The sequence below is a fragment of the Ambystoma mexicanum genome, chromosome 7p, assembly GCF_040938575.1.
Source record: "Ambystoma mexicanum isolate Mex_15411 chromosome 7p, UKY_AmexF1_1, whole genome shotgun sequence".
Classification (NCBI taxonomy): domain Eukaryota; kingdom Metazoa; phylum Chordata; class Amphibia; order Caudata; family Ambystomatidae; genus Ambystoma; species Ambystoma mexicanum.
The window spans coordinates 58414853-58991568 of record NC_090939.1 but is presented as its reverse complement, the minus strand read 5'-3'; the positions used below and the strand labels follow the sequence as shown (position 1 = coordinate 58991568).

General features: G+C 47.0%; 3 protein-coding genes across 3 annotated transcripts in view; 1 reads left to right on the top strand and 2 right to left on the bottom strand.

Annotated features, from left to right (window-relative positions):
• Nucleotides 1-97658, bottom strand: part of TRIM45 (tripartite motif containing 45) — a 151824-nt gene extending 54166 nt beyond the window's left edge. The window contains exons 1-3 of the mRNA XM_069635771.1: nucleotides 97342-97658; nucleotides 37532-38007; nucleotides 22860-23593 (exon numbers count right to left, since the gene is read on the bottom strand). Coding sequence (XP_069491872.1) covers nucleotides 22860-23593; nucleotides 37532-37983 — 1186 coding nt within the window. The 5' untranslated portion in view covers nucleotides 37984-38007; nucleotides 97342-97658. The remainder of the gene's footprint in view (nucleotides 1-22859; nucleotides 23594-37531; nucleotides 38008-97341) is intronic.
• A 90711-nt stretch (nucleotides 97659-188369) lies between these two features.
• On the top strand, nucleotides 188370-318560 carry LOC138525687 (butyrophilin subfamily 2 member A2-like). The gene is made up of 5 exons (XM_069635770.1): nucleotides 188370-188507; nucleotides 257015-257070; nucleotides 279585-279980; nucleotides 308395-308676; nucleotides 317958-318560. The coding sequence occupies exons 2-5, from the start codon at nucleotides 257019-257021 to the stop codon at nucleotides 317990-317992; spliced, it is 765 nt and encodes a 254-aa protein (XP_069491871.1). The 5' UTR covers nucleotides 188370-188507; nucleotides 257015-257018; the 3' UTR covers nucleotides 317993-318560.
• A 5636-nt stretch (nucleotides 318561-324196) lies between these two features.
• On the bottom strand, nucleotides 324197-558258 carry VTCN1 (V-set domain containing T cell activation inhibitor 1). The gene is made up of 6 exons (XM_069635769.1): nucleotides 558067-558258; nucleotides 420470-420534; nucleotides 411319-411663; nucleotides 352119-352379; nucleotides 343257-343411; nucleotides 324197-331394 (listed from the first exon to the last, which is right to left on the bottom strand). Exons 1-5 carry the CDS (start codon nucleotides 558096-558098, stop codon nucleotides 343287-343289), a joined length of 828 nt encoding a protein of 275 aa, XP_069491870.1. The 5' UTR covers nucleotides 558099-558258; the 3' UTR covers nucleotides 324197-331394; nucleotides 343257-343286.
• Between the last annotated feature and the right edge of the window lie 18458 nt (nucleotides 558259-576716).

Genomic DNA, 576716 nt, shown 5'->3' with positions numbered 1-576716 from the left:
CTGGCGTCTGGAAGGTGTCTCAGTGCAATCCTTCAGTTGATGCTTCGAGGATCCGCAGTACATACACAGATTCAAATCTCATCTGCGTCTTCTTTCCTCTGAAGTTAGTGGACCTCTGGTTGCCCCTATTTGCATTGGTTCGTCCATTGAGACGGTATCTTTAGACGGAATCGGAGCATTATAAACAGGTGGATGTCCTCGACCTTATCTCCTCTCGTTCCGTCTTTCGTTTAATCTGAACACTATCCGAAGGGCTACCGTTACTAAATCAGAAAACATCTCCGGTCGAGCTAGCTCATCCTTAATCTCTTCGTGAAGCCCTCGGCGAAAGATGGTTTGTTGGGCCGTATCTTGCCATGCTGCCATGGTAGCCAGTGTTGGAACCAGGCAACGTACGACTGCACATCCTGGTTGCCTTGTTTGACATCCATAAAGGCTTCATAAGTCGAGTACTTCACTTCTGGTCTTTCAAACCAGCCCTTAAAGTTCTGAACAAACAGCTCATAATCATTAACCGAAGGATCATCTGTGGTTACCAAAGGAGTGGCCCATGACAGAGCACTACCCGTCAGGTTGGCTACCAGGTAACCTACTCGAGCCCTGCCAGTCTCGAAAGTCTTCCTCCGAAAGGAAAAATAAACCTGACAGGCATCCAGGAATCCCTTCATTCCTCTTGGATTACCGTCATATTTATTGAGAGAAAAGAGCATGGGGGGCAGCTTGCTTCTTAACTCATCTCTGGTTGTGACTTGTTGGCGCAGTGCCCGATTCTCCATCTGGAGTGTTTGCATATCTACTCGTAGATTTTGTATGGCGTTTAGCATCTCCTGAAATTGCTCTAAGGAGGCCATGGTTTCTACTTGGCGTTGTATACTGTCATGCAGGACAATGTCTTTGACCTCTTCCCTTAATTCCTCCTCACCGCTCTCTTCTGTTGAGTCCGTGGACAGTTCTGCCTCCTTCTTAAGGAGTCTTCTTGCCTTCTTCTCCTTCTTGTCCTTTGTACGATGCAAATAGCAGCGTGGCTCCTTAGAGGCCGTCATGACAGGATGAACCAGGTCCCGAAGACCCCCCGAGGAGCCAGTCCTAAAACAGGGAAAAAGCTGGTTGCCGGAAAAAACCTTGCGAATGAGGTCCCTTCTTCTTGATGAATGGAAGGTAAGAAGTTGGAGTTCGAAGGTTGTGGTTGTTTGGACTGGTACCAAACTTCTGATTATAGAAAGTAAGTACAGATGATTGTTGCATAGAATTGTATAATGAGTCTTGGTCTGCCGTAGACAACGTAGAGTAATTCCCTCGATGGCCGGTAAGATACGCAGCATTCGATCCGTCCAGGCTAGGATGGTAAACAGCCGCCTAACCCACGCGGAAGCTGCCAGACGTGCGGTCAGTGCTATGAAAGTGCTCCAAGGAAGAGTGATAGAAGGACACAAAAGGCTACAGAAATGGCAGAGAAAACGAAGGAAAGGGAATAAACAAAAAGAGGCAGGAAGTAAAGCGCAGAAGGTAACAGAGATAGACAGGTAAACCTTACCTCCTCCGTGAGTCTTGACAGCCAACGATATACCCGCACGCAAAAGGCGGAAAGCAACTAGGAAGTGCTAGATAAGTGAAAAGGTAATAGGAAGGAGAAGAACCAGTAGAAAGATACAGTAAGCAATCGGAATGGTACGCGAACCAGAGCGTTAGAAGTTTCCTACAGTAGTAACAAACAACGATGCATTCTGACCGGCTCTTTGGAGGTCATCCTCACCGTTCATGGTTGCAAACTGCACAGGCACCCTCATTGCGAAAGAAGGCCACAATTTGCACCCACTGGAACACTTCTGGGACTTCCAGCGCTGTCATGGTCACACTCTGCCCCTTCTAGGAGACCACGCCCTGATGTGAGGCACGTCAGCCCTTCCAGATAGCACTTCAGTGTGGCTCAAAAATTGTTGATTGCAGACAAAAGTGGAAAACATAGGAGACAAAAGGAAAAGTCGCTCTTTAAAAAAAATGTTTTTTTGTAAGGACCCTTGTGGTCCTACTTGTGGCCCTTGTGGGTTCCACAAATTGCCCACACGGCGCACAAGCACTCCACGTGTGGAGCTGCTGCCGTTGGGACTCCAAAATGGTGGTGATTGCGTTACCGTGGAGATCGATGCACCCGACAGGCATCGGATTAAGTTGCCAGAGATGTAATTAGCATCGGAGCACCTTCCCCCTGCCCAGCTTCATCCTCATCGCCAATATTGTGGTCTGCGTTGCCCCAGGCCCCCCGCATGTAGGCCTTGCCCCACCCGTCCCTGGAAGGAACACTCAGACCAGGTCCTCACGTATCGGGCTCCCGGTGCGCAATGGCGTGTTGCGGGACCGCTCCCTTTATTTCTTAAAATGCGCGATAGCAGAACGTTGCCGTCGCGCCACTTGACTACATCACATAAGGATATTGGAAAATCTCCCAATCAGTGACTTGCTGATGCCATCATTGCTGCTCCTCCTCGTGCGGGGGCTCTTCTGACCTGTTTTGAGATTGCTGATCTCCCTTTGACCCCTCTGGAAGGCTGTGGACTACCTTTGTTCACAGACGGCAGGTCTAAATCAGACACCTCCTTGGAACACTGCATCCTCCGCTGCGGCTGGTCTGTGGCACGTCCGCTGTTTGAGTTAGTCCTGAGAGGGTCCACTGGGCTCAGCTATCCCTTTGTTTTGGGTTGCTGGAGCTCATGCACTTTGTGTGCACGCCCATTCACTTTAGGGCCTCTTCGCGGTAAACACCTCACAGAAACAGACTCGCCTGCTGTCCTTTGCTGGAACTCTTCACAAGACTCCACTGCTTCACAGGGACATGACACACTCCTCTTGACTGGTCCTTTGGACTCGGACACTGAAAATCCTAACCGGGAACACCCTATGTTAGCCTATGGTCTATTGAATAACATTGAGACACTAACCCTACACTTCTATTTTAGGAACGTTTAGGCTTACTTACCCGTATTGGAGGCCATTTCCTATACTGAAATAACCTGCTATCTCCATCTTGGAGTGTGTTCAAGTCAGAGGCCATGGACACCATGGGGAACAAGGCTTAGAATGTGCAAGGGCCGAATGGCCATAGAAAAAGGCGAGAGGGGAGGGAGAATGCCACAGACTAGGAGGACGGAGGCAAGTGAATATATGCACTAGAAAAGCAGACAACAGGGATCACATTAGCTGTAGGGGACATGAAGAGTTTGTTCACCGCGCTGTTGGGGGAACAGGCGGATGAAATATGGAGGAACGAGGGTTATTCAGAGGTACAGATCAACCGTGACAATCGCGATGGAGCGTCATTTAACAACTGTCAAACACTTATGGAAAGCTTTGAGAGTAGCATATCCAGACATCAATTCAATCATGACCCGTACCATGAAGGCAGATGAGGACCCCGCACTGTACATTAAATCAGATTCAGGAGATGTGGCGAGCGGAGACAGGGGAAGCTAGGGACAAGAATGTATCTATATTTTAAATCACATATTGATTCACTAGACCAGTGGTCTCCAAACAGTCAATCGCGAACGACCAGTAGCTCGCCAGAGCCTTTGAAGTCACTTGCGCTCGACTTTCAGGAAAAAAAAGAAAGAAAAAAAAAAATGATGCCAGGAAGTGCTTTGATCAATCACAGGCCTGCAAATCTCTATAGCATATAGATTGCACCTAGTGATTGGCCAGAACACGTTCGTTGCTGCACAGTGGTTTCCCTTTGTGCTACTCAGTTTGCCCAGGCTGAGGCTTGGATTGCAGGAGCGAGCTGACGAGTGGCATTCCAGCAAACCTTCTGTTGCTGAGGTAATTGAAGTAAGTCGGGTCGGGTGGATCGGGGACGTTTTTTTTTTTAATCTGCTTCGCCACTGCAGCCGCTGTGCGCACAGCTGTCAGAGGGACGGGCAGCTCGGCAGAACGGATCCTGGGGTGAAATAGAGGCATTTAACTATAATACTTAATGTCTCTGCTTCATCCTGAGCTCATTTGCAATCATGTAAGCTACTTTTAGATGACAGGGCTCCGGCGAGCACGCCCTCTCGGGACTTCTCGCCAGAGCCCTGCCCTTTCTAATAGTAGCTCATATGACTGAAAATGAGCGTAGGGCGAAAGGGGGCATTCAGCATGATGGCTGCATGCCTCCCTTTCGCCCTGTGCTCATAATCTGCCTCCGGAGCTACATTTGAAAACGGCAGGGCTCTGGGAGCAGGGCTTGCTCACAGAGACCTGCTGTTTCTAAATTTAGCCTTTGTAACTGAAAATTAGCCCAGGATGAAGTGGGCAAATGCTTCGGTTTCGCCCGAGGCTAATTTTCAGTTACAGGAGCTCAATTTGGAAACGGCAAGGCTCTGGGAGCAGGCCCTGCTCCATTCGCAAGTGTAAAAGTTGAAACAGTGTCTGTGTGATAGTGTCATACAGACACCGTTTCAGCTTGTCACACTTAAGAAATAAGCAGGGCCTGCTCCCAGCGCCCTGCCGTTTCCAAATTGAGCTCCTGTAACTGAAAATTAGCCTCGGGCGAAATCGAGGCATTTGCCCTCTTCGTCCTGGGCTAATTTTCAGTTACAGAGGCTACATTTAGAAACAGCAGGGCTCTGGGAGCAAGCCCTGCTCCCAGGGTCGGACTGGGCCATACAATTATCTGGAAGCATCAATGAACAAGGGGCCCACAGTTGCAAATGGCTATTCATTGCTTTTGTGACACTGATAGTAACCAAAGAGGAGTGTTTTCATAAAGTGTAATGCAAACTGTGCATTTTAAAGAATAATTTATATATTTATTCAGCAACACTGGTCAAAACTACGAGCCACAGGGGTAATTAACTCACCAAATTGGCGAAAAAAGCGTCCCACTTTGACCCCCAAAAAACTGTGCCACACCAACATTTTATGTTTTTGGTATTGACCTATAGGCCAGTCCGAGCATGCCTGCTCCTTTCCCAACTGGGTTCATTATCTCCCCCATCTAATTATCTGTAGGGGGGGGGCAACTTTACTACATGGTTTTGCAGGACACTTTAGAAGTGGTAGCCATTGAAAGCGGCTTTCAGTGCGTGTGGTTCCATAGTGTGATTCCACCCCCGCCCCCTCCCATCCACTTTTGGGGTAAATTAGTGGCAGATGGCATTTTAACACACACAGCACAAAAACACTGTGGGTCCATTATAGATGCAGGACCTTCATCTGTTATAGCTGTGTCCAGGCCTTGTGGGACAAAATATAAAACATCCCAATTTGCTTAAGTGCTCACAACAACCATTTTCCTACATTGTGAACGTCTTTTTATGAGACAACTTCTAATAAAAAAGAATACAATAAAGAGATTTTTGAACTTATTAATATAATCGTGAAGGGATATGCTATTCCCTATATTTATAAAAGGAAAATTACAGCTAAAAGAAAAGAGTACAAGCTCCAATAATTATGAACATCCCGACCCCTGATATCACCCGCAAGTAGCTCTCGCTGTTGGCCCTCCACTGAAAGTAGCTCACGCTAACAGAAAGGTTGGAGACCCCTGCACTAGACCTACCCCACCCCATTATACTAAGTTCATTACAATACAGCCGGAAACGCGTCGCGCCATCACCCACAACAGTTAGATGGTCAAGAAAGGAAAGCAGCAACTAAACCTACCCATAGGAATGCTAGTTAAACAGAACAAGACTTACAATCCACTAACCAAACTTCAAATCTCTGCATATCTAATTCACGCGAAAATCCACACACCCATCTCTCGCCCAACAAACTGCACACACCTCACCACACCGCAACAACAAATAAACAACACATCAACAGCACACGAGGTCTCGCCCTGGTCCGATACTTACACCAAAGCTCAGCGCACAGTAGATACCGAACTGCAGCCGCCAACAGCACACCACTTCTCTCTCACTCTCCTACTCCCTCTCTACCGACTAACCTAACCCACCTGCCTTCTTGTTTTACAGATCCGCCTAAGCACCTGGGGACCAACTCGGTTGGGGACGGTGCGCAATATAAATACCTTTAACATGTTACATAAGGGTCTCCCCAAGGAAGTGCAAAATGATTTAGATAAGGTGGTTGGTAACGAAGTAAAGGGATGGGACGAAAATTCAGGCACATATAGAATATCCCTGTAGACGGAGACAAGAGAAGGAGAAAGATGAACGCACGCAAAGGACAGAAGCAAAACTAGTACAGAAGTTAGCTAAATTGAACGTGAAAGGAGCTACAATTACTAGCACCAGAGAAGGGCAGCCCAACCAGAGACAAGCATAGGAATGGGTCATGGTGTACACAGACGATAGAAGGGAAATGGGAAGCTTTCATAGGGGAAGAGAATGGTTTCAGAGAGGCAGAGGGGGTGGCTTAGGAGGGATAAGGCCTAGGTTGGGAGGACAGTGTTAGTCCTATGGGAAGATGGAACATTTTGCTTGGGAATGCAGGAGCAGACCACCCTATTCTTATGATCCCCGCGCCTATCCTAGCAGACTAGCGGCTGAGCTCACTTATCACCCGCCATCAAAGATGCTGCCCCCAGCTGCCACATACGCCCAAGGTCCCATGTCCACCACAACCCACAGCCCATTACTACTTGTGAGAAACCTGGAGGTGTCTCACCCGCTAGTCCCCTGGGATCTGTCATCCAAATGGCCCGGACACGGCCATCACTTTTGGATCCAGTTCCTGGGGGTGGACCAGTGTCGGATGATCACCTGGATGAGGGGTCTTCGGGGAGTGGAAGTGGGGCACCGGACGGTGAGACGCGATATCCCCTTCCCTGTAACACCTTTTCCCCATCCTAGCAGGTAGGATACCTAGGAACTCACCCCCCTTTCCCGACAAACATTTTCTCAGTTCACTGTGAGCGAGAACGGACTAACACCAGAGCCGTATACCTGACATGTCCCAAAACCATGGTCAGACAAGGTCGGGCAATTACTGATCAATACACACCTGACTTCCATCACAAGTCCCCACACGGATAAAAGGCAGAGCACGAAAGCACACTCTGAGTGAGGAAAAGCACATGAGGAAACAGCAGTTCCAAGATGGAAGTTTAATACAAGGAGAAAGACGGCAAGGCCAGAAAGGGTTGACCTTTAAAGACACTGTTACTTTCACAAACCTTGGAAAGTAAGAAGCCTAAGACTGGGAACTAAAATTGAACAAACCTACACTGTGCACCAAGGTATCAGGGGCTCTCCCGGACGGATAACCAAGGCAGCGAGGAGCGATTGCCACTGTGGTACTGTCCTTAGCTTCTACTACAAAGCAGCGCCAGTAAAGACAGCACAGCCGGTGAGGCGGAGATACTGATACCAAACCAGCTTGTGTTTGAACCAAGGTTGCAAGCGGCAACATTGTATGAAGAAATCCAATGAGGACATTGTGTGAAACGCATGTGATGAGCGATGCAAATTTAATTGGAAAATAAAGGAGTGAATGAACCTTGGGAGGCCAAGTGAGATACCATACACAGAGTGATCCGGCGCCACGTGGGTGCTCATTCGAAGGTCTCTGTTAGGTATCCAACTGAATGGCAACTGTATTGTAAAACAAGTTTATATCAAAGTGGTCCTGCAACGGGTCAAGCTAAATCCTGTGCACATTCGAAAGTCTTCGATAAACCAAGATGAACTACAATTGGTCCGAGCCCAGCTGAGGGAGACTAATTGAAATGGGAGAGGATCTGAACCTGGTTGAGGGGGATCCAGTGTGAAGCACCCAAGTTGAATACTTGTAAGAAGAAAATAACTGTGTATCTTAATTTTTGTGTACATCAGGCCCTCTGAATGAAGAGACTTCGATTAGAAAAGAGACTTGGGCACAGAAGGCCCTGTTGCTGGAAATAGAACTGTATCCTTGTGTCGAAGAAGCCAGAGTGTGTCCTTTGCTCGAGTGAACCGCCTTGCCCCGTACTGAAAATGTGGGGAAGGGAGGCCAACGGTCCAAACATCCTGACATATCATTTTTGCGAACACTTTTCTTTTTCATGAACATTACCCCACACTATTTGTAAATTAGCTAAGGATTGGCAATAGGTTGTTTTTAGTATAAGCCCTTTTATTTTGACAAGACTTCACTAGAACTGCATTATTATTTGATGCTCATAGCTTACTCCAATCTGTAGATTTAGTTTTAGACAGGCATTTATCACACCCTTGTGAAAGCTCAATCAACACCCTTGAACTGTGGTCACTTGTGTCGGTCTTACTGTTGATACCATGCCTTCCTTACATGCGGTGTCAGGTGTGGGATGTGACTCGATTCAAACAAATTGGGGAACAAATTTCGCTCCTTGAAACACTTGTGTATAGGCACGTTAGAAATTCCATATCATAACCCTACAATTTCATAAGCTTAGTCAGAGCCTCCAACCCTTCTGTTGCCACAAAAGAATCAATATGCTTCGATTTCTGTAGCAGTAGAGAGGCTACTATCCCTCCTGGGAAAAGAGGAATGATTACCACAGACTTAGTTTTGATACCCCCTCCTGGGAGTTATAAGATTGCCCCCAAAATCTGGCCTAGACTGGAAGTTCGGTATATTTCTCGCAGGCGTCATCGATCCCGACTTCCGGGGAGACATAAAAGTTCTCTTACAGAACCATGGTGAAATCCTGTTTGAAGTACATTGTGGGGACGAAATTGCCCAAGGAAGTCTCTATTTACTCATTTTAAAGAAAGTGAACTAGAAGAAACGGAGAGAGGTACCTTAGGCTTTGAGGAAGCGGATGAACCATCCAACACTGAAGAGAAAAAGGGAGAAGAGCCTACCATCTATCCCGACCTGGCCATCGCCCAAAGAAATGGCCCAGCCTTCAGTGAGGCTTTTTTACAAGCTATTCCGGAAGGCGAAGGTCTGGAGAAGGGAAGTTATTTTTTCTTCTTAAAGCAACGATTTCTATATAGAAAAGAAACATCGAAAGAAGGCTTGAGTAAAACGCAGTTATTCCCAAGGTTCAAATTCTATGAGCAAGCTCATGGGCGAAGTCAAGGAACTACTCCATATTACCACCTTATGAACTTCAGTGTACCATCCCCAAACAGATGGTTTGGTAGGGATATTCAATAAAACAATTACAATGATCCCAAGAAAGTTGGTAGATAAAGACGGGAAGGACTAGGACCGTATGATTCCCAGGGCACTATTTGCAGTGAGAAAAACCCCTCAGGCATCTACAGGATTCTCTCCTTTTGAACTACTTTATGGCAGAGAACCTAGCGATGTCCTGGACATGCTCCAAGAGACCTGGGAAGAACGAGAAGAGGCACCCATTCCCCTTTCACAAACGGCAACCAGATTGAGAGAGCATATGAGGCTTGTTCGGAATCTAGTCTATACTCGTATGGAAAAGGCCCAAATCAAACAAAAATCTACTTATGACAAAAAGGTGAGCTTAAGATCGTTTCACGTAGGACAAAGTACTAGTCCTCTTGCCAACCTTGGAAAACAAACCTGTCTCTAAGTGGTATGGGCCTTATGAAATACTGGAACGAACAGGAACCTGTACTTATAAGGTAGCCCAACCTGGCAGGAAACAGAAGGTCCATCTATATCATGTAAATCTCTTAAAAGAGATGAAGGAAAACCCGTCTGCCACCAATGCCGTGATACTATCCTGTTTGGTACCAGAAGAGATAGACAACTTTGAATTCATTCCCCAAGAAGTTGTCTATGTAATAAACAACAAGAGGATTTAAAAGATTTAATTACACCGTTTCCCAATGTATTCTCGGAGAAAGCAGGAAGAGTGAAAGGCACCCATCACTACATTAGAACACCTAAGGGAAAAGTGGTTCATCTGAAATCATGTAGACTTCCCGAAGCACATTAACAGATAGTGGTTGAGGAATTGAATAAAATGTTAAGAGCGAATATTATCGAACCCTCTTCAAGCCCATGATCCTCCCCTATCGTATTGGTCACCAAACCGGACCATTCCTAGAGGTTTTTCATAGATTTCCACCAAGTTAATGCCATTTACGACTTAGATGCATATCTCATGCCACGCATCAATGACCTAATTGATAAACCTGGAAATGCCACTATTCTATCAATCCTAGCTATAACAAAAGGATACTGGTAGGTCCCAGTGTATGGCCTGATAAGGAAAATACAGCTTTCTCAACGTCTCTGGGACTGTTTCAGTTCAAAGTCCTCCCTTTCGGCTTACACGGTGCTCCAGCCACTTTCCAACGACTTATGGACAAAATATTACAGCCCTACTCTGATTTCTGTGGAGCTTATATTGATGATATCACCATTTATAGTTAAACTTGGGAAGACCATCTTTTCCATCTCTTTACTATTATAAGAGCCCTCAGAGAATTGGCCTAACTGCCAATCCATCCAAATGCAGACTAGCCCAATCAGCCGTGAAATACCTCAGCTTCTTGGTAGGGAATGATAATGTGCAACCTTAACGTGAGAAAGTGAAGGCCGTCCTAGAGACCCCTACACCTGATACTAGATCTCAGAGCATTCCTAGAGTTAATCGGTTATCATCGTAGGGTTATCCCAAAATTCTCAGACAGGACAGCTAAGCTGACAAACTAAAGAATGCCGAACCCCAGAAGCTTCATTGGACTGACGAGGATGATATATGTTACAACAGCCTAAAACAAACCCTGTGCCAGAACCCAATCCTAAAGGTAGTAGATTTCTCAAAGGAATTTGTATTGCAAAGAGACGCCTCCCTTACAGGGCTAGGAGCAGTCTCATCACAAATGTGTGACCGATTGGAACATCCCATCTTGTTTACGAGTCGCAAACCTTTCCTATGTGAAAAAAGTACTCTGCTTGAATTGGAGGCCCTTGCCATCGAGTGGGCCATTATCCACCTTAGATACTACCTCTAGGAAGAAAGTTCACATCCTCCACTAGTTTGGATATTGCATAGGGGAAGGGTATGTGAGAAACTGAAGGTGTCTCACCCGCTAGTCCCTGGGGATCTGTCATCCAGGTGGCCAGGACACGACCATCACTTTTGGATTTAGTTCCTGGGGGTGGACCAGTGTGGGAGGATCATCTGGATGACGGGTCTCCAGGGAGTGGAAATGGGGCACCAGACGGTGAGGCACGGTTTCCCCTTCACTGCAACACCTTTTCTCTATCCTACCAGGTAGGATACCTAGGAACTCAATCGCCATCCCCCTTTCCCGACACAAACATGTTCTCACTGACAGTTCACCGTGAGCGATAACAGACTAACACCAGAGCCATATACCCGACATGTCCCGATACCATGGTCAGGCAATTACTGATCATTACACACACCTGACTTCCATCACACTTCCAAACACAGATAAAAGGTGGAGCATGAAAGCACACTCTGATCGAGGAAAAGCACACAAGGAAACAGCAGTTCGAAGATGGCAGTTTAATACAAGGAGAAAGACGGCGAGGCCAGAAAGGGTTGCAGGGAGGGAAGTGCCCTTGACCTTTAAAGACTGTTACTTTTGCAAACCTTGGAAAGTAAGAAGCCTAAGACCTGGAACAGAATCTGAAAAAACCTACACTGTGCACCAAAGGTATCTGGGGCTCTCCCGCAGCGGTAGCCAAGGCAGCGAGGAGCAATTGACACTGTGGTACTGTCCTTGGCACCTACAACAAAGCAGCACCAGTAAAGACAGCACAGCCGGTGAGACGGAGAGATTGATACCAAACCGGCTTGTGTTTGAACCAAGGTTGCAAGTGGCAACCTTGTATGAAGAAATCCAAAGAGAACAGTGTGTGAAACGCATGTGATGAGCAACACAAATATAATTGGAAACCAAAGGAGTGAATGAACTTTGGGAGGCCAAGTGAGATATCGTATACAGAGTGGTCCAGTGCCACGTCCGTGCTCATTTGAAGGTCTCTGTTAAGTATCCAACTGAATGGCAACTGTATTGTAAAACGGAGGTTTGTATCCAAGTGGTCCTGCAACGGGTCAAGCTAAATCCTGTGCACATTCGAAAGTCTTTGATAAACCAAGGTGAACTACAATTGGTCTGAGCCAAGCTGAGGGAGACTAATTGAAAAGGAAGAGGATCTGAGCCCCGCTGAGGGGCATCCGGGGTGTACCGTGAGTCACCTGAGAAAACAAATATTCTCTGAACTTTGTTATTCCAGGGATCTGAGCCCGGAAGAGGGGGATCCGCAGCATTGATTGTAAAATAACAGGGATCCGAGTCTGGCTAAGGGGGGGTCCAGGGTGAAGCACGAATAAAAGAACTGTGTATCTTAATTTTATTTGTACATCAGGCCCTCTGAACCAAGAGACTTTGATGAGAAGAGAGACATGGGCATAGAAGCCCTGTTGCTGGAAATAGAACTGTATCCTCATGTTGAAGAAGCCAGAGTGTGTGCTTTGCTCGAGTGAACCGCCTTGCCCCGTGCTGAAAACGTGGGGAAGGGAGGCCAATGGCCGGAACACACTGACATCATTTTTGTAAACACTGCTTTCTTTTTCATAAACATTACCCCACACTATTTGTAAATTAGCAGCAAGGATTGGCAATAGGTTTTTAGCATAAGCCCTTTTATTTTGATAAGATTCCACTTGGACTGCATTATTATAATTATTTGACGGTCGTAGCTTGCTCCCATCTGTAGATTTAGGTTTAGATAGGCATTTATCACACCCTTGTGAAAGTTCTATAAACACCCTTGAACTGTGGTCACTTGTTTCTGTCTTGCTGTTGATACCATGCCTTCCTTACACACTGCAGCAGCTTCAGAACCCAACACACAAGCAGCCAAGTGAGTAGTCAGCCCCAAACGTTACATTGCCATACATGCAGTCACCACACCCCTAGACCCCTACACAGTCATGGGACAAAAATCCCTTGCTATAAAAGGTACAGTGACGCAGTACAATGGACCAAGCGTTTTAAGAGGCAACCCTTCCCACAACACACGCCTATCCTCACTAGGACAGGCCACAGAGAGCTCTGACATGCCCAGTTCTGTCAGTCAGTGCCGACTCGGAAGAGGAACCCTAGGTAGGAGTGCGGATAGGAAATAAAACATTCACATTTATGGTTGACACAGGAGCTACAAAGTCCTGTATTAGTGAAGGAAGGCTTCCCTTGTCAGGTAAGATAATGGGACACGCAGAGATTCTCTGGGACAATGATGCCAGTTCCTTTCACTGAAGATGTACCCATCACAGTAGGCACGCAAGATGGGTCAGCTCCCTTATTGTATTCAAAAGATACCCCAGTCAACCTTTTGGGCAAGGACCTCCTGTAAACTAAATATGACCATTGCATTTACCAAGGAAGGCGTACTGTGCTCAACACCAGACATATACCATGCTAGGGCTGCCGCGATTAAACAAGTGCTTTACAGTGACAGTGCCACAAGGGAAGTTTCTTTATGGGGTGACAGTTTTGCTAGTATGCATGCCAGGAATAAAGGATAGGATGCTGCATGTACCCACAGAGTTTCTGTTCAGGCCAGCTGTCCCCCAGGAAAATGCCCTGGGCATGATCATTACATTAGATTTGTAAGCAGTGAACACGAAAAATGATAATTCTGCTAGGTACAGACGAGGAAGAGGCCGAATGGCACATAGTTTTATGCATTGACCCAACAAAGCCCCTGATGGACTTATCTGATGAACAGCTGTTCGAGGATGCAAGACACAGGAGAAATGCCAAATCGCAGATCGACACAGAGAGGTACCCCACACTATGCTCATTACCACGGCATTGCCATCACACTTGCAGGAGGATATGGAGAAGGTACCCAGTAACTTATGAACTAGTAACCCCCATGATGTAGGACTATTGAAGAACTAGTGTCCATCTGCATCAATCTGAAGCAAGGCCCAGTGTTACCCAGAGTATGGCAGCATTCCCTGTCACGAGAGGCTGACAAAGGAATTTATAACACCATTGTAGCATTATAGCAACAAGGAATAATACAGCAATCAGAGTCCCCATTCAACAAAGTCATATACTTGTAAACAAGCAAAGGGTTCAGGTTGGAGCATGAAACAGGACATCTGCCCTTTGAATAATATTGTATAGGTATAATTCCCAGTGATCCCCAATCCCGCCACGATTCTTTGCAACATACCAACTGAAGCGATGCATTTTACTGTTATCGACCTCAAGAATGCATTCCTCTCCATTCCGCTACACCCAGATTCCCAATATCTCACAGCGTTTACTGACCATGGGCAGATATTTCAGCACAAAAGATTACCTAGGGGTCCTGCGAGTCCCAGAGTATTTTTACCAGAGAAATACAAATGATTTAGGTAACATACAGGTAATGAGCATAATAATTGAATATGTAGACAATCTTTTGGTCTGCAGCCCTACAGAAGACCAGTGTAGGAGATTCAGTGACACTTAACATTACTTGCCAAAAAGGGGTACAAAGTAGACAAAAACTAAATGCAGTATTTCCCGAAAGAGGTAGTATACCCAGGCCAAATAATAACAGCAGGAAGGAGAGTAACCCCAGAAAACACACACCGCAGCCGACCACAGTAAAGGAGATGCAACAGTTCTTAGGACTATGCAATTATTGTAGGTCATGGATTCTTGATTATTCTAGTTACACCAAGCCCTTGTTGCAAGGGCTAAACGAACCCTCACCACACAGAGTGTCTAGATACATGGTCATATTGTCCAACTTTTACATTCACATTGTCAGGTGCCGCACATGCGAACCAAGCCACCTTCATCGCAGTACCCATACAGCAAGGTGAGTTAGTGCACAATTGCATAATATACAAAGGTCCTGAAGATGACACCTCAGGTCAGGGAGGATACACTTAGAGGGGGGGGTTGCACTTCTTTGAAGGGTCATCAACGATTGATCAGGGGACAGGTCAAAGACACACTGGTGCAGCAGTAGTTAGCCTTGTAGATGGGGAGTACAAGGTCATGATAAAAAAAAGAGAATGCCTACACATTGCTCTGTACAGGCAGCAGACCTCATAGCACTTATAGAAGCATTAGAAATGTCACAAGGTACTTTAGTTGCCATTTCTTCTGCCTCAACATACATTACTTTGGGATTTTCCAGATGGCGCAGGTGGGTTAAAAAAAAAAAGAAATCAGATGGAGCACCGTACAACATGCAGCATTATTAGCAAGATAAATGTATGCATTGATCCATCCCTCAGTGGTGGTCGTGGTAAAATGCGCAGCCCAGATGAATAATACAGACCTAATTGCTTATGGTAATGATGCAGCAGACAGAGCAGCTAAAGAAACAGCAGATCTAGAAGTACCAGATCTCACTGCATCCCCTGACATAGCAATCTAGCAGGTGCTGCTGCCAGATCCTTACATAAGCAGTTCCCCCGACACAGATAATTGAACTACAGGTACACGACCCACAACACGAGAAGGATTTGTGGGTCAAAAGAGGATGTTTTCTTTCACTGACAGACCGATTTTGAGACAACCTATTACAGGTAAAGTAGTAATGCCTCAGGAATTGCTTACAGTTGCCTTCGGGCAACTGCACTATCCTACACATACATCTAAGCAATATATTGCAGCAGATATTCAGGAGGACTGGTTTGTCCCCAATCTTCAGGATATATGAACAAGTTTGTAGCAAACTGCATCACCTGCCACCGGTCATACCATCAGAACGTTTTTGGGAACACTGCCCTGCCCCTCAGGGCCCTTTCAGGAGCTCCACAAAGACTACAGCAACATGGTTAACACGTGCAGTAACCATCGTTATTTGATAGTTGTAGTATGCTGATTCTCTCGCTGGCTTGAAGTAGGACCATGTGCCCATCCTGATGCCAAATCAGCAGCTACATTTTTGGTACGCAAGGTACTTTCTCGCTGGGGAATATGTGATCTTGTGAAATCAGACAATGGGAGGTGCTTTTTTAATAAGCAATTCAAAGAAATTACTGCCCTATTTGGCAAAAGGTACAAACTATGCTCAGTTTACCACATGCAAGCCAACAGTGTTGTAGAGGATCTTAATGGTTTATTAAAGCAGCTTTTATCTCAAATGTGTCACTCTCTGGGTAAGAACTGGCTCTACTGTCTTCTACTTGCACTGTTTACCCTTAGGAATCAGCCAGGAAAGGAGCATCATTTGAGCCCTCACAAAATAATGACGGGTAGAAAGCTACACACACCACTCACACATGCCTGCACAGCCTCAGATGCTCACAGAACAGCTGATGTATTAGGGGAGGAGTTTGAGGGCTAGCTTAGGGATTTAACCAAATGTGTTAAAGTTATCTCTCAAGAGCTTGCACCCTGTTCAAAACAGCCGGCATCAACAGATATGGTCGACCCAGCATCTCTGCAACAACCTCAGCTCTTTCCAGGAGATTGTGTGTTCATCAGGAAGTGGAACACCCATTTCTGTTGTTATTTACTCTACGCCATCTGCAGTCAAGGTTGAAGGACTAATGTATTGGATCTACCTCACAGACGTCAGAAACGACACCAGTACCGGCCCTCTTCCCCAGGACCCACTGGTGGGCCAGCACTAAAAGAGGAGTTTGGCCAATATGTTTATGACATTTCTGTATGGGATGCGTCCCTCGGGACACACAAATATTAACTCTTCCTCATAGCTTCCAGGAACAGCGGATCACATCAAGAATATGTGTATTGTATGTTTTTCTCTCTCCCTCTTTTGTCTAGAGTTATATGGTGAGGGTATATATAGGGGGGTATAATGACACTGATGTAGCACATGTGTCAGAAAATGGGAGTGCATCCGTGCCCAGAAGCAGAAGGGACAATAAATATCAGGGGTTCTCTTGGACACTGTTGCAGATGTGCATCACCCCCGACACGGATAACCTTTGGTATAATCATATGCGGGAGGTGGGAAGGGCAAGTTCAAAAGGGGTCCTGCTACATATGTTCCCTGATCCCACACGCAACTGGCAGTCCCAGATTGTTTATTCCCATGGAAATGCCATCTTTGATAGCACAGTGTTTAGTGCACCATTTACGAGTTTCGAGGGACGGGCTGTGGTACTCCGCGGCTTCCACTGGATGTCAGCCTGTGCACGGCATGTGAATCTAAGCAGATACAAGCATCAGAAATACGATTACGGTGAGTAATGTATCCCATATAGCTTAACCAAATTATTTGAGAACCTAGACAAGAAAATGAACGAACAACAAGTAATTATGCAAATATATGCTCCAAGTTGGAACTTATGCAGTTTGTCATCAAATCAAGTGTCAATAGAATTTTTTTTCAATGACCAGCTAGCAATCGGTCAAGACCTGGTCAAGAAATGTGACCGATTTATTAGAGTGTCATAGAGGGACTCCCTCAGAAATCCAGCCATCAGCTTTTATATCCGACATCAACATGAAGAAAGATTCACATGAAACACAAGCAGTTACCACCGATGAATTAAGCACAGATAAATCTATATGCTGCGAAATCATTAACGTCTTTGAGTTCACCTCTGTAAAATGTGCGACAAACTCAGAAATAAGAGCTGACATAGAGAACCCTGAAATACCCTCGGATGCATTATGAAGATTTTCCTCTCTTGAAGGAAAAAAAAAGGAAAAATAACAAAAGCTTCCAACACCCAACAAGTAAATCAAAATAAAAAAAACAAAAAAAGCATGATATCAAGCACTAAAAAAAATGTGTAAACGATTTATTTGAATTTATAAAGCGAGGAACGGCCTTGAGGCATCGTGGTGCTTTTACAGAAGATTCATCACTTGGGTACATACAGATACAGTATGGTGCAGAAAAACAGACCCGAGCATTTATACAGACCCGAGCTGAGCATTTATACAGACATTTACAGAATTAGAAATGGTAAATTCCAAGGTTACATGGGAACTGGCTGAAGGAGATGCCTAGATGAAGAGCTTGGTTTTCAGAGCTCTTCGGGAGGCAGTGAGGGAGGTTTCCTTCCTGCATGGGAGTGGCAGAGCGTTCCAGTTTTTGGGTGCTAGCACAGGAAAGCTTGCTTTTCTGACTTTGGCTCTTTTAAAGGTAGGGACCGTGAGCTGGTGGGAGTACTGTGCCCGCTTGGGTCTAAGTGAGTTTACCCAGTGAATTATTTCTGACCGATACAGGGGTGTAGAGTGGGAGAGGCATCTATGGGTGATAAGACCTTTTTCTCACTCGCTCAAGTATTTTTTATCTGATTTGGACTTTGTTTTTTTTTTGATTTTTGGAGTCTGACAAACTCCATAGGCATCCTCTTTTGTTTGTGACACACAGCACAGCACCTTCAGTGCAGTGTCACAGAGAAGGCTTTTGGATTTCTCTTAAGGTTTAAATACCTTATCTTGGATAAACTGTTTCCATAAGTAGAAAAGTAAAATTGACTTTACTTAGCTTTTTCTCTTTGTAGACCCAGCACACACCATCTTACGCAGAGTGCTGGGGGTTACTTAGTATCCCATTTGTCTACTTTCTCTTGTAACATTTTAATGTTACCCTCACTACAATTAATGGCTGGTAGCAGTGGTTTAATTTTCCTACCATTGTTCATTTTTTACTGCAGGCTGCATTCGCAGCTGCAGTATTGCACCCATGGGTGCCCATTTTGCCAAAAAGGCCTGGTCTTTTTTTCGCCATTTCTTGCTTGTGAGGTCTTTCTTGGTTTTTACTGTGCGCGCCAAACAAGGTTTGGTCCCTTTGTTCGTTTTGTCTTTGGCGGGATTCAGGGGTGAAGCCCGCCTCGGCCTCCAGCGTGTCCGGCATGTCAGGAAGCGAGGGAGGTTCCCGAAATTCCATGTGCTTAGTCTCCTTGGTTACAGGAATGCACCCAAAGGTGATGGGCAGGCTGGCTGTCCTTGCAGGACAGCCACCCTGCTATGTGAGTGACTGCTAGGCTACGAATTAATGGGAGAATCCTGCAAGGAAGGCAGAGTCAACCACTGGACGAAGGAACCGAAGAAGAAACTGTAAGAGAAGCTTGCTGCACCCTCCTGGCCCGTTGGTTTACCCGGTGAAGCCCTGCTGCAGTGCTGAAGCTCCAAATTCTGTATCGACTAGAGAAGCCCGGAGCGGACGACTTCTTTCCTTGGGTTGGTGGGATCCACTGACCACAAGATTAACTTGACTGCAACCCCTCTTCCTGCTGACTGTACTTCTTTGCTGCTGCTGGAACCGAGTGCCAGGGGACAGGAACACTGGGAACGAGTGCATTGTCTTTAAGCAGGACTCGAGATCCAGGAAGATCCTGAGGACCCTCCCGAAGCAGGGTTACCCAAGCCTGAGCCACCTCAACAGAGTGCTGGACCTCAGAAGCAAGGAGAGCCCACAAGGTGTCCAAGAACCACGGTGGTGCTATTTGCGAGTAGCTGAAACTGCAAAGTGCCACTGATCTGGTGTAAGCCAATTGCTGCCGCCGACCTTCAAACTGCAGTGCAGGAGTCCCCATACGACGTCCCTCTTGTCCCCACGATGGATCAAATGAAAATGTGGTCGGAACAAAGGAAGTCTGGAACGGGTGAAGTATGTGAGTGGAACAGACAAACTGGGCGGAACGGATGAACTGGCGGATCGGAGGAACTTGATGGAAGAGATGAACCGGGTGGAACAGATGAACTAGGGGAAATGGATGCCCTAAGGGAATGGGTGAACAGGGTGGAACGGATGAAATATTGTAGAAGGAAAGAGTGTAGTATGTAGATGGAATGATGAAGCATGTGCATGGAACGAGTGAAGTATGTGATGAAATGGGGGAAGTATGTGGAAGGAACGGGCGAAGCATGTGGATAGAACCGATGCAGTATGTGGATGGAACGGGTGGAGTATGCAGATAGAACGGGTGGAGTAATTAGATGAAACGGGTGCAGTTTGTAGATGGAACGGGTGAACCATGTAGATGAAATGGGTGAAGCCTGTTGACTGAACGGGTGAAATATTGTTGACGGAACGGGTGAAGTAGAAGGATGGAACGGGTGAAGTATGTAGATGATCAGGCAAAGTATGTGGATGAAACAGGTGAAACATGTGGATGGAATGGATGAAATATGTGGATGGAACAGTTTGAGTCCATGGAACGGATGGAGTACATGAACTAATGGAATGGGCGAGATCTCACCCACCTAAACTAACCACCATATCACACCCCATGCTTACTCTTCTTTACATCACCACTCAAATAGAACACAGCGATACTAGGACACCATTCGGTATAACTGTTCTCATTCCATCACTTGTCCCATACCGCCCATCACCCTAACTAAACACTGCTGGTTACACACCCTCCAGCCTAGGCGTTCTCCTCAGGCCTAACGCAGCCAGTAACTGTCTGGATAACAGCCAGCCAGAACAAACACATACGCTTGATCTTTCAACCACCACACCTACTGCTATGAAGCAGCTATCACTTGAATGCCACACCAGCTGCACACATATACAGTGCTCACACACACCTTTTTGACTCCCTTTATTCTCTCTACTGACTTGAACTTCGGTTCCCGAGGGCGTTCAACCTACCAGCGCCTTGAGTTCATACCAATGGTACATAAGGCGCTATATAAATGCAAAGTAACATAACATAACATAACCTAGCCCCATATCGGGTACGAGGACATAAGGTTCAAGCAACAGTGCAAGAAGCAAACACCAGTGAGTGTTCTGAGAATAAGGAGCAGGTGCAGTGTCAAATCAGACCGCAACTACAGCTGGAAGGTGCTGTGCTCTCTAACAAAAAATGGGATGAGGGGCTGGTGAGCTGCAGAGCTGAGGGACTGATGAGGTTCTCTCAGGAAGTAGTGGTACACAAAGAAGAACTACTATGATGTAATGAGTAGATCCGTAAAGAGGTTAACGTGTATAAAGATGAATGAACGACCTGCTAAAGTACAGATACTTACACGCTTTTCTTTGTGATACAGAGGCAATGGTAGCGTGCCTGTTGGCACCAATGAGCACTGCAATCAGACTTTGTATACGTGACTCGAGAAACAGCAGTGCTCACTGACATTTTCTGGACGTGCGGGAGCACTGCATAGCTCTACCTTCCACCCTTTTGGAAAGGTGTGTGCTCCCTGTCAACGTTACATTCTGCTGTCCTTATCATGCCCGGTGCCAACCTTACCATCATAAATGTGCCGCAGCCACCCCCAGTTACAACTGTGCCACCTCCCCACCAGCGTGCCCATTGATCAATGAGCTCACCTAGCTGTAAACATTCAAATAATTTCTTCCAAGACTCTGTTGATGAGCGTAAAGCTATACCAGACCAATACAGTCTTTTCAGCAAGACAGAGACTTTCTTTACCTCCCTGCTCGTTCCAATTCAAAATGGTTGCAAATAACCCGATGGGAGATGATCCAGATTGCGAATTACACAGAGTATGGCCTCAACTCAATCATAGAGGTGTTGAGGGCCATCCAGTTAATGACACTGCAGAACAGATACATACTCAACCTCCTTGGGGCCAGGGAGGGGGGTATATGTAAGAAAATAGGGAGCTCCTGTTGGACCCATGTCCCATCCAATGACTCAGCAAATGGGTCCCTGACCCACATCATAAGGGCCCTGAACAAATGTGCATGCTGCCATGGAGAAGGAAGCTGAAGTTGGAGAGCAAGATTGGCTGGATCTGTTATTTTCATGGGCCCTTTTCCTGGTTGGGACTAGCCATAAAAGAGCTAGTTTCCATGGTTGTCCTTATAGTGGACGTCTCTTACTCCTTCCAGCTTGTCCTGTGATGCTGCCCCATGACGTTACCTAAAGGAGTTATGATGTCCCGCCTAACCCTCACAACAAGTAAAGCTACCCCTCTCTTAAAACACACGCACACACAGACAGACAGGAAAATAGAGTGGTAAAATTAAGAACAAGATGGTATGGTTAGAACATCCAGTCGGTCCCCCAGGGACACTTTATCCCCCACCTGACCTAGGGAACTATGTAGAGCACTGGGTATATCTTTCAGGTGACTGGGGAATGTTATTTTACAACCTAAACCCCCAGATGAATAAGATAGGAGGCATGCTAGGGAAGTATCGTGTTCCAAGACGGGAGTAGCAAGAGGTGATGCCAAAGAGTGCAGCTGAAAGGTCAAATGGGCTATCTGGTAGTGCCAGATTGGCTGGTCTCATGAGGAAGTCATTGTATTATCAGGTGGGGTTGACTTAATTGTTCACATTCACTCCCCGATGGGGTCCTGTCGGAGGTACGCACATCACGAGGTGGCCAAAGTTACCTTGATCAATAAGGAGAGTCTATTCTTGCAACAAAGTACCTGAATATAGAGGACCAATCACATCACAGTGTTTACTGCAGATTGTATAATTAGGTCATGTTGTAGGGGTTTTCATTTGGATATGCACGACCATTGGGGTAAGGAACTATACAGGATATTTAGATTTCTGTATAGGTGTTAGCCAATGGAGAACATGGGATTATGTTGCATCTGCTATGTCTTATATAAGTTAATTGGCGGTTTTCTGCTATAAAAGATGTAACACGAACTGGGCGTGTCGAGCGAGATTTCAGTTGTCAGTTTTACGGAACTGACTGACACTCTCGGCCATATTTCTATGTAATAAAACTTTGTTTTTCTTGCAAATGGTGCACTTACTTATCCCCTTGGAGGAGTTTATATTAATCGTTTTTTGGGCCTGCCCTACAGGGATGAGAGTCACAATTGCATATACTGGAACACCAAGAAGCAAAGCCCATGACAGGGAGAAAAGTACAAACCTGAAACTTGGAACTGTGAACCCAAGCACATGGCTTGGAAGAAAGCAGAGTCAAAAGACAATTTTTCCAAAGGTAACTTTTTGGACTGTGCACCTAGAAGGACAACATAGAGCCAATTGGGCAGGGTTAGAAATCAGCCAAGGTCCTATGTAAGGCAGAAGAAATCTGTTCTCAGACAGAATCACTTTTCCAACCGCGTTTGCATAGGCACACTACATACCTTCTCCATGCAGGGTGCACTTGGAGGGATCCACTGCTTTGGTGACTATGGCCCCAAACATCTCATAGCCACAGCACTGATCTGCCTTTTCACTGGGGGAGAATCGCATGCAGTCGTCCACACTGGGGTGGACGCTGTAGTCAGCTTTATTCAGTTTGCGGAGGCGGTGGACTACTACCCCTTTAGTCACCAAGATTTCTATGTCAGAGCCGGCAGTGAGCAGTCGCTCTGTGAAGTCAACGCCAGTCCTCATGTCAGACAGCAGCTGCCCCAACTGTGCCCGCTGCAGCTGCAGGGCATGCTCCCTCTGCATCCTTAGCTCCTCCAAGCGGGTCAACAGCCGACCCCGGTGCTCTTCCACAGCCTGGACGTAGCCATCAGCAAACTTATCTATTTCAGCTTTTATAGCCTCTAGGCGGTCAGCCACCGCCTTACCGGCTCCCTCAATCCCACGCAGGGCCCCCTCCAGGGCCCCCACGTGAGGCTGTGTGCACTTGAGCAGCTCCCGCATGTAGTCTCCATGCTTATGAATGATGCTGGCCGTGAAGTCATAGGCGTGGTCACGGTGATCACCCACCACGCAATCTCGGCACACCGGGCGGTCACAGGTCTCGCAGAAGAGGCGCAGCTCCTCCAAAGGGTGGGAGGTGCATTGAATAGGCTTTCCCATGCGGCTGCAGGGTTTGAGGTCCTTCAGCCCCACTACAGAATGAGACGCGGTCTTCTTCTGTCGCCTGAAAGACAAAATGGTTGCATGAGGTTACTTTCTACATCAGATTTTACTTCTACCACAATTGAACAAAAATGTAATTTCATTTCAAACTCATGCTGTGAGATGGGCCATTTCCCATTCTGTCTCGTCACTGCAGTCTGAGAATTTGTACTCGGCAAGTCTATGCATCCATTACAGGCAGGAGGGTGTATGCTGTAGGTGGGATACCAACATGGCTGACTCAACATTTCACCAGAAGAGATTGATAACATGGTAATACCCTTTCTTTTAGCACCACAACAACATTCTGTTTATGTGGTGCACTGCGTAACTAGTCACTACGATTAGTATCATTAGCCATCAAGACAGCCAGACATGAAAAGGACCTGGTTGTCTCTCACAGAGACCCCCGCTTGTAGACATTCCAACCTCACACCAACAAAATCCTATTAACACCAGTTTTCTTCTAAAAAAAAATCCTTGTCTGTAGGAAAGTGTTAGAGAGTTCCTGTTTAAATCCCTCTGGTTAGGGGTTTAAAGAGACCTGTCCTTCGTAAGGGGACAGTCCACCAATTGAAACCAAAACTTTATCAATGGGTAACATAGCAGGACATTCAGGGTTGACTCTTAAGAGGCAATGGGCTGCTACCAAATTACAATTAGTCCCATACAAAATACAAACATTTATTTAGTAAGGCATTAAGGTGAGCAGCAATGTCAAGTAAGTACTTTAAAACACACCATCAAAGCAAGTACATAGGGGAAAAGGTGAATGGATTCTACTTTACTGCAGGACTCTAACCTAACAGGTAAGTACTAGTCCTGTACAAGTACTAACAAATGAGGAAAGAAAGGGGTTGGAACTATATAGGAAACCAGCTGAAAGGGCCACCAGACAGTAGGTACACTTAAACGTACAGTACTGGGCCTCAATAGGTCCCAGTCCACCCCCAATAACAGGTATCTGAAGTCTTTGGCTATCCAGAGGTATTGAACTACAAGTCCCATCAGTCAAAGCCATCCTAGTCAATGGTTAGGGATCATGGAAGTCATTGTCCAAAACATTTGGAGGGCCATAGGTTGCAGATCCCTGCCCTAGAAATCGAAACAATTCTACCACTAGTGGTTACTATAACCCCATATTTTCCTGTGCATGAAGTAAACTGCAATGATTTACTACACCAAATTCTATAATAAATCACTAGCACAACCTGAAATCAGGGCCCTATGGTGGACGAGGCAGAAATGCGTGTTCCTTTGAAGGACCGTGAGGAGTTTCCAAAAGTGTTCCAAATCCCAAATGTCTGCTGCTGTTATGGGGAATGTTATAGGGGAAAGGTAAGTTCTTATTTAAACCCACAGGATAAGGAACAAAAAGGCACCAAGCCAAGAAGGGACACCAGAGGGAACCCCCAACAAGAGTGCCAGACCCAAGAGGCCACGATTAGCTGGTTGAAGAGGGCTTCACCACACACGCAGCCACTCCCTTATGCATTTCTCACCGAGCACTGCATAAAACCGGACCTCAATCTTCAAGACAAACTAAAACCCTAAGCGCAGAAAGCCCACACCAAACGGAAATAAACAGTAGGTGTGGTAAGCTTAAATCCTCACTACACCCAGGCCCAAAGTCCCCCACTCCCCCCGGCAGATGAAACAAGCTACTGGAACAGGACCCCGGACGCTGGGGACAAGTACTCACTGTGCTGGTTGCAGACAATTCAGCTCAGGAACAGCAGGTGCACAGGTGAGTTTGGGGGTCTGGTTTAGGTCTGGATATCTGTGGGTGTGGTCTCCAAGCAGAGAGGATGTGAACCCATAACACACCGCAAGCTCAGAATGACTAAAGGATCAACAAAGAACGCCCTGAAAGGCAGACCCATGAGACAGAAAATTTAGCAACTACAGATGGCGCCATAAGCAGGAAATAACCCAAGCAAGGTTCCAAGTTAGTTCCTGGAAGAGGAAGGAGCAGTCAGCCAACAAGAACAGTCCCACAATGCGGGTAGTGGCAGTCGGCGACCCAGAATCTCTCACAAAGGCAGCAGAGGCAGAACAGCAGGAAGACACTCTACTTCCAGGCCAGAAGAACCCCAAACCTTTATGATCATGGACCAGAGAGATTTGGCAGGGAGGCAGCACTGCGAGCAAGGACGATTCCCCACAAATGACAATCCAGTCTCGCCAGGTCAGACGATGGCAGGGTGCCAAAGTAAAACCCAGGGTGGGATTCCACCAGCAGGGAAGGAGCAGTGGCAAAGGATCCAGTGTCCAGCCAGTATGGTGACGCCAGGATCCCCAGCAGCAGCCCATCCTAATCAGCAGTCCTGCAGGAGTTCCGGTCAGAATCCAAGCAATGCACATGGGCTTCCACTGATAATGCACTTCCTCGAAATCGCCACACACGCAGGCACTCACTTATGCATTTCTCACCGAGCACTGCATAAAACCGGACCTCAATCTTCAAAACAAACTAAAACCCTATCACCCTGCATATACTCTAAGATCAAGCTCAGCCGGCCTCCTAGTCATACCAAAAACAGACTCAGCCAGGTTAGGCTGATCATCATTCTCAGCCTTGGCCCCCACGCTGTGGAACGCACTGCCACCCCACATCCGACTCACTGAAGACCTCATGTCTTTCCGCAAATTACTGAAAACTTGGCTCTTCCCTTAAAACCGACCCCGAACTCAAACTAACTCAAACTGGATAACAGCATCTCAATGACTTTTGCCCAAATGCTAGATCATAAATAATGATGCAGCATCATGATCCGAGCGAGAAATCGAAAACTAATAACCTCTAATGGCTCAAACCTTCGAAGTAGATAAAAAGAATAAGTTGTACGAGAGCAGTAAAAGTGGCTGAAATTAATGAAATGGATGAAATAAATGTAATGGACAAGTGGATAAATGTGGACGTGAGGAATAAAATGGATAACAGCAATTCAACTAACCCAAACTACTAGGTCATAAATAACAATAAAACAAATAACAATACAACATCAAGATCCAAGCGAGAAATCGAAAACTAATAACCTCTAATGTAAACTAAAAAAGGACAAACGGAATAGAACGATTAAAGTGGATCAAAGCAGTCAAGTAGATAAAAAGAATAAATTGTATGATAGAATTAAAGCGGTTGAAATTAATGAAATGGATGAAATGATTGCAATGGACGAAAGGAACAAAATGGACGAAAGGAATAAAGTGAAGAGGATGGAAAGATGAATACAGGAGACAGATGAGTGCACAGACAGATGGCATGGAATGTAAGAGTGCATGGTATAAATGGAACTAACAGAATAGACGATTTGAGTACATGAGACAGGTGTAGTGCATGGGACAGATGGAGAGCATGAAGCGGATCGAGTGCGTGCGACAAGTGACATGGGCTGAACCAATAATGCAGGATGAATGAACGAAGTGAGTGGAGCGGATGAAGTTGGTGGAGTGGACGAAGTGCGTAGAGCGGAGGAGTGCGTGGAGCGGAGGAGTGCGTGGAGCGGAGGAGTGCGTGGAGCGGAGGAGTGCGTGGAGCGGAGGAGTGCGTGGAGCGGAGGAGTGCGTGGAGCGGATGAAGCGTGTGGAGCGGATGAAGCGTGTGGAGCGGATGAAGCGTGTGGAGCGGATGAAGCGTGTGGAGCGGATGTAGAGTGCGGAGTAAACGGGTGAAGTGGTTGGAAGGAACGGAGGATCGATCTGGAAAAACGGGTGATGTATATGGAAGGAACGGGTGAAGTATCTGGACAAAAAGGGTCAAGTATGCTGAATGGAACGTGTGAAGTATGTGGATGGAACCGGTGAAGGGGATGGATCAAGTGAAAAATGTGGTTGGAACGGAGGAAGTATGGGGTTGGAACGGGTGAAGTATGTGAGTGGAGCGGATGAACTGGGTGGAGCGGGTGAATGAAGTGTGTGGAACGGATGGGTGAAGTGTGTGGACGGAACGGGTAAAGTGTGTGGACGGAACGGGTAAAGTGTGTGGACGGAACGGGTAAAGTGTGTGGACGGAACTGGTGAAATGGTAGAACGGATGAAGTAGGTGGATGAACGGGTGAAGTGGGTGGAACGGGTGGAAGTGGACAGAACGGGTGAAGTGGACATATGTGGATGGATGATGCATGGAGAAAGGATAAGGCGGGTAGAACAAATGAAAGGACCAGACCGGATGATGAAGGGATGACATGCATATATCGGACGAAGTGCACTGATCAGAAGGAACACAGAACTGATCGAACTGATAGTGCGCATAGAACTAAGCAAGTTCATGCAACGGATGGAATGCACAGAACAGATAGAGGGCACGGAATGGACACTACAAAAATGATAGAGTACATGGAACGATATGAAGTGCATAAAATGGTTGGAGTGCATAAAATGGAGTGAATAGAACGGATTGGAGTGCATGAAACGGTCGTAATGCGTGAACAGTCGGAGTACATGGAACGGATGGAGTACATAATGGGCTCGATATCAAGCATCTAAGGTAAACTACCATATCCACGCTTACTCTCCTTTACACCACCACTCAACTATAACACAGCGATACTATGACACCATTCGGTATAGCTGTTCTCATACCATAATTTGCCTCATACTCCCCATCACCCTAACTAAACACTGCTGGTTACACACCCTCCAGCCTAGGCGTTCTCCTCATGCCTAACGCAGCCAGAATCGGTCTGGATAACAACCTGCCAGAACGAACACATACTCTTGATCTCTCAACCACCACACCTACCGCTAAGAAGCAGCTATCACACGAATGCCACACCAGCTGCACACATATCCGGTACTCACACGCACCTTTTCACTCTGTCTACTCCCTCTACTGACTTCAACTTCAGTTCCCAAGGGCGTTCAACCTACCAGCACCTTGAGACCATACCAATGGTACATAAGGCGCTATATAAATGCAAAGTAACATAACATGTAGACTAGGACATCTAGAGGACTTTGAACGAGTCTACACTGACTTTAGCTGCAATAAGGGGTGCCTGTGTGGGATCAGGCTGTCGTGTGGGCATGCCTAGCAGCCAACACACATAAAGGGATGGTCCAAAACAGCCATGAACGGGGCTTAAAAATGTGGATAAGTGCCTCAATGGCTGTCACACAGGTGCATTAGGATGTGAATGTGGTAACAGTGGCTATAACCCAGCTGTGGCCAAAAGTAGATCACAACTGCAACCAGCCTGCTTCATAAGACACTTTCAAGGCGACAGTAAAGCTGGGACCAAAACGGGGTGCTTAGAAAATGCCCCAGTAGCCGTGTGGACCACTAAAAAGTACAAGTGCCTCCGCGACGAGAGGATGTTGAAAAGACATGATGGCTAGCAACACGTTTATGGGACCGAAAACATTAGGGAGCCACCGCCCCAAAAAAGCAAATTCTGCCTCAACAACAGACTGAGCCAATAACCTATTCAAGTGGCTCTTCATTAGGAATATTACATAAGTGTGATGGCGAGGCAATGCAATAAGAGGAGGAAGTGCTTGGTGCATTCCATGCTTTCTGCAGCATAATGTAGCAGCAGGGGGTGGAGACTAAAACAGGAAATCGATGCAAAAAAAGGTCAGATATCGATAAAAGCAAAAGAAAGCCAGGGTGAAGCCGACGACCATAGAGAATATTGCTGTTCAGTACCTTGTTTTATCAGCCATCAGATGAAGTATTTCTATGCGTTACCTGTGCCCCCTTCTCCTCGAGCACAGATGCCACTTTCGGAGTACAGACAATGGGCCTCATTAGAAGTCTGCCAGTATTACCGGGGGGATACCAGCAAACTGTAATACCGGCAGATTCCAAGTGGTGGAAACGTCGTAGGACTCCATGGGGGAGGGAGGGCGAGGGGGGGGGGGGGGGGGGGGGTTTGCCAGTTATTCCGGCACTGGTAATACCAGCGTTTTTTTGCCGGTAGGGTGGCGGATATACCTCCAGCTTAGAGCTGGCGGAAAATCCACCACCCTACCTGCAGTCTTGGAGTGTGCCGGTGCGGTTACATGCCAGTATGCAGTAATACCGGCACGTTATGACCACACCGACACACTCGTAATGAGGTCCAATATAGAGGAGACAAAAAAAAAAAGAGCTCCACTGTTCCCGACCATTGAAAAACACCTGAATTCTGCTTTTCTTTAATTATGGGGAGAGGCAAGTGTTTAGTTATGGCCGATTTACCTGCGGGCGGCTTTTGCTATTCGTTCAAGAATACACGGTTGTGTCTTGCTGCAGCCTTCCCATTGTGCCTTTAGCCAAACAATGTTCTAGTACTAATCGCTAACAGCGCATCGGGCAGGGGCAACAGCCCTAGAGAATCTAGGGCACTACCCAGTGGTGGGGCATGGTTACTGCCAGGGTTGACCTGCTCCCAGGTCATGGTCTTCATTGGCCCCTAGGCAACCCATCTAGAGTAAGGCAAAGCGCTCTTGCATAGCGTGCTTCTGCCAAGAATGCGGGTCTCGCTGCACGTGGCTATGTGAGAGGGATGGGTGGAGTGGTGTTAGGAGGTTAGAGGGAAAGCAGATGCGGAAACTCTGTGCTGTTGACGAGTGCAAGTCGGACGCATCCATTGCCTCTGTTCCAATGTAGAAACTGTAAATACTGGGGCGGGTTAGACAGAAGGGCGGCTGCAAAGCAGCGCTTGTTGGAGTGGTTGATAGAAGATCTGGGGTCTGTTCAGGGGTGTTGCTAGGTCTGGAAAAGATCTGGGGCTACGCTAATGTTGGGACTCGCGGCTAGCTAACCTTTTGGTTGCAGCCCCCAAACTTCTTTCCGGGGCTATAACCAAAAGGTCCGGGGCTATAGCTCCCCCAGCCTCCGACCCTAGCAACGCCTCTGGGTCTGTTTAGCCCACTAGACCTAGTGGGTTGTAGGATTTGGAGTGGGTGAAGTGCAAGGTTGCAAGATTTTAAAAGTGAGAAGTGAGTTGAGGGAGGGTAGCATGGGAGGATGGGGTGGGGATTAGGGCTTGGTCGCTTCCTGGGTCTTGGTTGTAGAGTCTGTCCTTGGATTCATGTCTGCTCCAGCGTCGTGCGCCAGTACAGAATCTGCAACCTGGTGGGTAACGTGCAAGGACTAAAGATTTCATTAACACGGGGTTGGGGGTATGTTTCAATAAAGGCGAACACTTTTTGATTAAAGCAAATTTAACCTATTCCAAGATGCCCCATAAAGGAATAAGAAAAGGGAGTATAACATGGCTAGTGGGACGAGCTAGGCTGGTCGGTCATGGGAGACCTCACCCTGGCCATGAGACGGGTATGAATGGCCATAGCTACCATGTAATGGGGAACCACAGAAAATGGCCACAACAGACGCGTGATGGTACTGCCTGTGCATATAATGTGCCACGTGGACACATGGAAGTATTAAGCATACAATGCCAATGCTTGACAAAGGCTTATACAGAAGCTCAAACTATTGGCTTTATCATCAGTCTTGCAGGATTGGTGTTGGTGTGCTGTCTCTGGCAGACTTTACAAATACTCAACTCACATTGTAAAATCCAGAGTACAGGGTGAGGCCCAGCAAAACCGCAGGGACTCCCAAATGTGTCATGCAGGTTTACCAGAGCCCTCAGCAGCAGGTGCATGAACACACTTTGCTACTTTGGGTATACAGCTTTGCACCCCAGAACTACAGCAACACTACTGCACCCCATAAGTGACCTACTTAAGTAGCATAGGGCTGCAGTCGCAGGTGATGAGGGCTCCATGTGGCCTTCAGGTCAAGGTTAACAATACTTGAAACCTTTCTTATGTTATGCTTAGAGACTGCTATTTCATGTTAACAGCAACACATCCCATCAGACGGCTTACAAAACGACTGCTTAATTTTTCGCTGGAGTTTCCATTAACAAGACACTCAAGTTGTTCATTATTATTAATGCATTACTCTACTGCTGATCATCCACCCTCTTCAGAAGGTTTGCAGAAATCATCATTATATCTCGATGTGGAAATGATTGGCAGTGCCATCCCAGACTTCCCACGAACACTCTCCCCCGAACACTCGGCCACTTGCACCCACTCCCATTGGCAACCAACAGAACATTGCAAGACAGAAAGTCCTAAACTGTAGCATGAGAGATTCATTGTGGAACTTCTCTGGATGTCTGGACGTGCCCAAATATGAACCTGCAAATTCTCAATCCGAGAACCCAAAGACCCCCCTCTAATGCATCCAAGCGTTCAATTCACAAATCCTAGTTTTCTAGCAGGAGGTCCCATGTGCCAGTTGTCTGGCCAACAGGGTCAGACTGGGCCGTCGGCCATTCGGCCTGTGGCCGGGCCGATCACTACTTGGAGGGCGAGGCCCTGGGGACCGGTCTCAAAATGGCTGGTGTTGAGCCAGGCAGCTTACAATATTCTACCTAGCTGAGCGGGCTGCACGTTGCAGCCCGCTCAGCAGCCAGCTCGCGCCTCGTCGTGGCACGCACAGCGAATGCATTCATCAAAGACACATGTCTTACCTTTCTTTGATGAATGCATCACAATAGAGAGTAGGCATGCTGGCCTGGCAGTGCCCCTGAGCTGAGCCGATCCGCCGGACGACGGCGTGATGCCAGGGGGCTGCCGGCTCGTGCATTGTTGCAAATGCAATGTGATTGAAGTTGCCAAGTTGTTGTTGCAAGTACAACAAATTGTTCTGGGGCCCAGGTGGTGGGTGGGCCGATCATGACGTGTGTGGATCTTTCACGCTCCCGCCTTCCATTCTGCCACTTGGTGCCTGCCGCGCACTCATTCCTCAAGTGCGTGAGGGGTATAGAGGACGTCCAGATCCAGCATGCAGAGCAGTGGAGGCAAGGGTGAGCAGACTACCAGAGAGAACGTGCACGGTTATGCCACAGGGCTTCGAAGCAATCCTAAACACAGCCAAACAATACGCACCATGGGACAGTGCGCGTGAGGCAATTCAGCAAAAGCGAGTATGCGGTTGATACCAATCCCATCTACCACCCGACTCAAAGCGGCAAGTGTCTTTTAAAAACATACATTGTTTTTAATAAGGCATTTATTTAGAGCTTGGACCACGATGCATTTCATGGTATAAACATGATTCTCTTTGAGCACTCAGCCCAACAAATCTCATGTAAGTGATGACGAGAAGACAAGAGTATCACGGCTACGTCTCCCAAGGCAGCTCATTAGCACGGGAACAACACTGTACGTCATTGAATTAGTGGTGCACTGGGAGCCCAAGGTGTTCATTTGCAATATGACACATTTTATACTGCGCCCCAGTTTTGAGTAGAGTAACACAGAGGACAAGTAGACGTTGTTATATGTCAGAGAACAAACAACGTGAGGATGCCGGGAGAAGAACCAAGAGGGTGTTTCATTTAGCTTGGCTCGGAGACCTATATACAACGACTGCGTTTAATATAACAGGGTAACTCTTAAATCTGCAATATTCTATCAGTCAATTACAGGTTGTAGCCGTTTTTGTTACCATAAGTTCAATGTTAGGACTCGCTGCTGGAAAACAACACTGTGTCACACACTGTGAACAGGCACGTTTACTGCTTTTAAGTGGTCCCTTTTTTCCAGTTAATGAATCGCGGTCAGTGCAGAAAAATGGATTAGCACAGATCACACGGTGTGGTTAAGCAGGGGGAGATGGGATTTGGACCATTGTTCTCATGGTTGAATAGTCACAACAGGGCTCTTTCCTAGTCTTCCATAGGGAAGTTCAGCAGGTTAAAGCCCTGTCCCCATGGAGGCTTTATATGGCCAGAGCTCTGCAGTGCACATGTCTCACGAGAGGCCTGTGCTCTTCTGTAAACACAGCAACTGCAGGATGGATAAAGGGAACATTTATGGTTTTTCCAATCAGAACAGTATATATCTACATTAACTCAGCATAACTTCAGATGCTGGGGCCTGGCCGGTTTATGGGAGGCACCACAGTTCGGTTTCATTACCAAGGGGTTAATCGCTGCAGCCACACCGCTGCGTACAGCGATATTCAGGCAAGGGCTTTCTGTCTGTGGCAAACTGCTGGACACAGCTGACTGAAAATACCCCATCAAAACGAAGGCTCATAAAACACCCACGCTTTCAGGAGCTTCTGGCCGGACCTAGTTTTACAGCCTTTTTTTCTTCGATTATGCCGTATTGAAAAGTATCTTTCCATACCCAGAGCCTGCGAGTGCCCCATCCCGCCCTCCCCCCACCCCCCCAGCAGTGGTGGACTGGGACATAAGCGCCGAGTACTCTGGCTGCATCCAAAAAAAGAGAAAGTGGGATGGTCGGACAGATTGGGGGGGGCTAGGGGGGAAGGGGAGAGTGTAGTGGTGACCAGGATTACAAACTTTGGCTCAAATTGTTGGATTGCAAGGTCAATACAGTAATAAAGTCTCATAGAGTTTACTTACAAAAAACACAAATTGCATAATAACGCTACATGACAACATGTACATCCTCATAGCAGCAGGTTAAACCATTAAACCAAAAGAATATTCATGTGGGTTTAATGTTCAGATCCTCAATGGTAAACTAGAAGTCCAGAATGCAAGATAATGTCAACCTGAAAAATCTAGTTAACCCCACTGTACTTCCAGTGATTTAAGACATGTAATACAAGAAGTTGTGTGTGTAATAAACAAAGATAGATAGATCTGCAGATTCTTTGTCACAAACTTCCAGCTCGTTGTTATTCATGATGTTCAAGACATTTGATTACTGACCTAAAGCAACTTTATTGGGAAGGACGAGGGCAGCCAGTTGTATACAGGAGAAAGTCTCTGGGTTTAGAGAATAACAGAGAAGAGAATTTGATGAGACGGTTTACCACCTGAAGTGTAATGTTTGCGTACGTATGGAATTTTGAGCGTGTATATGTAGACGAGTCATGGCTCCTGCACACGCGTAGGTGGCTCTACCAGTGAAACAGTAACCCTCCATAAGTAGCATTTTCCATTAGGTCGTGAATTGACACGATTCTTGGATGATGGTTCGAGGGCCACTTTTTTGAGGGGTGGCCCACTTTTTTTGGGGTATCCAGGCCTATTTCTTGTCCCAGTCTGACCCTGCTGGCCAACCGTGGGTAAAGGTAGTCAAAAATTAGTGGTGACCTCTAGTGAGGGGCACCCTGTCATGGCAGGCTTGCCCTCAAAGTCCAGGATTTGCCTAGCAGCAGGGTCCACCAGTGAGCTTTCCAACCTCATCCTTACCCGAAGGTGGTCTGCAGGGTGAACTCCAGCTGGTCTGTGAGCCAACCCCTGCAGAGCCTTTCACATCCCCCCTGCCTGAGCTGCAATCGCCTCCATTAGTTCCATTTGGATGCAAAGGAAGAGAGACTTATCGTTTGAACCTATACCCGAAATTAGGCAGGACCATACGGAGAGCCCGTTTCAATCTGTACCTCCGCTCATGCTGACCTGTCGGGTGCAGCATTGAAGTCATGGGCTGCATCTGCTTGAATATTGCAGGACCTGGAGATCCATAGAAGTAGGGATTTTTGGGGCAGCCATAGTGAACTTCAATAAGGCACTGAGTGGAGAATTCATTTTCAAGAGGTGGCCCCTGGATCAACCGTTACCACTCTATTACTAGTCGGTCAACCCAGTATGCGCCTTCGACTCAGGAAGTGGCTTGCCTAATAACGAGCTTTAATTATTGACCATGGACCAGAGGATTCTCTACGAAGTGAGAGCTGGGAACGGTCAACCTGGCTAGTAGAGCACACCATCAACCAGTCCCCAGGTGAGCCGCATCATGCAACTGCTTCTGTTGGGGAGGGCCACAACTCCCTTCCGGATGTTATCTGGTCCTGTGGAGGCTTGCCACAACTCCATTCCCTCTGCTACCTGCTCCTGTGGGGGCTTGCTACAACTCCCTTCCGGATGTTATCTGGTCCTGTGGAGGCTTGCCACAACTCCCTTCCCTCTGCTACCTGTTCCTGGGGAGGCTTGCTACAACTCCCTTCCGTCTGCTACCTGGTCCTGTGCAGGCTTACCACAACTCCCTTCCGGATGCTACCTGGTCCTGTGGGGGCTTGCCACAACTCCCTTCCGTCTGCTGCCTGGTCCTGTGCAGGCTTACCACAACTCCCTTCCGGATGCTACCTGGTCATGTGGGGGCTTGCCACAACTCCCTTCCGTCTGCTGCCTGGTCCTGTGCAGGCTTACCACAACTCCCTTCCGGATGCTACCTGGTCCTATGGGGGCTTGCCACAACTCCCTTCCGGATGCTACCTGGTCCTGTGGGGGCTTGCCACAACTCCCTTCCGTCTGCTGCCTGGTCCTGTGGAGGCTTGCCACAACTCCCTTCCCTCTGCTACCTGGTCCTATGGGGGCTTGCCACAACTCCCTTCCGGATGCTACCTGGTCCTGTGGGGGCTTGCCACAACTCCCTTCCGTCTGCTGCCTGGTCCTGTGCAGGCTTAGCACAACTCCCTTCCGGATGCTACCTGGTCCTGTGCAGGCTTGCCACAACTCCCTTCCATCTGCTACATGGTCCTGTGGGGGCCGGCCACAACTCCCTTCCGTCTGCTACATGGTCCTGTGGGGGCCGGCCACAACTCCCTTCCGTCTGCTACATGGTCCTGTGGGGGCCGGCCACAACTCCCTTCCGTCTGCTACATGGTCCTGTGGGGGCCGGCCACAACTCCCTTCCGTCTGCTACATGGTCCTGTGGGGGCCGGCCACAACTCCCTTCCATCTGCTACATGGTCCTGTGGAGGCTTGCCACAATGCCCTTCCCTCTGCTCGGCTACCTGGTCCTGTGGAAGATTGCCACAACTCACTTCCCTCTCCCTCTGCTCGGCTACCTCTGGTGCCTAATGCCGTGTTAGGCTTGCCACAGCTTCCTCACACCTGCCCTTCTGCGGCCTGTGATGCCCAGTGCTGGGTAAGGATGGTCTGCTATCTCTGATACTTGGTGCTGTGATGGGCTTGCCACAGCTTCCTCACACCTCCCCCTCTGCGGCCTGTGATGCCCAGTGCTGGGTAAAGATGGTCTGCTATCTCTGATACTTGGTGCTGTGATGCGCTTGCCACAGCTTCCTCACACCTGCCCTTCTGCGGCCTGTGATGCCCAGTGCTGGGTAAGGATGGTCTGCTATCTCTGATACTTGGTGCTGTGATGCGCTTGCCACAGCTTCCTCACACCTGCCCTTCTGCGGCCTGTGATGCCCAGTGCTGGGTAAGGACGGTCTGCCATCTCTGATACTTGGTGCTGCGATGGGCTTGCCACAGCTTCCTCACACCTGCCCTTCTGCGGCCTGTGATGCCCAGTGCTGGGTAAGGATGGTCTGCTATCTCTGATACTTGGTGCTGTGATGCGCTTGCCACAGCTTCCTCACACCTGCCCTTCTGCGGCCTGTGATGCCCAGTGCTGGGTAAGGATGGTCTGCTATCTCTGATACTTGGTGCTGTGATGCGCTTGCCACAGCTTCCTCACACCTGCCCTTCTGCGGCCTGTGATGCCCAGTGCTGGGTAAGGATGGTCTGCTATCTCTGATACTTGGTGCTGCGATGGGCTTGCCACAGCTTCCTCACACCTGCCCTTCTGCGGCCTGTGATGCCCAGTGCTGGGTAAGGATGGTCTGCTATCTCTGATACTTGGTGCTGTGATGGGCTTGCCACAGTTTCCTCACACCTCCCCTTCTGCGGCCTGTGATGCCCAGTGCTGGGTAAGGATGGTCTGCTATCTCTGATACTTGGTGCCGCGATGCGCTTGCCACAGCTTCCTCACACCTGCCCTTCTGCGGCCTGTGATGCCCAGTGCTGGGTAAGGATGGTCTGCTATCTCTGATACTTGGTGCTGTGATGGGCTTGCCACAGCTTCCTCACACCTGCCCTTCTGCGGCCTGTGATGCCCAGTGCTGGGTAAGGATGGTCTGCTATCTCTGATACTTGGTGCTGTGATGGGCTTGCCACAGCTTCCCCATACCTGCCCCTCTGCGGCCTGTTATGCCTAGTGCAGGGTTAAGGATTGTAAAGGCTCTTACCTGTGGGCCTGGCAGCAGAACTCGCACAGGTTGGTTCTGCAGATGTTGCACCTCTTCTCGGCGCTGCCCTCGTTGCACAGGTCACACACCAGCCCTACACCGTTCCTCTGCAAGCTCTCCAGCAGGACCTCATTTGCCACCAAATGGTCCACAACCAGAGCCCTTGCTCCGCCGGGAGGTAGTTCAACCTCGCCATCGCAGACCGGACAAAGGACACTCAGTGTAGTCTTCTCTCGGGGGCTAGACGCCTGGTCCACCCCACCACGGAATCCGATAGGGGACAGGGGCTCTAGCTGCCGGATGCAAGCCATGCAGAAAGTGTGCAGGCAGGGTAGAATCCGAGGATCTGTGAAGGGTTCTGTGCACAGGGGGCATCTGGTCTTGCTGGCAGTGCCCCTTGGCAAGGCCCTCACTGTGCCAACGTTCAGCCTCTTCATATCTGCCGACATCATCAAGGACCAGTGCAACCAGTTCAGCTGGGGAGAAAAAAAAAACATTACAAAAAAATAAAAACCTATTCAGAAGAAAAACAAAAGACAACACACAGTACAAAAACCCTGTTCAAAACTGATTAAAGTCTTCATGTTCAGAAAGGCCACCTTCAAGGCCATGTGCATCATCCACCATGCGCTACACCACACAGGCCCAGAATATCTACAACAAAAGCTCCCCCCGTACAAACCCAACAGAAACTTGAGATCAAGCACATCTCCCCTCTTGGTCATCCCGTCCGCTTAATCAACCAGAATAGGGGGATCCTCCTCCTCCATCCAGGCACCCACAATATGGAACTCAATCTCTCTTAGCATCCGCTGCATAGAGGATCACTTCGCCTTCCGGAAGGCGCTCAAGACCTGGCTCTTCCCACCTGTGTCTTGACTACCTAATCCGCTTTTCAGGTGAACTTTGCCCCCAGACAGGTAGGCGGGGTCATTGAGGAGTCACGTGAGGAGACTCCAAGAAAGTGCCAAGCACGCACAGAATGGATTCTCGTTGACCTGACCATAAGACTGGCAATCGATCAAGGAAACAAGTAACCATTCATGACTCTCGAGTACATATCGCACTGCATCACGAAAGAAGATGGCAGTTTCCCTCCCAAAGGCACGGACACCCATACGCAAACATCTGCAATCACCCGCTACTCGATCTCCGTATCGCACATCACCTCTGCCACTAGAATGGAGCTGAGTCCCATGAGTCCGTCTAGCTGGACACAATCAGTCTCCTTGACTCGCACACTTTCCCCGACAGCCTTCAGGGCACCCAACCACATGCCAGTTCAACTTGGATCGCTGGCAGAGACTTGGCCACTCCTACTTACCTTCGTACTGGCTCAATGCACAATCGCATTCTGAATTCCCCAATCCCCTGGACTAATCTCTCACACAACGGACTTCGGTCCACTGAGGGGGATCACCTACAGCCCAATGGCAATAGGCGCTATACAAGTGCCCCATTACATTACAAATGTAAAACGGGGGTCGATTGAAAGAGGAATTGTTTTAGGCTAAACTACTCCAAAACACAACTCCTGTTCTTCAGTGTTAACCATGTCACAAAACTGCCAACTTCCCAAATTACCCAGAATCTCTCCAGCCATCCAAGGTCAACCACGAAAGCGTGAGTGGAGTGCCTAGAGTCACAATCAACGCTAAAGGGACAGCGTACAGACACTCTGTGGCGAGTACAACATATCCATAGCATCCACTTACTCGGACATTGACTCCCATTAAAACCCTGAAGAGCACCCAGTAGGAGACACTACAATAACACCCCCGTCCCCCTCCCTCCTCTACTACAGCAACATTCGTTAACTCGGCCGGCCTAATCACATACTTGCCAACATTCTGTGACTAAAAAGATGTAGGATTTTTCACTTTCAAAAATAATTCACATAACAATCATGACGTCACAGGAAAATACAAAACATTGTTGGCACCATTGAAGCATTCATACACAACCCATCAAACAGCACCACAACATGGAAAGATGTTCAAATGTTAAAAATGTATAGTTGGCCAATTTGGCAAAGTGATGAAGCGCTCATGAAAGAGACAGACATTCCGCCGACGCTCGCTTTTTTTTCTTCCTATATTAGGAGTAAAGAACATGAGACATCATCATGCCCTAATTGGAATAGATCACTGGGTGAAATAGAAACAATATCCCTCTGTCTTCAGCCATAAAACTGATGTTTTAAACGCTCAAAATAATTCATTTGGAGGGGGTTTTAATTTACAGAACGCATTTCACAGGCACACTCTAGGATGCCCATGAATGAAGTCAGTTTACAGGGGTCAAGTCATAATAATAAAAGTGGGGGCACTCATCAAAAAACGCAATGGGATGTGACGTCGGCAGAAATTAGCATATCAAGGTGAAATATGCACATTTCATTAAATTGGCTTTGCATAAACACCCAAATTGCACAGGACGAATGGCATTTGCCTTTCATAAAATCAACACACACACAAAACCAAGAGAGGATATTTTCTTCTAATAGTGTTTCTGAAAACGTTAAACAGTGTGCCTGTTTTAAACTCCAAGAACCAATACAAATGTTTTCCCTGGAACATGCAGAACCGAAATGAGGCATTTCATCTTTAGTTGTTTGTTACCTTTCATCAGGTTATATAGTGCAGTGGTGAAGTGTCCGGCCTGCAAACCTGACAACAGCAATTCAAGCTCGGCTTTAATTCATCAATTCAAGGAAGACTTTCAATGTTTCTCATATTCATAAATTCAAGGAAGACTTTCAATGTTTCTCATTTTAGCTGGGGGGGGGGCAGCGTCCACCCTCTGAAAAAAGTGGGTGGACTCCGTCCACCCACGTGTACCCTCGACATTTGCCCTGTATATAACAGGCAAACTTAACCGGAGAGTTATGGAATGGGAAAGGGAAAGGCTCGGGGTGGGGGGGAGGAGGTTAGATGTGCGGATCTTCAGCCTAGAAAGTGAAGCATTACATAGTTATGACAAGTTGAACACTGAATGACATGGCGGCTGTTAACCCCCTCAGTCTGATAGGCAGATGCTGTGTGATAGTGTTACACTCTGCCAATTGCCTTCACTGGTGGTTCACCTAAGGGTTGTACCGGCAAAAGTGCAGGACTCAGTCAAGTAGCTGTCAGGTCAGTGGATCGGTCTGAGTGCAGTATTCACCTACCAGTCAGTCCACTGTATAGCCAGACTAATTAATGTGTTGCATGCTTTGGCCTGCAGCCTGCCTTAGAGTCAGATAAATTACCTGCCACTGTAAAAAGCAGTAGGATCTGTCACTGAAATCTGTAGGCGGTAGGGCTGCCTAAAAAGCAGTAGCCTACTGCCTAAATCTGTAGGGTTGGCAAGTATGTAATCATCAAAACTAAAGTAATCCGAAACCTTACACTTCCATTTCCTCAAACCCAAAGATACCCCTCTGACTCAGTCAACAATGCATCACCTACGAGGCCCTCTGCATGGACCACGCTACCCAGACACAAGGCAGGTAAGACCACCCTAATACAAAACTTTCATAACCTGAAGACCCTACTCTTCAAAGAACATCTCGCCAATTGTGGATCTCTCCACTCGACCCGAGTGTGTACCTCTGGACACCACCTGCTCCACCCTGAAAGCTACCCCTTATCCATCACGGTCTCTCTGCTACCCTCGCACTCTTACATGCAACCCCTGCGTGCGTCCTTTATGTATGGGGCTCCGTTGCTTTCCAGCGCTAGGCTCAGGCTGGCGCAGACAGGGTAGGGCCTGAGCGGGCACGACCGACCCAAAATCTGCAAATGCCCACTCAGCAGCGCTGTGTGGGCATTTACAGATGTTAATATCACTGCAGTGGGCCCAACTACATTAGCTTCAGGCCCCGCTTGTTAGACAATCCAGGCTTCGCCTCTGTCACGCTTTATTAATCCCATACGTGCAAGGCAGACTCTGGTCTCTTCTGGAACTTGTGAGTTCTGCAAATAAATCTCAGCCACAAACAGCTTCCTGTAGGCTTCTATGCACTCTGCAAATCAAAACTTCCAATTCCGAGAACCCCACGCCTCTCTTGATGAACCAGACCGCTACATCAAATTCAGAAACGGTCACCCTTTCCGAACTCTCTGTTGCTCCCACAGAACCAGAAGCTCCTGCGCACTGCCCTTTACAAGGTCATCCAATATTTCATTCGCTTTATCTGCAACGCGCCTAGAGGTTGAAAGGGCCCGTGTAAAAACATCCACAACGTGTCGCGGCCAAACTATGTTGCACCATTTCTAGAAAAATCCAGATATCCTGCAAGCAGCTGAGCGCCATTAAAAAAAGATCACAGATGGAGTTAAAAAAGGGAAAAGCCAGGATAGAAAATCTAACATCGCAAAAGAAAAGCGGGAATATTTCCCTTCAATGTTTAGAAGACTTTTTCCCCCCTACTACACCCCCCTCGCCAAGCCCCCCCCCCCTTTGCAGACATGCACAGTGAACCCTGGTCCCAGTGCACTGGCACATAGCCGTTAGCCTTCAGCATTTAAGTAAACAAGGACTCTTCTAGTCCTGCGTGTTAAGGCGCACGGCGAGTGAGTCTTCTGTGCCAGGCATGCCTTTAGCTTGCCATATGCGAGGAGACCCTGTGAGTGGCCTGACCCCACTCTCAAGAGTAACCCACTGAGGCCAGGCAGCAAGGCACGCGAGAGGGCTGCCGGGGAGGCGGCCCTGCTCTTGTTGACAGCTGCCGTGCAGGGGACAGGTGTCTGGGGGGTTATTTGTAGCCGGAAGCAGACATTCCCCGCCCTTGACTCCTGGCAGGAAACTGGCCCAGGTTTGTTTTCACCCGGAGCCACCCAGCGTCAGAAGTGCTTCACTGAACACAGAGGGGGCAGTCAGGCTCGTACTCTGGGCCCTGCTCTCACTTCCCCAAATTACTGAAGACAGACGTGAGCGTTCTCTGTGTAGCCGTGCACACACGGTGACGCCACTGTTTACACAGGGGTCACGGTCCAGCAGGTGATCAGACCACAGGCCCTGCTCCAGCAGAGGGCCAGGCCCCACCAAGACGACCCCTTTCCCCCCTAGATAGGAGGCCTTGCCAGTGGGGAGTCATTTCACTCGTGCAGCAGAGAGATTGGCAATCTGAGAGACTGCACTACAGGAGGCCTGTCCTGGGCAATGGGTTTTCCAGTGTATTTGTATTTATTTTATTTGTAAAGAGCATCCTTGCCCTGAGGCATCTGGGCGCTTAGTTACAAGAAGGTGGTTACAGGCAGTCATAACATGTTCCCCTCAGGGAGCAGTCTTACAGAGAAAAGCAATGTAACTTACAGTGAGACAATTAGTGACAAAGCAAAGCAATTTACACCAAGTTACTCCAGGGTATAGCGGAGACTAGAGGCTAAGAGTTAGACCAGTGCTCAATTTGTGGGGGTGTTTGCCAGGGATCCGCTCTGCTATTTATTTTTGAGCCCCGGCGCTTATTGTCTCAGACAAAGTTTGATTATGAAGTGGTGATAGCCAGTGCATCCATCAACCGCCCAATAGCAGGTGCGAGCTGTAGTTTAACCACAAATATGGTCGAGACTGTGGGGAGTAGCTTTGGGTGGTGGCAACAGTGGCGGTGTAAGTGCTCGTCAGCAGTGTCACAGGCAGGGGTGTTGCTTGGTCTGGAAAAGATCTACGCTAGGCTAATGTCTGGACTGTCGGAACTCGGGGCTAGCTGGCCTTTTGGTTGTAGCCCCTCAGATTCTATCCAGGGCTACAACCAAAAGACCTGGGGCTATAGCCCTGTTAGCCCCCCCCCCTAGTCACAGGCGTGCCGGACAGTATTTAGGCCCTGGCACTTATTTCTTTTCAAATTCAGCACTGTTTATGCCCCACGGCCATGTAAGCACCAATGACCAGGGAGATGAAGGGCCATTCACACCTCTAAGTGAGATAGCACTTACGCAAGAAGGCTGCTTACAAAATTTTTCTCAAACCTAAAATCACAACGTTGGTTTCTGTATTTTAAAGTATGCTTATTTTTTGGTGGACTATAGCATTTTTTCACATCATGCTTAATAACATCGTTAACTACAGCAAACAATAAATGACATGTCATGTTTGCACACATATTTCTGCAGAAGGTGCGTCAACAGACTGGGGAACCTTACAAATTACACTGAAAATATAGATTCTGCTGAATTAACTACTTGATTATAAGTGAAAAAATAAGGTTGGTAATAACAAAAATGTAATTTTGGAGGGGAGAGTAGTAAAATCAAAAAGTGACAGACGCAAAGATTTGAATTAAACATTACCACCATCATTGCTCTGCACATCATTTCATGCCATAATTCTTTAGTATATCTGTGTCATTACAGAAGGGGACAAGCCATTAGCAATTGACTCTTGGTTGTCCCACCAAGAGGTGCAGTTATGTCTCAATTGCTAGGCCATGTACCCTCTGAAATGGAATACAAGCAACTACAGGCATTTTTAGGCCTTGTAGTCCAGCAGTCTAACAGTTTGGGCGGGGCTGCTCACATTAGTGGCAGTGCCGAGGCTTATTTGCAGACAATGGCATGGAAAGCTGAGCAGAGCAACGCGGGTGGTTATGACTGATTCAGACATGTATACATCCTTTTTTAGTTTAGCTCTATTACATAGTAACACCAATCGTTATGCTGTATAGTACCTGCCATAAGCATTCTTTTCAGTGTTTAATTATTTAATTGCTTCTGTAAATGAGCTCCAGGTGTAATAAACAGCTCTTAATGTGTGTCTTCAGCCAGTTGATTTTATAAGCAATATCTGTGTTAATGCCCCTGTTCCCTGAGCGGGAGTCCTGTCTAAAACAAGCAATGGCAAAGCCAACAGTTTTGGCTTGCGTATAGGTATTAGACATTTGTCAGGCAACGACATTAAATGCCCAAGTATTCGCACAGTTTCCCAGCTGTTCACATCTTATGGCCAGGTGTTACTTGCCCTTATGGCAGTGCCAGGCAAATGCCTATCCATGCCCAATCAAAAGCCCAAGCTGTTGTCTTTGCCAATGCATGTTGGGGATTAGCTGGTCTCCGTAAGTGAAAGTGTATATGCCCAGATGTGGGTGCCCCGTTTGCCATGCCTAGGGAATCAAGCTGCACCTCACTGAGTTGGTTTGACAAGGCCATGCCTGGAAATGACAAGGCTGGGAGGGAAAGTATGGACTAGTTTCAGATCTTCTCATGTGCACTTGCCAGTGGGATTACTACCTACACAGAATGCATCTTTGTATAGAAGCGTAGCCTGAACTGCCAGAACCTTTCTTGATTCAAACGGATAAGTACTGAATGAATAACCTCATACTGTTCGAGCAACTTAACAGAGTTTGCATTCAAACAGAATACATCATGTGTATTGTGGGTCTTGTTTGGAAAGCATGATGTCAATCCTGCATGCTGGGTCTTTAGGCAGTGTCAGAAATTGACATTTGATGTGGGACCCCGCTAGGGATGGCAGAAGGTGGGATGATTGTTCCCACCCCCCATTAAACATTTGCCTGTCAGAAGATTAATCAAACACCTGGAAAATAACACAAGAGAAGCGCGAGAGCGTTTCCTGTAATATTGCTGGCAAAATATAAAAAGGTTTGGATCTTTTAAAACAAAAATACAGTATTTCAATATTTTCTAAAGAGCGCAATCAGAGGTGTATTTAACAGTTGGACAAGGGACAAATGCCCCTCCCCCTGCCTCTCTCGCCTCAGCCACAAACAGCGAGGGTTGCACAGGCCCCCCGCTAGTGAGCTCTGATCTTTCAATGTGTCTCAGTGGCAGATTATTTACAACGGGAAGTGATTATGATGGGAAAGATTTAACTGGCAGTGACTATTGCTGTGGCATCTTTTTCTTAAAATTATGTAAGGCGATTGTTGGGGGGATTAGAAATTAAGGGGATGCAGAACAAGCGGCGTGAAACAATGACCTTGTCATGCATTTCATTTCATGTCTGAGATTTTTTGTAAATTCTCATTAATTTCTAATAAAACAATATAGTTATCACACCCTAGTCCATGCACATGCTTATTTTTGTCATTTGTGTATACCTAGAACACATTAGATGCAAACAGTGTAATTAAACAAAAGGGCAGGCCACGAGATAATCTTTAAGTTGATAACCAATATGGTTTTTAATGGTCATAGGAAAACATTATAAAACACTGTGACATAATGATGTTGAGCTTCAATTATTTTTGAGATTGACCGTAACCAAAAGTAGCCAAATGGTCAGTAATATTGAGCTTGGTTTCTTGTGATGCTATTGGGCATTTGTGTTGCGCCTTTCACCATAGGTATGATCTCAACGCTCTGAGGGTTACACGCCCTCGGGGACAGTAGTCTAAGTCTATGGTAAAGGAAAGGGTGGTAAGTAGTGTGTGTGTGTACTCAGCATGTGTGCAGCTAGTCCGAGGTTTTGTAGTGAGTAGCTGCACTCTAATACTAGGAGTGGTGCACAGGTTATGCGAGACCAGTAGTATGTGTGCAGTTAGGCTGAATTGTCTTGGGTAAATGCGTTCTAGCAGAGGTGGTGTTTATGTATGAGATTGTGTGTGCAGCCAGGCTGAGTTGTTTGTGGGGTATAGTTGCATTCTAAAGATCGTTGAGGGGTGCATGGTGGTGTATAATTATGTATGCAGCTAGGCCGAAGTTAATCATGGGGGATAGCCGCAATCTAATTGTTTTTTGGTGCTGAGGAGAGAGTCTGCACATTGGTAGGTATGTGCGAGTATCTGTGCAGTTGGATGAGGTCCCCTTTTCACGATTTCCTTCCTGTGCCTGCCGAGATAACTTTTGCTCCCTATTATAGAGGTTTGGTGCTGTAGATCTCCAGGTACTTCTCGGTGTAGTGTGGAGTCAATTCTGTTTCGCCAAGCATGGCCGTATCTCTCCCTGGCTTAACAAGATCATCAATGTTGAGTTTGTCCATTTCCCAACCTGCTGTACCGGGTTATTATTGAGGGTTTAGGTCTAGGCATGGCACGGGCAGCGAGGGGTAGTGGCCATTCTAGTGGTTAACAGTCATGGTGCTTTACTGGGCCAAGTGATTACAGATCTACTGTCTACCATCACTGTCTCTACTTGAACAGGCAATTGCTTATAGGTTAAATTTTTTTTCGATATGCAGTTACATCAAGTTCTGTTCTGTCGAAATTACGGGTACTTCCTAAATACGTGGTTGGGTACTCAATGAATCAGAAAGGTCGAGCGTCAAAACCAGGCCATTCTGTTAATGCTGTGCCTGTCTCTACATTTTAGGTGCAGTTGGTGGCTGAGTATTCCAGGTGTAGTGCACGGTTTGAGTATTAGACAACAGCTCATCAGTGTCCCTTACAAGAGCTTGCCTCGCCAAATTCCTCACCTGATTTAAGATCATAGTACATTGCCAGATAAACAATGATGGCCCAGTCATAATGTTAGAACCCAAGTGCATTCCGAGTCCCGGGTATATTCATTTACAGCGGATGGTTGAGTATTCCCGTACTAGTTTATGGTTTGAGTTGTGAGTAACACTGCATCATTGTCCCTTACAAGAACTGAACTTGCCAGAGACATCACCTAATGCAAGTGAGTAGTGCATACTCGGTAGTAGACAGAGAGCAAGGCCAATCATCCCGTTAGACCAAAAGTGGTACTAGGCCCCAGGTTTGGAGTCCTGGGCATTAATTTCCAGACAAATAAAAGGGTAAACACAGTCAACACGTTAGAGCATAGGTGTTACTAGGCATTAGTAGCCGGCGCAGGTTATTATAAATGTAACAAATGCACAGATTGGTGCGTTTGCAAGACTTGCCACACGTTAAGACAGCACACATTGTTGCACGTCCCTCGTGCTGGGCTTTGTTTTTTTTCTTCTTTACTTCAGGCCACCATGGAAAGGGAGTAGTCCCTTCTCCCTTTCCATGGCAGTCATTTTCTTGGTTTACTATGGGCACCACGGAAAGGGAGAATGGACTATGTTTCCCAGTCCGCGGCGGCTATTTTTCTTTCTTTTTATTTCTGCTACGAAAGGCAACACGTCTCGCAACTGAAATAAAACACCATTAGTACCCCGTTCTAATGGGCCGGGCTACTAATGGCAATAAGCGCCTTGCCGGTGGCCCATTACCGCACAACTTTAATGCACCCGGGGCCTTTGTTAAGGCCCTTGCTATGCTTGGCCCTGCAACTATGGGCCCCGTGGGCATTACCTCATACGGTAGTGGCCCGCCGGCTCGGGGCTTATTGCCTTATTCATTGCCCAACATGTAAGAACCCAACAGGATCCTAATAAAAGAATTGTTACTTGCAACCGGGTTCTGTGTCCCGGTCATTCTTACCTGCCCGTAGTGTTGGATTCTACGCCATTTCTTAGCTGAGGGGGTTGGTCGGGAGGCATGGTTTTATGGGGGAGCAAAGGCCAAATCGGTCCTTTGCACCATTTCAGGGAAGAGCCAGGTTTTGGGAGCTTTCCGAAATGCCATGTAGTCTTGGATGCGTCGAATGAGGTGGTGCAGTGAGTTCCAGATTGTTGGCGCCAGGGTTGAGAAGGCCGACCCTCTGATCCAGCGTGAATTGGAGGCAGGGACAACTAGGTGGAGGGCAGTGCTTGACCTTAGAGTGCGGGTAGGGAGGTAAGGTGTAATCTTTTCTTTTTTTTCTTCAAACTTTTTTTATTATTTCAAGAAACCAAACACTCAGATGAATGAACAATCAATCCCCTACCCCCCCACCCCCACCTCCCCAACTGAAGACTGCCAACTTCACCATCCCAAGACATAACACAAGCAGTGTCCATTTAAAACCACCTTGAGCCGCCTTTGCCCTTTCTCAAGTTGCCAATCCCCTACACAGGGTAGTCCATCACTGCAGCGTATATGCTCCTCCTCCCGTTAACTGTCCAGCGTGGTATCAGGGGAGTGAACGGTCTGTGCTATATCCATTTGATATTGTCTATATGGAGCCCAATAGTCGAACAGCCGACTAGCGCTTGGAAGCGTTGAAGTGAACATGGCTTCCAGTCGTTCACATAAGTCAATACAGTTCAGCCATTTGGCAAAAGTAGGGGGGCGGGGGGGTCACCTTCACCCATACTCTAGCCACAAGATATCTAGCCACCACAGATGCCATACTCAGGCGTTTATTTTCAGTGCGGCTACCCCCCTCAATCAACAGCAAAAGCCAAATTTCAGGTAAATATACTTGCACCGATGGCAACATCAAAGACATGGCCTCTACAATTTTCCCCAAGAAAGTCCTAAGCCTTGGGCCGCTCCAACACACGTGATAAAAGTCAGCCCGCTCAACCCCACAACATTTACATGCCGATTAATGATTCGGGAAGCATCGACTAAGAGTGAGCGGTGAGTGGTAAGCCTGATGTACATACTTGTAGTGAATTAGTCTATACCGGGAGTTCAGTGAGCTAGGTCGCGTTTGTGTGCAAATGTGCTTCCATTGGTCCTCCCCCAGTGCTTTCCCAAGAGAGGCCTCCCATTTGGTCTTGAATGAGAGCTCACGCATCACCCTCCCCTCTCTCACCAGCTTGTAAATAGTAGATACTACCTTGACAGAAGATGCATGGTGGACTATAGAGCACAGGGCCGGTTGGCGGGGTGGAGCCTGTGGGAAACCGGGCCATTTAACCTTAAGAATACTCGCAGCCTGTAGTACTGAAGTAAGGTCCATGCATCCATACCACCTCTGGCCCAAAGTTCGTCCCGTAGTATAAACCGCCCGTCCTGTACTAAATCTTCCAGGGTTTGTATTCCAAGCGTCTGGAACCGGTCCTTAAAGGATCTCTCAAACGTGAGTGGAGTCCCTATTACATCATACACTGGTAGTTCAGGCACACAATGCAGAACGGATAGCAACAACCTGCTGAACCTCTCCCAGGCCCTACAGGTTATCTCCACCAGCTGAACCTCCTCCTTCGGTACCGCGTCCCTGTTACCCCCACAGCATACCCAGAAGAGTGGAGGGATGAGCAAGAGCCTTGGCCAACCTAGCGTGCGGAGCCACTGTGTCCAGAGAGTCCCAACCCGAGATGCATTGCACCTGAGCAGCCAGATAATAAAGATATAAATCAGGGAATTCCAAACCCACTCCCCCATACGGCCTAGTGAGAGTATCATACGCAATCCTAGGTTGCTTGCCAGCCCATACCAGCTTCGTCATTCATTTCTTAATGCGAGCCCGTTAACTTGCAGGGGGCCATATCGGTACATTATTATATACATAAAGAAGCCTGGGCAGGATCACCATTTACGCCAAAGCGATTCGGGCGGCCTGAGACAAAGGAAGCCGTATCCACGCCTCCACTTTCTGTTCCAAGCACTCTAACGTGCAAAGGTAGTTATCGTTATATAGCTTACCTTTGACCGTGGACACCCTAATACCAAGGTAACGAATACCATCCGGACACCACCGAAATTCCTCACCCACATCCTCCCTCTGAACTACCGGGGTTAAGGGGAGCACCTCCAACTTCTCCGAATTAATCCTAAATCCAGGCAGTTCCCCAAACCTAGCCACCTCCTGCATTAATGGGGGCAAGTTCTGGCGCGGATGCTTAACAAAGAAGAACATTGTCAGCATACAAAGATATAATGCACAGGTGCGTGTATGCATATACACCTCTCTGAGCATGGAATTCTCGAACATGGCACGCCAAAGGCTCCATAGCCAGCGCAAATATCACTGGGGAAAAAGGGCACCCCTGCCTCGTGCCTCGCAAGGGATAAATCTGCGCTGAGACTAAACCATTAGTGTAGACCGCTGCCCTGGGCACCGAGTAAGGAGCTTAATCCATTTAATATACGTGAGACCCAGGCCGGACCGGCGGAGAACTTCAAACAGAAAAGGTCATTCTACCGAATCAAACGCCTTTTCGGCGTCCAAGGCGGCCACCACCATCGGTATGTCTGGGTTGACATTATGCAACAGAGTGGCTAGGCACCGAAGATTGTTTTGTGTAGACCGCCCAGGGATAAATCCCGCCTGGTCCGGCAGTACCAAGGCAGGCATATGGGGAAGTAGCCTCTTAACAAGAACCTTATCCAGGATTTTATTGTCTGTGTTCATGAGCGAAAGTGGTCTGTAAGATGATAAACGCTGCGGGTCCTTCCATGGCTTCAACAGTACAGTGATCAGAGCAGATCTGGTGGACTCAGGAAGAATACCACTGGCCATGGCGCTGTCATACATGGCTAGTAGGTGAGGGGCGACCAAGTCTATGTCGACCTTATAGGATTCGGCCGTAATGCCATCTAACCCCGGGGCCTTCCCATTGGGAAGCGACTCTATAGCCTCACAAACCTCTTCTTCCGTGATAGGCTCGTTAAGAGCGCCGCCCTGTTCTGGATCGAGCGAGCCCAACGCCACCTCGTCCAAATACTGCAGTAATGCATCATGCCTGGGCGTGGGCCTTGACATATATAACTGTTCATAATACCGCCGGAACCTTTCATTTATCCCCTCTAGATCCCGTATACAAACCTCACCATCCCCCTCTATTTCAGTTACGCCGGTAGACGGTCGCTCCTTAAGAATAGCCCAGGCCAGCGTCTTACTAGGTCTTTCTCCTTCCCCATAATTCACTGCTTGTATTGGATCTCCCACGTATCTATCCTCACCAATCGCCAACTCCTGCTGCCTCTCCCTAAGCTGCTTCAATTCCTTGCGAAGTTCAGGAGTATCCTGGGTACTCTGCTTCATTTCCCCCTCCCTGATCTCGACCTCTAGTTTCCTCATGGACCTTTTAATGGCTTTCAACACTCCGCCTACCCTGGATATGCAGCAACCCCATACATAGACTTTAGACGCTTCCCACACTATGCCAGGGTCTGGGACTGACCCTACGTTGGACTGAAAAAAAAATATATCTACATCATTTTCTATCTCGGCCTGAAACGCCCCATCCTGAAGCGCAGCCGCCCAGAATCGCCAACGCAAAGAATTAGGTAGTGTGGCGCGAGGCGAAACCCGACAACCACAGGAGAATGGTCCAACAAGGTTCGAGGCAGAATACGAGCCTCACAGGCAGCGCCCAGCATGGGCCAAGAGGCCATCACATAATCTATCCTAGCCGAGCTCCCATGTACTCCCCAATAAAATGTGAACTCCTTTTCGGCAGGATGTAATTTGCGCCATACATCGTGTAAGTCATGGGTCGCTGCGATACTACCCCATGCTCTAGCTGCACGCGGTAGGCTCCGCTGTGCCGACATGGATCTGTCCATATCTAGTGTGAGTGCCACATTAAAATCACCAGCCCAAACTGTTTCATACCCAGGATATTTACAGAGATGGCTTGCACATGCATGAAAAAAATCTGGAGAGTCCACGTTTGGGGCGTACACATTCACGACCAGGAGCTTCACACCCATAACTTCCCCTGCCAGCATTAAAAACCTGCCCTCCTCATCAAATATCTGACATTGGAATCTGTATTGCAGCGACTTGTGCACATACGTGGCAACACCTCTGGAGTGAGAAGAATAGGACGAGGAGTACCTATGGGAGCCCCAACCCGCCAAGCTGGGAGGGGCAACACCTCTAGCAAGATGAGTCTCATGAAGACATAATATATTCACCCCATGATTCCTACAGTAATTGGCTATCAATCTTTTCTTCTGGTTAGTAAGACCCCGGATGTTCCAGGACATCACTGCCACACTTTTCCCGACGCTACCACTTGTTGAGGCCAAGACCATGCACCCAGAATACAGAAAGCACACCCCACTTTCCCATATTAATAACAAGCAACCCGGATACTGCTTTTCTTACACCCATTACTTCCCTCAAGAGAACAACCTTAGTCCAGTTAACCACATGACCAGCCCCTTCCAGGCGGTCAGTCCCTGCAAGAGCAGCACCTCCATTGGACACTACATGCCAACACATCACAACCCTCTTCTGGTACAAAGTTGAAGCGCCCCCCGCTCCCCCAACAGACAGAACAGACAGCCCCCAACAAACCACTCACCCCCCCATCCCACCCACACCAGAAACATTAACCTACCGGCTCCCCGACCCCTCCCCCCTACAAGTCCAACCAAACCCAAAAAACACTGCAGCATCTGCGGCAACTGGGGCTAACCCAAGCGCTCCTTAAGGCAACGACTCATGAGTAAAGCATCCTCCCCACATCCTCCGCCACTCCAAGTTAGGTCACTCAAACACTTCCCCACATACATGTAAATTCCCAAGTTACAGGATATCAATATCATATCAAGCCAGGTGCCGTGGTGACCCCTTAAGATCCGGCAGGCCTCTCGCAAATTGTTCTTCAGCCTCTGGGGCTGTAAAAAACACCACTGACCCATTATGTTGCACTCGCAACTTTGCCGGATACATCATTGAGTACTTCATTTCCTTGCGCCTCAGGATATTCTTGGCCACTTGAAAGGATTTTCTTTGATCCTGGACAGTCAGACTGAAATCTGAACAGCCATATGGTGGAGCCTCCCCCCCCCAACGCAGCTCCCCCTTCTCTCGGGCTACTCGTAGTATAGTGTCCCTGTCACGGTAACAAAAGATCCTCGCAATAATGGGGCGTTCCGGGGAACCCGGGGGCGGTCTGGCCGTGGATGAACGGTGAGCCTGCTCCACCATATACATACTGGACAGCACATTTTTATCAAGTACATCTAGCAACAGCTGTTCCACAAATTTCTCCATGTTATCGATGTGTGTTGACTCCGGAACACCTATAACCCTGATGTTGTTCCTCCTCGACCACCCCTCCAAATCCTCATTCTTGGCCGCAATCTTCTTCACCACTTGCTGTAGACTGTAAACCTCGCGCTGGAGGACCGCCACACTATCCTCAGCGGTCCTGATTCTCTGCTCTGCCTCCTCCATACGCCCGCATAGCTTCTCGATCTGTACCTCCGATATATCCACCTTACAAGTGAGGCTTCTATCTTGACCCCAAGCGTGTCCGTGCTCCCCTTAAGTGCCAACAGGGTCTGATTCAGGGCAGCCATATCCACCTGTTCAGGAGTCGGCGTCTGAGCAGCGGCGGCCTGGTCTGCGCCAGCAAACTGATCCATCCTCGCCTGTTTCTTCCGATTGCCCATATCTCCTTGCAGAGCCCAACTGGTCACTCTCACACCCCCGACCGATCTATATCCGGATAATCACCTTGTTGGGGCTGTGTCTAGGCGCACTCACCCTGGCACTACAAAATATTCCACACTGCCCTCCCTTCTGTCCAGCGGTGACATCAAACAGGAGATTAAGCGCCCACTCGAGCCCTCCTCAATTCTGAGGACAGTTGATCCTTTTCCAATAGAGACCACTATATGGGCGCCAGTCCCGTCACCAGCAACCACCTCAGCGGCCCACCGCCAGCAGCCTGTCCATATTATGTTGCAACATGCAGCACCACTGTCCTCCCTCCAGCCGTCCTCCACCGCTCCGAGCAGGAGGTACTGGGCACCCCAGGGAGCCGATCTCTGCTGCACGTTTCCACGGCGCTCCAGTAAGTAACAGCAGAGTTCTATGCTGGCCCTCGTTAGGTATTTATTTCTATGGCCGTTTATCACCCAGACGTGCACTGAACACAATTACTGCCAAAGTGCATGCAAAAAATGGGAAGCAAAGTTCCAGGATTTCCAAGTTCATCCAATTACATCCGTGCTCAATGTAAAGCCTATGGAATGCGGCGCTGTTAGAGGAGACAGTCATAAGCCTCCCACCCTGCAGGCGCCCCACATCTGCTGCCTTATCACATTAAGATTTCCGCCGCCTACAGTTCCGCACTACTAAGATGCAGCGTTCCACTGTTTATGGAGAGGCTGCCTCCAACAGCACTCCTCCGCCCACCGTCTTCCAGGGGAGCACCGCCGGTCGCACTGCCGCCCCCCCATGCCAACAGCAACCAGTAACTGTCTGCCTGCAGGGCCGGAGCGGGCAGGTCCGCCCAGATCTCCGTCAGCAGCAGCGCCGCGTACTCCTCACCAGCTCCGCAGCTATATTATGCCACCGGGCTCCCCTCAGCTTCTCCAAAGCATGTCCCAGCTGTCCTTCGACACATGGGTCGGCCGCGCACACCACGCTCTACGCGGCCCGCCGAAGCCGGGAAGACAGTCCTTCCCCCAAACAACTCTGCCTGAACCCGCCGCACTGCTCCTCTCAGCCACAGCCTCCGAAGGGGAAGATCTCACTGCTGCACCAATACCAGCCCGCCCGGGAGGTCCAGAGACACTTCCCCGATGTGCCTGAGTGACGGGGAGTAAGGGGGACAGGATATTGAAAAAAGGATATATGATGGTTGTTGCCGGAGCTTTTCAGGCAGCTGCCATCTTGGTAAACTGCGCAACAGTGCCCCCCCCAGGCGTAATCCTTTGTGCAAGTATTTGGGGCCGGCTTTGTGCACCGCTCCGAGAGTAATGCACAGGATTTTGAAGGTGGCCCATCGCCCATTCGAGAGCCAGTGAGATGTGATCTCTTCGTCCAAGGGAAAAGAGCTGTCCAGCTGCGGAGTTCTGGACTCTTTGGAGATCATTTAGTTGGTAGGCCGGTGCACACAGGTAAAGGGAGTTTGCATAGTCAAGCATGGACATGACAATGGACAAAATTGCTAACGGTCTGTTGGGATAGGTGAGGTAAGGGAAAATGTTTTTCAGAAGCCTAAGGTGGAAGTGGCAGGATTTGGGTACATTGTTAATGTGATGTGACAGAGCTAGGTCAGAGAGCATTGTGCAGCCAAGTTTTTTCATAAAGGGGGAGGTGTGAGGGTGGGGGAGCAAGGGAGACTGTTGGAATAAGAGATGTTTTACCACACACCATGATCTCCATTTTCCCAGTGTTGAGAAGGAGATGGTTTCTGGTCATCCAGAGGTCAATATCTCTCAGGCATAGTGCTAAGTCAGCGTGAAGGTCGATTTGCAAACACTCAGTATGATTTGTGTGTCATCTGTGTAGTTATAGCAGGTGAGGTTGCGAGTGAGCATGAGCCTGGGCAGAGGGGTCAAACGTTGAAGAGAAAGGGTGAGATGGAGGAGTCTTTGGGTATTCCAGTGCTCACTGGGCATGTAGTGGAGAAGAAAGGAGGGAGGTAGGTGATTTGCTGTCCGTTAGTGAGTAATGAAGCGATCCAGTTGAGCGTTGAGTCTCGGATTCCTAGGGAATGTAATCTGTGAAGGAGAATGGTGTGGTTAACAGTGTCAAAAGCTGCTGAGAGGTCAAGAAGAATAAGTGCGGCGCAACCTTCCGATTTGGCATTGAGGTCATCCCAGATAGATCTATGTTCTGTAGCGGAGACGGAAGCCTGATTGCGCGTGGTCTACGGGGTAGTTGTTTTGCACAAAACAGTTGAGCTGGGAGTATGCAGTGCAGTCGATGAGGTTTGCCAAGAGTCGGGTGTTGGAAATGGGCCTGTAGTTGGTTGGAGAGGGTCGAGGGATGGTTTCTTTAGAAGGGGTTTGACATGCATGATTTTGTAGGGTACTGTGAAGATGCCGGAGGTAAGGGAGTCATTAAGGATGGACCTCGCCGGTTTCCCTGCATATGTAGAGGTGAAGATTTCTTTGAGGAGTGAGGCAGGACAAGGGTCGAAGGGAGAGCCGAAAAGGTAGGCTGTCGGGCAGCAGTTTGAATGGTATGGAAGAGCAGCACAGAGGGGTCTTTGCAGGTATAAGGGTTGATTCTTGAGGAGTGGGGTGTTGGGCGGGCGGTGAGGTTGGAGAGTTTGGCATTGACATTGGCCGTCCTGTCTAGGGCTGTTTTGTGGAAGTGTTCAGAGAGGTAGGCGCAGAGCGTCTGGGAGGAGGTGACTGGGGCGGCGGTGCAAGATGGGTTCAGGAACTCATTGATGATCCTGTGGAGCTCTTTACTGCTCTGCAGCAGTTCAGGATTCTGGTATTGTAATAGGCTTTTTTGGCCTGGCAGATCTCCGATTTATAATTGCAGTAATGGCGGGCGTACATTGATTTGTTTTGAGGGGTTCTGGAGGCTCGCCATTTGCGCGTGAGGGAGTGGTTTCGAGTTCTGCACGTATTTAGGTGGGGGTGAACCACTTTGGGGCTGGTCCTTGGCGGGTGGGAGCAGAGCGGGACAGGGTGTGAGGAAGGAGTGAGTCGTTGGGCCAGGAGTCGAAGAGGTCGATGGGTTGAGATCTATCTGCGGCAGGGAGTGAGAGTAGGGCGAGGAGCAGGGCTTGTGCCAGGTCTGGTGTTATTTTGACCTTGTTCCAACACATGAACTGTGAGAGGAATAGAGCAAGACTTGAGGGGCAGATGGGGTGTGCAGAGAGAGAAAGGGATGGCTGCGTGGTCTGTCCAGATGAGGGGTTTGGAGGTGGACGTGGAAATGAGGTCAGTTGAGCTGGAAATTGCATCAAGGGTATGGCCGGCAATGTCAGTGGGTCCTGTAATCTGCTGGGTAAGGTTGAGCACTTCCAGTCTGTCAACCAGGGGTTTGGTTATGGGGTTGTTGGGCATATCAAACCAAATGTTGAAGTCCCCAAGTAGGGCGAGTGCTGGTTGGGTAAATAAAGTGGCTGCTAGCGAGTCGCACAGGGTGTTGGCGAAATCTCGGTTGTATCCAGGGGGGGCTGTGGGAGAGAGTGGGCGGGGGAGAGAGTTTGACCTGTGGAGATTCGCAGTTAGCTGTGCAAGGACGAGTTCCAGAGAACGAGATGGTTTGTGAAGGAAGGCTACTCTGCCTCCTCTAGAGGGTCTGTTGTGGCTGATGAGTGAGTGGTCGGGTGGGATCAGTTTGAAGTCATCCGAGAACCATGTTGCAGTGATAAATACGAGATCAGGATTATTGGAGGTTAGGAGATCAAAGATGCAGTGTCTGTTGATAAGAAGACAATGCGATGTGGCTGGGGTGAGGCTTCCCCGGGTGTCCGGTGCTGACGGGACTGGGGTGGTCGGTATTACTGGAGGGATGGCGTTGGTCAAAGGTGGGTTCTGTTAGTATGGATGGGGTGTGTGAGTGGTGTGTCGGGTGCAGGAAGTGGGAGCAGGTGGTCACAGGCCTTCGAGAGAGGACCGGCGTTGGTTGGGAGGTTAGGTTGGTAGTGATTGGCTCGGAAATCAGTGGGGCAGAGCAGGCACTCAGTGGTGGCAGGTTTGGTGTCCAGTGGATGGGTAGGGTAGTGTCGATGTTGGTGGTTGTGAAATTAACAATAAGCGAAATGGCCACAGAGCCAACACGTGTTTCGACCTAGTAGTGGTCTTTTTCAAGGCTGATATGGCAGTAGTAAAAGATTAGAACAGTAGATAACATACGCATGTCATAAACCACTGATTGATACATTGATTCCAATAGAGTGAGAGGAAGAGGAGAGACAGGAACATTATCAATAATGAGCATTGAAGCGGATGATTACCCATCAATACATCTCATGCAACAATCCCACAACCAATTAAGTGCCAATAGGGAGGATTAGGATATGCGGCTACTTCCTCTGCATGTACTAGGGGTGTCCTAATATGCATTCCCCTCGGTTCCCTTTAAATTGCTGGAGACAAAATAAGATGAACAGGGAAGGGTTGTCATCGTTCACAGAGTTGCTGAAAACGGAGAGGTGTGCATCTTTAATACCTATGCACCCAACCACGATGCCAAAGGATAACTGTACCCCAAGCTAGAACTTTACAGAGGAGCCACGTAGATTTGTTGGGGGTAGAGGAAAGGGGGGGGGGGTAGGGGAATGTTAACTGCACGCTAGACCCCAGGGTGGACAGGTCAGATGAGAAGTAGAGGAAGCCGGCAGTGCCGACGAGAGTGCTAGGGAATTCTGTAGTGAACTTCGAGCTTGCACACATATGAAGGTTGGTGCATGGAGATTGCGGGGCTTACTCATGCTTCTCGACTCTGCATAGGCAACACACACTCCTGGATTGCCTCTTCACGGGCGGGAAAGGGTTCAGGAGTTTATCAATGCCACATACATGGGGAGGGGTCTCTCCGATGTGATCTCTTCTTAGAGAAAGCAGAAGAAAGCTGACCCCCACACGAGCTCCCTTGTTCTCTGTACACATCCCTCTTGAAGCTGTTCAAGAGCCCCTCCCCCCAACTGCCCTCCCCAACAGTCTTGAATGGTAGACTGTCCGAGATTTGACGTCATAGTAATTTGAATTTAACATAGTACACTGCTGCCACCTGGAGGCCAGTTGTGGACAATTTGTATATACAAACATTTCAGAAGGGCCACTCAACCACTGGGTTGAGTACCTTAAAAATGGTACTCGATCTGCCAAAAAAAGTACTAGACTAGCAGACACCTAACAAAAGGACATGGAAGCTGCCTTTTAATGTTTACAATGCAATTATCCATTGGGAATTCAGTTCAGAGGAAGGCTAACGGAACTTTTCCGACCTATAAAATTGGATTCTTCTAATAAATGCAGCTAGGAGACCATCCTTAGCAGTAACTGGAACACACACAATAGACCTCAAGCTTTATCCTCCGAATCTTGGGAACACGGTCCAGCCAGACACTCACACCATTTCACAAAGCCATCATCTTACGCAGAACCTGAATTGTATTTGAACTGTTTCTGCTTACGGGTTTGCTAGCGTTTTCCTTATGATCAGACGTAATCTGAAGACACTGTCCCAAATATTGTTTGTGCCCCCCCTGAGCCCTGTACCCTGCTTTCCCTATGCAAGTGTTATGAAAGGTTTTCCTTCTTGTCACTTCGTCTCCATGATTTCCATGGAACTCCCAGCAGCACTCTTGATATCCTGGCTACTTTTGGGTAGGTGAGACCTCTATAGCCTCACTCACCTGCTCAACTCACTTGTGCAGTCCCTAAGGCTGGCAGTGCAAGGAGAGCAAGTCTTCCATTTATTTTTTTCTGGTTTCTCCCTTTGTAGCACAAGCTCCCTTCACTGGAGTGCTGCAGGAAAACCTTGGGTCCCTTTGTCTTTGTTTCTAGCAACATTTGTGGCACATTGTATATCTACACAGGACAGGCTGATCACAGTGAACTGCCTTTTCCATCTTTTTCTGGTGCTCTACCATGCACCATCGCTTTTACCTCAATAATGCAATGTTCACCATCATAGTCAAAATGTCAATTTGCCATTTTGTGTTTTGACCATCTTCCTGCACTTGGGCGCCAGAAACTCCCATGTAAGGTAATGCACTTGGCAGGGACCCAGCCTTGGATTCGCGGTCAGCGCTTTGTGTGACCAGAACTGGGATTGAAGCCATGTGATCCTTGTCCGTGATTGGATGGCCACTGATTGATGTCCTGGGGCAACCCGCAGCCCGGATCTTGGATAAGAGGAGAGGGTTTGGAGGTTGTGTATTGGAACCAAAATTCTGAAGAAAGAAGAGATCACAGAGAAGAGCATAAGGGCATTTGCTGAGAGAATCAATTGAAAATGCCAGTGACCAGGGAACCTCTTAAGCGACCAAGGAAGACCTTGGTCTATGCCCACCTGCCCTCGACTTATGGGCACAACCAGTCTCATGCCTTGCACTGCTGTCTTGCCATTGGCATCATGCACCTGGTTACCCTCTGATTTCGGGCCCTGGTACTTGCCCACCTTGCCACTCACCTGCACTGACTCCTGGGTCTGCATCTGTAACCCTAAAATCCCAAATTCGAAGAAATTGGGAAACATTAACTCTAATGTGCCAACCTTTGTCGTATATAGTCCATAGGTGAGTCCAAATACGAAAGGATTTCCTTCTTAATTAGCAAAGAAATGTTTTATTCACAAAAAAATATATATATCATGTATTCATAAATCTTCTTCAGGTGTTGTCATCATACCTGTTCATGACCTATATGTTAGCTTTTAGTTTCATGCAAAATATATATATGTCCAATGGTCATAATACTTCTCCAGGTGTTGTCATCACACATGTTATATCACCAATATATACTCGGAGCTTTAGTTCAAAAGAATATAGCATTTCTTCTCAACACGTGTTTCCCCATTGCCAATCACAATGGTTCATCAGGAGAAAATGAGTGAGAAAAAGAAAAAGGGAAAAGTGGAAAAAAGTATGAGAATGGTTTCTTATTTAGAGGTAGTAGTGTTCGTTTTAGTCATATAGTTCAATATAAGGAACTCATTTCTTCCTTAAATGACCAAGTATAGCAAGATAAATATTTTTTAAATTTATATCAGAAATTGTCACACCCTTAGTTTGCCCTGTTCCAATTCAGTTATGTAATTGTCAAAAATATATTTCTTCAAATTATATGTATTTTTTCCTTTTCAGGATTAAGAAACTTATTCTTCAAAGTATCCTATTGTAATCTTTGTACTGCATCCTAGTTGGATGTTAATTTATCTGGCGAAAACATAAAAAGGGGAAGGGGGAGGAAAAAGAGGAAAGTTCTATTTACATACTTCCTCTACTGCATAGCACTACAAGAGGCTTCTTTTAAAAATAATTATTATCAAAGCTTACCTTCTCATGGTAGAATCACTCCCTGCTATGGTAAGCCAAAGGAGTACGATCTGGCTTGTTTGCGGTATTCTATTGGGAATGCAGGCTTTTTATGGCAGATGATTGACGCTACGTGATGTCATGCATGTCTTTTTTGCTGTGTCATGACGCCATCACGTGCGTACGTGATTGCGGCCATTTTGAGGGTGCAAACAAACGCTGTCTCATGTGGCTGGTTTGTTTTGAGTAAAAAAATGGTATAAGAACATTTTTATTTTTCGTTTTTTGTTTTTGATATTAATTTATATTATAGATAGGATCAGGATAGGATAATTATATGAACCGATATGGTGGATCTTAAATCTTTATTCCTAATGGCTCCCAAGTGTTCAAAGATTCTCACCTTAAGTTTTCTAATGGCGCTTCCAATATAAAGTTTTCCACAGGTGCAATCGGTTCCATACACGACGTAAATTAAGTTACAGTTAATGAGATAATTAATCCCTTTTATTTTCCCAGTTGGGAGGTGAATTTCACTTTTCATTTGTTGCACGAGTGGACATAATTTACAATTCCCACATTTCTGTGTTCCTTTAATTGTATTTTGAAAAAAGGTTTTTCTTATAATCGGAATCGGGCTGAGAAAGCTTGGACTGATTACATTTTTAATGGTAGGTGCTCTCCGGTAACAGACATTTGGGTGGGTATGCAAGTGTTTCTGTAAGCTTGAGTCTGTCAGAAGGATGCTCCAGTGTTTGGTCAGGATTTTTTTAATCTTCTTTGCTTCAGTACTATATGTGGTTAGTAAAATCGTTTTTGGATTAATTGTGTGAGCTTTTGGTTTGTTAATGAGAAGAGGTTCTCTTGTTGTCACGTCTGATTTCTTGATGGCCTTTTTTATATTCTTGCATTTGCAGCCTTGATAGGCGAGAGCTGCGCTGCAATTTCATTTGATTCTAAGAATTTCCCCATATGAGATATTGTATGTCTGGGGTGATGAGATGTGGCAAAAAGGAGACTGTTTCCGGCCAAAGGTTTTGTGTAGAGCTTGGTTTGAATTTGATCATTTTCCACAAATAGTTCAAGATCCAAGAAATCTATGTTCATTGCACTTGCTGTTTTTGTGAAGGAAAGGTTATATATTCATTGTTGTTTAGGTAGGCGACATATTTTTCCAGTTGCTCAGTGTCACCTTCCCAGATAATCAAAATGTTGTCAATAAAACAACCCCAAAATTTAATGTTGTTAATAAAAGATGGAAGTTTCCAAGCGTGTTGTAGTTAAAAAGAACATAAAAAGAATGACGTATGCCGGGGCGAATTTTGACCTCATTGTGGTGCTTTGGAGTGGTCTATACAGGTTGTTATCAAAATTGAATATGTTGTTTTAAAAGGCAAAAATGCAACATCTCAATGATCATTAAAAAGGAAACCGATCTTGTTTTCAGAAAAAACATTCAACTTTCTAGACCCTTTTCATGTTGAATGCTGGTGTAAAGTTGAACTACGTCCAGAGTGACAAAAAGGTAGTTTTCTTCCCAAGGAATATGGTTAATTTACTGAATAATATTGTTTGAATCCTTAACAAAAGAGGCTAATCCTGCTGCTAAGGGCTGAAGGTGTAAATCAATATATTGGGAAATATTCTCTGTAATAGAGCCTATACCATTGATAATTGGACGGAGTAGTGGAAAATCTACATACGTTTTATGGACCTTTGGTAAAAAAAAACATTGCTGCCATAATTGAGTTTCTGGTCAGTAGGCCACGATATTCATTGTCATTGAGAAGGTCTTCTTCATGCCAAGTTTTGATCATACTGTTCCATTCCTTTTCAAGGTCAGGTACAGGATTTGCTGTTAATTTTTCATAGCAATCTATTATATTTAGATGTTTCAGACTTTCCCTGGTGTAGTCACTTCTGTTGAATGGGAAAATCTTACCTCCTTTGTCAGCTGCCTTTGTTACTACCGTTTTGTCCTCTGCCAGTTTGTTAAAAGCTAATCTTTCTTCTTTGGTTAAATTGTTGTTTGATTTTGTGTAATTGTTGCTCAGATAGTCTTTTCTAATATTGTTACTAAATGCTTTTTGAAAAATATGGATTACATTTTCAGAGGAGAGGACTGGTGTGAAGACTGATTTTGGTCTAAGGCTGGTTTCTTCCGATAAGTGTGTTTGTATTCCTTGCTTTTCCAAAAAGGTTATTTTAGTATAGCAATGATCTTCTTCAATATTAATTAAGTCCACTGTAGCATCAACCATTTTATCTAAGTATTGAAGGAATGGATGTTGGGGAGTATTATTTTCTTATTGGCGTTTGAGTTTCCTGCAGAATCTGTACCCTAAAATCCCCCCCCTTTTTCTGCACTTATCAGACACCCCCTGTCTGTGCCTTAAGCCTAGCACTTGCTGGCTCCACTACAACTTGTTTTTTATTCCTTTGTTTAGCACTTTCCATTTCTCCCCCCTGCACTGTCCCCTTCCCTCTCCCCGGCACGTGAGCGTTCTCAATGTCACGGGGCCTAGTAAGATCATTGTTTTTGTTCTTCTTTGTTCTCCTCCCTTGCTTCGTCGCGCTCTGAAACACTTGTGTATGAGTGCAATAGAAATAAAATATCAATATCAATAGGCAGACTTTGGAAGTATCACTGGAGAATCCAAGGGGCGGACCATTCATCGAAGGGCTTCAATGCTGCACCAGACAACGATTTGCCTTAAAGCTTGAGAGCTGGAGGATCCTCAGCCATTGGCCCAGGAACGTTTGTACCTAGAGCAGCTTCTCGCTACTGTGAAGAGTGGCCCATTTGCAGTCTGTGTTTCATTGCTGCTGGGATCTAAGCCTTTCTGAGCCTGGCTGAGATTACCTCGCTAACTTCCAGACCTAAACCTGCCTCGCCAGACCCGACGTTACCCACTGCATCTGCAACCATTAGACCCCCTACAACTGGATCAAAAGCATGAGTAGTTGGGCCCAGTAATTCCTTTGTCGGTGGTAGGTCTGCAAATCGGGAGTTCAGGGGGTGCTCGTACATACCACTTTCGGTACCCCCCTTATCCCAGAGGGCTTGCACTGGTGTAAAGTTCAATACCCTGACCTGACTGTAGGCCGTTGAGTCCTGGTGTAGGGTTCCACTACTGCTAACCACTCTGTGCATATCTCTGCCGACTTTGACACCATGGATCATCCTTCCTTCCTGAAAACTATCCCCCAAAGACGGAAACTTGTGTCTGGGGTTGCTGTTGGTACTCTTGTTTAGAAGGGAATTGCCATAGCATTTTGGTGCTGGACAGCTCGTGGGTGGGACAAAGACTTGATATGCAAATAGAAATGTACACCCCGTGAAAGGTGCAGTGAGCTTAAACATGGTTGTAGACCCTCCTGACTGGCAGAAAGCCCACAGAACTGGGGATTTGACCCATGTTCATTCTCAGTAGAGGGGTTCCCACACCCTTATTTATCCTCAAAAGACTTCAAAGAAACCATACCCAATGTGTGGCCTCCTTTCTTCTTTTCAGTTTGTCCCACTCCTCTCTGCCAGCAGGCATCACACAAGATGAGTCCTTGGTCCTCTCTTACACCCCTTTCCTTGATAGACTCATGCCATCTTTCAGCTTCTTTTATCCCCCTTTGTTGGTAACACCCATGCCCATATGATCTTCTCTTCCCACTCCTTCACGCCCGACACATAAGAGCAGCTCCTACTGCCTCTACATCGCTAGTCACTGGACAGCACTACATTGCCCGATGCCAAGCTCCTCAAAAGCTGAAGTCCTCTTTCTCCCGGCCTCCAATGCCAACCCCCCTCTCCACTCTCCTTTCCTCCCAGGCACCTTATGCCATCAATCTTTGGGGACTTCAAACTAAATTGCTTCATTACAGCTGCTGCCGCTGCAGCCAGGGTCGCCCTTGTTAACAGCTGGAAGAGTCTGCCAAACCTCATCCCCAGCTTAGTTCTCTGCAAAATTAACTCCTGCTGCAGCCTACTCCATGGTCTCCCTCTACTCTCAAAAGCTATAACGTAGTGTTGGAACTACGTTGGAGTCCCCCTGCACCCTTCACGCTCCACCCCCACCCTAACGTATACGCTTAGCCCACCCCCACCTACCTATTATTTACCATACAAATACCAAAATATCAACTATTTTCGGTCAAATAAATTAGGTAATTTCTCATTTGTTTTTTTGTATTAGGTTATAAGCTTCTACTCCCAGCCCCCTCTAATTGGTTGTAGCAATTTCTCTTTACTCGCTTCCCCATGTTCTCTCACCAACATGTCTGTATCTCACGCAACCCCTTGTACTCACTGGTGTGGCACACTGTGTAGGGGAGGATAGGTCAATAGGACCCTCCTCCCACTGCATCTCCCACCGTGGTGAAGACTCATGACTCATCGGCAGCCCACCTGACCCCGGGCCTAGGCGGCATGGCGGCTGCAGACCGACACGTGAGGCTGCACAACCACGTTATGTGGAAGAGCACAGACGCCATCTTGTACTAAGCCAACTCCATTTTGCTAGAAATGTTCAGATCTAACCCAGGTAGAGCCAACGTGCACACTGAAAGCTGCTGTTTGCCCTCCACTCGACCGCGCTCACAATGGCCCACGCTTCCCTCACCCCCCACCGCATGGCAGATCTGCTGAGGACTCGTTCTCACGAGCCACCAGACACGAACAAACAACAAAATAAAACATTGTAGCTGTTAACCTTCCGCAGTACATCATTGCCCCAGCCATGAACAGGAACATTAGGAAGTAACTGAAATGAACCCAAAACCTGCAGGCCCTGACCCTGTACCAAGCACCCAGCGTTAGACTGTGTGGCGCCTTACACCCCTACCTACCCCGAAAACTCTTGCAATGTGTAGAAACCATTTATGTAATATATGTCATGTTGACTAACGTTCGCTGCTAATGTGAAGAAGAATGGGTAAAGACTAATATGGAACCGATATTGTTTATAATGTAGAGCTGTACGAAGACTGGCTAGCTGATGACAATATCCAATAACATGTGTTGCCCTCTTTATATATACACCTGACTAACACTACCTCATGTTCGTATGTCAACGATAAATGTGAATTGTTGTAATAAAGGGTATGGCCCCCAGTTACTATCCCTCCTAATGCAAATGCATTAGAGTCCTCTTAGAGACCCCACGTGGTGTTGTTCGCCCCTCACCCACAGGACAATATACCACCTTTTGCAGAATGCCACGCACAGAGCTGCAAGGCCATCTCCCCCTCTTCCCGCCCAGGCCCTCCAGAGATAGCTGGTGTTCAAACAGCACAGCCTCGCTCCCCTCCCGACCTTGCTGGACCCATTTCAAGCATCCGCCTCCCCCATGTCAGAGGCCGCCACAGCCTGACTCCATGACTTACGAGCTACCTGGTCCTAAATCCCACCGTCTCTCAGGCACTAGTCACATGCCCCCCACGGGCCAGTGGTATCTCCATCGACCCCAAGTTAATGACGCTAAAAAGGGGGGCGCCCACACGTCTACCAACAGATCGTAATCCCATCCCTCACCTAATCTACCAAGTCAAGGTGGTCAAGTGACCCCTCCAATGCCCCAGACTATGCACATGAGACCAGATTGTTTGAACCCAAGGTATCCTCCAAACTGATGTATTGGGTCTGCATATTGATCTAAGGTCAGTGCTTACAAGAGTTGCAAACCAAAGGAAAGCATAAAGTGTGACGAATGGGTGTGAATGTGTGGCCAAAAGGGCAAATGTTAGTTCAGTTATCAATCATCGTTACAAGGCATGTCTTGCCCGGCACTCCACCCCGATGAGCCCAGCTGACCTTCCAACCCCACGTGGCGCAGCATTAATATCAGCCAATCCTGGAGGAGCAGCTACCTATTGTGTATACTCCCTAGACATCACCACCCAATCCCCACGATTATGTGTCCCCTATAGCTTGCGTCACCCATGACGTGTTCTGGAAATAAGTAGGCCTGTCTTTGCTACTGTCAGACAGAGCACTCTCGGAGTTTGCAGAGTCCTTTGCATGCCCTATATTGATCTATATAAATCTCTTTGGATCTCACCCGCACTTGGTCCTGGTCTCATTCCCCTTCTGGGGTGTGTCCACTATTGCCTCTCACTAAGGGGGGTGCGTTTCTGGGGACGCTTCCATTCAGTGGTGACCCCATAGACGTGATATATTTCTTTACCTGTCCCCTTGGCACAAGACGGCCCCGGTCGCAGTGTAGACGCACGGCGCGCCCACTCAACAGAGCCGCCCACCTATGGCAACTGGTACGCAGAGTCGTGCGCATGCAGTTAGGACGAGGGTACGGGTCCCGTTTGAAAAAACCCTTAGTAACGCTCGCCAGAGCCGGGTGGGGCCATTGAGTGCGAGGCCGCGCCGCTTGGACGGACCAAATCCGGAGAGTCTCGGATCAAGACGGGCACGTGAGTATTAAGTGCGAGCGATACTAAAAGGGGACTTTTAACTTCTAATACTTTCTCTTTCTTTGCATATGGCCATTAGGATACAAAAGTGAGAAAGGGAAAAGAGGACGGGAACCTAACTCTGCAAGGGGGTATAAGGCGGCACAGCGTAGTGCTATCTCGACTAGTGCTGGGAATAAGTAAAAACAGTGAAAGAATAAATTAAGGGTGTCTGAGTGAAGAGACACAGAAAATACATTAGGACTAGCTTTTATTCTCTAATTCCTCTCCTCTGGGGTAAAATACGGTCTAACAAAAATAATGATATATATATATATATATATATATATATATATATATATATATATACACAAAAGGAGCTGTGTGAGGGTTAGAGGGGGTCGCCGTAGAAGGCGAAGGGCAAGGCAAGGAGGGTAAATGCTATGTGTATGCGGAGGTATGATGAATGTCTGTTGTGTGTTGTGCACATCGTGTGTTTATGGTTTTTTGCACTCAATTGACTCTATATAATTGTACTGATTTAAGTACTTTCTAGGGGGTAAAGTCAATGTAAGTGTGACCTGGTAAGAATTGACAAAGCAGCGCCTTTTGTTGAGTAAAGGTGTAAATTGATTATTAGAACCTGAAAGTGACTAAAGCCCCATGCACACAGTTACCCACGCATAGTGACAGAAAAGATTGATACAAGAGAATAGAGTAACACAGGTCTAGGCATGGGAGCGGAGACACCCTTAGCGCACATTTGTAAATGTTTGCCGGGACATGCAGAAAGAATAAGTACCATGACCAGTGGGTCACGGAACTAAAGGGGGGGGGGGAGTGTCTCCCCCAGGTTTGGCCACAAGGAGGGTCCTTTGATAAAAGTGTTCTGGACATGGTAGCCACCTGCATATTCCTAAAATACAAAGGAAAACACTTTCATAACAGGAGAGAGATACTAGATCTATGGCAATTATTCAAGGAAATACCTCCACCAAAGAAAATGGACACCACACTTGATCAAGCTGCCCTCACGGCTACCCCATCAGCATGAGCAGAGGGTGGCAAGGAGGACGGGGGCGAAAGAAGAAGTGATAGAGGTGACTCGATTGTACCCACTTCTGAATAAGCCCCCACCTGCCGAAGGATACAGTGATCCCACATACGTGCCCACTAGTACCCCCGCCCCCACAGCACGGCCAACTGCACCACCACAATTTGAGTGCCCCCGATCAAATGGACAGGCGAGTACCCCCTCAGTAAACATATGTAAGTTAACAGAAGACCTAGACGCCAGGCTCTCAATAGCCAGAGAAGAGTTGTCTAGGATACAAAGCATATGTGAACAAGGTGAGCCCAGTACAACAAGATCAGAACGATTGTCCCGGTCCCACACCTTAGAGAAGTCAAATGAGGAAGGGTGGAAGAAAGGGGAGATACTATTCAGAATACAAGAGGAGCCCACCCAGATAGTAGAACTGGGAGCGAACAATACAGGAGGAAGTGTAAAGGGAGGAGAAGTGGAAGGTGATGGGAGAGAAGAGCTGTGGTGTGACAGAAGAAGACGAGCAGGAAGCTGGGAGATTGGGAATGGCGGCAGGAGGTAGTTTAGTGGAATTCGGGGAAACACCACTGGGGAGGACAATGGAACAGGAGTGGACAGGGAGATTAAGAAACAGGACGGGAAGGATAGCTATGGTGGGGAAGAAAGGAACGAAGGCGAGTATTGGGAAAGGAAGTAAGGGACGATTACAACTCCCACTAATACATTGGGGGCGGGAAGACCAAATTATATACCCTGGGCACAGATGGATAAGGCAAACTTACTAAAATCACTGCCCCCGCTTTCAGGTGGAGCTAGCAAGTGGATATATGCCTTCGAGAAGCACACCGCAGGGGTGCCCCTGGCCATAGGAGATGTTAAAAGTTTACTTGTGTCCGCAGTAGGGGACCAATCGGACTGGGTGTGGGCAAAAGCAGGTTTCCCGGGAATAACACTGGATAGTGACAGACATGATGGCGCTGCCTTCAATACAGTGCGCGTGTGCGTTTGGGACGCATTAAGGGAAACATTCCCAGACACACCAGATTTACAATCGGTAATACAATGCACTATGAACGATGGGAAAGAGGTTATGGATTACATTTTTCGAGTACAGGAGATGTGGGGAGCTGAAATGGGTACACCATATGACCAGTCAACATTGTTATTTTACTTCATAATAAAGAGGGGGCTCCCAAGAGAAGTGCAAAAAGCGCTTGACAAAATAGCAGGAATTGAAGCGAAAGGATGCGCAGAGATACAGAGCATAATAGCGCACCATTGCAAAAGAATCAAGGAAAGGGAGAAGGAGGTGGCAGAAAAAAGGCTAGCAGACGAAGCCAAGTTAGTACAAACGAAACTGGTGAAGGTCGCTGCAGCTGTAGCAGCACTCCCACACAATAGAGACACGGAGGAGGAGGAGGAGGAGGGACTGGTAGCGATACAGGGGAGGATGGCTGCAAATTGGGCAGACAACAGGCACAGACAGTGGAATGGACAAGAGGAATACAGAGGACAGCAGTGGCAAGTGTGGCACCCCAGCAACAAGAGAGGTGGATACAGAGGGCGACGAGGAGGTGGACAGGGATACGGAGGTAATGGCGGAAATGGGGGGCCTGGACCCAGAGGGGTCCAAGGAAACTGTTGGAATTGTGGGAGGTGGGGACATTTCTCACGCGAGTGCAGAAGAAGGCCTAACCCAAGTTACCACGATGACCAATATTACGGGCACCCCCATCCAGGGAGCCCATACGGGTTGCCCCGGGACGGGGGAAGAGAACAGCAAGATCAAAGGGGGCAAGAGCAATACAGGGAACGACCACACAACGTTCAACAACATCTACAAAGCAGCGAGCACCTTCCCTACACTCAAAACAACCCCTTCACTACAACATCAAACGGTGCGCCTGCCCCATATGGAGGAGTAGCAGTAGTTTCAGGTAACGTTATCAGCCAGGGGGGTACAACCAGGCATCCAGCATAGGACAGCCCACAGAGAACACTTGCGTATCCAATCCTATCGACAACCTTCAATGCAAACGAGGAACCATTGATAGGGGCAGAGATAGGAAATAAACAATTCATCTTTATGGTAGATTCGGGAGCCGAAAAATCATGCATACGTGAAGGCTGGTTTCCGCTATCTAATCGTAAATTGGAGACGCAGGGGTTCTTTGGGGCGGTGGTCGAAGTTCCTTACACAGAAGATTTGGACGTGACAGTGGGGGGAAAACAGTAAGAGCACCCCTCTTGTATTATGAGCAATCCCCCCATCAACCTGCTTGGAAGGGATCTCCTCAGCAAGCTGAACATGACCATTTCATTTACCAAGAGAGGAGGGATTGTTTGCTCAACCCCAGGGATGTGTTATATGCGTGTGATGCTAGTGATATATTCAAGAGCAACATGCCCAGAGGTGCGCAGCATACCTGTAGACCCAGATATGTTCATCTATGGGTTAAAAACATTGGCACGGGTGGTCCCAGAGTTGAAAAAACTAGAGTGGAGAGTGCCTGCAGAATTTGTTTTCCGCCCAATAGCCTGCCCCGAGATAATGCCAGGAACAGTGATGTCACTGGACATACATGCAGTACAAATCGCAGCCAAAAGAATAGCTGTAATTGCAATGGACATACATGGCTGTGAGTGGTGTACGGTACTATGCATAAACGCCGACATTGCACTCCAAGATTTGTCAGACGAGGAACTTTTCACAGAGTCAGAGTGATGGAGAAATAGTCATGGACATAGCCATCCCTTGTGAAATAATGATACAGCAGAGGCAGGTGCCAGTACAGTTAATGGCAGTAGTGGGGGCCCCACCTTCGTTCTTTAATGATGACATGCAGTCAGTGCCCTGGCAGTTGTGGACAGCAGGTCCACATGACGTAGGACTACTACGCGGAGTCACACCAGTGAAGATCAGCCTCAAGCCTGGAGCAATTCTGCCCCGGGTCAAACAATACCCCTTGTCCCGGGAAGCAGAAGAGGGAATAAAAGAAACAAATGCCCTACTCGCACAGGGGATAATAGTACCCTCAAACTCCCTGTGTAACATATGTATTTACCCAATCAAAAAAGCGAAAGGAGGGGCCTGGAGGATGATCCAGGACCTACGCCCACTAAATGACGTCATCCAAAAAGAGTTCCCTTTGGTCCCGAACACAGCATCCATTCTATGCAGCATCCCAAAAGACGCATCTCACTTCATCGTGGTGGATTTGAAAAACGCATTCTTCTCAATACCCCTCGCAAGAAGAATGCAGATACCTGACAGCATTCACACTAGGGGGGGAGGAGGTATGAACACTGCAGATTGCCCCAGGGTTATTGCGAAAGTCCCAGCATATTCAACAGAATATTGCATGAAGATCTTGGGAACATGACAGCCGACAGCACGATAATACAGTAGGTGGACGATTTGTTGATTTGCGGAAAAAAGAGGAAGAGTGTAGAAAAGACTCCATTGCCCTTTTGACATTACTAGCCCAAAAGGGCTACAAGGTGGACAAAGAAAAGTTGCAATATTGTCAACGTGAAGTGCTATACCTAGGGCAATTGATCTCAAAAGATGGCAAGAAAATAATCCCAGACAGAGTAGCAGCCATCTCAGCTGTAGGGAGACCAAAGACAGTGAAAGACATGCAGAAATTCCTAGGGATATGCAACTATTGTTGGGCATGGATATGAGACTATGCTGCATATATGCGCCCATTGCTCCAGGCACTCAAAGAAGCCCAGAAGGAAAATACAGAGATACAGTGGGATTCAGAGTTATGCAATGCATTCACATCGCTCAAAGAACTCATTTCAAGCGCACCAGTGCTCGCAAACCCAGATTATGAACACGAGTTCTACCTGTTCTCGCACTGCAAGGGAGCACACATGACAGCAGTTTTAACACAGAAAACATCACTAGGTCACAAGCCTCTGGCATACTACAAGGGGACATTAGATGCAGTAATGCAGGGACATTTCGCGTGCGAACAGGCTCTCGCAGCCGCCGCATTCGCCATTGAAAAAAGTGCCACCATAGTAATGGGGTGCTCACTGACACTGTATGTAGAACATTCATTGTTCGTCATACTGGAGCGATCAAAAAGCACACTGACCACACAGAGAGCCACTGCATATGAGGTAATACTGTCAAGCGCCAATATACATGTAGTAAGGTGCAAGGTAGTCAACCCCGCAAGATTCATCTCAGAACCCTGCACTGTGAGGATGTACAGGCACATGACTGTGCAACATATCAGGGCGAGGAGAATGGAACAACTGTAGTGAGTGAGAACGCACTGGCTGAAGGAGAGGTATTCTTCATAGACGGGTCAGCTTCCATAAATTCAGAAACTGGAGAAAAACATGTGGGAGTAGCGGTCGTGCGAATGGAAGAAGGTGAGTACGAGGTCCTAATCCAGCAGCGACTGCCGGCCCATTTCTCAGCACAGGCAGCAGAACTGGTAGCATTAATTGAAGCACTGCGTGCAGCAAAGGGGTGCACAGTGACAATTTACACAGATTCAGCATACATGGCCACAACAGTACACGGAGGACTTGCAAGGTGGGGAAGAAGAGGGTTCAACAGGGCAGACGGTTTGCCCGTACAACATGCAGAACTACTAAAGGAACTCATAGAAACGTTGAAAGAACCCACCATGGTAGCAATAGTAAAATGCCAGGCCCACACCAATAATACAGACTTTGTCTCTTTGGGAAACGCGGCAGCAGACGCAGCCGCCAAAGAAGCATCATATCTAACAAAAGAAAAAACAGGCGAGTACTTAGTGCGGAAAGAATCGGAGGACGAAGTTCCAGACGGGTACAATGCCATGCCAGTGTCTCGAATATTGGAGCTACAGGAAGGGGCAACTGAGGACAAAAAAGAATTGTGGACAAAAAGAGGGTGTAGCCAGTCCGCCACAGATTTATTATGGCGGGAAGACAACACAGGTAAAGTAGTCATGCCAACTATAGCATTCCAGCAGCTACATTTCCCAGCGCACAATGCAAGACAACACATCGCTGCCGAGATACAGGAACACTGGTTCATTCCAGGGTTACAGGAAAAACTCTCTAAGCTAGCAATGGAATGTACAACATGCCAGATATAAAACTCCGGCATGACTCTAAGAACACTGAGGGGAACGATACCCAAGCCGGTAGGACCATTCAGAGAGCTGCATATAGATTATGCAGACATGGGTGAAAGGTGCAAGGGAGTGAGGCACATGATAGTGGTAGTTTGCCCCTTTTCACAGTGGGTAGAAGCAGGTCCCTGTGCCCAGACGCAAAGTGCGCTGCAAAGTTTCTAGTGCGGGAAGTATTCCCCCACTGGGGAATTTGCAAGGTAATCCGCTCTGACAACGGCACACATTTTGTGAACGATCTCTTCACGGAAGTAACATCAATGCTAGGAATCAAACACAAATTATGCTCGATTTGTCACCCGCAAAGTAACGGTATGGTAGAAAAGATAAACAGATTACTAAAAGGGAGACTCTAAAAACTCTGTTTCACCTCCTTGTTTGAGCTGAGGAATCAGCCCAGCAAAGACCACCATTTGTCACCCCATGAGATTGTGACAGGGAGACGAATGCACACAGCACATTCACCTCTCCGTAGACATTCAGATGCACACAGAAGCGCTACTGTACTAGGAGAGGAATTCAACGACTACCTGACAAAGCTCACAAAGGCAGCACGCATTATAGCAAAACAACTCTCACCACCATTCATAAGTGACGGGGAAAATGAAACACATACTCCAGAAAAAGAAAACCCAACGGGTCAGCTGGAACCAGGTGAGATGGTATATGTTAGGAGTTTCGTTCGTAGGTGGAATACTCCAAGATTTCATGGCCCATACGAGGTAGTGTTTTGCATGCCCACGGCGGTGAAAGTGAAGGACTTGAGATATTGGATACATTTGACAGACGTCCGAAAAGCCTATGACAATGTGGGACCAGTAGAAAGTGCAGAGGGCCCTGTCAGGGAAATTGTGCAAGAAGAAGACAGTAATTGAATAAAAAAATAAAACATTTACACCCATGAGCATGCAAGGTTTACTGAATGACAACTGTTTTATAACAAAGTTTATGGCAAGATGTGAAACAGTAGTAAATGAAAATAACATGTCTTTCTTTCTCGTTCATTCCCCTCCCCAAGCGCTTCTCTCTCTCTCTCTCTCTCTCTCTCTCTCTCTCTCTCTCTCGCAGAGCATTCTGGGGGCACTCAGAGCCATAGTGGATATTTATTCCATGCCTCAGTGAAAAGCTGTACTTACTTTGCTGAGAGCTGAATTTGCTTTGCTGAAAAAAACATTCTTTCCAAACCTGGTATGAAGCCAGTCAAGGACATTCTGCTGGGACAGCTGGTTTTGTTATGTCTTGCTATGAGTTAGGGAACTGTTTTCCGTGGCGTTTGTTCTTAGGAGAGGAGGGAAGCGCTTTGCTCCTTGAGGTTACTGTCGGTTGACCCAGCTGGCAACCAACGATCACTTATCAATGCGCAAGTGCATTGCTAGAAGGTTCGAGAAATTGACACCCCTGTTTGAGGAGTGCATATATGCGGAACCCCTCAGCGGTCAGACGAGATAAGCACAAAGACCTCAGTCGGAAGGGGGACGCCTTTGTCCGACATACCTGTGGGCTGTTGTGCTCTCGGCCTGGCTGTTACCGGGGTCTTCCAGCCGCTTCTGGCGAGATGAGGGATTCAGTTACGCCCACGGTGATGTATTTTCTTTTGAATTCTCCGTATTTTTTTTGTGATTTATTTCTGTGTTATCACTTGTTGCTTCCAAGCTATGAATAAATAGCCATATAAGTGCTCATTATTTCACTAACTGCGTATTTGGCTGCAAGTTATTGCTTCGCCTACCTGCGTTCAAATTATTTTTCTTTGCTCTAGACATGTACTGGTGATGAAGTGTCCGTGCACATCTGGAGAGCAAAACAAACGAGTTAACCACCCCTCCGAAGCCCCAACACAATGCTATAAATTTTAGTGTACATGAACTAAATGACCGGCATCCATCCGTTATATCATGGCTATATGACACTACTGCTACCCTGCCCACAGTGACAACCAATACTCCTAGAGAAAATCACTACACCACAGAGAGAATAAAAGAGAATACTGAAATGGCTGACAAATTTATGACTCTGTACGAGGAGTGGGAGAAGGGGGGGGGCAGGGAGAGGGAGTCCCTAGTGCATGCAGCCAGAAATGCGAAAACATTTCTTAGAAACAGGAGAAGGAGGGAGGCAGGTAGGAAAAGATATGATGAATACTATGGCCTGGGACTAGATACAATAGAAGATCCCAGGCACCCACACCAGTCGAATAAACGGTATGCAGACCAGAGCTCCACAGCTAAACAAACAACTAATGAAAGCTGCTACATGTGCTCCCTGATCCCCCATGCCTCAGGTACACCTAAAGTTTTAATGCCACAAGAATTGCCTCTCGCAGATGCCCGGTGTCTCCTCCATCTCACCCTGTGCAGAAATAAGAACACCTTCCAGGCACACACGGTATCTTTTGAAATGCTGCAGAACGAGAAAACATGCTACTCGAGAGCCAAAGGAGTGGTGTGTTTAAAAGAACCATTCTTCATAATAAAAGGAACACTATTTTCGGAAAACAAATGGAAAGATGATGTGGTAACGTGCAAGGCTGAAGCACTGAGAGGGCTACCGACCGAAAAACTACAATGGATTGCAAAAACGTGTACCACAGTCTGGTCAGAACATATAGCAAAATTGACCTGAGTGAGCGCAATAGAAAAAGCATTGAAACTACAGAAAGAAATCTCAAACGAACTTTGCTTCTTGGGAGAAGGGAAAATCGACATGGGAAGAAACACGAACTGCAGTAAAAGCCTAATGATCCCAGATATAAAGAAAGGAACAGCAGCCCTAATGGACACTTACTGGGTCTGTGGCAAACGGGCGTATATGCACCTCACACCATCACTGAGGGGCACGTGTTCCCTGGCGACACTGCACTCAGCTCTAATGGTAATACCGGAAAGCCACATCGGAGAAGGGGGCAGGACGATGACCCAAGCAGCAGCCAACGCCCCACCCACTGAAGAGGCACCACTGTATGTCCTGTCAGAAGGGAATGCCGAAGGAATCGTGTCCAGAAAACGGAGGTCGTCAAACTACATATCAAAGGCCTCCTCAGAACGTTTGGCACAGATCCCAGACAGGTACAGGCTATTCAGCTCGGCGGAAACCTTCTTCGCCTCCCTCATCCCAAGCATTCAGGCCCGGGCAAATGCAAAGTGGCTACAGATTACGCGGTGGGAGCTGATCCAATTGGCTAACGACACTGAAGAAGGGTTCAATGTGATCAAGGTGAAGCTAAGGGCTCTAAGACTAATGACAATGCAAAACAGCTATCTCTTAGACCTGTTGACGGCGATGGATGGAGGCGTTTGCCGAAAAATCGGAAGTGCCTGTTGCACTTTCGTACCTTCTGAAGATGCTGATAATGGGACACTATCACACGTCATCGCTGCAGTGCACAACCTAGGGGAACGCATGAAGAAAGAAGGTGGTGCAGAATCAAGCACATGGTTCGACATTTATTCATGGGTACCCTCCTGGATGGGGCTCGCAGTGAAACTACTAATGCCCCTCATTGTATTTTTGCTTGTGATTTTTTGTGTGTGCCAGTTGGGTCTTCGATAGTGTGCAAACGCAGTCCCAAATGGAACGATGATGACGGTGACGATGGGCAACGCCAGAGGAGGGGTACGAATGCAACAGGAAGCACACATACAAACTGGTGAGAATTCGGAGCCCAAGTATAGAATGGTACCTATATATTATGACGGGGATATAGTGGATAGGTTATATCATACCACAATAAAGGAGCCCCTTGAACTAGAATGGTACACAGAGGTATGGGTGGACCTGGAGGGAGACGGGGGGATGTATATATATGACCTGCACACCAGATGAGTACGCTAGAAGGGGGGGGAAAGCCTCGGGGTGGGGTTTGCAGAGCTTGGATGCCAATAAAGGGAACGCCGGCTTGGGAAGAGGCAGTGTTAGCTGAGAAGGAGCGTGAGCAGCTGGGGGAAGCTAAGGTATTCGTTACTTAAGTAACGAAAGGGGGGAAATGTAGGGGAGGATAGGTCAATAGGACCCCCCCTCCCACTGCATCTTCCACCCTGGTGAAGACTCATGACTTGTCGGCAGCCCACCTGCCCACGGGCCCAGGCGGCAGGGCGGCTGCAGAACGACACGTGAGGCTACACCACCACGTGATGTGGCAGAGAACAGATGCCATCTTGTACTAAGCCAACTCCATTTTGCTAGAAATGTTCAGATCTAACTCAGGCAGAGCCAATGTGCAAACTGAAAGTTGCTGTTTGACCCCCCACTCGACCGCGCTCACAAAGGCCCACGCTTCCCCCACCCCGCACCGCATGGCAGATCCGCTGAGGACTCGTTCTCACGAGCCACCAGACACGACAAACAACAAAATAAAACACTGTAGCTGTTAACCTTCCGCAGTACGTCATTGCCCCAGCCATGAACGGGAACATTAGGAAGTAACTGAAACCAGCCCAAACCCTACAGGCCCTGACCCTGTACCAAGCCCCCAGCGTTAGACTGTGTGGCGCCTTACACCCCTACCTACCCCGAAAACTCTTGCAACGTGTAGAAACCATTTATGTAATATATGTCATGTTGACTAACGTTCGCTGCTAATGTGAAGAAGAATGGGTAAAGAGTAATATGCAACCGATATTGTTTATAATGTAGAGATGTACGAAGACTGGCTAGCTGATGACAATATGCAATAACATGTGTTGCCCTCTTTATATATACACCTGCCTAACACTACCTCATGTTCGTATGTCAACGATAAATGTGAATTGTTGTAATAAAGGGTATGGCCCCCAGTTACTATCCCTTCTAATGCAAATGCATACGAATCCTCTTAGAGGCCCCACGTGTTGTTGTTCGCCCCTCACCCAAGGGACAGTATACCGCCTTATGCAGGATGCCGCGCACAGAGCTGCAAGGCCATCTCCCCCTCCTCCCGCCCAGGCCCTCCAGAGATAGCTGGTGTTCAAACAGCACAGCCTCGCCTCCCCTCCCGACCCTGCTGGACCCATTTCAAGCATCCGCCTCCCCCATGTCAGAGGCCACCACAGCTTGACTCCATGATTTACGAGCTACCTGGTCCTAAATCCCACCGTTTCTCAGGCACTAGTCACATGTCCCTCACAGGCCAGTGGTATCTCCATCGACCCCAGGTTAATGACCCTAAAAAGGGGGGGGCGCCCACACATGTACCAACAGATCGTAATACCATCCCTCACCTAATCTACCAAGTCAAGGTGGTCAAGTGACCCCTCCAATGCCCCGGACTATGCACATGAGACCAGATTGTTTGAACCTAAGGTATCCTCCAAACTGATGTATTGGGACACTTCAGATCGCATATCAATGTTCCTGTCTGCATATTGATCTAAGGTCAGCGCTTACAAGAGTTGCAAACCAACGGAAAGCATAAAGTGTGACGAATGGGTGTGAATGTGTGGCCAAAAGGGCAAATGTTAGTTTAGTTATCAATCATCGTTATAAGGCATGTCCGGCCCGGCACTCAACCAAGATGAGCCCAGCTGACCTTCCAACCCCACGTGGCGCAGCACCAACGTCAGCCAATCCTGGAGGAGCAGCTACCTATTGTGTATACTCCCTAGACATCACCACCCAATCCCCACGATTATGTGTCCCCTATAGCTTGTGTCACCCATGACGTGTTCTGGAAATAAGTAGGCCTGTCAAACAGAGTGCTCTCGGAGTTTGCAGAGTCCTTTGCATGCCCTATATTGATCTATATAAATCTCTTTTGATCTCACCCGCACTTGGTCCTGGTCTCATTCCCCTTCTGGGGAGTGTCCATTATTGCCTCTCACTAAGGGGGGTGCGTTTCTGGGGACGCTTCCATTCAACTGTCAAGTTTGTAAAAGGGATGTGGCCCGCGTCCCACAAACACATTGTCCGGGACAGGGAAAAGTCCCAACTTTGCTGCCATGTTGCAGGATCAGCTGTTCCCAGACCTTTTTAGTTTGCGCTATGCACTATCAGGTGGTAACACCATCTATAAGCCGCAACAATTGCATTAGAATACAGATAGAGAGAAATGGCATATTAGGAGGGACTCAAAGCTTGAGGGCGTTTGATTATTTGCCCACTGATTGACTGCCCATAGCCATGCTAAACCCCATGGCCATCTCCTCCCCGCCAAAAACACTCCCTCATGGGAACTCTTTCAGCTTGCTTTAAATCAAGCTCCACCATCAAACTTTGAACTTGAAGTTCCTACCAGTGTTTTTCAAAGCCAAAGCAGTCTTCTGAGAGTTAATTAACTGGTGATGTAAACATACTACTGGTGTAATACGAATGGCTTAACCAGGTCTGCCTTCAGCCACTTGATTTATAAGCACTCGTTTTTTATTGAACATTTGTTTAATTAATAAACGTTACACATTTATCAAAACAGCAAAAATAATAGACATATACATAAATTATACAAACATGATTTATTCCAATTATTCAATAAAAAAATCATTTAAATCATTATCCTTGAAAATTAATCATATAAAACTAACAGCAGCCAGCGCAAGAGAGGTCAGTACACCTGATAACATTCTAGACCAAAGGGCGTTGGGCAACATTGCATTAAAATCATGCACAAAGGAGCCAAAATATAATTCTCTTAAGGGTACCAGACAATCACGCGGCAAAAATAAATGCGACAAAGTCTCAATCTCTCTGCTCTTGCAGAACCTACAGACTCTGGCCTCGGCATCTTAGCTCTGGTTTCCAGAACTTTAGGCGCGGGGAAGAAATTGAAGTAAAGTCTCATAGTATCTTCTCCATATTTCTTTTGGGAATTTGATCAAATATCCCAGTAGTTTCTCCAAGGGTTTTTCTTATATATGAGAGAGATTGATCCTCCTTTAATGTGTCAATTTAATTTCTTGTCTTAATCCAGTCCATTTGCTGGCATTTTGTCTTGGTGAGAAGAGGATTTTCAATACATAGCTCCAAGGGGACATCAGCGGTACTCAATATGTGCATACATTCCCCATTCCAGGCCAGAAGAGCTTGAGAAGCTTGGTCCTCAAGTGCAGAGTATATAGAATTCTCAGGAGGATTGTAACTCTTTACACATAGCATCACGTTTTTCCAACATACAATTGGTACACGTGAGGGCAGCCCCAATTCATATCTTAGGAGATTGATAGGGAGGGAAGGTGGTAAAACCCAAACCCTTCTCCACAGAAGACCACCTAGTCTGTTCCATATTTTGAGATCTCTGGTATTCCTAATCGCTGCACCATAGAAAAAAGGACCCGATTGTCAGCGTACAATAACCATTTGATCTGGCCCTTTCCCGTTTTAGGTGGAAATGCCATTACGGAATGCAGAGAATAACCCAAATCAGGTATGCACAAACTGAACAATGTAGGGGCCAGAACAAAACCCTGCTGTAAACCATTATATGTAGGAACACTTGCCGACAAAGACCCCTCTGTATTTAGGTGTATTTGGAGTGATGTGTCCGTCTTAAGAGCTATAATGGGACCCAGTATGGAAAAGGGCAATCCCCAGCTCTTAGGAGCTTATGAAATGCTGCTCTAAGCTCTATAAAAGGCAGGATACAGGGTATTATGCATTGTCTAGGCTTTGTATTGAAATAGCTTAAGAATAAAGCCATTTAGTGAGTTTTATCCGAAAGCCGGACTGTAGCTTGTCCACTCTATTAGAAGTAAAGTTCCAAGATTCCAGCCTCTCTAAGAGAAAGTATGCAAAGATCTACCGCATCGTGTCCAAAAGGGCAATAGGTCTAGAATTGCTCGGACAAATTCGATTTCCCTTCTTTAAATTCTTTTTTTTGTATTTTTTTAAAAATCGGTATTATATAGGATTTTTTCCAAGAAGGTAGCTTTCTTCTTATTTTGAATGCTGAGAAAATCTTATATAATATACCCACCCACAATATAGGTTCTCTTTTTATTGTGAGATTAGAGAGCCCGTCTGGACCCGCCCCTCGAGATACTTAGTTTCTCAATACGCTCTTTGATCATATCACAAGTCATTTCAAATCCCCACTGCACATTAGACACCTGAGGCAGCAATGTTCTTTCATGCGTTGGCATGGAAAATATTTCTGTAAAGTACTCCATCCATGTGACTTCAGATACAGAACTCATTTGTCCTTCAGCACTCCCGTTTCCATTAAGCAACTTCCAAAACTCACTTGTGCTTCTTTTTAGTAACAGTTTTAGCATAATTTCGCGGTCGCCTTCGGATTGAATACCTCTAGGGCCTGTAAAACAGAGGTTGTAGTTGTACATTCATCTCTTCTACTTGCGACTGAATGAACTAGGGAATTGGTTCAAAAGAGATCCAAGAGATCTCCTCAATTCCCATTTGTTCTGCTGAATTTGCCTGTCGAACACATGTGTTCTCCAGGAGCGACACTTATACATAACACTATTAGACAGGCCCACTACCTGCATTGCATCTCCGCATTTATAAGAACTATGCCTTTCCTTCACTGAAGTCCTGTTAAAAGCAAGCATTGGCAAAGCCAAAAGGTTTTGTCTTGCATATAAGTATTTGGCATTTGCCAGGTACTGCTATTAGATGCTCAGGTACTCGCACCATTTTCCACCTGCTACCATCAATGGCCAGTCAATTGCACTGCGGCAGTGCCTGGCAAGTGCCTTTCTCAAGCCTACAAAAAAGCCCAAACTGTTGGTATTGCCAATGTTTGCTCTAATGGATTGTTCAAGCGCAGAGCAGCAGGGCAGCTCCCCCTGAAGCCTCACACTGTGACAACAGTGACAGCGAGACAGCCAGGAATGGCCACTTGGAACAGAGAATTACCCTTTAAGAGGTGGGAATAGTAGATGCTAGGACATTGGCGGGGTGAATAATGCAGCAGGATGGTTGAAACGATGGCAAGCGGACATATATAACATTTGCCTTTACTGTGCATTAGTTGTGATGTTGGCTCTCGTTATGTTGCATGCTGCGGCTGTAATCTTCCATTCAGAATAGGGAAATAAGCTGCAATCGCACTCGTTTAGTGCAACATGCTACTATAACGATTTTATATTTTGGGTAGGTTTGTTATGTGATTTGGGTACTTTTCGCAGAATCTCAAAAAAACTAATTATTAAAGCTCTTGAAACCGAAATCTTAACAAATATTTATGTGAAATAAAACTGGGAAGATATCTGGTCGTTAATTAAAACACAGGTTGGCCAAAACCTGTTTCACAACTTATGCAAAGTGTGTGATCCTGGGCAAATGATTTAATGTCACTGCACCTCACCTGCCAAAATTGGGAGCCTCTAAAAGTTATTCAGTTTGCAGTTTTTGCCATTTTAAAAAGCATCCAACGTGGTTCCCTATTCTACAGAATTGCTCCATATAGAATTCAGGTCTTGCAGACCACAAGGTTATTTACATATAGCAACTTCTTTTAAAAGTCACTACTCCTGAGCCCCCGCGTATCAGAGTAATATCAGACAAAAATGTAGCAGCTCCCCTTAACCCACACACGCTAGAGCAAAAATACAATATTAATAACACCAATGTTTATAATGGGATGAAGTCTAGGAAAAACCTACATGAGTAATTATTTGATGTAAAAAGACAAATGCCAATCAAAATTGCTTATGACTGACCTAGTTCATTGATAAAACAGTATGCAAAAAGTCAGTACCAAAAGAATAAAATGTCGTTCATTCATAAAGAAATATATACTCATGGGAATGGAGGGACCACGTTAATTACTCACTTAGTAATCATGGCATTTAAAAGCACATGTACAGACAGAAGCATCAAAGTGGGAAAACATTATGTGAAAATAAATATAAAACTTTTCACAAAGATATCTGAACATGTACAAAAAATGTTTATTCACTTTTTGCTTAATGGTTTTTCCAATGAACTGGGTTAGTCCTAAGCAAATTGTCATTACTTGACTTTTACATCAAATAAAGGCACTCCTTGTAATGGCTTTTTTTGTGATGTCACTTCCGATGTCAATACAACAGCAAATCTGAGGGTGGGCGTAATTTGCTGCACAGTGCCTTGGAATTCTGAGGGCAGGATCTGGAGAGAAATGGAATAGGATCGTTCCCTGCGTGCAGAGCAGGTTTGCGCGTTTGTAGTGTGTGTTAAAATGCCATTTGCCACAAATGTTATCAAAAAGTGGATACACGGACAAAAGAGTGGCAGAAATGATGCCAGACGGGCCCACGTGACCCACAGACGCTGCTAATGCGCATGAACACGCTGACTGATCTTCTCCTGTCAGACATTGTGTCAAGGTGCTGGAGAGGAGGGAGGGCCCGGGAGGGCCCTCCCATCCTCCCTGCGCCGGCTTGTATGAAGAAGGGTGCCTGGCGCTAAGGTGTTTTTATATATATATATATATATATATATATATATATATATATATATATATATATATATATATATATATATATATATATATATATATCTCCATGTAGTTATGGTTAAATTGCTAATCCCAAAGTAAGAGCACTTTTTGGGCGGCCTATAACTTCGCTCCCCCTGGACGAATCCTCACCAAACTTTGCAAAAATGGTATATGGCCCACTCTGAATTTTATTGCAAAGTTTGGTGAGGTTTGGTCCGGGGGCAAAGTTATTAGGGGGGTCCCAAAATTTCTTTTTTTCCCCATAGACATAATGGGGAAAAAAAACTTTGCTCACGCCTACAGCCCAAAGCGCTGGACCTATTTTAACCAAATTTGCGCAGGAGCGACGGCTTGGTCACAAAAGCGTGCTTTTGTTAATTTCGGTGTATATCCGTCTAGTAGTTTTTTCTTTTAACGACCAAAACTTAAGGCATAAAAAATGTGTAATATCTATGTCCTGTCCGCGGACTCACTTCCCTGTTCCGTGCGCGGACAGGCCTCTGATTGGTCGCGCTGTCTGCGGACTGGCCTCTGATTGGGCCAAAATATTTGCAGACTTTTGCGTGGTCCATGGAGATCGGGATGCAGCCGCTGATTGGATGTTGCGAAAACGTGAAATGCGTCGGTTTCCTTAAAAACGCCCGCCATCTTGGATTTGCTGACTTTTTTGGAGTCCGCGTACAACGCGGCGAAAATATTTTTTTTTTAAAAGCAGCATTGCACTTGTCAAACTCAAACAAACAAACTCTGGGGATGTGGTGGGATTGGATTGGATATGGCCATAAGAAGCCAAAAAACGGGTTGTTTCATCCCCCGAAAGTCTGCAAACACTTTGGATGTCCTGGGGCAGTCCTGTGGTGTTCGTGGACACTTCAGATGTCCTAGGACATCTGTACCTATTTCTGCATTACAGGGTTGGGGAAAAGCAGTTTTTGGATGGCTTTTAACTTTTGCGCCAGTCAATGAAACTGCATGTAATTTTGCCATTTTATTCTAGAACTAATCCTGAATGGATTCTGTCAAGAGGGGGCAAAATCAGAGGGGGGTCCCAAAATATTGTAAAGGCATATAAATGTGGTGTAATTTGACGAATCTGCACAACATTTGGCAAAACGATTTTGGATCTACACATAAATGGTTTTCTAATGTTGGTGGGATTTTCTCAAGAGGGGGTGAAATTAGAGGGTGGTTTTAACATGTTTTGATGGCTTATAACTTTGTTGCTATTTGACGAATGTGAACAAAGGTTTTGAGAAAGTTTATAGACCTAACCATCAATGTTTGTGTAAAGACAAAGGATTTTGTCAAGTGCGGGCTAAGTTATATGACTATTATATGTACATACATTTTGACAATTTTTAAAAAATAAAACATGGGCGGATTTCGAGCAAACTCGTGAGAAGCATTGGCAAGGACATTAAAGCATGCTTTTGCAAATGTGCCCATGTTTTATTTTTTGACAAGTGTAATAATGTAGGTACAAAAAATAGTCATATACCTTTGGAGACTGAGGTATATAATCTGTGGCCGTGGGCAGTTGACAGATTGTCTGGGTCATGGCATAAGGTTATGACACGGACAATCTGGCTACTGGCCATGACTGCTAGGGACGAAAAATTGTGTTAAAGTGGCTATGTCTACCTGGGACCGGCTGTAAGTTATTCGAAGGTAGGATAGGTTTGAAAGGGAAAAAAGTGCTTGTGGTAATATGTTCATAGGGTTTTGCAGGCTGCCATGGCAAGTGTAGAGGGGCTGTGTACGGAGCCCTGCCTTCTCTTTCCATGTTGGCTGTCTTGGAAAAGGATTTTCCTTCCTAAAGAAAAATCTATGTTTTAGCATAGCAACCCTGGGTTCTCGCTTTGGGAACCAGCGGTGCTAATGGCCTTTATCCCCCATTTCAGGGGCTGCAATGGACGATAATGGTCCGTAGCCCTCCTTATTTATTTATATATTTATTTATAACGCACCAATGCCTGCAGACATCAGGCTGTGTGGTTACAGTATTTGTTGAGGACGATGAGGTGGAGGAAGACAGCTTACTACTTGCTGAGAAAGGAATAACCTTTCTGAGAGCATTGCATTCATTGGATTTGGTGTGGCGGCGCATGGAGGTGGTCCCGGAGGAGTACTGTCCAGGTAGTCTGCGACTGAGTAAAAAATTACACTCCGGTAATTTCACTTTGGTAGCTTTAGCCTTCGGTACACTCCCAACAGTAGCAAAGAACTGGCACAGCCATGATTTGATCTTGGTGCTAGAAGTAGGCACTTCCTCTACCTCATCTTCTTGGTCCTCTTCATTGTCTTTGGAGGTACTGCGCTATTTTTGTTGTGAAGGTCCTCCATCTGGTGGTGGTGGTGGCTCTTGGGGAGGAGGGATGGCAATAACTGATGCCAATTTTAAGATAAATAGCAGTTTTGATACATTTCTTCCAAGTATGTACTGTGTACTAGATTAGTAATGGATAAGGAGTACGAAAAGGTGAAGGGGGTGTGCTAGGGAAATTGTGAAGTTGAAAGTTCCTAGATCAGTAGAAAATGCAGTTCCGAACTGTCCACGAAAGACGGATCTTATCGTGCACTGCGGACGGGTTCTCGGACACGTCATCATGCCGCGCGCCAGCGTATGGTCATGTGGCACTGTTCGGAAGGTCCGCAATGAAGTCAGATGTTCGTAGATGTCTACGGATGCAAAACTAGTTGAAATAGTTGCAAAAAGTGTATAGAAGTGTTAAAAATGATCCTAGAAGGTGGGAAATGGCAGGCAGAGTTTTAAGGTGACACTTTGTAAATTGGACACAAATATTGTTATATTTGGTAAGTATGATATTAGTAAGTTGTAGGAAAATAGCATGCACTGGTAAAAACCCATGAAATTCACTGATTAACCTTGGTTAAAAGGGACGTTATGGTTAAGTTGGACTAATAAAAATCTATGAAATTCAATGAAAAAAAATTGTTGAAGGGACGTTATGGTTACAAGTAAAACCGAAAAACCCCTGAAATTCGCCAGTTATGGTAAGCTAAGCAACCATAACTCACGCCACCACCGTGCACTGCTAAGAATAACACCCTTGACATCAAAGATGACATCACAAATATGATTGATGACATCACTGATGACATTACATGTCTAGCCCCTTCTTTTTTTGTTCATTGACATATCTAGGCCAGGTGAGTTTATTCACCAACAGTGAAAAACTTTAAATTAAAAAGGTATTTCATTTGTAGACGTTGCTATTCTCACATGTTCTTACAGTACTTTTCTTAGAATTCAATCGCATCTTATGATACACATACATAGGGGAAGAAGCAGGCCTGAAATACAGCCATCATTTCTATGCGTCCAGATGATCATGTTGGTTATACACAGTGGCTCGTGATACTGCCTCTTGTTTCCTCTCCCTGTATAGCCCCATCTTTGGATACATTGTGGTCTCTTCATGTTTTGTGTGTAGTAGTACAGGCATTTCGTAAGTGATGCATTATTACCTACTTCGTATATGTTTCACAGTACGCAAAAGTGTGATACAGAAGCATTCACCGTTTTACTATCCAACATGGGAACATTAGAAATAGTACATCTCTATGGTGTATGCTGCAGCCAATGCCTATGTTCCTGTGTGAGGAGGTTCCTGTTCTAGAAACAACACTGCACTGGAATGTTCTTTGGAGCAATACATTGCATAATCAAGTATGTAGTTCATCACACATCTCCAGATGACCCCTGACATTTCTTTTGCCAACATTACACTCAAAACCCCTTGTAGGGACTTCCTATGAAAATTAAATGCACATGTGATGTCATCAATCATATTTGTGATGTCAGCTTTGATGTCATGGGTGTTATTCTTAGCAGTGCACGTTGGTGGCGCGAGTTATGGTTGCTTAGCTTACCATAACTGGCGAATTTCACGGGTTTTTCGGTTTTACTTGTAACCATAACGTCCCTTTAACAACGTTTTTTCATTGAATATAATATAAATATATATATGTGTGTATTTAAATTAACTGTGTATGTGTGTGTGCGTGTGTGTGCGTGTGCGTGTTGTGTCAATGGTGTGTTTATTTGTATGCATGCATGCAAGGAGTTGTGCGACTGGTGGGTGAATGTGTAGGTGAAAGTTATATATGTGCCAGCCCCTACACCTAAATATACTGGCCCTGAGGGACAATACATTTAGCGGTGGGGGGGCTGCTGGGTTGCTCTATGGAGGTAAGTGTTTTGTTTTAAAATTAAATGTGTGTTTGGGTGTGTGTGTATATGTGTATTTCAATTAATTGTATGTATGTGCTCATATATGTCGGTGACAATTATGTGTTTGTTTTTATGTATGCGTGCATGCAAGGAGTTGTGTGACTGGTGGATGAAAGTGTTGTATGTGCCAGTCCCCACCCCTAAATTAAGGGGAGGGGGCTGTTGGGTTGCTTTACCCAGGATGCATGGAACCATGCATCAAGGATAAAGCAAAGATAAGGGTATAGCTAGGGACAGCGTCAGGGCCTTTCAGACTTTTCAGTTGAAAGGGTCCTCAGGGGACCACAACAAATGCCCCCATGTTGCCAGTCATCAGTCTTGTAACACAGCAATATATTCCTTTCTTCTTGTATTCCTTTTATTCTGGGGCTTGAAATGAGCGCTTTCAAATGCTCGCCTTACAGGCTGCGATTGATGAAGCCCTTCCGGCCGTCACTTCCCTGGGGCACACATAAGAACTATCACCTCGTTACCTTTTGACACTGGTTCCTCCACATCAGCCTACTTCTGACAAAGGCGATTTAAAGAATTTCAGTGTGCATTTAGTGTTTCAGCTCCCTGCTGGCTGGCCGTCTTGTAATAATCAGTGTCTATTAACTCATGCATGAATTTCTTTGTCTCCATTATAAAGTATGCACCCAATGGGTGCCTCAGTCTGTTTTCCGTTCTAAGCAATTGGGGGCCCCCAACCGTTCATTTGAAATGGGCCCCAACGCATCTTCAGCCAGGCCTAGGTAAAGAAAAGATAAGTGTTATCAGGTGGCTAGTCTGGCCTGCATTGAATACTGCCCAGTCTAGCCAGTAATAACACTTATGGGGCACAGCCAGTCTGGATATACTTTTGTAGCATGGTATTTTCTACCAGATTTGAGTCCTTATAGGTAATACTGGCATATGTTGGTGCAGCATGCATGGACATGTATACAGCCAACATGAAAAAAAATTCATACTGGCATATTTTGTGGGAAAAGGCAGCATGAAATGTAATGGAAAATGCTCCTGTGCGCGGTTCGTGTCTTACATCTATTGGGTTTTTCCATACATGTTTGTACAAAACCCATTGCAAACTCTATGGCTTTTTAACCTAATTTTTCAAGAAAGTGCTGTGAAATGCACCATTTTCATTGGTTTCAAAACAATTTTGGGATGAGAAACCATCTCAAACACCCCTTGTTTTGGTTGGGCTTCCTCACTGTGCTATGTCCCCCCCGACCCCCTCCGGTCCGACACCAACCTCACCTACCGAAGTGAATTGCATCCTATTTAATGCCCGATCCGTAGCAAAAAACAGCCACAGCATCTTTGACCTCCTCGTCTCTGACAAACCAGACATGGTTTTCATCACCGAAACTTGGTTCTCTGACGACTTCGCCCCAATCGCCAATGAAGCCTAAAGCCCACCCCCCCACCACCACCTCAACCCCCGCCCCCCCACACACCACCACCCCCTAACCCCGTCCCCAACCCCCCCCCCCCCCCCCCCAACTACTCCCTCATCCCACTGAACCGTCCCTCTAGAGGAGGGGGAATAGCATTCATCTTCAAGTCTCACTTCCACGCTTCAATCATCGACAAACAGCCTTCCATTCCTTCCTGCGAATCACTCCTCGTTAATCTATCCCTCTCCCCGTCATTCTCACACAGCTTCCTAATAATCTACAGACCCCCTGGCTACGATAGACAATTCTCAAACAACCTCTGCGACTCTCTCTATTGCCACCCTACAACTAAACCATCCCAACCTCACCCTCTTTGGAGATTTAAACATATGGCTCGACATCCCCACCAACCCTATGACACTCTCTGGTCGACGGTCTAGACGCGATTAACTTCCAACCCCACTTAAACGGCCCGACTCACTATAAAGGACACACTCTTGATGCCATCTTTAGCTCCCACAACCGGATACATCTAAACCCCCCGACCCCTATCATCTGGTCCGATCATTTCATTGTTTCTTTCGCCATTCGCTCACCCGACCCACTTCCCGTCCTTGAACCTGAACCTCCGAATCTACACAAATGCTGGAAAAAACGAATAATCGTTCCTGACCTAGCCAACGCACTCCTGCAGTCTCCCCCTCCTACCTGCCAACTCAATAAACTAACCCCTGAAGCCTTTGACTTATGGCTCAAGACCTCACTAATACGGCTCACACCCTCTTGCAAACCATCAGCCCGCTGTGGCTTGTTCCCTAGATGGTTCCCACCAGATTTGAAGACGACAAAACAACTATTTAAATACCTAGAATGCAAATGGCAGAAAGACAAAACCAAAGAGAGCAGAGCCACCTTGGCCCGACACCTTCATCAGTACAAGACCGAAATCAGGAAGGCAAAAAAAGCCCACTACAACTACAGAATCCTAAACTGCAAAAACCCCAGCAAAACTTCACAAAATCATCACCGAATTCACCAAACCTGCATGCACTACCACCGTCCCAACCCCCTTACAATCACTGCGCGACTCACTCCCTCTCCACTTTTATGCCACTGCTCTCGAAAGAACAAATGCGCTAACCACCAAATTGGCTCTCTTACACCCACCAGGCAACCCTCCCCCATACCGGCCAACCCACCGCCTGCAACCACTGTGCAACCAACGTTCGACTCTTTTACTCCAATATCACCCGACCAATTTCTCAAACTTCTCTCTGCCCGCAAACCATCCGGCTCCCCATTAGACCCTTGCCCGGCCACAACCCTCACAGAAATGTTTGCTTCTACCTGCTCAGGAGAACACGCAAGATCCATCATAAACTACTCCCTTTCCTCTAGTATATTTCCCCGACGCATTCAAAATGGTTCATGTCAAACCTCTAATAAAAAAAAAACCCTTCCCTCGACCCTCTCGAACCCAAAAACTACCGCCCCATCTAAACACCAGGTTTCTTGCCAAACTCATTGACCGAACCACCTACTCCCAAATAAATGCCTTTGTCAAAGCCAACAATCTCCTAGACCCGGCACAATCAGGTTTCAGAGCCCGACACGGAACTGAAACCACCCTAACCTCAATCTAGGATGACCTTAAAATCACAGCAGACTCCGCAGGATGCGCCGCATTAATCCTTCTTGACCTATCTGCCGCCTTCGACACAATCATTCAATCCTCCTTGACCGCCTCCGCTCCCTTGGAATCAGTGGAACCGCTCTCAAATGGATAGCTTCATACCTCAAAGATAGGTAACAAATAACGCTACTCTCCACCTATTCCTTCCAAGCCCGACCGGTCGACACAGGAGTTCCACAAGGAGCATGTCCATCTGCCCTCCTGTTCAATCTGTACTTGATCACCCTCCCACCAATAATTCGTTCACACAACATCCCGTGTTAGAACTATGCTGATGACACCCAACTAATTCTAAAACTCCTGAACTCAAAAACCAACTGCCGGACTGACCTCGCCTGCTCGACAGAGCTCTGGATGACCCAAAGCCACCTCTTGTTAAACCCCTCTAAAACTGAAATCATGGCATGTGGCAACTCCGAACTTCTTCCACACCCACTACCCTGGCCATCTGCCATGGGCAACTCACCGACCCCCTCTAACTCAGTAAAAAACCTTGGATGCACCCTTGACTCTGACATAACACTCTCGCGCTAAGTCAACAACGTCTCAAAGTCCTGCACTACCACCTTAAAGCTCTTAGGCGCATCTTTCCGCATCTTTCCTTTCCCAACAGACTCTCCGCGGTCCAATCAATTGTTATATCAAGACTGGACTACGCTAACCCCCTCTACCTCGGAGTCCATGCTTACCAACTGAATAAACTTCAAAGAGCACAAAACGCTGCGACCAAACTGCTACTAGCGCTCGGCCCGAGAGACCACATCTCCCCAGCCCTTAAAACTTTGCACTGGCTCCCAGTGGCCTGAAGGGTGACTTTCAAAACCCTATGCATTTCTCATCGAGCATTGTATAATCCCGGACCCCAATATCTTCAAGACAAGCTAAAACCCTATCACCCTCCCCGCACTCTAAGATTAAGCTAAGCCGGCCACCTTGTCATACCTAAAACAAACTCAGCCAGGCTAGGCGGATCATCATTCTCAGCCTTGGCCCCCACACTGTGGAACGCACTCCTACCCCACATCCGCCTAACTGAAGATCTAATGTCTTTCCGCAGACTACTGAAAACTAGGCTCTTCCCCTAAAACCAACCCGTACGCAAACTAACCCAAACTGAATAACAGCATCTCAATGACACCAACCCAACAATGTACTAGATCTTGACTAACAATACTAGGCAAACAATAATACAACATCAAGATCCATGCGAGAAATCGACAACTTCTAACCGCTAATGTAAACTAAAAAGACAAAACAGAATAGAACGAGTAAAGTAGTTCAAAGCATTGAAGTAGATAAAAAGAATAAAATCGTACAAAAACAGTAATGAGGATTAAATTAATGAAATGGATGTAATGAGTGCAATGGACAAAATTAACAAAATGGACGAAATGAATAAAGAGAAGAGGATGGAAAGTTGAATACAAGAGACTGATGAGTAAACAGCCAGATGACACCGACTGTATGAGTGCATGGCATAAATGGAAAGTAGGCGATTCAAGTACATGAGATGGGTGCAGTACATGAAACAGATAGAGAGCACGGAACGGATGGCCTGAATCGATAATGCATGATGAATGAACGAGGTGAATGGAGCAGATGAAATCTCTAGAATGGATGAAACGCGTGGTACGGACGAGTGCGCTGAGCGGATGAATGCGTTGAACAGAGGAGTGTATAGATCGGATGAGTGTATTGAACGGTTGAGTATGTTGAGCAGACAAGTGTGTAGAGCGGACGAGTGCATAAGTGCGGAGGAGTGTGTCGAGCGCAGGAGTGCATAGAGCAGATGAATGTGCGGAGCGGATCAGCGCGTAGGAGCGAACAACTTTGTAGAACTTTGTAGAATGCGTGGAAAGAACGAGTGCATAGAGCGGATGGGTGCGCAGAGCGGAAGAGTGCCCAGAACAAACTAGTGGGTAGAACAGACTAGTGGGTAGAGTAGATGAGTGCAGATGAATGCGTGGAAAGAACGAGTGCATAGAGCAGATGTGTGCGCACAGCAGAAGAGTGCCCAGAGCGGAAGAGTGCCCAGAACAGACCAGTGGGTAAAACCAGTGGGTAGAGTGGATGAGTGCGTAGAGCGTGAGAGAGCATAAAGCGGACGAGTGCCTTGAGCGGACAGATGACTGCATAGGGCCGACGAGTGCGTAGGGCCGACGGAATGGGTGAAGTATATGCATGGAATGGGTGACGTATGTGGAAGGTTCTGGTGTAATATGTGAAAGGTACCAGGAAGTATGTGGATGGCACAGGTGAAATGCGTGGATGGAGCATAAAACAACTTACAAATTCATGGAACGGATTCGAGTGCGTGGAGCAGAGTGGAGTGCGTGGAGCAGAGTGGAGTGCGTGAGCGGACTGGAGTGCATAGAATTGCACAACTTCATGGAATGGTTTGGAATGCATGCAACGTTTGAAGAGCATGTAACCCATCATATCACTTTACCACGCTTACTCTCTTCTTTACACCACCATTGAACTAGAACACAGAGATACTATGACACCATTCGGTACAGCTGTTCTCATACCAACATCTGCCTCATACTCCCCATCACTAACTACTGGTTACACCCCCCCAGCCAGGCGCTCTCCTCAGCCTAACGCAGCCACAATCGGTCTGGATAAATCCAGCCAGAACGAACACATACTCCTGACCTCTCAAATACCACACCTACCGCTAAGAAGCAGCTATTACACAGATGCCACACCAGCTGCACGCATATCCGGTGCTCACACGCACCTTTGACTCTATCGACGCTCTCTACTGAATTGAACTTTGATTCCCAAGGGCGTTCAACCTAACAGCGCCTTCAGACCATACCAATGGTATATAAGGCGCTATATAAATGCAAAGTAACATAACATAAGTCAATCCCACATAATTGGTGCAAACATTTAGGCATCTCCAGTTCAAAAATGTATCCACCACCACTCAACATCATCTACCTGTCACTATGTATGATGTGTGTTGTAATGCGTGCAATGGGGCAGGGCGCTCCCTAAAGCTGGCGTCACGCACACCACATTGTCACGCCATCCTATATATATATTCATGCATATGACAAAACTGTTAGTCTGGAGTGAACTTGTCTTCAGTACAGAAACATCACTTTTCTGTAGTTGATTTGCTGTCATAATAATGAACCATATTTGAGTTCCTCCACACAAACTCAAGGGGAGATTTCTCGTGTCTCCTGTTTATGGTGGCAGTGCCGCTGGTCCAGAGCAAAAAATTATAAGGGGGCCTCACCAAACGTTTTGCCCCGGGCCTCACCACACCATGTGACAGCCATGGGTGGGCGAGGCCTACAATGAGTCCTTGTGAGAATTCAGGACGAACATAGACGCCTTTAGCACTTAGAGTTGCAGAATATAAACCTACCGGACATCTTGGCCAGGGAAGGTGTAATGTAAAGGGGTCTTGTGTTTCATAGCGCTCTTCTGCCACTTTGGCGGCCTCTCAGCACATCGGTCTTCTACTCTTCTTGACCCCACTCCGTAGCATTCCGCTGAAACCCACATTACATGAAAGCATGCACACATGTAATCCTGCGATTGCATGCTAAACACCCACACGGCCACACACCCTATTCAAGTATGTCGCTTTCTGTTTTCAGGTATCTGCGTTCCATGTCTCCGCATCCTCGTTTGGAAGCTGTAAACAGGCTGTAGATAACGGGCTGAAGCTGTTATTTGATGATACGAAGCGCTATAAACCCATCAACCAAATAAATCCAAACACACATTTGGCAAGTTGATCAGCTAGACCATAAGGACAGGTCAATGAGTGTAGTAAGTGTTTTGCACTTACTACACGTGCAAAGCACTTACCAAAGTGGCTCGGGTTACATGCACGAGACCTGGGAAGCAAACCTGGCCGAGTCTGCGGAAGACCGGCATTCACCTTTGATGTTTCAAGCAGCCAGCTGTGCCCATGTGCAGACTGATCATTATCACGCGGATACCCCACGCCCCAGCCCAGAGACAGGAGGGGACCCAACTTGCTCCCCGCCACCAGTCAGCCTGTTGCCACAACACGCATCAGCCTCACGGGTGGTGGGGGGAGGGGGATTGAAGCAATGTGGCGCCCGGAAACCACCCAGGTCTAAAGCCGGCTCAGATTAGAGTAAAAGATAGGGAGAAATGGTATGCGAGGACAGTACACACAGCTAGTTGGTGTTTGGTTATTTGCCCATGACCATACTAATCCCTATGGCCAGTCCGACCCAGTTCCTGCCCCTCCCCGCCCAAAACACCTCCTCATGGGAACTCTTTGAGCTCGCTTTAATCAACCCTTACCATCAAACTTTATATGCAAAGTGCATGCCAGTGTTTTTTTAAAGGCGTCTTCTGAGAGTTAATGACTTAACTTGCTACTGGTGTAATAAAAATGTCTTAACCTGGTGTACATTTAGCCACTGATTTATTCACACTCTCCGTGTCCCTGTCAAAAACAAGTATTGGCAAAGCCAACAGTTGTGGCTTGTGTATAAGTATTGGGTATTTGCCAGGCACTGCTATTAGAAGCCCAGTTACTCGCACCATTTTACACCTTCTACCATCACTGACCAGTTAATACCAATACGGCTGTGCCTGGCAAGAGCCTTTCCCATGCATAAACAAAAGCCCAAACTGTTGGCATTGTCAATACTTGTTTCTAGGGTTCTATGTGTTAAAATTGTGGCAAAAACGGTTGTGGTTACAAAATATCTGTGGTTTTGAAACCGCAGTCCATGTAAAGGATGCAGGGGATACCCCTGCAACCACCGGACCCATTATACCATTTAAGAGGAGCGGGGGGGCTCCCCCGCAACGCCCGCTCCCTTTCAATGGTATAATGGAGTACACCTTTACCAGGTCAAACCACAGCTTTTTTGCAGCAATGTTTTATATAAGCAACATTTTTGATGCGATTTCATCACTGTGTATAGTTTCTAGATGCAACTAAAAAAAAAAAAATCAGTGGTTGAGGGTTTACATACAAACGCTTCACCATGTTTTGCTCTGATGAGGTGTGTACATCTGACACACAGCACCCAACGCGGCGTACACCCATTGGTGAAGGGAGGCAGCCAACGCCATTAAGCCATTGCCACTTTATGACTCACCCACAGATCTTTTAAGGATTTAGGGGAAGGGGAACTGTATCTGTCACTCGCGAGTAGAGGGAAGACCGACCCGGTGACTGGTATAAAGGACTGATGTAGCAATGGGGGCAGCCCAGCACCTGGAGCCCCACTCTTCCCAAGGTTAGCGGACCTTCACAGAGAACTGGACATTGAGATGTTGGATGAACATCTACTGAAGCTAAGCAAGAACTTCTGCCAAGGACTGGATCAGAACCCAAATCCTCCGAATAGAAGACTCACTGCCACCACTGTAAACCCTTATGCCCACTACCCATGGCCCATCACAGTGACGATCCTGTGAAACCAGCCCTACTGTGAGACGTCCACACAGACCATGAAGAATCCAAACCCATAACTACACCCTCAACCGCAGAGGATGGAGTAATGGGGCTCAAGCCTCGTATCCAAAAATCACCACCGCTGATGGATACAATCTGTCAGCAAGAAGAAAGAAGGGGTGAGAGGGGGCAACCCTGCACGTGTTAGACTGACTGTGTAAATCCATCTCCACCAACACACACAGAGTCTAGAGTACCATCAATTGGGACAGTTAAAGGGCAGAGGCAGTTCTCTACACAGCACCCTAGGCTACAAAGGAACAGCCTCCCCACCCCACCTGACAATGTTTATTGTTTTGTATAGTGCGGCCTTGCCCTGGGGCATCTGGGCGCTTGGCAAGTTTACATGGTTACAGATAATATATGCATATACATAGCAATTGAAGTACAGGATAATATATACATGTACATAATTCTTATGGTACATATAAAGTAAGTATAGGATAATATATACATACATTCTTATGGTACAGAGTATGCAAGATATGTACAAGCAATAGCATATAGCAGCAGTAGGGTACAATGTATCCTTCTTGACATCTAGTTCATGTGCATGAAAAGTTCTTCGAGACCCCCTTATAAAAGGACAGGAGACCAAAACCCTGTGCATCATTTTAACACAAGTGCAAAGTTATCCACCCCTCTCCACGCACCCCCTTTACAGAAGACTTAACGTGGGTCATGTTGCCAGGAGATCCTCCTCCCCATGTGGTGCCCCCCGTCCCGTTCCCACTCACCCCAGTTGGCTATGTGCAGATGTCCTATGCATAAAGTTATGGGGTCGCAGGAACTTTCCATTCAAATCCCGTGGACTGGAGGAATACTCCGGGTATGAATGCAGCAACAGGATCCTTTTCTAAACATACATCACTCACTGAAGCGGACCCGGCAACGAGGATCCCTTGGGAGTTGCGGGGGGTCAGAGCCGATGCATTCAGTGCCCCCCTGCCCCCTGGGGGCAGCCTCGGGCACGGGCTCATTAATCACAGCCCCCCACATTCCTGGCAGCACTCTACTCACAGCTGATCCCGCCGCCAGCCAATCCGCTCCAGCGCCTCCCTGCACAGAAAGAAGCCGGCAGGCGAGGGCCACATCGAGGCTTGGAACGCACATGCGGGGCAGCGGCCGCCACAGAGCAGCTGCTGGGAAAGGAAAGAAGCCGGCAGGCGAAGCCCACAGCGAGGCTTGGAACGCACATGTGGGGCCAGCCGCCACCATAGAGCAGCTATCCAGAAAGGAAAGAAGCTGGCAGGCGAGGGCCACAGCGAGGCTTGGAACGCACATGTGGGGCAGCGGCCACCATAGAGCAGCTGCTAGGAAAGGAAATGCCCCTGTAGCCCAACCAGGTCAAGACATAGCCCCAATGTAGCCCACTTCCAAAACTCCAATAATCTGATAAAAAAAACACGATTATTCAGACCCTGTGAACTGTCGATTATTAGCCACGCTAGCATACATGCTGTTACCGGCCTCTCATGGGTTAAACTCCCCAGCCCCCGCCGTTGGGGAGGCAGAGCTTGACGTGGGAGTTGGGGGAACAGGGAGTTATGGGTAAGGCGCGAGGGCGCCAGTTTCGGTTATGTTGAGGAAGAATAAAGGTGTTCCTGCAAAGACCTCAGTGTGCGCATCCTCCTTTCGGACCTAGCAAAAAGGCAACACTGGCGACAAGGTTAATTTCCTGCGTACCGGATTCCTCCTGTGGCATTCCGCTGCATCCATGCTCGCGTGACGGGTTATCCGCCAAGCCTCCTCCTCCTGCATCGCGAGCCACGGCGATCCGCCGCACACGCTCGAGCGGCAGCTTACCCGCTGAGCCTCCTCCATCGTCACGCCTGGTCCTTCTCCTCCTCCTCCGCTGCTCGCATCACTGCATCTGGACCAACAGCGTGAGTGCCGGAAAGAGCGAATCTGGCCTTTTCGAAGCACGCGTGCCGGCGATCCCGCCCACGTGCCTGCAGCTGCACGCAACAGCGTTTTCCTCCTCTGACACACGGGCCACGACACAGAAGTTATCCAGAGGCTGGTGGAAACCTCCACCCCAAGTCACCAGAGGCCCAGTGGCCCACTCCTACTGCCAGACACTCGGGTGAGTGCAAAAGCCCACGTCCTTTGCCTACTATTCACGCCTGTGGCACAGCCATCCCTTAAGGCCAGCGTTCCCTGACAGCAAATCACCGTTTCCACGTGCTGGCACCACGCTCACAGTTCCTCATCCGTACGGCAGCATGAGCAACCCTAGATCTAATCCTGGGTCCAACCCTGGGTCCCCTCAGCCACCCCGTGCGGCGAAATCAATACCATACATGCCAACATTGTCGACCACCTGGGAGGGAGATTTTGAAACAGGAAGCGGGAGACAGGAATTTCCCCATAGGATTGCATTGGGGATTTAATTATTTTAGGCGGGAGAAAGTTAGAAATAGCAATATTTTTCATCAAAAAATCGGGAGTCTCCCGCCTAAATCGGGAGGGTTGGCATGTATGCAATACAGCTGCGGTTGCCCCCGCCATTCACCATGACGCCCCAAGCCACCAAAGGGCCCAGATGGACTGACTGGATGGAAGACTTTGAACACTTTGTGAGGGGGTCCGGTGTGGGCGACTCCCCTAACATCAGAGACATCTTTCTCAACCTGGTTGGGGGGGAAATAAAGACGATAGTGAAAACAATTCCCACAGCTGAACAAACCACGTTCAAAAACCTGATTGCCGCCCTAGACAAACTCCTCATCATCGAAGTCAACCGTGACTACGAGAGATATCTATTCAACCAATGCACCCAGTTGCCACAAGGGACAGTCAATGAATTCATAACTCGCCTAAGAGTGAAGGGAGCAAACTTCCAGTTTGAGGCATTCTCCCTAGAAGAAGTTATACGGCTGAGGGTCATAGAGGGATGCCTCTCCCCCGCACTCAAAAAACAGCTATTAAAAAAAACCTTCACCATCCCTGAAGTCAGTGAGCTTGCTCGCATACATGAGAGGGTTGATGCCCAAGCCTCATCCATGGGAAACACAGGCAACCCCTAACAAGACACCAATGAGCTCATCGCAGCCGTACAGCCATCTCGTCAAGGCGACAGAGGATCACAACTATACAGGGCACAAGCTACGCAGGTCCCACGCCAACAAAGACAGTGCTATCGCTGTGGGATGTCGCTTCCACATTCAGGGTCATGCCCGGCCCTATCTCAACGATGCACAAACTTCGGAAGAGAAGGACACTTTCATTCCGTATGCAGAGAAGCCATACCATTTCCCCCGATGCGCCCCCAAGCGCCCACCAGGACGCCTCTCCGTTTGCCCCCCCCACAGTACAGACAACCAAGATACTATCAACAAGGGCAGGGGCAAAGGTGATACATCAGAGCAATTGATGAGTACCAAGCACCGGGGTACCTAACACATCCCGACCAGGCAGATCAGACTAGACATTTCATAGACAAATATGATAATCCACCAGCAGAATACAGGCCTGAGACATTCTACCACGATGATCAGGAAACAGCCTACAACGCGCTTTATGACCCATACGACCAGGACGAGTTCGTCAATCTCATACTTGACAACAAAGAGGCCAGGGAGGCCCCCAAAATCCCGATCAAAATGGAGAACTGCCAATTTCAATTCATGGTCGACACAGGCGCTACTGTAAATATCATGGGTGAGCAGGACTATGCCAGGATACCAAACCCGCCAACACTTCATCCATCATACTCGAGAATTTTTCAATGGGGAGCTGCCATCCCCCTACAGACAGTGGGACATTTCGCACAACGTCTCCTCCTGAATGGTCGGCAAGTGGATGCAACGATCCACGTCATCCGCTTGCTTGCTAGGAGCCGATGTCTACTCAATTATCACACGGCATCCCGCCTGGGACTGATTGAGATTCACATGAAGGCGGAAGACACCATTACCGCAACCTCAAACAGACTGAACCCGAAGGACTCTGTCGGCACAATCGCGTCCTACCAATCACAGGACCTCATCACACAAGGCGACATTATGAGGAAATTCCCTAATTTATGCACAGGGCTGGTAAAACTCAACGCCCCCTGCCCCCATTAAATTACACATTGATCCCTCGGTAAAACCAGTGCCACAGCACTCCAGAAGGGTGGGGTTCCACCTCCAAGACGCAGTGTCAGAAACAATCCAACAACTGCTCTCCGAGGGCATCATCGAACCAGCGACTGGGCCAACTCCATGGGTAACCCCCCTCGTGGTTGTGCCCAAGGAAGGGGGCAAGATTCGTTTGTGTGTGGACATGAGGGTAGCCAACACAGCAATTCAACGTGAGCGGCATCCAGGACTGTGTATTGAGGACATGATTGTGCAGCTAAACAACGCCCAGATGTTCTCCAAGCTCGAACTGATCCAAGGCTACCATCAGCTGGAGCTGCATCCGGACTCCAGATCCATCACAACTTTTGCGACGCATGACAGACTCTTTAGATACCGGAGACTGAACTTCGGAATCTCGTCCGCCGCGGAGATCTTCCAGGAAGCAATACGCCAGATAATCATACCCATAAGGGACGCCTTGAACTATAGAGACGATATCTTTGTCTTCGGATCATCTAAGGAGTCCCACGACAAAGCGTTGCCTGCCACCTGTGAGGCTCTTCAAAAGGCTGGCCTCACACTTAACATCAACAAATGCCGCTTCAGTAAAACAAAACTTAAATTCTTCGGGCATATCTTTTCCAGTGAAGGGATGATGCCGGATCCCGACAAAGTCGACACGATCACCAACCTTAGCGAACCTCAGCAGGTTGCGGATGTCCGCTCGTTCCTCGGCATGGAGGGATACTGTGCGAGGTACATACCCCACTATGCTTCTCTCACTGACCCTTTGAGAAGACTACTACAAAAAGAGTCATTTTTCGAATGGACTCCTGCATGCCGACAAGCATTCACCAGCATCAAGCAGGCTCTCATGGAGGCCCACCGCCTTGCCTACTTCAACCCCTCGTGGCACACGCAGGTGGTGGTGGACGCAAGCCCGGTTGGCCTAGGAGCCATCTTAGCCCAAACCAGCGGCGAGTATGTCAACCCCAGACACGTGGTCGCCTACGCAAGCAGGGCGTTGTCAACGCCAGAGCTGGCCTACTCCCAGGCGGAGAAGGAGAGTTTGGCCGCGGTCTGGGCATGTGAACACTTTCACAACTTTCTCATTGGAAAAAAGTTCACTTTGGTCACCAATCACCAGGCACTTCTGTCCCTGTTCGGGAACCCGCACACCAAGATGCCACCAAGGATTGAGCGGTGGGGCATCCGTTTACAAGAATACAACTATGACATCATACATCGCCCTGGCAGCGAACTCAACCCTGCTGATTACTTGTCGCGGCACCCGGTCGGGGCCCCATTAACCCGGAAAGGAGATGTTGCCTACGTGCAGTACGTAGCATCTAACTCATTACCACAGGCTTTATCTCTTGAAACAGTCGCCGCAGCATCAGCCGCTGACCCTACAACAGCCCTCGCAATCAGCCTCACTTTGACCAGCAAATGGAAAGACCATCATAGGGCTATGCTGGCTCATCCAGGAGTGAACAAACAGAAAATCGAGAGACTGGCAAGGATGCACAAGGAACTGGCTGTGAAGGACAACAATAGTCTTCTCCGGGGGTGCAGGATTGTCATCCCTGCCACACTAAGTCCCATGAGGGTAACCGCAGTGAAAGGTACAATGGTGACAGCTGAAGATCAGAACAGAGCCGTCACCAGGAACTGTCAACAATTCAGACACTATGTTAAGAGGGAAGGCACGGAGACCCCTCAGAGACTGGCTACCCCAGAGCCGCGAGTTCCGTGAGACGACCTATGGACTCCGCCGGTGGAAGAGTGTGGAGGTTGAGGCCGTGAAGCAGAGACTCAGAATATCTTAGGGCCGGTTGCCCAAGGTGAGAGACCACGGCGAACTGTCAAGAGACCTATGAGACTTGTTGAAGAGTGCTAAGTTGATGTTTGGACATATTTTTCGGGGGAGGTGTTACCGGCCTCTCATGGGTTAAACTCCCCAGCCCCCGCCGTTGGGGAGGCGGAGCTTATGACGTGGGAGTTGGGGGAACAGGGAGTTATGGGTAAGGCGCAAGAGCACCAGTTTCGGTTATGTTGAGGAAGAATAAAGGTGTTCGTTCAAAGAACTCCGTGTGCGTGTCCTCCTTTCGGGCCTAGCAAAAAGGCAACACATGCCAACATTCTGTGACCAAAAATCTGTAGGAATCTTAAAGTTTCAAAAATAGTCCGGCGAGGAGGTAATGATAGGAATAGGGCGCGTCAGCAGCCCATTGTGATTGAATGAGCCCGCCGCCGTGGGTGCATTCAATGACAATGAGGCACCTGCCACACCTTCTGCCACCACGCCAGCTCTGGGGAGCCCTTGAAAGACTCCCCCGAGCTGGCGTGGTGGGGGGCTAATGGCGCCTTTTGTCAAAGGCACCCGCAGCAGAGGGGCGCATTTAGCCTGCCGCCGTGGTCGCCTTGTACATCAAAAGCCTGCATGCCGCGCCTTCTCCCGCTACGCCAGCTCTGGGGAGCCATTGAAAGACTCCCCCGAGCTGGTGTGGTGGGGGTCTAATGGCGCCTTTTGTCAAAGGCACGCGCGGCGTAGGGGCGCATTTAGCCCGCCGCCGTGAGCGCCTTTTACATCAAAAGCCCGCATGCCGCGCCTTCTCCCGCTACGCCAGCGCGGGGTAGCCCTTGAAAGACTCCCCCGAGCTGGCGTGGCAGGGGCTAATGGTGCCCTGGGGGGCATAGTGTCCCGGGCGGTCCCCTGGCTCCCCCCCACAAAGGCCGGCTCTTCACCAGAGGTTGCTGATCATGCTGTGCCGGGCCTCAGGCAGCCAGGTAAAAAAAGAAAACAAAAAAAAAAATTTTTTTTTCAAGAAATCGGTATTTGTTGCCACTAAATCGGTAGGCGGTAGGACTGCTTAAAAAGCGGTATCCTACCACCTAAATCGGTAGGGTTAGCAAGTATGCGCTGGACGCTTCTAATAAACTATTCCCAAATATTATATTGAAGGAGCTTAGAGTGTGGGTAACCAAAGAGAAATTTTTGCGCAGCCCCAGACTGGCTTTTAGACAAAACCTAGCTCTCAACTCACACGCTTTTGGCGGGTGTCACCTGCCTTGTAAAGAGCTGACTCACCCGCCAAGCCTCCTGCACGCCCATTCATTTCAATGGGCTCTCACCCGCCAAAAACAAAATCGGGTGTTTTCACACACCCTTGCGACAGAAATGGTTGAGAGCTACTCAAATCAGGATTTTAGTGATTCAACTACTTATTCGTCACCAGACCAACACAAGTTTCAACACAACGGTCCTTACATCTAGCTTTTACAGTTTTTTCCACTGCACTTGATTAGTCGACCGGAGATTGCAAACATGCCAACCCTCCCGATTTAGGATTTATTGCTATTTTTCACGTTCTCCCGCCTAAAATATTTCTATCCCTAATCTATCTCTATGGGAAAATGTGCAACTCCTGATTTCTCTGATGAAATCTCCCGCCCAGGTGAGTTGGAATGTTGGCATGTCTGAAATTGCTGTGGGCAAATCTGTAGAAGTAGAATATTTCCACCGGACTACTGTCTAATTCACCAATTATATACCATAAGCGCCATGATGCCTTTGGGTGAACGTGCGCTATATAAGTTCATTTAACATAACATAACATATCAGTGCCTTAAGTGTCACTACAAAATGAGCCGGGGCTCATCAAGGGGGCGTGGCCTAATGGCGGGGGTCACCTGCTGGCCCGTTAGGCCAAGCCCCCTTGAGGAGCCCCGGCTCAATGGGCTACTGGCACCCCTGCCAGGCAGCCTTTTGTAGAGACCAGCACCTAGGAGAGAGGGTGCTGATCTCTGCCTTTATTTTCTAAAGGCTTGCCTGGCAGGGGACAGTGCTTCGCCTATTCAGCCTTAATGGTGGTGCTGGCCCTCGCCAGCTGGGGAGGGGCAGCATCACCATTAAGGCTGAAAGGGTGAGGCCGCTGGAAGCTGAGACCGTTTCCTGAAGACTGAAACTCCCGCAAATCCGCACTGTGGTGCTGCCCCTTTAAGGGATCAGCACGCAGCGGAGTGACATTGCACTCCGCCGCGTGCCCTATAAATAAAAGGGGCGTTCCCGGCTGCGGAAGTGCGACCGGGGAGCCTGAGCCTGATGCACGTCTCCGTTGTGAGTCTTTCATGCTGTGGGGGCTGGGGGCTCACGGAATATCGCTGGGGGGTCAGGGATTCCCCCACAACAGTGGCTACGAGGCCAAGGAAATGCTCGGACCCGGCGGTGACATTATTTAATACATTTTTCACATGAACGAGGGAAGGATTCCTCTCGTTCCACGCTTGGGGGAGGGTGCGGCCCACGCAGCGTCGGCCATTTTGTCCCTCACATCACGGATGTTTCACGGCGCTCCGGAGGGGCCCGTGAGTGCCATCCAGGCACAATTTTTGGACACCTGAGTAGCGGACTGCTACTCCTACATGGACATGCCTGGGAATTACAAATTAATGCAATTTTCGAGGTGTAAATCACTGAGTGACGGTGAGGCACTGTGGGGAGAACCGGCTATTCTGAGACATCTACCCTAGGCCTCCCTGGCTCCATTTTTGGACACTCCTCAGTGCTGGACAATTTGGTGACTTGCCACTGGACAACTACTTTCACTGGGATCTCTGGTGGGTGCTGTGAGCACAGGTGCCGAACTGGTGGGAAGGTGGAAGATCAAGCAGGGTGAGCTGCGGCTCCTATGCAATACTGAAGGAGTGCTTGTGCGCTTGACCCATGAGTGATCCAGCGAATCAGGACGGGGAGCAGGCAGATGCGCAACAGCAAGGAGTGTCCCCACCTCCACCTCCAGCAATGGCCCAGATGAAGGCCCCAGCGGCCCTTCCACCCATACCCGAGTTTGACCTGTCTGGCCCCCCATCCAGCCTGGGGCCTAGGTGGAGGCGGTGGGTTGATCGCCTTGACATGTACTTTTGGGCAACAATGGAAACCAGTGATGACAGCAAGCTGGCCACATTATTGTATGCCGCAGGACCGGCTGTACATGAGATTTTTGACTCCCTCCAGCCCGCAAATGGTACCTATACCACAGCAAAGACAGCCCTGCATAACTACTTCCTTCAACTGGACAATGCGGGCTACGAGCGGTTCGTCATGGTATCCACTCGACAGAAAGAAGATGAAACTCTTGACACCTTCCACGGTCGTCTCAGGAGACTCTCAGTGGCATGCGCATGGGACAACGCTGATGACATAGTCAGAAATCAGTTCATCCAAGGGTGTTCCTCAGGCAAGTTGAGGAGACAGGTGCTGAGAGAACCAGGGATCACCCTTCCTCGTATCTTGTAGCTGGGCCGCTGCCAGAAGATATCCAAGGTGTGTGCATCAAGGATGAAAGCGGGGTCCGGCAGGGCCAAGTCAGAGGAGGTCTGCGCTGTGGGCCGTGGCGGCAGGGGTGCCCGGAAACCGGCTGGCAACTTCCGTGACAGGGCCCGAAAGCCGGGAGAGGCATGCCAGAAGTGTGGGTACGACCTGCCCCACCCCGGTGAGTGCCCAGCTGCAGGGAAGCCATGCGGGCGGTGTGGCGTGACAGATCACTCCGTAAGGGTGTGCAGAGCGTCCCTGCCAGTGATGGTGCCAAGGGGCACAGCGCGGTCTGGGTTTTTCAGACAATCTCGCCCTCCCAATGTTGCCCAGGTAGACCAAGGGGAGGAAGGAACCCAACCTGACGAGGAGGAGGAGGAAGAGGAGAACATCTTTTTCGTGTCAAGTATTGATGCCCTCCAGTCCAAGGGCCGAAGACAGCCGAGGTGCATCGTGGCAGTCAATGATGTACCTGTGTCGGTGCTGGTGGACACGGGGGCCTCAGTCAATGTCATGGCCCGTGAACATTATGACGCCATGCCCTACTCCCCAAACTGTGAACCCCGAAGGCTTGCATTTTCACGTTTGGGGGCTCACATCCCATTCCCATGGACGATGCATTTGTGGCACGAGTGGGGCATGGAAGTTCGAAGATCAAAGCACGTTTCTATGTGACACCCGTCAGCACCAACACTTTACTAAGCTGTGCGGCGGCTAAAGCCCTCGGACTGGTGAGCTTCGCGTACTCTGTATAAGTGGAGGACATACACACTTCTGGAGAAATATGCAGGCCTGTTCCATGGGATTGGACGCATGGCTGGTGACCCGGTGAGACTACATATTGATGAGTTGCTGCAGTCCACTGCCCTCAAACACCGCAAGGTACCCTTCCATCTGAGGGAGTTGGTGGACAAAAAGTTGGACAACTTGGTAAACCTTGACATCATCGAGAGTGTGGAAGGTCCAATGCTCTGGGTGTCCCCAATTGTGGTAGCCAAGAAACCCAAGCAGCCCGATTCGGTAAGAATCTGTGTGGACATGAGGCACCCCAACAAGGCGATCAGGAGGGAACGCCATCTCACACCAACTATTGATGACATTATTGCGGAGCTGCAAGGGGCTCGCTTCTTCTCGAAGCTTGATCTCAGGGCTGGATATCACCAAGTCCTCCTGCATCCAGAGTCGAGGTACATCACGACTTTCACGACTCATAGGGGTCTGTACCGGTACAAGCGACTCAGCTTTGGGGTATCCTCCGCGGCTGAGGTCTTCCAAAACATTATCAGAGGGGCACTGGCGAACCTAGAGTGCGTGCTGAACATCAGTGACGACATCCTGGTGTTCGCCATGTCGGAAGTGGACCACCTGCAGAGACTTGCAAAAACATTTGAGAGACTTCAATCATTGGGCCTGATGCTCCACTGCGAAAAATGTGAGTTCCTGAGGGCGAACATCGAGTTCTTCGGATTCATGTTCAACGAGGGAGGGGTGTCTCCAGACCCCAGGAAAGTAAAAGACATCAGGGAGGCCAGACCTCCAGAGAATGTGTCAGAAGTTCGCAGCTTCCTGGGGATGGTCACCTATTGTGGCCGCTTTATCAAAAATCTGGCATCCAGGTCAGAGCCTTTACGGGCCCTAACAAAGAAAGAGACAGTGTGGCAGTGGGGACCGTTGGAACAGGCTGCTTTCGAGGACATTAAAAGTGCCCTCACAGAGGAGGACACAATGGCCTTCTTCGAACCTGCTCTGCAGTCTGAAATCATTGTGGACGCCAGCCCGTTTGGCCTGGGAGCAGTATTAACACAGGTGGGGCCAGACTCCAGCGTTCGCCCCGTGGCCTATGCCTGCAAGGCTCTGTCCGAGACGGAGCAGCGGTACTCTCAAATAGAGCGAGAGGCACTGGCCGTTATCTGGGGGTGCAGGCACTTCCGGCTGTACATCCTGGCAAGGTCGGTGACCGTTGTGACGGACCACAATCCCATGCTGCCAATCCTGCCCGGCTTGTCCTCAAAACCACCAGCGAGGATCGAGAGGAGGATGCTGGCTCTCCTCGAATATGGGGTCTCGTTGGTTTATCGGCCTGGCGCCAACAATGCAGCCGACTACCTCTCTCGCCATCCGGGTGGTCGCCATGACGGCGAGGCGGACGCCTGCGTGCAAGAGGCTAATGATCACATACAGCTGGTGGTTGAAGCAGCCACCCCGAATGCCCTGCCACTCGAAGAACTGGAGGTGGCTGCTACGAATGACGAGTGCTTCTGTATCCTCAGAGCAGCACTACAACAAGGATTGTGGAAGAGTGTGCTGGAGTCGCTTGTAGGGTGTACGGAGGAAGCAAAGGTGGTGCTCAAGCAGCTGTGGAGAGTGCGGGAGGAACTGTCATTCTCAGAGAAGGGACTGTTGTTGAGAGGAGATCGGATTGTGGTCCCCCAGGCCAAACTCCAAGAGGTGATTGGCCTAGCCCATCAAAGTCATCAAGGAGCTGCAAAGACCAAAGCCCGGCTACGACTCAAGGTGTGGTTCCTGGAACTCGAGCGACGGGTGGATGACTATGTAGCATCATGTGTGTGGTGCCAGGCAGCCTCGCCCGCCCAGAGGGATCCTGCCATCGAGGCCATGCCCCACGGCACGTGCCCCTGGGAGGTTGTCCACACTGACTTTGGGTCCAAGTTGCAAGGAACACATTTCATGGTGGTGTTGGATGAATACTCCAGATACCCGGAGGTAGACTTCATCCAATCGGTGGCTTCGAATACGTGGTGGTGGCGATGGAGAAGGTGTTAGCTGCTCATGGCCTGCCCACACTACAATGCTCTGACAATGGGGCTCCCTTCCAAGGTGAATGGTTTGCGGCCCTGATGGAGGGGTATGGGGTGCATCATAGGAAGGTCAACCCGCTGTGGCCAAGGGCCAATTGGGAGGCCGAAAGGTTGATGCGCACGCTGAACAAAGTCTTCCGTATTGCGCAAGGTCAAGGACAGTGTTTGGAGAGGGCCCGCTATCAGTTCTTGCGGGTCTATCCAACAACGACGCACACCTCGACGGGGGTGGCCCCGGCTGAAGCCTTGTTCAAGCGGTGCCCGAGAGGGTTGCTGCCAGAGGTGGGTGAAAAGGAGCCGGGAGTCATCGATGATCAACGGGTGGAGCTGGAGCGGCAACTACGGACTGAGCAGGAGAATGTAAGGAGAGGTCTCCGACCTCAACAACTTGTGCCCGGGGATAAGGTGCTAATAAGAAACAGGCACCCCCGGGGAAAGCTTTCACTAACCTATGAACCGGAGCCGCTGGACGTGATAGCAGTCAAGGGTTCAATGGTGACTGCATCGGACGGCCGGGCTTCGGTCACAAGGAACGTCAGTTTCTTTAAGAAACTGGGGGCGCCCAGGACTGAGGCACTCCTGTATCAGGACATTGTGGACATACCCGATGAGGGCGGGGGTTCGGAGCCCCTTCCTCGGTCTCCTGTGAGAACACCGGCCGTCAGCAGGACTCCCGTCCCCGAGGCGAGCAGGAGGTACCCCCTGCGGACAGGGCGAGGGAAACTTGTTCGTCTCAGTGACTATGGGCCTCATTACGACTTTGGAGGTAGCCATGCCCTTAATAACGAGCCCATTGTTAGCTCCCTGGTCCCCTCGCGGGACCCGCTATGGACACCTGGTGAAACCAGACGTCCATAGCGGGTCCCGCAAGGGAACCTCGTAATAGTGTGGAATGGGATTAACGGTGCGGGCACCATTACTGGCGCCGTTAATCCCATTCCGCCCATCTTGTAATGAGGCCCTATGTCTTGGAGCCATGATGGAGTCTGACCCGGACGGGTCCGCCCCAGAGGGGGGGGGGTGGCTGTGAAGAAAGGGGCTTGTTGGGGACTTAAGCGTTTGGGTTAAGGGTGTTAGTGTGTTTCGGGGTTAACTATAGTTATGCCAAGTTTGATTTTGTTATTTGTTATCCTCATGAAAAAGGAGGTGTGTGGTGCTGCCCCTTTAAGGGTTACCTTGCACTCCGCCGCGTGCCCTATAAATAAAAGGGGTGTTCCAGGCCCGAGCCTGATGCACGTCTCCGTTGTGAGTCTTTGATGCAGTGGGGGCCGGGGGCTCACGGAATATCGCTGGGGGACGTGGGAGCTTCAGGATTTAGAAAACAAGGCCTCTGCTTCCAGCAGCCTCACGTTTTCGCCATAATGGTGGCGCCGGCCCACAGGCATCTCTTGCTTGAAGGGATGCCTCGCAGCTGCGGTGCTACGATTATGGCCTTTGTTTCTGAAGCCTGAAGCTTTCGCACACAAGCGAGAGATTCAGGCTTTAGGAAAAAAAAGCCTTTTCATGTAGTGGCCGGGGCTGCCAGGGCAGATTAGTGGGCCACGGCAGGGCCCGCCTCAAAACGATGGTATACAGGGCCCACTTAAAGCCCTGTATACCATACCTCAACCACTTGTGTCGCAAAGGTGGATGAAATCACCCGATTTAGTTTTTGGCGGGTGAGACGCCCTTTGGAATGAATGGGCGTGCAGGAGGCTTGGCGGGTGAGTCAGCCCTTTACAAGGCAGGTGACACCCGCCAAATGAGTATGAGTTGAGAGCTATGATATACTGACACTGGTGTCAGAAAGAATATGGCTGAATAGTGACATTGTGCTCTCTCAATTGATAAAAACTAACAAAAGCCTGTAAGCAGGGCTGTGTTTTAGCTCTGTTACTCTTCAACCTCTACATCACCGATTTACACTAAGTCATGTCTTTTTCGCACACCTTCCCCCCAGATTGGGAGTGGCTGGGATACGTGGATGACATAGTCAGATCGTGTGTACAGCAGTGGGCTTGCAACACTCATTAAACACTTTGGGCCTCATTACGACCCTGGCGCTCCTGTAATGAAGGGTGCCGGTACGGGACCGGCACCGTTCATTACGGGATGCCCTATTACGAGGTCCCCTAGCGGGACCCGGTAAGGACGCCTGGTCAGACCAGACGTCCTTTGCGGGTCCCGCAAGGGGACCAGGGAGCTAATAGTTATTAGCTCCCTCCCCATTCCCATTGAGCCCTATGGGGCCTCAAATGGGAATGGGGATGGGTTCCTTCAATGAGGAATTACAGGGTCCTACAAGGTTGGAATGACCCGGTAATTCCTCATTGAAGGAACCCGGTCCTGGAACTCGGTATGGAGGCAGCCATGCCCTTATTAAGGGCATGGCTACCTCAATACTCGTAATGAGGCCCCTTATCTCCTTACACTGATGCTAATAAATTACAAATTAATCTAGCTAAGACGAAGATCATGTCCAATGGAAAACAAATAATCAGACCTACACTAAAATGGTATTGAAGTGGGAAAATGGCAAAATACCCTCCCCCCATTCTCATTCAAACCATGGCCCAATGACATCAAGACCCAAGCACCCCCGCGAGAGGAGCAATTCACCCACTCACCAGATGCCCAGACTCCCTGCATCCATGGCCCGCACACCCGGGGAGCCTGCCCCATACCACGCCCTGGTCATTCCGACGCCTGCGACATGGACCAGCTCGATTAGACAGCAACCACAAAACAACGTCATCGTTAGAGATGCCATGACGACATAGCTAACGGACAAGAACACACGTGCCACCATGCACACTGGCCACTCACACACCAACCCACACGAAGAACATACTCAGTGCTATGACTTAGGTGACTGACACACCGACAGACATGCATCGTTGTTATTTTTCACATAGGCCATCTACAGCACCGCAGAAAACGCAAGACGCCTGAAGAGCTCGTGTATATGCTTGCTGATGCTTTCTCGCTACCTATCCCTATGAAGACGCCACCATATATACCTAATGCTGCGTGTGACACTCTGTCGCCCCACGTCCCCCATATTACGGGTTATGAACTGCCACTAAGAAACTAGGCCCAAGTAGGCCGCAAGCAAGAGTCCCCAGGCAGGAGCCTCTCAGACGAAAATCCTCCCAAGACGAAAAGCAAAGCGCTGATCATGCAGAACGAGTCCCAACGAGAGCTCACAGCCAAGGCCGCAATGTTGCAACCCACACGCTGCGCTCCCAGCGCCAAGGTAACACCTGCCAATGCCAAACGCTCCTCAGAGCCGAAATACAAATCTAATGCTCATAATTCTGCTCCAGCTATGGTCTCTCCACACGTGACCAAGCCGAACTGACAGGATGGCAAGCTCACGAGACAGAAAGTCGCCAGGGCCCCACGTCTGGGACATAGTCTGCAACAACAAAGCAACAAGTTGGACACCTAAAGCGATGGGAAAGACATGCACACCAGTCATTAGTCAGACCTGTCCATTGTCCACCACTAACACATAGTTGCACATTGTTGCAAGCACCAGGTACATCGCGAGCTGGATACGGCAATGGTCCCAGGCTTGGGGGCTCGCGAGGGAACCAATCAGAATACAAGGGGCTCATCACTGATGCCATCTTAGTTAGCCAATCACCAAGTGTCCCCTTGTAACTAATTTTTTGTAGCAATTGTTAGGGACAGCCCAAGTGTACCACCTGACTCGTCCTTATCCACTAATATTTCCTCCCACAGGTAACTATACTAACCCTACCACTCGGGGAGCCAACCCGAAGTGGAGTTAGGTTTTGTGACTATTTTCCCAGGTGACGCAAGTAGCGTGTCATACTACGGTAAAAAGGGCCTGCAAGCCCACTGATGCTGAGAGAGCTTCACCGGATGCATACGGTCTAAGCAAATCCCTGCCGTTACTCTAATAAACAGCAGTTATTACCTTGCTCTTGGGTGTGTCTCATACTTCTTTTGGGACGCGGGAGGAGTTGGGGCCTCCCTAGCCCCGGAGGTCCGCGGACGGCTCTGCCGACCCTCGGGAAAATCACCCCGACAAGTTGGAGGCACTGCTGAGATCTGTTTGAGGTCTACCTAACCTGAGGACATTACTCCAAGGCCTCTTGAAATGAGGAAACGTGGCAGCGTGGCCCCTCTGCCGTTGCCCCCTTTTGAGGACTACAGGACCATCGCGGAACTGCGAGACGACCGGACAGCACAATCTGGATATTGGCCGTCAGGAGCCGACTTGAGAAGTATTCCGCCCGCGGTTGGCGATTATCCAGACGTGGTCCAGACGAGGGGAGGTGGCGAGCTGCTTTGGAAGGGTGCGCGCGGTCGAGCGGCCCCAGCTCACAAGGACTTGGTGAGTATGACACGCCCAACCAGCAATGTAATGTTGTGCGGGAGGGGGGAGGAATTGTAACGAGGGTGGTGGGCGGTGTTTACAGTGTGTTGTAGAAGATTTGATTAATAAGTGGTGATAGATGTGTGAGTGGTAGTGGGACAGGCTTGAGGGCCGCCTTCTACCACGTCACGAAGTAGATTGGGTGGAGCTCAAAGCTACCATGTGTGGTTGTCAGAAGGCACTGATCTGTCCAGATCGCAGGCACCTGTATGGGGAGGTGTGGCTTTCCTATGAATTGACGTTATAGATCAATGAATAGATGAGGATCCCTACTAATTGAGTATTGAAGCTCGTTAGGTAGATGATGTTTTCCCGCAGAAGGTAGCTAGTTGGTTCCCAAGTGCGGAAGACAATTGGCTGGTTAAGCTCCCCGAAGGAGGGGGGGGCGTATCACGCACGAGGGGACGCATTGTGCGCAGTTTAATTGTAATAAGTTAATTGTTGTTGCATCCTCCACTCCAGACGTAGTGAGAAGACAGCTGTGGGGTTAACGGGGAACAAAAGTGTTAAGACATATCGTCTTAAAAATTGCTCTTTGATTGTGCAATTTCTCATACCGGTAATAGCTTGTAGAGGTTGGTGACATCACCCGCAGGGCTTGTATAGGACACCGCGACCATCTCGTGTTAATCCAGAGGTGGTCGGGGGGCAGGAAAGAAGGGGAGAGGATGCCGCGCATGGAGAACGCTGGCCACACTCGACAGGGGAGGGGCGAAAAGGGGAGAGGTGGCCGCGCACAGAGAACGCCGGCCACGCTCGACAAGGGGGATTGAGCAGGGGCAGGGAGAGGTCTGACGAAAAAGGAAGGTGGGGCGGCTCAAAAGCACACCACACAGGACACGCAGCCACATGGAGCTTCGTGCGCCACGGCCGAAGGGGGCCATAGTTGTCACATCAAGGGAAACGAAGAACAAAGAGAAAGAATTGTACAGTTGCAATTGCCTTCCTTTTCAGCGGACATTCGGAAGTCCCCAACTTACGGGGCCAGGTAAAAGGTTTATATTGAGGAAAAACAACTTGTAATATGGCCACGTACTATGGGTACATCGCTATCACCACACAAGGAGAAAATTATAAAGTACAGCATTGACTGGACACAAGGGACAGACAACAAAATACGAACACCGTGGCCGCCTAACGGCAGCTTTGATTCATATACCCAGCACTCACTCTTGACATACCTACACAATACATACAAAGGAAAGAAATTAGCACACCATATAGAGGTGTTTAACTTATGGGAAATGTTCCAGGGAGCCAGACCAGGGGACATGGGAATGTTCGCAATGCAGCGGGTAAAGGAGGAGAAGTGGATGAGAGAAGAGAAGGAGTAAAAAAGAAGAAGGCGAAAGGAGAGGGCAGGTGTACGGCGTGACAAAACCCACCCAGCACTGAAGGGAGCGAGGAAGAGACAGAAGGATCGTTTGCGGTATCTGAAGCAAAGGTGAAAAAGGAGGGGGCAGAAGATATGCCTGTAGCGAAGGCAGTGAAGAAGGAGGAAGGGGGGGTTGTATCCAATAACAGAACTAAGAGAAGCCACCAGACAGCAATTAGCAGCCGCTGATGGGTACTCAAACCCCGCGTACAGCCCTCCACCATACGCCCCTACAGATAGCTACCAGAAGGGGGTGACGGCGGCAGGCAGGGTAGACTCGAACACAGCACAGGCAGGCACGGGGGTGGGATGAGAACTCTGGGAAACTTCGCAAACATAGGGCCAGATGAATGGATAGCAGCACAGGTGCTCATAAAGCTCCAGGGGACACTAACAGGGGAAGAGGAGGACGCAGTGAGGAGAGTGAGCATGGAAGAGATGGACCACGTACAGACAGGGCACAAGGTGAGTAAGGCAAGAGAAGGGCGACTGTCACAGGAAGAGGAAGAGATGCTGCAGGAAAGGTTGGCAGAATTAAGGGATGTAAGAAGCACACTGATCAGACAGCTCGAGCAAGAGACACGAGAAAGAAAAGAAGACAGGAAAGCGTATAGGGAGGAGCAGGCGAGGATGCAGGAGCAAACAGAAGAGAGGAAGAGGGAGGAGGGGCGCATACAGGCAATAGCAGAAAGGGCGTCACGTGCGGACCAACGGTTGATGGGAAGGAAGGAGGAGGAGAGGGAAGAGAAGGATACGGAAATGGGACTGTGGAATAAGAAGATTATATCTGAAAGCGCCCGGAAGTATGAAGAAGGTAAGGTTATAGAAAGCATATTAAAGAGGGAAAGGGGATTATGGGGAAGAAAGGAAGACGAGGACAAGATACTAGCAGAGGTGAGTGCAGAGGTATTGGAAGAACTTCACAGGAAACGAGAAGAAATAGGCGGCGAAGTAGTAGGAAAGAAGCAAGAGGAGAGAGGAGACAGGAGAGTGGAGCACGGAGCAAAAAAGTACACACGCCAGGACTCACAGGTGGCAACAACATCAACACAGGGGGCTGCGGTTAAAGGAGGTGATTACAAAGATATAGGCCCTCATTACGACCCTGGCGGAGTGGGTTTACGCCAGCGTTATTCGCGGCGGACCCGTCCGCCCTACTACGAGTTCCCGTAGCGCCATGGAGCCTTTCTCCGTCTGGTTTTTCCGGGCGGAGAAATCCATGGCGCTACGGGACCTTGTTGTTAATTACGCCACCGTATTTTACGGTGGCGTAATTAACGCCTTCCCCACTCCCATTATACCCTATGGGGCAAAAATGGGAATGGGGAAGGGTAAAATGGGGGATGGGGATTTACCGCCCCGCCAAGGTCGGCATGGGGCGGAAAATCCGCCAACCCCCATGGCGCTATCGGCAGCTTTCCGCCATGCTCCGCGGTGCATTTAGCACCGCGATTTCCGCCAGGGTCGTAATGAGGGCCATAGACTTAATAGATTTAAGGACAGTGATGGTGGGGAGAAAACGCACAGAGTGGGGATTGACATTTTCAGATGGATTTTGCAGTGAGGAAGAGGAGGTTCAAGCACCAGTGGAAGAGAGGGCAATAGGGAGAGTTTAGACAAATTATACCTAATGCGCACTAACTGCGAATCACCATGGGCATGCAAGAGACGCAGAGAACAAAACACAGGAGAAATACAGGTACGGGAGGCAACCAGGAAAACGTCACACCCACTAACACCAACACCAGTACAAACACCACGCCCACTGACACCAACCCCCGCACACACCCCATATGTCGGCAGACTTAGTAACCTCCCAGGAAGCAGGCAGGAAGAATGGCCAACCACGCCCACGATGGGACAAGAGAGTCACAAGAGAGGGAGGAAGGACGCAGGAGGTGAAAGAGTAAACTACTGTCACATTGATAGCATTGAAGAGTTACATGATATGGAGGAAGATGATGAATAAACTAACATAACCACAAGGACTCCGGGGGAGATGAGGGAGTACAATTTAATGCCACTACTAGAAAGGGGAGGCACCAGACCACAATATGTCCCTAGGAAGCATGCCGATAAGGAATATATAAAGTGCAGACTTCCATCACTAAGTGGAGGAGCTGGGAAGTGGATATACGAGATGGAAAAACACACTGCAGGGCAAAGACTAGCAGTGGGAGATGTGAAGGGGCTACTAATTGCAATACTGGGGGATGCTGCAGATGATATTTGGAAGAGGGCGGGCTTCCCAGGGGTCACAATAAGCGACACGTCACATGATGGAGCACCATTTGCCAACTGTAGGCATGGGCTCTGGCAGGCATTGAGGGTTCAGTATCCTGACAAATCAGACATAGGAGCAATAACATCACGCAAGATGCGTGAGAATGAAGATCCTGTTGATTACATCCAGGAGATTCAGGAGAAGTGGCGCTTGGAAACGCAGGAACCATGGGATAAAACACTAGCAATTTTCTACCATATACTAATACAAGGGCTCCCGGAGCAAGTACAAAGGCAGTTGAAGAGGTTAGTGGGGATGGAAGCAAAAGCATGGCCAGAAATACTACTAACAATAGTGCACCACTGCAGGTTGTGGCAGGAAAAGATAAAACAAAAAGAGGAAGATAGAAAGGCAGAGGAGGCAAAATTGGTCCAGAAGAAACTGTCCAAATATGCCATGGAAGGAGCACTAATAACAGCCCCCGCCCCCACACAGGTCACAACAACACAAGAGACAACACAACAGCAGACAATACCATTACAGCAGCCAGCACAAATAATGACACAGCAGATGCCCCCACCCCCACCATACGATATGATATGATATGATATGATATGGCATTTGTAACACGCCTATACACAAGTGTTTCAAGGTGCGACGAGGCAGGGGGGGGAACAAGGGGAGACAGACAACGATCCTACTAGGCCAGGTGTCATTCAGATCGCGCAAGTGCAAGGGTAGAGGGGACTGGGAAAAAGTGCAAGGGGAAGGGAGAGGGGGAAAGTGCTGTACATGGTTAGTAGAATACAAGATGAATAATAGGGCCAGCTGGTGGCAAGTGCAAGGAAAAGTGCAGGAGATGGTTAGTAGAATACAAGATACATAATAGGGCCAGCTGGTGGCAAGTGCAAGGTAAGTTCCGGGAGAAGGGGCTGTAGGATACTGAGACATTCCCGTAGTGCAGGTAGGCAGTTGAGGGAAGAGTGGCTGGGCCAAGGACGGAGATCGGAGATTGGCCCAGTAGCAAATTCAGTCCAGGTTCAGTGTTTTTAGCAGGGGAGAGAGGGAGAGAAAGCGGAGGCAAAGAGGAAGGTTTTGAGGTGCTTCCTGAACCGGAGATGGTTCTCCCCAAGTTTCAGGGAGGCAGGAAGGCTGTTCCAGAGGGAGGTCCCAGCTGCGGAGAGAGATTTACCCCCAGCTCGTTGCTTGGAGAAGCGGCTGACCCTGAGGTAGTTGGAGGTGGATGAGCGAAGAGCTCGAGAAGGAGGATATTTCGGAAGAGAGAGTTGAAGGTATTTTGGCCCAAGGCCCCAGAAGGCCTTGTGGACAATGCAGAGGGTTTTGAACTTAATCCTCGCAGCACTGGGAGCCAGTGTAGTGATTTCAGTCCTGGAGAGATACGGTCCTTGGGCTTGAGGCCAAGGACAAGTCTCGCAGTCCTGTTCTGGATAAGTTGCAAAGGACGGAGAGTAGAGGCAGGAAGATTTAGATAGAGGCTGTTACAGTAGTCCACCCTCGAGAGAACCAGGGCTCTGGAGACAGTGAGCTTCTGGGGGAAGGAGAGGAAGGGAAGGATACCTCTGAGAAGGTGTAGCTGGTAGTGTGACTTCTTAGAGACGTCAGATATGTGAGGAGAGAAAGAGAGTGTGGAGTCGAAGATGACTCCAAGGTTTTTTGCTTTGCAGGTAGGCGCAGGAAGAGGGCCAAGGGAGGCCGGCCAGAGAGCTGCAGGGAAGGAGGGAGTGGGTATGCCGATAAGTAGAATCTCAGTCTTACTGGCATTAAGGCAGAGGTCATTGGCGGCACACCATTCCTGGATAGCAGAGAGACAGTCAGAGATTAGGGAAGGGGAAGAGGAGGCTGAGGGTAGCCTGAAAATGAGCTGGGTATCATCCGCGTAGCACTGAAAGTTGGGACAGAGAGCGGCGATGCGGTGAGCAAGAAGTGCCAGATACTGGTTGAACAGCCAGGGGGAGAGGTTAGATCCTTGGGGGACACCACAGGTAGAGAAAAAGATGTCAGAGAGGAAGGAACCCAGTTGGACCTGGGAAGGTCGATTGGAGAGGAAGGAGGTCAGCCACGCCAGAGCCTGACCAGTGATACCCAGGTTATCACGGAGACGGTTAATCAGGATGGTGTGGTTGACAGTGTCAAAGGCAGAAGAGAGGTCGAGCAGAATGAGAACACAAGGGGGGTGATAGAGTCAAGGTTAGAGAGCAGGTCCTCACGGATGTTCAGGAGAGCAGTTTCTGTGCTTCTGGCAGCTCTGAAGCCAGACTGATGGTCATGAAGACTACCAACAGATTCAGCATGGAGATTAAGCTGGGAGATAGCCAGTTTCTCCAGGAGCTTGCCCAGGAAGGGGGTGATAGAGATTGGGCGATATCTGGGCAGGAGGGGTCGGAAGAGGGTTTCTTAAGAAGGGGGTGCACAAGGGAGTGCTTGAGGGGGGAAGGGAATACTCCAGAGGCGAAGGAGTGATTGTAGAAGTCAGCCAGGGCAGGGGCCAGGGAGTCTATGTGGTCCTTGATAGTTTTGGAGGAACAGGGGTGGACCTGTTTTGACGAGACTTTCATAGATCGGACTTGTCTTGAAACCTCGTCAGCAGAAAAAAGGGGAAAGGCAGAGAAGGAGGGAGGAGGGGTGGCTGCAGAAGGGCCAGAGGGAGAGCAGGGATTAGAGGGGGGAGTTGATAGGAGGAGAGTGAGGACAGGATGTCCTGAGTTTTTGAAATGAAGTGGGAGGCCAGTGCCGTGCAGAGGGCCTGGGAGGGGACAGCAGAGGTGGAGACTGCAGCAGGGTTGGCCAGCTCCTTGCAGATTTTAAAGAGTTCGGCTGAATTGTTAGATGCCGCGGAGATGCAAGCTTGGATAAGGGCTCTCTTCTTAGTGAGAACGGAGAGCCGGTATTGCCTTTGGAGCAGGCGGCAGGCCAGTTTGTCCGAGGATCCTCATGACAGGGGCAAGGATATCGAGGGTATCAGATATAGCAGAGTGGAGAGTAGAGAGGGCTGTGTCAGGGTGGGAGTCAGCCGAAGGGGGAGGAGGGGGCGAGAAGGTGGTAGCGAAAGCCTCAACTGACACGCGCTTCATGGGTCGGATAACCGTGAAGGTGGGTGGCAGTGATGATGGTGGCTTTGCCTGTGGGGTAGGGAAGGTGAGGTGGGAGGATAGGAGAAAGTGATCACTCCAGGAGAGAGGAGTGGAGAGAGGGACAGAGAGGGAAAGGTCAGAAGAGATCAGAGCATCGAGAGTGTGCCCTGCAGAATGGGTCGGCCCAGATGGGAGAATAGAGAGGGAGAGAGAGTCGCAGAGGTCGCGAAAGAGTCCGGAGGGAGGACAGGAGGCATCGAGATGGATATTGAAGTCTCCAAGAAGGAGGAGTTGAGTGGTTGAGGACAGGAGTGAGGAGGAGAGGTCAGCCCTCTCGGAGAGAGGCGGAAATTTGACCAGGTGGTCGATAGATAGTAGCCACAGTAAGGGAATGGCTAGGAGAGAGAGAGAGTCGGCAGACAAGGCATTCAAAGGAGGAGTAGGTCTGCATAGGAGTGACAGTGGCAGGAATCCACTCAGGGAAGATAAGGGCCACACCTGCCCCAGCAAGGTTGGGCCTGGGCAAGGAGAGGATCTTGTAACCGTCAGGTAGGAGTGTGTCAAAGCTGGTGACAGAGCTGGCCGTGAACCATGTCTCAGTGAGACCGAGGATGTCAAGGTCCAGTTCCTCAAGAAGGTGACAGATATCAGAGGAATGTTTGACGGCAGAGCGAGAGTTGAGAGTGGCAATGTGGAGAAGGTTGCCATCTTTGAAGGACCTCCGGGGAGGGGTACAGATCAGAGGTAATCCCTGTGGAGGTGAAGAAGAAGGAGCAAGAGCCAGAGAGAGGGCAGGGTGAGAGGGTGGAGGCAAGGTAGCCGAGGACAGGGAAGAGGGGACAGCAGGAGAGGAAAGGAAGTTGATGAAGCGCGGGAAGCGTCTATCAAAGGGGTGGAGGTTGGCCTGAGGGCCTTGGACCAAGACGGTCCCGTTAGCGTAGACATTAATGATGGCCTTAGAGGAGAGGAAGGGGGCCAAGAGGACATCCCAACGGGTGCCACCATTAATGGGAGAAGAGGAGAAGGGAGAGAGCACAGAGAGCATATGAAGGGTCCATTGGTCAGGGGAAGGCACGAAAAAGAGGATGTCAGTAAGAGTTTCCTTGGAAGAGGCACTGGTGTAGGTGTCAGCGATAGGGAGGCCTGGGTTGGAGACCAGGATATCCTTTTTAAACTTTTTCCTACCAGATTTAGTGAGGAGAGCAGGATAGTCAATGTAGAAGCAGTTAGGGAAGATAGGAGAGATAGAGAGCACCATGGAATAAGGACAGAGGGGGGGGGGAGACAGACGAGAGCAAGCAGACAGGGATGAAGCGGCAAGCCCTAGTTTACCACAATTATAGAGCAACAGTAACAGTAAATACGAGTAAGGTACCCAGTGTAGAGGCCACCTAAGTTTGAGAGTCCTGCGAGGGGAGAAAAAGCCCTAGTTTACCACAATTGACGGATCACACTGAAGTGGTGTAGGGGAGTGGGCAAGCAGGTGGAGCTAACCAGACAAAGGCGGACCGGCACCTGCGTCCCCTGCGGACACCTGCAGACACACAGGGAGCCGCAACCATAGGAGCCGCCCTTTGCCTAAGGGGCCCTTAGCCGAGGGGGCTGCCGGGCAGGGGGCTGCCCAGGGGGGTGGGATTTAGGGCAGAAGGAGAGGAAGGGGAGGGAGGGTGTGGGTGGGCAGGGAGGCGGGAAAGGAGAGGGCAGAGGCGGACCAGGAAGTGAGGAGGAGGGAGGGGGTAGGGGGCAGCACAAGCGCGCACGGAGCGCCAACGAAACAAAACAGTGGCAGAATGGAATAATCAATGGAGGCTTACTGAAGCCCAACGGGGCTTGGATGGCTGCCTCACAACAAGCCGCACAAGGGCTACAGGCGACCGCTCGATCCCGCTCTGGCTCAACAAAGAAGCGAGCGTGGAGAGCGGTCGTCCCGTAGTCCTGGAGGGCCTACGAAGTCAACCAATCAGACGGGGGGTGGGCGGGCAGGGAGGCGGGAAGGGAGAGGGCAGAGGCGGACCAGGAAGTGAGGAGGAGGGAGGGGGCAGGGGGCAGCACAACCACGCACGGAGCGCCAACGAAACAAAACAGTGGCAGAATGGAATAATCAATGGAGGCTTACTGAAGCCCAACGGGGCTTGGATGGCTGCCTCACAGCAAGCCGCACAAGGGCTACGGGCGACCGCTCGATCCCGCTCTGGCTCAAATACACTGCAAACGCACAGACACAGGGAGGGTATATGCAAATGGGGAACGGGTATTTAAACAACTAAAGGGGGACGGGCGGCCAAATGAGGGGGGAGGGGTAATGGCCCACCCGCACAACAAGGGGGAGGGTTCCGGGGCTACAACCCAAATGGACAGCAGGGGTACCAAGACAACACGGGGGGTTTTCCATGGCAAGCCCGGGAACCACCAGTATGTTGGATATGTGGAATGGTGGGACACATGTCACGCACTTGCAGGATGAGACCCACCCAAGCAGCCTGGGGAGAACAAGGGCAGCAAGGGCCTATGGGGGAACAACAAGCTTACCAACAACAACAAGGAGTACAGCAACAAACACCAGCCTGCATACAACAACCACAAATACAACAACAGGTACAGCAGGCACCACCACAGCCACAGCTACAGGTACAAACATACACGCCACCACAGAAACAGGCGATAGCCACACAACAACATCAAGTACAAACGGCACAGCAGCTCACGCAAATACAGGACAATGCAGTGTCAACATCTGATTCACCTATACAGCAGACACAGCTGGGGAAGGTGACAATATTGGGTCACAACCCTTACACAGGAAGCGGTCAGTCACTATACCCACAATAGGACAGCCCACATATGTCTTTGATGTGTCCCATCCCATCAGTAACACCTAATCCTGCGGAGGAACTACGCATACAGGTGGCGATAGGTGACAAAAAATGTTCCTTCCTAGTTGACACAGGGGCCGCTAGGTCTTGCATAAGGGAGGGGAGATTTAAATTGTCAGGCGAAGCTATGAACACTCAAGGATTCTCTGGGGTTCGGGGGTTGGTTCCCTTCACTGATAACATCTCCTTATCTCTAGGAGATCACGATATGTCTCTTCCACTTCTGTATTTGAAAGAATCACCAGTGAACAAACTTGGGAGAGACATCATGAGCAGATTGAACATGACCATCTCCTTTACTGAGAAAGGCATAATTTGCTCCACACCAGGCATTAACATGCTCACAGCACGGCAAATACTGCAGGCTTATTGTGGCAAAACAGTGGCCCGGGCAGAACCAGTAGATGGGGACCTTTTCCAATATGGGAAAGACATGGCAATAGCATGGTTACCTGGAATTAAGGGTAACATTTGGAGACCAGCAGCTTACCTCTTCAGACCAGAAACACCGGCCAGTGGAAGGGAGGGGAAAATGATTTCAGTGAGCATTGAAAACATTATGGCAACATCAGACTAAATTGTAGTACAAGCCCAGGACAGGTAGGGCAGGGCCTGGAGAGCTGTAATAGCACTGGCAGAAGGGTGCAGACTTACACAGGTATCTGATGAGGAGCTCTTCTCTGATGATAATGGAGAGGGAGAGATGGTGTTTGGGATGAGCGTTAACATTTGGTTGAAAGTAACATACAAGCAAGTGGCACAAAAAATGGCCCTGGCACTAGAGGCACCTGCCCCTACAGCAGTGCCATTTTACGAGGATGACCTGGCAGCAGTACCAACCTCTCTGTGGACCACCAGTCCATATGACGTTGGCTGCATCAAAAGCATTGGAGGAGTAAAAATAAAACTGAAAAAAGGAGCAATGTTACCAAGAGTAGAACAATATCCACTATCAAAAGAAGCAGATGAGGGCATATATGAAACAATAACAGCCCTAATAAACAAAGATATACTAATACCATCAGAGTCACCATGCAATACTGCTGTGTACCCTGTGTGCAAAGCAAAAGGAGGGTCTTGGCGTTTTATACAGGATCTAAGACCTTTGAACCACATTGTAGAAGCGGAGTACCCCATAGCAGCTAACCCAGCCACCATACTATGTGGCATACCAGCAGAGGCATCACGGTTTACTGTGATTGACCTCAAAACCACATTGTTCTCGATACCTCTGCACCCTGACTCACAAGACCTGACAAGCTTTGCATACCGCAACACAAAATGGAAACACACAAGGCTGCCCCAAGGGTATTGTGAGTCACCATCCATCTTTAACAGAGTGATACAAATGGATTTGGGTAACATTGAAATGGAGAGCATGGTGCTGCAATATGTGGATGACATCATCATCTGCAGCACCACACAGGAAAGGTGTAGGAAGGACTCTGTCAAGATGCTCACAGTGTTAGCTGAGAAAGGGTACACGGTTGACAAAGAGAAGTTGCAGTACTGCCAAGAACAAGTGCTCTACATAGGTCAGCTCATTTCACAACATGGAGGGAACATTGCACCGCAAAGGGCACAAGCCATAACAGACACACCACAACCACAAACAGTGAGAGAACTGCAACAGTTTTTGGGCCTATGCAACGACTGCAGTGCGTGGGTTTTTGACTACAGCTCATATATGGGACCCCTGCTTGAGGCCCTCAGAGAAGCACAGACGGGAGAATAGAAGTTGGGATGGACAAGAGAAATGAAAGAGGCATTTGACAAATTGAAACATGCCATCTCAACAGCACCAGTACTGGCCACCCCAAACTATGAACACCAATTTTTCATCTTCTCACATTGCGATTCAGCAGTAATGAAGGCAGTCCTGACACAGAAAACTAGCATGGGACACAAGCCAGTAGCATTTTACAGCGGACACTTGGACCTTGTAATGTTAGGCCACTTCCCGTGCGAACAGAGCCTGGCTGCCGCAGCCTTTGCGGTAGAGAAATCATCATCCATACCAATGGGATGCCCCACCACACTGTACGTGGAACACACCCTTTTTGCAATACTGAACAAACACAAATCAACATTGACCACACAGAGGCCATCAGGGTACGAGATACTTTTATCCAGACCAGAAATAATGATTGTAAGATGCAGTAATGTAAACCCAGCAAGGTTCATAGCAGAGGTAGTTCACAAGCGCGCACGGAGCGCCAACGAAACAAAACAGTGGCAGAATGGAATAATCAATGGAGGCTTACTGAAGCCCATATTCTTCTCAAACGGCAAAAACCATGCATTAATGGATCATAAAACACGCTCCTTACCACATTGATAAGACTGGTAGTATATATAAAAGAAGGTGTAAAGCATCACACACAATATGTCCACAGGAATTGCACCTACACGAAAAATCTGTGTATTACCTACTTTACTTTGTAAAACATGTCTTTATTTGATTATAACACTCTTAAAATGATCATATCACATAAAATTCATAATCCAACACACAAGATATAAAACATATAAAAAAAGACTAAACTTCACAACACACATGACGATCCCAAAAATTGGGTTAATTCAGTTAATTTTTACATTAGCTCCGTGTGGAACTCCACACTGAAGAAATTTCTTTTTTATGTCGGTATTATTAGTGCTTTCTCAATAACCCAACTTGTACAAGTTTCTGTCCTAAGAGCACATATTAATGTGGGACATTCATCAGGGGTAAAGATAATATGTGTTTGTATCTCAACGGTGATGGTATTTCCTTCCTGTCACTTTCTTGTAGCCCTAGAATTTGCTAAGAAATTGACACCTGTGGAATAAAAACAACGTATATTACTAAATTTGTATAGATGTTTTGTGTCTTATTAAATAGACTACAGACATCATCACCCTGATCCAAAAAAAGGGGTGTTCGGTATATATCTTTGTTTACATACCTTCTAAATAGTGGTGATAACTTCCACAACACTTCACCAAATCTTAAATTTTAGTAACAGACGACTTCCAAATGATTATAGAATGTCGTTCACAAACTTCCTCTCGAGTTCTATAAAAAGAAACACACACATAGAATACATAATCTCATTTTTAACTAAAGTGAGGACTCTATCTGGCCTGATATCTTTCAGCACCCAAGCCTTACTTACAGCACTTTCATATAAGCCAGGACTCCAGGTTAGAATAGGCCTCCAACTTGATAGATGGTAGGTTGAGGCGACAAGGACAAATCTCCCTATGGAATCAAAACAATGGGTTTGTGGTCTTGAAATCAAAGGATTCCACTTCCTACCTAATGTAATAACCACTTGTATCTGGACACTTTATTTCAAAAACCCATTATATAAGGGTACTTCAAAAAGGAGAATAGATATTCCCCCAGACCCTTAAGACTCTAGGGTTACGGCAAATAATTGAATTCCAGATTATCTTACAGCTAGAGTACTGCAAAAGTTAATTGTATATCTATGCTATAAGCCAGTATATATACTACCTCTTACCTTAACAAACCGGATATGGCCACTAAACAGGTTCCAGGTATGTCTGTACCAATAGCACAAAAGCCAAGGCGCTTCTTGAATCATTCGTGTGACATCGTCACATTACACGGGACGTGATGACGTCACGCGTAGAGAAATCGCGTAATGACGTCATCACGTGTCGCGTAGCGTCCAAAATTCGCGTACGATAGCGTCTATGGAACCAAACACCAGAGGCATACGAGGGGGGCGTGCTGAAGCTCACTCTCTACCGCCCAAAGCTGCTGGGATATGTAGTAAAAAAGCAGAAATGGGTCATGCAGCAGGGAAGAGAAAATCTCGCTGATCTTGACCCATAAAAGTCCATGGAAATTAACAGAGTATTATCATGGTCAGCTCAGTTTGTAAAAATAAGCAAGATAAGCAAAATAGCCCAATGAGCAAAGTAAGCACAAACCGAAAATTAGCCATACATTTTTCAAAAATACAGTCTCAACATCTCTTTAAACCCCCGTGTCAGCAGTGTACGATCAAGTTAATAGAAAATTACAGAACTTTTTCAAAGGTGCAGCCTAAACATCTCTTACATCCCTTATTTCAAATCTAATAATGGTGGAAAACATGCATTGTTTAACACAGTGGTGATGTTACTGCAATCTTTGATCAGATTTTAAATCATCAGTGTGAGGATCAGGAAACTTAGAACATATACTCATGGGGACCTCCTTACACCAATACATCTATATGTACAATTGTAAATAGAGACTCATAACAAGAATGACTGTATAAAGACGGTGTCCATTATGCATTATGCCACTCTATGTTTTCGTTTAAACCCTGAATATGGCTCTTAGTTTGGAAAATTAGTTTTTGCTCCAGACTCAAAAGCTTCTTGTTGGTCAAATCTTGTGTTTTGCCTTTTATATGTTTCAAAATAGTCCAATTAAAGTCTGTACTTTTATGATTTTTTTCCAAAAAATGCTTGACGAGTGGTGCTTGTTCTACCTTATTCTTAATGCAACTCTTATGCTCAGTCATTCTTATTTTACATTTCCGATTAGTTTTACCAATATAGATGTATTGACACGGGCATTTAATAACATATACAACATTCTCTGTATTACAGTTTGTATGCTCAGTGATATTCCATTCTTTTTTAAGACCTAAATCTACTTGGGTTGTTTTAGTAGTCTGTGCACACATACTGCAGTTGCCGCATGGATGATGTCCTACTACTGGAGGTAAATCCCACAGTCTTCTCTGTTGGGTTTCTCTGTTTCTATTGTTTCCAATGTCGTTCCTCATCACTAAATTACGTATCGTGGTGCTTTTCTTGAACGCCACTAGTGGTTTCACACTTTCCTTTGACATCACCTTCTTCCAATTTTTGTTAATGATGCCTTTGATCTTATAGGATAGATTACTGAAGGTATTTACAAACACTAATGGACTCTCCTTGCATGTCTTATTCTGGTGTAATTGGTGGTCAAATAGGGCTTCTCTGTTGTTGTTGAATGCTCTCTTTGCTGCATCTTTAACTAGACGTTTAGGATATCCTCGATTTGTCAGTTTTGTAATCAATTTATTGGCACCTTCCTCAGACTACTAAAACAACCCAAGTAGATTTAGGTCTTAAAAAAGAATGGAATATCACTGAGCATACAAACTGTAATACAGAGAATGTTGTATATGTTATTAAATGCCCGTGTCAATACATCTATATTGGTAAAACTAATCGGAAATGTAAAATAAGAATGACTGAGCATAAGAGTTGCATTAAGAATAAGGTAGAACAAGCACCACTCGTCAAGCATTTTTTGGAAAAAAATCATAAAAGTACAGACTTAAAATGGACTATTTTGAAACATATAAAAGGCAAAACACAAGATTTGACCAACAAGAAGCTTTTGAGTCTGGAGCAAAAACTAATTTTCCAAACTAAGAGCCATATTCAGGGTTTAAACGAAAACATAGAGTGGCATAATGCATAAGGGACACCGTCTTTATACAGTCATTCTTGTTATGAGTCTCTATTTACAATTGTACATATAGATGTATTGGTGTAAGGAAGTCCCCATGAGTATATGTTCTAAGTTTCCTGATCCTCACACTGATGATTTAAAATCTGATCAAAGATTGCAGTAACATCACCACTGTGTTAAACAATGCATGTTTTCCACCATTATTAGATTTGAAATAAGGGATGTAAGAGATGTTTAGGCTGCACCTTTGAAAAAGTTCTGTAATTTTCTATTAACTTGATCGTACACTGCTGACACGGGGGTTTAAAGAGATGTTGAGACTGTATTTTTGAAAAATGTATGGCTAATTTTCGGTTTGTGCTTACTTTGCTCATTGGGCTATTTTGCTTATCTTGCTTATTTTTACAAACTGAGCTTACCATGATAATACTCTGTTAATTTCCATGGACTTTTATGGGTCAAGATCAGCGAGATTTTCTCTTCCCTGCTGCATGACCCATTTCTGCTTTTTTACTACATATCCCAGCAGCTTTGGGCGGTAGAGAGTGAGCTTCAGCACGCCCCCCTCATATGCCTCTGGTGTTTGGTTCCATAGACGCTATCGTACGCGAATTTTGGACGCTACGCGACACGTGATGACGTCATAACGCGATTTCTCTACGCGTGACGTCATCACGTCCCGTGTAATGTGACGATGTCAAACGAATGATTCAAGAAGCGCCTTGGCTTTTGTGCTATTGGTACAGACATACCTGGAACCTGTTTAGTGGCCATATCCGGTTTGTTAAGGTAAGAGGTAGTATATATACTGGCTTATAGCATAGATATACAATTAACTTTTGCAGTACTCTAGCTGTAAGATAATCTGGAATTTAATTATTTGCCGTAACCCTAGAGTCTTAAGGGTCTGGGGGAATATCTATTCTCCTTTTTGAAGTACCCTTAAATAATGGGTTTTTGAAATAAAGTGTCCAGATACAAGTGGTTATTACATTAGGTAGGAAGTGGAATCCTTTGATTTCAAGACCACAAACCCATTGTTTTGATTCCATAGGGAGATTTGTCCTTGTCGCCTCAACCTACCATCTATCAAGTTGGAGGCCTATTCTAACCTGGAGTCCTGGCTTATATGAAAGTGCTGTAAGTAAGGCTTGGGTGCTGAAAGATATCAGGCCAGATAGAGTCCTCACTTTAGTTAAAAATGAGATTATGTATTCTATGTGTGTGTTTCTTTTTATAGAACTCGAGAGGAAGTTTGTGAACGACATTCTGTAATCATTTGGAAGTCGTCTGTTACTAAAATTTAAGATTTGGTGAAGTGTTGTGGAAGTTATCACCACTATTTAGAAGGTATGTAAACAAAGATATATACCGAACACCCCTTTTTTTGGATCAGGGTGATGATGTCTGTAGTCTATTTAATAAGACACAAAACATCTATACAAATTTAGTAATATATGTTGTTTTTATTCCACAGGTGTCAATTTCTTAGCAAATTCTAGGGCTACAAGAAAGTGACAGGAAGGAAATACCATCACCGTTGAGATACAAACACATATTATCTTTACCCCTGATGAATGTCCCACATTAATATGTGCTCTTAGGACAGAAACTTGTACAAGTTGGGTTATTGAGAAAGCACTAATAATACCGACATAAAAAAGAAATTTCTTCAGTGTGGAGTTCCACACGGAGCTAATGTAAAAATTAACTGAATTAACCCGATTTTTGGGATCGTCATGTGTGTTGTGAAGTTTAGTCTTTTTTTATATGTTTTATATCTTGTGTGTTGGATTATGAATTTTATGTGATATGATCATTTTAAGAGTGTTATAATCAAATAAAGACATGTTTTACGAAGTAAAGTAGGTAATACACGGATTTTTCGTGTAGGCGCAATTCCTGTGGACATATTGTGTGTGATGCTTTACACCTTCTTTTATATATACTACCAGGCTTACTGAAGCCCAACAGGGCTTGGATGGCTGCCTCACAGCAAGCCGCACAAGGGCTATGGGCGACCGCTCGATCCCGCTCTGGCTCAAATACACTGCATACGCACAGACACAGGGAGGGTATATGCAAATGGGGAACGGGTATTTAAACAACTAAAGGGGGACGGGCGGCCAAATGAGGGGGAGGGGTTATGGCCCACCCGCACAACAACAAGGGGAGGGTTCCGGGGCTACAACCCAAATGGACAGCAGGGGTACCAAGACAACATGGGGGGTTTTCCATGGCAAGCCTGGGAACCACCAGTATGTTGGATATGTGGAATGGTGGGACACATGTCACGCACTTGCAGGATGAGCCCACCCAAGCAGCCTGGGGAGAACAAGGGCAGCAAGGGCCTATGGGGGAACAACAAGCTTACCAACAACAACAAGGAGTACAGCAATCACTACCACAACAACAAGCGCCACTGCAACAACCCCAACTACAAACACCAGCCTGCATACAACAACCACAAATACAACAACAGGTACAGCAGGCACCACCACAGCCACAGCTACAGGTACAAACATACACGCCACCACAGCAACAGGCGATAGCCACACAACAACATCAAGTACAAACGGCACAGCAGCTCACGCAAATACAGGACAATGCAGTGTCAACAACTGATTCACCTAAACAGCAGACACAGCTGGGGAAGGTGACAATATTGGGTCACAACCCTTACACAGGAAGCGGTCAGTCACTATACCCACAATAGGACAGCCCACATATGTCTTTGATGTGTCCCATCCCATCAGTAACACCTAATCCTGCGGAGGAACTACGCATACAGGTGGCGATAGGTGACAAAAAATGTTCCTTCCTAGTTGACACAGGGGCCGCTAGGTCTTGCATAAGGGAGGGGAGATTTAAATTGTCAGGTGAAGCTATGAACACTCAAGGATTCTCTGGGGCTCGGGGGTTGGTTCCCTTCACTGATAACATCTCCTTATCTCTAGGAGATCACGATATGTCTCTTCCACTTCTGTATTTGAAAGAATCACCAGTGAACATACTTGGGAGAGACATCATGAGCAGATTGAACATGACCATCTCCTTTACTGAGAAAGGCAAAATTTGCTCCACACCAGGCATTAACATGCTCACAGCACGGCAAATACTGCAGGCTTATTGTGGAAAAACAGTGGCCCGGGCAGAACCAGTAGATGGGGACCTTTTCCAATATGGGAAAGACATGGCAATAGCATGGTTACCTGGAATTAAGGGTAACATTTGGAGACGAGCAGCTTACCTCTTCAGACCAGAAACACCGGCCAGTGGAAGGGAGGGGAAAATGATTTCAGTGAGCATTGAAAACATTATGGCAACATCAGACTAAATTGTAGTACAAGCCCAGGACAGGTAGGGCAGGGCCTGGAGAGCTGTAATAGCACTGGCAGAAGGGTGCAGACTTACACAGGTATCTGATGAGGAGCTCTTCTCTGATGATAATGGAGAGGGAGAGATGGTGTTTGGGATGAGCGTTAACATTTGGTTGAAAGTAACATACAAGCAAGTGGCACAAAAAATGGCCCTGGCACTAGAGGCACCTGCCCCTACAGCAGTGCCATTTTACGAGGATGACCTGGCAGCAGTACCAACCTCTCTGTGGACCACCAGTCCATATGACGTTGGCTGCATCAAAAGCATTGGAGGAGTAAAAATAAAACTGAAAAAAGGAGCAATGTTACCAAGAGTAGAACAATATCCACTATCAAAAGAAGCAGATGAGGGCATATATGAAACAATAACAGCCCTAATAAACAAAGATATACTAATACCATCAGAGTCACCATGCAATACTGCTGTGTACCCTGTGTGCAAAGCAAAAGGAGGGTCTTGGCGTTTTATACAGGATCTAAGACCTTTGAACCACATTGTAGAAGCGGAGTACCCCATAGCAGCTAACCCAGCCACCATACTATGTGGCATACCAGCAGAGGCATCACGGTTTACTGTGATTGACCTCAAAACCACATTTTTCTCGATACCTCTGCACCCTGACTCACAAGACCTGACAAGCTTTGCATACCGCAACACAAAATGGAAACACACAAGGCTGCCCCAAGGGTATTGTGAGTCACCATCCATCTTTAACAGAGTGATACAAATGGATTTGGGTAACATTGAAATGGAGAGCATGGTGCTGCAATATGTGGATGACATCATCATCTGCAGCACCACACAGGAAAGGTGTAGGAAGGACTCTGTCAAGATGCTCACAGTGTTAGCTGAGAAAGGGTACACGGTTGACAAAGAGAAGTTGCAGTACTGCCAAGAACAAGTGCTCTACATAGGTCAGCTCATTTCACAACATGGAGGGAACATTGCACCGCAAAGGGCACAAGCCATAACAGACACACCACAACCACAAACAGTGAGAGAACTGCAACAGTTTTTGGGCCTATGCAACGACTGCAGGGCGTGGGTTTTTGACTACAGCTCATATATGGGACCCCTGCTTGAGGCCCTCAGAGAAGCACAGACGGGAGAATAGAAGTTGGGATGGACAAGAGAAATGAAAGAGGCATTTGACAAATTGAAACATGCCATCTCAACAGCACCAGTACTGGCCACCCCAAACTATGAACACCAATTTTTCATCTTCTCACATTGCGATTCAGCAGTAATGAAGGCAGTCCTGACACAGAAAACTAGCATGGGACACAAGCCAGTAGCATTTTACAGCGGACACTTGGACCTTGTAATGTTAGGCCACTTCCCGTGCGAACAGAGCCTGGCTGCCGCAGCCTTTGCGGTAGAGAAATCATCATCCATACCAATGGGATGCCCCACCACACTGTACGTGGAACACACCCTTTTTGCAATACTGAACAAACACAAATCAACATTGACCACACAGAGGCCATCAGGGTACGAGATACTTTTATCCAGACCAGAAATAATGATTGTAAGATGCAGTAATGTAAACCCAGCAAGGTTCATAGCAGAGGTAGTTCACAAGCGCGCACGGAGCGCCAACGAAACAAAACAGTGGCAGAATGGAATAATCAATGGAGGCTTACTGAAGCCCATATTCTTCTCAAACGGCAAAAACCATGCATTAATGGATCATAAAACACGCTCCTTACCACATGGATAAGACTGGTAGTATATATAAAAGAAGGTGTAAAGCATCACACACAATATGTCCACAGGAATTGCACCTACACGAAAAATCTGTGTATTACCTACTTTACTTCGTAAAACATGTCTTTATTTGATTATAACACTCTTAAAATGATCATATCACATAAAATTCATAATCCAACACACAAGATATAAAACATATAAAAAAAGACTAAACTTCACAACACACATGACGATCCCAAAAATCGGGTTAATTCAGTTAATTTTTACATTAGCTCCGTGTGGAACTCCACACTGAAGAAATTTCTTTTTTATGTCGGTATTATTAGTGCTTTCTCAATAACCCAACTTGTACAAGTTTCTGTCCTAAGAGCACATATTAATGTGGGACATTCATCAGGGGTAAAGATAATATGTGTTTGTATCTCAACGGTGATGGTATTTCCTTCCTGTCACTTTCTTGTAGCCCTAGAATTTGCTAAGAAATTGACACCTGTGGAATAAAAACAACGTATATTACTAAATTTGTATAGATGTTTTGTGTCTTATTAAATAGACTACAGACATCATCACCCTGATCCAAAAAAAGGGGTGTTCGGTATATATCTTTGTTTACATACCTTCTAAATAGTGGTGATAACTTCCACAACACTTCACCAAATCTTAAATTTTAGTAACAGACGACTTCCAAATGATTATAGAATGTCGTTCACAAACTTCCTCTCGAGTTCTATAAAAAGAAACACACACATAGAATACATAATCTCATTTTTAACTAAAGTGAGGACTCTATCTGGCCTGATATCTTTCAGCACCCAAGCCTTACTTACAGCACTTTCATATAAGCCAGGACACCAGGTTAGAATAGGCCTCCAACTTGATAGATGGTAGGTTGAGGCGACAAGGACAAATCTCCCTATGGAATCAAAACAATGGGTTTGTGGTCTTGAAATCAAAGGATTCCACTTCCTACCTAATGTAATAACCACTTGTATCTGGACACTTTATTTCAAAAACCCATTATATAAGGGTACTTCAAAAAGGAGAATAGATATTCCCCCAGACCCTTAAGACTCTAGGGTTACGGCAAATAATTAAATTCCAGATTATCTTACAGCTAGAGTACTGCAAAAGTTAATTGTATATCTATGCTATAAGCCAGTATATATACTACCTCTTACCTTAACAAACCGGATATGGCCACTAAACAGGTTCCAGGTATGTCTGTACCAATAGCACAAAAGCCAAGGCGCTTCTTGAATCATTCGTGTGACATCGTCACATTACACGGGACGTGATGACGTCACGCGTAGAGAAATCGCGTAATGACGTCATCACGTGTCGCGTAGCGTCCAAAATTCGCGTACGATAGCGTCTATGGAACCAAACACCAGAGGCATACGAGGGGGGCGTGCTGAAGCTCACTCTCTACCGCCCAAAGCTGCTGGGATATGTAGTAAAAAAGCAGAAATGGGTCATGCAGCAGGGAAGAGAAAATCTCGCTGATCTTGACCCATAAAAGTCCATGGAAATTAACAGAGTATTATCATGGTCAGCTCAGTTTGTAAAAATAAGCAAGATAAGCAAAATAGCCCAATGAGCAAAGTAAGCACAAACCGAAAATTAGCCATACATTTTTCAAAAATACAGTCTCAACATCTCTTTAAACCCCCGTGTCAGCAGTGTACGATCAAGTTAATAGAAAATTACAGAACTTTTTCAAAGGTGCAGCCTAAACATCTCTTACATCCCTTATTTCAAATCTAATAATGGTGGAAAACATGCATTGTTTAACACAGTGGTGATGTTACTGCAATCTTTGATCAGATTTTAAATCATCAGTGTGAAGATCAGGAAACTTAGAACATATACTCATGGGGACCTCCTTACACCAATACATCTATATGTACAATTGTAAATAGAGACTCATAACAAGAATGACTGTATAAAGACGGTGTCCATTATGCATTATGCCACTCTATGTTTTCGTTTAAACCCTGAATATGGCTCTTAGTTTGGAAAATTAGTTTTTGCTCCAGACTCAATAGCTTCTTGTTGGTCAAATCTTGTGTTTTGCCTTTTATATGTTTCAAAATAGTCCAATTAAAGTCTGTACTTTTATGATTTTTTTTCCAAAAAATGCTTGACAAATGGTGCTTGTTCTACCTTATTCTTAATGCAACTCTTATGCTCAGTCATTCTTATTTTACATTTCCGATTAGTTTTACCAATATAGATGTATTGACACGGGCATTTAATAACACATACAACATTCTCTGTATTACAGTTTGTATGCTCAGTGATATTCCATTCTTTTTTAAGACCTAAATCTACTTGGGTTGTTTTAGTAGTCTGTGCACACATACTGCAGTTGCCGCATGGATGATGTCCTACTACTGGAGGTAAATCCCACAGTCTTCTCTGTTGGGTTTCTCTGTTTCTATTGTTTCCAATGTCGTTCCTCATCACTAAATTATGTATCGTGGTGCTTTTCTTGAACGCCACTAGTGGTTTCACACTTTCCTTTGACATCACCTTCTTCCAATTTTTGTTAATGATGCCTTTGATCTTATAGGATAGATTACTGAAGGTATTTACAAACACTAATGGACTCTCCTTGCGTGTCTTATTCTGGTGTAATTGGTGGTCAAATAGGGCTTCTCTGTTGTTGTTGAATGCTCTCTTTGCTGCATCTTTAACTAGACGTTTAGGATATCCTCGATTTGTCAGTTTTGTAATCAATTTATTGGCACCTTCCTCAGACTACTAAAACAACCCAAGTAGATTTAGGTCTTAAAAAAGAATGGAATATCACTGAGCATACAAACTGTAATACAGAGAATGTTGTATATGTTATTAAATGCCCGTGTCAATACATCTATATTGGTAAAACTAATCGGAAATGTAAAATAAGAATGACTGAGCATAAGAGTTGCATTAAGAATAAGGTAGAACAAGCACCACTCGTCAAGCATTTTTTGGAAAAAAATCATAAAAGTACAGACTTAAAATGGACTATTTTGAAACATATAAAAGGCAAAACACAAGATTTGACCAACAAGAAGCTTTTGAGTCTGGAGCAAAAACTAATTTTCCAAACTAAGAGCCATATTCAGGGTTTAAACGAAAACATAGAGTGGCATAATGCATAATGGACACCGTCTTTATACAGCCATTCTTGTTATGAGTCTCTATTTACAATTGTACATATAGATGTATTGGTGTAAGGAGGTCCCCATGAGTATATGTTCTAAGTTTCCTGATCCTCACACTGATGATTTAAAATCTGATCAAAGATTGCAGTAACATCACCACTGTGTTAAACAATGCATGTTTTCCACCATTATTAGATTTGAAATAAGGGATGTAAGAGATGTTTAGGCTGCACCTTTGAAAAAGTTCTGTAATTTTCTATTAACTTGATCGTACACTGCTGACACGGGGGTTTAAAGAGATGTTGAGACTGTATTTTTGAAAAATGTATGGCTAATTTTCGGTTTGTGCTTACTTTGCTCATTGGGCTATTTTGCTTATCTTGCTTATTTTTACAAACTGAGCTTACCATGATAATACTCTGTTAATTTCCATGGACTTTTATGGGTCAAGATCAGTGAGATTTTCTCTTCCCTGCTGCATGACCCATTTCTGCTTTTTTACTACATATCCCAGCAGCTTTGGGCGGTAGAGAGTGAGCTTCAGCACGCCCCCCTCATATGCCTCTGGTGTTTGGTTCCATAGACGCTATCGTACGCGAATTTTGGACGCTACGCGACACGTGATGACATCATTACGCGATTTCTCTACGCGTGACGTCATCACGTCCCGTGTAATGTGACGATGTCACACGAATGATTCAAGAAGCGCCTTGGCTTTTGTGCTATTGGTACAGACATACCTGGAACCTATTTAGTGGCCATATCCGGTTTGTTAAGGTAAGAGGTAGTATATATACTGGCTTATAGCATAGATATACAATTAACTTTTGCAGTACTCTAGCTGTAAGATAATCTGGAATTTAATTATTTGCCGTAACCCTAGAGTCTTAAGGGTCTGGGGGAATATCTATTCTCCTTTTTGAAGTACCCTTAAATAATGGGTTTTTGAAATAAAGTGTCCAGATACAAGTGGTTATTACATTAGGTAGGAAGTGGAATCCTTTGATTTCAAGACCACAAACCCATTGTTTTGATTCCATAGGGAGATTTGTCCTTGTCGCCTCAACCTACCATCTATCAAGTTGGAGGCCTATTCTAACCTGGAGTCCTGGCTTATATGAAAGTGCTGTAAGTAAGGCTTGGGTGCTGAAAGATATCAGGCCAGATAGAGTCCTCACTTTAGTTAAAAATGAGATTATGTATTCTATGTGTGTGTTTCTTTTTATAGAACTCGAGAGGAAGTTTGTGAACGACATTCTGTAATCATTTGGAAGTCGTCTGTTACTAAAATTTAAGATTTGGTGAAGTGTTGTGGAAGTTATCACCACTATTTAGAAGGTATGTAAACAAAGATATATACCGAACACCCCTTTTTTTGGATCAGGGTGATGATGTCTGTAGTCTATTTAATAAGACACAAAACATCTATACAAATTTAGTAATATATGTTGTTTTTATTCCACAGGTGTCAATTTCTTAGCAAATTCTAGGGCTACAAGAAAGTGACAGGAAGGAAATACCATCACCGTTGAGATACAAACACATATTATCTTTACCCCTGATGAATGTCCCACATTAATATGTGCTCTTAGGACAGAAACTTGTACAAGTTGGGTTATTGAGAAAGCACTAATAATACCGACATAAAAAAGAAATTTCTTCAGTGTGGAGTTCCACACGGAGCTAATGTAAAAATTAACTGAATTAACCCGATTTTTGGGATCGTCATGTGTGTTGTGAAGTTTAGTCTTTTTTTATATGTTTTATATCTTGTGTGTTGGATTATGAATTTTATGTGATATGATCATTTTAAGAGTGTTATAATCAAATAAAGACATGTTTTACGAAGTAAAGTAGGTAATACACGGATTTTTCGTGTAGGCGCAATTCCTGTGGACATATTGTGTGTGATGCTTTACACCTTCTTTTATATATACTACCAGGCTTACTGAAGCCCAACAGGGCTTGGATGGCTGCCTCACAGCAAGCCGCACAAGGGCTATGGGCGACCGCTCGATCCCGCTCTGGCTCAAATACACTGCATACGCACAGACACAGGGAGGGTATATGCAAATGGGGAACGGGTATTTAAACAACTAAAGGGGGACGGGCGGCCAAATGAGGGGGAGGGGTTATGGCCCACCCGCACAACAACAAGGGGAGGGTTCCGGGGCTACAACCCAAATGGACAGCAGGGGTACCAAGACAACATGGGGGGTTTTCCATGGCAAGCCTGGGAACCACCAGTATGTTGGATATGTGGAATGGTGGGACACATGTCACGCACTTGCAGGATGAGCCCACCCAAGCAGCCTGGGGAGAACAAGGGCAGCAAGGGCCTATGGGGGAACAACAAGCTTACCAACAACAACAAGGAGTACAGCAATCACTACCACAACAACAAGCGCCACTGCAACAACCCCAGCTACAAACACCAGCCTGCATACAACAACCACAAATACAACAACAGGTACAGCAGGCACCACCACAGCCACAGCTACAGGTACAAACATACACGCCACCACAGCAACAGGCGATAGCCACACAACAACATCAAGTACAAACGGCACAGCAGCTCACGCAAATACAGGACAATGCAGTGTCAACAACTGATTCACCTAAACAGCAGACACAGCTGGGGAAGGTGACAATATTGGGTCACAACCCTTACACAGGAAGCGGTCAGTCACTATACCCACAATAGGACAGCCCACATATGTCTTTGATGTGTCCCATCCCATCAGTAACACCTAATCCTGCGGAGGAACTACGCATACAGGTGGCGATAGGTGACAAAAAATGTTCCTTCCTAGTTGACACAGGGGCCGCTAGGTCTTGCATAAGGGAGGGGAGATTTAAATTGTCAGGTGAAGCTATGAACACTCAAGGATTCTCTGGGGCTCGGGGGTTGGTTCCCTTCACTGATAACATCTCCTTATCTCTAGGAGATCACGATATGTCTCTTCCACTTCTGTATTTGAAAGAATCACCAGTGAACATACTTGGGAGAGACATCATGAGCAGATTGAACATGACCATCTCCTTTACTGAGAAAGGCATAATTTGCTCCACACCAGGCATTAACATGCTCACAGCACGGCAAATACTGCAGGCTTATTGTGGAAAAACAGTGGCCCGGGCAGAACCAGTAGATGGGGACCTTTTCCAATATGGGAAAGACATGGCAATAGCATGGTTACCTGGAATTAAGGGTAACATTTGGAGACCAGCAGCTTACCTCTTCAGACCAGAAACACCGGCCAGTGGAAGGGAGGGGAAAATGATTTCAGTGAGCATTGAAAACATTATGGCAACATCAGACTAAATTGTAGTACAAGCCCAGGACAGGTAGGGCAGGGCCTGGAGAGCTGTAATAGCACTGGCAGAAGGGTGCAGACTTACACAGGTATCTGATGAGGAGCTCTTCTCTGATGATAATGGAGAGGGAGAGATGGTGTTTGGGATGAGCGTTAACATTTGGTTGAAAGTAACATACAAGCAAGTGGCACAAAAAATGGCCCTGGCACTAGAGGCACCTGCCCCTACAGCAGTGCCATTTTACGAGGATGACCTGGCAGCAGTACCAACCTCTCTGTGGACCACCAGTCCATATGACGTTGGCTGCATCAAAAGCATTGGAGGAGTAAAAATAAAACTGAAAAAAGGAGCAATGTTACCAAGAGTAGAACAATATCCACTATCAAAAGAAGCAGATGAGGGCATATATGAAACAATAACAGCCCTAATAAACAAAGATATACTAATACCATCAGAGTCACCATGCAATACTGCTGTGTACCCTGTGTGCAAAGCAAAAGGAGGGTCTTGGCGTTTTATACAGGATCTAAGACCTTTGAACCACATTGTAGAAGCGGAGTACCCCATAGCAGCTAACCCAGCCACCATACTATGTGGCATACCAGCAGAGGCATCACGGTTTACTGTGATTGACCTCAAAACCACATTTTTCTCGATACCTCTGCACCCTGACTCACAAGACCTGACAAGCTTTGCATACCGCAACACAAAATGGAAACACACAAGGCTGCCCCAAGGGTATTGTGAGTCACCATCCATCTTTAACAGAGTGATACAAATGGATTTGGGTAACATTGAAATGGAGAGCATGGTGCTGCAATATGTGGATGACATCATCATCTGCAGCACCACACAGGAAAGGTGTAGGAAGGACTCTGTCAAGATGCTCACAGTGTTAGCTGAGAAAGGGTACACGGTTGACAAAGAGAAGTTGCAGTACTGCCAAGAACAAGTGCTCTACATAGGTCAGCTCATTTCACAACATGGAGGGAACATTGCACCGCAAAGGGCACAAGCCATAACAGACACACCACAACCACAAACATTGAGAGAACTGCAACAGTTTTTGGGCCTATGCAACGACTGCAGGGCGTGGGTTTTTGACTACAGCTCATATATGGGACCCCTGCTTGAGGCCCTCAGAGAAGCACAGACGGGAGAATAGAAGTTGGGATGGACAAGAGAAATGAAAGAGGCATTTGACAAATTGAAACATGCCATCTCAACAGCACCAGTACTGGCCACCCCAAACTATGAACACCAATTTTTCATCTTCTCACATTGCGATTCAGCAGTAATGAAGGCAGTCCTGACACAGAAAACTAGCATGGGACACAAGCCAGTAGCATTTTACAGCGGACACTTGGACCTTGTAATGTTAGGCCACTTCCCGTGCGAACAGAGCCTGGCTGCCGCAGCCTTTGCGGTAGAGAAATCATCATCAATACCAATGGGATGCCCCACCACACTGTACGTGGAACACACCCTTTTTGCAATACTGAACAAACACAAATCAACATTGACCACACAGAGGCCATCAGGGTACGAGATACTTTTATCCAGACCAGAAATAATGATTGTAAGATGCAGTAATGTAAACCCAGCAAGGTTCATAGCAGAGGTAGTTCACAAGCGCGCACGGAGCGCCAACGAAACAAAACAGTGGCAGAATGGAATAATCAATGGAGGCTTACTGAAGCCCATATTCTTCTCAAACGGCAAAAACCATGCATTAATGGATCATAAAACACGCTCCTTACCACATGGATAAGACTGGTAGTATATATAAAAGAAGGTGTAAAGCATCACACACAATATGTCCACAGGAATTGCACCTACACGAAAAATCTGTGTATTACCTACTTTACTTCGTAAAACATGTCTTTATTTGATTATAACACTCTTAAAATGATCATATCACATAAAATTCATAATCCAACACACAAGATATAAAACATATAAAAAAAGACTAAACTTCACAACACACATGACGATCCCAAAAATCGGGTTAATTCAGTTAATTTTTACATTAGCTCCGTGTGGAACTCCACACTGAAGAAATTTCTTTTTTATGTCGGTATTATTAGTGCTTTCTCAATAACCCAACTTGTACAAGTTTCTGTCCTAAGAGCACATATTAATGTGGGACATTCATCAGGGGTAAAGATAATATGTGTTTGTATCTCAACGGTGATGGTATTTCCTTCCTGTCACTTTCTTGTAGCCCTAGAATTTGCTAAGAAATTGACACCTGTGGAATAAAAACAACGTATATTACTAAATTTGTATAGATGTTTTGTGTCTTATTAAATAGACTACAGACATCATCACCCTGATCCAAAAAAAGGGGTGTTCGGTATATATCTTTGTTTACATACCTTCTAAATAGTGGTGATAACTTCCACAACACTTCACCAAATCTTAAATTTTAGTAACAGACGACTTCCAAATGATTATAGAATGTCGTTCACAAACTTCCTCTCGAGTTCTATAAAAAGAAACACACACATAGAATACATAATCTCATTTTTAACTAAAGTGAGGACTCTATCTGGCCTGATATCTTTCAGCACCCAAGCCTTACTTACAGCACTTTCATATAAGCCAGGACAACAGGTTAGAATAGGCCTCCAACTTGATAGATGGTAGGTTGAGGCGACAAGGACAAATCTCCCTATGGAATCAAAACAATGGGTTTGTGGTCTTGAAATCAAAGGATTCCACTTCCTACCTAATGTAATAACCACTTGTATCTGGACACTTTATTTCAAAAACCCATTATATAAGGGTACTTCAAAAAGGAGAATAGATATTCCCCCAGACCCTTAAGACTCTAGGGTTACGGCAAATAATTAAATTCCAGATTATCTTACAGCTAGAGTACTGCAAAAGTTAATTGTATATCTATGCTATAAGCCAGTATATATACTACCTCTTACCTTAACAAACCGGATATGGCCACTAAACAGGTTCCAGGTATGTCTGTACCAATAGCACAAAAGCCAAGGCGCTTCTTGAATCATTCGTGTGACATCGTCACATTACACGGGACGTGATGACGTCACGCGTAGAGAAATCGCGTAATGACGTCATCACGTGTCGCGTAGCGTCCAAAATTCGCGTACAATAGCGTCTATGGAACCAAACACCAGAGGCATACGAGGGGGGCGTGCTGAAGCTCACTCTCTACCGCCCAAAGCTGCTTGGATATGTAGTAAAAAAGCAGAAATGGGTCATGCAGCAGGGAAGAGAAAATCTCGCTGATCTTGACCCATAAAAGTCCATGGAAATTAACAGAGTATTATCATGGTCAGCTCAGTTTGTAAAAATAAGCAAGATAAGCAAAATAGCCCAATGAGCAAAGTAAGCACAAACCGAAAATTAGCCATACATTTTTCAAAAATACAGTCTCAACATCTCTTTAAACCCCCGTGTCAGCAGTGTACGATCAAGTTAATAGAAAATTACAGAACTTTTTCAAAGGTGCAGCCTAAACATCTCTTACATCCCTTATTTCAAATCTAATAATGGTGGAAAACATGCATTGTTTAACACAGTGGTGATGTTACTGCAATCTTTGATCAGATTTTAAATCATCAGTGTGAGGATCAGGAAACTTAGAACATATACTCATGGGGACCTCCTTACACCAATACATCTATATGTACAATTGTAAATAGAGACTCATAACAAGAATGACTGTATAAAGACGGTGTCCATTATGCATTATGCCACTCTATGTTTTCGTTTAAACCCTGAATATGGCTCTTAGTTTGGAAAATTAGTTTTTGCTCCAGACTCAAAAGCTTCTTGTTGGTCAAATCTTGTGTTTTGCCTTTTATATGTTTCAAAATAGTCCAATTAAAGTCTGTACTTTTATGATTTTTTTCCAAAAAATGCTTGACAAATGGTGCTTGTTCTACCTTATTCTTAATGCAACTCTTATGCTCAGTCATTCTTATTTTACATTTCCGATTAGTTTTACCAATATAGATGTATTGACACGGGCATTTAATAACACATACAACATTCTCTGTATTACAGTTTGTATGCTCAGTGATATTCCATTCTTTTTTAAGACCTACATCTACTTGGGTTGTTTTAGTAGTCTGTGCACACATACTGCAGTTGCCGCATGGATGATGTCCTACTACTGGAGGTAAATCCCACAGTCTTCTCTGTTGGGTTTCTCTGTTTCTATTGTTTCCAATGTCGTTCCTCATCACTAAATTATGTATCCTGGTGCTTTTCTTGAACGCCACTAGTGGTTTCACACTTTCCTTTGACATCACCTTCTTCCAATTTTTGTTAATGATGCCTTTGATCTTATAGGATAGATTACTGAAGGTATTTACAAACACTAATGGACTCTCCTTGCGTGTCTTATTCTGGTGTAATTGGTGGTCAAATAGGGCTTCTCTGTTGTTGTTGAATGCTCTCTTTGCTGCATCTTTAACTAGACGTTTAGGATATCCTCGATTTGTCAGTTTTGTAATCAATTTATTGGCACCTTCCTCAGACTACTAAACAACCCAAGTAGATTTAGGTCTTAAAAAAGAATGGAATATCACTGAGCATACAAACTGTAATACAGAGAATGTTGTATATGTTATTAAATGCCCGTGTCAATACATCTATATTGGTAAAACTAATCAGAAATGTAAAATAAGAATGACTGAGCATAAGAGTTGCATTAAGAATAAGGTAGAACAAGCACCACTCGTCAAGCATTTTTTGGAAAAAAATCATAAAAGTACAGACTTAAAATGGACTATTTTGAAACATATAAAAGGCAAAACACAAGATTTGACCAACAAGAAGCTTTTGAGTCTGGAGCAAAAACTAATTTTCCAAACTAAGAGCCATATTCAGGGTTTAAACGAAAACATAGAGTGGCATAATGCATAATGGACACCGTCTTTATACAGTCATTCTTGTTATGAGTCTCTATTTACAATTGTACATATAGATGTATTGGTGTAAGGAGGTCCCCATGAGTATATGTTCTAAGTTTCCTGATCCTCACACTGATGATTTAAAATCTGATCAAAGATTGCAGTAACATCACCACTGTGTTAAACAATGCATGTTTTCCACCATTATTAGATTTGAAATAAGGGATGTAAGAGATGTTTAGGCTGCACCTTTGAAAAAGTTCTGTAATTTTCTATTAACTTGATCGTACACTGCTGACACGGGGGTTTAAAGAGATGTTGAGACTGTATTTTTGAAAAATGTATGGCTAATTTTCGGTTTGTGCTTACTTTGCTCATTGGGCTATTTTGCTTATCTTGCTTATTTTTACAAACTGAGCTTACCATGATAATACTCTGTTAATTTCCATGGACTTTTATGGGTCAAGATCAGTGAGATTTTCTCTTCCCTGCTGCATGACCCATTTCTGCTTTTTTACTACATATCCCAGCAGCTTTGGGCGGTAGAGAGTGAGCTTCAGCACGCCCCCCTCATATGCCTCTGGTGTTTGGTTCCATAGACGCTATCGTACGCGAATTTTGGACGCTACGCGACACGTGATGACATCATTACGCGATTTCTCTACGCGTGACGTCATCACGTCCCGTGTAATGTGACGATGTCACACGAATGATTCAAGAAGCGCCTTGGCTTTTGTGCTATTGGTACAGACATACCTGGAACCTGTTTAGTGGCCATATCCGGTTTGTTAAGGTAAGAAGTAGTATATATACTGGCTTATAGCATAGATATACAATTAACTTTTGCAGTACTCTAGCTGTAAGATAATCTGGAATTTAATTATTTGCCGTAACCCTAGAGTCTTAAGGGTCTGGGGGAATATCTATTCTCCTTTTTGAAGTACCCTTAAATAATGGGTTTTTGAAATAAAGTGTCCAGATACAAGTGGTTATTACATTAGGTAGGAAGTGGAATCCTTTGATTTCAAGACCACAAACCCATTGTTTTGATTCCATAGGGAGATTTGTCCTTGTCGCCTCAACCTACCATCTATCAAGTTGGAGGCCTATTCTAACCTGGAGTCCTGGCTTATATGAAAGTGCTGTAAGTAAGGCTTGGGTGCTGAAAGATATCAGGCCAGATAGAGTCCTCACTTTAGTTAAAAATGAGATTATGTATTCTATGTGTGTGTTTCTTTTTATAGAACTCGAGAGGAAGTTTGTGAACGACATTCTGTAATCATTTGGAAGTCGTCTGTTACTAAAATTTAAGATTTGGTGAAGTGTTGTGGAAGTTATCACCACTATTTAGAAGGTATGTAAACAAAGATATATACCGAACACCCCTTTTTTTGGATCAGGGTGATGATGTCTGTAGTCTATTTAATAAGACACAAAACATCTATACAAATTTAGTAATATATGTTGTTTTTATTCCACAGGTGTCAATTTCTTAGCAAATTCTAGGGCTACAAGAAAGTGACAGGAAGGAAATACCATCACCGTTGAGATACAAACACATATTATCTTTACCCCTGATGAATGTCCCACATTAATATGTGCTCTTAGGACAGAAACTTGTACAAGTTGGGTTATTGAGAAAGCACTAATAATACCGACATAAAAAAGAAATTTCTTCAGTGTGGAGTTCCACACGGAGCTAATGTAAAAATTAACTGAATTAACCCGATTTTTGGGATCGTCATGTGTGTTGTGAAGTTTAGTCTTTTTTTATATGTTTTATATCTTGTGTGTTGGATTATGAATTTTATGTGATATGATCATTTTAAGAGTGTTATAATCAAATAAAGACATGTTTTACGAAGTAAAGTAGGTAATACACGGATTTTTCGTGTAGGCGCAATTCCTGTGGACATATTGTGTGTGATGCTTTACACCTTCTTTTATATATACTACCAGGCTTACTGAAGCCCAACAGGGCTTGGATGGCTGCCTCACAGCAAGCCGCACAAGGGCTATGGGCGACCGCTCGATCCCGCTCTGGCTCAAATACACTGCATACGCACAGACACAGGGAGGGTATATGCAAATGGGGAACGGGTATTTAAACAACTAAAGGGGGACGGGCGGCCAAATGAGGGGGAGGGGTTATGGCCCACCCGCACAACAACAAGGGGGAGGGTTCCGGGGCTACAACCCAAATGGACAGCAGGGGTACCAAGACAACATGGGGGGTTTTCCATGGCAAGCCTGGGAACCACCAGTATGTTGGATATGTGGAATGGTGGGACACATGTCACGCACTTGCAGGATGAGCCCACCCAAGCAGCCTGGGGAGAACAAGGGCAGCAAGGGCCTATGGGGGAACAACAAGCTTACCAACAACAACAAGGAGTACAGCAATCACTACCACAACAACAAGCGCCACTGCAACAACCCCAGCTACAAACACCAGCCTGCATACAACAACCACAAATACAACAACAGGTACAGCAGGCACCACCACAGCCACAGCTACAGGTACAAACATACACGCCACCACAGCAACAGGCGATAGCCACACAACAACATCAAGTACAAACGGCACAGCAGCTCACGCAAATACAGGACAATGCAGTGTCAACAAATGATTCACCTAAACAGCAGACACAGCTGGGGAAGGTGACAATATTGGGTCACAACCCTTACACAGGAAGCGGTCAGTCACTATACCCACAATAGGACAGCCCACATATGTCTTTGATGTGTCCCATCCCATCAGTAACACCTAATCCTGCGGAGGAACTACGCATACAGGTGGCGATAGGTGACAAAAAATGTTCCTTCCTAGTTGACACAGGGGCCGCTAGGTCTTGCATAAGGGAGGGGAGATTTAAATTGTCAGGTGAAGCTATGAACACTCAAGGATTCTCTGGGGCTCGGGGGTTGGTTCCCTTCACTGATAACATCTCCTTATCTCTAGGAGATCACGATATGTCTCTTCCACTTCTGTATTTGAAAGAATCACCAGTGAACATACTTGGGAGAGACATCATGAGCAGATTGAACATGACCATCTCCTTTACTGAGAAAGGCATAATTTGCTCCACACCAGGCATTAACATGCTCACAGCACGGCAAATACGGCAGGCTTATTGTGGAAAAACAGTGGCCCGGGCAGAACCAGTAGATGGGGACCTTTTCCAATATGGGATAGACATGGCAATAGCATGGTTACCTGGAATTAAGGGCAAAATTTGGAGGAGACCAGCAGCTTACCTCTTCAGACCAGAAACACCGGCCAGTGAAAGGGAGGGGAAAATGATTTCAGTGAGCATTGAAAACATTATGGCAACATCAGACTAAATTGTAGTACAAGCCCAGGACAGGTAGGGCAGGGCCTGGAGAGCTGTAATAGCACTGGCAGAAGGGTGCAGACTTACACAGGTATCTGATGAGGAGCTCTTCTCTGACGATAATGGTGAGGGAGAGATGGTGTTTGGGATGAGCGTTAACATTTGGTTGAAAGTAACATACAAGCAAGTGGCAAAAAAAATGGCCATGGCACTAGAGGCACCTGCCCCTACAGCAGTGCCATTTTACGAGGATGACCTGGCAGCAGTACCAACCTCTCTGTGGACCACCAGTCCATATGACGTTGGCTGCATCAAAAGCATTGGAGGATTAAAAATAAAACTGAAAAAAGGAGCAATGTTACCAAGAGTAGAACAATATCCACTATCTAAAGAAGCAGATGAGGGCATATATGAAACAATAACAGCCCTAATAAACAAAGGTATACTAATACCATCAGAGTCACCATGCAATACTGCTGTGTACCCTGTGTGCAAAGCAAAAGGAGGGTCTTGGCGTTTTATACAGGATCTAAGACCTTTGAACCACATTGTAGAAGCGGAGTACCCCATAGCAGCTAACCCAGCCACCATACTATGTGGCATACCAGCAGAGGCATCACGGTTTACTGTGATTGACCTCAAAACCACATTTTTCTCGATACCTCTGCACCTTGACTCACAAGACCTGACAAGCTTTGCATACCGCAACACAAAATGGAAACACACAAGGCTGCCCCAAGGGTATTGTGAGTCACCATCCATCTTTAACAGAGTGATACAAATGGATTTGGGTAACATTGAAATGGAGAGCATGGTGCTGCAATATGTGGATGACATCATCATCTGCAGCACCACACAGGAAAGGTGTAGGAAGGACTCTGTCAAGATGCTCACAGTGTTAGCTGAGAAAGGGTACAAGGTTGACAAAGAGAAGTTGCAGTACTGCCAAGAACAAGTGCTCTACATAGGTCAGCTCATTTCACAACATGGAAGGAACATTGCACCGCAAAGGGCACAAGCCATAACAGACACACCACAATCACAAACAGTGAGAGAACTGCAGCAGTTTTTGGGCCTATGCAACAACTGCAGGGCGTGGGTTTTTGACTAGAGCTCATATATAGGACCGCTGCTTGAGGCCCTCAGAGAAGCACAGACGGGAGAATAGAAGTTGGGATGGACAAGAGAAATGAAAGAGGCATTTGACAAATTGAAACATGCCATCTCAACAGCACCAGTACTGGCCACCCCAAACTATGAACACCAATTTTTCATCTTCTCACATTGCGACTCAGCAGTAATGAAGGCAGTGCTGACACAGAAAACTAGCATGGGACACAAGCCAGTAGCATTTTACAGCGGACACTTGGACCTTGTAATGTTAGGCCACTTCCCGTGCAAACAGAGCCTGGCTGCCGCAGCCTTTGCGGTAGAGGAATCATCATCCATAACAATGGGATGCCCCACCACACTATACGTGGAACACACCCTTTTTGCAATACTGAACAAACACAAATCAACATTGACCACACAGAGGCCATCAGGGTACGAGATACATTTATCCAGACCAGAAATAACGATTGTAAGATGCAATAATGTAAACCCAGCAAGGTTCATAGCAGAGGTAGTTGAAGAAGGTGACTACGTTCATGATTTCACACAGGCCATTGAAATTTACTCCAGCACAAGAAAAGTTGAGGAAAATGCCCTAGAGGGGGGGAGAGCAAATGTACATTGATGGGTCCTCAACAATTGACCAGAGTGATGGGGTAAGAAGGACAGGAGTAGCAGTGGTACGCTTGACAGAGGATTGGACCTATGTACCAATAAGGTGTGTCCAATTACCACCACATTACTCAGCCCAAGCAGCAGAATTAGTGGCCCTAATTTTAGCACTAAAAGAGAGCAAAGACAAGAGAGTAACAATATATTCTGACAGTGCATAGTTCTCATCAACAGTACACTCAGGGATAATAAAGTGGCAACGAAGAGGGTTCAGATGAGCAGATGGTACCCCGGTACAGCATGCCCTCCTACTTGCTGAACTTATTGAAGTACTTGACAACCCTAGAGAAACAGCCCTAGTGAAGTGTCCGGCCCACACAAACGGTGATGACCCAATCTCCAAAGGTAATGAAACAGCAGACACACATGCAAAATATGCTGTGTACTGTGGCGAGATATGGACCCTCCCAGAAAAAGAAAAAAGATAAGGGGAGGATGGGGGCAAGACAGATGTTGATGAAGGATGGGTACACACACATCCCTGAAACCCATATAATGGAATTGCAGACAGCAGCACCCATGGCAGAGAAAGAGCTGTGGGTCAAAAGAGGGTGCACAATGTCCCCCACAGATGCACTATGGCAAAAGAACAACACAGGCAAAATAGTGATGCCCCTAGCCCTCTTGAAAACAGCATTAGCCCAACTACACCATCCCACACACACGGGGAAAGAGGTGATTACAGCGCGCATTAAGGAGGCATGGTTCTGTCCCAAACTAAATTCACCGTTGCAAACCTTATCAGCAATTGCCTCACTTGTCAACAATTTACGGCCGGTCACACGCAAGGTACTATACCCCGGCCAGAAGGATCCGTTCTGCACCTGCACATTGACTATGTTGACATGATCAATGTATGTCAAGGATACAGATACATGATTGTAGTAGTATGCCCATTTTCAAGGTGGATCGAGGCTGGACCCTGCTCCCATGTAGATGCCTTCAGAGCAGCTAAGCTCCTGGTGAAGGAAGTGTTCCCGAGGTTGGGGGTTTGCGAAGTGCTGCGGTCAGACAATGGCCCACACTTTGCCAATGAAATGTTCCAACACAAAACTACCCTCCTTGGCATCAAACACAAGTTTGCATGTGCATACCACCCACAGGCTAATGGTGTCTGCGAATGCCTGAATGGCCTCCTAAAAGAAGAAATAGCAAAGATTCAGCAAACCACCAAGAAAAGCTGGTTGTACTGCCTCCCCTTGGCCCTGTTTGAATTAAGGAATAGGCCAGGGTCAGATCACCACCTCACGCCCCACGAGGTGGTGACTGGACGTCAGATGCACCTTCCACTCACACCACCATCAAGGGCTATGACAGATTACCATGCCTGCGCAAATGTTTTTGGTGAAGAAATGTACGAATATATGTCTTCCTTGATTACTAGTGTCACCTTTATCTCTCAACAGCCCGAGCGGACGCGGGGCGGGTCGAAGAACACCTAACAAGAAGAAACAAATGAAGAACAGGAACAACCATCACAGTGGACAGTCAAAGAGGGGGACCACATCCTTCTTCAAAATTTTAACCGCCGGTGGAACAGCCGTAGATTTACCAGACCCCACCTGGTGGAAAAAACGGCTCCTGGAGCCGTGAAACTAAGAGATAAGAACGTCTGGACTCATTTGCACAACATCAAGCCCTACAAAGATCAGACACGCCCTTGTGTCGACGACAGGTCCAACGCACAAGCAACAGTAACCAACGACAACAGCAACGCAGCCCAGTCACTGTCCCAGTCACCAAAACCCCTTAAAGACAAAACTGAACAATCACCCATTGCCCACCCCATGGTCATGAGATCCCAGACTAAATGTCACGCCCTCTCACACAACCCATTTCTCACTTCCCCCCTCACACCTGTCTCCCTCATCAGGTGCTTCTCGCCGTCGTATTTCCCGTTCACACCAGCGGGGGAAACACGGCAGGCGGGATACCATGTTGGGCGGACCTGCCTCTTTTCGCCCTTTTCCGCGTTGGCGGTTGCCATGGCGCCTCCTGCACAGCCGGCGACGCCAGGATACCAGGACGTACCGACAGCCCCAATCGCTGGCCGCGTTGCGCTCCACGCAACGTGCGCGAGCAGTCATGTGATGCGTCACGTGATACCGCTCGCCTCTTCAAAAGAAGCCGGCAAACAAGACTCTTTGCTTCACAGCTACTTCTACGGAGGACTGCCAGGCGTTACCTTTGCTTCTTGTTTTCTCTCCTTGCTTCGACCCTGGAACGCTTCTTGGAACTGCTCTTGGATTACCCTTGGACTCTGGCGTGCTCTCTGATTTCCCGGACATCTGACACCTATTTGTACTCTGGACTTGCTTTTGGATTGCCCTTCTGTTTTTGCAACCCTCGGATTGCTTCACGTTTTGCCACGACTTCAGTCTTGCTCCACCAGGTGCTTTCAGGAGTGTCAACTACATCATCCCAGCCTGCTGTGGGTTCCCCTGTATAGGTTCCTTACCTACACTCCACCCCTTTTAGGTAAGCTGATGTCACTGCATCTTGTTTACTCCTTCTGCCAATTGCCAAGTGCCTTTTTGAGTGTTTCTTTGATTATAACCCTTTGCCTTACAGTACTCAGGGGTCCTTCTGGCGTTCCCGATACCAGGCTGACAACGACATTCCCACGTGTGGCCTCAAAGATTGCTAGGGCAGTATTTTACATTCTGCTCGAGCGGTACTTGGGGAGGGAGGCATTACATAACTGCACGACCATCAAGTCGGACTCATCAAGTTAGAACAGACTGTGAAGCCTTATGGTCGTCCAGTTATGGATGTCTCAGCCGGGGACCCTGTGATTGCTTTAATGCAAGCAGTGACATCGCTTAGGATGGATATGGCAGCTGCTACCACTGCCCTCCGCACTGACTTGGCCTCTGCCACCACTGCACTGAACCACCGTCTTGATGCCATGCAAAGCACACGACATCCCTTACCTGTTGACGCCGAGTTCGGCGATGCTGCCCCATCCCAAAACACGATTCCTATCACACCACCCACTCTGCCAGCCCCGTCTGTGGTGGTTCAGACCCCATTTCCTCTAGCAGCCCCTGAGAGGTATCAGGGGGATCCCTTGAAATATCGCACCTTCATAAATCAGTGAAAACTGCATTTCTTATGCCGACCCCAGGCTTTCTCTGATCCGGTCTCTAAGGCGGCTTTTCTTCTATCCCATTTGTCGGGTGTGGCAGCCACATGGGCTAACCCATTGTTGGAGGGCAACCATCCTGCTCTGTATGATTTCGAGTTATTGACCCAAGAAATGGCCAAGGTTTTTGACACTAGATATAAAGCCCAATCCAGAGACATGGAACTCTTAGATCTTACTCAAGGCCGATCCACCCTCATTGAATATATCACCAAGTTCAACCAACTCGCTACTGAGACTTCCTGGCCAGAGAACAAGAAAGCAGTGATCTATTATCGGGGATTGTGTGATTCCATGAAGGATGCTTTGTCTGTGGTGCCTTCTCTTCCCTGACTTTATATCGACCTAGTCGATTTGACCTTGCAAATCGACGCCAGGCGGGCAGAACGTAAGGGGGAAGCAGGATTATCCCATACCTCACCTTCAACCTCATCTGGCACCTCACCGGAACCCATGCAGATCGGCGGGGTACGCAGCCCTATTACTCATGCCGAACGAGAGCGCAGAAGGGCGGGCAACGCTTGCTTCTACTGCGGTCTCAACGGGCATTTTGTAAAGGAATGTCCCCGCCGGCCAAGGAACAAAGTTCCGGGTTTTCCGAAGACTCGCCCTTGAGATCAGGGGTTGGGGCGAGTCCTATACAAAATACCTCTGATCCAGCTTTTGGTCCCGTCCGACCTGTGGTGGTACAAGCTTCCTTAAACCCAGCTGCAGGAGTCTCCCATGCAGTACAAATAGTGATCGACTCTGGAGCTACAGGCTGCTTTATAGATATAGCATTAGCCAGTTCGCTAAACTTACCTCTGATCAAAAAGAAACACCCCGAACCGGTTCATGCAGTAGACGGGACATCCTTAGCCTCTGGACCAATCTTACAACAGACAGCCCCTATGGAATTAGTTATACAGGAAGTCCATAGAGAGACCATGTCATTTGATCTCATAGCCACGCCTCAGTTTGGTGTTATACTGGGCATTCCTTGGCTAAAGAGGCACAATCCTCTGATAAACTGGGGCACGGGTCAGGTCTCCTTTGAATCAGAAACATGCCAATACTACTGTCTGCTCGAGACACCTCGGGATTCCGGTCCCGCAGACATTCTAGGGGTAGTCGCTTCTTTAACCATAGAAGACAGATCTGACGCCCAGGGCACTCACATGATAGGGGCGGTCACGACCAACATACCTCCTGAGTATTCTGAATTCCGGGCTGTGTTTGACAAAGGCTCTGCGGAAAGTCTTCCTCCGCATCGATCCTACGACTGCCCCATTGATTTAGTCCCGGACGCCCCCATCCCAAAGGGGCGGATCTACTCCCTAACCCAGACAGAAGAGCGAGTCCTGCAAGAATACCTACAGCAGGCCCTGCGTCTGGGTCACATTCGCCCATCAACATCCCCAGCTGCGAGTCCTATCTTCTTTGTGCCAAAGAAGGAAGGGGATCTCCGTCCTTGCATTGATTACAGGCGTCTGAACGCCATCACGGTAAAAAACCGCTACCCTATACCTCTCATTACCCCATTGTTAGACAAACTCACTCATGCCACAATCTACACCAAACTGGATCTGCGGGGAGCATACAATCTCATACGCATGCGGGAGGGAGATGAATGGAAGACGGCCTTCTGCTCACGACAAGGGTTGTTTGAGTATACAGTTATGCCGTTTGGCCTCTGTAATGCTCCTGCTACGTTTCAGCGCTTCATGGATGACATATTTTGCGATATCCTGAACGCTTACGTGGTAGTGTACTTGGATGACATATTGGTTTTCTCTTCCTCCCTTGATGAACACATCACGCATGTCAAGGAAGTGTTGTTGCGTCTTCAAGCCAACACACTATTTGCTAAACCCGAGAAGTGCATTTTCCACACCAGTCAGGTTGAGATCTTGGGGTTCCATATCTCTCCTGGGGGTCTCTCTATGAATCAGTCCAAAGTCAGGGCAATTAACGAATGGCCAATTCCGACCACACTCAAGCAACTGCAATCATTTTTGGGTTTCGCCAACTTTTACCGACGATTCATAGCTGGGTTCTCCTCTATTGTAGCACCACTCACTGCGCTCACTAGCCCTTCAGTCCCCTATGTCTGGTCCGTGACACAACAAAACGCCTTTGACTCCCTGAAAACTATGTTCACCACTGCTCCGGTGTTACAACACCCTGACCCTGAACTCCCGTTTGTCCTCGAGGCAGACGCATCCTCTTATGCACTAGGAGCTGTACTGTCCCAACCATGTCCTGGCACTGGTCATTTGCATCCGGTTGCGTTTCACTCTCGTAAGTTGACGGCAAGCGAATTGCACTACACAGTCACAGAAAAAGAACTATTGGCCATTAAGGACGCCCTACAGACCTGGAGACACCACCTCCTGGGCGCAAAACACCAGACAGTGGTGTTCTCCGATCATAAGAATCTCCAAGACCTGGCCTCCCTGAAATGTACAAACAGCCGACAAGTACGTTGGCATCTCTTCTTTGCCGCGTTCGACTTCGTGGTCAAACATAGACCAGGTGTCGGGCATGGGAAAGCAGACGCTCTGTCTCGTTCCCCTGGGGGGGAGGTTCTCCCATCCTCCCCTGAAACCTTGTTGAGTGAGACTCATGTAGTTTGTGTCTGCACACCGATCACCTTCATTACAGTCCACCATACGGCAGTGGGTCTCCCGCTATCCACAGTCACTAACTGAATGGGATCCGGTCATGCAGGATGGGCTGCCCTTTGTACACGGGAAGCTTTTTCTTCCCACAAGTGAAACCAGGAACCTGGCGTTGGAGTGGTCTCATGATACTGCCATTAATGGTCACCCCGGGCAGCATCGTACTCTGGAATTACTCAAACGCTGGTGTTGGTGGCCGACTATGAAACGCGACGTACAAAACTACGTCAATACCTGCTCAGTCTGTGCCCAGGGCAAGTCACGCAGGGGCCGACCTTTGGGTCTTCTTCTTCCTCTCCCGGTTCCTCCACGTCCCTGGCACACAGTCTCCATGGACCTGATAACCGACCTGCCACGTACACAGGGTTTCGATACTATTTGGGTCGTTGTCGACTCCTATACCAAACTGGCCCGTTTCGTACCATGCAAGGGGGTACCCTCAGCCCCGGTCTTAGCAAAGTATTTCTTTAGGTCTGTCTTCTGTCTCTTTGGCCTGCCCCATGTTTTGGTGTCCGATCGAGGCACACAGTTCACCTCCCGATTCTGGCGGGCCCTCACCTCTCTGTTGGGTATTGATGCTCATTATTCCTCTGCTTACCATCCAGAGAGCGACGGGCAAACCGAGAGGGTCAATCAGTCATTGGAGCAGTATCTACGCTGCCTAACGTTACAGTATCAGGACACTTGGCTTAACCTCTTGCATCTCGCCGAGTTTGCTTATAACAATGCATTGCACTCTGCTACTGGGTTCTCACCTTTCTTCGCCCTCTATGGCCAACATCCCCGTACTCTTCCTATTCCGGACTTCTCCTCCTCTGATACCCCCGCCGCCTCGGCCTGCGCTCGGGATTTGGTCTCGGTCCATGCCCAAACCTTGGTCCACCTGCATGATGCCCAATCCTCCATGAAAACCGCTGCTGACAGGAGAAGGGCGGATGCACCTGCATACAAGGTGGGGGACCGGGTTTGGCTCTCTACCCGCCATTTACACATCCCTGGATGTCGCAAACTTCTCCCTCGCTTTGTGGGTCCATATGAGGTGGTCAAAGTCCTGAACCCGGTGGCTATGCGCCTGGCGGTGCCCCCCGCCTGGCGGATCCACCCGGTTTTTCACGTCTCCCTGCTTAAACCATGCCCTGGCCCTACCCGATTGGCTGCCCCTCCTGCCCCGGTCTCTGTCTCATCCCCCGATGTATTTGAGGTGCGGGCTATTCTGGGTTCCCGTATGTACAGGGGCGGATTACAGTATCTAGTGGACTGGCGGGGGTACGGCCCTGAGGACCGCTCCTGGGTTGCTTCCAGGGATGTTCACGCTCCTCGCCTGGTGGCCCGGTTTCACCGGGAGCATCCTTCCAGCCCACGCGGTCGTGGGCCTTTGAGGGGGGCTCTGTCACGCCCTCTCACACAACCCATTTCTCACTTCCCCCCTCACACCTGTCTCCCTCATCAGGCGCTTCTCGCCGTCGTATTTCCCGTTCACACCAGCGGGGGAAACACGGCAGGCGGGATACCATGTTGGGCGGACCTGCCTCTTTTCGCCCTTTTCCGCGTTGGCGGTTGCCATGGCGCCTCCTGCACAGCCGGCGACGCCAGGATACCAGGACGTACCGACAGCCCCAATCGCTGGCCGCGTTGCGCTCCACGCAACGTGCGCGAGCAGTCACGTGATGCGTCACGTGATACCGCTCGCCTCTTCAAAAGAAGCCGGCAAACAAGACTCTTTGATTCACAGCTACTTCTACGGAGGACTGCCAGGCGTTACCTTTGCTTCTTGTTTTCTCTCCTTGCTTCGACCCTGGAACGCTTCTTGGAACTGCTCTTGGATTACCCTTGGACTCTGGCGTGCTCTCTGATTTCCCGGACATCTGACACCTATTTGTACTCTGGACTTGCTTTTGGATTGCCCTTCTGTTTTTGCAACCCACGGATTGCTTCATGTTTTGCCACGACTTCAGTCTTGCTCCACCAGGTGCTTTCAGGAGTGTCAACTACATCATCCCAGCCTGCTGTGGGTTCCCCTGTATAGGTTCCTTACCTACACTCCACCCCTTTTAGGTAAGCTGGTGTCACTGCATCTTGTTTACTCCTTCTGCCAATTGCCAAGTGCCTTTTTGAGTGTTTCTTTGATTATAACCCTTTGCCTTACAGTACTCAGGGGTCCTTCTGGCGTTCCCGATACCAGGCTGACGACGACATTCCCACCTGTGGTCTCAAAGATTGCTAGGGCAGTATTTTACATTCTGCTCGAGCGGTACTTGGGGACGGAGGCATTACATAACTGCACGACCATCAAGTCGGACCCATCAAGTTAGAACACTAAAACAAACACTGCCTCAACAAGCCCCGCCCCACCAAGCCCCGCCCAGTCACTACCTAAATAAAGAACTTTGTTAAAATATGTGAAAATTTACACCACACTGTGTAGACACGTGCATGTTCTCTTTCTCTTTCTCTCAAAGTAATGTTGTATATGTTATAAAAAGAGATTGAACTTAGTAAACTAACGCCTACATCAGTGCCCAGAGGTAAATGCTACCCACGGACGACAACACACCAGAGGCATTATCACACCAATTTGTTTATGTCATAAAGAGACCAGAATACCTAAAGAAAAGAAGTGTGTGTATTACAACACGTTCATTTTGATTATAGAGCAATCCATCCCACATCTCCACAAGCACTTACCAGCCCTAAGGCTGAGGGCACTAAGGAAAGCGTGGGAACAGCTTTTCGCCTGGGCACTGAATGACTACATGATAGGGAGAGCTTGAATAAACAAACTACCAAATGAATGTTTTTTTTAGAAATTTTCAGGCAGGCATCTATATCATCAAAAATAAGAAGCTGCAGGAACGCAGCAAAGGTAAGAGAATCATGCCAGTGATATTAGATATTGTAATAAAGATTACGGGCGGAGTCGGCACAGAGTCTTGTGTGTCTTGGAACGAGGCACAGTGCATTACTATTTATCCCTGGATTCAAGTCTTTCCTTTAGCTTGCAGCCAGGAGGTGGAGCTATTATATTCAAATACTCAGTGCACCCGCGGAGTTTGCTACACCGGAAACAAATATATCGGATTTACAAACAGTGATTATGTCTACTATGAACATTATACTTTCTCCTTATCTCAAATTATATGATGAAATGGACGTCAACATTAAAGACCTAACAACGCTAATAGCCTTGTTAAATACCAAAGTTGCTAATATGGAAATTGAACAACAAAGAAATCATGATAATTTGAGATAGGAAAAAATTCAAAATGACAACTTTCTGAATCTAATCTTAGACTCTAATCAAAATTCACGTGAGGACAAAAAACTAATAGCCGAAGTTGCGTGAGAGGCGCTAAAGCTTTTTAACAAACCTCACTTGACTGCCACAAAGGATGGTGCAAATGGCAGCGATAATCCGTACAGCTGTTGCAATGCTCCTACCATGGATAAAAATAATCTACCAACAGTTCAACAAAACTCTGAGCGCGGAAATGTTGAATTGGTACGGAAAAAGAAAGATCCCTCACTCTTGGAAAAAGCCAAAGAAAATTCAATCCTGCTCGCACAAAAGGACAAGGAAAAAGCTTGGCATGGGTGCCTCCCGCTTTCAGAGGAATCCTTTACTGCACCCAGGGCTGAGCACGAGATCTTAGTGGATGCTCTGCAAGAGAAAAGGTTGGATATTCCTAAAAGTGGTAAGAACTAATCAGCTAAAGGGCGTGTTTGTGTCACAAAACCCAAATCGACTGAAAATAGAAACATTGAAAGCTTGGAGAGGCCGCAAGCAGAAGAAATAATTTAAATAATTGAAATAAAAGATGTACAAAATGTCAGCGAAGATCAGATAAAAACAAGCGCTAATGACAGCGCAAATGAAGTTCATGGTACAAAAAAAATAACAAATGAGAAAGTAAAAAAAATGGCTAAAGATACCTCAAGTGAGAGAGAAGATCTGCAGGAAAATAATGTACAAGCACCGAAAGGGCTGTTTGATATATTTACAAAAAACAGATCAAAACAAGATACAAAAGGAGTATTGCAAAAAAAGAAATAAAAATAAAAACAGAAAAAAGGAAAAATAACAAATGGGGCTTGAGCATTTTTAAGAAATCTCAAATCACTTACTGTTAATGTATCGGCTAATAGTTGCAGTACATTGCTAAATAATTCGGATGAGTGCTCAAATAAAGAAAAACAAAATAAAACTCCCATGAAAGCCCATGAAACGCAAAAGGAAACGCCCATGTCCTCCATTTCGGATCAAGATTCAGTAATAGAGTCTGGTGCAGTCGACATTGAGACATTAATGGATCTCTTAACATACGAAGACCCACAGGAAGTCAAACAAATGGGATGTGATAAGGGAAATGTGGCGATTGAACCGGCTCAGAGTAAGAGTCTGACGGGGCCCGTTGAGCCAATAAGAAAAGGCGATGTACCATCGACTGGGCGTCTTTGCGAATGGGTGACTGATCCACAAATGACCATCTCTGACTCACATGAACAAACAGAGAGCTACTTCAAAACCTTAGATGAAAAAAGAAGAAAATTCACATTAACGATGTTAAACCAAGTCAACATATCCCCAATGATGAATACGGCTTCTAATGACAAACCTGCAGATGAAGAAAAAATATTGGAAGAAGATAATCTGTTTTGTACAAAAAAATCTGTGACCAACAACATGCCCTTAGACCGTAATCCCCGTAAAGGGAAGGGAAATCCTTCCAAAGCTCATGGAAATAACGGTAACACAAATGGTGCGAAAAGTAATATCAACAAAATAAAGGCAAAATATTGCCTAAGTCTAGAAAGAATCCTAAATATCCATTATGGACTCATAATGAACAGGAAAAATGTATTAAGTTTGTTTCATCATGTTCCCGTGTTACGTACTATGGTTCATAGTCAAAACATCGAAAAACAAAAGGTCGAAAGTCAAAATATCGAGAAAAAAAAGGTAAAAAAAAAGTCGCATTTTTTTTTGTAAGATTTTTTATCCGAAATGGGGGGGTACTTTGACTGCACACCACATACTATTAAGTCCAGTGATATTCAGGCCGTAGAATTCAAGGATGACATTGCTCTGGATAGAGTGTTTTTATATGTAAACTCCAGATTAGTGTGTGAAACTTTACTGCAGGGCGCTACAGCTTTACTACCCTGTGGCTTCGACATTGTCGAAGTAGATACTACCATCATGAGTAAAAAAGCAAATAATGTGGTTCCTCGACTGAATGTCAGCCAAAACAACGTTCGAATGAAACTCAGCCAAATTCAAAACAAAACAAGCTGAGCAAATCCGAATTACAGTTAAAAAATACTCATCAAACCTCACAAACAAATGGAAGAGACGAAAACCAAGTACCTCATAGCGAGTGGAATTGGCTAGCAGCAACTCTAGCAAAAAACACTCGAAGCTAATGTCTATTGAAGCCAAAAAATGATCGTCTAACCATTGGCTCGTGGAATACAAGAGGTTTTTCTCGTTTGTTCAACTCCAAAGAAAAGTGGGTTAGTGAGGTAGACGTGATATGTCTGCAAGAAACTTGGTTGGACATCTGTCCCATTGCGGAGAATTATGAAATAGCTTTTAATCCTGATATTAAAGGAAATAAAGGTCACCCAAGTGCAGGTCGTCTCACTCTTGTAAAAAAAAACATCTGGTTGCAGAGTGATGGAGTATAGAAATATATCATCATATATTCAAGTTGTTTCCATCACAAGGAGTGGTAATGATGAAAATAAACATCTGACACTCTTCATCATAAATCTGTATTGACATCAGTGTAAGGCAGGTACTATGGCTTTTGTTGAACAAATCATGGACTTAATTGATGAATTGATGATCAAAGATAGCTGTGCCGGCTTAATTCTATGCAGAGATCTTAACTTAGATCTTATAGAGAGAAGTAAGAATGAACCTCCAAGGAAACAGAATCTGGTGCAAAAATGGTCTGAAGAACTACCTTACGGAGAATTTTCAGGTTAAATGGTAATGCCGAGGGAAACATACCTGCCAAATCGACCTGGCAAATGAACAATCAAAAATCCATATTGGATTACATTTTTTATATCTGAAAATCTATCATTACGGATCTTACATTTTGAAGTTCATAACACACAAGTCAGCGACCATAACATGGTATTAGCACATCTCGAATTGCCACAGCAACTGTCATCAACAATATGGAAATGGAATATAATACCAAATTGCAGTGGAAATAGATTAAAACTCAACTCACAGCAAGTGAGTACCTTGAAAAACAAATGTGAGAAACGCATTGACTTGTTGGGTGTAGATTACACTCCGTTTCTAGAACAATATAAGATCTTGAGAAACCCGAATGGTACTCTGTCTCATAAGCACACACATAGTTACAATACTGAAATTGTCATGAGAAAAAGAGAAAAGCGCAGGGCCCTGCAACAACTAAAAAATGACAGTAAAGTGGATCAGATCAAGATGAAGAAAAAGGTCAAACAAAACTATAAGAATTGGTTGATAGCACATCGTGCCTTAACGGAACAACATGATGCAGAAAAGATAATGAAGTGCCTAAAAAAGAAAAACTCTTCAGATTTCTGGTCAATTATCAACAACGAATCTGGAGTACAGTTGGCTTCGAACAAAAACATGGTCACTGAAATAAAATGAATTGAGCATTTTTCGATGCTGTTCTCAAAAAAGGGTAACACTCCTGATCCTCCGATGCCAGCCCTCTCCCACTGGGATATTCAGTTTGATCAGGATGAAATTTTGTCAAACATTAAAAAACTTTCGAACTACCGCGCACCAGGTCCAGATGGCTTAACTAATGCAATGTTAAAATCTGATCCAGAAGCCTGGGCAGAGTTTTGCAAAGTCCTATTTGATAAAATTGCTATGAAAGGTGCTACCCCGGTGTCGTGGAAGAAAGCCATTGTTGTTCTTATTTTAAAAAAAGGCAATCGATCAAACCCAATGGACTACAGGCCTATTGCCTTGTTAGATGTAACAGGCAAGATTTATGCAACTCAACTTCAGCATAAATTGATGGAATGGCTAGTTCTAACTAAACATATAGATGTTAGACAAAGTGGGTTTGTGAAGGGCGTTGGCTTTTGCCTAAATCTAATACTCATTAATTTAATGAAAATGGACATGATCATGAAAAGATCAAAAGTGTACCTTGCATTTGTCGACCTGTCTCATGCTTTTGATAGCATAGACAGAGAAATCCTTTGGACGAAATTAAAAACCTGGAATTGTCCCGATAGCCTTTTATATGCTATCAAGGGTTTGCATACCGACACTGAAATCTACATTCGTTTGGATGCAAGTGGCACTTTGTCTAAACCCATTAGCACCCACTGTGGAGTCAAACAAGGGTGTCCTCTTGCAGCCATCATTTTCAATGTCTTCATCTCTGACATCGGTGAAGCACTTGGGGAAGCAAAAGGATTTGATCCTAAAATAGTTGATTCTGCTTTGAATGGAATCCTAGATGCAGACGATCTAGTAATAATGGATCTTACATCCATTGGTTTACCACGAAAACTTCATGTGTCGGAACAATATGTTCAAAACAATGGGTTGCATATAAATCTAAGTATATCTGTTGTCCTAAGATTACAAAATCTTGCCAAATGTGCATTGAAGAAATTCAATTGGCACCTTGACGGCAAACCACTACAACAGGTAAAACAGGTAAAATACCTGGGCATGTGGTTGAATTCCAACATAAATGATCATGCTTGGGCTGAGAAAACAAAAGCTAAATGTCGTCAATTAAGTGCTCAAGATACAGCCTTTGATAAAAAATATAGCAAGTTCTCATTGGTTCCCACACTAAAGTTTTACAAACAAAAAGCAGTGCCGGCTTTAATCTATGGCGCAGAAACAGCCTTTGGATGCCCCTCAAGCTTGTGGGATAACCTTGAAAACATCTTTTGGGGCAGAATCTTGAAAGTTGCTAGGGGGATACCGGCAGCAGTAGTAAGATACGAATTGGGGCTAATCTCAATAAATGCAAAGGTTACATGGAACACTCTATCAATCTTTCGCAAGATAATTTTGCCCAATGGTGCACCGCAAATGAAAATTCTGCATGATTTGGCAGACAAACAATCAAACACAGTCTTTTCGGCCTGGATAAATCAATGTCATCAAATCCTAACGGACATAAATAGTGACGTAGTCACATTGAAGGAAAACCCGGACGCCGTAAAGAAAAAGCTGTGGGAAAACGATTGGATAAGTACATGCACAAATAGAGCGAAATACTCACTCTTGAAGAATGTTCCTCTTGAAAGAAAAGCCTACAACTCAACTTACAAATATCTTGAAAAATGCCCAGATAAGCAAAAAAGAATTCTGCTCATGAAATTCAGGCTGAATCAATTTAAGACCAAAGAAGTAATTATGTGATGGTCTAAAGAAGCTGAATCCAAAATGTAGATTCTGTGACCACTTCGAAGAAAACACCAAACATCTGATTCTCACCTGTAAAGCCTTCTCCTCGATAAGAATGACACTGTTTGAATCAATTGTGGCAAATAAACCTCATTGTACCATGGAAGAATGGTGGGAGGAATGTTTTACGGAGGTAAATAACAAACTAACATATGCTCTGACATTTCTCTTCAAAAACATTGATGAAGAATTATCCAAATCGCACGACAAATTGACTTACATTTTTTTTGCGACCCGTGATGTACTTTGCCCAATTCAGTGTTCATTTGATTTCGACAAGCACACAGACATGATTATAAAGGAACGTAAAAGATTGCTCCAGCAAATACTAGAAGCAGACTTGTACCCACCATCGGTGAAGGTAGAGAACCCAAGGAACAAGAAGAGTTATGTTGGAAAGTGGGTTTACTGCAAGCCTGGTGGTGGATGCGTTTACATGTACTGGTCATTTGAAGATCATGTGAACCAGTATGGACACCTGGCTGGAATAACAAAGGTATGGAGAGTACGCAGAGACAAGAGAGTGGATAATTTTGTGGTCGACAAGTCGACCCGAGGGGGGACTGAAGTGGGAAAATGGGAAAATACCCTCCTCCCATTCTCATTCAAACCATGGCCCAGGACATCAAGACCCAAGCACCCCCGCAAGAGGAGTTCGTCCAGTTCACCCCCTCACCAGATGCCCAGACTACCTGCGTCCAGGGCCCACACGCCCGGGGAGCCTGCCTCATACCATGCCGTGGTCAAGCCGACACCTGTGACATGGACCAGCCCGATTAGACAGCAACCACAAAACAACGTCATTGTTAGAGATGCCATGACGACATAGCTAAGACACTAGAACACATGTGCCACCATGCACACTGGCCACTCACACATCAACCCACACGAAGAACATACTCAGTGCTATGATTTAGGTGACTGACACACCCACAGACATGCATCATTGTTATTTTTCACATAGGCCATCTACAGCACCGCAGAAAACGCAAGACACCTCAAGAGCTCGAGTATATGCTTGCTGATGCTTTCTCGCTACCTATCTCTATGAAGACGCCACCATATATACCTAATGCTGCATGTGACACTCGGTTGCCCCGCTTCCCCCATATTATGGGTTATGTACCGCCACTCAGAAATTAGGCCCAAGTAGGCCGCAAGCAAGAGTCCCCAAGCAGGAGCCTCTCAGACAAAAATCCTCCCAAGACAAAAAGCAAAGCGCTGATCATGCAGAACGAGCCCCAACGAGAGCTCACAGCCAAGGCCGCAATGTTGCAACCCACACACTGTGCTCCCAGCGCCAAGGTTACACCTGCCAATGCCAAACGTTCCTCAGAGCCGAAATACAAATCTAATGCTCATAATTCTGCTCCAGCTATGGTATCTCCACACGTGACCAAGCCGAACTGACAGGATGGCAAGCTCACGAGACAGAAAGTCGCCAGGGCCCCACGTCTGGGACATAGTCTGCAACAACAAAGCAACAAGTTGGACACCTAAAGCGATGGGAAAGACATGCACACCAGCCATTAGTCAGACCTGTCCATAGTCCACCACTAAAACATAGTTCCACATTATTGCAAGCACCAGATACATCGCGAGCTGGGAACGGCGATGGTCCCAGGCTTGGGGGCTCCGAGGGAACCAATCAGAATACGAGGGGCTCATCACTGACGCCATCTTAGTTAGCCAATCACCAAGTGTCCCCTTGTAATTGATTTGTTGTAGCAATTGTCAGGGACGGCCCAAGTGTACCACCTGACCCGTCCTTATCCACTAATATTTCCTCCCATAGGTAACTATACTAACCCTACCACTCGGGGAGCCAACCCGAAGTGGCGTTAGGTTTTGTGACGATTTTCCCAGGTGACACAAGTAGCGTGTCATATTACGGTAAAAAGGGCCTGCAAGCCCACTGATGCTGAGAGAGCTTCACCGGTGGCATACGGTCTAAGCAAATCCCTGCTGGTACTCTAATAAACCGCAGTTATTACCTTGCTCTTGGGTGTGTCTCATACTCCTTTCGGGACGCAGGAGGAGTTGGGGCCTCCCCAGCCCCGGAGGTCCGCGGACGGCTCTGCCGGCCCCCGGGAAAATCACCCCGACAGTATGTTAAAAGAGATCTAGTTAAAAGGGTGCAGAACTATATCTAGCATGATATGATATATGACATTTATAACGCGCCTATACGCAAGTGTTTCAAGGCAGGAGCATGGTGTTACTATTAGTTCAAGAAAATAAGCCCAAGCATTACGTAGAAGAGAAACGTGGAGAACACTTAACACATTCTCATTGGCTAAGAAATGTATAAACAATTAATGTAGATTTTCAATTGAGGGTCTCATCACCATCTATACAACAAGCATTGTTCCATATATCCTGTATGGCCTAGATACATGTGTACATTGTTATTTCAAATGGCTGAACCTTCTTGAGGGGAAAATGTGGAAACAGCATTGGTACTTCCACAAAGCACTCCTATGCAGGCTGTTTGAATTGAACTGAGTTTGATCTCACTGCACACAATGTTAGACATCAGATGTAATGTGTTTTTATCACTATCTGTTATCTGCTTCTGAAATGACTCTTCCAAGTCTGATTGGTCAATTTCTTGAACCAACCAGCAGTTCCCATGCTTGCATTAACCCCTTTGTTGAATTATGTCAGAAATTCTACACTGATATTGATTTCAAATTTGCACAGGAGAGATGCACCACAGTTTAGAAACACAAATTACTAAGAAAGCTTTATTGAAAGATTGGAGTTCTATTTTCGACAATTATTTTTATTGTTTTACAGTTCATTATGAACTATTCACATAACAAAATAACAAAAGCACCACAATAGTATACAACATATATAAAACACACAATAGAAATGGACATACATAAATCCATAAAAATACACCTATAAAGCACCTATTTTCTTTTAAAGAAAAGTTTTATTGGTTAATTAAATTTCAACCTTTAACATAAATATTAATCCATCACATTCTTTCTACAAATACCACACTTTACTTATAGTCCCCGATTTAGTTAATACATTCTCCTTTTCTTCAGACGGGTCATTTACTTAGTGGTATAGTTCCAAGGTTAGAATTTCTCAGCACAGTCTCAACAAACTTTAGGGCATCAATTGTCCGACCCAATCTCTTTGCCGTTAGAATCGCTTCCCATAACTGCTCTTCCTCGTTTGAACCACTGTCCAGAGCCTGCATCTCCATTGTCTTTTCCCTTAACTCATTTAAGGATGGACAGCTCAGCAACAAGTGTCTAATCGTTTCGACTGAATTCACCTCCTTACAGTTTCGACAAATAGCTTCTTTCCGTGGGAGTTGCTTCCTTCGTAGCATCACTTCTCCCGATGCCAAGATGTTAAGCCTACATCGTAGCAGCAAGTCTCTATAATGGGCCGAATGAAATTTTAGCAAGTATAGAGGTAATTCATTCACTTTCTTGCGTTCCCACATAATGTTATAGCATAATTTGCTTCTCCTTTTTAGGTCAGTGGTTTCAATCCAGTCTTTTTCCTGGAGCTTTTTCTTCACGTGATCAGAATTTCTTTTAAGAGTTTCAAGGTCAATGTTAGTACTATCTAAGATTTCTTTACATCCATCCTTCCACCTCTGAAGGTTCTTATCCTTTTTTATTACCAAGCCCATTAATATCTCAAAGGGACCAGGCGGAGTGTGTAACATACATTTCCTGTAGAGGGAGATGGTTTTCCACAAGACTTCCGATGTTAATGAATGCAATCTCAGCTCATGTCTAATTAAAGCTACTGGTAGAGAATTTGACAGTCTCAGAATTTTTCGCCAGAAGTATCCTTCACATATCTCCCAGTGTTTCCGAGAAAGATTAACCAGGGTCTCTGCTCCATATGTTAGTACTGCTGATACCTTCTGTTTGTAGAAGGTAGCAAAAGGGACTTACGAGAATGACCCATATCGGTAGTGCAGTGCTCTACCTTGATTAGTTATTAGTAGCTTCTCTCTAATCAACAGGTAATGCCCCATCTCATTGATGTTTTTGTTAATTCGTATTCCAAGGTAGATTATTGACTCCACTACCTCCAGTGGTCGATTTTTGATGACCCATTTAAAGGGGGCATGCATTTTCGATTCACTACATGCCGATTTTATGATTAGTATTTTGGATTTCACAACATTTATCTTCATTTGATTTTCATCCAAGTAGATCTTAAAAGCTGCCAATCGTCTCTGGAGTCTTATAGCGGTCTGGTCAATGAAAACCAGATCATCGCGTATAGGGTACACATAATTTCACCGTCCTCCATTTTTGGTGGAATAGCCCTTACTTCTTGTTGCAAGTTCTTCATGTCCGTTAAATAAAGGGCAAATAGAAATGGGGCAAGGGCACACCCCTGTTCTATCCCTCGAAAGGTGTGAATCTTCCTAGTTGTAGTCCCATCTCTAGATAGTTGGATCTGTACAATTGTGTCAGTGTATAGAGCTTGTATAGCTTCTAGAAGGTCTTCCTGGCACTTCCAATGCTTTAGCTTGTTCCAAAGCAATTCTCGGCTTATGCCATCAAAAGCTTGTTCCAAATCTATGAATCCTAGGTATGTTTGTTTGTTTGTTTATTGATTTTGTATGGCCCACCGAACCCAAAGGTAACAAGGCGCTACAGAGTGCAGGAAAACAAGATTACTTAAAAAGTTACAGGCATAATATAAATATATACATTACATCACATGATAAGACAGCTGAGAGATATACATATGTACAGTCGGGTTGATAGGTAAGGATAGTACGTGGTTAATCTTGGGGGTCATTGGAATGTAGCCATGCAAGAATATTCCATCTGAAGCTATAAGAGGACTGGCCTGTTCTGATGTCAAGTGGGAGAGCATTGCAGTATTGGGCTGCCTTAACTGGGAAGCTGCTGCCGCCTGTTTTTTTCAGTCTAAATTTGGGTATCTGAAGGCAGTAGGAGTTGGTGGTTCTGGTGGGGCGAGTGGAGGTTTTTCTTACAATTATAGCTGCCAGGTAAGGGGAGCAGCATTATTCAGATATTTGAAGGTGAGTGATGCTGTCTTAAGTGCAATTATCACACTGATTTTGAGCCTTTGTATTTTCTTCTAGTGTTGGAAATGTGTTCTTTAGAAGGTATGTTGAGGGCAGTCCGAAGGGCGTTGTTTTGCAATGTTTGAATTTTGTCAATGATGTATTTGCTGGCTCCCAAATACAAAGCATTGCAATAGTCAAGTTTGGAAAGTATTAGGGCATTGGCAATGATCATACAGCTGGCTTGGGTGAGGAAGGCTCTACTAGCCCTAATCAGCTTGCACGTGTAGGCTGTAGAGGATGCAAGGGAGTTAACTTGTTTCTTTAGTGTTAGGGCTGAGTCGAGGTGAAAGCCTAATGTTTTTACTGTTTTGGACGCTGTGATTCTATTTCCATCAATGTTGAATGCTGAGTAGTTAGGGCTGAGTTTTTTTAAGTTGGCAGTGGATCCGTGGAGTAGAATTTCAGTTTTGTCATCATTCAGGCATAGTCCATGTGTGGCCATCCATGCCTGAATGATGAGATGTATTTTGTTTACCAAGGCTGTATCCGTATCGAAATTGCCTGAAAGGGGAATGAGGATCTGAGTGTCATCTGCGTAATTAGTGTAGGTGACACCCAGTCTGTCCAATTTGTCCAATAGGGGCTTGGTGAAGATATTGTATAGAATTGGTGAAACACAAGAACCTTGGGGTACACCACAAGTTATTTTGATGGGGTCTACTGATGCTAGTGTGGAGAAGACTCTCATTGTGCGGTTGTCCAAAAATGATTGGATCCAGGCTATTGCCTCATTTGAGAAGTGGGCAGCTGATGCCAGGTGTTTGCACAGGACTGCGTGATCCACCAAATCAAAGGCTGCCGACAGATCAAGGAGGAGTAGCATGGCAGTATTTCCCTTGTCATTGAGTTCGTCAATCTGTGCTTTAAGATCAATTAAGGCTGTTTCTGTGCCGTGCTGTGGTCTGAATCCTGATTGGAGGGTACCTAAGAGTTGGTTGGTTTCAAGATAGGGCTGGATTTGTAGGTATGCTACTCTGTCTATTATCTTGAGGAGAAATGGTACCGTGGTGATGGGTCTGTAATTGGTGGGAATAGCAGGGTCTAGAGTTTGCTTCTTGAGGAGGGGTAGGACTCAGGACTCTTTTACGTTACTTGGGATGGTGTTGGTGGAGAAGGAGGCATTGATTAGTTTGGTTATGAATGGGGTAAGTCTCTTGCGGCATCCTTGATTAACTGGGCTGGGCGGTGTCACCCTTACAGTTGGAGGGTTTGAGGGATGCAATGATCATTTCGGTTTCCGAGATGGATATTTTTTTGAATTTGAAAGGGTGAGTTGGTGGTCATAGGGATGGTGGTGAACAAGGTTTCAGTGGGAGTTAGGGAGTCTTTTTCTAAGGCAATTTTTGTTTGGAGAGTTTTAATTTTGTTTGCTAGGGCGTTTTGGATGCTGGTGCACCATTGTTTGTCTTTGGCATATTTTCCCCTTGGATTCTAATACTCATTGTTTCAAAAGATTTAGAATGAATAGATTCAGAGATGTGCCCACTCCACTGATGAAGGCTGTTTGACGTTTATCCAAAATGTTCTCCTTCATTGCCCAACTTTTAAGATCCCGTAAGAGTATACCCGCAAACATTTTGCCATAAGAGTCCAGTAAGGCTCTTGGCCTATAGTTCATTGGTTCACCGCGGTCCCCTTTTTTCAAGATTGGGACTATGACCGTATCCTTCCATGAGGGCGCCACCGTTCTTGTTTTCTTCACTTGGTTCAATATCAGCCCAGTTTTCTTTGTTTTCCTTTAGCATCTGATCTGAGACGCCATCGGGCCCTGCAGCCCTCAAAGAGCTCAGTTTGTTGATTCTCTCTAATATTTCAAGATGGTCGAATTCTATTTCCCATTCACTTGGATTTCGGTTCTTCCCTATGTCTTCAATATGGTGCTTACATTCAAAGAGGGATGTATAATGTTGGATCCATCTTTCCTCCGACACTTGATTAGTTGTTACAGCTGCTTGAAAATCATCCCCTTTATTTATGATGTCCCATAGATGTTTCGGGTTACATACACGGACCGCTGCTAGCATTCTTTCAGCATCATTTTGCATTCTTGTAACCTTTGTGGATTTAAGCCAGTTTTTATAGGATTGCTTAGTTCTCCTAATCGCCTCCTCTTTCCCCGGCAGATCACTCTTTTGCAATCGACGGAAGGCCGCTCTATGTTCTTTCCTTTTATCCACTAATTCTTTTGGATAGGCATGGTTCTTAATCACAGTCAGAGTCTTATTTGACTTTTTATGAATTTCAAAATCCTTCAGCAGCCATCTGTAATCCACCTCTACCGGTTTTTTAACCAGATGGAGGTCGTAGCAACAAATTTAGGGAGAATATCCTGTCTTATTCAGAATGTATTTCTACCCTATGTTACTTCCACTGTGGTTATATTTACCTTTTTTTGGTTTTATTTACTGACCAGTCCATTACAATGTCCAATAGGGCATATTCGCTCACTAACTGTTTTCTTACTGTTAGAGATTCAATATATTTCACATAATTTCCTGCAGCAAAACAATAATCAAGACATGCACTATTATTGCCACAGAACCAAGCGTCAGCCCTTTGGAGGTCCCCATTGATCGAGCCATTTAACATCCTCATTGAGTGAATATCCATCTCCGTCTTCCAACGTTGAGCCTTCACTTCTAGTTCTAATTTCTTCTTTGGCTTCCCCTCCTTATTTAACAATTTGATGTATTGGTCGCCGCAGATCAATATCAACTGATTCGGGTCCTCTATCATGGATTTATCAATCGCTTCCGTGATATCTCCTATGTATTTGTTAATTTGACATTTCTTTTCACTCCAATAAGTATTAATCAGTTGGATCTTTTTACTCTCAGGATTTGTGCCTTTGCTGCTTTTAAGGATCAGTACGTAAGGTTTCGGGATACAATAGTCCATCACTTGCAAGTCACTATTTATTCCTATCAAGGTTAGCAGGGCAGCATAAGGCCTCCCCTTTTTGCCTTTTCTTGCGGGGTTTATAAAGACCTCGTAGCCTTCACACGCTGGTTTATCCCTTACCCAAGTCTCTTGATGGCAAAGCGATCTTCACCAGTGTATAAGTGCTTAAAACCCTGCGTGTTCCATGAGGCAATTTGGCTTTTCTTTGGGCCATTTTCCTTTTCGATCTATTGCTTCTTCTTTGCCGCCAGGGCTTTAGCCATCCATAACTATTCGACTCCCCTTAGTTCCTTTTTTTGAGGGGTCTTTCTCATTCCTGTCAAGTTTCTAGAATTGTCTATTGTAAAACTCATTGTTTTCCCTTCATCTCTTGAGGGGATGGCCCTTTTTATTTTTCCCAGTGTCTTTTTTAGTGGATTTTTTTCCACCTCATTTTTCTCCGTCTCGGTTCCCTTTTTTCCATTAAAGCCCAATTTGTCAGTTTCGGCTTGGGCTTTATCCCTGTAAGATCTTCACCTTGTGTCTACGATTGTCTTCGATCGATCCTTTTCCACCAGCTTTTCTTTGCCCCTTTCCTTTATTTGGGGTACCAGATTCTCTGAGTCTCTATGATCTGTCAGTTTGAATCCAAGTTGGGCAACTTTCCCCTTCATTTCCAGTAGCAAATCCTTAATCATGTTGGACCTTAAGTGCAAGATCACTAGGTCCAGCCTTTGCTCAGTTTCAAATTCAATAATTATGATTTCATTAGATGATATATGTCGCAAGACTGGGACTTGCCATAAAAGGGACATCACCTTTTCACGATTTAGCAAAGTCTTCCTCGGGTCTTTTACAGTCTTTTCCAGTTTCACTTTGTGATCCTTCCGGGATTCATTCTTTTGGTGCCTTTTATTATCTGACTTATCTTGTCTCTTATTAGTTTGCCTTAAGTTCTTCTCCAAGCGCTTTGTCTCCTTCTCCTTTTCTTCCTGTTTCAGTTTATTTTCATTAACACATCCTTTTCTTTTATCTTCAAGTGTTCTCTAAACGCCTCGATCGTTCTTCTTTCATCTTTATCAGATGAATTTTTTCCCTCCTCTTCCCGATTCTTTTTTTTTTATTTTGTCCTTCAATATCATTTTTTTGGTGTTCTTTGGTGGATTTTGGCCAGAGTTTCCTTCCTCTGAAAGGTCAATGACCTGCTTTTCAATTTCCAGCCAGTCAGAGGAGCCAAAACTAGCCCAAGCCTCCTCCTCATTGTTTTCTTCCAAGAAGTCGATCAAATCACTCAGACAGGATTCTGAGATCGTTGAGTCAGCGTCTATTTGGATTTTCTTACTTGTATCCGATAGCTTCGGTATTACCGGATCTTGCCAGTTATTGTCTAAAACCATTTCCCTTCTTGGTTTTCTCGCCCTTGGCAGATCATCTAGACTTGGGGGTGATCTTATATTCCTTAAAAATGATCTTGAGCCATTTTGTTTCCTAGTTTTTGCTAGATTTTTAGTTTTTTCCCTCTCTTTGGATCCGGGGGGTTGGTTTTCATTTTGTTTCCCCCCAGCCTCAGGGGGCTGGAAGAACGGAAAACTTTACTTGGTCAAGTCCTCCATTGGCATTGGTAAATCTTTTCCCCCCTAAGCCTTGATCATTGTTTTCCCTCCAACAGCATTTTGCTTCATCGTGTTAGATTTGGTCTTTAAAAGTTGCAACGGCCCAGATTTAGGCACATTGTTTATGCTGTTTTTATAGCCATCATTTAAGTTGTCCTTATTAGAAGCCGAGCACCAACATTCTGTATTTTTACCACTTCCGTCTAGTGGCAATCCCACAATTTTTTCCGGAATGAGGCCGCCCTTTTCTGACTTATGGATGTTTCTCATCCATTTACAGTCTTCTACGACCGCCTCCATTGAAAGTGTTTTATCATTGGATTCGCTTCTTGCTAAGTAGCTCAAGCGATTTTGCCACTGTCTTGTTTGTTTCGCTTCTGAATCTAGCCTCCGTTTCACTATTTTCACAAAACTGTTCAGGTCATTCATCTGCTCCTTTGACTTTAAATCATTCATGAGAAGACCTTGCAAGGTTTAATTCATATTCTCGTATAATTTGAGAAAAGGTGCAACAGCTATCGTTAGAGCTGCCATGACTGTGTTTTGTTGATAGGTCCATCATTCTATCATTACTAAGCCTCTTCTCCGATTTCATTAGGGCAGATTTATCTACCGAGGCATCATTTAGTGTCTCACTTGGTGACTCATCTTCACTACTTTTGTTCAGTGGAGGTTGATCACAATCAAGGTTCAGCACCTCCTTCATTTGTACTCCCCCCTCCCTTACATCAGGCAACACCTGTTAGATCAATATCCATTTTCATTCAAAGAATGTCCATCGCCTAGGGATTTATAGAGTGTTATCAATGCTGTGATGTCTTAGTCAAATCATACTCAAATGCCTGCCGTACCTGAACTCTGTCAAACATTACATCCTGATAATCCATTGAGCCAAAATAGTTCAGTCTGTATATCCAACAGACCCTCGGCCAGATGCGCTTAATAACTAATATAGTACTTTATCATAGATTTACAGGATGTAGGTACATGCCTGAGTGTTTCAATGCAATCACGAACTCCACATAAGCGGCAGCGTAGATCTGCCACTGGTGTACACAGCCCAGGCCCCTTCACCGCCATAACATGTCAGTTTCATTTGCATAAACGTCCTCCTCATAGAGGGACAGGGGAACTGATAGATATATTTCTGGGCCTTCAGATAAGGAAAATATAATCTAGCAAAAGCGCAAAGAGATGTTAATCTGCCCACATGATCATGATTTTAAGCCGAGTCCCATTCCAGGGATTTCTTTGTGAACAAGCCTAATAATGCTCCAATCAGGAACTCACACAATCTTTCCAAAGAATATTTCATTAACAGTTCTAAGCTCAATAAGAGCGCGGCCGGTCTCAAAAAGAGCTGGTTCTCTGAGGATTTGAGGAGGCTAAAATCTGTTCCTCAAAGACTTTTCAGATAAGTAAATGTGAGCCTACACCAGATTCATTAGAGAAATATAAGAAATCAGTAGGAGAGTATGAAAAATTCTCTTGGCGAAAATAAACTTTCACAACACACGCATAAGCAATGCCGAATCAGATACTAAAGAATTGTTTAAAATTCGAAAGGAACAGGAAAATACTCCGGCTCCGTCAGGTCTAGCGGAAACAAATGACAAGGATTGGTGTCAACGTATTCAAGACGGGCTCCAAAACAAGCTACTTAACATCCGGTCTGTAATGCTAGGAAAAAAGACACAGAACCAAGTACGTCTGGACTCTGGTAACACTAAGGTCTTTAAAAAGAGCACAGACATCCCCATTTTCAACTTTCATCCAGTCGGTGAACCTGAATTAAAAAAGATCATTGAACAAATGAAACTATTGCAGTGCAGAGGAGATGCTTGTGCATCTATGATAATAAAGACTTGCTCCCCTTCCATAATTAGAGCAGTTTGTTTGTTTGTCAACGCCTCACTCTCAGAGGGTATAGTACCTAAAGAACTGAAACATACCATGGTTACCCCAATTATCAAGAAGCTAGATCTGTCAAGGGATAATCCCTTGAATTTCCGACCTATATCAAACACTCCATTCCTTTTGAAAATATTGGATAGGGTAGCCTATCACCAAATTTCAGAACATCTGAATCAGTCAGAAGTGGTTCCAATCTCTGTTCTCTATGGAGTCCCACAGGGGGCCAGTACATCGCCATGCATTTGTAATCTTTTCATGGCTCCCTTTTTCGTCTTGCTAGAGCAGGAGGGCGTTGTCTTTTCAAACTATGCTGATGACACCCAATGCGTAGTTCCATTGACAGGCAATCATGGACAGGATGAGCTCGAAGTAAATAGAATTTTCAGCTTGATTGAAAAGTGGATGTTGGACAATTACCTTGTACTCAATAGGAGTAAAACCGAGCTAATTATCATAGGTAGCCCCCATTCTTTGAAGGCATTAAAACCCTCTTATAGCTCCTTTAAACTGGGGGACGACATCATTAATCCACTTCCCAAAACCAAAATACTGGGAGTTACTTTGGATCAATCTCTCAACATGAAAGCGCATGTACCTCGGTTCTATCCTCGGCAGTTTACTATGTAAAACTGTTGTCACACCTGAGGCGACTCATCTCCCAAAAAAGTGCTGAAACCATTGCGAGGGTGATAATAGGGGCCAAGTTAGACTACTGTTGCAGCCTTTTATTGGGATCATGTAAGCAGGTCATACAGAGACTCCAAGTGGTCCAGAATTGGGCAGTGAGAGTGGTAGTTGGCTTCTCAAGGCGTGAGCACGTATCAGAGGCCAGGCGAGGGCTCCATTGGATGCCCGTGGAATCTATAATTAAATTCAGAATGTTGGTGATAACCTTTAAGTGCAGAATCCTGATGATGCCTCCGTACCTCCAATGTCGTTTCACCGACAAAGTATATACGAGATCCTTAAGGTCGGACTCAAAAAATCTTTTGGAGCAACCTAGAACTAGGACGTCTAAGGCAGAAAATGGCGCTTTTGCTTTTAAAGCGCCCAACCTGTGGAACAACCTTCCAGACTATTTGCGCAACCTTAGGTGTCTCGTAAAGTTCAAGAAGTATCTTAAAACCTTTCTCTTTGTCTGAGATTAACCGAGTGGGAGGTCATACTAGGCATATTTCTTTGAAATATGTTGTCCTGCTGTCTAGGGCCTAATGAGTTACGAGTAGATTCTAATGTCTTGACTTAGGCTTCCCATACTTTAAGTTGGTCTTTGTCTTCTTTTTATGCCGTCCGCGCCTTCATGCCTGCGGGTCTATAGTGCGTTATATAAATATATTGTAATGTAATGTAATGTAATGTAATGTTAAGTGATTCGTCCATCAGAATCGACCGCAGAATTAGGCCGTCGGCACACATTTTCTTTATGGAAAGATTATCTCTATTCATACTCACCACTGTGCTCAGAGCGGTTAGTCCTAACTCCATTCTGATGGCTTGTACAGGGGTTGCACTTGAAAGACCCAATATGCATTGCCAAATGTAGCCCTCCAGAGTGTTAGCCCAGAGCTCACAATCTGAATACGATCTTTCAAGCACATAAGCAATACTGGTTACCAATTTTTGACGGTAAAACATGACGATTCCTATTAGGCTGAAACCTGCATCAATATACACAACATTTTCATGGATAACATAATTGCCACTGTCTTGGTGTGGCGGTTTTTAAAAAGCAGCATTTCTCTGGAATGTCAATCGACATCGTACCCTAGGTAACAATAGTTAAAGACCTTATGCATACTTCCCTCAGTGGTCACAATGGAGTTGTTTTCCTTCTTAACATTCCCAAATCTCATACATTTTGATTTTCGAAAATGGATCACTTAGTTGTTCTGCTTCGCAAATTCGATAATTGCTTTGGACTTCTGCAGATGGCGACGAATGTTGTATCAAAAATCGCGAAGTAATTGGCAAAAGAAAAAAACGAGAACTTTGAGTCACACAATTTTGGATGAAAGTTGTGTGTCTTCAACAGGCACACCCCAATGTCAGATAGGAAGAGGTTAAATAAAACAGGCAAGAACACACCCCTGTTTTACTCCCCTCCGGTTCTCAATGTATCTAACAACATTCCAGCACCATTTAATTTAACGTGAGCTGTGTTATTTTCATGCAACAGCTAACATGCCTGCAGAAGGTGCCTACGCATGTTCAAGCTCTGCAACCTTTCCCATAGCATTGGGCCACCAATCATATCAAATCCTGAAGGGAATCGACAAATAGAATTCAAAGCGTTAAGGTGGATTTTTCTTTCGCCTGTCGAATGAATGAATTTGTTATGAAGATTTTATAGATGGGAGAAAGGCCCTTCTGAAAGCCTGTCTAGCATCAACTCAATATATGATGTCCCCAATCCACTTCTCAATCTTACGCAATAAGCATGTGGCCAAAACATTGCCGGGGCCATCCAATAATGATAGTAACCTATAGTTGCTGGGATCGTCAATTTTACTGCGCCCATATACAGGAACAACATGGAATTATTTCACGACAGTGGGGTTCTACCCGTTCTACCAATTTGAATGAATAGTGTATGTCATATATCTATCCATAACTTGGGATTCCCTCTCAGAACCATGTTCGCAACTCTGTCTGGGCCCGGGGCTCTCGCATTCTTGACTTTCCTAAGGATTCCTACCAGATCAACTTTATCAAAACCTAAGCCCAATGGACTCTAGTAGGCCAGATTGGGGCATGTGGTCGCACTACATTATTTTCCCAAACGATGACTCCCAGGTTTTGCCTGACATAGGAATTGTCAGGGCAACCTGTTGTTGTTTGCCTCTACTATTAAATATGCGCCACATCCCTCTACTATCATTCTTCCTGATGGCCTCATATAGGGTTCACCAGGCGCTATTGCAGGAAGACCTATGGTTCCACTTTAACCAACTTCCATACCTGTTTTTTAACTACCTAACAGCCACATGGATAGACTGTGCATCCATATTATAATGTATTTATTTTATTTGGTTTATTTTGTATAGTTGTATGAGCGCACAAAACCCAAAGGCATCTAGGTGCTTGTTGCGATAGGAGAAAGTGATGGGAGGTACATGGTAATTGTTAATTGCCTAATTGAAAAGAAGGGTCTTGACGAGTTTCCGGGAATACATGGTAGGAAGGCTCATTGAGCAAGTGAACAGGGAGTTCGTTCCAGAGGGCTGGTGCTCGGGTTGTGAAGCTTGCACCATAATGTCTCGCCTTCCGGATTGCTTGCCTTCGGATTTGTGTTTTTCTTGAATGATGACTTTTGTCATAGGGATGTAGATGTTTACCCCCCTGTCTAAACAAGGGACATCTATTTCTTGTTAGGAGATAAGCGGTGATGGAGCTAGTCTAATTCATTATTTCATCAGGGCAGGTTTGTTTTTTGTACACATCCTCAAGTTCTTCCATATCCCTTTTTATGGCCTCCAGATTTCTATCTAACCAAGCCACTCAGTTATATGCATACAACCAGGGGTGGACTGGCCTATAGAGAACTTTGATAATTTCCTGGTAGGCCTCTGCACCCTGGGCCTCTTTTGTGTGGTATTTCCACATTTTCCCATAGGAAAAGGGTTGGCTTTGTTGAAAAAGTGTGATATGGAGCCACTTTGAGAATTATTTCCGAGAGCTATTTAGATATGATAAACCCTCAATACTCGCACAACCATTATATAAGGTTTAGAATCTCTAATTTAAATCTGGCTTGCATTATTAAGAAGTGGGCCCTAAATGTCAGCGACCTATGCCCCATGTGCTTGACACCGGAGGAGACTGTGTCTCATCACTTCCTCTTTTTTGTAATGGTTACCATGCCCCTAGAAGGAGGCTCTTGTTTCCCTTATTGATTGAAAATGGCGCACGCAATGTAGATTCTGCGCTCCTCTTCTTATGAAAATGTGACGTGATAAAAGTGGTCTACTGTGTTGCCACCTATTTGACTCAAGCCTGGCGAGCGAGGGCGAATGTGTTAAATTAGTGAAATGGGGGGGGACCTAAGGCTCAAAATGGCCCAACGTGAACCCGTAAGGTGGCCTTTTATATGATCTTACAAGACGCTGGTAGTACTTTTAACATGGTTCAAATCAATTTATTAGAATTTTGAATTTCCAGTAATGATGAAAGAATTTAAACAATGGTGTACACTCGTGTTATTTGAAAATGGCAAATTTGTGTTTTTGTTTATGTAAGTGTGGATGGATGACAATGTGTTGAATAAAAGTCTTTTTGAACTGAGAATTATTTCCAGTGCCTTTTTGGTTCCCAGTCCACCACTGACTACATCATCATCAACGTTGTCTATATGACAACACACTTCTGCCGGCAAGGACAATTGGATATTAAAAATGGCATGATCACTAAAATCAGTAAACGACACACTCATCGAATCAACTTTGTCGTTCAGGTTCCTACTTCCAAAGAGTTAATCGATGGTAGAGAGCACCTCACACTGTCTCCTAGTCTTTGCGTGGACCCATTAAGCATCTGTACTCCCAAATCGTCGACGAATTCTGCCCATGAGTACGCAGATCTAATTACTTTCACATTCCTACTACAAGATATCCTCAGTGGCATTGTTCCTCTCACAGACACAGTACAATCAATACAGGGTACATTAAGCCCCCGCCCCAAGATAAGGGTACCACCTGCTGGAGACACATCTGTATTTGACATTATTGTCTCATATGCCTCCAGGAGGGTCGTAAAGATTTACCACTAAGATACGAAGATTTGCTTCACATGATACCACTTCAACTATCAACAGATTTGGTTTTCTTATAATAATAATAATAATAATAATAATAGCAGTTACTATTTGCCTCGACTCCAGGACATTAGAACACAATGTCATCAAACCACCAAAGAGGCAACCTTTGTCCCCTCTTCTGGCACGGGTTTCAAAGCATGGATATCCATCAAACGCGGCTTCCCCCGTCAGCTGGGTTTCCTGAAGCAATATTATGTCGGAGTTCTGGAGGTGGCAATACTAGCCATTTTCAGAGAATAGATGTACGTGGCCTCTTGTGTTCCAAAAGCTGATACAAATGTTGCTTTTAGATACATTGATTAGGCACCAGCGGGAAGGATAAAAGCCACTCCCAGGGTGATTGTGCAGTAAGATCTTCTATTGGATTTTCAAATTAAGGCTTTTGTAGATGATCTGAGTATTTACTCCAGGTGGCCACTCTTGCTTGACCAGGTGCCCCTAAGATTTTACCAACTACTACTTGGTTTACCTTTAGACTTGGGATTTGATCTACATCAAAGCCCCATTTTAATAAAGATGGTGCAGTTCTCTGAATCAATGGCGCAATTTCTCAATCCATACAATGAACTCTTGTTACAGCCATGCTGTATCCTTCCAGTTGTTCCACAAATTCTGAAGTGCATTTAATGCTGGTAGGTGGCTAAAGAGATCAAATAATGAGCTATTGTTTATCGGAAAGGCCCCATCAACAAATAACTTTGAGATAGTAAAGGATGTCGGCGGATGGCATGCCATGTTGTCCCCTCGATCTGACTTTGGCTCGGATACAGGATTCGGAGATTGAAAGGTCAGATACGTCGTCACCCATCAGTACCGAGTGATCAGAGCCCTCTTCGGGCATTGTGACAGGATCGCTTCCAGATTGCTTTTTTATTCACTTTTTCTTATCCTCACAGCTCATTAACCACAATGTTAAATTCCCAGACCTGTTCTTCCTTCTTCTGAATCTCCTTGCCACTTTCTTACGGGCTTTCTTCTGTAGTGGGGTATTATTTTGTATAATCACTTGGGGTTGTACCATATCCGATATATGTCTTAGATGTGCTTAGATATACGCTTCTTTGATATGGAGGCCTGCCTTTTCCACCTTCAATCTCTTACGTCTCTCTTTCCTTGACAGAACATGGTCCTAGTTAGGCTCATTTTCCGCAGTACCCCCCTCCAGATATTGATATTGATATTTTATTTCTATCGCGCTTGTACAAAAGTGTTTCAGAGCGCGATCAGTCGATCTCTTGACCACTGTTGATTCCAATGGTTTATCTTTCCTCTGCTTCTGACCATCCAATAGTGCAAGGACCGGTTCCACTGGTTTTATAACATTACACATTGTTTTCTTTTTGCCAGTATTACCTTCTTTGTCACTGGGACTGATTAGATATAAAACGACATAGTTTTAACAGGATTTTAGCTGCAAAGTTAATTGCCTCATTTTGCAAGTTTAAGCCTTCGTTTTCCACATCGATAAAGGAGCTAGACTACTCCTCACATTCTTACCGTAGGAGGCTCAACGCCGTCCCTTCGCACATTGGGCCTCATTACGAGACTGCTGGTATCCTGGCCGTAGAGTTGCAGGATACCAGCAAATGGAGATACTGATTCCCGGACTCGATCCGGCTGCATTGCTGCCGGATTCCTAGCGCCCGGATGACTGTGTAAAATCCCCATTGAAGGGGTCCCATAGGACTCCATGAGGGTATCAGTGCCGGTAATGAGGGCCTTTTTTGCCAGTAGGACACTTGGCTTACCTCCAGCATAGCAAACCTGTAGTCGGGATGTCCGGTAAAGTGCTGGTATCCACGAATACGGCACTTTTTGTACCGGACCGGCCGACATAGAATGAGACCCAATATTGTGTCTTCAATTAGACCTGTGTAACATGGTGAGACCGACATACATGGTGAGACCTTTGATTTGTTAAAGACACATTCCAATTAGTCCGAGCATTGATCTTATTTGCACACCGCTCGCCTGGTTGCTTAGAGCAACTTGAAGTAGAGTTGCTGTACGTCTGCTTGTAACGATAGACATAGGTTGAGCAGAGAATTGTTATTGGCAATTTCGCACAAGGTATTACCCGAACTAGCCTGCAATCCAGTAGCAGGTACAATTACCAGTTTCCAGTTTTGCATCACCCTGTGTTGCCACCTCTAAGTAATTAGTTATCTTAGGGAGACCAAGTGGCAGCGACTTATTCACATTTGCGGAGATGGGCGATGGTATTTTCTTGGACTACCAGCCCCCCCCCCCAATCGGAGCATAACTTTGTATGTGACATACATAAAATAACTTATGACCCATTTTGAAGTTACTCTGTATCAGGCAAATCATTTCTATTAGCTAATGCGCTGAGTACGATTTGGAATTCCACAATTAATTGTATTGAAGGAGTACACTACGCTTCTAAATGTATAATATCAACATTTTAACTGTATAGGTTTTCTTCAATCTGTAATATATGTTTGCGTATACCTAATATGGTGTGTAAAGTTGTATCACACTTTGTTAAAAAACTCAAGGTTCTATAAACATGTATACATTTTAAACACATCAGGTACAATAATAACTACCTAGAAACAAGCTACACAAAATCCACCCCTGAGGAAAGAACAGAGAATAAGCAGAGATAGTAAGTGCAGCACTCTGGGTGATGATTCTGGGGTGAAAGGCAAGCAAAAGCAACAATGTTCTTTAAAAAGGATATGTACTTGTTAGCAAAAAAGGTTAAACGTACCCTAACAAGTCTCTAGCGTCCTAGGGGCAGTTAGCAGACTTCTTGGTGCTGTGCAAAGGGAAAGAGCAAAAGGCAGAAACGGAGGGTTCTGCTGGTTCTAATGTGTTGGACAGTTCTTGAAACACACTCTAAGCAGTTCATTAGCGAAAAACAATAGGGACCTAGCTGTCTTGGCTCTCAGGGTGCTGTGAGTCCCAATCTAGGGGTTCAGGGACAAGATGAGTCCTTTTATTGTGCTCCCAAAAACAAGAGAGGTGGAGACACACTGCAGGGTTCCTTAAACCTGTGAGGTCCTGGGTACTTCTGTGGCTGGCAGAGAGGTGGTCTTTCTCCAGCAGCATGTCATTTTTTAGGTTGCTGTGAGTCCCACTCCAAGGACTCAAGGACAGGATGGGTCCTTGTTCTCTGGCTCCCAAACACGGGAGAGGCTGGCACAAAATTGCAGGGGTCCTCCAGCATGGTGAAGTCCTGGGTATCGCTGTGGCTGGCGGAGAGGCAGGTCCTGTTGGAGCACCAGATCACCCCCAATGGTCCATTGGGATGGTTAGAGGACAGAGCTCTCCACAGCCTTCAAACCCTTACCTTCACCTCACAACTGAAAGGACTGCTCTCCCACCAGGGTCCAGTGCAATCTTCTCAAGTGATGATCCAAAGATGCTTAAAGATGATTCCCAAGATGTTTCAAAGCAGTGGTGGGAGACCCCTTCTTTTTAAAGCAAAGGCCCACAGGCGATTGGACTAAAGCTAGCCCCGTTTAGGGGTTCAATCCCTGCTCTTGTAATGAATGGACCTTTCCCTTCTGACATGGCACCCAAAGTGCTTGGTTCTACTGGATGTGGAGGGGACACATGCCAGCAAGGATGACAAATATATACAATGATGGTAATAGGTTTTACTATTATGTTTTATCGATGATGTCTCTCACTTCGTCTACTTTGAAGCCAGACATATTTGGCACATTGCTTCTGTCCTGATGAAGTTGGGATCAATACAAGGGCAATAGATGTTAAGCACTGCATAACCGACTGAAACACGTGTCGACTTGTATATCTTCTGTGGCATACACAGATAGACACACCTGTACATAAGAAAGGGTGTTCAAGAAGATTGTGTTAATCAAACTGTGCTAGATGGTTATACCGATGATGATACCATGTATTGATTTAGCTAGAGAAATTCTAGGTATGAATGTGTATGATTGATGGGATAAAAGATTGTGAGCATTTTTTAGATATGAATAATTGACTGTGTACTCTAATCTATGTGATGAAATAAAATAATTTTTTGAGTAAATAATTGAGTAAGAGTAGACTGTCATCCTCGATCTATTGGTCCAGTTCGTCATTATAATTGTGGAGTGGACAGGAAAGAGTGGACGAGAGATTCACCTTTGAACAGAGTTCCCCTGCCTACTCTAACCCCACCCCTTCCTTCTAAATAGAAAGAAAGGCCTTTAGAAATGCACCCCCTGTTGTGAAACTTGGCTCTTTGTGAATGAATGGGTGTGCCCTTTGATTCCTGTTCCCAGGTCAGCATACTGTGGAGTGGCTGTTCCCTGGGAGAAGGGTGTGACCTGCCCTTACAAAGGAACAAAGAGAGGTAATCCCACCAGGCTACATTCCTGCCAGTAGGGGATGGTCTGGCCTGTCTGGTGGAATACATATAACCCTTCCACAATTGAACTGGGCCCACAGAAATGACACGTGTGCAGTATAAATGTAATGTGGCAGGGATAACCCTGAGTGATAATGTCCACCATACCGTAACTCAGGTATGGCTTATATTTAAAGTTTAGCATGCCAGGAAGACAGGATATTCAATGTTATGCAGTTTTTGGAACACGTGTGCATATTTTAAATGCAGCCCCCATGCTACATAGACTTGGATGTCACTACAGCTGCAAAGATGGAACCTGTGACCTCTGAACCTGCTCTGTGCCAATGGTAGAGCAGTTGCTGTGAATCAGGCCAGAGCAAGGCACAAGTGCAGCCCTCCTCTCCATTCCTGCCGGGATTGTCCTTGGGCCCCTAGCACTCCTCGCTATTGAGGCAGGGGATTGTCATCATGTATTTGTTGTTCCCCTATATTCATACAGGGGATTCTCCTCAAGGCCGCTAGTCCTCCTGCAGGGGACTGTCCCCAGGCTCTTGTTCCTCCCCTATATTCTGACATGGAAATGATGTCATGCCCTTAGTTGCTCCTATTGACCACAGCCCCCTAGCCTTCCTGTAGCAGATTGTCCTCAGGCTCGTAGTCCTACCCATGTTCTGACAGGGGATTCTCTAATGGCATTAGTCCTCCTGAAGGGGATTGCCCTCAGACTCCTATCCTCCCCTATAATCTGACATGGGATTGTCCTCAGGCCACTCGCCCTCCTGCAGGGGATTGTTCTCAGGCCACTCGCCCTCCTGCAGGGGATTGTCCTCAGGCCACTCGCCCTCCTGCACGGGATTGTTCTCAGGGCACTCGCCCTCCTGCAGGGGATTGTTCTCAGGCCACTCGCCCTCCTGCACGGGATTGTTCTCAGGGCACTCGCCCTCCTGCACGGGATTGTTCTCAGGGCACTCGCCCTCCTGCACGGGATTGTTCTCAGGGCACTCGCCCTCCTGCAGGGGATTGTTCTCAGGGCACTCGCCCTCCTGCACGGGATTGTTCTCAGGGCACTCGCCCTCCTGCACGGGATTGTTCTCAGGCCACTCGCCCTCCTGCACGGGATTGTTCTCAGAGCACTCGCCCTCCTGCAGGGGATTGTTCTCAGGCCAATCGCCCTCCTGCATGGGATTGTTCTCAGGCCAATCGCCCTCCTGCATGGGATTGTTCTCAGGCCACTCGCCCTCCTGCAGGGGATTGTTCTCAGGGCACTCGCCCTCCTGCACGGGATTGTTCTCAGGGCACTCGCCCTCCTGCACGGGATTGTTCGCAGGGCACTCGCCCTCCTGCACGGGATTGTTCGCAGGGCACTCGCCCTCCTGCAGGGGATTGTTCTCAGGGCACTCGCCCTCCTGCAGGGGATTGTTCTCAGGGCACTCGCCCTCCTGCACGGGATTGTTCTCAGGGCACTCGCCCTCCTGCACGGGATTGTTCTCAGGGCACTCGCCCTCCTGCACGGGATTGTTCTCAGGGCACTCGCCCTCCTGCACGGGATTGTTCTCAGGGCACTCGCCCTCCTGCAGGGGATTGTTCTCAGGCCACTCGCCCTCCTGCAGGGGATTGTTCTCAGGCCACTCGCCCTCCTGCAGGGGATTGTTCTCAGGGCACTCGCCCTCCTGCACGGGATTGTTCTCAGAGCACTCGCCCTCCTGCACGGGATTGTTCTCAGGGCACTAGCCCTCCTGCACGGGATTGTCCTCAGGCCACTCGCCCTCCTGCACGGGATTGTTCTCAGGGCACTCGCCCTCCTGCACGGGATTGTTCTCAGGCCACTCGCCCTCCTGCACGGGATTGTTCTCAGGGCACTCGCCCTCCTGCACGGGATTGTTCTCAGGGCACTCGCCCTCCTGCACGGGATTGTTCTCAGGGCACTCGCCCTCCTGCACGGGATTGTTCTCAGGCCACTCGCCCTCCTGCACGGGATTGTTCTCAGGGCACTCGCCCTCCTGCACGGGATTGTTCTCAGGGCACTCGCCCTCCTGCACGGGATTGTTCTCAGGGCACTCGCCCTCCTGCACGGGATTGTTCTCAGAGCACTCGCCCTCCTGCAGGGGATTGTTCTCAGGGCACTCGCCCTCCTGCACGGGATTGTTCTCAGAGCACTCGCCCTCCTGCACGGGATTGTTCTCAGGGCACTAGCCCTCCTGCACGGGATTGTCCTCAGGCCACTCGCCCTCCTGCACGGGATTGTTCTCAGGGCACTCGCCCTCCTGCACGGGATTGTTCTCAGGCCACTCGCCCTCCTGCACGGGATTGTTCTCAGGGCACTCGCCCTCCTGCACGGGATTGTTCTCAGGGCACTCGCCCTCCTGCACGGGATTGTTCTCAGGGCACTCGCCCTCCTGCACGGGATTGTTCTCAGGCCACTCGCCCTCCTGCACGGGATTGTTCTCAGGGCACTCGCCCTCCTGCACGGGATTGTTCTCAGGGCACTCGCCCTCCTGCACGGGATTGTTCTCAGGGCACTCGCCCTCCTGCACGGGATTGTTCTCAGAGCACTCGCCCTCCTGCAGGGGATTGTTCTCAGGGCACTCGCCCTCCTGCACGGGATTGTTCTCAGAGCACTCGCCCTCCTGCAAGGGATTGTTCTCAGGGCACTCGCCCTCCTGCACGGGATTGTTCTCAGGGCACTCGCCCTCCTGCACGGGATTGTTCTCAGGGCACTCGCCCTCCTGCAGGGGATTGTTCTCAGGGCACTCGCCCTCCTGCAGGGGATTGTTCTCAGGGCACTCGCCCTCCTGCACGGGATTGTTCTCAGGCCACTCGCCCTCCTGCAGGGGATTGTTCTCAGGGCACTCGCCCTCCTGCACGGGATTGTCCTCAGGCCACTCGCCCTCCTGCAGGGGATTGTTATCAGGCCACTCGCCCTCCTGCAGGGGATTGTTCTCAGGGCACTCGCCCTCCTGCACGGGATTGTTCTCAGGGCACTCGCCCTCCTGCACGGGATTGTTCTCAGGCCACTAGCCCTCCTGCAGGGGATTGTTCTCAGGCCACTCGCCCTCCTGCACGGGATTGTTCTCAGAGCACTCGCCCTCCTGCAAGGGATTGTTCTCAGGGCACTCGCCCTCCTGCACGGGATTGTTCTCGGGGCACTCGCCCTCCTGCACGGGATTGTTCTCAGGCCACTAGCCCTCCTGCAGGGGATTGTTCTCGGGGCACTAGCCCTCCTGCACGGGATTGTCCTCAGGCTCCCAGCCCATTGCTATGTTCTTGGACCCGGTGGTCCTTGTACTTTGTGAGCGGGCACTGGGCGCTGCCACCCTATGCCAGATGTCTGCATGCATCCATCTCCCAGTGTTGCTGTGCTGGAGTTCACGTCTGCAAGCAAGGGGTGCTTTATGGAGGGCCCCAGGGAGCTTTGCCCTCCTCACCCCTCCCCTGAAGATGTAGTGTGGCAGGCCTGGGCTGGCTCTGCCATCGCCACCTGTCACACTGCAGTGCCACTTGCATTAGCCAATCAGAGCTGTGCCTTCCGATGGAGTAAATGCACCCAAGGTGCCAGTCATCACTTCGTCTCCAGCACCTGTCCATTCTCCACCCCCACCAGGAGCACCCAGCCCCGAGCCTCCTCCTTCGCCTTCTGCGGGACCAGCTGAGCCCAGGTAGGAGAGCGGATAAACAGGCAGCAGTGTGCTGTGCAGTGATAGGCCAAGCACTCAGGGGGCCCGTGTCCTTCACTTTCCAGCCACCCAGTGAGACAGCTCAGTGGGCGGAGGACCTACTGCAGAGACCTATCCGTGTAGATGGCAAGAGCAGGTAAATAGCTCGCGGTTCCAAGCACCTGTTGCGGGGGATATGTGTGTGGGAAACAGAAACCACAGCTACGGGGGAGATGTGCGCGTTACACGGAGGGAGCATCCGCTGCTCCGAGGAACAGACGGGGCATAATCCACGTATCACTTTTATTTCTCACATGGCGCTCATTGTGAACCTTGTAAGGTGGCGGTGTGCACCCCTGAACGGTAATCTCATGCCCAAATAATCAGTGCGGGTCAGAGGCGCGACGAAACCTACATTTGGGGGGGCGGGGGTGGGGGGGTGATGGGCCACTTTAGAAAACGGTCGTGGCAAACTCGGAGGCTCCGCCCCCTCTGTTCTACCCCAAGGGTTGTCTGGCACGGGGCCCACGTATTAAATGATAGCAGCCCAGCATTAAACAAAGGCGCGCACACAAATACACATTCCCTCCCTCATTTAAACATCCCATTTACCATACACTCGCTCGTGTACATGCACACCCAGCCCCCATACATCATACACGCACACTTACACACACACATTACTTACACACTCCTTGCACACACACATGCACACACAATGAGCTCACATGCACTGCACAGGCTTTCCTCGTGTCTCTGCCTCACAAGAAGCAAGTGTGCACATCAGCCCCCCCCCTCAGACGGGAAAGAGCATATAATGTCCGCACGCATCCGCGGGGAGGGGGCTGAGGCGTCCATCCATTGATGTTAGGCAGAGGGTGAGGGAAGCCTTTCCTGAAACTGCCAGCTCTAAAGTTTTGCTGCGTTTGTAAAAATACATTTTTATGCACAAACGAAGTCAAACTTTAAAGTCGCCGGTTCCAGGAAAGACTTCTTTCCCCTATGACTAACAGAAAAGTAATGAAGCCCCGCCCCTCAGCTCACATTTTGAGGGGACTGGAAGGGGGCTGAAGCCGGATTAGCTTTTATCTTAATGGCGTTGCGCGCCTGGTGCGGGGCATCGGGGGAGAGAAGGAGAGGGGCATAGAGGGTGTAGTGGGGGCAGAGGAGAGGGACATAGAGGGTGTAGTGGGGGCAGAGGGGAGGGGCTTAGAGGGTGTAGTGGGGGCAGAGGAGAGGGGCTTAGAGGGTGTAGTGGGGGCAGAGGAGAGGGGCTTAGAGGGTGTAGTGGGGGCAGAGGAGAGGGGCTTAGAGGGTGTAGTGGGGGCAGAGGAGAGGGGCTTAGAGGGTGTAGTGGGGGCAGAGGAGAGGCGTTTAGAGGGTGTAGGGGGGGCAGAGGAGAGGGGCTTAGAGGGTGTAGGGGGGCAGAGAATAGGTGCTTAGAGGTTGTAGGGGGGTCGCCATATGTATTGCGCACTCACTGGTGTAGACTAACGGTAAAAAAAGAAGCAATTCCAAGCATTCATTTCCCAGAAAATCTGTTTATAACCCGCCGATATTCCTCCTCTCCCGCAAAACTGCACATCTACAAGACTTCGCCAAAATGCATTATAGCGTTAATTTGCCACCTGGGGCATCAGCCAGCAAGCAACTCATGAGCTGGGGCATCAGCCAGCAAGCAGCTCATGAGCTGGGGCATCAGCCAGCAAGCAGCTCATGATCTTGTTTGCGATTTAAGAGGGTGGTTTCGGGCTTCTAGCTAGGAAACTAGGTTGTGGGGTGTGCTGCCACCCTGCACTGGGCTCCGGTGCAGCCTCGCAGCTATGCCCACATCAGGGGGTCACGGAGCTCCCTGTGAGGTGTGCAGACACAGTGCACGAGGCTTTAGTGCTCGCTCTCTTGTGTGCAGACACAGTGCACGAGGCTCTAGTGCTCACTCTCCTGTGTGCACACATTGCACTGGGCTCTGGTGTAGCCTCTCAGGTATGCACCCACAGCAGGGGGGCCTGGAGCTCCCTCTGAGGTGTGCAGACACTGTGCACGAGGCTCTAGTGCTCGCTCTTCTGTGTGCAGACTACAGTGCACGAGGCTCTAGTGCCCGCTCTGCTGTGTGCAGACACAGTGCACTGGGCTCTGGTGCAGCCTCTCAGGTATGCACCCACAGCAGGGGGGCCTGGAGCTCCCTCTGAGGTGTGCAGGCACAGAGCTCGAGGCTCTAGTGTTCGCTCTGATGTGTGCAGACACAGTGCACGAGGCCCTAGAGCTCCCTCTGAGGTGTGCAGACACAGTGCACGAGGCTCTAGTGCTCGCTCTGCTGTGTGCAGACACACTGCACTGGGCTCTGGTGCAGGCAGCCTCTCAGGTATGCACCCACAGCAGGGGGCCTAGAGCTCCCTCTGAGGTGTGCAGAGTGCTTAAATTGGGCCGGTGTTGCCTAGGGCTGAATGACGTCCCTGGCCCCTTTGCTCCCATTTTGGCTCCATAATATTATAAGGATGTTTTTATGGTTGCAGGGATTAGAAAGTTATTCTGTTAATTGAAGCCTGTCATCTTCTATGTCATGTTAGTTGAAAGAGTGTTTACAGTTCTCTGCTGCCCAAGATTTGGAGAAGGCAGTGTGTTCTACAGTTGCGTGCACTCGGGGTAATTGTTGCGGCTAATTGTTTACTTTCCGGTAAGTCCGAAAAACAATCTTTTAGCGCAAGTGATGAGAACATAAACTTTCTGCCAACTGGACACAAGTGAGAGAAGGTTGGGATGAGGAATTCTGATTTCAATGCTAATATCGGTTTCTCTGACAAATTGTCTGCTGTCACTATGAGAAGCACCTAGACTGGTCTGTAATATAAATGCAACATAACTACATCTCTACATCCGGCCTTGTCAAATGGTAAAGTTTACATATGGTACAGGCACATCTTATCAAAATGTTGAATACAAAGAACTCAACCCCCTTCTCCTAGTTACAGCTCTGGTGTTAGCAGGGGCCAAAATGGAAATAAGGCAAGTTACCTGCTGTAGACGATGCACCTCCAATCCCTTGGGCTGGAACGCCATTAAAATATGGCAACATCACAAGTGAAGTTTGTAAACTCTTCCTGGGCATAAACACCTGAGTAGAGTAAAGACAGTTGGAGAAGGTTCTTGGAATCTTTGCCCGTGCATCCTCACGGTGGAGTAATGGATACGGACAACCCTGAACATTCATGTGTGGGAAGCAACAGCATTCCCCGTAGCTGCGCAATCCAGGCACCTTTTATAACAAATGAAGTGGTACATGCTGTTTACATCATTACTGTTTGCGCCATTGTTCAAAACACCCAACAATCCAAATGTAAAAGTGAGCCATGGAGTGTGCGTTCTGGCACAATATTACTTTTGTGGGTGTGATTTAGGCTATGGGTCTTGACAGCTTGCATTTAAAGGAATGGCTCGGCCAAAAAATGTTATTGCAAAAAAAGATGGGCAATAATAAAAAAAATCGATTGCCACTTTTTTTTTTAAGTCCCTATGTAAAATTTTGAGAAAATGAAGCACAAAGGGAAGCACATGGGGGCATCCATTTTGTGAAATGGATGCCCGCCGCTGTGCTTGCTTTGGCTTTTGTGGCACTAATGAAGGAAAAGCCAGCAAGCTGTAGTAAACAAAAGCTACCACTAGATGGCTTTTCCTTCATTGGTGCCGGGACTCGGAGGACGGAGACCGGAGACCACAGGCAGAAAAGCTGCAGCTGCATCTCGGTAAGTGCTATTTTTTTTTAAATTTTTTTTAAACTCTTTATTTTTGGTGTTTAACACACTATACAACTACACACCCACATTAGGGTGGAAAGTAACTTTGCGCCGTCGTCCTAGAACATCCCGCCAACCCCGTCACCCCCTCCCCGCCCGAGCCCAGTCTCTCTTCAGAAGCTCGTCACTCCACTCCCGAACCATGGTTTGAGGAGGGATTGTCCAGGAAGAGGTTCCGTCGGGGTGTGTCTCCTGACTCTGAGGTGTCATCTGAGGGAGGCCCCGCCTCACTTATCAGGAATGATGTCAGCGGGCCCCAAATGTCGGGTGGGCGAGCGTGTTGAGGTAGGAGTTTTATGAAGTCCGCTTCTACATCCTGGTAGTAGAGCAAGTCTTTGCGCCAGGCTGCGTAGGCTGGAGGGGGACCTCGGCCCCACGACATGGCCACTCTTCTTCGAGCAAGTGTCAACAGGACCCCCGTCAGCCTCCTGGATGGGGCGGAAAGCAGCCTCGTCATGCCGAGCAACGCGGCTGTATGTCTCGGATGTATGGTTTCAACAACAATCGCCGTCGTCGTGTCTAGCACTCGGTTCCAGAAAGGGGCTATTTCAGGGCACTCCCAGGCCAGATGGACGAAGTTCGCGGATAGGGAACCGCATCTCTTGCATTCTGCCTGCGCGTCAGGGTGGTGTTTGTTGGTCTTTTCGGGCGTGTGGTAGGTTTGATGGAGGAAGTTGAAATGGATGAGTTTGAGGCGTGAATTAAGAGCGATTTTCTGATTCTGCTTCAGGACGTAGCACCAATCCTCATCCGAAATGGCTGTGTTTAGTGCACTTTCCCATCTGGATTTTGCACGAGCGGTGGCGGGGGTCGCGCTAGGGATTAGTGCTTTGTATATTTGTGACACCAGCCTGCCGTCGCCTTGAGCCTGAATAACATCATGCAGCAGTTGCCAGGTAGGCGGTTGGTCCGGGAAGCCTGGCAGGAGGGACTGAAATGTATAGCGAGTTCGGAAATAGATGAAAACGTCCAGTGCAGTGTTGCCCCCTTTCATTTTTGCTTGGGCTGGTGTCAGAAAGCCTTCCTCCGTGAAGAGGTTTCCTAGAGTATGAATATGAAGCTTCTCGACCCATTGGTGATAGACCTTCTCCGAAGTTAGGGGGATTCCCGGGATATACTTGACTGGCAAAAGAGGGGAGTACCGTGTTTGCACCCCGAGACTCTGGGCTAGGGTTGACCAGACTTTGTACGTCGTGAGCATCGCGTTCATAGTGTGGCTGGGAACGGGAATCTGGCCAAGGATTACTGCAGTCAGAAGATTGGGCGATGCCAGGGCTCGCTCCACTTGTACATGAGGGCGGATTGTGTGAGTCGCATACCAATGGCTGAGGTATTGTGCCTGGGCAGCCCAAAAGTATTTCTCTAAGTCTGGGAGGGCCAGTCCCCCGTTGGGCACTGGAAGAGTCAATGTTGAGTATGCCACTCTGGCTGGTTTTCCTGCCCAGAGAAGCTCGAGAGCCAAGCTTTTCAGCCTCTTCAGAAAGGTTTTCGGTAGTATCAGGGGGATATTGTTAAAGAGATACAGCAGTTTCGGGAGGACCACCATCTTGACCAGGGAGGCTCTGCCCCAGAGCGCTAGTGGAAGCGTCTTCCAGCGTGCAACTTTGTCCTGGAGGGTCTTGACCACTTCCTCGTAGTTATTGCGAAACACCTCATGCTTGTCCAGGGACAGCTGTATCCCCAGGTACCGGACATTGGCAGTATTCCACATCAGATTGAATTTGTCTGTGAACTGTTTTGTGGCCCTGGTCAGTGGGAAGACGACGGATTTAGAATGATTAATTTTTAGCCCAGAGGCCGCTCCGAATTTAATGACTTCCCTCATGACTGGGTTCAGGTTGACCTCGGGGTCACGAATGAATAGGGCCACATCGTCGGCATATAGGGAGACGATGAGCCTGTGTGGGCCGATGATAAGCCCCCTCTGTTGTCTGTGTTCCCGAAGGTTAGAGGCGAGCGGCTCCATCACCAGGGCGAAGATTAAAGCTGACAAAGGGCAGCCTTGTCGTGTACCTCTTTGCAGGTCTATTGACGCTGATTTTGCGGAGCCTACAATGATGTTTGCTCGTGGCTTGGTGTACAGGAGAGAGACGAGCTTGATGAAACGGGCTCCCAGACCCATCCTGGTGAGGACCATGAACATAAAGGGCCACTCCACTGAATCGAACGCTTTCTCTGCGTCTAGAAGTACTGCAGCTGCCTGACTTGCGGGGTCTAGTGCCTCGATGATGCTGAACATTCTCCGGATGCCGAAGGTCGTGTTGCGGCCTGGGACAAAGCCGGTCTGGTCAGCTAGTACCAGGGCGGGCATCAGGGGCATCAATCTATTGGCTAGGACCTTGGCCAGTATTTTGTTGTCGAGGTTAAGTAACGAGATAGGGCGGTACGATGCACAATCTTCTGGCGGTTTGCCTGGTTTGTGCAGCAGGATGACATTGGCTTCGCAGGTGGAGTGAGGGAGAGTCCCGACTTCCAGTGCCTCTTCGTACACCGCCGCCAGGAGGGGGGCCAGGGAGTCCGCAAATGCTTTATAGAATTCTCCCGTTAGGCCATCCGGGCCGGGCGCCTTGGAAGAGGATAGGGCCCTTATGACTGCTTTAATCTCTTCCTGCGAGATCAGTTCATTCAGAGGTTCCCGTAGGTGGTGTTCGACCCAGTAGAGCTCGGTGTCTTCTAGATATTCCAATGGGGCGTTCGAATCATTTGGGAGTTTCGCACTATAGAGATCTTGGTAGAATAGTCTGAATTCCTCCGCAATCTTGTCGTCGGTGTGGATCACCTCGCCTTGTCTGGTTCGGATCCTTTCGATTTGGGATTGTTTATTGTCGGCTCTGATTAGGTTCGCCAGAAGTGCACCCGGTTTTTGGCCCTCGCCATATTGGCGGACTTGACTGGTGCGGCTCAAAAATTTGACCTCTCGCTCAGCAGTGGCGTTGAATTTTTGCAGTTCTGTTTTCAAAGCTGCCGCTGTCTTTGGGTCGGTCGAGTTCGTGATCTGGATCTCGAGTAAGTGCTATTTTTTAAATAAAAATAAACACTAGCTGCATTTTTTTCCTAAGTTTTACCGCAGTTTTACCGCAGCTTTAAAAACGTTGTATGTATGTTTGCGGTAGCTTTTGAAGCTACCGCACACAAAAATACAACGTTATTGTGTTTGAAAATGCTGCGGTTTTTCTTTCCAAGTTTCTCAGGCTCCTCTCGAGGAGCCTGAGAAACTTGGAAACAAAAACTGCAACGTTTTTGAAACACAACCGCTTGTGTTCCTGCTGCCATGGCTATCACTTTGGGTCTCCGGTGCTCCCCCACGGGAGCACCGGAGACCCAAAGTGAAAGCCAAGGCAGCAGAAACACAACATGGTTGTGTTTCCATGCCGCAGTGTTTCTGCCTAAAGCTGTTTTCCCATTTGGGGTTCTCGGGCTCACCACGGGGAGCCTGAAAGCCCCAAATGGGAAAGCAGCTTTAGGCAGAAACAATGCAGCGTTTAGCATTTCAGAAAACAACCGTGTTGGGTTTCTGCCTAAAGCTGCTTTCCCATTTGGGGCTTTCGGGCTCCCCGTGGGGAGCCCGAAAGCCCCAAATGGGAAAGCAGCTTCAGGCAGAAACCCAACGCGGTTGTGTTTGAAAATGCTGCGTTTTTTCTTTCCAAGTTTCTCAGGCTCCTCCGAGACGGAGGAGCCTGAGAAACTTGGAAAGAAAAACCGCAGCGTTTTCAAACACAATAACGTTGTATTTATGTGTGCGGTAGCTTGAAAAGCTACCGCACACATAAATACAATGTTTTTAAAGCAGCGGTTTTATTTCTAAGTTTTCCGGGCTCCTCCAGCCCGGAAACTTAGGAAAAAAAATGCAGCTAGTGCTTATTTTTTAAAAAAATAAATAGCACTTACCGAGATGCAGCTGCAGCTTTTCTGCCTGTAGTCTCCGGTCTGCGTTCTCCGAGTCCTGGAACCATTGAAAGAAAAAGCCACCCAGTGGTAGCTTTTGTTTACTACAGCTGGCTGGCTTTTCCTTCATTAGTTCCGCAAAAGCAAGGACAGGCGGGCATCCATTTCACAAAATGGAGGCCCTCATGTGCTTCCTTTTTAAAATTTTGAGCTTCATTTTCTCAAAATTTTACATAGGGACTTAAAAAAAAAGTGCCAATCGATTTTTTTTATTATTGCCCATCTGTTTTTGCAATAACATTTTTTGTGCGAACCATTCCTTTAAGGTCTTTTAAAATGTTTGTTAATTCCGTAGAGTTTTTTGCACTGTAAAGTACATAGGAACATTTTGAGATGTGTGGGTATAGATATAGACTGTTTCACAGTAAAAGTCCAACCTTGTATTTAAAATATAATGAATGTAAAGATTACTCATAAGCATCACAGTTATGCATTGTGTGACATACTTTGCAGCTGGTTCTCCTGGTAGTGCTGAGCGTGCAGCAGAATGTCATCAGACACCTGATAAACACAACAGGGATGCCATTTGCCTGCTTAGCACTGAGCAGCTTCGGAAAATATGGTTGAATGGACATTTTTACGGGACACCTTTACGCTGTGAAACATGTGTACCTTTCACACACAGTTTCTGTTCTCACCCTTCTATAGCTTTGGGTATCCTTTCACAGGCTTCTTGATGCACTTGTGCATTCAGATTGACTCTTTGCCATTTTAACTTCTCTATGATCTATTTCATGCTTGCACCTTTTGGGGGGGCCAAAGACCTCTGAAATGTGGGGCCGGGGAGGAAAATGAGTGCTTGCTTCTGAACATCATTTTAGCGCCACCTGTGGGAACTCTGTGCTTGACGTAAACATGGGTATTCGTTTAAAATTGTAAAATGATTAATCATTTTTAACCTTTACTTTCAGAAGGGAAAACCCTCATATTTGCAACGGTTTAAAAAATGCAAGTCGTGTACTTGAATATAAAGTGATTACTTAACACGGTGTGTATTTATCAGAACGAACTCCAAAGATAATGTGAAGTGGAACCAATAAAACCAATGGTCATATATGTCTGTGAGAGTTGTAAGACTGAATCCCTCAATACTTAAAGCATGCTGGGTTTAGTACGCGTTTCCATAAAAAAACAAAAATATTTAATAATATACATTTTGCAAATATCAAGCATATATACAAGTCTGGCCATGAAGGACTTTAGCTGTCAGAGTAGAATGACTGCTAACAGCTCAAAATTACTTGTAGTGTTGTGGAACAGCCAGATTCTGAGAAACAAAATGTACTTTATATTAAAAAAATGACAACCAGTAAATTGAAAATAAACTGCAATAAAATGCCGCTCCTCTGGCAATCTGCCACCCTAGGCCTGGGCCTCGTCAGCCTTGTTGTAAATACGTCCATGAGCAGGTGCAAAATGGTCAGAGAACCTGGGCATCTAATAGCAGTGCCTGGAATAGGCTTAAAACGTATGCACAAGCCAAAGAGGTTGGCTTTGCCAATGCTGGTTTTAAACAGAACTTCAGTGAAGGACACGCATATTGCTCATCAACCGAGTGGCTGAAGGCAGTCCTGGTAAAATAGCTTGTTTACAACTCCAATTAAGTCATTAACTCTCAGAACACTGCTTTGAACAAACACTGGCAGGTACTTTGACTGCAAAGCAAGATGGTAAGGCTTGATTAAAGCAAGCTCAGCGAGTTCGCAGAAGCAGTTCTTTTTGGCAGGCAGAGGCAGGAATGGGTGGGAATGGTCATAGGGATTAGTATGGCCATGGGTGGCTTGTAATCAAACAACACCTGTAGACTGTGCCCCCCCCCCTTCATATGCCATGCCTCCCTATCTGTACTCCAATGCAATAGTTTCGGCTTGGAGGTGTCGCAAGCGACATCTAATAGCCCAAACTAACAATGGCACCATGCTTCTAAAGACATACTTTAAGCAGTTGTGTGTGAATCTCTTCCACGGTATTCCCTGTTCACAGCAGTGTGGGGGAGGCACAGACATACACTGAGCCCTTCAGTGGTTTACAGAACTGCATTTCATGCCGCGCGCAACTGAGTACCTTAGGTTTTGTTCTGGGTATTCGCTTCCTTCATCACATGCATTGCACTGTGTACCATTTGCAGTGTTCCTTTGAAGGGAGGCAAAGGAAGTGGGATTAGAAAAGGTGCCTAAAATGGCGGGCCAAGACTCGGAATCAGATTCAAGCCTTGCAGTAAAAGAGCCTTACACTGATCTGTAGCCTGTTAAAACAGCTGCAGTTGTCTTGTGTATTCTCCAGGTTGGCAATAGTCAACATTAAGTGGCTTTTCATGTGCGTATGCAAGATGTTTCCCATTGATTGTGCAGAAATATGGCTTTCTTTTTTAGCTTGTTTTTTATCGATAGGCCTCCTATTTATTTATTTATTTATTTATTTATTGACAGCGCCCAAACCCGTAAGTATCAATGCGCTGATCTCAAGGAATGTGCTTCCTTCCATTATCTTCTGTGGAGCAGGAGAAGCTGTATTCACCACCTGATTGCCCTTCTGTGGTGGCAGCTCAGAGGTACATTACGGTAGACATTGGGAAACCGCATGGCTGGAGAAACAGTTCTTGGCTTGCTGCCTCTGGTTGGCGTAAATGCCGGAAATGGTCGTACGACCCACAGGGCCATCATTATGAAAAATGTAATGCAAATGAAATGTCCCTTGAGAGATATGAACGTGCCCCAGTGACTATGTGAATTAACCCATCTCTGACCAGTATTTGTATTTAAACAGTTCAAAGCCACCGAAACAGCTAGGAACTGCACTCATCCAGCCTAGATACAAACTGGTCCATGTTGGAGGAACTTCCTTCAATAACCAAGCACCACTGCAGTAGAAACTACTCACAGGACACATACGCATGGCCGGAAACGTGTCACTTTTAAAAAAAGAATTAAAAACGTGCCTGTTCAATCTTAACCCAGGCTGAACCTAGCCTTGCTCCCCTCTGCTGACCCCCCTCCCTCCCCACTGCTACTCACTTGTTTTTTGTCTTGGTTTCGTTATTTGTTTTTTTTTTGCGCCCTGAGGCCCACGGGCGTGTGGCGCTCTATGAAAATGTAAATAAATAAATAAAATAAATGGCCTTTTCGTGATTGCGACAGTGAGGTGCAGCAAAACATCCGAAATGCTACAGAAAGTTGTGAAAAATGTAGTATTTTAATAACCTGAAATTGTCTACTAAAGGTCCCATCAATGCCAATTTGTGATATCTGATGCCCACTGCACCAGTGTGCCCAATGGGCAGAGGCAATGTAAATGAGGTGTTTCCATTTAAAGCACAATGTCACAGAAGTACAATGGGTAGCACAGCGATAATCCCGATTTATTTCCTTCTACCTGACCCGGAAGCACATACAACCATGTGCCAAATAAGGAAAATGCAGGACACTCTGGGGAAACAGGTGTGGGCAGCTGAACAGAATATGGACCCTTCAGATTTCTGAGCGTGAAACAAAAACTAGCTTCGACCGGCCCAATTTCTCTGCATCATACCCTCAGGCATCACAGCCATGCATTAATACAAGTCTGACTTCAGACTCACCTCGCTGGTCCCGCAGGTCCCTTATATCGAGCTGGGAAGAAGATGGGTGCTTTGAAGATGGCAAGAGAGTATGTGAGAGAGGTAGTCATTATGTGTCCAGCTAGACCGATTTTTATCATAGGGGAAATCTGCATTCTAATGGCAGAGGTGTTGTGCGATGTGTCGTGTACCCGTGCCTTCGCTATCTTGCATTAGCATGGAGTGTGATACGTATCCGGCATCGTAGATGTGGCATGGACTCTCTCCTGTGTTCTACTGGAGATTATTAGCTTTTGAGACTGTTCTGCAATTTAGGCAAAATTCAATTGGGTTTCTTATATCGCGCATCATGTCGGAATACAGCCTCTAAACATGGGACCTGGTTTCGAACCAGTGCAGGTCGGCATTTTCTTGCTTCCCCTCTTAGGTCAAGCACGTTGCTCCTGAGCTTTTCTCCCATCCACTCCATCTTCTCAGGAGTAACTGTTAGAAATGTGTGTTACATTTTGGCTTTAAGAACATTCTGGTTTAATAGAGATGATTTGAAATGTACACAAATTACAAAATAAGCCAAGCTGACAAATATGTAAATCAATATAGAAATATTTTAAGCCCAAAGAGTATGGTACATGACACTAAGTTTATTTTCCTCCCCATCATTGGACTCCACGAACCAGAATGTGTGGCAATGCTAAGCGCCTTAAATCATACAGAAAAGGAAACATATGATAAGGCTGCCTGCTTATAATTGACTGCCAGCCTGTAAGATAGCTCAGCGGGTTGAGCGCTCGCTGCTGCGATCTGACCGTGATCTGCAGGTCGCAGGTTCGAATCCTGGCAAGGCCAACTCAATCTTTCATCCTTCTGAGGTCGATAAATGAGTACCAATTTCGGTTGGGTGATATTGTATGTAAATATGTGCTCTGTAAATCGCTTTGGATAAAGGAGCTATTTAAATAGCACATCATTATCGTTATAGTTATTGTACATATAGAGCATGGCCGAGGCAGCTCCACCACCCAGAAAGCATTCTTCTCTATCATGTGTTTCAAAAAAGGTAGCAGGCGCTCCTCTCCAGAAAGAACATGGCGTGATAACCTGTTCTGAGATGAGAGTTTGCAGCACACGCTTTTTGCTCACTGTACCTTTCACAGATGGGAAATAACCATTTGCATATCAGTCTTTGTCCCGCCCACAGGGGCAGTCCAGCACCGAAATGCTATGGCAATTCCTCTCTGAACAAGAGTACCAGCAGCAACCCCATACACGTGTTTCAGCCTTGTTGGGCCTCATCAGTGAGGTGAAGCTGCGCCTCTCTGAGCACAGTGAGCAGGGAGTCCACGTCTGGTTGCCCCCAGGTAACTTAGGGTGACCAACCCCAAGTTCCTTGCAAATATTTCAAAAAAGGTAGCAGGCGCTCCTCTCCAGAAAGAACATGGCGTGATAACCTGTTCTGCGATGAGAGTTTGCAGCACACGCTTTTTGCTCACTGTACCTTTCACAGATGGGAAATAACCATTTGCATATCAGTCTTTGTCCCGCCCACACGGGCAGTCCAGCACCAAAATGCTATGGCAATTCCTCTCTGAACAAGAGTACCAACAGCAACCCCATACACGTGTTTCAGCCTTGTTGGGCCTCATCAGTGAGGTGAAGCTGCGCCTCTCTGAGCACAGTGAGCAGGGAGTCCACGTCTGGTTGCCCCCAGGTAACTTAGGGTGACCAACCCCAAGTTCCTTGCAAATATTTCAAAAAAGGTAGCAGGCGCTCCTCTCCAGAAAGAACATGGCGTGATAACCTGTTCTGAGATGAGAGTTTGCAGCACACGCTTTTTGCTCACTGTACCTTTCACAGATGGGAAATAACCATTTGCATATCAGTCTCTGGCAACTTAGGGTGACCAACCCCAAGTTCCTTGCAAATATTTCAAAAAAGGTAGCAGGCGCTCCTCTCCAGAAAGAACATGGCGTGATAACCTGTTCTGAGAGTTTGCAGCACACGCTTTTTGCTCACTGTACCTTTCACAGATGGGAAATAACCATTTGCATATCAGTCTTTGTCCCGCCCACAGGGGCAGTCCAGCACCGGAATGCTATGGCAATTCCTCTCTGAACAAGAGTACCAACAGCAACCCCATACACGTGTTTCAGCCTTGTTGGGCCTCATCAGTGAGGTGAACCTGCGCCTCTCTGAACACAGTGAGCAGGGAGTCCACGTCTGGTTGCCCCCACGTAACTTAGGGTGACCAACCCCAAGTTCCTTGCAAATATTTCAAAAAAGGTAGCAGGCGCTCCTCTCCAGAAAGAACATGGCGTGATAACCTGTTCTGAGATGAGAGTTTGCGGCACATGCTTTTTGCTCACTGTACATTTCACAGATGGGAAATATCTATTTGCATATCAGTCTTTGTCCCGCCCACATGGGCAGTCCAGCACCGAAATGCTATGGCAATTCCTCTCTGAACAAGAGTACCAACAGCAACCCCATACACGTGTTTCAGCCTTGTTGGGCCTCATCAGTGAGGTGAAGCTGCGCCTCTCTGAGCACAGTGAGCAGGGAGTCCACTCTATCATGTGTTCAATTTTCTGTGAACACCAAGAAGAGGATCAATGCTTTACGGGCCCAGCGGCACAATAAAGTGATGATTTTGGTATATGAGTATCCATTGTGCCTATTGCAAGGAATCCCATGACATCTACCCTTATTTCTAATTTCCTTCCCTAGAATGTCTTATGGAGGCCATGAGAAAATACAGAATACTTTCCAAAACGTGGTGAAAAATGCATAACGGATGACCCTACAAGTAAGCGAGGTAAACAGGAATCTGGTTCTAAAACAGAAGAGGTCAAATATAGTGTTTGTGAAGAACCAGAAAAAGCGCTAGATGAGACCGCCGGCTCTAGTGCCGGCAGCCATACAGAAATCAAGACAGCAAGCACTCCACTCAGAGGGGGGCTGGGTGGTATCACTGATGAAGACCGTGAAATGACGAACTACAGTGACACACAAAGGCCAAGCACTAGCACATAAGCACTAGCACAGAATGTGGCCAGTAGACAATTTGCACCCGTGGAGTGCTTCCAATGGCTGGTGTAGTCACAGACCTTTACGCTGCCAATTCTGTTTTCGATATACAGCGCCCTTGCATAATTTGGGGAAATTATGTCCAAGTATGGTTCATGGCATAGAACACAAGAAGTCCATGCCATGAGATGAAGGGAAACATGCATTTACCATCATCCTTGACCTGAAGTCAGTCCAATACTTTTTCACGCTGGGAAGGCTGTCTTTTGACAGAAGGTTGGGGGTGGTCCAATAACATGTAAGGTCAAAAACTGTTAATGTGAAAACCACCTTAAATTCCGCCAGGTCCATATTCAACAAGCAGGGCTTGGCTCCAAGATATTTGCTAAGGGCAGGATTGCCCCATAACCTGATCCAATGAAGAACGGGTCTTAACGCAGCTTCTTCGGCAATTGTACACATATTACATTCCATACGCACAGCTGTGTCGGTACAATTTGTGGGAGAAAAGAAGTACCCTTTAGAAAATAGTTTTCCGATGTTGTCAATACTTCACTTTTGGAGAATCCCCCAATTTCCGCACCGCACGAAGCAGCCGCCTTGGCTTGAGATTTGAAAATATACAGTCAGAGTGCACTGCACAACCACCGTGCTTAAAAATATTTTATTTTATGGTTCTACAGCTTTTGTCACGGACAACATTAGACTTGAGTAATTGTAGAACCCACACAGAGTTACTGGCAAAACGAATACTGAGGTGGTCGTACCATGAAACTTGCTCTACTTTGGGGCTTCCCACTTCCAGATGCAAAGATTTGGGTATTGTGTTCTTTGGGGAAAAGATCCTAGATTTTGTTTTCCCACTATTTAGTTCTAGACCTATGTCAGCACACCTCTTCACAAAACATGACAGGCATCCTCTCAGCCCTGAAGTTGTGGTGTATAAGAGGACTGCATCGTCTGCAAAAAGTAGTGCTGGGAATTTGTCTTGCCCCCAACGCGGGTCATCAAAGTTATGCTGGGTTAGTTCATCCACTACTGTGTTAATGAAAATGCAAAACAACAAGGCCGCTAAAACACATCCTTGCCGGACTCCTCTGTCGACGGAAAAGGGTGCAGTTACGCCTCCCGCCGAAATCCAACCTAGTGTTGCTGAGTTGTTTGAATACAGTAGCTGGATTGGCGCTAGTAATGACTCGGGGACACCCTTGGATATTAACACATTCCATAGGAGGCTCTGCAGGACACTGTCAAAGGCGGTTTACAAATCTACGAAAACAACATACAGTTTTGTTGTTGTGAGCGCCACGTGTTTTTGGATGAGAAAATACAAATAAAATCCCTGGTCCACAGTACTCATGCCAGACCTAAAGCCTGCTTGTAGTTGTGTAAGGAGACCTTCGCTATCAACCCATTTCTGTAGGTATCTTAGCAGGACTTTGGCAATCCGCTTCACCGAAACGTTCAAAAGTTAGACGGGCCGATAGTTTGCAGGGTTTTTCTTGCCGGACTTTTTTGGAAATTGGGACTGTTTCGGCAGACCTCCAAGCCCGAGGGATCTTCCTCAGGGCGACCATGGCATTGAATACGTTCATTAGTACCGAGCCCATATTGTTGGTTCCTCCTTGAAGAAATCTCCTGGTATTTTTTCAGGGCCGGCTGCTTTGCCGGACTTTAGGGATTTCAATGCGTCCTCTAGCCTTTTGCTGAGAACTGAAAATAGGGCCCCTTGCCATTGTCTATGCTCTCCAATCTACTGATTGACACTCGCCTAGAGACTCAATCACATCCAAAGTTTGATAAAGGGATTCAGAATGACCCTTCCACATGACAGGAGTGATGCAAGCCTGGAGGAGGGTATTCCCCTTAGCTCTCTATCAGGTACGTGGTTTTCTGGGTGCTTGTTACAAAAGGCTGTAGCTTAGTCATAATGTACTCAAATATTAGAGCTACCTCCTGACCCAAGCATGCCTGGGAACAGAGATGCTCGATATTGTTAAAAATGGAAGCATAAATAATGGGAATTAGCTCATTGCACAGTCATTTTGATCATTTTACTGAACGTCTGGAGCGCCCCACCATGTTTACCTCTGTGGTGGGAGAAGCACTTGACATTATGGGAGAGGTAAAGCCTGTCAGTGTCATTACTGTGGGGTTGTGATCACTTTCCCACTGAGATAGTCCTTGGAAATCACTAACCAAGGGCCAACCTGAGACAGGGATAAGAGCGTTATCAACCCAAGACCTACCATTGGGCCATGATACGTATCCTATCCTTCGCCGGTTGGTCCGATGGAAAACGACCATTACATGGGCGTTACCCTAGACCGTATAGGGAACGGACTGTGTCCACAGCACTAGCATGGGATCTTTTTAGCAGGGGGGCATCGAGCATACCTGTACCCGAAGCCTCATCCTCATCTCCCCATAAGCCTTCCAATTCTCTGACTGGTTCCCATTGCAGGTTTAAACCCCCCACTACTATTAGCCTGAATCGTCCACCCATGGTCAACTCCCATTTAGTTACCCATTCCTGTAAGTTTAAGTAGTGCCAGAAGCTCTTTTAGCGTCTGGGCGATTAGGCACATTGAATAGGAGCACATGGCGACGACCAGGTATGCCAATGATTAAGTGTTGCAGGTCTGTATTGCACAACCGGTCACTCATTTCGGAGATAAGAGGTTGACCTCCCTAATGGGTTTTAACATGTTATAAAGTGTCCTTTTGGAAATTTCCTTTGGGGAGGCCTCAGTCGTCGCTTTCCTCTTTGACATACATGCTAAGATTAAGAGACACCAGTAGAGTAAAAACAGTGATTATAATGTTACCTAATGTAAACCCAATTTAGGCAACAATAAGATAAAAGCATAAAAAAATAGGTGGGATTAAAATATGATATAATAAAGCATAGGTATAAAACAAAGCCTATAGCAAATTTAGTAGTCCATCGGGTGCTGAACGCAGCACCAACCAAGTATACATCCATAGCATACGCCGGGACAGAACGCTTCCAAAATGTGCAAGTGGCACGGGGAGCAACAGAAGTCCACCAGTCCCGCCTGTTCCTTAAGAAATAACCTTTCTGCCCACTCTGTGCTCTGTGCCAATCGCATGCTTATACGGCATTAAACTATCAACCAGACGCCGCCCCCCTTTCTCGTTGCTATTTCAAACTGTTGTAGAATACCTGGGCACAACGAAGCTACAATGGGACGGGAGCGAGGCTGTAAAATGTGGGGTAGGCTCTAACTTTAAGTACACAGACCAGCTGTGGAGCCATTGTAGTAAATCCAGGTTGCTTTATTATACATAAGTTACATATGTACATATCCAGTTACTTGTAGTATGTACATCACAGGATCAGATAGAGACAGGTTGCTACTATAGGGATAGATTGACCGGCCATTCCCTCACTCCCAGCTCAGACCCCCAACTGACATTCATAGAACACTCATAAACAAGACTCATTCAACATTCTCCTGAGATGTCCATCATGCATACATCAACATTCCATCAGCATGACAGCAATGAACACTATTGCTGTCTCCACTGCTGAATGGGAACAAGGGTTCAATCTTACCCGCACATCAGCAAGAGCACCCATGCATTCTGACACCATTTCATCCTTATTGTTCATAAGCCTCGTTGGCCCACCAGTGAAGAAGTTCAACCCCATCCCCTACGTCAATTCATGGGTTGCACAAAAAGATGACCTGCCTGCTGATGACACTAGAAGTAAGGAACGAAAAGAGGAGTTCACAGCCAGGTCAAATTAAAACACTTTATGTGCTTTTATGTGTGAATAGAGACTACTCTGCAAACACTGTTGCACTTGTAATGATTTCATATGGAATTCTGTATACTTTGCTTATTAACTGCTATTTGCATTTGTTTGTTGTGTTTATTCCTATATTGCAATTTGCACTGGACCATGGCATCGTATTTTAGCCATGGCGACCCTACAAAGCTGTTGACCAAGTTGTGATTGAATCTGTAACCGGAGTTATGGCATTTTGTGAAATGTTATAAGAAATATTTGGCCTGTTATGCTAAATACTTTTATTGGCAGAATGTAAAGTACTTCGAACAAACACAAAATGTAAATATCAACTGACAGTCTATTTAATAAATATATATTCTGATGCCTTCTATCACAACTGCCTCCTTTTCTGTTTAAAATGAAAACCTTACATGATGGCACCTTATGCTTTTTTGTTTGGTTCTGGGTTCAGTGTGTTTATTTATTCTTAGTGTGTTTTTTATTCTTCAATCAGTGAGAGGTTGAATAAAAGTGTTTTAGAGAATGTGACAGATTTTTTGTAATTACTGCACCTGTGAACTTTCATTCATGCGAACACATTGTTTCAACAATAGTTTATTGTTTACCTAGTTTACCTCAAAACAAAAAATACATTCACACAAGAGAGTCCAGCTCCACTAAGAGCCATGTGGGACACTGGGAGGGGAGGAATTTACAAAACGGACAAATAAGACTACGTCCATAAATTATCTACCATTTTATCAAATGCAAATCAAAGGGGGTCTGGGAGTCTCTCTACCAGCACGAACACGGCCCATTGACCTGCTCTTGGGTGGATGGCCCCGGGGAGAGTCTCAACCAAGCCTTTAGCTCACTGTCCCTTTCACAGAGGCGAAATATCCCTGCATATCAGTCTTTGTCCTGCCCAAGGGCTGTCCAGCACCGAAATGCTATGCAATTCTTCTCTGAACAAGAGTACCAACAGCAACCCCATACACATGTTTCAGCCTTGTTGGGCATCATCAGTGAGGTGGAGCTGTGCCTGTCTCAGAACAGCGAGCAAGGGGTCCATGTCTGGATTCCACTGGTAATTTAGGCGGAGACCTGGTCTCTCCTGATGCCTAAAACAAAACATTCCAGTTTGCGCTGGTCTGTATCAAATGTTAGCAAGCAACCTTGGCATGGAGAAATGCCACGCAGCTGTAGGATAGGCCCAAAATCCTGAATGAACAAAAAACAACCCAAGGAGCAAGAATGAGTGAACGAATTGCTAGAAAACCAAGTTTCATTGCGTGAAATCTCAGCTGGAGAAAAAAAGCAAGCTTCATTCAACATATCTTCTTTAAATGGCACTATATCTAGGAAAGACCCACAAAGAAGAATTTTACATTGTTTCAAGATACATGTAAATCCTTACGATCTGAATGGTCAACACTATTTGTCCCCTACAGAAAACCATACATTAGGTAGCCCTATTGGCCCAAACCTACCCTCGTGACCAGACCAGTGCCATCCCTCTGACAATGACCTAATGTCTGGGTCAACTAAAGTTCTCCATCCCCATTGGCTAATAGCCTTAGGTTCACTCGTTGCTTTTGGACTTCTCTTCCATTGGTCAGACCACCCTCAGGTGTCTCATGGTGTGCTTCACCCCTCAGATTCAACCAATTCCCTTGTGAGGTGCAGACAATGTGGCAACAAAATCAAATACCTCACCCCATCCCCATATGACCGGAACTCTTGGCACTCCCTGATGGTTGGCACCCTGGCGGCTGGGCAACTGACAGCTTACATCGCGGCTTCTGTTTGGAAACATGTTGCATTTGTAAAGCACATCCTTCTGTTCTTACCACGGGAACAAGTGATCTTATATAAACACAGCTAGGACACCACTTAAAGGGGAATATTTCCTGCATTTAGGATCTTCGTTTCCCCCAATTCCTGCAGTACCAAATGAGTGGCCATTCTTCATTGGGGGCAGTATAGTCGCAGCCTGTCCAACTTCTCCTGGCTACACTTCAACATTACTGCATTCTCATCAACCTGTGCCCTTCGCCTTCTGAAATGCTAGCTAGGGGTTGAAATATTACTTGTTATAGTATCCTTTTTTCGAATCCTGGCATCCGACTTCGCATTGCATCCTCAGCCAATCACTGCGCAGCATTTCACACCATCTCCAAGGATGCTGGCTCTGTCTGTGCAGCAGCAAAGACAAGTAGGAATGAAGCCTAATTCACTGGGAAAACTCAAAATATTTCCTGTGGCCTAGTCATCTAAATGGTACAACAGCTGCAACCCCTAATATGACCCATTCCATGTGAGCAACACCTCTAATCACTGTTAGCACACATACCCACATGTTTCCTTATGCATTCTTTAAGCGGTCTACGCTTACTTGCCTGTGGCACTACATAAGAGCTTTTCAGCTGCCAGAGGTGCCGCTTGCACTTCTCTCTGACTGAAATCTACATGAATTCTAATCAGCTACTACTTTTCTGCAAAACTGTCTCACAACCCCACATGGCCTGCCCTCTAAGTGTGGTGGCGCATAGTACATGTTATGCATCTGCACCTGACACAGTTTACATGTGGCAAAGAAATCGTGCACAATGACAGAGTCGCTGACACTACAAACGACCCACTCCCCAAACTATAGGAACTTCCTCAACTGGTACTTTCTCTCACGTTTGGGGCGTTGGACTTGCATCCCAACACAGCAGTTGCATGTCTCTGCGGTGCTCATTAAAGCACACATTCCATGAGTAGCTTGTGCTCTTGGGACCAGAAGCCCAGCACTTGAAAGTTCTATCATAACGCAGAACCAGTAGATTTGCTAACATTCGCTGAGATGGACCCCAATGCTAGGTGCAGAGCAATTAAGCACTTATTAAGTCACAGTGTTTATTACTGCAGCACCAGAATATTAATGACATATATATAACAAAAAAACTAGGCCATCAACTGCATTTGTATTTGCATTTATTTCAAGAACAGGGATGTCAATTTCGATCCGCAATGAATAAATTACAATAGCACATTTAGAGATGGTGGAGGCATTCCCCTTAAGGCTGCGTGCGCGACAGCAGAGAGATGAGAACAAGTGGTGAGCGAGTTTATGAGGGTGTGAACAAAGTGGGGCATAGACCAAGGACCAATCATAACAAGCAAAAACATATGCAAGTGATAGGTTACTTACACAGGTAATATGAACGTGGAGCAGGGGAAAGTGCTTCAAACATCAGAGTGGTAAAATGACATTATTGCACGGCACTGGATGCAGTGGTGGGGTCAGGTCGGGACGATGGGGGGAAATGGCAGGCGGATCTACCTCTTTGGCAAGTAAGGATTTTTTAAGGTGAGCTTAGAAGGCGGGCTTTGGATGGGATGGACACCATCTTCCAATGGAGAGGGGTGAGTCGGGAGAAAGAGTGTAAGTGAGAGGAGGCACAAAGGGGGGCCTCGGACAGTTAGACTGAGTGCAGCGGGGAAGAGGAGGGAACAAGAGAGAGAGAGACAGTGAGGAATGGAAGAGGAAGCCCAATGATAGCGTTCAAGGCTAGGAGAAGGAACCTGAAAGGGGAGCGGTTGTGCATGGAAAGCCGGCCAGCGTAGTGTTGGTAAGTAGCTGTGGTGAGTATGGCTGGTGCAGTGGAGGTCTTTGCCAGAGGGAGGAAGGAGTAGAGGGGAAGACCAAGGAGTGGGCATGGGCAATGTTCCAGAGGGGAAGAGCAAGGAGTGGGCATGGGCAATGTTCCAGAGGGGAAGACCAAGGAGTGGGCATGGGCAATGTTCCAGAGGGGAAGACCAAGGAGTGGGCATGGGCAATGTTCCAGAGGGGAAGACCAAGGAGTGGGCATGGGCAATGTTCCAGAGGGGGAGACCAAGGAGTGGGCATGGGCAATGTTCCAGAGGGGAAGACCAAGGAGTGGGCATGGGCAATGTTCCAGAGGGGGAGACCAAGGAGTGGGCATGGGCAATGTTCCAGAGGGGAAGAACAAGGAGTGGGCATGGGCAATGTTCCAGAGGGGAAGACCAAGGAGTGGGCATGGGCAATGTTCCAGAGGGGAAGACCAAGGAGTGGGCATGGGCAATGTTCCAGTTTGCTGAGCACAAGGGTGGAGATTAGAGTTTTTTTCGTGGAGTGGTGAGTAACACATGAGCACATTTTCATGATGGTGAGTAGGTCAGTATGAGCAGGGGAGGCAGTGGTAGCGATGAATTGCTGCAGTAAGAGGTCTCTATCAAAGAGGACCCCAAGATTGCGAGCCTTGGGTGAATGAGCAAGCAGGTCGGGCGGGACGGAGAAAGGGTAGCGGGAGTAGAGAATGAGATGGTGTTGGAAGCCAGGGAAAAGAGGACTTTCCTTCTGGAAGAGTTCAGCACGAGGCATCAGAGTGTCATTCAGTGATCGATTGCAGTGATGTTATGTTATTTGTTTTTTATAAAGCGCACTGTGACCCAAAGTTATCCTGGCGCTGAAAGGTCAATAACCGCCAGAACAGGGTAAAAATTATATAGGAAAAAGAAAGGTCTTCATGGATTTCCGAAATTGAGCTTGGGCCTTTGTCAACCTCAGAGCTGCGGGAAGAGTATTCCACAGGGATGGGGCTGCGATGGAAAAAGCAGCACCACCCACAGATTTCTTATTAAACCTGGGTGCAACAAGGAGACCTGCATTTGCCGAACTAAGGGCTCTCGCTGGAGAATAGGGAATAATATTCTCTTGTAAGTAGAGAGCCCCCTTGTTTATACAAGGCAGGATGGGTCAGGATTCGGAGAGTCTTAAATTTAATTCTACTCCAATGGTGCTGAGAAGGCACAGGAGAAATGTGTCCATAGCTAGACAGACCAACAGCGAACCGAGCTGCAGGATTTGAAGTCTCTTGATGTGATATTGAGGCTGAGCCAATAAAGACACATTGCAATAGTCGAGGATGGTAAAACCGCAGCGAGAGACTACCACCGGCCCCCTTAGAGGGTGCAGTAAGTATGGTACCACCCTTTCCAAGATTTTGAGTTTGCAAAAGCAAGCACACTGCACACTGCACCTGGCACTCACCTGCAGATCAGGGAACAACGAGGCTGCGGTCTTGACTCCCAGATTTCTTACCGAATCCACCAGAGTGGGGAGAGTAACTTAGTTAGAGGGCAGAGGGCCATGGCAAACGTTATTACCGGACCGGTCAACTTATAATGAGGCCCATTAATATGTTTTTACAAATCTGCGCCAATGGTGAATGTTTGTAGCTTTATTTTCTCCATCGTAAATGGAAGGACTACAAGTATCAGAATCCTATGTGATGTGAATGCAAAATAGCTCATCTGGGTTCTCTACTGTATATTAAAAGTTCAAATGCACTCAGCCAAATATACTTTGGAATAAGACTACCTGCTTGTAGTAATTCTTTGACACAGCCTTGCAGATTGTTATTCATGATGTAAAGAAAGACCTTGGAAAAAGCAAGCGTTTTTATTATCTAACTAAGCAGACCTTGAAATAAGCTTGCTCTTGGTGATGACCCTGAAAGTTCAACATTTTGAATACTTGATTGTTCAGAAAAATGAAACTTTTGGAATGCCTAAAATACTAGCTCTTGTGTTTCTTTGTATTTAGCAAATCTATCTTACCTTGAAACATCAGCCACTAGGTAAAGCTTTAATGCCAGATCCTGACCCTGCTCACACATGCAAGGGATGGGTGAAGGGGGGACATGTGGTGCTGTTGAGGACATCGAGGTGATGAGAGTGATAGCCAGATCACACAGGGTGAATAGTGGGAGTGGGAGTCATACAGGAAAGGTAGGCACTGGGCGCACTTGCAATATATTTTAGGATGCATCGTTCTTTTGTTAGACCTGTGTATTTTGTATATTGTATACACCTGTGTATATTGTATAGAAGTGGTGGGTGGGACAGGGTTGGTGGGTGGCTGTTCCCTGCTGGGAAGGGCAGTTCGAATCCCGACCTTTTCTTTTCCTTTTGAGCCTTGTGGGGCCATGTGGAACGTATGTGGAACTCAGCTACATTCACAGTGAAATGGGTTTAAAGACTGGCTCAATGGTCCATACTCTTTGGTGAACTCTTCCACTGAGGGCAGCATCGTCCTATACAGTGCGATGAGATGATCTGCACAAGGTCACAGTATCGTTTGGTGGCAAAGCCAGGTGCTCTCCTTCAAACCCTTTCCTACTTCCCAGCCGGGTAACCACTCCTTCGTATCTCGTGGCACTCTGACTCCTCCTCCCCGCCCTGCTCTCGGTGGGCATTCCCCAGGGATCAATCCTAGGACCACTCCTCTAAACCCTCTAGGCCTCTTCCCTGGGTAAACTAATCCAATCCTTCAGTTTTAAATCCAACCTCCTTGCTGATGGCACACAAACAATGCTCTCTCTAATAATTTCAATAGCCCACGCGGCACAGCCTGTCTTATCGTGGGTGCCCACAGATTCAACCACACCACCCCATCCCACGTGTTCACCACTGGCTCCCCCTCCCTGCATGGATTCTCTTTAAAACTGTGTGCATCACATACAAAGCGGTCTCCAACGGAAACCCATCTTGCCTGGCAGCCAAACTCTGTATCTCAGGCGGTTCCCACACCTCCCGTAACTCGACCATCAAAAGGTTGGGGTGCACGCTTACCCGCAAAGAAAGGACCAGAAAGCGGTCTTTCTCCTCCTATGCCCCAGCCCTATGGAACTCACTCCCCCTGGGGGCTGGTACTGCCCCTTCCATCGTGCAGTTCCGCAGAATCGTGAAGACATGGCTCTTTCACAAGGGGTTAAGATCAAGACATAAAAGCTCATTAGATGCTCCCATGCAGTGATAGGACCGGAAACTATCCCTGACCCTTGAGTCCTAGCTTTCCATCTACAAGAATCGCTCCTTATTCTCCTCCCTACCTGCTGAGGGCTTGTATCTTACTTCTCCAGCAAGATTGCAAATGTATGGGACACCCGGCACACCCTCATCTCTCTCTTCCAGCCCTGCCTCCTTCTCTCCACCTCCTACCACCCCACACGTACCTCTGAATCCCACTTCTCTCCCACCTGCCCCTCTGAGCTCCTATCCATCTTCCAATCGGCCGACACATCCTGAGCACCCATTGACCCCATTTTCAGGGCAAATGATTCAAGTACTGGCACCCATCAGCACCCCTCACCTGGCCTCCCTCTTCAACCTATCCCTTTCCACAGGTATCTTCCCTTCCCGCTCAATAATAGACACTATCATTTGAAGGCAAGCGTCCCCAACCAGCACGATCCTTCCCGCAATGAGAGACAATGAAGGACTCTCCCAGAATGGGAATAAGGCCAAGACAGAGTGCGGGTGAGCGTAAATGGGAGTTTATCAATCAGAATAGGGCATGCAAAGAACTCTGCAGACTCCGAGAGCGCTCTGTCTGACAATAGCAAAGACAGGCGTATATATTTACAAAACACGTCATCAGAACCTACATACTATAAGGGGCACAAGTTCAATGGGATTGGGTGGCGATGACTAGCTATAGGTGCTGCTGCGATGTGGTTGGCCTTGGCTGTAGGACGTCACTGGTCAGCCCCGTGGGTTGGGCTGGGCCTGGCAGGTCGGCTGAGTTCATCCGGGCGGTGTTGTTGTGCCATTGTGGCCAGTGTCAGAGATGAATGTCTTTTCCTGACTTATTTGCCCTAGGCCATGCACACCGCAGTCATTCAGTTATTGCAATATTATCTTCCTTAGTAAATCTTTCAATAGGTTATTCTACAGGTTAATGCAACACAGGAGGAATGCACCTTGTGAGGGGTCTGATGGTGATTCATCAGTGCATGGTTACCAGTGTCCTGTTGACCGGTACCATAGGTCGTGGGGCTAGGTCTCAGGGCATGGGACAGGTGGTACATGCCTCTCTGTCTTGTTAGAAGTCGTTATGAATGAGCTGCTGTATGTTGCCACAGTATTGGGTGTCCTAATTGTACAGGGGCCATAAGTCTAAGGTGATCCGGTGGGTTGTGGGGTTTAAGAGGGGGCACCCGGATTTGTGTATTCAGGCGGAGGTTTACTGCTGTGCTGTAAATAATGCAGGTGGCAGGCCGTGGCCTTGGGTGCTGCAGAGGGGACTACAAATCTTTGAAGCGGCTCCAGCCTAGTTGGGGGAGGTGGAGCAGCGCGGCGCGGGCCTCTGCTCTCTTGTTTGGCAGTCTTTGCAGGGTGGGAGGGGGAATGGCCTTGCACATATTCACAAAGGTATCTTCCTCGTGTGTTGCCGACTTTAGGTGAAAACATCATAAACATTTGAACACTCTATAATACTCATTTGGATCACTCGAAAACATACATTTTAACTTTGCTAAATGTCTCTCAAATATAGCCAGTCTGAGCACATTATTTGTACACTGTGTTTTAACAACTACAACATTTAGTTATATGCATATACATTTGCAGTAAGTGAGGTAGTAGTGAGGTTGGTGGAGCACATAGAAAATGACTCGCCACCATACGTGACGGTAGTGGCACATGAGGGGCTTAGACATACACGCATGACAGGTGCATTCTCGCGCGTCCTTCACATGAGCCCTCTGTATGGTTACATTCGTCTTCCCTTGCACTCTAGCAGCATTAGTTCGGTTATGGCGCGGGACCACGGGGTGTAAGCTTTTCAAGGATACACATAACGAATAGTCCCCTGGAACGCTCTTTTATTGTTAGCACACAACTACAGTGGTGTGGGTTCTTCATTGCTAATGTCATGTAAACATGCATTCTACCATGTTTATACATTTTACAGGTTTCCTTAATAGAAGAAGTTTTGTGGAGAAATGCACGCTTTGCAAGTAGTCTTGTCATTAATATTTGGGAACTTTTGCTTTTATCCGAGGACCGTTTTACAGTTCTCTTTTTCACCCAGGCCTCGCTGGCCGGGCCATGCTGGGAGCAGTGATACACTGCGGAAGGTGAAATGTTACAGTGTTAGTATCTTACACTAGCTCATGTCCGTCTTGTTCGTGGGAACGGGCTCACAGCGGATCTGCCAGGGAGCTGCGGCCACAGGGATAATTGAAACTCTCCGAGGGTGGGGGCTGCGCTACAGTGCGCTGAGCTCACACCATCTTTAATGGTCAAAATGGTTTCTGAGGCCTAGCTAAATTCAATACGTGTGGGCGATGTCTTCAGCAGGTGAGCCCTCTACCACCTGGGCCCTGGTGGTACGAGGGGACGCCCGATGAGCCATGGCCCTCACCTGGGGAAGGGATGTAGGCGAGGGGGGTCTTTTGGACCAATCCTCCCCTACATTTCCCCCCTTTCGTTACTTAAGTAACGAATTCTTTAACTCTTCCAATCTCCTACACTCCTCTTCGTCAATGATTGCATCATCCCATGCTGGTGTGCCTTTTATGGGCATCCACGCTCTGCACACCCCCCTTAAGCTCTCACCCCTCCTAGCATATTCATCTGGGGTACAGGTCAGGTATATACATCCGCCCTCTCCTTCCAAGTCTACCCACACCTCCTGGTACCATTCTAGTATATGGGGCTCTCTGATGGTGGTATTCCACAATTTGTCTACGATATCCTTGTCATGATACCTGGGCACTAGCTGATACCTGGGTGTGTCATCAGTTCCTGTCTGTACCTGCACTTCCTGCATAGTTTGTATTGTACCACGGGTGTTGCCCATTGTCACCATCATCCTTGCACCATTAGGTACTGCTTTAGCGCAACATCGAAGACCCACCTGGCACAGGCAAAAAATAAAGAGGAGGAACACCACAGCTGGCATCAAAAATTTCACAGTCATTCCCAGCCATGAGGGAACCCAGGAGAAGATGTTGTCGAACCACGTGCTTTCTTCTGCTCCACCTTCCATTTTCATCCTTTCTCCTAGGTTGTGTACTGCTTCGATCACATGGGACAGGGAGCCATTGTCTGCGTCTTCAGAAGGTACGAAAGTGCAGCAGGCACTTCCGATTTTTCGGCAAACACCTCCATCCATCGCTGTCAACAGGTCCAAGACATACCTGTTTTGCATGGTCATCAGCCGTAAAGCTCTTAGCTCCACTTTTATTACATTGAACCCTTCTTCAGTGTCATTTGCCAGCTGGATCAGCTCCCAACGTGTTATCTGGAGCCATTTTGCGTTTGCTCTGGCCTGGATACTTGGAATGAGTGAGGCAAAGAATGTTTCTGCCGAGCTGAATAATCGATATCTGTCGGGGATCTGTGCCAGCAACTCTGACGATGCCTTTGATATGCAGTTTGATGCTCGTCTGTTTCGGGACAGCACCTCTTCCTTGTTCCCGGAAGACAGGACATATATTTTTGACTCTGCTGTCGGCTGGGTTGCACTCTGCTGGGTGTTTTCTCGTGTCCTTTTGCTCCCATCAATGTGGCTTTCTGGGATTACCATTAGGGCTGAGTGCAGAGTGGCCATTGAGCAGCTGCCACTCCATGACTGGGGGAGGTGCAGGTATGCCTGATTGCCGCATACCCAATACGTGTCCATCAGGGCCGCTGTCCCTTTTCTCAGATCTGGGATGGTGAGGGTCTTGTTACAGTTCTTGTTTGTCCCTATGGAGGTTTTCCCCTCTCCCTTAAAACATAGTTCATAGTCTATTTCGTTCTGCAGCTTGAAGGGTTTTTCAATGGCTGTTACCCAAGTTAGTTTTGAAATGTGTTCCTTCCATACTGGTGTGCACGTTTCTTCTATCCATTGCAATTTCTCTGGTGCCACACCCCTCAGCGCTTCAGCTTTACACATTACTTCTTCATCCTTTCACTTGTTGTCCGAAAAAAGTGTCCCTTGTATCACAAAAAATGGTTCTTCCAGACATATCACTGCTACCGTCTTTGGGTAGCAGGTTTTCTCGTTCTGCAGCATTCTAAAAGTAACTTCATGTGCCTGGAAGATGTTCTTAATCCTGCACAACGTGAGATGAAGGAGACATTGGGCATCTACAATAGGCAACTCTTTGGGTAACAATACCTTGGGTGTACCTGAAGCATGGGGAATGAGGGAGCAGACATAGCAGCTCTCGTTTGTTGTTTGTTTAGCTGTTGCACTCATATCCGCATACCATTTATTCGTCTGGTGGGGATGTCGTGGGTCTTCCATTTTATCTAGTTCTAACCCATAGTACTCATCATACTTCCTCCTCCCCACTTCCCTTTTTCGTCTGTTATTTTTGTTCCTCATGTACTTCCCAGCCTCATGGGCAATGGGCAAAATGGACCCCCCTTTCTCGTTCCCGCCCCCCCTTTGCCCAGTAATCATATAATATTTTGTGTGTTGCTCTCATACTTTCCTTTTCTTCCTTGACGTTATCTGTCAGTGTGCTTTTTGCTATGGGGGCAGGCTGGCTGGTGGGGGTGATAGACAACCAGGATATAGCGGACGGGTTTCGGTCATTTAAACTGCGAGCATTGTAATTAGATATCTTTGGCAGATACACTGTGTAATTTTGTAATTTCACCTTGTATCCCTTCATGTTTTGAGATGACAGCACTGGATGGTGTGGTATAATAACCCCATACAAGTTTAGTTCCGTCACATACCAAAAAGTCACCTTCCTTAGTATTTACACTCGTGGATGCATTGATCACAGTAGTGCTGTTAATCCCTCCCCCCTCGTTCATCTCGATAGAGATGAACGCTATGAACCAATATGTGACCAGGCCAAACATTATTGTAAAAAACAATGTAAGACACACAGATAATCCACACTCATACGAATATCTGCATCTCTCAGTTACCCACTCTCTAAATCTAATAAATCTATCCGTTGCAGGCTGCCCATTAGATGCCATGGTAGCTCCTGTTTGAGATATAAAAGTGCATTGAGTGCATGAATGTAAACATTTTGTTAGCACTACCAGTGCCAGTATATATCGAAAGGGAATGGAAGTGGGTAGGGTTGTAGGGATGGGGATGCACAGACAAGGGAGTAAACACTTCATAATTTTATCCCATCATTAATTACATATACGTTCACAAGAGGAAAAAGAAATGTTTGTTGTTTTTTTTTTTGTAATATATAAAAAAAAAAAATGCAAGTATACTTGTCAGCCACTTTTTCATTCATGTTCATTACTGTCACACACACAAGTTCATATTCAGTCATTCTGCTCATTTGCATTGTTTGCTGTTGTCTGTGCCTCCTCATCCACCTCTTCCTGCACATTACTATATGCCCTTCGTACGTCCGTCAAATGCACCCATTACTTCAGGCCCTTTACTTTAACTGCCGTGGGCGTGCAAAACACTACCTCGTATGGGCCATGGAACCGTGGTGCATTCCACCGACGCACAAAACTCCTGACATAAATGAATTCACCCGGCATCAGCTGTAGCTATTGTTCAGGCTCCATAACAGACCCTGTTGTGTGTCCTTCCTCTCGTGTGAAAGGTGGGGAGAGCTGCTTTGATATTGCGCGCGCTGCCCTTGTTAATTTCTTCAAATAGTCTGTGAACTCTTCTCCCAATATCGCAGCGCTTCTGTGTGCATCTGAGTGTTCGCGCAGTGGGGAGTGTGCTGTGTGCATTCGTCTCCCAGTCACGATCCCGTGCGGGGACAAATGGTGGTCCTTGCTTGGCTGATTTCTCAGCTCAAATAGCGCAAGGGGCAAACAGTAAATCCAGTTCTTTTTTAATGAAAAGCATAGTTTTGATAACCTTCCTTTTAGCAGTCCGTTCATCTTTTCCACTACGCCATTACTTTGAGGATGATAAATCGAGCACAATTTATGCTTTATTCCTAACAATGTAGTTACTTCCTTGAAGAGCTTGTTTACAAAGTGAGTGCCGTTGTCCGAGCGAATCACGTCACAAATTCCCCAGCGCGGAAACAATTCCCTCACTAGGAATTTTGCAGCGCTTTTAGCATCAGGTCGTGCACATGGGCCTGCTTCTACCCACCTGGAAAATGGGCATACAACCACGATCATGTAACGTGCCCCATTGCACCTTTCTCCCATGTCCGCGTAGTCGATATGTAGCTCTCTGAATAGCCCAATTGGTTTTGGAATTGTTCCCTGGAGCGTACGTAATGTCATTCCTGAATTGTATATCTGACATGTTGTGCATTCCAGCGTTAATCGAGATAGGTGCTCCTGGAGACAGGGCACGAACCACTCCTCCTGTATCTCTGCTGCAATGTGTTGTTTCGTATTGTGTGCTGGGAAGTGTAGTTGTTGGAACGCAATTTCCAATAATTTTACTGGCATTACCACTTTTCCTGAGTTATTTTGTCGCCACAGTAAGTCTGTCGCCGATTGGCTGCACCCTCATTTCGTCCATATCAATTTTTCATCTGCGCTTGCTCCTTCCTGTAATTCTAGTATTTGTGATATAGGCATCATATTGTAGCCTTCTGGGAGCTCTTCGTTTATCTTGTGCTGCAGCATGTACTCACCTGCTTCATATTTCTGAAAGTAGGAAGCTTCCTTGGCGGCAGCGTCCGCTGCCGCGTTTCCCAAAGACACAACATCTGTGTTGGATGTATGTGCTTGGCACTTCACTATTGCTACCGCTGTGGGATCTTGTAGGGCCTCAATCAACTCCCTCAGCAATTCTGCATGCTGCACTGGAGTTCCATCTGCTCGTCGAAACCCCCTCCGCCCCCATCTTGCTAGACCCCCATGTACTGTTGTCGTCATGTAAGCTGAGTCTGTGTATATTGTCACTGCAAAACCTTTAGCTGCATGTAGTGCTTCTATGAGTGCAATCAGTTCTGCTGCTTGTGCGGAGTAATGTGATGGGAGGCGGTATTGCACTAGTGTCTCATACTCACCGTCTTCTAATCTCACCACCGCCATACCCACATGTTTCTCTCCCGTGTCCACGTCAATTGATGCTGACCCGTCTACGAAGTACACTTCCTCCTCGCTCAGAGCATTCTCACACACCACTGTGTCCTCCCCTCTTTCTCCTGTGTAAGTTGCACAATCGTGTTCCTGCATGTCCTCTAGTGTGCATGCTTCCGTAATGAATGTTGCTGGGTTCACTGTCTTGCATCGCACCACATGGATGTTGGCGCTGGACAATATTATCTCATAGGCGGTTGCCCGCTGTGTTGTCAGTGTGCTTTTTGACCTCTCAAGTATTGCAAATAATGAATGTTCCACAAACAATGTCACAGGGCATCCCATTACTATTGTGGCACTTTTCTCAATTGCGAACGCGGCTGCAGCGAGCGATTGCTCGCACGCGAAATGTCCTTGCATCACAGCATCTAAAGTGCCACTATAGTAAGCCAAAGGTTTGTGTCCTAGGGACCTCTTCTGTGTCAGTACAGCTGTCATGAGAGTTCCCTTGCAGTGTGAGAACAGGTAAAACTCGCGTTCATAATCAGGATTTGCGAGCACTGGAGCGCTTGAAATCAACTCTTTTAATGATTTAAAGGAGGCGCTCATTTCTTCTGACCATTCTATTTTTTTGTTCTCCTGTTGTGCCTCCTTGAGCGCTTGTAGTAAGGGTCTGGTGTATGCTGCATAATCTAATATCCATGCTCGGCAATAGTTGCACATTCCCAAAAATTTCTGCATGTCTTTCACTGTTGTGTGTTCTCCTACTGATCTTATTGCTTCTACCCTGTCGGGTATTATTCTCTTTGCATCTTTTGATATTAGCTGTCCCAGGTATAGAACCTCTGTCAGGCAGTACTGTAGCTTTCCCTTGTCTACTTCGTACCCCTTATTGGCCAATAGGGTCAGGAGTGTTATTGAATCCTTTCTGCATGTTTCTTCGTCCTGTGCACAGACGAGTAAATCGTCTACGTACTGAATGATTGTACTCTCAACTGGTAGGTTTCCTAAGTCTTCATGTAATATGCGGTTGAATATGCTCGGGCTCTCACAGTATCCCTGCGGTAATCTGCAATGTTCATATCTTTTTCCCCCTAGTGTAAATGCTGTCAGGTATCTGCTCTCTTCAGCCAGGGGGATGGAGAAAAATGCATTTTTCAAGTCGACCACCGTGAAATGTGATGCCGTTTTTGGGATGCTGCATAATATTGATGCAGGGTTCGGGACCAAAGGGAACTCTTTCTGAATTACATCATTTAGGGGGCGTAAATCCTGTATCATCCTCCAAGACCCTCCCTTTGCTTTTTTGATTGGGTAAATACATGTGTTACATGGGGAGTTTGAAGGCACTATTATCCCTTGTGCTTGTAGTGCATTTATTGTCTCTTTTATCCCTTCTTCAGCTTCACGGGACAATGGATACTGTTTCACTCGGGGTAGAATTGCTCCTTGTTTTAGTTTTATTATCACAGGTTGTACTCCATGCAACAACCCTACATCATGGGGGCCTGCTGTCCACAAATTATTTGGTACGAGCCTCATGTCATCATCGAAAAATGACGGTGGTGCTCCCACCACTGCCATCAGCTGAACAGGGATTTCCCTAGCTTGAATCAAAATGTCACACGGCATTGCTATTTCCATTACTATTTCACCATCCCCCTCTGAATCTGAGAAGAGATCCTCATCAGTTAAGTATCTTAGGGCAATATTGGCATTCGTACACAGTACTGTACGCCACTGACATCCTTCTATATCTATTCCAATCACAGAAATCCTTTTCGCAGATACCTGTACAGCATGCAAATCTAATGATACCACTGACCCTGGTGATGTGTCAGGGCACACTATTGGGCGGAAGAGGAACTCCGCTGGAATCCTCCAATCCATTCTTCTTAGCCCAGGAATTATGAGGGCCAGTGTCTTTAGTCCTTCAATAAACATTTCCTCGTTTACTGCCAAACCTCGTATTTCTTGTGTGGTTGTGTGAGCCTGTACTACCAACATTACACGTAATGGGCACATTCCGGGTGTTGAACACACTATACCTCTCTCAGTGAAGGATATCGTCATGTTGAGTTTGCTAAGGAGATCCCTCCCTAGTAAATTTATTGGCGAGTGCTCATAATACAGTAAGGGTGTCTTTACAGTTTTGCCCCCCACTGTTACATCCAATGCTTCTGTGTAAGGAACTTCAATTACAGCCCCAGAGAACCCCTGCGTCTCTAACTTCCGGTTAGATAACGGGAACCGGCCCTCCCTAATACATGATTTCTCCGCTCCCGAATCCACCATGAATATGAATTGCTTGTCTCCTATCTGCGCCCCTACCAATGGTTCCTCTGATGCATCTTAGGTGGTAGATAGAACTGGACACACAAGTGTTCTCTGTGGGCTGTCCTATGCGGGGTGTCTCATTGCCCCCCCCTGGTTGAACACGCTCCCTGAAACTACTGACACGCAACTATAGGGGGCTGGTGCGGGGGCTCCGTTTGCTGTTGTCGCAAAAGGGTTGCCTGGCGTGTACTGCATATTGTCATTGTTTTGTGGGTGGTTCTGGGTTCTGTACTGATGCCCCTGTTGTTGCTCATTGTACCCCTGGCCTGGGTTTCTTTGTTGCTGTCCCATTGGGAGACCATATGGGCTCCCCGGATGGGGATGGCCATAATGTTCTGCCTCTTGAGACCCATTGTTGGGTCTGCTTCTGCACTCCCTAGAGTAATGTCCCCATCTTCCGCAGTTCCAACAACTCCCTTGCGCACCCCTGGGACCCTGCCATCCATTTCCTCCCATTCCCCCGTACCCCGGTCCACCTCCTCTTCGGCCCCTGTACCCACCTCGTCCCACTCGAGGGGCCCACTCTTGCCACTGCGGACCTCCGCCTTGCTCCTGCTCGTTCCACTGCCGCTGTCCTGCTCCCACCCAATTAGTTGCCATTCTTCCTTGTATTGCTACCAGCCCCTCCTCCTCCTCATCTCCCTCCCTGCTGTGTGGGAGCGCGGCTACTGCTGCTGCGACCTTCACCAACTTTGTCTGTACGAGTTTCGCTTCATCTGCCAATCTTTTCTGCGCCACCTCCTTCTCCCTTTCTTTTATTCGCTTACAGTGGTGCACTATTATGCTCCGAATCTCAGGCCATCCTTTCGCTTCAATACCTGCTATCTTGTCGAGTGCCTTTTGCACCTCCTTTGGCAACCCCCTCTTTATAATGAAGTAAAATAAAGATGTAGATTGATACCAGGGCGTACCCGTTTCTGCTCTCCACATCTCTTGGACCCGAAAAATGTAATCCATAGCATCTTCCCCGTCATTCATTGTACACTGCATTACTGACTGTACGTCTGGGGTATCTGGAAACGTTTCCCGCAGGGCATCCCACACTATCGCACGCACTGTTTTAAAGGAGGCCCCATCATGGCGGTCGCAGTCTAATGTTACTCCTGGGAAACCAGCCTTTACCCATACTCTATCAGCCTGATCCCCCACTGCTGATACAAGTAAGCTCTTCACATCCCCTATTGCTAGGGGTACCCCGGCAGTGTGTTTCTCAAAAGCATATATCCACTTGCTCGCCCCTCCCGATAACGGGGGCAATAACTTAGTAAGTTGGCCTTGTCCATCTGAGCCCAGGGTATATAATTCGGCCTCCCTCCTCCCCTATGTATTAACGGGAGCTGCAACTTCCCTTCATTGTGGCATCTGTACCCGTCTTCACTCCGGATGTTCCCAATGATGCCATTTTCCCCACCCTGTTTCTTAATCGCCCCGTCCACTCATCATCCAGTGTTCTCATTGAACATGCACCATCCAACCCTTCACTTCCCCCTCCCATTGCCATGCTCAACCTGTCGCTTTCCTCCAAATCGTCTCTTATATCACATAGTAACTCCTCCCTTTCCCCTATAGGCCTTTCTTCATTTTCAATACATCCCTCTCTTGCCCCTAGTTCAATTATTCGCGTTGGTTCTTCTTGAATTCGGAACAGTATCTCCCCTTTTTTCCACCCTTCTTCAAGTGTTCTACTCTCGCTCGGCGCTCTAGACGTGTGCTCTGATCTCGCTGCTTTAAGTGCTGTTCGCTCGCATATGCCTTTTATCCTTGAGAGCTCATCTTTGGCTATCGAGAGTCTTGACTCTAGATCGTCTGTTAGCTTTTCTATGTCCACCCTTGGTGTACTCACCTGGGCTCGCTCCCTAGTACTCTCGTATGGTGGCGGTGCCGTTGGCCTTTGGGTTCTAGTAGCTGTCGGGGGAGGCACATAAGTGGGGTCACTGTACCCCTCTGCGGGCACTGGCTTGTTTAGTATTGGGTATAAACTTATTACTTCTATTGGTGGCTCTGCGTCGGGCAATGCTTTACCATATTTTTGTATCATTAGTGGATTGTCAGTGGTAGATGGTAGGTCAGGATTTAATTCTGGTGCCTTAGGTGGCGGTATCTCTTCAAACAACCTCCAGAGATCTAATATCTCTCTCCTATTATACAACTGCTTCCCCTTGTATTTCAAGCAAATGCATGTGGCTACCATATCTAGGACACTTTTGTCAAATGACCCCCCTTCGGGCCATATCTGGGGCAACCCCTCTCCCTTCAAATCTGTGATCCATTGGTCATGATATTTCTTAATCCGCTCCGCGTACCCCGGTAAGTTCTTACAAATATGTGATAAGGGTGTTTCTGCCCCCATACGTTGTGCCCTCCTGGTACTTCTGTGTCTCTATGTATCTCAATATCGTAATGTAAACGTATCACCATGTGAGTCCTCGTATTTTATGTCTTACTCAATAGTGGGGGCCTTTGTGTTCTCTCCCCTGCCTGCACACCATAAGAATGGCTGTTCACAGTCTCTATTCTATTCTCTTTTGGGGGGGCACGTACAAGAGCAAACAATCAGTAATCTCGACAATGTTAACCCAGGAATCAAAAAAGGTACACACTCACTTCACCTTATTACTCTTGTCTTTATAGAGCTTTGTCTGGCCACACTTACCATGACCACTCAATGGCTATACATTTATGATCATTTTTACACACCCATCACACCAAATTATCTCCTGACGCATACGATGTGCACACACCTCTCTGTAACGCTCTATTCACAATTCAATTTGCCCTCCCTTTCCTCCCTGGCCGGCTGTCTCTGTCCGTCTTATTCAGATATATGTATATATATATATCTATATATATAGGTTTGATCTTCACTCTTACAGTAGAACTCCCTGTCTCTTATTTTATCTCTATGGTCTTGTATTAATTTCACTTTTATTTTTTCCCCCCAACCCTAGAGAAAAGAATAGAAAGAATAGCAGTCACTAATATATTCTCTGTGTCTCCCTTTGCCAGACACTTTTATCTTATTATCCACTTCTTCATATATTCCCAGTACTAGTCAAGATAGCACTATGCGGCGCCGCCTTCCACCCCCTCTCGGAACTAGGTTCCCGTCACTTTTATCTCTTATTCAACTCTTAATCCTAATGGCCATATGCAAAGAAAAAGTAAAGAAAGTTTAAGATGGTCCTTAGTAGACCTACGTGCCCCCTTTTTTACCCCGCTTCGTTTCCTGTCCTAAATTCCCTCTTCTCCTCCCTTTATGATCGCTCGCACTCAATACTCACTTGCCCGTCTTGAACCGATAGTCTCCGAAACTGGGTCCGTCCAGGCAGTGCTGCCATCCGCTCAACAGTCAGCCCCCGCTCTGGCGAGTGGTACTCAAAGGGGATTTTTCAACCGGGATCCCGTACCCTCTCTCTGTTGAGTGCGCACTTCTGAGCGTACCGGTCGCCGTTGGCGGGCAGCCTCCCGGAGCCGGCGCACAGTGCGTATCCCTTTTCGACCGGAGATTTTCGTGCCAAAAGGGGACGTTAGTGATAGGTTGGGAAAAAATAATAATAATAATCACGCTTTCGGGGTCACCACTGAAGGCAAGCGTCCCCAACCAGCACGATCCTCCCCACAATGAGAGACAATGAAGGACTCTCCCAGAATGGGAATAAGGCCAAGACAGAGTGCGGGTGAGCCTAAATGGGAGTTTATCAACCAGAATAGGGCCTGCAAAGAACTCTGCAGACTCCGAGAGCGCTCTGTCTGACAATAGCAAAGACAGGCGTATATATTTACAAAACACGTCATCAGAACCTACATACTATAAGGGGCACAAGTTCAATGGTATTGGGTGGCGATGACTAGCTATAGGTGCTGCTGCGATGTGGTTGGTCTTGGCTGGAGGACGTCACTGGTCAGCCTCGTGGGTTGGGCTGGGCCTGGCAGGTCGGCTGAGTTCATCCGGGCGGTGTTGTTGTGCCATTGTGGCCAGTGTCAGAGATGAATGTCTTTTCCTGACTTATTTGCCCTAGGCCATGCACACCGCAGTCATTCAGTTATTGCAATATTATCTTCTTTAGTAAATCTTCCAATAGGTTATTCTACAGGTTAATGCAACACAGGAGGAATGCACCTTGAGAGGGGTTTGATGGCGATTCATCAGTACATGGTTACCAGTGTCCTGTTGACTGGGTACCATAGGTCGTGGGGCTAGGTCTCAGGGCATGGGACAGGGACAGGTGGTACATGCCTCTCTGTCTTGTTAGAAGTCGTTATGAATGAGCTGCTGTATGTTGCCACAGTATTGGGTGTCCTAATTGTACAGGGGCCATAGGTCTAAGGTGATCTGGTGGGTTGTGGGGTTTAAGAGGGGGCGCCTTTGGATTTGTGTATTCAGGCAGAGGTTTACTGCTGTGCTGTAAATAATGCAGGTGGCAGGCCGTGGACTTGGGTGCTGCAGAGGGGACTACAAATCTTTGAAGCGGCTCCAGCCTAGTTGGGGGAGGTGGAGCAGCGCGGCGCAGGCCTCTGCTCTCTTGTTTGGCAGTCTTCGCAGGGTGGGAGGGGGAATGGCCTTGCACATATTCACAAAGGTATCTTCCTCGTGTGTTGCCGACTTTAGGTGAAAACATCATAAACATTTAAACACTCTATAATACTCATTTGGATCACTCGAAAACATACATTTTAACTTTGCTAAATGTCTCTCAAATATAGCCAGTCTGAGCACATTATTAGTACACTGGGCCTCATTACGACCCTGGCGCTAAGTGAAAAACGATGGCGGTAAATGGTTACCGCCATCGTTTTCCGCCAGGTCCGATCATGACTCCTGACCGTAAACTACGATGCCAATAGCGGCATCGTAGTTAACGCTGCCGCTAACTGCGCTAAGGGTGCGCGCACGCGACCGCCCACACCGTACTTAGCGCCATGGCGGAAAGGTACGCAAATGCCGACCCAAGCGGACATGCACCTAACGCCATCACCGAGGCCGCTAAGTACCTTACCGCCATGGTGCAAATAACGCCATCGCGAACCAACCGTAAAGGGCCATGTCAAGTGAATGCAGCTGCCACAGGTGCACAGAAACAGCACAGGTGAAGGCAATACAGACTCAGGGGAGTACAAAAAGAGCACACCCCACCCCTACCCACACCCAGTCACACTCCACAATGATGCCAATACGACTAGCAATGTTGGGGCTGGAGGACCTGATAGCAATGCATGTGCTACTACAACAGCAACAACAACAACAGGCAGCACAGAGGAGACGCAGGAGGAGAAGGAGGGCAAGGCAGGCCCAGCAAGCCCCACCAGCACAGCCAGTGCCACCACGCAGGCAGCCCCCAATCCCACGCATCAGAGCCAATCCAAACAACCTCACTGCTGAGCAGATCCACACCCTGTACCGTTTGGACCGGGACACCATCACCGCCATCGTAGACATGACACACAACGACATCGTCAGCATGATAGAAAGTCCAACCGCCATCCCCCCCCTACTGAAGGTAGTGGCTGTACTCCACTTCCTGGCCACAGGCACCTACCAGCACACAGTGGGGCACCTGCATGGCATTTCACAACCATTATTCTCACGAACACTCATCCAAGTGCTCGATGCCCTCCTCAAGCACACAGACGACCACATCTCATTACCACGGACTGCCCAGGAGATTGCAAACACCAAAGTGGGTTTCCATGCACTAGCCAGCATACCCGGTTGCATTGGTGCCATCGACTGCACCCATGTGGAATTGGTGGTTCCACGTGCCATGGAGGTACCGTACCGCAACCGGAAACAGTTCCACTCTATCAACGTGCAAATGGTCTGTGACTCCAACAAGATCATCACACATTGTTGTGCCCGATTCCCCGGATCAACCCATGATTCACTGGTCCTGAGGAACTCCACAATACCACGCTACATGGAGCGACATGCAGGCCCAAGATCCTGGCTACTCGGTGAGTGCAATGTCATGGAAGTGGGCATGGGAATGACGTACCAGTGCATACCCCACCTGGCAGAAAGGGGGGGGGATGATGCATACTCCACCTGGCAGAAAGGGTGGGGATGATGCATACTCCACCTGGCAGAAAGGGTGGGGGGATGATGCATACTCCACCTGGCAGAAAGGGGGGGGGGGATGATGCATACTCCACCTGGCAGAAAGGGGGGGGGGATGATGCATACTCCACCTGGCAGAAAGGGGGGGGATGATGCATACTCCACCTGGCAGAAAGGGGGGGGGATGATGCATACTCCACCTGGCAGAAAGGGGGGGGGTGATGCATACTCCACCTGGCAGAAAGGGGGGGGGATGATGCATACTCCACCTGGCAGAAAGGGGGGGGGATGATGCATACTCCACCTGGCAGAAAGGGTGGGGGGATGATGCATACTCCACCTGGCTGTGAGTAACACAGAGAACGGAGACAGAGGAAGGGCACTCACAATGCACACAACCCCTCTGCATACATAGGGTGATGGAATGCAAAACAGGCCATGGCAGCAATGAGCATATACTGGTTGCATTGTGTGAATCAATTAGTGCATGTAGAAGTGAGCCAAGGTAACAGTTCCATGCCAGCCATGGTGGAACATCATGTTCCTGATCAGACAACATGACTGACACATACATTCTCGCCTACATACAGGTGATGCAGCCTATCCCCTGAAGAGGTGGCTCCTCACACCAGTCCGGAACCCGCAGAACCAGCACGAGGAGGACTTCAACCGTGCACATACACGTACTCGTGTGGTCATAGAGCAGACATTCGGCCTCCTAAAGGCACGGTTCCGAAGCCTCAGCAGGTCTGGTGGGGCACTCCTGTATGGCCATGAGAAGGTGGCAAAGATCGTCATGGCATGTGTCATGCTGCACAATATGTGCGTCAGACGGAATGTGCCCCTGCCCCCTGACGCAGAACTGCAACCACCTGACGATGAGGATGAGGAGGGTGCAGATGGGGCGCCACCACATGGAGGAGGCGATGCACAGGAGGGGCGTGCCATGCGCCAAAGTATCATCGACCACTGCTTATAGCACACACGGCTGGTGTTTATCGCATGGAGACTGCACTTGGGGCACTGTGTGTCTCTGGGACATGCACACTGTGGACTGTACACCAATAAAGCACACATACGCAATGAAAATGTCCACACAATTCTTTTTTTGAAAGAAAAAAGTGTATTGGAACTATGAACTGTCGTGTCACACCCCCTCCCACCTCCCACCTCCCCCCTGCACACCCCAACACACCCCCTCCCACCTCCCACCTCCCCCCTGCACACCCCAACACACCCCCTCCCACCTCCCACCTCCCCCCTGCACACCCCAACACACCCCCTCCCACCTCCCACCTCCCCCCTGCACACCCCAACACACCCCCTCCCACCTCCCACCTCCCCCCTGCACACCCCACCACACCCCCTCCCACCTCCCACCTCCCCACTGCACACCCCAACACACCCCCTCCCACCTCCCACCTCCCCCCTGCACACCCCAACACACCCCATGTAGGTGTCAACAGATGCCTGTGACAGTGTCCACAGGCCGTCACAAGCCCCCTCTCCCGGCCCCCGGGGCACCCCTGGCTGTGGAGCGCAGGTTGCGTCCGGAACGTCGCACGGGGCTGCTCTGCGCAGAACTGGCAGTGGAGGATGTCCCTGGCTGCCCCTGTGCATGCAGCTCCTGTACTGTGTGGGTGAGGTCAGTGACCGCACGACGCAAGCCCGCAAGTTCGGCACAGATGTCCCTGGACATGGCCTGCATGGCATCCCTCAGGGTGGCAGTGCTCTGCGCCACTTCGGCCCTTAGTGTCTCCGTGGCCTGTTCAATGCTAAACCTAGCCCCCACACATTCCGCGGCATGCTCATCCAGCATTGCGGACAGTTGATGCTGCCGTTGAGTGATGTCCTCGAGGGACTGCTGGCCGTGCTGGCCCATGGCCAGTGCAGGTGGAGTGATGGAGGAGCTGCTCCCCTCCTGTGGAGTGTGGACAGGGCATGGGGTGGAAGGCCACTCCTCTGCCTCAGTGTGCCCCTGTGTGTCACCCTCATGGGGGCTGGCGTCTGAGAAACAGGGGGAATGTAGTTGGTCAGTGGGGCTTCTGACCTCCTGCTCCATGTCCGAGTCAGAACATGCAGCTGTTGCAGCTGTCTCCCCGATGTTGCTGCTGGCCGCTGACCCCCTGCCTTCTGTGGCAGGCAATGTCGGTGGAGGTGGAGCAGCTGCTGCTGGCCTGCTGCCAACAGGGGTGCTTGCCGGTGGGACCTCCGGTATGCCTGCAGTGGGACCTGCTTGTCGTGGGGTCTGCCTCACTGCAGCTGAGGTTGAGGGTGCAGGGACGTTGTTGTTGGACTTCGCTCTCTTCGGCGCAGGGGTGTCCTGGTCCTCTGGGTGTGATTCTGTGCCTGTGGTGGAGCAAAGGTGGGAGGGCGTTATTGATGGGTCTACGGACTTTGGAATGACAATGGTTGACATTATTTTGGCCAGTGGATGAGGCAGATTTCAGGCAGTGCCATGCAGGTTGTCTCCTTTTAGTGTGGTATGTGGATGCAGGTATGCGGGTGCCAGCAGTGTATGCAGGGTGGTGCTCGCATGTGGCTATGGGCAGTATTGATTTGTGTTGCATTTACACTCTAGGGCAACCTTGTGCTACACATGATTGGACTGCTGTGACTATGGCATGTCTTGTATGAGGCACCTACCTTCATCGCCTGATGTCGGGGCTCCCCTTTCCATCCCTCCAACGCCTTCGATGGATTCCATGCCGATGGTGGTTGCACAGATCTCCTCCCACGGTTGGAGTTTCAGGGGGGATTCCGACCCTCCACCGGTTCCCTGGGCAAGGTTGCGGTTTGCTGAGATGACGGCTCTGACCCGTATGCACAGGTCATCCCAGCGCTTCCGGCACTGCTGTGGGGTGCGGGGTACGGTCCCCACTGCGCTGACGCGCTCAGCCACCAGGGCCCAGATGGCCTTCTTCTTCCCGATTGCTGTCCTGGTCATATCAGGGGAAAAAACAACACCTGCGTTGTCCTGCAGGGTCTCCGCTAGCATGCAGAGTTCCTCCCGGCTGAATCGCTCCTGGCGCTGGCGGTCACATGCCTTTTTCACGGATTTTGGCATTTTCGGGAACTTGGGTGGGTGGGTGTTTGGTTGGGACAGGTGTCAGGGTTGGGTCTGGTGTTGTTTGGTAGGATGGCGATGGATTGTATTTTTAAAGATGGCCGACGGGCTGCTTCCCGTTCCGGCGCGATGATGCTATTTCCGGTTTGGCCTTTTACGGCCGCCGCTAATTACGGTGGCCGTAAATTACGGTGGCCGCTACTTACGCTGGCGGAAGGGCACCTTGCTCGCTTAGCGATGCCGGTAGGGGCCTTTTCCGCCATGGCGTTAATTGCATTACCGCCATGGCGTAATGCTCGTGCGCGATGGGTCGTGATGTGGCGCTCTTTACGCCATCGTCCCACGGCGTAAACGCTCATTACGCCATGGCGGTAATGACGGGCGATTACCGCCAGGGTCGTAATGAGGCCCACTGTGTTTTAACAACTACAACATTTAGTTATATGCATATACATTTGCAGTAAGTGAGGTAGTAGTGAGGTTAGTGGAGCACATAGAAAATGACTCGCCACCGTACGTGACGGTAGTGGCACATGAGGGACTTAGACATACACGCATGACAGGTGCATTCTCGCACGTCCTTCACATGAGCCCTCTGTATGGTTACATTCGTCTTCCCTTGCACTCTAGCAGCATTAGTTTGGTTATGGCGCGGGACCGTGGGGTGTAAGCTTTTCAAGGATACACATAACGAATAATCCCCTGGAACGCTCTTTTATTGTTAGCACACAACTAAAGTGGTGTGGGTTCTTCATTGCTAATGTCATGTAAGCATGCGTTCTACCATGTTTATACATTTTACAGGTTTCCTTAATAGAAGAAGTTTTGTGGAGAAATGCACGCTTTGCAAGTAGTCTTGTCATTAATATTTGGGAACTTTTGCTTTTATCCGAGGACCGTTTTACAGTTCTCTTTTTCACCCAGGCCTCGCTGGCCGGGCCATGCTGGGAGCAGTGATACACTGCGGAAGGTGAAATGTTACAGTGTTAGTATCTTACACTAGCTCATGTCCGTCTTGTTCGTGGGAACAGACTCACAGCGGATCTGCCAGGGAGCTGCGGCCACAGAGATAATTGAAACTCTCCGAGGGTGGGGGCCGCGCTACAGTGCGCTGAGCTCACACCATCTTTAATGGTCAAAATGGTTTCTGAGGCCTAGCTAAATTCAATACGTGTGGGCGATGTCTTCAGCAGGTGAGCCCTCCACCACCTGGGCCCTGGTGGTACGAGGGGACGCCCGATGAGCCATGGCCCTCACCTGGGGAAGGGATGCAGGCGAGGGGGGTCTTTTGGACCAATCCTCCCCTACATTTCCCCCCTTTCGTTACTTAAGTAACAAATTCTTTAACTCTTCCAATCTCCTACACTCCTCTTCGTCAATGATTGCGTCATCCCATGCTGGTGTGCCTTTTATGGGCATCCACACTCTGCACACCCCCCTTAAGCTCTCACCCCTCCTAGCATATTCATCTGGGGGTACAGGTAAGGTATATACATCCGCCCTCTCCTTCCAAGTCTACCCACACCTCCTGGTACCATTCTAGTATACGGGGCTCTCTGATGTTGGTATGCCACAATTTGTCTACGATATCCTTGTCATGATACCTGGGCACTAGCTGATACCTGGGTGTGTCATCAGTTCCTGTCTGTACCTGCACTTCCTGCATAGTTTGTATTGTACCACGGGTGTTGCCTATTGTCACCATCATCATTGCACCATTAGGTACTGCGTTAGCGCAACATCGAAGACCCACCTGGCAAATGCAAAAAATAAAGAGGAGGAACACCACAGCTGGCATCAAAAATTTCACAGTCATTCCCAGCCATGCGGGAACCCAGGAGAAGATGTTGTCGAACCACGTGCTTTCTTCTGCTCCACCTTCCATTTTCATCCTTTCTCCTAGGTTGTGTACTGCTTCGATCACATGGGACAGGGAGCCGTTGTCTGCGTCTTCAGAAGGTACGAAAGTGCAGCAGGCACTTCCGATTTTTCGGCAAACACCTCCATCCATCGCTGTCAACAGGTCCAAGACATACCTGTTTTGCATGGTCATCAGCCGTAAAGCTCTTAGCTCCACTTTTATGACATTGAACCCTTCTTCAGTGTCATTTGCCAGCTAGATCAGCTCCCAACGTGTTATCTGGAGCCATTTTGCGTTTGCTCTGGCCTGGATACTTGGAATGAGTGAGTCAAAGAATGTTTCTGCCAAGCTGAATAATCGATATCTGTCGGGGATCTGTGCCAGCAACTCTGACGATGCCTTTGATATGTAGTTTGATGCTCGTCTGTTTCGGGACAGCACCTCTTCCTTGTTCCCGGAAGACAGGACATATATTTTTGACTCTGCTGTCAGCTGGGTTGCACTCTGCTGGGTGTTTTCTCGTGTCCTTTTGCTCCCATCAATGTGGCTTTCTGGGATTACCATTAGGGCTGAGTGCAGAGTGGCCATTGAGCAGCTGCCACTCCATGACTGGGGGAGGTGCAGGTATGCCTGATTGCCGCATACCCAATACGTGTCCATCAGGGCCGCTGTCCCTTTTCTCAGATCTGGGATGGTGAGGGTCTTGTTACAGTTCTTGTTTGTCCCCATGGAGGTTTTCCCCTCTCCTTTAAAACATAGTTCATAGTCTATTTCGTTCTGCAGCTTGAAGGGTTTTTCAATAGCTGTTACCCAAGTTAGTTTTGAAATGTGTTCCTTCCATACTGGTGTGCACGTTTCTTCTATCCATTGCAATTTCTCTGGTGCCACACCCCTCAGTGCTTCAGCTTTACACATTACTTCTTCATCCTTCCACTTGTTGCCCGAAAAAAGTGTCCCTTGTATCACAAAAAATGGTTCTTCCAGACATATCACTCCTACCGTCTTTGAGTAGCAAGTTTTCTCGTTCTGCAGCATTCTAAAAGTAACTTCATGTGCCTGTAAGGTGTTCTTAATCCTGCACAACGTGAGATGAAGGAGACATTGGGCATCTACAATAGGCAACTCTTTTGGTAACAATACCTTGGGTGTACCTGAAGCATGGGGAATGAGGGAGCAGACATAGCAGCTCTCGTTTGTTGTTTGTTTAGCTGTTGCACTCATATCCGCATACCATTTATTCGTCTGGTGGGGATGTCGTAGGTCTTCCATTTTACCTAGTTCTAACCCATAGTACTCATCATACTTCCTCCTCCCCACTTCCCTTTTTCGTCTGTTATTTTTGTTCCTCATGTACTTCCCAGCCTCATGGGCAATGGGCAAAATGGACCCCCCTTTCTCGTTCCCACCCCCCTTTGCCCAGTAATCATATAATATTTTGTGTGTTGCTCTCATCCTTTCCTTTTCTTCCTTGACGTTATCTGTCAGTGTGCTTTTTGCTATGGGGGCTGGCTGGCTGGTGGGGGTGATATACAACCAGGATATAGCGAACTGGTTTCGGTCATTTAAACTGCGAGCATTGTAATTAGATATCTTTGGCGGAGACACTGTGTTATTTTGCATTTCACCTTGTATCCCTTCATGTTTTGAGATGACAGCACTGGATGGTGTGGTATAATAACCCCATACAAGTTTAGTTCTGTCCCATACCAAAAAGTCACCTTCCTTAGTATTTACACTCGTGGATGCATTGATCACAGTAGTGCTGTTAATCCCTCCCCCCTCGTTCATCTCGATAGAGATGAACGCTATGAATCAATATGTGACCAGGCCAAACATTATTGTAAAAAACAATGTAATACACACAGATAATCCACACTCATACGAATATCTGCATCTCTCAGTTAACCACTCTCTAAATCTAGTAAATCTATCCGTTGCAGGCTGCCCGTTAGATGCCATGGTAGCTCCTGTTTGAGATATAAAAGTGCATTAAGTGCATGAATGTAAACATTTTGTTAGCACTACCAGTGCCAGTATATATCGAAAGGGAATGGAAGTGGGTAGGGTTGTAGGGATGGGGATGCACAGACAAGGGAGTAAACACTTCATAATTTTATCACATCATTAATTACATATACGTTCACAAGAGGAAAAAGAAATGTTTGTTGTTTTTTTTTTTTGTAATATATAAAAAAAAATGCAAGTATACTTGTCAGCCACTTTTTCATTCATGTTCATTACTGTCACACACACAAGTTCATATTCAGTCATTCTGCTCATTTGCATTGTTTGCTGTTGTCTGTGCCTCCTCATCCACCTCTTCGTGCACATTACTATATGCCCTTCGTACGTCCGTCAAATCCACCCAATACTTCAGGCCCTTTACTTTAACTGCCGTGGGCGTGCAAAACACTACCTCATATGGGCCATGGAACCGTGGTGCATTCCACCGACGCACAAAACTCCTGACATAAATGAATTCACCCGGCATCAGCTGTAGCTGTTGTTCAGGCTCCGTAACAGACCCTGTTGTGTGTCCTTCCTCTCGTGTGAAAGGTGGGGAGAGCTGCTTTGATATTGCGCGCGCTGCCCTTGTTAATTTCTTCAAATAGTCTGTGAACTCCTCTCCCAATATCGCAGCGCTTCTGTGTGCATCTGAGTGTTTGCGCAGTGGGGAGTGTGCTGTGTGCATTCGTCTCCCAGTCACGATCTCATGCGCGGACAAATGGTGGTCCTTGCTTGGCTGATTTCTCAGCTCAAATAGCGCAAGGGGCAAACAGTAAATCCAGTTCTTTTTTTAATGAAAAGCATAGTTTTGATAACCTTCCTTTTAGCAGTCCGTTCATCTTTTCCACTACGCCATTACTTTGAGGATGATAAATCGAGCACAATTTATGCTTTATTCCTAACAATGAAGTTACTTCCTTGAAGAGCTCGTTTACAAAGTGAGTCCCGTTGTCCGAGCGAATCACGTCACAAATTCCCCAGCGCGGAAATACTTCCCTCACTAGGAATTTTGCAGTGCTTTTAGCATCAGGTCGTGCACATGGGCCTGCTTCTACCCACCTTGAAAATGGGCATACAACCACGATCATGTAACGTGCCCCATTGCACCTTTCTCCCATGTCCGCGTAGTCGATATGTAGCTCTCTGAATGGCCCAATTGGTTTTGGAATTGTTCCCCGGAGCGTACATAATGTCATTCCTGAATTGTATATCTGACATGTTGTGCATTCCAGCGTTAATCGAGATAGGTGCTCCTGGAGACAGGGCACGAACCACTCCTCCTGTATCTCTGCTGCAATGTGTTGTTTCGTATTGTGTGCTGGGAAGTGTAGTTGTTGGAACGCAATTTCCAATAATTTTACTGGCATTACCACTTTTCCTGAGTTATTTTGTCGCCACAGTAAGTCTGTCGCCGATTGGCTGCACCCTCGTTTCGTCCATATCAATTTTTCATCTGCGCTTGCTCCTTCCTGTAATTCTAGTATTTGTGATATAGGCATCATATTGTAGCCTTCTGGGAGCTCTTCGTTTATCTTGTGCTGCAGCATGTACTCACCTGCTTCATATTTCTGAAAGTAGGAATCTTCCTTGGCGGCAGCGTCCGCTGCCGCGTTTCCCAAAGACACAACAACTGTGTTGGATGTATGTGCTTGGCACTTCACTATTGCTACCGCTGTGGGATCTTGTAGGGTCTCAATCAACTCCTTCAGCAATTCTGCATGCTGCACTGGAGTTCCATCTGCTCGTCGAAACCCCCTCCGCCCCCATCTTGCTAGACCCCCATGTACTGTTGTCGTCATGTAAGCTGAGTCTGTGTATATTGTCACTGCACAACCTTTAGCTGCATGTAGTGCTTCTATGAGTGCAATCAGTTCTGCTGCTTGTGCGGAGTAATGTGATGGGAGGCGGTACTGTACTAGTGTCTCATACTCACTGTCTTCTAATCTCACCACCGCCATACCCACATGTTTCTCTCCCGTGTCCACGTCAATTGATGCTGACCCGTCTACGAAGTACAGTTCCCCCTCGCTCAGAGCATTCTCACACACCACTGTGTCCTCCCCTCTTTCTCCTGTGTAAGTTGCACAATCGTGTTCCTGCATGTCCTCTAGTGTGCATGCTTCCGTAATGAATGTTGCTGGGTTCACTGTCTTGCATCGCATCACATGGATGTTGGCGCTGGACAATATTATCTCATAGGCGGTTGCCCGCTGCGTTGTCAGTGTGCTTTTTGACCTCTCAAGTATTGCAAATAATGAATGTTGACGATATCCTTCACTGAGAGAGGTATAGTGTGTTCAACACCCGGAATATGCCCATTACGTGTAATGTTGGTAGTACAGGCTCACACAACCACACAAGAAACACCAGGTTTGCCAGTAAACGAGGTAATGTTTATTGAAGGACTAAAGACACTGGCCCTCATAATTGCTGAGCTAAGAAGAATGGATTGGAGGATTCCAGCGGAGTTCCTCTTCCGCCCAATAGTGTGCCCTGACACATCACCAGGGTCAGTGGTATCATTAGATTTGCATGCTGTACAGGTATCTGCGAAAAGGATTTCTGTGATTGGAATAGATATAGAAGGATGTCAGTGGCGTACAGTACTGTGTACGAAGGCCAATATTGCCCTAAGAGACTTAACTGATGAGGATCTCTTCTCAGATTCAGACGGGGGTTGTGAAATAGTAATGGAAATAGCAATGCCGTGTGACATTTTGATTCAAGCTAGGGAAATCCCTGTTCAGCTGATGGCAGTGGTGGGAGCACCACCGTCATTTTTCGATGATGACATGAGGCTCGTACCAAATAATTTGTGGACAACAGGCCCCCATGATGTAGGGTTGTTGCATGGAGTACAACCTGTGATAATAAAACTAAAACAAGGAGCAATTCTACCCCGAGTGAAACAGTATCCATTGTCCCGTGAAGCTGAAGAAGGGATAAAAGAGACAATAAATGCACTACTAGCACAAGGGATAATAGTGCCTTCAAACTCCCCATGTAACACATGTATTTACCCAATCAAAAAAGCAAAGGGAGGGTCTTGGAGGATGATACAGGATTTACGCCCCCTAAATGATGTAATTCAGAAAGAGTTCCCTTTGGTCCTGAACCCTGCATCAATATTATGCAGCATCCCAAAAACGGCATCACATTTCACGGTGGTCGACTTGAAAAATGCATTTTTCTCCATCCCCCTGGCTGAAGAGAGCAGATACCTGACAGCATTTACACTAGGGGGAAAAAGATATGAACATTGCAGATTACCGCAGGGATACTGTGAGAGCCCGAGCATATTCAACCGCATATTACATGAAGACTTAGGAAACCTACCAGTTGAGAGTACAATCATTCAGTATGTAGACGATTTACTCGTCTGTGCACAGGACGAAGAAACATGCAGAAAGGATTCAATAACACTCCTGACCCTATTGGCCAATAAGGGGTACAAAGTAGACAAGGGAAAGCTACAGTACTGCCTGACAGAGGTTCTATACCTGGGACAGCTAATATCAAAAGATGGAAAGAGAATAATACCCGACAGGGTAGAAGCAATAAGATCAGTAGGAGAACCCACAACAGTGAAAGACATGCAGAAATTTTTGGGAATGTGCAACTATTGCCAAGCATGGATATTAGATTATGCAGCATACACCAGACCCCTACTACAAGCGCTCAAGGAGGCACAACAGGAGAACAAACAAATAGAATGGTCAGAAGAAATGAGCGCCTTCTTTAAATCATTAAAAGAGTTGATTTCAAGCGCTCCAGTGCTCGCAAATCCTGATTATGGACGCGAGTTTTACCTGTTCTCACACTGCAAGGGAACACTCATGACAGCTGTACTGACACAGAAGACGTCCCTAGGACACAAACCTTTGGCTTACTATAGTGGCACTTTAGATGCTGTGATGCAAGGACATTTCGCGTGCGAGCAATCGCTCGCTGCAGCCGCGTTCGCAATTGAGAAAAGTGCCACAATACTAATGGGATGCCCTGTGACATTGTTTGTGGAACATTCATTATTTGCAATACTTGAGAGGTCAAAAAGCACACTGACAACACAGCGGGCAACCGCCTATAAGATGATATTGTCCAGCGCCAACATCCATGTGGTGCGATGCAAGACAGTGAACCCAGCAACATTCATTACGGAAGCATGCACACTAGAGGACATGCAGGAACACGATTGTGCAACTTACACAGGAGAAAGAGGGGAGGACACAGTGGTGTGTGAGAATGCTCTGAGCGAGGGGGAAGTGTACTTCGTAGACGGGTCAGCATCAATTGACGTGGACACGGGAGAGAAACATGTGGGTATGGCGGTGGTGAGATTAGAAGACGGTGAGTATGAGACACTAGTACAGTACCGCCTCCCATCACATTACTCCGCACAAGCAGCAGAACTGACTGCACTCATAGAAGCACTACATGCAGCTAAAGGTTGTGCAGTGACAATATACACAGACTCAGCTTACATGACGACAACAGTACATGGGGGTCTAGCAAGATGGGGGCGGAGGGGGTTTTGACGAGCAGATGGAACTCCAGTGCAGCATGCAGAATTGCTGAAGGAGTTGATTGAGGCCCTACAAGATCCCTCAGCGGTAGCAATAGTGAAGTGCCAAGCACATACATCCAACACAGATGTTGTGTCTTTGGGAAACGCGGCAGAGGACGCTGCCGCCAAGGAAGCTTCCTACTTTCAGAAATATGAAGCAGGTGAGTACATGCTGCAGCACAAGATAAACAAAGAGCTCCCAGAAGGCTACAATATGATGCCTATATCACAAATACTAGAATTACAGGAAGGAGCAAGCGCAGATGAAAAATTGATATGGACGAAACAAGGGTGCAGCCAATCGGCGACAGACTTAATATGGCGACAAAATAACTCAGGAAAAGTGGTAATGCCAGTAAAATTATTGGAAATTGCGTTCCAACAACTACACTTCCCAGCACACAATACGAAACAACACATTGCAGCAGAGATACAGGAGGAGTGGTTCGTGCCCTGTCTCCAGGAGCACCTATCTCGATTAACGCTGGAATGCACAACATGTCAGATATACAATTCAGGAATGACATTACGTACGCTCCGGGGAACAATTCCAAAACCAATTGGGCCATTCAGAGAGCTACATATCGACTACGCGGACATGGGAGAAAGGTGCAATGGGGCACGTTACATGATTGTGGTTGTATGCCCATTTTCAAGGTGGGTAGAAGCAGGCCCATGTGCACGACCTGATGCTAAAAGCGCTGCAAAATTCCTAGTGTGGGAAGTGTTTCCGCGCTGGGGAATTTGTGACGTGATTCGCTCGGACAACGGCACTCACTTTGTAAACGAGCTCTTCAAGGAAGTAACTACATTGTTAGGAATAAAGCATACATTGTGCTCGATTTATCATCCTCAAAGTAATGGCGTAGTGGAAAAGATGAACGGACTGCTAAAAGGAAGGTTATCAAAACTATGCTTTTCATTAAAAAAGAACTGGATTTACTGTTTGCCCCTTGCGCTATTTGAGCTGAGAAATCAGCCAAGCAAGGACCACCATTTGTCCCCGCACGAGATCGTGACTGGGAGAAGAATGCACACAGCACACTCCCCACTGCGCGAACACTCAGATGCACACAGAAGCGCTGCGATATTGGGAGAGGAGTTCACAGACTATTTGAAGAAATTAACAAGGGCAGCGCGCGCAATATCAAAGCAGCTCTCCCCACCTTTCACGTGAGAGGAAGGACACACAACAGGGTCTGTTACAGAGCCTGAACAACAGCTACAGCTGATGCCGGGTGAATTCATTTATGTCAGGAGTTTTGTGCGTCGGTGGAATGCACCACGGTTCCATGGCCCATACGAGGTAGTGTTTTGCACGCCTACGGCAGTTAAAGTAAAGGGCCTGAAGTATTGGGTGCATTTGACGGACGTACGAAGGGCATATAGTAATGTGCAGGAAGAGGTGGATGAGGAGGCACACACAACAGCAAACAATGCAAATGAGCAGAATGTCTGAATATGAACTTGTGTGTGTGTGACAGTAATGAAATGAATGAAAAAGTGGCTGACAAGTATACTTGCATTTTTTTTTTATATATTACAAAAAAAAAACAACAAACATTTCTTTTTCCTCTTGTGAACGTATATGTAATTAATGATGTGATAAAATTATTAAGTGTTTACTCCCTTGTCTGTGCATCCCCATCCCTACAACCCTACCCACTTCCATTCCCTTTCGATATATACTGGCACTGGTAGTACTAACAAAATGTTTACATTCATGCACTTAATGCACTTTTATATCTCAAACAGGAGCTACCATGGCATCCAACGGGCAGCCTGCAACTGATAGATTTACTAGATTTAGAGAGTGGTTAACTCAGAGATGCAGATATTCGTATGAGTGTGGATTATCTGTGTGTACTACATTGTTTTTTACAATAATGTTTGGCCTGGTCACATATTGGTTCATAGCGTTCATCTCTATCGAGATGAACGAGGGGGGAGGGATTAACAGCACTACTGTGATCAATGCATCCACGAGTGTAAATACTAAGGAAGGTGACTTTTTGGTATGGGATGGAACTAAACTTGGAAGGGGTTATTATACCACACCATCCAGTGCTGTCATCTCAAAACATGAAGGGATACAAGGTGAAATGCAAAATAACACAGTGTTTCTGCCAAAGATATCTAATTACAATGCTCGCAGTTTAAATGACCGAAACCCGTCCGCTATATCCTGGTTGTATATCACCCCCACCAGCCAGCCTGCCCCATAGCAAAAAGCACACTGACAGATAACGTCAAGGAAGAAAAGGAAAGGATGAGAGCAACACACAAAATATTATATGATTACTGGGCAAAGGGGGGCGGGAATGAGAAAGGGGGGTCCATTTTGCCCATTGCCCATGAGGCTGGGAAGTACATAAGGAAAAAAAATAACAGACGAAAAAGGGAAGTGGGGAGGAGGAAGTATGATGAGTACTATGAGTTAGAACTAGATAAAATGGAAGACCCACGACATCCCCACCAGACGAATAAATGGTATGCGGATATGAGTGCAACAGCTAAACAAACAACAAACGAGAGCTGCTATGTTTGCTCTCTCATTCCCCATGCTTCAGGTACACCCAAGGTATTGTTACCCAAAGAGTTGCCTATTGTAGATTCCCAATGTCTCCTTCATCTCACGTTGTGCAGGATTAAGAACATCTTCCAGGCACATGAAGTTACTTTTAGAATGCTGCAGAACGAGAAAACTTGCTACCCAAAGACGGTAGGAGTGATATGTCTGGAAGAACCATTTTTTGTGATACAAGGGACACTTTTCTCGGACAACAAGTGGAAGGATGAAGAAGTAATGTGTAAAGCTGAAGCGCAGAGGGGTGTGGCACCAGAGAAATTGCAATGGATAGAAGAAACGTGCACACCAGTATGGAAGGAACACATTTCAAAACTAACTTGGGTAACAGCCATTGAAAAACCCTTCAAGCTGCAGAACGAAATAGACTATGAACTATGTTTTAAAGGACAGGGGAAAACCTCCATAGGGACAAACAAGAACTGTAACAAGACCCTCACCATCCCAGATCTGAGAAAAGGGACAGCGGCCCTGATGGACACGTATTGGGTATGCGGCAATCAGGCATACCTGCACCTCCCCCAGTCATGGAGTGGCAGCTGCTCAATGGCCACTCTGCACTCAGCCCTAATGGTAATCCCAGAAAGCCACATTGATGGGAGCAAAAGGACACGAGAAAACACCCAGCAGAGTGCAACCCAGCTGACAGCAGAGTCAAAAATATATGTCCTGTCTTCCGGGAACAAGGAAGAGGTGCTGTCCCGAAACAGACGAGCATCAAACTACATATCAAAGGCATCGTCAGAGTTGCTGGCACAGATCCCCGACAGATATCGATTATTCAGCTCGGCAGAAACATTCTTTGACTCACTCATTCCAAGTATCCAGGCCAGAGCAAACGCAAAATGGCTCCAGATAACACGTTGGGAGCTGATCCAGCTGGCAAATGACACTGAAGAAGGGTTCAATGTAATAAAAGTGGAGCTAAGAGCTTTACGGCTGATGACCATGCAAAACAGGTATGTCTTGGACCTGTTGACAGCGATGGATGGAGGTGTTTACCGAAAAATCGGAAGTGCCTGCTGCACTTTCGTACCTTCTGAAGACGCAGACAACGGCTCCCTGTCCCATGTGATCGAAGCAGTACACAACCTAGGAGAAAGGATGAAAATGGAAGGTGGAGCAGAAGAAAGCACGTGGTTCGACAACATCTTCTCCTGGGTTCCCGCATGGCTGGGAATGACTGTGAAATTTTTGATGCCAGCTGTGGTGTTCCTCCTCTTTATTTTTTGCATTTGCCAGGTGGGTCTTCGATGTTGCGCTAACGCAGTACCTAATGGTGCAATGATGATGGTGACAATAGGCAACACCCGTGGTACAATACAAACTATGCAGGAAGTGCAGGTACAGACAGGAACTGATGACACACCCAGGTATCAGCTAGTGCCCAGGTATCATGACAAGGATATCGTAGACAAATTGTGGAATACCACCATCAGAGAGCCCCGTATACTAGAATGGTACCAGGAGGTGTGGGTAGACTTGGAAGGAGAGGGCGGATGTATATACCTGACCTGTACCCCAGATGAATATGCTAGGAGGGGTGAGAGCTTAAGGGGGGTGTGCAGAGCGTGGATGCCCATAAAAGGCACACCAGCATGGGATGACGCAATCATTGACGAAGAGGAGTGTAGGAGATTGGAAGAGTTAAAGAATTCGTTACTTAAGTAACGAAAGGGGGGAAATGTAGGGGAGGATTGGTCCAAAAGACCCCCCTCGCCTACATCCCTTCCCCAGGTGAGGGCCATGGCTCATCGGGCATCCCCTCGTACCACCAGGGCCCAGGTGGTGGAGGGCTCACCTGCTGAACACATCGCCCACACGTATTGAATTTAGCTGGCCTCAGAAACCATTTTGACCATTAAAGATGGTGTGAGCTCAGCGCACTGTAGCGTGGCCCCCACCCTCAGAGAGTTTCAATTATCCCTGTGGCCGCAGCTCCCTGGCAGATCCGCTGTGAGCCCGTTCCCACGAACAAGACGGACATGAGCTAGTGTAAGATACTAACACTGTAACATTTCACCTTCCGCAGTGTATCACTGCTCCCAGCATGGCCCGGCCAGCGAGGCCTGGGTGAAAAAGAGAACTGTAAAACGGTCCTCGGATAAAAGCAAAAGTTCCCAAATATTAATGACAAGACTACTTGCAAAGCGTGCATTTCTCCACAAAACTTCTTCTATTAAGGAAACCTGTAAAATGTATAAACATGGTAGAACGCATGCTTACATGACATTAGCAATGAAGAACCCACACCACTTTAGTTGTGTGCTAACAATAAAAGAGCGTTCCAGGGGACTATTCGTTATGTGTATCCTTGAAAAGCTTACACCCCGTGGTCCCGCGCCATAACCGAACTAATGCTGCTAGAGTGCAAGGGAAGACGAATGTAACCATACAGAGGGCTCATGTGAAGGACGCGCGAGAATGCACCTGTCATGCGTGTATGTCTAAGCCCCTCATGTGCCACTACAGTCACGTACGGTGGCGAGTCATTTTCTGTGCTCCACCAACCTCACTACTACCTCACTTACTGCAAATGTATATGCATATAACTAAATGTTGTAGTTGTTAAAACACAGTGTACAAATAATGTGCTCAGACTGGCTATATTTGAGAGACATTTAGCAAAGTTAAAATGTATGTTTTCGAGTGATCCAAATGAGTATTATAGAGTGTTCAAATGTTTATGATGTTTTCACCTAAAGTCGGCAACACACGAGGAAGATACCTTTGTGAATATGTGCAAGGCCATTCCCCCTGCCACCCTGCGAAGACTGCCAAACAAGAGAGCAGAGGCCCGCGCCGCGCTGCTCCACCTCCCCCAACTAGGCTGGAGCCGCTTCAAAGATTTGTAGTCCCCTCTGCAGCACCCAAGGCCACGGCCTGCCACCTGCATTATTTACAGCACAGCAGTAAACCTCCGCCTGAATACACAAATCCGGGTGCCCCCTCTTAAACCCCACAACCCACCGGATCACCTTAGACTTATGGCCCCTGTACAATTAGGACACCCAATACTGTGGTAACATACAGCAGCTCATTCATAACGACTTCTAACAAGACAGAGAGGCATGTACCGCCCGTCCTATGCCCTGAGACCAGTCAACAGGACACTGGTAACCATGTACTGATGAATCGCCATCAAACCCCTCACAAGGTGCATTCCTCCTGTGTTGCATTAACCTGTAGAATAACCCATTGAAAGATTTACTAAAGAAGATAATATTGCAATAACTGAATGACTGCGGTGTGCATGGCCTAGGGCAAATAAGTCAGGAAAAGACATTAATCTCTGACACTGGCCACAATGGCACAACAACACCGCCCGGATGAACTCAGCCGACCTGCCAGGCCCAGCCCAACCCACGAGGCTGACCAGTGACGTCCTCCAGCCAAGACCAACCACATCGCAGCAGCGCCTATAGCTAGTCATCGCCACCCAATCCCATTGAACTTGTGCCCCTTATAGTATGTAGGTTCTGATGACGTGTTTTGTACATATATACGCCTGTCTTTGCTATTGTCAGACAGAGCGCTCTCGGAGTCTGCAGAGTTCTTTGCAGACCCCACCCAGAAGAAGCCCACTGCTGCACCCAGCAATCCCTCCTACTACAGACCCCCCACCTCCAGAATCTTCAATCACACGGTGTACTACTTCGAGGCTCGCACACTCTGTACTACCTCGAGGCTCACACTCAATCCAACCAGGATTTCAAAGTAAACACTCCACCGAAACTGCTCTTGTCCATGTGTGCAATGTTCTGTCAATCGCCCGCCACTCTCACTTCTCCTGCATCCTTATCCTACTCGATCCGCCTGGTGCCTTCGACATGGTAGAAAATCCCTCTCTACTTCAAACCCTCTCCTCGCTCGACTTCAAGGTCATGACCTTGGCTGGATTGCCTAATACCTTCTCTATATGCTCCACGTCCATCTCATGGAACTCCGACTCCGCCTCTCCGGCCACTTGCCGAGGCTACTCCATATGGATCAGTCGTAGGGCGACCCCACTTCGCCCTCCCTGGGTAAACTCATCCAATCCTTTGTCTTTCAAAACTACCTTTTCACTGATGACCCTGAATGTTCCCTCAGTGTCCGCTCTAATCATGTTTCTCCAAGTGAAAAATGCATATCAAAAAGATGAAACAACAGATTAAGAAAATGTAAACAACCCTTACTGTATACAAACATTGAACGCAATTCTTTACCCCTCCCATTCACTGCATTCTTCCTTTAACCTTGCCAAACGCTGCACTCTTCCTTTACCCCTCGCTGCATTCTTCCTTTAATCCTCCCAATCGCTGCACTCTTCCTTTACCCCTCGCTGCATTCTTTGTTTACCCCTCCCAATCGCTGCACTCTTCCTTTACCCCTCGCTGCACTCTTCCTTTACCCCTCCCAATCACCGCACTCTTCCTTTACCACTCCCAATCACCACACTCTTCCTTTACCCCTCCCAATCGCTGCACTCTTCCTTTACCCCTCCCAATCACCGCACTCTTCCTTTACCCCTCCCAATCACCGCACTCTTCCTTTACCCCTCCCAAACGCTGCACTCTTCCTTTACCCCTCGCTGCATTCTTCCTTTAACCCTCCCAATTGCAGCACTCTTCCTTTACCCCTAGCTGCATTCTTCCTTTACCCCTCCCAATCGCTGCACTCTTCCTTTACCCCTCGCTGCACTCTTCCTTTACCTCTCCCAATCACTACACTCTTCCTTTACCCCTCCCAATCACCGCACTCTTCCTTTACCCCTCCCAATCGCTGCACTCTTCCTTTACCCCTCCTAATCACTGCACTCTTCCTTTACCCCTCCCAATCACCGCACTCTTCCTTTACCCCTCCCAATCACTGCATTCTTCCTTTAACCTTGCCAAACGCTGCACTCTTCTTTTACCCCTCGCTGCATTCTTCCTTTAACCCTCCCAATCGCTGCACTCTTCCTTTACCCCTCGCTGCATTCTCCCTTTACCCCTCCCAATCGCTGTACTCTTCCTTTACCCCTCCCAATCACCGCACTCTTCCTTTACCCCTCTGAATCACCGCACTCTTCCTTTACCCCTCCCAATCGCTGCACTCTTCCTTTACCCCTCTCAATCACCGCACTCTTCCTTTACGCCTCCCAATCACCGCACTCTTCCTTTACCCCTCCCAAACGCTGCACTCTTCCTTTACCCCTCGCTGCATTCTTCCTTTAACCCTCCCAATCGCTGCACTCTTCCTTTACCCCTTGTTGCATTCTTCCTTTACCCCTCCCAATCGCTGCACTCTTCCTTTACCCCTCGCTGCACTCTTCCTTTACCCCTCCCAATCACAGCACTCTTCCTTTACCCCTCCCAATCACCGCACTCATCCTTTACCCCTCCCAATCGCTGCACTCTTCCTTTACCCCTCCCAATCACAGCACTCTTCCTTTACCCCTCCCAATCACTGCACTCTTCCTTTACCCCTCCCAATCACTGCACTCTTCCTTTACCCCTCCCAAACGCTGCACTCTTCCTTTACCCCTCGCTGCATTCTTTTTTAACCCTCCCAATCACTGCACTCTTCCTTTACCCCTCCCAATCACCGCACTCTTCCTTTACCCATCCCAATCACCGCACTCTTCCTTTACCCCTCCCAAACGCTGTACTCTTCCTTTACCCCTAGCTGCATTCTTTTTTTCACCCTCCCAATCACTGCACTCTTCCTTTACCCCTCCCAATCACTGCAGTCTTTCTTTACCCCTCCCAAACGCTGCACTCTTCCTTTACCCCTAGCTGCATTCTATTTTTAACCCTCCCAATCACTGCAGTCTTCCTTTACCCCTCCCAATCACGGCACTCTTCCTTTACCCCTAGCTGCATTCTTTTTTTAACCCTCCCAATCACCGTACTCTTCCTTTACCCCTCCCAAACGCTGCACTATTCCTTTAACCCTCGCTGCATTCTTTTTTAACCCTCCCAATCGCTGCACTCTTCCTTTACCCCTAGATGCATTCTTTTTTTAACCCTGCAAATCACCGCACTCTTCCTTTACCCCGCCCAAACGCTCCACTCTTCCTTTACCCCTAGCTGCATTCTTTTTTTAACCCTCCCAATCACTGCACTCTTCCTTTACCCCTCCCAAACGCTGCACTCTTCCTTTACCCCTTCCAATCACTGCACTCTTCCTTTACCCCTCCCAAACGCTGCACTCTTCCTTTACCCCTAGCTGCATTCTTGTTTTAACCCTCCCAATCACTGCACTCTTCCTTTACCCCTCCCAAATGCTGCACTCTTCCTTTACCCCTCCCAATCACTGCACTCTTCCTTTACCCCTCCCAAACGCTGCACTCTTCCTTTACCCCTCGCTGCATTCTTTTTTAACCCTCCCAATCGCTGCACTCTTCCTTTACCCCTAGCTGTATTCTTTTTTAACCCTCCCAATCACTGCACTCTTCCTATACCCCTCCCAAACGCTGCACTCTTCCTTTACCCTTAGCTGCATTCTTTTTTTAACCCTCCCAATCACCGCACCCTTCCTTTACCCCTCCCAAACGCTGCACTCTTCCTTTACTCCTCGCTGCATTCTGTTTTAACCCTCCCAATCGCTGCACTCTTCCTTTACCCCTCCCAAACGCTGCACTCTTCCTTTACCCCTCGCTGCATTCTTTTTTAACCCTCCCAATCGCTGCACTCTTCCTTTACCCCTAGCTGTATTCTTTTTTTAACCCTCCCAATCACTGCACTCTTCCTATACCCCTCCCAAACGCTGCACTCTTCCTTTACCCTTAGCTGCATTCTTTTTTTAACCCTCCCAATCACCGCACTCTTCCTTTACCCCTCCCAAACGCTGCACTCTTCCTTTACCCCTCGCTGCATTCTTTTTTAACCCTCCCAATCACTGCACTCTTCCTATACCCCTCCCAAACGCTGCACTCTTCCTTTACCCTTAGCTGCATTCTTTTTTTAACCCTCCCAATCACCGCACCCTTCCTTTACCCCTCCCAAACGCTGCACTCTTCCTTTACTCCTCGCTGCATTCTGTTTTAACCCTCCCAATCGCTGCACTCTTCCTTTACCCCTAGCTGCATTCTTTTTTATCCCTCCCAATCACTGCACTCTTCCTTTACCCCTCCCAAACGCTGCACTCTTCCTTTACCCCTAGCTGCATTCTTTTTTTAACCCTCCCAATCACTGCACTCTTCCTTTACCCCTCCCAAATGCTGCACTCTTCCTTTACCCCTCCCAATCACCGCACTCTTCCTTTACCCCTCCCAAACGCTGCAATCTTCCTTTACCCCTAGCTGCATTCTTTTTTAACCCTCCCAATCACTGCACTCTTCCTTTACCCCTCCCAAACGCTGCACTCTTCCTTTAGCCCTTCCAATCACCGCACTCTTCCTTTACCCCTCCCAAACGCTGCACTCTTCCTTTACCCCTAGCTGCATTCTTTTTTTAACCCTCCCAATCACTGCACTCTTCCTTTACCCCTCCCAAACGCTGCACTCTTCCTTTAGCCCTTCCAATCACCGCACTCTTCCTTTACCCCTCCCAAACGCTGCACTCTTCCTTTACCGCTAGCTGCATTCTTTTTTTAACCCTCCCAATCACCGCACTCTTCCTTTACCCTTCCCAAACGCTGCACTCTCCTTTACCCCTAGCTGCATTCTTTTTTTAACCCTCCCAATCACCACACTCTTCCTTTACCCCTCCCAATCACCGCACTCTTCCTTTACCCCTAGCTGCATTCTTTTTTAACCCTCCCAATCACTGCACTCTTCCATTACCCCTCCCAAACGCTGCACTCTTCCTTTACCCCTCCCAATCACTGCACTCTTCCTTTACCCCTCCCAAACGCTGCACTCTTCCTTTACCCCTCGCTGCACTCTTCCTTTACCCCTCCCAATCACTGCACTCTTCCTTTACCCCTCCCAATCACTGCACTCTTCCTTTACCCCTCCCAAACGCTGCACTCTTCCTTTACCCCTAGCTGCATTCTTTTTTTAACCCTCCCAATCACTGCACTCTTCCTTTACCCCTCCCAAACGCTGCACTCTTCCTTTACCCCTCGCTGCACTCTTCCTTTACTCCTCCCAATCACCGCACTCTTCCTTTACCCCTCCCAATCACTGCACTCTTCCTTTACCCCTCCCAAACGCTGCACTCTTCCTTTACCCCTAGCTGCATTCTTTTTTAACCCTCCCAATCGCTGCACTCTTCCTTGACCCCTAGCTGCATTCTTTTTTAACCCTCCCAATCGCTGCACTCTTCCTTTACCCCTCGCTGCATTCTTTTTTAACCCTCCCAATCATTGCACTCTTCCTTTACGCCTAGCTGCATTATTTTTTTAACCCTCCCAATCACTGCACTCTTCCTTTACCCCTCCCAAATGCTGCACTCTTCCTTTACCCCTAGCTGCATTCTTTTTTAACCCTCCCAATCGCTGCACTCTTCCTTTACCCCTCTCTATCGCTGCACTCTTCCTTTACCCCTCTCTATCGCTGCACTCTTCCTTTACCCCTCCCAATCGCTGCACTCTTCCTTTACCCCTCTCTATTGCTGCACTCTTCCTTTACCCCTCCCAATCACCGCACTCTTCCTTTACCCCTCCCAAATGCTGCACTCTTCCTTTACCCCTAGCTGCATTCTTTTTTTAACCCTCCCAATCACTGCACTCTTCCTTTACCCCTCCCAAACGCTGCACTCTTCCTTTACCCCTCGCTGCACTCTTCCTTTACTCCTCCCAATCACCGCACTCTTCCTTTACCCCTCCCAATCACTGCACTCTTCCTTTACCCCTCCCAAACGCTGCACTCTTCCTTTACCCCTAGCTGCATTCTTTTTTTAACCCTCCCAATCACTGCACTCTTCCTTTACCCCTCCCAAACGCTGCACTCTTCCTTTACCCCTCGCTGCACTCTTCCTTTACCCCTCCCAATCACCGCACTCTTCCTTTACCCCTCCCAATCACTGCACTCTTCCTTTACCCCTCCCAAACGCTGCACTCTTCCTTTACCCCTAGCTGCATTCTTTTTTAACCCTCCCAATCGCTGCACTCTTCCTTGACCCCTAGCTGCATTCTTTTTTAACCCTCCCAATCGCTGCACTCTTCCTTTACCCCTCGCTGCATTCTTTTTTAACCCTCCCAATCATTGCACTCTTCCTTTACGCCTAGCTGCATTATTTTTTTAACCCTCCCAATCACCGCACTCTTCCTTTACCCCTCCCAAATGCTGCACTCTTCCTTTACCCCTAGCTGCATTCTTTTTTAACCCTCCCAATCGCTGCACTCTTCCTTTACCCCTCTCTATCGCTGCACTCTTCCTTTACCCCTCTCTATCGCTGCACTCTTCCTTTACCCCTCCCAATCGCTGCACTCTTCCTTTACCCCTCTCTATTGCTGCACTCTTCCTTTACCCCTCCCAATCACCGCACTCTTCCTTTACCCCTCCCAAATGCTGCACTCTTCCTTTACCCCTAGCTGCATTCTTTTTTAACCCTCCCAATCGCTGCACTCTTCCTTTACCCCTCTCTATCGCTGCACTCTTCCTTTACCCCTCTCTATCGCTGCACTCTTCCTTTACCCCTCCCAATCGCTGCACTCTTCCTTTACCCCTCTCTATTGCTGCACTCTTCCTTTACCCCTCCCAATCGCTGCACTCTCCCTTTACCCCTCCCAATCGCTGCATTCGTCTAGAATCAGTGTAAAAGGGGCCTCTCACAGCACTTTACCCACATTTATTGGCTACAAAAAAAACAAATGTTCATAAACAATGCAAGAATACCAGATCTGCCACAGAACAAACAAAAAGTACACCTGTAAAGGTGGAAATATGTGTGTATGCCGAGAGAAAGCATTGTGTGCTCAGTATACACAATTTTGCTTATTCATTTCTCAGAGGCAATGCAGAATGTGTTTAAGGGAACTGGAAAAAAAGACCATGTGGTCCACAAAGAACAAATATTGCTTATTTTAACTCGGATGCCGGTAAGATAGTTCAGCTGGTTTAGCGCTCGCTGCTGCAATTTGAGCGTGAACTGCAGGTCGCAGATTCGAATCCCGGCAAGGCCCAATCAGCCTTTCAGCCTTCTGAGGTTGATAGATGAGTACCAATTTCGGTTGGGTGGGATTGTATGTAAATATGTGCTCTGTAAAGCGCTTTGGATTAAGGCGCTATATAAATAAACACATCATTATCACATCACCATCCTCACATCATTATGATGCTGGCAGAAACTTCAGACATGATACACCCGTTGCCATGCAACAGCGAAAAGGAGTGCGCTGGAAAACATGCCATTAAGAGTTCATGTGCCACTAGGAAGAGTAAGTCAGAGGCCAGGAGAATGGGCCTCTTATAGTTTAAGAGACAGGAGCATAATTGCGTCAGAATTGCTGCGCCACAGGGTATAATAATCAGAAGTCCTGTGTCACTGCTTACTATCAACATTGCACTGCCCTAAGAGCAGAGCGGTGACAGCAGTCACTCATAACCAGCACCCCCCCCCAACCCTAGGTAAAAGGCGTGCCAGCTACTTTTACACCCCAAAACCTGCCATATACCGACAAAGAAGAACACTGGCAGAGCAAATACGGACAAATGAATAAAGGAACAAATAAATAATTGAGACATGGGTGTCCTGCTTCCACCCTCGAAGCTTCACTGATATTTTGGGATTAGTGATACCAGCAGAGCAGCAGCACGGGAAGGAGCCACAGTAATATGATCTGAAGGGGGAAAACATATTTTATCAAGAAATAACTGCGTACTGGCAGAAGAAATCTATTCCAGAGTTAAAACGTATTCCCCTTCACCCCCAAAGCGTACCCCAACTGCCAATGCAAATTACCTTCGCCCAGAAAATTCATTTGACCACGAACCTCCCAAAATATAGTGTGAAATCTCACTGGAGTCCTGCAAAGTGCTCAGTGAAACATTACATTATTAGAGTTACCAATACACTGAGGAACTCTGAAAACGGGAAGTCTGTAGGTTGTCTGAAAAGCATGGCTGTTTGGAATGACCCGAATGTCTGTTGCCCTAATGCTATGTCTGAGTAGTGTTAAGAACATGCCCCTACCCATAATCCTTTGCACGGCAACCAAGAGATGTTGCAATATTGCTCTCCCCTGAAAGGGTAATGTTACCAATGCTAAACTAGCAAGGGCTGAGCATGACATGTGCTTATGCAAAATCCTTAGAGGGCAAATTCATAGATTTGAAAGGTCACCCTTGCATAGTGGGGGTAAAATAAATGTATCTATACCAGAATATGTAGACAAATCAATAGCTCTTTTAACAGAAAAAGCAAAAGGCATGTAGCTATGTCTTGTGCCTTGTGAATGCTTGGGGAAGGTGGTAAGCTGGGCAAGGAGCGGTGAACTTTTAAGAGCGGCACTCGGCGGGAAGCGGGGCAAGCAGCATATGCACACAGTTTACAGGGCACACAGTGAACCAAGTCCCTTTCTCCTTTCTTTCCTTCACCCCAGCTGTCTGGGAATGCGTTACCACTTTTGTGGCAGCTAGCTGACACTAGACGGATGCGGTCTGCCTGATGTTAAACTCCTCAACGGAAGTGATCTTTCTCCAGCCTTCCAACGCCAACCCACTCTCCCATCTTCTTCCCCCCTAGCCTCCTCTTTCCATCCCCAGGGCTCGCAAACCTGGTGTACTCTTAGAGAGCAACCTTAGTCTCCATCAATGCATTACTTTCTTTGCCACCGCTCCTAGGATCAACCTCCTCAATATAGGAAAGATTTGCCCACTTCACACATCACAGCCAAGACCCTGACCTCTACCCTCAGTGCTCAGTAAGCTAGACTACTCTTCTGCCTCCCCTTCTGCGCTTTCTCCCCTCTGAGCATAGACTTCAATATCACCACAAGCACCCTCAATAAGCTACTCAGAATCTCCCCCACCTGCACCCACGGTCACAACGCAGCAATGTGCCACCTAAAGGCACCATGCTGTATTGCCCTCCATGCACAATTGCTCCCACTTCAAATTCCACCAATTCTACCAATCTCTCAATGTTCGGTGTCCCTCAATACTTTGCTGACTGCATATCACTTTACTCTCCCTCTCTTTACTCTCCCTCTCATTCTCTGAGGTCTTCTTCTTGCTTCAACCTTTATGTGTCTCCCACTCCCTATTTGATCCCCTCCACTGGAATACCCCCACCCCTCTAGCCATCAGAACCAGTGGAGCTCTTAAAAAACCACTCAAACACCACCTGCCAGCTAGTGAGGGATCATCTCCTACCCCCGCTCCACCGCTTCCCAACAGGCACTCATTAACCGCCTGACATTACGCCACTCAGGAATGCAAACAGATAATGGAACTAGTCCCAGCATGGAGTGGTCTTGGGAGGATACCTCCGGGGCAATGTGCTCACCTTGGAAGCAAAACGACACAGAACAACACAGGTTCGATCCCCGGGTCCGCGCTTAGAAACCTCTGGGTATTAAGTGCGTTATAAATAACCCATCATATAGTGACTTTAGCAAAATAGAAGAGGGATGGCTGGAAAGTTGTAAATGAATAATAACCTCTGGCGTGAGTCTGGACACCTGTGCAGACCATCGATTTTCCACCTGCCCTGCCATCACAGAAGTGGAAAGACTGTATACAACTCTGTCTTGGTCACACCCTAAAGAATACACTGCAGCTCAAACTGCTAGTTCACATCCCTTCCGCACAAGGCACCAAGCAACCCCAGACATGCTTCAGCTTCATTGGGCATTGTGGGCGGGGTGTTGCTTGTGTCCTTATTTACAGCAAGCTCAGGGCCCACCTCTGGGCGTACCTGTCCCATTATGGGTGACCTAAGCAGAACAGAAGCTTGATGGCTCCAAAGTTTTGAATGACTCATGACCTATGGCATTGCTCCGGGCAACCCTCCACACCGTTCAAAAGCTTTCACCTATCACAATGTTGGTTCTAGTTTGTCTCTGGATGTACGCGCGATTATGCCCAGTCTTGGGGTTCCTTGCTCCCTGCGCCGTAGGGAACCACCTTTCACCCCTCCGATGAGGCCCAACAAGGCTGGCATATGTCTGGGGTTACTTGTGTTTCTGTGCAGAGGGGACGTGGCTTAGCATTTTGGGCTGGACTGCTCCCATTGGAGGCAGTACTGATTTGCATATGGCTGGTCACCTTTTGCAATGGCGCAAATAGGCTCTAGAAGTGATGTGGAGGTTTGCCCACTGCCAGTGTTTAAGATGAATTCCAAACCTTCCACCAATCACCTTTCTAGTTATATTAGGCCCTGCCTTACCCACCATCACCAAGCATACCCACAACCCACTAACCCCTGCATATGGTACATCCTCACCCCGGCACAGCCTCCATCATCTGATACTTTATCCTATGTAAGTTATTTATGTTCAAAATGGCGTCTTGACTGTCTAAATAAATGAAGAAGCTAAAGCTAGGCCTTCCTACAAAATATTTAGTCCCAACAACACAAAGCTTTACTTTACATTTTACGTCAGTTATGTGGCAAGTATGGTCATCACAAGCTAAATTCATCCTCAGGTGTTAACATAGTAAGACAAGAACCCAGTTACTGCCAGTGTCTCGCCTGTGATGTCCTGACGATCTTTGGAGGCCGGCAGGCAGAGAGCAGTGAACAGCTACACACAGAATCCTTGGCCCAGCAGGGGGAGCAGGAGCTCCCCTCTCCGCTGCCTACACCCTTTTCCATAGGGAGGTCGGAAGAGTTATATATGGTCTCTGGCATTGGGTGTGGGGGCAAGGGTGCAGTGCAGCCAGGGATGTGTGGCCGGCACATCCTGCATCAACCCTTTCTCCTTCATAGGCCCCTGAACAGTAAATAGGTGACTCTTGAGGGGATAAGAGAGGGAAAGCGCATTGGGAGTGCAAAAAAGCAAATATGCCTCTTTAAGAACCAGGTTTCGTTCCCAGAAACTTCCACTGGATCCATGGATTGGAAACACAACATTCAATTTTTCAAGGGAACAGCCATGGGTAGCAGTTGGGTGCCCCTCAAGTCCAAATTGATGTCTATGTTTGGTTGCAGATAATATGAAGGAGATCAGCACTCTAGCCTTTGTGGGGAGAGACAAAGTCACTTGGTGGCAGCTGAACATGGAATTAGACGATGAGGAGAAAAAGCCCTGCTGCTCATAGGCGGCGCTATCGCGAGCCTTGGGGTGAAAGATGAGGGGGCAAAGACACTTGTGCACTGTGAATGAGCCGTGGAAGCAGTTGAGGGGCCTCTTACCCAGGGGCAGACATTTTATAAGGCGGGGAGCATTGCAGGCTGTTGTTTTCTGGTGGGGCAAAGGCTGTTATGAGCAAGGACCTGTTCAGTGCCACTCATGCGTAGATTCTCTTTTTGTCTACAGGAGGATGTCTCTGTTCTGGATCGCTGTCGGCATCGCTGGACTTCTGTACCAAGCAGGTCAGTGTCTACAAGCCTTCCCCTCGAATAACAAACTAGAGTCTGTATTGTGAAAGATTGTCATCTGTGAAGTTGTGCAAATCTGAGATGTGTGCTCTGCACAATGATGGTGGTGGTAGTATGTGTCAGAAAGTGGGCTCTGCTAAAAAGCCCCCACTTTCAAAAGGGCTCATGCTGAAAAGTATAGAACACACATGTGGCCCTGGGTCTGGATGTACCAACAAACACCTTTCTAAAGAGGGCATCAAAACTATGGGCACGAATATTGAATTCTTTATTTAACCAAACATAACACTACCAACTTTGTCCATTGCTTGTATAGTTCCTATCTACAAGAAAGGTGACAGATTAAACCCTTGTAAATACAGGTCGAGAACACTCATGGTCGTGGGCAGCCTCATTTATGCGTCTCCAATGTTAAAAGAACTCCAATCATGAGTATTGCAGTCAGGAGAACTGCTTACATTTCAGACCGGTTTTCCCAGTAAGGTTGGGACATCATTGAATAGATGTATAATCTCTTGTTTACAAAGGCAGGATTGGTAAAAGATGCCCCCGTATAGATGTGTTAGCGGCCTTTAATTATGTGACGAGATCCCGGCATTGCTGTCAATTAGAACGGTGGGAATTGGCAGCTGCTCTGTTGTCTATTTTAATTTATCTACATTCCTACTCTAGTATGTCTGTTAGATTGAACATGAAGGCCTCATATCGACCAGGATCGAGACAACCAGGGGATACAGACAGGGTTGCTTTTTTAGCAATCTGCTCTTTAACCTGTACGTCTCAGGCCTTGGAGAACATCGGGACCAGATGAACTCCTTCCCCCCTAGGCTGGGTCAACTGAGGCTGAGTTTTCCAGCCTACATGGATGACCTAGTTCATTCTGGACCATACTCCTGACTCCTATAGGGCCACAAAGGGCAGTCAACTCCTTTATGATATATGATATGACATTTTATTTATATCACGCTCGTACACAAGTGTTTCAGAGCGCAACCAAGCAAAGGGAGGGGATCAAGGGAGAACAAAAAAAATAAAAACAATGATCTTACAAGGCCCAGTGACATTAAGAACGCGCAAGTGCATGGAGAAGGGAAAAGGGGGAAAGTGCGTGGAAGGGGGAGAAGTGGAGAGTGCAGAACAGAGGAGAAAAAAGAATAATAAGTGAAATAAATAAATACAGCCTTATACAATAAAAAACTTTGAGCCTTTTGCAGTAGAAAACCGGATGAGTATAAAAAATTACTAAATCAAAAATCGTGCCACTGCAGGAATACTCCTAGTCGATATAGGAGGCAAGTGAATGTTGAAATATCAGAAGATATTAATCAGCCGATTTACTCGGTACCGGATCTGGGAAAAACCTAGGAACGGGATAATATTTGATAAACTTTGAGACAAGTTAAGCACGTTCTCCACACAAATGAAGTGAATTAATGTGACATACGGTTGCTTTTCCTTGGGACGCGCAATCGAGTGTTCCAAAAAGAAGTTTATCCTGAGAATCACATATGGGCTTAAGATTGCGCTGTTAGACGAATGGACATAACTGGAGGGATTTTCATGGAGGACATTTCTGCTCCTTCCTAACTGTGTAGCAGTCCTTGTTTTTCTCTACGAATTGAGTCTTCTATCCATGAGAGCTTGGGTTGGATAGAAATTGATTATCCTCTCCCAAAATTTATTAGACCCTCCAACTCTACATATGGATCTTCTCCTAATGTGTGTCAGCAGGGCGCTAAAACTGGTCACTGAATTTCTGGACAAATCTGATAACCGACAGAACTTTTTGAATATATAACGGCAGTCGAATTTATTACGAGTTGTACCCGGGCGAAGTTAAAAGGATGGCTTAGGAGCTCCCTAATGAAATATAAAATGTTTGGCCAAATGGCAAGAGGAGAAACTTGGAGATATTGCTAATCTGATGGATAAGGTTTCCTAATGCAACTTGGAGGGACTTTTAATGAGATTCCAGCTTAATTTATTGCATAGACGTGAAAGGACTGGGATATGTGACAGGGCAACCTCTGTGGAAAACACCATCAGACTTGTTTGGATCCGACGGAATCCATGAAACATTTGCTTGTTCATTGCGAGGCCTTATAAGAGCAAAGATGATTGCACATTGCTGGATTTGTGCACCAGGTTGCCCCCTTACTATCAGAAACTCTTTGTCTCGGAGGGTATAGCATTCTTTCATTGACGGGTGTAATTTCAATGTTTTTTTTTCGAGTACAATTTACCGAAAAAACGAATCTATATATATAGGAGGGGGGAGGAAAAGTATATATAAGGGGTGGTTGGGAATAGGTATAAAGCAACAGAGGATGGAGGATTTGGGGGGGAACCCCCCAAAAATAAAAAATAATCAATTTTGATGAGTTTTTTGGGTAAAAAATACTCGAAAAAAACCCATCGAAATTACACCTGTCGATGTAATGACAGAACCGTCTCGGATGAGTTCAGAGATCCAACTTTCTCTTCCATTGGAATTATTAACATATATACAATGTTTGCATAAAATAGGACATTAATCTATGTATTACAATCTTGATGTATGTCGTGACGATAATGTATTTGTGTTCATTTTGATAATATGAGTGTTTGAAGGATTTTCTTTTACAGAATCGTGTTGATTTTAATATGTATGTTTTGTGCAAGGATTGCTGCACACCAGTGTACAAGTAAATAAATGGTGCACACATGCATACACTGCTGGTCCCTGACACACCAGCCACTGCAATGGTACGTGGCAACATGGCAGCGACAGACTATGTGCCGTTCTAAAACAGCCTGCTGAAAGCAAAATTAACTCCCACAGGAAGCAGCTGCCTTTAAAAGTGCTTGCAGCCATGCTAATAATACCTCTAACTGCACCTCCTCATTGCCTGGTGGCAATTATTTTGCAAATTATGAATATAAGCTATATGCATTAGATATAATGTCATTTGAGGAAATACTGTTAAAATTCCCAGAATCCAACCTGATATCAATTCAATGATCCACTTGTTTTCGAATGTGACCTGCAGCTGCTGAGCCATTTGTGTGTTGCCTCTGGCCCTGGGAGGTCCACCCAAAAGCGATGGTGACTTGACCAGGAAGCCCTGTATTCACTGCTAGACATACCTCCTCTAGGGGTGGGGTATGAGCTGGGAGCTTCAAAGGGGCGCTTGCAACGTAACAGGGAAGTCACACCAAGTAAATCATGACTGGAGTCCTTTTGATCCGAGGTAGACAGGGAGTAGGGGAAGGATAGTGTAGCTGGGAGAGGTCCTCTGCACTGGAGAAGGGGCCAGCCATCTTCGATATGCTCAGGCCTCATTTCCTTCCTGGGATCCCCTTACCTCCCCACAGACAAGGCATTCTGGGAGCTGACCTCACAAGGAATAATCTTTGTTACCGCAGCAAGGATTGGCTCCTTGCAGTAGGCTTGGAATTGACCAATCCACTGTGGCAAATGGACTATATAGAGGGGTGACACATCACCTCCCCCTCTCTTAACCGACTCATCTTTGGGATCCCTTTTGAGGAAGCATCTTTAAGAACCATCTTAAAGAATCATCTTGGAACCCTCTTGGTGCAACTTGAAGAGGTTTTCACTGGACCTTTGGTAAGTCAAAGGCTGTCCAAAGCTCCCATACATTAGGTGAAGTCAAGGACCTCCAAGGTGGGTCTATGGCCTCTGTTTAACGACGTTTGTTAAACATTTTAAGAGATCTGCTATAGGAAAATCATGACTGCTTCTGGACCGAGGTACCCAGGACTCTGCCGGTTGAAGTGGCAAGCCCTGCACGTGTCTCCAGCAATTTCCCTTCTGGCTGGGTAGGGCAGACAGACCCACCTTTCCACAGGGACCCAGAAGAGGTCCTATTAGCTCCCCACGGAAAAATAAGCTGTGTTTGTCTTTTCTGCAACTTCATACTGCAAAGACCCAACAGAGCTGATTTTGACACTTTCTCAACTGTAGGTCACTTTGATCACCTTCAAGCTATGCTGACCTGAACATTGCCTGCCTCTCCCAAACTTTTTGGGGCCACAAGTCGTCGTTACTTGTAGTACCACACTTCTTTGTTGGATACAGCCGAACCAGACTGCTGCTGAAGTTGAATCTTTGCTTTCCTTGCATTGACACCAGGTCGAGCCTTAAAGCAACGCGGACTCGACATTGCTGCCTGTCCTAAGCTTCTTTGAGCCATGAGCCATTGCCCCTTGTCAACCACATTGCATTGTTGAATCCCGTCAATTCAGCTTGCTAACCCAAAACCGGACTTGTTGCACCCGAAATCTCCCATAAACCTGGATCAATGCTGTCGAGATCCTGAAAGAAGATAAAAAGTTATATAAATTAGTGCCCCCCCCCTGCCTTTTTTATGGGTCCTCGTGACATTAAGTTCCCATATCCGTGAACATTTTTAGGTTCTATGCTCATTTATCGACAGTCACTTGTTTGATGTTTTTTTTTCTTTTTGGGGGTTTGCCCCAACAACCCTCACCTCTATATATTTAACACCATTCCCGACTCGCAACCCCTTATATACCCTTCCCCACACCTCCCTATTTTTTTATGTGTTTTTTCAAGAGAAAAAAATTTGGCAAAAATCCCATCGAAAAATGACTGTCGATAAAGGAACGTTGCACCCTTTTTTAAGGTTTCTACAAGAGTATTTACCTGCAGACCCCTGTTCTTCTATGTGCAAAGTGCCTTTTTCTCCCAAAGTCTACATTCTCTGTGTATAAAATTAAAGCTTTTAAATAGTCTTGCTGTCTTTTTAGTTTAGTTAAATCTTATTTTTATAGAACCTCAATTGGATATTTTGAGGAGACGTTAGACCTCAGGGAGTAAGGCTGTCCCTGTAGGCTGGATGACACACTCTGGCTTGGCGTTCAACACAATAAACAGTGCCACAACGTGGGTTGAGGCCCACCTGGCCTTCCAAGTTAAAGTCTCTTTTCCTGACTTCCAAATCATTTTTCAACAAACATTTCACTTAGGTCTCCCTCTGTCGGGCTCAGACCCATCACAACATAGAGCATGTTGGTACTCCTCTGTCAGGCTCAGACCTCTCACAACAAGGTTCACATAGGTCCCCCTCAGTCGGGCTCAGACCACTCACAACCAAGTTCAACAAAAACTTGCAAGGGGGCTCCCTTGCCCAAGCTTTTTACACTTCGGGTCTCCCTCTGTCAGGCTCGGACCACTTTCAGATGTCGAAGACTTTTGAATGTGCGTGGCTTTCTTTACAGACCACCACAGGACCACTTCGACTCAAAGTTCACGATTTAACTTTAACTCTCCCCTGCTCTAGGAGTTAATATTGCATACTTCAGTTTTGCTGTTCATTATCTTTATTACTTCAAACAATGTACCTTTCCCAGAGACTTTCAAGTGGGCTACTTCCTTTCACCAGACCACTCCGTTACTCAGTATCGCTGATTTCACAGCTGTCCTAACTTCAAAGTTCATTCACCGGTCTGCCTTTCTTTGCGTCTCATCCACACGCGTGCAGCCTTCACTTGCAATATAATTTTGCCACTTCAAACTTTAACACACACTGGTCTCTCAGGTCGCTTGTCAACTCACTGGCTGTATGCGTTTCTTTCTTGGTTTTACGATTTCCAATTCACAAGTCAAGGTTAGTACCACAGGCTTGGCCTTGCCTACCCAACTCTGCCATTCACCCGGGAGGGTCGCTGGCACCCTTGAAACACAATGCAGCCTTATACTTTGGGATTTGGCCTTCTCCACATGTCTTTCACTGTCTTTTGGAGGCAACAACCTCCTGCAGGGAACTCCTGGGGTTTTCGACCCGCTGCTCTCGTCACTTGGTCCGTCGCTCTGCTCCAGTAGGTTCGCCTTTGCCCCGGAAGTTCTGCTCGTACTCGTGTTCCACCTTGCTCAGAGTGTGTCTCTATGTTCCGCCTTTTATTCGTGTGAGGAGAGCTAATTGGTATCAGGTGTATGCACTTAGAGTCAAGTGCCTGACTTTGCCTGACCCAATTAACGGGATATGTCCAGGATGATGTATAAGAGTTAGTCTTGTTACTCTCAGTCGCCCTCTTCCTCAGCACAGTGTTTGTGTAGAAAGCGGGGAGATGGGACCTCGGTAAGGGATAGGTGAACAAAAAAGGGGGAAATACCACGTCTCACCATCGGCTGCCTCACCCCCACTCCCCGAAGACCCCTCACCAGGTGATGCTCCCGCACTGGTCCACCCCCAGGGCCTGGACCCAAAGGCGATGGCCGTGCCCTGGCCACCTGAGGGAGAGATCCCAGGGGACTAGCAGGTAAAACACCCTTTGGTTTCTCACATAGATCAACAAGGTGACAAACTGCGTTTTTATAGAATATAAGTCTTTTGATAAGCATGGATTCGGGTTTCTCGCACGTTGATTTTTCATAGTTTGAGTAGGGATAAGGTCTCAACCACCTGGCAGATAATTTTATTTTAGTTATGGATTAGCAAATTGGTGTCAGAGATGTTGCTTATATTGCCGAGGGTTGAAGAGGCGTGATGAGATTTTGATAATTGCTTTTGTTCCCGAATTGCTGCTGTGTGAAAGACTCCACTGGTTTCTCTATGCATCCGCCTAAAGACTGGTATGGCTTTGCTTGCTGTCTGCATCACTCCACTGGCTTCTCTATGCACCTGCCTATAGTTTGGCACTGCCTTGCTTGCTTGCTATGTGTATCATTCCACTGGTTTCTCTATGCATCTGTCTATAGTTTGGCATTGAATTACTTGGTTGCTTGCTGTGTGTATCACTCAATTGGATTCCCTTTGCATCTATCTATAGTTTGACATTGCCTTGCTTGCTGTGTATCACTCCACTGGTTACTCTATGCATCCGTCTATAGTTTGGCACTGCTTGGCTTCCTATATTTATTACTCCACTGGTTATTATGTGCATCTGCCTACAGTTTGGCATTGCCTTGCTTGCTTGCTGTACACCACTCCACTGGTTTCTCCAAGCATCCATCTATAACGAGGCAGTTCCTTGCTTGCTGTGTTTATCACTCCACTGGTTTCTCTAGTCATCCGCCTATAGTTTGGCATTGCATTGCTTGCTGGGTGTATCACTCCATTGGTTTCCCTATACATCTGCCTGCAGTTTGACATTGCTAGATTGTTGTGTGTCACTCCAATGGTTTCTCTATGCATCCGTCTATAGTTTGGCATTGCCTTGCTTGCTGTATTTATCACTACACTGGTTTGCCTATGCATCCACCTACAGTTTGACGTTGCCTTGCTTGCTTGCTGTGTATCACACCACTGGTTTCTCTATGCGTCTGCCTATAGTTCGCCATTGCCTTGTTTGCTGTCTTTATCACTCCACTGGTGTCTCTATGCATCTGCCTATAGTTTGGCATTGCATTGTTTGCTTGCTGTGTACCACTCCACTGGCTTCCCTGTGCATCTGCCAATAGTTTGGCATTGCCTAGCTTGCTGTTTTTATCAATCCATTGCTTTCTCTATGCATCCGCTATAGTTTAGCATTGCCTGGCTTGCTGTATATATCACTCCACTGTTTTCTCTATGCCACCCTCTATTACTTTGGAATTGCATTACTTGCTTGCTGTCTGTATCACTCCACTAGCTTCCCTATGCATTCACCTGTAATTTGGCATTGCATTGCTTGGTTGCTTACTGTGTGTATGATATTTTATTTATATCGCGCTCATACACAAGTGTTTCACTCACTTGGTGTCCCTATGCATCTTCCAATAGTTTGGCATTGCCTAGCTTGCTGTTTTTATCAATCCATTGCTTTCTCTATGCATCCGCTATAGTTTAGCATTGCCTGGCTTGCTGTATTTATCACTCCACTGTTTTCTCTATGCCACCCTCTATTACTTTGGAATTGCATTACTTGCTTGCTCTCTGTATCACTCCGCTAGCTTCTCTATGCATTCACCTGTAATTTGGCATTGCATTGCTTGGTTGCTTACTGTGTGTATGATATTTTATTTATATCGCGCTCATACACAAGTGTTTCACTCACTTGGTGTCCCTATGCATCTTCCTATAGTTTGGCATTGCATAGCTTGCTGTGTTTATCACTCTACTGGATTCTCTAGTTATCCACCTATAGTTTGGAATTGCCTGACATGTACTGTATCACTCAAATGATTTCTCTATGCATTCACATATAGTTTGGCATTGTGTTGCTTGCTTGCTGTGTCTCACTCCACTGGTGTCTCTATGCATCTGCCTGTATTTTGTCATTGCTTGCTTGCTGTATTATCACTCCACTGGCTTCTCTATGCATCCACCTATAGTTTGGCATTGCGGTTCTAGCTTGTTTGCTGTGTGAAGTACCCCACGGTCTTCTCTATGCATTTACCTATAGTTTGAAGTTGCCTTGCTTGCTGTCTTTATCACTCCACTGTTTTCTCTTTGCATCCTCTGTACTTTGGCATTGCCTGGCTTGCTGTGTTTATTACTCCACTGGTTCCTCTGCATCTGCCTATAGTTTGCTATTGTCTTTCTTGCTGTCTTTATCACTTCACTGGTTTCTCTAGTCAGGCCTACTTTTACAATAATTCACTTTGCGGGTTTACTCGCCTGCCCAATAGCTTTCCACAAACAACAGTGCTTCTGAAGTTCTAGATCTATTGACAACCAAAAGTTCACAACAGCTTCAGATGTCTGCAGCTTTGTGACTTTCAACAACTTTTCAGAAAAAGACAAGATTCACATTAGTGCTCTTCAACACTTCCATGTAAGCACGGTACTCTTCTTCTTCTAAACATTCACCTTCCAGAAGGCCAGCCTCTTTGCCACTCTTGTCTTTCTGCAACAGCAGTAACCAAATACCCTTAAGGATATGATTCTAATTTTCCTCCATGTGGCTTCGGCAATGTGAGTTTTTGTACCAGCTTTAGTTTTAGAGAACAATTGCAATCAACAAGCTTCACCTTTGAAAACACTGCATTCACCCCTTCTCTTCCTGTTGGCCACATTAGCTTAATTGTATGTCTTGTGGTTAGTATCTTCTGGCTTTAGGCAATGCTTGTACCACTCTTGGCTTTGGGCAATGCTTGTACCACTCTTGTCTTTGGGCGATGTTTGTTCACTGGAACTCACAATCTTTAAAGTTTGGACACTTGGGTTCAATGCTACAATGTTTACTGCTGCTTTACGTAGGATTCTTCGGTTACCCTTTACTTTAGAAACACTTTTAGGCATTCGCGATTAGTAATTAAGCTGTTTTCTTCAGTTTGGTATTCAATTAATGCTATTCAAGCAGTTTTACGTGAGTGGTTCTTCTTTGCTACTGTTGCCTGCCTTTGTTACACTAAAAAGAATTAGAATGCTCAGTAACACTCACAGACTTCTGTCTTGGATCCCTTCACATGCTGCAGGACTTTCACTGCTTTGGCTTCTTTTGAACGGACACACTTCCTCGCTGAAGTTGCCTTTTTCCCAGCTAATAAAGTCCAGAGCCCAGGTTCCTCCTGAGACCCTCGGGTGCTGTGAGGAATCCACCATGTTCTACCACACAAACCTGGCCTGAGATCCTTTTCATATGGCCAGGGAAAGGCAGATGCCTCCTGATCCCGACCCTGGGGGTGGTGTGCTGCGGGAGGACCACATGGGGGGGGGGACCAGGTCCGGCAGACAGGGTTATCCCCTTATATGACCTTCGCCGTAATCCCACATTATTAATGGCATATTGCCAAGTGAAAGGAATACACAATGATGGTTATTCTGTTCGGGACTTCAAGTCCCATAATCCCTAGAGTACTGGGACAAAGGAGAGGGTTACAGAGCACTACAGGCCTGAAGGCGAGGTCATTAGGGTCAACGGCCCACAGCTGAGGGAGGCTGAAAAGCTTAAAAAGCTCCCTCAGGTGCAGGCTTCTAGTTGCAGTCATGGTTGGAGGAGGAGTAGTAGTTGTAGCAGCAGAAGTACTTGCTGGGGCAGTAGGAGGTGGCAGAAGAAAGCACATTGCTAACAGAATCTACAGAAGTGGGAGGAAGGAAAGGACACCACCAGGATTTACCATCCAATTATTCGGATTTCTAGTCCTGAATTGGTCTTTTTCCCCCAAAGTCTGGATTGCAGAGGTTGTGCATCAGGAAGCGTGACGTTTCGACAGGTTTCCCCCATGTGAAACTGACTGCAGAGCTTTCAGAGAGAGAAGCGTGCAGCAGATCGTGCCGTGCTCGAGGCTGGCGTGCTCCAGGGGGTCATGGTTAGCTGAGCTCTGTGCCTGTGTGGTGGGACCGTAGGCAGCTTGTGAAGGAAAGTGTGCCCAGTCGAAGAAACGTTTGTGGTAGAAGCGCTGAAACCTGTGATGGAGGCTGAGGAGCCGGAGAATGTTTCCGCATGTTCCCAGACCCTCAGGCAGTGCAGGCGGGCAACTGTAAGCAGTTGCATTTCACTCCTGAGGGAGTGAAATTGATTCAAGCTGACCAGAGCGTCTCAGACAATGGAGTGCAGCAAAAGTAGCACTTGTGTATAAGCGAATACAGTGTGGAAGGAAGTTTTGAGCTTTGTACATTATGAAAGCAGCTTTAACAACGTTAGCGATTGTCGCTTGTGCTAAAAAGTGACTTTAACATAAAGACCAAGCCTCGGTAAAGCCCTAACAACATTGAATCTTGTGAAATCAAATGTTAAAACTCCCCAATGTGTACCAAAGAGAACAAACAAGTATTGCCTTAAGCCAAGAGGTGAACAAGCATTACCCTCAGCCAAAAGAGACTAAAGTATAGGTTCCCTGGGAAATAACTGTTGCTACCAGAGGAAATGGGCTGATATAACGTCTTGAAAGCTAAATTACTATGGTGTGAAAGAAACAGCCATCGTCATGAACTCCCATTGTTAAAATAGGTAGAGGTTGAATTGAACGCACTTGTGTGGCGGCTTGACAAAAAGGCTAGAGTGGCTGAAAGGTGACCCTAGACGTAGTTGGGGTTAAGAATAAACAGAGACATTGCTGGTCTAGCAGAGCAAAAAGGGGCACTGGTAAAAATCTTGTCTTTATTACAATGCTGTGAAAACATTTTTAAAGCTGTTTGAAGTGGGAGAAGTAGTCATCTTTGAAAGTGTCAGTGGGACTGAAACTTCAAAAGTCAAGAAGTGAAAACCGCATGAAGCAAATTTGAAGAAGTCGGTCTGGCAGGAGGGTGGACCAGACAGAAGTGGAGGTAGCAGACCGGGAGTGGACAACCCCAGTAAAAGTTGAAGTTGTTGGGTTTTCATGGTGCCCAGAGAAAAGCACTGTGAGGTGAACCCTGTGTTTCATGGCGCTAGGAGAAAGCACTTTGAAGAGAGATTTGAAGTTGGAGTTGTTATGTTTCATGGTGCCAGGAGACAAGCACTGTGAGGTGAACCCTGTGTTTCATGGCGCTAGGAGAAAGCACTTTGAAGAGAGATTTGAAGTTGGAGTTGTTATGTTTCATGGTGCCAGGAGACAAGCACTGTGAGGTGAACCCTGTGTTTCATGGCGCTAGGAGAAAGCACTTTGAAGAGAGATTTGAAGTTGGAGTTGTTATGTTTCATGGTGCCAGGAGACAAGCACTGTGAAAGTTTTTGTTTGCATCAAGAAAGTAATTGTGTTACGTGGTGCTGCAAGAAAACGAGACAAAGGGCCCCATCACGACTTTGGCGGTAACCCTTAAATCCGGTGGTCGCGCTATTACTGCCAGATTTAAGGGTCCGCCAAATCAGGGCTTTGGCGGATTTCGCCCCATCTCTGAGCTGGGGGGAAATCCGCCGAAAATTTGCGCTATTACCGCCGCCGGGAAATCCGCCGGAAGTAAGAGCGCGAAAATTCCCCATTGAGCCCAATGGGGAATGGGGCATTCCCGAATGGGCTCAATGGGGAATGGGGATTAACATTACCGCCGAACTTGTAATCCGGCGCTATTAGCGCCGGGGAGTTTGGCGGTAGGGCTAATACCGCTGGCAGTAATACCGCCAGTGGTAACGCCCAAGTCGTGATGAGGCCCAAAATGTTCAAAGAACTGTTTCAACTGTCCTGGAAGAGAAGGATCTTTTCTTGGTTGAACTGTGAAGTGGTGGAGAAAATGTACTTTATCAAGAACTGTGTCAGGACTTTGGTTCAACCCTGCATTTCCTTGTTATTTTATGTTAAATCAGACTTTGACTTAAAAACCTGGGGAAGGGGAATTCACTCAGGTTACGAACCCAGATTTTGTAGGTGTTGAAGAATATGAGTGTTTATTTTTTACAAATTGCCATATACTTTCTTATTGTTGTTTGTGAATAGGTGTGAGGGCCAGATATGCTATATTAGAGTGTCTTTCCTTATTTTATTTACGCAGGGAAATCCCCGTTAGAGTAGGGCAAGTGAGGTGTTGGAATTACATTTTGGTTTAATAAAAATGGCAATGTTTGAATAACCCTAAAAAATGAGTAAGCCTCACATTTCTGACCCCTCACAGTGCACACCAGGCCACAGCCACGGTCTCCTGCATGCTTCCTGCTGCGCAGTCTATTCAATCTAGTTCACATGGGGGCAAGTCTTCTTCCTTCACGCTTCCCGCTGCGCAACCTCTGCACTCCAGGTTTAGGGGGAAGGACCCTATCAGGATCAGCAGCTAGAATCTGCCCTGCAGTGGGCCCGGCACCCTCTTTCCTCCATACTGTTTGGAGTGCCACCAATGAGGCTGCTGCTGCTCTCTCCTTCTGCTGCTGATCCATCTAATGGCCTGCACCTGAGGGGGCCTTTTAAGCTTCTCTGCCTCCCTCTTATGTGGGTCATTTGCCTTAACAAGCTGACCACTCCTGCAACATTGCTCTTGAACCTTCTTCCTCATCCCAGTACTTAGGGAATTATGGGACTTGAAGTTCCCAACAACAAAATCCGGTTTTTAGTCAGCTTTCTACTTTTGAACTCAAGTTCATGTCTTTTAAGTGTATTTGAAGAAACATCACAAGAATGTAATTGGAAAGGGGATGGCAGTTCATTTAAGCCATTGTTTACAGATTTCCTTTCGTTTTATGGCTTGAGCTTGCGTGAGTACAAGGGCGCAGTTGTGTCGAGAGACTTGTTAGATATAATGAGCTCATTCGCAGCAAGTGCATCGTCGTGATCTTTTTCTTGCTGCTCAATGATCTCAGTAAGTGGCGATGGGCTATTGGGCGCGTGTGCCTGTGCCTCACCCGCCACGCCGCTATCTAATACCTTTCAGTTGGAATGCTAATGTCGCCATGTGGGAGAGACCTGTGTGAGAGAAAAGGATGAAATATATCATCCAATTTATCAGCATTTAGGTTCACAGCTTCAAGCAAAGTTTGGGGTGAAAAATCGCCCCCCAAAGCAGTTTTTTCGTCGGCAGCTGACACTACGTGAGCATAGGTTCCTAACATAGGTGCACCTGACGCAACATGGTTATAGGTTTGAGTGGATTTGCTTACTGTAAGTGGTGGAACAAATGCTTTGAATTGTTCAATAAGTCTATCGAGAGTGAATAGCTTCTCAGCCTGGAAGCTTGAGTGGGCCAGCATGAATCCTTCAAGTCTATTTATTTTTCTAGTGAAGTCCAAAAGGGAGCATCTAACGCTATCCAAATCATGGTGAGTCTTCTCATGACCTTTATCAAGCGCGTTGAGAATCCAATTCATCACCGGAAAGGATGAACTCTCCGAGTCGTTGCTCTCAGAAGAACGAGGGTTACCGTAATGTGGTGCATAGGCATTTTGGCCGTAGTCATTGGAAAGAGGACCATTGACCATAGCTTTAGGTCGCCCATATATTTGTTTGTGTGCTTTAATTACATTCTTGGGTGTAGGTACCTTACTGGGGGCGGTAGGTTGAGGGCCGCTCAGTCATGGTAGCATAAGACTTACCATGGCGTATGTTGTATTCACCAGCATTTACCCCATGAAGATTGTGCAGGCATATTTCTTCCACTTCAGAAGGAAACAGAGGCAGGGTATGAAGGTCCTAAATCGCCTGCCCCATTCCGCCTGAAGAGTAGGTGCTAAAATCGATACATCTGACACAAAATTGCTCTTCCCTGCACAGATCAGCAGTCATATTTGCAGAGGGATCTGTGTGATCTGCCCGCGGCTGCATTTCCCGCGACAGAAATGTTTGCATGGGAAATGGACGAACACAAAATGTTTTTACATTTCCCATGCGAAGATGCAGGGGTTTCTGCCGCAACCCCTGCTCACAATGCTGTGTAGGACACCCCCGCAGCCCCTGTTTTCCCCCCCCTGTTCTGTTGGGAGAGCTCGGGTGTGTCCCCCGCAATCCCCGCTCACTGTAGGGACAGCTCACCAGCCCCCCACATACCGACCCCACCAAAACACCTAAACACATACCACGAAAAGTTCAAACTTTTGGTAGTTAGAACTTTTCGTGGTGTGTGTTTTAGGTCTTTTGGTGGAGTCAGTAATTTTTATTCGGACATTTCGTCCTATTCCTTTGCAGAGTGGTTTGCAGCCATAGAAACATTGGGTGCTGCATTCACACTATGCATCGAGGGCTGAGCATGGCTCTGTGCCCGCATGCTGTTGCTCTGTGCATGATTTATGTCGTTGGGTTTGACTGCAAGAGATTGTTGACTATATGGGGTGGTGTCAGAATCCATGACGCGTTAACTCAACGTTAAGTGCTGAGTGAATTCAATTCCTGTGTATTCAGCGGATTCAGGAAATTGGACGGGAGCGGTAATGTTCAAACGTGTTTGCACCTGTCCCTCAGACAAACACCTCCCACTGCGTCAGCTACCCACCATTTCTGTAAAAATGTAACAGTTCTACAAAACAAAGCAATACACAAATATAATTATGCTGATCGAGATGTAACCAGATTCAGCCGTCGGACTGATCAAATTGCAGCCGGAGCATCCAGTCAGGAAGCCGGAGCGTACCCTTAATGCTTCCTTAAGGGGACTGTGGTCGTCAAAATAAGTGAAAGGCTAACCTTTTAAATTTCAACTAGTATAGCAGTTTTGAAAGCGTTTATCTCAATATCCTGGGTTTATTTATTTATTTGGATTTGTAGAGTGCACTGCAGCCCAAAGGCCTCGAGGCGCTATAAGAGGAGCATAAGTAGGCTTGATTCAGGGTTACAAGAATGCGGCCCAACAGAAGTATACAGAATACAGAATGTATGCTAGTACGGAGCGACTAACCACCTTGAGGAGGGTGATATTCTAGTTCAAACCAGCTGGTCAAGATCCTAATAAAAATAGAATGCAGGAACGCGTACCAGCTGCATAAGAGCAATTCCCCAGCAAACAATTCCCTTTCCAGCCGAATAGGCAAGAAATGGCCTACAGTTAGTAAAGTATGAACAGTCATAAACAAGCATACTTGTAGCAAACTGAAGGAAAAGGTTAACGATTAATCAATTTCAAAGTTTGATGCAGGCGGATGTGCTACTGCAGAAGTTTCAGTACAAGCAATTAGTTACGTACAGATAACAGTTTGAGTCCTGTATTGAATGCGTGATATGGCAAATTGAAAAACATAAACAATAGGTCATGAAAATGCAATTATCAGAGATCAAAGCTCGCGCACAATGCTACACCAAGTAATGTTTCCTGATTGTTCAGGAGACGTGCGCCAAAAACAAGGTCTGCGTTTAAGGGCAGAAGGCAGACACACAGAAGATACATAGGTCTAGGGCGTGGCGTTGGTTACACCAATGACCGTGTGTTGAAGCAAAGCAGCAAGAGTTCAGCTCACCAAGAACGCTTACTCTGAGTTTGAGGTACATCTCTGCATGTACTAGTGTAGTAAAGAGCGGTGTAAATATATCAATATGTGCACAGCCCGCAGCTCGCGCACCCGAACAGTCGAACAGCCAAACAGCCAAACAGCCAAACAGCGGACCACTAGCGGTGCACTTCGGGTGCGCCAGATTTCCTTTCACTGCACCTCTGGGAGTTAGGATGATTTCTAACTTTGCCAGTTTCAGACGGGCTTTCCTTTCTTACGATGTTTAGGGATTTTAGACAGGGGTTTAGCGAGGGTGCCGCAGGATTCATCACAAACTCCACTGATTTCTCTATGCATCTGCCTATGTTTTGGCGTCGCCTGGCTTGCTTTGTTACCACCCCACTGGTTTCTCTATGTATCTGCCTGTAGATTGGTATGGCTTTGCTTGCTGTGTGTATCACTCCACTTCTTCTCTATGCACCTGTCTATAGTTTGGCATTGCCTTGTGCGCTCACTATGTGTATCACTCCACTTGTTTCTCTATGCATCCATCTACAGTTTGGCATTGCATTACTTGCTTGCTTGCTGTGTGTTTCACTCACTTGATTTCCATATCCATCCGCCTATAGTTTGGCATTGCATTGCTTGCTTGTTGTGTATCACTCCACTGGTTTCTCTATGCACCTGCCTATAGTTTGATATTGCCTTGCTTGCTTGCAGTATATCACTCCACTGGTTTCCCCAAGCAGCCGCCTATAACTTGGCATTTCCTTGCTAGCTGTGTTTATCACTCCACTGGTTTCTCTATGTATCCACCTATAGTTTTACATTGCCTTGCTTGCGTTATATCACTCCACTAGTTTCTCTATGCACCTGCCTACAGTTTGACATTGCCTTGCTTGCTTGCTTGCTGTGTGTTTCACTCACTTGGTTTCCATATCCATCCGCCTATAGTTTGGCATTGCATTGCTTGCTTGTTGTGTATCACTCCACTGGTTTCTCTATGTACCTGCCTATAGTTTGATATTGCCTTGCTTGCTTGCAGTATATCACTCCACTGGTTTCCCCAAGCAGCCGCCTATAACTTGGCATTTCCTTGCCAGCTGTGTTTATCACTCCACTGGTTTCTCTATGTATCCACCTATAGTTTTACATTGCCTTGCTTGCGTTATATCACTCGACTAGTTTCTTTCTGCATCTACCTATCGTTTGGCATTGCCTTGCTTGCTTGCTGTGTATCACTCCACTGTTTTCCCTATGCATCTGCCTATAGATTGGTATTGCCTTTCTTGCTTGCTGTGTATCACTCCACTGGTTTCTCTACGCATATGCCGATAGTTTGGCATTGCCTGGCTTGCTATATTTATCACTCCACTCACTGGTTTCTCTATGCATCTCCCTATCGTTTGGCATTGTAGGCTGGCTTGCTGTGTGTATCACTCCGTTGGTTTCTCTATGCACCCTCTATAGTTTGACATTGCCTGGCGTGCCTGCTGTGTGCATCACTCCACTGGTTTTTCTATGCACCTGCCTATAGTTTGGCATTGCCTTGCTTGCTTGCTGTAGATCACTCCACTGGCTTCTCTAATCATCCATCTATAGTTTGGTATTGCATTTCTAGCTTGCATGCTGTGTATATCTCCCTACTGGATTCTCTATGCAGCCACCTATAGTTTGCCATGGCATTGTTTGCTGTCTTTATCACGCCACTGGTTTCACTATGCATCTCCCTATAGTTTGGCATTGCCTTGCTTGCTGTGTGTATCAACCCACTGGTGTCTCTATGCATACACCATTAATTTGGCATTGCCTAGCTTGCTCCGTTCATCACTCCACTGTTTCCACCATGCATTCCTCTATAGTTTGGCATTGCATTACTTGCTTGCTTGCCATGTGTATCACTCCACTGATTTCTCTATGCAGCCACCTATAGTTTGGCATTGCATTGCTTGCTTGCTTGCCATGTGTATCACTCCACTGATTTCTCTATGCATCCACCTATAGTTTGGCATTGCATTGCTTGCTTGCTTGCCATGTGTATCACTCCACTGATTTCTCTATGCAGCCACCTATAGTTTGGCATTGCATTGCTTGCTTGCTTGCCATGTGTATCACTCCACTGATTTCTCTATGCATCCACCTATAGTTTGGCATTGCATTGCATGCTTGCTTGCTTGCCATGTGTATCACTCCACTGATTTCTCTATGCATCCACCTATAGTTTTGCATTGCCTAGCTTGCACTGCATTACTCCACTGGTTTCTCAATGCATCCCCCTATAGTTTTGCATTGCCTTGCTTGCTGTTCTTATCAGTCCACTGTATTTGTGATGCATCTACCTACAGTTTGGCATTGCCTTGCTTGCTTCCTCCATAGCCCGATGCTGCATTGCTCTCCTTGTTGGTGTGCGGTCATGGTGGGTTCCAACATTACTTGCTTTGGGTGTACTTGATAAGTGGGTGCTCCTTCGCTTGCCCTGGGTGCCACATCAGTTATTTCATTGGTTTTCCCTCCATGCCTCAGTGCCCCGTTGCTTTCTGTGGGCGTCATTTCGTAAGAGGTGGTTCAGTGGCTTGTTGCATATACCTATTGTGTGATCTGTGTGTTCCATCATATTTGGGTGCCCAGTTGCTTGCTTTGGTAGTCTATTTGCAAGAGGGTGCTGCATTATCAGCTTTGGGTGTTGACTGATTTTGGGTGCTGCATTGTGGAAGGTGAATGACCTAAAACCCAAACAATAAAAACAATCCCGAAAAGGCCAAATAAGCAATGCACCGTTTGCAAGGATAACAAAGATTTATTACGTGCAAAAAGTATCAGATGGTCCTGTGGAACACGAGCTAACATGCAAAGAAGTTATATCTTTTATAGCGGAACACTGCAAATTAACAAAGCTATGCATATTAAAGATTAAACATGATCCCACACTCCCCATTGGCTAACACCTATATACAATTCTAATTATCCCTGTGAAACAGACATGGTACCGGTAGTCAGACACAGAAAACCTTTATTATAATAACTTCCTATCTGGCCCTATATCTAAGATGTGAGTAATCTCGACCATCAACTAAAAGACAAACAGTCCTAGTCAGTCTTGTCCAAAATATAAGAGGCCTGTACTAGAGAAACCTAACCTTGGCCTCACTCTCAATGTATAAATGTGAAAAGGGGTGCATATTATCAAAATATCTCCCTTGCCCTCGTTCAAAGCACAGGGTCTGGGGATTTCTGGTAAGGATAGGCGAGCAACAAAGTTCCTTGAGATTCGTTCTCAATCAGACTGTCCTCAGTCGGGCTCCACTCTTTCTCTTTTCCAAGTATCACAATTTATAAATCTTTCTTGTACAACACAGTTCACAATAAAGGCTTCCCTTGATCGGGCTCAGGCCTCCTCTTCCTTGTGGTTTCCCTTCTCCAAGGTTTTATCCACATCAAATATCACAGTTCACAATGTAGGTTTCCCTAGGTCGGGCGCAGGACTCCTTTTCCTTGGGGTTCCCTTCCCCAAGCTTTTATCCACATCAAATATCAAATATCACAGTTCACAATGAAGGCTTCCCTCGGTCGGGCTCAGGCCTCCTATCCACATCAAATATCACAGTTCACAATGAAGGCTTCCCTCGGTCGGGCACAGTCCTACTTCTCCTTGGGGTTCCCTTCCCCAAGCTTTTATCCACATCAAATATCACAGTTCAAAATGAAGGCTTCCCTCTGTCGGGCTCAGGCCTCCTATCCACATCCAATATCACAGTTCACAATAGTCCCAAGATGTTTGAATGTGTGAGGATTTGGCTAGACCTCTGCATGACCACTTTGACCATTTTAGTTCCACTGCAGCCTTCCCTTTATCGGGCTCGAGCCCCTCGCATGAAATTACTCTTGGGTATTGTAGTTTTTGCTTCTTCGCAATCTTTGCTTTGCTTTCTGTATTGCACTTCGTTTCACATGACCGCGCTGCTAACTTGTATCACTTTAGAACAATCGTTCCTCTCTTCTCGCTTTTCTCTCAGATGAGTAACCTTGTTTGTTAATGTTATCACATGTGCCTTTCACAAACCGAGCTCTCGCTACATTCAAGAACTCACCGGCTGTGTTTGGCGTAATGTCTCTTTCTACTTGTATCAAGGTTGGGCCTCCATCCTCGGCCCTTTGGCTACTCCCCAACACTCCAGCTGTCAAGGGAGGGGAGCTGGCAACTTCACTGTATTTCAAAGGATTTCGCTTCAGCTTGTCGGCTTCTCACGGCAAACCGTTCAGGCTCCTTAGAAAGCTGACTCTTTTGTCTTGCTTTGTTAAGCTCTGCCTTCTGCATTCGAACAGCCCCTCTGCCTATTGTTCTCTGTAGACTGGTTCCCCACAGCCCTGGCTGAGCTGCGCCTTCTTATATCTTGCCTTGCTTAATGTGTATCTACGCACTCCACCTTTTATCCTTAGTGTAATGGTACTTTGAGTTAATGAAAGTCAGGTGTGTGAAATTAGGGAGATGTGCCTGACCCTGCCTGGCCTCATTAACGTGGCATGGCCCACTCCCCGAGGACCCACTACCCAGGTGATCCTCCCTCGCTTGTCCGTCCCAGGGTCATGATCCAAAAGCGATGGCCCTTCCCTGGCGATTGGGAGGTGAAACACCCTCTGGTTTTTCACATACCTAATAGTCCAATACCCTATTGGTCACAAATTATCTAAAACACATTCCCCCAAACACAGGACCTACTACATCGTTATTGTGAAAGTTCAGAGTTTATTGACTACCAGGTACATTGTTACCATAATACATTTCTTTAACAAGTAAATATGTTTGACTATCACGTGATCTGCACCGCTCCGTCAGAGCATGATCAAAGTGTGAATAGCGAGGTCAACTCGGCTTTGATAATACAATGGGCCACCTCATTATACCAGACACTGTGGCACGCACATACAGTTTCCTGCCCTTGTAGACACATTTATTGGCATCACCTCTGCTCCTCCCATCTAAAATCACGATACAGCCCTAGCACGTCTCCTCCATTATCTGTCTGACAACCCAGGTGCCCATGAAATAACGTGATTGAGGCACCATTCTTATTCTTGAATTTCACTTATTGTCATGTGCCCGGCTCAGTGGCACCTTTGGAACAGATGGAAATTGGGCCGCCATTAATTGTGCCATCACGTTCCATCTTTGACCTCTTCCGTGGTCTAGTTGTCCTCCAAGATGACCGCTGCTGGGCAGTTCTTAATCCCTTCCCTCCCAGCAGCTGGCGTGTTGCAACCTACAGGTTAGTCTCTCTTCTGTGGTTCGCTATGCTAGTTTTCTCCCACGTTCCTCACCAGAACACCCTGTCCTGCTCTCTTCCTTTCTTGTCTCCTCATCAGTGACTCTTTGCTCCCCAGTGTGTGGATCCTCTCTCTCTTTCTCTCTCTCTCTCTCTCTCTCTCTCTCTCTCTCTCTCTCGCTCTCTCTCTGTCTCTCTCTCTCACTCTCTCTCTCTCTTGCCCCTCTCTGGCGTCTCTCCTCTCTCGGCTTCCCCCTGTTTGCCTTCGCCCTGCTCTGCCTCATTTCTGTTTCGCTATCCTGTGCGGGCATTTCTTCCCCTGTGCACCTCACACACCTCCCTCCTACCTCCCACTGGCGCTTCTCCTTCACTCTTCTCTGGAGTCACACATCCCTGCGGCTTCATTGTTTTGATACTCACCACTCACGCTTACTACCAGCGCAATTCTTCAACACAGTCCTCACTAAGAAACTGTTCTGCCCTACTTTCCTGGTGCGGACGTGAGCCTACCTTTTTTTTTTTACACTTTGTGAGGCTTTTTCCTCATTTCGCCTATCTAGAGAGAGGGGCCACAGGTCTGTATGTTACCCAGACAGGTACTGTGGCTTACTCTCGAGGTAGGCCCTACCTTCATAAAAAAAGAAGGACTATAGAGCTCGGAGACGCCTGGCAAAGAACAGCCTGGATACTGACACTTTAGGTGAGAGGAGGAAGAGGAGGATTTGGATTCCGGGGAGGATTCCAAGGGGATTGACACTTATTTATTGATCCTTAGAGTGCGGTGCCTGCAATTTAGGTAGGATGACTACTCTTCGGGTGAGGGCAGTAGTGCTCCAAATCCTCACCAGCCCTCTTGGCAATACAGAACCCAATGCCCTGCTCACATGAATTCAATCTTCAAATGGCGCATCCCTACCCTTGCTCCCTGGACCCAACCTTCCTTTCCCACCTCCTCCGCGCTCTGCATCTGTACTCAATTAACTGTTATCGGCACAGTACGGCTGCCTGTGACTTTGACATCATAACTTCTCTCTGGGGAAAGGAAGGGGGACTTGTCTCAGGACTAACTGGAAAGATCTGCAGCTCCACGTTGAGGCTTTTTCTTACTCCCAAAAATACATCCTATCAACATGCCCCAAATTCCAACATGGCGGAACTCTTTCTACCTTAGCCCCCGGACCTTGTTTTAACCGCAACACTTCTCTGACTACATCGTACACTACTGCTAACTGCACAATACATCAACCTATCTTCAACCTCTGCAACGTGAATACATTGTTGCTCTTTCTGTATTGCTATATGGTGTTTCTAATGTGTATCAAAGCTAGGTGCAAATGGATACATGCGCATTCTTCCGCACCCAGCGAGAACTGCTAGCACGAGGCCGCCTGCTAGCATGTTTTGTGAAGTCTAAATCTCTTTGCCTGCCTGGGACGCTGTACTTGCATCCCAACAATTGCTTGCATATGTTAGCTTCCTTCATGACTTATGAGCGTGGGTCTGTTCTTCCCCTATGCCTCTTTGCATTGTGTGGCTCAGTGCTTCTTTCTCGCTTGACCATTGACCCTGGTTCTTGGTCTCCTCTTCTACCTCTTCTAGATGCCGGTGTGATGGAAATCAAGGCTCGGCCCTTCTCCAAGGTCAGCCTGCCCTGCGAGCTGACCTTTGTGGAGGGCACGGACCAGCTGACCTTTAGCTGGCAGCGTGAGGACATTGTGGAAGAGATCGAGGTAGAGGACATCTATGCGTATGTACAGCAGAGCTTTGAATACAAAGAGCCCAAGGTCCTCTTCACCTATCGGAACAACGAGGAGCTGCAGGAAGAGCAGAGCTACGAGTATGAAGGGCGCATCGAGCTCTCCCACCAGGAGTTTGGCGATGGCGTGCTCACGCTGGTGTTGGCCAACGTCAACTTTCAAGATGAAGGGATGTACACGTGCCGTGCCAAGAGCCCACATGGCGTGGGGGAGAGAGTGATGAAACTCCTGGTGGAAGGTAAGGCTCGGTTTTTAGATTGGGATATCCCATTTTCTCTCTTTCTCTCTCTCTCTCTCTCTCCCTCTCTCTCTGTCTCCCTCCCTCTCTCTCTCTCTCTCTCTCTCTCTCTCTCTCTCTCTCTCTGTCTCTCTGTCTCTCTCTCTCTCTCTTTCCCTCTCTCTCTCTCTCTCTCTCTCCGTCCCTGCGGCGGTCCTGCCTAGCCTCTATTAGAGCATGTTTTATTCTCATTAGACAAGCAGAAAGTGTGAAATCCAGACTCTACACACAGTGGAAGTCTGAATTCAATGTTTCTCCTTTGTTCTTCTCACAACTGTCTCAGGCGGATAGCTCAGGGGCAACGTGCTCGCCTTGGAAGCAAGGTTCAATCCCTGGGTCCGCACTTAGAAACCTCTGGGTATTAAGTGTGTTATAAATAACCTATCATATCATAACTTCCAGCTTTCTAGTCAATCAGCTCAGAATGGCGGCTCCACCTTTAATGGCTGCCTTCCAAGCTGCCCTTTTTAAAGAGCACATACTGATCACTGAGCAAGGAGACCTGTGCAAGCTGCTCTGTCACAGTACGCCCCAGCCGAGCTACCCCTTTTCCCCTCTACTAGCATTAGAGCCCTTCTCTTTGGGCTCTATTATGTGGCAGGTGACCTTCGTCCTTGTACAATAGCCTTGTCTTCAACTCGGGACCACTAACTTGGGCGGCGGTCGCCTATGCCACAATCGGGCACTGTGGTTTAGGCTGTGACGCTCCTTTCAATGATCTTGTTTTCCAAGTCTTGCAGAAGCAGTGGACTGCATTTGGATGCTAGGAAGGTAGCCATTGGATGATGAATGCCACAGGTGGCCTCTGATTCACTGATACTTAAGGTATGTCTAGATCCAAAGGTAATATGGGTGTAGAGGAGCACACCTTTCTTGCAAGAGACCTTATCATTTTTCAAGTAGTTTTTATACAATTTTGACATCACTTAGGTGCTGACAGAGTCTGATTCTGGACTACAGAATACATTTCTGTATTCAAATGCAAAGCATTATAGAGCATAAAAAAATGCTAAATTGTTGAATGATTGTTGTTTTAAACATTTAGAAAGTCGAACAGAGATATCGACAACAAGTATACACATACTTTTTTGTTTGAATCATTAAAAAACGTATACTATTTGAACAGAATTGTAAAAGAAAATTTATTTTGCATGTATACATGCCCAAAGGTGTGCACGGAGTGAAGGTCATTTTTGTTGAAGTGATCCCACAAATTGTTCTGTCCATGTCTAGATCCAAAGACAGCACCATCTGCTGTTCAAATGCAAAGGCTCTCACAGACAGTTCTAGCAGAGTGTTTCCATCCTGAACTACAATGCTGCATCCCGTGCTGCCCCAGTCATAGGACTCTGCACAGCTCGGCCATAGTACCTCAGACCTGAACAGCTGCATCTCCTGCTATTTTAGTCGTAGGACGCGACACGGCTCTGCCAATGCACCTCGATACTGCCATCGAGCTACCACTCAATTCTCACCAAGTGGAAGGATTCCCTTTGGACCCTGCCTGTGCACCTCAATCCCTGGACAGCAAAACCATGTGGGCACTATTTCCTTCCTCACCCTGCTTAGTTGAGTGCGTGAACATTCACAGTCCTTCAATTGCCAGTCAAAGACACACAGCAGGGGGACTTGATGACAACCCTACACCTTGTGGCAACAAGTCCATGGTTTCAAGCAAGAATACACATTCAGAGAAGCATATCACACCCATTACGAATTTGTCCACTATCCCTCTTATTGTAAGCCCTTTAGTGGGACTACACGCATGTGCCATTAGAACACATCACCTCCTACACTGGAATCAAGATTGCCGAAACCGAACATGGAATTCCGCTCCATGCCGATGACGTTTTACTTTACGCAGCTAATCCCCCAATGACGACCCCAATAGTCTTGATGTGCATTCAATTCTCAGGGTACAAAGTGCATTATTTTAACATCCAAAATATTCCCAGTGTCTATAGGAGCAGATTTCACAGATGGAAATGTGACCCTTTCAGATAACATCAGACGCATTCAGTTGTTTAGGGATTTGGATCGCCAACGAGATTCGTAAATTGAATCGAATAAATGATCCTCACTCTTCAAGACTGACATTGAGAGGTGAAATATTCTGCTGCTGTCCTTGCCTGGCAGGTCGAACGCCCTAGAAAGGGACTACGTTGCCCAATTAAGCCAAAGGATCCTGGCTTGGCCTGAACAGACTTTTGTGTTAGGTGTGTCTGCAAACATGAAAGAGCTTGAATTAATGGAAGCATACTCAAAGCGACCTGTCTGAATGGTGGCTCATGGTTTCCAGATGTCTCGGTTTAGCATATCCTCTGCTCCTTCTCGCCCCTCCTATCCTCGAGGGCCTACCCCGTTCCTAAGCCCTCTCCCTCTACACCGCCACCATGGCGGTGAGCTCTCAATGCAAAATCTCTCTCTTCTTAAATTCCTTCTTCTTGCCTTGCCTTATCCCACCCTACTTTACAGCCTGCAACTCCTTGTTCCTCCTCCCTCCTTAACCTCTCATCCCCTGCCCCGTGCCTCCTCCCGCTTCTACTTTTGTACTCAATTGACCCACTCAACTGGAATGCATTCACACCATATTTCAAAATGAACCCATGGCCTGAAAGCTTTAAGACTACGCTCTAGACCCACCTTTTGTCCTGCGAAGGGGCTCCCACCGCTTTCCCAATCTGACTCCATTACTCTCTGGACACAATACCCAATGTAACTAGGCTGGGAGGATAGCTCGGGGGCAATACGCTCGTCTTGGCTCTCAGCACAGGTTCGAATCCCAGGCCCACGTTTAGGAAACTGGTTCTCCAGTATTAGGCGCGTTATAAATAAAATATTATAAATAAATATCCTTCTCTTGTATAGACTCTATATTGTGTTTGCCCAAGGTTTCTATATCCCATCAGCTGTCCTCAACAATCGGTTACACGTTCCCAGGTACCCTCATCTACTGCAAAGCCCCGCCATCTTGGGACCGCCTCATTCTCCTGTGTTAATTTGCCATGTAACTCATTCTGGTTGAAATAAACCCCAATCTTCAATAAATTGAAATAGAAATGTATGTGCATTTGAGGGCAATCCCTGGCAATAGGGATTTTTAATGACAATCCCAAGGAATGTTTTGGGGGATCTGGTCATATGAGGCAATCATGGGGTTGTGGGGTGAACGCGGGCGCATTTAATGGTAATCCGTGACAGTGTGTGAGTACCTGGGTATTTACTTGGCGATGCTTTGCACATGAAGCGAGTATCTGAATGTATGGTGACAACAGAAAGCCATTGGATTGGTTTCTGGACATTTGATGTGCCTGATTTTTGTTTGTCTAGAAGCACACCTGGATTTCTATTTTCATTCCTTAGATTTAGGGGATGTAGTAGGGTGCAAGGGAGAAGAACAACCCTGACACTAGAAGAACAGGTGTGTGGACACCTGCTGTTCGTCTGGACATTTGATGACAGCACCTGGCAACTGATGTGAATATCTGGCATTGCATGGCCATGCCTGACCTGAGAGACAAGTGTGTGCCATTTAAATTTGAGTGCCTGGTGTTGCAGTTCCTGGCAATTCCCACAACGATGAAAGTACGTTGCCGTTTTGTGGCAAAAAGCTGGCCTGATGTGAGAAGCAGGGCCTATTGCAACACTTGACAAGGCAGAAAGCGATTGCACTACACAAAAAGCCAATCTACTGGCTGTGCCAAAGCTTCTTTCACCGACTATGATGGAAACGAAGGGATGATGCCATTTCATGTACATTTCAAAGCTAAGAGGCCACTGTTCCAGGGACGCCATTTCACCAAAATGCCAGGGATAGCGGAAGTGACATCACACGACCCTTGACCTCTGATGACATGTCATTTGACATCACCCTGAAGTGATATCGCGGGAAGTGATGGAACACAAACTTTCACCCCTTGAAAAAACAGGAAGTGGCATCACATAGCATTGTTCCTAAGTACACTACCAAAAATATGGTTACAATATCACTAAAATGTGATATACATTTCATACTACAATGGATCGCCATATGTATCGTTAAGATCAGTGTGTATAGGCCCATTTTACTAAATTACTGTGAATGCAAGCAGGTGTCCATGGTCAAACAATAAATATGTGTTTTTATATAGCACTTAAGCTTAAGCGCTTAATATAGAAAAAATAAACATACACTATCACCCATCTTGTGTTGGTACTCATTTATCGACCTCAGAAGGATGAAAGGCTGAGTTGAGGTGTTTAAGAACAGACTAAATCAGTGACTCACACCCTGAAGTGTGCCTGAAATAAATCTTTAATGAGTCTAGCAATTATTGTATAGAATTCCAGAAAGACACATTTTTTGGTATTCCTATTGTTTCTTATTTAGGGTCACTGCTGAAAGTGTTAAAAGTGTTAGACTTGTGGACTCTTTTTTTTTTTTAAGAGGCCTGAGCAAGAAAGCCAGCCACTCCAGAAGCAAATAGCCACATGATGATGGCCACAGCACAGGAGCATGCATTGAAACCTTTTTTTTTTTATTACACTTTTTAGAAAAAAACTTTTTTAGGGGTAGCAAGGAAGACCAGAGGGGTAGCAAGGGAGACCTCAGCAGTCACAGTTGCGAACCCTGGCCACCCCTAAATGACGTTGCTGCACTGTTCCAGTCACCTCTGGCTAGAATAGTTCAAACATTGTCCCAGATTCTCAAGAAAGGGGGCATCTGAACATGAGGCGGAGGAGGCCCTGTATTTAGATGCTGCATTTTTGGAAAAGTGCAGATCACCTTATTATTCAAAGGCTGTGCTAATGTTCAGGAATTACCAGTCAACGAAATCGAGTGCAATTTTGCTCCAGGCAATTTTCATCTGATCCCAACCTGGTGTTTACAAGGAATGTTTAGGAAACTAAGTGGCAAGCAGAACATTGGTAGCGACTGTAGGCCGGTAAAATTATTCAAAAACATGGCCACACTTAAGAAACATTACAGAGTGCTTGGAGTTCTCCCATAAGAAACGTAAGCAAGTTTGGAAAGTGCAATTGACGTGGGCGTGGCTTGGCATTAATTCCCCTGCTGTTCACCGTTGCAGCAAGGATGGCCCAGTGTGGCTGCCTCTCATTTACCGGGCCATTCTGTCAGCCGCAGTGGCTGCACCGAGAGAATCCTCCTTGTGGGTCAGAAATCCAAGATGGCGGATCACTGCCACGTATAGCCGTTTCTTTGCACCTGCGGCCCGAGCATCGCTGGTTCTCATCTAAGAGGCATGCTGAACCCATCCTGCCCCCCCAGGAATGATGGTAGGGCTTGCCGGTGTCTGTTTTTCTGATCGGCGCACTCTTTGTTTCAGTGAGCCAATCCCCCACACACTTGTCTCCTCAAACTGGTACTGATTGCTGGATTGGGCAGGGGAGGCTCATCTCCTGCTCCCCTGGCTAGGACTTTCTCCGGTTGTTGTGATCTGAGAGGCAGTGATCCCAGGCTGAGGTAGCCTGCTGCTGCAAGGCAATCACTTTGGCAAGGCAAACACTTGGACCCTTGCATGGTGCACGCCAACCCATCCGGCTGATCTCCACAGTGCTCCATTCTCTAATGCGCCTAGGGTAGGGTGCCAAACTTGGCCTATGAGGGCTTATCCTGCCTTCGTCTGGAGGCTTCACCGACAAGGGCAGTGAGTCAGTGGGCGCCTGCAGCTGGGGACCCTCTTCAGGAGCTTCATTTATGCTGCCATGGCTGGCAAGGGGTTAAAGGGTGGCAAAAGCAGTGACGTGCCATACCTTATGTGTAACCAGGAGAAATCTAGACCCAGTGACATTTCAACAGATACGCATGTTCACGCAGCATGCCATGGCAATGAGGGGGACGATTCAGCGGTCTTACCGCTCAGAACGGACTTGCGCCAAATGCTTGCCGACATTAAGAAGGAGATTGATGGCGCTGTTGTGGAGCTTGAACAGAAGGTCTCGGAAGTTGACAAGCGAGTGGCGTCCACTACGTCGCGCATTGAGGATCTGAAGACAGGGGCTTGCAAATACACCTACGATCTTTCTCAGCAGACGGGCAGGGTAGAGACATTGGAGCCCACTAGCGAACGCTTACTTCAGCGGTCCGAGGTCCAGGAAAATCACTCCCAGAGAAACAACATCAAGCTCCAGGGGATCCCTTCTCGGATCCCAGACCCAGAGCTCGTAGAGTATGTCGAAGCCTTGTTCAAAGACCTGCTTCAGTGGCCTGCAGGGAAGGAGCTGGAGCTGAATCGGACCCACAGGGTTTTCACATAACAGATTAGGAACAACTGGGCCTCCGATTCCTTGACTAGGGTCCACTTCTACAAACGCAAGGAAGAAATCCTGCGAGCAGCCCACTCCCGCCCGGATTTCAAATTCAAGGGCTCCTCAAGCGCACTCCTACAAGGCCAAAAGGCACTTGCTTTCAAAGTTTACCCAATGGCTAGGAAATAAAGACATCGAATACTGCTGGGGGATCCCATTTGGGGTGATTTTCATGTGGGAAGGTGAGCAGCATACAGTCTCCACGACTCAAGAAGCGCTGTCCATCATGAACCGGACCTCCTGATCTGGATAGGGGTGAGAGCGGTACTCAACGCACCCGAAGAGAGCAGCAACCTGGACTAAAGTGACTAGATCAAGGAATTGCAGGTCACACCACATCGAATGTGGAGAAGCCTATGCCTTATGGTCCTCCGTAGGCTCACCTGGACTGCTGAGCTGTCGATTCTCTGTTGCAGTATCTCTGCTCCTTTTCCTCAGCCTGGAACAATCCAGGAGCCTTGCCTCTGCCTTCTTATTGTGGTCTCCGTCAGTTAGCCATCATACCGGCGGAGCTGACAATGTTGCGGCTTTTTAGGGTCCTGTTATGGTGTTCTCTTGGCCTTTACCTCCAATGGCCCGGCGGCGTGGGTGTGCAGGTTTCTTTGGGGCTGTGTTGGTGGGTGGAAATCTCTTGGAGTTGGTTTGGTGGTTTTGTTGGGATAGGGTTGTTCTATTTTCTACGGTTCTTCGGAACGAAGTGCTTGGAGGAGTTAGATCTCCTCTCCAATCTGGTTGATAGTTGGGTTGAGTTGCTCTTTGTCTTTGGGGAAGGTTGTACCGTTTAAGTTTTCTACGCTCAACGTGCAAGGGTTGAACTCCCCGGTTAAGTGGAGATCGATGCTTCAGAAGCTTCAGATGCCCGGGATGTCTATTGCCATGCTGCCGGAGACTCATCTACTCCCTGAAGATGAGCCTCGTATGAGGTACAGGTTCTTCCCGGGAAAATTCGATGCCTCTGCTGGGGTCAAACAGAGGGAGGTGGCATTTCTTTTGGCCAGGGATGTCCCATTCTTTCCCAGGGCTGTGCCTAGGGATCCAGAAGGAAGATATATGCTGGTGAAGGGCACCTTGTGTTCAGTCCCCATAACTTTGGCCTCTCTATACCTCCCAAATGATCACCAGCACCATGTCCTGTCTTCTCTCCTCCCAGTAATAGTGGGTTTTGTAGAAGGGGAGCTTCTTATTGGGGGGGGGTGGATAATAACTTGCCCCCGGATCCTGCCATAGATAAATCCTTGCCTCAGACGACTTCAGGCGGTCCTTGGCACTGGTGCGTTTCCTCTGCGAATTGGACATCGCAGACATCTGGAGGCTCCTTCTCTGGGGGGGGGTTCACATTTTACTCTCACGTTCACAAAGGGTTTTCGCATATCAATCTCCAACTGATTTCCTCTTACATGGTTCAACATGTTTCTAACACCGTCATTAGCCCTAGGTTGTTCTCCAATCATTCTCTAGTCACCTTAGACTTTTCCCCCCCAAATGTCGCACCCCGCTCAGACGTGAATGACCTCTTTGAGCCCCTGCTCCTTGATGCTAAGCTGCATTCTGAGGAGGAAGTCGTTGCCACCAACTACTTCAAAGAGCCCGAGGGGCATGGGACTAGAGCAGGGGTGATGTGGGATGCCTTGAAGGATGTAGTCAGGGGGGATAAGTCGTTCTGCAGCCCATTTCTTAGCCAAAATGCACAATAGGGGACTTCTTGAGACTCAACTTCAGGACTGCGAGCTGGCTCATGCTTGTGCCTTCGAGAGCTACGGCTGGTGAAGGCAAGCGTCCCCAACCAGCACGATCCTCCCCGCAATGAGAGACAATGAAGGACTCTCCCAGGATGGGAATAAAGCCAAGACAGAGTGCGGGTGAGCTTAAATGGGAGTTTATCAATCAGAATAGGGCATGCAAAGAACTCTGCAAACTCCGAGAGCGCTCTGTCTGACAATAGCAAAGACAGGCGTATATATTTACAAAACACGTCATCAGAACCTATATACTATAAGGGGCACAAGTTCAATGGGATTGGGTGGTGATGACTAGCTATAGGCGCTGCTGCGATGTGGTTGGCCTTGGCTGGAGGACGTCACTGGTCAGCCTCGTGGGTTGGGCTGGGCCTGGCAGGTCAGCTGAGTTCATCCGGGCGGTGTTGTTGTGCCATTGTGGCCAGTGTCAGAGATGAATGTCTTTTCCTGACTTATTTGCCCTAGGCCATGCACACCGCAGTCATTCAGTTATTGCAATATCATCTTCTTTAGTAAATCCTCCAATAGGTTATTCTACAGGTTAATGCAACACAGGAGGAATGCACCTTGTGAGGGGTCTGATGGTCATTCATCAGTGCGTGGTTACCAGTGTCCTGTTGACCGGTACCATAGGTCGAGGGGCTAAGTCTCAGGGCATGGGACGGACGGTACATGCCTTTCTGTCTTGTTAGAAGTCGTTATGAATGGGCTGCTGTATGTTGCCACAGTATTGGGTGTCCTAATTGCACAGGGCCATAAGTCTAAGGTGATCCGGTGGGTTGTGGGGTTTAAGAGGGGGCGCCTTTGGATTTGTGTATTCAGGCAGAGGTTTACTGCTATGCTGTAAATAATGCAGGTGGCGGGCCGTGGCCTTGGGTGCTGCAGAGGGGACTACAAATCTTTCAAGTGGCTCCAGCCTGGTTGGGGGAGGTGGAGCAGCGCGGCGCGGGCCTCTGCTCTCGTGTTTGACAGTCTTCGCAGGGTGGGAGGGGGAATGGCCTTGCACATGTTCACAAAGGTATCTTCCTCGTGTGTTGCCAACTTTAGGTACAAACATTTGAACACTCTATAATACTCATTTGGATCACCCGAAATCATACATTTCATCTTTGCTAAATGTCTCTCAAATATAGCCACTCTGAGCACCTTATTTGTACACTATGTTTTAACAACTACAGCATTTAGTTATATTCATATACATTTGCAGTAAGTGAGGTAGTAGTGTGGTTGGTGGAGCACAAAGAAAGAGACTCGCCACCGTGCGTGGCGGTAGTGGCACATAAGGGGCTTAGACATACACACATAACAAGTGCATTCTCGCGCGTCCTTCACATGAGCCCTCTGTATGGTTACATTCGTCTTCCCTTGCACTCTAGCAGCATTAGTTCGGTTATGGCGCGGGACCACGGGGTGTAAGCTTTTCAAGAATACACATAACGAATAGTCCCCTGGAACGCTCTTTATTATTTGCACACAACTGCACGGGTGTGGGTCCTTTATTGCTGGTGTCATGTGAACATGCGTTCTACCATAATTACACATTTTTACAGGTTTCTTTAATAGAAGAAGTTTTATGAAGAGAATGCGCGTATTACAAGTAGTTTTGGCATTAGTATTTGGGGACTTTTCTGTTTTCATCCGATGACCATTTTACCGTTCTCTCTATCCCCCAGGCCTCGCTGGCCGGGTCATGCTGGGAGCAGTGATACACTGCGGAAGGTGAAATGTTACAGTGTTAGTATCTTACGCTAGCTCATGCCCGTCTTGTTCGTGGGAACGGGCTCACAGCGGATCTGCCAGGGAGATGCGGCCACAGGGATAATTGAAACTCTCCGAGGGTGGGGGCCGCGCTACAATGCACTGAGCTCACACCATCTTTATTAGACAAAATGGTTTCTGAGGCCTAGCTAAATTCAATACGTGTGGGCAATGTCTTCAGCAGGTGAGCCCTCCATCACCTGGGCCCTGGTGGTATGAGGGGACGCCCAATGAGCCATGGCCCTCACCTGGGGAAGGGATGTAGGCAAGGGGGGTCGCTTGGAACAACCCTCCCCTACATTTCCCCCTTTCGTTACTTAAGTAACGAATTCTTTAATTCATTCAATCTCCTACACTCCTCTTCGTCAATAATTGCGTCATCCCATGCTGGTGAGCCTTTTATGGGCATCCACGCTCTGCACACCCCCCTTAAGCTAACATCCCTCCTAGCATATTCATCTGGGGTACAGGTCAGGTATATACATCCGCCCTCTCCTTCCAAGTCTACCCACACCTCCTGGTACCATTCTAGTATACGGGGCTCTCTGATGGTGGTATGCCACAATTTGTCTACGATATCCTTGTCATGATACCTGGGCACTAGCTGATACCTGGATGTGTCATCAGTTCCTGTTTGTACCTGCACTTCCTGCATATTTTGTATTGTACCACGGGTGTTGCCCATTGTCACCATCATCATTGCACCATTAGGTACTGCGTTAGCACAACATCGAAGACCCACCTGGCACAGGCAAAAAATAAAGAGGAGGAACACCACAGCTGGCATCAAAAATTTCACAGTCATTCCCAGCCATGAGGGAACCCAGGAGAAGATATTGTCGAACCATGTGCTTTCTTCTGCTCCGCCTTCCATTTTCATCCTTTCTCCTAGGTTGTGTACTGCTTCGATCACATGGGACAGGGAGCCGTTTTCTGTCTGTTTCGGGACAGCACCTCTTCCTTGTTCCCGGAAGACAGGACATAGATTTGTGACTCTGCAGTTGGCTGGGCCGCACTCTGTTGGGTGTTTTCTTGTGTTCTTCTGCTCCTCTCAATGTGGCTTTCTGGGATTACCATTAGGGCTGAGTGCAGAGTGGCCATTGAGCAGCTGCCACTCCATGACTGGGGGAGGTGCAGGTATGCCTGGTTGCCGCATACCCAATACGTGTCCATCAGGGCCGCTGTCCCTTTTCTCAGATCTGGGATGGTGAGGGTCTTGTTACAGTTCTTGTTTGTCCCCATGGAGGTTTTCCCCTCTCCTTTAAAACATAGTTCATAGTCTATTTCGTTCTGCAGTTTGAAGGGTTTTTCAATGGCTGTTACCCAAGTTAGTTTTGAAATGTGTTCCTTCCATACTGGTGTGCACGTTTCTTCTATCCATTGCAATTTCTCTGGTGCTACACCCCTCAGCGCTTCAGCTTTACACATTACTTCTTCATCCTTCCACTTGTTGTCCGAAAAAAGTGTCCCTTGTATCACAAAAAATGGTTTTTCCAGACATACCACTCCTACCGTCTTTGGGTAGCAAGTTTTCTCGTTCTGCAGCATTCTAAAAGTAACTTCATGTGCCTGGAAGGTGTTCTTAATCCTGCATAACGTGAGATGAAGGAGACATTGGGCATCTACAATAGGCAACTCTTTGGGTAACAATACCTTGGGTGTGCCTGAAGCATGGGGAATGAGGGAGCAGACATAGCAGCTCTCGTTTGTTGTTTGTTTAGCTGTTGCACTCATATCCGCATACCATTTATTCGTCTGGTGGGGGTGTCGTGGGTCTTCCATTTTATCTAATCCTAACCCATAGTACTCATCATACTTCCTTCTCCCTGCTTCCCTTTTTCGTCTGTTATTCTTGTTCCTGATGTACTTCCCAGCCTCCTGGGCGATGGACAAAATGGGCCCCCCTTTCTCATTCCCGCCCCCTTTGCCCAGTCATCATATAATATTTCGTGTGTTGCTCTCATCCTTTCCTTTTCTTCCTTGACGTTATCTGTCAGTGTGTTTTTTACTATGGGGGCAGATTGGCTGGTGGGGGTGTTATACAACCACGATATAGCAGACGGGTTTCGGTCATTTAAGCTGCGAGCATTGTAATTAGATATCTTTGGCGGAGACACTGTGTTATTTTGCATTTCACCCTGTAGCCCTTCATTTTTTGAGATGACAGCATTGGATGGTGTGGTATAATAACCCCATACAAGGTTAGTTCCGTCCCATACCAAAAAGTCACCTTCCTTAGTATTTACACTCGTGGTTGCATTGATTACAGTAGTGCTGTTAATCCCTCCCCCCTCGTTCATCTCGATAGAGATGAACGCTATGAACCAATATGTGACCAGGCCAAACATTATTGTAAAAAACAATGTAATACACACAGATAATCCACACTCATACGAGTATCTGCATCTCTCAGTTAACCACTCTCTAAATCTAGTAAATCTATCCGTTGCAGGCTGCCCGTTAGATGCCATGGTAGCTCCTGTTTGAGATATAAAAGTGCATTAAGTGCATGAATGTAAACATTTTTGTTGGCACTACCAGTGCCAATATATATATTGACAGGGAATGGAAGCGGGTAGGGTTGCAGGGACGGGGATGCACAGACAAGGGTGTAAACACTTCATGATTTTATCATATCATTAGTTACATATACGTTCACAGGTGAAAAACATTTTTTTTTGTACTATAAAAATGCAAGTATACTTGTCAGCCATTTTTTTTTTTTTCATTCATCTGTATTACTGTCACACACACAAGTTCATATTCAGACATTCTGCTCAGTTGCATTGTTTGCTGTTGTCTGTGCCTCCTCATCCACCTCTTCCTGCACATTACTATATGCCCTTCGTACGTCTGTCAAATGCACCCAATACTTCAGGCCCTTTACTTTAACTGCTGTAGGCGTGCAAAACACTACTTCGTATGGGCCATGAACCGTGGTGCATTCCACCGACGCACAAAACTCCTGACATATATGAATTCACCCGGCATCAGCTGTAGCTGTGGTTCAGGCTCAGTAACAGACCCTGTTGTGTTTCCTTCCCCTCGCGTGAATGGTGGAGAGAGCTGCTTTGATATTGCGCGCGCTGCCCTTGTCAATTATTTCAAATAGTCTGTGAACTCGTCTCCCAATATCGCTGCGCTTCTGTGTGCATCTGAGTGTTCGCGCAGTGGGGAGTGTGCTGTGTGCATTCGTCTCCCAGTCACGATCTCGTGCGGGGACAAATGGTGGTCCTTGGTTGGCTGATTTCTCAGCTCAAATAGCGCAAGGGGCAAACAGTAAATCCAGTTCTTTTTTAATGAAAAGCATAGTTTCGATAACCTCCCTTTTAACAGTCCGTTCATCTTTTCCACTACGCCATTACTTTGAGGATGATAAATCGAGCACAATTTATGCTTTATTCCCAACAATGTAGTCACTTCCTTGAAGAGCTCGTTTACAAAGTGAGTGCCGTTATCCGAGTGAATCACATTACAAATTCCCCAGCGCGGGAACACTTCCCTCACTAGGAACTTTGCAGCGCTTTTAGCATCAGGTGGTGCACATGGGCCTGCTTCTACCCACCTTGAGAATGGGCATACAACCACGATCATGTAACGTGCCCCATTACACCTTTCTCCCATGTCCGCGTAGTCGATGTGTAGCTCTCTGAATGGCCCAATGGGTTTTGGAATTGTTCCTCGGAGCATACGTAATGTCATTCCTGAATTGTATATATGACATGTTGTGCATTCCAGTGTTAATCGAGATATGTGCTCCTGGAGACAGGGCACGAACCATTCTTCCTGTATCTCTGCTGCAATGTGTTGTTTCGTATTGTGTGCAGGGAAGTGTAGTTGTTGAAATGCAATTTCCAATAACTTTACTGGCATTACCACTTTTCCTGAGTTATTTTGTCGCCACAGTAAGTCTGTCGCCGATTTGCTGCACCCTCGTTTTGTCCACATCAATTTTTCATCTGCACTAGCTCCTTCCTGTAATTCTAGTATTTGTGATATAGGCATCATATTGTAGCCTTCTGGGAGCTCTTCGTTTATCTTGTGCTGCAGCATGTACTCACCTGCTTCATATTTCTGAAAGTAGGAAGCTTCCTTGGTGGCAGCGTCCGCTGCCGCGTTTCCCAAAGACACAACATCTCTGTTGGATGTATGGGCTTGGCACTTCACTATTGCTACCGCTGTGGGATCTTGTAGGGCCTCAATCAACTCCTTCAGCAATTCTGCATGCTGCACTGGAGTTCCATCTGCTCGTCGAAACCCCTTCCGCCCCCATCTTGCTAGACCCCCATGTACTGTTGTCGTCATGTAAGCTGAGTCTGTGTATATTGTCACTGCACAACCTTTAGCTGCATGTAGTGCTTCTATGAGTGCAATCAGTTCTGCTGCTTGTGCGGAGTAATGTGATGGGAGGCGGTATTGCACTAGTGTCTCATAGTCGCCATCTTCTAATCTCACCACTGCCATACCCACATGTTTCTCTCCCGTGTCCATGTCAATTGATGCTGACCCGTCTACGAAGTACACTTCCCCCCTCGCTCAGAGCATTCTCACACACCACTGTGTCCTCCCCTCTTTCTCCTGTGTAAGTTGCACAATCGTGTTCCTGCATGTCCTCTAGTGTGCACGCTTCTGTAATAAATGTTGCTGGGTTCACTGTCTTGCATCTCACCACATGGATATTAGCGCTGGACAATATTATCTCATAGGCGGTTGCCCGCTGTGTTGTCAGTGTGCTTTTTGACCTCTCAAGTATTGCAAATAATGAATGTTCCACAAACAATGTCACCGGGTATCCCATCACTATTGTGGCACTTTTCTCAATCGCGAACGCGGCTGCAGCTAGTGATTGCTCGCACGCGAAATGCCCTTGCATCACTGCATCTAAAGTGCCACTATAGTAGGCCAAAGGTTTGTGTCTTAGGGACGTCTTCTGTGTCAGTACAGCTGTCATGAGTGTTCCCTTGCAGTGTGAGAACAGGTAAAACTCACGTCCATAATCAGGATTTGCGAGTACTGGAGCGCTTGAAATTAACTCTTTTAATGATTTAAAGGAGGCGCTCATTTCTTCTGACCATTCTATTTTTTGTTCTCCTGTTGTGCCTCCTTGAGCGCTTGTAGTAGGGCCTGGTGTATGCTGCATAATCTAATATTCATGCTCGGCAATAGTTGCACATTCCCAGGAATTTCTGCATGTCTTTCACTGTTGTGGGTTCTCCTACTGATCTTATTGCTTCTACCCTGTCGGGGATTATTCTTTTTCCATCTTTTGATATTAGCTGTCCCAGGTATAGAACCTCTGTCAGACAGTACTGTAGCTTTCCCTTGTCTACTTTGTACCCCTTATTGGCCAATAGAGTCAGGAGTGTTATTGAATCTTTTCTGCATGTTTCTTCGTCTTGTGCACAGACGAGTAAATCGTCTACGTACTGAATGATCGTACTCTCAACTGATAGGTTTCCCAAGTCTTCATGTAATATGCGGTTGAATATGCTCGGGCTCTCACAGTATCCCTGCGGTAATCTGCAATGTTCATATCTCTTTCCCCCTAGTGTGAATGCTGTCAGGTATCTACTCTCTTCAGCCAGGGGGATGGAGAAAAATGCGTTTTTCAAGTCGACCACCGTGAAATGTGATGCCGTTTTTGGGATGCTGCATAGTATTGATGCAGGGTTCGGGACCAAAGGGAACTCTTTCTGAATTACATCATTTAAGGGGCGTAAATCCTGTATCATCCTCCAAGACCCTCCCTTTGCTTTTTTGATTGGGTAAATACATGTGTTACATGGTGACTTTGAAGGCACTATTATCCCTTGTGCTAGTAGTGCATTTATTGTCTCTTTTATCCCTTCTTCAGCTTCACGGGACAATGGATACTGTTTCATTCGGGGTAGGATTGCTCCTTGCTTTAATTTTATTATCACAGGTTGTACTCCATGCAACAACCCTACATTATGGGGGCCTGTTGTCCATAAATTATTTGGTACGAGCCTCATGTCATCATCGAAAAATGACGGCGGGGCTCCTACCACTGCCATCAGCTGAACGGGGTTTTCCCTGGCTTGAATCAAAATGTCACAGGGCATCGCTATTTCCATTACTATTTCACCATCCCCCTCTGCATCTGAGAAGAGATCCTCATCTGTTAAGTCTCTTAGGGCGATATTGGCATTTGTACACAGTACTGTACGCCACTCACATCCTTCCATATCTATTCCAATCACAGAAATCCTTTTCGCTGATATCTGTCCAGCATGCAAATCTAATGATACCACTGATCCTGGTGCTGTGTCAGGGCACACTATTGGGCGGAAGAGGAACTCCGCTGGAATCCTCCAATCCATTCTTCTCAGCTCTGGAATTATGAGGGCCAATGTCTTTAGTCCTTCAATAAACATTTCCTCGTTTTCCGGCTAACCTCGTATTTCTTGTGTGGTTGTGTGAGCTTGTACTACCAACATTACACGTAATGGGCATATTCCGGGTGTTGAACACACTATACCTCTCTCAGTGAAGGATATGGTCATGTTGAGTTTACTCAGGAGATCCCTCCCTAATAAATTTATTGGTGAGTGTTCATAATACAGCAAGGGTGTCTTTACAGTTTTGCCCCCCACTGTTACATCCAATGCTTCTGTGTAAGGAACTTCAATTACAGCCCCAGAGAACCCCTGCGTCTCTAACTTCCGGTTAGATAACGGGAACCGGCCCTCTCTAATGCATGATTTCTCCGCTCCCGAATCCACCATGAATATGAACTGCTTGTCTCCTATCTGCGCCCCTACCAATGGTTCCTCTGATGCATCGTAGGTGGTAGATAGAACTGGACACGCAAGTGTTCTCTGTGGGCTGTCCTATGCGGGGTGTCTCATTGCCCCCCCCCTGATTGAAGACGCTCCCTGAAACCACTGACACGCCACTATAGGGGGCTGGTGCGGGGGCCCCATTTGCTGTTGTCGCAAAAGGGTTGCCTGGCGTGTACTGCATATTGTGATTGTTTTGTGGGTGGTTCTGTGTTCTATACTGATGCCCCTGTTGTTGCTCATTGTGCCCCTGGCCTGGGTTTCTTTGTTGTTGTTGTCCCATTGGGAGACCATATGGGCTCCCCGGATGGGGATGGCCATAATGTTCTGCCTCTTGGAACCCGTTGTTGGATCTGCTTCTGCACTCCCTAGAGTAATGTCCCCATCTTCCGCAGTTCCAACAACTCCCTTGTGCACCTCTAGGACCCTGCCATCCACTTCCTCCCATTCCCCCGTACCCCGGTCCACCTCCTCTTCGGCCCCTGTACCCACCTCGTCCCCCTCGAGGGGCCCACTCTTGCCACTGCGGACCTCCGCCTTGCTCCTGCTCGTTCCACTGCCGCTGTCCTCCTCCAGCCCAATTAGTTGCCATCCTTCCTTGTATTGCTACCAGCCCCTCCTCCTCCTCATCTCCCTCCCTGCTGTGTGGGAGCGTGGCTACTGCTGCTGCGACCTTCACCAACTTTATCTGCACTAGTTTCGCTTCGTCTGCCAATCTTTTCTGCGCCACCTCCTTCTCCCTTTCTTTTATTCGCTTACAGTGGTGCACTATTATGCTTTGAATCTCAGGCCATCCTTTCGCTTCAATACCTGCTATCTTGTCGAGCGCCTTTTGCACCTCTTTTGGGAGCCCTCTTTTTATAATGAAGTAAAATAAAGATGTCGATTGATACCAGGGCGTACCCGTTTCTGCTCTCCACATCTCTTGGACCCGAAAAATGCAATCCATAGCATCTTCCCCGTCATTCATTGTACACTGCATTACTGACTGTAAGTCTGGTGTATCTGGAAAAGTTTCCCGCAAGGCATCCCACACCCTTGCACGCACTGTGTTAAAGGAGGCCCCATCATGGCGGTCGCAGTCTAATGTTACTCCCGGGAAACCAGCCTTGACCCATACTCTATCAGCCTGATCCCCCACTGCTGATACGAGCAAGCTCTTCACATCTCCTATTGCCATGTGTACCCCGGCAGTGTGTTTCTCAAATGCGTATATCCACTTGCTCGCCCCTCCCGATAACGGTGGCAATAACTTTAGTAAGTTAGCCCTGTCCATCTGAGCCCAGGGTATATAATTTGGCCTCCTCCCTCCCCTATGTATTAGCGGGAGCTGCAACTTTCCTTTTATTGTGGCGTCTGCACCCGCCTTCACTCCGGATGTCCCCAATGATGCCATTTTCCCCACCCTGTTTCTCAATCGCCCCGTCCACTCATCATCCAATGTTCTCATTGAACAATCACCATCCAACCCTTCGCTTCCCCCTCCCAGTGCCATGCTCAACCTGTCGCTTTCCTCCAAATCGTCCCTTATATCACATAGTAGTTCTTCCCTGTCCCCTATAGGCCTTTCTTCATTGTCAGTACATCCCTCTCTTGTCCCTAGTTCAATTATTCGTGTTGGTTCTTCTTGAATTCTGAATAGTATCTCACCTTTTTTCCACCCGTCTTCAACTGTTCTACTCTCGCTTGGCGCTCTAGACGTGTGCTCTGATCTCGCTGCATTAAGTGCTGTTCGTTCACATATGCCTTTTATCCTCGAGAGCTCATCTTTGGCTATTGAGAGTCTTGACTCTAGATCGTCTGTTAGCTTTTCTATGTCCACCCTTGGTGTACTTACCTGGGCTCGCTCCCTAGTACTCTCGTATGGCGGGGGTGCCGTTGGCCTTTGGGGTGTAGTAGTTGTCGGGGGAGGCACATAAGTGGGGTCACTGTACCCCTCTGCGGGCACAGGCTTGTTCAATATCGGGTACAAACTTATTACCTCTATTGGTGGCTCTGTATTTGGCAATTCCTTAGCATCCTTCTGTATCATCAGTGGATTGTCAGTAGTGGATGGTAGGTCGGGATTTAATTCTGGCGCTTTAGGCGGTGGTATCTCTTCAAACAACCTCCAGAGATCTAATATTTCTCTCCTATTATGCAACTGCTTCCCCTTGTATTTCAGACAAATGCATGTGGCTACCATATCCAGGACACTTTTGTCAAATGACCCCCCCTCGGGCCATATCTGGGGCAACCCCTCTCCCTTCAACTCTGTGATCCATTGGTCATGATACTTCTTAATTCGCTCCGCGTACCCTGGTAGGTTCTTACAAATATGTGATAAGGGTGTTTCTGCCCCCTTCTTTGTGCCCTCCTGGTACTTGTGTGTCTTTATGTATCTCAAAATTACCATGTAAACGTATCACCATATGAGTCCTCGTATTCTATCTCTTATTCAATAATGGGCGCTTTGTGTTCCTCCCCCTGCCTGCACACCACAGGAATGGCTGTACGCAGTCTCTATCTATTCTCTTCGGGGGGCACATACAAGAGCAAACCATCAGTAATCTCGACAACGTTAACCCAGAAATCAAAAAGGTACACACTCACTTCACCTTATTATTCTTGTCTTTATGAAGCTTTACCCGGCCACACTTACCATGACCGCTCAATGGCTATACATTTATGACCATTTTTACACACCCACCACACCAAATTATCTCCTGACGCATACGATGTGCACACACCTCTCTGTAACACTCTATTCACAATTCAATTTGTCCTCCCTTTCCTCCCTGGCCGGCTGTCCCTGTCCGTCTTATTCAGATATATGTATGCACATATATATATTTATAGGTCTGATCTTCACTCTTACAGTAGAACTCTCTGTCTCTTACTTTATCTCTATGGTTTTGTACTAATCTCACTTTTATTTTTCCCCCAACCCTAAAGAAAAGAATAGAAAGAATAGCAGTCACTAATATATTCTCCGTGTCCCCCTTTGCCAGACACTTTTATCTTCTTATCCACTTCTTCATATATTCCCAGTACTAGTCAAGATAGCACTATGCGGCGCCGCCTTCCACCCCCTCTCGGAGCTAGGTTCCCGTCACTTTTGTCTCTTATTCACCTCTTGATCCTAATGGCCATATGCAAAGAAAGTTTAAGATGGTCCTTAGTAGACCTACGTGCCCCCTTTTCTACCCCTCCTCGTTCCCTGTCCTAAATTTCCTCCTCCACTCCCTTTATGATCACTCGCACTCAATACTCACGTGCCCGTCTTGAACCGATAGTCTTCGAAACTGGGTCCGTCCAGGCAATGTTGCCGTCCGCTCAACAGTCAGCCCCGGCTCCGGCGAGCGGTACTCAAAGGGGATTTTTCAACCGGGATCCTGTACCCTCTCTCTGTTGAGTGCGCACTTCTGAGCGTACCGGTCGCCGTTGGCGGGCAGCCTCCCGGAGCCGGCGCACCGTGCGTATCCCTTTTCGACCGGAGATTTTCGTGCCAAAAGGGGACGGTAGTGATAGGTTAGGAAAAAGTAATAATAATAATCACGCTTTCGGGGTCACCACTGAAGGCAAGCGTCCCCAACCAGCACAATCCTCCCCGCAATGAGAGACAATGAAGGACTCTCCCAGGATGGGAATAAAGCCAAGACAGAGTGCGGGTGAGCTTAAATGGGAGTTTATCAATCAGAATAGGGCATGCAAAGAACTCTGCAAACTCCGAGAGCGCTCTGTCTGACAATAGCAAAGACAGGCGTATATATGTACAAAACACGTCATCAGAACCTACATACTATAAGGGGCACAAGTTCAATGGGATTGGGTGGTGATGACTAGCTATAGGCGCTGCTGCGATGTGGTTGGCCTTGGCTGGAGGACGTCACTGGTCAGCCTCGTGGGTTGGGCTGGGCCTGGCGGGTCGGCTGAGTTCATCCGGGCGGTGCTGTTGTGCCATTGTGGCCAGTGTCAGAGATGAATGTCTTTTCCGGACTTATTTGCCCTGGGCCATGCACACCGCAGTCATTCAGTCATTGCAATATTATCTTCTTTAGTAAATCTTCCAATAGGTTATTCTACAGGTTAATGCAACACAGGAGGAATGCACCTTGTGAGGGGTCTGATGGTCATTCGTCAGGGCATGGTTACCAGTGTCCTGTTGACCGGAGCCATATGTTGAGGGGCTAAGCTTCAGGGCATGGGACGGGCGGTACATGCCTTCCTGTCTCGTTAGATGTTGTTATGAATGGGCTGCTGTATGTTGCCACAGTATTGGGTGTCCTAATTGCACAGGGCCATAAGTCTAAGGTGACCCGGTGGGTTGTGGGGTTTAAGAGGGGGCGCCTTTGGATTTGTGTATTCAGGCAGAGGTTTACTGCTATGCTGTAAATAATGCAGGTGGCGGGCCGTGGCCTTGGGTGCTGCAGAGGGGACTACAAATCTTTGAAGTGGCTCCAGCCTGGTTGGGGGAGGTGGAGCAGTGCGGCGCGGGCCTCTGCTCTCGTGTTTGGCAGTCTTCGCAGGGTGGGAGGGGAATGGCCTTGCACATGTTCACAAAGGTATCTTCCTCGTGTGTTGCCGACTTTAGGTACAAACATTTGAACACTCTATAATACTCATTTGGATCACCCGAAATCATACATTTCATCTTTGCTAAATGTCTCTCAAATATAGCCAGTCTGAGCACCTTATTTGTACACTATGTTTTAACAACTACAGCATTTAGTTATATTCATATACATTTGCAGTAAGTGAGGTAGTAGTGTGGTTGGTGGAGCACAAAGAAAGAGACTCGCCACATTGCGTGGCGGTAGTGGCACATAAGGGGCTTAGACATACACGCATAAGCAAGTGCATTCTCGCGCGTCCTTCACATGAGCCCTCTGTATGGTTACATTCGTCTTCCCTTGCACTCTAGCAGCATTAGTTCGGTTATGGCGTGGGACCACGGGGTGTAAGCTTTTCAAGAATACACATAACGAATAGTCCCCTGGAACGCTCTTTATTATTTGCACACAACTGCAGGGGTGTGGGTCCTTCATTGCTGGTGTCATGTGAACATGCGTTCTACCATAATTACACATTTTTACAGGTTTCTTTAATAGAAGAAGTTTTATGAAGAGAATGCGCGTATTACAAGTAGTTTTGGCATTAGTATTTGGGGACTTTTCTGCTTTCATCCGATGACCATTTTACAGTTCTCTCCATCCCCCAGGCCTCGCTGGCCGGGTCATGCTGGGAGCAGTGATACACTGCGGAAGGTGAAATGTTACAGTGTTAGTATCTTACGCTAGCTCATGCCCGTCTTGTTCGTGGGAACGGGCTCACAGCGGATCTGCCAGGGAGATGCGGCCACAGGGATAATTGAAACTCTCCGAGGGTGGGGGCCGCGCTACAGTGCGCTGAGCTCACACCATCTTTATTAGACAAAATGGTTTCTGAGGCCTAGCTAAATTCAATACGTGTGGGCAATGTCTTCAGCAGGTGAGCCCTCCACGACCTGGGCCCTGGTGGTATGAGGGGACGCCCAATGAGCCATGGCCCTCACCTGGGGAAGGGATGTAGGCAAGGGGGGTCTCTTGGACCAACCCTCCCCTACACTGGCTACATCGCATCTTGAGGCCCTTATAGCCTCAGATACGGCTAAATCCTGATTCATACAAAGCAGTTCTATTATTCTCACTCTAATAAAGCCAACAAATTCCTTGCACATATCCTGAAGCGGCAGAAAACCAGGAATAGTGTGCACGCAATCCAGGATGAGCGGGGCGTACTTCAATTCTTGGCGGAGGGTAAACTAAGAACCTTTGCTGCTTATTTCGAATCCCTTCTTCAGGTAGAACCCCTTGAGGAAGGAGCTGAAGCTGCTTTTTTGGCTGTGGCCATGCTACCTTGCGTCTTGGAGGACCAGCAAGCCTCACTAGATGCCCCTATAACACAAGATTAGCTACGATGGGCCATCAGCTGTCTTCTCACCCAGAATGGCCTATGGATTTTCTCCTGCATTTAACAAGACCTTCCTGCCACAGCTGCTGGGTCCCCTGACGTCCATATTCAACTAATTTTTAACATCATGGGTGGTGACACAATCAATGAGTGAATCCTATCCTTCCTTAATGCTGAAGCCAGGTAAGCATGCCCCTTCTTGCGGACCTTATCAGAGGAGAGCCCTCCTCAACACAGATACCAAGATTTATGCGAAGGTCTTGGCTTTGCGTCTAATGGGGTACCTCCCTGCCCTGATCCATCCGGATCCGGGGGGGGCTTTCTAACGGGTTGTATCATGCATGAAAATATTCGGAGGGTCATCAATGCGATAGCATTGGGGAGGAAATGGGCGATCCCACTTATTTTGTCGATGCTGGACGCTGACAAAGCCTTTGATAGAGTCGACTGGGGATTCATTAGACTGACCTTGCAGCGATTTGGGTTCGGCCCTAACTTTACCACCTGGGCCATGGCCTGCTACGGTTCTCTATGGACCAGGATCTCCATCAGTGGCCGCTACTCATGCTATATCCCCATGCTCCGAGGGATTTGCCAGGGTTGCCCCCTTTCCCCCCATATCTTTGCACTAGTGATGGAACCCTTGACTGACTGTATTCAGGCTAACCCGCGAATCAGAGGCCTCTGGATCGCAGGTACTGAACATAAGGCTCCTCTATATGCCGATGATGTCCTCTTTATGTTAACGGATACTCAAACGTCACTTAGCGAGGCCATGGGACGTCTAGCCAAATTCAAAGCATCCTGGGGGTTCACGATCAACGTGGAGAAATCTAAGGGTCTAAATGTCACAGAGCCCCTGCACTGCCAGATTATACAGGATTTCTCCTTCCAATGGTGTGACCGCAAGCTGGATTATCTGGGGGTGGAATTGACTCCAGTGGTTATGGAATCCAACTTCGGGCTGCTATTTAGAGCTCTGACTGATGACTTGTCCCGCTGAGCCACTCAGGAGATCTCCTGGCTCGGCCAGACCACCACTGTTAAGATGAACATTCTCCTCAGATTAGTATACCTCACCTGGGTGCTCCCTGTTGCAGGTCCCAAGGCCCCTCCTCAGGCCCTTCACCAAAATGCCATGCGTTTCATATGGGGTGGTAGAAAGCCAAGAGGAAGTAAGCAGGTTCTCCATGTGGCCTGGGTCTTCCGATTCTCCCCAATTATGTGCTGGCGGCTAATATCTGTGGGTTGTTCTCATGGGCGGAGATCGAGGGGGCTCCGCTCTGGGTAAGCATGGAGCAAGCAGTAACAGAATTCCCCTTGACGACTCTCCCATACTTAGCCTCGGCAGATAGGTCCAGTGGGGGTTTGCTCCTATTCTCCACTAGGTTTATGCTCTCTTACTGGGACAGTGCGGTCCAGCGGAGTGAAGTCCCAAGGGGCCAGGGCCCTTTTTCTCCAGTGGTGGGCTACCCCATGTTCTGCCTGGGCTTGGAATGAGGAGCTTTTATTCGTAGTGGGAGGAGGGCGGCTTAAAGCATGTCGCGCAGCTATATCAGGAGTGTTGCCTGTTGAACTTCGTTGAATGCAAGAACAAATTCAGCCTTCCTGAGTCTGAACGCTTCAGGTACTGCCAACTACGCCACTGGATGTCCGACTCTAAGACCCGTGCAGTGGGAACACAAGCCCCCTGGACTTAGAACGGACCCTATAGGATGCCGCCACAGCCAAGACAGTCTTAAAGGCTTATAGATTACTCGACACCTGTGACTCTTCCCCCAGCACACGTAGATGGTCCGGTGGGAGAAGGATTTGGGATGCTCCATCTCTGAGGAGAACTGGGTACAAATCTGGAGGAGGGCGGCGACCTCCTCCCAATGTGTGACCAACAAAGAAAACTCATACAAGGTCCTGTACAGATGGTATATGCCCCCCACCCGCCTTCATGAATTCAATGGTACAATTTCCCCCCTCTGTTGGCGGGGGTGCAGGGAGGAGTGCCCCTTCATTCATATGTGGTGGGCCTGCCGTCTGGCTCGGTCCTTTTGGCGGGAAGTGGTAGTTCTTATAGCTGAGATCACGGGGTGGCTTTACCGATGGAACCGGGGACCATTCTCCTGGGGGGCCCGGTGGAGTCCATCTATCCAATGAGTAGTAACAGAGCCTCCCTGGTCTCTCACCTGTTGTTGGCTGCATAGCTTTGGCCAAATCCTGGAAATGCCCACAGGGCCCCTATGTGAACATATGGTGGTACATAACCTGGGAGGCAGCAGCGGCTGAGAAAATGGGGGCCCTGCTCCATAATGGGTATGCCCATTTGGCCCCCCCTGCATGAACCTTGCGAGAAGCACCCAGCACGAAAAGTTAAACCGCAAATGCTGCATCGCTTCCCCCTGACATAGGCTTCTTGCACCCACCGCCAGGGGTGCTGCTAGGTCTGCAAAAGATCCGAGGCTACGCTAACGTCAGGACTGTCGGGCCTCAGGGGTGGCTCGCCTCCTGCTTGTAGCTCCTGAGCTTCAATCCGGGGCCACAACCAAAAGACCCAGGGCTATAGCCCCCCTAGCCCTCCTAGGAATGCCTCTGCGCCACCGCTTCTGCTAAAGGAAGGGTCGATTTTAGAAGCCTGGTCCTCCAAAGTTAACTGATTCCACTGGCGACCTCTTCACGCTTTACATGCCCCCGTTATGCACTCCTCCTCGTAAGCACTGCAGTTTCATTGGTTTTCTTCTTTCTTGTTTTATTATAAATAACGGCTTTCAAAAAAAATATTGCAATTGGCCAATATTTAAAGCAAACATTACAGGTGGATTTTACGGTTCTCTCCTAAGGAATTTTCAGATGTATTGCGGCAGACGGTGTATCTTCTAAGAAAGTCAAACTAGGTGTTGTGACGCTGTAATGGTGACGGAACCAACATTAGAATTGAGTTGAGGAGCCATTTCTGTGTATTTGACTCCTCAGGCCCTGCACATTTAGCAAGAGTGGTGGCACGAGAATGCCAGGTCCAATAGGAAGACAGGCTCCTGGCCACGGTTCACACAGGCAGCAAAGGGATGCAAGTTGTGTAGCACCATGGGATTAGGCGCGGTATCTATGTCTAAGCAAGACGGCGCGCTTCATGGGATGGAAAGATATACAAAGTGTCTAATGAGGTGATGTTTCTGCACAAGGCACTTTACTGTACTCTCCACGAAGCGTGAGGAAGCAACTAGTGCACAGCTATTGCGATGCGTAGGCTGCACTGTGAGCTGTTTGCCACAACCCGAGATAAGTCCTTGCCTATACAGCTGGGTCTGTTGCTCATCCAGGACTTTGCTTATAGGCTCCGCACCCACCAGTAGCCATCTTCCCCTGAGGAAGTGCCCTACGTTAATCAACAGAGGTTAAGAGGGACGAATCCGTTTGTGTGTGTACTTTACAAGTGATAAGTAGTAGTTGGCATGTTTATGTGTATGTTTAATGCTTATAACTAAGCATAGACTACGCATAGTCCCTGCCCGCCCAGTTGCACACCCCACACTGCCTCCTGGCAATCTGTATTTGTAAACCTGCAGTCCCCTTACCTGCACTTTTGCACACCTGCTGTCTGCACTTACCCTTGCACTTGCCACCTGCTGGCCGCACTTCTTGTTATTGTTTTGATCCCATGTACAGCAGTGGCTCCCTCCCCTTTCCCCTGGCACTTTTCCCCTCCCGCCTCCCCTGCACTTGCACAATCTCAATATCACTGGGCCTAGTAAAATCAGTGTCTCTGTCCTCCCTCTGTTCCTCCTGCGCTGCCTCGTCGCGCCTTGAATCACTAGTTATAGGCGCGTTACAAATGCCTTATTATATCACACCACACATGTTCTGAGGTGCTGGTGAAAGGGTAATGCACCACACTGTGTGGCATGTTTCATTGTTCCTCGTTTCAGGCTGCAAAGGGGATCTTGCAATGATGTCTGCTGTTCAGGTCTGCTTTCACAATGAGGGTATCACTCAGCATTGCACCCTAAAACAACGTCTACGTGTGTATGATTCATTGTTACCATAGACACGAGAAATAGCGAAACTTGCAAGAGTGTTTTTGGCTCCTTTTACTGAACGATTCAAGTAATGTTTATACTTTTGTAATGAGGTGTCATAAATGAGGAGCTTTCTGGATGGGAGGAGTGTGTCGTTATATAAGCTATGTATTGTCTAGGGGTGGGCCCCCATGGGTGCCGCCCCCCCATGATGCTCACCTCAGAGTCTCTCTCCCTTGTAGTTTTTATTTGTATTTAGAAGAAACGTAGACCAGGCACACTAGTCAAAATGCGCTAGGACTTAAAGGTCACTTCGCTGAGGTTGGCAGGGGCTGGGGGAGGGGGCAGTTGACCCCCCTAGGAATTCCTGAGAAACGTAGGGACACTTGTTGGTGTTGCTGAAGCTTTTCTTGAAGCAGACCTGGCCTGCGACATTGGTCTGCAGGTGATTAGGAATGCAAGAACGTGTTGTTGAAGGATTTGGGGAAGTTTCCTTTGAGCTGTCTGCAGATAGGACTTCGTGGGAAGGGGTGCATTCTTAAGCACTTTGGCCCAATAGCATTGGCCACAACCTGGAGAATGTGAAACCCATTCGAGTTGGGTGTTTTACTTTGATATTTGGCAGCACTTATGGTTCCAGTTTATTAACTGTAATTTGGTTGGATTTCAGATGGACGTTTTGGAAATTGCTTTATGTTAGACAATGTGGCATGCATTTGGCCGCTAACCGCGTGCCAGTTGGCAAAATATTAGAAAACGTACATTTTTCTGCCAGGACACTACATTGAGTATGTAACTTTTCTGACAATTGTTCGTGGTGGTATCAAACACAAACTTTATTTATTAATAAAGAACATGTGGGTATGCATGGCACTTATTTGCCCATTAATCACTTGCCAGCTGTGGATAGGGACAGAAGATAGCAGTTTTCACCAAGACACAAACATGGGCAGGTGATTCCATTTTTTGCCCATATGTCTATACTCGACAACTGGGCAAAATAGCAGAAGATGAGAACATAGGACAATTCAACCAGCATGAAAAATGTTTAACAAATAATTTGCACACATATTTTGCATGCACAAAAAGGTCAATTGGAAGTTTTGAATCGTGGACAATTGGGCTTTCGTGATACTTATTTTCCCCCTTTCTATATATTTCTGCTAATTTCAAAGCGCATTCTGAATCCAGGATGCACATTGAAATGCACGGAAACACTGCCTCTCACCCCTGCCTTGTGCAATTGCGCAACAGGTGAGGGGGTGTGGGGCGGGCATTACAATGTGAAAATCTATCATGCGCGAGAGTCTGACCCTTACAGTTTAACCGTATTTTGGGACATGCTCTTTGAAAGTGGGTCTTTGGCCCCATCAGAAAAACACAGTGTGCAAATCTCCTTCCCTGCGGATTGATCAAATAATCACACTTCTGCCACCAGAGGTGATCATTATCATGAAAAGAGGCACATCCACAAATTGGGTGTTCAATGTATGGTATGCAGTCTTTATACCGAAACATTATATAGAGAAGGAACATATATCGAATATTTTTTTACGTGAAATGTATAGAGAATGCATTTAGGGGTGGTGTAAAGGGTTAAATATTTTTGGGAAACTGTTGGGGTGGGTTTTTAGGGGTCAGAAATGGGGGACTTGTGGGGGTTAAATGAAAATGATGGCAGGTATGTCGGAGGATCTTGTCCCCGAGCCAGTGCTGTGCACCAAGGACATTGGCTTTTACAGCGCAATCCCTGGGGCCCGCTCTGCCAATCTGCAGTAATTTCTGAGTCTGGAAATAGCTGATAATTGCTTTGTTTTCTCTGTTTTGCACATAGATGAAGAGGCGCCGCAGGTGCAGTTTGACACCCTGGAAAATACCACCGTGGCCAGGTGCGTCTCGACGGGATGGTACAAGAACCCGATCGTCACGTGGTCTGACCGCAGGGAGAACGACCTGACCGCCAACGCCACCGTGGAGATCCTGGAGGAGAGAAAGGATGGAGCCCACCGGGTCCTAACTGTCCTTCACTATCCAGTGAAGGCGCATGAGATCTACCACTGCCTGATCAGGGATGCCAAGAAGACCCGCCGCGCCAGAACCATATATAGGAAGCTAAGTGCGTTTCCGCAGGGTGTGGCGGGCAAGGGGGGCTTGGTAGAAAGGTAACTGCGATGCATGACAAAAGGCCATCAGTATTATAACAGCAGCGCAAACATACACGGTTATCATTTTTTGAAGTTGATTGTCACAATTCTCCAAAAGTAATGCAAATAAAAAATGTGTAGAGGGTGCACTTTTTGTGTTAGTTTGGGAAATGTGCAGACCAGCGTATTCACAAAGTTGACGTGTGCATTTCTGGCGCTAGTTGGGTGGCGGTGTAAACGGTGCACTGGCCAGCCTCTTGCCAACATTTCCAACAAGATCCCTCAGCCCCCACTTGGGTGCGGATATCGCATTTCATGATGACAGGTGCTTAAAGTGCCTGTTGCTGTGAAATGTTGGGAAAATAAAAACAAGTTTCTATGTATGGGGTTGCTGTTGGTGCTCTTGTTCAGAGAGGAATTGCCATAGCATTTCGGTGCTGGACTGCCCTTGTGGGCGGGACAAAGACTGATATGCAAATGGTTATTTCCCATCAGTGAAAGGTACAGTGAGCAAAAAGCGTGTGCTGCAAACTCTCATCTCAGAACAGGTTATCACGCCATGTTCTTTCTGGAGAGGAGCGCCTGCTACCTTTTTTGAAATATTTGTAAGGAACTTGGGGTTGGTCACCCTAAATTACCTGGGGGCAACCAGACGTGGACTCCCTGCTCACAGTGCTCAGAGAGGCGCAGCTTCACCTCACTGATGAGGCCCAACAAGGCTGAAACACGTGTATGGGGTTGCTGTTGGTACTCTTGTTCAGAGAGGAATTGCCATAGCATTTCGGTGCTGGACTGCCCTTGTGGGCGGGACAAAGACTGATATGCAAATGGTTATTTCCCATCAGTGAAAGGTACAGTGAGCAAAAAGCGTGTGCTGCAAACTCTCATCTCAGAACAGGTTATCACGCCATGTTCTTTCTGGAGAGGAGCGCCTGCTACCTTTTTTGAAGAGTTTGTGTTCATATTTGAAGGATAGAAATGCATGTGGGACAGAAGTGCCTCTTCCCGCTGCTGATCCATTTAAAGAAAAATGCATGACAGGGTCAGCGATAACCCTGCAGTGCACTGCACATCCCCCAATGAATCCAGGATGTCAGTTTCCACGCAGATACTGTTGCAACTGGTGACCTTCTGCTTCGGTTAAAGGCTACAATCTCCCACAGGGAATTCAGACTCCTGGGCAAAATCCATTGGGCAATGCTTAGCCCAATGAGGCGGGAGAGTCTGCCCCTTGTGTCAGTAAACAAAGTCAGCATAACAGTTGGGTATCCCCACGGCCATGTCAGCAACTCCATGGACAACAGGGGCCACTGGCAGGCCAGGTAGTCCTGCTAGGAATATTTTCTTGCAGGCCACGAGGGACATGCAGACGAAAAACTAAGGGTGTGTGCCAGCCAATCACCCACTAGGTGGCGCTGTTGTAACCAGGACATTCCAAGGAGGATTCCAAAATGAGGAGCATCAACGAGGTCAAATGATATAGTTTCTTGACGGTTCTTAGCACAAATTAGTGTCATGTATGGTGTGTTCCAGATTTTAGGCCCATAATTTAATTCCTTGCCTTCAATAGCACGAATCGGCTCAGGGTGATTTTGTTTTTGCCAGTGTCGGTACCATGAAAAGGTGGGGTAAGGTACTATCTATAAATATCCACATAGGCATAGCACCAAGAGAAGAGGCAGCTCTACCAGTTCTCTAGCCTCCAGTGATACGTGGGCGGGGATGTGCATGCAAGAGGCAGAAGCAGGCGCCTCATTTGAGGCTCCGGAAACAATGGGAACATATCCATGTGGTTCCATTCCTGGGAGAGTCAGCTCACTCCGCGACCCCTTAGTGGTTCGCTGGGGCATCCTCTTATGGAGTGCCCTGACCTTCAATAGTATAAACATAGAACACCCTTACTTCTCCTTTCTCTTTCGTCTTTGGGTCAAGGCCTTCGGAGATCTCCTTTTTGTCATGGGATCCGCTGTCCTTTCTGTTGTCCCAGACACTCTAAGATCTACGCCCTGTTTTCCCTGCAAAGTGAAAGAAGACATTCCTCTTCTTCCCGCACCCTTGATGGCCAGATAGGTGGTTGTCACTGTAGGAGGTACTGACCGGCCATCCTGGGGATCCTCTGCTTTTCTTCGGGACAAGAAGTCTCTGCTTCTAATTGATGAAACGTGCCTACATTTTTACATCTTTCTTTTGGACAGTCATCCAGAGAGGGAGACAGTAACCAAGGGATTTTGACATGGATGAGACCTTGTTATGAGGGGGCACTCGATAGAGCCCTGGAGAGGATTGTGATGCATTCTGTCCAAGGGTTGTTAGTTGCAATTGCATTTCTGAGCCGGGCAAGAATGCAGGAGATATGCGGGCGGCAGCTTGGTTGATTCTACACACCTTTGCGAGACACTAATTTATGAATTCAGGCATTGGAAGAGCTGTAGTGCATCATATCATTGGCTGAGATTTCTCTCCTGTGTTGGAAGAGCTGTAGTGCATCATATCATTGGCTGAGATTTCTCCCCTGTGTTGGAAGAGCTGTAGTGCATCATATCATTGGATGAGATTTCTCTCCTGTGTTGGAAGAGCTGTAGTGGATCATATCATTGGCTGAGATTTCTCTCCTGTTGGAAGAGCTGTAGTGGATCATATCATTGGCTGAGATTTCTCTCCTGTGTTGGAAGAGCTGTAGTGCATCATATCATTGGCTGAGATTTCTCTCCTGTGTTGGAAGAGCTGTAGTGCATCATATCATTGGCTGAGATTTCTCTCCTGTGTTGGAAGAGCTGTAGTGCATCATATCATTGGCTGAGATTTCTCTCCTGTGTTGGAAGAGCTGTAGTGCATCATATCATTGGCTGAGATTTCTCTCCTGTGTTGGAAGAGCTGTAGTGCATCATATCATTGGCTGAGATTTCTCTCCTGTGTTGGAAGAGCTGTAGTGCATCATATCATTGGCTGAGATTTCTCTCCTGTGTTGGAAGAGCTGTAGTGCATCATATCATTGGCTGAGATTTCTCTCCTGTGTTGGAAGAGCTGTAGTGCATCATATCATTGGCTGAGATTTCTCTACTGTGTTGGAAGAGCTGTAGTGCATCATATCATTGGCTGAGATTTCTCCCCTGTGTTGGAAGAGCTGTAGTGCATCATATCATTGGATGAGAGTTCTCTCCTGTGTTGGAAGAGCTGTAGTGGATCATATAATTGGCTGAGATTTCTCTCGTGTTGGAAGAGCTGTAGTGGATCATATCATTGGTTGAGATTTCTCTCCTGTGTTGGAAGAGCTGTAGTGCATCATATCATTGGATGAGATTTCTCTCCTGTGTTGGAAGAGCTGTAGTGCATCATATCATTGGCTGATATTTCTCTCCTGTGTTGGAAGAGCTATAGTGCATCATATCATTGGCTGAGATTTCTCTCCTGTGTTGGAAGAGCTGTAGTGCATCATATCATTGGTTGATATTTCTCTCCTGTGTTAATTGTCCTGGTGCATTCGAGTCCACTTGATCCTAGATTTGTAGCTATTGCTGGATAAATCTTTGAAAGTTAAGGTATCTGCAGAAGATATATCCATTAGAAGAGCACGGTTCTTCTAATAATGGGTAACGATGGTTCTTATGGATAAGTTGCCTCCTCTGCAGATTTCTTATCTGCTTCCCCATCTCCTCTCAGCCACCTCAGAATGCTCTCAGGGCAACTGCGGCTTGAAATATACGGGGACGTGTCGGCATCAGGGCCGGTGGTGCTACTTCGGATGAAGGCCACGAGCAGGCCCTTGCCGCACCTTGAATATGGCAGGCGCAACTCAACAAATTGCAAGCGAGATTCTCCTCAGGACCCAGGATGGCTGCTTTCTCACAAGAAGGGTCCCCTGCTAGTCTCTCCCTCACAGGCTTCCCTGCTGCTGCCTTTGCTGTTTCTTTGGTCTCCCTTTATACACCTGCAGCCACTTGATAGGTTGCAGGTGTGGACTCTCAATCGGTTTTGCCTGAGTATAGTTAAAAGGAAATGCCTGACCTTTAAAGCACTCTGCAGGCATCTTCCTCATCCCAGTACTAGAGTGGTGAAATGAGGTTTTAGTGTTCATTACTCTTAGTCCCCTCTTCCTTGTCCCAGTACTGTCTGAGGTAAAATGTGGGGAAATAAGGGGAGAGGTTTTACAATAGCATATAAAGGCCGGGGGAAGGTTATGTTGGTCTTCAATAGGGAAAGGGGGATACCATGTCTCACCTGTGGGCACCCCATTCCCAATCCCCAAGGACCCTCCACCCAGGCGATGCTCCCTCGCTTCTCCACTCCCAGGGTCAGGATCCAAAAGCGATGGCCTTTCTCTGGCCACCTGAGGAGAGTAGCCAGGGGGAGTAGTAGTGAGGATACCCTCATGTTCCTCACACCACCCTTGCCCTCCCCACTCCCCTTTTCACTGCTTCCCTCACTGTGTTGTTTCCCCTTTGATTGTAAAGTACTCAAATGCTTCCCGAAGTTAAGACCATGCTCAATAAATACGATAATAATAGTAGCTCTGTCTATGGGCCTAGTATTGGTACTTTGCCAATGTTTCCGAATTCATATGTTTGTTCTTGCTTCAGTAATTTTGAGGCAAAACTACAAGGCTGGACTGCATTACTGAGAAGAAACAAACTGCTTTGAAATGCCTTCATCATGAGACAGTAAGTCTGCACAGGGGCCTAAAACTTAGCCCTCTGCCAATGTTCCCAAATTCGAATTTTTTGACTAGTTCAATATTGTGGGGGCTGAAATAAGCCATTTTTAAAAACCTATTTTTAGTACTGTATTTTTCATTTTCATGGGTACACCCTTAGGGGGCACTATAACATATTTTCACCAGGTATCCATTCATCGTTCTTTCTGCTGGAGAATCACTGAGTTTATCATGATGTGCCAAGTTTTGGCACAGTGCAAAACACCAGCCTGTGCCACCCTTCGTATTTCTTTGGCCAGGGATAAGTGGATCGATCAAAGCAAGAGGGCGGAAGAGAGAAGAGCTGCAGGGGGGTTTGAAATATTTCACCTGTATTTTTATCCATAGCCATAGACTGTTTTTAGGTTGTTTTTGGTAATTGCCCTTAGAAGCCATGGACTTTTGACGGTGTTGTTTAGCCCTTTCTCTGTAATGGGTTTTACAGGGATTGGTATAACCTCACCTGTCCCCTGACTTGCCAATCTTGACAGCACTACGGGAAGTATAATTTTAAGTGTTACCGTACCACAATGTCTACACAATGTCTACACAATGTCTACACAATGTCTACACACACATTGCTGGTGGTTTGCAGGGTTCTTCAACACTTAAGAAGAGAATGAGAGAAGAGTAGGGTGCTAGGACTACAAGCAACCACACTGATGGAAATATTTCCAACTGCCTATTATTTGACCATATACTATTTTTAATGCTCATAAATTATCTCGACAAGAAAAAAAATACATAAATGCAAAACACAAGAGTGAGAGCATTCTTAATGCGTTTCTATTTAAGAGTACAAATGACACTCTATTGCAGGCTTAGGTAGTTGCTGGTTCAGTGATAAAACGGTGTAGGGAAGATATTAATTACATTGAATGTTTATCAAATACTCAAAGGTGGTTAGACTTTGTTCTTTGATACCAATCTAGAGGTAGGCCCACAACAATATTGCAGTCCAATAATAAGCCTGTTAATGACCAGAGGTAGTGGTTTCTCTTGTACAGAGAACCAACTCTCCTAGACCCTTGCGCTGAGTCCAGCACAATTCTCTACCGCAAAACCTGCCACAGCCCCGTGTGGGCATATCGACTGCCCTAGGGGTGGAGGTTAGGCTCTGATTGCTGTGACCCCACAAGTGCTCAGGGGTTCCACATATCTGACAGCGATAGAAAAGAGACAGACAGTCTCGCACAGAAAGAACATTGAAAGGTTTCAACCAACTGAGCGCTGTCATTTCCATGGCATCAGCTTTGCGTATCTTGGTTGCTTTTCCTAGAAGAAACTCGCATTTAAATAAGAAAAAACATAGATGCAAAAGTGCCACCCTACAGGTGTGGACAGACACAAAGGTTCCACAGCAGGAGCGGCGGGAGATGCAGGCACACAATTCGTCTATCTGATCATTGTGGAGTGTAGATCAGACTTTGTTATCACACACCGACCTCGGGATCGGCAGATCCCTAATTTAAGGCATCTCATGTCCCATTCCTGCACTCCAAGCCCTCCCTTCTGATGCAAGGTGTTTCCACACCCGAGGAGTTACAGGAAATGTGATGTAGAAACGGCAATGGTATGCGACTGTGTGTGCTTGCTGGTGACGGGAGGGTGGGGGACATAGCCCGTGCATCCTCTACTCCTCATTAAAGAGCGTGCAGGAAAGAATCCTGCAGCTGCCGCACACTCGACAGATGAAGGGCATTTTCTGGTCAACAGGGCCAGTCTTGTGCCACCTAGGGTTTGCCTGGCTTCTGTGTCTGCCAGCTTTCAGAAGTGTTTTCGACATGTTGTGTGGAACGGGGGAGAGTGGAGGAGTGGAGATGCTCCAGGCTGGACTGTTTGGCCGTGCATGGTCCATTCCCTTGGCAAGATCGGGGATTAACTGTGCCCGGACTGCTCGGCATGGAGATGGCATGGCCAAAGGAACTGGTAGAATGGACGTGGAAAGGAGTAGACAGAGATAGACTTGCTGGAAGGGGTAGGGAGGCTCTGTTTCTTCAGTCGGGGAGAAACAGCAGCATTGACAGCTCTGATGACCTTGGAGCTTCCATTCAAAGGCAGTGACCTTAAGTCCGCCTGATGTCCTGCTCACTGGCCGGCCCATGTTACTGTGATGGTGGTTTCCCCTGGGGAGCTTGTGCTTTTCTCCACCCTTGTCTCTCTTTAACCTCTGTTCCAGGCTTGCTCATGATTTGTCACCCATCTGTCTTCTACCTTCTCCCCGCCTTTGTCCTGCCTCCCCCGCACCCCCATCTTTATGTCTGTCCACCACATCACTTTGGGTGAGTAGGTTCTTCCGCAGGCCTGGGTCTGGTTGTGACTCTGAAATGTACTCTTCCTCAAACCACTGACCTTTCTTTGTGGCTGAAGGAAGGACTCCTTTGGGTTGTAGGCACAGTGACTGCAGGCTTCCTGGGGCCACCCTCTCCCCTTCTGACCTTTATGACCTCTTGTGCCCCACCACAGAGCGTGTTTCCCGAAGGTGGCCCATGTGCATAGGATATCCTCAATGCATGATTGCAAGCTTGCAGGCAGCCCTCCATGCACTGGGACTGATACTGGACATTCCTGACCCATTTGGTTGATAGTATTTATGGATTCTTTGTTTTCAGACCTAATCAGGACAACACGTTAGGACGGACATCAATCTCCGAGAGCCAAAAGGACCCAAGACTGGGAGCAATCGGAAGCGTACAATCTCATACAGGAACCCCACCTGTGACCTCAGAACCCCCCTACCTAATACATAGCCTTGATAAAGACACTAGAAGTCGAAACACGTGTCAGCTGACCACCCACAAGACTAAATATCTTTGCTTGAATAAATAACACTGAAACCACCAAACTCATCCTTTTCAATATACCCAATGCGAGGTAACCAGGAACTGTCTTTTTTACTACACCAAGGAGGTATGGCCACCACCCCCAACCACCTGTGACCTTGCAGAATACAATCAACAGATCACCAGAAATGAGGGCGTAGCGCAGGAGTGTTCATATCCTAGGGCCCACCAATCTCCCATATTTATGGATTCTGCTCACCTGTGATATATCTATTTTGCAATTGTCAAATGTGTGTTGCCTTCCTTCAGGCGACAAGAAGTCTCGAGTTGAGGCATGCGAGTGCTGTATCAATATAAAACAGCTAGATCAAATAAAATTCTCGTGTTATGTTATGTTAGCTAGAATTCTTAAGCGCCGCTAAGACCCAAAGGTATCTTGGCGCTATAGATTTACTAAGCCAGAGAGAAAAGAGGAAACCTTTGTGGGTTCTTTTACAGCCACAGCAGCTGTGATACGGTCACTTTTGGGTGCCATATGCAGGACTGAGCAAGGACATTATGTCTACTGAAGCATGCTACCCGGCCGGGCTCTTGGTGTCTCCATTAGATAACATTGCAACCCTAGGCCGTCCACTCTACTTGTCACATCTATTATCTGCCTCTGGAATCTTCTGATATATAATTATTAGTATTGGAGTTATTGTAGGATTGTCGTCATTCACATAAGGGAATTTCATCAGGGTCAAAGGCAAAAGGAAGTTAACAACCATGTGATATCAAGTCTCCCCCCACTATGTAATAACTAGAATAGGGGTCTCTGCCTCTTGATGAAGTGTAAACCAACCCAAAGCCAGCATTGCTTGGCAGTCAAGTCAGCCCCTCCTTCACATCTGTCTACAAGGCCTTTTGCTGAGAGTAGGAGTAACCAAGCTGGAAATTGATTACGTTGCATGTGTATGGTTTCTGTGACAGTGTGATGCCTTTGTTAAGTGTGCAGGGTTTCTAAAGCGTGAACCTTACTGTAGAGCAACAGAGCATTGCTCCTAGGGGATGAAGTTAGGGAGTTACAGGTAATGGTATTTAGGCTCTCCCTATCCTTCCCAGAGGAGCTGGGAAGGATAGGCCGAGCAATGGAGGGTAGGAGCTCCACAGGGGGAGACTTCAGGTTAAATGGAGTGGTCAGTGGGATATTCTTTGAAGAGTTTGCTCTTCATATCCATCCTGCAGGGTATCGTGCTAACATGTCGACGATAACGTGCTGAATGCGCTAAAAACTGACCAAGGGGGAGAGGGGGAGTGGGGGCTGAGGTGGGGTCTCCTCAGCTCCCCTTGCTCGGTGTAATGGGAGTCAGGAGTTGCGGGGGACAAGAAAGTAAAATAAAACAAAATAGGACCCTGCTGCACCAGATCCCATAAGTGGGAGGGAACTGACGCTGCAGGGAAATAGAGGAGTCGGCGGCACACACAGAAGTGTGCCGCCGAAAGGGAAATAAATATGAAAAGGGTACGCGGGTATGGGGATGAGGGAATAGATCATACATGTGATCACTGCGCTTCGCTGATTTTTTAGACAGCATTTTCTATGTCAGGGTTTTCGGCGGCACAGTGATCACATAGACCCATCCTGCAGTAGAGGATGGATTGGACCAGTCTTATTCCTGTCGGTAACTTCTTCCAGAAAGAGTGTGAATTAATGTGCAGAGACCTGTTGAGGGTATAAAAGTATGTGGATCCTTATACCCCTCCTTGTCTCTCATTGGTGCTGTTTCTTTCTTTGCAGAGAAAGGGGTCCTGCGTGAATATGGCGACTATTAACAACATCCTTCCAGACTACTGCCGACTCACCTTCCAAGCTTCCCGGCGCCAGATGGATGTGGTAGAGGAGGACACTTGGTTCCTGGAAAACACTCCCTCTATTCACTCTCACTGTCTATTGCCCTCACCACGCTGTAACAATGTGGGGGGAAGGGAAGAGGGAGGTGATAGCGGAAAGAAGAAATGTGGGATGCGGCGGAAGGAGTGATGAAGGGTTCCAGGGAAAGGCCTAGACAAATCACAATAAAGTAAACACACATGTTATTTTATTATCATATAACTGTAAAATGAAATCCATGTTAACACAGATCTATTTTAAATTCTAGATGAATCCATATGGCGGGTGATTGGTTCGCCAATCATGTGTCCAATTAAATAAAGTTGCGGGTAACTGCAAAGACAATTTACACTATTTTGTGCTGTCTGATAAATTTGTGGCCACATGAACTAATGGTGATTTCAACTCTATTTGTGGTAGAAATTGGTATACAATAATGTTGGTGACCTATTGGGTGGTGCATGGAAAATGCTAAACAATGCAGACATAATAAAAGGTGGTTATTTGTCACCCATCGCTATTCCAAGCTTGGTTTCTGACACAATGTGGATGTACATAGGATATTTTCATTTTTTCTTCATGCTTCTCGGAACCCAACCATGAGCCCAGCTCTGGTAAATGGCGAATGGATGATGCTGTCAGACAACATTTGGGCCGGGTGGCTCGGTGGGATTGGTGGAAGAATGCGCAATAAATGTACACATAGATGACAGGTACGCCTGAGCCCTTCCTGTGTTATGCTGAAAAGCCGGGCAACATCAACATGAGTCAGAAACCCACATTTGTGGTAAAGAAATATTGATATGGGGTATTTACAAAGGTGGGCGAACATACGCAAAAGGTAATACAAATCTTCAACAACAGCACAATGGCTTCTCCTCCAATAGGATAGCAAATATCTAAACACGTTTTTTCTCTCTGGGAGGGGGGGTCAATGTGCAATCACTCACAGTGCTGGGGTTTGAGTGTCTCTGGCACTTGACTGCTTCTCATCCTTGACCCTGGAAAGAATTGTTTGCTCCCAGGACTTTAGGTCCATGCGCCAGCACGCTACGCCCCAAGGGATGGCTGAGAGTAGAGATTGTTAGTATTGTGCAAGGCACCAAAGCTTCCACCACAAGGCTGGAAACCTAAGCTGGCTTTATCACTTACCTGTGTCTTCATGGCCACCTACCAATCACAGAGTCCTGGTCCTTGACTGGTTCCCCAATGGTCCTCTCTTCCAGTACCACTTGTCCTCTCCACCATAAACTCTCTTTCCTCTTGTGCCTTCTCAATGGTGCACCACAGGCTTGTACCACCACACCTCTGGGGTTCACCCATATCAATCATTGGGTTCACTTCATCCATAACCCCTCTCCTCCATATTCTTCCATGGTTCTCCTCATTCTCCTTGGTGTTCTCTTCCCGCTTCTCCTCACTGTCTCCTCCAAATGTTTTTCTCTTGCTCCTCTAGACCTTCTCCTGATGTTGATTCCGGACCAGGTCCTCCCTGATGTTCTCAAATCTCCTCCCTCCTCCTTCTTCCATTCTGATCTGCCCTTTACCCCACTTCTTTACTCCTCCCTCCTCCTTCCTCCATTCTGATCTGCCCTTTACCCCACTTCTTTACTCCTCCCTCCTCCTTCCACCATTCTGATCTGCCCTTTACCCCACTTCTTTACTCCTCCCTCCTCCTTCCTCCTTTCTGATCTGTCCTTTACCCCACTTCTTTACTCCTCCCTCCTCCTTCCTCCATTCTGATCTGCCCTTTACCCCACTTCTTTACTCCTCCCTCCTCCTTCCGCCATTTTGATTTGCCCTTTACCCCACTTCTTTACTCCTCCTTCCTCCATTCTGATCTGCCCTTTACCCCACTTCTTTACTCCTCCCTCCTCCTTCCGACATTCTGATTTGCCCTTTACCCCACTTCTTTACTCCTCCCTCCTCCTTCCTCCATTCTGATCTGCCCTTTACCCCACTTCTTTACTCCTCCCTCCTCCTTCCTCCATTCTGATCTGCCCTTTACCCCACTTCTTTACTCCTCCCTCCTCCTTCCTCCATTCTGATCTGCTCTTTACCCCACTTCTTTACTCCTCCCTCCTCCTTCCGCCTTTCTGATCTGACCTTTACCCCACTTTTTTACTCCTCCCTCCTCCTTCCTCCATTCTGATCTGCCCTTTACCCGACTTCTTTACTCCTCCCTCCTCCTTCCTCCATTCTGATCTGCCCTTTACCCCACTTCTTTACTCCTCCCTCCTCCTTCCTCCATTCTGATCTGCCCTTTACCCCAGTTCTTTACTCCTCCCACCTCCTTTGCAACTCAGTTGGACACCTCCCCTCCAATGCCTCTCACACCACTTCTCCTATGTCCCCTCCACCTGTTCTCCGGTTTTCCCCTTCACCTCATTGGTAATGCTACTCTCCACCTCCTTTGTAATGCTCTTGTCATGTATTGGTCCCACCTGGTAATGGTTGCACTGCTGAGAATGAAGAGAGGAGGCCAATCTCTCTGACCAACCTTTGTTACACTTAGAATATAGATGGCTGGTGGTCAACAGTGGTCCACCCAAGGTGACACCTAATCGAGAGGGAAACTACCGTAGTCGATAAAAACCCTCTGTTGATAAGGACCCAGATTGTGAGGTATATAAATGGCTTGATCATAGGTTCTGCTTGAAGAGACAATTTAAGGAAAGATAGGAGCAAAGAGCTAAAGGCGGCACCAGGAGATAGAGGGAAGAAAAGGGGTGTACTGCTTTAGGACAGGGTCAGCGGGCGGCTGCAGTGCAACAGCCGAAGAGGACTAGAGCTGGGAGGAGCGGGGCAGATGGGCGCAAAAGAGGAAACACAGGGCGGGGGGATAATAAGCAGGAAGGAGACCAGGAAGGTCCAAAGTTGCAGGACATGGGTTACGTGGGGGTGGGCTAGATTCCGGAGGGTGGAGCATGAAAAACATCATCGCCATCTTGGATTGGCCTCTAGTGAGAAAAGAGCGAATGTCCCAAGTGCTGTCAAATAGACCAGTGGAACTGTATCCTGTCATTCCAATTCCTGGCGGGCCCCCGTCCTCTTCAATGCACCTCACTAACACCTTCCTTCACAGCTGTTCTGCCACCAATGACTTCCAGTAATCGCCCGCTAACTCCTCACACCCGCATTCATTCTGAACTGCTCATCATACCTTTTATAAGCGGCTAACCTGTCCCAATGGGCCAACCTGTTCATGAGTGAGGGCACCTGCTGGAACTGTAGAAGCGGCATCACAGTACCTTACATGCCAACATTCTGTGACCAAAATTCTGTAGGAATCTTAAAGTTTCAAAAACAGAACTATCATAATGATGATATCCCAGGAAATTATGTCGCATGAACTTTGGCCTTCAGTCACCACAGAAAATGACCTGAAGTGACATGTGGCCTTGAAGAGATCACAGGAAAAGACTGACTGGTGTGGCCTATCCAAAAATCCTCTGACCCATCATTCAAAAGAATGTGCCAAATAAGTGAGCTGTGAGCAGTGTGACCGGCTTCTTCCTCATTAACACATGTTTTCCTCTTCAAACATACCCGCTGATAATCACGAGATGGCCAGCCAGCAGGGAGCTGAAACACAAAATACCCACTGAAAAGCTATAAATCCTTCTATTTGAACAAGTGCCTGCTGTGGAGGATCCGGTGTGAGAAGACAACAAGGTGATAACACTTCTGTATACCCGAAGGGAAGTGACGGCCGCCACAAGGGCTCCCGCAAATGCAGCTTGTAAGGCAAGCCCCAGAACAAAGTAATACAGAGAAAAATACATTACTGTGTTATACAACTGCTGACTGGCAACATGCAGCAGTTGCTGGGGGCCTCCCGCAGGCTCATGGTCACTTTCAACTAAAAGGTTGAAAGGCCCTGATGCCTTTCATGCCCTTGACACATCAAATATTTCAAAAATGTACTAATTAAACCTGCCTCACCCCAACGGAAGTGAGAGCTACAAGGGCTCCCACAAATACAGGTTGTAAGGCAAGCCCCATCTGAACAAAAGTAATATAGAGGTAAATATATTGTCAGGTTATGAGACAGCTAAATGGCAACATGGGGCAGTTTCTGGGGGGCTCCCTTAATCGCCGCTTGGCTTTTTAACAGTTGTTCTCATGTCCCCTCAGTGTCTCCTGCCCTCCTTTCATCTTTCTCATCCATCTGCCTGTTTTTTCTCATGTCCCCTCGGTGTCTCCTGCCCTCCTTTCATCTTTCTCATCCACCTGCCTGTTTTTTCTCATGTCCCCTCGGTGTCTCCTGCCCTCCTTTCATCTTTCTCATCCACCTGCCTGTTTTTTCTCATGTCCCCTCAGTGTCTCCTGCCCTCCTTTCATCTTTCCCATTCATCTGCCTGTTTTTTCTCACGTCCCCTCAGTGCCTCCTGCCCTCCTTTCATCTTTCTCATCCACCTGCCTGTTTTTTCTCATGTCCCCTCAGTGTCTCCTGCCCTCCTTTCATCTTTCTCATTCATCTGCCTGTTTTTTCTCACGTCCCCTCAGTGCCTCCTGCCCTCCTTTCATCTTTGACACGATGGACCCTGCTGTTAAGGTTTTGGAGTTCTGCTGCTGCTGGAAGAAAATATTGGTGATTGTATGATTTCATGGTCTGTTTGGTGGCTTTGGGTATGTTCATGATAGATGTGCAATAAAAGTATCCTTGTGGTTTCCAGCGGGGCAGGTCGACATTTGGTTCCCTTCCTATCTGGAATTGTCATTGTCAGGTGGAAGCATGGTGAAGGTCAGTGGGAATGGCCAGACCAGATGGAAAGCAGTGAGATGGTTCCCACGTGTGGCAGGCCTATAGTTTAAGTGTCTGGCTGTGGAATTGGTGGCGGTGCATGCTGGAATGTTTGAGTGCTTGTTCCCCTGAGTCCATGACGAGTAGGGTCCCATTACATGAGATTCAAGAATGTGACATTTTGGTCTTAGCCCCATGTATATGATTGAGGGGGAATTCCAGGAAGTTGCTTTCTCTGTGTGTGCTCTGACTTGTTACAGAGTGTTTGGGGTGGCTGTATGCTTGCTTTTGTTGCCCTCCTGTGGCTGCATGGTGGGAATGATGTATGTAGGTTCTGCCATTGGATGTTGTGAATCTATATGCTCGGAGGTAAATCTTGCACTGCATTTGTGTATTGGGGCCTGCACCCTGCCTGTTTATTACTGTGGTGTGTGTGATGTCCTTGTGCTCCTTAAAAAACAAAACACTTATCTTCGGGAAATGCTCTTTCTGGAATCCCCTTTGACACAGTCAGCCCTAGAAAACCTTTTACTGCCACTAGTTGGCACCTTGCAGCTCTGTCCTCAACCTTTTTATAACATCTCTTCCATCTCAAGCTAAGACAATGTCACCAGTGTTTATGTATGGAGCAGCCTGTGCTGTTTTCCTCAGTTTCCATCTTTCCTCTACAAGGCAAAGAAACTGCCTTTCCATATTAGGTATAGAGCACCATAAGGTGATGCAGAGAATCACCCAGCGCAAGATCCTTCTTTTTTTTATGGCCTTTCCTTTTTTGGGCCCAGAATAACTTACAACTAGCTGATTGGCCAGTCTAAAAACCCTTCATTCTCAATTGATGCAATTTGATCACCCTCATGGATCCTCTGCCTCAAAGGTTAAGGAGGCGGAAAGAAGACTTGTAGATTCATTTCATGGGATTAGTGGAACTCTGTTACCACTTTTGTCAAGAATGACAGTTTCATTTTAGAGATACCTTGTCTTTGCTAAACTGAACACATTCCATGTCCCAGTCTGGAGGGCCTCAGGCAGCCAGGCCCAAAAAACACAAAACAAAAAAAAAATATTTTTTTAAAAATCGGTATGTGTTGCCACTAAATCTGTAGGCGGTAGAACTGCTTAAAACGCGGTATCCTACTGCCTAAATCGGTAGGGTTGGCAAGTATGCAACATGCATTTCATAAGAGCTCTTTACAAGACCCCTTTACATTATGTACATCACACACACATCACACGTAAACTATGTTGCAACATTCATGATATTTATGGCGTTGGTTTAATTTAGTTAGATGTTGGGCTGACTTTGTCAATGAAGTACAAGCAACTTGTGTTTTATGCAATATGAAATATTGCCATAAGATGGCGCATGTGTACTACGAATCAAATAAGATGGAGTTTACAATTGTACATTATTTGAAAAAGTTTATTTGGCGTATCTTTGTTATTCCTCTACAGAGTTATGTAATCTCTCACGCTGTTTGCCTGTTCATATAATTGAAATGCAGTTGTTTTTGTTTTCAACATTGTGCATTAATTGAAAGAGGTTATCCTTTATACAATTGGTTCATCAGAATTTTAAAATCATGTATAGCACACGGCTGGCGCGCGCGCACGCATGCACGCACGCGTTCAATCCATAACATAAAATGGCAGCCATGGAAATCCTGAGCGAGTCACTAGGCAACTGCCCTGCACCACGCTGCAGCGGATTGACACAAGTGCCCCTTTTCATAATCATATTCCCCCAAGACCTGCAGGAGTGACCAGCCTCTCTGTAGACAGACCTAAAAAACACCATTCCAGTCCCTAAAGGGCTCGCTTTGGTTTTTTTTCTTGGCAGCCGCCTGTTTTAGATTTTTGGATCACTTTGTGTGCTGATTTTGGGTCCTAGGCACGGCAGGCCAAAGAGCTTGGGATGTCCCCATTCCAGCCCTGGGGACAGTGCTGATGCCCAATAACTCCACTGAAGTGTTGATACCTTTGCTATCAGTATAATGTGTGCTTATCACAGTCAGCACTTGACATGGTTCATAAACAATACAAAAAATGACATGATGATCTATGCTAGATAATGACGAATTAAAGGCTGGCTAACAAAATACAACTTTTAATACACATGTGAGTTCTGCATTACAATAACTAATATAATAAAGCAAAAACAAAAATCTCAATGAAATCATCAGAAGCACTAAAATAAACAATTCAACGTGTGGCACGTGCTACTCATACAAGGTAGATTTGAACAGCCCGCCCTCTCTCAGGCTGGAAGGTCAATCTCTTGCAGGATTCTCATGAGACCTTCAGTTTCTCGTTGTGATTGGCCAATATGGATGTCGCTAACATGGTGTGCCCAGTCCCGCCTTTCACAGGTCACGTGGGGGAAGAGCCTGCATTCCAGACTTCTTAATCCACTCAGAGCAATCGATAGAACACGCTCTCCCAAAAGGGCTGACTCTGAGGCAGCATTGGACTAGACTTGATGCCACTGTGTCTGTGTGGGATGGGGTGTGGTTGGCGTGTGACCATTGGGATGAGTGGCTCCGCGGCTGGCATCCTGGTACCGGAATTCGCACCACAATCCGTTACCATTTGCATCGTCTCCAGGAGATCTGGTGGGTTTGAAAGAGAGGGAATGTGCGAATTCATAGCGAAGTTGGGGACCCAGTAAACAAAGAATGAGCAAATAAGGCCCTCTTTTTTGGAGGGGGCTCTGTGGGTGAGGACAAAGATACAGAAGTATACACACAGTTTCCACAGATAGCTACCCAGCTATTACCTAGTACTGTCCTCTGGAGATTGGTAGAGGAGGAGGAGGAGGTCATTATCTGTCTCCGTCGCATAGCCCCAGGTTGGTGGTTGCCATAACAGTTTGTGGTTGCTGGGTGGTTTCCTAGTTGAGTGAAGTTAGGTAGGTTTCCAGAGAGGAAGTGTTGCCAATATGTGGCACTGGAGCAGCTCTGACAAAGGGCAAGTGTGCCAGGAAGAGAGCAGGGCCAGACTGAAGGGCGAAAGGGTGCTTGCACCAAGAGAAGCAGGCTTGACGGGGAAGGGCGACAATAGCCCACAGGGGTGGCTGTGGGAATGAAGTGGAGAGTAGAAGTGGATATTAGTGAGGAGGAAGTGAAACACGGGGCAGTGCAAGAATCTAGAAAATGTCCAAACGGCTGGTGCAGGAGAAAGGACTGATGACAAGAAGAGAGAACAGCAGCGATTTGTAGAAGTGCCAAGAAGTCGGTAACATTGAGGAAGGGGAAAAGGCAGGTAATAAGGGAAGAAAGTGAAGTAGAATAAAGAATGGGGATGGCCACAGAAAGTAAGAAAAGGAAAGGAGTGAAGGAAATAAAGCAGACAAAGGTAAGAAAAAGGGGAATTAGAGTATCCCAGGAGAAATGCAATCATCTGTTCCAAAGGAGCCTTTCCAAGACAGCAGAACAGATCGGTAAACATGTGAGGAAGGTGAGGCGAGTGAACACGATAAGTGCAAGTAGAATGTATAAAGAATGCGCGGGCGCACATCAACAGGGCTAATCTAGGAAATGCTGATGGAAAATAGTGAAGCGCTAAAAATGGCTTCGAGGCGGAAATGCTTGGAAACAATGTAGAAAACTGGGAGAGGAAATCTACTATTGTAGTAAGCAGTTAACAAAAATGTGTTGCCAGCAAATATTTTATCGGATTCCAACAGATTTTAAATATACAAATACAATTGCTAAAAATATAGGCATATGGCAGGGAACTCATGTGGTTAATGCTGATTTGGCAAATGCAGTGGAGACCATTCGTATAAAGGAGCGCAACACAAAGGAGTAAAATAGGGGTAATGTAAGTTTCTCAGTGGATTGTGAGGGGACTCATGGTCAGCGGGCAAACATTTAATCCCCCAGGAAGCAAAGATAGGTGAAAAGTGAAGATTTGCAAACCCAGAAATCACAAGGTTAGAAAGGAACAGGATAGGGTTTGAAATGTAATGTCAGAGAAACAATGGTGTATAAATGAGGGAATAGGAGAGGCCATAACATTTGATGTCAGAGAAATGATGGCGTACAAATGAGGGAATAGGATAGGGCATGACATTTGATGCCAGAGAACCAATCGTCTACGAATGAGGGAATTGGATAGGCCGTGACATTTGACGTCAGAGAACCAATGTTGTATAAATGAGGGAACAGGATAGGCCATAACATTTGACGTCAGAGAACTAATAGGGCGTGACATTTAACGTCAGAGAAACGATGGTGTATGAATGAGGGAATAGAATAGGGCGTGACATTTGACGCCAGAGAAACGATGGTGTATAAATGAGGGAATAGAATAGGGTGTGACATTTGACGCCAGAGAAACGATGGTGTATAAATGCGGGAATTGGATAGGGCGTGACATTTGACGTCAGAGAAACAATGGTGTATAAATGCGGGAATTGGATAGGGCGTGACATTTGACGTCAGAGAAACGATGGTGTATAAATGAGGGAATAGAATAGGGTGTGACATTTGACGTCAGAGAAACGATGGTGTATAAATGAGGGAATTGGATAGGCCGTGACATTTGAAGTCAGAGAACAATTGGTGTATAAATGAGGGAATATGATAGGGCGTGACATTTGAAGTCAGAGAACAATTGGTGTATAAATGAGGGAACATGATAGGGCGTGACATCTGACGTCAGAGAAACGATGGTGTATAAATGCGGGAATTTGATAGGGCGTGACATTTGACGTCAGAGAAAGGATGGTGTATAAATGAGTTTATAAAGAGATGGACATGACTAGTATCTAGACATTAATGATGTGTTCATGAAAACAAAAATAGGAGAAATACAAATGGTAAACTGCTTAAATCAAAGAAAATAAATCACGAAGGATGAGAGAAGAGATATAATCAAAATGAAGAATACGCAAAATTATGCAGCGATTTCAACAAGATGAATTGTAGAAAACGAACTGGAGGAAAGGGCATTGGGAAATCTTTCAGAAAGACTACAGGAATGGAAAGGAACATGATAACAGAACATACCAATATGAATATGTTTAATAACAAATCTGCAGAGGGAATTAAATTAGCAATGGAAAAGCGATCCATAGGAAAAGATGTTAAGAAATGCATAAAGTAGAGGTTTCTTGATAGAGTCAAGAATGCGATGACATTTCAGAAATAGAAAAAGGAAAACCAAAGAGCAGCTGAGAAAACATCCATATAAAGCAGCATGATGGGACCTTCTGTGCGCTGCCCTGACCTGTCACCTCACCCTGGCACGGTGCAGTATGTTGCGCGGCAGATATCTCGGAAACGGTGCATCCTAGGGCCTTAAAACATGCTTTTTTAGGGACCTAAAGTTGTGTTCCTGGCGTTGAGATGGTTAAAATGAGCGTTGTCCTGTCCTTCTATGACCACATTGATGTTTTGCGCGTTGCGGTGCTAATACCTTTGAAACGGTGCGTCCTAGAGTCTTGAAAGGTGGCATTGTCTTCCTCACGTCCAGACTCTTGAAATGAGCTCTGCCTTCTACGACCACCTTGATGTTTCGCTGTTTCCAGGCAACTTTCTCATGTGTGCAGGGGCTGAAATCCGGGTAACGGGGTGGAGTGTCCACATGTAATGTAGCCAGTGACATCCGCGGGGTCCTAACAGGTAACTGTGCAAATGTGGTGCAGATTGGTGGCACGGTGTGGAATTGTAACAGGAACAAACTAACAGATTTCCTTTTTTATGTATATAGATGTTTGGTTGCAAAAGTGATATGCTTTCCAAGCGCTGTGAACACAGCAGATGATAAGGCCCTGCTCCTAGAGCATGCATTTAATGAACCTTGTAAAGATGAACGTCTGAGCTAGACCTGCTGCGATTGGAGCCTGTGGCCTGTAATTGGCTCACAGATTTCATTTGTGCAGTAGATAGTGTAATGCAATGAGAGATCTGACTGGACTAAGGTGACTTGGCCATCACCAATCTACCTGTAGAGCAATTGCTCACCACCTTGCACCAGGGGGTACTCTGTGTTACTCTCTTGGGGATAGACCCTCTGTATCCCGCCCGCTAGCTGTGCAGAAGCTAATATCATTATTGTTAGCACCCAGGATAGACAACCCAGCCAATCAGGTTGCTCGGATAGTGGGTGGAATTCCATAATCCAAGCCAGCGTTCTGAGCAAGCTGGAAGCTGCTAGCGCCCGCCCCGCCCCACCATCTTGCCAACCACTCCCTTTTACCCCCAGGTGTGGAACCTCTACTTATCACTTACCTGCCCGCTTAATGCTTCTTTTGCCAGGCTGCCACGCTTTTCCTCCTTCGCTACGATCGGCCATGGACATGGAAGAGGGGCTCCACACAGAGCCCCACCTTCCATTTTCATGGTGGCCATCTTGAGTGAGTATGTGATCCAATGAACAGGTCGTGGGCAAGCTCGGCACCTGGTTATTGAACCAAATACATTGCTTTATGACTGCAGTTCTTAAACCGGTGTGCTTGTAGCAATAATACTCATGCCGGCTGGATCAGCTAGGTAATAGGACCGGGGTCCATCACTAAAGCCCTCCCTTCTCTCTCTTGTGCCGGTAACTTGGGCTCTGCACCGTTGCCAGCTGATCCAGCCCAGGAGCGTGGGCATTATAGCTTAATTAATATAATTGACTTATATCACGCTTCATTCCCAACTGCTCCTGGGTTGTAAGAGCCGGACTGGGGATCGAACCCATGTTCCATGCTTTGTCTTGTTCCCAAGGTGGGTGTGTTGCCCCTGAGCTTTCCTCCAAACTTGCGTGGTTCAGGCCTTGTTAACGCACACCCAGGTGACATGTCCCCTCTCCTTGCACATGGCTGCGCATTCACAGCCATGGACTCCCTTGCGGACGGTGCTCTTCTTGGCAACCTCTGTTTCTTGACACTATTCAGAGTTGTTTCCATTGACGTCATCCGCAGAAAAGCATGGCTGCACCTTCCCTTGATGGGAAAAAAGCCACAGTGTAGGTGTGCTTCTTCCCTCTTTCTAGGACAGGCTTCCACAGTGTAGCTCTGTGTCTGCACTTGGTAGATCCTCTTTTCCAATTCCACTTTCACACCAACACACTGTGTGATTTTGGGCTCATTGCAAAGTCTACCTGTGTGTTATTTTGGGTTCCTGCAGACTGTTCTTACTCTGTGTTTTCAGGCTTTTCTCAGTCTTTTTGTTGTGTTATTTCACACTTGTTGTAGAGTCTACCTTTGTGTGATTCTGGGTTCCCGCAGACTTTTTCTGATGTGTGATTTCACACTTGCTGTAGAGTCTAGCTTTGTGTGATTGTGGGTTCCTTGCGGGCTCTTCCTGCTGTGTGATTTCCCACTTGTTGTAAAGTCTACCTTTGTGTGATTGTGGGTTCCTTGCGGGCTCTTCCTGCTGTGTGATTTCCCACTTGTTGTAAAGTCACCTTTGTGTGATTGTGGGTTCCTTGCGGGCTCTTCCTGCTGTGTGATTTCCCACTTGTTGTAAAGTCTACCTTTGTGTGATTGTGGGTTCCTTGCGGGCTCTTCCTGCTGTGTGATTTCCCACTTGTTGTAAAGTCTACCTTTGTGTGATTGTGGGGTCCTTGCGGGCTCTTCCTGCTGTGTGATTTCCCACTTGTTGTAAAGTCTACCTTTGTGTGATTGTGGGGTCCTTGCGGGCTCTTCCTGCTGTGTGATTTCCCACTTGTTGTAAAGTCTACCTTTGTGTGATTGTGGGTTCCTTGCGGGCTCTTCCTGCTGTGTGATTTCCCACTTGTTGTAAAGTCTACCTTTGTGTGATTGTGGGTTCCTTGCGGGCTCTTCCTGCTGTGTGATTTCCCACTTGTTGTAAAGTCTACCTTTGTGTGATTGTGGGTTCCTTGCGGGCTCTTCCTGCTGTGTGATTTCCCACTTGTTGTAAAGTCTACCTTTGTGTGATTGTGGGTTCCTTGCGGGCTCTTCCTGCTGTGTGATTTCCCACTTGTTGTAAAGTCTACCTTTGTGTGATTGTGGGTTCCTTGCGGGCTCTTCCTGCTGTGTGATTTCCCACTTGTTGTAAAGTCTACCTTTGTGTGATTGTGGGTTCCTTGCGGGCTCTTCCTGCTGTGTGATTTCCCACTTGTTGTAAAGTCTACCTTTGTGTGATTGTGGGTTCCTTGCGGGCTCTTCCTGCTGTGCGATTTCCCACTTGTTGTAAAGTCTACCTTTGTGTGATTGTGGGTTCCTTGCGGGCTCTTCCTGCTGTGCGATTTCCCACTTGTTGTAAAGTCTACCTTTGTGTGATTGTGGGGTCCTTGCGGGCTCTTCCTGCTGTGCGATTTTCCACTTGTTGTAAAGTCTACCTTTGTGTGATTGTGGGTTCCTTGCGGGCTCTTCCTGCTGTGTGATTTCAGGCTTTATTTGCAGAGTCTTCCTGCTGTGTGATTTCAGGCTTTATTCGCAGAGTCTTCCTGTTGTGTGATTTCACACTCATTGTACAATCTTCATCTGTGTGATTGCTGTCTCTCTCGACACAAAACAACATATCCGGAAAAGGGTATTGTCAGGATGGATTTCAGTATTAAGAAGCCTTGGATTCTTGGATGACACTTCAGCTCAGAGTAGGGCCTCCATGGTCTTGCTGGTGACTGATGCTCTGGCAAGTTTCCTGCAAAATGAAACACAAAGAGGCTCTCAGTTAGTTCTGGCTACTTGTGGCTCATTCACTGATTCACTCTGCTGAGCAGGTGAAGGGTGCAGAAACGCCTGAACACGTGGTGCCGCTGAGGTCCCACGTGACAGGAGACCACGAGAACTACAATGAAAAGGGCAACACCAGCTCTGCAAGGAGAGCATGGAGGCCTTTTATTAGAAGTAAGGGAAGAGTGCGGCATAAAACACATTTTCACCCCAGGCTTCCTTCAGTGCTTACAATGTGGCACCTTTAACAATGTGTGTATTAGTGTTATTGTTATTACTAATAATAACAACAACAATTACGGCTAATAACAATAATAATAATGTCTTCTATTTCCAAGTGCTTTGAAATGGGACACCCATAATAATAATAATAATAATAATAATAATAATAATAATAATAATAATAATAATATTAATAATGGGAGTCCCATTTCAAAGCGCTTATAAATATGTGCCATTATTATTAGTATCACTATTATTGTTATTAATGGGAATTATTATTATTATTATTAATGGGAATCCCTTTTCAGCATGCTTGAACATCAGGATTATTACTAAGGGGCCATAGGCTGTGGGACTTCATGGGAAGTTGGACCTTGTACATGGTTAACGGGAATTTGAGTGGGGATATCCTGAGATGTCCAACTCGGCGGAAGGGTAGCGCTTAGTCATTGATTATTTACTTGTGAGCTAGGATATAGATAACAGTTCTGTACACCTGGAAATTCACACAACAGTCTTGAGTGACCATTCTTTTCTAATTTTAAGCCTCAATAATGCCATCAGACCCATATTTCGTACACATGGTCCGATAGAGGTTGAGTCAGTTCCGCTGGTGTTTGGTCCTGGGACCCTGACCTGGGAGGGGTAGGAGGCCCCACCCTCTGGCTGACCCATCGACCAGAGGAGATTCCAAGATGACGTTTATTACGATGCCCCCATATTTAGAAGCATCTGCTACTGCTTCTTGCCACCAGCGCTTTTACAAGCAAAGCGCAGCCTAAAGGCTTCTTTATTTTTATGAATGTGCTCGTAAAATCGGCACGCACCCATGCCAAAATGGCCGCCGTGTTTGCCTGAGTGCAGCCGTCAGCTGATTGGGCCATACCACCGTTTACCAGAGCACCCGCGACCGGAGGCGGAAGCCGGCCACCCGATCCAAAGGGCCACCGTCTCAAGGGCCTGTCCGCAGCAGGACACACCAAAGCGCCACCTCCCCTTATCTACATTGATCAGATGTGGAAAGGCTAACGCCTAAGTATTAAGTGAGAAGCTGATGCCGTCCTCTGCACAGTCTTACTACTTGCCATAACATTGCCTACTGACGTCCCCTACAGAGTAATCCTAACCTACCACCACGGCGGCTAGATCCCCTGTTTGATGTGCGCCGGGATCCGTGAGAGTACTTTGTCCCTCCTTCACCACCTAACTCAGTGACACAAACTATCCACCATAACCATGCTCTGAGACACAATAGACTGTATGCCCCCGTGTCATGCATTGATAAACTATCGGGTGGTCCGAACCTGTTTATCATGATACCGGGCATGATTTTAGTATTGCTGGCTAGACACCGACGTACATGATAAAAGTACAATAAATGCACCCCCTTGCCTTTATAGGCACCACTATATATCTCGCCCCAAGGCAGCTCTATATTGCACTTTAATTACTGTCTTGATTGCTGCATTTAGATGCCCGCTATTCCATGCATTCTAGTCACTGTCTTGATTGCTGCATTTAGATGCCTGCTTTTCCATGCATTCTAGTCACTGCTTAGACTGTTGAATCCAGATGCCCGCTACTTCATGCATTCTAGTCACTGCTTAGACTGTTGAATCTAGATGCCCGCTACTTCATGCATTCTAGTCACTGCTTAGACTGTTGAATCTAGATGCCCGCTACATCATGCATTCTAGTCACTGCTTAGACTGTTGAATCTAGATGCCCGCTACTTCATGCATTCTAGTCACTGCTTAGACTGTTGAATCTAGATGCCCACTACTTCATGCATTCTAGTCACTGCTTAGACTGTTGAATCTAGATGCCCGCTACTTCATGCATTCTAGTCACTGCTTAGACTGTTGAATCTAGATGCCCGCTACTTCATGCATTCTAGTCACTGTCTTGATTGCTGCATTTAGATGCCCGCTATTCCATGCATTCTAGTCACTGTCTTGATTGCTGCATTTAGATGCCCGCTATTCCATGCATTCTAGTCACTGTCTGGATTGCTGCATTTAGATGCCCGCTATTCCATGCATTCTAGTCACTGTCTGGATTGCTGCATTTAGATGCCCGCTATTCCATGCATTCTAGTCACTGTCTGGATTGCTGCATTTAGATGCCCGCTATTCCATGCATTCTAGTCACTGTCTGGATTGCTGCATTTAGATGCCCGCTATTCCATGCATTCTAGTCACTGTCTGGATTGCTGCATTTAGATGCCCGCTATTCCATGCATTCTAGTCACTGTCTGGATTGCTGCATTTAGATGCCCGCTATTCCATGCATTCTAGTCACTGCTTAGACTGTTGAATCTAGATGCCCGCTACTTCATGCATTCTAGTCACTGCTTAGACTGTTGAATCTAGATGCCCACTACTTCATGCATTCTAGTCACTGTCTTGATTGCTGCATTTAGATGCCCGCTATTCCATGCATTCTAGTCACTGTCTTGATTGCTGCATTTAGATGCCCGCTATTCCATGCATTCTAGTCACTGTCTTGATTGCTGCATTTAGATGCCCGCTATTCCATGCATTCTAGTCACTGTCTTGATTGCTGCATTTAGATGCCCGCTATTCCATGCATTCTAGTCACTGCTTAGACTGTTGAATCTAGATGCCCGCTACTTCATGCATTCTAGTCACTGCTTAGACTGTTGAATCTAGATGCCCGCTACTTCATGCATTCTAGTCACTGTCTTGATTGCTGCATTTAGATGCCCGCTATTCCATGCATTCTAGTCACTGTCTTGATTGCGGCATTTAGATGCCCGCTATTCCATGCATTCTAGTCACTGTCTTGATTGCTGCATTTAGATGCCCGCTATTCCATGCATTCTAGTCACTGCTTAGACTGTTGAATCTAGATGCCCGCTACTTCATGCATTCTAGTCACTGCTTAGACTGTTGAATCTAGATGCCCGCTACTTCATGCATTCTAGTCACTGCTTAGACTGTTGAATCTAGATGCCCGCTACTTCATGCATTCTAGTCACTGCTTAGACTGTTGAATCTAGATGCCCGCTACTTCATGCATTCTAGTCACTGTCTTGATTGCTGCATTTAGATGCCCGCTATTCCATGCATTCTAGTCACTGTCTTGATTGCTGCATTTAGATGCCCGCTATTCCATGCATTCTAGTCACTGTCTTGATTGCTGCATTTAGATGCCCGCTATTCCATGCATTCTAGTCACTGTCTTGATTGCTGCATTTAGATGCCCGCTATTCCATGCATTCTAGTCACTGCTTAGACTGTTGAATCTAGATGCCCACTACTTCATGCATTCTAGTCACTGCTTAGACTGTTGAATCTAGATGCCCGCTACTTCATGCATTCTAGTCACTGCTTAGACTGTTGAATCTAGATGCCCGCTACTTCATGCATTCTAGTCACTGCTTAGACTGTTGAATCTAGATGCCCGCTACTTCATGCATTCTAGTCACTGTCTTGATTGCTGCATTTAGATGCCCGCTATTCCATACATTCTAGTCACTGTCTTGATTGCTGCATTTAGATGCCCGCTATTTCATGCATTCTAGTCACTGTCTTGATTGCTGCATTTAGATGCCCGCTATTCCATGCATTCTAGTCACTGTCTTGATTGCTGCATTTAGATGCCCGCTATTCCATGCATTCTAGTCACTGCTTAGACTGTTGAATCTAGATGCCCGCTACTTCATGCATTCTAGTCACTGCTTAGACTGTTGAATTTAGATGCCCGCTACTTCATGCATTCTAGTCACTGTCTTGATTGCTGCATTTAGATGCCCGCTATTCCATGCATTCTAGTCACTGTCTTGATTGCTGCATTTAGATGCCCGCTATTCCATGCATTCTAGTCACTGTCTTGATTGCTGCATTTAGATGCCCGCTATTCCATGCATTCTAGTCACTGCTTAGACTGTTGAATCTAGATGCCCGCTACTTCATGCATTCTAGTCACTGCTTAGACTGTTGAATCTAGATGCCCGCTACTTCATGCATTCTAGTCACTGCTTAGACTGTTGAATCCAGATGCCCGCTACTTCATGCATTCTAGTCACTGCTTAGACTGTTGAATCTAGATGCCCGCTATTCCATGCATTCTAGTCACTGTCTTGATTGCTGCATTTAGATGCCTGCTATTCCATGCATTCTAGTCACTGTCTTGATTGCTGCATTTAGATGCCCGCTATTCCATGCTTTATGGTCACTGTCTTGATTGCTGCATTTAGATGCCTGCTTTTCCATGCATTCTAGTCACTGCTTAGACTGTTGAATCTAGATGCCCGCTACTTCATGCATTCTAGTCACTGCTTAGACTGTTGAATCTAGATGCCCGCTACTTCATGCATTCTAGTCACTGCTTAGACTGTTGAATCTAGATGCCCGCTACTTCATGCATTCTAGTCACTGCTTAGACTGTTGAATCTAGATGCCCGCTACTTCGTGCATTCTAGTCACTGCTTAGACTGTTGAATCTAGATGCCCTCTACCTCATGCTTCTTAGTCACTGCTTTGATTGTTGCATTTAGGCGCATCTACTCTGTGTATCTTAGTCACAGCTTTAATTGTTATATCTAGGTGCCTTTACTCCACGTACTTAGTTACTGCTTCGAGTGTCGCACTTAGGCGTTCTCTAGTTACGGCTTGGATTGTCACACGCAGGTAGGTGCCCTCACTTCCTGTCGCCCAACATGTGAGCCTTTAAGACTGGCCTTATATTCACACTCAGTTCCCTACTCTGGTTTATCCTCAGTGTCACCATAATAATGGCCTACACCAACATGACACCTTGCAACCTGCACGAGAGAAATATGCGACTCAGAGCGAGACTGCCACACTTATATGACCTCAAAAACAAAAGAACCAGACCCCATGGTTCTACACCAACCCTAACTGCCTCTAACTCTAACCCTCTCACCCCAGCACCTGCAAGGCACCCCAAAATACACACTGACCTCTCTCACAACCAGAAGAGACCCAACCTTCCTAACCCTAGACGCATCCAAATAAAATCACAACTCCCACTTTATCAGGAACCCTCATCAATGCGAGGTCCCTCATAGCACATAACACGGAAATTGCTGACATACTAGCCACGCACAACCTTGATTTCCTCGCTATCACTGAGACCTGGCTCCACGACGCCGCTGGCCCTGCACTCATGATTGCTATACCAGATAATTACAATGTACTCAGAGTCGACTCGCCCAACTCTAGAGGAGGCGGCCTGGCCATCATTGCCAAAACTAAACTAGCGGTAAGACTGACTCCACACCTAGCCATCACCTCTTGCGAACTTCTTTCTGCTAAAATAACCATCTCTAATAACAGTACACTAATTGTCCTGCTGGTGTACAGACCACCAGGCCCACTAGGTAACTTTGAGGAAGACTTATCTAGCCTCCACTCAGCTCCTGCTACTAGGTGACTTTAACCTGGGATTGAATGATAATGAAGACAAACAGGCCCACTCCATCCAATCAATCTTAGTCGATCATGGCCTCACCCAAAAAGTCTTAGCCCCGACACATATCAAAGGACGGACATTAGATTGGATAGCTAACCACAACTGTGCCCCTACCATCTCTAATATTTTACCACAAACATGGACTGACCACCACCTCATATGCTTCTCATCTACCATAGAGTCGCCCATATCAGATCAACTACAAATAGTACCACCTACTAGAAGCAAAAAAGAAATCACAGCTGAAAAACTGCTCCCACTCCTCCTACCAGCTCTCACTGCTAGCGTGTCCAATATTGACCCCAATATGCTAGTGGAGACATTCAACAACACCATGTCCAAAGCCTTGGTCACTATTGCCCCCATTAAACTATGAAAAAAAGCAAACGAGAATCGCACCTCAACTCTTGGTTCACCCGTCACCTCAAAGAATTACGGATCCAAAAACGCAAACTCCAAGCTATTTGGAGGCACACACCCTCAGTTGAGAACAAAACTCTTCTTGACAACCTGGCTAAAAAATATAAGCAGGAAATAATCCAAACTAAAAAGAATACATTTAATGAGAGAATTAGTAAGGCCAACTCTAATTCCAAAGAGCTTTTCTCCTTCCTCTGGGAAATGGAAAACCCAATTGCTCCAATAAATGACGTCCCCAAGGATAAACAATGGTGCACTAGCATTCAAAACACATTAACTAATAAAATCACAACTCTCCAATCCAAAATTGCTAAGAAGAAAGCATACTTGAACCCCACTGGAACTGACACTCCCCACATCATAGATACAGCCAGAATAGACACTCACAGTAATGACAAACCGTTCGGATTTCCCTATCCATACTGGAAACTGAAAAGGTGATATTATCGCTGAAACCGTCCAACTGCCAAGGCGACAGTTGCCCAGCACAAGTCATTAAGGATGCAGCAAGAGATCTAGCTCCTTTCATTTCTAAATTGATAAATGCCTCCTTCAGATGCAGTTCTGTACCGACTAACCTCAAAGAATCTTGGGTACTTCCTCTCCTTAAAAAACAGACCCTTGACCCAGCCATCCCGACCAATTACAGGCCCATTACCACAGTCCCATTTCTCCTTAAAATCATCGACAGAGTAGCGCATCTCCAGATCCAAAACTATCTGGAGACAAATCAACTATTAGGTTCACGCCAATCTGGCTTCAGACCACTCCATGGTACTGAAACGGCCCTAATCGACCTTAAGACACAAATCGACGAGTTGAAGGATAAAGGTAAAACAGCTATACTCCTCCTCCTTGACCTATCGGCGGCCTTCGACCTAGTGGACCACGCAGTGTTATGCAACCATCTAGCGTCGGCCGCCCATTTCTCAAGTGAAGCTACAGCCTGGGTACAATCCTTCCTAGCTAACCGTACGATGAGAGTGTTCTCCCCACTAGCCTCAGCGGACCCAATGCATATCACCTGTGGCGTTCCACAAGGTTCATGTGTCTCCCCTACTATGTAAAATATCTTTAATAAGCCACTCTTCGATAAACTTGACAGATTGGGGGTAACATATACCAATAATGCGGACGATACGCAGATCCTCATACCACTATCTGGCAATTTTGTTGAAGACACAGCTCTAGTTAACAAGATTTACCTCATCATTCAGGCATGGATGGCCTCCCATGGCCTCTGCCTGAATGACGACAAAACTGAGATACTGATTTTGGGTTCAGACTCCAACCTCAAAAAACTTAGCCCTAATGATCTTGCCTTCAATATCGATGGCAATATAATCAAAGTGGCAACTTAGGTAAAAACTCTAGGCTTCTACCTCGACTCTACCTTATCCCTCAAAAACAAGTTAATTCCCTGGCTTCATCCACAGCTTATACCTGCAAATTAATCAGGGCCTGCAGACCTTACTTGTCCAAAACCAATTGTATTACAATTGCCAATGCCTTAGTCATGTCCAAATTGGACTATTGTAACGCCCTATACGCGGGTGCCAATCAAACTGTCATAAACAAACTGCAAATACTACAGAATAATGCTCTTCGAGCAGCCTTGAACACACCCCGCAGAGCACACATTTCCAACATCAGGAAAGACCATCATTGGCTCAAAATCAGCAACAGAGTTCTCCTTAAAACGCTATCGCTCACACACAAAGGACTGAACAACACTGCGCCCCCATACATCTCAGCTAGACTGATCAGGAAAACATCTACTCACTACACAAGAGCATCCAACTACTCTCTACTTGAAATTCCTAGATATAGACTAACTAAAGCGGGCGGAGTAAGCTTCCCTATTAGAGCTGCCCGTGCCTGGAATGCTCTCCCCACCTCACTGAGAGCCAATCTACCTTACTCTAGATTCAGACATAATGTGAAAAGTTGGCTTTGGACCAACGACATCTAACTTCTTCGACTCCTCCAGGACCTGACCAATAATGACCTCACGGCTTACAAGACGTGAGACACACATATTGTGTATCTCCTGCATAATTGCATATCTGTATTGTACATATGTCATAACATATATAATGTATCTTCTGTATATATGCTTGCCATGTATGTATCCTTTGCTATGTATGTAACCTAAGCTTAAGTATTCTTGTTACTGCTGCGCCCGGCTACCCCTGGGTTTGGAGCGCATTATCAAATAATAAACTAAACTAAACTAAACTAAGCGTTTCTAAATTGAGTTCTTAGCTGGATAACCTTATAGAGTTACAGCAGGTCGCTACACCACACAATGTTACACTAGCATTGATGGATTGATGGAAACCCAACACGTTCATTTTCTAAGGGGCGCTTCTGGTTCCATGTAATAATGTCGCCACAAAAATATTGCCATGCAAAAGTATTGCTGAAAAATGGTCGTTTTTTGTGGCGACATTATTGCATGGAACATGCGGGGGACACCCCCGCAACCACCCATTTTTTTTTTTTGCCCCTGTCGCCATATATATGGTCACCCAAATAATATCGCCACGACATTTTCCCGGCGATATTATTTACGGCGACCATATATGTGGCGATATTATTACCTGATACCGCGCTTCTTTGTATGGGCGCCACATTCTTGTATTGGATTTAGAAGCCAAACGTTAAAAAAGAAGAAGTGTGAAGAATGCAAGAGCACTCCTCAAGGATCTGCTTACTCCATTGGAAGTATGATTACGAAATTACGAAGATCTGAGACCCAGTACACGCTTCGAAGATCCTTGCACACCTACGTCTTCCAACCAATGAGTCTCATGTTTGGGAAACGTAGGATCCAGTGAGGCCCATTGGTCGTTTCCCGCCCTATCGGTCATCCCAGGTTTAGGATCCGTGCTCCACCTCACCTGCTTTTCAATGACTGTGTTCAACAAAGGAAAAAACCCGGCTTGTACTCTTTTCCAACACACGTGTCTCACCTAGCCCAAACTGTGAGAGAATCCAACCACAGCTCAGTCACTGCTGCATTGCCTTGGGTAATCCACCTCACGAAACAGTGCCTGGAAGCGCTATCTCTTCAACCAAGTCACGTCATAGTCCGCAACACAACGGTGCAGTCGCTTAAGCACACCGTCCCAATCTTGTAAGCCCCCCTTGCCTTCACGCTACATATCAGAATCCCAAATCCACAAGTCAACTCAAAATATTTCAGACGGCTAACCCCGACATCTCAGCCCCACTGTACATACCAACCAGCGCTTTTTGACAAGGCTGGCCTTTACCGGCAATGGGTATGACCCTCGGAAAGGGGTGATTGCAATTGGCACCCCCGGGATCCGTCTTGTGTAAGCAACATCTCCCACGAACAAAAATAAATGGCCCCTGCCGTGTCCCTTTACTATTTCCATAGTGTCCGGCGAGGACGGGAGGGAGCGCCGGGACCAGAACACAAAGCTCTGGTTCAGCAGGTAAGTGGGGAGGGCAGAAGAGGGGTGGGAAAGGGTGTGGGAATTCTCAGGGGGGCTGGGCAGGCAACAGGGAGTGGCTCCCTGTTTCTTCCCTATAATCAAGATGGTGCCAGCTGGGGAAGTGTCTCCGGTGGCTGGAAAATGTGGGTGGTACACAGTGAGTTCTCGCCTGCATTTACAGCCACCTGATTGGCCGAGCCCCTCGGCCCAAATGCAAATGTTTTTTTCCATGATTGTCTGGTGGCACTTGCCCTCCCTCAATTGGTAGAGGATTTCTTCTCCTCTAAAGGTGATTTGGTCACGAGTTATAGATGTCATGGAGCAGCAGCTGCTGTGGGGATGGGAAGCACGAGCTGCCAGGAGAGTCTGGCAGATCTTTATTTATCTTATTTATTTATTTAGTGTTTTATAAGTTTCTACATGTATACAGGATACTCCAGAGTAGGGACCAGACACACGGGCACTGTCTCTTCCGTTTCCTGCTGCATGGAGCAGGGCAGAGCTCCACGCAGTGCATGCAGGGAGACCAGTGCGTCATGCTGCTGCCGCTCCACCCAGCTGCATCCTGCACTGGTTGTGTCCTCTGGTTTTGTGCTTTCAATGTGGTTAGCTTTCTTGATACTCATGTGGGGGCACAGCCTCTCTGCATGACTACTGCAGATTATATTTGCCTGGCCATGTTTATAGGCTGCACCTTTAAGGCTGTGCACACTACACTGCATGGAGACTTTGGCTCAGCACCTTGGTGTAGGTGGTTGCATGGAGGTGGGTTGTACATGAGAGCTGCACACATACCAAATATGCCGAATTACAACTCTGCCTACATGGACCAGAATGAGAACCGCGCATAACTGCACACAGTTTCTGTTGGTACTCTTGTTTAGAGGAGAATTGCCTAGCATTTCGGTGCTGGACAGCCCCAGGGCACGACAAAGACTGATATGCAGGGACATTTCTCCTCAGTGAAAAGGGACAGTAGCTAAAGATTTGGTAGAGTCTCGCCCAGGGGCCATCCACCTAAGAACAGGTCAATGGGCCGTGTTAGTGCAGGTAGAGGGACTCCCCTTGTTTAGCATATTAAGTAACTTTGTGTTTCACCCTAAATTACCAGGGGAGTCCAGACGTGGACCCTTGCTCACTGTTCTAAGAGAGGCACAGCTTCACCTCACTGATGATGCCCAACAAGGCTGAAACACGTGTCTGGGGTTGCTGTTGGTACTCTTGTTCAGAGGAGAATTGCCTAGCATTTCGGTGCTGGACTGCCTCTGGGCAGGACAAAGACTGATATGTAGTGGACATTTCTGTTCTGTGAAAGGATGGTGAGCTAAAGACTTGGTTGAGGCTCTCTCGGGGGCCATCCACCGAAGAACAAGTCAATGGGCCGCGTTTGTGCCGGTAGAGGGAGTCCCAGACCCCCCTTGTTTTGCATAACTGCACACAGACACGCCTTAGGACCCACAATTGAATGATTTGTGCGCATAGAGGCCTACCTCAAACGCAGCTTGGTCCTCATTTCAAACAAACAGATCACACCTGCTGATGCAAACCATGTACTTTTATGCCTGGAGTTGTTGCGCCGCACTTCATCAAATGCACTGCCATATCTACCCATTCAACCACTTTACCATCCAACATGGCCTCCACTCACCCACCCATGATTTCATTCATTCATGCACCCATGCATTAATTCATTAATTTACTCATGCATTCATCTACGTGTTTACTCACTCAATTATCCATCCATCCACAAACAAATCAACACAGCCATTTGCTCACTCACTGACCCCTTCACCTGCCCACTTGCACCCAGGCCTGCCTGCTCCCTCACCATCCATCTACCTATTCCCTCAGTCACTCACCCCACTTTTCCCTCACTTCATCACCCACTCCCGGTCTATCCACACACTCACTCAGGTATGTATTTACTCCCCATATATCTAGCCAACCACGCTTCTCTCCACTCAGCAATCCACTTACCTATCCAACCAGCCATCCCTTATCTGTCCATCCAGCCATTCACTCACCAACCCACACATGCATCTATTCATCCACTTACCTCTCTATAAACTCTGCCTTCCATCCACCAACTTACCATCCACTCATCTACCAAATGAGTCACCCACCCACTCACCACCTTAGCCACCCTGGCCCCCTGCTGGGACAGGGATCATTGCTTTCATTGAGGGTAGCGCTTCAGTACTCGTCGCGCCCAATCAATGAATGTGCCCCACACATGGCAACCATGCAGGCGGTGGTGACCTTACCCGTTCTTGAAGATTCGACTTCCTGGCGGTCTAGAGCAGCGTTAGGAGGTAGCCAAGAATTGGCAGCAGCAGGCACTGAATGTGGGAGCCTTGGTATTGATGCGGGGCAGCACTCAGGATCTGCAGACTACTGTCCGTCAGTAGCTTTCCAGAGTCTTAAATGGAAAGAGAGGAAAGACTGGTAAATTGTGCGTGAATGTGAGTCCAATCCCTGTGATTGCTGGACAGAAAACATACAATGACACCGGAAGTACCTAAACTCCAGCCAATGAGATTCTCAGAGATCAAAACATCATCATATTACGAGATGGCCTGGGCCACAGATCCCCTGTGTTGACTCGTGCAGATCTACAAAGATATAATAACATTAACGTACATTTATATAGCGCTACCAACCCTCAGGCATCTGGCCGCTGCTTATTATTACCCACAGTGTGCAGTGCTTCGACCTTGGAAGGATGAAAGGCTAAATTTGCCACTGCCAGGATTTGAACCTGCGTCAGCAGGCTATGCATAGCTGTCGAAGTGAACGCTTTACTCGCTGTGCTATCTGACCGACTATATATATAGCCCTGGCGCTGAACTTTGCATAGCAAAGCTATTCCTGTACTCAATAAGCTGGGAATATGCCTGGTGGTGACACCAGCTACACTGGCGCTGCACAACTGGCGCTACACTGGCGGTGCCCAACTGGCGCTACACTGGCGGTGCCCAACTGGCGCTACACTGGCGGTGCCCAACTGGCCTGCGAAGTAATATGTCGGAGATGCAACCTTCTGCGACTTCTGCACCAATACTTGCCTTATTTAACTCAATGCAAGAGCAATGCCATTTTGATGAAGAGTGGCGAGCTGTATATAAATGCACACAGCTGTGCGCTGGAAAGTAGCATAGTTCTAGGGAAGCAATCTGCCATTCCCTGTAGCCGCTGCCTTTTGTATCCAGATGCATTTTCAGGATCCACCACTACTTATGTAATATCCCCTTACAGCAGGGGTCTGCAACCTGCTGCTCTCCAGGTGTTTTGTACTACAAATCCTATGATCCTTCACCATTGACTATGCTGGCTATGGCTGATGTGAGTTGTAGTCCAAAACATCTGCCGAGCCAAATGTTGCAGAACCCTGTCTTACCCTATCTGCTGTTCCGTAGCAGGATCCATTCCTGCTTTTTCTTTTGTTTATTTTTCACTTGGTTAAAAAGAATCACAACCTTAAGCACAAATACACTGGATAAAAGAAATAGACATTTCTGTCCCTGTACATTCTTTATTTGCAGTACTGTAATGTAATAGGTTATTTTTAAGCGTGGACCCGGAGATCGAACCTGTGTTGCTCCGTATCGTCTTGCTTAACGGGTTGCCCCTGAGCTATCCTCTCAGCTCTACTAAAGCATGGTAGCCCTTGTGGTATTGCTCAGATAGGTTGGGCCACTGTGTCAGAAAATCTCTGGTTGTCTCGACTGCTGTGCTGTCTTACATAATCTGCAGTACCTCTTATCATAGAGGACCTTGCTCCATGCCCCTGTATACTCATACGTTGGCAGTATGTTAAAACGCAGATAACTCACGAATCTCCGCAGGGCTCTACTGCAAGTCTTAGTTACATAAGTACAGGGTTTATTATGCAGAAAGCCCTGTCTGATGTATTCCGCATATCTTTATTTTTCACTAAGGTGAGCGATGGTCCATGCTCCATCCCAAACTTGTGTTTTCGTTCTCAACTTGTGAGGCACGTCGGGGCCGATCAAGCTAACAGTCAGGGTAGAGCTGGTGTCCACCTCGAAGTTGATGTTACTAAAAGGCCCATATGGCGTTGTCTTTAGCGCCAACAGGAATGCGTTGGAACAGAAAGTTTGAAACCTTTCGGAGAAAAGTCCTGCAAGTGTTTGACCGTTGTTAAGGGCAGTAGTCGGGGCAATATGCAGTATGCAGCGTTTCACACACCAGTTAGCTCTTAATGACTGCAATCCCAATACTAAACCAAGGGCCTCCACCGGGACTGAGCTGGCGACCCCTAAGATTGTTCTAAGGCTCTCCCCTTCCAGTTTGTCCAGCCATCCCACGTGCTGTTCCGGGAGCAATTCCAAACCATAGGTCAGTCCTGGAATTATGCTGGAAGGTATATACAGCCAGCAATCCTTCGATGTTGTTCCCGTCATGTGATGGCCACATGGCGTCTAAGAGCTGACCATTTCCTCATGATTTCTCCCTGGATGTGTTCCTTGTAGGCCATTTGTGTTGGGACTGTATACATAAGGAACCCAAGTATATATATTACTCAACTACTTCTAGTTTCGAATCACCAAGTTTCCAGACAAATGGACTTTTTCTGCTGTTTGTTCGCCCGAATGTCATTATCTTAGTTTTAGTGGCATTAATGACAAGATTATTGGCAATGGCGTAGCTCTGGAGGGTGTCAATTGAACGCTGGAGTCCAATTTGAGTACAGTCCATAAGGACTGTGTCGCCTGCATACATCAGCCACGGAGAGGGCAAGGGTTCCGATCTGAGGTGGCAAAATGTGGATCTCTCTCAGAGTTTCTTCTAAATCAGAGATGTGTACATTATATAGCGGGGTGCCAATGCGCACCCCTGCTTGAGCCTGATGTTTGCTTAGAGCTCAGATGAGATGTCACCCTCCTGATTTAGCCGAATACCCACCCTAGTATCCTGATATAAAGCCATGATGAACCACAGGAGAGAGGGGTCCAGGCCCCAACCAGGCAGTTTTTTCCAGAGCAGAGGCGAGCGATTGAATCGAATGCCTTCGAGAAGTCCCCATAGCACAAGTACAGTTTCCTATTGCTAATAGGTGCTTCTGCGGCAGAGTATTGTAAAACAGTATTACCCAAATTGACCTTTTACAATTGACCTTTTGCACAATTGACCTAATTATAGTGGTCCTAATTGACCTTCTGCACAATTGACCTTTATATTATTTTAGTTTTTTTATATATGTATTGGGTTGGTTTTGGATTATAAATAATATAAGGGGATTGGGTGGGGGGATGCAGGGGGTTTTGGATTGGGTGGGGGGTTGTGGGGGTTTCCCCCCGCATATATGTCCTAATTGACCTTCTAAATTAGGTCAATTCTCCCGAGGTCAATTCTCCCGAGGTCAATTGGGAAAAGGTCAATTAGTATGCAACCTTGTAGAACACAAGTACTGGGCACTGTGCTATGGAGCCTTCTAAAGCCAGTTTGGAATTTATGTAGTCGGCCGCTTGATTCAGCCCATGTACTCAGCTTCCTCAGAAGCAAAGAAGCAAACATCTTAGAGCAAGAATCCAGCATGGCCAGTAGCCTGAAGTTGGTTGGGTCTTGGGAATCACCCTTCTTATGGGCTGGGATCAAAACAGATTTAGTCCAGCTGCTTGGCAATCCAAAACCCGAGACCAATAATCTGGATTCGATTTATATACAATGTTGGGGACTGCGTCGGGCCCGGAGCTCTGGAAGAACTCAGTCACATGATGATTCCCCTAATGTCCGATGTATCGAAATCCAACTTTAGTTTGCCACCCACAGGCTTAACCAGCTGCTCACTCTGCACTTTGTCATCGTAGTAGAGGGTTGTACTGTAGGTCAGCCATGCCGACTCAGCAATTGGTAGCCAATGAGGGTGGTGGGATAACACTGTATATTGTCCACGTGATGAGTGATGATCTTCATCCTTAAAAACCACGTACTAGCTTTGAACTAACAGAGAGCTTTGTGTCAGTTTAGTTCTGTGGGACTTTCTGATACCTTTTTTCCTTTTTATATACAAAATAAATCTTGTTTTCCTTGCAAAGCAGTGCACCAAACCTTTTCCCCTTTTTCTGGAGGTCTTGCCTTACAAAGTGGGTGACCCTGATGTGATCCCAGACCCTACGCGCGACAGCACATCTGGAGGGGCTGTGCCCACCTTCAGTGCCCAGTCGCCCGTGCACAGACTGGAGAGGTTTACAGGAGTCGTGTTACCTGAATTTCTGCCTGCTCCCTTGAGCACGGCACTGCTCCCAGATTGGGCAGGCCGTTGATGGTACCCTGTGAGGGAGGAACTCAGGAGAACATGTAGATGTAAGCAAACCTTTGTGGGGGCAAATAGTAAGGGGAATGGATGTGTGAGTGTGGAGGAGTGTGTGTGTGTTTTGATGGTGAAGTGGGTGTGGAGCAGAAAAACCACATGGGGTGTATATATATTAAGTTATATGGACTGATGTCATGGTATATAATATGAGCTAAAAGGATGACAAGAGAGTAACAGGATCATCTCCGATTGTGGGGAGAAGGTATCGCTGCAGAAATAAGGCTAAAAGGAGCAATAAGGGTAGAAGCCGTGTATAAGAGGGGCCTATGATCCCTCAGCTCGATATAAAGGGGGCTTGTGGACAAATAGTATTTCTTTGTGTGTTTTTGTTGTGATAAGGACCGAGGAGCGGTCCAGTTTTGTTATATATTTAGATATGTAATTTTGACTGATGACAGTAATATGTGTATGGTTGGTGTGAGTGTGTGGGTTATTGTAGTGTGGTGAAATGGGCTGTGGATGTGAAGAAGAGTGATGAGTGGGGGAGGGGGGGAACAGAAGTGGGAAGGGGTGAGGAAGGGGTGTTAAGGCATGGCTGGATCGGAGCCTGGGTTGATTAGAGATGCTATGAGCGAATAAGGACCACTAACATGGTGCCATCAACTCCATTGGAGTACGGCTCTCTCTTTATATTGGGAGAAAATTGTGAAATATCACAAGGAATGGTTGTCCGAGATGAGAGGGGGCATGTACAAGCCATGGCCAGAGGAGGGAACACATGATAAAGAGGTTTTGAGGCATATGTTCACATTTTTGACGTCCAAGTATAAGGTGACGAAACTGAAGAACAGGAAGGGAGTTATAGAACTGTGGAGGATGGTAGAAGATTTGGAGGATGTACCCCCAGACCTCACAAAAGTAGAGATGCCCTCATCCACTCCTATGGTACCAAGTATTGAAGGGCACACACAACGCTGCCTCCCCCAGTAGGCTGTTATTCCACGTGCGCAGCAGCAGCGTACAGAAATCCTTTTTACGTACCACTGCCCGCCACTGCACCTCCTCCTTCAGCACCCACACCATATGAGAATATCCTAACAGTTGTCTAACATACAATGTGCTATTCTTCTTTCATGGTCCCATCTTCCCTGGATAAGGTGAGCGTTGTCCTACATACAATGTGTTACTGTTAGTTCATGGTCCATCTACCTCTGGGTTCTTTCTTCATGGTCCCATCTTCCCCAGGGTTCCTTTTTCATGGTCCCATCGTCCCCTCGGTTCCTTCTTCATGGCTCCAGCTTCCCCTGTGTTCTTTCTTCATGGTCCCATCTTCCCCTGGGTTCCTTCTCCATGGTCCCATCTTCCCCTGGGTTCCTTATTCATGGCTCCAGATTCCCATGTGTTGTTTCTTCATGGTCCCATCTTCACCTGGGTTCTTTCTTCATGGTCCCAGCTTCCCCTGAGTTCTTCCCTCATGGTCCCATCTACCCTGGGTTCTTTCTTCATGGTCCCAGCTTCCCCTGGGTTCCTTCTTCATTATTCCATCTTCCCCTGTGTTCTTTCTTCACGCTCCCAGCTTCCCCGGGTTCTTTCTTCATGGTCCCATCTACCCTGGATTCTTTCTTCATGGTCTCAGCTTCTCCTGGGTTCTTTCTTCATGGTCCCAGCTTCCCATGGGTTCTCTCTTCATGGGCCCATCTTCCCCTGGTTCTATCTTTATGGTCCCAGCTTCCCCTGTGTTCTTTCTTCATGGTCCCAGCTTCCCCTGGGTTCTTTCTCCATGGTCCCATCTACCATGGGTTCTTTCTTCATGGTCTCATCTACCCTGGGTTCTTTCTTCATGGTCCCAGCTTCCCCTGGGTTCTTTCTCCATGGTCCCAGCTTCCCCTGGGTTCTTTCTTCATGGTCTCAGCTTCCCTTGGGTTCTTTCTTTATGGTCCCAGCTTCCCCTGTGTTCTTTCTTCATGGTCCCAGCTACCCCTGGGTTCTTTCTTCATGGTTCCATCTACCTGGGTTCTTTCTTCATGGTCCCATCTACCCTGGGTTCTTTCTTCATGGTCCCAGCTTCCCCTGGTTCTTTTTCCATGGTCCCAGCTTCCCATGCATTCTTTCGTTCACGCTCCCAGCATCCCCTGCTTTCTTTCTTCATGGTCCCAGCTCCCCCTGGGTTCTTTCTTCATGGTTCCATCTACACTGGGTTATTTCTTCATGGTCCCATCTACCCTGGGTTCTTTCTTCATGGTCCCAACTTGCCCTGGTTCTTTCTTCATGGTCCCAGCTTCCCCTGGGTTCTTTCTCCATGGTCCCATCTACCCTGGGTTCTTTCTTCATGGTCTCATCTACCCTGGGTTCTTTCTTCATGCTCCCAGCTTCCCCTGGGTTCTTTCTTCATGGTCCCAGCTTCCCCTGGGTTCTTTCTTCATGGTCCCAGCATCCCCTGCGTTCTTTCTTCATGGTCCCAGCTCCCCCTGGGTTCTTTCTTCATGGTTCCATCTACCCTGGGTTCTTTCTTCATGGTCCCATCTACCCTGGGTTCTTTCTTCATAGTCCCAACTTCCCCTGGTTCTTTCTTCATGGTCCCAGCTTCCCCTGAGTTCTTTCTTCATGGTCCCAGCTTCCCCTGCATTCTTTCGTTCACGCTCCCAGCTTCCCCAGGGTTCTTTCTTCATGTTCACAGTTTCTCCCCACCTCCAGCCGGCTAATATTATGCTTCAATAGTCGCCCATTATAGAATGCCCAGAGACGGGAATGCTTTGCGGCCCTGTTCTACCGTGCTTCTCTTAGAAGCACTAACCCCAACCCTGACAAATACAAATACCCTTGGTGTCACGTCCCCATGCTGCTCGAGTTCCCTTAAGTACAATGAGGAGTAGGTGAAAAAGAACAGGGAAATCTCTGAGATAAATTCGATGGGGAGATTAAGTTTCAAATGGCATAAGGGACGTGGCTAGAACTTCCTGTAGAAGAGTTTGCCCAGCGCCACCTCTTCCCGCAGTGGGCCCCTTTCTCAGCCTCAGAATCCTTCTCTTTCTCCCATAGATTGCTATGGTAACATATTTAATTCCCAGGGAACCGTAGGATTTTGACAGACCTTTGGTCCTTAAATTCATTGCAATAATTTTGCTCAATGATGAGGTTGATTTTGCTCAGCTGGGATTTATGATACCTGGCAAGGCCTTGATGTGCAAGTAAGGGCTCCACCCCAGTGACCACCCAAATGGGTGTGTAGAGGCCCCGCTCAGAAAGCCATGCTGGGGAGGATCGTTGGAGCACACATTGTTCTGTCTGCGCCACCCAGTTGCTTAAGATGACGGACGTCTAGGATTTGGCATTCCAGTGGGTGTGGACCATATGTAGCTTTCATGCATCATGGAGATGCTTCAGATTCTTACTTTGATGTACTTAGGAGCTCCCCTCTAACTTCAAGTGCTTTGGTAGATGCAAGGTGTCTTATATACTCTAAATATTGGAGGGTAGCAGGCACTGCTCCAGATTAGATTTTGAAGTGTGAGTATTTTACTGCCTATTTTTGAAAGTTGGGAGTAAAATGATTTTTTAGGGAGTAAAAACATGGTCTGGTTTCACCCTCTCCTTTCCCCATGCACTTAACGCGGCCGCACTTGCACGATCTGAATGAAACAAAGACTAGTAAGATCGTTTGTCTTGTCCTCCCTCTGTCTTCCCCTTCCTTGCCGTGGCGCGCCTTCAAACACTTGTCTACAGGCGTGTTACAAATGACATATCATATCATATCAATGGGAGTATTTTGTAAACCAGTAAACATAAGTCCAGCTTAAAAAAAATGTTTTTACGAGAAATACTTCTTTGCAGCAAGTTATTCACACACATGAAAAGATAGATTTGACCTTTTCCATAATTATAGCCGTTTCTTCGTCTGGTACTATATGAACTACGGGTCCAAACACATCCAAGGATCTGTTTGGGTGAAAACAGGGGCACAAGCTTCTATGTGTTCACATTCCATTTTATTTATTGAGAGTATTTTTACTCCCTGTTTTTATTTTTTGGGAGTATTTGCCTATTATAGGGAGTAAAAGTGGCCGCTACACCCCTTATCTGGAGGGATGGTAGAAGGATCCAAGAAGGCCAGTGCCCAGAAACGTCCTTTTTTGGGTCAAACCTTGGAGGATCTGGACCGACGTTCATTTACAATGAATAGACACGCCCAGGTGTTACTTGCAAAGCCTATGAGGGCAGCTTGGTCCAGGCTCTGTGCTGCCCTGTTCTGCTTGGCTACGAGAAGTGTAAATGTTAGGTCGGGCCCGGCATGCACTGATGATGGAGGCCTGAGGCATGTCCTTTCATGTAATGTAGCATGCTGGGCCTGAAGCGGGTAGAGTTTCCATGTGTGTCACTTGGTGACTGCAGCTGATGGAGTAACCGGGGCTGATCCCTGGTGTAACTTGCTCTCTGCAACCTACTTCTTGAAGATGAGAAAGCTTGATTGCAGAGTACCCTTCAAAATATCTGCTCCCCCAACCCCAAGAGGCATCATACTAAACCTCTTCTCCCCCTCCAGAGAGGCCAAAAAAAGAGGGGATTATGTGCCAAGGAACGAGACATTGTTCTGAGCCCCCTTTTCAGTAGCAAAGCAATGAGTCTACACGCTGATCTTTGTCATGCAAAAGGGCTCTACTCCGCTATGTCAATCTCAAATATTTAAACACATTGATAGAGATGTTGATATATTTCAAACCAGAGCTGTGGTTTGAGGGCCGCGGGCGTGTGGATCTTTATAAAAATTAAAATAAATAAATGAAGTGAGTTTACGGCCATAGGGGGGCATAATTGCCATGGCACACCAGGGGCTTGTCAGTGGGGAACATACCTTTCACCATGGCGGTGGCGTTGCCAACGGCGAGCTGGTTCTTGACGACGCAGGTGTACTGCGATTCTCTGGTGATGTTCAGCTCTGAGTTGACCATCCACGCGATGTCCAGCCCTGTCTCCGGAGTGTAGTCTGCGTCCTGGGTGAGGTTTGCGCCTGATGTCGCATTGATCCAGCTGACAGTAGGCTGTGGGTACCACGCCTCCGACTCGCAAAGCAGCATACCGTCCCTGGGGCTGGTGACCACCACCTCACTGTAGTCTGATGGGGAAAAGGGATACACATTGCCTTAGTAACATGGACCCACGCGTGCAATTGCCTACCACTTCAAACCCCTCTAGTAGTGTACAGCCTAGTCTCTTTCTACGCATACAAGAGTTGCAAGGACGTCATTTGGGGGTCACCAGGGGTCGCAGCAGCGGCCCCTGAGTTTTCCCTTGCTACCCCTGTGGTCTCCCTTGATTATTTAGACACAAATATATCTTTTTTTTTACATTGATGCTCCAGGGCTGTGGCCAGTGCCATGTGCCTCTTTGTTTCTGGAGAGGCTGGAATTTATGTTGAGTCCTCTTCAAAAAAACAGGGGGTTCCACAAGTGTAACACTTTGAGTAGTGACCCTTAATAAGAACGAATAGGACTAATAAATAATTTGTCTTTATGAAATTCTAGACACTAATTGCTAGACTCATCCAAGGGGTGAAAGGTCATGTTCTACTGCTTCCCATGATGTCACTTTGGGGTGGAGTCACATTACGTCACTTCCTGTGCTGTCGTCAGAGGTCAAGGGTCGTGTAATGTAACTTCCGCTCCCCCTGGCATTTTGGTGAAATGACATCCCTGCTCTGAAAATATTAAATGCTTTTCCTAAAATTCCAGCTTCTGTGGGTTCCTCAACACTGACAGGCGTTTTGGTTGAGCCTCCTACTACACAGGCAGTGTAAAAAGGAAGTCCAAAGACACTCTCAGCAGTCACCGAGGTGCAATAAAAGGTAGGTTGCATTCCAGGTTCTCCTTGTTTCAGGTAAGTGACGCTAGCAGGGAGGTAAGATGGGTTACAGGGAAAATACATCATCCTCTGCCAAGAAGAGTCAGTGCCATGAGCAGCCTTGCGCCAAGGCTTCATCCCAGTCCTTAAAGCCAAAACAATAACTAAACAAGCATTGGCATTGCCAACAGTTTCGGCTTGCATATAGGCATGTGAAAGGCACTTGCCAGGCAAAAGCCATAGTGATATTAAATGGACAGTGATGGCAGCAGTTGCAAAAGGAGCATCTAATAGCAGTGCCTGCCAAATGCCTAATACTTATGCACAAGCCAAAACGGTTGGTTTTTGCCAACGTTTGTTTTTAACAGGACTTCAGTGAAGGACACGCATAGGTGCTTATAAATGAAGTAGCTAAAGGCGGACCTTGTAAAGACGTTTTTATTACACCAGTAGCGGGTTTACAACTCCAACCATGTCATTAACTCTCAGAATACTGCTTTGAAAAAACACTGGCAGGCACTTCCAGTGCAATGTTTGATAGTAAGGCTTGATTAAAGCAAGCTCAAAGAGTTGCCATGAGGAGCTGTTTTGGGTGGGGAGGGATTGGAACTGGGTGGGAATGGTCATACGGATTAACATGGCCTTAGCCAGTAAATGGTTGTGCAAAGAGCCGAACAACCCCTACTGGCTGTGTCTCCCTCCTTATATGCCATTGCTCCCTAGCTGTACTCTAATGCAATAGTTTGGACTTATAGTTGTCACAAGCGACATCTAATCTAAATTAGACTTTATTGCCCTAACCGAAACGTGGCTCCACAATGCAGCAGGCCCATCTCTAATGCTGGCCATCCCAGACGGCTACACTATATCTAGGCAGGACCGGGTAGGTAACCGGGGCGGTGGCATCGCCATCATATCCAAAGCAAGTTTAGCTCTCAGACTAGCCCCGACTCAAACTCTGCAGTCGTGTGAATCCCTCACTGCCAAACTCCCCATAAATCACACCCAATCCCTCACTATCCACCTGATTTACAGACCACCAGGTCCACTTGGAACATTTGAGGAAGATTTACATAACCTAATCTCTAACAATGCGAAAACCACCTCACAACTACTGCTACTAGGGGACCTCAACCTAGGGTTCAACGACCCAGCAGACTCACATGCATCTACCATAGCCAATACGATATCCTCACTCGGACTCTTTCAAAAAGTCAACCTACCCACCCACCTGAAGGGTAGAACCCTAGACTGGGTTGCTGATGCCAATTGCTCAGCGGTCATCACCGCCACCACACCACTACCCTGGACCGACCACTCGCTGGTCTCCTTCAACCTACTGACCTCTAGATCAACTACCACAACCGTGTCACTGGCACCACCCTGCCTCACAAGAAACAAGAAAAATATCTCAATAGAAAAAATCATCCCAGCTATCCTTCCAACCTTAAACGCATTACCAGACAATCTAGATCCCACTACACTAGTTCACGAATACAATAAAATCATGCTATCTACCATGGACAAAATTGCCCCACTCAAACTCCGCACCAGCAAGCCAAAAACCCATTTAAACAAATGGTATACACCCGAACTCAAAGCCCTCCGCCTAAAAAAGCGAAAATGTGAAGCTGTTTGGAAACTATGCCCCTCCAGTGAAAGGAAAGCCATCCTTGACACGATTTCTCGTCATTACAAAGCTGAAATCTGTTTAGCCAAACGGAACTCCTATAACATCCGCATTGCCAATTCCAATTCAAGTATGAAGGAGCTCTTTTCCATACTGAAGGAACTTGAGTCACCCATTGCTACACCCGACACCTGCACTAAGAACCAGACCTGGTGCACAGACATACAACAAGCACTAGCAAATAAAATAAACACCCTACAAAACAAAGTTCAACTAAAAAAAGACTCACTAAACCTCACTAACCCTCCCACAACTCCGCCCACTGCCACACCAAGTACACATATCAACTCATTCACCTTTTCTAAAACCACTACCCTGGAGGTTGAGAAAATCATCCTTTCCCTTAAACCATCAAACTGTAAAGGCGATATCTGCCCCGCGCACATAATAAAGGACGCAGCCAGAGACTTGTCGCCCTTTATCTCCAAACTCATAAACGCCTCTTTCTCCTCAGGCAGCATCCCCGCCAACTTAAAACAATCTTGGGTGCTCCCCCTCCTCAAAAAACAGACGCTCGATCCCCTCATCCCCACTAACTACTGACCCATCACCACGGTACCCTTCCTACTGAAAATCTTGGACAAAGTTGCCTACGTCCAGATTCAAAAATACTTAGAACTACACAAACTACTAGGCTCCAGACAATCAGGTTTCCGCCCACTTCACGGCACGGAAACAGCCCTTATCGATCTGAAAACCCAAATTGATGATCTTAGGGACAAGGGTAAGACAGCACTCCTCCTCTTACTCGACCTCTCCGCGGCCTTCGACCTCGTCGACCACAAGGTCCTCTGCAAACACCTTGACTCAGCCGCTCACTTCTCCCCAGAAGCTATCAAATGGATGGAGTCCTTTCTGAGCGAGAGAACCATGAGAGTCTTCTTCCCTTCAGCAGCAGCAGACCCCTCTCCTACTACTTGTGGAGTCCCGCAGGGCTCATGCGTCTCCCCCACACTTTATAACATCTTCACCAAACCCCTGTTCGACGATCTGGACCATCTGGGTGTCACCTACACTAACTATGCTGATGACACTCAGATTCTCCTCCCACTTTCAGGTGATCACAGTAAGGACAGAGAGTTGGTGAATAGGGTATATCTCATCATTCAGGCATGGATGGCATCGCATGGTCTATGCCTGAATGATGACAAGACAGAGCTCATCATCCTAGGTTCCCCCGCCAATATCAACAAATTAGGCCTTGAATATGCTGAATTCAACATAGATGGCAATCTCATTAGAGTATCCAGGGAAGTAAAAACCCTCGGCTTTTATCTAGATGCCACTATGTCATTCAATAAACAGGTCAACTCACTAGCATCTACCACTGCGTACACCTGCAAATTAATAAGGGCAGGCAGACCTTTCCTTTCCAATGACAGTTGCTTGATCCTGGCAAGAGCACTCATACTATCTAGGCTCGATTATTGTAATGCCCTCTATAGTGGCGCTAACAAAGCCATTATCCACAGGCTTCAAATCCTGCAAAATAACGCCCTGAGAGCTGCCCTCGGCATTAATAAGAGAGATCATATCTCTACCACTAGACGCCAACAGAAATGGCTCTCCACAGACAACAAAATCAAATTAAAGTTGGCCTCCCTAACCCATAAAGCCCTCAACAATGCCGCCCCCAGCTACCTGATGGACAAGGTAAAGAGAAAGTCCTCCATCAGACAAACAAGAACTATCAATTCCAACCGCCTGATAATTCCCATGCTCCCAGGGGTTTACACTGCAACACCCCACATCCTGCCCGATTCTGTCTCTCGCCACTCTGTGCCCAGGCTCCTCCTCCTCCTAACCATCTTCCCTGGACCACCTCTTGCTTTTGCTTCATCGCCCTCCTTGCACGAGGTGTCCAGGGCAGTCGTGCCGTGCCTAGCTTCATGGAGCAATGCCTGGTTCCCAGCTTCACCAGCACCCTTCCTGCTCTCTCCATCACTGTGAAGGGTGCACTGTGTCATTGCACATAGCTATACATTAAGTGTTCTATTGGTATGGCCTGGGTTATCTAGGGTGACCAGATGTCCTGGTTTTGCCAGGACCGTCCCGGTATTTACCCTTCCATCCCGGTGTCATGACACTTTTTTTTAGTTTAAAAATCCTGTCCCGGAATTTGGGGGTCGGGTGCATACAGTCCCAGTTGTTAGCTAGACCAATGGAAAAAATCTTGACATTGGACCGGCTGCTGCGCTCATCACTCGCTTTGCAACCTATCCCCATGCCTCCCCACTTCCCCTGCTCCTCCAATCAGCGCTGAGGATCCAACTTGTGCCAGGACAGGGCACCGACATAGACGTGCGACTATAGTTTCATTAGCACCAAGTTTGTATTTTAGTCCTTCGTTTGTGTTTATTGTCATTGAAACTGTCCTAATTCTATGTCAGTGGCCTGTCCCGGTTTTTTATTTAGAAAATCTGGTCACCCTAGTGTTGTCTCCATTTCCAGTTTCCATGCATCCAATAGGCAGCAACCTACCACCACTGATTACATCTAAAACACCCTGCAAAGGGACCATCCGTCTGGTGATAAACCATACATACAGTACTTACGTATGCATGAATTAATTACAAATCAATACATTAAAGAGATATGAGCAGTGTTGTTGGGGGCAGTGTTAGGGTGTCCACTGACAGAGGAGGTGGCAGAGGTAAGTGCTGGTGGTAGCATTAGGGTAACTACTGACAGGAGAGCGGGCACTGGCTAGCTCTAGGCTCAGTGCCACAGCAGTACTGGTGGCAGTGTTCATGTAGGGGCTGCCAGAGGAAGAGGCAGCCGTTAGCCCCAGGCTCAGTGCTGCAGCAGAGTCCATCTACAGGAAGCATAGCGCACAGTAAGAAGGGGCCGGCAGGGCATAGGAGGTAGGCCGGCATAGCCACTTCCTCTTCTTTCAGTCAGTGCGCCCTGCACTGGGTAGGCCTTATGGTTGAGGCTGCTGGTGTCAGCGTGCAGAGGTTCGAGCAAGAGTTAAGTGAAAATGTGTATGTGTATGGTGTGTAATGTGTTTGTTTGCATGTGTGCATGATAGCAGGGTTGTCGGAGCGAGTGTGTGCATGTGACCTGTGAAAGTTTATAGTTTGCTTTTATTTAAGCGTGTATTCAAAGAGTTGTCTGAGTGCTGTATGAATGCGCTGGGGATTGAGAGAGAAGATTTTGTATGAATGTGGGTGTGTGTGTGCCTCCATGTCTGGAGGTAGAGCGAGCATGTCCCACTCATTTCAGTTTAGAGGATGGGATACTATCGGCAGGTATCTTATATATTCTGGCCATCAAGTGTAAAGCCAGCATGGTGAGTGTTATTACATTTCTAGATTGGCTTTCATTTGCGCATCAAGTCTTGATCTACTCTCTGACTGGGCCATGGCATTTTGTTACTGGGCATCAATGGTAAAGCAAACAAGTGTAATTACAGGTCTAAACTGGCCTCCATTGATGGCGCAAGTTTGGCCATATAGTCTTACTGTATCATGGCGCTTTGTTACTGGGCATCAAGGGTAAAGCAGACATAATAAGTGTTATTACATGGCTAGACTGCCCTACATTTTTGCAGCCAGTCTGGGCATGTTTTCTTACTGTAGGGCCTGGGATTTATTGCTGCAAAACAAAAGAGGTGATGGCTGGAAGGTTTAGAATTAATCATAACCTCTGGCATTGGTCTGGACAACCCTCCAGACCACTGTTCTTCGCCTGCCAAGCCATTGCAAAAGGGTAAAGACCATATGCAAATCTGACTTTGTCCCACTCCTAAAAAAGGGGCAGTCCAGCATGAACTGGTTGGTCACATCCCGTCTGCATGAGACCGCAAGCATCCCCAGACATGTTTCGGCCTTGTTGGAACCCCCCCCCCAGACCGTGAAACCATCTTGGCTGGTTCAGGCTCCCTCACTACACTCAGGGCCTGCTTCTTAAGTGGGTGTTAATTACCGAAAATCCCGTTAAAAGTGGTAACGTCATATTCGGTAATTAACACCTATTCTGACGGTGGCACATCCTTCCGAAGTCGATATGAATGCGCTACTTTCGGAATATATGTGGCGGTTGCTAGGATGGGTGGGAAACCAACCTAGCAACCGCCACATTTGTTACCTGCCACATAAGACTGGTATTCTTGTGGCACTCATCCACTTTTAAATGTGCATTAAAGTGGCGCACATATACAATACCATATTGTGGAGGAGTGACACAGGAAGCTGGTACGCCTTCTCACTAATTCACACAATTGTGCCTGTGTGCCTATGCACTCTGCCTTTCTATACCTTACTATATCCTTTCTCTTTAATTGATTTTCTTGCATTTTGATAAATTCGAATCCTGGTGGGGTTTTAACAATGTCTCGGGAGGATAGCTCAGGGGCAGCGTGCTCGCCTTGGAAACAAGATGGCGCAGAGCAACACAGGTTCGATTCCCAGGAACCTCTGGGCTACAAATAACCTGAAATAATAATAACAACCCTTCACGCCCACAAGGCAGGTTTAAAATGTATTGAAATATGAAGGGATCTCGGCAGTACTTTCGTAAAAAGAACAATTAGGTCCTTACTTTACAAAAGTGCTGCCGAGATTTTTCCATTGCGCCCAAAACAGCTGCAATGAAGGCGGTGCAATGTGGTGCACTACGAGGACGCCCATGCCCAGAAAAGTGGTGGAGCCTGTTGGCACAATGATTTACGCTCTTAAGCACCTTCACTGCGCCAACTTCAGAATCGGGCCCTACTCGAGGCAAACATTTCCACACGCCCAATCCACCAGCCGCAACCGAGCATATGCACTGCCAGGAAGAGGCAAAGGTTAGCCCTGGCCTTGATAGCACAGCAGTGCCGATGGATGTGTTTGTGTATTTACCCCCAGAGAAGGAGGCTGGGGTAGTTCCAGGCTCATTGCTCAGTACATACTGGTGGCAGAGTTAGGGTATTCACTGACGGGTGACGGGGCATAGTGAGCCCTGGGCTCAGCGCTGTGGCAGTCCTGGCGGCAGCGTTAGGGTATTCACTCACTGGCAGGCGACGGGGCAGTAGTGAGCTTTGGGCTCAGTGCAACGGCGGGCTGGTGGCAGTGTTAGGGTATCCACTTTCGCAGAAAAAAGCAGATGGAAGCCTTGGATTTACTGGTACAGCAGTGCTGGGGGAGTGGTGCTGGCAGTGCTAGCCTGTCCACACCAAAGGAGAGGGACCAATGGATGCATCAGAATTGCTGGGATAAGAGTGATTGCATCTGCACTGGCAGAGAATGGGCAGAAGGTAGCCTTGATTTCAGTGCAGCTGAAGTGCTGCGGAGCAGTGTAGAAGGCTTCAGTGAGCAGATGTGGGCTCCATGTGGGTGCAGTACTATGAAGCGTTGCCAGATGATACACAAACAGAAAGGTGAGCAGCTTTGGTTTCAGTGCTGGGGAGTGAGTTTAGGGTATGTACTAAGAGAGGAGGCCGTACAAAGTGGGGTCCATGCTGGAGGACCAGTGTTAGGGTATGCACTTAGAAAGGAGGCCATGCAGAGTGCGGTCCATGCTGGAGGACAAGTGTTAGGGTATGCACTAAGAGGTGAGGCAGTACAGAGTGGGGTCCATGCTGGAGGACCAGTGTTAGGGTATATACTAAGAGAGGAGGTAGTACAGAGTGGGGTCTACGCTGGAGGACCAGTGTTAGGTTATGCACTTAGAAAGGAGGCCGTACAGAGTGCGGTCCATGCAGAGTGCGGTCCATGCTGGAGGACCAGCGTTAGATTATATACTAAGAGAGGAGGCAGTACAGAGTGCGGTCCATGATGGAGGGCCAGCGTTAGGTTATAAACTAAGATAGGAGGCCGTGCAGAGTGCGGTCCATGCTGGAGGACCAGCGTTAGATTATATACTTAGAAAGGAGGCCGTGCAGAGTGGGGGCCATGCTGGAGGACCAGCGTTAGGGTTTACACTTAGAAAGGAGGCCGTGCAGAGTGCGGTCCATGCTGGAGGACCAGCGTTAGGGTATACACTAAGATAGGAGGCCGTGCAGAGTGCGGTCCATGCTGGAGGACCAGCGTTAGATTATATACTTAGAAAGGAGGCCGTGCAGAGTGGGGGCCATGCTGGAGGACCAGCGTTAGGGTATACACTAAGAGAGGAGGCAGTACAGAGTGCGGTCCATGATGGAGGACCAGCGTTAGGTTATAAACTAAGAGAGGAGGCAGTACAGATTCGGGTCCATGCTGGAGCACCAGTGTTAGGGCATACACTAAGAAAGGAGGAACGGCTGCATTGGGTTCCGTGCTTTGGGATGGTGTTAGGGTGTTTACTAACCAAGGAGGCGCTGTGCAGCCTCGGATTCAGTGCTAGGACAGTGGTGTTGGGCTATGCACCAGCAGAAGAGGCAATGGCCAGCCTTGGGTTCAGTGCTTTGGGATGGTGTTAGGGTTTTTACTAACAGCGAAGTGGGCAGCCTTGGTTTTAGTGCTGGGGGAGTGTGTTTCAGGTATGCACTAAGAGAGGAGGCCGATCTGGCATTAGCAACCTTTGACCAAGTGCTGCAGCTGTGCAGTGTAAGTGCATCCAGTGACAGAGGAGTAAGAACAATCGGCTGAGTGCTCTTGGGGTGTGAACCGCAGTGTGCATGTAACCACTGACAGATCTTACAGTGCTAATGGGCGTAATGGCGAAGACCTTGCTTTGCTAGTTGGCTCTGCCAATTGAGCACACTGGGCTGAGGTGTTGCCATGCTACCTGGGCAATGTGCATTCCAGCTGTTCTATGCCCACCAGGCCTAATGGAACCAGGACTAGCTCTGCTTATTGAGTATAATTGGGCCAGACCTTTGTGTACCAACTAGCCTAAAGGAATTTGGTCAACAAATTAGAATAATGGAACAAAGAATTGGGGGAGCATATAAAACTCCCCCACCATCAACACCATGAAGACTGAATTTTACAGTGTGGCTGGCCTAACCAACGTGGCAGGTGTCATTAATGGAACAAACAAAGAGTAAGCGGGCACCACCTGGTAACTTCACTTCAAGTCGAGTATTTCATATATAAGAGATCTCTGCTTCGTAATAAATCAAAACGTTTTCCAGGAGCTGGCTGTGATGAGTCTGGAGACACCCTGACTCAAAAAAACATGTGCGGACGGAGACTAGATTGCAAACCCAGTCACACAGCCGCTCTCCATTGTACCCAAACCGGGATATGTAATTAATTGTTGAAATGTTCAAAATTATTAAAACCTAATATATAAATAGAACATGGCAAATTTCAAAAAATGTCAGAGTCCTTGTTGTGTTTCAAAAAATAATATTTTATCAAAGACAATTCTTTCCAAGCAAGGTCACTAATTGATTCTTAGTGAGGAAGCAGCTAGCACATCTCTTGTTTAAACAGACCTATTGCGCCAATGCATTTCGGAGAGTGTTCTCCTTCGTCAGGGCAAGTCTATGTTATTGCAATCATATACAGTGTACATCAGTGAAAATAATCAATGTAATAAAATAAAAATAAACATAGTGACATACCAAATGTGGGTAGCTTAAGGCGAGGATTGGAATACCGAAGGACAAGAGAACAGAAGAGAAGTAAAAATCAAGGACAGTTTGCCTGTTGGTCAGTGTCTAATCAAATAAGAATGCTGTTTACCTGAAGAGTGTCAAGCCCATGGGTAAAGAATCAGTACTAATGCCGTACGTGTAGTCACAAAGTGCGTTCGGGAGAATGCCAGATTAACACAGGGCAGGAACGCGTGTAACGTTCTGTGGATAGATATGGAGTATGGATCAATAAAACCTACCAGCGCTGGGTGCTGGATTCTCAAAAGTAAAAAAGAGCTGCGTAATGCATACCTGTCGTGTCTGTGCTGCTTGCAGAGCTGCAGCCGACGCTGAGTCGGTCAATCGCAACGCTGTGTAATGCCGTTGCACAGCACCGGAGGCACGTTCATGCATGTCCCTGGAAAGGTGTGCAGCATCATCTTGGTGTGCTGCATTTTACACAGCATTGCAAGGAGCAGTGTGTGCCATTGCCAGAGGATGCAGACGGTGAGGATGAAGCAGATGACAGAGGAGAGCCAGCAGAGGAGGTTCACCAGCACACTCCGACGAATACACAGCCATGCGACAGGCACGGATACGCGATTCATTCTAGAGGTGTGCATAGTGGCATAGAAAGCAGCGCACAGACCTGGGACTATTCCATCCCACAAATGATGCACCTTCATCAATATCTGTCTGGGGCTATATGGTGTACCACACCTGCATGCAGGGGCGCACTGCCTACAACCATGTGGATCACTCAACATTGCCATCCCATGACCCCGATCCAGTAGGCAGTGATGTGTGCAGAAATGCATTTCATGTGCCCATCAGTTGCCACATAGAAGGACAATCTGAATTACAGTGGACATGTGCACAAGGTATCACAACTTACCTCTTGTACTTGCATGTTCCCGTCTAGGAGTGACAGCTATGTATACCCCATATGGTAGAGTGAGGGCAATGGCACCTGCACACTGTGAATCATGTGCCACATCATGGCCTTGTGTGAATATGGCCCTACTGGGGCTATGGGTCCATGCAACCCACATGCTGCATCACATATGAGTGCAATGCCAATGTCTCTATCCTTAAGCCTTTTCTTTGTAGGTGGTTCCTGGCATTCTGGAATACCCTCTCACGGTGGTGTGGGAGTGGAGTGGTTGCATTGTGAGTTGGCCTTTCTTCCCCGGTGTCATGCTGGACACATGAGATGTGGACGATTGTGCCTATTGTTGCAGTGATTGGTGCAGTCCGTCAAGCACAGTTGTCAGACGTTCCTGCACCCTGCTGGTGCCTCAATACAGTGAACCATATCAAGATGCAGGCCACGCTGCAGGACACCGACAGCTGACACAGCACGTGTGAATCCACTATTTGATGCTGCTGGCCCAGCATTGCTTCACTCTAGCCGCCTCCTGCTTTTTGTGGTCTGTACTTGCTCCATTCTTGCCTTTTGCATGTAGGCCGATGTGTGCATTTCGATAGAATTCCTTCAGTGATGCCTGTATCTCATCCTGGCATGTGAGGAGATGGGTTTGATGCCTCAGCTGTTGCAGGATCCTCTCCTGGATGCAGCTGTTTTTCAGCTGCATCAGACTGCCGTCTGGCCTCGTGGACTAGGTCACGGTGGAGTGCAACAAATTGGGCTGTCTGATCCTGAATCTCCACATCGCTGTGTGGACTGGGTGTGTGCTGTGGGGTAGACGTCTGAGGCAGGCAGAGTGTTGGGTGAAGCCTTGTCGGCACAGTATTCTTGCATATCTCCATGCAGATCTTCATCCTCTCCCTCCTGCCCGGGCACCTTGGCCACAAGCTCAGCAGCTCGACTGCTCCCACCTGTGACATGGGTACTGCAATGTGGGTTGGATCTATTGGGGCTAGCCTGGTGGTGCGTGTACTTCTACCACGATCCACTGTGGCTGTGGCTGTGTGGCTGTGTGGTGTCTGCATTGCGCTGACTGGCATGTGTGGTGTCGCCAGAGATGCTGGCCATGTGCCTTGATGTAGCAGCATATTGCTTCTTGCCACTCCTTCTCTGCTGTTTGGTATGTGCAGCCGCATGGCCACTGGGCTGCTGTGATGTGTTGCCTGCATGGGGCAAAGCATACATGCATGGCATCAGCTTGTGCTGAGATGGTATATTTGTACCCCATTGTCTGTTGCACTGTAGATGCATGTGCAACAGACAATGGGGTACATGCATGCAAGGTGAGTGGTTGTGCACTTGGCGTGGGGGAAATGTTGGTTGACGTGTACATTCTGCACCTGTATGTATACATGTTTGTCGCTGTGCATACATGTGTGTGCATGGCTTCTTTTTGTATGCCAGGATGTATTGGTCTCCACTCACATGTGTTATATCCCTCCTCTAGGCCCCTTACAGCGTTCGCATTGGTGTGTCCACCGTTTGACACGGCTCTGCTGTCATTGTTTACCCTAGGATATCACTGTGCCGGTGCAAAGGTCATGATACAGCGGTCCACTGTCAAACCACGTTGGCGGATAGAGGAAGTCTAAGTCGGCAGACTTTTGGCGGTTTTTAGGCCACACTCTAAACAAAGGCCCTCATTACGACCCTTGCGGAAATTGACTGACCGGACCGCAACAGCGTAAATAGCGTTTCCGCCATTGCACGAAGGAGCAAAGTGCGGCTAATTACGACCCATCGGGCACGAGCATTACGCCATGGCGGAATCCGAAAGGCTGCGATGGCGGAAATGACCCCAAAACGGCCCTTACCGCCGCCGTACGCTGCACCAGGTGCAATACCGCCACCCATCTTAGCGGTCACCGTAATGAGCGGGCACCGTAATGAGCGGGCACCGCAAATTACGGGCACCGTAAATATACGGAAACGGAAGTAAAAGCATGTGGCCGGAACGGGAAACAGCACGCCGCACAACTATAAAATCCGAATCCCAACACAACCATTAAAAATCCGACCCTGACACACATCCCAACCCGTTAGCAACCCCAGTTAAAAAAATAAATATGGGAAAGGTAGCCAAGAAAGCGTGTGATCGCAAGCGGCAGGTCCACTTCTCCCGAGAGGAACTGACCGTGCTGACCGAGACCCTGCAGGAAAATGCCGCCGTCGTCTTCTCCAGTCAAATGACCAGGACGGCCCTTGCCAACAAGAAGGCCATATGGGCCCTTGTGGCACAGCGCGTAAGTGCGGTGGGGACAACACCCCGCACGCCACAGCAATGTCGCAAGCGGTGGGACGACCTGCGGATCCGCGTACGCAGCATACTTTCTGCGAACAGGAACATCGCCACAGCTACCGGGGGGGGATCAGAGTCGCCCATCAAGTTGACCCCCTGGGAGGAGATCTGCGCCTCCACCATAGGAATGGAGAGCATAGAGGGAGTCGGAGGGATGGAGAAAGGAGTGCCGACATCCGGAGAATCAGGTAGGTTTGCCAAGAGAAACAATGCGAAATCCACAAACCACGAACATGTGCAGTACCATGTGACCCCATAGTGCAATACATACTTTGCCCTGACAGCGCCCTCTAAAAGTCAGAATGAATAAACAAATTAATCAAGATGCCATAAACAACCCCTACATGTGCAGCATGCACCCCCTAACTGCAGGCAGCCAAATGAATGCATCCTCAATCCACACGAAAATGAGACCACCTCCAAGGCCCAGTCCCATATCAGCCTCATGTACCACCCCAATGCATTTGATACGTTGCCATTCCAAATCCGACAGACCCATAACTAACGCTCGCCCCTCTTTACTCCACCACAGGGTCCGATACCAACGACGAGCTGCAGGACACCCCTACCAGCACGCCTGCAAAGAGGGCCAGGACCAACGTCCCAAGAGCCTCCACCTCAGGTGCAAGGATCAAGACACGGCAGCAGCAGGAATCAAGTGCCAGCACACTGGAGGGGACTGCAACAGGCACCCCAGCAGCCAGCAAGTCCACAACCCCAGCACCACAGGTCCCCCCAAAGAACGTATCTGATGGCACTGCCTCTGGTGGTAGCAGCACCATAGGTGACACAGCTGTCATGCCAGCATGCTCCGACACGGAAAACAGTGCTGGCGACGTAGGTACCATCCATGACCTTTCCCAATCCCCCTGCATGTTCCATCCCCTACACCATGACGAAACCACGCAGGGGCACCCTGAAGACGACGACTGGCCAACCCCCACAAGTCCTGTGCCAAGGCAACATGTGTTGAGCAGCCCCCCTGTCACACCACCGCAAATGTCCATGGCCCAGCAGAGGCAACAGTCCCTCGACCTGCTGATCGAGCAACAGCAGGAAGCGTCCACGCTACTCAAGGACCATGCAAATGAATGCGGGGGTTCCAGGGCAGCCATGGAAACATCCACCGAGACACTCAGGGCACAAATAGAGAAAAGTAGTGAGAGCCTCAGGGGAGAAATGGAGAGAAGCACCGAGAGCCTGAGAGCACAAATGGAGAGAAGCACCGAGAGCCTGAGAGCACAAATGGAGAAAAGCACCGAGAGCCTGAGGGGGGAACTGCATGCGACGTCCAAAGACGTTTGTGCTGAACTTGCTGCTGTGCGCCGTGTGCTCTCGGAGCTCTCACAAACCCTCAGAGACATGCATGGACGCGAGCAGGCAGAGACGTCATCCGTGGCAAGTTCCGTCCAGGGCAGCCCCCAACGCAGATCTGGCAGGAACCTGCGCTCCACGGGCAGGGGTGCCCCTGATACCCGTAGAGGGGGCTTGCAATAGCGTCTACCCACGGGCAGCATGCATATCTGGACACTGGTGTTGGGGGGGGAGGAAGTAGGGTGGAGGGGGTGTGTTGGGCTTCACTGGGTGGCGGGTCCATAGGGTGTATGAATCAAATCACATTAACAATACAGCACTTCATTATCATCCAATGACATGTGTGGACATTGATATTTGCGTACGAGGCCTTCATAGGCGTACAGTCCACTATGTGCCTGTACTACACACACACAGTGCCACAGGTCCCCTTTCCGTGTAATAGGCACCATGCGTGGTTGCTAGAAGCATGCATCTATGATGCTCTGTCGGATTGCACGTGCATCCTGTGCCTCATGGACTCCCTGGGGTGCCTCCACATCCCCACCCTCATCATCATCATCTTCAGGTGCATGCAGTACAGCGTCAGGGGGCATGGGCACATTCCTACGTATGCACATGTTGTGCAGCATGACACATGCCATGACCATCTTAGAAACCCTCTCATGGCTGTACATGAGTGCCCCGCCAGACCTGCTGAGGCTGCGGAAACGAGCCTTCAGTAGGCCGAATGCCTGTTCAATGACCACACGGCTACGTGAGTGGGCATGGTTGTAGTCCTCCTCATGCTGGTTCTGTGGGTTCCGGATTGGTGTAAGGAGCCATCTCTTCAGTGGATACCCGGCATCACCTGTATGGGACGAATAAAGGGTGTCAGTGGAATGATAGTGCTAAGTAGCCCCCCCCCCCTCCTGCAAGGTCATTGACGCATCAAATGGGCCACGATGTCATGCATGGAATGAGACTCACCGAGTAGCCAGGATCTGTGCCCTGCGTGTCGCTCCATGTAGCGTGGTATTCTTGTGTTCCTCAGGACCATAGAATCATGGGTAGATCCTGGAAATCTGGCACAACAATGCGTAAAGATCTTGTTGGAGTCACACACCATTTGCACATTGATTGAATGAAATTGTTTCCGGTTGCGGTACTGGACCTCCATGGCATGTGGGACAACCAATTCAACATGGGTGCAGTCGATGGCACCAATGCAACCCGGGATGCCGCCAAGTGCATGGAATCCCACCTTTGCGTTGGTAATCTCCTGGTACGTGCGTGGTAGTGTGATGTGGTCGTCGGCGTGCTTCAGGAGGGCATCGTGCACTTGGGAGAGTGTCCGTGAGAACAGTGGCTGTGAAATGCCATGCAACTGTCCCACTGTGTGCTGGTAGGTGCCTGTGGCCAGGAAGTGGAGTACAGACACCACCTTCAGTAGGGGTGGGATGGCGGTTGGGCTATCTATCATGCTCACGAGGTCAGCATGTGTCATGTCCACAATGGCGATTATGGTGTCCCGGTCCAAACGGTAGAGGGTGTGGATCTGCTCAGCAGTGAGGTTGAACGGATCAGCTCGGAGGCGTGGGATTGCGGGCCGCCTGCGTGGTGGTAGTGGCAGTGCTTGTGGGCCTTGCTGACCCTGCCTTGCCCTCCTCCTCCTCCTTCTCCTCCGTCTCCCCTGTGCGCCCGGTTGTTGTACCTGTTGTTGTTCGTCGTCTTCTTGTAGTTGTAGCACTTGCAGTGCTATCTGGTGCCCCAGGCCCAACATCGCTAGTCCTGCCGGTAGCATTTTGGAGTGGGAGTGGTTGTGGGAGGGGTTTGGGTCTGCTATATATGTGCTGTCGGCCTGTATGGCCTCCACCTGTGCTGATTGAATGAATCTGTGGCAGATGCAATCCCTTCTGGCCGAGCACGTCCCGCACGTAAGGCTGCATTTGGCCGCATGGCATCTTGGGATTGGAATCATGTATCAAATCCCGATGGCAGTGTGATGTACTTTGACTGATTTTCATGCTATGCTCCCATTGTTACACATGCTATGATTGCAGCCGCTTACATACCTGTGAAGAGTCAGTGGTATGTAGGGCTCGATCGATGGCCGACCCTCATGCAGCACAGTATCGTACTTCACCGACGGGCGTGGCGTCCCATTTGTGATTGCAGCCAGTTAGCATTATGACACACAGCCGCACTACATTGATGTAATTGTGAATGCAAGCGTTCACAGAAGCCTTTTCGACGTAATGTTGCAAGTGAGGAATTCGAAGGCCAGGATTTTTGGTTGCGAAGTAGCGGTGAGGAGACGCCCACAGGTCTGCCTGGAAATGTAACGTTCTATTGTTGAATGTCCTTGGGACAGGGCCCATAACGAGCAAGCAATGAATGACATGAATTGAATGGGATGCGCAATAGCGTAGTGGACGATAAGGCAGGACGTTCCCAAGTCCATCTAGCTTCACGACACTACAGATCCGGCCAGGAGCACAGTGGTTTTTGCAGACTGCATTACGCACAGACGCGATGGAAGTTTCACATATTATGTGAGTGAATGTTCATGCGTTTTCATTGCGGGATGAGGGAATGATGAATGGATGCATGGACAGATGATTCCATTTAGGGTCTGCCATGTACATGTGTTTTTTGATTCAATCCCCTTCCCCTGCGCTATGTGATGCAAGGCTGCCATAGTGGGACTTACGTCTATCTGCCCTTGTCGGATCCTCCCTGTCTCGACGCGCCTTCATACACTTGTGTCTAGGCACGTTACTAATCCCATGTCATGGGTTCTATCTTGACGGACGCATGCACAGTAACCGACGTTGCCAATGGTGTATTAACCTCGATTGGTTTCGTTATGTATCGATACTGATTTAGGGGTGTGTATATTCCTTTGGAGTGGGCTAGCATGCATATGGGTGTGGATTTGGTGTGTTGAATGAAGATAGTGATGCATCATGTGTCATGTAGTGCAATCGGTTAATTTGTGTTTCATTTTGGTGACAGGTATCTCCTGCCCTATTGCAGATGCCATCTGTACGCCACTCCTCCAGATGGTTTTTACTCTCGACACCTGCAGCTTCGGGTGAATCAGTGGAGCAGCATTACGATCTTATGGGACGATCGCCAATGGGCCACATGCCCTTACGCTGTTCTGGTGGCTAGGTGCAACATTTCGGCCTTTCAGCTGGACTAGTGCCTGCCTCATGGGACGGACCTGCGGTTCTTGCCGCTTCCATGTTGCCTTTTGGAACGTTGATGTTGGCCCTGTGTGCCATGATGGTACAGGGCGTCACACAAGTGGAAGCTGGTCAATTATTGCAGATGCAGCCCTCGGTGATGATGGATGTTTTGGTGTTATTTTACAAATTGCTGTGAGGCCTTTGTCATTTGGATGTGCATTTAAATTGTATTCCGATATTTGGCGTGTTGCGTTATTCTTTGCAGGTGATGTGGCGATTTTCGATTTGTGGCGGTATGTATTGCGAGATGATCTGCATTGTGTTCCGCCTTCTGAGTTGAGTTGTGTGGTACAGTACTGGCCGCTTTTGCCTACGTAGCACAGTGTGGTCACGGATAGGGGCTGCCATTGTGACTGTTTACATGATGTGCTGTTCAGGGGCGGGGGATTGGCTTTTGGCCGACTGGTGCCTGTCAGCCAGGTCGATTGATGGTATGATGGGATGTTCAGAATGTGGCTGGTCACAGGTGCCTGTGTTTGCGTGCGTTTGTTGGAGGGGGACTGGGGTCATGTCCATTGGAATAGCTTCTGTATTCATGCCATCTGTGCCCTGCAGCTCCCATCGGCCCCTCTTGGGATGTGCCTGGCTGCTCAGTCACTCTGCCAACTTGTGTGGTACATGCTTCTGCTGATGGTTGGTTTGTTTACTGGCAAGAGTACAGGTCTGGTGCAATCCCCCTCAGGATGCTGTTTTGGATGTTGCCTTGCGCTGGTGGCAAGCGATGGGGGACTACTGTTGTTTTGTGTCATGTGTTCTTGATTTCCATTTTGATGTCTTGTACCTTCACATGCCTGTGCTGCATCAGTACGGCTATGGTGAAATGCCGTACATGGATGCCCACTCACGGGGCGCTTCGAACACCTGCATGCATTTCTACGTTGGCATGCATGGGTGAATTGTAGATTTCACTGGTTGCATGGTGTGAGTACATTGCGCCTGCCAGGAGTTGTGCAATGTGGCCAGGGAGTGGAGTACAGGCACTCAGTGGGCCATTTACGGTTGGTTCACGATGCCGTATTTCTCGCCATGGCGGAATGGTCCATTCCGCCATGCCTGATGGCGTTAGGTACATGTCCGCTAGGGTCGGAATTGGCGTACCGTTGCACCATGGTGGTGTTTGCGGTTTGGCATGGTGCGCGCGCGCGTGCTTAGTGCAGTTAGCGTTGGCGTTCACTACGGTGTCGCTAATGGCTTCGTACTTTGCGGTGACGGGTCATAGTCGCACCGAGCGCTTTTCGATGGCGGTATTGCATTTCCGCCATCGTTTTCCCCTTTCCGCCAGGGTCGTAATGAGGGCCAAAGTCCAATGTGTCGACCCCTGAATGAGGAAAAACAGACCCAGGCCTCCCTGACATGCAGTGACTCGGCTGGTCTGACCTGTAATCTTACAATTCTCCTACTTGGCATTTTAGTAATTTGATCAACTTCTCCCATCTCCGCGGGCAAATGCCCACCCATTCCTTTACCCATCTCTGCGGGCATCCCTCTAGTGGTAGAAAGCAATAGCTACCTCAGCCCCAATGCCCACTCATTCCTTTACCCATCTCTGCGGGCACCCCTCTAGTGGTAGAAAGCAATAGCTACCTCAGCCCCAATGCCCACTCATTCCTTTACCCATCTCTGCGGGCACCCCTCTAGTGGTAGAAAGCAATAGCTACCTCAGCCCCAATGCCCACTCATTCCTTTACCCATCTCTGCGGGCACCCCTCTAGTGGTAGAAAGCAATAGCTACATCAGCCCCAATGCCCACTCATTCCTTTACCCATCTCTGCGGGCTCCCCTCTAGTGGTAGAAAGCAATAGCTACCTAAGCCCCAATGCCCACTCATTCCTTTACCCATCTCTGCGGGCACCCCTCTAGTGGTAGAAAGCAATAGATACTTCATTCCCAGTGCTCACCCATTCCTTTACCCATCTCTGCGGACACCCCTCTAGTGGTAGAAAGCAATAGATACCTCAGCCCCAAAGCCCACTCATTCCTTTATCTATCTCTGCGGGCACCCCTCGAGTGGTAGAAAGCAATAGCTACCTCAGCCCCAATGCCCACTCATTCCTTTACCCATCTCTGCGGGCACCCCTCTAGTGGTAGAAAGCAATAGCTACCTCAGCCCCAATGCCGACTCATTCCTTTACCCATCTCTGCGGGCACCCCTCTAGTGGTAGAAAGCAATAGCTACCTCAGCCCCAATGCCCGCTCATTCCTTTACCAATCTCTGCGGGCACCCCTCTAGTGGTAGAAAGCAATAGCTACCTCAGCCCCAATGCCCGCTCATTCCTTTACCCATCTCTGCGGGCACCCCTCTAGTGGTAGAAAGCAATAGCTACCTCAGCCCCAATGCCCACTCATTCCTTTACCCATCTCTGCGGGCACCCCTCTAGTGATAGAAAGCAATAGATACTTCATTCCCATAGCTCACCTATTCCTTTACCCATCTCTGCGGGCACCCCTCTAGTGGTAGAAAGCAATAGCTACCTCAGCCCCAATGCCCGCTCATTCCTTTACCCATCTTTGCGGGCATCCCTCTAGTGGTAGAAAGCAATAGCTACCTCAGCCCCAATGCCCACTCATTCCTTTACCCATCTCTGCGGGCACCCCTCTAGTGGTAGAAAGCAATAGATACTTCATTCCCATAGCTCACCTATTCCTTTACCCATCTCTGCGGGCATCCCTCTAGTGGTAGAAAGCAATAGCTACCTCAGCCCCAATGCCCACTCATTCCTTTACCCATCTCTGCGGGCACCCCTCTAGTGGTAGAAAGCAATAGCTACCTCAGCCCCAATGCCCACTCATTCCTTTACCCATCTCTGCGGGCACCCCTCTAGTGGTAGAAAGCAATAGCTACCTCAGCCCCAATGCCCACTCATTCCTTTACCCATCTCTGCGGGCACCCCTCTAGTGGTAGAAAGCAATAGCTACATCAGCCCCAATGCCCACTCATTCCTTTACCCATCTCTGCGGGCACCCCTCTAGTGGTAGAAAGCAATAGCTACCTCAGCCCCAATGCCCACTCATTCCTTTACCCATCTCTGCGGGCACCCCTCTAGTGGTAGAAAGCAATAGATACTTCATTCCCAGTGCTCACCCATACCTTTACCCATCTCTGCGGGCACCCCTCTAGTGGTAGAAAGCAATAGATACCTCAGCCCCAATGCCCACTCATTCCTTTACCCATCTCTGCGGGCACCCCTCTAGTGGTAGAAAGCAATAGCTACCTCAGCCCCAATGCCCACTCATTCGTTTACCCATCTCTGCGGGCACCCCTCTAGTGGTAGAAAGCAATAGCTACCTCAGCCCCAATGCCCGCTCATTCCTTTACCCATCTCTGCGGGCACCCCTCTAGTGGTAGAAAGCAATAGCTACCTCAGCCCCAATGCCCGCTCATTCCTTTACCCATCTCTGCGGGCACCCCTCTAGTGGTAGAAAGCAATAGCTACCTCAGCCCCAATGCCCGCTCATTCCTTTACCCATCTCTGCGGGCATCCCTTTAGTGGTAGAAAGCAATAGCTACCTCAGCCCCAATGCCCACTCATTCCTTTACCCATCTCTGCGGGCACCCCTCTAGTGGTAGAAAGCAATAGATACTTCATTCCCATAGCTCACCTATTCCTTTACCCATCTCTGCGGGCACCCCTCTAGTGGTAGAAAGCAATAGATACTTCATTCCCAGTGCCCACCCATTCCTTTACCCATCTCTGCGGGCATCCGTCTAGTGGTAGAAAGCTATATATACTTTAGCCCTTATACCACCCATTGCTTTACCCATCTCTGTGGGCAACCCTCTAGCAGTAGAAAGCAATAGATACTTCTGCCCCAATGCCCACGTATTCCATTACCAATCTCTGCAGGCACCCCTCTAGTGGTTGAAAGCAATAGATTCAGCCCCAGTGCCCACCCACTCCTTTACCCATCTCTGCGGGCATCCCTCTAGTGGTTGAAAGCAATAGCTGCCTCAGCCCCAATGCCCACTCATTCCTTTACCTATCTCTGCGGGCACCCCTCTAGTGGTAGAAAGCAATAGCTACCTCAGCCCCAATGCCCACTCATTCCTTTACCCATCTCTGCGGACATCCCTCTAGTTGTAGAAAGCAATAGATACTTCATCCCCATAGCTCACCCATTCCTTCACCCATCTCTGCGGGTATCCCCCTAGCGGGAGAAAGCAACATATACTTCAGCCCCAGTGCCCACCTATTCCTTTACCCATCTCTGCTGGCACCCCTCTAGTGGTAGAAAGCAATATATACTTCAGCCCTTATACCCACCCATTGCTTTTCCCATCTCTGCAGGCATCCATCTAGTGGTAGAAAGCAATATATATGTCAGCCCTCATACCCACCCATTGCTTTACCCATCTCTGCGGGCAACCCTCTAGCAGTAGAAAGCTATAGATACTTCATCCCCAATGCCCATCCATTCCTTTACCCATCTCTGCAGGCATCACTCTAGTGGTAGAAAGCAATAGATAATTAAATCCAATGCCCACTCATTCCTTTACCCATCTCTGTGGGCACCCCTCTAGTGGTAGAAAGCAATGGATACTTCATCCCCATAGCTCACCTATTCCTTTACCCATCTCTGCGGGCATCCCTCTAGTGGTAGAAAGCAATAGCTACCTCAGCCCCAATGCCCACTCATTCCTTTACCCATCTCTGCGGGCACCCCTCTAGTGGTAGAAAGCAATAGCTACCTCAGCCCCAATGCCCACTCATTCCTTTACCCATCTCTGCGGGCACCCCTCTAGTGGTAGAAAGCAATAGCTACCTCAGCCCCAATGCCCACTCATTCCTTTACCCATCTCTGCGGGCACCCCTCTAGTGGTAGAAAGCAATAGCTACATCAGCCCCAATGCCCACTCATTCCTTTACCCATCTCTGCGGGCACCCCTCTAGTGGTAGAAAGCAATAGCTACCTCAGCCCCAATGCCCACTCATTCCTTTACCCATCTCTGCGGGCACCCCTCTAGTGGTAGAAAGCAATAGATACTTCATTCCCAGTGCTCACCCATTCCTTTACCCATCTCTGCGGGCACCCCTCTAGTGGTAGAAAGCAATAGATACCTCAGCCCCAATGCCCACTCATTCCTTTACCCATCTCTGCGGGCACCCCTCTAGTGGTAGAAAGCAATAGCTACCTCAGCCCCAATGCCCACTCATTCCTTTACCCATCTCTGCGGGCACCCCACTAGTGGTAGAAAGCAATAGCTACCTCAGCCCCAACGCCCGCTCATTCCTTTACCCATCTCTGCGGGCACCCCTCTAGTGGTAGAAAGCAATAGCTACCTCAGCCCCAATGCCCGCTCATTCCTTTACCCATCTCTGCGGGCACCCCTCTAGTGGTAGAAAGCAATAGCTACCTCAGCCCCAATGCCCGCTCATTCCTTTACCCATCTCTGCGGGCACCCCTCTAGTGGTAGAAAGCAATAGCTACCTCAGCCCCAATGCCCGCTCATTCCTTTACCCATCTCTGCGGGCATCCCTCTAGTGGTAGAAAGCAATAGCTACCTCAGCCCCAATGCCCACTCATTCCTTTACCCATCTCTGCGGGCACCCCTCTAGTGGTAGAAAGCAATAGATACTTCATTCCCATAGCTCACCTATTCCTTTACCCATCTCTGCGGGCACCCCTCTAGTGGTAGAAAGCAATAGATACTTCATTCCCAGTGCCCACCCATTCCTTTACCCATCTCTGCGGGCATCCGTCTAGTGGTAGAAAGCTATATATACTTCAGCCCTTATACCACCCATTGCTTTACCCATCTCTGTGGGCAACCCTCTAGCAGTAGAAAGCAATAGATACTTCTGCCCCAATGCCCACGTATTCCATTACCAATCTCTGCAGGCACCCCTCTAGTGGTTGAAAGCAATAGATTCAGCCCCAGTGCCCACCCACTCCTTTACCCATCTCTGCGGGCATCCCTCTAGTGGTTGAAAGCAATAGCTGCCTCAGCCCCAATGCCCACTCATTCCTTTACCTATCTCTGCGGGCACCCCTCTAGTGGTAGAAAGCAATAGCTGCCTCAGCCCCAATGCCCACTCATTCCTTTACCTATCTCTGCGGGCACCCCTCTAGTGGTAGAAAGCAATAGCTACCTCAGCCCCAATGCCCACTCATTCCTTTACCCATCTCTGCGGACATCCCTCTAGTTGTAGAAAGCAATAGATACTTCATCCCCATAGCTCACCCATTCCTTCACCCATCTCTGCGGGTATCCCCCTAGCGGGAGAAAGCAACATATACTTCAGCCCCAGTGCCCACCCATTCCTTTACCCATCTCTGCTGGCACCCCTCTAGTGGTAGAAAGCAATATATACTTCAGCCCTTATACCCACCCATTGCTTTTCCCATCTCTGCAGGCATCCATCTAGTGGTAGAAAGCAATATATATGTCAGCCCTTATACCCACCCATTGCTTTACCCATCTCTGCGGGCAACCCTCTAGCAGTAGAAAGCTATAGAGACTTCATCCCCAATGCCCATCCATTCCTTTACCCATCTCTGCAGGCATCACTCTAGTGGTAGAAAGCAATAGATAATTAAATCCAATGCCCACTCATTCCTTTACCCATCTCTGTGGGCACCCCTCTAGTGGTAGAAAGCAATGGATACTTCATCCCCAGTGCTCACGCATTCCTTTACCCATCTCTGCGGGCATCCTTCAATTGGTAGGAAGCAATAGATACTTCGACCCCAGTGCCCACCCATTCCTTTACCCATCTCTGTGGGCACCCCTCTAGTGGTAGAAAGCAATAGATACTTCATCCCCAGTACCCACCCATTTATTTACCCATCTCTGCAGGCACCCCTCTAGTGGTAGAAAGCAATAGATACTTCATCCCCAGTGCCCACCCATTTCTTTACCCATCTCTGCGGGCATCCCTCTATTGGTAGGAAGCAATAGATACTTCAACCCCAATGCCCACTCATTCCTTTACCCATCTCTGTGGGCACCCCTCTAGTGGTAGAAAGCAATAGATACTTCATCCCCAATACCCACCCATTACTTTACCCATCTCTGCAGGCACCCCTCTAGTGGTAGAAAGCAATAGATACTTCATTCGCAGTGCTCACTCATTCCTTTACCCATCTCTGCGGGCATCCTTCCATTGGTAAGAAGCAATAGATACACTTCAACCCCAATGCCCACCCTTTCCTTTACCCATCTCTGCGGGCATCCTTCCATTGGTAAGAAGCAATAGATACACTTCAACCCCAATGCCCACCCTTTCCTTTACCCATCTCTGGGGGCATCACTGTAGTGTTTGAAAGCAATAGATTCAGTCCCAGTTCCCACCCATTCCTTTACCTATCTCTGCGGGCATCCCTCTAGTGGTAGAAAGCAATAGATACTTCATTCCCATAGCTCACTGCTATGACCGGCTCTTGGTCATAGTGTTCACTCCAAGGAACACTCAGGATACACAGGCCAGGTACGCATAGTGGTTACATTATTAGGGTTCTTCTGTTACAAGGATCAGATGTCATCATAGTTATTAGGAGTGAAGAGGAAAGGGACAGGAGCAGGATCCCACTGGCTCCCACCACCCAGCTTCACATAATCTAACTGCCTGGATTGGAACCCATTCAACTCTAAACATTCTAATCTCACACTCCACACTCACAGCCTACATTCTGATGGTGACATCAATCCTGGCTCAGCACACATACAAGTATAAGAGCCAACCCTAACACCTCCTTTCCTACAACAAACAAACACACCTCAAACACACCTGGAGGAAGCAACCCTAACACCTCCTTCTCTTGCATAAAGAACAACACACTCTTTCAAAACAACAAAACACACCTCACTCTCAGCAGAGTTCCGCTAACCCCAGAGATTGAACAGACAGGCGTAACTAACATCCTACGACAGTCCCAGCCACCACAAATAACAGTCCTAACCAATCAAAACATCACAAATCACCTTTCGTTCCCCCCTGCCACAAAGGAACCTCGAACTGCCACTTTCCAGCACTAACCGCCCACCTCGGCAAACAAACCAAAACATTACCAAGACCAACCAAACACAAAGCTCCTTCCGTTCCTCTCTGCCACAAAGGAACCTCGAACTGCCACTTCATAGCACTAACTCCCAAAACCGGGGAAAACCAGGTACTGTCGTAACAAGGCGAGATACTCACTAACGACCCAACAATCTACCCGGGTCACCAAGAAACCACAGTCACAACTCATACCGCTGTCAAATCCAATCCGAAATTCATGCAACACCAAATCAAACCAATCACAGCCCCAAAATAAACACAGCTGCAGATGAAACGTTGCCAGACTTCTGAAATTAATCAAGAGCGGACTGAAGAACAATTCCAGAAGTCACCTAAAGTAAAATAAAACACAGGATGCAATGTCACCTGCATCTTCAGAATTCGAAGAAATCCCTGGACCTTAACAACTCCATAAGGTCACCAAAAAAACATAAAAGCTTCCTACAGCTTCATGTGAACTCCGCAGAGCCACACATCACCAAAAACAACATGGAAGCTTCACACAGCTTCAGGCACTAGTCCCCTGCTAGATGCCTCTGAGCTCTGCAGAGCCACAACCAAAACAACATTAAAGCTTCACAAAGTTTCACGTGAACTCCGCAGAGTCACAAATCATCACAACATACACAGCTTCGCAAAGCTTGTGGTACTAGTCTCCTACTAGATACCTCTGGACCCCTCAGAGTCACAAACCAATTCATCAAAGCTCCAACAAGCTTCTATACTAGCCTACCACTAGTAGCATCACTGACCCCGCAGGGCCTCAAAATACCAAACACCTCCAACTCTGCAGAGTCCCCTGACCAACCCTGGTCATGTACATCAATTAAAACACATTCCAAAAAGCCCCAAAAGATTTCAAGACCAAACACTGGTCATGCACCAACACTAAAACATTCACATACTACTCCAACACACACATGAAATACAGGATGCTCAAAATACAGACAACCCCCACATAGATTGTTAACTGCTAAGGAGCGCTGCAGTCACTCTAGCAGTCACCATGGGTTGCACATCCATGCACGCACAAACAAAACATCACGCCTACAATGCCTCAAAAATGGCTATAGTAAGCATTGCAATGACATATCAATAATCACATTATAAATTGCAGATCTCATTTCCTAAAAGTCCTTGTTGCCAAAGCATGGGCAACTCTAAATGCTGAAATGACTCAAAGATTGTGGTAACCATTAATGGACAACATCACTCTTATTGTGCTTTAAGATCACAAATCTTACACCACACACACACAAGCAAAACATAGTGTTTGGATGATCAGAACATTGAAACATAGTACATCCAAGTAAAATTTTCTAAAAGTCCATGTCGCCATTAAACAGGCAACCCAATATGCTAAAATGCCTCAAAACGTTATACTAAGCATAATAGGATCAACACGCTTTGATTGTCCACCTCAATCAACCTCATATGTGCCACTCACACACAACCCCTCTCACAACACAAATGTGGAAACCGATTTTAAATGAGACCTAAACGTCCATGTTGCCAACTGGGGCCAGCTCTAAAACCAACCTGCAATGCCTCAAAATGGTTACATCTGAAATAAAATGCATCTCCTATTCTCAGTGCAACATCATTCTCACTAATACTTCTCATGTTAATTCACTACTAATGCACAACAGTACTCTTCAGTCACAACTTGCCACATCGTTGCGCAATCCATGATGACATTTTACTTTTAAATGAAACTCCAAAATTTCTTCTTCAAGCATAAACCAATCATCCCCAAAAACTACTATCATACCGAAACCCAAACAGTAACCGTTTTCTCATTGCGTGGTCCCCACTTCATACCAAATCAGCATAGCATCTATTCTCATTAAAACCTTTAGCCTTCCAGGTGCATAAAAGGCACAATTACGCTACCTTGGCATGGAAATGACACTTCCTCTTTTTAAATAATGCTGGCATAGTCACTCAGGAAATGGTGGCACTCTTGGGCAGTCTCATGCAACCCTGCCAATGTCTCCTCATGTACCAGGAGGCCTGCTCCTGGCAGACTCCAACAGGCCATCCTTGCCCCAGGCTCCATGGGGCAGGATGCTTCTGATACCGCCGGGTGGCCGCCTCCAACAGCCCTGGGTGCTGACTAAAGCAGTACTGGTTGGCTGACTCAAACAGCACTGGGTGCTTTCCATTTCTCCAGACTTTTGGACAGCCTCTAATGACTCCTGACCTCCAACAGGGCACTCTCCCTTCTTCCCAGGGGTCTCCTCTGACAGGATGTCCCTTCCAGCCTTGGGTGCTTTCCATTTCTCCAGACTCTTGGACAGCCTCTAATGACTCCTGGCCTCCAACAGGGCACTCTCCCTTCTTCCCAGGGGTCTCCTCTGACAGGATGTCCCTTCCAGCCCTGGGTGCTTTCCATTTCTCCATACTCTTGGACAGCCTCTAATGACTCCTGGCCTGAAACAGGGCACTCTCCCTTCTTCCCAGGGGTCTCCTCTGACAGGCTGTCCCTTCCGGCCCTGGTGGACTGGCTCAAACAGCCCTGGGTCGTGGGCGCAAACAGTCTATGGGGGGCAGTGGGCTCTCCCTCTCTCCTTGCATTCACTTGTCCTCTTGCCTGCCCCCCCCCCACAGCAGAGTCTCTTCTCCTCTCTCACATGACATCACACAGGTACCTGTATCTCCTTTTGCTTCACTTGGTGTCCACTCCAAGGTCCTCCTTCACCATACCTTGGACCATCCTCGTCGCCAATTGTTATGACCGGCTCTTGGTCAGAGGGTTCACTCCAAGGGACACTCAGGACACACAGGCCAGGTATGCATAGTGATTACTTTATTAGGGTTCTTCTGTTACAAGGATCAGATGTCATCATAGTTATTAGGAGTGAAGAGGAAAGGGACAGGAGCAGGAGCCCACTGGCTCTCACCACCCAGGCTCACATAATCTAACTGCCTGGATTGGAACCCATTCAACTCTAAACATTCTAATCTCACACTCCACACTCACAGCCTACATTCTGATGGTGACATCAATCCTGGCTCAGCACACATGCAAGTATAAGAGCCAACCCTAGCACTCACCCATTCCTTTACCCATCTCTGCGGGCATCCTTCTATTGGTAGGAAGCAATAGATACTTCAGCTCCAATGCGCACCTATTCCTTTACCCATCCTGTGGGTATCCCTATAGTGGTAGAAAGCAATAGATACTTCAGCCCAATGCCCACCGATTCCTGTACTCATCTCTGTGGGCAGCCCTCTAGCAGTAGAAATCTATAGATACTTCTGCCCCAATGCCCACCCATTCCTTTACCCATGTCTGCAGGAATCCCTATAGTGGTAGAACGCAATACATACCTCTACCACAATGCCCACTCATTCCTTTACCCATCTATGTGGGCATCCCTCTAGTTGTAGAAAGTTATGGATAATTCATCCCCAGTACCCACCCATTCCTTTACCCATCTCTGCGGGCATCCGTCTAGTGGTAGAAAGCAATAGATACTTAAATCTCAATGCCCACCCATTACTTCACCCATCTCTGTGATCACCACTCTAGTGGTAGAAAGCAATAGATACTTAATTCCTAGTGCTCACCCATTCCTTTACCCATCTCTGTGGGCATCCTTCCATTGGTAGGAAGCAATGGATACTTCAACCCCAATGCCCACCCATTCCTCTACCATCTCTGCGTGCATCCCTCTAGTGGTAGAAAGCAATGGATACTTCATCCCCAATGCCCACCCATTACTTTACCCATCTGTGCGGGCATCCCTCTAGTGGTAGAAAGCAATAGATACTTAAATCCCAATGGCTACCGATTACTTTACCCGTCTCTGCGGGCACCCCTCTAGTGGTAGAAAGCAATAGATACTTCATTCCCAGGCTCACCCATTCCTTTACCCATCTGTGCGGGCATCCTTCTATTGGTAGGAAGCAATAGATACTTCAACCCCAATGCCCACCCTTTGCTTTATCCATCTGTGCGGGCATCACTCAAGTGGTGGAAAGTAATAGATTCAGTACCAGTGCCCACTCATTCCTTTACCTATCTCTGCGGGCATCCCTCTAGTGGTAGAAAGCTATAGATACTTCATCCCCATAGCTCACCCATTCCTTTACCCATCTCTGCGGGTATCCCTCTAGTGGTAGAAAGCAATATATACTTCAGCCCTACCCACCCATTGCTTTACCCATCTCTGCGGGCAAACCTCTAGCAGTAGAAAGTTATAGATACTTCAGCCCCAATGCCCACCCATTCCTTTACCCATCTCGGCAGGAATCACTCTAGTGGTAGAAAGCAATAGATAATTAAATCCAGTGCCCACCCATTACTTTACCCATCTCTGCGGGCACCACTCTAGTGGTAGAAAGAAATGGATACTTCATCCCCAGTGCTCACCCATTCCTTTACCCATCTCTGTGGGCATCCTTCTATTGGTAGGAAGCAATAGATACTTCATCCCCAATGCCCCCCCATTCCTTTACCCATCTCTGCAGGAATCACTCTAGTGTTAGAAAGCAATAGATAATTAAATCCAATGCTCACCCATTCCTTTACCCATCTCTGTGGGCATCCTTCTATTGGTAGGAAGCAATGGATACTTCAACCCCAATGCCGACCCTTTACTTTACCCATCTCTGGGGGCATCCCTCTAGTGGTGATACGGTATAGATACTTCATCCCCAGAGCTCACCCATTCCTTTGCCCATCTCTGTGGGCATCACTCTAGAGGTAGAAAGCAATAGATTGAGCTCCAATGCCCACCCTTTGCTTTACCCGCCTCTGGGGGCACCCCTCTAGTGGTAGAAAGCAATAGATCCTTAAACCCCAATGCCCACCCATTACTTTACCCATCTCTGTGGGCACCCCGCTAGTGCTAGAAAGCAATAGATAATTCATCCCCAATGCCCACCCATTCCTTTACCCATCTCTGCGGGCATCCCTCTAGTGGTAGAAAGCAATATATTCAGCCCCAATGCCCACCCATTCCTTTACCCATCTCTGTGGGCATCCCTCTAGTGGTAGAAAGCCATAGATACTTCAGCTCCAAGGCCCACCCATTCCTTTACCCATCTCTGAGGGTATCACTCTGGGGTTAGAAAGTAATAGATACTTCAGGCCCAGTGCCCACCCATTCCTTCACCCATCTCTGCCATCATCCCTCTAGCAGTAGAAAGCGATAGATTCAGCCCCAGTGCCCACCCATTCCTTTACCCATCTCTGCGGGCACCCCTCTAGTGGTAGAAAGCAATAGCTACCTCAGCCCCAATGCCCACTCATTGCTTTACCCATCTCTGCGGGCACCCCTCTAGTGGTAGAAAGCAATAGCTACCTCAGCCCCAATGCCCACTCACTCCTTTACCCATCTCTGCGGGCACCCCTCTAGTGGTAGAAAGCAATAGCTACCTCAGCCCCAATGCCCACTCATTCCTTTACCCATCTCTGCCATCATCCCTCTAGCGGTAGAAAGCGATAGATTCAGCCCCAGTGCCCACCCATTCCTTTACCCATCTCTGCGGGCATCCCTCTAGTGGTAGAAAGCAATGCATACTTCAACCCCAGTGCCCACCCATTCCTTTACCCATCTCTGCAGGCATCACTCTAGTGGTAGAAAGCAATAGATACTTCGTCCCCAGTGCTCACCCATTCCTTTACCCATCCCTGTGGGCATCCATCTATTGGTAGGAAGCCATAAGAAGCTTCAGCTCCAGTGCCCACCTATCCCTTTACCCATCTCTGCAGGCATCCGTCTAGGTGAAGAAAGCAGTATATACTTCAGCCGTATGCCCACCCATTGCTTTATCCATTTTTGCGGGCATCCCTCTATTGGTAGAAAGCAATAGATACTTCTTCCCCAACGCCCACCCATTCCTTTACCCATCTCTGCGGGCATCCCTCTAGTGGGAGAAAGCAATAGATACTTCAAAGAGGGAGAGGAGAAGTACGAGGGGGAGGGAAGGAGAAGTGCAATCAGGGCAGCAATTTTATGAGTGAGGGCAGCCAGGGGAGCCAGCTCCGGGTAGTGCATGGAGGCAGAGGATTGCAGGGTTACAGATACAACCCCTAACTGCACGGGGGCAGTGCCGGTGCTTTCAGGTCGTGGAGGAGCCTGGTGCCCATTGGGTTCTGAAGGCAGCCAGACAACCAGTCAGTGCAGAAGACAGGGAGGTCAGCAAGGGAGAGAAAGCAGAAGTGAAAAGGAAGGTCTTGAGCGGCTTCCGGAACCTGAGGTGGACCTGCTCAAGTTTGAGAGGGTAGGGAGGCCATTCCAGAGGGAGGCCCCTGCAGAGGAAAGAGATCTACCTCCCACTCTCTGCCTGGAGAAGCGCCTGACCATAAGAGAGTTTGAGGTAGCTGAGCAAAGGGCTCGAGATGGAAGATGTTTAGGACAAGAGAGTTGGATGTAGTAAGGGCCCCGGCACCAGAAAGCCTTGTGGACAGTACAGAGGGTCTTGAACTTGATCCTTGCAGCCACCGGCAGCCAGTGGAGATAATTCAGGGCTGGAGAGATATGATCCCTGGGCTTGAGGCCAAGGACAAGTCTTGCAGTCCTGTTCGTGATTAGTTGCAGAGGGCAGAGAGTAGGGGAAGGTAGGTTGAGAAAGAGGCTGTTGCAGTAGTCTAGCCTAGAGAGAACCAGGGCTCTGGGGACGTTGAGCTTCCGGGGGAACGTGAGAAAAGGAAGAATACCTCTGAGGAGGTGAAGCTTGAAGTTTTACTTCTTAGAGAGGTCCGTGATGTGAGGAGAGAAGGAGAGGGTGGAGTGGATGATGATCCAGAGGTTTATTGCCTCACACGAAGGTGCAGGGAGAGGGCCCAAGGGGCTCGGCCAGAGAGAAAGAGGGAAAACGGGAGCAGGTGTCCCAATGAGGAGGATCTCAGTCTTGCTGGCATTGAGGCAGAGATTGTTGTAGGTACACCATTCCGGAAATACGGATAGAAAGTCAGGAAGGAGCAAGAGAGGAGAGGAGGCAGAGAGGAGCCTGAAACAGAGCTCAGTGTCATCTGTATAACACTGAAAGTTAAAGGAGAAGGTAGAGACAAGGTGGGCCAAAGGGGCCACGTAGACGTTGAAAAGTTAGAGTGAGAGGCTGGAGCCCTGGAGAACACTGCAAGTGAAGAGAGGGGTGGTGGAGAGAGAGGATCCCAGTTGGACCTGAGAGGGACGGTGCAGGAGGAAGGATGTCAACCATGCTAAGGCCTGATCAGTGATGTCCAGGTTCTCACCGAGACGATTGATCAGGATGGCATGATTGACCGTGTCAAAAGCAGAGGAAAGATCAAGAAGGATGAAGACAGAAGGAGGCTAGAGTTGAGATTAGTGAGCAGATCTTCACGCGTGTTCAGAAGAGCAGTTTCGGTGCCTCTGGCTGCTCTGAAGCCAGATTGATGGTCATGGAGACAACCAACAGATTCAGTGTGGAGAGTAAGCAGGGAGATGGCCAGCTTTTCCAAGAGTTTGTCCTGGAAAGGAATGATAGAGATTGGGCGGTAGTTTGCCAGACAGGAAGGATCGGTGGAAGATTTCTTCAGGAGGGGGCGTACAAGAGAGTGCTAAAGGGGGAGGTGAAAGTTCAGTGGCAAAAGAGTGATTTTAGAAATCGGCCAAGGCTGGAGCAAGGGTGTTGATATGGTCCTTGATGGTTCTGGAGGTGCAGGGGAGTACATGCTTGGATGACACTTTCATAGATCGGACTTGTCTAGAAACGTCATCAGGAGCATAACAGAAAAAGAGGAGAACGGAGGAGAGGAAGAGGCAGCAAGAGGGGGCCAGGATAGATAGCCCCCTCTCCGGAAGGGGAAATAGAGGAGGAGAGAGAAGACAGAATGTCTCCGGTTTTAGAGGTGAAATGAGAAGCCAGAGCCGTCCGAAGGGGCTGGGAGGGGACAGGAGAGGCGGAGACTACAACAGGAGTGGCCAGCTCCTTGCAGATTTTGAAAGGTTTGACTGAGTTGTTAGAAGCCGCAGAGACGCGGGCTTGGATGTAGGCTCTCTGCTTGGATGGGAGGGAGAGTCTTTATTGCCTTTGGAGCAGGCGGCGGGCCAGTTTATCAGAGGATGTGCCGGATGCCCTCCACTTCCTCTGAGCCACCCTGCACTTGCGTTTTAGAGTGTGGAGGTCGGAGCCATACCAAGAGTTGCAGTTGGTGGTAGGCTTCAAGTGGATTCTCATGACAGGGGCAAGGACATCAAGAGTGTTAGTGATAGAAAGAGTCAGGCTAGAGAGGGCTTGTCAGAGTGTGAGTCAGCCGCAGGAGTAGGAGGAGGAGAGAAAGTAGCGGCAATGGCCTCCACTGACACACACTTCATGGGCCAGATAACCGAGAAGGTTGGTGGTAGTGCTGGAGTAGGCTTCACCTGGGGGAGAGAAAGCTTCAGGTGGGAGGGAAGCAGAAAGTGGTCAGTACAAGAGAGAGGAGTGGTGAGAGGGTTAGAGAGGGGGATGTCAGAAGAAATGAGAACATCCAAGGTGTTGCTGGCAGAGTATGCCGGCCCGGCGGGTCGAACAGAAGGAGAAAGAGTATCACCGAGATTGTCGAAGAGCCCTGAGGAGGGATTCGGAGCATCCAGGTGGATATTGAGGTCGCTTAGTAAGTGAAGTTGAGAGGTAGAGATAAGGAGAGCAGAGGAGAGGTCAGCCCATTAAGAGTGGAAGAGGGCGACCTGGCTAGGTGGCCTGTAAATAGAGCCACAGTTAGAGAGAGACCAGGAGAGATAGAGAGCCTGCAGACCAGGCATTGAAAGGGGGAATAGGCCTGCGTAGGATGATAGAAGCAGGGACCCACTCAGGAAAGATCAGGGCTATTCCACCTCCAGGACGGTTGGTTCTGGATTCGGAGAGGATCTTGTAGTCCTCAGGGAGGAGAGTGTCAATACTCGTGACAGAACTGGCCATGAACCATATCTCTGTGATTGCGAGAAAATCAAGGTTGAATTCTTCAAGGAGGTGACAGATGTCAGAGGAGTGTTTGACAGAAGAATGAGTGTTGAGAGTAGTGAGGTTGAGCAGGTTGGCACATTTGAAAGACTTCCGTGGAGGTGTACAGGCTTGAGGTACGCCCTGCAGAGGTGGTAGAGGGGCCCGAGGTTGGGCAGAGGAGGGATAAGAAGAGGAAGAGGAGGGTGCCAGAGAGGTGGCAGAAGGAGTAGCAGGAGAAGGGAGGAAGTTGATAAGACGTGGGAAACTTCTATCGAAAAATAGGAGACTGTGCTGTGGGCCCTGGACCACGAAGGTGCATTCAGATAGACGTTAATGATGGTCTTGGAGGAGTGGAAGGGAGTCAGGAGGGCATCCCACCGAGTTCCACCAGTAGTGGGAGAGGAGGAAAAAGGAGAGAGAACAGAGACCATATGATCGGTCGATAGGTCTGGAGAGGGAACGACAAAGAGGATGTTGTTAAGAGTCTGTTTTGAGAAAGCACTAGTGTAGGTATCAGCGATAGGGAGGCCTGGGTTGGAGACCAGGATGTCCCTATTGAATGTCTTCCTTTCAGACCTAGTGAGAGGGATAGGGTAGGAGATAGAGTAGAAGTTAGAGAAGATAGGAGGGACAGAGAGCACCATGGAGGGTGTTCAGAGAAGGAGGGAGCACAAGCGGGCAGGTGCAGGATGTGCAGGAACATGCAGGGGGGACAGGTAACTAACCAGAATGGGTACCCCCACGCAGGAGGGGGCGGGGCTACTAGAGAGAGAAGTCCTAGAGAAGTGGGAGAGAGTCAAGAACAACAGATCACATTAAACAGTTACACAGTTAAGGGGGGGCTGGAGAGTGGGAGAGAGCCTAAGGGTACAGATCACAGCACACAGTTACACAGCTACACAGTTACACAGTTCAGAGGATGGGGGGTCTAGATGAAGAAGAGTGGCTAAGGGCAAGAGATCAAGCAAAACAGCAATGCAATTGTGATGGAGGGGGCTAGGGAGTTGGCGAGGGCACAGTAACAAAAAAGGGGGACCTGGAAAGACAGGAAGACAAGAAACACAAAGTCCTGCTAACCGCTGGAAGGGGAGAGCCTAAGATTGCGTAGGGAACAGCATGTGGAAGTACGCATAAAGGTTGGGAAGTTTGGTAGAGAGCAGTAATGGTACCTCTCCATCCTCACCCCTTTTTTACCTTACAGATGAAGATGGTCGACAACTGTGTTGCGTGATCATACTGTGTGCCGCTACCCCTTCACCGTCAAACACTTGCATTGCACAATACTGCAGCCTTGTCCTGCGAGGGCTCTGCCACAGAGGGTCCAATCCTTGTTTTTTTAAAGGTTTGGATGCATGGACGTAGGTGCAACATATTACGTGTCGATGAGCAGCGTCTCTTGTACACCTGCATCGCACAACACCACGGCCTTGTCCTGCAAGGGAATTTTGCCGCAGAGCGTCCGATCCTCGGTTTTTAAAGGATTGGATGCGTGGACATAGGTGCAACGTATTACGTGTCGACAGGCTGCGTCTGATGCACACCTGCATTGCTCAACACCGCGGCCTTGTCCTGCGAGGGCTTTGTCGCATAGGGTCTGATCCTCTTTTTTTAAAGGTTTGGATGCATGGACATAGGCGCAACATATTAGGGTCGACGGTCAGCATCTCCCGCGAACCTGCATCGCACAACACTGCAGCCTTGTCCTGTGAGGGCAAGTATGTAAGAGATATCTGTACCGGAAGCTCTTTTGTGATTTTCTCACCTCCGTGCCTCTGTCTGGATGACTCGGCAGAACACACTGTATGCAATCAGTGATGTTGTCTCACTGTGAAATGGTGATTCCATGGCGAGAGACCATTACTCACTAATTGCATGTAGTGTATTCAGACTATATGCCTGACATGGACACGTGGCAATCACATGAAAGAGCTTCCCAGAGCTTGCAGCAGGTATGTGGAGGTGAGACCCACATCCTATGTTGGTTGTGCTGTAGTCCCCCCACTATTCACACATTTATGGTGCACTGAATGGCTGGTAGGACTATATATCAAATCAATTGATATGAGACTGGGGGTGGGACAAAGCAACAATAAGGCAAGTCTAGGTGACAGTCACATCGACCGCTGACTGAGGTGCATGATGGGGCAACATTTGGTCCCTATAATCATTCAATCAACCTCATTGTTAGGGCGTTGTTTCTTATATGGCGTGAATGTTATCCTCTATAAGGACTTCAGTTCGTTCAGTTAAGTCAGGGGGAATTTAAATTATTTGCACAGGGTTACACAGTTTGTTTAAACTGTGAAGGAGGAATTTAACCCACTCTGCAATTTAAAGACCTGAGGACACACCTTACAAGCTTTACTTGGTACAAATATTTAAGTTTTAGATTTCAAGGCCTACAATAATACTGTCTAATCGAGTTTACTCGCAAGTACACAACTTGCAGCAACGTACAACATGTAAATCCTTATAGAAGCATGTGCTGCAAAAATATTAACGCTATCACCCATGCAGGCGTGGCAGGCACCACCGCAGGAGCTTTTCACTTAAATAGGGGCCCGCTACGACTCCAACCCTTTGTAAGAGAAAGGTGTCTCTCCCCGTGATGGCGCAGCCGGTTGGTGCCAGCACGAAGGATGAGCTTTTAATTCCAAAAGGGTGCTGCTTATGCCACTGCACTGGCTCGGGAAGGTTTTCAAAGGCTCATCCATGCTTGCGCAGGAGGAGCACCAAGGTAAGTGAAAAGCTCCCCACACAGGGGCAGGAGCTTGTCACTTCTGTTGGGCGCCGCTGCTGCATGCAAATGGGGCCTATTTTAAAGGCTCCTCCAAGCTGGCGTAGCGGCGGCTGTGCGCCCTTTGTAAATGAGATTAGTTTGGCGCCCTGGGGAGCTGCCCAGGTAGACCATGTCTAAGTGGCCAATAATGACTTTATCCTCAATGCCCTCCATCCCTTTTCTATTGTCTAGAATATTTTCTACCATGGAGGGGGGGATCAACTATAGTATTTGATAGAAGGTCACCCTGTGTAAAACCAGATATCATGCTTGCCTGTTATGTTATCATTAGTAATTCATTTATCCATTATTCATTTATATTAGTGACACATTAGTTATCCATTGTATCCACATTTTTATGCCACTTTTGAAAGCCACATTTTATATGCATTTGAAGAGAGAAATAGGCTGTCATATGAAGAGGCCTTGTTTAGATTTGCTTAGACATGTTGTGATGTATGCACTTAGACATGCCTGTATGTGCACTTAGGTATGAACACATTGAGTCCAGTGTATAGCGCTTGGGTTTGAGAGAATGCGCTAAACGCTAGAATGAACGAAACAGGCTTTTTGAAACCATTCTGAGACAGTTAGCAGCTCCACTCTGTGCGTCAAAGGATTGGAATGTAAACAAAGGCTGGCAGACAGAAAGATAAGAGATAGCTCTTGACCTAGTAGACGTGAATGAGATGGGCTTGCCTATCAGCCTTGGATTTGCAGAAAACAGAAAGGTGGGAGGCATTTGAATGGAGTGAGGCCTTTGCACAGTTTTCGGTAGAGCAAGCTGATAGCTGAAGACTTTAGCTGGATGGGAGCATGGTATGTTTACAGATAGAGGGAGACGCAGTTTGAAAGCGGTTCCATTTTGCTTTGCGATGTCACGGTGACAAGAACATAGTGAGCGAAGAGAGAACATGACTGACGTTGACAGACAGTCTGACACTTGATGTAATTAGAAATGCTTGCTTGGAGAAAGAGTGAATGCCTGTGGAAGGGATGAGTTACGATAGAGATGTATGGCGTGATTTGACACTATAACTGTGAGCCTGAAATTAGCAGAATTAGAGGCACTTTGGGAAGCTTTTGCAGATGCAGTTTGGGATGAGATCGTAGCAATCGGCTTGGCAGAGATGCAGCTTGGGAGAAGCATTTTGGGATGCAGATGAGAGCAGAGTTCGAGAGCTTGGCAGAGACTTGAGGCAGTTCGAGTGAGCAGTTCGAAGAGGAGACCAGGCCACTGAGAGGCCCAGTGGGCGGCAGTGCACTAAGGCTGGCTGTCTGAGAGAGCGGATTGATCACATCATGCAAATGGGGAGTATTGATGAGGTTTAGGCCTAACTGATTGACTGACTTGGTGGGACATGAGAGATTAGCACACAGACACACTAGAGATGGGATTGACACACTGATTCAAGGGGAGATTCATCAGGAGAGATTGTCTTATGAGAGGGAGAGCTGATGTACGATGTGTGTGGTGATGGAAATGAGAGCTTGCTGAAAAATAGCTTGCCACATGTTGTTATTAGCCAGGCTTTGTTATTAGCATTGTTACTAGGCCACATTGTTGTTATCAGGCTACAATGCATGTAGAATGGTACTAGGTTGGTATGCATAAGAAGCCAGAAGAGCTGGCAATTGTAGGTTGCATTGCATTATAGTTAGAACCCATGCAGTAAGGGTTGCAAATTGGTTTTGCTAGTATTGATTATTATGCCTTGCTGTGCATGAATAAATGTTTATTGTTGTCATTGAGACCGACTTGTGTGTTTCCTTTTCGTGTCGTGTTTTCATTCTGTGTCCATTTCTTAGTGTTTTGGTATGTGTGTGTGTAGCATAGCAATTTGACAGCAACACAGTGCCAGTGCACACCGCCCTGAGATCCTGAGATATAGATTAGCTGGGATATATTTTGCAGGCAATAATGGGGGGTCAGATTGGTCCACTTCTCCCTTGGGTAGATAGAGTTTCATTTCCACAAAATGGTCACCCACTTGGGGCTAGGCCAAAGATAGATTTGTTGGAGTTTCACACCTGCACCTACTTTTAGCCCGGAATGTTTCACATGGAAATGTCGCGGTGGACAACTAGACCTTGTGTAATCACTTGTTGGGGCAAGACACTCTTTACTGGTGACATTATCCGTCGGATGCTGTTTTTGTCTCTACAGCATAGCCCCAAAGCTTGGTCACCACCTCACTTCTCATCACTTCTTGTCAGGCCTCTCTTGTCACCAGTGACCATACCTTCTCTTCTTGTCATTGTAGGCTAGCACCCGCCATCAGGCTACTGCCAGCCATTTTCCTCTTCTGGTGGCCACATTACAGATCTTTTCTTCTTTCCCCTACAGCCAATGAGCTCTCCTCTGATCCCCATAGATTAGGCAGCCCCCCCTGGTTACTGGAGCCCAGGCCTTCCCATTTGGTCACTAGGGGCCTCCATGCTTCTCCGGCCTTGCTTTCCTTTGTGTCCCTTGCCACAGCTTCCCTACCCATCAGTCCTCAAGCATACTGTACGGTCACCCCACCTCCATACTACCCACTCCTAACAGCACCGACTCCCACTTCCTACAGCTCCAGCCCAGGAGCGTGAATGTCACAGGAGCCCACTGCCAGTATTTCACTTGTATACATTAAATTAGGATACAACCATCCATTATTGGCCTTGCCTTCACTTGTGTCAGTTGTCACAGCCTCCCTTTCCCAAACCTCACTCAGCATCCAACGGGGTATCCTCATCTCATTGGCCCTCCCGGTCACATTACTTGAGCCTCCTTCTTCCATCTGGAGGCTCCCAGTGCAATCTTAACCAGGCGGCCACGAACACTGTGGCAGTGGGTTATGCCTATTTGCCCAGACACACCCTAGCCATGTACTGAAATCTGTCCAGCACATGGAACTTCCCTAACACACCATCCAGCTATTTGTTGGGGCATTATAGTGCAGCGTTTGAGAATCAAGCTGGGGTGCCCATTCAGTCGTTTTAAAAATATTTGATGGTTTATGGGTGCACACCTCTACCAAAAATATAGCTATATCTCCCATGTTGTTTTGCAGCAGACAGGCTTTTCAGAAATGAAAGGACGCCATTTCATTTGCTCGATTCGAATGATTACTGTAGTAATATCGGGGGAATACGAAAATGAAAAGTGGAGAAAAAAAGCTATTTAGAGGAGGAAAAAGATTGACATTGCATCAGGCTAGAGGTGGGAACGAGGAAGAGGACATCATGTGAAGTTGGGGAGTTGCGGGTGGTCTGGGAAGCCAATTACAGTTCAGATTTTTTCACAATATCGGGGGAATACCAGGGCTCTCTTGCGAGATGCGCCCAAAAACGAAAATGTGTCACACAAAGCAAAGAGAGAAAGGGAGTAATGGGAGGGTACCGGGAGGTATAAATCAACTGTGGTGGGTGGGGGAGGAGGGGACAGGGAAAGGAAGGAGTAACCTGAGGGGTGCCAGTTAATTTTCAAGCATTATCACGCTATAAACCGTGAGATTACCACTGTAATTAACTGGGGATTATTGGGGGAATGGAAATGGAGAGACAAAATGTATGGGGGACATCTGTTGTGATCACATCTACTAGGCAGGGGGAAATTGGTATTTTTTACAGTGGCCCTGGTCAGGGGGCCACAAAGAAACCTATTGGTGCAACATGTGCAGTGGCCATGGCCAGAGGCTGTGGCTGCTGCCATGGCCAAAGACCATGACGAGTGGGCTTGAAAGAAACCTAGTGTATTAAAATATACAGTGGGCATTGCCAAAGGCCATGCGCACTGGCCAGGGCCGAAGTCCGTGGCTAGTGGACCTCAGGCAAACCTATAGATGGAACATGTACAGTGGCCACGGACAAAGACCATGGCGAGTGGCCCTTGAATAAGCTATGGTATAACAAAACCCTTGAAATTCAGCAGATGTGGGAAGTGATGATCATCGTAACCCAGCGTTCCCCCTGTTGAAAATCCCATGAGCACATATATAACAGATGGGATTTACAATGGCAAGCAAAATTAGAGGCCGGCAATTTAGCTCAGTGGGTTGAGCTTTTGCTGTTTTGATCTGCATGTGATCTCCAGATAGCAGGTTCAAATCCTGGCAAGGCCAACTCAGCCTTTCGTCCTGCTGTCGATAAATAAGTACCATCATCAGTTGGGTGATATTTTATGTATATGTGTTTTATGAAAAGCTCTTAGGCATAAGCTCTGTATAAATAACAGATCATTTGATAATAGGGGTCATAATTAGGGAGCCGGTGAGTTAAGATGATCATCACTTCCCACATCCGCTGAATTTCAAAGGTTTTGTTGCGTTAAATCTGATCACCTTAACTTCTCCCTAACAAAAAAACGGTCAATGAATATGTATACATAGCGGCCTGTCTATGGCTCCAGTATATATTCATTGCTCTTCACTCTTGCTTTGTATACATTGCCAGCCAATGAGCTCCCCACCACTGTTTCCCGACCGCCAACAGCTTTCCATCCTAGGCTGCATTTTACTGCCTAATTTGTCTCCATATTGTCGCAACACTAAGTTTGCTTCAAGGCCAAGTGATCTGGAACCTTCAACATCACCTTGATGAGAAAAGACAGCAGAGTCTGAGAAAAGCCGGAGCTCAGGAGCAAACCATTATTGTTACCCCACCACCACCTCGCGCTACGGAGGAACCGAGACAAAGCAGTAGAATATTTGAGACACCAGTGGATCAAGCTTCTTTAACTCAGGAAACACCACTACCACTACCACGGCAAGCAACAACCTTGCCTATATCTGTATCCCTACAGTCCCACTACCAGCACTTGACACCTGAGTTTGCACGTACCTTTGCACTTGCCACCAGCTGGCCGTTACTTTACTTATTGTTATTACTTTATTCCCGTGTACGGCACTCTCCCTTCCCTCTGCCCCCCACGGTTTCCCCTTCCCCCATCCCATGCACTTGCGCGATCTGAATGACACTTGGCCTAGTAGGATCGTTGTCTGGCCTCCCTTCGTTCCCCCTCCCTACTTCGTTGCGCCTTGAAACACTTGTATATAGGAGGGCTATGAATGCCATATCATATCATATGTCAGTCTACCTCGCCAAATACCTGCAAAGGTCAGACACGGCAAAGCAACCACCAGGCCAACTTATCCCAAAAGATAGACCAACTGGGAAAAGTGACAGAAGGGAAACCTACAATGAGCATTCCACACCAACCAGAGAATAACAATCAGACCACAGTGGACCCATATCTCATAACCCAGGAACGCTATCGTTAGCCTCCCCTACTCCACAATGCTACTGATCCCTAATCACACAGTTCACAATGAAATGCAGTGCTCACCACATCAGCTACTCCAGGCAGGAGGACAAGCACAATCGCCAAAGGAACAGTCCTAGCCTCTTGGAGGATGAATCCAAAACATCAGAGGTGTCCATGTTTACACAGCTGCATGGTGACGTGTGAATGTCCCCAATGGCACATAAGCAGCACCCTGGGGTAACGCAGGCCAGCACAATATTGAGCAACACTGTCCCATCCAAACCCACCAACAAACCACCCTTCAGACTCCTCGGCCAGACAGAAAGCATTCACAGGACCAGTTGCCTCTCTCTTTTTTTATTAACAACTTTTGGTCTTTGCATGATATGATATTATATGGGGCGGCATTTATAACGCGCCTGTACACAAGCGTTTCTAGGAGCGACAAGACAAGGAGGGGCAAACAAAGGGAGGACAAAACAATGATCTTACTAGGCCATGTGTCATTCAGATGGCACAAGTGTGGAGAAGAGGGAAGGGGAGGAGCGCCAGGGGGGAGGGGAAAGTGGAAGTGAAGTTACCAAGTAAACACTTGTGTATAGGCGCGTTACAAATGCCTTATCATATCATATCATATCATATCAAGTACATCAATATTCCACATCAACGATGCCAATAAGCAGACAAAATAATAGACAAATAAAAAGAAGAAAGTAGGTGCAAATACATGTTGTCTTCTCAATAATGCTAGTTCATTATCCAAACACACAGTAGGGGCCTCCTTGCCACCAGCTCTTGGGGGGCAACATTGAGCTGGGTTTCATCACTAGACCTGACCGCCAGACAGCTATGCAAAAAGTACCAACAAGCCCACCTCACCATCTAGCAAAATTATCTCTTTTTAGCTATTCCTGCAAGAAAGAAGTCGAAAACAGCCCCACACACAAGGATTTCTTCAAAGATATCACTGATCACCATCCCATATTGTGAATCACTCTTAGCACATTCACAGGGGACCCATACAGCCATGCTTTGTCCTAATCTAGCACACACCATTCCATTACTCACAGACACAATTGCGGTTGCGGCTGCAAACCTTATGGTTGGCTGCAACTACCTCACTACCATTGGAGACATCCCCATTTGGCAGGAGAACAAAGACCGCACTGCAACCAGAATGCTTTCAGCAAAACTGGCTGCCCACCATCTGAAGCAATGGGATACTGGGCCCATCCACACAGCTGGACACATGCTGGGTGTACTATTCTGCCAAGAGAAGTTCAGAGATGTAGCAAATCTTCTCTTACTCACCTGGGGAGATCACTGTGTTGCACCTTTCACCATACTCTCACACTCTGCTGCACTGCCTCATTGCAGAAAGGCGTATCTACAGCCAGCATCCATGGAAAACCCTCAAACTGAGGGATCTCCTTGCAGCACTCAATGCCTCAGCCCACTCCGCCCCCACATGGGGACCCAGAATCCATGCCTCATGCCTCGACAAGCTAGACCCCCGGAAACCTACCCAATGATCCCATGGTATGCATGCAGAAAGATGGTACACCTGAGACTCCAACAATCTCAAGAACAACCACAAATCTTCAGGACAAAGGACTGCGAGATTGACAAAGGTGCGAAATGTCAACAACTTCACGCCTACTAAACCGAGAAGGCAAAACTCCACTATATTGAATGCATTGAACAAAATCACCAGAGGCCCACAGATCTCCCAGTCCAAATGGCTAAGTGGAGGGACCCGACTGACACACCGGACCGTCCAGACTGGCAATTGTCTTCAGTTTAGGACCTCTTCACCACCACACATGCATCTGTGTTGGCCACATGCCCATCACAATGGACTGGGGCAAGAGGAGCTTTCACATGGGTCAAGAGCCCACCTTCTGTGCTTACCTTTTAAAGGCTCCTCCATGCTGGCATAGCAGCGGTTATGGCACCATTTGTAAATGACATTAGTTTGGTGTTAGAATACTGGACCTAATGATGGACAGGGTCCGATGGCCTGGAAACCCCCCTCAGTGATATGATATGGCATTTATAACGTACCTGTACACAAGTGCTTCTAGTCGTGACAAGACGAGGGGGAAACAAAGGGAGGACAAACAATGATCTTACTAGGCCTTGTGTCATTCAGATCGCGCAAGTGCGACAGCGCAAAGTGCAGGGGAGAGGCAGAGGGGAAAGTGCAGATAACTCAATAAGTGCAGCCAGTGTGTGGCTCATAAGTGCAGATCGAAGGGACTGTAGGGTTGCAGATACAGGGCCTAAAGTGCAGGGGAACCCAGAGGCAGTGCAAGGGCAACTGAATATCAGGAGCCTGAGCAAGAGTTAAGTGGGTAGCCAGGTGACCAGTGCGGGGAGCAGTCGGGCACATCAGCAGGGGAGAGGAAGAGAGAAAGGGAAGCGAAAAGGAAGGTCTTCAGTTGCTTCCGGAACTGGAGGTGGTTCTGCTCATGTTTAAGAGAGAAAGGGAGCCTGTTCCAGAGGAAGGCATCAGCCCCCAACTCTCTGCTTGGAGAAGCAATCTGGAACATATCTTTGTCTATCCCACTCTTCATCAACCTACTCACCAGTCTTTTTTCCCACATTACACACTTGAACTACTCATTCCATGCTGCAGTGAAACCCCAGATCCCATTGACACCACCTGAACTCTACACCTCTCCCACCAACCCAGCACATACAGCCTACTGGAATGCCATGACCCATCCTTGCTCTGAGGCAGACCCGTTTATAGCAAACCGGGCATTTGGCCTCATTAGAGTTTTGCCGGTGCAGTAAAACCGCCAGTAAAACTGCTGGTTATTCCAGCACCAGCACTTTCACTGCACTGACAAAACACAGGTTTGCTGGTGGGGACACTGATTTACAGCCAGCTAAGACCTGAAGGTAAATATTGCCCCCACTGGCAAACAAATAATGGAATTACTGGCACCAGTGATTCCAGTAATCCCCTCCCTCCATCGAATGGGGATTCACACCATTGCCGGCAATTGGAATATGCCGGTAATTCTGGCATTCCAAGTGCCAACAATGGTATTACCATTTTGGTGGCATTCCACCGGATTTAAAGGTTGGATACCACCAACATTGTGATGACCCCCGTTATATCTACACCAGGGGCTCCACTCCAAAACAAGCATCCCAATTGCCCTCATCGAAACTCACATACAAATTGACACAGGAATTGGTTTGCTCTGGTCTGCCCTCATTGACAGTACAGGAGTTGCATCTTCCCTCACCCTCTCCTCCCAATAACTTCCCCTTTCCTTCTCTTACAGAACCTAGTGCCAAGAGGCTATCACAAAGCCAGAAGGTGCGCTGTGCAACACCACATTGCATTATATGAATACAGTCCAGATCCTCTCTTCTGGGCACAACCGGTGAGGAACTCTCCTCTGAACACCACAGTGTATGCAATTCTGATTACCACTGCTCTGGCCCTCTCTTCTGGGCACTATAGCGTCGGTCCCCTCTTGTGGTCAATAGAGATTGCACATCTTCCTACTTTCACTATTGTCCAGGCCTTCTCTTCTGGGCACTATAGCTTGGGTCCTCTCTAGCGGCCACTAGAGATGCAGATCTTCCTACTTTCACTATTGTCCAGGCCCTCTCTTCTGGGCACTATAGCTTGGGGACCCTCTTGAGGTCACTAGAGATTGCACATCTTCCTACTTTCACTATTGTACAGGCCCTCTCTTCTGGGCACTATAGCTTGGGTCATCTCTTGTGGTCACTAAAGATTACACTCCTTCCAACATTCACTATTATCCAGGCCCTCTCTTCTGGGCACTATAGCTTGGGTCCTCTTGTCAAAAGAGAAATTATATCGTGCCTCCTGTTGCAATAAATATATGTATATTGGCCTACGCCAAGCTGCTCGAAAGTCGCTTGCGAAAGAGTCCGTATTGCAAGGTCCTGACCTTAATTCAGTGTAAGCCGCCATTTAAGGCCAATCTGCCATTTTAGGATTCGCTTTGTAAAAGTCACCCTGTGAGTTAAAATGGTGGACGATGTAATTTCCAAAATACAATATGGCCGTCTTGACCTCTGTACATAGCTAATATGTAACTTGCCTGCAGGCCACTTGTTGAGGTCGTGAACTAAGACCTTGTCCTTCGTTGACTTGTGTGTAAGGGATTACTCGTGTAAAGAAACGAATCCACGAGTATACTATAAAAGCAATGTATTCAAATACTGAACATAGAACACTTGTTTAACCACATTGTATTAATGTTTAAGAAGACTAACATGGAAAATCCGAGATCACACAGTTGCTGTATAGGCTTGTTGATACATGTATTAAAAGCGAACCAGTTATATGCAGTTGTTCGAGACTTGGCATGAACCCTAGATCGGGGATGCATTAAGTGGAATATTAACCCGAAGTGGGGCTGGACATCGTGCCCACAAAGTGTATAAAAAGCTAATGCATTCTAATGTACAGCGTCTCTCACTGAACACACTGAACCCCGCTGGAGTTCGTTGTGTTGTACTGAGGGCCGATAGCTATCTGATTTTGCTCTGTTTTTGTAACTGGATTCAGTATAAAATAAAGTACTTTGTATGTTCATTTGTAACCCGTGTTCGGTGTATTTCCTTTTGGGGTACTCAGCCTCGATATTTTGATTTTGTTTTCACAGTTGGCGCCCGAATAGGGACCCTCAAGATTGATGCCGGATTGTTGAAGGTTGACGCAGGCTATCGGACCGGGATCGGACGGTGTAACAAAAAGGGGCCCCACTGAACGAGACACGACACCTCAGCAGCGCTGCACGACCTGATCCCTGGAGGATTAGCTTGTGGTCTGAGACGGCATCTTGACGAGGGTCCACTTATCGAGGCGGGCAGATTTGCCGAAATCACCATACACGAGGTAAGATTAGTTAGGTAAGATTCTTTGAAATCCGATCGGACATCCTTAGGTTTGTTCAGGTGAGTCGTGACCCGACTCTTAATTCAACACTGAAAATTTTAATTTGGCGCATTGTATCTGCAGACACAATTATTGACCAGGTAACACCAATAATTTGATATGCCTGGGAAATTGTCTACCTGCTTCAGGGCATTGTTCCGCAGTGATAGACAATCTTTGGAATTTAGCCTTCCGGCACCACAGGAGGGGTCGCCGGCATGTACTATGTACTGTAAGCATGGCATTGGAAGTATAGTATTTAATGACATTTGGCACAGACAAACCAGACATGCCTCCGAACTTCAGTGGCCAATCAATGGTAGTTTTGAAATCCCTCGCATCGAGTATTTAGAGTCAATTCTATTAAAGAAAAAGGCTAGACCTGCAGCATTTGATGTTTTGCAGAATTGGAAAAAAGAAGCGTTGCAACAACTTAAAAGTAGAGAGAAGCATGCGCGCCGTCATAAGACGAACGCCGAAAAAGCATTATTGTATGACCAAGATAAACATTCTGAATCAACTAGGAATATGGATAGGGCTTTCTCACTTGGAATTCAAAAAATATGTCCGTCCAAAGACCTCCATGCTTCTTATGAATTTATAGATAAATTGTTAAATGAACGAAGGCCTGGTGCCTCTGCGCCACCTCCGTATGTTCCTCTTCCTGCCGCTTTGCCTCTTCCTTTTGTTATTCCTGCTCTACCTACTGTTGTTCCCGTTGATCCTGCTCCTCCTAATGTTCCCCTTCCTCCAGCTCCTCCACCTCTTCTTATCGCACCAGTTACAGTACCTCCATTGAATTTGCCTGCTCCCTCTCGTCCAAGTGGTCCTGAGCCGCTTGTAATCAATCGAGGTGCAGGGTCAAAGGTTGTCACTCTCAATACTGTACCACCGGAGAAGAAACGCGATTTTATTGCATGGGCTAAGCATTGTATGGAGAGGGATGATCAAGCTAATGTTTTTGCCACACTTTGTAATATGGATAATTTTCCTGAGAAAAATGTTTTTATTGAAGGTTTAGGGATTCAGTTATGTGTAATGGGGGGGAAATTAAACAATACAGATCTCCCGCAAGTGTTAAGGGATCTAAATACTTTAGCATTTTCTAGAGACACTGTGGAGAAAGTAAATGAGCATGTCGAGAGGTTATTTGGGTATAGAAAGGAGTTAGAAAAGTTGCAGAATGAGGATGACGAGGAGGAAAGTATGTATGTACAGAAACGGTTCCTTCCTTGTCGTAAATCGATATCTGAGGAAGCACGAATTTGTACGAAGGACGCGCTTAGATGGATTTCGGATATGTCAATAACTCCAGTTGAAGTATATGACACATATAGTCAGTATACGCCAGAAATGCAGAGGAAAGTGATACAGGTAATGATAGAGTACCTACAGGATGATTGTGTAAAAAGAAAGATTAGTTGTCCCACAGAGTTATTGAGTATTTACAAGAGAGCTTTTTCACTTGACACTTCTTCGACTGCTTTAGCGCTCTGTTGCTTAGTAAGCGTTCAGAGTCACCTACTTCGCAGTTGCCTATGAGAGAGGTTCCTCCGACATTTGTCCCGAAGGTTGAGATTGTGGCCGGTGCTGCACGAAATATAGTCGCTGTGAACATTCCTGCACATTATGTATCACAGTTCGTTTTCGTCCCGTTCTCAAGACAGTAAGTGAATACTTTTAGGCAATTTATTCCTGATATTAGGAAACATCCGACAGGATTCTATAAAGAAATAGAGTCCGTCTTGCAATCCTCAGTGTTCACCTTAGGCGATGTCGATTTGTGATTCCCTGTACTCCTGCCCGTAGATTTGTGGAAGCAAGTTCGAACTATAGATGACTTGCCAGGGTTGGGAGATACATGGGTGAATATAACTAGACTCGATGGAGAAAGGCCAGCTGGTGAAAGACCGCCTCAGGTGATATTAACTTTGCCTGATAGAATCATTGCTAAATTGAAAACCATAATTCCAGAGAAAAGAATTATATGGGACAAATTTACGTCCTGTGTCCAGGGAAAGTCTGAGGGTGCTACCGAGTTCTTTAATCGGTTCGAACAGGTATTCTCGGATTTCAGTGGACAAGACCTAGGCACAGAGTCTGGGAAAAGGTTGATTGTGGACACATTTGTGTGTGGATTGCTGCCTGACATCCAGTCACAAATGATGTCTTCTGAGAGCGCTTGGCAGGCGAGGTCCCAATCAGAAGTGCTGCATATGGCTCAGTACTACGAGAACCTTGTCAATAATGAAAAAGATAGGGTTGAAAAATGAAAAGGCGATTTGAAAACTAAAGTGCTATTGCAGCAAATTGTTAGAGGCCCCAGAGGGGGTAGTTCTCAGATTAGAGGTCAGTATGTCCCGCAAGGGAATGTGCCCTTGGGTCCTGTGAACATTAACCAGTGTGCTTATTGTCGACAAGAGGGTCATTGGCGAGCACAATGTCCCGTCCTTCAACAAAGGTCAAATAATACATTCGGGAATAAGGGTAGACGATCCAGAGGTCACCCGGGTGTAGGGGGCCCTGGTAGAGGTCAGTTTACATAGGATCCTCAGCAACCTTTCTCGCAGGATAATCCGATTTCGAGTGTGGACACCAGGAACATATTTGATCATCCTTCCGCTGCATATTTATCTGAAGAGCTTCCTTTTGATGACATTCTGTTTCGTTAGGATTGCCCGAAGTAGGGTTTGGAACCTACACCTATTCCCGTCAATCAGAAAGGTCCCTACGTTGAAATGATGGTGGGAAATGGGAAACATCAGTTTTTGATAGACACTGGAGCACAGAAGTGTTCCATTGATCATTCACAGGTTCCAAACATTCCACTGTCAGGGCAAACCAATGTTTCTGTAGGGTTTTCTGGCACACCAGTTGTTTGTCCGATTTCTTTGCCAGTACCTATTTCTTTGGGTCCCTTTATGGACCACTGTACATTTCTGTTGACTTTGAATTGTGGAGAGAACTTGCTGGGGTTGAATCTGTTAAAAGAATTAAATGCAGTGATTTATTTGTTGTTCTGATGGAGTGCGCTTGACGATTTCACCACAGCAATTTTCTGTCTCGCAATTCTTGACTAGACCTTTGCCGCCAGAATTCATGAATGTACCAGAGGGCTCATGGGCTGTTGACGACAATGATGATGGTGTTTTACAGATTGAACCTGTTAAGATAGTTTTGAAACATGAAATTGAGCTGCCACGCATTAAGAAAGGCGATAATGCAATTCCATTCCGTTTCATAATTGATTTACGTGCCATTAATAAAGTCGTGGCTCAACAATTTCCAATTGTGCCTGATGTAACAGTATTTATAGTAGGGCTTTGAAGGAACAACTTGATACCCTTGAATTGCCCTCTACCTGTACATTGCTTCAGTACGTTGATGACTTGCTCTTAGCTGCTGACTCTGAGAGCGCCTGTAAGGAGGGCACTGTGTTATTGCTTATTCATCTAGCTAAGCATGGTCACAAAGCTTTGCTTAAAAAATTTCAATATTGTTGCCAGGAGGTCGCCTATTTAGGCTATCGCCTGTCAAAGGAGGGAAGAAGATTGACACCTGAAAGAATAAAACACATTTCTGGCATGTCTGTCCCAAATACACAGAAGGAAGTTAGAGCCTTGATAGGTATGGCTTCTTACTGTAGGTTGTGGATCCCAAATTTTTCACTAGTGATCAAACCGATGTTGGCTTTGACAAAGAAGGGCATTTCTTCGCCATTGCCATGGAACGCGGAACACCAGCAATCGTTTGACTTGCTTAAGACTGCCTTATGCTCTGCACCAGTTTTGGGCACACCAAACTATGAAAAGGCCTTTGTGTTGTTTGTGCATGAATGTGATGGATATGCTTTGGCTGTATTAACGCAGGAACATGGAGGGAAGAATAGGCCGTGCGGTTACTTTTCTTCCACCCTTGATCCTGTAGCATGCGCTTTGCCAAGATGTTTGCGAGCTGTCGCTGCTGCTGCTGCGTCTGTAAAACAGAGTGTGGGAATGGTCCTAGGCCATGATCTAACCCTGATGGTGCCTCACTCTGTAGATGTTCTACTGAACCGAACTCAAACGCAACACCTCACTTCTGCACGGTTGACAAGATATGAATTGATCTTGTTTGCTCTTCACATTCAAATTAAGAGGTGTTGTGTTCTTAATTCGGCTGAACTCCTACCTTTCCCGCAAGATACTACTTGCGGCGATGACGAGCCACATGATTGTTTGTATACGACCGAAAAAGAGACAAAGGGTAGAATTGATTTGAAAGATATTCCTTTGGATAATCCGCAAGGAGAGGTGTTTTGTGATGGCTCCTGCTTCAAACTTCCGGATGGTACATCCACAGCTGCTTATGCGATCACTACATTAAGCACGGTTGTGGAAACTAAGAGAATCATGCATAATTCTGTGCAGGCCACAGAGATTATAGAATTAACCCGAGCTTGTGAACCTTCCAAAGGGCTTGCAGTAAATATATATACTGATAGTCAGTATGCCTTTGGGGTGGTTCACAACTTTGAGAGACTTTGGTCAGAGAGAGGGCTCCTATCTTCACATGGCACCAAAATCCAACATGGCTTCCTAATAGTACAACTACTCTCAGCGCTTGCGCTCCCTACTCAGTTAGCATTTATGAAATGTGCAGCACATCGAAAGAAAGATTACAGATGATATAGGGAAAGGGAATGCTTTAGTTGATCAGATAGCTAGACAAACTGCTACCGATCTCCTTACGGAGATGTATGAATCCAAAAGGTGGGCTGAAGGCTTGGGGATACTTGATGATCACGGGTGTTGGGTGGATATGGTGGAAGGGAAATGGCTACTCCCTGACGCGTATATAATGATGATGGTCATCATGGCCCATGGTCCTACGCATGTATGTGCCCAGAAGATGACAAAAATGTTAGAGAAAGTTTGGGTAAATGACAAAATTTCGAAAATTGCCCAGCGCTACGTCCAGGATTGCATGATTTGCCTACAACACAATGTGGGAAAGGGGACAGTAACTCCAAGGGGAAGTTTTGGGTCACCCTCTGTCCCCTTAGAAGTGATCCACTTTGACTTTATTGAAATGGAACGATGTGATAATAAAAAATATGTGCTGGTGGTTATCTGCGCTTTTAGTAAATGGGTTGAGGCTTTCCCTGTTAAAGATGCTACAGCCATGACTACTGCAAAAATCATGTTAAGGGAATACTTCACGTGGTTCGGGCTACCAAGAGTTCTCTGGTTGGACAATGGTCCACATTTTGTCGCTGCTGTAATTCTGCAGATATGTACGGCATTACGAATTGACAAACGGTTCAATTCGGCCAGACATGCTCAGAGCGCCGGACTGGTAGAAAGACACAATGGTATCATCAAGAACAAGTTCGCTAAAATGTGTGCCGGCACTAAACTAAAATGGCCGGACGCCTTACCGATCGTGTTGTTATCCATGCATACAACCCCTCAAACTAAGACTGGGCTCTCTCCATTTGACCTGCCAATATTTGGAACCTTCCTAAATGCAATTCATTGAGAAATGTTGAAAATGTATTACTTTCAGATTATTGCAGCCAGTTGACTAAAAACCTGTATTTGATTTATCACCAGGTACAAGAAGCTTTACCTGTGCGATACGAGGGCCCGGGCCACAGCATACGGCCTGGAAGCTGGGTGCTCGTCAAAGCGTTTGAGTGCTCCTCTTGCCTTGTGCCTCACTGGCGTGGGCCGTTCCAAGTCCTGTTGGTCACCCAGACAGCGGTGTGGGTCTCTGGGAGAAAGAACTGGATACACGCGTCTCATGTGAAGAAACTTCCTCACCTTGTGCCACACGTTACAGAAGAAACAGAACCCCTCGCTAATACTGCAACCAACGATCCCAAAGCAGCAAGTAGCACTGACAGTGTGTCGGAGAAGCTCTCTGAGCCCTCGAGGCTTGGGGAAGCTGCCATTTTGTCTCCACACTCTCCAAAGGTTTTGCATCCAGAAACTGCTATTTCAAATTTGGCATCTTCACTTGCTTCCGACAGGTTGCTTCCAGCAGGAAGTGACGACATATTGCTTCCGGATCAATGAGTACCGGGAAAAGTAAGGTACAATCTGCGTCCAAGAAAATAGACTTACGGCACAGTTTTGCTGTGCATTTGATAGACTTATGGCATGGTTCGGCTGTGCATTTGAAGAAGAAAAGGATCATCAAGGGCTTGTTTTTGCCCAAATTTGAGAAAGGGGATTCTGTTGGCTAGGGTTGTGGAAGGACTAAGAAGTCGCTCGACCGGGAGGTTGCCAGCAACGAACATTGGGGTATCCGTTTGAAGACTACAATGCCTGCTACCGCTACCGCTCGTATGGGACTTGTAAATAAAGGGGTGACCAACCGGGACAATGGACAAAATGCCTGGGCCCCGAAAATGTGTTGCTGTATTTTTATGATGATATTTGGGTTTTTAATAGTCGGTGCCTTAGCATTGTGGTACCTTGAGGAAACTCATTCATTAGACCTTTTGTTACCTACTGAAAGTACACCTACTGTTCCTACTCCCTTTGTACATTTGCATACTCTATCCCCTAGGGATTCTCAGCACAGAAAAAGGTACCACAATAACACTCTACTGCTTATCATGAATGCTAGGCATGCCATTTTTAATAAGTCTAACTGTTGGGTCTGCTCACATTTACCGCAACACGGGGATAAGGGGCTAGGTTGGTATATTCATCCTTTACCTTTGACAACTGCTTGCTATGCTTCTCTTAGGGCGCTGTTCTTTGGCCGTTGGAATGATAGCATCTCAGGGAACTTTGATGGCACCAATTTGAATAGTTTTGAGAAACGTGTTTTGATTCCCCTGGGATGCTCGCTTTTCGCAAATAGGAGTAAGCTCAACATTGCTTCTATTAGGCCTTCTGATAGACTGTCTCATCCTTTCCAATCTCTGATTTCCTTTAAAATGGCTCCGATAGGCAATAAGGACGCCATGCCTCCTTCCTACACTGTTAACCATAGCCCCAACTCAGTTTCTTTCTGCATACAGAGGAATGGCACTCGGTCAATGGGGGATTTTAAAGGTTGTGCCAACGTTGCAAATTGAATGGGAAAGACAGACCTTTGTATGTAGGCGAACCTGTCTATTTCGTTTGCGGTAATGTAGCATTACCCAGGGATTGGCAGGGAACTTGTTATTTAGGGATCCTGTTACCTGGGGTGTTCATAGCAAGTACTGTAGAAGTTTCAAAGGCTCGTCCACGGCGGGACGAGAATGGTGACACTCCAGCACAGGTTTTGGGAGATGTAGCAAAATCATTCCTTCCATTCTTTGGGCAGATAGCGAATTCCGAAGACATCAGGAGACTAGCGAGAGTACTGGAGAGAACCATCAACCGGACCACAGATATACTCTATAACATGACATTAGAGCAGAAAGCGATCAGATTAGTAGCACTTCAGAACCGAATGGCATTAGATGTTGTTCTGGCTGAACGTGGTGGAGTATGTAAATTAGTGGGGTCCGCTTGCTGTGTTTTCATACCAGATTCCTCTGCTACTATCTTCAAGGCAATACAGAATATTCACGTCCTTAGTTCCGAAGTGCATGCTCCTGAGGGAAACTGGGATCTTAGCGCTTGGTTCTGGGACTTCTTGCAATCTTGGGGTTGGAAGGTACTTTCGGTCTTGCAGATTAGTTTGGGAATCCTCTTGTTTCTTTGTTGCTGTATTCAGTGTTTACCTGGTATGTGTTCGATGCTAGGGGGATGTCGCACACAAGCGATAGGTTCGATAGGACATAAAGTGTATGCCCCAGATAAAACTTCCAAAGAATATGTGTTGAAAGACATTTTAGCAAATGACCTAATGGCAATAGATATTTCCGACAGTGATTCAGGGTGCATGGACGATGATGCATGGAGTTATTTGCAAAGAGATCCAAAGTAGTTTTAGCAACTGGCATAGGCCAAAAGGAGGGTTTGTCAAAAGAGAAATTATATCGTGACTCCTATTGCAATAAATATATGTATATTGGCCTACGCCAAGCTGCTCGAAAGTCGCTTGCGAAAGAGTCTGTGTTGCAAGGTCCTGACCTTAAATCAGTGTAAGCTGCCATTTTAGGCCAATCCGCCATTTTAGGATTCGTTTTGTAAAAGTCACCCTGTGAGTTAAAATGGTGGACGATGTAATTTCCAAAATACAACATGGCCGTCTTGACCTCTGTACATAGCAAATATGTAACTTGCCTGCAGGCCACTTGTTGAGGTCGTGAACTGAGACCTTGTCCTTCGTTGACTTGTGTGTAAGGGATTACTCGTGTAAAGAAACTAATCCACGAGTATACTATAAAGCCAACGTATTCCAGACCATCCACCTTATGGCGATTTTGCGATTTGCAAAAAATTCGCAAAATGTGCCATTTCCCGCAATTGCCGCTATAAATCATTAAATGAGCACGAAAAAGACACGTTAGCTTAGTGTGTCTTTTTTCGCCCTCATTTAATGAGTTAGATCGAACACAGCTGACTGCTGATTGCAGCAGCTTGAGGGTTAACACCTCCGGCTCTGCGTTGCAGGTCCAGGATTGGGGGAGGGTCACGCAGGCCTGGGAGATGCGCAGCATTTTGCTGTGACCCCAGGCACCTCCAAGGATCTTTGAGTGCCCGCCCTGCCGAGCTGACAGAGTTGGTGAAGCGTAGCCAGGTAAGCACTGGCCTGCCCGCTCATCTGCCCCCAACTCAGAGCCCCCAAAGAGGCCACTGGACTACTACTTTCCTGTCGAGTGCCACAAAAGAAAGCATAAACTTAATGCTTTCTGACGCTCATCTACAATTGGTATCATGCAGCCCAGCCTCAAGGCTGCTGGGCTGCATGAAACAAACGCTCGTAGCTGTATTTGTTTCAAATTGCTTTACAATTATTGTAAAGCAGTTTGAAACGAATACAGCTACGAGAGTCTTCAATTGGTATCATGGGCTGCATGATACCAATTGTAAAGCAATTTGAAAACGAATACAGCTACGAGCGTTTGCATCATGCAGCCCAGCCTTGAATCAAGGCTGGGCTGCATGATTCCAATTGAAGACTCTCGTAGCTGTATTCATTTCAAATTGCTTTACAATAATTGTAAAGCCATTTGAAACGAATACACATACGAGCGTTTTCAATCAAGGCTGGGCTGTATGACACCAATTACGCACAAAATTGGGTGTTTAAATTTATGAAAGGCAAATGCCATTCGTCCTGTGCAATCTTGGTGGTTATGCAAAGCCAATTTAATGATATATGCATATTTCACCTTGATATGCTAGTTTCTGATGACATCACATGCCATTGCATTTGTTGATGAGTCCCCCCACTTTAATTTGTAGGACTTGACCCCTGGTAGTGTTGTGATGTTTCATTTCTGTTTGTGGATGTGTTAAGTCACCATGTGTGGGTGGCATAACCAAGGAATAATGACCACCCAAGAGAGTTCATTGTTTGGCTAGGTATTATGGGCTTGCAGTTACTGCCACTGCATTGCCCTGTGTCTTGGGCCTCATGGATTCCTTCCATGGAGAAGTGTAGAGTTGTTCCCCCTCTCTCCTGGGGTCATAGGACAAGCAAAAAGCAAACCTATGGGCTTCAACCAGGGTTACACTTTTAAATTCAAGCCTATCTGTTTATTTGCTTTCCACTTGTCTGCTGGAAGTAGTGGCGCAGCACCATTTCCATGGAGCTGATCAGGCAATATCCCCCCCCCCACCACAATCCAAAATGTTAGGCTGTGGTGAGTCGACCTGGCTGTCCTACAGAGCATGGCCAGACAGAACACAACATTTTGTTCCTCACTAACAAAAGCCTTGCAATTACTTGGTTTTAGGCTAAAAAAGATGCTAAATGATATATTTTTCAACGTTAGAAAATGCCGCAAAAAACGCTGTTGTGTGCCGCAATTCTTTTCTTTTTTGTGCCGCAAAATTTTCCTTTTCATGCCGCAATTTTCTGGAGGGTCTGGATCAAATACTGAACATAGAACACTTGTTTAACCACATTGTATTAATGTTTAAGAAGACTAACATGGAAAATCCCAGATCACACAGTTGCTGTATAGGCTTGTTGATACATGTGTTAAAAGCGAACCAGTTAAATGTGGTTGTTCGAGTCTTGGCATGAACCCTAGATCGGTGATGTATTAAGTGGAATATTAACCCGAAGTGGTGCTGGACATCGTGCCCACAAAGTGTATAAAAAGCTAATGCATTCTAATGTACAGCGTCTCTCACTGAACACACTGAACCACGCTGGAGTTCGTTGTGTTGTACTGAGGGCCGATAGCTATCTGATTTTGCTCTGTTTTTGTAACTGGATTCAGTATAAAATAAAGTACTTTGTATGTTCCTTTGTAACCCGTGTTCGGTGTAGTTCCTTTTGGGGTACTCAGCCTCGATATATGTTGATTTTGTTTTCACACTCTCTTGTGGTCACAAGAGAGTGCACATCTTTCTACTTTCACTAGGGTCCAGGTTCTCTCTTCTGGGCACTATAGCTTGGGTCCTCTCTTGTGATCACTAGACATTACACATCTTCCTACTTTCACTATTGTCCAGCCCCTCTCTTTCAGGTCACTATAGCTTTTAGATCCTCTCTTGTGGTCACTAGACATTACACATCTTCCTACTTTCACTATTGTCCAGGCCCTCTCTTCTGGTCACTATATCTTGAGTCCTCTCTTGTGGTCACTAGATATTACGCATCTTTCTGCTTTCACTATTGTCCAGGTAATCTCTCCTGGGCACTATAGCTTGGGTCCTCTCTTGTGATCACTAGACATTACACATCTTCCTACTTTCACTATTGTCCAGCCCCTCTCTTTCAGGTCACTATAGCTTTTAGATCCTCTCTTGTGGTCACTAGACATTACACATCTTCCTACTTTCACTATTGTCCAGGCCCTCTCTTCTGGTCACTATACCTTGAGTCCTCTCTTGTGGTCACTAGATATTACGCATCTTTCTGCATTCGCTATTGTCCAGGCCCTCTCTTCTGGTCACTATAGCTTGAGTCCTCTCTTGTGGTCACTAGACATTACACATCTTCCTACTTTCACTATTGTCCAGGTCCTCTCTTCTGGTCACTATAGCTTGGGTCCCACTCTGGTCACTGCAATCAATTGCCTCTTATTTTGTTGATTACAGGCTCAGCCCTCTCTTCTGGTCACTGCAGGCCAGGTCCTCTATTCCGGTCACTAAAGTCCAGGCCCTCTATCTTTTGGTCACTGAAGATTGCACTCCTTCTTCTGGTCACTATAGTTAAGTCTCTCCCTTCTGGTCAAGACAGACTAGGTTCTTCTTATAACAGTAGAGTGGAAAGGCTATCTGCCACTGTGCCAATCTACACAGTCACACACCTTCCAAAGCTGCCCTTGCCATCATTTCATTCATGTATGCCGCTTACATCCAACCTTGAAGTCCATCTTGCCGCTTGCTTTGCCGGCGGACGTGGTCACGGTGCATACGTATGTTCCAGCGTCTTCCAGCTTGACATCACTCAACTTCAGAGAGGCATTGCCCGTTCCGACCTGTGTCGGGAAGAGTTCGGTGCGATCCGTGAAGTCATCATTCTGCTCCTTCAAGAGGTCTTTGCCATTGTCGTACAGGTGCACGATGCCGCTGATGCCTTGCTTCTCCCACAGGATGATGTTGTTCTGTTTTATATCCGGAGTGAACGTGCACTGCAAGATACCATCATCCCCAATACGACCCACAGAGGTTGAGGCTTTCACAGTGTTGGAGTTGTTACCTGCAAGACAGAGGTCCAGGTTAGTAGGGGTCAAAACACTGGCTGTAACTTCTACTATCTGTCCAACAAAGCAGTCTCTTTAACTCAGGGTTGTCCCACTCCAGGCCTCGAGGACCGGAATCCTGATGGGTTTTTAGGTTACCCCTCATTAATATTCATGAGAAAGAATGTCTATACAGTTAGAATAATTGTACGCAAATTTATCTCATGAATATTAATTAGCTGCATCGGGAAAATCTGACTTGTTTCTGGCCCTCGAGGCTGGACAACCCCTCTTTAACCCGACCCTTAGCAAATGTATAGCTCAGGGGGTACAGTTAGCCCTATGCCTGGTTTGTGATGAGGGTCAGACACAGGGGATTGAGCCAAAGGACTGCAGCAGTTGCAAGCGCATCTCTTTGTGATTCAACAACGTGCTTCAACTTTTGCGCACCCTCACCCAGCACGCCCTTAACCACATTACTCTGGTGCAATACACTACAGCAGTGAACCTGCACGTGCAGAGTCATGTACACATGCACATTCAAGTTGTGAATTAGTACAACTGGCCTATAGGGAACTGCAGAGATTTCCTAGTAGGCCTTTGCACACTGGGCAGGGGTGTACTGGCCTATAGGGAACTCTGGAGATTTCCCAGTGGGCCTCTACACCCTGGGCAGGTGTGGACTGACCTATAGGGAACTATGGAGATTTCCAAATGGGCCTCTGCACCCTGGGCAGGGGTGGACTGGCCTGTAGGGAACTCTGGAGATTTCCCAGTGGGCCTCTGCACCCTGGGCAAGGGTGGAATGGCCTATAAGGAACTGTGGAGATTTCTCAGTAGGCCTTTGCATCCTGGGCAGGGGTGGACTGGCCTATGGGGAACTCTGGAGATTCCCAGTAGGCCTTTGCACCCTGGGCAGGGGTGGACTTGCCTATAGGGAATGCTGGAGATTTCCCAGTAGACCTCTGCACCCTAGGCCTCTTTTGAGTGCCTAACCTATTTTCTTATAGTAGAACATTATTTCCAGGGCCTCTTTTGGTTCTCAGTCCACCCCTGTTAACATGCAATAACATAGTTCTGATGCGGTTATGAGCACTCTCCTAATCTCGTGTAAAGGGACTCATAATGGTGTCCTTCTCCAGCATGGGGTCTTGCATGGATTCACATGCTCATGAATATTCCCCATCATCAGGCTTGTAATCCTTGGTAAAAAGAAAGCAGTTTAGCGTTAAGCTTAAAACTGCTTGTCTCTTCTATAGCATATTGGTATCCTTTGGCTCACACTTCCCCCAACCAATTACACACGTCCCCCTAAGCTCAACCCCTGGTGGCCATCATCAGATATTACTGCACGTTTCTAATGTTGAGTCCTCGTGCTTCGCTCCTCGAAATTCGTGGATGTTTTGCTGGTTTTTGCCAATTTTCAATGATTCCCTCAACCTTTTCTTCATGTAGTGTCACGCGGTGACTACCAGCAACGGGGACCCATTGTCCGTGAAGATCGTCTGTTTTCATCATTGGATCTTCTCTCCGTGACTCCAGCAGGCCCAGGCTTGGCCCGACATCTTCACCTCGACCATGTCCAATGTGAAAAAGAAAAGTTTCTTCAGGGCCTGTGAGACCTGTGGCCAGAATATCTTTTTTTTTCGTTAAGTGCCTTTATTGTCTTTCCCCCGGATCATGACACGGATGGATGCAACATTTGCCGTAACTTCTCGTTGAAGACCAAGAAGGTTTGCCACCTGGGGTTAGTGGCTTGGATCAAGCAGAGAAAGGCCTCTGACGCAGCCTCCGGGCACAGTCATGCCTCATTCAGGGCCGGCAAGTCCCATGAGCGTATTCCCGCTGTAAAGAAGAGGTTGGGGTCCTTTGAGGATGCTCCTTCTGAGGAGATCCAAAAGAAGGTGAAGATTAACACTTCATCTGCACCCTCTGCAGTCGCCACGGCTGCGGGACCAAGTTCTGGGAGGGGTCGGTCCCCGTTGCTGTCTCCGTCGACGGTTAGCCTGCCGGCTAGTGGGTTGCCTCCATCTGCAAGGAAGTTGCTGCCTGCATCAAAGTACAAGCCGTCAAAGAGGAGACCTTCTGGAGGACCGTCAGCGGTTCCGCCATCTTCATCACCGTCGGCGACGCGGGCCCAGTCAACGACAACTGCGTCCACCAGGACCACTACTTCGTCAACAGCCTCTTCGTCAATGACCAAGACCAACACCACTGCACCATTGACGATCGCTTTGTCCTCAAGCTCCTGGTGGAAGGCCTCATCAATGACCCTGTCGACAAAGTCAGGAAAACATCTCATCTGTCGGTGACAACAACTACTCCTATGATATCTTTGCCTCTGAGGCCCCCATGCAGCGGCGCTGCCTGTTCCTATTCTGCAGATTCCCATCGTAGCCTCCTTCCCGAAGGATTCGGGTAGCGTGAGAGACTTGATTCCACCTACAGATTTCCTGCCCAGGCCTGCCAAGGTGTCTCCTCTGGCTTCCGTGGGATCTCCAAGTAAATCTCTGCATATCTACACCAGTTCTGAGAACGATCTCCCAGAAGACTTCTATTCCGATCATGAGGGAGGCCATGGACCCATGGCTCAGGATAAATCACCATCCCATGAGCCCCACCAGTCGTTTGACCCTCTGAGGGGTTTCAGACCGGCTCCTGCTCAGGCTGCACCATTTGCACCCCCTCCTGCGCCGAGGGATATGTCACTGGACATCCCGACCACTCTGCATAGATTCAACAGTGGCTGCCTGATGCTCCTGTACCTGGTCCAGTCGGAAGCCTTCCCAGGCCACTTAGGTGTCATCCAACATCATCCAGTAGGGAGTCTGTCACCCCTGGACCTGTGCTTGGGACCTTGTACCCTGTGGAGGAAGAGGCAGTTTGGAACAGACACTGGCACTGATACCGAAACCACTGCAACTCACACGGATGAGTATGAAGATTATGTTCCTGCTCATGGGGAACTGCCAGATGTTGACGAGCCTGCCAGTACTTCGCTTCCAGACGAAACTGGCTTCTTCCATTCCATCATCTAGAAGCCGCCCAAGCTCTTCAATTTGGTGCCTGAGGAGAAGAAGAAGGAAGGCTTCCTTTTTCAACGTCCTCAAGGAAGACCATCGTGTTGGTCCCTTTATTGGACAACATTTGAGAGGATGGATTGGCAATCATGAAATTGCTGAATACCACACCAGTGAAGCTTGACAGGCTAGAAAAGAATTACCGGGTCCCAGATCCAGCACCCAGGTGTCTCAGATCTGAGCCTTCTCCAGACTCGGTGGTGTCGGCCGACGCCAGAAAACAATCATCAATCCCATTGTCAAAATCCATGATGCCTCATGGCCAGGAAAGCAAGAAGTGTGATGCGGCTGGAAAGCGCATCATCAGCACAGCAGCCTCCATCATCAAGGCCGCCAAAGCTCTTGCCATTCTCTCTCGATAACAGGGAGCTATGGTAGAAGCTCGGCCCATCCTGGACTTCCTCATTGATGACAAGAAGTCCGAGATGTTGGCTCTATTTCAAGAAGAAGAGGTGGCATCAGACCATGCCATTATGGTTTTGCTGGACATAGCAGACTCAGGGTTCCACCAGATGGGGAATGGTGTGGCCCTCCGGTGCCAGGGTTGGATGAAGGTCACACATTTTCACATGGACTTGCAGACCAAGGTTGTGGACATGCCGTTTCAGAAGGACAACCTGTTTGGGAAGACAATAGATGAAAGTCTGCAGGCCATCAAGACTGACACAGAGATGGCATGCTCTCTGGGGACCCTGCATCAGAGGAGGTTGTCCTTACATCCCCAGAGGAGAAGAATTTCCAGGTCCTCCAAGGGGTACACTACCCCCTATGGGCAGCCCTCCTGCTCCACCTCCCAGGAAGCCTACAGAGGCAGCTCCCAGGCCTTATGCAATGGAGGCCAATGTTGTCATCGTCCTCCATCAAGGACACAGACATCAGCCATCCAAGCAGACCTGAACGGGCCATGGACCCACGCCCCACTTTCGCACCCCAGTGGAAGGGCGGCTATCGAACTTAACCATGGAGAAACGTCACCATGGCCAAATGGGTGCTGGACTTTCTTCGGCAGGGGCACGCTTTAGAATTTCTGGACAGGTGCCCCCACGTTTCTCCTGTCGTGTGTCAAGCTGCTACAGGAGGTACATGGCCATGTTGGGGACAGGGACAATAGAACCGTTTCCTCCATGCCTCCGGTGCTCCGGAGTGTATTCCAGAGTGTACTCCAGATACTTTCTGGTGAGGAAGAAGTCAGGAGGGTGGCCACCGATTCTAGACGTAGGTCACCTAAACAGGTACGTAAAGTCCCAGAAGTTCAGGCTGGTCACACTGCAGCACGTGCTCGACCAGCTGGAGGAAGGGGATTTTCTGGCAACTCTCAACCTGTATGGCGGATACATCGATATTCCCATTCATCACAAACACTGGAAGTCCCTTCTTTTTATCATTCAGAGACAGCATTACCAATTCAAGGCCCCCCCTTTGGCCTGAAATCGCCACCAAGGGTATTCACCAAATGCTTGGCCCCGGTAGCAGTGCATCTATGCCGCAAGGGAATCCATGTCCACCCTTACCTGGATTATTGGCTCGAGGATCACGCTCCCACGCACAGGCAACCCAGCAGACGATGGAGACCATACGCCTTCTGACTTCGCTCGGTCCTGCATGGTGTCATCACAGAAAGCACTGTGCCTGGGTGACCTGCTCAACACGATCTTGTGTCTGGCGACCCCATCGGAGGAGAGGGTGAAAGACATCCCAGGGATGGTTCAGCGACTGTCGACAGGATCCATCACAACAGTCCGGGCCATCAAATCCCTGTTGGGCATGATGTCCTCCTGTGTCCATCTGGTTCCTCTCAGCAGGCTTGACAGGACTTCCTAGATGCCAGGTGGCAGCTGGTCGCAGGCACAGGGACAGACAAAATCACCCTCAATCATGCATTCCGTCAAGCTTTTTAGCCACGTCTGACTCAAGGAGCTCCTTTGCAGATCCCTCCATACCAGGCTGCAGTCACAACCGACAGCTCTCTGGGGGTTTGGGGGGCTCACACAGGACAATCTCACACCAGAGGCCTCTGGCTCCCAGAGGAGAAGGACTTGCACATAACCGTCCTGGAGCTCCAGGCGGTCTTCTGGGCCCTCAAGTCATTCCAGCCTCAGCTACAGGGGAAGTGGTGAAAATCTTCATGGACAAAACCCCCACCATGTTTTACATCCGGAAAAAAGGCGGGGCACGCTCCCCCACTCTCTCCCAGAAGCCTAGCCCCTGTGGGGCTGGGCCATCCTTCAGGACATGTTCCTTGTCCCCTTTGATCTGGCAGGCGTCAAGAATACTATTGCAGACTCGCTCAGTAGGGAGCTGTGGTCCTGTCACGAGTGGGAGCTTCAACAAGTGCAAGGGTCTCATCTCTTCAGAGAATGGGGTCTTCCCCAGATCGAGCTCTTTGCAACAGCTGCCAACTGCAAGTGCCAGAAGTTTGCCTGCACATATCCCGAGCCGAGGAATCTAGGGGATGCCTTCTCATACCGCTGGGACGGGCTCTTCCTGTATGCCTTCCCTCCGATTCCACTCCTGTTACGTGTGATCAACACACTCAGACATCGCACCGGCATGGCCGAGGCAGATCTGGCACTCGGACCTTCTCCATCTGTCAGTTGTTCTGGCCATCCAGCTGCCTCCTCTTCCGACCTTCTCTACAGGGAAACGGAAAAATTGTGCACCACGAACTAGCATCAGGGGCCTCATGGCCTGGCTATTGTAGTCCCAGAATTTGGGCACTATTCGCTGGCGCTAGAATGCAAGAAGATCCTGGTCAAGGCCAGAGCTCTCTCTATGTTGTATTGCTACAGGCACAAATGGAAGAGCTTCACGGTGTGGTGCAGGGTGCAGAAAATCATGCTGCTGCAGATAACGGCTCCGCAACTCCTTCCGTATCTGCTCTCGCTGGCTAAGGCTGGCCTGGCCCACACCTCCATGAAGGTTCATCTGGCTGCCATATCCTGGTACACACGGGCACCAGGCACGCTCTCCCTTTGGTCGGAAAGGCTCATCAAGGAGTCCCTCAAGGGTCTCTTCAGGACTTTCCACCAGTGAAGACTCCTGCCCTGGCTTGGGAGCTAAATGTGGTCCTGTTTAAACCAATGGGTCCTCCGTTTGAACCAATGCATCATGCCCCTTTATGATTTCTATCGTGGAAGACCGCTTTCCTAGTGGCGATCACCTCGGCCAGGTGGCTCGGGGAGATTCAGGCGCTCTTCTGCAATCAGCTGTGTTTATCCTTCAGCGCAACTAAGGTGGGTCTGCAGACTCATACCACCTTCATGCCAAAGGTTCTGTCAGACGTTCACCTCAACGAGCCATTGGTTTCGCTGGTGTTCTCCATGAACCCTTCTATACCTGCTGAGAGAGCGTTGCTTTTGCAGGACGTTGCTTGTGCCCTCAAGTTCTACGTGGCACAAACTAAAGACTTTCGGAAAACATCTCAGCTTTTTGTCAATTGTGGACCTGTGTTGTCACAGGAAGGCCCTGTCTAAGGCTTCCATATCCAGCTGGCTCTCCAGCTGTATCATGCATTGTCATCGTCTGGCCAACAGACCATTCCCAGGCTGGCTGAGAGTCCACGCCACCAGAGCCATTGCATCAACAACAGCATTTCTCTCTGGTGTTCCCCTGTTTGACATCTGCAGGGCTGCTATGTGGAGGTCCACCCACACCTTCACGAAATTCTACTGTGTCGACAGGGATTCCAGGGAGGAGTCCTGGGTCGGCCAAGTGATGCTACGCAACCTGTTTGTTTGAGGTGAGTCTGTTCCAGGGGTAAGTGTATTGCTTCTGAGAGCCCTGCCGCCTCCCGTGGTTGTGTATATGCACTGCTCTGTAATCGTATTCATGAGCATGTGAATCCATGCAAGACCCCATGCTGGAGAAGGAACACGTTACTTACCTTCAGCTCTTGTTCTCCATCATGGGTCTTGCATGGATTCACATGCAAGCCCTCCCTCCTTCTCCTCTCTGGCTCTTCTTGTTTCATACTGCCAGTTCACGTACGCAACCAAATCTGAAGATGGCCACCAGGGGTGGAGTTTAGGAGGACGTGTGTCATTGGTTGGGGGAAGTATGACCCAAAGGACATTGATAGGCTATAGAGGAGATGAGCAGTATTATGCTTAAGGCTAAACTGCTGTATTTTTACTGAGAATTCGCAGCCTGACAACAGGGAATATTCATGAGCATGTGAACCCATACAAGACCCATGCTGGAGAACAGTTACAGGTAAGTAACTTGTTCCTTCATTGCCTCTCATTCCTAAATTCGACTGGCGTATAGTTTCAAGTTAACATCACTCGCATATACACGTGTCTTGAAGAGTGTCTTGCATTATTCCTCGAGGCTAGTGTCCAGTAACACCTCTCCCAAGGAAAAGTGCCAGTGAATTGGGTCCTCTTATCCCTCTTCCAACGTTAAGTGCCGGTAAATCGTGTTCTCATGCCTCTCTCAACTTAAGATGCCTGTGAATGGTATTACCCTGTAACACCTCTAACAGCAAAATGTACCTGTGGCTCGTACCGTATTACTCAGCAAGAATAGGCAGAGGACACTCTTTTTTGGTTACGGGAACGACAGTTCTCCTTGTGAGATGGGCTCTGCTATTAATCCATGGCTCACAATCTATGTTGTCTATTAAATACTGTGACTCAAATATGAACTGTGATTACTTATGCACACACTATTTTGTTGGTATTATGCTTGCTGCCACCATTTTTTACGTACTGTTTTAGAATAAACTTTGTTTTAATTTTATGTGTGCCTATATTAGTGTAGTCTAATTATGCTACATTCATTTCTGCTGGTGTGTGTCAACATTGACCATAGCGCCCTAAGGGCGGGGTCGCTTGGACTCATACTTGTTCCTATATCATCGGTCCCTATTACACCTCTCCCAGCTAAATATACCTGAGCATAGTGAACACATGGGCCTGAGAATAGTGAACATATGGGACTGAGACTAGTGAACAAATGGACCTGAGAATAGTGAACATATGGGACTGAGACTAGTGAACAAATGGGCCTGAGAATAGTGAACATATGGGCCTGAGACTAGTGAACAAATGGACCTGAGAATAGCGTCCTGTAAAACGTCTCCCAACAAATGGTGCCTGTGAGCGTATTCCTGCCAGCTAAATGCACCTGAGAACCGTGTCCTGTAATATCTCTCAGAACTAAAGTTGGCTGTGACTCATGTCCTGTGGCACCGCCCCTAAATAAAAGGTACCTGAGAACGGTGCCCTATAAGGCCTCTGCCAGCCTAAGGTGCATATGAATACTCTCTTGTAATACCTCCAAATGTACCAGAGTATAGTGTGATGTGATTGATCCATCTTCTAACTAAAGGTGCATCTGGAGTGTACCCTATTGTCATAAATTGCATAGTTTACCTATAATTTGAACAATTCTCAATCCAAGGAAGTCACAATATGCCTGAAATATTCCTATTGAATTCGACAGGGTATTTATTTCTCTTTTCTTTTCTTCCATTTGTACAAAGGCCTTATTTCTAACTTGACCTGTTTACAAATCGCTTTTTCCCAAGCAAGTGCTCTGTGCTGTGTCACAACGAGTGCGCGCCGCCATTTTATCCGTTTTTCCCTTGCTTTATTATGAAAATACAGTAACGGGGGGAGCAACAATTCAAAACAAAAAACCAGACTAATTGTTAGAAACGAGAAGTGTATTTCTTTTGATTTATTTGTACATTTGATAAATATGATCTTTATTCAAAATCTAAGGTTCCACCAAGACGTACCTGAAACCCCAAATCCAATGATTAGTGCGATCAGGCCAACGAGAATGATGATGATGGCAATCATGCTGCAAAAGAGAGGAGGGGAGAGCATTAAACTTCTCTTGCCTTTACACGGCTGCAGCGCTGCGCTCTAGAATGTAACACTCCGCGTGCCCAGGTATGATCTCATTCCCTTACTTAAGCTCAGGACAGTTTCTAGCAAGCTTGGTGCTCAGGGCTAAACATCAGACTGCACCCTGCCCGCCCCCCCCCCAACTGGCACATGTCACTCCCAAACTACACCTCTGTGTCGTGCAACAAAACCCGCCGTCAATATGAATAAAGAATTGCTGTATACATGAAGCTCGTTTCATTACATTGTAATGTAAGTCTTTGCAGGAGAATTCTAATGTGAAAACACAGCTGTTGCTGCTCAAGTAAATGATTTTTCTGTCACCTGCTCTTAGGGAAGGCCTTGCCTGAATGCAGTTTCAAACTGTCCGTACTGACACACTGCGGTGAGACCAGCCTGCTGGGGTCTGAGGGTCTACTGACCACTGGCCCTGTGTTGCAGGCGTTCTGTTCGTACCACCTCACTTGTATTTTGCAAGGGGCAATACTAGACTAACCATATGAATTATTTCTGATAGAAGGGTATCATTCCAAGATGGACAGTCTGGTACACTCTTGTTGTACTCTTTCAAAATACCTCTCTGAGAGTGGGAAAGGGACAAATAGCACCAGTGGGGGTTCCTGTGTGCTGTGCATTAGATCACAGAGCATTTCAGGACCATAACAGGGATCAGAGATCTCTGCATTTGATAAACAAGTCTGTGATAAATGGATTGTATTTGTGAATCTCTAAATACATAACCGATGCATGGCTTGGTGCTCACATCACGGTTCACAATACTCACCGTAACATTAAAATGTTTGTAACCATGAACCATACATGCTCATTTGGACAGCTTAAGTTTTTGGATGCAAGTATAAAATGGCTGTAACACCAGCCACTCAAATGGGGTACAAGGGCCCTTTTGCTTCTTGTTTCTGAAGAATTTTAGATGAGGAGGGGCTGGGTGTCCGTGTGAGCATGCCAAACCCCAATACAGAAACGCATTTAGAAAATTATATCTACAGACAGGACAGGATACACCACAAGAGAGACCCAATAAACAATGCACAGAAAGGCTACACAAAAAGGATTGTGCCTCTTTCAAACTTTAGCCTGACCAGTAATAATCTGATTAAGCGTTTTAAACAAAACCAGTTTCTAATGCATGTTAAAGGGTCCACAGTTCCTCAGCCACTACTCCCTCACTATTACGCAGGCCTTAGAGGTTATTGCTGCAAAAAAAAGAGCAGACCCATGCTTTATCTAACAGAGCTGGCATTGGCATCTCTTATTGGTGCTGGCCTGCAGCTAGTGAAAATCATGGTGTGGCAGCGTAGAAAGGGTGTTTGGCCTAGTGGATTTACAATTTGAGGCAACTTCTTTGCTTTATGTGTTTAAGTGTGGGCACAGTGTGGCATGCTCGTCAGAGCCAGATACACAAAACATTCCAGTGTGCTATTGTATGGACATTGGACACATCAGACAAAAACAGGTAGGGGAGCACCACATAGACACCATTAACCAACAGGGTGGTGACGTGTGCAGCGCACAAACCATTGCTGCACACGTATCACTGCATTGATTTGCCACAGACTACTGCCTGCATGACGACACCCAATGAACTCTACTTTCCTAATCAAGGTGCCAAGTGACATTGAGGTGCCATCTGGTGTGCAAGCTAGGCAGTGGTTGGCTTATTTAGAAAATAAAAAGACCTTTGATGCTGAGCAGATGCATTTAGTCCATGTCCCAAAGCAGCCACTAGAATACGTAAGCAAGGAAATGACAGGGATGCACCATATGTAACTACAAAGTAATATACAAAACAAAAGTTTGGGAGTGTCAAGTAAAGAGACATGAAAATAAAGAAATTAAGTTTAAACATTTTTCTGTGTGGCACGTTCATTCTCTTTGAAGAATGCAATCATTTGGTCAGCTAACCCTCGCCCCATGTTCAGGTCTTCACACTGGAATGTTAAGCACATACTGTGTAATCACTATATTGGCCCACTCGAAAGGCTGTCAGCACAAAGAATGAGGGGCACGGGATGTATGACTCCAGAGCCTCTCACACGCTGTGTTTGGAATATGCATTCCTTTGTTTGCATATTCCGAACACATTGCAGTTATCCACAAGTCGGCAGAGAGCAGCCAGCTGCACATTGCAGAGGAGTGCTCCCCGGCACAGCAGGCTGCTTAATCCTTTTTTATTTAATTACTATTACATCGTTTTTTCTCAAACTTTTTTCATACTAAAAACCCACTCTTAAAATCTTCAAATGCCATATTAAAACAACATTTCTCCAAGTACATCTTAACACCATCCCATAAACATGTCAAAATTCCAATTCATCCTTAACACATCTCAACACATGATGCACAAGAATGTTAAAACTACCAATTCATCTTGACGCAACTTGCCACAGAGTGCATTGCACAAGATCACTTATTGAGCATCATTAAAAAACCTAAATAAATTGGGCCTACATTAAAATGTTAAAAATGTCCATCACCTTCTTCCAGAAAAGACAAAAATAAATGATGTATGCTTCATGCTCTCCACTCATGAACAGAGACCATATTCCTTTCACAGTAAGGTCCCTCCCAAGGCCCGACTGTGTGAGTGTTGAGCGTCTCAAGTTTAATAGGGATTCACAGAGATTCACACTCTCCGAAGTGATGTTTCACTGCTTTTAGTTTGTTTTCACCACACACACGGCATGCCGTCCTTTCTCTTGAATTCGGAACCCAGCCCCCAGTTGTTTCACACATTCGGGCCATGTCAAATTTAATCTTCAAATTCAAATAATCCCACATGAGATCATTTCCAATACATTGGGCTTCATTACAAATCCGGCGGTAGCCGTGCCGGTAAAACCGGCAGGCTGCCGCCAGACTTGTGTTTTTTTCCTGGGAAACACTAGGGATTGCGACCCCGGTGTTCCTGGAAGTCAGGTACTGGAAAATAGTTAATCCCCATTCTTATTTGAGTCCCATAGGTCAGACCTGCGGCCGGGACGGTAGCCGCCCGCAGTCGTGGAGTGTGCCGGTCCGGTAACAACGGTGCCGGTAAGCTTACCGGCACCGTTGTTACCGGACCGGCACCCTCCTAATGAGGCCCACTGTCTAACATAGGCAGGTACGCCCTCCCTCTCCTGGATGCAACTGAACAATTCTGAGGCATGATTGTGTGTTGCCAAATTTGCACTCAGTTGCTCCACGCAGTAGTCAGACAGAATGACTTTCATTTTGGACTTAAATTGTTTTAACGTCATGCCTACAAAATCCTCTGAGCTGGTCAATCCCGCCTACTTGCCAGTTCCTTCCTCCTAACAATTTGGCTTTTAGGCGTTAGCTGAGATCGAGTAATAAGGACATCGTTAGTCAGAGCCTGAAGTGTCAACCCAGCGGCCCTGGTCAATTTCCAAAGGGTAACTGCACAGGCCGGCTGAATCCTTTGGATAACCGGCGTGATATTAAATTCTAGGAAAACCATATCATTGGATGAGCTGGGAGACGCTTCAAAGCAAAACGTTCCAATCTGGCCACCTCCTCCAAGTGTCCTAAAGCCAAAGCCACAGCCAGGATTGGACTGGGAAAAGAAATAGGCCCGGACACCCAAGAAAAAGTGGCCCACCCCTAGCCTCAAAAAAGTGTCCCACCCCTCGCCTCACGATCCTTGACCTCTGATGACATCACCGGAAGTGATGTCATTTGACCCCACCCGAAAATGACATCCCGGGAAGCGATGAAACACGACCTTTTACCCCTTGACAAACCAGGAAGTGGCATCAAATAGCATTGTTCCTAAGTACACTACGAAAAATATGGTTATGATTTCACTAATGTGATATACATTTCATACAAGAATGGATCACCATACGTATCATTAATATCTGTGAGTATAGATCCATATTGTCAAATTACTGTGAATGCAAGCAGACTTCCAAGGCCAAATGATACCATACGTATCATTAATATCTGTGAGTATAGATCCATATTGTCAAATTACTGTGAATGCAAGCAGACTTCCAAGGCCAAATGATAATATGTTATTGTATAGCACTTATGATTAAGCTTTTTTTTATAGAACAAATATGCATACAATTTCACCAAACCTGTGTTGGTACTCATTTATCGACCTCAGAAGGATGAATGGCTGAGATGGCCTTTCTGAGATTTGAACCTGCAGATCACACACACATCTTAGCAGCAAGCGCTCAACCCACTGAGCTATCATATCGGCTATAGTAAAATGAGCAATTATTCTGTAGTGGATACCATTAAACTGGTAACTGAGATTTAACAGTAGACCAGTTAAGTTCATCTGCAGGTCTGGTGCAAAGTTGGCCGCATGCTGCATGCTGCAGCAGCATGCGAATGATGCATGAATCATAATTTATGATGCACACATGATGGGCCAATCCGACCCTGGCCGCAGCCCCATACAGCATAACCAAATTGATCTTTGCTTGATAAAGCTTGATAAGGGTTGAAATACAAAGCCCCGACCCTTATTGACAAATGCCCTAATGTGTCCCACAGTCAGTTGTACACAAGACCGTTTTTTACCTAAGTGCATCGTTTCCTGAAGTCCAAGAGTATTCCAACATATTTATAGGACTACACCTCTTCCTGGGCACCATCTAACTCCCATCGTAGCTTTTTTGTGCTTTTGTTTACACAAAGTAAAGACCATGGGCCTCATTGCGAGTTTGGAGGCAGCCATGGTGCTAATAGCACCATGGCTGCCTCCAAAATCGTGTTCGGGTCCGGGTTCTCTGAATAGGGAAATACCAGGCCATTCTGACTTTGGAGGGCCCGGTATTTCCTCCTTCAGGGAACCCGGACCCGGTCCTTCCCCATTCCCATTCGAGCCCCCATAGGGCTCAATGGGAATGGGGAGGGAGCTAACAACAGCACGTTAATAACTGGCCCGTTGTTAGCTCCCTGGTCCCCTCGTAATAGGGCGGAATAGGATTAACGGCGCTGGCACCATTACCGGTGCCGTTAATTCCATCCGCCCATCTTGTAATGAGGCCCCATTATTTTAGTCTTGGAGCCATTTACCAACAGGGAATTATGTTCAGAGTACTTCTTCATATCATTTAATGTGACTTGCAGGCCGCCTGGAGTGAGATCGAGAATAACCATCTGTTGTCCGGCAAGCTCAGAAGCAGCTTTCTGGGTGGGCCCCTTACTGCGCCCTCCTCCTGAGCTATTAAGCTCTGCACCCCGGGCCGTCGCCCGCTCCGCCCGGGCCAAGAAACAGGGCTGCAAAGCTTTCAGGGAGCTTCACGATCCTACTTGGTTCAATGTGAAAATGTTATATTGAATAATGACTTCCTCAATAACGCCTTCAAAAATTACATTTCAGCCAAGCTCGGCTTTGACTTTCTCCCATGTTTGTCACAGGGGGGTTCCAAACCATAGACCCAATGCCACACCCCTCCTGTCTGCTTAATTTCCGATAATATAGTTCATTTGTTTCTGCGGGCCCTTTACAATTTTAGTTTTTTTTTTCAGAAGTTGCTTTTTATAGACAGCGTTTTTTCACAGTGCGTTTTCACGTGCTTCCATTCCAGGGTTTCATGTCGCTATCCCGCGGTTTCAACATGTGAAATTCCTTTGATGCATTATACTTCGAAATATATGTGCATTTGTGGGCTAAGGGGCAAAAGGGGGTGGGGAGGGTTTTAGTGAAGGGGAAGAGGGGTATCCCAAAATAAAAAATAAAAAATAAAAATGTAAAGTGATATTTTAAATAATCACTTCTACTTCGAAGTAATTTCCTTTGGCAAAACCACATTGAACCGTCATGGCAGGTTGGCAATTGCCTGTAGACTCCTTCCTTTGTTTCCACTTTCATTTCATCCTCTGGATTCAGACATAGAGGTCTGAAGAAATATCTCTTTGGGGTCCATATCTTTATGACTCCCTTCAAGCTTCCTGCTGTTCTTACGTGCTCATCTTTATTCCAAGTCATTAGTTGACATTCTCCACTTGGATTGCAATAGATCCATCTTCCCACATAATTTCTGTGTTTCCTTGGATACTGAAACTTTGCTCCTTCTGGTGCATAAATGCTGGCTTTCACAAAGTCTCTTATTTCTCCGTCATTCAGGTCCTTGGCCTTCCATCCTGACTCGACATCAATCATGATCTTCATCCCTATGGCCTTTTTTGCAGTTTTCTGGCACTGAGATATTATTATCTTGATAACACAGAATCCAAGCAATATCATCACTAGCAGGGCTCCTAGGAATTTCAATGCATCTGCCATCCATTTCGGAACCCAGGAGAACAGCGATCCAAAACAACTGTTGTCATCAACTTTGTCAACTTCATCTATCATCTGATTCTGTAGGTTTGTCAGCATACCTATGGCTTCTGTTAAAGTTCCATTCTCATCATTGTGCGAAGGTATGAATGTGCAACATGATTCTCAGACTTTTGCACAAACACCTCCATCCATAGCTGTGATCATGTCAAGGACATATCTGTTCTGGAGAGTCATTAGCCGAATCGCCCTTAACTCTTCCTTGATTTGCATTGAATCCTTTTATGGTCATGTTTATCATCTGCAGTAACTCCCATCTGGTTATCTGCAACCATTTAGTATTTGCTCCAACCTGAACTCTTGGCATCAGAACTGTCGTGAACACTGATGAGGTGAGGCTGAACAACCTGTGTTCACATGGGATCGCATGAAAGGCTTCTTCTGATTTGGCAGAAAAGTATTCTCTCTCTTCGTTCGGCTCATCAGTTCCACAGATCTCTTCTTTCTCAGGTGAGCATCTGCTTTGGGGAAACTCACTATTCAGATCACTTTTTGGAATCACCAACACTGGCACATGGACATTTACTAATGTACATATACCTCCCCAATTCTTTAATAGTCTGATATATTCTTTGGATCCACATGCCCAATTATGATCCATGATCACTGCTATTCCATGTACCATTCCTGGAGCATCAAAGATGCGTCCACAGTTCTGATTTTCTCCTATTTTTCTTGTACCATTGTTTCTGAAACACAATGTGGAATTCTCCAATGGCACAATCTGTAAGGGTCCTCCTCTGTCTTTGACCCATGTCAATAGTTTTGCAAGTCTCTGCCATAATAACTTTCATATCCTCTGTGCATTTTCAATTGCTTCTTTGCAGGCTCCAATGACCATCCATGCTCTGCAGATCACTAATCCTCTCTCCCATCCATCTGGTGAAAGCACTGGTCCCCAGATTTGCATTTGGGCTCTGTTCTTCCAACTTCGAGCTTCTTCTGGAGTTTTTCCTTGAACGTTCAGTCTTTTGTCTGTCTCTCTTCTGATCTCTGCTCCTTTAGTTCCAGGCTTCTCATATCTGATCACAATGTTCTTGGTTTTTCCATTGTTTATCGTCTTTGTGTCCTGGACATAATCGTCTTCATTTGGATCAGTTGCTTCGGTTGCCCATTTGAGTGAAGCATCACTTCCCATGAACTGGACTCTGGTCTTGCACATTGCTATGTGTGATAGACAGTGTGCTGTCATGACATCTATTTCCACAGCTTCAAAGATTTTTGACTTCCCCATGCTGTATGTAAGAGTGCACAAATAAAACATTCTTCTTCTGAACTTCGTCTTTTCATATGTTGGTACCATATGTTATTTCCCAAGTGTGCTGGGCTGTCCAGGTAGTCGTTTAGTTCATTATTGTCTTCTTGTGTGTTTATTCTGATTCTTAAGGTTTTTCTGTAGTTTGCTATAATCACATCCTTAATCACATCCATATAGCTTCTCCTTGCTGAAGGATTCTCAGGTATCTCCATCCATGGTCCAGGCATTTTCATCTGTACCATTTGAGTAGGAGAAAGTCTGGTAATTATTTTCTTGTCCTCTTGTATCTTTTTTGCTCTGGTTATGAATGTCCATACTGATTCTGCTATTGTTCCAGCATGTGGCTGTATTTCAGGACTTAAGCTTGACCCTTTCATCGCTGGATTAGGTGTTCTTGTCAATGCTGTCTCTGCTTGTTTATTCTCCAACTCCTTTTGTCTCTTTAAAAGTTCAGCCTTCTCCATTTGTCTTTTGACTTCTCTTGGTGTGGACCTTCTCATCGTTGGTTGTCCAAACTTCCCCCTTTCTTTGGAATGTGGTTCTGCAGTTGTTGACACTAGACCAGGTGTATGTGTACTCATCATTTGCGTGTCTGTGTCTTTCATTAACCTTTTCTCGTGTTTACCTTGCCGACCCTGTCTCCGGTGTTTCAATTTATTTGTTACCAAGAGTGTGTGTGTGTCATTGCTATTCACATCCATCTCAAGTTCACTCATTCCGCTATCAGACCTTCTAGGGACTGGAATGACTATTTAAGGTCTGGGCAACTTTGTGGGTTTCATGCGTCCATCATTAGGTGGGTGCACTGGAATCTGAACGCTTTGTGCCCCAATAAAAAATGCAGTTCGAATTGTCAGTGACAGTAATATGATAATAAACACTATGCATGTGTAAATGATGCATCTGTAAGTTATCTTACAGCACTTATTCCTGTGCCAATATGAGCGTCTCTCCTCCTGAGGGAGGACAAGATTACTATTTTGGCTGCCCATCTCGATCATCTAAGGAAAAACTAACTCTTTATTACATTCTAGGTAGTGTTATATCTGAATTATCCTCTTTGGCTGAATAATTGATTATCTCTTGTCCCTGAAAACAGTCTTCTTTTCCATATACTAAAATGTCAAATAAGGTAATAAGTTCAGCAAGTCTCTAATTTGCGTGTTCAAAATAAACAAGCTCCCAGTCAATGCGTCTTATCTGTTTCACTCCAGACGACATGCCGTTTCCATGTTAGCAAAAACAGGAGTGAAGTCTCTGGCAACGCTTTTGCGGTCTGTCCCTCGATGGAAAGTTTACAATCTTCTGTGATTTCGATGAGCTTGAAGAGCAACCTGAATTATGATTCCGTTCAGGATTATACTCAAACGTTCTGTGTTTGCTGGATCTCGAAGAAATGTCAAGACGTCGGTGTGCCTCCCAACAAGAATCTGGACAGTCTTCAATTAAGCAAAAGAATAGCACGCTAACAAGCCTATTCCCTTCATCTTCTGCTTGGGACATTTGTCTTGTCCTTGCTGTACTCCGAAAGCAAAAGGAATTGCTCGGCAATCACGATGAGCAGCCTTCTTATTGTCTTTTTCGTTTTCAGGATCTTGAAAAAATGTGGTGATGTTAGTGAGCCTTCCCACTAGGGATGGGTATGATCTCAATACTAATTCAAAATAGATCAAAACATCCTTAGTGATGTCACTACTGTGCGACACCATAAGTGAGTCCAAATAAGTTGTCTGTGTTGAAAGAGTCAGGATATTGTATTCTCTTCCAATGTATGTATCCTTGATCAAAATTTGGCATATCTTTTTCTTATCAAGGCTTCAGTGTGCCTCAGTCCAAATTTCAAAGTCAACAAGCTATGTTGTGGCTTATACGTGCAATTTTCTTCTTCACCCTGCAACTAGGATGCACAGAGTGTCTGTGTTTTGATGTCCTTATCCCCTTATTTTGCACAGAGGAAAAGTCCAAAATTAAGCTACAACTTTGCACAAAAGTTCTTTGCCTTTGTCTTGCTGATCATGTGTCCTTCTTCCTCGTCATGGATCTCGTCTGCACATGCTGTGGTTCTTCCCCGTTGTCTGTAGTCTCTACATGTTGGGGTGAGGGCAGAGGGTCTTCTCCGATGTATGGATTGATGTCACCAAAAATGATCCAAGACCTTTTTCCCTGTAACTTGACTGTAGAGGGAGTGACGTCCTCCACTCTGAAGAGACCGTTGAACCTTGGCTCGTCTCACTTTTTTCTCATGTGATTTCTCACCAGGACAGTGTCCCCAGGGAACAATTGTGGTACACATAAACCCTGAACTGGGTTTGTTGCAATATCTCCTTCTATGTTCTGTGCTGCCCTGCACCTTTCTTGTTGTCGCTGCAGCTGTCCTGAAATTACCGTAAGACAAGATGTCATGCAATTCAAATAATTTTGCATTTCTGATCCTAACACTTCCCCTGTTGGCTGAGCATCACATCTAGCTCTATCTCGGGGTGTTAATGGTGTGTGCATCCTTCTGCCTGTCACAATTTCATGTGGCGTGAGATGGTGGTCAGAACCAAATTGGATTCTGAGTGCATACACTGCCAGTGGAAGACAGTGTAGCCATCCCTTCTTTAGAGTAAGCTTCAACTTGGCTATCCTCTCCTTTAACAAGCCGTTGAGATTCTCACATATCCCATTCCCTTGAGGATGATATGCCGATGAAAACTTGTGCTTTATACCAAGCAACAAGCTGATCTGTTCAAATACTGCGTTAACATTATCTGACTTCATAACTTCACATACTCCCCATCTGGGAAATACCTCTCTCACAAAGAATTTCGCCGCACAGGTAGAGTCTGGGTGCTTATATGGACCTGCTTCTATCCATCTAGAGAATGGACACGCCACAACAATTAGGTACCTGAACCCGTTACATACTTGAATCATATCGACATAATCAACATGCAAGTGCTGAAAAGGCCCATTAGGCCTTGGGAAAACTCCTCTAATTACCCATAGTGTATGCCCAGCTGTGAACTGTTGGCAGATTATACAATTCACCATAACAAATGCGACGTGTTCTGCCAGGTTCGGTATAAACCAGTTTTCGGCAAATGTCGCTGCTAGATTCTCCATTGTCATGTGTGCTGGATAGTGTAACTGTTCCAGTGTTATTTTTAATAAGGCTATAGGCATCACCGGTTTACCAGTGCTGTCTTGTCGCCACAAGCTTTCGAGGGGTTTAAAGAACACCCTCATCACTCCCAGAGGTTTTTTCTCTTCCTGGGGTGCCTCACACTGGAGCTCCATTAACTGGGTTTTCTCCATATTACTGTAACCCTCAGGTTCACTTCGTGCAACAATCATTCTCTCATGCACATCAGTTATTTACACATTTATTATTATATTGTCTTTGGTTGCCACACATTTGGCTTCCGCATCTGCTGCTTGATTTCCGCGTGAGATCAAATCTGTCCCTTTCATGTGGGTGGCGCATTTCACGACCGCTATGCCCACTGGGATTTGTAGTGCCTTAATGAGCCCATCCGATATGTCTGCGTGCTGAACTGGCGTGATCTCTGCTCGGAGGTAGCCCCTCTTTTCCAGCTCGCTCAGCCTGTGTGCACTTGATGTCACAAAGGCAGAGTCACTGTACACCGCCACTTCCTGGTCTGCGTGACTCTCAAGTGCGCGTATCAATGACAATAGTTCTGCAGCTTGTGCTGAATGACGAGATGGTAATCGTGCACGATTGAATGCTAGAAATTCTCTATTTGCCGTGTGTTTCATCACAGCGGTGCCTGTATATCTCTGCCCATCATTTTGATTGATTCTCGAAGAACCGTCAACTAAGACGATTTATCCTTCTGCCAATGCATTTTCTTTTACTCTGGGAATCTCATGATAAAATTCTTCATAGTTTGCGCAGTCATGTATTGGTTCTCTTTCAGTGACTGGCGCTGCTATAAACATAGCTGGGTTCACTATTTTGCTTCGGAATATTTTAATCGATGGGCATAACTCTCTGCAATGTTAATGTGCCTTTTGGTTTCTCCAAAATGGCAAATAGTGAGTGCTCGACGAACAATGTCATTGAGCATCCCATCACAATGGTTGCAGCTTTCTCTATGGTGAACGCTGTGGCAGCTAAACTTTGTTTGCATGGGAAGTCACCCCTCATCACTGGGTCTAGATTCCCACTGTAGTATGTAAGGGGCTTGTATCCCAGTGTGGTTTTTTTGTGTTAGTACTGCCGTCATAATACTGCCATTCGTGTGTGAAACCAGGTAGAATTACTCAGCATAGTTGGGAATCCCTAAAACTGGTGCCGTGCAAATGGCCTTTTGAGTTCAACAAACCCTTCTTCCATACTCTCGGTCCACACGATTTTTTCTTTCATCACCTGTGCCTTCTTTAGGGCTTGTAACAAGGGCTTGGTATAAGAGCTGTAGTCAAAGACCTATGCTCTGACATAATTGCATAATCCTAGAAAACTGGCTTGGCTGTGCTCAATATGGCTTCAGTCCTTTCGGGGGTTACCCTTTTCCCCTCATGCGAGATTAGCTGGCCTATGTACAGCACTTCCTGTTGACAATACTGTAATTTCTCTTTGTAAACTTTATATCCTTTCTCAGCCAGTATAGTCAATAGCTTAATAGAATCGTGTCTGCACGTTTCCTCGGTCGCGATGCAAATTAAGATGTCATCCACATATTGCAAGACAACACTCTCTAAGGCGATATTACTTAAGTTCATCTGTAGGACTCTGTTGAAAATCGACAGAGATTTACAGTACCCTTGAGGTAACCTGGTACTTTTCAGACGAACTTGTCTGAACGTGAATGACGTCAAATCGTGTGCATCTTTGTGAAATGGGATTGAGAAAAACGCATTTTTCAAGTCAATCACTGTGAAATACTTTGCCTCAATTGGTATATTGCATAAGATTGTGGACGGGTTAGGGAATAGAGGGAACTCTGTCTCTACAATATCATTTATTGGCCTTAAATGCTGGATTAAATGCCAAGACCCTCCCTTTGATTTTTGATAGGGTAAACTGCAGTATTACATGATGACTCTGACGTCACTAAAATGCCCTGCTCCATCATAGCAGAAATTGTTTTGAAAATCCCTTCATCTGCTTCCCTAGACAAGGGGTACTGTCGTGCCTTTGGTAATATTGCTCCTGGTTTCAATGTAATCTTCACTTCGCCGACTCCTTTCAATAAACATACGTCATAAGGGCCTGTAGACCATACTGAGACAGGCGCTTTTGCCATGTCGCCATCAAAATATTCAGGAAGTTTTTGTGCAAGCATCATTCTCTGGGGCACCTCTCTTTTGATCATTCTCACCCAATAAATGAGATTAACCTCAACTGTCATTGCATCTATACCTGTTTCCTCTTCGAACAGATCGTCATCAGTGACGTCAGTCAACCTGCATCCTTCCTCAATGGCGATTACTGTGCCCCATTGTCTGCCTTCGTCATCACAACCATCGATCAACGCCATTTTTCCTCGCATTATGGCTGTGTGTTTTACCAAGGGTAACAGTTGTCCCTTTTCCTCATGCATAGGTATTCTTGGCCTAAATAGAAACTCATCTGGGTTCTCATTGGTTTGTCTGTAAGGCCTGGTAGCCATGACATTAATAAGCACGCTCCATACACAAATATTTCTGGCTCCAATGGAACAGCTTTCATAGCGGTTTGCCCTGCGTATGCTCTGATCATTTCGCATACGTTCAAATAATGCATTCCTGGAGTTGGACATACTATGCCCTTCTGTGTGAACGAGATTGTCATGTTTAACTTCGTCATTAGGTCTCGTCCCAATATATTTACTGGGGTCTGCCTTGAATACAGCAGTGGCACATTCATGTCACATTCTCCTATGGAAACTGGAAGTTCTTTTATAAAAGGAACCTGACTTGTTGTTCCTGTGAAGCCCTGAGTATTTATGGCATTGCTGGACAAAGAAAACTTGCCTTCACGTATAAACAAGCGTGTTGCACCTGTGTCAACTAAGAAAGAATACTCTTTATCCCCTATAAGGACATCTACCCTAGGTTCCTCATGAGGGTTTGGTGTCACTGATAGGATAGAACACATCAGGTTTCCCAGTGAGCTTAATCCAGAATTCAGTACCTGCCCTGTACTTGTGGTTTGTAACAGTTGCATCGGCGACTGTTGAGACTGTCCTTGCGGAAAATGTGTCATATTCTGAGGTTGGAAACTTTGCTGTGCTCCCGGCGCTTGCTGCTGCACCGTGTGATTTTTTAGAACTCCATTTCCACCCTGTTGTAGAAACACAGGTGGATTCACCATCCCTACTCTTGTTCCTTGGTCGTTTTGCACCATGCCTTGACTTCTTCATGTGTGTGCTAGATGCCCTGTCGTCCCACACGTCCAACATATTGGCTGTGGTCTGATTATTTGCCCATTTGACATATCCTGATTGCCGTTTTGTATGTTCTGAAAACATCCCTGATTATTTGCCATCGTCTTCCTTGAAAGCCTCTGCCTCTTGTGTAAAACCTGTTATTGTCTTGATAAACCTGCCTTTGATTATTGACCTGCTGTATGTTTGATCCGTCTGTATCAGTTATCATTGCCCCTTCAATGGCATATTTTTACAATTATTTCTGCACAAACTTAGCCTCTTCAGCTTTTCGGGCAGCCTCTTTTTTGCAATTTTTCTCTTGCAGCAGCCTGCAATAGTGCGCTATGGGCAACTGTATTTCAAATCACGGTTTTGCCTCAATTCCTACCAATTTCTTGGGCTGCTTCTGTACTTGGTCTGGCAGCCTTTGGCATAATATATGGTATAACAAGGGTATGGATTTCCCCCAAGATTCACGAGTTTCCATCACCCAGGCGTCTTGGAAATTCTGGATGTACAGTAAAGGATCCTCTGACTCCTTCATTTTACGTGTCATTATAGTTCCCATGTCTGAAGTATCCGGGTATAGCAATCCTAATGCCTTCCATACCATGGTTCTGTAATTGTTAAATGGTGCTCCATCATGCACAGTATTAACTGTAGTCACACCAGGGTAACCTGCACGTGTCCACACATCGTCAGCTCTATCACCAAGTATGGCAATTAAAAGACCCTTAATATCCCCGATAGCTAACGTGTTCCCTCCCGTCATTTATTCTAACTCATGTATCCATTTTCTGACTCCCGATATCAATATTGGAAGTTTATTTTTTCAGATTTTCCCGATCCATGTGTGGCCAAGGTATATATTGTGGCCTGGTTCCTCCTTTTTCGAGTAATGGGAATTGTGACACGTGGCACTAATTTTCTTCTCTCATCATTTTTCTATCCACTGCAGGGGTAAAATTCCTGCATCGCCGTCTTCCTGCCAATGTCCTTAGTCTCCTCACTTAGGGTGGTGGAGACACCCCCTTCTGACCATAAGATACCCCTTCCTGTCCGTCTGATTGTGTGGCTGACTCTGATGCCACAGGTGCAGATCCACTAGAATCTGACCATCTTATTCCCTTTCCCTTAGAGAAGCGTTTTTCACGTCTTCCTCATCTTCTCTTTCTTCACATTCTTCTCTTTCTGCGACTGATATTGTCTGTGCCAAACTCGTGCCACTTCTCGCATCCTCCTCATTCCTGGTTAGCGTCAACCTATCCAGGGACAGCTCTCTATTTCTGCTACTGTGGGAGGCGTCCTCAGTGTCGTACAACTGAGTGCTCTCAAGACGCTCATCCTCTCCTTTCCCTTGGGGTACCTGTTCTAGCCCCATTCCATCATATATTCTATCGATCGTCTCTCCGATGCTTCTGGTGTCGAAGTCATCTTCCATATTTTCCCTAGACGTGTCTGGTACTAAATCGTACTCAGTAAAGAATTCTTCTATGTCTTCCCAGTCTACTACTGGATCAGGTTTTTTAACCTCCCTTTCCAGGTATTCAAGATCCCGTGCTCACTGTCTTCGTTTGAGTTCTATGTCGTCATCAAATTCTCTGCGCTTCCTCGCTTCCTCTCTAACCCTGTCTTCTTCTTGTTTCCTCACATCTCTACTTTCATTTGCCCTTCATATTTCCTCATCCCTTTGTCTTTTTATTCTCTTCTCCCGTATTTTTTGTTCTTCTACTACTATTCTCTGTTGTTCCTGCCTGTCCTGATCATCAGCTGTTCTGTGCTTATGATCACGTTTCCTTTCTTGTTCGTCACGATATAACTGCTCTCGTTTCTGTTTATCCTTTTTCTTAGTTCCTTTGTCTCTCAATCGTTTTTCCTTTCCTTCTCTTTCCTTTCGACTTCATCTGGCTCTCCCTTTTGTCTCATATCCTGAATGCCTTTACCATCGAGTTTTTATAAAATCTGACCTCCCATCCATTCGTTCTGTGTCAATGCCGTCTCATCAGTTCTGTCCTCCTCTCCTTTCCATCTCTTTCCTTCCCTACCCGTATCTAGAGATGTACTTGCGTGTGCTTAATCTCCTTTTCCTTTTTCACGTCTCTCCCTGTCCTTCGGAACTTTGGAGGCGATATCTCTGTCTCTATCCTTCTCTGGGCTTTCGTCACTACTTTGCGTAGGTGACTCATATGACGGGTTGCTATATCCCGTGGCTGGATTAAACTCCCTCAACGGGTATAGTCCTTCATCTTTACTAGCTTCGCTTTTTGTTTCAGACGGGGCGGGCGGCGCAGAAGGTGTTCACCCCCCTCCTCCTCCTTTTCCTATTGGTACATCTTCCAAAGGTCTTACTAGCTAGGCGTTTATCTAACTTTTTGCCAGCATACGTGGCGTGCAAATATGTTGTCATGTGTTGCAGGACTGTTTTAGATAGCGAGCCACCTTGGGGCCATGGCATAAACATTTTGTTTGCGGTCTCTTTAACCCATTCTGCACTGTACTATTTAAGCTTAGGTGCATGTTTTGGCAACTGTTTGCACAAGTGTACCAATGGGGTAAAATCTTCCATGCTTAAATCTGTTTATCTTCTCCTTATATAACACTTTGTTATGCTTTATGTTTCACAAACAAGATCAACAATATGAGCGAGCACCAATCGTCGCAAGCTCCAATCCCATTTTTTCACAAAAAATCCAACTTTTATTTGTTCAAACAACAACCATCAATCCATGCCATACAACTTCTTGTCTATTCAATCACATAATTTTCATGCTATTTCCCCCAAAAAAGGTCTTACCTCGTGATATCAGAAAAAAGAAAGACACAAAACAGAGGAGACAGAATAGACAGACTCTGGCCGGCTACATAAATCTCATGCCATCTGCTTCCTCAGATGCATTTCTGCCCCTATCATTATTCCGACATGGAATGTAAGCCCATTTCTTTCAGATCGCCTTTAATCGATTTTGGTCTTCTATATTGTTCTATTAATTCAGGACTTTAAATACAGGCTTCTTCTAGTGTTATATCAAAACCTAGGTATCTGGGCGTATACTCCTCTCTCGGGTATCCTTCCGGTAGCTCTCTCTATTGCTCGGCCACCCACCAGTCAATATTTTCCCCTTATATACATTAAACTCTTTCTATGGCGTTATTTTTGTTTTCCCGCCTCCCTCCATTACCTTCCCTTACTTGTTTTAAGGCATGCACTTTTTTGCCAAAGCATTTAGACTTTTTCACTTACAGTTCACATTTTCTTTCCTCTACGGATGCTTGGGATCACTGCCTTCGTTACTGCCTGTCCATGCTGTTCGTCCGATCGGTTGCTCGTAGAAGTGGGAAGGTATTTTTGGGTGAAACCAAAGATTCTTTCAGACCTAACCTGCAGGGATTTTACTTAGACTAACCACAGCAGCAGCATTCAAACTGTGGGTCAAAGCCCCACAGGGGGCCGCGGCTGCATCCCTGGGGGGCCGTGAGAGCCCATCATGAAATGTAAAAAAAATTAAATAAAAAAAAAACTTTTTTAAAAAAATGTTATTGGAATAAATGGGCAGGGGCGGCTCACAAGGTCGGGCTGAAGCATGCCACCATCTCAGACGCCAATGAAAAAGTGGCCCGCAGTTGTAAATGGATGTTCATTCACAGACTTTGAATAGTACCCAAGTGGGTGCTTTGTGTTAAAATATAAGTACATTGTGAAATTTATAGAATATTTATTCAGCAACAATGGCCAAAATTACTACCTGCATAGTGAAGTAACTCATCAAATTGGCCCACTTTAGCCAAAAAGGTGGCCCATTTTGACTGGCCCACACTAGCATTTTGTATTTTTGGTACAGGCATTGCCCTATAGGCCAGTCCGAGCCTGGCGGCTCACCCATAAAGGAGAGGGGGCGCCCTACCAGTGGCCCCCTCACCCATTATGGAGGAGCTAAGGAGCCAGCCCAGTGAAACAATGGGCACTCCCTCAGCTGCTTTTTGCATCTGAGGGAGGGCTCCTGGGCTGGCAGAACTGTCAAAGGGAAACCCTATTTCCCTTTGACATTTCAGTTCCCCAGCCACACATGCTCACTGAGCCAGGCAAGGCTGGATCGTTTTGCTTTGCCAGCATTGCATAGCTCATTGGAAATGCTGGCTGGAACACTGCATGTCTGTATGTGCAAGGGGGAGCTCCTGCGCCTCCTCGCACATACAGACAGAGCAGCCTGGAACAGGGCGTTTCAGCACCCACATGCAGGCCAATGCAGAAGGTATGTTTATGTTCATTTTTTTATTGAAACATGTGTATGGATGCGTGAATGCCTGTGTTATGTGCGAGTGTATGGTGATGGATGCTCGTGTGAATGATAGAGTAATTGCTGTATGAATGAGTGTGTGTGTTAGTTTGTTATGGACGTTGAGTTGATTTTGGCAAGTGGTGTATAGAGGGGGGAAGGAGGGTTGTACAACAAAGGCATTTTAAAAATACCTAAATGCCTTTGTTACACAACCCCCCTACCCACCTGCCAAAATCAGCTGTCCTTCTGAGGTGCTGTGGAGCCCAGGGGACAGGGATGGTATTTTTTTTACTGGATTTCTATCATAGATGTCCATTCAAAATACCATGCGTTCCTCCTTGGCACCCCAGCACCTTGCATACACACATAACCATGTTGATTGTCTTAGGCCTAATGGGGCCCAGGGAACATGGTAGGTATATTTTTGCTGGACATCTATCATAGATGGGCAGTAAAACATGTCATGCCTGCCCCCTGGACCGCTGCAGCAGCAATTGCAAACTGTTTGGATATTTACCCATTTTTTTTTAAAGAATGCTCTACAATGCAACATTTTAACCCATTATTTAACAAAAAATTCACGGGGGAACCCCCCTGAAAGCCCCTTGTTTGGTTCGGATTCCTTCACTTCACTTGGTCGCTATGGCATTTTTGGAGGTAATAGTTATGCCCACCACTTTAAAAATTCACCAGCCGCCACTGGATCTTGGACTGTGTTGGGAAAGGGATGGGGGAGCCCAGAGACTGTGGTGGGAGCAGAATCGGTGGGGACTATGGGATAGTGGTGGGAGCAGGGTGGGGAGAGCCCAGGGTGTGTGATGGTGTGGAGAGAGCCCAGGGACTGGGTAGGAGTGGGATGAGGGAGACCAGCCACTGTGATGGGAGCAGGTGGGGGAGCACAGGGACTATATTGCGAGTAGGGAGTAGTGACGGTGCACAATAAATACTGTCCATTTGGCATTTTTTGGGGGGCCGGGTCTGCCCAAATTTTGCTCAGGGTGGGGGCAGGCCTAAAAAGTTTGAAGACACTGGTCTAGAGGATTTGCAATGTGAGGCAACTTCTTTGATTGGCATGCTCGTCAGAGTCTCATATACAAAACAATCCAGTGTGCTCGTGTATGGACATCACACATTTCGCTGCTATCTCTATAGAAAAAATAACACCAACACAGAGGGGCGGGGTAGGGGGTCCCGAACAATTTATTGTTTGCTCAGGGGGGGCTTGGCATAAAAAGTTTGAAGACCACTGATCTACGGGGAGCTTCTTGTTCTACTCAGCCGAATGGCAAAGGACTCGTTATATTGCCGAGGACCCAGAGTTACTTATGTCGACGGCCAATGGGTGTCTTATCTAATCGATTCTAAGATGAACCATCCTCTGCTGCCAAGTGTGCACAATGGACCCCAGCCGGCCCATAGGACTGGGGGTCTCCAAACAGCCCTTTAAGATGAGCAGCAGCAGCATCCTCGAGATAGATGGGGATGCAGATTCGTACTCTTGCATCAAATCAATAAAGACAACTCAATAGTTTGGCAAAGGGAGTCCATTTAATGACAAGTACAAAAAACAGGGAGTTCAATGAATATCAGCAATCACTCGATCTTCCTTCTCGCTTCAACACAAAAAAACATAACATGTATACCAAAAACTCGTCATCACTGACTTGTAACTCTTAAAAATTAGCATGCAACTTGATTGGTTCTAGGAAGGTAACTTTAATATAGGTGCTATATCTGTATATGGCAACGGGGAGAGGGGATTGGATAAACAATGTCAGGTGGGGCAACTAAGCCCTTCCTTCAAAATGGCTACTGTAAAAGTCACTAAACGTATGACGTCTCATTGGTTCTACTAACTATAGGACCTTAGATTACACGGTTCACTATGATTGGGTTGGCATCAACCACACTCATACTTTTCCACTTGAGCTTAGCAGCATGCAGAATAGCCAGCCCAGTGCAAGGAGTTCGTCTGCACCCCAGCTTCCCTCCAATTATTGTTACAATCAATTATCACCTCAGTGGTCTTGTTTCAATTATTTCCTTGTAGTTGGCCTCGAGTCTGCTTCTTGGTCTGGGAAAGTAAAGGCGTCTGGGTTTGGTAAAGGTCCATGCGTAGGTGTGAAAGTTTCACCCCTTCCTGCTTGCCTGGTCACATGATTCCGACACTGTGAAATCGGCCTTTCCTTCATGCAATTTCGTGTATTTGATTTCATTCTGCCAGTCGTCTGCCATCTGAGACTTATCTTGACCTTCCCTGAACAGGATACTCTGTTCTTCTTTCTCTTTGATTGTATCCATTGTTGGCCTATTCCAGCTGATACAAGCTTGGCTTCTTGGCATGGTTACCTTCGTCTGAGTTTCTCTCTGTCTTTAATTCTCGATTTTGTTTGCTGCAAAAGTCTCCTCTTGAAACCTTTAGTAACCTTTGGTTGATTCTGCTCTTGTGCGTAGTGAAAGTATACTTATATAAAGTGCTTTTTTGAGTTAGTTATATGTATAGGTGGCACTTGCTGCAATCTATTTTACTACTAAGCATAAGCACGCCTCACGATTTCTTGCTTCTTGCAGTCACTTTGCATATGTACACGTTTAAACTAACTGAATATCTTCATCGTGCATATGGCATACGTTTCTGACTTCTTGACACCGATGGTTTCACTTTAGGCTCAGGATGTCACTTATCCATGGTATTTTGTCTCTTTTTGTCATCATTCTCAGGTCGTTATATCTTCTATATGTGAGTCAGTCTGGGTTCTTATGACGTCACCATTCATCTTCCTTCAGTAGCTTCTTAGTTTCTTCGGGTGTTACATTCTGACAATCATCATTCTGTCTCACTTGTCGCTATGGTTTTCTCAATGGGTACCTTACTGTCCAGGTTTTCTTAGGTGTCGGTACTTCAACAGGTGCTGTTATTCTGATAGGTACTGGACAGAGCCCAACTGCGGCTCTCTTCTGGTTTATATGCTCACCATACGTCACATATTTCGGCATAAATGTTCCTGGTACTTCAAAATGGGCGGCAGGAGTGCGAATTGTGCTTGGCACTTCCTCTTCACGGGTAATTCCGGCAATCCCCTCCATGGAAGTGGGTTTAGTGCCCTTTCCACCACCTTATATTTACCAGTAATACCGGGATATAAGACAGCGGAAATGGTAGGGCAGTTTGTTGGTATCCCACCAGAATTACTGGTGGAATACCGGCAAACTTGTGTTGATCCTGTCGTTTATGGAACTGGCGATGGTTGAGCACAGAGTTAATGTCCACAGGAAGGCGGTACTAACAACATCATGTATTTGCAGTCGCTGGAATGGCCATATAGGAACTCCCCAACGTCAATCCGAGGTGTGGGGTATTTCTTAATCTTACAGCTGATATGGGAAGTGACTTGTAGTCAGCGAAGACAGAATGTGGCTGGAGTAATATAGACAACTGATTTCAGCCACGGATCGGACTGTCAGCTTTTTTTGGGATGACCTGTAGTTGCTTGATCGGGTTTTTTGTAAGCCCCAGGGGTGACTCGTCCATCATTGGCGAGGGGGAGTCGACCCGCCAATCGACCATCATGGATGAGCCGTGTCAGCCCAGTAGCGCGACATCAGCTGCTTGCTGCAGCTGATGAAGGGCTTCTTGTCTGGCTTGAACTGTCATTGGGAAACGTGGTTTTCCTTTGGCAGTCGTACCCAAGCCGCGCATATCTAATGGCTGTGCAAGGCTGGGGCGTTTCGCTTCCCAGCCTGACTTGCAGTGCTGGATTACGCATTAGGTAAAGTAGGTACCGGCTTATAGAGTGCTTAATTTGTGCCAGGGTTTGCCGAGACTGGACACCAGCACTCTTTTTACTCAGTGGAGCAAGCCAGCTGTCGCCAGCAGCAGGAAGGCAGAGGCCTTGTTGCGCAGCACCATATTATCATTCTTTTTTTTCCTTTCAATCTCCCGCCGCATCCTTGTGGCTACCCCCTCCTGCCGACTTGCACTTCAGGTTATATTTTTACATGCATGCATGCTCAGGCCAGCCAGAGCCCAAGCGCAGACCCTGGTTCTAAGACACACCCTGGTTTGGGCGCACAGACAGGCAGGAGCAGGACTAGTAGTCATCAGAGGAGGCATCAAAGGAGAACCTGTTTTTTGGTCCTCCCTGCCCCCTCTGTGTTGGAGTCTTTCGGCTTGCTTAAGGAAGGTAATAATAAAACCAATTTTCAAGAGACTATTCAGTTTGTGGTGTACAGGTAAGATTTTCTTTTTCCATGTAAAATGTGTGTGGATGAATATGTGTATGATGAATGGGTGCATGGTGTATGGGTGCTTGATGAATGCTGTGTGTGTATGTGTTGTGGGATTGTGTGTGCGCATGCTTGTTTGTGCTGGGGTAGGGAAATGAGTGGGCGTGGTAAAATGGCAACAATGCATTCCCAGTAAAAACTGATAATTCTTTCTTTTTTTAACCTAAGGTTGATAAAAGAAAGGATGATGTTATATTATGTGGCTAGACTGGCTTTTTGGGGGCAGCCAGTCTAGTCATTTCTTACTGTGGCATGACTCTTTTTTTCTGGGCATATATATGATAAAGACAACGTGGTATGTGTTGTAACTTGGTTAAACTGGCATTCTGAGGGCAGCAAGGCTTGCCCTTTCTTATGGTGGCATGAAATTCTTTTCTGGGCAACTATGATAATCCAAGCATTGTATGCGTTATTACTTTGCATTTTGGGACAGCTAATCTAGCCATTTCTGACTGTGGCATGGTATTTTATTCTGAACATCTATGGGCATCTATGATAAAGCAAGCCTATTAAGTGTAATTATGTGGCTGGACTGGCATTTTGGTGAAGCCAGTCTAGCTATTTCGTACTGGTGTATATCATTTTATTCTGGGCAACCAGGATAAAGCAAGCATGATGTGTGCTATTATGTGTCTAGAGTGGACTACATTTTGCAATCAGTTTAGATATGTTTTCTCATTGTGGCATAGCATTTTTAAAGGTAAAGTCAACAGGATCATGTCCTTATGTGGGAATACTGCATTATATTGGCAGAGCAAGTGTTGACATGTTTTTATGATTACTGTCATTATGTACAAAGCAAACATGAGTCTGTTCTATGTAGGAATTCTGGCATACATTGGTGCAGCTAGCATGAAATGTATGGGCACAGCAAGTGAGAAATGTTTTTATACTCACACATATTATCAGTGAAGGCATCATGAAAATGCATTGGAAGATGCTCCTCTGCACTGTTGGTGACTTGCATCTGTTGCATTTTTGGATTGGAGTTACCCAAAAAAAGTAATTTGCGAACTGTCTGGCACACAGAAAGTGTGCTGCGTAATGCATCATTTTAACCCAATATTTTAAAATAATTCTTGGGGGGAAAACCCTCGAGACCCACCTTCGTTGGTTCGGGCTCCGTCGCTGAGCTTGGTTGATCTGGCATATTTGTGGGAATTATTTACGCCCAAACATTCTCCAACCGCCACTGGTAAGCCCAATAGGAGGTTATTACAATCCAAATGGGATAGGACCTTTGCCGATGTTACTTGAAGTTATTTTGTCATACTCAAAAGAGGAGGAATGCATCTAAGGACATTTATCTGAAAACAGGGTCTCTTCGTAAACTCTTGGATATGACGGACGAAGGAGAGGAGACTGTCGAACATCACACCTAGGTTTTTTATCGAGACCCATAATGTTGGAGGTGGCTATACAGGTTATGGTGGTGAAAGGGAGTGAATGAGGGATAAAGCTGCCAAAGTCGACATTTGTTGCCTTAATGGCATTGAGGTCAGTGGTGATTGTCCATCATCCAATCATGGACCCTGAGTAAACAGAAATCTAGGGACTGGCATCTAGAAGATTCTGGAGCTTGAAGACAACTTGTGTCTCATTGGCACAGGACTGAACGGTAGAGTAGTGAGCAAAGCTTATCAAGGCCAGTGAAAGGGATAGCTATTGTTGCCAGGTGTGCGGGCAGATCCTGAAGGGGGCACTGTGATTCTAAATGATTCCCTGTCACTCATGACTAGTGAATATTTTCAGTGGAGGATTCTACACATTTTCACAAATGAGCACGAGCATAGTGAGGGATCTGAAAAGAATGTTTGCTTGTTCGGGGGAACGGGTTCTCCCACCAAGGAAATGTTTAAAATAATGTGTGAAAAATGTGCATTTTAAAGTATAATGTTTGATGAAAATGAGGTAAAAAGTTATACAGTGTAAAATTTGCTCTCTAAGGTAACACATGAAGAAACACAAAAACAACAAATGGCATGTCACCAAGATAGACCAAATAATTGTACAACAGGTTCATGAAGCTGCAACCACAATCTATCTATGCCAGAAATAGCCACGGTAAATCACTTACAAAAAGCTGTGGCTATAATCTATATTTGCAAGTAATGGTCACTGTAAATCACTTGTACGAGGCTTCAACCAAAATATATCCTTGCTGGTAATGATAAACCACTTGCATGCAGCTGCAATCTAGCTTTGCTAGCAATGGTGACTGTAAATGACTTACTGTCATGTTTCTGCACCTCAGCCTCTGGGTGGCGCTGTCTGCAGACCTGCAGGGTATTTTCTACCATCTTCAGAGAAGACCCTAAATAACAATTCCCATAATGCATCTTGTGGCAGTTCTCATTCCCCGGTTATTCCTAGGCATATGTCTTGGAACCACAACCCCCAAAAGCCCTAGACATCAGTGCTGCTTTCAGGTTCCCAGGAGCTGCGAGGCAGGAGGATGATTACCTTCAGGTGTGCTACTCCAGGTGCTGCTAATGAGCCTGCTTCAGCACAGGGCATGCCAGTATTTAAGTAGCTGCCTGCAGGAGCACAGGGATCTTGCATTGAGTTCACTCCCAGCCCTCTGTGCCTAGAGCCTTGGAATTCTGCTGTTTCCTGTTGCTGCTAGGTCCTGCTCCTGCTCCAGTGCCCCGTGCTCCCTGTCTTGCAGCCCTATAATTCTGCCCTGCTCCTCTGTGCTTCCTGCACTGCAGCCCTGCTCCCCTGCTTTCAGTCTTCTGTTCCCTGCCTGCAGTCCCTTGCTCTCTACCACCTGTTATCGTGGACCCTGCCTGTAGATCCTTGTTCTATGACCATAGGCTGTGTTACCTGGCTTTAGCTTCCAAGTTTCCAGTCCTGAGTTTCCTTGTTATCTGTCTGCAGTCCTGCCCTTGTTATTCCAGTCCAGATTTACAGTTCCTTGAATTCCATGTTACCAGTCTGCTGTCCAGTCCTTGTTTTCCTAGTCCAGAATTCAGTCCTGAGTTTTCTTGTTCATGGTCTATAGTTCATTCCGCTGTTGCTTGATTACGGTCCTTAGTTTCTAGTCTGCAGTGCCAGTCTCCTGTACTATTGCACTTATATTCTTTTATACTTGCTTTTCCTCTTTCATTCCTGGTTTCTGAACCTTGCTTACTTTGACTGTCTGTTCTTCCCTAACTATTTCTGTTACTGTTCTCGTCCTGACTAGTGCTTCTGTTATTCCTTTGTTCAGAGTTTGGCTGCTGGGTTTCCCAGCAGGCAATCTTTTCCCCTTTGTTTGTTTCATTTTACTTGTAGTCTATAGTCAATTTAATGTAACATTGTGTTGCGTTCTGTTCCCTCAGAGGACATACGCTGTAGATTCTGGCTGGACCCATATCAGCTCGTCTCGTGTAAGTACCCTCCTTGTTTGTGGCCTAGGGTCCAGACAAAGAAGCCACTCTTGCTGCCCTCTTCCATAGGCTTGCAGGTTGTGATGTCTGTAAAAGTAACTTACACGGAGGCATTGAGCTTCCCTTATATCTGTGGGTAGTCTTTAGTCCAACCTGTGTATACACCCCCAGTGGGATTCCTCATTGTTTGTCCAGTGCATGGTCCCCATCCCTTCTTGTTCACCATTGAGTTCTGCCCTTTATTCCTTTTCCGTTTTTCTAAATGACCTTCTCTATTCTTCCTTCTTGTTTAGCCTCCTGCTGTATGCGCTTGCCTGTCCCCATACATCATCACAGCCACACCAAACCTACCTGGGTGCCCTGTGTAACCTCTGACACTTACATGAAGCTGCAGCCAGGCTCGATCCATACCAGTAGCGGTCACACTAAAGAATTTGCATGAGGCTATGGCTACAATCTATTACAGTAATGATCTCTGTAAACCACTTGCATGAGGCTTCAACCAAAATCTATCCTTGCCCATATTGGTAAAACCACTTGCATGCGGCTGCAACTGCAATCTATCTTTGCTAGCAATGGTGACTGCAAATTACTTACATGAAGCTGCAGCCAGGCTCTATTTGTACCAGTAGTGATCACTTTAAATAATGTGCATGAGGCTATGGCTACAAAGCATCTATTTCAGTAATGGTTACTGTAAATTGCTGGCATGAAGCTGCAGCCAAAAGCTCTCTATACCAGTAATGGTCACTGTAAACGACTTGTATGAGGGTGTGGCCACAATCTGTCTATACCAGTAATGGTCGCTGTAAATTACTTTCAATAAGCACGCCCACAATATAACAGCAGCAGTGTCAGTGATCCCTGTTCGGCCCCCCACCATTCAAACCATGCAAACCACAAATTGCATGAACATGCTAACACACACACACTCATACATACACACTCGGTCATAACTCACACACACTTAAATAAACAAACTGGCAAAGCTCTTGCAAAAGTGAGAACACACACAAACTGCACAACGCACACGCATTACATTCAATCACGCACACACATACAATACAAACACTTTTACACCAGTAACACATAGCTTTAGGATCATTGTTGCTATTTGGTGAGGAGGAAGCAGCGTCACGGGCACAGTCAGCTCTGCTGGCAGTCAGTGCTCTGCCCCTGAAAGACTTGAGCACACGGGGCACTCGCCATCAGATCTCAATGTGCTGAGTGCCAGGGGAGGGACCGCCCTCCCTGATTACCACCCCCCACCCCCGAATTCACCACCGCTAGCGGCACCTGCTACATGTTGAAATGTAAAGGAGAGAGGATGGAGCCCTGAGCACTTTGCAGTGCAAGTTAGTGGGATGGATGACCCAGTCTACACTGGAATACCTGGTGTGAGAGGAATGGCAAGACTACGTTGATGGCAGCACCAGTCCAAAGGAGGTCTTCAGGTAATCTAGGAGAATGTAAGATGGACCATAAGGCTGTTAAGAGATCCAGGAGGATGATGATAGGTCTATTCGCACACAGGGAAGGGCGCTAAGCCAATCAGGTGGCTGGAACAATGGGTGAGAATACACATTCCCTGCCCACTTTTCCAGCCACCCGATGTCCTTCCCGGGGGCTTTTTATTTTTTCGAATATGGGCAGGGTCCAAGGAGCCTTTCCCTTTTACCTCCCTACCTCACAACACAAATCCAATCCCTTCCCCACCTCCTCCCTACCTTCCCACTTACCTGCTGGACTGGATCTTTGTGCTCCAGTGCCGGCCCTCTTCCTGCTGCCGGACACCATCGAAATGGAAAAGGGACTTACTTTTCCCTATGGTTGTGGCCATCCTGCTTTTTTTCTCAGGCTCTCAAATGCCTTTCACCCCTGCTGTGGGGGCAGAAATGGCCGTTAACGGCACCCAGCCCTCGCCGAACCCGCACTTTGCTCAGGCTTACCTAGTCTCCGGCATGGCGGGCCGTTACTGGCCATGTCCGCCCCCCACAGTGTGGGTGAAAGCCCTATTAATGGCGTCAAAGTACCATAAGATTTCATCCCTTATATGGAGAAGCACTGATTCAGTTCCTCTAGCGGGCTGGAAGGCAGTGCGGTTGAGTGACTCACTGTACACCAACAGCTGGTCGGTGGCAGCTTTTTCAATGATCTAAGGGTATGTTGGTTATGGGTCAGTAATTTGCTGGGATACGGACATCCTCTTTGCATTTGTTTCTTCCTAGTTAGGTGCCCACTATGTGAAACCCAGAGTGCTGTACATGTCCATGAGGGTAACATGTGAGGTGAGGAGGTGGGGGATTCAATATGTGAAATGGGACATTCTGGCCCTGAGGGTGGGATGTGATGTGGGAATGCAAGGCACCTAGGCGACACCTACATATTCACTGACGTCTAAGGTATTGCTCTCTAATAGCATTGGTGCTGTCCAGCTTGCCACCAGGATGCTCTTCAAATGGGTAAGGGCATAGCGAAAGCTGTCTCCTGTTTTTTCTCTTTGTGTGCCAGTTTTGTCTCGATGGGCAGGGTCCTGGAGGAGTGTGACCACCTGAGCTGGCTTTCACTTTTTTGAGGAGTGGGGGAATGAGGGCTGTCTACAGACTTTCTGGGAACACACCCACTTCAAGGGAGATGACAACCCCAATGCGACTAGTTCAGATGCAGCGTTTATCAGTTTTACAAGTGACAGGTAGACAAGGAAGTGATTGCCACAGGGCAGGGGCTCGATGCAGTAAAGATGGCTTGGTGTGTGTCATGCATTTTTGTTCTGTAAAAAGGGCAGGAAGGGAGTCCGCCGTAGCATGGAAGGTCCTCAGTGAGATGGAGCTTTCAGTTGGAGCTCTACGTTCTCCGTAGATACAGTAGAGTTTGGCTGAGCGGTCAGAGGGGTCAGCCATCTGGTTGTGGAGGAGGGCTTTCTCCTTGGATAACTTGATGATAACCCCAATGGAACTTTAGACATGGCTTTGTGTCCTCTTGATCCTTGGTCTTGCTGCAGCCCGTTGTTGGTTGAGCATTCTGTTTTCCCTTTTCCGGGAGGCTAATTCAGAAGGAAACCAGAGAGTTCTTTTAGTGGGAGGATTGACTTTCTTGGTTAAGCCTGGGGCAAGCGGTTCTAATATTCTGTAGCACCAGCAGTGCCAGGATAGAACCACGGAGAAGTTTGCTGCCGTTCATGTTTTCAGAAAAGAGAACCTGGCTGGAGTAGCCCGTCCAAAATGTCTGACGTGGACGGCGCCCAGATCAGCGGATTTGATGGTTTTGATTTAGCCAAGCCGGCTTTGCGGAGCAAATGGTCTGGTGAAGGAAGAGGGATGACCACAAAGCTGGATATTAAAGTTGGGAGAGCCAAGAACAAGGCATTGAGGGCATAGCCCCCAATGTGTGTAGACAAAGTCCAAATCCTGGTGGTCAAAGAGTCAAAGATATGGCAAAAAGCACAGGAATGCAGTTCAACCAGATGTTGAAATATTCTAGGTCCACCATCGTGTCAGAGGTTGTTTGCAGTCCACCCACTTATCCTGGGAGCAGGAAAGGTCACCTGGAGAGTTATGAAGGTGATACTGGTGTGAGGTGGCAGTTGCGGTAGAGAGCACAGTTGTGGAGATGGTGGAAGCCAGGATCCACGCTCACCTCCCCACACCTGGTTTACTGGGTCTGTTCAGAAGTAGTATCCTGTAGCCATTGGGAGGAAGGCTATGTATCACAGGTCCAGTTGCTGGTGAATCAGGGCTCATTCAGCACAAGCACGTTGAGACCGTGATCAATAATACGATCATGTATGTTGACAGCGTATTTCACAACCGAACAAGCGTTCAGTGTGACGGCACCAGCAGGGTCAGGTCTGGCATAGCGTTTGGACTTCATGGTCATTGCAGAAAGTAGGGTGGTTGTTGGGAGAGGAAAAGGTAAGGCTAATCAAAGGAACCTGGGGCAAAGTGGGATTATCTGGGGGTGGCGGGTAGGAGGGGACTAGGTAAGGAGACGAAAAGGGGGACTGCTAGATTGAGCAGGCGGCCAGGGGAGGAGAGTGCTGAGGGTGATGAGAAAGAAGGGAAGGGGGAAAGGGTCTAAGGGCAGGAGGGTCTCGTGGTTACCATGAGTCATAATAGTAGCAATCTTATAAACATATATGACCCACTTCCTGGGGTATGTTCTTACTGAGGAAGCATTCGCATGTAAAAAGCAACACAGTAATGAAAACATCAAATGAGGAGTCTGATTTGCCCCCTGCGATAAGTCACAGAGCTCCCTCGGACAACTATGAGCGATGAGCCTCGGATCCGGCATATCTTGCTCGGCCAGTGTGGATTCAAGAGAACGGAATGCCCCGGGGTCCCGGCTCTTATATATGGCATAGAATACCATCTGCCAAGCAGTGTAAGGATATTGCAGGTTTTTGCGGGATATTGCCTTTTTCGACCAATGAGGCCAATGGTTGAGATTCTCCCTAAGGTCATGGAACATCGAGGTGAATTGCAGTATAGGTTTTACAATAGTATAGGGTTAATTTAGTTCCTTATAATATATGTCCGCCCTGTCAACCTCTTAAATGCTTGTGGTCTTGCTTAGTCATGCAAGAGATCTTCCAGTTGTTGATGCATGCAATCAACAACTGGACGATCTCTCTTTTCCTCACTCCTCTTCACCCTTCTTTCATTGCTCCCTCTTTCCCTTGCACCTTTTTCCCCTCACTACCCCTCACAGATCGTCTGAGTCTGTGGCTTTGTCAATGATAGTTGTGTGTTTATCAGGTCACTGCCAGCCCAATGTGGACAGAGGCCCATAGAGAAGCAATGTTTTGCCCGGACCACAAACATTTGGTAGTATAGTGAACCTAGCACTCCTTTTTTTCTTTTATAAACCTATCCCTACAACAGTTTGACACAAATATGTATTTTTATATTAACTCAATTTACCAAGCCCTCAACCCAAATATTGTGTGTTCATTGCGTAGAAATAATGGCCATACATGTGATTGTGTAACTTGGGGATAAGGTGCAACATATCATGCAGCGAGCCATGCCCCAGGGAATCTCCCCGCCTACCAAATGTTTTAACCCATCATCGGTTTGCTTTTCCTGAACTTGAAAACATATAAGAGGTTACAGAAACGTGCCAGACAAAACAAGTAAAGTTCACTTTTAGGAAAGAATTGGCACAAGAGAGAATACAGACCTTCCAAAGGCCATGCAGTAAATGAGGCTTATTAAAATGTTGGGAATGCATTGTTGTCATTCTAGAAATTGGAATGTCAAATGATAAGGAGTAAACGCTCTGTGAATTAAGTTCTGAGAAGGTGACAAACTTAAAAATTGAAGAAATACTGCTGATGGCACTGGTTCAAATGTCTTGGTGGGCTTGGAATTGGTATATTGAATAGGGCAATTCAGGGAGATGTACCAAGGAATTATACTTGCCACAATGGGACCTTGCACTCCACAATTGATTACACGTGTGTGGGGAAGTGGTTATTTGATCAATGTCAAACCTTTAAGATTGACGAGACAGAGTGGAGCGACCAATGCTTACTAACTGCAGAATCTGATCTGAGAGATTTGAAGGGTGATGGACAAGGCTCTTGCTGGTAACAGAGTAACGTGGAGGGTTAGTTCAGTGACCGAGTTAACGATACCCTGGCCTCATGTCTTAGGCGTTCTTCACTTGACTGGAAATACCAAACCTTTTCAGTTGACAATTGTGATCATTTTGTGGAAGGCTCTTTAAAATCCACCTCTGACAATTCGTAGAACAAAGAGACACTTACACTCTTATGATGTTGAAGTAGTGGCTAAGAAGAGAGACATGCGAGCCAGGATTAGACTTTTAAAGTTAGTACGGGGTCCTGAACTCTCAGTGGTGTATGGTAAGATCAAAAAGGTAAAATTAGACTATAAAAACTGGCTGGGGGCGGGAATCGTGCTCTTAGGAATCAATGGGAGGCCGAAATTATGTTAATTACCTTGCGTAATAAAAACTCTCCAGCCTTCTGGAAACGAATGATCTGTTACGCTTGATCGTTGGTCTTCATAAGCTTTTGAACGTCAAAGTCAGGCTGCACCCCAATCGGGGCCTCTCACGTAAAAGCTTCACCTTTAAGGGGGTTAGAAAGGGTGGCACATGGGCTCCCTGTCTATTTAATTTATACATGTCGGACATTGGAGACCATCTAGAACCGGTCTCCTTCGCTGCTCCTCAACTGCTAAATCTGAAACCAATATGGATGGCATAAGCAGATGACTTTTTAATCTTCGATCGTGCACAGATTGGTCTGCAGTGTTTGATTGAGGCATTTGATAATTACGCCTCCACTAACTCTTTGAAAATTGATTCAGCTAAAACTGAGATAACGCAGTACACGATGAGGAAGGAAATGTCATTGTTTCAATGGCGGATTGGTTCGGATATACTTGAGAGGGTCAATAGTTTTATTTTTCTCGGATTTCCGATCCTCTCGCAACCAGACAACACACAGATCAGAGATTGAATGGAAAGTCAGGCATTTTCCCTCTCTAATAAGTTGAGCCGAGTTGATGCTAAATGCGGAAAATTCTCATTCATTCCATTTCTTAAATGTTATGAAGAAAAAATACTTCAAAACATTTAATATGCAATTGAAGTAAAGTTGTTGTGGGTTTTAGATATTTTACCATTGTTGGAAGGAAGGATTTGGAGATGAGATTTAAGGATTCCCAAATCAATCCCATTGGCAGCCATAAAATATGTGCTCCATATATATTCTCTTTCCAGTAGAGCTCATTGGACATTTTTATCTTTTTATTTTAAAATTCGCACCCCTTTGAACAATTCTTTATTTTGCAATCTGAAAAAAAAATAATCATTCAAATGCTGATACATTCTTAAGTAAAATTTCCGGGTTATGCTCAGAATTGCTCTGGAGTGTTGATATGTCTGAACAGGATCTAGTTGATAATCCTGAAAAGGTCAGGCCTGCCAGTAGATCACTGCCCCCACTGGCAAACTTCGGTTTGGAGAAAATGCTGTTGCCGGAATTACCTGCCTTTTTTCCAGACCGCAGAATTTATAATGACTCCCAAGTCTCTTACGCCTGGAGCAGAAGCTTGTTGGTGTTCTGACTCCATCTATCTAGACAAACAGATTAGGCCTCTATTTTTAAAATTTCGATGGAATCTGTTTTATACAAAAGAATTGTTTTTGTTTCATATTGCCCGATTCAGACACTTGTAGATTGTATAAGGAGCATGGAAAATCAGAAGCTTTGAAGTATGTATTGGTCTTATTTCATGCACCACAAGGTAAACAAGTAACTTATTTTTTTAGGATATTTCAGCATTCATGTACTCTGGGTGAATGAGAAATCTTTTGGTAGGACTGTCTGGCAGGATGTACGGCTTCAATGGTCTTGGCGGTTGTTGGGTTTTTCGAATCTTTGCATTTGGAACCGCCAGATTTTAGTTAACCTGACCATGTAGATATTTGGAGAAAGGACTTATTAAAATGAACTAGGACTGTGTGCTGCTATTGTGATTAACTGTTTGTACATATAATTTGCTATTAGGCTATTCATGAATGCTGATAATATTAAATGTACAAAAAATAACTGTTTTTCTCTCTTTTACTATGTAACTTGTGGGATATCAAGTATGTTTGTTTTTATTCATTGTGGACTGGTAAAGGTAATTACTGTATAACCATGTAACAATTTTAAAAGAATTACTTCCACATGGCAACAGAGGTAATGTATTGCTACATTTGAAAAGAAAAGGAGAGCACTCGTGCAAAAGCATTGCCCCAAGTGTCATGGCTGCTGGTAGCGTCACTCCGTTGCTTTGTGCCCCAAGTCAGGAGCGGGTCATCATTTCACAGGCCGTATAGCGCAGTCGATATTTCTGCGTCAGCATGTGTATGAATGAGGGTGCAGAGACCCCGACTAACAGGATGATGGGGTGACAGTAATACCGCATGTAACACTGCTTCCTATCCAAGTAACTTTGTCATGTCTGTACTATGCTAACCATGTAACCTGATCCAAACACGCTACGCCTAATGTAACCAGTAGCCTCTTGTAACCAGTAGCAATGTCGTAACCTGTAACTAAGTCACTCTCTTGTAACAGCGCCTCGATGCCCCTGGGCTGCCAGTGCACTTTATAAATGCAAATGAATAAAATAAATAATACAGGAAAAGGAGGGGTTGGCAGATTAAACAAATGGGGTTCACAGGTGGACGCCCACGAAAAGAAAGAAAACATAGGTCCCAAGGCTGTCCCTGTGAAGGAAAGCCTCGCTAACAGGATGGCGGATGGGGGAGGGTCTGTAATAAGAGAAAAAAGGAGGGGTTTAAAAGAATGGGGCACACAGGTGGGTACCTATGAGAAGAAAGAAAAAGAAAGAAAACAGGGCCTGTCCCTTGAAAGAAGCAGGAGTGAACTCAAGAGAACTCATGATACAGCATCCCAGCGCAGCGGCACTGCGCTCTTGCCCAGTGGAGTGGGAAATACAAAGAGAAAAATAAAAGAGTAGGAAAAGGTGGACCGAAAAGGGCTAGAGAGGAGGAAAACGAGGGGTAGCAGGGCCAGCCGCAGCAGGGAGGAGGAAGAGTCACATGCCAGGACAGCGACATATGCAGGTGTAACTTGACCCGTGAAGTAGAGCCCCATTGTAAGGTGATCCCAGCTCCCCCCCTCCAGCCGATGCTCACGAATTGGGAACGACCCGGCAGGAGGGCCCAGCCTAAGGGTGATGTTATGTTCATTGGCTTTTATGCTCTGCACTTGACCACGGGGGGACCTGTCACCCCACCCAGGGTGTAAACCACGCCTGTGGCGTGAAAATGAAATAAGGATGGGGTACGCGGGAAATAGCAAAGAGGGACAAGGTCTGAGAACAAAATAGATAGACATAGGTCAGAACAAAAAGGAAAAGACATCATAAGGTTGAGTGACAGTGATTGATGGGATGCGTGCATAGTAGTACGGATTTAGGCCAAAAAAGGAAACAAGACCTGTCTATAGTGGAGAAGTCATTTATCCTGCCAGTTAGCAGTGCAATGTGCTGTTGGTATTATTTAAATGTGAGTTCTGGATGTGTGATTGCCTTGAGATGAGCGTTCCTGTGAGTTGTGGGCGCTTGAAAACCAGGTATTCGTATTGAGTTCCCTTCTGAGGAGTACTCAAGAAACCTAGTAATGTTGAGCCCCCTGACAGAGGTGTCCGAGACAAGAGTTGGCTCTGTGCTGGGTGAAAGTTGGGGGAAGCAAAAGGATAAAATCACAAAGGCCGCCCCCCATCCCCAATCCTCTGCTAAGCCATGCTAAGGTAGTAGGACAATGCCCTGTCAGGTTCAGTACCCTGGGTGAATACTAAGGGCTAGGCACAACAATGAAAGAACAAACAGAATTGGCAAAGCCAACAGTTTTTTCTTTTGTGTAGGCATGTGTTCAACAATAATTGCCCAAGCCAACTGTTAAGATGGCCTGGAAAGTACCAAAATGACACAGAGGTTCTGGAGCCAGACCAAATCAAACTCAATGACGGAAGTAGGCAAAGTGTACAGCAGAACCCAGCTTTAATATCATCCAAATAAAGCAGGGACATCATACAAGCATACTATGTCGCCGCTCTCAGCGTGCTTATCAAAAACAGCAGTTTTTATACTACGAATGTGCCACCAACAACAACATAACATAATATCAGTATACAAAACCTACGGGTTACGGGAGTTAGTCAAGGGGATTGATTACATGTACATTCTATAGGCGTTAATACTTCTGATTGGGCAACAATCTGATGGCTCCTCTTAAGACCACCTCTAAATTGATAGCAGTAAAAGGACATCACTTCTACAATAGATTATTCATTGGTACAGTACGAACTGTGCGGTCTAACATCAGGGATTCTGATTGGTTGGCTTCTTACTGACAAACCTTGGACACTGACAGGTCATCAAGACATGAGCCAGACAGGCGTTGGAGGAGAGAGGTTCATGGGCTGCCTTCCCTTCAGTTAAAGAAAATACCATCCCTTATACCTAGGCCGTGAGCCAGAGTGATTTCTTTGTATGTCACCATGTGCAGCGCCTCATGTCTGGGAATATGCGTGAGGAGTGAGGCAGGTGTGCTATCTGTGTTTGTTACTAAATAAAAGACAGTTTTCTTCAGTTATGGGTCATGTGTGGTGAGACCGCGTTTTGAATTTTTTCACCCTACATTTATTGGGATTTCAGCTAATTTTAATGTGAATGTTAGAGTTCCTTTTGCCCCTAGGGGCACTCTTGGGTTATTCTCCATGGAGTCTTCCTAGGTTAGAGTTTGCTCGCACCTGGCTTACAATGGTTGGCTGTGCTCTTCCTGATTTTAGTTAGACAGGCTGTTTTCTTCTTGTGTTGGGAATTATCTTGTGCTTTCACTGCCATGTACCGACCCTCCCTAATTTCTCAGCAACATTGGCTAGGATTACCAGCTACTGCCTGGGTTCTGCACAGATCTGTATTTTGTTATTTCAGCATTTTGAGTTCTCGTGAAGCCTTAAGGCCTTTTGTTTACTTAGAAGCGTGTTGTGGCTTCCATTTTAGAAAAGATGGCTGCCCATTACTCTTGCATTTGTATGTTAGTTAGCTATATTTGCGTATCATTCATGTTGCATTTGTATTATGCCAGGAACTTGTTTACAGTGGAAATTGAACTATTAACTATCTGAAGAGTGCCTAGAAAGAACACTGGCAGTCCATCTAAGGCCCAAAGTTTGATGTTACAGAATCATAGAGATAGCCCAAAGAGATATTAAAAGGGCGTGTTTTTGGTGGGGAGGAGATGGTACTGGGCGTGTATAGCCATAGTGATTGGCATGGCCGTGGGAGGTCAACAGGTGGTTAAATGAGCAAACAGCGCCCACAAGCTGTGTCCCTCCTCATGTACATCCGTCTCTCCCCTAGCTCTACTCCAAAGGAATAGCTCTTTTAACAAGCAGTAACATCCACGATTGGAATGCATTGAGGATGCAGTGGGAGGTAACTGGGGTAGTGTCAAAATAGCAGTGGTAATGAATCTTTATTGAGGTATACTAGGATTTATAACATTCAATATTTTGTGCTTGGCTGCTAATTCTAGCAATGAGTGTACAGTGTGATAATTGCTGTCTACTTGGATATTCAATATACCAAGTTACATAAATCGCTCAGTCCATAATTTTGGGGGAGGGGAGCCAGGGCATACACTACACTACTACACAAGCAATTGGACCAAAACTTGATTTTTCACATTGCCCTGAAAACTGGCCTCTTTTCATAGGCTCTCTGCTAGTTGGACTTCCCTGATCTTCTCTCTGTCTTTCGATCTCCTAGCTCCTACGTCCCGATGGTAATGCCCTGCTCTTGTCCCGGTGTATATGTTATGTCCCTTGTGTTTTTGTGCACCCAGATGCCTGAGGGTTAACGGCACATTACAAATACATAAATAAATAAATAAACAGGTTAGATTTCGAATGTTACTTAAATTATAAGGGGTGCTACATTTTCCGGGGGTCACACTTTGCTCGCTATTATAAATGCCTGTGAATCCCCTGGTAGACAACATACAAATGTAATATTAAAAGAAATCACTTCAGTGTTAATATCAGAGGCGTGTGGTCTAAATGCTAAATGCCCGGACTCTAGGGATGGCATTGGTATATATAACACTATCAATGATGCCTTGGAAGTTCTGGGTTAAAACAAAAGGAAAGCACCCTTCAGGGAGTCAATTGGCTGACAAGGTTTTCGGGTCTCAATTTGTACTTAAGGGTCGTTGTACTGGGGTGTAAACCAGTGACTAGTTATTCTGCTAGTAACATCCACCTTGCATAGACTGCACCCCCATCTGCTATTATCATCTCTCCAATGACCACTTCTGATAACACTGGGAATGGTATCATCAGCCCCCTATTATTTATTTATGTATTTATTTCTTTATTTATTTATTTATTGTTTTTATAAGGCACTACTCGTCCAGGGGCCTCAAAGCACACAATGCGCAACACTGGGGTGACAGGCAATCTGATAACTGTTTATAGGAACTGACTCAGTATCCACATAAAACAAGCATTGGCAGTGCCAACGGTTTGGGCTTTTGTGTAGGCATGGGAAAGGCACTTGCCAGGCACTGCGATAGTGGCATTAACTGGTCATCGATGGTGGCAGTTGCAAAATGGTCTGAGTACCTGGACATTTAACAGCAGCACCTGGCAAATGCCTAAGACTTATACACAAGTCACAACTATTGGCTTTGCCAATGCGTGTTTGTAACAGGACTTCATTGAAAGACATGCATAGCGCTTATAAATAGAGTGGCTGAAGACAGACTTGGTTTAGAGATTTTGTATTATACCAGGTGTGGGTTTACAGCTCCAATTAAGTCAAACTCCCAGAAGACTGCTTTGAAAAACACTAATAGGCATTTTTAGTGTAGTTTGATGGTAAGGCTTGGATAAAGCGAACTCAACGAGTTCCCAGGAGGAGGTGTTTTGGGCAGGGAGGGGCAGGATCTGAGTGGGAATGGCCATAGGTATTTGCATGGCCATGGGCAGCCAATGGGTCGGCAAATAACCAAACAACACCTACAAGCTTTGGGCCCCTGCTCATGTGCCATTCCTCCCTGTCTGTACACTAATGCAATAGTTTCAACTTATAGGTGGCGCCTAAGAGCCCAAACTAAATATAAGCTATGAGCACAGTGGGGAGAGATGCTTATTGCACTCTTAAAATAGGATCCAAGAACTTGTTGGAGAAAAGTGTGTGGAGTTGCTACAAATCAGAGAGCTTGTTTCAAGCCTGCCTGAAAATGTATTGGTGCATCATATTAAGAGCATGTTTGGTGTACAATTAGCATGGACAGCATCAAAGTTAATAAGCAGAGGGACACATGGCATTATGACGTTTCTAATGTAGATATACATAACCTTATTAGAAATGTAAAGTCATTTAGCGCTCCTAGCCCCAATGTAGTATGTAATTATTTACTCAAAATGGCTCCTGAGAAATAGTTGAGGGTATTACACGCCCTGTTTCCTGCACTCAGACATATTGGAGTCTTGTCTGAAAGTTGGGCACATAGTATCCTGGTTCCCGTGTACAACCGACGAGTCTGTACTAAACCTACTAATTATCGATGGCTTGCCATGACAGAAGCACCTTCGATGGTATTCTCGTGAGTCTTATTAAGCGACCTCTCTCAATGAGTCTTAATATCTTACCCTTTAATCAAAAAGGTGTTTAGGAAGGAGTATATTACTATAGCTTTACAGACCTCGCACGAGGGCCGTACTGGGAATTATGAGCCCTGAAGACCGAGTTAAAGGCCCGAGCGCTGCAAGGTATGAGGGCCCATAACAATCGAATGGCCCGAGGGCGAGGTCCATAAAGCTATTAGAACCCATGGCCAAACACAAAACAAGTTTGTGTAAAAAGATATGTATATTTTAATTATTATGTTTTTGGGGGAAACTTAAATATTTCATGTGCAATATTTAATTTTTGAAAAAAACCATGAACAATAACATGACAAAAAGCTATTAGAACCCATGGCCAAAGAGAAAATAGTTCATTTAAAAATATATATTTTGTACTATTACATTGTTTTTTGGGGACATCAATATTCCCTGTGGAATATTTAAGTTTGTAAGAAGAATGAAAAAAATGTCATGTTTATTTATAGTAAATTATTCTTTTCATTCATTTGAAAAAAAAGGGCGGTGTTTTTAGGCACATGTCATTTTAAACAAGGCCACTAGAGGGGAGTGAAGCACTGTTGGTGCTCGACTCTCCGAGCTAAAAAAAAGTAAAGGACAAATGTGCGGGCTATATGAAAAACTCTGGGCTATGAGAACATTCTCAGCCTGTACTGGCCTGCATAGCCTGCAAATTGACCAATGAGGCAGGGTTATTCCAGGGTTCCAATTGGCATTACTCCATCAGGCCTTCAGACCCAACTATCTGATTTCCAAAAGTATTCTAGTCAGCATGGACTCAAGGAGAATTTTGACAAAACAAAAATAACGAGTTTGTACCTGCAAAAGAAAGCAAAATGTATATAACCAGTTGGAGGCAGTTGCACAATAGTGGCTATCTTGGTGTTATCATTTGCCAAACATGGGGTGCACATATAAAGCAACTAACTTGCAAATGTACACAACGCGCATTACCATTACAACGGAATCTGTTGCAACTTGCATTTAGTCTGGGCCTATTAATTAGTATTTATAAACTCAAACTATCAGCTATTATTCTCCGAAGTAGCGAGGTAGGGTCTGATAAACATATTGAATAAGCTGGAGAGCAAAAGACTAAAGGCACCAGTGGCCTGAGGTCTTTTGAGATCTTGGGCACAGCAGTGGGTTGTATCCTGCTTTCCTGCCCTGTGGCCTGTCTGTGCGCGTGGAGCTGTGACATCATGGAATGTTCTGCATGGTATGGCTTGCCATTGAGTTCCACCCACGACAGATGGAGAGACGTGTAGCCCGGGTGGTGGGAGCCAGTGGGCTCTACAGGAGAGGCTTAAGATCCTGCCTCCTAGCTCTTGTGCCGGACATCACGTATGCAACCTGTGAGCCTGCAACATGAATAGAGAACCTAAGGATTTACCATGCGGCCTCCTGAAGTGCATTGCAATATTGTACAACTCACTTAAAGATAACGCAGGCTTCTCTAGTCGCTCTGCCGCACTGCCTAAAGGAGGCAGGCCCACAGTCAGCTACAATGATGGCAACGTTTAGTAGGATTATCTTTAGGTTACGGACCCTTTTTCAGTTGGAGCCCTTTGAATACCTCCATGAGGAAATTAAAACTATGTTAGGGCCTCAATTAGTAGGTGTTGATTATGTCTAGAACTTGATTAATCGTAGCACTGTGGTCCATGCTGGGATTGCTTAGCGTATCAATCTTTATTAGGGGAAATACCGAAAAACACGTTGTTGAGTTACCTGGTCCTTATGTGAGGTGTGATGTTTCCGCCTGAAATGTAATATTTTACCAAATTTGGAGGTGCAGGGGGCCAGGGCTCATACCCCTAAAAGAGAATGGAAATGTAGAATATGGCTTTCACCCCCCCCCCCAGTGGGGGAAGCCGACACGACCATTCACTCTGGCCTTGGCGATGGCTGTGGGCCGTTACCGGCCATGTCCACCCCCACCCCCACCCCCGCCCGGGTGAAAGCGTGAAAGCCATTCGCACAACAGGGTTTTTACCCGGGGTTCGAATGGTTTCTTTTTCCCCTCAGTATATTCGTGTTTCTTGAGCAGCTAATCTGCCATGGGTGGAAAAAAGATGGCTGCCGCAATAGGAAAAAGGGACAGAGTCCCTTTTCCATTTCTATGGCAGCGGTTGGGATCTGAAGGAGCGCGGGGACCTGAGCTCAAAGCGCCGGTCTCGCAGGTAAGTTGGGATGGTGGGAGGGAGTGAGGAAGGGGTTTGGTTGGCTTTGGGGGTAGGCGGCAGGTGGGGAGGCAACAGGGAGATGCTCATTGTTGCCTCCTCAAATAAAAATAAAATTAAAATGGCGCCACCTGGCCGAGGAAGTACCTCGGGCGGCTGGAACAGCGGCCGGAGAATATATAGTATTGCCCGCTGTTCCAGCCACCTGATTGGCTAATGACCCTTCCCTGGGTGTGAATTTGCAACAGTGAGGATGTTCTTGAAAGAATTAAGTGCTGCTAACTACCATGGGAAGGGCTGGTCCATTTAAGAAATCATTACTTGTAGAAAAGTGTGGACAGCAGCGACGCCAATGGGGAGAAATGTTCAGGTATTATGCAAGGCAATGATAGAGCAATAATTATGGCCACTGTCAAAGTGTGCTATGAGGTTCAGAAGTTACTGGAGTCTCAATAAGTCGTTGTTGTCTTAATATTTCATGTCTGTTTTTACTGATTATTTTACTGATAAGTCCACAATTGTTCTTTTTTGCGTTTTTATTTTTGTAAATAATGTGTAAAGATCATGTTGTGCACTGTACATATACATTTAAAAATCGTCTTTAGCTTTATTGCTGACGTGTGTTGTTTGAACAAAAATGTCAATAAAGTTTGATTTTGAAAAAAAATTATCTTTAAATGTGAATAAATGCCAGCCAATCGCAGCCTATTTAAGTCCCCATACCAGCTGGCGAAAACTAGGATCTTGATTCCCATCGTTTCACTGGCTTTCATGAATCAGTGAGCAGAATCAGCCAGTTCCACTCTTCCGATGGATGTTCTGCTCACACTGAGTTCATGAGTCAGGCATGGAACTGATTAAATAGCAGATGGCACTTTACAATTTACTGTTTACCATGATGGGCATCAGAAAGGCAAAAGGCGGACTTGGTCCTGCTGGAGTTGAATCTATGCCCACTAGATGACACAGAGATGTCCACAGAGCTCTTTGATATGCGAACACACAGTATGCATGCACCCACTGAGCTATCTGAGCCGATATGCTGCATTAATGTGGCAAGAGCGCCAACAAAGAACCACAACTGAAATGTAGAGGAAAATCAATGTGTCAGACAAGTGTTGTTCATACATGTTTTGGACTGCAACTCCCATAATCCCACGCATTTGACTAGGCAGCCTAGGCCTGATGGTAGTTGTAGTCCGAAACACCTGATGAGCCCAAGGTTCCAGACTCTTCGGTAACCTGTCGTTTGTTCCTGTAGGACACTTTGGGGTGCTGTTTTGAGGCCTATCAGTATACAAAGTGACAACATCCAAATCAAGCTGGATTTGCACTTTCCTAGTGAGCTTTCTTGCACAAAGTTCATTTTGGGGGTTTCTTCATGATTTAGTATCAAGACTCCTCGTGACAAGTTTGAAACACAACCTCCCTCCTGTATTTCTCTGCATTCGTCGAGAGAGCTGTTTTTATACTATGCCACTGACGGGGCGGTAAATGGGGTTGCTGGGTTTTGCCGCCCAGCCCTTCTGAAGACACATGAGTTTTGCTGGGGCTGGCAAGTGCCTTTCGGGGTCAGAAGTCTGACTAGGGGTCATGCAGCAGGCACCTACCAGAGATCCAGGGCCTCTTCAAAATATTGGGCCTCATTACAAAAACAGTGGTGAGGGGAAAAGTGCAGTAAAGCCACTGCATTACCTCTGCAATCCCGCACTGCCATACTACCAGTGTGGCGGCGAGGCGCAGGAAAAACGTTCAGCAAAATGTTGAAGGTAATTCAGCCGATTTACTGCTAAAAAACGGCCAAATCAGCAGAATAACCGCTCAAAGAATTACCGTCTGTGGTAATCCCACCGAAATCCTGATGGAGTCTATAAATGGGGACTAACAGCGCCATACCACCAGTTTTAATCCGGTGCTAATCCCGCCAGACCAAGTGGTGGTAACGGTAATTCTGTTTAGCGGTATTCCTGCAGATTTACTACTGGACTACCACCAAACTTTTAATGAGGCCCATTGTTTGTAAACTCACCTACAAAGATCGAGAACCACTTTAAGAAGACCCAGGTCCCACAGCTGTCAAGTGGTCCCATTTTCACAAAGCTACTGAACTGCACACCCGCAGTACTAGGGGCAACAAAACAGGTAAGTTATTATTATTGCTAATATTATTATGATAAGCATTTCCTTTATGACACCTTCAACCAAACCAGGCTTTTAAGCCTATCACACTTTGCATTCTGGGATTTGTAGTATCTAATTTCTAATTATGCTTTATACCTCCTAGCATTACAAGTGCTGCGCCTGGTTGGTTTGCAATCCAGGACAGGCTGATGGTTAAACTCTTCAGACTGCAACAGGGGGGAGCTTGAGGAAGTGTCAAGTGCAGGTGATTCTCAGAAGAGCGCAGCACCGGCTCATGAAAGCCCAGGGAATCCCAGAAGGAACCTGGAGCCCTAGGCAGAGAGACATGCCTGGATAACATGTCTCAATCACTTATCAAGCAGTTGGAATCTTTAAATAGCAGTTCTCAAGCAGTTTAGTTTAGTTTAGTTTATTATTTGTATAGCGCCGCCTGGCCCTAGGGCATCCGGGCGCTTGCGATGAATACAGCAAGAATAATGAATACAACAAGAATAATGCAGCAGAAATGTACAAATCGATTACATATTTACAAATTTACAGTCTTGGTGCATGCTAGTGCGGTAGGGCTAGGCAGTTTCTTTGGATAGAAGCCAAGTTTTGGTGTTGTGTCTAAATCTGTGAAAGGACGGTTCTGATCTCAGCTCGAGTGGAAGTGAGTTCCAAAGTTTGGAGGCAAGCACGGGGAAGCTGGAGCCACCTGCTTTTTGGAGCTTAAATCTTGGGATATTTAAGCAGTGTGTTTGAGCTGATCTGGTAGGGCGCGCTGGGGTGTGGTGCTTGAGGTTGTCGGATAGGTATCTGGGTGCTTGGTTAGCTAGGCATTTGTGTGTGAGTGAGATGGTTTTGTATTCAATTCTTTGTGGTATGGATAGCCAATGGCAGGTGCGTCTGGCGTCCGAGATGTGTTCTTGTTTGGGTATGTTCAGGGCTGCTCGCAAGGCGTTGTTTTGTATGACTTGTAGTTTGTTGATGTTTTTCTGACTGGTTCCCAAGTATAGCGCATTGCAGTAGTCAACTTTGGAAAGGACTAGCGCTCTGGCTAAGGTGATGCAGTTGGATGGTGAGAGGTAAGGTCTGCTGGCGTTGATAAGTTTACAAGTGTAAGCAGTGGCTGATGAGATGGAATTGATCTGTCTTGTCAGTGTGAGGGAGGAGTCGAGGTAGATTCCTAGGGTTTTGACGCTGTTAGAGACGGTGATGTTATTGCCGTCTATAGTGAATGCTTGATAGAGTTTGTCGAGTTTATTAAGTCTGGGTTGGGAACCGGGACAGTGATTACAATGTCTATTCTGCAAGCAGTTCATTGTTCTATAAGCAGCCAGTAAACTGCTGACAACATGCTAGTGACTGTTTATCTCATTTACATTGTTTGTGTCCTATACATGTCTTGTTAGGGCTTAGTAAATGCTTAAAGTAGGCTACTTAGAACCAGTTCTTTCCTTAGTCAATACTTATTTTTTTTAAAACAATTTTTTTATTTGGTTTGGCTGATAAAATCAACCTTTCAAATGCCACAACAATATAAACATTTACAGTATATAAAAAAAAAAGTTCTTTTTTTTCCATTTCATTTTCCAAAACATTTGATTCATAAAACGTATATTGAAACACACTAATAGTCAATTAATAAGAACAATGAAGGAATTAGATTAGTCCAAACATTCGAAGTACATAGATCAAAAAAAGGTTAAAAATTAAGCAGATAGTCATTCAATTTCATTATCAACATTTGGTAAAATGGTGCTTAAATATTGCGTTATTGCCACTCTGATTGCTAATTTCTTGCTTTTGAATAATTTAATCCATATTTCTTTTTCGTCCATTGGAGTATAAACACATAGTAGATCAGTAAAATAAATATTCCTTATTGAGATTAAAGCTGGGCAGCTCACTATTAAGTGCTGCAGAGTTTCACAAGAATTCATGTTTTGACAAAATCGACAATAGTTTAATTCCTTTGGAGCAATGCCTCTCCTCACCAATATTTCCATTGTCGGTAGGAGATTAAATCTAAACCGAAAGTATGGATGCCTGATGTTCCGCGAGGGGAATTTAACTAGATAATCTGCCATTGTCCATAGTCTTTTTGGCCCAAACCACTGTTCATTAAAGTCCTTGTAAATGCAGCACTTAGCGGTGTTGCATATCCAATCATGCTGGAATAAATGTAACTCGGCTCGGTCAGGGTTAGTTAACAGTGTTTCAAGAGCTATGGACGCATCAGCCAGGACATCAATCACAGAAGTACGCCATTTAGAAACAAAGAAGGTTGGTGAACTCGCCAGATGGTACGCAATTGTGCTAAGGATGTTATTCTTTGTCAATCCCAATAAACATTTTCTGAATAAAGCACACAACTGCCACAATAATTGTGCAAATAGCGAAACCAAACCCAATTCAAAGCGGATCATGGGAAGAGGAGTGCATTTCTGGAGTTTCAAAATGGACTTCCAGAATCGTGCTTCGCATAAATCCTATATATTTCTCTTCATTGGCAATTTAGTATCAGCTCCATACAGTAAAATTGGCACCACTTTTGCTTGATAAAACGCCATGATGTGACTATATGAAAATGTGCCATACTTATATACTAATATGTTAGCTTGAGATGTCAGTCAATACTTAAGAAATGCCTTTCATTTTGCTTGGGGTGGGGGGTGCAGGTGTAGCGGGCACGGGTTTGCAGAGTTAGTCAATAAATTATAAATCCACTCATTTGCGAGTGTAGGACATTTAATGGCATTTTGGGTCAAGTGGCCTTGTAGGCCCTTGACTCCTGAGTATAGGGAGTGGCCCTACATCAGTTCGGTATCAGGTAATAATGTCCCCATACATAATGTCCCTGTACATAATGTCCCTGTACATAATGTCCCCATACATAATATCCCCGTACATAATGTCCCTGTACATAATGTCCCCATCCATAATGTCCCCGTACATAATGTCCCCATACATAATGTCCCCGTATATAATGTCCCCGTCCATAATGTCCCCGTACATAATGTCCCCATACATGATGTCCCCATACATAATGTCCCTGTACATAATGTCCCCGTACATAATGTCCCCATCCATAATGTCCCCGTACATAATGTCCCCATACATAATGTCCCCGTACACAATGTCCCATCCATGATGTCCTCGTACATAATGTCCCCATGCATAATGTCCCCATCCATGATGTCCCCATACATAATGTCCCCTACATGATGTCCCCATACATAATGTCCCCATACATAATGTCCCCTACATGATGTCCCCGTACATAATGTCCCCGTACATGATGTCCCGATATATAATGTCCCCGTACATAATGTCCCCGTACATGATGTCCCCATACATGATGTCCCCGTACATAATGTCCCCATACATAATGTCCCCATAAATGATGTCCCCGTACATAATGTCCCCATACATAATGTCCCCATAAATGATGTCCCCGTACATAATGTCCCCATACATAATGTCCCCGTACATAATGTCCCCATACATAATGTTGCCGGGGAAATACCTTTGGCGACATTATATATGGTATGAGGACGGGTTGGGGGGATGTCCCCTGCTCCCATAAAAAAAAAAAAACAGGGGTTGCGGGGATGTCTTCTGCATGTTCAATGTAATAATGTCTCTGCAAAAAACGACGACTTTTTTTGTCAGGTGACATTTTGGCGGGGACATTATTACATGGAACCAACAGTTCCTGTGGCGCAGAGTTGCTTCTTCAGTTTAAAGCAGCTCTCTGAAACGGGGCTTCCCCTTTGGCTTTGCAGCAAGTTGCAGTGCCTCAAAACCCTGGAAGCAGGTGTCAAGCAGCTTGTTAGTGCTATAGCATGCTCTAAAACAACCAAACATGACATGGGGTCAATTAGCAGCTGCGTTCAGGTCAGGCTACCCCGGAAGTCCTTCTGACAGGACACCGGCAGCTTCCTCCTCACGGCTCCAAGGCTCACGCGCCCCAGAGGGGCATCTGAGGAATGCTGCAGAACTGACATCTCTTGCAAGTAACCTCTAAAAGAGCAAACGGGACAGGTGGCGTCAGACACACCTTCATAGCTGAGCTCTCAGGCGTTAGTGATGCAAGGAGGCTGTTCCAGAGGTGTTGGTCCTATTGAAAGCAATTGCATGGAGATTGCTATGAGACCCCGACAACAGGGGGACAACGGAGGTGCCAACATGTGCCTGCCGTGAAGATCAGCACACCAGAGTTTAACAGAAAGCCTGGTGGTGTCTGAACAAAGCCTCCTGCAGAAGGTCCTCAGGCCCAGTGCTTAATTTAAAAAATAAGTGTCATGGCCCAGACATTTTGATATCATTTTTCCCAAACTGAAACTAACACCACCACAGCAAAAGCACGTATGTACTCCTTCTCCTCCAACTATCAAACCAACCCCTCTCTTATTTAGAGATCCGCCAGAGCGCCTGCAGACTATGCGAAATGTCCGCGGTGCCTGGTATAAATCCCACTGACACATCATAGCATATGTATCACATGTCTGTGGCACGCCATGGTGGCAGCTCACGATCCACTGCTGCTCCCCACAGCGCCACCATATTTTGGGTTGCAGCTGCAACTTCCACTGGCTCACTGGGCACCAGGTCTGCGATTTAGAAATACAACTCAGCATAACAGGAAATGACGTAACATAACACACCAGTTATGCTTTGCAAAGCCTTAGCAGCTTCTTTAAGCACATCTGCCTCTCAAAATGTTTTTCTCTGAGTCTACAGCCGGCAAGTGGGACATTTTGACCATCTATCCACAGAAAACAAAAAGCAAACGCGCTTTTTCCCTGTGCTACCGAGATGGACAAACTGCAGAACTGAATCATTTTTGAACTGATGAACTTGCCGGTCAAAGGCCAAAGCGAGATGTTCTTCTATCAGTAAACACTCATGGCAGGCAGGCCTCAGTAACAGGCTTTTTTCCTGGACATGCCCCTGGGCTAGCAACTCTGACCAGTGGCTGACCTGTAGTGGGGCGCGTTGACACACAATTTACTTGATGTATTAGCGCCTTACAAATGCACAATAAATAAATAAATAAATATTGGTCCTATCTGTTCTGGGTGCCAGTCTGCCGTTACTCTCAACTCTTGTGACAGAATGCCATCTGTGAGGGGGAAACAGCCCGAGCTTTGTTAATTGTTAATGTAAAATGATGTGGGTGGATCTGTCTCTGAAAATGGGGTCTACTAATCAGACCACCATTCCGAATGATTGATGCTGAAAAGCATGACACAAGCAACAAACTATGCTGATCCTCCTGACGCCTCTCAGCAGCTGCCTTGCAGTTTGGCAACATGGCACTTGCAAAGTGACATATGCATTCCTGCCAACAGACTGATGGAGCCCACGTTCCAACAACCAGGCCCTGCCTTTAACTGAGGCAGCTCCGCTCCAACATTATATAATTGCGTGCTTCCGGGGCCTTGTGAAAAATGAAACTGTGAATATAAGCCATGTCTGGTCTGTCCTCAGTTATACCAGCCAACATCTATTGATGCCAAGTCATTGTAAGCTTACCTACTAGTGACTCCCTGACCCAGCCTTATGTGTATCCATGTCTGGAAACTGGGCACATGAAATCCCCCTATCGGTCCTCCTGGGAAGGCATCTGACCTCCTCCAGAAGATTGGAACGCCCTCCACACCCTCCCACCAGGGGATTAGCTAGGAACCACGGATTTAAAGGCAAGCCCTGTGAGGACAATAAAGAGGTCACACCAGGAGGGTAATTAACAGAGACTCTTTGATGTAGGCAGACAGGAGAAGGGGCGGAGCGGAGTAGCCCGGGAGAGGACTTTCCAGGAAGACAGGAGTTCCAGTATCCTAGGATTCCCTAGGGATCCCAACATGTGTGTTCCTCCTCCTCACTCCCTGCAGACGAACCATTGCAGATATGACATCACCAGGCCGATTGGAGGGCGAGAGGTGAACCAATCCACTGGAGCAGCTTGTCTATTTAAGGGGTGGGACCACCCTCCATTTGGACTTGAAAAAGAAGGATTACACCAGGAAATGCCTTGAGGATACTGTCTGCTTCAAAGTCCTTTTCCACAGAGGTGGATACAAGCACCTCTAAGCAAAGGGCAAGACAGGGAATATTTTGGGTGACTCGCTGGCTGGACAAGGCCTATTGCAAGCTGAGACCACTGTCACCAAGGAACCTGCTCATTGGTGGTGGCAGACCCTGCAAGTGCTCTCTAAAACCTTCCTTCTTGTGAAGTGCAGAACAGACAATCCATCTTGCGCCTGAGACCATGGGTGGGGACCCCCAGCAACTAGACATGGACCTGCTCAGGGAACTGTCTGCCCGCTGCTGTACACTTTCAAACTGGCTCAACCACTTTGAGTAGCTTTCTGAGCTGCGGCAAGAAACCGAAGCTGCCTTTAACACTCACTGCTTTTTTATCCATCTTTGATCCATCGCGACGCTGACTTGACCCAGCGGAAGCCATCAACTTGCCCGCCTCGATGCAATGCGACCCACCATCTCGATCTACCTTGATGCCAACTCTACCCAGTAGAAGGCACCAATTTGCTTGTGTGGACACAACCTGACCCACTAGTATCACTCATGACAACCCCTATTGACGCCAACTAGACCCGCTAGAACCATCGACTCGACCCATCCTGATCCCAGGAGGATAGCTCAGCGGCAATGTGCGCGCTTTGGAAGCACAACGACACGCAGCAACACAGGTTCGATCCCCGGGTCCACGCTTAGAAACCGCTGGGTGTTTAAGCGCGTTATAAATACGCAACTAAGACAAAATAGTTATGCAACTAAAAAACAAATAGCAACAGCGCCTCGATACCCGCGGGCTGTGTGAGTGCTTTATACATGTAAAATAAACAAATACATGCTGTCTGGTTTGATGAAAAGTTCCTAGAAGCCCTGCTCGAGCCTCAAAGACAAGCATATTTGAACTGGTTCTGTGCCCTGGCCTTCTTTAAAGGGTCCTAGTGACCCGTCAGAACCCCCTCTACCTTGTCCATAGACATATTTAATTCACTTGACATTAATGCTGAAATGATTGCCTGTGTACTCGTGAATTCAGACCCAGAGTTGCCCTTCCATTGCAAAGTCTGCGTACCCTGTGTCCTCTCCTCCAGGGCTGAGGGACAGTGTTCTGATGAGTATTTTTGTGTTTGTAGTTTAATTAAAGTGTCCTATTTTATAGAAGCTTGGTTGGACATTCTTTTATTTTGGTAACACAGTACTATTGTTGTTCGGACTGCTTCTGTGCGGGCTCACATCCCTCCCGAAGGGTATCGTTTTTGTCACAGTTTCTAGGGCTGCCTGCCTTTGCCAGTGTATTTTGTACTTGTGATTATTTGAGGGGGCCCTGTATGCCCACCAAAATGGGTGCGCGGGCATTTGCAAAAAATGTCCAGTAGGAACTTATTGAACATCAAATGAATTTACATTCATGTTCCTAACATGTTACTTTTCACAGTAAAGATACGGCATAGAAAACACTAGTGGGTTATAATTCAAATTGACTCATGCAAGAACAACACTATGCACTCTAGCCCCAGCCATAGCCTTGAGGTCCTCATCAGTTTAAACACGTACCAAGGAGAAGCCCGTGAGGCACCCAGGAAAGGGCCACTCATGAATTGCCAGTACCTTGTCTGTACTGTAATTACTTGTCCTCATGACCCTGTGTTCAACCCCCTGTTATACCATCAAAGCACAGTAGTCAAGCACCATGTCATTACAATCCTACTGTGTTTGTTCTGTTTGTCCTTTCACACAGACAGAGCATGCGCACATTGTGTCACCTTTCTTTCCTGCAAAGGCCCTGGACTAAGTTTCAGGTCTTTACATCTGTGTTGTACATTGCATAATTGGTTATTTATAACGCACCAAATAGGTTTCTGAGCGCGGACCCAGGATTCGAACCTGTTTTGTTTCCAAGACGAGCGCGTTGCCACTGAGCTATTCTGCCCCCGCCAAACATTTGCAACATCATGACAGCATCAGTGCTGGGGAATCATTTTTTTAAAGTGTACACAATTTGGTAAATCCCCAGCTGCCTCCATTTAAAAAAAAATGTATACCCTTTATCAGTTCATATTTATTTATTCATTTAATATGCTTATAGCGTTAAGCTTTACCAGTTAATACAGCCATATGGTTTGTCCACTTGTTTAAATACAAATGCCCCTGCACCGCTGCTGTTACAGAGATTTAAAAACTCCAATGCAAACACTGGTGACCGCCTACATTAGAAAAGAAAGAACATTCCTACATGCATTTCAGTGCATTAGGGAGGTTGTAGTAACTGGTACTGCACATATAATTTGGAATGATCCCATGAATTGAATAAGGGTTTTCTTCTCCCAGGTTAGTGCCAGTCCTATCTGAAGCCATGTATGAGGTGTCAGCCACGCCTGCCTCAGGACAGGCATTTCGCCCAGCCTGTATCTGAGCAGGACTCAACATGGGGTCCCTCCATGCTGCCAAGCCGTACCTCTATGCCCCTGTCCCTAGACCCAGTCATTTCCTGTTGAGAGATGTCCATTTCGCAAAAGTAAATGACTGCGACGAGGAAGCATGCGACTAGGAGTAATGAGGATTCCCAGTAAGTAATCACATTTGTGGTTAAGAGTGCCCTTGCTTCCTTTGGAAAACCCACTAAACGCAAATACCATTCGTGCAGCAAATGTTCTCATATAAAAAGCAACACAAACAATTAAACTGGCAACTAGGTGCAAAATCGAGTTTCTCTCTTTTATCCCATGATAAAACAAACGTGAGGTTCACCGGACCGGGATGGGGTTGAAACAATTAATTCCATCCTTTCTTTCGGGGAGAAGCCATTTACTGGCAGCCTATTTCATCCAATCCCACTTTACCTGTTCTTTTTTTGCAGCTTGCAGCATTGTGATGAGCTCAGGGCTACTGGCCTGTGAAAAACTATCTGTCACTGCTTCTTTGTCAAAGCTGTGGCCGTTGTGGGTATGTTTTTTTTCTTGAATACTACTGGGATTAAAGGCATGGTCTAGTAAAAAATTTTATTTAAAAAATAGATAGGCAACATAAAAAAAAATACTAGCATTCTCTTTTTTAAAACTTCCTATGTAAAATTTTGAGCTATTCAAGCTCAAAATTCGCAAAAGCAAGCACATGGGCGCATCCATTTTGTGAAATGGATGCCCTCGTGTGCTGGCTTTTGCTTTTGCGGCACTAATGAAGGAAAAGCCAGCCAGCTGTAGTAAACACAAGCTACCGCTGGGTGGCTTTCCCTTCATTAGTGCTGTACGCGGAGGACGGGGACCGGAGACCAGAGCAGGAAAGCTGCAGCTGAATCTCGGTAAGTGCTATTTATTTTTTAAAAAAAATAAGCACTAGCTGGGTTTTTTTTTCTAAGTTTTCCGGGCTGGAGGAGCCCGGAAAACTTAGAAATAAAACCGCAGCTTTAAAAACGTATTTATGTTTGCGGTCGCTTTTGAAGCGACCGCAAACATAAATACAACGTTATTGTGTTGGAAAACGCGGCGGTTTTTCTTTCCAAGTTTCTCAGGCTCCTCCGGCTCGGAGGAGCATGAGAAACTCAGAAAGAAAAACCGCAGCGTTTTCCAAAACAACCGCGTTGTTTCTGCCTGAATCTGCTTTCCCATTTGGGGCTCTCGGGGGGATCCCGAGAGCCCCAAATGGGAAAGCAGATTCAGGCAGAAACAACGCAGCATTGCGGAAAACAACCACGTTGTTTCTGCCTGAATCTGCTTTCCCATTTGGGGCTCTCGGGCTCCCCGTGGGGAGCCCGACAGCCCCAAATGGGAAATCAGCTGTAGGCAGAAACACTGCGGCATGTAAACACCACCGTGTTGTGTTTCTGCCTGCCTTGGCTTTCACTTTCGGTCTCCGGTGCTCCCGTGGGGGAGCACCGGAGACCCAAAGTGATAGTCACAGCAGGCAGAAACACAACGCGGTTGTGTTGGAAAATGCTGCGGTTTTTCTTTCCGAGTTTCTCAGGCTCCTCCGAGCCGGAGCAGCCTGAGAAACTTGGAAAGAAAAACCGCAGCGTTTTCCAACACAATAACGTTGTATTTATGTTTGCGGTCACTTCAAAAGCGACCGCAAACATAAATACAATGTTTTTAAAGCTGCAGTTTTATTTCTAAGTTTTCCGGGCTCCTCCAGCCCGGAAAACTTAGAAAAAAAAACGCAGCTAGTGCTTATTTTTAAAAAAAAAATAAATAGCACTTACCGAGATTCAGCTGCAGCTTTCCTGCTCTGGTCTCCAGTCCCCGTCCTCCGCGTACAGCACTAATGAAGGGAAAGCCACCTGGCGGTAGCTTTTGTTTACTACAGCTGGCTGGCTTTTCCTTCATTAGTGCCGCAAAAGCAAAAGCCAGCACAGGAGGGCATCCATTTCACAAAATGGATGCGCCCATGTGCTTGCTTTTGCGAATTTTGAGCTTGAATAGCTCAAAATTTTACATAGGAAGTTTTAAAAAAGAGAATGCTAGTATTTTTTTTTATGTTGCCTATCTATTTTTTAAATAAAATTTTTTACTAGACCATGCCTTTAAGCATTCTCTGTGTCTTCTTCATTCAATGGCTTCTTCGATAAAGTCTTGAGACTTTCTTTTGCTGTGGCCGGGACTGGCCTTACCCAGTGTTACGCCGGAACCGCTCTAAGGCATAACCTGCTTCTGTGTTCAGTACACCTTTGCCTTTTGGGAACACTTCTTTGTGATTGTCCAGGATGGTTTCCAGGTCATCTTCTTGCAAGGCCCGATGTTGGGATCTTATTGTGCTTGGTCCTACCATCCCAGTATGGTGGGTGCATGTTCAGCCAAGTAGATCCACCATGGGCTGTGGGTGCAAAGTGCATTTTCTTCACCTGGACTGTGCGCATACCAACCTTCTCCTTGTACGTCCTGGTTGCCGCTCTTTTTCCCCACTTAGCAAGCCCTGCCCACCTGGTGCCTTCCTGGTTGCCACTCTTTTTCCCTACTTAAGGAGCCCTCCAGCCTTTTTTCCTTTGCAGATGGGGTGCATGTGCAAGTGGATCTAGGTCACTGGCCTAAGCCCTGTCTACCTGGCACCTTCCAGGTTGACGCTCTTTTTCCCCACCTAACAAGCCCCGCCCACTCAGTGCCTTCCTGGTTGCCGCTCTTTTTCCCTACTTAAGGAGCCCTCCAGCCTCTTTTCCTTTGCAGATGGGGTGCATGTGCAAGTGGATCTAGGTCACCTGGCCTAATCCCCGCCCACCTGGTACCTTTCAGGTTGCCGCTCTTTTCCCCACTTAGCAAGCCCCGCCCACCTGGTGCCTTCCTGGTTGCCACTCTTTTTCCCTACTTAAGGAGCCCTCCAGCCTCTTTTCCTTTGCAGATGGGGAGCAGGAGCAAGTGGATCTAGGTCACCTGGCCTAATCCCTGTCTACCTGGCACCTTCCAGGTTGATGCTCTTTTTCCCCACCTAACAAGCCCCGCCCACCCACTGCCTTCCTGGTTGCCGCTCTTTTTCCCTACTTAAGGAGCCCTCCAGCCTCTTTTCCTTTGCAGATGGGGAGCAGGAGCAAGTGGATCTAGGTCACCTGGCCTAATCCCCGCCGACCTGGTGCCTTCCAGGTTGCCTCTCTTTTTACCCACTTAGCAAGCCACGCCCACCTGGCGTCTTCCTGGTTGCCGCTCTTTTTCCCTACTTAAGGAGTCCTCCAGCCTCTTTTTCTTTGCAGATGGGGAGCAGGTGTAAGTGGATCTAGGTCACCTACCTTAAGCCCCGTGTACCTGGTGCCTTGTAGGTTACCGCTCTTTTTCCCCACTTAACACGCCCCGCCCACCTGGTGCCATCCTGGTTGCCACTCTTTTTCCCTACTTAAGGAGCCCTCCAGCCTTTTTTCCTTTGCAGATGGGGTGCAGGTGCAAGTGGAGCTAGGTCACCTGGCCTAATCCCCGCCCACCTGGCACCTTTCAGGTTGCCGCTCTTTTCCCCACTTTGAAAGCCCCGCCCACCTGGTGCCTTCCTGGTTGCTGCTCTTTTTCCCTACTTAAGGAGCCCTCGAGCCTCTTTTCCTTTGCAGATGGGGAGCAGGTATAAGTGGATCTAGGTCACCTGGCCTAAGCCCCGCCTACCTGGCACCTTCCAGGTTGCTGCTCTTTTTCCCCACTTAGCAAGCCCCGCCCATCTGGTGCCTTCCTGGTTGCCGCTCTTTTTCCCTACTTAACGAGCCCTCCAGCCTCTTTTCCTTTGCAGATGGGGAGCAGGTGCAAGTGGATCTAGGTCACCTGGCCTAATCCCCACCCACCTGGCACCTTCCAGGTTGCCGCTCTTTTTGACCACTTAGCAAGCCCCGCCCACCTGGTGCCTTCCTGGTTGCCGCTGTTATTCCCTACTTAACAAGCCCTCCAGCCTCTTTTCCTTTGCAGATGGGGAGCAGGTGCAAGTGGATCTAGGTCACCTGGCCTAATCCCCACCCACCTGGCACCTTCCAGGTTGCCGCTCTTTTTCCCCACTTAGCAAGCCCCGCCCACCTGGTGCCTTCCTGGTTGCCACTCTTTTTCGCTACTTAAGGAGCCCTCCAGCCTCTTTTCCTTTACAGATAGGGAGCAGGTGCAAGTGGATCTAGGTCACCTGGCCTAATTCCAGCCCACCTGGCACCTTCCATGTTGCAGCTCTTTTTCCCCACTTAGCAAGCCCCGGCCACCTGGTGCTTTCCTGGTTGCCACTCTTTTTCCCTACTTAGGGAGCCCTCCAGCCTCTTTTCCTTTGCTCATGGGGAGCAGGTGCAAGTGGATCTTGGTCACCTGGTCTAAGCACCACCCACCTTCTTAGCCCTGCCTCTTCCCTCCTGCTCTTAACTCTTAGATCAAGGGCGTCCAAAGCGAAGGGCTGACAAAGAAAAGCGAAATACCTGTGTGTACCTGTTCGGACCAGAGGACCCAGGGCCCGACCCCCTACTCAGATTGCAGGTAAACATGCACCAACATGTGTTTACCTCTTCTGTCCCCAAAGGCCAACCCCACCCCCTCCTGTTCCTGTGATGTTCCTTTGAAAAACCCCCCTTCTCGCACGCAGGTGTTGCCTGTTTTGCTTGATTCTTCTACCCCGTTCCTCCCCCCGGCCCCTCCAGCCTACTTCTGCAAGAGTCTGTCCTGATACGTTCTGGTTTCACCATCACCATATTGTGGCTAATGCTGGATTTGACTTTTATGGACGTCATCGATTCACAGTGCGTCACCCTTTTTCAACTCTCAAGCTGGACTTCCTTTGCATCTTGTACTCCTGGTGACCCTGAATCATGCTGTCCCATCTTTATTTTATATCTAGGCTAGCAACATTATGTGTTACTACTAACTTCTGCAATTGTATTCAATCTCCCCTCTTGCTTCTCCACTCTTTTTACTGCTTACTCTGTTCTCTCCTCCTCTCCCTTTCTCCCTTTTCCTATCTCCTCCCTGACTTTCTTCTATGCACTTACTCTATCAGAATTGTCCCTGGACCTAGTATGATAGCAACACATGTTTGTCTCCCCTCCCTTTCCTTACTTGTTCCCCCCACCCTCCAGCACTATCTGAAATGTCATCAGGCCTAGTACGATAGTCGTTTGTTTTGTTCCTCCCTTTCTGCATCTATCCCCCTCACCTTTTGTTTTTCTCCGGCTCTACCAGAAATGTCGTCAGGCCTAGTATGGTAGTCGCCTGTCTGTTTCCATTTCCTTTCCACTCTCCACCCCCTTCCCTATCTATGTCTTAGCTCTTGCACTATCTGAAACGTCATCAAGCCGAGTACGATAGTTAATTTCACATCCTTACTGTTCATGGCCTGTAAGAATGTCATTGTTGTATTTTCCCTTGTTCCCTCCCTTGCCTTGAAGCACTTTGAAACACATTGTGTATATGCACTATATAAATAAACTATCATATCATATCATATGATACGTCAGGAGTGGAATCACTGTCAGGTCAGAACCCGAATTGCCCATCAGTAGAAGATCCTCATCCTCTTCCGGCACAACGCAGTGTGGTTTTCTTTCTCCCTTTTGAAGTCTTTTGCACAGGACAGTGCTCTCGTCACTGCACAGGGAGCTGTTGATGCTCTCCTCACCTAAGAGAGTAGTGATGGCATTTAAAGTCTTCCTCAGCACACGTTAGCATAGTGTCCTCAATTTTTGGCATAGGGCACATTCTTTGTTTCTGCCTGCACATACTATGTCTCACCCTTTATTATCTGTATTACCACAGAGATGACAGGAGTCTTGACCCTCCACCCCATGGCGTCCCCTCTAATTAAGTGTCAAACATCGTCACCGTTTCAAGGACAGAGGAGCGGGAAACATCCACAGAAAGGTGATGTACACAGCGAGCATTATATTATACAGGCTATTCACATCATTATGTGTAGGTTGGACCAAGGGGGGGAAGTGACGTGAAGGAAATGCAGAAGCACAGGGCACAATAAGAAGGAGAGTAAAAGTTATTGGAAGTACATGTCCACCCTGTGTGTGTTTTATTTTCATATGATCATTCCTGGTGCTAAATTTACAAGCCCACAGTACGGGCATGCCATTGGCGACAAAGTACCTGAATCCCAACATGTACCATGAGACTCCATCTCATTGTTCTGTTCTTTGTTTTGGACATGCATTGTCCCCTTCAGATCCACGGTGGCTTCAGTATTCAGATCCCTCTGCAGAGGTGGTGAGGCGCTAAGACCCTCTCGATTTCAATGTGTGCACATTGTGTGCAGAACATTTAATTGCTCGGTAACTCCTGGCGGAACATTTGCTCCGGAGCGGCGAGGCTCCACAATGTCCATATTGACTGTCTCCAGCCCGCCGACTTTAATGGTGTGTGTCTTGTGTGCCAAACATTTCACATTTCGCCGCTCAAGGCGGAATATTGGATCGGAGCGGGGAAGCTCTGCAATTTGATATTGACTGTCTCTGGCACACACAGCACGACTACAGTGGCATTGTGTCATGGACACAACGGCGATCATACATTCTATTTCACGATTGACGTACAAGATGATTTCTTGAAACCACGGCACCCAACTTCCCTAGTACTAACCTTCAAACCCTCTGTGTGACAAATACACACATAACCACCAAGCTACCTAAAAGAGTCACAACATTGACATTGGTGAAATTTCATACACGTATACCTTCACTAACGCAAACTATTCATTCACTCATTTTGTTCACCATGCCTGATCAAGAAGTGTCTTCTTCTAGTGCGTCACCACCCTCAGGGGTTGCAACATCATCTCTTCCTGAGCCCTTTCCCATTCAAGCACTTTTACACTTGGATATTGTTGAGACTAGCAGTAAAAAGATCATCCGCATTCCATCAGTAGGATCCGCGGTCCGCGATATCACATACCGAGCTACATGAAGACTCCTTTGACAGGTTCCATGGCCTCATATCATGTCTGAATGATTACTTCACACCAGATTAAAATGTAGACTTCAAGCGAGACATTTTTCATACCGCCATGCAACCTAAGGAGGAATGAATGGATAACTTTGTGATGAGGAGTGCATTCACATTTTCAAGACTGTGATTTTCACCACTATTCGAATGAAGAAGCCCTCAAGTCGCAAGATATTGCAGGGTGTGAATCATGTGCATTCCTGAAAAAGCTCCTTCAAAACCCTCGCGCCTTAGAGAAGATTCTAGAAACGGTGAGAACTGAGTCAACAATTGATCAACAAATTGAAATGATGGAAATGGAAGCTGCATTAGAGATCCACCACAACCTTTGCTCCTGTCCTCCACATTTCATCGACGCCATCCACTTTCAAGCCTTCAACACAATCCAAGTTCCTGCCATCAGGTTACAAATGCTTTCGTTGTGGCTGTGATTTGTCTCACGCTGACACATGACCTGCAATTGGGCAAATATTCACAACATGGACGTGAAAATCATTTTCAATCTGTTGGCCAAGTTTTAGGTTCCCAACACTGGCCCGGAACTAATACTATGGCCAAGCCACATCAAGACAGTCGGCTTCCTTCATCTACAAGGGAAAGGAGGGAATTGATAGACAAGGACAATTTGTACAGATAGTCTCATCAATGGCCTTCATCAGCAGATTGCCAGACGTTGCGCAGACTAAAGGACGCATTCGTTATCTTCAAACTAATTTTTCTTCCAACAGTAATTCTGACAGATCATCAACAAATGAAAAGAGGAGAGGTTATGTGTTTGGCCTAGGGAATGTAACGCCCATACAACACAGCCCTACCTTATATCTTAATGTAAATGGCGACATTATGGAATTACTGATGGACACAGAGGCAACAGTAAATGTCAGAGGCGAGAAGGGCTATCTAACCATCAGTCGGTCACCCTCTCTCGTCTTTGTAAACCCAGCATTGACATATTCCCATGTTGCTCACAGATGCCACTCCCATGTATTGGGACAGTTTTTCTAAAGTCCAACTAAGGGCTTCATAAAAACACACATCTGAGGCAGTACATAAATCCACTGTTAGTATAAGGCTGTACCACCTGAGAGCATTTGGTAGTGTAGACAGCACAGCCAGGCTTATCTTCGGAGGGAGAGAGGGCTGTAGCTTGGTACAAAGAAATTGTGGCATACACATGGTGCAAAGAAACACTGAAACACTATGTAATGTTAAAATAAAGGGTTTATTTAAATGCAAGTAGGCCAAGATCAAACTTCGGTAAGTAAGTACTATATCATCATATAACCACAATCATAAAAACCAACTCAATACCTATGGTATGCAAACCAAGGTATAACCTTACTTAGAGGAGCAAGAAGTCAGACAAGGCGAGTCAAATCTACGGTTATACATTCAGGATAGTAGTGTACTATTCTTGGGGAATAAGACCAGGCTAGATATACTTTTAGAATACAATCGGTAATTCAAGGGTAGTAGACCCTGTCAATCATGCAGTGACAGTCAGTTATAGAAATCACTTAATAAAACAACCTTGTTACAAGCATACCTTGCAACATGGGTCATTTTCTTCTTTTCTGAATGGATGCAATTACACCACCAGTATTACTTTTAAGAACACAGTTCAGAGCTGGTAAATCACTCATATACGTTCTAGAGGGGCCTTAAGCTAATCAATGGTAAGTATGAACACTCAATAACTCTTTCTGAATGCACTAAGCAATTCAAGGGAAGCAAAACTCAATTACACTTTAAGAAAGACCCACAGTGTTTCAAGGTATCTAATGGACCCTATGACTATTTTGGAAATGCTCTAAGCAGTTTCAGAAGAGGCACAACCCGGTGTTACAGGTTTAGAAGAGCAGCAGCTATTCAAGGTAAGTAAGAAACCATATACGTTTAAGAGAGGCTTCAAGCATCTCATAAAACAAGTATTAACACCTAGACTGTTTTAGTTGTGTTTAAAACAGATCAGGTAAAGCAAAGCCCTTTGGTACACTTTAAGAATGACAATGTGTTATTCAAGGTAGGTAAACACTATTGGTAAGATTTTACACTCATTCAGTTAAGAAATGATACAGTACCAACATGTGTTACTTTTTAGGATCTGAAACACAATTCAAAGTAAAGCAACTTATATACTTTTTAAAGGAGCAACCAGCAACCTAAAGGTAAGTAATAAGGTTTGTAACGTATTCCATTGCAGAGATGTAGTTACATCACTAACTAATTTACAAGTAAGTACTTTTACACTTGTTCTACTTTCAAGACAGAATCCTTTTCTTATCCAGTTCTTCTCTAGTCTATTGCATGACTTCTCTCAGACGCAGAAGAGGGACTCCGGTGGTCTAGGAGCCAGCTGTAGGGAGGGTGAGATAGGTTTCAGCTACAGGAAAGTTAGAGTTCCAGACGATATCTTCTTATACAAGTGAGTATTAGCTTCAGAGTTAGTTAGAAGTGTCAGGGACTTCTGAGAAGGCTCCCTATCTGCGTTCCAGCATTAGGCCTGGGCAAGTGGTATGGGAAAACTCCCAACCACACGCATCACCCACTCAGCCTCACACGATTCACACAAGATAAGTATATCCCAAGCCAACACAGTATTTTAGGAGAAAAGAAGAGCTTCTGGATGTGTGCCTTCAGGATGCAGCAGCACAGGACCCGGTCTCTGGATTGTTGGTCTTGGGACAAAAGAAGTGGACACTGGATGGGAACTTGCAGCAGCAGTAATCAGAGGAGGTGTCCAGCAAAGGTGTCTTCATGGATTCTCATGGCTCTGTAGATTTGGTGCATTTTTACAGCAGCCAGATGAAGAGCGAATATCGCTGGTTGGATTCTCTTCACTCTCTCGGTCCTACACTCTGGTGAGGGGACTTCAGGGATTTGATTTGTGTCTTTGGAAATCCACGAGGAGGCCACCAAAGATTCGGATGGATTCGGACTTCAGAAGACACTGCACCGCACAATGGCTTGAGCTCCCACGGTATTGGTGGTTTGCAGCCCAGCAAGGTCGCAACACGTTGTGGGATAGGCTCAAAATGCAGGTTTTCTTGAGACTGGTTGATCTCATAAGCTTCTGGGTAGGAGTTGTCACATTCAGGAGCCACAGGTCGATTAGAAGGAAGGTTTCCGAAATCGATGTAGATGTCGTTTCTTCATCTTCCTCTTTGGATTCAGCTCCAGTGGTAGCCTTGTCAGCAGCTTCCAGGATCGGAGTATTCATTTGGAACTACAGCACAACTTCTGCAAACTATCCCTGCAGTTTACAGAAAGGGGTGCTCTGGCTGCCCAATCAGGACAGCCAGTCCCCCACTAGGACTAGGTTCCTTTCAGGCAAGGTGGAAGACAAGGGGCTGCAGAGTTTTAGACTCCTCCCTTGCTTCCTGCCTTCTCAGACACTATGGGGCCCTGGCAGAGAATACAAAGTATTCCTGCCAAAGACAAAATGTCCACTGAGGTTGTTCCTGCTTAGAATGGTAGGGGAAGACCTCAGGAACAATAAGCTTACAAGAAATGGTGAAAATAGAAGGCACCCACCATTTTAGCAGAAGGGTGTCCCTTCTGTGTATTACCGAGGTGGAATTTCCAGCCTGCGATTAATAAGGACTGAAAGTCATAAAAATAGTTATACTGCCACCAGCCATTCAAGAAAACTTGAAATTGTAACAAAAATGTTAACAGGCAAGTAAGAAAAGGGATACATTGTATCCCCAACCACTCCACATAAGGTGGGCTGTGCTGGCTCACTTATACAAAATGTAAAGGGGATGAAAATCCCTCTTTACTACTAATACATGACAGAGAAATTAACAGGGGAGCCCAAAGGGGCAACCCATCCTAAGCCCAAAAGTTATAGGAAACCATAACTTCAACCATACACTATGGAGAGACATAAAAAGGTCACCCATTAAAAGAGTAAAAGACTAGGTGAGAGGGAAAAAGATTCCCCTTCACCTAGGGACAAGGTAAAATAGTTACCAAGTCCAAGCAAAAGGTTCTGGGGTTGACACAGATCAGGAAGATTAATCATAAATATGAAAATCTTACCTAATACACGCAAAGGGAAATTTGCAGCAACATGCTACTACAAATCTCATACCACAAACATTGAACTACACGTTATTGCCCCTAAGGTTCACACAGGATGCATCTCAAGTTTTAAGACGGCGCTCCTGATGGGCCTTGTGCACATTCCGTACCACATCGTGCTGATAAAACATCTACACCTTCCAGCCAAGATTGAGAATCTATTCCCCTTGCTGTTTCAGGGCAGAGGTAAGCTCAAGGAACCTCACATTCAGTTACACATTGACAATACAATAAGACCCACAGCCCATCGATATAAGGGGATCCCGTTCAACATTCAGAAGCAAGAAAACAATCAATGTTGTTATCGCTCAAGACATTATTGCACCTGTTTCGGGACGCACCACATGGGCTTCCCCCCTTGTTCCTTTACCCACTCAAAGGATCAGATCACAAAATAGGGATATGTGTAGACATGCGACTACCAAATCAAGCCATACAGAGGGAATGACATCAGACTCCTCGCAGACGCCTCACAGATGCCTCACATACTCCTCACAGACTCCTCACATACGCCTCACAGAATCCTCGCAGACAACTCGCAGACTCCTCGCCGATGCCTCGCATACCTAATATGATGTATCTGACATCAGACTCCTTGCAGACGCCTCACATACCTAATATGATCAATCTGACATCAGACTCCTCGCAGACACCTTGCATACCTAATATGATGACTCTGACATTCGACTCCTCTCAGACGCCTCGCATACCTAATATGATGTATCTGACATCAGACTCCTCGCAGGCGCTTCGCATAACTAATATGATGTATCGACTTAATGGAGCTAACACTTTCTCCAAATAAGACCTCACCCAGGGGTATAACCAACTGAATTGGCCAAGGAATCTAGGTATATTACCACCTTTGACACCCAGATGGGTCTTTTTTGTTATAAATGTCTTCGCTTTGACATTTCATCATCAGAAGAGATTTTTCAAGAGGAAATTAATCAGGTCATACATCATATTCCCAACTGTATGAACTACAGTGATGACAGTTTAGTGTTCAGAACATCACAGGACTTACCACCTCACAACACACTCCACCAGCTATGTTGTCAAAAGAGAAATTATATCGTGCCTCCTAATGCAATAAATATATGTATATTGGCCTACGCCAAGCTGCTCGTAAGTCGCTTGCGAAGGAATCCGTGTTGCAAGGTCCTGACCTTAAAATCAATGTAAGCCACCATTTTAGGTCAATCCGCTATTTTAGGATTCGCTTTGTAAAGTCACCCTGTGAGTTAAAATGGTGGACAATGTCATTCCAAAATACAACATGGCCGTCTTGACCTCTGTACGTAGCTAATATGTAACTTGCCTACAGGCCACTTGTTGAGGTCGTGAACTGAGACCTTGTCCTTCGTTGACCTGTGTGTAAGGGATTACTCGTGCAATGAAACTAATCCATGAGTGCACGATAAAGACAATGCATTCAAATACTGAACGTAGAAACACTTGTTTAACTACATTGTATTAATGTTTAAGAAGACCTACATGGAAAATCCCAGGATACACAGCTGCCGTATAGGCTTGTTGATATATGTATTAAAAGCAAACCAGTTATATGCGGATGTGCGAGACTTGGCATGAACCCTAGATCGGTGATGTATTAGTGGAATATTAACCCAAAGTGGGGCTGGACAACATGTTCACAAAAAGTATAAAAAGCCAATGCATTCTAATGTACAGCGTCTCTCACTGAACACATTGAACCACGCTGGAGTTCGTTGTGTTGTACTGAGGGCCGATAGCTATCTGATTTTTGCTCTGTTCTTATTGACTGGATTCAGTATAAAATAAAGTACTTTGTATGTTCCTTTGTAACCCGTGTTCGGTGTATTTCCTTTTGGGGTACTCAGCCTCGATATTTTGATTTTGTTTTCACAATGTCAGGTGCTGGAAGAGGCACAGCTCACCTTAAATTCTAAAAAATGTGAATTTGGAAAGCACACACTCAAGTTCCTCGGGTATATATTCTCGAGCAAAGGCGTTCAACCGGATCCAGAAAAGATAAAGGCCCCCACATCTTCGCCCTCTCAAGCAAACCTTCCAACGCTTCATTCTTTCCTAGGGCTAGCCTGCATCTGCACCCGGTACATCAAGCATTTTACCACCTTCAGTGCTCCTTTGCGACACTTTACAAAGTGCGATCAACCATTCTCTTGGTTTCCTCAATGCCGGGATGCGTTCAATTAAATTAGGCGTCACATTGCTGTCTATCTGCATGTCATACTTCGACCCTTCATGTGACACAGAAATCATGGTTGATACCAGCCCGGTTGCTTTGGGTGCCATTTTAGCACAGTACAAGCATGGTTCAACCACACCCAGACTGATTGTATCGTATGCCAACAGAAGTCTAACTGTTATGGTGCAAGCATACTACCAACTCGAGCAGGAGAGCCTGGCAGCCGTGTGGGCATGTAAGCGTTTGCACCTGTTCATATATGGCAAGCCGTTCAGGGTTGGCACTGATCATCGGGGCATTCTAACCATATTTGGGAATCCCAAAGTGATGATACCACTGAGAATTGTGTGAAAGCGACTACATTCGCAGTACTACAAATTCAACATAATACATGAACCAGCAAAAGATTAACATCCAGCGGACTTCCTTTCTCGATATCCGGCAGCATCATGCTCGCGAATTCCATCAGCTGGCAGATACATCGACGGCCAAGCCTGAATGTATCTCGCTGTCCAACACACTCAACGTGGTCCCCTCTTAACCATCATTTGGCACTGCATTGAGATAGGTAGGTGGAAACACATAAAACACATGACGACCCTTCCACCGGATGTGACCAAGGATGATTTGCACCTGATAAAGGATGAAATGTCATTAGCTGCCTCTAACATCATTCTAAAAGGTGAACGCATTGTCATACCGGAATCTCTACAGCAACAGATAGTGGTGGTTGGTCATGAAGGGCATAGGGGCATGGTATCCACAATACGCATGTTGCAAAAGAAAGTGGGGTTCCCTGGGATGGACAAAGCAATTGAATCTGTCATTTCCCAATGTACTGTATGTCAAAGCATGCAACCTCACACTCGTCCAGAGCCCGTCCGCATGACGCCTCTGCCGGATGGCATTTGGGAAGAGATGGCAGTTGATTTCTTTGGTGATACGCCGGGAAGGATGGATGCAATGCTTGCAATGGACGAATATTCCCGATATACGGATGTTCATATTCTGACTTCTGTGCCAGCGACAGTTGTAATTGCTGCATTTGGCAAGACTTTCACATCCTATGGGATCCCACACATAGTGGAAATGGGCGATGGTGCTCCTTTCAGAAGCAACGATTTCAAAACATGCGTTGATTGCATGAGATTCACACATCGAAAGGTCACTCCCCTGTGGCCTCAAGCAAATGGAACAGTCGACAGATTCATGAGCAACATCAAGAAGGCGCTACGTAGCACATTTAGCTCCAAAACCGCTTGAAAAACATTATCTATCAACAGCTTCGAGGCTATTGAAATACTCCACGCAGCACTACGCAGAACGGAACTTCCTCACTCCTATTCGGACGACAAATCCGTACGAGATTACGTCACCTTCCGGGGGCTCAAGAGGTGCCTTCAGATGATCAACCAATCAGAGAGAGTGACTGAAAAGGTAAAGAACGCATGTCTCAGTACACTGATGGCAAAAGGACAGCAGCAGCATCTGCTCTGAAGGCAGGGGATAGAATGATAGCACGTATGGGAATGCTTGGTGGCAAGGCCACCACCCCTTTTCACCCAGAACCATAGACAATCACCAAAAGAAAAGGGTCCATGATAACAGCTGGAAGCAATTACAAGGAACTAACTAGGACCTCGTCCTTCTTCCAAATGTCCAGAGAGGTTTTGGATAATGCATTGCACATGGATCACTCAGGAGGCTATTCTGGTGACACCGAGTTCACGGATGAAGATACTACCACAGAAAACTGCCTCCAGAGATACTGAGTCATGTCTTGAAACCCAGACCTTCTGGAGCAGGAGTGAAACCCGTTTGGTGGATTGAGGAGATGAACTAGGTACTCTATTTGCAAAGTTTTGGGGAGATTGTACTTTAGTGGCATTTTATTATGCAGGCTATTTATTATATAGGCTGTTCCCATCCTTATGTGTAGTTTAGGTCAAGGGAAGGAAGTGAGGTGTAGGAAGTGCAGAGGCACAGGGCAGAACAAGAAGAATAAACGGTATTGGAAGTCCCATAGGATAGCCCAGGGGCAACGTGCTCTCCTTGGAAGTATGACGACACGGAATACCACAGGTTCGATCCCCGGGTCCGTGCTTGGATATCTCTGGGTATTAAGCGTGTTATAAATAACCAATTACATGCCCAGCCTCTGCGTATTCATATTCATGCGACCACATCTGGTGTTATTATTACAAGCCCGCAATACGAACATGACGGGAAGCAGGAAACATACATAGAAAGGTGATATACACAGCCCCAGAGGACAGGTGCAAAGGAAACAGGAAGGGCCAGTGAGCGAGGCGCACACATGAAAAGGTCAGACATTCAGGAAACAGGAAGGTGCAGTGAATGAGATGCACACAGGGCTGTGACAGGTGCACAGGGAAAAGCTGTGCTTGGGCCCACCTAGGTTCGGGCTGGCGGGCCATGTCCTCCCCTCACAGAAGATGTGAAGCCATAGTAATGCATGCTAGAAACCAGCGCACACAAACTTTATTTTCTAAAAAGCCATTGACCTTGCAGTTCTCCATCCTATACACATAAAACCCCACATTTTTGCTGTGGATATGGGAACCTTATATGGTTTATTTTACTTTATTAGTTGTGCAATTAGACCCTCACTTAAGGAGTCAACAAAACTGTAAAATTAAACAGGTGTAAAAAAATAAAATAATTAAAGCTACAACATCACAAAGGAGAAGCCAATTTGTGTTTTTGTTTCACTGTCTCTGGAATAAGGACAATAAAGATTACCCCTGCTAACTGCGCAGGGAGTATTCATTCTATCAAAGACTAGGAGGCGAGCATTATGCTTCAACTTCGTAATTTACTACTCCTCAGCAGTTTCAACAAATTATCAACAAAACACTGTAAAAATGCCCACATGGCTTTTCCTCTTTCGGAAACTACAATCCCATAGTCTATGTAGTTCATGTCCACCTCAGCTCAGCTATGACCACATCCTGTGCCTGAGCTCCTCCTATCTTTTACGTGCTCTGAACTGGCACTCAAACATTTTCAACTATGTCCTGCCAACAGAGCGAAGACTTCAATCACTGCAAACTGACACACCGATAACTCTCGGCCTCTCGTCCAACTCCGACATCTGTCTTCTCTCCTAAATTATTCTTCTGTTCCTCCCCTAGAGAAAAATAAAACAACCGTATCAGGGTGGCGTTCATGTATTGCTATTATCATATAACATCATCAATTACAATACATGCTTGGGTGGATAATTAATGCTCGCCTCCTAGTCTTTAATAGAATTAATACTCCCTGCGCGGTTAGCAGGGATAATCTTTATTCTATGACAAGACTGGAGGCGAGCATTATGGTTGTTCAAAGCTTCCCCAACACTGTCATTGCTAAACTCTCGGTTGGCTTAAAGTAAAACTCCTTAAAGGTGCGATCACTCGCCCAATCTGCTGCTAACATGATCTCTCTCAATGACACTCCTGTTGTAAAGGCTTTGGATTCCATCGCTCCTGTACTGAGTGCACTCAGTACCTCCCCAAATCGATACCTGCTGCTTGCATTATCTCTTTACCCCATCTAGCAATTGTGGCTGTGGATACCGCTTGGAATGGTTTTCTGCAAGCTATGAGCAATTGCGTGGTACTAGCTGCTCTATACTCTGCTGTCCTGCTCTCATACTCCTTGATGCAACTTGCTACACACCATTTAGTTCTATTCAGGAAGTATGGGTAGTGGACTGACGTGGTCCCTGTCTTAGTTCTTTTGGCTATAGCAAAAGTAATTCCTTCTGGACGAAAGGGTCTCCCATTGATCTCTAGCGCTTTAATGTCTGATACGTGATTGCAAGATGTGAGACATAACAGCATGGCCATCTCACCTGACAGCTGTCTGAGCGATAGATACTTGTCTGAAGTCCAGTCCTCCAATAGTTGGAGTACTGTCGTCACGTCCCAGACTGTGTTATAACGAGGCTCTGCGGGTACTCTAAACGTCGCTCCTCGAATGAGTCTTACCACTGCCGGGTGCTCCCCTGCTGGTACACCTTCAATCAGCAAATGTCCTGCTGAGATTGCAGATCTATAAACTCCTATAGTGCAGAAAGCTCTGCCGTCTTACAACAGTTGTGCCAGGAAATTCAGGATCACTACTACAGGGGCAGAAATGGGATGAACACCTCTCCCCTTGCACCAGCCAGTCCATTTGGCCCAAGCTGCGTCGTAGCTCCTTCTAGTGGAAGGGGCCCAGGATTCCATGATAAGCTCTGCAGCTTGCGTCAAAGTGCCTGGCAGCGCCCAGCATCTCCTGATATCCTGCACCCGATGAGCGGGAGTGTTCCTCTCACTCTCAGAGGATTATACAACCCAACTGGGTCCGTGAGCAGTCGGTCTCCTCCTGGCAGTACTCTCGGAAGGTCCACTGATAATTCCATCAGAGTGGGGAACCTCACTTATGACTTCCACAGTGGTGCAACTAACAGTAGCTCTACCCTCTCTCCGACACTTTGCTAGAACTCTGCTCAGCATCATGAAGGGGGGAAAAGCGTAGTGTGGGCCGCCTACCCATTCCTGCAGGAAAGCACCTTGTGCACCCGGATCCAGCATCCACCTGACGTAATCGGCTGTCTGTGCGTTGAGGCGAGATGCGAAAAGGTCTATGTGTAATGGGCCCAACCTCTGATCCAACCTCCAATCGCTGGAGTCCGTGAGGTACCTTGAGTTCCAGTCGGCCACCACGTTCAACCGGGCAGGTACTCCGCCGTCACTGATGTCTCTGACTGGATGCAAAAATGCCAAAAATCCTTTGCTAGCTCAGCCAGCATCTTGGACTTCGTACCTCTGAGGTGGTTTATGTAGCTCATTGATGAAATGTTGTCCATCTTCAGCAGTACGCACAATTTCATTTTCCCCTTCGTAAAGGCTTTGATCGCGAAAGAGCCTGCTAGCAGCTCCATACAGTTTATGTGGAGGCGAAGCTCCTCTTCGCTCCATTTCCCTCATGTCTGCATGTCTCCGCATCACGCTCCCCAGTCCAGGCGACTGCCGTCTGACTCTATAATCAGGTCTGGCCGATCTCCAAAAATGGCCCGCCCAATCCAGGCGTCCATATTCTTCAACCACCATTGCAGTTCTGTTACAGATTCTTGATCCAAAGGTACTAATTGATGATATCTCAAGCCTTGTTGCAGGTGACGTATCTTTAACCTCTGCAGGGCTTGATAGTGTAAAGGCCCTGGGAATATGGCCTGGATAGAGACGGCTAGCAGCCCCACTATCCTCGCTAGTGCTCTGAGGGAAATCACCTTCTTCTGCAGACATCCTCGCATTTCTCTTTTGATGTCTCTTATTTTCGCGCTGGTAGCTCTAGAGTGGCCTTCCTGGTGTCCAGGACAAAACCTAGAAAGTCCAATCTTTGCGCCAGAGTGGTGCCTGACTTCTCCACGTTCCCCAGAAAAACAAGTGACTGGATCAGATCCTGTACCCACTTTGTCTGGAAGACCAGCGTCTCTCGGTCTTCGGCCAGCAGCCGCAAGTCGTCTAGGTATATGATCAGCCTTATGCCTTTCTCCCGGATTGCTGCCGCTACTGGCTTCACTGAGCTTGGTAAAATCCCAGGGTGCTGATGCAAGACCGAAGGGCATCGTTTTGAATTGCCAAAGATGCCCTTTCCAATGAAAAGCCAGGAATTTCCTGCACTCCTCCAGCACTGGAACTGTCAGGTATGCATCTTTCAAGTTTAACCTCGTCAGCCAGTCTCCTTCCCTGAGGGAGTCTCAGAGCTGGTGAATGCCTTCCATTTTGAAATGGCGGTAGACTATCCAACCGTTCAGTTCCTTCAGATTTATTAGTGGGCGGGCCTTCTCTTTCCTGTGAACCAGGAACATGTTGCTCACGAAACTGGGAGGTTTCGGCCATCTCTCTATCAAGTTCTTCTGAGTGAGCTGCGCTAACTCGCGGTCTAAGCAGCTCTGCTCTGCTCGTGATAGGTGCTGCTGAAAAGGCCTGTGCTCTTGTATTGGCGGCTCTATAAACTCTAGTTGCAGCCCCACACAGTTTGCAATATCCAGGCATCGCTGGAACGCACGCGCCACTTTTCCCAAAACATACCAGTCCTCCCTCCGGAGGGTAATTAAATTTTCTCACCTTGTGTGAATCCTTGTCCTCGTCCGGCTCCTCTTCCTCTGCGCCCCCTGGCCGGGAAGAAGGAATCCTGCTATCTGCTCTCCCAGTATTGCACCCTTGGGTTGGGGGTCTTCTACCCCCTTGGCTTCGAACAGCCACGCGACCCCTGGGGCAACCGGTCCTGGCAAAAACTCTGTTTGGGAAGATCTTCCTGATGGAAGCTTGAGCTTTCTCCAATGGAGCATAAGTACCGACAAAGCGGCCCATCTCTTTCCCGAAGGTCTCGTCAAACAGAAAGCCTTGCTCCGCTTCTCCTACTTCGTAAGAAGCGAGGTCGCTGAGCTTAGGATCAATCTTCAACAGCAGACCTCTCCTCCTTTCTGAGGCAATAGCGCAGTTGGCATTTCCCAGTAAGCAGATGGCCCTCTGGGCCCAGCCTGCTAGGGTGTCGGGGTCTACTTCCTCGCCCGTATCCTTAGCCCTCTCCGCCAGATCCATGATTTTAGCTAGCAGCCCCGCTAAGTCTAGCTCTTTTTCCTGGCAACTTTTCCATGATGTGTCGATGCTCTTGCGGGGATCTTTAATGGTCTTGGATATGAAAGTTAGCATCTTGGGGTCTAGCTCAGGAGTTTCTGCCACTTTTCCCGGGAGGTCCGGTCGTGGGCACTCTGCTCGAAGGCGCTGCCTAACTTCCTTATCGAGGGCCTTCCTCAACCTTACGGTCATGTATTGTGCGACCCGTGGGAGGGCTGCCAGTCTGAAGACCTTGGGTTCCGAATGCTGTCCGTGTCAAACTTATCCTCTTGGTCCTCCTCGAGGTGTTTCTCCTTGCAGGTTCTCTTACCCCCGCTGGGCTTAGCCCAATCCTCCTTCGCTGTCCCTTCCTCGTCTTGCTAGATCGGGTCACCTTCTGCTGGCTCCTCTTCCAAACCTGGGTCATCTACTCCCATGTTGTCTTCCCCTGGAGTGGGGGTCGTGAGGTTCGGCACTTCCTGGCACTGCAAGTATGCTTCTCTGAGCTTTGCAAAAGCGTTGACAACCTCTGGGGCCTTTTCTTTTGCCCCATCCGAAGGGCCCTGAGGGTCAGAAGGGGCTTTCCTCTTCTGAGTCTGATTACTCTGCTTAGACCCTGTTTCAGAGGGTTCGGTGGGCGTGCGCTCTGTCCCAATGGTGCTATCTCTGGGATGGTTCACATTGCCTCCAGGGTATCCAGCCTTTCTCGCAGGGGTCTTACCCCCTGAGCCACAGCATTGACTAGCAAATTCCACAGCACCTCCTTGAAGCCGGCAGCTAAATCCCATAGCTGCTCCTCTTCACTCCATCCAAGTCAGATGTTCAGATCAGAGTCTCAAATATTAGCTCACTATAAATGTTCTGGTAATATTCTTAATTTAATTCTGCCAATCCAATTGCCCTTGCTGGGGCTTTGTGTCTTTATAAGAGGCTGAAACTCCTCTGATAGTGTAGGTAACAGAGCTTCCTGCTCCTATGCTCGCTTGTCAGCTGCTCCCCACGTGTAGTGGCCTAGGGGTGGTGAGCGTTTCTGAAATATGCTAATCCTCCGTGGATTAGTATGCTAAACTCCCTTCCAAACGTTACCGTGTAACGTGGGAGTGATCACCGCCGGGCCCGGCTCCTCACAGCTCTGCATTGCATTGAAAAATGCGATGCGGAAGCACGGGCTTCGTGCTCTGGCTCTGCCCCCACGAAGGTGGGGGCCGGAGGGCTCCGGCGTTCCCTCTCCTTGCTTCGAGGGTTGGAAAGCTCCGCAGCGACCGAAGAACCCCTAGGGTGCCAGTCATGCGGCACGGGGCAGGCGCGCCGCGAGAGCTTGAATCACCGAAGTGATAATGCATGCGAAATGCTAACGCAACTTGATTACCTAAATCCTGGGTCACCGAAGTGATAAGGTACGCGAAATGCTAATGCAACTTGATTACTTACACATTGAAACTACGATCTACGCGCGTATGCTATGTTACCTTATGGCAACATTACTCCTAATCTTACGTCTAAACGACCTTCTATCTGATAGTCTCATGCACATCACAAATCCAGGTCTCTGTATCCTCTCTGAAACTATAAATCACTTTTGCCTATGATAAATAGAGGGAGGTGAGAGAAAAGGTACTTATCTGCTTGAAGAGCAGTAAAAGAAGAGGAGGAGCTCAGGGACAGGATGTGGTCATAGCTGAGCTGAGGTGGACATGGACTACAGAAATTGTAGTTTCAGAAAGACGAAAAAGCCATGTGGGCATTTTTACAGTGTTTTGTTGATAGTTTGTTGAAACTGCTAGGAGTAGTAAATAAAGAAGTTGAAGCGTAATGCTCGCCTCCAGTCTTGTCATAGAATGATGGCGAGCACCCAGGCCTGCCTAACCTCTGCAATTGTCCCGACCCCTCGGCTTTTCACGTTCTTTGCTGGGTCCCCGGATCATACCTCAGGTTTATTAGGGGCAATAAAGTGCGGCTCCTGTCAGAGAGACGCGATGCTGCTCAGACAGCAACGCTCACAGCGCCCCCACTCGGCCGTATATTAAACACTTAACACCTCTTGGTAATAAGCGATACAAACTGAGTGGGCATTACCCCAGCAGCCCAAAATAATGCTGAGGCTAAATATAGAAGCATATGCCCCTTTTTAAGACAAAACCACTTGTACTGCTTCTTATTTCCGTTAGTCTCGGGAGGATAGCTCAGTGGCAACAAAGCTTTAGTTGGAAACAAGACTACAGGGAGCAACACAGGTTCGATCCCGGGTCCCCACAGGTATTAAGCGTGTTATAAATGACCAATCATAATGTCAAATAACACGTAATGGAAATGAGTACCAGTTATAAATGTGTTCTTTATTGGGCTTTCAGTGTTGAGAGTATATTTGCAAAACGTTAGTGTCATTTTCATGTTTGCTTTCTGGAACTTGTAGTCCTCTATTCAAGCGGAGCAGCAGGGGTAGAAAGGTCCAACAATACTGGTTTTCCTTAAAGGGATAGTCCAGTAAAAAAATGTATTTAAAAAATAGATAGGCAACATTAAAAAAATAATACTAGCACTTTTTTAAAAAAAACTTCCTATGTAAAATTTTGAGCTATTCAACCTCAAAATTCGCAAAAGCAAGCACAGGGGCGCATCCATTTTGTGAAATGGATGCCCGCCGCTGTGCTGGCTTTTGCTTTTGCGGCACTAATGAAGGAAAGGCCAGCCAGCTGTAGTAAACAAAAGCTACCGCTAGGTGGCTTTCCCTTCATTAGTGCTGTACGCGGAGGACGGGGACCGGAGACCAGAGCAGGAAAGGAGGGCAGGGGGGAAGAAGGGTTGTACAACAACGGTATTTTTTGTTGCACAATCCCCTACCCACCTGCAAAAATCAGTTCTCCTTCTGAGGCGCTGTGGAGCCCAGGGAACAGGGATGGTATTTCTTTTACTGGATATCTATCAGAGATGCCCAGTCAAAAATACCATGCTTTCCCTCTGGGTCCCCCCAGCGCCTTGCATACACAAATAATCATGTTGATTGTGTGAGTGTGTTAGGCACTGTGGGGCCCAGGGGACAGGGATGATATCTTTTTACTGGACATATATCATAAATGTCCAGTAAAAAATATGATGCCTGCCCCTTGGGCCCCCCAGCACCAATTGCAAACTGTTTGGCTTTTTACCCAATTTCTTTTTTTTAACAACTTTATTTTCTTCTCATGGGGTCTTAGTTACAAACATTCAGGTAAGGAACAGTATACTTAAATCTCTGTATTGTTCTCATCCCTCTCCCCCCCCCTGTCAATTTTCAAGTTTGTAGTACGTCCATGAGTTTTAACTTTTATAACTCCCCTGCCCCCTCTTCCTTCGGATTCCGGTATATTTCCCCTTTCACTCCTCCCTCCCCCCTAAAAGAAAAACAAACACAAAAACAAATTACCCAATTTTTTTTAAAGTATGCTCTAAAATGCAACATTGTAACCCATTATTTCAAAATAATTCTCAGGGGGAGAACCCCCCGAACCCTATTTGATTGGTTCACGCTTTCTCACTACACTCGGTCGCTATGGCATATCTGGGGGAGATATTTATGCCCCTCTGCTTAAAATATTCACCAGCTGCCACTGGCCCTGGGACTGTGATGGGAGTGGGTTGGGGGAGCCCAGGGACTTTGGGGGGAGCAGGATGGATTGTAGCCATGGGACAGTGGTGGGAGCAGGGTGGGGAGAGCCCAGGGACTGTGATGGGATCAGGGTGGGGGAGCCCAGGGACTGTGGTGGGAGCCATGGGACAGTGGTGGGAGCAGGGTGGGGAGAGCCCAGAGACTGTGATGGGAGCAGATTGGGTGGGAGCCGTGGGATAGTGATGGGAGAAGGATGTGGAGAGCCCTGGGTCTGAGGTGGAGAGAGCACAGGGACTGGGTAGGAGTGGGATGAAGGAGCCCAGAGACTGTGATGGCAGCGGGTGGAGGAGCCCAGGGACTATAATGGGAGTAGGGTGCGGTGACGGCGTGCGATAGTTCATATCCATTTGGACTTACTGTCTATGTGACATTTTTGGGGCGGGCCCGGCCTGCCCACATTTTGCTCAGTGGGGCTCAGGCCAAACAGGTTTGAAGACAGTGGCTCTGGAGCATTCCCAGCAGAGACGGTGCCCAGGCTCGAATCCCCAGTGCAGGGGGAGGAAAAACCAAAACTGCCCTTTGTTTGCTGTCCAAAAACGGTACCCCCAGTCCTGGTGACAAAAAGCAATGTGACATTGTACCATTTAGTTCCCGCCCACTTCGACTTCTGGGAAATGGCCCATAAACTGTGGAAGATGGGGGTAATTTGTGTGAAGAACAAAACGAATTGTATGATTTGGGGTCAGGGCACAAGTCCTAAAAACAATAAGAATTGGCAGTAATTACCATAGGGCATGGGTAACACCACAGGAAGTGACTTCAGAGGTTGTGGAGTCCTACCAAGGCAATGGCAGCACCTTTTAGTAAATGGCGGAGTATCTGGCCTCTCGGGATAAACCTGCTTGTTTGGCAGCAGAACATGTTCATTTTTTCTGCAGCTTGGAGAGTAAATACTGAGGAGGAAACGCAGAATTCCAATAAACCTAGTGATGTTGATGAACTACTGCTCACTTTCCTCACATAACAGCATTCCTTAATCATTCACACCTATGCTTCACAAGAATGTAAACCCGCACCTGATTTTGGGCACTTCCTGGCTATGGAATTCCTGTAGGTGTAGGGTTGGTGTTTCCCGGCTCGCCCACCAACCAGGCTGGTTGTAAATGGACTTTATATCTGGGTGGGCTAGGTTTGTGATCATGGGGGCCCACTTCCATTGTGTGTGGGTGTAGGAGTACCCTAAAAACATGCTGCCGTTAAGCCAGATTTGTCAGAGCTGTGATCCGGCAAAACATGTCTTGCACCCTTAAATTGCTGTAGTCTGTTAGACTGCTTTATAAGGGGCAGAAGCTTGGATTCAAACCAAGGTTGTTGGGACCAGGGGGGACACATTTAGCTGCAAGACCACTTGAATGCCTGATAAAGATGCTTATTAGGATTTAACCCCGTGGCAGGTTTAAGGCAAAGGGATTCTTGGGCAAGGCTGACAGATGGTCCCAGATAATGTGGGTCATGGGTGTGGAGAATATGGTGGGAGTAGTTAAGGGCTGTCATGAGTGCAACAAATGCTACATGTTTTTTAATTTGTTTTTGTCTACGACTGGAGCTGTGTGTTTAGGGGTATGACTCTGGCTGGAAACAACCTGTTCACCTCACCAAGTTTTGCTGACATTAGGTGATTTGCCCAGGATCACTCAATGTGTTGAAATGGAGAATTTGCTCTTGCCTTCCACCTGCTCATCCCGTCCACCTGCTCATCTCTTCCAAAATCACAGGCTCTCCAGTACCCCTTCCACAGTCTTCTGCCCTTTTCTTTTGCACCTTTGTTTCCTTCTATAAACTCCCTCACTACTTTGACTTTCCATTCGCTACTCACTGCATCTTCCATGCACTGCCCCATCTCCATAAGGAAATCTATTGCCAAAGCACGTAAAATGAAAGCTGTATACTGCACCCTTAACAAGAGTCTGAGAGATTAATCACAATTAATCATGCCTTAAGACTAATGTTTTGTACCTTTTTTCAACATAATTCTATAATTGACATAAAAAAACCGTACAGAGCAAAAGAGAAGCAGATACAATAGTGTGGCAATATCAGTCAACCCACCTTCCCTTCCCATCTGCTCCCCCTTTCTGTTCTATCCACTCCTCCTTCACCTTTCACCCCGTGTCACATTCCATCATGTCCCCCTGACTACCATTCTCATTTACAACCACTCCCACATACCCCACCCTACCCCCACCATGTTTTCTTGGCGTGGCTGGGGATAATCAAGGATGGTGCCACCTGCTCCCCTGCAGGGACTGAGCAACAAGGCCCCAGTCCTTATTCCATCTCAGATGGTGTGCGCTCAACAATACCTCTCTGAATACCGTGGCTACTCCCATCAGGCCATGGAGGAGGTGCTTGTGGTCCAGCCATTTTGTTGTGAAAGACAGGCCCCCTCCTCCTCGATAAATATTGCAGAAAGGAATAGGATATTTTGTTTCTTACAAAATGACAGTTTGAAGCACATTTTATTTGTTGTTGCAATTTTGCAGCACTTTTAAATTGAGTTGAGGGTGTGTGGGAGTGCTAGCATGCAGGAGAAAGTGGGACCAGGAGGAAGACAGTGTAGGTTGAGGGGTTTCCGGCCTCCTGGTATCGCCCCCGGTTGGATGTGGCAGGGAGGAAGGGTCTCTGCTCCCCTGCTACCTCCTATTCATCATTGTCTTGTACATACTGCTTACCTACTGTTTATAATATGCATTTTCCCATGATGACTTCTTTTATGACATGTTTTCTTTGCTTTGCTATTGAATAACACAATTTCGTTCAATAAATGTGGCCTTATATTTTCCAAAAAAAGATGTGTGTGTGTGTAACTCCTTGGCGGGACATGACCCCTGTGCTGCATGGGCCTGTCAAGGGTGTGGCCGGGGTGGCATGTGCTTCCCCTGCAATCTGATTGGCCATCCCAGGTGCAACCACATTATCCTAAGCTTTGATAATTTTGTGTGTGTGCACTCATACTTCATGCTGCCCCTGCATAAGTCAGTCCCCCAATTGGCCACCACAGTCAGAAGAGTCTGGACAAGCCACTTCTGCGCTGCCCATCTTTTAAACCATTAGTGTTTCTTTTTTTATAGCTCATACTGCAAACTGAACCACTTTGGTTAAGTGGTACATCCAGAAATTGAGCCTAGCCTGAAATTGAGGTACTTGACCACACATCTTCCCAGCTCAAGTTGGTACAAATATGTATTGACGTTTGGTTTTAAATACCTAAAATAACAAAATTAGGAGTTTTTGCACACAAGCCTCTTTTTGTACAGAATGTTAAATAGTATTTATTTATTTATTTATTTATTTATGTATTAATGGTCATTTGTAAGGTGCTTATACATCGAAATAATTTTGTTTAAAAGTACCTTATACCCTGCTTACCTTAGCTGCTACTCAGTATGTAAAAGAAACTTTAAGCGATAGGGATGACTTATAGGGAAACAAATGTTATTGTCATAAATTGTATAATTTTATACCAATTATTGTAAACCATGAACATGAAATGGTGTTTATTATTGTAAGTTTCTGCATTCGATTTTCTTTTCTCTTTTCTTTTTCCATTTATTTAGTTTCTTTATCTTACTTTGCTAACCTCTTTTGTAAAGGTTTGTAATAGACAATGAACAATAACAAATAATGCTCCATTTTATACAGATTACTTTAAAAGTGCACAAGTCACATGATAAAACAACCAGACAATGTGTACATCATTGTATAAATGGGTTGATGAAAAAGAGTATTGGGGTAATTTTGTCTTGAATCCTAAATTGCATGGAGGGGACCACTCCTGTTTGCATTTCTCTACAAAAGTACCCCTATAGATGCAATTGAATTGTTTACACAAAGTACGGGAAAAGTAAACAGTAAAAACATAGGCAAAATCGACTTTTCTCTTCACTTGTACACTATGGGCCTCATTACGACCCAGGCGTTAAGGGTTAACGCCGTCGTTAACCCTTAACGCCTATTCTGATTTTAACGGCTGCTTTTAGCAGCCGTTAAAATCCATGGCACTAACCCGCCATGATGCTAATTACGCCACCGTAATTTACGGTGGCGTAATTAGCGCCTTCCCCACTCCCATTATGCCCTATGGGGCAAAAATGGGAATGGGGAAGGGAAAATGGGAAATGGGGATTTACCTCCCCACTCACATTGGAATGGGGCGGTAAATCCGCCATCCACAAATGTGTAAACGTAGTTTACACCATGGTGGTAAAGTTGGCGTACTTAGCGCCTGGGTCGTAATGACCCCCTATGTGTCTGGAAAAGTGTAAATCTCTCCCACAATTAATTATTTGGAATATGTTTGCTTTTACCAATGAAGCTACAATTATAGGTAGCAATTTTCCAAGTCCTGTGGAGTGGAAAAAGTGTTGGTAAAATGATTTGATTGTAGCTTTATTTTCCCCATCCTGAACAGAACCCTACGAGCTCCATAATGCAAATTAATGAGAGTGTACAAAATATCTCATACAGACACAAAGTGAAATGAAATGCATAATAGCCATTGTTTCACACAGCTTGTTCTGTACCCCATAATTTCTAATCACCCAACAATCACACTTAAATAACTTATTCAAAGCTCATATCATTTTAAGAAATAAGTACCTTTTCCCATCACTAATCACTTCCTATTTTAAATAATCTGCTGCTGAGACATCTTAAAAGGATGAGGCCTCAGTGGGAGGGCCTCTGCAGCCCTGGCTGACTTTGAGAGGAGAAGGGCAGAGCAGGGGTGCCCTACTGGCATTTGTCCCTGGCCCGACTGTTAAATCCACCTCTGATTGCACTCTGCAGGAAATACTGCAATGCCCTTTTCTTAGGTTTAACAGATGTTCCCCATTTACACGTTGCCAGAAACATAATAGTAAACGCTCTTTTCTTGTGTTATTTTCAAGGTTTCATGATCAATCTTCTGAGAGGCAAATGTTTATTGGGGAAGGGGGCGGTGGCTACAAACCTCCAGTTCGGCTTCGCCCCTCTGCCACTCGTGGGATCCCACAGTAAATAACTTCCATTTCCGGCACTCACGTAACACCCAGCAGTTATATCATACTTTTCAAAGAAGCTCCAAAATACACATGATGTATTCTGTTTGCATACAAACATTGTTAATGGTTACTCCAACAGTATGATGTTATCACATCAGTACTCAACTTTTCTTTTCATACAAACATCTGGGCATATATATTTTCACTTAGGAAGACAAACTAAAACCAACGCGCTTTGGCAAATCCAACAGTTTGAGCTTCTGAATACACATGGGAAAGGCATTTCCCAGGCACTGCTATAAGGGTACCACCTGGCAATAAGGTCAGAGCATCTAGAAAATAGGCATGGGATGTCATTGCCTGCCAAATGCTTGTGTAATACTTATAAACATGTCAAAATGGTTGACTTTGACATTGCTTGTTTTAGGATTCCAGTGCAAGGAACAGATGCAAGGACACCCATGTTGCTTTTAAATCTACCGGCTGTAAACGCAAATTGTTAAGAGATTTTTTATTACAACAGGGGCTCATTTATTAAGTCATTAAACTCTCAAACGAATGCTTGGATATAGCACAAGCAGGCCCAATACAGCACTAAGTTTGATGTTGCTTTTTGACAGAGCTAGCTCAAAAAGTACCCAAGATGGTATTTTTCAGCAGGGAGGGGGCCGGATGTTGGTGGGAAATGCATATAGATTAACATGGCAATGGATTGGTAAATGACCAAACGCCTTAATAGAATGTGTGCCCCTCCTAACATCCGTTCTGGCTAATAGCCTAATTCAAAGCCTTACATGAAATCACTTTTTGTTTACTCCCTTCTCCCCTCCAGAATTACATTTTTCTTACTACCAACCTTATTTCACTTATACTCAAGACGTTCATGCAGCAGAATATATACTTTGAATGTAATTTGTAAGGGGCCCTTAGTCTGATGGATGTAAGTCTCTGAATCATTCATAACCATTGGCATTGCTTTGGCCAGGCCTGGCTCATTCCATGCAGCCTTGGCTTCCCTGCCAATAATGTGAGCAGCCCTGCCCAAACTGCTGGAGCACAAAGCCTAAAAGCAGTGGCTTGTGTTACAGTGAATGTACTTTGCCACGGTCCTCAGTTGTTCATGCACCTACTGCAGATATCTGTGTCCAAGCATCACCGCCTGCCATTGATTGTTTGCTACAGGTAACCATCTTATTAAGCATGATGCAAACTACAGTAATAATCCCACACATATAAACCTACTTTAAATTACAGAAATCAACTTAATAGGTTTGAAAAAAGAACTCCTTTGTAAATTAGAGGTTTGAAAAAGATGAACAGTGCTGTTAGAAAAGCCACACAGGATTTTGGTAGATAGTTGTAGGCTGCCTGCTTGAGCAAGTGTGCTACCTCCTTACAGGTGTGAATGGCCTTCCATCTCCCTGGTCATTTCTGCTTTAATGGCTGTGGGGGACAACTCATTGCCCCCAAGGCAAGCAAACAAATCCTGACCAGGCCTCCTGCAGTGCAACCCCTCAGAAGGCTAATCGCTAAACCCCCCAAGTTCCTCCCCGCCCTGTCTCAGTGGTGGTTAACTTTCTATTTCTTTTTATTGCGAATGGATAACATTTATTCAACCTTTTGCAAAAGAGAAATGAAAAGGAAGAAAAAAAAACACCACTGACAAGGCCTCCTTTCTATCTCACCCGATACAGCCGGGCCAGACACCAACAGAGATATCTCAGTAGATGTGACAGTAATGGACTGGTTCCCTTGGAAACAACAGCTCTGTGTTTTTATTGGTCTTGTATTTTTATGTTTTTAATACTACATCCTTTTTTGAGCTCAGGGCAACACGTGCTTCACGCACAGGATGCTTCGCCCCAGATTCACTTATCCAAAACCAGCAAGACCAGCACAGCAACATGCATCTGCTTCCCTTACCACCACCCTGACATCCTGTAGGTACTTGTAGTGTCATTGTCCCTTTATGTGTGTATGTATGCCTACAAGTACCAGAATGCAAATACGTGTGTGCCTAACGGACGGGAGTGGCTGAACAGCTTACACCTGGCAAGGGAAAACCTGGGATCTTTTTGAAATCCTCCACTCCCTTATAGACTAAAACACACACTTGAAAGCAGCCTGGGCGGAAGCAACATGTTTTAGCCATTCTTTGGCACAGGCATGCAGCTTGCCCTCATGCCTGATGAGCTTAAATCCGCAGCTCAACGCAACACACATGTTTCTGCCTGCCATCCTCATCAAAATGGAATAGACAACTCTGAACAACTTTTTTTTTTAATTCAAGTTGTGTTTTCTAGAAGGCAGGTAATATCTGAGTGTGATCTGCCGGTCGCAGGTTCGAATTCCGAGGTCGATAAATGAGTACCAATTTCGGTTGGGTGATATTGTATGTAAATATGTGCTCTGTAAAGCGCTTTGGATAAAGGCGCTATATGAATAACACATCATTATCATTATCGTTATTTTTTTTTTTAAACTTTCATTTTTGTCGGCAGAGGTTCACAAGGCAGATACGTCAAGGCAACAAACAATGAAATCAAGCATAGCATAAAACATCGTAATGGTTACAGACTACAGTTCCAACAGTGGATATAGAGCATCAACAATACAGAAATACACAGCAAAAATCACGGTGCATGGATAGAGACCGGAGCCAAGCCAGAACCGGGCGTGTTCTCACTTTGATTGTTGAGATATGTATTAAATTCGCTCCAGATGTTCCTGGGGCGAGATTGGGCAGGCAGCATTGTCAGGTATTCCTCCTCACAGTTCCGCGACCATGTGAGCATACCCAGCCATTGCCGAGAGGCCGGTGGGGAGGAGCACTTCCAGTTCTGAAGTATATATTTTTTGGCAATCATGCAGCTTATATTCAAAAACTTTTTCAAACGCTTAGTTTCGTCAGACCCCCAGACCTCAAACAGAACTGCCAAAGGATCGGGATCAATTACAGTTTCAGTTACCGCACTTAGTGTATGAAGGACACTGTCCCAGAAACCGGACAATTTGTTACAGGTCCAGAACATATGCAAGTGATCAGCATCCACCGCCCTACTGCGCGGGCAGAGGTGCACCTCAGAGCGAGCAAACCCCGATGTCCTGCGTGGTGTATAGTAAAGCCTATTGAGGAGCTTGTATTGCATGGCACGAAAACGGAAATTGAGGGACACTTTTTGTGTGTGGCAGCACATATCCTCCCACAGTTCATCAGATATTTCTAGACCCAGTTCAGCCGACCATCCGTCGCGCGCCCCAAGAGTCGGAATGGGGATGATGTCTTGTAGGATTTGATACAGTGAAGAGACGACGCCACGTGCACCTCCCGAGTTTGCGAAGTAAGCTATAGCCGGGTTGTCTGGGGGCTCATCCGGAAAGGAGGGCCACATGGTGTGGAACGCGGCGCAAAGCCTGTAATATTGGAGAGTCTCTAGGGGGGATCTGGTGTGCCCCGGTCTCCAGGTTTGGGGGCCTATGAATTTGCCCTCGGGATAGAAGTCGGACAAGGCCCGATACCCCAGTGCACCCCAGTGTCGGGCCAAAGCGGTATCAAGCGTGGGCTCCAGGCCCGGAAAGGCCCACACGGGAAGCCATTTGTAATATGGGGAGGGCCCACTTGTTGAGTGTAGCAGACTTGACCAGGCATACAGAGTCGCAGCAATGGGGTCAACGGGGGAATCAGATGTGTAGCGTCGATGTAGTATCAGGGACATCAAGTTGATACCAGCGGAGGCAAGCCGTTCCAGTTTGACATGTGGGTGCACTGGGGAACCCGAGTACTAATGAGTAGCATGCTGGGCCTAGGCCGCAATCCAATATAGTTCTAGGTCCGGAGCAGCAATACCACCCCGTTTGTATGAAAGTGCCATGTCAGTCCACTTATTGCGCACCGCACCGGAGTGCCAGAGAAATTGTGCGCAGAGCGTATGCAATTTAGTGAAGTAAGTCCTCCCGGGCCATATAGGAATGTTGCAAAAGGTGTATAAGAGCTTGGGGAGCAAGATCATTTTAATAAGGGATAGACGACCAGCGACGCACAACGGGAGAGTGCGCCATCGTGAAAGTTTGGTCTCAACTGTTCGTGCTACAGCCGAGTAGTTATCGGCAAGCAAGGTGGGCTTAGTGAGGGACATCTGCACCCCTAGGTATCTCACACCCTCAGGGGCCCAGTGCAGGGGGTACTCGGTGGTGGGCTGCAGAGTAGCCTTAGTGAGCGGGAAAATCTCCGATTTGGAATAGTTAATCGTAAATCCGGAGTGGGTGCCGATCCGGGTGATGTCTCTCAGTATGGGATCCAGATGGGTTGTGGGATCTCTGACGTATAGTAGGACATCGTCAGCATATAGAGATATTATTTCAGGATCATCAACCAATCGTACTCCTTTACGCGAGTGCCGTGCTCGGATAAAGTCCGCCATCGGTTCTATCACCAATGCGAAAAGGATCGGGTAGAAGGGGCAGCCCGGTCTGGTGCTTCTGAATAGAGTGAACATCTCGGATGTTAGTGAGTTGACTCGTACCCGCGCAACGGGGGAAGTGTACAATAGTTTAATGAACCCTGTCATGTTAGGGCCGATGCCCATTGTTTCGAGGACCAGCCACATATATTTCCAAGAGACCATGTCGAAGGCCTTCTGAGCGTCCAGCGTAACCGCTACGGCCTGGATGTCTTGGTCTATACGGGACATGTCATTGAATAATCTCCTGATGTTATGGGAGGTGGACCTGCCAGGGACAAAGCCTGCTTGGTCCTCTTGTACCAAGTGCATCATAATGGGCAGAAAGCGGTTAGCAATGATCTTAGCAAAGATCTTTGTGTCTACGTTCATGAGGGAGAGAGGTCTATAGGACCCGCACTCGTCCTCAGGTTTACCTGGTTTGAGCAGTACCGTGATGGCCGCTTCCCACATGGAAGGGAGAAGGATAGCGGCTCGGAGTGCCACATTCCATACCTCCAACAGCCGGGGGGCCAGAATAGCCACGTGCTCTCGATAGAAGTCCGCCGTGAGGCCGTCAGGTCCCGGCGCCTTGCCTTTAGGCAAGTCTGAGATAGCCGATTCTATCTCGTCTAGCGTGAACGGGGTATCCAGCTGATCCCGGGTCTGTGGGGAAATTTCCGTGGTGAGGATCTGGTCAAGAAGTTCTCGCATATGTTGTTCAGTGTGCTCTACAGGCTGGGAATAAAGGGATCTATAGAACTCGGTAAATATATCCAGTATTCAATGGTCTTCCCATTGAGCGTCACCGTTCTGATCTTTTATGGAAGTGATCTGCGTGCGGCCCAGTTCCCCCCTCACAAGTGTCGCAAGTGTCTTACTGGGTCTGTCCCCCTCCCCATATTTCCTAGCGGCCTGCGGGCGGCTGAAATAATGAACTTCGCTGGTTGCTAAAGTGTTAAACACCTGGAGCTCGTCAGAGATTTGGGCCAGAGTGGTGGGGTCAGACGAGGAGGAGCAACATTGCTCCAACCTTTTCAGCTTGGCCTCAGATCGCCCAAGGGCAGCTCTAATAGCTTTCAACACCCCCACCTCTCGGGAAATAGACATACCCCTAATGTAAGCCTTAAAAGCCTCCCATCTGACCGCGGCGGTCATATCTTGAAGAGAGTTAAGCTCAAAGAAGGACTCAATGTCCGCTAGAATCTCACATTTAAACACAATGGCCCTCATTACGACCCTGGCGGAAATCGCGGTGCAAAATGCACCGCGGAGCACGGCGGAAAGCTGCCGATAGCGCCATGGGGGTTGGCGGATTTTCCGCCCCATGCCGACCTTGGTGGGGCGGTAAATCCCCATTCCCCATTTTACCCTTCCCCATTCCCATTTTTGCCCCATAGGGTATAATGGGAGTGGGGAAGGCGTTAATTATGCCACCGTAAAATACGGTGGCGTAATTAACATCAAGGTCCCGTAGCGCCATGGATTTCTCCGCCCGGAAAAACCAGGCGGAAAACGGCTCCATGGCGCTACGGGAACTCGTAGTAGGGCGGACGGGTCCGCCGCGAATAACGCTGGCGTAAACCCACTCCGCCAGGGTCGTAATGAGGCCCAATGTCTTTTAGAGCTTTGGACTTAAAGCGCCAGGTGCAGAGTGTTGGGATGGGAATTCCCAGCCCCAAAGACAGTATGATTGGAGCATGATCCGAGAATGTGCGGGGAAAAATGCGTGTATCCTCCACTCTACCCATGACCTCTCTCAAGACCAAAAACAGATCTATCCTGGACGAACTATCGTGCACAGAAGAGTAATAAGTGTAGTCCCGCTGCTGAGGGTGAAGTGTTCTCCAGGCGTCACAAATGTCGAGCGACTGCATGTGGCCATGCAGCCTGCGCGCTGCGCCAGACAGAGCTCTGGGTGTAGTGGCAGTTCTGTCCAGTGCAATGTCCAGTATAAGGTTCAGGCCCCCCCCCATATGATCTGCACCCCCACAAAGCCCAGAAGTATTTGACTGGTAGTTACAGTGTCAAAGAATTCCGGAGAATCTACATTGGGACAGTAAATGTTAACCAGCAAGTACTCTTTATTGACCAGTGTGCAGTGTATTATAACATAATGACCCTCAGGATCAACATAGCTTTTATGCAGCACAAACTTGATCGATTTGTGGATCATTGTGAGAACACCCCTAGATTATGTGGAGTAAGAGGTAAAGAACCTGGCAGAACCCCATGATGGGGCAACAGCCCTTGGAATGAGGCCATCGGAGTGTGTCTCTTGTAGAAGCAATATCTTGCAATTGTGTCTGTTAGCATATGCAACGATCTTGCGGGCCTTAGTGTGGTTGCTCAGCCCCCGAATGTTCCAGGACATTATGACAGTAGTCATTTCAGAGGTAGGTATCTACAGACACAGTACCCATAAATCAGTGAACATCCCAGCTCCCGTGATGGTATGAGCTCCCAGAGTTGGAACAGCAAGTGGGCATGTGGCCCTTCAGCATGCGCGCCGCGAAACCTTGTGTGCCTTTTTGCAAAACAACCCCTTTCCCACCCCCCACCCTCACCACTAACCATGGATCAGCAGTGTAAACATCACCCACCCCTAACAGCGCACAGTTGGGCCGTCCCCAACCTGGCCCAATCTGCCCGAGGCCCAACTGGGGCCAACACACACCAAAAAATTGAGAAAAAACAGGGCAATCGCAATGGGGTGCGCCGTTGCCGTTCACCAGCACGCTTGGAGCCAAATGGCTCAGTTGCAAAAACGAACAGTGGTGGCGGACTCACAGCGCAGGCCCCGCCCGCAAAGCGGGTAATCGGGGACCGTACACGAGCCCCTACGGTTCCGAAATAAACCAAAACAGTTTCGACAGTCAAATATCGTACATCCCTGCATCTCAAATGCGGGGAACGGGGTATATAACTGAGAGATTAAGGACCTGAACAATAAGAAGACAGAAATTGAGGTAGGACAACAGAACAATGTGAGTCCGGCTCTGTGGAGTGCGTACTAAGGATGTGTACACAAACGCTGCAAGGACTGCATGGGCAGAGCGTCACAATAAACAGAGCAGCCTTACCAGTACCACAGTGCAGATCAAGTAAACAAGTTCAATAAGTGTCCACAGTCCGTGCCATTCACAGTTGGTTAGCGTCCACTCAGCCTTCTCCAGAGCCCTGAAGCGGTATTTGCATCTCAATGAATTTACCGCCTCGTCTGGGACTGTGAAAAAGTACCGTTTGCCCTTATGAGTGAGTTTGAGACGAGCCGGGAATAAGATGGCATACGGTACATTGTGTTCCCTGAGCATTTTCTTGACGCCAAGGAATTGGCGTCTCTCCTGCTGCACCGCCATCGAAAAGTCTGGGAAGATCCTGATGACGTGAGACTCCAGTCGCAGCTCCCCTTTCTCCCGCGACAGACGAAGGATGAGGTCCCTGTCACGATAATTAAGAATCTTGGCTATAATGGGTCTGGGGATGTCGCCAGGTCGGGGTCGCGGGGCAAGGGCCCGATGAGCCCGCTCCACCGTGAAATAAGGGGAAAGGTCCGGGTCCCCCAGCAAGTCCTTGATTAGTTGTTCGACTGCATCTTCCAGAGCAGTTTCAGGGACCCCAATGATGCGAAGGTTGTTTCTGCGGGAGCGGGACTCCAAGTCATCGCATTTTGCTTTAACACTCTTCATGTCGCGCGATAAGGTGGCCACTGTGTCCTGAAGTACGTGTATCGCATCTTCATTAGTGGAGATCCGGTTTTCGGCCTCAGTGATTCTAGATCCAGCCTGATCTACCCAGGTCTTGAGCGAGGCGACATTCGCATTGATATCGTCAAGCTTCTCATGAAAGGAGGCAAAGTTCTTAGCCATCAATTCCATCATGGCAGTGAGGTCCGGCGCCGCCACCCCCAGATTAGGGTCGTTGTCAAGTTCTTCCTGCGGAGGCGACGTGTGGCCCACCTCTGGTCGAGGGACCGTCTCAGTGAATTTGTCCATGGCACCCCCTTTAGCAGATCCTTTGGAGCGACTCGACATGGCCAGAACCAGAGGGAGGGAGGTAGCAAGATGAAGGGATCGGGCTCCGGCGACGTACCGGCCGCCGCAGGCACGATAGAGCTCGGTCGGTTCAGCCAGTGAGTTGGGTATTGAAGAGACCATGTGAGGGCACGACAGCCATCCCCGCCGGCTCGCGCCAGGCAGCCCAGCCCATGCCCCCCGCGGCCGCAGATGGGGCGCCGGCACGCCTCGGTCGTCAGCGGCCTAGGCCCCCAGCGGAAAGGATTGTCCAGTGGGACCGGGGCAGAAGCGAGCCGGCCCACGAGTGTAGTGTGTGCCCCAGGGTGCCAGGGGCAGAGCAGCCAGCAGCGAGTCCGACGGGAGGCACACGGTCAGGTCACGATGAGAGCAGGGCCCAGCGAAGGCCCAATGGAGGCGAGGCAGGGCGGGACAAGAATCTCCCGTTCCGAGAGTCCGATTTCTCCCAGAACTCGACGTGCGGATAGAGCTCGATGGCCACAGTGCAGGGATCGTAGCAGGTACACAGTATCCAAAGCAGAACCGCAGATGTCAACGGATAAGAGGTGGCTAGGCACGGAGCTCTTACACTAGGCAGCCATCTTGCAGGCTGCTCAACAGCGCCCCCTCCATTATCATTATTGAGCACTCACCTGGGGCTCTGTGGGGATTGGGTTTTAAGACGGTTGTAAACACCAAACACATCTCAAAATAAACCATTCAAGTCTCCGTAATTCCAACCCAGCTTCGGATCTTCATAATTGCCAACATGCTCCATTCCATTTAAGAGATGCCAGCCCAGTCCTGCTTTTGAATTTGCCTTCTTGTAGTCCCTAATTTCCCCGCGTATATATCTAGGACTACAAGTCCCAGAAGGCAAATTTAAAAGCAGGACTGGACTAGCATCTCCCGAATGGAATCGGACATGTTGGCATGCGCGGAGCTTTGATGAGCGGCTCCTCTCCTCTGGAACATTCTTAAATAGATGACTGCTCCCTCCTCTCTCAGCTGTTAGAAGGGGACGGAATCGCTGCTCTAATAAGAATGGGGGGACTCTGCCAACCACGTGTACTGTCGACTTGTGCCATGCTTGGCACACAGTGTGGGCACCAACTGGTTTTCTCCACTAGCTGCAAGAGGACATTTGGACTTTGTGTGTACTGTTCGTTAAGACACACCAAGCTTGGATTAACCCTTCCAAATCTGTAGATAAAAGGTGGCAGCACCAACCTCACCCTTTAATGAGATAGTGTGGGCCACTCTAGCAACCTGTGTGCGCGTCTCATGGTGCTACCAAAGTGGGCGCTGAGATTCTAGGGAGCTGGGACATGCCATTCGCTGGCAGCTTACTCTCTGCCTGAGCAAGTGAGCATATGGCCCTTCAGGAACGTGCAAATGTAATGGATGGGCTTACACCAGAGTAATTCTGGAACCACATAACGGAACCAACTCGGGTAGATGGCAAAGTACTGTTTTAGTAACAATTATCTAAAACAGGGAGGTTACAAAGAACATCATCGGACGTACGCTCAGTCTCTGGAACAACATACTTTTTATAACAATGATGTGTCAGAGTGATGGCATACTACTTGGCAAAAATGAAAAACCTATTGAAAAACCTATTGACGGTTGGTTAAGTGAAACATCTAAGTATACTTTTCTATAGAAGCTAGGATTGTTATTGGCTGTCTGTTATCTGGTGGAGGACGTATGCCTACCTCTTAAAAACATGTAATTTTGGAAACATTAGATACACAGCTTCCCATTGGTCTTCAAACAATAAGGTCCTTCCTTATGTGGACTGATATGATTGGTTTGTACGCTTGTGCCATGTCTGGAACATTCGGTTCACTTAGCAGCTTGTAAGCCACGGCCCAGGTGCAGGGAGGTAGGTCATGAACCTACCTCACCACCCAATTAGCCCGCCACCTCTCATCGCCCATGCCTTCTGCCATGAAATTGTCTTTGTACTTGGCCTTGCAGATTATCCCTGTCTTTGGAAATGCACGGTAGTGAGGGCACTCGCTATCATGTCTGGGACTTCAAGTTGAAGCTCTATTTCCATCCTTGGCTCACGTGATGGAAGACCATGATTTGGTTCATTTTGCAGTTTTTAAAAGCTCTAAATGAATTAATGTTTGGTATCCTTTGTGTACTATCTTGCACCTTAATGCGAGAAGGTTCATCCTCTGCATACTCGTTCTTCTTCCTAATAGATAGCTGACCTTGCTTCTTGAATCTTGACTCTAGGCCAGGCAGCCTTGCCCTTCAGCTTCACAAGCCGATTAATCTTGCTGCAACAGTTTTCTATTCCAGCTTCATGGGTTCTGGCTTACTAAATTCAGGATACCAATGTCCAGTTTCTACACAATGGCGGCTTTGCCAGAATTCTGTTCACTACTCATAGCCACCCTCTGTGATGATTTAATCTACCTTGCATTTCAGCCGCAGTACATTTTTTAGATGGTTGTTTTTCTGCAGCACTTTGTGCATGTGCAATCTTCCTTTTCTATATTAGGAAACTCACTCAATTCTTTATTTCGTCATTGGTTTCTACAGGATCTATACATCATCTTTTAGGCAGCATCTCGAGACGTTGTGCCTACTTCTTATGATGTTATTACTTCATTGGTTAGCTTCTTTTCACGCTCCTTCAGATTTTTCCTTCTGCAGATTCTCATCACGTCGAGGGTACTTTCAGTAGTGTTGTCTCAATGGGTATCTTCTTTCAAACACTTGCTGCGATATTGGTGTTATGGTGGGTGTTAGGCACGGCACAATTTCATGTCTCCAATACACGGGAGGTGGGGGGAAGGGTCAGCAGTAGAGGCACACAGCTGCTCCTCTACACTAGCCTCAGGCGTCTCCCAGAACCCACCAGCCCTACCTTAGTCTCATCTAACCTCAGTTTTAGCCGTTCTGTCTCCATAAACATGGTAACTTTTGCTAGGATAATTGTCTGGGACAGAGGCGTAGCCAGGATTGTCTAACAAGTCTGGCCTGAAGCTAATGTAGTTGGGCCGACCGCAGTGGCATTAACATCTGTAAATGCCCACACAGCACTGCTAAGTGGGCATTTATACATTTTGGGTAGCGCTTGTCCGCTAAGCCCCTACTCTGTCTACGCCTCTGGTCTGGGATTCTAGGGCTGCCTCAGGGCTATTATGAGACATGGATCTGCGACACACCAGTTTACTAATGACACCCCAGACCATGTTTCTGAAATACATATGTATCACAGTTTGATTTGAGTCAATTCTATTCAGGTATTACTTCTTATTTTGAGGATTAAATCCACACCGTTGAATTCCTGATTTGTTTTATCCTTCAAGATTTTACACATTGTATGTTGTTTCCCAAATAAACATTAATATTTATTTCCTTTTTTGGAATGCAACCCTTTAAAAATAGAGGTATTGATCTAATGTCTCTCAGCTGAAAATAGGATTATATAAGTCGAGAGGCAGAACTCATGAGTTTATTTCACAAGTAGTATTTGTTAAAAAGTGTTATTTGGAGTGTTGGACCAAAGATAGTCGAAGACTACTCCTATTTTTTGTGTGGTTCTGAGATATATTCCTTCGTGGAAGCTCCGTTCCTAGGGTTTTAAAATACACAATCCCTTTTGATGTTGTGATTACAGTGTGGCCTGAATCGGGGATATCTCTGATCCGTAATTTTGCCAATCAGGTCACATAAAAGCCGACCGGTTTCAGTGGTATTGGGATTATTAAGACCACCTTCCTCAGGGCTAAGGACCAACACCAGTTAGTGTGTGGTCTAATTTCTTCCGCTGGTAGTAATGAATCTCTTGTGTTCCAATAGGAGGTTGCCCTGTATGGTAGGGGGCAGGGTATGGGAGGGAGAGAAAGGAAAGAGGGAGAGTGCCGTTAAAGACATATCCCGCAGATAACCTCACAACCATGAGAGGTCATCATGTGTGCATTTTACCCATCACTGATGAGACAACTCCCATACGTCAAGGTCCTTGATCTGAACTAGCATAGTGATTTACAGTGTCACAGATCCAAAAAGATTGCACATCCCTTGCTCACCTACAAGAAAAATACGTGTTTTAACAATTGAGTGAGGTGAATAGGGACTCAAAGGATAACCCTGTATACATCCAAAAACTTTTTTTTACAAACTTTTTTACAATTTTTACAAAACGAAAATCATTAAAATGAGCTTCTTCGGTTGACATTTCAACTCCTGGGGAGTTTGGCCTGGGATGCATATCGGCCCAGTGGGCAACCCCACACTATCAGCCAGCAACCCACTACGTCACTATCCATATGTTAGGATCCTACATAATACCAAGGCTTTTTCCCAGCATGGTATTATGCAACAGTCATTTTAACATTTTAACATTTTATAAACTTATGTAAAAGGTTCTGCACATTCTAATGGGTGTGCAGGATGGGGGCTCTACGGAACGTATGCGTGCAGCCCCAGGTCTAAGTCAAATTATAGACATGAGCAGCCCAAAGCGTCTAAGTGAGAATAGTATGCGTAGTTTATTATGAAGGGAAATGAGCGAGCAAGCTCGAGCGCAATGCGGGAAGTTCCACGTTCAGTATTGCTTACCTCCTGGTAGATGAGAGGTGCCCCTTGTGATTCGAATCTGACGTCGATGCACAGAACGGCATCTTGAGTGTACGTATATTGCGTTTTTTGACGTCCGTCTCACGTGATTGTCTCCGTGACAATCACAGTAAACATCCAAGAAAGGCCGCAGGCGTGGCGGCCATCTTAGTGTGGTGCTGAAGGGAGACCGCAAGCCTGTCTGTAATGGACATAGGGGGCCATTTCTACCCTCAGGGTGGATGGGAAACCAAAAGTGTCAGGGTGTCCTGAACAAGCAATTTTATAAACAAATCTCTTGAGAGGATAGCCAGATTATGGCAAAATTCGGGCAAGGCTCTCGCATAACGGAAAAGATGATGGTGCTAACAAGGGCAATTAAGAAGGGCTGACGACCTGGTGTGGTTTTGATTTTTGGAAATTGTTGATTTTTAGAATTTTTAGAAGCCTCACCTATGCTGCTCCAGGGGGTACCATGTGTATTCTAAAACCCTGTAGTAAGTGAGGTCACAGTGTGTAGGTCTAAATGGGTGCTACACAGGGTCACAGATTATCACTGCAATTGTTGTGCCAATACATTAGGTGTAATACTTTAGAGATGTGGTCTCTCTATAGCACAACATCTTCATAAGGTGGGCTGCAGTTTGACAAATTCACCAATAGACAACAAATTATACAAATAAAAGATTATACAAATAAAAGCCACCCATGCAATCTGTGAGCAGATTACATCTAAATGACATAAGCATGATGGTCAAAGGGTTGCAAGTGATTGCCAGCACATAGCTTCATTTAGGCCTTGCACATCTGTTCTTAATCTGCATATCCACATTTGTTCCCGTCTGAAGAGCAGATTGTGGATATTCCCTCCTCTCGTTGGGATCTTCACCTTTTCAAGAATTGTCCATTGCATATCTGTGGGGCTGTGCTTTCTTTCTAAGTAGTGTTCCACCATGGGTGCCGTGATCTTTTTTGTTCGTATACAGGAGCGATGTTCTGCCAACCTCGTTCTGATTGGTCGGGTAGTCATCCCTATGTATCTTAATGCACATGGGCAAGTGATCAGGTAAATGACATTTTTGGTGTTACAGTTGGTAATTTCTTTTTGTATCCATGGATGGTGCCATCCGATGTCTATGGTTTTGGTTCTCATGGTCCCAGGGCATGCACTGCACGACCCACATGGGGCGTGTCCTGTTGGTTTCTCATGATTCCCATAATACATAAACCAGCTGTCTGACACACATTTACAGCAGCTGGGAGTGTATCCATTCCGGCGGAATCCCATAGGGGACTGGTAAAATCAGAAGACAGGACTAGAGACATTCAGAAGTTTGCCACTTAGTATTCTGTGTATTCTTTCCTGGTAGGTGTAGTAGGAAAGACTTCACAGGGGTAGACAGCGCAACAAAATCCATGGAGACTGTGCTCGGTTGCTTTACAAGTCAGAACAGATCAATTAACAAGGGCTGAGGGGAGTCTGGAAATTGAGTCGCCCCCTTCATCAATCCACAAATGAGGGGTGAGAGGAGTCCAGCAGCTGAGCCGGCCCCTTTCATTAATCAAAAAACAGAGGTGAGGGGAGTCCGGTGGCTGAGCTGGCCCCTTTCATCAGTCCACAAATCAGGGGTCAGGTGAGTCTGGTGGCTTTATCAGTTTACCTATCGCGGCTGAGGGGAGGCTGGAGGCTGAGCTTGTCCCTTTATAAAACCATCAATCAGGGATCTGGGGAGTGCGGTAAGGGTTGGGGAGTCTGGCACCTAGGTCTTTCCCCTTAATGTGTCCACCAATCAAGAGTCAGGATAATCCGGTGGCTGAGCTGGCCACGTTCATTAATCTAACAATCAGTGGCAAGGGGAGCCGATGTCTGAGCTGGCCACCTTCATCATTCCATCAATCAGGGGACGGAGGAGTGTGCAAGCTGAGCTGGCCACCATTTCTACTTTATTAAAACACCAATCAGGGCAGCTAGGCTGTTCACCTTCATGTGTCCCCCCAATCAGGATTCAGGAGAATCCAATGGCTGACCCACTCATTGCACTCCCCATAACCTCATCTGACAGACACACAACTACATAGAAGTATGTTTGTCAATATAAAATGAAATTTTGAACTATCATTTTTTCCAATTTATTGATGTTAGAATGTTTTTAAAACTGTGTCAATGATTGGTTTCCACAAGAGAGAGTTACATGCATGACATGTCTATGTCCATGCTCCTCACCCAGTACATGGGTGTGTGTGAGAGAGAACACTGTCTTCTGCTTGTCCCTTGAATGGCAGTTGAAACTTGTATTATTTCTGTAACGGAAATGTACAGCAGTGCTTCTGTGGGCCTCTTTCTCCCATGTACCACCACCTCATCTCTATCACCCCCTTCCTAGGGAAGCTCCTTGAGAAGTTGGTCTTCCCCCAACTGAGCCAGCATACTGAGCTTGTTGGTTTCCTACACGACCATCAATCTGTATTCCGAGCATCCAGAGGTAGGAAACTGCTCTTCTGAACACCTGTTAGGAACTGCTTGCATCTCTTGATTCTAACTCTCCAGCTGTTCTCATTCTACTTGATCTCGCCTCTGCTTTTGATACGGTCAACCACTCCATCCTCATAAAACGGCTTCACGATACCCCTGGTATCTCGGAGCGGGCACTGTGCTGGCCTCCTTCCTCACTGACTGTCCTTCCCAGATTATCCTATGCTCTTACTCGTCTCCCACCTCCATCTCCACCTGTGGCATTCCCCAGGGCTCCAACCTTTCTCCCTGACACTTTAACATCTATCTCACTCTGCTTACTAACCTGATTTCCACTTTCTCCCCTTACTTCCAGTGTTATGCAGATGACACACAACTCTTCTTCAAACCTCCCGCTGATCCTCCCATTACTTCCTCCATCATTCCTGACTGCTTATCTGCCCTCCAGTCCTGGTGTGTCTCCAATGATCTCTGCCTCAATGCCAGCAAGACTGAGATACTTCCTATTGGTACCCCTGCTCCCTCTTTCTTCCCCTCACTCTGGCCATTCTCTATGGGCTTCCGATCTCCTTCATCGGAAGCCAGAAACCTTGGAGTCATTTTCGACTCTTCTCTCTCCTTCCTCCCTCACATCCAGGACCTTGCCAAGAAGGCCCATTTCAACTCCACCTCCTCAGAGGTATCCTTCCTTTCCTCACTTTCACCCAGAAGCTCAATGTCTCTAGAGCTCTGGTACTCTCTAGGCTGGACTACTGCAACAGCTTCTTCCTTAATCTACCCTCTTCCTCTCTACGACCCCTCCAGCTTATCCAAAATAGGGTTGCAAGACATATCCTTGGCCTCAAGCCCAGGGACTACTTCTCTCCAGCCCTAAAATCTCTCCACTTGCTCCTGGTCGATCCAAGGATCAAATGTAAGTCCCTCTGCATCATCCATTAGGCTGACTGGGGCCGGGGACCACGCTATCTAGATCTTGCTCTCACCAAATACTCTCTCTCCAGATATTTAAGCTCCTCCCGCACCAACTCTTTGTGTGTCAGGTGCTTCTCTAAACAGCGAGCTGGTAGCCAATACCTTTCCTCAGCTGGCTCCCTCCTCTGGAACAGCCTCCCTGCTCCTCTCCACCTTGAGCCGGATTGCCTCGAATTCCGGAAGCTCCTCTAGACTTACCTTTTCACCTCCTTCTTCCCCCTCTCCCTCCTGTGCTAAACCCCACAGTCTCTGAGCTTGCTGACCAGGGCACTTATGTGTCCTTCTGGGTCCTGACCTCCCGCACCCAATCGCCTTCACTCTCCACCCACTCCCAGCACTTGCTTCTGGGTGCCCACTGACCTGTGTTCTCTCACAGGCCTGCACTTATGTATTGGCAGGTTAGCACACTTTACCAAGTGATCTCTGCCAGGCACCGGTTGCTTGCAACCGACTCCCCTGCCCTTCCCCTCAATGGAACTCCCAGCACTTACCCCCGCCCACATGCCTTCTCTCTCGCTCTGCACTTGCACGTTCTGAATGCTCATCAGGCCTAGTAGGACCGCCGCTGTCTTTTCTCCTCCTTTTGCTCCCATGGTCCCTCCCACTTGCCCTGTGGGCGCTTTGAAACACAATTCCTTGATGTATAAGTGCCTTACAAATGCACAATAAATAAATAAATAAAAAATGTGCACGCTTCTTCTTCAGCTGAATGCAAATCTTTTGCAGCTGCATTCCTTTTGCTATTATGTTCTTTCAATGCACTTGAAAGGGCCCGCCAGACCGGTTTGTTAAGGATTTCGCTCCCTTTTTTGGAGACGCCTTTAATGGGAATTTAGCTATTTTAACAAAGGTAGTCTAAGCAAAGTCGACATCTTTAGTATATGCACATTTTCTGCTAGACACAAATCTTTGCAAGAAACCTTCCACAAAATACTTTTTATAAGCAGCCAATCAGCTCACTTTTTCATAAAGGGTTGCTTCTCCCTACTGGTTTGCGGATTGTCAACCTAGTGGGGAAAGGCTGTACAGCATCCTGTATTACCCTTAAAAAGGTGTGTATTGCTCTTCGGTAATGCTAGCTGCGAGCAGTATTCTATTCAGTTTAGAGCAGGGGTCTGAAACACTACACTCGCCAGATCATATGGACTACAACTCCCATCACTTCTAGCCAGCATGGTCAATGGTGAGGGATCATGGGAGTCATGGTTCCAAACATCGGGTGAACTAGAGGATAGAGAACGCTGGTCTGGTTTTCTGGATGCTGCCATCTCTCGGGGGCATAGTGGCTAAGTGGCTAGAGTGGTGTGTCCAGACCACTTTCCTGAAAGGGTGGATAAGAGGTAATTCACGCCTTGCCCCCATCCCCTTTTCCTAAGCAGTTATGCATTTGTAGCCCTGCCAATAACCATGCATTCTCAAACATTCGAGAAGGGCACAGGGGAGGTAGCTACATTAAGCTTACATATTGGCTTGTGCAACACATCTCTGTAGTCAGACTTCGCAAAGTGGGACTGTCGCTCCAGCCAATCACGTGCTTGGCATTTCCTGCATTGAAGAGAACTGTGTTAATGCCCCTATGGGTTGACAGGAAGGTGCTTTTGAGCTGTGTTGGGTACAAAATACCCATCGAAAACATGCACAGTTGTTTAGAATTGTCTTTGCAGAGTGCACAATGTTATGCTACGTTGATTTTTACCGTGCACCGCTACCATTTCCGTGGTCTCCAGGTGCTCACATGGCTCTGTAAGAAAGTGGTTGGGGTAGGTTAGTGAGGGATAGGATAGAGCTTATGCTCTTCTGTTCGTGCTTGCAGAAACTGGAGAAACTGGTGTCTGTGCGTGTCAGCTTTCTGAGCGTGCGTGGATTGTGTGCACTGTGGTTATTGTGTCTGGAGGGGCAACGTCCAGTGTCTGGGTTGTTTGTTGTTTGCTGCAGTTTGTGCTTGTGGCGGATGTGTGGCTTTTGTGTTTTGTCTGTAGTAAGGCTAGCCCGTTAGGGCGTGCGTGGCATATGGGAGGTATGCAGGAGAGGAGTGAGGAGCAGAGGTGATTAGTGGTTATTAAAGTGTGGTTGTTTTATTGTTGGTTCCTGGATCTGTACTGTCTCATGATTGCCTTGGGTCCGGTTTTGTGAGTTGTGGCCAGTGCCTGTTTTTATGCTCGTCTCAGTGAATTGAATAGCCAGAGCCAGGTTTGAGTCATTTTCTGATGGTTAGGTGATCTTCGTAGTTATTTCCATAGTTTGGCTATCACACGGGAGAATGCGGTTCCTCCCATTTTCCTTTTCTCGTAGAGTTTCATTTTGATTTGGAGGTCATTGCTCGATTTTAGGTTTCTTCCCCGTTGGTAGTGGTTCATTTCTGGCTTGGAGGAATTTGGCTCCTTATCTGTGTAGTGATGTGTCAATGATGCCAAAGGCTTTGAAGATCATTTGTTTTTTTTACTGGAAGCCAGTGTAGGCTTCACAGGGTTGGTGTGATGTGGTCTTGTCTGTTTAGTCTCAGGAGCAGTCTTGCTGCAGTATTTTGGATGCTTTGTCGTTATTTTGTGAGGCCTTTTGGCATTCCAACGTAGAGGCTGTTTCTGTAGTCTAGTCTCGTTAGTACCAGGAAGATGATTGCAAGGGTTCTGTGTGGGAAGGTGAGGTAGGGGCAGCCTTACCAATAAGGGGTGTATCAACCACTTTTACTCCCTAAAAACAAGTAAATACTCCCCAAAAATAAATATAGCAAGTAAAAAAAGTTGACACACAGGGGGAGTCCCCCTGCTTTTGTGAACATAACTCCATGGATACGTTTGGACCAGTAGTGCACGCAGTGCCACAGGAAGAAACTATATATTTTAATGTACATGAAGACCTGCAAAGAAATATTTATTCCAAAAGATTTCTGTTTTACAGTTAACACATAATTTTACTCGCTCATTAAATACTCTCATCAGGAATGGGACTTACTTTTTACTCCCTAAAAATCATTTTGTTCCCAACTTTAAAAAATAGGGAGTAAAATACTCCAACTTCAAAATCTTATCTGGAGCACTGTGTATGGGAGTACCCCTCTAAGTAGTCGCAGGGGAGAAAACCTGCTGGAGGAAGAAACACTCTATCCCCTTCTGCCCTATATGAACCCAGCTCTCATCTGTAACCATGGGTATTGTCAGTCCTAGCTAGATAGCCTTCTGGGGTTCCAGCTCTGAAAGAGTCAAGGAACCTCGGAGAGGAATCTTCAAATACTTCATCAATCCTATCTTGTAAGTGGCCTTGTTCGGGTTCATTATAGTCACAGCAAGATCTGAAAATATTGTGCCTGAAACAAGGAAGAACTTAGATTCATGGTCCAAAACAGCCATTACTTTTCATTCCATAAGAGGATCTCATATAGGACGAGGACTAATTCTAGCTTCCATGTAACCAGTGGCAATGTTTGAGCTGTATCGCTGAACATGAGCGGAAATTAGTAATAGAACACCAGGCCGCAGTAGCGTTGCAAGTTGCTAGATCCGAAAATGATGGGTGCACATCTCAGAGATGTGAACCTGCTTGTGATTGGCTGAGACGATGACCGCACATTGAGTCGTAGATATAGAAATGCGACTAACGTTGCATGCATCTGCCAGGCTATATTATGCCTACACAAACCCATTCTTCCATTGAGCGGTTGAGAAATTAGCACTGTTTGTATGATCTTTAATTGGCCGGCATTGAGGAGAGGTTGAAGCTTTTGTAGGTGCATTTAGGTCTTGCGTCAATAACCCGTTCGATGTTGGAGTCGCTGGTAGAAGACGGAAGAGCAACGCATTCCCCTTGGTGCTCTTCAACCAGCAGAGACCGTTTGCAAGAAAGCGAAATTGACTGTACAAGCTACACATGTTACAGATAACAATTCCAAGAACAATGCAGTGGCCCAACCAAGGTGAATGATGACCCGGGGTAAAAAGATGACTCAACGAAAACGATGACTCAACCACATTTGAGTCATTGCATCTACCCAGGCGTATTGGATGTTGGACTGACCAGCTTCCAAAGGGTCCCAAATCAAGCAGCCAGGGTGCTACCCAGACTTCAGAGGTGCGATCAAGTCTCTCTGTCTCTTGCTTCTCTTCATTGGTTGCCGGTGAGCAAACATATTATTTTTAAGATCATGTGTCCATACATCATACATCATCATACATCAACATACACATTCTTTATCAGTTTCGAAGATTAAGCTTCATGTGGCTCGCCACCAGCGTCTCTCAAAAACAGCACTGCTCCTAACATTCAATCTTACAATCAATAGTTTGGGGGGGGGTCAAAATCCCAGACTATTTAAATTTCGAGAATATGACACGATGTGTCGTTCATTTAACAAATTATGCGGCTAACTATCCCAAATGTTTTTCTTCTTCTTCTTGCCTCTGTCGCCCCCTAACCCCCGCCACCCAGCCCCTAGCCCCCACGGGATAGCTTAATAATGACATGTTTATATGTTTATTGAAGTATACAAATGTGGGTGACATTGTGAAAAATACATATATGTTTTATAGTTTTCCAATGCTACATCGATTAAATACTTTATGGTGTTATACTGTTTTTTAAGATTGTATCAATACATTAAATAAACTTTTTTTTTTTTTTAAAGAACAGAACAAAGTTTTATTCAGTAGCAATATATGCCCACGTTTGACTACTTTTTGGTCCAAGCTCTCTGGATTAAGCTTTTTGTTTCTTCCATTTTTCGTGATTATTGTCATGTATAAAAACATAACAACAATAAAAACAAGAAATAAGGAAACGCAAAATTGAAGTAAGTAGAGAAAAGCGGAGACAGTGATGGGAGAAAAACAATACAAATATGAAATTCATCTGTTCCTATTTAAAATATTCAAAATTGAAGAAAAGACAATTGAAGCTCTTCTGGGAAGCATTACTCCCATGGAGAATGTAGATCACATTTAAAAACAACCGAAATCCGAAAATATAGTAAATGAACTCTTACATGAATGCATGGTAAATATAACTTCTAGCGGAAGAGAGTCCAAAACGGAGCAGCAAACAGTTAGAACGTGACACCCGGAAATGGATGAGCAGTGTTTCGTTCTGTGCAGCAGCATTTAAACTCTCGTGACTATGCAAAAAGCAAGCTGTCCTATAAGATCCAAGTTCAAAAGGACAGTGTTCCGGCAGCTAATAGCATCTTCAGGAACCCTGCCGCGCAAGGCACAGTATGACAAAGAACAACACTCCTTTCAAGTGGCTGAGTAACCAGAATACCCTACTGCAGAGGATAATGAAACCCCAAGAGGAAATTGAGTGGGACAAACCTTTAGACGATGCAGATGACTTCACACAAGACAAAACAAACTTTGTGGAAGAGGCAACTAGCCTTGTTGGCGATACCGCTATAACTGACATTTCAGGAGACACAATTTAGAACATTGACTGCAAGTTAGACCATGTAATTTACAGTGCCGAGCATTCTGCAACATTTAGCCCGCAGCTAGACGTGGCTTTGGGGGGGGTTACATGTCCCCCACCACTCAATCTCAGCCCCTCCCCCCCATTTAGGGCATATACATACATTCAAAAGCACCAAACTGATTAAGGCAAACATAACTTCTGCTTTCCTCCATTAACACTTATTGTGAGTTGGCACTAAGAACACATGATAGCCTAAAATATAATGTTGTATATCGTGTATACTAAAAGCCAGTAGGGTCAACAGCTAAATGTTAAATGGTAAATGTTAAATGGTAAAGGTATTTGTACCGTGCACCGTCACCAACGGAATTGGTCCTCAGGCGCTCTGGCAGATCTGTAAAGGATAAGGTGGGATGGGTTAGTAGGGTGAAGAGGGAGTAGGATAGAGAGAGGAGTGGTGTTCTGTTGGCAGCTTCAACTCGGTGTACACCGAGTACTGAGCTTTGGTGCGGGTATTGGATCGGTGTCAGTCGGCGTGTCCTGTTGCTCCGGCTTATGTTTTGTTGCAGTGTTGTGAAGTGCGTGTGGCTTGTTGTGCGAGAGATGGTTTTGGGAGTTTTTTGAGTGAGATAAGTATGCAGAGTTTGAGCTTATATTGATTAGTGGGTTACATGACCTTTACCATGCTAATATTCACAGTTTTGTCTAAGCGTGGCACTTGTTTGCCTTCACATGTGGGCATGCCAACATTAACAGACTTTTCTAGGTGCGGCGCAGGTTAGTGTTTAGAAATCTGTCTAGGTGTGGGCATGCTAACATTCATAACTTAATCTGAATGCTACTCGGCTGGTGTTCACAATTCTAAGTGTGGCACCTGTTAACATTCAAGTTTCATCTAGGCGCGAGCATGTTATCCCTCAATCAATCCTATCTAGATGCGACGCAGGCCAATTGTCCACAATTCTAAGTGTGGCCTGTGCTAGTCTTCATGTTTAGCGTAGGTGCGGGCATGCCAATATTCAGAGTCCTATCTCGATACGACGCAGGCTAATATTCACAAGTCCATCCAAGTGTGGGCATGTTGACATTCAGGATTCACCCAAGTGCGGGCATGCCACCATTCAAGGTCCCATCTAAACGCGATGCAGGCCAGTATTCATAATTCTATCCAAGTGCGGGCATGCCAACATTCAAAGTCCCATCCAGATGTGATGCAGGCCAATATCCACGGCTCCATCTAAGTGTGGCCCTGCTAACATTCACAATTCTATCTAAATGCGTCTGCCGGTCTGGGTGTGGTCCGTCCGGTACGTACGAGTGGGTGAGTCACTTGAGGGCTTTCGTCTAAGTGTGTGATCAGTCTCTGGAGCCTTCCTTAGTGGCTATTTTCCATGATATCTTATGCTCTGTCGAGTGGTTGGTTCTTTGGTTTGAGTGTTTGTCCAATTTGAGAGTGGCCGAGGTTGGAGTTATTTTCACTGTTGTTTTAATGTCTGCACATTTTAGTGCGTCTCCGTTGTGGTTACACTATGAAGAGCCATGATATGAGGAGTTTCCTGAATGCTAGGTGGTTTGTTGTGTTCCGTATATTTTTAGGTAGGTCGTTCCAGGTTTTGGGTGCCTGGTGAGAGAAAGAGGATCCTCTGAGTTTTTTTCTGTTGTAGGGTTTTGGTTCCAGGCGTATGTCAGTGCTTGATCTTAGTGTTCTTGTCGGTTGATGTAGGCGTAGTCTGTCACTTAGGAATTGTGGGCCTTGTTTGTGTATTGCTCCGTGCGTGATCCACATGGACTTGAACTTTATTCGCTGTTTTAGTGGTAGCTATGTAGTATATTTAGCGCAGATGTGATGTGTTCTCTTCTGGGTAGCTTGAGGAGGAGTCTGGCTGCTGCATTTTGTATGTGTGGCAGTTTTTTTAGAAGTCGTTCGGGCATGCCCAGGTATAGGCTATTGGCATAGTCTACTCTGGACACGATCAGAGCGATGATGGTGTTTTGTTGGCGAACGGCAGGAACGATAGGATCCTTTTTGCTGCTCGCAGGAGGAAGAAACATTTCTTGGTTACCGAGTTTACTTGTGGCTCTAGAGTGAGGTTGTTATCCATCAGGACCCCTAGGTTTTTTACAGTTGGTGATGGTGCTGGTGTGGTGCCGAGCTCTCTTGGCCAGGGGATGTAGTTGATGTCTCCTCCTTTTTTTGAAACAATTGTTATCTCTGTTTTGCCTGGGTTGATTTTGAGATGGTTGAGGTTCATCCAGTTGAATATGTCGCAAAGGCAATTCTCTAGTGTGGTGTTTTCTTCTCGGGTGTCTTGTATGTTGAAGATTATTTGAGTATCGTCGGCATAGTTGTAACATGTGAGGCCGTGTTTTTTGATGAGTTTGATTAGTAGGTACATGTAGATGTTGAATAGAAGCGGTGAAAAGGATGATCCTTGTGGTACTCCGCACGTGGAGTCTCTGGGTTTGGATTTACAAGGTTTCATCCATACTGTTTCTGTTCTGTTTGTTAGGAAGGATTTGATCCATAGTAGGGCAGTGTCTGTTATCCCTAGTCCTTCTAATCTCTTTATGAGTATGGCGTGGTTGACAGTGTTAAAGGCTGCAGACAGATCAAGGAGAATCAGGGCGTTACTGTTGTCCGGTCTGCGTTTGTTTCTAGGTCGTCCCATATTGAGAGGAGAGCTGATTCTGTTCCTATCATGGGTCTGAAACCAACTTGTGCCTGGTCTAGTAGGCAATGCTCTTCTATGAATTCCTGGGTTATTTGGTAGACGTACATTTCTAGCAGTTTGGCTATGTAGGGTATGTTGGAGATGGGTCTGTAGTTGGATAAGTCCTCTATGTTTCCTGTTGTGTCTTTGAGAAGCAGCTTGATGTAGGCTGATTTGAAGGCCTATGGTACTTTAGCTGTTGAGATTGAGAGGTTGCGAAGGTTCCTGTGGTATTCCATGGGGGTTCCTTGTTTGAGGATTGTTTTGTATATGTCTGGGGGGCAAGGGTCTTCAGGAGAGCCTGATTTGTTGCTTTGGTTTACCAGTTTGACGAAAGCCTCAACTGATATTTCTGGGAAGTTTCGTAGCTTGTTTGCGTGTTCCTCATCTGTGGGGTTTGAGCTGTGATCGCTTGGTCTGTTTTGTATGGTGTGTTGGATGGAGGTTGTTTTGTTTTTGAAGTGGTCTCCGAGGTCCTCGCAGAGTTTCATCGATGGAATTGGCGTGTTATTGCAGCCCGGTGGGCTTTTTATTTTGTTTATGATTTTGAATAGTTCTTTTTGAGCGTTTGGTGCTCTGAGGATTCAGTTGTCTTGTTTCCTCTTTTGCTTTTTGTATTTCCTTTTTATATGAGCGGATCTGTTGTAGGAATTTCAATTTGTTTGCAGTGGTGTTGTTGGTCCTCCATTCAGATTCTAGTTTTTGTTTTTTTCTTTTCATGGCGTTGAGTAGTGGGGTGAACCATTTTACTGTAGTTTTCTTACGTGATGGGGTGAAGGGCTTTTCTTTGGGGATGTCGTCTAGTGTTGTTGCGATCCAGGTATGAAGTAGGGCAACTTTATTGTCTAGATCTGCTTCCTCCATGGTTGATGCATGTGGTTTTCTGAGTTCTAGGAGCTCGGTTAGGTTGGAGTTTTTTTATGGTTCTCCAATTTCTTTTCTTCATGATGGGTCCTTTTTCTTGTTACTTTTTTGTTGTGGCGGCCGTTGTGATTATGAATGGAATTATGAGGTGGTCGCTCAAAAGTATTTGAATTGGGGGTGCCGTGGTGATGAGATCCTTTTTGGCGAAGATTGTGTCAATTGTGTGCCCTGCTGAGTGGGTTGCTCCTTTGACTAGTTGCTGTAGGTTCATGGCTGCTAGTTGGGCGGTTAAGGATTTTTGTGTAGTTGTGGTTTCTTCGTCGAACCAGATGTTGAAATCTCCGAGGATGATCAGATGGTTGTATTTGATGGCTAGGATGGTGATTGCTTCCGTGAAAGCGTCTATGAAAGTCTATGGTGGTCTGTATATCAGGATGTATTTCAGGTTAGTTTTGGGATTTACTGAAAGTCGTAGTATTAAGGATTCACATTTCTCGATGTTTAGTGGATCTTCCATTTTGATGGCCAGTTGTTCCTTGTGGATGATCGCTACCCCCCCGTCCTCCCTTTTGGATTTTCTGTTTGTTTGGATGCATTTGAAGTTTTCAGGCAGGCAGTTGTTGAGGGTGATCTTGTAGTTGTCGTCTAGCCATGTTTCGGTTACAAATAGGATGTCTATGCCTCCTTCTGACAGGAGGTCATATATTTCAGTTGAATGTTTGGACATTGACCTTGCGTTTATTAGGTTACAGTGGATTTTCTGTGTGAGATTTTGTTTTGAGTTTGTTTGTTGTTCAAGTTTGCAATTGTCTGTTCGTGGTGTTTCCGCATTGATGTTGGTAGGATGAAGAACGACGACGGCCGCTTCTTCATTGAAGCGGTCCAATAAGTTGATAACCGGGCTGATTAGTCTTGCTGTTTCTGCTGTGATGGTGCTTGGATGAGGATCAGCGGTGGTTTCTTCATTTGAGTCCGATTTTTGGATGGGGGTGGAATTGTTGGTTGTTGGTGCTTCGCCGTATTGTGCGGGATGTAGTGGAAATCGATGTTGCCCCTCTGTTCTTGTGATGTAAGGGGTAATGGGGTTGGAGCCCTCCCACTCTCTTGTTGGGTGCTCCCATCTTTTTTCCGTGTGTTTCAGGAAATTCTTTGCGTGTTTCGAGGTTTCCGTGTTGGGGTGTCAGAGTACCGTGGTTGTTGCGAGGTAGGGTGTGAGGTATAAGGATTTTTCTCTTGTAGATTTTGTTCCGGTTATGGCTGTGTTAGGCGTGTTTCCTTCCAATGGGGCTGCTTCTTGTGGGTTCTGTCGGTGTTGTCTGTTCGCGTCTCTTGTTGCACAATCTTGTTCTCTTTCTCTGCATCCTTTTCTGGGTCGGGCCATATTCCAGTTTAAGTGCAGGCATAGTAAGGTAGTTGGTCCTCTATTCTGTGTTGTGCTGTCGCGGTGATCTCGGTTTTCCTTCTCTGGATACGCTGGGGTGTACTCTGGCTCAGTGTTGCTTTTCTGTCAGTGGGTAGGGTGTGTTTCCTAAGGGTGCACTGTCGGGGGGGTTGGGGTGTTAACGGTCTGCGAATTAGTTGAGTTAGGTTGTGGTGGGTTTCCGGGGTTCATAGAGTACTGAACTAAGCGCAGTTAGGTTATTTGAGAGACCTGTATAGTGGGAGAGAGTCCTATCAGTGCAATCTAAATATCACACAATGGAGTTTGGAGACAGAACCCCTGCTGGATTTGAGAGACCTGTATAGTGGGAGGGAGGCCTATCAATGCAATCTAAGCATCATACAATGCCATCATCTTCTTTACTTTGGGTTTGGTAAGTGGCTCGGAGTCTGGGGTAGAGTAGTTGCTCTACTCCTGCCCCAGGCCACTACTACCTTACTGGTCCTTGTAGGTGATGCTTGACGGCCGGCCACTGCGTCCCCTGCAGACACCTGCTGACACTTCTTGGAGCCGCCTCTGTTGGAGCCGCCCTTGGCCTTAGGGCCCTTAGCCGCAGGGCTGCATGGGCAGGAGGGCTGCCCTGGGAGAGTCAGTTATGACCTAGATGGGGTACCAATCAAGGAGCGGGCAGGCTGGAAGGCGGCTTAGGGAAGGGAAACACAGACGGGAGGCGAACTGGGGAGCGGGGCTGATGGGGCTGCACACGGGCCTGGGGGGCCTCTGACCTGGTGGGGGAGATAAAGTTAGAGGCCTAGATGGTCGGACTCACCGGCAGGCTTCCTGATCACACGGTCCTAAGGACCAATGGGAGCGGGGATGGGCGGGTCGGGAGGCGGGAGGCCAGGGAAGCAGGAACTGGGCACGGGGTGGGAGCGGGCTGCTGGGGGCTCACAGAGGGCCTTGGGCCTTGCGGATGTTATGGAGGGCTCACCTGTGGGGGGCCGGGCGTTGCTGCGCTCCTCTGCAGATGGGCCGCAGAGACGCTAGCCGTGGGGCTAGGTTCCCCTCACATGGTCCTAAGGACCAATGGGAGGAGGGATGGGCGGGTCGGGAGGCGGGAGGCCGGGGAAGCAGGAACTGGGCGCGGGGTGTGAGCGGGCTGCTGGGGGCTCACAGAGGGCCTTGGGCCTTGCGGATGTTATGGAGGGCTCACCTGTGGGGGGCCAGGTGTTGCAGCGCTCCTCTGCATTTGGGCCCCAGAGATGCTAGCAGTGGGGTTAGGTTCCCCTCACATGGTCCTAAGGACCAATGGGAGCGGGGATGGGCGGGTCGGGAGGCAGGAGGCCAGTGAAGCAGGAACTGGGTGCGGGGTGGGAGCGGGCTGCTGGGGGCTCACAGAGGGCCTTGGGCCTTGCGGATGTTATGGAGGGCTCACCTGTGGGGGGCCAGGCGTTGCTGGGCTCCTCTGCAGATCAACAACCTTATTATTCATAACAAGCTTGACTTACTATTCCTTAGTGAAACCTGGCTAACTGATGTCTCAGGACCTGCCCTTGCCTTAGCAATCCCTCCGGGATACCTTATATACAGACGAGACCGCTCTTCCCACAGAGGTGGAGGGGTTGCCGTCATCGCCAAAAATACCCTCCCAATTTGGACAATCCAAAAAAACCTTGATGAGAGCTCCGACTACCTTCTCCTGAAACTCAAGCTCTCCCATAATTGCACCATAGCAATTCACCTCATCTACCGCCCTCCAGGCCCTTCTAGTGATTTCCAAGAAGCCCTCATCCACTCGATTTCGGATAACCTAAAGAAATCCTCTAAAATCCTGCTCCTTGGTGACTTTAACTTGGGCCTCAACGACCCCAAAGACACCCATGCCAAAGCCCTTAATAAAGCGTTATCCACCCTAGGGTTCAACAGACCATCTCCAGCCCCACTCACTCAAAAGGCCGTACTCTTGACTGGGTTGTTCAACACAACTGGCCAATCAGCAGCCCCCCATAGCTCACCATTACCTTGGACTGATCATCATTACATCACCTTCAACATCATCACCTCTAGGGACCCCCAACTCCCCACCATCCCTCTTCCAGCTGCCCTCATGCGCAGCTCCAAACTCCTCGTCCAGCACCTCAAGGTACCTGCCCCCCCTTCTCCAAGGACCGAGCTATCCTTGCCAACAACTTCAAAAGGGTCCTATCCCAGGCCGTTGACTTGGTAACCCCTCTCTCACTTAAGAAAGAAAAGAAAACCAAGCACTGCAATGCCTGGTTTACCCAGGACCTCTTACAGATACGAGGGAAAAGAGCAGCCTTTACTACCTGGTGCAGCAACTCAACAGAAGCCATCCAACTAGCCTTCAAAACCACTTCTAAGCTATACAAAACCGCCATTACCAACGCCAAAGCAACATCATTTAATGCCAAAATCTCCACTGCTAAATCGGGGAGCCGTGAAATCTTCTCCATATTCATAGAACTGGAGACCCCCCCTCCCCACCTTCACCAATAGTGAAGGATGGATCCTGGTGTAACTCCATCCAGTCCGCCATGCTTAACAAACTTGAAACCCTACAAGCCAAAATACTCGCTCACCAAAAGGAGATCTCTAAGTTAATAACCACTAGTCAAAGCACTAACCCCTTGGCTACGCATCCCAACCCCTCCCCCCATTTGACTTCAAAGTCGCAAGTGTCTCAGAGGTCACCTCACTCCTCCAAACCATCAAACCCTCTAATTGTAAGGGGGATGTCTGCCCAGCGCAAGTCATCAAGGACTGTGCTCCCTCACTAGCCCCTATCATAACGGCATTCATCAATGCCTTCTTTCATTCTGGCCAAGTCCCACAAGATCTAAAGGAAGCCTGGGTTCACCCGCTCCTCACAAAACCCTCACTTGACCCAGCCATCCCCACCAATTACAGGCCTATCACCACTGTGCCCTTCCTACTGAAAATACTGGATAAAGCAGCCTACCTGCAAATTCAGAAATTTTTAGACCATCTCCTTGGTCTTAGACAATCGGGGTTCCGGCCACGGCATGGGACCGAAACGGCTCTCCTTGACCTGAAAAATCAAATTGTTGACCTTAGAGACACAGGTAAACCTGCGCTCCTCCTGCTCCTCGACCTGTCTGCTGCATTTGATTTAGTTAACCACAAAACTCTCTGCCAACATCTATCCTCAATAGCCAACTTCTCCGATAATGCCTGCAAATGGAAAGAGTCATTCTTAAAAGACAGAACTATGAAGGTCTTCTCAGACTCGTCCTGTGCCGACCCTAGCACCATCAAGTGTGGGGTCCCGCAAGGCTCCTGCATGGCCCCCACCCTTTACAACCTCTTCACGAGGCCCCCTGTTTAAAATCCTCAACTCCATGGGCATCTCATACACAAACTATTCGGATGACACCTGCCTCACTATCTCCAGGACCATCATTGGCTCGAGTCTCGATTATTGCAATGCCTTATTTATAGCACCTCTGCCAAGAATATCGCTAAACTCCAAATTGTTCAAAATAACGCACTCAGAGCCGCCACAGGCCTCTCGCGTAAAGAGCACATCTCTGAACTCAGAAGACAAGTCCACTGGCTTCCTGTTAAACAAAGAATCATCTTCAAAGCCCTGTCCCCGACTCACAAATGTCTCCATGACCTTGCTCCTCCTTACCTAACACGAAGGATTACCAAACCCTCCACCCACAAACCATCCAGATCCCAGTACTCAAACCTCCTGTCTGTTTGAGAACTCGCAAAGCTCGTGCGAGCTGCTCCAGCTTCCCATCAGTTGCCCCCACCTTTTGGGATGCGCTCTCTCCCCACCTCAGAGCCATTGAATCCCACACTGTTTTATGTAAAACCATCAAGACCAACCTTTTTGTTTGATATGTTAGAACCTGCGATATACTGTAACATGTAACTACCTAAATGTAAATAAGTTCTTTCTGGGGCGGCTTCTTTGTAACCCTTAAGTTAGCCTCCTTAAGCTCTGATTCAGCGCCTCGATGTCTGCGGGCTGTTTGTGCGCTCTACAAATACAAATAAATAAATAAAACCTCAGTTAATTTGTAAAGTATCAATGTGATTTTCTTTTTTTTTTACAAAAATAATCATTAACCAAAACTAAAACAACCCCCCCAAAAACTAAAACTGAAAAATGTAAAAAAATAAAAATAAAAAAATAAAAAGAATCGCCCCACAAAAAGTACCTGCGATACAAACGAAAAAATACCATGAAGTATTTCTATTTAAGAAAAATTGGAAAATCTCCAAATGTGCACATTTCAAAGCACTTTGAAAATCAGTTTGCAGATGAAAAAACACAAATTGGATCCAACCAGAGTCCTCACCGCCACTATCCTCTTAACTTCACCACCTTCGTTCTAAATCTAATTAGAATATGTTTTCCTGTCTTTAGGTAATTAGAGAGTGTGGAATGCACGCCCCAACAACCAATACAAGGCTCCATTCCATGCTTCTCCATTGTCTTTCTCACAGTTTCCAACTGCCTAACCCAATCAGCGAGCTGGGAACGGAGGCTCTAATCACCAGGAAAGCCTGCATTCCAAGCTTCCCTTTGTGAGGTGTACACACGGGGCACTGGTCAAGGAGAGATGGACACGCTCTCATAGGAAGCCCCAGGTGCGGATAAGATCTTTTCCCCTTGCAACAGCCCTAAATAGCATTAACCCTTTGCATCAAGCTCTGGTGTGTGAAACCTGGGACAGTGGTCACCTACCAAACAATAGAGACACCTAGGGTGGGCTCCAATGCTTCATTGTGTTTGTTCAGTGCTGTGAGGTCCCAGTGCAATGATATCAGCTTTGCTGGAGAGGACATAATATTTGCCCAGAGCTTTTTCTAAGACCCAGCTCCTTCGGTGCAGCTTGACCTCTGGCACAGTAGCAAGTCCACCACCATGTCTCCTCCCACACCGCAGTATGAGGGCTTGGAAGAGGCTCTGCGTCCATGAAGACATTCAAAATAATGGCTTGAAATGGTGCATTTGAAGTCCAATTTTCTGAAAAAATTGCATAACAATCCATAGGATTTAAGATAGTTTTCAAGGCCGTTCTCTGCAGCAAATCATTTATGTGCCCATCAAATTCGCCACCAAATAGATATGGTGGATGAATAGTACACAAGTACATGCCTGTTACAATGTGCCGCTAACACACTGGTAAAATACATCATCATACATCATATGCCAGTAGAATCTACACAAGCTGTGGACACAATACACACCATTGTTCCTGTGCACACTAACAAATCAAAAATCAGACCTGGCAGAACCAAAAACACAATCAGGATTATTAAGATATGCATGGGAGCTGCCGTCTACTTCTTAGAATTTGCACGGAGAGCTTTCCATCAATATTGGATGATCTGCACCCCCTATTTCCCAGAATTCGATATTTCCCATAATGCATTTTACAAGGACCTTTTTCCTTCTTTTGACACATCAACTATGGGTTTTCGCATCTATTTCTAAGTCCATCACGTCTTTGAACATTCCTGATCTTCAATGTTTCTCATGAAGTAAAGTTTCAACATCTAAGGTTCTTCGGAGTATTCACAATTTACCCCATGGTGACTTCCCATCTTGCATAAAGTCCTTTTAAGTTGTGTGTTTCCTGATTGTACTTTATTCAAAATCGTACCTTGCACCATTGTTCACGTCAATTTGATCTCGAACGAGAGGTTGTAGAATTGGATGGTGTCTACCCTTGTGACGATTGTCCCATCGTTTCTACCATCAACCACAAAGGTTTTCTTCTGATAGGCTTTTTCTCTCTCTCACTCAGTGGGACTTTCAAATTGACTAATTCTCTCGCTCTCCACCCTTCTCTAGGTGCCGTTCTGCTCTTTCCTTGCCGCTAGTGCCCAAATGGCTTGGAGTCCACGCTATTCCAATGTATGCCCTTCTTGCATGCTTCTCCCATAACACAATGTTATGTCCAGGATTCTGTGTTGCCTACCAACCTTTCCACTACTGATTGCTTTGAGTGGTTTTAATGACACTGAAAATAGTGTTTTATTTTCTTTTATTTCCGTTATTTACTTTCTTGGCTTCAAGTATTGTTAACAGCCCTGATTATTTGGATGATAGATAATAGAAAATCGCACTAAAATGTCACACTACACTTTATCCGTGGCACAGAATAATACACTTCTTTCTACATGAATAACTCACACACGTGGATTGGGGATTGGGAAAACTCATATCACAATGATTTACTATATACACATTTAAATTCAAGGAATACTGTGTATTGGTTAATGAATAAAATCACTTTACATATGCAATGCTGTGCAATTTCGATTTTCCTGTGCTCTTAAAAGGCTAGCAGTTTGGGTTATAGATTTGTACCAATGCATACAACAATTATTATTTCATCCACACCTTTTTCCTTAAAATAAACACAGGGTGATTTAGCAGTTGATTTTTCAGTCCGTCCCCCCGCCCCCTACTTTAGTCTGTATTGGGGAAGGCGGACAGAAACATTGTGATGATTGAAGAATTTTGGATTTCAGACTCCCCTCCAGTTAAAGGCCTGTGTTGTGGAAACTGGATGGTAGAAATTAGGATGATTTGAGAATTTAGTTTAGGAACAAAGACACCCCGTTTCTTAAAAGAAGTCAGGGTTAACAGGACAAATAGGATTACCCAATTACATTACAGACTATAGTATTCAGTGCACACCGGGAAAGAGATTGGTTAATTTTGAATTTTAACAAAAATTACCCTGTGGTGTTCCACCAAGGGAAATTAATTAAATACATTTGTTTAGTTAAATAGGCTAAGGATCTACACAGTTTTGTCTCCCCTCACCCACTATAAAGGGAAAGGATATAAGGTGAGCAGATTCACCCGCCTTTTGGTTACAACGGGCTCAATTGTAAGTTTAAAGATCAGAAAAGCCAGCTGCATTTCAGGACCCTCTGCAGGACAGGGCAGGGGTCTGGTCACTTCACTTTCAAGGATGGTCTCCAGCTCTCCACCATAGGACCCAGTCAGCTTTTAGGCCTTCCCAGCCATAGACAGATCCACCCAGATGCAATCTCAGCAAACTCTCCTTTTGGTGTTGCCTTGTGGATGTCAGATGGTAGGTTTTAGCAGTTCTCATTATGGTAATTTTAGCAGCTCTCTCACAATGGTAATTTTAGCAGGTCTTTTCTCCCTCATAGTGCATCCACTTTAAATACCAGTGATGACAACATTAAGTTTATAACATTGGGCAGTTCACTGCATGAGTTCTCGCATCCCGGATTGGACAGTTACCCCCTCTCTCCTCCCAAATCCAGCCCCTCTCTAAGGATTGGTTTAAGAGTCTGGAATAGACATATGGCAACTTGCCTTTGAACTCCCCTTTTGTTTTCATGTCAATTTTTTTTGACAAAACCTAGTTTTGTAGTATGACTTCATAATTTACTAGTAACTGCCATAATATACATATATTCTGCTTCAGCTACTCGTAGGAAATTTAATAAAATGACAGCCATTTCAGCATCATGTTGCAGGGCTGTGTGGCTATTTTCTGCCATGTACACAAAAGCATACTAATTATAAACATGCAATTTACTCTCCACGTTTCTAATGTTACCCTCCATTAGTTCGCCAACTCTTAAATCCGGGACATGTTCAGAGGGTTATGTGTGATTTTACTGACCAACCACAATTACAGAGTTGTACATTTAATTGCGGTCAAAACACCAAATTTATTTTTTGTTTTTTTTAAATTGGAGGGTTCACCCAACCCTCTTGATTTTCCACCCTTATAACACCACACCAATCCCATCCCAACCCATTTTAACCCATTACCCCAAAATCCTTTATATATTGATTTAATCATTTTGGGGTTTTTCTGTGTTATTGTCCGCTCTGTTATGTACCACTCTGTAATGTTTGTGATAGAATGACTGGATACCGTTCAGAGCAGCCAGGAAAACCCTTCAGCTCACCATTACAATTCCCTAATTCACAGGTGGATGAATTTCATTTCAACAAAATCACGTGGAAATGATCCAAAATATGACGCATAAAAGAATGCAGTACCACTTGTGATTGCTGAGAAAATGCATAAGTTATGATAGTCCATTTTAAACTAATGTGAAATCTTCATGTTATGCAAATTGGAGCTCTGCTGTCTCCAGCACCATTTGCCACTGTTGGCCAGCCTGTGAACAGAGTTTTTTTTTATTAGGCTCTTTGTTGTTTGAAGTTTGCTGTTTGAGGTTGGTGGCTACTGGTCAAGAACACTTGGGAGGCCTTGGCAACACGGAGCTCCCTCTCCCCACATTCCAGTCATGCACCGGCTAGGACATTTGACCTGCACAGAACTGCCTTCAAAGACAGCAGGTCTGGGGAAACTTGGTTTTCAACACCCTTCTGGCAGGCCACATTTTATTACAGTTGTAGCAGGTGGGATGCACAATCCAGGCTGGCAGTGGGGGAATCTATTTGCGAATGTTACCCAGAGACCCACCATTTGTCCTTGGCTGCAACAAACTCACATATTGCATGTTTTAACATCAGACTTTATTCTTTGACATACAGTGTGTTTTACAGATCAGGGTTAAATTTGCTTTTGCATTGATGGATTTCTTCTTTCTTTTCACACAGCATTGTTTTTCTTATTAAAGATGACAGCTGAAAGTACAAGGCTGTTTCTTTCAGTCATTAATGAAATACACTTTTAGTTATCTGCTATTTGTTTTTATGCTGAAAAGCGGGTGTGAATTGACACAGTGCACCCCCTTTTGATGGGTGACAATTGCAGTGAGACAAATTCTGCATTCATGCCTCAGCCAGGAATGTGATGTGCTTTTCCACTCCGCACTTGGATTACAGTTTTCTTTTGGCTTTCTCTTGGGTTCAACTGCAGACAGACACCTGCATGTTCTGCCTAAATAGGCACATTTTCAGCAGGAAGGTTTCTGAATGCTGGCAGGTCATTTTCCCAGTGTGCCCCTTAGCTTCGTTGATTGGGGGCCTTTCTTTATACCCCACAATGCAAGCATGTCAAACTGCAGTTTTGGCTTTTACACATTCCTATCCTTTTATTTCCATTTTAATCACCATTTTATTATATTGTCTGTGAATTGCAGAATTTTTGAATATTATGTTTCCAGGTTGGACTTCTTTTTGAATCCCTATTTCTAATTCTTAGTCTATTTATTTTTCCTATGGCGACCAAATATGTCCCCTTTACTTTTTCATTTATCTTTATTGTAAGGTTATGCCCAATTGTCCTCTAAATCCTCATCCACCTTATGTTCAATACTCAGTGTCTCTGTTTTACTCCAATCTCTTATGCGCAGCGAGCTTTGCCATAAATGGATTGGCATTTCTCCATTAATACTTGTAATGGTGTATAGGCGTTGGTTTAATAATGCCAGGACACATTTCTAATGCTGTACACTGTATCATTGTCACTTGTGTTTTTGTGACATGACCTCTGAAGAATATCTTGATGTTTCTATACCCTATTCATGTTGCTGCTAAAATATTCAAGGGTGCTGGTGCTCTCAAAGATGGCAAGCTTCGCCTCTGTGTATAAGCGTGTTAGTGTAAATCCTACCTCGACCATTTTCACATTACTGAGCTAGTTTCAAACTGCTTCTGGTTATCACATTCTGTCTTGCTCATTTCAACCGGGCCAGGGCAGTCTTGTCTGATTTAAGCACATTGCCCTCACATTGCAACACATTTTTCAAGGGTTGCAGCCATGCTGGTTGACAGCCAATTGAGGTGAAATAGATTTCATTTTAGCTGTAACTGATATCCGGTGGTAAAGTGGAGAAGTGTGCTTTAACTTCATTAAGAACAGTTCCGGGATAGTGGAAATGCTTGCAAAAAATAGTGGAACTGTTAACAGTAAAAAATAAAAGTAGTTGAACACTTCTCCCAAACGTTCCCGCTCACTTCGACCACTGCCACATTGCCATGATAGTTTCCAAATTGCCATGAGAAAATTGCAATGCCAGTTTCAACCGGGTTAGGTCAGTCTTGTCTTATTTAAGCACTTTGCCATGTCCCCAAAAATGATCATGCCTCTTTCACATTGTACAATAAAGGGGTCATTTCATTTTTAAGATGCCCCTGTTAAGTACTTGGAATGCTAATCTCTACGCTGCCCCAGGAAATTGCCATGCCAGCGGCTCATTGCCGCAGTAAATGATAATGCCACTTCCAACTATTTCCTGACAGTGCTTGTGACCAACTCTGCCATTGTGTTTCCTTCTCACACAACGGTAGATTACAAGGCGAGATTGGGTTCCAGCCAAGCAAGGTGGCAGTGCTGTGGAATGCGTGCACCCCACGCGTCAGCCAGTTTGGGCCGGTTTTGGCCTCTCCGAGGAGTACATGGAGGATGCTACTACAGGACAAAGGCTACATTCTGTGTTGGAAACTATACCTCAACGCACTCAAACTCTTCCCGTCCCTCCCTTACTGTATGTGGACTCTTGTTGCAGGCGCTATATTATTGGTGGAGAATGGATTAGCCACTACATCTGCATATAAGGAAGTGACACGCCTACGGTGGGGCGCAGCAGTCCTCCCGAGTGTTGGCTCCTGCTTGCAATATATGCTGTGCCTTTCTACTTCTGGTCTCCTGAGTCTTATTGGGTGTCTGAGTGCACATGTATTGATAGGGGGGGGGAGCAGGAGGAACCGGGAACAGTGCTGTCCAAGTTAAAGACTCTCACACGCATTTCAACATTGTCCCCTGTGCATGATCAATACTGTCCCACATCGCCACCAGAAAAGTCTGATTTCATTTTCAAAGTTCCACACTAGTGTTGCCTCAAGCACCATTAATGTCCACTCTTCCCACTGAAAATGACCATATGAGTTTTACATTGCAGCCAGAAAATTGCCAAGACAGTTTCAATGACGCCATGCTAGTTTGTGGCCTAATAAACCCATTGTAATTCTGGTCTTCATGTTGTCCGCAGTATTATGTATATGCCAACCTCACAACATCACCAGGAAATGACCATGACAGTCTAATAGCACCATGCAAGTTTTAAGCTAATTAAGCACATTGTCACGCGTGCTTCTACATTGCCAGTCATAACTGTGCATTTCTCACAACATTGCCCCATACTATCAGATCATTGCTCCCAGTATATTGGAACCAGGTCACTTTCACACTGTCACCAGAACACTGTAATGTACCAATTGTGCATGGCTCTTGAGCAATACACTTGCCACTTTCACATCACCCAGAAAGGGGGAGCCGGGGGGAACGCAAAGCGTTTCCCCCCGGGGTGTATTTTGGCGCTGCACACGGCCAGCGAGTTGGCCATGGGGGGAGAGCGCCTCCAAGGGGTATTTAAGCTGTCAGGGAAGGTTCGGGAGGCAGGCGACGGTTGGGACGTGAGATTGATGTCCTGGTTGCCTGCTCCCGAGCCTTCCCTGAGGTAGACGGGCCAAGTGTGTCTAGGGTAGATCAGGTGAGGCAGGGTTGTGGGTTAGTCATAGTGGAAGGTTGGGCATTAGTAATTATAAAAAAAAAAAGAATATTTTATTTTAATTACATATAGTTAGGGGTGCCGTATATAAGACACCCTCCCCTGTTTACCTGAGTTTTCGTTGGCTTATCTTAGCCATAAATTGTTCTCTGCGGAGCGGGGTGTTCATTCAGCTTTGTTTTGTCAAGCGGGTAGGTCCGGTCAGGAGAGCGTGCTTTTATTTGAGGCAGCTTGTGTTATCAGCTGCAGGAATCTTCTGGCCAGTGCCCTGTGGCCCTCTGGCAGCGCTGTCCTCCCGGGTACGGCCATATTTCACCCAGCTTGTCAGTTCCCTACGCGCATTGTGTGCACGGTAGCATTCGCCCGTGTAAAGGGGGCACTGCAGTTCCCTTAAAGGGTCCGCTTTAATTTCTGTACTAGTGCTATGCGGCCGCGAGACGCTAGGGGGCAGTGTATTAATCTCGTTTTTCAGCCCCTTAGTAACGTGGGCTCCTGTTTTTTTTTTTTTTTTTTTCCCTTGTGGTAGGTTAGGAGTTAGGGGAGGGGGCTTTTTAGGGTAGGGGTTATTTTCAGGTGGGGGTAATTTAAAAAAAAATAAACAAATAAAAAAATAAATAAATAATAAAATAAAATGGTTTTGTTATGTTACTTTGCATTTATATAGCGCCTTATGTACCAGGGGTATGGTCTGTAAGGTGCTGGTAGGTTGAACGCCCTTGGGAACTGAAGTTCAAGTCAGTAGAGAGAGTCAAAGGTGCGTGTGCGCACCGGTGTTAGGCTTATAATTATTTCTATATTTTATCTGGGAGTTACAGACTTTAATTCAGTTTTTCAGGGATATTAATTTTATAGCCCAATTTTCGTTGTTGGTTTGCCCAGGCTAGGGGTATTGGTCCACGGATAGGTGCTGGCTCGGGGGCTTAGCTAGTTGAGCTGCAAGGGGCATATTTTTGGTGCACATCCAGATTATTGGTGCACGATGCTGGGTCGGGGAGCGGGCAAGAAGGGTCTGGTGGATGCCAGGGCTCTGAGGGAGGCCCTGGAAATCATCAGCAGGGCATCTAAGGCCCAATTGGAAGGGGCGGTAGTGGAAGTCACATGGGAGGTGGAGGTAGGCGGGGGTAGGCCGCAGCGTAGAGCAGCGGCAGATGGGGCTCTCGCGGCAGTTGGTGGCTTGCACCCCCGCGGCGGGGAGAGGGGAGGTGTGGGAATCCAGGGGCAGGAAGACGAGGAGGGAGATGGACAGGAGAGCGTCGAGGGGAGTAATGATTTCGGGTGGGGAGCCAGAGAGGGAGGGAGTTAATAATAACCAGGGGGAGTTAGGGGATGTGAGGAGTGCTCAAGAAGGGGTGGGTCAAGGGAGCCACGGTGGGGGCGGTGATGGGGCACAGTGTGGGGCGACAGGGCAAAGGGGAAAAGGGGGTAAATACCTGCGGAAGAGTGCAGGTGGTAGAAGGAGGAGAGGTCCCCATCAATTGAGGTTAGGGAAGGGCGCGGAACGGCCCTCCCGGTTAGGAGGAGTGAGGGCGGAGGGTGCTGCGCAGCCCCCGCTGTTCAAGAGGAGGGAGAGGGTTTAAGAACGGCCCCTCCTCGGTCGGCGCAAGGAGAGCCTAGAGGGTGCAGCACAGCCCCTAGCGAGGAGGATTACAGGGTGGAGGACTGCACACCTCGCCCGAGAGAAGAGGACCAGGCAGGGGTTTCTGCGGCCCCGCCAAGAAGACGTCAAAGGACTGGCGGGGCGGACACCCTGGGCTCGCAAGAAGAAGACCGGCTCAACTCAAGCATGAGCTCGCATCCACAATGGTATTTAAGGGGTGATGAAGCTGGATTGGAGGATTATGTGGGGCAGTGGGAGGAAGAAGGCTATAGGACTGTAAGGAGAAGGGGGGAGGAGAGAAAGGTTTGAGGTGGGATTGGGAAAGACAGGTGCAGGGCGGTCGGATGGCAAGAAGTCAGGGGAACAATTGGCTGGGTGATACTGCTGACATGTTTTGTCCCCGTAGTAGGAGCCCGTTAAGAAAAGAGATGAGGAGCATCGGAGTGGACGCCAGACAGCAGACGGGCTGTGTGGAAAGAGGTGAGCGGGAGAGGGAATGGTCATCTGCATGGCAGAGAGGGGACACGAGAATGGGGACGGGAAATGAAGGGTCTGGTCTGCAAGGGGTAAGGAAAGAGGTTGGTGTAAAGGTCATTGGAGCCTTGGGGGATGAGAAGGGCAATTGCTCAGTAGAGGTTCAAACGGACAAGGTGGTGGAGCCATTGGCGCTCGAGGTACAGGTTGCAAAAGAAAAAGAGGTGGAAGTGAAAGGAAAGGAGAAAAAACTGCCATACATGGGTATCACAAAGCCTTTGGGGGCGCACTTAATGGCAGCGACCAGGGAGAAGATTCAGGCAGGGGAATTTGTAGATGTTTTTAAGCTGCTCCATAGGGAAGTGAGAGCAAAGGAGGGGTCTAAGGAAGAAGAGAGGGAACTAGCTTCGCGCACAAGGGTCCCAGTGAATATTGAGAATTGGACGTCCGCATTTATCATTTACGCCAGCGTATATTGTGAGAAATTCCCGGAGCGATGTGTGGCTCTACTGAAATATATGGATGTAGTTAGGAAGGCATTTACGAGTTTTGGGGGCTTCGCTTGGGTCAGGTATGACGAGGAGTTTAGAGCAAGGTTTGCGGAGGACAGTCAGGCAGTTTGGGGGGAGATAGATATGGATCTCTGATTGTAATGGATGGCGCCGACGAGGCCAGCTCCAAGGGTCACACAGCAAGCGGCTTACCCGTGCCTTACCGGCCCTTTCTTGGTCACCCCGTCCCAGAAGGGGTGGGGGTAGGAGGCAGGGGTCAGCACTCAGCAGCATGTTGGGCGTTCAATAAAGAAGGCTGTACGAGGTGGATGTGCAAATTTAAACACGAGTGCAGCAGGTGTGCGGATCGGCATCCGGTTACAGATTGCTTTCAGGCAGGGGACAGTGGGTCAGGGTGAGGAGTGGGACAAGGAGGTGGGGGGGAAGGACCGCATGCCAGGTAAATTGGGGTGTTCTGGTAGGTTGGGCTCAGTTTATCGGAAAAGGAGGGGGGGCACAAGGTTTGATGAGGTTTTGGGGGGATCCAAAGGAAGTAGGAGAAGGGTGAGAAGGAAGACGCTTAGGTAGGCCAGGGGAGGGCCACAGGGGGGATGTAACTGTGGAAACTGTTAAGGGGTGGTGGCCGTCGTTTGGAGGGCATGGATGACGGTGGCGAAGCCCTCACGCTTGCCGCATGACAAGGTGAGTAAGCTTTAGGCTGCATGGGCGGGGGTGCGGGAGCGCATCTGGTGCAGCAGGGGGAGGTGATGAGATGGGGCTGCATGGACGGGGGTGCACTAGGGCCCCTGGTGCAGCTGGGGGAAAAATGGAGCAACGAAGCAAGGTTCTGGAAAAGGAATTTATATGGAATGGACTGCATGGACGGGGCGCAGGTTTGGCCCCTGGTGCAGCGGTGGAGAGGAGTATGGTAGAAAAGGGGCCTGCATGGACGGGGGTGCACTAGGGCCCCTGGTGCAGGTGGGAAATGGGGTAATGGACGCAAGGAGCTTGAAGATTAGTTATATGGAATGGACTGCATGGACGGGGGTGCAGGTTTGGCCCCTGGTGCATCGGCCAAAAGGAGTAATAAAGAAAAGGGCCTGCATGGACGAGTGGGCATGTGGGCCCCCGGTGCAGGGTGGGCAACGCAGCGCCATATTAGTAAGGTGAGGAAAGGTGGGGGCCAAGTGTGAGCAGGAGGATAATAGGTTAGAGGAGAAAGGGGGTCTAAGTGGGATTAGGTGTATGGTTTAAAGGTTAGGTGAAAGGTGCGAAATATAGGGGGACAGGTAGGAGAGGACCAGGGGTGTTTCCGGAGAGGGATAAGGAGATGGCCAGGAAGGATAGGTTCCTGAGGAAGGTGTTACTAGTGATGTAGGAAAGGTTCGGAGGGTGCAACTCATTCATTTAGGAGGGGGTGCAGCATCTGAAGGTAGTGGGCTGGGCGTTGCAGAGGAGTAGGTGAAAAGGTTTGGGACGCTAGAAGTAAGGGAGTTACAAAGGGTATGTCAGGGACCGGGGCAAACAGGATGTTTTTAAAGAATTTTTAAGTAGGTAGCAGGAGTGTTGCATTTAGTAGGATGCTGTTGATTTGTAAGTGATTTTGTAATTTCTTTTTCAGATGCTGCTAGGAGGCCGGGCCAGACGTCAAAAAATCTGGTTTGTGGGTCATGCTATGGTTAAGTGGCGGGGAAAGAAGCTGAGAAAAGGGTTGTTGGCAGGCAACTGGGTTGCAGCTAGAAAGATGTTGTGGTAAGATGGTCCAGTTTTGGGGGGGGCTGCGCTGGGATCAGTTGCTTCCTATGTTGGCTGGGTTGAGGGAAAGCTATGGGCCTCCAGATAGGGTGATTAGTCCTGCTGGGAAAAATGATCCGTTAAGGGATATGGGTGTGGCTCTTCTTAGGAAAATAAAAGAGTTTTTGTAATGGGTCCGAGAAGTGTGCCTCAAGCATCTGTAGTGGGGACTAAGTAGTTGCCGCGGAGTGGAGAGGAGCGAGAAATGAGGGAGCGATAGAGCGGGCAAGGAAGGGGTAAACAGAGAGATGGTAGAATTTTGTGCATCGGTGGCGGTACAGGTTTGGTCCATAAAGAAATAGTGTATGAAGGATTCATGATATTTAGAGAGGATGATGTACACTTGTCGGTTTATGGGAATAATCATTATCTGGCGGACCTGGGCTCTTGGCTGGGAGATTGGTTAAGGAGTTCGAGGTAAAGAGAACTGGTGGGGGGGTGGGGCAGAAAGAACACCTCGGTGGAGGGTTTTTCTGGTGCCGGGGGCATGGCCCCTTTAGATGTGGGGGGAGGGAAGCACAATGGGGGAATGGCGCAGGAAAGGATGGGTTGGTGCTGTTTGCACAAGCGGGCTACCCCGGGGGAACAGGTATTGAGCCTGGAGTGGCATGGCCCCGGGGAGAAAGCGGGATGCCTGGAGAAGGGGTAAGGAGACGGTAGGGTCCAAGGGACAGTTAGGGAGGAAGTGGATTTATTTAATTATTTAATTGTTGGGGAAAATTAAAATGTTTAATTATTAAATTGGTTGTTTAAAATATTTTGTTAGTCTGTAAGGCCATGGAGCCAGGTAAGCGTTTAATTGTAAGCTTTGGCCTGTCACATTAAAGCAACCTTTTCCACTTTAAATGAGTCTGGGTTTTTGTGCAGTAAGCCAAAATGACGCCCAATGACACTTACACATTGACTCGAAGCATTGTCCATGTCACTTTCACATTGCCCTAACCCACTTTCACATTGCTACCAGAACACAACCGCATGCCACTTTCACATTACCCCAGGCACATTGCCCCATGCCGCTTTCACATTTCCCATTGCCACGTTCACACTGATCCCCAGAGCACTGCACCCTAGTACAGGGCCGAAATACCTCACAGATCTTGCTAGACACTGTGCCCTCAACAGGGTCCTCTGATCAGCAACAGCCAGACCCCCAAAGACCAGAAAAGTCAACACGGTGGCAGACTGCTCTGGCCGATCAGTTCCAAGCTGTGAAATGCGCTCCTGGAACGCATTGGACAGGAAATTAATATCTGCTGTTCAAAAAGACCCAAAGATCCTTGCTATGGCAAACACATCCTCCCCATGAATGCTTAGTGGGGGATATGCGTAAACCCTCCCCCCTTCAGATATCCCTCCGCAAATACCTCCCCTCTCGAGCTCTTCGCTCCTCTACCTCACACTCACTCAGGGTCAGTCGTTTTTCTAAGAAACAAGATGGGGGTAGATCTCTGTCTTCGGCTGGGGCCTCCCTCTGGAACAGCTTCCCCGCCACTCTAAAACTTGAGGAGAACCATCTCCAGTTCCGGAAGCACCTCAAGGCCTTCCTCTTTTCTTCTGCCTTCGCTCCCCTTCTCCCCTGCTGATCTGTTCTCTCTTGGCACCATGCACCTGGCCACCCTCTGTCCTCCGGGCCCAGGTACCTGCTCACCCTGCCACCCACCTGCACTGCCTCCAGGCCACCCCTTGCACTGGGGTCTATATCTGTACCCATACAGCCCCCCACTTTTTCTTCCTGCACTTATCAGACCTACCCTGTCTGCTGCCTTAAACTTAGCACTTGCATATTGCTGGTGCACTACCACTGTTTGTTGCCTTTATTATTTATTTATTGTTATCTGTTTCTCCTCTGCTTCGCACTTTCCACTTCTCCCCCCTTCAATGCACTTTTCCCCTCTCCCTGCCCCATGCACTTGCGTGTTCTCAATGTCACTGGGCCTAGTAAGATCGCTGTTTTGTTCTCCCCTGTTCCCCTCCCTTGCCGCGCTCTGAAACACTTGTGTAGGAGCGCGATAGAAATAAAATATCAATATCAATATCAATACGTCCACAGCATGAAGCACACAGGCATGGGTGTGCTGAGGGACGAGGGTGGAGGTCCAGCTCCACACAGGAGGGAAGTCACTGAGCACTGAGTGAATGCATCCCCTCTGCCCTCCATGACCTTGCATGTTCTTCAGGCTGAGGGGAGGGTCCCTCCATGTCCTTGCATGTTCTTCAGGCTGAGGGGAGGGTGCATCCCCGCCCCTCCTTGACCTTGCATGTTCTTCAGGCTGAGGGGAGGGTGCATCCCCTCTGCCCTCCATGACCTTGCATGTTCTTCAGGCTGAGGGGAGGGTGCATCCCCTCTGCCCTCCATGACCTTGCATGTTCTTCAGGCTGAGGGGAGGGTCCCTCCATGACCTTGCATGTTCTTCAGGCTGAGGGGAGGGTGCATCCCCTCTGCCCTCCATGACCTTGCATGTTCTTCAGGCTGAGGGGAGGGTGCATCCCCTCTGCCCTCCATGACCTTGCATGTTCTTCAGGCTGAGGGGAGGGTCCCTCCATGACCTTGCATGTTCTTCAGGCTGAGGGGAGGGTGCATCCCCTCTGCCCTCCATGACCTGGCATGTTCTTCAGGCTGAGGGGATACCCTCCATGACCTTGCATGTTCTTCAGGCTGAGGGGAGGGTCCCTCCATGACCTTGCATGTTCTTCAGGCTGAGGGGAGGGTGCATCCCCTCTACCCTCCATGACCTTGCATGTTCTTCAGGCTGAGGGGAGGGTGCATCCCCTCTGCCCTCCATGACCTGGCATGTTCTTCAGGCTGAGGGGAGGGTGCATCCCCTCTACCCTCCATGACCTTGCATGTTCTTCAGGCTGAGGGGATACCCTCCATGACCTTGCATGTTCTTCAGGCTGAGGGGAGGGTCCCTCCATGACCTTGCATGTTCTTCAGGCTGAGGGGAGGGTGCATCCCCTCTACCCTCCATGACCTTGCATGTTCTTCAGGCTGAGGGGAGGGTGCATCCCCTCTACCCTCCATGACCTTGCATGACCTTGCATGTTCTTCAGGCTGGGGGAGAGAGAGTGAGTTCCCTGCCAGCCCTCAACATGTGATAGGCAGGGAGCAAGGTAGGGTGAAGTACCCCCTACCCCGCCCTTGGAGCAGCATTATGCAGGATGCAGGCCTGTGGGAGTGTGCATCAGACAGACCCTTGCTTTCTAGGTACATTCATCAATTCAACTTAAAATCGTAGCTAGCCAGGACCCAGAGCGTTCCACCAGGGTTCTGAATTAGGGGGACACATGGTCCAGCCACTCACGCAGCTAGAGCTGGGAACCCAGCTGGCCAAAGAGATGCATGTGGGCTCTCCAGGCAGCAGCCGCGAAAACCACACCATACACCGCACACAAATGTGAATGGGTGGCTTTCAGGAAGGTGTCACTTTCCGCCTCTGGGTTGGGTGTGGTATCATAAGTCGACTGTCCATGACTGACATCACAAATGATTGAGATGCGAAACCTCTTCCGTGTTTACAGAGACCACCCTGCAATTCTGCAGGCTACAGTTTCGAAGGTTTTCTGGCATGGTTTTGTGTTGCTTGCAAAGCGCTTGGAATGGAATCGTCTGAGAGTCTAGGAGCATGAGGACTTCAGGATCTCTTCGGAGTTGAGTTTGAGGGTTAAAAAGGGCTCGCTCCAGAGGGGGGAGCCTTTGTGGTGAAGGCTCTAAACTGCAAAGGGTGCAAGCTTCAGTGGACAGGAAGCAGCACGTTTTGGGAAGCCAGCCGTAGGCATCTGATTGGCTGCTAGTGGGGTAGCACATTGGTGAGGTGAGTGCTCCATGACCCTGGATGAGTGAATAATGCACAACACCCCACATTTGATGTGTTGCATTTTCCAGTTGGGGGGTATCTTTTTTAAGGTCTCCTGTCACGTGACTGTCAGGCCTGTACTCGGCCACGGACATCAGGTGCGCACCTTGCGCGCGCTCCTCGCTGCGCAATGATACGTGGGAGCCGGGGTAACAGGGAACCTTCTTTATTCCTAACTTCGCGGCAACTGCCGAACTCCCCCCCGCCCCTCCCCTTCCCCCGACGTCACGTCCTGGACGTCTTAACGTAACGGCCGCAACGGCGGCCGGCCCACGCATTACAATGCGGGTGGGCTGACATCTCCCCCCTTTTTAACCTGAGGGGTGCTCCCATCTCCTTACCCCATTTCTTCTATCAGGCGGAGCGGCTTGATGCGACTCCTCTGGGGGCGCCGTGCCCCACACGGTGTCGAGCAGTCTCTGGCCGGGGTTGCGCCGTCCTTTTCTGTCTCTGATTCCTCGGTGTCTCCCTGGTAGGGTTCCTCTGAGAGGCCATCTCCGTCACTGTCTCTGTCCCATTCCCACCGCTCTCCATGGTGGGGTTGTACCCGCTTGAATTGCGAGCTGTTTCGGGTGATGGACGTGCGGTCACTTCTTTGTGCTGTGACCATTGTTCCTTTCTTATGGGTGATGATGAGGGGTTCAGGTGCGAATGTCGCTTCTTCCTTCCTGTGTTTGGGTTGTCTGACCCATACCTCATCGCCTGTCTGCATCGGATTTTCTCTCGCCCTTCTCTTTCTGTCCGTTGCTTCCTTCATTTGTGCCTTGTTCCTCTCGTCATTGACTCTTGCCTCGCGTTCGAGGCTTGTCGTGCCCTTGGGTCTTGGGTCCTCTGGTAGCCTTGTGGTGATCGGCCTCCGGAATAGCAGGTCTGCCGGGCATATGCCCGTGGTGCTGTGTGGGGTGTGACGATATTCCCTGAGCAGTTGATTGAGGGCCTGCTCAAACGGTTTGTTTTGGATGTGAGCAATCTGTAGTGTTCTTTTGATGTTGGTCATGAATCTTTCGACCATGCCATTTGCCTGAGGCCATCGGGGAGTTATCTTTTGGTGTTGGAATCCCATGTATCGTGCAAACTTCTGGAACTCGTGGCTTATGAAGGTGGGGCCGTTGTCTGATTTTATCACTTTGGGGATTCCGTATGCTGACAGCATCCGGTCGAGGGCGGGGATGACGCTCGATGTCGCACTGCTGTCCACGAGCTGGGCGTCAGGGTATCTCGAGTATTCATCCATGAGTACCACGACATGAGTTCCGTCATTCAGTGGTCCGAACAGGTCCACCGCTAGTTCCTCCCATACCTTAGTGGGCAGCGGTGACATTTGTAGCGGATTTGGGTGTGGCGGCGGAGCTACCTGTGCACATATGTGGCATCCTCCTATGATTGTTTCTACTAGGTTGTCGAACTGCGGGAACCACACCTTCTGTCGGAGAAGCCGCTTCGTGGCTGCTATCCCGCGATGTCCTTCATGGGCCAGGTGTATCGTCCTTTCCCGGAGTGCTCTCGGAATGACGACCTTGCACCCTTTTAGCAGTACCATGCCTTCCACCACTGTCAATTCGTCCCGGACTAGATGTAGTCCCTTGACTTCTTCCTTGACTGCATCTGTTTCTGTCTTCGCTTGCTGTCTCATGAGGGTCCTTTTGTCCGCTAGAAGGCAATGTCTGACGATGCGCAATGCGGGGTCGGTTTCCGACTGCGCTGTTATCTCTGCCCATCCTATGGGTAGCGGCTGTAGGTGGTGAATGACATAGTTGATGTACGCATCTGCGATAGAGGGTTGAGATGCCGTGGATGCCGTGGGGTGACGAGAGAGATAGTCGGCGGGATTGTCCTCCTTTCCGGGCTGGTGCTTGACCGTGAACTGGTAGTCTTGCAGCCTCAGACCCCATCTGGCTATCCTTGGTGGCATGACGGCTTTGGGATTTCCGTAGATGGTCAGGAGGGCCTGGTGATCCGTGACTATTGTGAATCTCTTGCCAAAGAGAAACAGGTGAAAATATTCGCAGGCCCATACTACCGCCAGGCTTTCCTTTTCCGCCTGGGAGTATGCCTGTTCTGTGGTCGTCAGGCTCCTGCTGGCGTATGCGACTATGTGAGCGTTTTGCGAGTCCTCCGGATCTTTTTGTGTCAGGATGGCACCGAGGCCTACCGGGCTGGCGTCTACAACCACTTCGGTGTCGCGCCGGGCGTCGTAATATGCCATGTCTTCTGCCTGTGAAATGGCGCTTCTGATGGCTTCGAACGCCTCCTGACACTCCTTTGACCATACGAACGGCGTGTCCTTTCGCGTGAGCAGTCGAAGGGGGTTGCTGACCGTTGCATAGTCCTTCAGATATCTAGAACAATAGCTGGCTAGGCCCAAGAATGAGCGTAGGTCCGTGGTGTTTGTGGGGGGGGTGGCGGAGTTTAGCGCTTCCACTTTTTCCAGGTCCGGCCTCATGCCTTTCTCCGAGAAGATGTGACCGAAGAACCTCAGCGACCCCTTGGAGAATTCGCACTTTGCCTTGTTTAGCGTGAGGCCGGCCTCTTTCATTGCTTGACATACTTTGTGTAGCGCCCTGTCGTGTTCTTCTTGCGTTTTGCCATATACCAGGAAGTCATCTGAATAGTTCAGACAGTTTGGTATGTGTCGAATTACTTTGTGGATCTCTTCCTGGAAGATCTCGGCCGCCACAGCGCCCCCAGAGGAGTCGCATCAAGCCGCTCCGCCTGATAGAAGAAATGGGGTAAGGAGATGGGAGCACCCCTCAGGTTAAAAAGGGGGGAGATGTCAGCCACTGTCTGCTTCCGTTTTGAGGATGTGCAGTGGGATTCTCGCGGAGTGCTGCTTGTGAGAGCACCACGCTGTTATGGTGCCCTTGCACGGTAGGGGCGTCGTGGATCCGTACGGATAAATGTCTATTTCAGCCTTCTTGATTTTTGGAGGTGGAGTTAGTGCTTCATAGGTTTGTTCATTTATGATATTCACCGTGGCCCCGGTGTCTATGAGGAATTTCACCGGCGTGTTATTTACGGTCAAAGTGAGTATGGGACTGTGCTGTGTGGCTGACGTGTTAGTCTTGACAGCCCATACATTTTTCCTTTGGTCATCCCCTGATGACGGAGTGTCGCTGCTTGTGGGGGATCGCGTTTCAATGTATCGGACATATCGTCTTCTGGGGGAGCGACGCGTGTCCTCTGATGAGCGCCTGTCGTCCCTAGAGTAGTGGCCGGATCTGCTGCTGTCCTCTCTTTTTGTCGGCTTCCTGTCGCTCTCTCCTCTGGGTTTGGGCGGGCTTTGCCGGCTGTAACGGCGTCTGTCTAGAGTTCGGGGTCTCCCCGGTGCAGTCATGGGGGCGTTCTTGCACGTGGCCCTGAAGTGGTCCATGCCACCACATGCCGCACACTGTTGTCCTAGGGCCGGGCAGTCCCCGACGTGCGGATATTCATACCCGCACTTGTAGCAGGTGGCCTCTGTGCGTCTCCCGCTCTGGCTGGGGCTTGTGTATAGTTTGTTGACGGATTCTGCGGGTTCCCCTTGCTGTTGTATGGAGACTTTCCCCAGGTTGTCTAGTTGTGAGTCCACGGCGGCCTCCATGCGAGCCAGTGCTAGGATCTCTTCAAGTGACCTTTGTTTTTGCAGGAGCTGTTTGCGGAAAGGTTGCGAGATGCAGCCTGCGATCACTTGCGATCTGAGGGCTTCTTCATTTGAATACCTATGGAATTCGCAGTGTAAGCATCTGTCTAAGAAGAGGGACCCATTTGTGTAAGTTCTCGCCCGGGGCCGAAGTATCCTCCCACCTGCTACACCTCAATACGAGCAACCATCTCTTGCTTTACCGTCACTTCATTGGCTGTCTATATCGTAGCAGTCTGCACATTTTGACTGCCCAGATTTTTGGACTGCAACTCCCATCAGCCCTAGAGCGGTTTAGAATGATGAGGGGTCACGAAAATTAATTGAAGTCCAAAACATCCAGAGAGCCTAAGGCTGAATAGCGCTGTTCTTAGGGGATCATCTGATGGGGTAAAGCAAGGCGTAAGGAATTCACAGCCTTCTTTACCACCCCAACTCAGTCATGTTCACCCTCTTTGAAGGTGGAGAAGGGCAGGAAGTGGAGTTTGCACCCGCACCATGCTTTCCTCCTCCATCTTCTAAGAGAACAGTGTTTTACTGCTGCATGAGATTTTCAGGTAAAACAAATGGATTCCTACGTAATCTGCATCGAATTAGCACCTGACAAAGAGCAGGTGGATTCCATAAGCCATTAACATACGCCGTCTGCAAAGCCCAATTTCCAGGGGGCATTTACCTTGCTGCTAAACAGAGAGTAAATGTAAAGCGTAAAGTCCGTTTCACCTTCCTTTCCCAGCTGCATTGGAAACATTTACAATGCATGCACGACCCCAACAGCACATACAGTGGTGGGCCCCTGCATGCAATTAACATTTGATTTTAAATACCCCCCTTAGTGTATTCAAAATAAATACCTAAGCATCACTTCCTGCTTTCAATTCACACCAGGACCTCCTCTCCTCCTCGCAAACTGTCAACAATAAACCTGCACCAGAAACCTTTTAAATAGACCCCTCTGCAGTGTTATGCCTTCCAAGCGCTTGCATCAACAGTGGAACTGGCTCCCCTCCTTTCCTGCATGTGCCATCTGTTGAAATCAATCATTCAATGATGTCCGTCATGTTTCTCATGGAAGGTGCAGACGCCCAAAGTGCATGAAACACTCCTGACCAGGGCTTTAAGTGGACTGAGGCTAGCTGGGGCAGATCCCTCGCAGTCTCCAAAAAGGGCTCCCTCCTGACTAGGCCAACATAGGCTGACACCGCCAGGCAGCCGGTTTAGCTAAAGCGCTGTATGGTTAAAGGGCTGCCTCTAGCCAATGCCTCTCCTTTTTTTCTAATCAGAAGCACTGACACCTGCAGGCAGCCCTTTAAACATGCAGCACCTTGAGTGAAAGGGCCACCTGCTGGGGTTGGCTCCTCACTCTAATACACAAAGGGAGAGGCCGGGCGCCCCAGCTCTCTTTCTGTCTCTTAATGAGAGGAGCTACCCCACAGTAGATAGCCCTTTAAATGAAGGAGCCTCATGGTTAAAGCATTGCCTGTGGGGGTCGTTGACCCCACAGGCAACCCTTTATCCATGAGGCTTCTTGAATGAAAGGGTTCCCTGCCGGGGGTTAGCTCCTCTCATTGAGAATCAAAAGGAGAGTTGGATTGCACTGCTATCATACCTTTGGTGCGCCCAGCCTCGCCTTTTGTTTCTTAATCACAGGCTCTGACTCCACACAGGCAGCCTGCCAGAGGGTCTCGGAGCCCTTTCGATTTAGGGAAAAAAAAGATAGGCTGGGTGCACCAACGGTATGATAGCAGCGTGCCCAGCTCTCCTGCTTGGTTCCCACTGCCTGGGAGCCAAGCAATTGCTAGGTCCCCACACTCCATTGTCAAGGAGAGGCTCTCGTTAGGGAGCATGGCGTAGCTTTGGGTGGGTGGGGGCCTCTTAAAGCACTGCTCCTGATTCACCACATCATGCAGTAAAAGGCATGGACACAGGAGCCAGTCCCAGACTCAGGCTGCCATGCACTTCAGAACATCCATTAGGTGATTTGTGCAGTGTGGAAACGGGTCAGTATTCAGGGGAACGAACCCAAACGCCTGGACGCACAAGCAATCAGGGCCTTACATGTATTATCCAGTCCATACAGAATGTGGCCCTTAACGGTTCAGAAGAACTGGAGGCAGGACTTTAAGTGGGCCAGGGCTATCCGGGGCAGATCCCTGGCAGTCTCTGAAAATTGTGGTCGAGCCGGGCCCTGATGCTGCCCCCTAAAGTCTCCTGGTAACCAGGTTCGTAGTGGCCTATAGGAAAATAGGGCAATGTTTGAACCAAAAATGCTAAATGCTAGTGTGGGACAGTTTTTTCAAATCAAAGTGGGCCTCTTTTTTAGCCAATGTCGGCCAGGTTGGTAAGTTACTTCACCATGCGGCTAGTAGTTTTGAGCAGAGTTACCAGTGCAATTTCTGCGTCCAAACGGGTTGGTGCAGTAACGGGTAATGATAATAATGTATTCATAAAATAGATTTCCCTAACAAGCATCCTCTCGACATTCGTAAACCCCCATAATTCTGACCCATACAATGCTGCTGACAATGCTTGCTTCTGCTATAATTCCAGTGCTGTTGATATAGCACCGCTTCCATGACGGGTGAAGAAGGATGAAATGGAGCCGCTTAATCTTTCCAGCGTAAGGGCCACCCTGCTAGTCTGGGCCACCCATCCTGGACCCATCCTGGAATCCAAGGTAGTCAAAGCTGTTAACCTGTTCAATTGGGTCGTCCTCTATCGTCAGCCTAATGGAAATATGCTTCCTGAGATCTGGATTAAAAATCATCGACTTGGTTTTAGACGTGTTTACAGTAAGACCAAGACCTCTCTACACTTCCTCCGAAAAAAGCAGAAAGGGACTGCTGAAGACCGGGGGGCGGGGGGCGTGGTAGCAAACAAGATTGTGTCGTCTGCATAGAACAGGGCCGGGAACTAGGTTGAGGCCAGTTTAGGGCAGTCCTGGCACCCACTTAATAACGCATCTATGATCTCCTGGATGAAGATGTTGAATAAGCGTTGGGCCAGGACACATCCCTTCCTGACACCCAAGCCTACTCCAAAAAAGGTTGTCTGTTCACCCCCTGGACCGTATGGAACACAGGCTTCCATGTCCGAGTAAAGAAGTGATGATATAATAATAAGGTACTGGAGCACCTTTCGCTCCACCAGTACCGTGCACAGCTCCACACGGGACATGGAATCAAATGCAGTCCTCAAGTCCAGAAATAACACGTACAGGTGCATTTTACATGCAGAGATGTTTTTATGGGAGGGCAAAAGGGGCACTTGACCAGGGCCCCCACCTTGGAGGGGGCCCTATAAGGCTGCTTTATCTAAAGAAGTACGATTCGTTTGTTCACCAGACTTAAATAGCACACATTAGGATATTGTATTGCATGGTGCTGAGGCTCTAAGCCTATTGCCTGTCTGTTTTGGCAAGTACATTCTGCCTCGATCAATTCATCCTGTAATGCTTTCTTTGTTCACTGTGGTATATACAGTTTCTGTGTTCCTAGCATCACAACTCCTGTAGCATTCTTTCCTTCCTGTCGGAATTACGTTGATCATGTGCAATAGCCACATTTGAAATGCATATTGGTAAATTGAGTGCCACAATGGTTCAGAAGTTAGCTCAGCGTGTTAAGCACTCATTGCAGAGATATGTGTTCATATGCAAGATTACAATATAACATTCCTGTAAGGCTGGTGGAGCCTTTCCTATGTCTGAAGTTTATAAACCTGCCTGCATATGTACTCGGTTTTGCAGCACAACAGGTGCTATTATCATGAATGTACCTGCACCAGATAGGGTTCGCTATAAAATCGAACATGTCATCTGTGAGGTGAAGGTCTAGAAATTGGTTTGTTCAGATGGGGTGTTGTAAAACCTAGGCAATCACTTCCAACAATGGGCATAAACTGTTATTCCAAGAGATGAATAAGTATCCAAATTTGGAACCAAAGCATTCATGCTTGTATCCTGGCTTTGCCAGCAGACAATACAGTGATCCTGGTCAAATCATCTAATATCTCGTACATTACTGTACGGTCTTCTTTGAAGTTTGCATCCTCGCATGCTGGTGGCATCGTTTAGCCCATTACTTGATCTTTCTTCTTATGTAGGCCATTTCAGTGGAAGGGGTGGTAGACATAAGGGAGCAGACCAGATGGTGCAGGACTCGGGCAACCACATTTTAAAGTCTGCTCGATTGACACAAAAAAACGCTTTGCATTTTTGTAAAAGTCAAAGGATTTTCTGCACATTTATAAATGACAATTTCACAAGCCAGTGTTTTGGAACTATGTAAAGCTTTAAAATACAAAAGACCAACCCAGATTAAATCTTTTAAATAACACTGATTGGGGTGCTGGTACTTATATACTTCTCTTGAAGTTTGCAGAATGAAGCTGGAATCATTCTGTGTTACACCCCTTCTATAATATTTTGTTTCAAAAAATTGTCATGTTTGGTAATGTGATTGGTGTACTTTCCAAGTCAGTTTTATAAAATGAGATTGTTTTAGTTCATGGCAAGTACTGGTAATAAAAGTGTTCAAATACAGAAATTGCAGAGTTGGCACAAATCCCAGATTCACCCCTTACCCAGTGTGTGTAATGCTGGGCATCTCATTTAATCTTGTATTGCCTAGCCTCTCGAAATTGCCAGTCCCTAAAATTTCAAAATTGCCAGCCCTTCAGAGAGTTTTCCTTCTCAGGGTATGATCTTCAAAACAGCCTCACTCATGGTTTCACTGGCTATAGTGTTGCTTCCACTATAATAGTGAGCATTGATATATTGCACACCACAGGCACTTTGTTCTTTTGACTCTCATGACAACACTATTTGAAAACCACGCCCCACTTCTAATCTCAGTGTGTCTGGATACAGGCACCTTCTTAGTAGCTTCTAATCTGCATCCACTATCCATGCTTTCGTATGCGCAGCTTTCTTCTTCCTACCAATTGGTCTGCTCTATCCATGCTTGAGCACGTTTGCGTTCTGTGAGGCAGCAAATGTGAGTTCTCTGTCTACTCTGGGTTGCATGTACCTTTTACATGCAGTCCTGCATTAATACTACAGACGACATACCTTCCTGGATTTTATTGATAAACAGTCTCCTGAATCTATGCTAGAACAGACGTAACCTCTTCGTAGACTGCTTATGTTGGCCTTCAAAGGGTAAGTGTTTATCATTCTGATTAGAGCAAGAATGAAGAGGGTAAGGGCACATAAAGGGACTAAACATCCTTATTTTTAATGCTTTGAGGCAGCATATCAACCTATGGGTTGTGATTGCAGCGGGGGGTGGGGTGGGCAGATATTCTTGATCACTTAATTCCTTTGGTTTGGTGGACGGCGCCCCACAGATGTCCACGCCCAGGGCCCCAAAAGTGATGAAGATGGCCCTGTTTACATAAAACAGTGTACCTCTGGACTATGAGGAAAAGCGTAAAGCATTGGTCCACTGTTCCCCGACCCTCCTGGAACCCAGCCTGATGCACGCTAATCACATCATTGCTATCGGTCCCGAGTTCACTATAACTTTCCCAAACAACTTCCCAGCCCCATCTAGGAGGGGGATAGGTCTATAGTTTGCCGGAATGTCCCTTCCACCCGTTCTGTACGCTGGGACGGTAACAGCTTTACGCCAGGCATCGGGAATCCTCCCTGTGGCCAATATAGCAGTGTAAGTCTGACAACGCGTAGGGGCCTGGATAGACGGCGCGATCCAGCCCAGACGCCTCGCTACTCTTTTGCAGCGCCAATTGCATCCTCAACTTCCTTAAGAGTAACGCACGAAACATCTCTATCTGATGTACAGAGGATGACGGCTGGGGGGGCGGGAATAGAGGAGAGACATTAGTGTATAATAGGTTATTTATAACACGCTTAATATCCACAGGTTTCTAATCGTGGACCCAGGTATCGAACCAGTGTTGCTCCATGTCGTCTTGCTTCCAAAGCGAGTGCGTTGCCCCTGAGCTATCCTCCCAGGATTTGAGAAATACGAGATTCGAGAAATGCACTCTCCATTCTTCCTTACCAATTCGACAAACCAATAGTTGATCCCCTTTGGGCTCATTATCAGACACCAATTTCCAAAATAGGACATTGTCTCTGGCATGAGGGGCATTAAATAACCCCTCCCATTTTCCCGTCAGAAATCCTTTCTTTTTTGTGAGAATTAAGTTTATATAGTTGAGTCTTAGGAGCCTCAGCTTAGGTTTGTCAGCCCCCAATGGGTCTCCAGCACATTTTACAAGGTTTTTTTGGCGGCTCGACAGGCCCCACCGTGCCATCCAGCCCTACGCGCAGCTATTCGTTTATTTGCTATGGCGGGGATGCCTGCATGCGGTAAAATGTGACCCTTGAGATTGTAGAGCCCTATATGTTTATATAGCTCTGCCCCTCAGGAGGGTATTTGATTATGATCTAACATCCAAAGGTGCAGTGATGAAAACAATTTTATTGTGATAAATTAGGTATTTTTAGGCTGTTTAGGTTTTGATGTTGTGATGACGTGTATGCTTTCAGCGTTTGAATTGAATTGCATTCCACTGTATTTTAGATTATGTGACGACTTTGTATGTTTTGTATAACCCCAACCAATATTACAACAAAAATAAATCTCGTTATATTGAGTGCCGCTATATTGAACAATAATAACACTTAGCACAGTGCTTAGAAGAGGGAATGAATCTACCAGCATGAAGCGCTAGATCAGAACGCACAGCACTTGTATCTTCGCCATGTACCTGCCTGCAGCACCACTTTGCACTCGGTTTACGTATCCAGCTCTGTCTTTGCTTTTAGGTAGGATTACCCCCCTCGGCCCCCTGTCTAAGGCTGCCCCAGGCCACATTTAATTACGCTGCTCTTGTGTGGCCCTGTCAGAGGGCTGTGCCATGCCTTTACATGTGTGTCTTCTGACCCCCTCTGCCCCCGGACTTCACTCCCCTCCCCACCCACACCGAGACACACAGCTGTTGACTGCGGACACAGAGCGCCCCATACGGTGTGTGTGTGTGTGTGTGTGCCCCCTACCTCCAGAAGATGATGTTCCCCGCGGAGGCCATGCTGCCAGGGTAGCTCAGTGGGCACGGCTCCTCTCCTGGAGGTGGGTTCGGCAGCAGCCGCCGGCGTCCCCCCCGCCCTCTGTCCCCGGATGAGAGGTGCCTTCTGCCCCGTGCAGGGACTCCGTCCGGTGTGTGTGAGTGCAGGTGTGGCAGCGGAGCCTCGCATTGCAGGAAGATGACAGCTCGCCCCGGGCCACTTCATCACAGTGAACGCGCGCCGTGCCCGGGCTGGCCCCGGGGGCTGGCTAAGCAGGCCTGACCTGTGGGAGCAGACTGAGGTGTGCCTTAAATGATATGGGAACGAAAGCATTATCTTCAGTGTGCGCTGGGGAAGGGAGGTCCAGACAGCCCGCAGCCCCCCAACATCAAGACACGCAGAAGCTGCAGGGCCAGGACAGTGTCAATGAGGAGCGCACTCCGAACGGGCCCACTGTCTGGCGCCAAACAAACCCCAGAAAAACGCCATCAATTCAAGAGAGAGAGAGCGTTTCAATGTGGCTGTCACAGTGGCAGAGGCGGGGGGCAGTGGGGCAGCCACCCCCCTGGCCACCCCTGGTGCCATGTGCACCCCCAGCCTCCTGCTGGCACCCTATCATCCACCCCCAGAAACTCCCCTCGCCCCCCACATCTAAACCCAGGACTGTTGCGAAGTGCTAAGCATTGAACTGGGAAACTTGGCAGCTATGTCTTTCAGTGTAATAAAGCCTAATCAGGACGTAGCATTGATAAGTGCCGACCTTATGGGGGTGGGGATGGGGGAAATACAACATCCACAGCAAACTGCACCAAAAAGGATTCCCTGTACACGAATAGCAGACCCATGTGAAGTGAGCACCTATCTGTGAATGATCACTCCTGTGTGCTGCATCACCTTTCTGTGGTTAGACCGCCTGAGGAGGGATCACTTTCCTGTGACTAGATCACCTGTCTGTGGAGGGATTACCTTCCTGTGACTAGATCACCTGCCTGTGGAGGGATCACCTTCCTGTGACTAGATCGTCTGTCTGTGGAGGGATCACCTTCCTGTGACTAGATCACCTGCCTGTGGAGGGATCACCTTCCTGTGACTAGATCGTACTAGAACACCTGCCTGTGGAGGGATCACCTTTCTGTGACTAGATCACCTGCCTGTGGAGGGATCACCTTCCTGTGACTAGATCGTCTGCCTGTGGAGGGATCACCTTTCTGTGACTAGATCACATGCCTGTGGAGGGATCACCTTCCTGTGACTAAATCATCTGTCTGTGGAGGGATCACCTTCCTGTGACTAGATCATCTGTCTGTGGAGGGATCACCTTCCTGTGACTAGATCACATGTCTGTGGAGGGATCACCTTCCTGTGACTAGATCACCTGCCTGTGGAGGGATCACCTTTCTGTGACTAGATCGTCTGTCTGTGGAGGGATCACCTTCCTGTGATTAAATCATCTGTCTGTGGAGGGATCACCTTCCTGTGACTAGATCCTCTGTCTGTGGAGGGATCACCTTTCTGTGACTAGATCACCTGTCTTTGGAGAGATCACCTTTCTGTGACTAGATCATCTGCCTGTGGAGGGATCACCTTCCAGTGACTAGATCGTCTGTCTGTGGAGGGATCACCTTTCTGTGACTAGATCACCTGTCTGTGGAGGGATCACCTTCATGTGACTAGATCACCTGCCTGTGGAGGGATCACCTTCCTGTGACTAAATTGTCTGTCTGTGGAGGGATCACCTTCCTGTGACTAGATCGTCTGCCTGTGGAGGGATCACCTTTCTGTGACTAGATCACCTGCCTGTGGAGGGATCACCTTTCTGTGACTAGATCGTCTGTCTGTGGAGGGATCCCATTTTTGTGACCAGATCGTCTGTCTGTGGAGGGATCCCCTTTCTGTGACTAGATGGTCTGCCTGTGGAGGGATCACCTTTCTGTGACTAGATCACCTGCCTGTGGAGGGATCACCTTCCTGTGACTAAATCATCTGTCTGTGGAGGGATCACCTTCCTGTGACTAGATCGTCTGCCTGTGGAGGGATCACCTTTCTGTGACTAGATCACCTGCCTGTGGAGGGATCACCTTTCTGTGACTAGATCGTCTGTCTGTGGAGGGATCACCTTCCGACTAGATCATCTGCCTGTGGAGGGATCACCTTCCTGTGACTAGATCGTCTGTCTGTGGAGGGATCACCTTCCTGTGACTAGATCGTCTGTCTGTGGAGGGATCCCATTTTTGTGACTAGATTGTCTGTCTGTGGAGGGATCCCCTTTCTGTGACTAGATCATCTGTCTGTGGAGGGATCAGCTTTCTGTGACTAGATCATCTGTGGAGGGATCACCTTCCTGTGACTAGACCGTTTGTCTGTGGAGGGATCACCTTTCTGTGACTACATCGTCTGTCTGTGGAGGGATCACCTTCCTGTGGCTAGATCACCTCTCTGAGGAGGGATCACCTTTCTGTGACTAGATCACCTGTCTTTGGAGGGATCACCTTCCTGTGACTAGATCGTCTGTCTGTGGAGGGATCACCTTTCTGTGACTAGATCACCTGCCTGTGGAGGGATCGCCTTTCTGTGACTAGATCGTCTGTCTGTGGAGGGATCACCTTCCTGTGACTAGATCCTCTGTCTGTGGAGGGATCACCTTTCTGTGACTAGATCACCTGTCTTTGGAGAGATCACCTTTCTGTGACTAGATCATCTGCCTGTGGAGGGATCACCTTCCTGTGACTAGATCGTCTGTCTGTGGAGGGATCACCTTTCTGTGACTAGATCACCTGTCTGTGGAGGGATCGCCTTCCTGTGACTAGATCACCTGCCTGTGGAGGGATCACCTTCCTGTGGCTAGATCACCTCTCTGAGGAGGGATCACCTTCCTGTGACTAGATCGTCTGCCTGTGGAGGGATCACCTTTCTGTGACTAGATCACCTGCTTGTGGAGGGATCACCTTTCTGTGACTAGATCGTCTGTCTGTGGAGGGATCCCATTTTTGTGACTAGATCGTCTGTCTGTGGAGGGATCCCCTTTCTGTGACTAGATCATCTGTCTGTGGAGGGATCAGCTTTCTGTGACTAGATCATCTGTGGAGGGATCGCCTTCCTGTGACTAGATCGTCTGTCTGTGGAGGGATCACCTTCCTGTGGCTAGATCACCTCTCTGAGGAGGGATCACCTTTCTGTGACTAGATCACCTGTCTTTGGAGGGATCACCTTCCTGTGACTAGATCGTCTGTCTGTGGAGGGATCACCTTTCTGTGACTAGATCACCTGCCTGTGGAGGGATCGCCTTTCTGTGACTAGATCGTCTGTCTGTGGAGGGATCACCTTCCTGTGACTAAATCATCTGTCTGTGGAGGGATCACCTTCCTGTGACTAGATTGTCTGTCTGTGGAGGGATCACCTTTCTGTGACTAAATCACCTGCCTGTGGAGGGATCACCTTCCTGTGACTAGATCACCTGTCTGTGGAGGGATCACCCTTCTGTGACTAGATCGTCTGTCTGTGGAGGGATCAAATTTCTGTGACTAGATCACCTGCCTGTGGAGGGATCACCTTTCTGTGACTAAATCATCTGTCTGTGGAGGGATCACCTTCCTGTGACTAGATCATCTGTCTGTGGAGGGATCACCTTTCTGTGACTAAATCACCTGTCTGTGGAGGGATCACCTTTCTGTGACTAGATCACCTGCCTGTGGAGGGATCACCTTTCTGTGACTAGATCATCTGTCTGTGGAGGGATCACCTTCCTGTGATTAAATCATCTGTCTGTGGAGGGATCACCTTCCTGTGACTAGATCACCTGCCTGTGGAGGGATCACCTTTCTGTGACTAAATCACCTGTCTGTGGAGGGATCACCTTTCTGTGACTAGATCACCTGCCTGTGGAGGGATCACCTTTCTGTGACTAGATCATCTGTCTGTGGAGGGATCACCTTCCTGTGACTAAATCACCTGTCTGTGGAGGGATCACCTTTCTGTGACTAGATCACCTGCCTGTGGAGGGATCACCTTTCTGTGACTAGATCATCTGTCTGTGGAGGGATCACCTTCCTGTGATTAAATCATCTGTCTGTGGAGGGATCCCATTTTTGTGACTAGATCATCTGTCTGTGGAGGGATCCCCTTTCTGTGACTAGATCATCTGTCTGTGGAGGGATCAGCTTTCTGTGACTAGATCATCTGTGGAGGGATCACCTTCCTGTGACTAGATCGTCTGTCTGTGGAGGGATCACCTTTCTGTGACTAGATCGTCTGTCTGTGGAGGGATCACCTTCCTGTGGCTAGATCACCTCTCTGAGGAGGGATCACCTTTCTGTGACTAGATCACCTGTCTTTGGAGGGATCACCTTCCTGTGACTAGATCGTCTGTCTGTGGAGGGATCACCTTTCTGTGACTAGATCACCTGCCTGTGGAGGGATCGCCTTTCTGTGACTAGATCGTCTGTCTGTGGAGGGATCACCTTCCTGTGACTAAATCATCTGTCTGTGGAGGGATCACCTTCCTGTGACTAGATTGTCTGTCTGTGGAGGGATCACCTTTCTGTGACTAAATCACCTGCCTGTGGAGGGATCACCTTCCTGTGACTAGATCACCTGTCTGTGGAGGGATCACCTTTCTGTGACTAGATCGTCTGTCTGTGGAGGGATCAAATTTCTGTGACTAGATCACCTGCCTGTGGGGGGATCACCTTTCTGTGACTAAATCATCTGTCTGTGGAGGGATCACCTTCCTGTGACTAGATCATCTGTCTGTGGAGGGATCACCTTTCTGTGACTAAATCACCTGTCTGTGGAGGGATCACCTTTCTGTGACTAGATCACCTGCCTGTGGAGGGATCACCTTTCTGTGACTAGATCATCTGTCTGTGGAGGGATCACCTTCCTGTGATTAAATCATCTGTCTGTGGAGGGATCACCTTCCTGTGACTAGATCGTCTGTCTGTGGAGGGATCACCTTTCTGTGACTAGATCACCTGTCTTTGGAGAGATCACCTTTCTGTGACTAGATCACCTGCCAGTGGAGGGATCACCTTCCTGTGACTAGATCGTCTGTCTGTGGAGGGATCACCTTCCTGTGACTAGATCGTCTGTCTGTGGAGGGATCACCTTTCTGTGACTAGATCACCTGCCTGTGGAGGGATCACCTTCCTGTGACTAGATTAGATCGTCTGTCTGTGGAGGGATCACCTTTCTGTGACTAGATCACCTGCCTGTGGAGGGATCACCTTTCTGTGACTAGATCATCTGTCTGTGGAGGGATCACCTTCCTGTGACTAGATCATCTGTCTGTGGTGGGATCACCTTCCTGTGGCTAGATCACCTCTCTGAGGAGGGATCACCTTTCTGTGATTAGATCACCTGTCTGTGGAGGGATCACCTTCCTGTGACTAGATCGTCTGTCTGTGGAGGGATCACCTTCCTGTGGCTAGATCGTCTGTCTGTGGAGGGATCACCTTCCTGTGACTAGATCGTCTGTCTGTGGAGGGATCACCTTCCTGTGGCTAGATCGTCTGTCTGTGGAGGGATCACCTTCCTGTGAATAGATCGTCTGTCTGTGGAGGGATCACCTTCCTGTGGCTAGATCGTCTGTCTGTGGAGGGATCACCTTTCTGTGATAAGATCATCTGTCTGTGGAGGGATCACCTTTCTGTAACTAAATCAACTGTCTATGGAGTGATCACCTTCCTGTGACTAGATCGTCTGTCTGTGGAGGGATCACCTTTCTGTGACTAGATCACCTGCCTTTGGAGGATCGCCTTTCTGTGACTAGATCGTCTGTCTGTGGAGGGATCACCTTCCTGTGACTAAATCATCTGTCTGTGCAGGGATCACCTTCCTGTGACTAGATCGTCCGTCTGTGGAGGGATCACCTTTCTGTGACTAGATCACCTGTCTGTGGAGAGATCACCTTTCTGTGACTAGATCACCTGCCTGTGGAGGGATCACCTTCCTGTGTCTAGTTCATCTGTCTGTGGAGGGATCAACTTCCTGCTTCCTGTGACTAGATCGTCTGTCTGTGGAGGGATCACCTTTCTGTGACTAGATCACCTGTCTGTGGAGGGATCACCTTTCTGTGACTAGATCGTCTGCCTTTGGAGGCATCACCTTTCTGTGACTAGATAATCTGTCTGTGGAGGGATCACCTGTCTGTGACTAGATCACCTGCCTGTGGAGGGATCACCTTTCTGTGACTAGATCGTCTGTCTGTGGAGGGATTACCTTCCTGTGACTAGATCATCTGTCTGTGGAGGGATCACCTTCCTGTGGCTAGATCACCTCTCTGAGGAGGGATCACCTTTCAGTGACTAGATCACCTGTCTGTGGAGGGATCACCTTCCTGTGACTGGATCATCTGTCTGTGGAGGGATAACCTTCCTGTGGCTAGATCACCTCTCTGAGGAGGGATCACCTTTCTGTGACTAGATCACCTGTCTGTGGAGGGATCACCTTCATATGGCTAGATCACCTTTATGAGGAGGGATCACCTTCCTGTGGCTAGATTGCCTGTCGGTGGAGGAATCACCTTTCTGTGGCTAGATTGCCTGTCTGTGGAGGGATCACCTTCCTGTGGCTAGATCACCTTTCAGAGGAGGGATCACCTTCCTGTGGCTCGATCACCTCGCTGAAGAGGGATCACCTTCCTGTGGCTAGATTTGCCTGTCTGTGGAGGAATCACCTTTGTATGGCTAGATTGCCTTTCTGAGGAGGGATCAACTCCCTGTGGCTAGATCACCTCTCTGAGGAGGGATCACCTTTTTGTGGCTAGATTGCCTGTCTGTGGAGGGATCACCTTCATGTGGCTATATCACCTTTCTGAGGAGGGATCACCTTCCTGTGTCTAGATTGCCTGTCTGTGGAGGAATCCCCGTTCTGTGGCTAGATTGCCTGTCTCTAGAGGGATCACCTTCCTGTGGCTAGATTGCCTGTCTGTGGATGAATCACCTTTGTGTGGCTAGATTGCCTTTCTGAGGAGGGATCAACTTCCTGTGGCTCAATCACCTCTCTGAGGAGGGATCACCTTCCTGTGACTAGATCACCTGTCTCTGGAGGGATCACCTTACTGTGACTAGATCACCCATCTGAGGAGGGATCACCTTCCTGTGGCTAGATTGCCTGTCTGTGGAGGTGTGGAATCAGAAAATACAATATTAAGGCTTTTACACCATGCAAAGAGAAATACACCAACACGGGCTTGTAAAGATTCCCAGAATCTTTATTGCAATACTGCACAGTTTACGAAACAAAGTACACAAATAGGTATTTGGCCATCAGTACTTCACAGAGACCACCAGAAGGTTCAATGTGAGCAGTGAACAGGAATTGCTAACTATGAAAATCTTTTGAAGGGTACATTTTCTGAATGCCTAATTGAAACGCTCTGTCCGTGTTCCTAACTGATTCCAATCGTTTATTTTGATCATATAACAGCGTCTTTTTGGCATTCGTCATATGTCGACGCATATGTTTCTCTCTACTTTTTTGTTGCTGCAAAGCTTCTGTTTTCCAACTGTGCAATGCGTCAAATACTGCAGGTCTAGCCTTTTTCTTTACTAATACAGACTCTTGATATTCTATACGAGGGATTTCAAAGCTACCATTGGTTGGCCACCGAAGATTAGAGTTATGTCTGGTCTGTCTGTGCCAAATATCATTAAATGCTATACTACCAAAGCCTTTCTTACAGTACACAGTACATGCCGGCGACCCCTCCTGTGGTGCGGGACGGCTATCTTCCAAAGATTGTCTGTCGCTGCAGAATAATGCCCTGAAGCAGGCAGACAATTTCCCAGGCATATCAGAATTCTGGTGTTACCTGGTCAAATAATTGTGCTCGCGAGTACAAAGCGCCAAATTAAAATTGTCAGGGTTAAATTAAGAATCGGGTCACGATTCACCTGATCAAAGGACTGGGAGGCCCGATCGGGTTACTAAGAACAATTCTAAGGACCCACGTGTCTGGTGATTTCGGCAAATTTACCCACCTCGATATATGGACCCTCGTCAAGACGTCGTCTCGGGCTACAGTTCACCGTTCAGGGATCAGATCGTGCTGTTCTGTCGAGGAATTCGCTTCTCGTCCAGAGGGGCCGTTTTGTTGGCACCTTCCGATCCCGGTCCGATAGCCGAGCCAACCTTCAACGAGACGAAGTCAATCTTGAGGGTCCCTATTCGGGTGCCATCTGTGGAATCAGAAAATACAATATTAAGGCTTTTACACCATGCAAAGAGAAATACACCAACACGGGCTTGTAAAGATTCCCAGAATCTTTATTGCAATACTGAACAGTTTACGAAACAAAGTACACAAATAGCTATTTGGCCGTCAGTACTTCACAGAGACCACCAGAAGGTTCAATGTGAGCAGTGAACAAGAATTGCTAACTGGACATCAGCATATTTATACAGTTTCTTCATAACGATGTCCAGCCTCCTACAAGTTAATCATGTACTGGGCTAGGGTTCGTGCCAGGTTCATTCCTAATTTGCATATCTCGTGCATACGGTTTACTTCTTAATACATTTACTAACAAGCACTATTATTGTATGGGTTTAACTTTACGCCCTTTACAAATTTGTTTCAATGCAGGTCAAACAGATGTTTCGCATGTCATGTTTAAATAGCGTTATTGTGCTTATATACTTGTAGGTTAACATCGCTGATTCAAGTAATCCCCTGATCCCGAGGTCAACAAAGGACAAGGTCTACATGACCCTAACATGTAGCCTGCAGGCAGGTTGGACATTAACTCACCTACAGAGGTTGAAGAGGTTAAGTAAGAACAAGAGAACACAAATCGGCCATTTTAGGCCACAGGGTGACTTTGCACGACTAACTAAAATGGCAGCTTTAACCTAAAATGGAGGCTCGATTAACTTAAGGTTACGACCTTGCGATGCGAATTTCCTTGCAAAGCGACTGGGCATAGGCCAACATATACAATGAGGACGAAACAATATTGTATCAGTTTTAACAAACCCTCCTTTTGGTCTATGCCAAGCGCTAAACTACTTCCAATCACTTTGCGACTAACTCCACATTTCAACGTCTATACACCCCAAATCATTATCAGACATATCTAAGTTCATCAGATCAGACACTAGAGTTTCTTTCAACACATACTCCTTGGAAACCTTATCTGGGGCGTATATTTTATGCCCGATTACACTTGTTGCTTGCGCGCAACACCCCCCTAATACCGAACATATACCAGGGAGACACTGTATACAACAACAAAGGAATAGGAAACTACCCAAGATAATCAGCAGGGCCGGAAACAACTTCCATCCCTACGACTGTAGGAGGTCCCAAAACCATGCACTAAGTTCCCAGTTTCCCTCAGGAACATGTACTTCCGAACTAAGAACATGTAGATTTTGGATCGCCCTAAAGATCGTTGGAGAGGATTCTGGTACGTAAACGCAGCAAGCGGACCCCACTAATTTACATACTCCTCCATACTCTGCCAGAATGACATCTAATGCCATCCGGTTCTGAAGAGCTACTAATCTTATCGCTTTCTGTTCTAACATCATATTATAGAGTATGGCAGTGGTCCGCTTGATGGTTTTCTCCAGTACTCTCGCTAGTCCCCTGATATCTTCTGAATTCATAATTTGCCCAAAAAATGGCACAAAGGATTTCATGATGTCTCCTAGAGTTTGCGCTGGAGTATCCCCCTTCACATCTCGTTGTGGACGAGTCTTCGAAATTTCTGCAGTACTGGCAATAAATATCCCAGGTATTAAAATCCCTAAATAGCAAGTTCCTTGCCAATCCCTGGGCAACCATGGAAATGCCACATTACCGCAAACGAAATAGACGGTTCACCTACATACAGAGGTCTGTTCTCACTAGTCAAATTCGCAACATTGGCGCATCTTCTAAAATCTCCCATTGACCGTGTTCCATTCCTCTGTATGCAGAAGGAAACTGGATTGGGGCTATGGTTAACAGAATAAGATGGAGGCGTGGCATCCTTATTGCCTATAGGAGCCATTTTGAAAGAGATCAAAGACTGAAAAGGACGAGACAATCTATCAGAGGGCCAAACAGAAGCAGCGTTTGGCTTACTCCTATTTGCAAACAGCGAGCATCCCAGGGGCATCAAAACACATTTTTAAAAACTATTCAAATTTGTACCATCAAAGTTCCCTGAGATGCTGTCATTCCAACGGCCAAAGAATAGTGCTCTAAGAGAAGCATAACAAGCAGTTGTCAAAGGTAAAGGATGAATGTACCAACCTAGCCCCTTATTCCCATGTTGCGGTAAATGCGAGCAGATCCAGCAGTTGGTTCTATTAAAAATTGCATGAGTGGCATTCATTATTAACAAAAGAGTATTATTCTGATAGTTCCGTCTATACGAAGAATCTCTAGGCGACAAGGTATGCAATTGCACGGAAGGAGTGGGTATAACAGATACATTTTGAACAGGTAAAAAGTCCTCTAGCGGATATGCTTCCTCCAGGTACCATAACCCAAAACCAATAGTTACTAAAAACCCAGTTATTATTACAAAAAGGTAACAATACATTTTTGGGGTCCCCTTACACGCTTGATCATTGTCTCTGCTAGTCACATATTTATCTAAAAGTTCGGTACGAGCGGTAGCGGGTGCACGCATCGTAGTCTTCAATCGAAAAACACCAGTTGTTCGTTGGCTGGCGACTCCAGTCGCGTGTCTTCTTAATGTCTTTCCCACAACCCTTAGCCAACAGAATCCTTTTGTACAGTCGGGCCAAAAGGCAAGCCTTCAAATGATTCCCTCAATCGCACAGTCAAACCGTGCTGTACTTCTATTTCCTTGGACGTAAATTATATTTCACAATTTCTGGTGCCGAAGGATCACAAAGCAAAATGTCGTCACTTCCCACTGGAGGTGGCGAGTGAACGGAAATGGGATCAGAAAATGGATGATCTGGAAGTACCACTGTTGGAGAGTGCAGAGACAAGATGGCCATTTTGTCTGGCCTTACAAACTCTGGAACGGTCTCTGATACTCTCTTGTCTGTTGTTGCTGTTTCGGGCACGTTGGTTACAGCATTGGAAAGGGATTCTGTGTCTTCTGTATCGTATGGCACGGGCTGCGGGATCCGTTTGGTGTGTGTTGCATGTATCCAGTTCTTCCGCCCTGCTACCCGCACCGCAGTCTGGGTGACTAGCAGGACCTGGTAGGGACCCCTCCACCGAGGTGCAAGGCAAGATGACCTTTCGAAAACTTTCGTGAGGATCCAGTCTCCTGGTCGTAGACTGTGACCGGGACCCTCGTACTGTTCAGGTAATGCCTCTCGCACCTGGTGATAAATTGAAAATAGATTTTTAGTCAGCTGGTTACAGTAATTTGAAAGAAGCACATTCTCTATATCCCGCAATGAGTGACTCTTTGGCATACCCCAAATATTAGCAAGCCTCCCCATTACCACCTCAAAGGGAGAGAGCCCAGTCTTAGTTTGAGGGGTCGACAGCAACACGAACGGTAAGGCGTCCGGCCATTTTAACTTGGTGCCAGCACACGTCTTAGCAAGCTTGTTCTTTATAATGCCGTTATGCCTTTCCACTAATCAGGCACTTTGGGCATGTCTGGCCGAATGGAACCGTTTATCAATCTGCAATCCCTTGCATATTTGTAGGATTACAGCAGCGATAAAGTGTGGCCCATTATCCGACCAGATGACTCTCGGTAGCCCAAACCTAGGAAAGAACTCTTTCAACAGAGTTTTTGCCGTGGTTATGGCCGTTGCATCTCTAACAGGGAAGACCTCAACCCACTTGCTAAATGCACAAATGACAACCAATACGTATTTAAGATTGTTACAACGTTCCATCTCAATAAAATCAAAGTGGATGACCACAAACGGAACAGAAGGTGGAGTGAAACTTCCTCTAGGAGTCGAGGTGCCTTTTCCTACATTGTGCTGCAAGCAGACCATGCACCCTTGGACAAAGCGCTCCGCAATTTTGAAAATGTTATCATTGGCCTATACACATACACTATGTAACATTTTAGTAAATGTACGCGCACAGACATGGGTTGGACCATGAGCCATGATGACCATCATTGTAATGTAGGCGTCAGGGAGTAAGCATTTTCCTTCAACATTGTCCACCCAACACCCATCACCATCCAATCTCCCTGCACCCTCGACCCATTTCTTGGTCTCCTCTGCAGTAGCATCTGCTTGAATGTCTTTTAGAGAATCGATACTTTCACCAAAAGTACAAACATTTACAGTTTCCCTTACAGCATAGATTTCTGAACTAAAATCAATGGCAGTTTGTTTAGCTATCTGATCAGCGAAGCGAAAGCATTCCCTTTTCCTATATCATCTGTAACCTTTTGATGTGCTGTACATTTTACAATGGCTAACTGAACAGGGAGTGCGAGCGCTGAAAGTAATCGCACTATTAAAGTGCAGTGCTGTATTTTTGTGCCATGTTAGGTCAAGAAACCTCGTTCCTTCCAAAGCCTACCGAAGTTGTGAACTACCTCAAAGGCATACTGACTGTCGGTATATATATTTACTGTAAGCCCTTCAGAAAGTTCACAAGCTCGAGTTAATGCTATCATTTCTGTGGCCTGCGCAGAATTATGCATAATTCTTTTGGTTTCCACAATCGTGCTTAAGGTAGTGACGGCATAAGCAGCCGTGGATGTACCATTCGGAAGTTTGAAACAGGAGCCATCACAAAATAGCTCTCCTTGTGGACTATTCAAAGGCGTGTCTTTCAAATCGATTCTACCTTTAGTCTCTTGTTCTTTAGTGTAAAGGCAATCGTTTGACGTTTCGTCACCATCAACAGTATCTTGCGGGACAGGTAAAAGTTCAGCCGCATTTAATACACAACACCTCTGAATTTGAATGTGGGGAGCAAACAAGATCAATTTGTATCTTGTCAATCGTGCGGAAGTAAGGTGTTGCGTTTGAGTTCTATTTAATAGAATATCTACAGAGTGAGGTACCATTAGGGTTAACGCATGACCCAGGACCATTCCCTCGCTCTGTTTCACAGACGCAGCAGCAGCAGCGACAGCTCTCAAACATCTCAGCAAAGCGCATGCAACAGGATCAAGGACGGATGAGAAATAGCTGCACAGCCTATTCTTCCCACCATGTTCCTGCGTTAACAGCCAAAGCACATCCATCACGTTCATGCACATACAACACAAAGGCCTTTTCATAATTTGGAGATCCTAAAACCGGTGCCGAAAACAGCGCAGTTTTGAGCAAATCAAATGCTGTCTGGTGTTCCAAAGTCCATGGCAATGGCAAAGAAATGCCCTTCTTTGTCAAAGCCAGCATTGGTTTAATCGTTAACGAAAAGTTAGGGATCCACAATCTACAGTAAGAAGCCATACCTATCAGGGCTCTAACTTCCTTCTGCGTATTTGGGACAGACATGCCAGAAATAGTTTTTATTCGTTCAGGTGTCAACCTTCTTCCCTCCTTTGACAGGAGATAGCCTAAATAGGTGACCTCCTGACAACAATATTGGAATTTTTTGAGTGAAGCTTTGTGCCCATGTTTTGCCAGATGACAAAGCAACAACATGGTGCCTTCTTTACAGGCATTCTCAGAATCAGCAGCCAAGAGGAGATCATCTACATACTGTAGTAATGTGCAAGTAGTAGGCAACTCGAGAGTATCGAGTTGCTCTTTCAAGGCTCTACTATAAATGCTTGGACTCTCAGTGTACCCTTGTGGTGCACAAGTGAATGTGAACGTGCATCCACCTAGGGTAAACGCGAACAAATACCTACTATCCTTGTGTATAGGAATACTGAAAAACCGTTTTTGAGGTCAACAACACTAAAGTGAGTGGCAGAAGCCGGAATCATAGTTAGTATCGTTGTAACATCAGGTACAATGGGAAATTGAGGAGCCACAATTTTGTTAATAGCACGCAAATCAATTATAAACCGAAAAGGAATCGCATTATCACCTTTTTTATATACTGGCAAAATCGGGCTGTTACACAAACTACCTGTAATTTCTTCAATTACTCCACGATGTACAAAATCAGAAACTATACATTTCAAAGCCTGTTCGCCTTCAACTGGCAATTTTACTCCATGTTTCAGAATAATTTTAACAGGTTCAATTTGAAGTATGCCCACATCATTATCATCAATTGCCCATAAGCATTCTAGAATGTTACTGAATTCGGGCGGTAAAGGTCGAGTCAAAAACTGAGAAGCGAGTAATTGCTGAGGTGAAATTGTTAACCGAACTCCGTCCGAGGAGCAATATATTACTGCATTCAATTCCTTCAGCAAATTGAACCCCAGCAAATTCTCTCCACAGTTTGTAGTAAGTAGAAATGGACACTGCTCCGTGAAGGGACCCAGTGTTGTTGGTACCGGCAAAGAGACTGGACATACTACAGGTGTGCCTGAAAACCCTACGGAAACGTTGGACTGCCCTGACAGGGGAATGTTTGGAACCCGTGAATGGTCAATGGAACATTCCTGTGCTCCCGTATCTACTAAAAATAGATGCTTCCTATTTCCCACCGCCATCTCAACGTAGGGACCTTTCAGATGAACGGGAATAGGCGGTGGTTCCAAATCCTGCTTCGGGCAATCCTAACGAAACAGAATGTGGTCAAAAGGAAGCTCTTCAGAGAGGTACGCGGCAGAAGGATGATCAAAAATGTTTCTATTATCCACACTCGAAACTTGTTTATCCTGTGAAGAAGGTTGCTGTGATTCTGGCTCAAACTGACCTCTGCCAGGGTCCCCTGCACCTGGGCGACCTCTGGATCGTCTACCCATATTCCCAAATGACCTTTGCTGCAAGGTCGGACATTGTGCGCGCCAGTGACCTTCCTGTCGACAATAGGCACACTGGTTAATGGTTACCGGCGCCAGGGGCGTACTTCCCTGTGGAATGTATTGACCTCTAAATTGATTACCCCCTCTAGGGTTTCTAACAATCTGTTGCAATAGTACTTTTGTTTTCAGGTCACCCTTTCTTTTCTCAAGTTTTTCCTTTTCATTATTTACATGATTTTCATAGTACTGAGCCATGTGCAGTACTTCTGATTGAGACTGCGCCTGCCAAGCGCTTTCGGAGGACATAATCTGTAACTGGATGTCAGGCAGCAATCCACGTACAAATTTTTCGACAAACAGCCTTTTCCCTGACTCTGTGCCTAAGTCTTGCCCACTGAAATCTGAAAATACCTGTTCGAACCGATTGAAGAACTCGGTAGCACCCTCAGACTTTCCTTGGACACAGGCCGTAAGCTTGTCCCAAATGATTATTTTTTCAGGAACTATAGTTTTTAATTTTACAATAATTCTATCAGGCAAAGTTAATATCACTTGAGGCGGTCGCTCACCAGCTGGTCTTTCTCTGTCAAGCCTAACCATGTTATCCCATGTATCTCCTAACCCAGGTACATCATCTACAGTCCTAATCTGTTTCCACAAATCAACTGACAGGAGTACGGGAAATAATAAATCAATATCACTTAAGGTGAATACTGATGATTGTAAGACCAACTCTATTTCTTTATAGAACCCTGTCGGATTCTTTCTTATATCAGGAATAGATTGCTTTATGGTGTTCACTTCCTGTCTCGAGAACGGGACGTGAACAAACTGAAATACATAATGTGCAGGAATGTCCACAGCGACTATACCTCGTGCAGCATCGGCCGCAATCTCAACTTTTGGGACAAATGTCGGAGGGACCTCTCTCATAGGCAACTGAGAAGTAAGTAGCTCCGAACGCTTACTAAGCAACAGAGCCAAATCAAGTGCTAAGGCAGTCGAAGAGGTATCAATCGAAAAGGCTCTCTTATAAACACTCAACAATTCTGCGGGACAACAAATCTTTCTTTTTACACACTCATTCTGCAGGTATTCTACCATAACCTGTATCACTTTCTTTTGCATTTATAACGTATACTGACCATACGTGTCATATACTTCATCTGGAGCTATCGACATATCCGAAATCCATCTTATCGCATCCTTTGTACAAATTCGCGCTTCCTCACCTATCAATTCACGGCGAGGAGAAAACCGTTTCTGTAAGAACATAGTACCTAAACTATCACCATCTGCTTCTTCATTCTGTAACTCTTCCAACTCCCTCCTATACACAAAAATCCTCTTGACATGCTCATATACTTTCTTCGCAGTATCTCTAGACAATGCTAAGGTGTTCAAATCCCGTAACCCTTGTGGGGGATCTACATTGTTTAATGTATTCCACATTATGCTCAAATGAATTCCTAACCCTTCAATAAAAACATTTTTCTCAGGAATACTTTTCAGATTTTCGAGTGTGGAAAAAACATCAGCTTGTTCACCCTTCTCCATACAATGTTTAGCCCAAGCAATTAATTCATTCTTTTTATCTGGAGACACAGTATTATGAGTCACAACCCTTGACCCCATTCCCTGGTCTATTACAAGCGATGCAGAATCACTTGGAAGAGGAAGAGTAGGCACATTCTGAATGTCAATAGGTGGAAGCATGGGGGCAGGTAAAGGAGCAACGGCTGGAAGAACAGCAGGAAGAACAATAGGAAGGACCGGAGGAACTATAGGAGGAGGAATAATGACAGGAAGGGGCAAAGCACCAGGAGGAGGGATGTACGGGGGTGGAGCAGAGGCATCGGGCCTTCGTTCATGCAAACGTTTGTTAATCAATTCATCGGACGTATGAAAATCTTTTGAAGGGTACATTTTCTGAATGCCTAATTGAAACGCTCTGTCCGTGTTCCTAACTGATTCCAATCGTTTATTTTGATCATATAACAGCGTCTTTTCGGCATTCGTCATATGTCGACGCATATGTTTCTCTCTACTTTTTTGTTGCTGCAAAGCTTCTGTTTTCCAACTGTGCAATGCGTCAAATACTGCAGGTCTAGCCTTTTTCTTTACTAATACAGACTCTTGATATTCTATACGAGGGATTTCAAAGCTACCATTGGTTGGCCACCGAAGATTAGAGTTATGTCTGGTCTGTCTGTGCCAAATATCATTAAATGCTATACTACCAAAGCCTTTCTTACAGTACACAGTACATGCCGGCGACCCCTCCTGTGGTGCGGGACGGCTATCTTCCAAAGATTGTCTGTCGCTGCGGAATAATGCCCTGAAGCAGGCAGACAATTTCCCAGGCATATCAGAATTCTGGTGTTACCTGGTCAAATAATTGTGCTCGCGAGTACAAAGCGCCAAATTAAAATTGTCAGGGTTAAATTAAGAATCGGGTCACGATTCACCTGATCAAAGGACTGGGAGGCCCGATCGGGTTACTAAGAACAATTCTAAGGACCCACGTGTCTGGTGATTTCGGCAAATTTACCCACCTCGATATATGGACCCTCGTCAAGACGTCGTCTCGGGCTACAGTTCACCGTTCAGGGATCAGATCGTGCTGTTCTGTCGAGGAATTCGCTTCTCGTCCAGAGGGGCCGTTTTGTTGGCACCTTCCGATCCCGGTCCGATAGCCGAGCCAACCTTCAACGAGACGAAGTCAATCTTGAGGGTCCCTATTCGGGTGCCATCTGTGGAATCAGAAAATACAATATTAAGGCTTTTACACCATGCAAAGAGAAATACACCAATACAGGCTTGTAAAGATTCCCAGAATCTTTATTGCAATACTGAACAGTTTACGAAACAAAGTACACAAATAGCTATTTGGCCGTCAGTACTTCACAGAGACCACCAGAAGGTTCAATGTGAGCAGTGAACAAGAATTGCTAACTGGACATCAGCATATTTATACAGTTTCTTCATAACGATGTCCAGCCTCCTACAAGTTAATCATGTACTGGGCTAGGGTTTGTGCCAGGTTCATTCCTAATTTACATATCTCGTGCATACGGTTTACTTCTTAATACATTTACTAACAAGCACTATTATTCTCTGGGTTTAACTTTATGCCCTTTACACATTTGTTTCAATGCAGGTCAAACAGATGTTTCGCATGTCATGTTTAAATAGCGTTATTGTGCTTATATACTTGTAGGTTAACATCGCTGATTCAAGTAATCCCCTGATCCCGAGGTCAACAAAGGACAAGGTCTACATGACCCTAACATGTAGCCTGCAGGCAGGTTGGACATTAACTCGCCTACAGAGGTTGAAGAGGTTAAGTAAGAACAAGAGAACACAGGCCGGCCATTTTAGGCCACAGGGTGACTTTGCACGACTAACTAAAATGGCAGCTTTAACCTAAAATGGAGGCTCGATTAACTTAAGGTTACGACCTTGCGATGCGGATTTCCTCGCAAAGCGACTGGGCATAGGCCAACATGTACAATGAGGACGAAACAATATTATATCAGTTTTAACAGAGGAATCACCTTTCTGTTGCTAGATTGTCTGTCTGTGGAGGGATCACCTTCCTATGACTAGATCGCCTGTCTGTGGAGGGATCCCCTTCTTGCGACTAGATCGCCTGTCCATTTAGGAATCACCTTTTTTTGGATAGATTGCCTCTCTGAGGACACATCACCTATCTGCCAAAAGAACAACCTTCTGAGGTGCATAGCTTTCTGTGGCCAAATAACGTCTCTGAGGAGGGATCATCCTTTCATGACTTGATCCCCGGCCTGTGGAGGAGTGACACACTGTCATCTGGTGAAGGCAGGGAAGCACAAGCTTCTTTAATTTATA

Coding starts and splice junctions, on each gene's coding strand:
- VTCN1 (XM_069635769.1), bottom strand. CDS start 558,098: ATGGCCTCCGCGGGGAACATCATCTTCTGGAG. Junction 420,535..558,066: donor GGGAACATCATCTTCTGGAG/GTAGGGGGCACA, acceptor TCTCTTTTGCAG/CATGATTGCCATCATCATCA. Junction 352,380..411,318: donor GATGGACTTCAAGGTTGGAT/GTAAGCGGCATA, acceptor TTTCCCCATCAG/ACTACAGTGAGGTGGTGGTC.
- LOC138525687 (XM_069635770.1), top strand. CDS start 257,019: ATGTCTCTGTTCTGGATCGCTGTCGGCATCGCTGGACTTCTGTACCAA. Junction 257,071..279,584: donor TGGACTTCTGTACCAAGCAG/GTCAGTGTCTAC, acceptor TACCTCTTCTAG/ATGCCGGTGTGATGGAAATC. Junction 279,981..308,394: donor GATGAAACTCCTGGTGGAAG/GTAAGGCTCGGT, acceptor TTTTGCACATAG/ATGAAGAGGCGCCGCAGGTG.